Source organism: Micromys minutus (genome assembly GCF_963924665.1).
Source record: "Micromys minutus genome assembly, chromosome: 17".
In the NCBI taxonomy this organism is placed as follows: domain Eukaryota; kingdom Metazoa; phylum Chordata; class Mammalia; order Rodentia; family Muridae; genus Micromys; species Micromys minutus.
This window is the reverse complement of record NC_137952.1, coordinates 28,022,123-28,598,838: the sequence shown is the minus strand read 5'-3', so window position 1 is coordinate 28,598,838 and position 576,716 is coordinate 28,022,123. Positions and strand designations below refer to the sequence as shown.

Below are 576,716 nucleotides of genomic sequence, written 5' to 3'. Positions count from 1 at the left end.
CTTGGGGCTTCTGAGGAACCACTGGGCTCTGTGCTCTTTCTCAGACCAATATCCTCAGGATTCCTCTGGGAACCAATGGATATCTATCCCTCCATTACCCCAAGGTACTCTCACACTGCTCATGTATTTAATGGAAAGCTGCTTCTGGTTGGAGGGGTCTGGATTCATTCCTCCTCAGTTCCTGGAGTGACTGTTATCAATTTGACCACAGGGTTGAGCTCTGAGTATCAGATTGACACAGTGTCTGTGCCATGGCCATTAATGTTGCACAACCACAGCAGTGTCCTCCTTCCTGAAGAGCAGCAGCTCCTGCTTATTGGAGGTGGAGGGAACTGCTTTTCCTTTGGTACTTATTTCAACCCCCACACAGTGGCGATAGAGCTTTCTTCCTTAAGTTTACAACAGTAAGGATGAATTTGGTTGTATTGCGACACTCCCAACACACACCTTTCTTCCTTACACTATTGAGCATAGACCATGAGAATGATAACTAAAATACATACCAACAGTGAGTATAAAAATAGAGCAGTCTAAAGAGTGGCATATGTCTTAGCAGCCTCATATTCTACCAATTTTCAAGTCTTAGCTATTTATTGAGTCACACCAACCTTTAGCCTAAGTTTTAAAAAAAAAAAAAAAAAAAAATCCCAATCCTGGGTCTTGTGACCTAGATTATATTTTGGAAAAAGTTTCACACAAATCCTTAGTAAAAATACACAGTTGAGTATAGTTAGGAATGTACTATTGAACAATATGAACAATTGTGTGAACTATGGGTGAACAATCTGAAATGAACACTGCTGTTTACAGACTCGTGGTTTTAGTTTGAACACAGAACTTTAACAATGAGAAAAAGTACAACTTGAAAATTGTGCTTTTGATCATTTTTCCCCCGCTGTTTTTATATTTATCTAGCTTTATAAGTGCTAATAAACCAGACATTTAATGCCTTCATTTTGTACTTGGTATAATGAATGATGTTTGTTCTAGACCTTGCTCTATCTCTCATTGTCAGCCTGGCACTGTTCAGAGCCCCCAAGCAGCTTAGACAGGCAGCATCAGCCCACAAGTTAGATAAGTAGTATTATACTATACAGTATTATACTCTACACAAGTACTGTAACAAAGGGATATGTGTTGTGGGAGGGGAACAGGGTGAGCCACATTAATTGTATCTCTGTCAGGTTGACATTGTGCATTCTGCCAAGGCCATAGGTGCTGGCATGTAACCTTTGTGGTAAGGCAGAACACTAATACTGTGTTGCTGTATTGCTTTAAGTTTTAGGAGTTGTTCATTTTCCTTAATCTCCTCAGACCTAGTTGTACTGGCTCCTTGTTAGAGTTGAGCTGCATTATCCAATACATTGTATTAATTACTTTACTTGCTTTACTGTGAGAAAACGGCATGACCAAGGCAACTTAAGAAAGGGTTTATTTGGGTTTTTGGTTCCAGACATAGACCATCCTGGTGTGGTGGCTAGAAGCAAGAATGCTGAAAACTCAGCGTCCTTTACCATAAGCACAGAACAGCAACCTACAAATAGAGAGAGGCTTAAACTCTCAAAGGACCACACCCTCTACACAAACACACTGCCTCACTCCTACCCAGTGACATGCTTCTTTTAGCAAAGACACCTAAGCCATCTGGGGACCAAGTCTTCAAATTTATGAGCCTGTATGGGGAATTCTCAATCAAACCACCATAGGTAGCAATTAGCAACTTGTGAAAATTAAAAACGTAGAGGATGCAGGGATTGTCATATATCTTATAATCTACAGCCAGGAGATCCCCCCTCAGTTATCCCTTAAATGAGTATATTATCTGTTCTTATTAAGTTTTGATGATAGTAATAGCATTCTTAAGTTTTGAGACCTAATCTGTCATGTAAGTTGTGTATATTATGAGCGTCATAACTAAGAGGCAGTGACTTGATAGAACTATTACACTGTTATGACCCTGGATACGGTAGCATCTTGAGTTTCTGTAAGTATACAACTAATTATTACCATTAGTCCCTTTTCTCTAAATGTTATTTTCTGACTTTGCACATGAAATGGATGTGAAGGGTAGTTAATATACAAACTGAGTAGGGTTGTAGATGAACATCAACTTACCTGGTACTTTATAAGGAATGGCCCTTTCTAGAAAATTCATTGGCTATGGCATGACTCTTGGAACATGGGCAGCATCTGGCAAGGCTCTCCGTGGGCCTAGTGCTAGAGAATCCACTGTAGCATATGGATATGTTTCTTGTTTGTAAGTTTACCACAGCCTACCTCCAGCTTTCAGGAGCAAGTCCAAGTAGACTGTTTGAAATCTGTGTTCTCAACCATGTAGCAGATGGTACCAGAAGTCTAATCAGACCTGACTATAAACTCATTTCATTCACAATCATAGTTTTATTACTGTGGGTATAAAAAGTATAGAGAGGCATCAAGAGAATGTTGGTGTGTGCCCAACCCAGATCAGTGCAGCAGGGCCTAGGTCAGGCAGCCCATTATGAGTAATTGGGCCCAGACTTGTTTCTTCAAGAGAACTAACCTGTGTTTTCCGGAAATAATTATAATATTTAGCATGCCTTCTAACTTTATCCCTATTTTTGCAACATTCTTAGTTAAATTACTTCTTAAAACTCTTAACTAGAACATTTAGACATTTCTCTCATGTATTGGTCATGCATGGGTGCTGGGTTAGTTGTATTAATGGTACTCTGCAGTAGTTCTTGACATTGGGAGAGAATTTCTAATTCTTTATTGCAATTTTGAATATTTTTTATCTAAAATTTATTTATTTAATATATATGAGTACACTGTAGCTATCTTTAGATGCACCAGAAGAGGGCACCAGGTCCCATTAAAGATGGTTGTGAGCCACCATGCGGTTGCTGGGAATTGAACTCAGGACCTCTGGAAGAGCAGTCAGTGCTTTTAACCACTCTCTCCAGCCCTTGAACGTTACTTTTAGTGATTGCCTTCCCTCTTTTCATAATCTTTTCTTTCTAGGCCAGAAAAACTATTAAGGAAAGAGAAGACTCTTTTCTCTGGGTCCCATAAGCAGTGCATACTATTAGAATAAGAACAAGGTGTGGGGCTGCAGAGAAGGCTCAGCAGTTAAAGAACACTGGCTTCCAGAGGACCCAAGTTTGATTCCTGGCACCCCATTGATAATTCCAGGTCCCAGGAATCCAATGCCCTCTTCTGGCCTCCAAAGGCATCAGGCATATGTATGGTGCACAGAGGTACAATTGGGCAAAACACATTTACATTTAGCAGCACACGTGCTAACATTAGAATATTGGAATGATACAGTGAAGATAAACCTGGGTCTTATGCAAGGATGACATGAAAACATAACATGAGAAGCAACAAAGAACACACAACCCCACAACAGTTCTTGGACATCAACTGTCCTTCAGAGGCTAAGCTAACATTTCTTTGTCTGCCCTATTTTTCAACTAAATGTGCACTGTTGAAAGCCAGGCCAATCCATTGCTTTTCTCAGAGGCCTTAATGAAAGGACAACAGGATCCTAGCTCTGTGTCATTGCCCAAGACAAGACTTTGCAAAACCAGTCTGGGGCCTCAAAGGAATTAAGGTTTTAGTTCCTGGGAATTTGGCTTTTCCCTCTGTAAAGACTGGATTTAGCTAGCTATCTGTTGGTCCTTAGGCTGATGTGTGTGCGCTACGTCTTTAAGGCTCTCCAAATACCCTGTGTTCCCTTTGTTTGACCCTGCTAGATTCGCTTCCTGTTGACTCTGTCCTGTTGTATGATATTCACTGCCGACTCTGCCCCATTTCTCATCTGGGTGTAGATGCCGTACTTCCGAATAAAGCTTGCAAGTCATCAGCTTGTCCAATACTTCCTCATGCCATCTGTCTTCATCTTCCCCTGTCTTATCTTCTGATGTTCTGCCCTCCCACTTAGGACCCTGTCACTGAAGAATGAGCTACTGGTCCAGATCAGTCCACCTTTCCTGTGCATCTATCCCAGTGTCCTAGTGTTTCCTGGGCGATCTTTTTCAGACCTTGAAGTCCTAGTTTATTGTTTATGCAATAAATATTTTATGATTCCCAGACCCAACCCCTAGTAACCCATGCTTCCTCTCAGGCTCATTCCACAAGGACTCTCAGATGTAACCAGCCTTTATTGAGATAAGAGAAGTGTATTTCCTGTGGAAGTTTGATGGATATGAGAGCAAGTTACTAAGGTGAGTTCCCAACCATAGGCCCTATCCAGTAAAGTCTAATTTGACATCAAGGCTTGTTGGGGGTGTTGGTACATACCAATAATCCCAGCAGCTTGGAAGTTGAGACATGTGGATTGTGACAAGTTCCAGATGAGGCAGTCATACATCAAAACCCCAGTATCAAAACAAACAAACAACCAAACCATGACTACTGTAAAAACTGCTTCGCTGGGGAAGATGTAAACATCAAATTACAAGCCCATTAGAGTTCACCCTGGGGAACCAATGAGTTTCTGGGGCTCACAGTGCAGAATCATCACCTCACTTTCCAGTTTGAGATAGGACCTCTTTGTTGTTGGCTGTGGCGTATGTCAGGCTAGCTGGTCCCTGAGCCTCTTGGGATTCTTCTGTCTCCACCTTCCATCTCACTGCAAAAACACTGGGATTAGAGATGTGTACTGGCAGCCAGGCTTTCTGTGGGTTCTTCATGCACTTTACCTACTGTGCCACCTCCCCAGGCCCCAGTACTTTCAAGTTCTACTTTCTTAGCCTGAATAAGGAGGCTAGACTTCCTGGTGTCACCCCTAGCTTTGCCTTATTTATTTGTGTGTGTGTGTGTGTGTGTGTGTGTGTGTGTGTGTGTGTGTGTACATCCACATGTGAATGCCTTGATGCACATGTGGAGGCTAGAGGTTAACTTGAAGCAATCAGTTCTCTCCGACTCTAAGAGTTCTAATGACTGAATAGGTCATCAGGCTTGGCAGCAAATTCCTTTACCATATAAGCCACATCACCAGCCCACCCATAGCTCGATGGAATAGATCCAAACCTCTTGGATTGCAATTTTCTTCTGATGTTTGACCTTCTTTGCTTAACAATGATCCATGGTTACCCCATATCCTTTGGAGATGGGATGAATTAACGTGGCCATAAAACTAATCTGAAAGACCAAGAACATACAATTACAGATGCCTGTGAGCGCATGCAGGAGCTTCCCAGAATGCTGTGGTGCTTCACTGGGCATGGCCTGGTATGTAATCTCAATGTAAGTTAAATAAAGGAAAGCCTTGTCCTCATTTTTATGTGCAAAGTCATTGGCTACCTGACTGGAAGATTAAGGCTGCTAAGTAAACTGTAATGAGAATGGATTGGAGATATTGTGCAACCTTCTGCCTCTCTCATTCCTTAGCTTATTCACATTTTTAGGCTTTCCATTAGAGTTCCAACCTTAGATTTATATCTGTTACATCAGAGAAAGCTAAGCCAAGCTGATCATGTTGTTTATGAATAAACCAGAGACTTATATACTCAACTCCTCCCACAAATAATTAAAAAGAAAAGTAGAGTCTATACCTCTTTCTATCAGATTTACATTTAGGTAACTGAGTCCAAACATAATAGTCTTATTACTAGAGCACAACACAGTAATCGTGCTAACATTTAAATCCTATGAATGGATATGTGGTTTAGTTGAGCTAAAATTAGTAATGAATTAATAGCAAATTATAATGTTTAAAGCAGAGACTATGACTGGTCATGACTGTGCATATGACAACCCTTGGTTGAGGCAGAAGGGTTATAAATTTGAGATCAGTTTGGGAAACTGAGAGATTCTGTTTTAAATAAAACAACAATAAAAGACCCTTGGTCTGGGCGTGTAGGTGAGTTGGTAGATTGCTTGCCTAACATGTCCAACATCCTAGATTCTATCTTTAGCACCACAGAAGATTCAGGAGTGATGGTACACATCTGTAATCCCAGAAACATAGACAGTGAAGGTAGAGGCAGGAAGAGCAGAAGTTCAAAGCCAACATCTGCTATGGAATAAATTTCAGACAGCATGATCACTGTAGTTTTTTTTTTTTAATTCTCAGTTGATAATTTCTCATTTTCCCACATTTTATTTTAAGAGCATGTGTGTGTCTGTGTGTGTGTGTGTGTGTGTGTGTGTGTGCATGTGAGCATGTGAGCATGTGTGCATGTGTGCATGTGTGCATGTCCCAGCGCATATGTGTGCATGTGCATATGTGTGTGTTCTAGTCCGTGTGTGTATGTATGTCCCTGTGCATATGTGTGTGTGTATATGTATGTGTGAATAAGTTTGTGTGTGTGTGCACATGTGTAGAAGTCGGAGAAGAATTTATGGGAGTCAGTTCTTTGCTTTAATTGTGTAGGTCCTGGGGATTAAATTTGGGTCCTCAGGTTTGGTGGCAAGCACCTTTATTCAGAGTCTTCTTGAAGACCTTGATCATTTAGATTGTGGTTTGCCTCTTTCTTGAAGAAATGTTTCTCTCCTTTTGTTTTTGTTTGTTTGTTTGTTTGTTTGTTTTTGAGATAGTTTCCCTGTATAGTATAGCTCTTGCTGAAACTCAGAACTCTGCCTCTGCTTCTGCTGGGATTAAAGGCATCCCTGGAATTAAGCATAGATCTAGGCACACCAGCATGTATTTCTAACCCCATCCCTAATAAGAGCCTAAATAAGGAGGATAGAGGGTTCAAAGCCCCTTGGACTATGTTGTGTGATCCTCAGTACCCACATGGTAGAGGGAGAGAACCAACTCCCACAGATGGCTCTCTGGCCTCTACATGTGATCTGTGGCATTTGTACATATTCATGTGTGTGCATGCCCATGTATACCCATAAAGGCAACATTAAAAAAGACTGGCTAATTTGAATAATGGAACATGTGACATTCTGTACATCATTTTTTATGAGATGAAGAATAGGGTCTGCAACCTGGGCGTCGAGGAAGCAGTACTGGGTGAGGAATGAAAGTACAGCTACTTCGGGGAGAAGAGAAGTAACTATACAAACTTGAAAGCAAGGGTGAGGTGTGGTCACCAACAGCCTCAACTAATGTTTGTGCAGCATGAAGATCTGAGGCAATGGTACCTGCGAAAGGAGTGGTTTAAAATCATGGGGCTTGGGGTCAGATATACTGAGGCTGGAGTCCTAGCTGCTTCTTGGAAAAATCACTTAATCTAATTTATAGTTCCTAGACTTGCCAAGGTACACAATAGTAGTACTAATGATAAACCATTGGGAAAATTGGATAAGATCATGTGAATACAATATTTAGCACAATGTAAGAGATAGACTACAGTCTCTCTGAAGTGCTTTGTCCCCAAAGTTTAATCAGTAAACACAGTATTCAGTGACTGTTTAATACTGATGTTAAGTCTGTGGGAGGAAGCTTGGTCTCTACACACAAGAACACACAAGGCTCACAGTCTAACAGACAACAATGCCCTGAAGGAATAGGAACAGTGGTAAGGACGTATGACCATAGAATAAGAAGAAACAAGAGGTTTAAAAAATTATTATTATTGTGTGTATGTATGTATGTGTTTGGTGTATATGTGTGTGTGCATGAGCTTGATGTGTATATGTTTGTGTGTGCCACAAGTATGTGGAAGCCAGAAGACAACTCTGGTTCTCTCCCTCTGGTGTGGATCCAACTCAGGTTATCTGGCTTGCACAGCAAGCCCTTTTACCACTGAATCATCTTGCCTGCTCCAGATAGGCTCTAATTGAGAGACATTTCTAAGGACGTAAAGATATGAACTAGCATCATAGTTCTCCACAGCCGGTGTATGGCATGAAACAGAAGTTCTTTAGCAAAGGAGAAGAATTATGAAAGCATTGAGCTATCAGTTGTGTGGACCAGCAAGGGCCTGGAGGCAGGCCAAGGGAAGCTGCAGAGGAGGAATCATATGCTTTGATGGAAGAAAGAGGGATCCAGCACAGTGTTCATATACCAAAAACAGACGCTTAAGCCTCAGCAGAAAGGAACACAGGACATGGCAGGATAGAGCCAGGCACATAATATCTAAGTGCAGAGTGGAACCAGAGAACTGTGCTTCTGTGTACGAGAGGTTGTGTAACGAGTGGAAAACATCTCCTAAGTACAGAAGTAGCCTGGACACACGGTGACAGACACATGGGTTACATAGTTAGCAAACAGAGTTGCAGAACCTGTGACCTTCATCACCACGCTACCGCAGACACTGGGCTGGGAAAATTCTCAAAAGCTTGGGAAATGCCCCGAAAAGTGCAGGTTGCAGGCTATAGATCTAGGGAGGGAACCACCGTGGCTGATCTGGAGACTTCCGAGGTGTTTTAGGAAGTAGCCCGTCAGAGTCTTGTGGGATGGAATGAGGAGGGTCAAAAGCAGAACAAAACATTAAGCAGGAGTGTGGGTAACCCAGGCTAAAAGTAACAGCTGGAAGCAGAGTTGTTGCGATAAAAAACAAAGAAAGGAACATATTCCAGACATATGTAATCATAAAATAGTAACAGACTGCACCCAGAAGTATGTACCAACCTCATGCTAAAAACTGTCTTGTTTGATTATCCTGGCCATCCTAACTCTATTTCACATATGAGGAGGTTAAACAAAAAACTAAGGGCCACTTGGCTGCAAGGTGGGGAAGGAACACATCACACTCAGGAAGCCTGATAATGGAGTCCAGGTTTTAGCCAGTCTGCTTGGCCATGATGCATTAACAGGAATTCCTCACCACAGGGGAAAGAGACCATAGCAAGCACATGAGATTAGAAAATAGGAATGCTGGGGCTGTGAAGATAGCTTAGTTGGTAAAGAGCTTGCAGATCTGAGTCTGAGATCTAGAAGGTTCATCTAGAAAGTGTTGCTCTTGTTAGCCTGCTGCTAGCTGTGGAGGTGTGGTCTGGTAATCCCAGTGCTGAGGAGGCAGGGTGGGTCTTTGGGGTTCACTGACCAGATAGTCTGCCCTATGTGACAAGTTCCAGGCTAGTGAGAGACCTTGCCTCAAAGAAAAACGTGGTTGGCACATAAAGAATGACACCCAGCTTGTTCTGTCATTGTCTGCCTCACACACAAACACAGAGTCACACACGAGATAGAGAGGGGGGAGGGGAGGGGAAAAGGGAGAGGGGGGACAGCATAAGAGGAAATGATCAATACAGCACACTTTAGTTAATTTCACAAGAGCTAGGATAGAACTTAATGGAACATAGGAACATTTAGGTTAATGCGTGAGAGATAGTAAAATCAGTCTTCAATTTTTAAAAAGACATACGTTATTTTTGTTAGCTCAAGTCCTCTCCGTTGTATAAGTAGGAAAAACGTAGCATGCTTTCTCTCCGTGATGTCAGAGACCTACCAGACGACAAGTGAATTTAGGGATTGAAAGCAGAGCAGAAGGTTCCGGCTTCCGCGGGAAGCTGAGAGCTTCATGAGGTTCCTCCAGTTCTAGAAGCTGGAACCGAGGCTCGTGGCTACTCAGCAGGCACCTTTGCTCTTACTCCTCATATGAAAGACCGGGTAAGCAATCCAAAGCTCTGCCTTTTCACTACCACAAACTAAGCCTGAGCTGCTCGCTGCAAGGGTCACTGTCAGTAACTGCCTCAGACAGAAGGGGACTTCCCACCAATGGAATGGAACAATGGTAGAGAGGCGCAGGCCCAAGGGGCAGCCTCTGGAGGCCTAGCCAGAGGCTCCTTCTGCAAAAATGAGGGAGAGCAAATCACAGAGGTGCAACTTTTTAAAGGATTTATTTATTTATTTATTCATTCACTTATGTGAAATCATATGTGGATCTCTATGTGCAATGTGCACATACATGTACTGCTCTCCACAGACTAGAAGAAAGTGTCAGAGCCTCTGAAGCTGATGTTACAGGCAGCTGTGAGCCATCTGATATGGGCGCAGTGAACTGAATGAACTCTGCAAGAGCAGCAAGCACCCCTAACGGCTGAGGGGCTGTTTCTCCTGATCACTTGTATTTACTGACTCTGGATCTAGAAGAGATTCCAGTCCTTTCATGTGCCATCTCTTTTAAACCTCACCGCTCTGAAAAGAGATACTATGATCATATCCCCTTTTAAAAAGAGAAAACTGTCAGGCGGTGGTGGCGTACACCTTCAATCCCAGCACTCAGCAGGCAGATCTCTGAGTTTGAGGCCAGCTTGGTCTACAGAGCAAGTTCCAGGATAGTCAGGGCTACACAGAGAAACCCTGTCTTGGGTTAAAAAAAAAAAAGACAGGAAAGTAAGGTTTATTTGTTTGTGAACATGGGTTAATTGCAAAGACAGAATTCAAACTCAGAGTCATCTAATGTCAAGGTGGTTCTGGGTTGTGGATTCAACCCAAACATGCTTTACTTGATCTTTTTGTAAGGGTAGCCACTGCTAAGCTCACAGGCTGAAAGAGCTGCACCAGCACTCTTGGAACGCGCTGCTGGTCAGACTGGCCATACAGGCATCAACCCTGCCTTTGCAAAGACCAAACTCCTTTCTCTGCACCGCCAATCAGCAACCTGAAACCCACTTCTGTTGACTTTGAGAACTGAATCTCACACAGCCTTTTATTGCTTCTATTTGTTTTATGCAGCCATACTATATTGAAATCAAATAATTTAGGCACTGGTTTCTGTCAAAGCAGTTTCTGTCTGACCATCTGAGAAAACCATTGTTCTTTTGTTCAGAAGAACCACCCAAGTATGGAAGTATGATAGAAATTTGTAGTATTTCTTGGAGTTGGTGTGACTCTGGGTTTCCTGCCTGTGTCTTAACTTAAGAAGTAATGGGGTGAGTTGGGATGGATAGATTAGATATATGTGCTTGCTGTATGAGGACTCGATCTCTGGACCTAAGTAAGCATTAGGTGAACATGATGAACAATTCCATTGCTAAGAAGGCAGACATTCAACTGAGAGACCCTGCCTCAAGGAATAAGACAGAGAGACATCAAGGAAGATTCCCAACCCCAGTCTCTCACCATGTGTACCTACACACATGCACATCTTTATACACACACACACACACACACACACACACACACACACAGAGAGAGAGAGAGAGAGAGAGAGAGAGAGAGACAGGCAGACAGACGAAACAAGTAACTGGATGACAGTGTTTGAAGATATACTAAGAAATGAGTTAGCCTGAGAGTGTTCTCCCATCTGGACTTGCAAATATCGATTACCAAGTGACTTAGGAACCAGACTGTCTTCTGTTGATAACTTCATTCGCTGTGGGTCAGAAGTGAAGATCAGACACGGACTTTCAGATTCTGAGGTAACCATCTACATGGAAGAAGCGACACCTGTCTCAACAGTGAGACTCTGAGACAACCACAGCAGTTTTGGAAGAGCTGAGGTGAATCTCTGGCCTGGAATGGAGCAGAAACAGCTTCTGTTTTGAAGCTAGGGAGCTTGCTTTGTGGCTCTTGGAGAACACATCATCTGGTCACCGTTCATCCTTGAAGCATCGCTGAAACCATCACAAGGCATTCCTAGTGCCTTGTCTTAAGCTAAAATACACTGTTTCCTTTCAGGATGCTATGTTTACAAAGAAAGGAGGCTCCTCATCGCCCCTGCTTCTGACAAATGTCAGGACTCATGGGCTGGAGGGAGATGGCTTAGTGTTTAAGCACTTGCTGCTCTTCCAGAGGACCCGAGTCTTGATTCCTAAGGCCCTCGTCATGTGGCTTGCGCCTGTCTGTAGTGTTATGCCAGGGGAGTTATCTGCTTTACCCGCAACCACATGCCCCCACACATCTATATGTAATTAAAAATAATAAAGATAAATCTTTTTAAATACCATTACTTTCTTTGTCTATGGAGGAAGTCCATTGAGCTTATTCATTTGCAATTATTTATGGGGTTGTGAGCAGTCACAGGGAAAGATGGAGGCAAAACCAGACCAAACTGTTTGTAGATGTTACGAAGCTCTTTTCCTGAGCCCAAAACAAGTGTCCAAGAATAAAGACACGGCTTGCCTGGAGCTTCCAGTAAGGGCTGAACTAGTGACACAGCCATCCAACCAAATGCTGCCCTGGCCTCTTGCCTAAGACAGGGGTTTGGTCACAAACAGCCACACCTTACCATAATGATTTTTGCACTGTCTGTTCCAACCAACAAAAATCCCAGCCAGAATAATCATTAACGGCGTTGAAAACTGACTCATAATGATCTCAAGCTGACTTCTTGTCAGGTTCTAAATAAACTTTACAACACCTAGTCTGAGTGCTTTTCTTCTGGCTTAAAAGATGTTCTGGGAGTTGCTTGGGTTCATTCATCAGGTGAGCTGAACTGTCTTCAAACAATAGGCTGGGAATTGTCAGACGCTGGCAGAGGCTCCGTGCCTGTGACAAGGACTTAGGAACTCTGGAGCCTTGGGATGGGGATTAGGGATGAAAACTCCATGCATCGAGAGAGATCAGAGGGGTCTTTAGTCACAGACAAAAGCTGTTCACTGAAGTACCATATGTACTGTTGAAATTTTTCAGTCTGAGGATATATGTGGAAAGCAACAAGCTAACCAGAGAAACACAGTTCTTTTCTCATGCATTTTGTTTTTATTAAGTTTCCTTGTTTGTGGTTTGAGGGATTCATGAGTGCATCACGTATGTATTGTGTCCACACCTCCCCCCCCCCATTCAGGCTGTCCTCTGTCCCACCCCTAATCTGACTTTATAATCTTCTGTAGTCATTTTTGTCACGCATGTAACTCACGGAGTCCAGTCATCGTCATTCTTATCTACATGTGTTTAGAGACGGCCACCTAGGATTGAGACCTCAGCACAGAAAACAACAAACAAAGCACTGGTTCTCCTCCCTCAGCAGCCACTGACCGCCTGTAGCTCTTCATCTGGGGGTGGGGCCTTGTGGAATTTTCCTTCACCTGTGTCGGCAGGATGGCTGGCATGTTCTTTGTGGGTCCTATGCAGGCAGCCATATTGCCGCAAGTTCTTGGGAGCAGCACCTTTTTCCAGAGGACACTATCAGGCAAAAGTCCTCATTTCCATGATGACCCCTGAGCCTTAGATGTGTTATAGATGTCCCATGTGGGACTGGGCACCCCTCTGTCACCTGTCCTCTGTGTTTTCAACGAGTTGTGGATCTTTCTTCTAGTCTCTGCTGCAAAAAACAAAAGCAAACCCTTCTCTTATGAGGGGCGAGAGCTGCATTTATCTACAGGCATAAGCATGCGTATTTAGAAAGTGATTCAAACCATTACTTGAATGATGTCACACAGGGAGGCCAGAGAGCCATATCATGTGAAGACTGGGTAAGGTCCTTCAGGGCAGTCAAATGGCAGATAAAAGATGACAATTTAGGAACCTGGACTCACCTGTGTGACAGAGAGAAGTCACATACTCTCTTTCTGGACAGTTGTTTATTTTTTTAAATCTGAAAAAAAAAATGGGTCTAACAGTTTAGTTTTTTTTTTTTTGTTTTTTGTTTTTTTTTTTTTTTTTTTTTTTTTGGCTTTGCTTTGTTTTATTTCCTTTGGTCAAGTTGACACAAGCTAGGTTCATGTGGGAAGAGGGGAGCTTCATTTGAGAAAATGTCTCTATCAGGTTTGCCTGAAGGCAAATGTGTGTGGTATCTTCTTGATTAATGATTGATATGGGAGAGCCTAATCCAATGTAAGCAGTACCAGTTCTGGGCAAGTGGTCCTGGGCTGTATAATAAAGGATGCTGAGCAAGCCATGGGTAAGCAAGCTATTCCTTCACAGCTTCTGCTTCGGGTTCTACGGTCAGATCACTGCACTGAAGACCTGATCTGACTTCATCCATGATGGACTAACGCTGTAAAGCATGTCATATCTGACTCCGTTTGTCCGTGGTATGGAAACAGTAAGTTCATAGACCTAGACAGCAGATGAATGGTTTCTTCTGACTGGCGGGGTGGGAGAACATAAAGAGGGAGTTTGAAAGGCATGTAGTTCCTGTAGGGCATGGTGAAGCTGCCCTGGACATAGATATGGCAGCTACTGCGTAATAAATGTACTAGATTCTATCTATACATACACTGTAAAATTATTAAGATAAAGCTTATGTTCTTGTGCTAACACAACGTGCTCTCAAGCTGGTCGCTACTATGGTCGTATGAAGTTCAGTCCTCTGGGGACCCTGGAGGTGCCAGATAAAATGTATTTCAGAATGGCGTCCCTAAAGGAGATCAGAAAGAGTATTTACAAAGAGATGTTGGATGCCAGTGGTGAAGGTTTGATCATAGGGGTGTGTGTTAATTTCCTTTAATCTTTTTGTGGATGGTTTTGGAGGGGTTAGGGAGAGATAGGATCTCCTGTATCACCCAGCGTGGCCTTAACTTCTTACAGCAGTACGTTTGTATGCTCCACCAATACCCTCTCCTTTGTAAGTTTGAACAGGTGTGAATGCCTAGCAGGTTAGAGTCCTGCAGTAGAACACGAGATATCTCTGGTGAAAGTGTGCCGTCAGGTCACAGCTATAGTTAAGGTAGGTCAAAGGTCAAACACAAAACATCCTCTTCTCCAAATCCTACAGGCACAGACTCGTAGACTAGGAAGTATGTGGGAAGGAGGAAACAGGAAGGAAGCTCAGCGGTTACCACTCCCTGAGGTTCACTTGAGATCAAGGCCCCATTGCTTTGTGTTTTTAAAGCAGCTTTGCCTGCAGCCTGTTCTCTCATTCTTTACTACAATGTCAAGTTGCTCAAATTTCCTTACTTGCAATACACATTTGGTAATAGTGTTAAATTGTCATGTGTTTGAGCTCACTGGGAAGCTGGCTCTGGACCAGGTTTGGTTCTACAGGTATAGGCCCAAACATACATATCTCAGAAACCCTTTTGACAAGAAGAAATAGAGTAAAACAGCCCAAGATTGGAAACATTGTTTCCTTGGAAACATCTTCTTGTAAAGTATTTTCCAGGGAGCTTACTATTCTTTATTTCATAACATAAAAATGTCTACAGTGGGGAAAAGAAGCCAGAATTTCAGCCATGAGAAGTTCATCCGTGGAGAGGAAGTTCAGCTGGGACCCCTAGATGCGTTCCTTAACCTCTCTGTTTGGAGCCCTTGCTCAGCCCCGGTTCATGCTGAGAAACTCTATTTGTTCTTTCCCAACCCCTCCCACAAAGAGAAGATGCTGGGCTAACATGTCATCTCTCCTGGTAGCCACATTTCCAGAAACCTACTCACAAATGCCCACACAGGAACTCAACTTTTTTTTTAAACCTTATACAGGCACAATCCCAGCTCCTAGCTCACAGGTCATCACCAGAGCCCAAGACCCATAAAATCCCCTTGCCTTAGTCCATGCTTATGATTCCATTGACCTCCATCTGTGCGATGCCCCAGAGCCACCTCTCAATACACCTGCATTTAGACTATTGATTAGACTTGAATGAGCTCATTCCATCAGTGGAGAAACCTACTGTTCTCCACTTGGCATCTGCTGGATGCATGGCATCAGGTCTCCTTTCTTGGTCCCCTCAGTCAGGACACACCAGTAACCTCAGCTGGGTGTTGAAAGCTGATTTGTTTGTTTGTTCTGGCCATCTGCTGCTTCTATCTTCTTTTGCTTGTTATATACTCAACAAACTCATTCAAACCAAAAACGTGGTTCCCGCAGATTAAGTTTCCTCTGTAGGAAAATGTCTTGGTTGCATCATCAGAATGTCTGGGGAATCAAGGGCCCTGCTTTGTCTCTACCTAGCAGCTTAATTCTGTTCCCATTTTTCTTCCACATCCAGTTTAGTATCAGTTTACTTTTAAATTGTCATTTATTTACTTTGTTTCTGTGAATATTTCATTTGCATGCCTCGTAAGTGTACCACTTATGCCTGTTGGATCCCCCAGAAATTGGGGTTACAGATGATTGTAAGCCATTATGTGGGTTCTGAGAATCGAACCAAGGTTCTTTATAAGAGCAACGAGTGCTCTTAACTACTGAGCCATCTTTTCAGTCCCTTGTTTACTTTGAAATCTGATTCCTTTTCATCATTCTCTGAAGATAGTTTCAAGACTCTTCCTTACCCTTTAGTACCTTAGTCTCTGATCAAGTTAACTTCCAAATTTCTCCATGGTCACACACAGAGGCTCATCTCACACTGTGGGAGAAATGACCAGCACTAACTCCATATTGTTTTCTTCAACACAAGGGCCTTTATAATTCGCTGTATACATTGTTTCAAGAGAATGAATATTAAAGAGAAAGGAAAGGATGAAGGAATGTTTCTTTTTGGACTCTCTTTGTTGATAAGAGTTCCCAGTGTTTTCTCCAGATCTAGTTTCTTCCCAATGATGTAATGGATCTGATGCTCTGTGAGCTTTCTTTCCTTCCGGTTTTATTCTTTTATCTTGACCTGCTATATACTTACTAAGGTCACTCGTTCACAACCCAAATTATGGCTATCAGAGACAATCCTCTGAACTGTTCAGAATACCCTTCCAACTGCTCTCTGTGTCCTGAAAATTCGCCTTTGTTTATTATTGTTAATTATTTTATAAAAGAATGAAAACAAAGTCTAGACAAGGGAATCAAGGCTCAATTTTGTTTTGGTTTGTTGTCTCTGTTTCCTGTATAGCCTCCATGGGCAGGCAAGCGCATGGTATACATATACAAGCAGGGAAAACACTCACACACATTAGACAATATAAACAGGTCTTTAAAAATTATTTTTAACCCTTTAGGAGGTTTCCTGTTGCCATTAGGAAAAAAAACCTAAAATGAAATCTGGGGTGTGCCTTAAGTCATGTCGGCTGTCTCTCTCTCTCTCTCTTAAAAGTGCTAACTTGGCTTTTCCCTTCAATCCTGGTTTGTGAAGCTGTTTGCTTGGCCACAAAAGCTCCTTAGCATTTAGCATCTCAGAATCTTTGATGTTCTAATAATCTCTCTCTCTCTCTCTCTCTCTCTCTCTCTCTCTCTCTCTCTCTCTCTCTCTCTCTGAGATATTCTCTAGGGGAATTCCCAAAGACAGAATTCTAAACTTACCATGTAAATCACAATTCCCATTACACTGCTTCAAATACACCTCTCTAACTAGATGTCTCCTATGCTTACTTGTACCTGAAGAGCCTGGAACAGCACCTGGCTCATGACAGGTATGCACTAAGTGTTTGTGGAATCAATGAAATGCGTGGGAAGTATGAGAATACTTGTTAAGGCAAGCTCATGAAGTTGTTGCTAGCAAAATTAGGAATTGAGCACTATCCTAGGATATCTATGCAGAAACTGAGGGAAAACTCCATCATTTTCAAATGATAAAACAACACTCGTAGCATGGTGAACATCTACAATCCTGGCATTCAAATGAATAACCCAGGAAGATTTATGAGTTGGAGGTCAACCTGGGCTACTTAGAGAGACCATGTCTTTAAAAAATCCCAGTAGAAAAATTGACAGGGAAGAGGATAATGGGAATGAACCACAGCTACTGTCCTTGGATATTGATTATTAAAATAAGCTTGATGACCTGGGGTGTCCAAATTGACATCATGGGGTAAAGACAGGATCACTGCAGGCCCTCATAAGGAAGTAGAATCCAAGAAATAGAACCCAAGAGTCAACTGCAGGGGCACAGAAACTTGTCTGGAGTAAAGGGTGTGGCTGGTTTCATCACAACTCTGGTCTATAGAACTGTAAACCTCCCAGGTCCATAGACTTGGCTAAAGACCAGCATTCTGGAACCAGAGAAGTCATCCCTGAAGAGTAGGGTTTAAGGGTTTGCTCTCCAATCAGCTGCAGTGCAAGCAAGATTGATTAGCAAACAGAAGTAAGCGACTAGGGGGCTCTCTGGGACTTTCAGAAAAGGGGAATCCTGGGAGTGATCGACTTCCAGATAGTAGTGTTACAATTCACATGCCCTAGAAAGCTAGCTTTATTGTGTAGACTGTTCACACCATTGGATGGGCTTGACTGAGTGAACATACAGAAACCCAGGAGACAGGAAGACAAAGTATACAAATGGAGGCTATTCAGAGCCTGGCAGGAAGGACAGTAGTGCTTCAAGAGAGACAATGCCCTGGACTATCGTGGACTATCCAGAGAAAGTGTCTGTGAGGAGGAGGTATCTCAGACCAGCTGGAAGAAGGTGAGAGCAATCAGATTGAGGCTTTAACCTTGGGAGAGTCTTTAGTTTTGGAGTTTAATGACCGTGAGAGATAAGATCAAGGGCAACGTGACTATGGTCAGATGTAGACAAAGTAACGGAAGGTTGAGAACCTCCAGGTTGTGTTAAATACAGGGCCAGAGCAGTGCAAGCCGCTGTCTAGTTGTAAATTCCTGAGAACAATCAATAACAAAGGAGAAGGAGGCTGGGCTCTGGACCAAGTCAAATTCTCCCTGGCTTGGAATGTCTGTGAGCAGCTAGCATCTTGACATGGTCTCTAACACAATATGAATCTCTGAATGTAGAGGATTATAAATCTTTATGATTTATTCTTATTTCTTAATTATATGTATGAATGGGGTAGAGTGATGAGTGCAGGTGCCTGTGGAAGCCAGAGGCATTAGATCTGGAACTGGAGTTACAGGCAGATGTGAGCCAACAGTTATGGATGCTGGGAACCAAACTTGGGGCCTCTGCCAATCTCATTACGTGCTCTTAACCACCGAGCCATTTATCCAGTCCTGAGTCCTGCTTATGAAAGTGCTGAGTGATCAGAAAACACTTCAGGGTTCCTACAACATCATTTGATGTTGCAAGCAACCCCATGAACAGGGCATTGGTGTTAGTTTAAATTTACAGGGTAAAGTGCGGCTTGGTGAGACTAACGTGCTTAAGCTCAATTAAATACTTTAGCTCAGAGAGGCAGGAGGATGATCCTGAACCAGGCTCTCTCTCTAAACCACAATTCTGCGCTGTCCCTTTGACTACATCACCATCAAACGGTAGGTTCCACTCGACTAATGGACTTTTATGATATTTACAGGGGTACAGGATAAATGCATTTGGGCTTGGTGAGTAGAGTCATTGAGTTTGATTTTGAACTTTCTGGATTGGAAGTGACTGTGAGATCTTTGAATGGAAGAGATATAGCACAGGTATAAGGGTGTGGAGCTAGGGAAGGGTTGCAGTGTGTCTATACAAGACAGAGCTTGCTGTCCTTCCTGCTTTATTGAAACCCCAGTAGATTACTTAACCCAGCAGACTTGAGCACTACCAACATGGCAATGATTCTGCCTTTTTATTCTGAAAGCGAATTTAAAAGCTTTATCGAATGGGGCATTTCAAAAGGAGTTGCTTTAGTATGTACGTATTTTGCTGGCATGTGTGTTTGTGAGCTGTGCAAATCCAAGGCCCAAAGAGGCCTGAAGAAGGTGTTAGATTCAACTGCAACTGGAGTTACAGAGGACTGTGAGCTACCACGTGGGTGCTGGGAACAGCCTTGGCAAGATGTGAAGAACTCTTAACCACTGAGCCATCTCTCCAGCTGCCTGGAATGTGTCGTCTTAGGGAAAAAAATGTGCAGCGCACCTGAATATGTCAAGGTCAGTTAAACAAAATTTGAGAGGCCGTGGATGTGGCTTGGGGTTAGAATGATCGCCTAGCACGCATAAGGGTTCAATCTTTAGCCCTGAAAATAGAAAACAGGCTTTGTATTGTTACGGGTATAATAAGCGTGATTTAGCTGATCCCAAGTTAATTAAAAAGTCGTTCTCCTATGTAACTGCCTAGCAAGGGGGCCAGGAAGAGAAGTGGCATGTAAGACATCAGTGTAGGCTGGTGAGGCTTGAGAAAACTTGACTTCTTTAGATCACCCACAGCTACAGAACTCTGAAGTCTAAACAGCAGGAAAATTAGCTCCGACTTCGAAAGTCTGCGGCTCCGCCTTCCTCTCCTCATTGAAACACTGGCTTTAGGAAGTGGGTGTTGATTTCGGGGGCATCTCCCATGCCAGGTTCGAAAGCAGCCCCAGCTGTTGCCACTCTGATGACCTTGCTCACACTGCACCTCTGGCCTGGAAAACCTTTCTCACGCTATATCTCTTTAAAAAATTGTCCTCGTCCCTCCTCCAGAGACATGCATACCACAGACGACAGCACCTTCCAGAGCCCCCCAGCACTCTGGCACTTTGTCCATCTGCATTTGGCTGAGTCCGGGCTTGTGGAATCTGTGTGTGCACTGCAGCAGCAGGAATTGAGACACTCAGCCTTATTATGGGGCCTTGGGGTTGACCAAATGGAAATTCCCCAACTAAGCCAGATACTGCTGCTGTGCTTTCTTTAATTTAGACATAGAGAAACCTCTTTTCTGCTTTGTCACTTTGTCTTGGTCCACTTTTGTCGTTGTTGTTGTTGCTGCTGTAACTGAATTTGACAAGCTGAGAAATTTACAAAGCAAAAAGGTTGTTTTTTTTTTTTTAATCTATTTATTTGATTTTCTAGTCAGTTCTCTTTATGTAGCCTTGGTTGTCCTGGAACTCACACAGATCCATCTGCCCCTGCTTCCCAAGTGCTGGGACTAAAGGCATGCACCACCATTGCATAGTTCAGGAAGATTTATTCGACTTTAACTTCCAGGGTTGAGGTCTGTGCCTGCTAAGGAGGATCTCCCTGCTGGCGGCCATGAAGCAGAGTCTTTCTTTCTCTAGAGCTTCAAATGTTGAAAGAGATCATCCACAAGGCAGAACCACCTCAGTGATAACCCATGAATGCATCCAATCATTTATTAGTGGATTAATCTATTCATGGCAGAACCCAAAGCTGACCTCTGGTCCTCCACACGAATGCACATACATGCACATTCAAGAATATCTTTACTATAAATTCAGAATGTTCTTAAGAAATTATGTATAAAAATTCTGTCTTCCTCAAAATACATATATTTCTACTATAAAATATCCTTAAAGTTGGGAGCAGCGGCACATCCCTGTAATCCCAGACCTCGGGAGGTTGAGACACAGGGAGTGTGAGTTTGAGGTTAGCCTAGGCTATTAAGTGACTCTCAGAAACTACTCATACCCCTCCTCCAAGAAAAAAAAAAGAAAAGATGAAGATATTCTTCACAACAGTAACTAGTTATTCTTTTGAGCTAACATGGAGTAATTTTGATTAAATAAAGCCCATGGATATTCAGAAAATACTTGGTAGTGAGTGATTTTATTTTTATTTTTAAATTTTTATTTTAACTTTTGGCTTTTTGAAACAGGTTTTGCTGTGTAACTGAGCCCTGGCTGTCCTGGAGTTGCTCTGTAGACCAGGCTGCCCTCAAACTCATTGGGATCTGCCTGCCTCTGCCTCACAAGTGCTGGGATTAAAGGCATGTGCCCCCATGCCTGGCTGGTAGTGAGTGATTTTGACAAGTCTCTTTATGCACTACTTCCTCGATACACTTTACCCATTAAAACAGGCAGGTAACATGACAGAAAGCTGTGATTCAGATAGGTGTGTGAATTTTCAGTGAGTCACACAGATTAACCCAGGGAATTACATACCTCTTACACACCTTTGACAAGAATCAGTAAACTCGTGAAGTCTTTGTTTTCTCACAATGCTATTGTCTAATTTCAGTTCTTCTCCAGGAATGTGTAATGGAGAATCTGCTTCTTTTTAAATTGTCAGTCTGGTACACAAATATACATACACACACCACAAACATAGACACACATTACATACTCTCACACACATATACTACAAACATATACACACATCATACAAACATATACACACATACACAGACCACCCACACATATACACATACACACCACCTACACATATACATACATATACAACATAAACACACACACATACACATCACACTCACACCTGCCATGACTTTCTTACCTATTTCCTTACTTTCTCTTTTTTAAAAATAACTTCATCGATGCTTTTAATATGTCATGTATAATATTTTAATGTATTGCTATTTAAAAACTGAGTTACCTAACATTTATATAAATATCTGTTGTTTCAAAATAATATTTGGTTGCTGATGCTGATTTAGCTAATTGAATACTCCACTAATTTAGACCACATTAAGATTAATGATACAGCTATTTTATATATCACATTGGTTAACTAGTATTGAAAACAGATATTTCTTCTGAATAGCCTGTTGAGAAAAGTGCACAGACTCTGGTTGACAGCCATGTCACTCTCCTAGCTTGTGATGGCTGAACCCCCTCAGAAGGGATTAGGAAGCCCTCAAACCACAAGTTTAGTCACACTGACTTCTGTCTCCCACTTCAGCATGTCTCCTTCTAATCATCGTTCCTCTCAGTCTCTCAAAAATAGAAACTGTCAGAGTTTTCTAAAAGGCTCGGCAGCTTGTTGGAGTCTCTGAATGATTACAGAATTCTGCAGATCTGCTTCTTCCAATGTGAGTGTCTCATCCAGAAATCTGAGGAAAGGAAGAGCTGTTGCCAGGGCAAATGGAGGGTTTCTCTGAGATCAGATCCTTGGTATTTTTCAATGAAGTCTTTGATGTGGCTCACCCTATGAGAAACGTTGAATCTTTGGACAGTCCTCTCCCCATTGGCTAGCCAGATCTGGATCCTGGTAATGGGCTCCAAGTTGTTCAGTGAAACAGCAGACAACGTGCTTTTATTGTCAACTTCAATACTCTTTGCTTTGGAAACGATTCTTGGTGTAGCACTTCTTAGTCTGTGGCCCTGTTCTGAGAAGGGCTGGAACACAGGCTTTGTAGACTTGCATACTTCATTTTTTTAATCTTCAACTTTAACATCCACCTCATCTTTATCAAAAACTCCCCGTAATCCTGAAGGTAATTCCCCCTTTTTGATGGAGTTCAGAAACTGCTGACTTGCACCATCAGAGTAACTTCTAAAATCATCATTACAGTGAATCCATTTTCCCACAATTTTATATTTACATCTGTTTCTTCTGTTCAGTGGGGGACAAGCATTTGGCACCAGCTTTTTCTGCTTCCTCAAAAAGGCTGTCAACAAAATATTCACAGTCCTTTTGTTGATTATCTTTGAGGGGTTGATTGTCTGGAGGTCCTGTTTCACAAACCCGTTCCTCTTTTATACTGTCAAGATTATCTATTTCTTTCATTCTCTTTCTGCTACTCAGGGCTCGGCTCCGTGGCCTAGTCCTCAGTCCCGGGGGTGGGGGGGAGCCTGCAAGTGCGCTGCTGCCTGGCTGAAGCCCCTCAGCCCAGGAGGACCAGCGGCCTCGCCTCCTCAGCCAGATCCGACCGGCCTCCCTCAGGCTGCTTGGCACACGCTGGGGACAGCTCTGTGCTCCTTACTTTCTCTTAAACATTGTTTCTTTCTTCTTTTCCTCCTTATTCATTCATTTGCTGTGTAAGCATGTGAGTGTTTCTCTTTTAATTAAAGCATCTTATGCACTGACTGTAGAGTTTACTTTTTACTCAGTGAAATATAAAAAAGGCCATAATTATTCTTAGCTATTCTGTTCCTTAGAATATCTTTTTAAAACAGGCATATATGTGCAAATAGCTAGATGGCATTATTTTTGTCTTGAATTCCTACTTATTAACAACCTATCAGAAACATTTTTCCCTGTCACTGGACACATCAATCACCTGGATACCTTTTCCCTGTGCCTCATTTTACTTCAGTGTGCAAAGTTCTCTGTGTTTTAATGGGCTGCACAGCCCCCTTTTCTAACTATCTGTTACTTTCCTTGGGCCACTATGTTTTCCAGTCATTTTTGTCCCAGTACTGACACTGTTGGGTGACACCAGGCTAGAGGGTTGAAAATGAATGTGACCCTGAGTCCAGATGTGACAGAAGAGCTCACAGACAGACTGAGGCTGACTTTGCCTTCCAAGTATGTCACTTGGGTACATTACAGCTTAAGGAAGCCACAGAAACAAACCCCTCAGCAAGCGTTTTAAAGGCTTAAGGCGGGGCGTCTTTCCTTAAGCTAGAAGGCACCTGGAACAACGGGAAATTTCAGGGAAGGGATGGGAGGAGGAGGAGGAAGTGACAGCCCCACCCAGTTCCATGATGGAAGGATGGCTCTAATTCTCAGAGAAGCATCAGGACTAGAACCCTAATGCTGGCCTCTTGAAGAGCCTTGACTGACCTAAGGGGGATGGATCCCGGTGAGTACTGGCAATCTCTTTAACTTTTAGGAGGTATTAAGTTCAGAGAGGGAGCGAGGCTAGAAAGGAAGGAGTGCAGAGAAGACCAGAGAGCCTGAACTGGTCATGCACCGTTCACTGTGGAGTGTGTCTCCTTCTCCTTTCCCCACCTTGGTTTGGATCTTGGAGCCCATCCGGACAGTCATCCGTTTCTTGAAGCTGTAAAAGCATCTTGCATTTAAAATTCAGAGCTGGAATGGCTTTGGGAGATGCAAGGAGGACATATAGGCTCAGCTTATTTAATAAACATGTTAATTGATTACTGTCTCTTACTGATGGACATTTATTGTGTAGTATTCATGCTCACAAACCATGCTGCAATGTACACCCTGTTGGTGAAATTTTGCAAGGGGGTGCAGGAGTATTTGATATGCAAAGCTTCTAAAAGAATAAGTGTTAGAGCAAGGGCAATGTCCACTTTAACTTTTGATGGGCATCAGCTGACTTTAAATCTGAGGAGTTTAGAGTCTCTATGAGGCAGCCCATTTCCATCTGCTCCGAACAACAGGGGACTGCAATTTCAAGCACTGCCAACAGGCCAAGGGGAATCTCACTATGGTTTTAGTTTGCATTTTATGAGTATGGCAAGATGACTCTTTCTTTCATAGCTATGGTAACTTTTATACATGAGCCAAAAGACTTAATGATTTAACCTGCGCAGTCAACCCAGTAACTGCTTTCTGACCCATAGCAGCTATTGAAACCACTGGGGTCGGGGTTTAAACAATTACACAGTGACACAGTCACCATTAAGCAAAGAAACATTTCAAGGAAGCAGTAAGTGGTTAACTGAAAATTAGGTGGTTCCGAGCCTAAGCACTGCAGAATATGGAAAGAGGTCAGGTGGGTCCCGGGACCAGTTCCGTTCCAAACTACTAATCTACTGTGTTCTTTCTCTGTTTATTTGTTTTTGTCTTATTGGTAACCTGAGACAGGGTCTCAGGTAGCCCAGGCTGGCCTCAAACTTACTATGTATCTGAGGGTAACCTGGAACTTCTGATTTTATTACTTAACCTCTCAAGTGCTAGGATTACAAGTGGATGTCACTACATCCCAGTGGTTCTGGGAATTGACCCTAGGGCTTTGTGTATGCCAGGCTGGTGCTCTATCAACTGAGCCTTATCCAGTGCCCCAGCTTCTGGATTCCGTGGTACCTGTGAAAAATGGAGTGAAATGGAACTGTGGATTTTCATCACTGGTTGGCCCCCTTGGGTCCTACAGAGAGGCCTGGGTTGGGGGATGGCTCCCCAGTTCTAGTAGAGCAGCTTACGAAAGATCTGTTCATTTCTTTCTTTGAAAAAAAAAATCACACAAAAAATGTAGATGCCTGTCTGGAAGGGGTGAATCATCTGATTTAGGACTATCTTCCAGTCAAAGAACTAGGTGATTTAGTCAAACTAAGTTCAAACGGTACTAAGTAGGTGACACTGGGCAAGTTATTTAACTTTACTAGTCATCTTTCTGTTTACCTGTCACATGGCATTGATAAAAGCTCTTGGATAGTTGTAGGGGCAGAAGGAGATGATGTACAGAAAGCCCAAAGGCCTCCTAACACTCACTAAATATCAGCTACAGACCCAACTATTGTAGCAGGTACCATGTTCTTAAAAGCTTTGGAATTTTGCTTGGAAAACTTGTGTTGAGGAGACAGAGAGAGCTTTAGGGAGGGCCAGGGCTGTCCAGACATGGCATGGTCCATTTGGTAGCCGAAGTGTGAGAAAGTCAGAGTTACTCTGTGAGGGAGAGAAGATGGGAATCTGTTCGAGTCATACTCTGGAGGATTCTGGGTCTTTGACGAAGAAGTTTGAATAACTTTTGGGTTATAAGAAATTGTAATTTTCTCACACTTAAATACCCACAGAACATTCTGGTAATCTCACTACATAGGAATCACTTCACGAACTTTTTCAGTTTGTAATCTTTGTAATTTTTAAGTTGCAATGCTTATCATTTTTAAAAAAAAAAACGTGAGGAAATGAAAAGGAGTGCAGAATGCATCAAAGTAGTCAAATAATAATAATAAAATAATAATAGTAATTGGGGAAAGAGAGCAGTGCAGACACAGAGTGAGGCAGAGGGAAGGCTTGAATCCACCTGGAGTTCGGTGGCAGAGGCCAGATCTTCTGCTGGCTATCCCATGTGGAATTTACCTTTTGTGTCTTCACCTGGAGCATCCCAGGCCTTGGCAATGGATCCCTTTGCGGTCTCTGGTCTTCACCTACACTTGCAGGGGTCTTAGGAAGCCCTGCAAAACAAATGATTTCAACACCTATTTATTAACTGCCACACGCCGTGGCGGCAGGTCCTCGGTACACATGGGTGCTCCCCTTCCTGCTCTTTCCATCGCCTGTGTGTAAGTCCCCATTAGCCTGTGACTTAGATCATTGCGACAGAAGTCTTGCTGCCATCTCCACCCTTGACGTTTCCCCCTCTCTGGTCTAGGCTAAACACCACAGCTAAACTAATCCCAAAGTACAGCGTTGATGAGTCGCTTCTGTTCAAAAACCCATCCTTAATCAAAGTAACACTTCCCGGGTATAGAAATGTCTGTTCAGAACAAAAGCTTAATAAACTGAAAACACTTGAAGGAATGAAACCTTTCCTATAATTATCAGTGCCTTTTACTTTACTTTTGGCATCTAGGGGATAATTTCCCTTTATTCTTTGATTGTGTGTGTGTGTGTGTGTGTGTAAATGCATGTATAAGCATACATTTGCACTCATGTCTGCACATGTACAGGCATAGTTTAGAGTGTGACTTTGGGTGTTTTTTGATGATCAATCTCTACCTCTTATATTAAGGCAGGGTCTCTCACTGAACCTAGAACTTGCTGACCCATCTAGTCTGGCTAGCCAGCTTGTTCCAAGGATCTCCTGTCTCTAAATGTCTGTATGAATTTTATATTCCCATTGTCATATATTTCCATGTGTCTTCAACAAATAGGGTACTCTTATTATTTTCAATGTTTTAATAGATCAAATATAGATCTCATTACTGTTTTAGTTTGTATTTAGTTGTAGTCTGAGTAAGGTTCTATCCTTAATGTTTACAGCCACTTTAATATGTTTTGAACTACCTCGACCCCCTTGACTGTCCTTCTGATGCCTCCACACATGCACCAGTCCATTCCGTAAACATCAGTTAGCACCTGGTTACCAGGGAAGGCAGGAGATGGTGAAGACTAAGGAAGTGGGCTTCAATTCCAGTTCTGACCAGAACACTCCTTCATGTCAGGAACAATATTAACCCTCCATCACAGAGGGATTGTGAGATATAAGTGACTTTAGACATGAATAATGGATTGGCTTGTAGTAAAAGTTCCCTTAACACAAGCATGGTTTTCTAAAATGCCTGGTTCCAGACATGGGGGAACCCAGGTTCAAGATGACCAAGATCTCTGCTTTTGTGGGGCTAACTCTAGATGCTATTCCGTCCTCTTCAGAAAATAAAGGTGTTATGAAAGCAAGCAGTCATAGGGCGGGGTATCTTCAGTGGCCAAAAGAAGACCCAAGCATGATTGTGATTTTCTCAGAACCAAGACCCAAGCGGAGGGAGGCAGCCCCGCCCGAGAGTAGGGCTGACTTGGGTTTTGGTTTCTGGAGAATTCCTCCTAGGCAGGCAACTGTTTTAATGTCTCCTCCCACCCCTTTTTAAGGCTGATAATATATCCGGATATAATTTTGTCCTTTGTACCCTTGTCATTGTGGTAATGAAGTAAGCGCCAGGAGTCTTGTGTCTGAGGCTCGCCTCTCCTCTTATTCACACCATTAACTCCAATGGGACCACATCCAAGTCAGGCCTTGTGGTTGCTGACGTGTTTGTCTAATTGATTCTACTGGATTTCCTGCATTGTTGAGCCTCTTCCTGATTCCCTCAGCTTCCCTTTCTGGCTTCATTGGAATCCCTTTCTTTCACTCTAAGTCATGTCTCCTTGACACGAAAAGCCCTTGGGTGAGCCAACACATCATTACATTAAGCGTACTAAAAAGAAAGCTTAAGGGTTTGGTGGTGAATGTATTTCTTCATGCAGCAGCCTTGGGCCTGAGAGAAGGAAGGCACCTTTCCTCTCTCCTTTGCTTCCCAAACTGGAAGAGGCCTGGGGAAAGGGAGCCGCTGCACTTAGGAACTGTGCTCTAGCAATGGACAGACAGCAGCCAGAAAAGCCTGTCTGGGTCCTGTTCTTTCCTGTGAAACACAGGTAAGGGCTTCTGGAGCCCTTCATTCCTCTTCAAGATACATTACCTTTCAAGGTAGGTGGGCTCTGAAAGGCATAGAATGGAGCACCTTCTTAGGAAGCTCAGGGGTTTTGGCATGAATATATCAGGTCCCTCAAAAATATGAGATATAATCACCTTCTAACAGGATCTAGGTCAGCTGCTTTCAAACTTTTCACCATTACCTAGAATTTACATCGTGGCTCTTTTACAAATAGAATCATTCTTGCTTTTCCAGTGGTCCAGGTTTTGTGATATTATCTATCCTGTTTTTCCTTTCCTTTTTTTTTTTTTTTAAAAGCTTCTTTATTTTATTTATATGAGTACACTGTAGCTATCTTCAGACACACCAGAAGAGGGCTTCAGATTCCATTACAGATGGTTGTGAGCCATCATGTGGTTGCTGGAAGAGCAGTCAGTCCTAACCATTGAGCCATCTCTTCAGCCCCTATTCTGTTTTTATTATTGGTCACTTTCTACTTCGTGTGTGCATGTGTGTGTGTGTGTGTGTGTGTGTGTGTGTGTGTGTGTGTTCACTTGAATATTAAGCACATTGGTGAGGGTTAGAGGACAACTTTTAGGGAGTCAGTTCTCTCCCTCCAGCATGTAGGTCCCTAGGATCTTACCTAGGTTACTATCAGTTTCATCAACCCATTTTCCTTGCTTACACTTGATCCCATAACCTGTGTCTCACTAAAACTCCTTCACATAAGCAGCAGCTACCTCTTCTCCTAAAACTAAAGTCCCAGTGACAAACAGAGACAGGATTCTGACAAAGTTCACTCTGGGAAACTCATGAGTTTATTAGGCATCCTTACAGTGCACAGGTGAGGGGTTACTTTCAGGGCTGTGTGTGCTCCTCCTTGAACAGGCTGTACCTTAGCAGCAACATGGATGGAGCCCTGCTCCTTCCTTCACTAGATACCATAACCCTTCCAGAAGGCCACGTGCAATTGAGGTAGAGTTACATCCAGCAGGTGATGAGGAGACCCAGGTAAGGGTCTCATGACCTTCCTCACTTTTCCAGAGTGGGGTGTAAATGGTCACCAAAGCCCACCTGGAGTAAATAACCCTTTAATGAACAGGCACAGCTGAACTTCCGAGGATAGAAGGACTAATAAGTTGCACTTGTGAAAGGGAAAACCTGATGAATCTCTGTTGACAACAAACGCAATATGAACAGCAGCAGCAGCAGGGACAGCAAACAAACTCAAAGCCAGCTACTGCTCAGGGTAACTAAGAATTACCAGGTACTTCTGTGAGCCCAAACAAGTACTTCACAGGTTGAAATAAGACCAAAACAGAGGCATATCTTGCAGGGTTCTTATAGTTAAAACAGAGTTCTTATAGTTAAAACAGTTTGCTTGGTGCTAAAATTTAACCAAGAGGTAAGTCCTCTCTATGTTAGACTTCTTCAAACCCCCGCTAATTAAGGCCTCTCTCTATTTGCAGTCAAGAGTAAGCTCTTGGTCTGATGCAGACTGCCTGGAGCCCCCATTCACTGACCCCCTTTAAGTTGATGTATGTCCTTGCCTTTTTATCTTATCTTTTTATCAATGAATAAGCTGCCAATTCTCTCACCCCCTTATCTCTCCGATAAAAAGAACTTAAGAAGCCATCAGAGGCTGCTATCTGAAAACCCTGACTTAGGGGAGACAGCAGCGGGCCAGCCTGGAGTGAACTCAAATACAGCTTGCTTTGATTTGGACAGTCCTAGACTCGGTCTTTTCTTCCCAGGATTAACACATTCTCTTCATGTATGGCTCGGTGCGGAGGTTCTCACGCATGCATCCTTACTGAAGACCGATATAAACCCTGTGAAATAGAAACATGATCATCTCCCCATTTTTCAGATGAGCACACTAATGTCTAGGATGATTAGGTGACCTAGCAACTTGTCAAGGGGATGGCCTAGGGCTGAGTCACTCACTGTAGAGGCTATACACTTGTCTACTGTACTAGGAGAATCTTACAGCCATATACTAGATATATACCCACAATGCCTTCTGCATAGACCTGAAATAAAACCGAGAATCAGAAAGTAAGCCCGAAGTAATCCTGCCCCCATACCTGAAAGTAGGGACTTGCCTTATAGCAGATATCCCGCCTCCTGACAGCTTACTGATTTCATTCATACACAATCCCAATATGCAGCAGGATGGCAGGAAGAGTGGCTTTCTATTACCTGGGATTTGCTTTGTCTTCTGGGACACCAATCCTCCAGCTCTGGTGTCTCCAGGATGGATGTTCCTCCTTATCCCTGGCTGGGACCTGCAAATTGCCCTTTGAAGTTATCCTGAAATGAAGAAATCCTGAAATGAGGCAGAGAGGCAAAAAGGCTCATGCAGGCAGGTTCCGTATAAAGTGGCTCCAAGTGTCTCAGCTGGGCAGTGACCTGTCCTCCCTCCTCAAGGGGCCGCCTTGGAGCTCAGGTCTGTGGAACTGCAGATCCCCAGGAACAACAAGGACCACCACACGGAGGATTTGGGCTCTTCGAAGCTCATCCTGCGCCGTGGCCAGATCTTCCTCCTGACGATAGTCTTCAGTCGGCCCTTCCAGCCCCGTAAGGACCACCTCACCTTTGTGGCTGAGACAGGTGAGCTTGCTCTGCCCTCAGGTTCCTCAGGTTCCCTCAAAACAGCAAGTTCACCTGGGGGATGGGCTCTTGCCACCAGTCTCTGAGGTGCCCTCCCCTCTCTTCCGGGACCACCAAGACCCTATACCAGTACTGTTGCTCCTACTGAGGAAATATTTGTCTGGCTCACAAAGCTGTGATGTTTTAGCCACAAAGGACAACTTCTAAGTACACAGCATGGCATAAAACTCTCTGGACCTCATTTTAATTCTCACAGAAAACTAAGTTGGCACTACCAGGCTCTCATTTTACAGATTGGAAATGGAAAAACAAACCAATAAACAAACAATAACAAAAATCAAAAGCACAAAGATTTCTTTTTTTTTTTTTTTTTAAATTTTGTTTTGCTTGATTTTTGAGAATGGATTTCTCTCTGTAGTCCTGGCTGTCCTGGAACTCACTATGTAGAACAGGCTGGCCTTGAACGCGGAGATTTGCCTGCCTTCTGACTGCTGGGGTTGGGATTAAAGTTGTGAGCCACTATCTGAGGCCCCAAAATCTTAAGTGTCAGTGAAAGCCTTAAACCAAAGGGCTTTAGCAAATGTTGGGAGAAGATACAGATTCTGTCAGGACAAAGGGAATCACAGGCCACATTTATTTTACCTTTGTTTTTTTTTTTTTTTAATTATTACTTTTTATTGAATATTTTCTTTACTTACATTTTAAATGTTATTCCCTTTCCCAGTTTCCCCTCTGGGATCTTCCTATCCCTCCCCCTCCCCCTACCTCTATGAGAATGTTCCCCCATCCACTCACTCCCTCCCATCTCCCTGCCCTGGCATTCTCTACACTGGGGTATTGAGCCTTCACAGGACCAAGGACCTCTCCTCTCGTGGATGCCTGATAAAGCCATCCTCTGCTACATATGCTGCTGGAACCATGAGTCACTCCCATGTGTCCATTGGGGACCCCATTCTCAGTCCAATGGTTGGTTGAGAACATCTGACTCTGTATTGTGTGTGTGTGCTGACACACTGGGAGGTTAGAAGTGGGCATCAGATGATCTCCTGGAGCTGAAGTTACATGAATTCTGGGAACAAACTCAGTTCTCTGAAAGAGCAGTGTATATGTTTAACTGCTGGACCACCATCCCTCCAGCTCCATCACACAGACTTTTGAAACTTCTTCTAAGATCTTCTTTCTCTCCTACTCAGGACCAGAACCCACAGAGCTTCTGGGGACCCGGGCCACTTTCTTCCTCGTCCAGACCCGACCTGAGAATATCTGGAGTGCTTCTGACTTCATGATTGACAGCAACTCTCTCCAAGTCTCGATTTTCTCACCGGCTAGTGCAGTCATTGGTCACTACACACTGAAGATAGAGATCTCTCAGGGCCAGGGTCCTGGTGTGACTTACCCACTGGGGAATTTTATTTTGCTTTTTAACCCATGGAGTACAGGTAGGGCTTGTTCCCATCTTGTAGAGCCAACTTGATGCACCGGAAAAGTTTTTTCTGGTTCTTCTGGCAAAGCCTGGCAGATAATCATCACATATCTGTGCAATGTATTACTATGTGCTGAAACAGAAAATTAACTTTGTATATGTGTGTACCTACATGTGTGCAGGTCACCTTATGTATGTGTGCATCTGATGTGTGCAGGTAGGCTTGTGTATGTGTGCACTTACATGTGGGCAGGTCAGCTTGTGTGAGTTAGTTTTCTCCTAGCAGGTGGGTCTCAATTTTTTTTTTCTTTTGTGATATGGGGGTCTTGCTGAATTGTCTAGGCTGGTCTTAAATTCACAGTTTCCTGTCTTGGCTTCCTGGGTGCTGGATTTAAAGGTATGCTGCAAAATCACTCATAAAGTGTTTCTGTTTGTTTTGTTTGGTCGTGTTGTTTTGAGATGGGCTTTTATTACAGACCCCTACTGGCCTAGAACTAACTCATTCTGCAGACTCACAGGTTATTTTCAAATTCACAGAAATCCACCTGCATCTGTCTCTCTAATGTTGGGATTAGTGTGTAACATCACATCTGGTCCCACAAAGAATTTTTTTTAGAAAATGGTTCATTTATTTTTATTTTATGTGCATTAGTGTTTTTGCCTGAATGCCTGTGTGAGGCTATCAGATCCTCTGGTATTGGAGTTACAGATGTGAGCTGCCATGTGGGCGTTGGGAATTGAATCCAAGTCTTCCGGAAGAGCAGCCAGCACTTTTAAACACCGAGCCATCTCTACAGCCTCCCACAAAGAATTTTTAATAACATGATGAAAATATCTATACTGTAACATTAAGTGGATAATTTATCAAGTGGAATTCAATTTGATCCTAAGTAATTACTCATATGCAAATGGCAAGCAAATAGAATATATTGTAATGTAATGCTGGGTATTTCTAAGTAGTAGGAATGAATGATTTTTTTTTCCTGTGGTTTCCAAAAGTCTGAAATAATCTTATCATTTCGTAATTTATATTTTTATAGCATAGGTTTTGTTGCCAGCCTCTGGAGAAGCACATGGCTGGATTTTAAGAGGGTCTAGTCTTAATCTCTGCCCCCCCCCAAGCCACTGACTTTCTGTTTCAGAAAAATGTTACTACTTTTATGCTGCTTTTGTTTCATTGTCCTTTCCCCTGTGAGTTTCTTTTTTCTCTCTTCTCCTTCCCACCCAGAGGATGATGTCTACCTGCCCAGTGAAACGCTGCTGCGGGAGTATATCATGAGTGACTATGGTTTTGTTTACAAGGGTCAAGCAAATTCCATTACCTCCAGGCCTTGGAACTATGGGCAGGTAACGCCATTTCCTGGAGGGAGGGTGGGCTTGTTGGGGGCTGTTAGCTAACAAATGACACAGTGTAAGGTGCTGGCCAATTTCCCATCCAATAAGACTGGCAAGCAAAGAAAAGATGGCTTTTCTTTCAAGGTTTTTATGCTGTATTAAGAAAGAAAGTCAACCCACGACTGTAATGAATGTTTATGTACCAGTTGCCAGCCTTACTAGGGAACGGTTTATGACAAGCCTTTCATTCTTCTATGATTTGAAAGCAACAGCCCATGAACCAACATCTCCTACTTCATTTGAAAACAATTTGTGTGTGTATGTGTGTGTGTATGTGTTGTTTTGCCCGTATGTATGTCTGTGTACCATATGAATGCCTAGTGCCCAAGGGAGCAGGAAAAAGACGATTTCCTGAGATTAGAGTTACAGAAGATTGTGTGTTAGTGACTTAAAAAAAAAAAAAAAAAAAAAAAAAAAAAAGAGTGTCTGTTTCTTAACCTGTCTAGCTTCCAAATATTTAAGACCGGACTATTATATTTATTTAACAAGCTTTAATGGCACAACTGAGCAGTATCACTCTATTCTAATCTCCAAACTAATCTGATGACCTCCCAGCCAAAATCTCAGTGACACCTGCTCAGTGATCTGGCTCTCTGGACTTTAGGTGTTTTCTCATGGTCCCTCCTGGACTCTCTCCCTGTAGCTAATCCCCACTTCATCTCTCTTGCTACCTGTTCCCTTGGCTGGGCAGAAGCCTAACACTACTCTGTCCCCTGCTCATTCAGTGGCTGGTCGGCTAGCTTTATCGACCAATCAGGGAATAATTGGAGAGCAATGTTTACACAGCAGTGAGGCAAGAGGCAGAATGAAGACTGCAGCCAGATATGGGGCACAGAGATCAGCATTTGAATACTACAAGTACAATCTTTGCACATTGCCCAATAACATTATGCTTCTAATTGTGAAGGTAGGTGCTGGGAATCAAACTCAGGTCCTCTGGAAGAGCAGATAGCGCTCTTAATGGTGAGGCAATCTCTCCAGACTCTCCTGCTGCTTTAATTTTTAAAATTTAAATTAATTTTTACCTATTTACGTGTGTATATGTGAGTTGGTGCAAACTTGTGCGGCACATAAGAAAGTCAGAGAACAATTTGGACTCGTTTCCCTCCGACCACCTTGTGGGCCTTGGGGGTTGAGCCACTGTCATTAGGTCTGGTGGGAAATAGACTGGACTATTTCCCCACTGGACTATCATGACTCTATCCACCCCATCCTTGGGGTGGTTTTTTTGTTTGTTTGTTTTGATTTTATCAGGGGGTTTGTTGTTATTTGTTGAGAAATCGAGGGTTTTTCTCTCTCTCTGTAGACCAGACTGGCCTTGAACTCACAGATCTGCCTGTCTGCACGTGGGTACCACCGCCTGGCTTTGTTTATATTTTTTGTTTGTTTGTATTTTCAAGATGGGGTTTCACTGTGTAGCCCCTGCTGTCTTGGAACTCTCTTCAGTCCAGGCCATTCTCGAATTCTCAGAGATCCTCCCGCTTCTGCCTTCCAAGTGCTGGGAGTACAAGTGTGATCTTCCTCAGCAAAAGTCGACCAGCACCTCCTGGTTTCACTATGTTTTTTTAAGGCAGGTTCTCCCTGACTTGGTTTCTCAGGTTAGCCTTTAACTTCCTATAGAGCACAGACTGGCCTTAAATGTGAAATCCCCCTGACTCTGCGCTGCAGCACTGCTATTTTTGTTTAACTCACCATGAAAGATAATCTTCATGCTTTAAGAACTGTTGGGAAGGATTTTAGCAAAACACTTTTTTGAGACTTTAGACAGGATGTGAAGTCTCATCTTGGTATCCATATCATGTTGCTGCCCTGTGTCAAGTGCTCCAGGGTTTCACAGGTGGGGCAGATGTTGGGGTGGGGCAGCTCAGAGCCTGGGATCTGGGCCAGGGGAGAAGCTGAGTTGGTCCTCCCTCCAGCTGACCACCAGGTGCTTGTGCCACTGCTGTGCTTCCCAGCTGTGGTGCAGGGCCTGCTCTCCGAGTGCTACAGCAGGCAAAGATGCCCTATCACTTCGAATCCGGGGCTTCAAAAACCCTTCTCTCCCATTTTCTCAAGTCTTTTGCGTTTCTGTCAAGAGTCACACAGCTTAGTTTTTTTGCACTTCAGAGCACCGGCTGCTCTTTCAGAGGACCTGGATTCAGTTCCTAGCACCCACATGGCAGATCACAACTGTCTGTAACTGGAGTTCCAGGGGATCTGACACCCTCACACAGGCATACATACAGGCAAAACACTAATGCACCTAAAATATAATCAAACAAATAAATAAGACATCTGATTCTAATACATTTCCAGTCTGATTTACATCTGATATGTGATTGGGTCTCATGGTAAGGCCCCAACATCCCCTTCTCACAAACACATCACCCCTTAAAAGCTTGTCAAAGCCCAAGTCCTGGACTCTACACATCTTTGCTTTTCTCTGATTTTTGCCCTTGAAATGCTTTGCAAGTTTGAAGAGGACATCATTGATATCTGCTTTGAGATCCTGAACAAGAGCCTCTATTTTCTAAAGAACCCATCGAAAGACCATTCTCAGAGAAACGATGTGGTGTATGTCTGCAGGGTGGTAAGCGCAATGGTAAGAACTGAGGCTCCCTGCCCCCGCCTGAGGATGGCCCGAGCAGCTCCTGAATGTTGTGCAAACCTCCTGTCCGCCCTTTGCAGATCAACAGCAATGATGACAGCGGTGTGCTTCAGGGGAACTGGGGAGAGGATTACTCCCAGGGCACCAGCCCTTTGGAATGGAACGGCAGCGTGGCCATCTTGCGGCAGTGGTCGGCCAGGGGCGGCCAACCTGTGAAATATGGGCAGTGTTGGGTTTTTGCCTCTGTTATGTGCACCGGTGAGTGAAGTCTCATCCGCTGATTCTTCCCTTCAGACCAGGCCATGATAATACCCACTCCAAGAGTCCACAGTGGCTCATGAAGTGTCTAGAACTCACCAATGGCCCATGGCTAAGGAGCAGTGTGCACTTGAGTTCTCTACCTGCACACTAGCCAGTCTACAGGGATGGTCTTTGCAATCATTCCATCGTCTCTTTGATGAAGACTGTTAACTTTGATGGATACTTGAGCATGGTGGGGCATGCTTCTAATCCTAGCATTTGAGAAGTGGAAGCAGTTGGATTAAGAGTTTTCTTGGCTACATAGGGAGTTAGGTTAACCTACACTAGATGAGATCTTGTTTCAAGAGACAGACAGATAGACAGGCAGACAAAATGGTGGTCATTTGAATAGAACAACTTGCAGTCCCCACCAAAGGCAGAACACTTCTTCCCATGACCTGCTCAGCTCAAGGTGAGTCTGCAGCGGGCCAACAGGTGGAAGATGGGCATGCAGGTAGACAGCCTGACCACACTCATACACCTCCCCAAGAGACTTGACTTACAATGAGGGCTTTGCTGTCCTGCTAACTACCATCTGAGGATCAGGGACACTTTACTCAAATGAATGCATTCTCAGTTGTTTAGAATTCAGTGCCAAGTTCTTGGCCAAATTATCTGGAAAGATGAAGAGCCCAGAGTACCTGCCTCTCTCATGTAAAGCAGAGCTTCTGTGGGGCTGTCACACCCTATGCTAGGTGTTAGCTGAGATAATAGGCCAATTCCCTTAGAGAAGCGGGTGAGGCATAGGATGAGAACAGGCTGCTGTTTATGACTCTCAGAGAGGAAGAATAGTCTTACAGCCATGTTCTGGGGGACTCAGATGCAGAGATTTAAATCTAAGGAGACACCAGGAAACCTTATCAGCTTACTTGTGGGTGGGGCTGTGGCAACTCTGGCCTCCTATAACCCCTGTTCTTTCTTGGTCTTGAAAGTCCCCAGTGGAAGCCAAGTGGGTAATAGTGACTTGAACCTTCTGGTCCTAGGATGAGCAGGAAAAGGACTAGATCCATGGCTTGGCTCTCTCTCTAAGCCCTTCTGTCCTCATGGGTTACAGAGTGCCCGGATGTTGAATAGAGAGAGCTATGATATAGGCTGCCTTTGGCTACCTGCAGGCCAGGTCTGAGTCTGTGCACCCTGAAGGTATGTGGAAAGTCCAGGCGCAGTGCTGGAGAAGGTGGTTCTGCTGGGGGATTTTCTGTGCATAGAGACAGAAGGACTCTTATTCTTTTTACTTAAAAACAAACAAAACAACGTTGTGACCTCCTCAGGATCCCCGTTAGACAGTCTGCCCTCCTAACAAGAGTGGGCAGAAGGGACATCTTCTGAACTTACCATACTGACAGGGGTGAGGACCTAGTCCCAAGGCACACTCCGCTCTTGACTATACCTGGTTGTAGGCAGTTAGGTGTGTAAACATGGGATAATAATGTCTGCTTTGAGCAAATGCAACTGTGAAATCGTAGCTTTACGTACCATCCTGAGGAGCCACAAGAGGGAGCTGTTGGCTTATCAAAGACGGTAAGTAGTTCTACTCTCTGATGCCATCCCCTGAATTTCTACAATGGAGTGAATGTTCTTTCTTGTTTGCTTAGCTGTTTCTACAGGATGCAGTGCTGAGGAACAAGCTCAGGACATTGAATATGCAGGGCAAGCAAGCACTCTGTCACTGAGCTCCATCCCCAGCCCTCTACTTTCTGTCGCCTTCTTTTCAACTCTTTTGAGTAGAATGACAGGTTCAGAATTTCAGAATTGAAAGCCAGGCAGTTCAACTCTTCAGTTTCTTACACAGTTTCTCTTTTAAAACTGGTCAGACTTTTTTTTTCCTTTTAAAATTCTCATACATTTTAGTCCCTCTTAACTTGAAGAGCTGCTGAGAAAAAAAAGAGCTAGGAATGAGAAATTAATTATTGTTTTAACATACTCACAAATGACGTCTTTCACTTTTTGGATGGAGACCACTGGTGGGGCAGGTGGGCAGGAGCTTCTCTTTGTCCCACCCTTTGGGAATAAAAATGTTGTTGCAAGTTTGAAGGTAAACTGTGTGTGAAATGGTAATAATTTTGCCTGGCATGAGCCTAGCCATCTCTCCTTCCTTTCTGCAGTAATGAGATGCTTAGGTGTGCCAACCAGAGTCGTTTCCAATTTCCATTCCGCACACAGCACAGATGGGAACTTGACCATCGACACCTACTATGACCGAACAGCAGAAATGCTACCGCCTCAGAGGCCAGACAAAATCTGGTAAGAGTTTGTTTTTCTTTTTGCGACATCTCAGCACCGTCCTAGGTAGGGGATGAAACTGATTTGGCTTGCCCCAGATGTGTGACTGTCCTGTAATACCTTGTTGGTGATGCTGACAGAAGAATCCCCCAGCCTAGGAGGCTGATCTGGCTAGACAGATCATCAAAGGAAGCTTGTTCAGACATCACAGGCGCTGGGATATCATCCTACACTCCTGCGACATGCGTTCAGCTGTGTGTCCTGTTCACTGGCCTCACTTAGGCTTTTGGTTGTTACCATCAGTCTCCCACACCCTCCACCCTTATCCCCCATCACCCAGGAGGCAAAGCCAGTTCCTCTCTGGGGCTTGGGCAGAGGGAGCTTTATCTGTGTACCTTGACCTGTTCTCTTCCTCCCTGCCTCACCCCAGGTTTGCTTTCCCCGCTCTCTCTTTTCTATTGGTTTCAGGCGTGAGAAACAGAGACACTTTCCTCTGTGAAGTGCAGATAGTGCCTTCTTCACAGGGTTGTTAGGGCAGAAGGACAGAGTGCAGGTGAGAAGGTTTTTCAAACCAGGATCCTCAGACTGGGGCCTGAGTTGTAAGTGGTTCAAGATCAGTGGACTACCTGAGAGGGCTGTATCCTCTCCTTAGAATGCTGTCTACATAACTGAGTGAATGATTGAATCTGATCCAGAGAACACCAGACAAGCTGCCGACAGTGTTCCCTCAGGGGTGGGGGGGAGAGTGTTTTCAAACTGAAAGTGCTACGGCTTGGTAACTGTCCAAGGTTATATACTATTCTTGGGGGAATATGTATGTATGTGTATATATATGTATGTATATGTATGTGTATGTGTATATGTATATGTATTATATACATCCATAGCCATACAAAAGAAGACAAATGTTATTAACAGATGAAACTTTTTGTGTTTTTCTTGCAACTTCAAGTTGGCAATTCTTTCTTTGTAAATATTTAATTTTTATAGGATACATACTTTTCAAGTTTAAAATTTTTTATTTTATTTATTTTACATCCCAACTGCAGTTTTTCCTCCCTCTGTGCCCTTCCCCCATCCAGTCCTCCGTTTCTCTTCAGAAAAAGGGTGGCCTTGATACACATCAAGTTGTAGGAACACTAGACACCTCCTCTACTATTAAGGCTTCACAGGGCAATTTAATAGGAGGGAAGGGTCCGAAAGGCAGGCAACAGCGTCAGAGACAACCCCTGCTCCTACTGTTAGTCCAACAAGAAGACCAGGCTACACAACTCACATGCAGAGGGTTGTGAGGCCCATGCAGGCCCCTTGGTTAGTTCAGTCTCTGTGAGCCCCTGTGGGCCCAGGTTAGTTTATTCTGTCAGTTTTCTTGTGATGTCCTTAACCAGTCTGACCTCTATAATCCTTCCCACCCCCTCTTCCAAGGGATTCCCCCAAGCTCTGCCTGATGTTTAGCTGTGGGTCTCTGCATCTGTTTTCATCAGCTGCTGGGTGAAGTGTCTTAATTACTTTTTAAAAATTCCTTTTTCTCTTTTGCTGCCTCCAGGTTTTTTATTCATTTGCATACAATTTTATAAATTTTATGCTACATATCACAGTTAAAAACCCATTTATGGAGCATTTTTATTGTCTGTACTTGTTGCTTGGTGCTATGTTATATAAGGACATTTTAAAAATATTTATTTTATTTCCTTATATAAGTGTAGTCCTCACACCTTGTTAAGGAAACTATTCATTGCAACAGGTAGAGACCATTACAGAAAACCACACCAGCCAAAATGTGGAGTTGTGGCGCCCAGTCCCAACAGATACATACGAGTGTTTTTTTACAAGCTATATTATATTATGTGTTGAGCACATTACTCCCAGAACTTTTCCTCCTCCTGCTCTTCTTCTTGTCCCCTTTGTTCCCTTAGATGGTTTCACCTGTATTTTCATATAATACATAGTATGACATATATGTATGTATGTATGTATGTATGAAATAATATATACATATATACTTTTATGTATCTATAAAAATCTCATGGCTGGCAAGATTGCTCAGTGGGTAAGATGCTTTTTGCCAAGCCTGAGTTGAGTTCCAGGCAGAACCTACGAGGAGAAAGGGAAGCACTGACTCCCACAAGTTGTCCTCTGACCTCCACACCTGTGGGTTTGCACATTCTCTCCCAAGATAAGTAACTGTTAAAAGATTAAACTCTAAGAATGACAACTGAGTGAAGCCAAGACATTTGTTTTTCTGACACTGGTTTAACTTAGCTTAGTTATTTTCAGTTGCTTCTATTTTTCTACATGACATTGTTTTTCCCTTGCTGATGGTGACTGTGTCATTTCTGCCGGTTGCTTTTAGCAGTATAGTCAATTTTACGATATTAACTCTTCCAATTTGTAAGCACAGTAGGTCTTTTTTTTAAAAAAAAATCTTCTAGTGTCTTCAAATTTTTTCTTCAATGTTCAAGTCATCATTGTAGAACTCTCATTTCCTTGATTTAATTTATTCCAATATATGTATGTGGTTTTTTTGAGGCAATTGTGAAAATGATTTTTCCCTTTATCTATTTATTTTCTTATTTATCATCTATTTTATTTATTTATTTATTTATTTATTTTTGTTTTTTTGGGGTGGGTTTTGGAGGGGTCTTTCAACCGGAGTCAGAAAACCTGCTAGACAAATTCTAAAAGAGCTGTAACACTTTATTTATTTTAAATTAATTAACTAATTTATTTGTAAGACAAGGCTTCTCTTTGTAGCCCAGGCTAGTCTCCAACTCACAGAGACGCACCTGCTTCTGCCTCTTAAGTATTGGGATCAAAGTTATGTACCACCACTGCCGACTTCTAGATTGCTTTCTCTATTATAATTACTTTCTAATACAAAGTAGAAGGAAATAGAATTATAAGGCAAAGTCATAAAGTACTCTGCATAATGTCTGGTGCCTGAAAACCCCTCAGGAAATGTAAGCTGTCGGCTCCTTTCCCCTTCTGCAGGAACTTCCATGTCTGGAACGAGTGCTGGATGATCAGGAAAGACCTGCCACCGGGCTACAACGGCTGGCAGGTTCTGGACCCCACGCCCCAGCAAGCCAGCAGTGGTGCGTAGAGATCGTGTGCAGGGGCCGGCTCACAGGGAGGTCAGTGAGAACGAACACCCACATAGCCAGAGGGGTACGGCAGTTTCCCACGTCCCTCACATCCCAGGGTGGAAGCCTAGCCGGTGTTAGGTCCCAGGTATAATTTCGCCACCCACACTGGGGTCTCTGAGATGAGCAGCGAGCATCTCCGTTCTTTCCCCGCCTGTAAGGTCAGGAAGATGGTATGAGAGCCCCAGATTAGTACACGTAAGTGCATTTGGTAAACTGGAGAAGGCCCTGGTGTGAGAGGCATCATTACTATTGCCTTCAATTCTCATCACATCCCATGACCACAACCCTCCGTCTCGGGCCCAGGTATCTATCGGCATCCAAGGTCCACATTTGTTTCCTCGACAGGGTTGTTCTGCTGTGGCCCTGCCTCTGTGAAAGCCATCAAGGAAGGGGACATCCAGCTGCCCTATGATACCCCTTTTGTGTACGCAGAGGTGAATGCTGATGAGGTCGTTTGGCTTTTTGAGGGTGGCCAGGTCCAGGAAATCCTGGCCCATAACACCAGTTACATCGGGAAAGCAATCAGCACCAAGATGGTAGGATCAGATGAGTGTCTGGACATCACCAGTTCCTACAAGTACCCGGAAGGTGCCTGGGCCTCGGATTTGGGAGGGACTGGTATAATCACGGGGGGGGGGGGGAACCCCAGATTAAAACACCACCACCTCCTCCTTAGACAAACTCCCAGGGGACTGGAAGTTTTTTTTTTTTTTTTAGATCCTGAGCACTTGATCCTGGAATAGATTTGCCTAGATTTAGCAAATAAAAATATAGAATGCTCAATTAAATTTGAATTCCAGATAAATTAAGACAAATACATTATTATTGTAGGTATGTCCCAAAGCGTAATTTTAATTATACTTATTTCTTGTGTACATGGATAGATGCGCATGCATGTATGTCTCGGCAGGAACATGTACCACAGGGTGTCTGTGTGTGTGTGTGTGTGTGTGTGTGTGTGTAGGTCAGAGGACAACTTATGGATGTTGGTTTTCTCCCTCCATTACATGGAGATTGAACTCATATGAATCGGGTGTCTTTTCCCACTAAACCAGCATGCCAACCCTGTGTGAGCTTTCCTCCCGCTAAAAAGAATTCACTGTTTATCTGAAATTCAGATGAACTGGATCTAGTTTATAGTTCATATTGCATGCAATGTATAATAAAGATGATTTCTCATCTTAAATGCACATTTGATTGGAGGTCCTGCATCTTATCTGGTAACTCTATCAGGGTCTGTGTTTATCACAGTAGAGGCAGCAGCAAGGGGAGAGATGGATTCTCAGGAGGGACAGGGGTCTGGGCCTGTGGAAGGAAACAGACATCCCCATGGAGAGCTTTGGTGGACTCTGGCCACCAGAGAGCTAAGCAAGGCTCAGCTGTGCTATAGGTGGGTTAGCCTGGATCATCCTCCATGCCTCCACTTCCTCATCGGTGCAATGAGATAGCTCCCCTCAAAGGGATAAACGTGTCAGTGTGCAGAACACACTGGAAACATGGTAAGTCCTCTAGCAGAGTCCATGGTCTGGAGCAAGTTTGAGTTTTGAGCCCAGATATTGAATTATCCCCAAGGGAAAGAGATGACGTTCTATCTGAAGGACTTGAGTATGTGTTTTAGGAGAGAGAATGCAGGCAGGGAAAGGAAGCCTCTGGCTTTGATGATGATGGTGGTGGTGGTGATGCTGGTGATAATGATGGTGACATTTATGAGAACAATAGCACTGATGTCGAAGAACCACATCGAATCTTACATTCAGCAATTACATGATCTAACTTTTTAGCAACTCTGGGAAACCCAGTATCATCCCTGGGTTCCGTACAATCAAACCAAACACTGAGGGATGAGGAGACTGTGATAGAGCGAGGGGTTGAAGCCAGCACTGAGCAGCACCAGCCTCATCTCAGACATGATATTGTATGCTTCTCTGCACGACCACTCACTGTGTATTACATGGCCAGGGCTTCTGAACCCGAAAGTTCAGCCATTTTTTTTCCCCAAGAAGGCCATTGGCCTCCTCTGCCCTGCCTGACTGATGTCTTTGTTCTGTGTGGATCTGTCCTGCCAGGATCCTCCGAGGAGCGGTCTGTATTCATTAAGGCTTCCTGGAAACTGCTGGGACCGAGAAGGAACTCTTCATCTCTTCTGGATCTCTTAGGGTCAGAGAACTTGAAGGCTAAGCCTGTGCAGCTGCAACTCCACCTGGCTCGGGCACCCATGTGGGGCCAGGACCTGCTGCTCATGCTACATGTTCGGAGGGTGCCAGACAGAGGCCACCTTCAGGACCCCATCGGACTGACCGTGCGCTTTTGTGCACAGGCCCTCCTGCATGGGGGTGGCACTCGGAAACCATTCTGGAGACACGTGGTACACTTGAGTGTGGATTTCGAGAAGGGTGAGTTTGTAGCAGGCATGAGAGGTCACCTGTAGGGAGGGAGCTTTGGGTCTGTGAATCAGGCTGGCTTGGTCTAGCCAAATCTCAGAGAAGCCCTCTCTCAGTACCCATATCCCAGGCAGGGAAGCTGCTACTGCTGAACAGTTGGCTGTCAGTCAGTGTAGTACCTGTGGCCTCATCCTAATGCATCTGAATGTAGTGTTTCTTTCTAGCCCATTTCTTGGACTCAAGATGATGTTTTTGCCTATGTTTAGAGCTACAATGGCCGCTCCTGCTGCCCTACAGCAATTACAGGGACAAACTGACAGACGAAAAGCTGATCCATGTGTCCGGCATCGCTGAGGTTGAAGAGACAGGGCAGTTCATTCTGGTCCTAAAAGATTTCTCTCTGGAGCCTCCCCACCTGTCTATTGAGGTGAGGTCCCTTGACAGAGATGGGGACACACAGGCTCTAAGATGGGCTTTCGAGGGTACCATACCCTGTCACGGATGGTGGCAGTGTTGTCACTGAGCATAGGCTGCAGGCTGAGAGGTGGTAGGCTCTGGTGCTCTGCATATAACAAAGTGTGGGGCATGAAGGCACATTAGGGTGGTCATGTTTTGCAAAGGATGGTGAGGAAGATGCTGTGTTACCTTGAAGGTGTGTGTGTTCAGTAAGGAGATCCCTTCCCAAAGGCAGAAATAAAAAGACGGCGATTTGGGACTCGAGTGAATGTGAGGAGAGGAGACGGATTTAAGACAGACTGAATGGTTAAATTCAAAAGACCGAGTCCCTGCCTCCTATTACAGGCTAAGGCTGTGCTGCCCCCATGACACAGAAGCACTCTCCACAGCTGGGGGAGGGGCAATGAGCATGTCCTGCTGATATCTGGGAAGATACAACAGGCTGGGAGGAAGATCCTGGGCTAGGGTCTAAGAGCCCTAGGCTAGATCCTATCTCATCATCCATATATCTTGGGATCTCAGCTTCATCATTTCTCTGCTGGTGGAATGATATGGCTGATGGCACCTAGGTGGCACACGTAACACTCCTTCCTGGCCCTGTGCATGGGCTAGATACTACCAATCAATCATACCTGGATGAACTTGTGCTTGGTTTCCTACTTAACACACACTAGACACCACTAACCCTTTGGGACCAGTACTTCAGTGGAAATCCAGCAGGGATCTTCAAATAGATAGTGGGAGGGAAACTCTACCCAATTCAGATATGGCACTTCCTAGAGCATCCTGAACTTCTAAGATGGGTAAATGGATGTATTAGTTTGAGCTATTCTCTCCCACTAGCAGTGCCTGTGCTCCAAGCAGTCCCTGGTGGTCACAGGGGCAGTTGACTGAGTTGGGGGTGGGTGGCAGTGAGGCTAGGAGCCTAGGGCACTTCTGTCTTCTCCCCACACAGGTATTTGAAAGGGCTGAGGTGGGCAAGGCCCTGAACATCCACATCACCCTCACCAACACCCTAATGGTGCCTCTGAATAACTGTGCCATGGTTCTGGAGGGAAGTGGCCTCATCAATGGGCAGATGGCAAAGGAGTGAGTAACACTGTCATTGTCCTTCCCTTGTCACACAGTTTTTCTGCTGTGCTGACCTCCGAGAGGCTGTGCCTCATGGGCCTGCTGGATCCTACTCAGTCTCCAGATGACATCTTCTGGTCCTCATTTGCCCTCAGGAAGCTAGGGGTTTGGTGGTGCAGGGGAAGGGGGGACAGGGTGTGCTACTCACTAAGCAGGTCTCCCTGTCCCATTGCCCAATCCAAATGACCAATTCTCCAGGCTCCAACAGGGTGCATTTTGCTTTTAGCCTTGGAACTCTGATGGCTGGACACACCATCCGAATTCAACTGGAGCTCTACCCCATCAAAGCTGGGCCCCACCAGCTACAAGTCCTCGTCAGCAGCAGTGAGGTCAAGGAGATCAAAGGCTACAAGTACATCTTTGTTGCTGCAGCTCCAGCCTCCCGAGGCCTGCCTTCCTAATGCCCTCCCCAGTCCTTGCCCCAGCCTCCCGAGGCCTGCCTTCCTAATGCCCTCCCCAGTCCTTGCCCCAGCCTCCCGAGGCCTGCCTTCCTAATGCCCTCCCCAGTCCTTGCCCCAGCCTCCCGAGGCCTGCCTTCCTAATGCCCTCCCCAGTCCTTGCCCTAGCCTCCCTTCCCACCCTCAGCATAACCTCACAGCTTTCTACTTCTCAAGGTGGTTGGTATCCTTGCTCATCCTCTGTAGTGTGGGTGGTTGCAACTCTGTAGAACCGCTGTGCATCATGGGAAGAAACAATAAAGATGTGTTAGTTCTCTCCTATGCTAAGAAGCCACTGAATGGTTGGGGGGTGGGGGGGGACTCTCTGTTTTTCTGATCTCATCTTCTCTCTCTCCTATTAAGGGCTTCATCCACAAACTAAGCCCACGAGATCTTCTCTAATGTTGCTTCTCCACAATGAGTCTCCCAGGTCTCTCCACTTAACCTATAGGCAGAGGTGAGAGGGACATCTGAGGAGGTAGTAAATGCAGGGCCAGTTACCAGAAGCTGTCAGGCAGAATCCCTGTTGCCACTCTGAGAGCACCCAGCACGGTATGGAGACCCCTCGGAGCCAGCGTGTACTCAGCAAACATCTTCTACCATTTTGCATTTCCCCTACCCCTGTAGTTACTAAACCCACCTGTGCGTATCCTCGATAAAGTGGAAAGAACAGAAAGATAGAAATGAAACTAAAGGAATAGCTTCCCCACTTCAGGGGGAAATCTCAGCTAACATTTTTACAATATTCCTTTCTGGCTTTCTACTCCTCTCACTCCTCCTCCCTCTTCTCCCTTTCTCCGTCTCCCCTTTACATGCTATTATCTTCCCAAAAGGCATTTTAAAATCCAGGAATCTGGGTCCTGCCCTCATTAGGCTGCCAACCTCCTCCCTGCCCAGCTCTTTTGCTTATTTGCTTGGCTTAGTCATTGTCGTGTTTCCTGTCTCAGGCTGGTCTCCAGCCTGCTCCTCCCCAGCCCTTCCCATGCCCAGCTGCTTGGTGCAAGGGCAGGAGCCTGCACATCCTGCTCCACCCAGGGTGCCAGCTATGCCCGTCCCCATGAGCATCCCTGGGCATTTGTGTCACTACTTCTGGGAGGCTCCTATCCTCTGGTTTGTTCAGAAATGTAATACCTTGCTTCCCCGCCAAATGTCCTTCTCTGTTTAGTCAGTCTCCTGGCTGAGGCAGTGGTATGGACAGGTTTCCTTTAGGCTGTGCCTCCGAGGGTGTGTGTGTATCCTAGACATTTCTGTTTCGTGTCTGTCAGGTGACTTCCTTCTTACCTAGAAAGTGGCTTAGAGTCCAAAGAGTCTATCTCCTTGCCTCCAGCAACCCGGTGGAGCCAACCAATGCATCTAGGTAGGGATGCCTGTGGACAAAGGTGGCAAAAGAAATGCCCAGACACCGGAGCAAGGAGTTGGCACAAGTCAGGCCAGCAGCACGGCTTCAGACTCTGGTCTTCCTGTCTATACAGGGTGGATAGAGTCTGTGGTGCACAAGACATTTGGGCTGAGAGTTTTGGGGTCCATGAAACATTTGGGCTGAGAGTTTTGGGGTCCGTGATACCTGGTAGCAAACTGTCAAACAAACCAACGTTCCCTGGATTCTGTGGAGAGACCTTAGGTACCCCGGATATGGAGGGACAGCAACAGTTACAAGTCGCTGTGAAGGTCAGATGAGAAAGTGGATTCAATAGTAAAGTGTGAACTACCCTAATCCCTTTACTTTCTTGGTGCCTCCATTTCTGAGGGTTGGCAGGGGAGGGGACATAAAGTTGGCTTGAATCTTCTGATTTTGGCTGACTTTTGTAGTTCTTTGTAAGACCCTCAGCAACATCCCCCTAGACCTACACCAGGAGCTACAAACCAGGAGACCAGAACATTCTCAGGGACATGCCAGAAATTCCCAGCAAGATTGGGATCAGCTCCCAGGTCTCTCTGGGTCTTAGAAAGGTCTGGAGCTTGCTCCTCATCCCCTGACTGAGCTGGCCTGTTCTTTGGGGACAACAGGTAAGTAATCTACTCAAATGTCCCAGTCCTGAGGACACAGCTCAACAAGGTCAGGTGCTCACTGATTTAGCCCAGCTACTCTGAACAAGAGACATACTGCTGAGTAGAGCTACTTCCTTGTCTCCCCATATTTCCCCCACACCCCGTGACTAATGATCTACAGGAACCTAATGGAAGGCTAAACCTGTAAGTTACCTCCTTGGGCACAGGGCCCAGGTCTTATTCAAATACAAGGTTCAGGCAAAAGAGTCACTGTTGCTCTCCTGGTCCCATATGGGCTTCGTGCCTCTGTGGTTCTAGTTTTGTTTTGTTTCGTTTGTTTGGTGGAAGGGGCAGGGGTTCGTTCTTTCTTTTCTTCTGTTTTATTTTTATTTTTGAAGACTGTGAGTGGGGATGTCGCCTGCTGTATATCTGTGCATGATGTGCATGACTGGTGCCTGTAGAGGCCAGAGGAGGACATGAGAGCTCCTGGAACCGGAGTTATCGATGAGTTTCCATGGGGGTGCTGGGAACCAAACTTGGGTCCTCTGCAAGAGTAGCCAATGCCCTAACTGCTGAGCCATCTCTGCAGCCTCCCCCACACTCCCTTTAATCTTTTGTTGATTTCTTATTCTTTTTTAGAAAGGCACACAAACAAAATGCATTGAGAAGCCAAAGAACAGCTCTCTGCGCGGGGAGCAGTTTTGAAAAAGAGTTGCTCTGCCGTGGTAGTTTCCCGTCCCCGCTCAGCTCTGGTGGATACCTTACACCTGTGTCAGAGCGTCTTCTTACCCCAACCAGTCCTCTGGGGAGGATGGAGGAAAGGCCCCAACCTCTTCTCCAGGTATTATAACTGTCCTTGGCAGGAATGGAGATATTCTAAAAGACACGAGTGTACCTCTCCCTTTGACTATCAGATTTTGAAACAATGAATTCCAAGGAATTGGAATTTCTCCAGGAATCTTATGCTGGGAGAAAGAGAAGCTGGAGTCCTGGCGCCAGCCAGTGAGCAAAGAGATTTCACACACTTCAGACCGACCTGCTGCAGAGACTTGGAGAGGAGACAATGTACCACACCTTGACTGGGACTGCTTAGCTATGCATACTTATTTTAAAACATCAGCTGAACGGAGGTGACAGGAATAGGCAGACAAAATGGAGGGGAGGGGGCATGGCAGAACGAGGGGCCAGTGGTCAGGCCCACAGGTCTCAGTCCTACACAAACAACTACAGGCAACTGAAGAATACTGGGAGTGAGAGAAATAGTCTTCCCCAGGGAAGAGCACAGCAACCGATTATCCAGTACCAAATGGTCAGCCCCAAAAACATGCATGCAAGGACCAATAGACAGACTGAGCAGGCTGTACTTAGGATTGTATCTCTATCCATATAGGCACATAACAAGTTAATGGGGGAAAAGGAGGCCATGAATTTGAAAGAGCAAAGAGGAATGTCTGGGGAGTTTGGGGGTGGCGAAAGAAGGAGGAAATGGTGTAAGTGTATGATAATCTCAAAAATAAAGGAAAAAAGATCGAACGTTGGCTGTAGGAGAAAAGACAGAGACGCTTGCTGGGCTTTGGTGCTCAGGGTGATGACAGCAGTGTGGTTTCTTAGTTACACTCCTTAAATATTTCCATGTAGTTTTAAAACATAAAACCTACAAATATTCTGACATTCACTATATCGTCTTTACCTAAAGAAGAAATGGGATGAAATAAGAGGAGGCCGACATGGCCTCTCCTAAAGAGGGGAAGATTCTTATTGTAGAGATGAGGGAGAGAGCGGGCACGGGGAAGAATCCAGGCTGGACGTGGCCGACAGGCTAAAGTGCACCATGAAAGCAGAAAGAGGGAGAGCGCAAGAGTGGAGCAGTCGACCAAGAGAAGTGCCACTGGATGAGAAGCCAGAATGGGACCACTTAGCTCTGTGTTTGTGATTAGGGTGGGGAAGAGAAACCTTTAACAGGAGGGAGAGGTTTAGGGTAGGAGTCGGGGTGAGGAGTGCTGGGAGAAGGTACTGAGTGAGACTCATCCTGGGTTTCTTTGACACCTAACAATAATGATTTATCCAGAATTTAAATTGCTTTATAAACCCTGCATTAAAAAAAATCAACTATGAAAAACATTTTACTTTCATTTTAGTTTGTTATTTGTATATGTGTGTCTGAGTGTGGGTTTGTACACTTGAGTGCAGTGCCCATGTAGGTGAGAAGAGGGCACTGGATCCCTTGGAACTGGAGTTACTGGAGTTGTGAGCTCCCATGTGGATGCTGAGAACCAAGCTCTAGTCTTTTGCAAGAGCAGCAGGTACTCTTAACCACTGAGCCATTCCTGCCCTATACAAACTTCTTGAACCTCATCTCAGGCTTTCAAATACAGACTTGAAGGGTTTGAGTCCCTGAATATTTTTGTTTCTTTCCCCAGTGTGGCTACATTGAATTAACACTTTCCCTGACCCCTTTCACTATTATCTGTTTAATTGTCCTGTTGAGGACAGGAAACTAAGCCTGGCATGTTAGAGATGCCAGGGCCTAGTTTCTGGCCTTACCCACTCTGGTAACTGTATGGGGAGGGACGGAGGCAGGGGTTCATTGTGCTCAGCCACCACAAGTCTCAAGACTGGCTCATCTTCCTGCCTCTGCCCGTTCTTATCTCTGCACGTGGCAGTGGGTTCAGACATTAACCCTTTGTCCATGCCTGGGTCATCTTTGAGCTTATCCACTTCAACAGGCATTTAATATGAACCGGACAACTGGCTATATTTTAGATACAAAATTAACCAGTTAAAAAGCTCTGGAGTTCGGTGGCATCCAAAAGCCAGCCTAGTAGCTCTTTGTGAGGGGTTTTGGGAAAGCAAATGTCTTTAAGCCTAGATTTCCTCATCTGTTATAGGAGCCCAACAAAAACTCCTAACTCACAGGGAACTGAGAAATGGCTCTGCAGTTAAGAGCGCTTGCTGCTACGGCAGAGAACCCAGGTTCAGTTCTCAGCACCCACGCAGTGGTTCATAGCCAGCTATAACTCCAAATCCAGGATATTCGAAACTTTTAGTCTGCATAGATACTTCATATATGTGGTACACAGACACACATGCAGACAAAACAGTTGTGCACATAAAAATAGACAAATCTTTGGGTTGGATGTAGCGGCACATACATACCTTTAATTCCAGCTTGGGAGACAGAGGCAGGAGGATCACTGTGAGTTTGAGGTCAACCTGGTCTACAAAGCAAGGGGTCAGCAAGGGATGCATAATGGGAAATAGTCTCAAGAACCCCTTCTAATTCATAAAGATGTTGTAAGACTAGAAGGGCTAATTCATTCAAGAATTTAAAATAATTTCTAACACCAAAAACCCAAGTGCTGAGTATATTAGTGGCAACAATACTATTATCTGCTGCCATAATTAATCACCAGCAATAGTGTTAATAATCATGGTACAGAGAGATGTTTTGACTAATAGATCTGCTGACTCCAGTTTGGTAGAGAATGTTTGGAAGGCTTTCTAGGATGATGCTCTAGTCTGGAGGATAAAGTAGGCAAGACAGGACATTTGAGAGAGAGACAGGCACAGACAGACAGACGGACTGACTCACTGACTGTTTGACTGACTGACTAAGAGGGGGTAGCCTACCTGGGATCCAGGAGGGGAGAGAAAGATGATCCTCAAAGGTTTTTAGGGTGATGCTGAGAAGCTTAGACCTCATTCATGGATGGATCTTGAGCAGTGGATTATTTGTTTGAATTGGCCCTTCAGAAAAACCAGTGGTGGGCTGGAGAGCTGGCTCAGCGGTTAAGAGGTCTTGCAGAGGTCCTGAGTTCAAATCCCAGCAACTACATGGTGGCTCACAACCATCTGTAATGAAATCTGATGCTCTCTTCTGGTGTGTCTCAGGACAGCTATACAGTGTACTTATATATAATAAATTGATAAATAAATCTTTAGAAAGAAAGAAAGAAAAAAAGAAAGAAAGAAAGAAAGAAAGAAAAGCCAATGGTAAGAAATGAAGGCCATAATTTGAGGTGAGCAAGCTGGGACAGAGAAGTGTGTGTGTGGAGGGTTGGAAGGAGGAAATAATATAATTTCAAAACATATTGAAAACTCAGTAGTAATGAATCTGGAGAAAGGAGGGTGGGAAGTCAGCTAGGTGTTGTTATTTAGGCAAGCTGGTGTCTCAGTGAGGTAGAGCTGAGGGAGGTGCTAATCAAGGGTTGAACTGGACCAAGGGAGGTAAGAAGAGGAGAAATGGTCCTGATGGCCTGCAAGTAGCATCCTAACCACCAAGACCAGAAAAGGCAGGTGTGCTGAAAGAGGGGAAGGAATCACTTGGGCACAAGTCAAGGTCAAGTGCCATAAGTTGGCAAAGAAGAGGAAACTGTAGACCTCAGTTCTGGGGATCACCTAAGTCATGGCGGGGGTGAATGAAGGGAGAACAAGAGAGTTCCTGCTACATCCCTGGGGAGCACCAATGTGGGCATGAGAAGAAAATGACAGGTGAGGTGATGTCAGGGAAAGAGAGAGAGAGAGAGAGAGAGAGAGAGAGAGAGAGAGAGAGAGAGAGAGAGAGAAGAGAGAAGAGAGAAGAGAGAAGAGAAAAGTGGGGGGAGAGGATGGGGGAGAGAGGAGGGATGGGAGAGAGAGGAGGGAAGAAAGAGGGATGGGAGGGAATGAACGAGAGAAGGGTCTACATGCTCAGAGTTGTAGAAGGTTCCTCAAGAACAGGAAAGGGTTCCTGACCTTCTGAAGGAGTAGATGAGACCTGTCTGGAGCCTGAGGACAGAAAGAAGATGGGATGGAGGTGAAGGGGGATGGGAAACAAAGCAGTACGCACAAGTACTGAGTGCTCAGAATTCGGAGGAAAAGTGGGAGTTACAGGGGCCAGTGGGCTGAGGGAAGTTTGGTATTGAAGGTGCGTGCAAATGTATTAGAAAGTAAGTTGGGGTCACAGGTGTGCCTTCCTGGTAGGTTGTCCACTCAGTGTGCTCGTGGCCCTGGGTTCAATCCCCAGCACAACAGCAAACCAATGAGCTCGGAGAACTGTATCTGTGTGTCTGCACATTATAAAAGCTGATTAGTCACAGAGAATTGAAAGCACAAGAAAGAAAATGACCCTTATGGGTACGTTCCCCAGAGGACTTAGAAATCAGGAGACACAGGAAGAAGTAAGTCACAGCAGGAAAGGCAGAGTGGGTGGGTATCCTGCCCACTCCTCACACAGGATCCTGCTTTATCTTCTCCCTATCTGACTTGCTTCTTAATACACAAGAACTTCTCTCTCTCTCTGAGTGCTTTGGGTATTGATGGACACTTACTTTACCAGGAAGCTACATTCTTGTCTTGTCTGTTTCATTCATCTAAAAACTGTTTTTAATTTTACATGTGTATATGTCTGTGTGCCACGTGCATGCCTGGTGCGTGCACATGTAAGAGGTGAGGGGGTGCATCAGATAACCTGGAACTGGCATTTAAGACAGTGTGAGCCTCCCCCGCTACCATGTAGTTGCTGGGACTCACGCTCAGCTCCTCAGGAAGACTAGCCTCTGGACCATCTCTCCAGCCCCACCTCTGCTAATTTTATTCAAGATCCGCTGTGGCCCTGGAAGGTCTCACTTGAAATAGTGCCATTGCCTGAAAAAAAAAGAAAAGGTTATCAAGATGGTTGAGAGTGGATTTTGTTAGTGCTTAAACTCAAGTACAAGGGCTGCCCAAGGCTCTCTTTGTTGTGAGTAGTAGTCTCACGAGTACAACCCCAGCGCTCTTTCCTGCAGAAGCACAGTTCCCTCCATTCCTGTGGAGGCCCCAATCCACTCACCAGTTTCTCCTGGCTCCCTTACCATACATAGCATCGCTGCCCGAGAGCTATTGAAAGCCCAATAGCACAAAGGCCCTGATAGACCCACAGCCTCCACACCTCCTCTCAGCTGTGCAACACTGCCAAGAAAAACCAGAGGGCGAGTGAGAAAACCAGTTGTGCTCTGCCCTGTCAGAGGTGGCGGTGCAGCAGCTGGCCCCACCTCCAGTGTCTCTCGGAACCTTGGCATGGAAGGGGAAGCAGCTACTCCAGGATCAGTTTCCTGAAGCCCCAATCCATTCAGCTGTCTGTGGGGGAGCAGTCCAGGAGCCAGAAGCAGCCACTATGGCCCAAGGTAGGGAAGCACCATGGGGTGGGTAGAAAATGGGGACAGTGGAAATCCAGAGACATCAAGGGCAGGAGGGTGGATAAACAGTAAGAATGGAGCTGATCTAGGAAGGAAGCCAAGAGCCCTCGGGATTCATTGATCCCCTGAGAACCAGGAGGCAGGGTGAAGGCAAACACAGCTGAGTGTTACCATGCCTCCTCCACAATAGGGTGGGATGAGCAAGGAAAGGGATTAGGGCATTAGGATTCCTGTCCCGTGACACCAGCTAACTTCTTCACACTGGCTAAGTCACTTCTCTGGTTCCTGCCTCCCATGTCAGGGTTTGGACCACATTAAAGTTCTCTGAATCTTTGTGTCTTCTCTTTTCCCATCATCCTCATCTGCTTACATCATCCTCCCTTGTCTAGATAAAGAACACTCTGAAGATAAAATGATTACACGAAGATATCTATAAGGGATGTAGTTTTAACTTACTCTACAAATGTGACATGGTCACCTTTATTTACTGTAAGCAATATAATAAATATTTTACTATTTCCTTAATTTTATGTAAAATGTAACATTTTAATTACAAAAGAAATATATGAGGGCCGGATTGAAGTAAAATAAAGTAATAATTGCAGCTAAAGTTCGAAGCACCTCTAAGTACCTCAACCTCATCTCTAGTCTTAGGTAGAGACATCAGCATGCATATAAGTGCTGAATGTAGTCAACTGGATCAACATGTATTGTTATAAATGCAGATATTATCACACTATAAATGTAAACAATATTTTTTTTACTAAAAGTATGTCTTGTAACATTGGACCTACCTCCCAGTATTTCCCACTTTGTATGGTATTCCATAGTGAATGATTTATTCATCTTGTCTTTTTTTAATGGATGCTTAGATCATCCCCCCTTTTTGTTATAGATAGACAAGCAGTCTTACAGTCAGCATCCTTGCGCATGCTTCTAGGTACCCATGAAGAAATGTCTCTCTAGACAGAAACTATGATCACCCATTTTGTAAGTTCTCCCTACCATCCTGTTACTTCCTTGTCATTTTCCTCAGTCTCTCAAGAAGAAATACTCTAATCAAAAGTGAACATTCCATTTGAACATAAACAAAACGTGGTATTTCAAAATAATGGAGTATTGTTTGGTCATGAAAATGAAAGCTTTGCACAATGTTTGGGTGCAGAGCATCCGTGTGTCATAGTTGGAGGTTGACTTGCCCTGTAGTGTCTCTGGAGAATACGATGTTTGGAGTGCTTCCTGTTAGGCAGGTGTCGCCCCACCTGTTGGGTAGCCTTGGTCATGCACAGACCTGAGCCAGTTAGTGTTCTTTGCCCAGTCAACTGGTCTCATGAAGAAAGGATGAGCTCCTCTTCCTCCTCCTTCTCCTCTTCATTATCAGGAAAAGACAAATTCTTTCCCAAGTGGCAGACAGGGTTATAATGTTCTTACTGAATGTAGGTAGAAGCCAGCAATGGACAGCAGCTGATGGACAATGAAAGGGATCCCGCCTTGAGACGCAAATCTGGGTTTAACATGAGACAAAACCCTCCATCTTTCAGAAACCCCGTTTGTCAGCACCCCCTCCCCCAAGTGTATTGGTATTTTATCTGTACAAGGTGTGGTAAAGGTTAAATAGTAGCAGGACCCAGATAAATTGCTGAGAGAATCTAAAACTTAAAATAAATGCAACTGGTTTTTTACATAAGATAGAGGATTCTTCAACTAGCAAACATGTCCATGAACCTATATGTGCATGTGTCAATTGCTATTCTTACGGTTCTTTAATGATGGTGATGATGATGATGATGATGATACAACTAGCTAATGAAAAAAGATGTGTGTTAACAGTAAATGAAATAACCTAGATATGTTTAGAAGATAAGGATTAGGCTGGATGTGGTAGCATACTCTTGTATCCTAGCAACTTGGGAAGTGGAGACAGGATGGTGCTTGTGAGTTCCAGGATAGCCTGGTGGGTTTCAGGTGAGTGATTGTGATCCTGTGTGACCATGGTCTTGACTCTTTAAAACAAAAGATAAAGACTAATATTTGTTGTGATACTTTTATACAGTTGATTGTGTCACATTTGTTTCTAACAGCTTTATTGAAACATAGTGAAGTTCATCTCTACACGGTTAAGTGTATTCGTGCAGTTCTGAATGTGTCATTACTATCTAGTCTCAAAACATTCTTATCATCTCAGAAAGAATCAGTCCGGAGCCAGGTGTGGTGGCACACACCTTTAATCCCAGCACTGGGGAGGCAGAGACAGAAGGAAATCCGAGAGTTTGAAGCCAGCCTGGTCTACAGAGTGAGTTCCAAGACAGCCGAGGCTGTGTAGCTCTATAGAGAGGGCCTGTTTGTTTTAGAAGGAGGAGGAGAAAAAAGGAGGAGAAGGAAGAGGAAGAGGTGGCATTAGGTCCTTAATCTACTTGCAATCTCCATAGACTTGCTTACTGCAGACATTTCACAGAATTGTCACCATACAAACTGTTCCCTCTTAGGTCTGATTCCTTTCATCACCACAATATTTTTAAGGTCTATTCATGTTGCTCAGCTTACACAAGTTCATATTCTCTATTCGTCAGCTAGAAGATATTTGTGCTGTTTGAACTTTTCAGGTACTCCTGTATAATGTTGCTATCAGCATCTGCATGTGGGCTTGGTGTGAGTGAGTGTGTTCACTGTATGTTGGTGTACTATAAGGAGTTAGATCACATGGTAACTGTGATCATTCAACATTCTGAAGAGCTGATAGTGACCTCCAAAGTGCTGCATCATTTTATAAAACCACCAGTAAAATATGAGTGTCCCCAAGCACTGCCCACTGCCAACACCTGCTAGTGTCTGTTTTCTTGTCATAGCATCTTCATGGGTGTGAAGTAGTAATTCATGTGTATTTACCTAACAAGTGATTATTGACTTTTCCTATCTTGTTTACAGAAAGATCTGTTCAGATCAGTTGCCCATATTGAGTGGAGAGGCATGCCATGATGAGCTTGTAGCAGTCATGGACAATCTTCTGGAGTTGGTTCTTGCCTTTTATCACATGGGTCTTAGGGATTAAATTAGGTTCTGAGGCTTATGCAATAAGTGCTTCATCTACTGAGCCATCTCACTGGATCCAAGTATCCAGTTTTCCATTTGGACTCCTTGTTTTGTTTTGTAGGCTCCATCCATCCATCCATCCATCCATCCATGCATCCATCCATCCATCATCCATCCATCCATCCATCCATCTGGTTACAAATCCCTTATTAGCTATATGATTTACAAATACATTCTCACATTCTGTGGATTATATTTTCACATATCACGGAAGCAGAAATGTTACTGATTTCTATGAAGTCAAATTTACCCAAGTTTCCCCACTGATTCTGCTTCTCCTGACATGACTCAGAGACCATTGCCTAGTTCAAGATGAGGAGGATGTGCCTGTTTTCCTCTATAGCTCTCACATTCAGATCTTTGATCCACTGAGTTAATTTTTGTATACCATATGAAGTAGGCAACAAACTTTATTCTTTTTTATTAACTTTTTAGTATTTATTTCTTTACTTTATATGTACTAGTGTTTCCCTGGATACTTGTATATGCACCATGTGCATGCTTTGTGCCCACAGAAGTCAGAAGAAGGCACTAGATCCCCTGGACCTGGAGTTACAGGCAGTTATGGGCTGCCATGTGGATGCTGAGAACTAAATCTGGGTCCTCTGCAAGAGCAGCCTGTGATCTTACCTACTGAGCCCTTGCTCCAGCCATGACAGTTCATTTTATAATGAATGGATATTCATTTATCTCAGCACCTTTTTAAAAAGAGATTTTTTTTTCTACATTTAAGGGTGTTGGACTACGCCAATTAATCTGGTTCATTTCTTCTTTTAATCAAAGCCAGGACAGGGCAGGTAGGTCTCTGTTCCTCACTTCCATCGAGTGTTGTTACATCACTCTCACATTCATAGCCTCTTCTTATGCTATTACTGTTTAGCACATGCATATAAAACCACCTGACTGAATTTGGTGTTGTTCCATATACACTGATCTGTGTCTGTGCTAATGCTGCCCCCAGATTCCTTGATTACTAACTTTATAGTAAAACTTAAAGTATAGATGTGCAAGCCGCTTGCTTTAAGATTGCCTTAATGCTGGACATAGTGAATGACTGAAATCCCATCACACTAGAGACTGAGGCTGGAGGACTGCCATGAGTTCCAGGCTACAAAGCAAGATACTGTGTTTGCCTTGCCCTCACAAAGGAAATAAAAAGGCTGTGTTGACTATTATGGACCATTTATTCTTCTCAAATGGCAGTTAAGCTTAAAGTTTTTAATTAACCACTTTTGAGAATTTTACCCCCTGCAGCTCCTCCCATGCCCCCCCAGCCCTCTGAAACTCACAATCTCTTCTTCTTTGGTTGTCATTGTCTCAAAACACACACACACACACACACACACAAACATATGTATAAAACCTCTGAATTCATTTAGTGTTGCTTGTATATACATGTGTTTAGGGTTGAAAACTTGGATAAGCAATTGTTGAGTTAATCCCTGAAGAAAAGTAATATTTTCTCCTCCCCCCCCCGTCTCTCTCTCTCTCTCTCTCTCTCTCTCTCTCTCTCTCTCTCTCTCTCTCACACACACACACACACACTCTCTCTCTCTCTCTCTCTCTCTCTCTCTCTCTCACACACACACACACACTCTTGCTCTCTCTTTCTCTCTCTCTCCCACTGATTGTTTGAAGTGCACAGAGCATCCACACTGTCATGGCAACTGCTCTTCATTATGTAGGTCTAGGCAACTGAACCATGTTGAGATTCCATGGGTGCAGCTTCTCTGTCATGTCTCCAAGGCACCATTTAGCTGCAGACATCCTGGTTCTCTGGCTCTTGTAATCTCTCCTCCCTTTTATGATTCTCTCTGAGACTTAGGTATAGGGTTGCGTTATAGATGTTATCAGTGGGGGTGGGCAGTTGGGTTTTTGAGGTTTTGATAGGTATTGTGTTGACTCCAGAGTCAACGATCAGTAGAATAATACTGTTATTTCAATGATACCATCTTCTAACCCATGAACATGGAATATTTTTCTATTATTTAGATGAATCCCTTTAAGTAATATTTTGTGGTAAAAGTTTTGCACTCTGTTGTGAACTTGTTACTACTTTGCTACTATAAATTACTTTTACATTTTTTTCTCAGATTATTCATTGTAAGTGTATAAAAGGCAGTTGGACTTACATATTGTTATTGCATACATCCTGAAGTCTTTTGTCATTGTGAATTCTAATTTTGGCCTATTATTATTCTTACATCATGTGTGAATGGAGATGACTTTATTTATTTCTAATCTAAATGTCTTTGATCTCTTTTCCTTGCCTAATGACCCTGGCTAAGAGCTCCAGCACACTTTGTCTTTAACAAGACAAGAGCAGGCAAGAACACACACATCCTTAATTTTTTTTAATCTTAACTGGAAAGTATTTAGTGTTTCACTATTAAATATGACTAACTGTGGCTTTTTATAGACACCATTTATCATAATAAGGGACTCCCTCCCTCCTTAGTTTGCTGAATATTTTTTTTAACATGAAAGGATGTTAGACTTTGCCAAGTGATTTAGTTCATTAGTTTTTTTTTTTTTTTTTTTTTTTTAGTCAATGCACAGCCAAGAGAAAGCAGGTACAGTTCTGTCCTCAGCTTACATTTAGTGTTGGAAAGCAGACGAAAAGTAGATAAGAGCTGGGCGTGGTGGCACATGCCTGCCATCCCAGAACTCCCAGGCTTGAGCAAAGAGGATCAAGAGTCTGCAGCCGGCCTTGGCTGCAGAAGGAAACCCAAGGAGAAATTACAAAGAAGAGGCTGAAGAGATAGTTTGGCAATTGAGAGCACTGGCTTCTCTTCTAGAGGACCTGGGTTCAATTCCCAGCACTCACGTGGCAGCTCACGACTGTCTGTAACCCTAGTTCTAGAGGACCTGGTGCCCTCACATAGACATACTTAAAGGCAAGATACCAATGCACATAGATGACAAATAAATTAATCTTAACCAAAAGGAAGAACAAAGAATATCCGAGTTCCTCATGTGGAGGCTGAGAAGAACAGGCCCCCGGGATAAGGTGGTGATGTCCAAAGCATGTGAGTGCAACACAGGCATTAACTTGTCAGCGTAAGCAGTTAAGACAGAGAGTAGTTCAGTTCAGTGCTGTAGAGCATACAAAACGGGAAGAAGGGAAGATGGAGTGGGACAGGTTTCATGAGGGCGGGAGGTCTTGTGGGACAGGTAGGATATGGCGAAGTTGTGGAGGGATGTTCTCGCTTGCTTTCTGTTGCTGAGATAAAACACTGACCAAAAGCAACTTAACGGAGGAAACAGTTTATTTGACTTAACAGATTATACTCCATCACTGAGAAATGCCAAGGCAGGAACCTGGAGGCTGGAACTGAAGCTGGAGCCATGCAGGAGTCTGTTTACTGTCTTGTTTCCCCTGGTTTGCTCAGCTGCCTGTCTTATACCAACCTAGGACCGTCTGCCCAGAAATGGTACCAGCCCTGATGGACTGGGCCCTTCCATCTCAATCAGCAATCAAGAAAATGCCCCCACAGACATGTCTACAGGCCAATCTAATGGAGGCAATTCCTCCATCAGTTGAGATTCCCTTTTCCCAGATGTGTCAAGTTGACATATTAACTATGACAGAGGATGTTCTGAAATGAGGCTGTAGCAGGAACAGAATAGGCAGACAGGCTGCCTGGAAAAAAAATGACCGATTCTGGGGTGGTGAGAATTGAGAGTAAAATCAGAAGTTAAAGCTGGAAACAGAGGGCCACGTGTCAGGTGGATGCATGTTCTCGGTACAACAAGCTGAAGAGAGCCTTTGAACTTTTAAAGCAAATGATATGATGTGATCAGACTGAGGGAAGGTGATGTGTTCAGGGAGGGGGTGGGGAGAGATGCTTGAGGCAGGAAAATTCTCAGAGCTTATTCAAGTCCCTAAGGGTGAGAGGGAAGATGGGCACTTGGAAAGGGACAAGTGACCTAGGCAAACCAAGAGATGGCAGGAAGCACTTGGCCACATAGGAACTGAAAGGCTGAAGAGATGGATGAGCCTGGTGGAACTTAGCTGTTGTAAACTATCCTCAGCTGACTGGGGACTGTGGCAAGACCACAGTCAAACAAGAAGCCTTCAGATTCAGCCCTCTGGGAGAGGCACACATGAGAACAATGTGTTTACTCAGTTTTGGCAAAAGATCTCAAAGGCTTTCTGATTTTTGAGTATGCAGACATTCAGGACACTGGACACATGGCCTTGGTGGTGGTAGATAACCAGCAAGTTGCTAAAAGTGGGGCAGCTGTTCTAGGGGCCCCAGAAGCCTGCTCCCAGGTTTGGAGACAAGGACAAGTGAGACGGGTCACTTGAATCCCAGGAAGTAGGGATCAGGCTGTATCTGAAGGCATACTGGGCTGAAGAGAGCATCAAACCTGGGCAGATCTACAAAATAAGTTAGTTAGAAACCATATGTGCCTGCAAGTGTGTTCTGGGGAGGAGTTGATAGAGGGTAAAGGAAGTAAAGGAAGAAGAAAGAAAGGAAGAGGGGAGAAAGGGATGTGTGTGCATGGCATCTCATACAATCCTCAAACTGGCCCTACTAAGGTAGTGTTATAGACTCTCTTCTACCAAGATAGAAACTCAAGTGTAATTGCCAAATTACTTCCTGGAGTTTGCATAACTGATAAGTGTGAACAAAACTGGGCTAGTCTTTACAACCTTGGTTTTGTTTGTCCCATATTGCCCCATCACAGGGATAGAGGTGGCCCTCACAGACCTTCAGAGCTCCCGGAACAATGTTCGGCACCACACGGAAGAGATCAGTGCTGACCGTCTTGTTGTCCGCCGGGGCCAGGCCTTCTCCATCACCCTGTACTTTAAGAATCGGGGTTTCCAGCCGGGCATGGACAGTATCATGTTTGTGGCCGAGACTGGTGAGGAGCTAGCTGGTCCACAGGATATGTGTGCACATGTAGTATGTGTGTGCTGTTTGTGTGTGTGTGTGCGTGTGTGATGTATGTGTAGTATGTATATGTGTGTTTGGGGTGTATGTGTATGGTGTCTATGTGAATATTTATGTGGTGTGTGTGTGTACAGTGTGGCATATGTATGTGTGTGTATGTGAAATGAACCATGTGGTGTGTGTATGTGTGTGTGTGTATGTGTTGTATGTATGTATGTATGAATGAATATAGTGGAGCAGAATGCATGTTCATTAAGTAGAATCTTAGAGGAATAAAAGATCACCATAAAGAGTCTTAGTTATTCTTCCCTCCTAGGACCCTTGCCAGACCTGGCCAAAGGGACTCGGGCAGTGTTTAGCCTCACAGGCAGTGGTGGCCCAAGCCCCTGGATTGCTTCCCTTGAAGCCAACAGGCCCAACTCCCTGGAAGTGAGTCTCTGCGCCCCTCCCATGGCAGCTGTGGGTAGATACCTCCTGAAAATCCGGATCGACTCCTACCAGGGTTCTGTCACTGCCTATCAGCTGGCAGAATTCATCCTGCTCTTCAATCCCTGGTGCCCAGGTAAGGTAGGGACCCACCTGGGCTCCTTCACTTCTGTCTCTCTGTCATCGCCACCAGGTTTTTAGCCCTTTTTCCTTTGCTACCATAAGCTTCTTAATCTCTTGGATTCAGTACACGACCTTCAACAACCAAGCTGGGGAGATCTTGATGTTTATTTACTTATTTAGAATTTTAAAATTAGGTTTGGACTAAATAGAAAACTACTATTAGGGGGGCTGGACAGATGGCTCAGTCATTAAGAGCACTGTCTGCTCTTCCAGAGGTCCTGAGTTCAATTTCCAGCAACCACACGGTGGCTCACAGCCATCTGTAATGAGATCTGATGCTCTTTTCTGGCATGTAGGCACACATGCAGATAAAACACTAAGACACAAAATAAATAAAATCTTTAAGAAATCCTATTTTTAAGTTTAACTACCATTAACATCTACCTTCATTATCTACTTTTACGTTACTTTGGGCTTTTTCATTTTAGAGGTAATAAATGCACACTGTTTTGAATATTTGAGAAAGAAGCAAAAATGATAAAAGTGAGAGGAAGTGAGAAAAAGAAAAGAGAAAAAAGAAAAAAAAGGAAGGGGAGGGGGAAGAAATAAAGATAGAATGGTTATGAGAGAGAGGAGAAAGGGGTGGAGGGGGAGGAAGAAAATGTTACATGATCTAAGACCCTCCAGTCTTCTAGCTCCAGTTTCCCCGTGGAAGCCTTGTTTCTGTTCTCTGTGTAGACTTTTAGAACTGTCTTATGCTTAAATATGGGCGTGTTCATACACATTGGTATGTTGTTGATTCTATAACATATATATTATATATTAATTACATATTGATATTATTACGCATATATTAATATAACAAGTATAATTACACATATTAGTCTCCAATTTGTGTTTCTCTTTGAAGCATTCACTTGTGCTAGTAGTTGGGAGGCTGGAGCAAGAGGATCACTGTGAGCTTGAGGCCAGGACCACATAGTCTGTTTCATGCCAGACTCGGCTACAGAATGAGAGCCTGTCAAACAATAACAGCAATAAAACCACACACACACAGGCATGTGCACACACCCCTCCAAAACTGGGCTTCAGACTTGAACATGGGAACATAGGGTCTGTCTGAGTGGTGGGAGGACTTCATGCATGGCTTCTCTCCTGAGCTTGTAACCATGTCTTAGAGAGAACAAACACTGGAACAGAGGCAGGGAGTAGTAGGTCCAATCTTGGTCAGCAGCTGCCACAACACTGGGCCAGGGCCGTTTGGCTGAGAAGATCCACCCTACCATTCAGGAATGCTTCTGAATTCAATCATGAACCTACAACTGTTCACCACACTGGTCCAAATCTTGGATAGAACCCACCTCAGCACGGGATCCTTCCTGTACCAGCTCCTCTCAGAACAGCCCCAGGCGCCCTCTCCTCTCACAGAGAGCAGAGTCTATGGGACTGTTTGAATAGGAAGGCACAAGGTGGCTTCTGCTGTGTCTTCTCCTCACTTTGATTCCCAGCAGATGCAGTGTACATGGAGAGTGAGCCCCAGAGGCAGGAGTATGTTGTGAACGATTATGGCTTCATCTACCAAGGGAGCAAGAGTTGGATCCGCCCATGCCCCTGGAACTATGGGCAGGTGAGTCCCAGACCACATAAGCCCCAAACTCACAGGGAAAGGGATCCAGAACAAGACAAACTGCTTATGCTAACGAAAGGGCATGTGTTAGAAACACCTCGGGTTGCTAGTGAAGCAGCCATAGGAAGGAGGAGGGAGGGTTCTTTGCTGGCTCCATCTACACACTGACTAGGATTTAAGGGAGGGGCAGCTACAGGGCAGCATAGGGTAGTGGGGCACAATCATAATGGAAATGATCACACCTGACATTTGTACTTTACACTGAGTTCGTTGTCACATACACTTTCTCCTGACAACACTGCTGCTGAACCTGGTATTAAACCTGTCACACTTACACATACACAGTATGTGTGTGCCCTGGACATCTGTACCAGAAACAGAGCTTGGGAACAATCATCTGTGACCCCATGCCAGTGCCTGTTTTTGTTTGTTTGTTTGCTCATGTTTGTTTTGACAATAGGTTTTTTTTTCATTATAAGGAACACATAATTGTTAGAGAGAGAGAGAGAGAGAGAGAGAGAGAGAGAGAGAGAGAGAGAGAAGGAAAGGAAGGAAGGAAGGAAGAAAGAAAGAAAGGAAAGAGAGAGAGAAAAGAGAGAGGAAGAAAGGAAGGAGGGAAGGAGGAAGAGAGAGAGGAGAGAGAGGAAAGAGACAGAGACACAGAGAGACATAAAGACAGAGAGCAAACTTTGCAAACCTGGGTATGATGGTGAATGCCCGTAATATCAATGACTGAGAAGCTGAGGCAAGAGAATTTCTAGTTCGAGGACAGCCTGTGATACATAGAAAAGTTCTTTCTGAAAAGCAGAGGGCTGAGGATGTGTCTCGGTTGGTAGAGGACTTACTTGACATGCACAATGCCCTGGGTTTGATCCCCAGCACCACATAAACAGGGTGTGGTGGTGTACCCCTATAATCCTAGAGCTCAGGATGTAGAGGCCTGGGGATCTTAAGTTCAAGGTCATCCTTGGGTACATTGCTTAGGCCACAGGAGTTCCTGTGTGGGAAACAAAACCAAACAAACGAAAAACAAAACCTTTGCAAAGAAACATTATAAAATGAACACCTAGAAAATGAAGGTCATCGTAAGCATCATCATAAGCGTTGCTACCAGCTTCATTGCTTCATTTTGTTTTCTACACATAGTCTCATGACCTTGTATGCAAAATAGCTAAACTCATCACAATGCTTGACAACTCTTTTCTGTCTAAACACCTACCTCCTGTTTGAAGTTTGGCCCCAGTAGGTGCTCCGGGAAGACCAAGGTCAGGGAGGGAAGAAGCTGCTCTACACTGAGCTGAGCCCCAGTTCTGAGAGTATTGAGGGAGCAGAGGGAGCCTTTGACCACTCATTAGAGGTGACGACTGGGACAATATGGGGGTCTTCATGGAGCCCTGGATCACTTGGATAAAGGCTCCTCACCAGGTCTTGTCCAAAATAGAACTCTCAATATATAACTGTCAGGTTCATGGCCAAGGTAGCTGCAGCCCAGGGAAGATGTAGCCGTCTCAACTGGTCCCAAATCCTCACTAGGTGTGGGCATTTAAGCAGAAGTGAGGAGTTGCAGGTTTTGAAGTTCTGGGTCACTCCCTTTCTCTTTTTCTTCTTCAGCAAGCAAATGCTGACTAAGCAGTTCAGTGGACCGTGGGTGTTAGAGAGTGGAAACAGAGGCAGCATGGTCCTGGAGGGACTTGTAAACAGTTACTTATCACACAGTGGGGCAGAGTGTTCTGGGGACCAGGAAGGAGGCTCTTGGTTTGGCAAGAGTTTCCAAGAGAGCTTATTGGGAGAGAAGATGCTGTGCCTGAGCTCAGTCAAGGAGGGACCGACCAGAAGGGTTTCGTCTTGGCAAAGATCACAAGGAATTTGGTAGAGCCTTGTACACGGCACAAGGGGAAGAGGTAAAAATACTTTCCAATAAGGCAAATTCATTGGGGGAAAAAAACCTCAGTAGTAACAGTTACTTCAAATGAGCAAAAAACGGCAGGGGTGGGGGCTGTCGAGGTCAGAGGCTGGAGAAGTAAAAAGGAGTCTGTTGTACAATAGGACTGCTGGGGAGATAGGAGCAAAGGTCTACTCACTTCAGATAGAGAACCCATGACAGACCAAAGTATAGATACCACCAAAGTCTCACTTAGTAAACCAAACAGTTTTAGAGGGGTCATTTATGAGTGATGAGTTACTTGTAGGAGAAGAAATGACTCAAGTACAGTTGTATTACCAAAATCCCACCCCAGCGTGGGCGGAAGCTCACCAGAGCTGGGAACCTGGAGCACACTGCATGGTCTGCAGGCATCTGGACAGGTTGGAGGGTGTCTTTCCAGGTAGCTTCGTTGGTTTGAGCCTCTTCTAGGCAATTTGGCAGAAACGATTGGTCTCCTTCTAAGCAACTCAGCTGGTCTGAGCGTGTGTATTGGTAGTCCTTATGGTTTCTACAGGCATGAGGAGGGAGGGACCTAGTGAATCTCTTCAGTTTCAGGGACTTCCTGAAGCCTTTGAGTTATTGGCTTCCTGGGCTTCTCTGCAGGGTGGAAAGTCTCACCCCTTTAATAGTCTGTGTCACAACAGGCTTTGCTCCGCAGTGGAAGGTTTAATGCTTTGATCTCAGAGGAAGCTGCTTCACAACAGAGCCAGATCTAAGGGACTTGAAGGACACCTTAAGGGGACTTTGACCACCATTCTTTACATTATAGGGCAGTTTAAACATTGTAAACTAGAGAAGTGGTTTCCCTAAAGAAGGTGGGCAATAGAAGCCTATTTCTACTTACTGACCATGGTTCCGTGAGAGAAAGTGCATTTGTTGATAGTCATTTGACAAAGATATGTGGAGTACTATGTACCAAGCTCACATCAGGTCTGGAACTGAGTATTGTAAAGAGATCTTGGACTGACAGAGCACTCAGGCAGGAAAGATAGGCCTCAACTACATTGTATAACTGAGTTTGACAACCAAAAGGGACATGCTCTGGGGTAGGTGGGGGACAGTGTCCCAGAACTCACCTGTGATTGATCAGTCCAGAGTTGTGAGAGCCAAGGTAGCTTTGTTCTCTCCCTTCAATAGGCTGCCAATGACAAACTGGGCTGTTATGTATGTATAGAAAAAAAGCGAGCATGGCTTTAGGAAGGGTCTCAGAAGTATGAAAATGGAGGGGGAAGAGGCAGATCTAGACTTTCCAATGAGGCAAATTCATTGGGTGAAATAAACCTAGGTAGCAACAGTGACTTCAAACGAGTCATGAGACATCTGGCTTGCAGGACATATATATATACCAAGTGGGTTGTGCTGCCATAGCTTTGAAACCAGGTACCTTCCTGGGAGGCTGTTCAGGGCCATTTTGTTTGACAACTACCTTGCAATTGGGTTTTATTCTCTGCTGCCCTGGGCTCTAAATGTTATAGATGTCTTTTTTTTTTTTTAATTTGTCCGCACACAGCAATCATGTGATGCCTCCCTTTCTTCTCATCCCCTGCAGTTTGAAGAGAATATCATAGATATCTGCTTGGAGCTGCTAGAGAAGAGCCTAAACTTCCAGGTTGACCCATCCACAGATTGTGCCCTGCGGGGAAGCCCTGTCTACATCAGCAGAGTTGTGTGTGCCATGGTAAGGCTCCTGGTATGTCCTGCCCAGGGGGGAAGGGAGCTGTATAAAGGAACCTTTGCCTTCTCACGGCTGTTACCTGCAATAGGAGAATGAGGAGCCAAAAGACAGGGTCCCTCTGAGAATGAGACCGGCAGCTGACTGTGGGAAATGAGTTAGCGCAACTAAACCCTGAAATAACCCTAGAATTATCTAGAAAGCTTCTAGATCTCCTTGGTTCAAATGTGTTTTTAGACTGCTCGAAGCCAACACCCTGCTTTATAGGAAATTGAAACAGAATAATGAATTAATACACGTTTAAGTCAGAATAGCTTACCTCCCACCTTCAAGTCTCCCCAGCAGGACTGGAAAGTTCCAGGTAAAGTGCAGCCAAAGGTTTCTTCTGTGTCTCAGGCTGGGGGTCCTTCCCATCAGCAGCCCCCCTCGCATCACATCCTGTGGTGGGAATAGGTGTTTCTAATACTTCTCTGCATGACTTCTCTTTAGATAAACAGCAACGATGACAACGGAGTGCTCAATGGCAACTGGAGTGAGAATTATGTGGACGGTGTCAACCCTGCAGAATGGACTGGCAGTGTAGCCATCCTAAAGCAGTGGCATGCCACAGGCTGCCAACCCGTGCGCTATGGGCAGTGCTGGGTCTTTGCTGCTATCATGTGCACAGGTAGGAGGTGAGATGGGCCCCAGGGGAAGCTAGAGCCCTCGGAACCATTTTGTCTTGGTCTCATGTTTCCCACCAGGAGACATTTGTAAGGTAGCTGTTTTCTGCAAAAAAATTTATCTCACCACTGGGCTCATCAGTTTGGATTTATTTTAGACAGTGGTTCTGATGTAGAAATCACACACATGGAGACTTATCAGCCTGCCCTCTGAGCTCATTCCACCCAACAAACTGTTCCCATAAGAATGGGAATGGCCCAGGTCCAAGAGAGACTTGAGATGAAATGCTAAGTAATTCCATAGACCAAAGGCCAAATTATGCTGTTTCTGCCTTAATGAAGACATGGACACAGAAGGGAGACCTGTAGGGCTGTAAGGAGGCCGCCCGTGTAGAATAACCATGACTTTGGAGTTGCCACAGCCTCAGAGGGAAGGAATTAGGAGTCTGACTCAGGAGAGGGAGTTAGAGGATGGGGGAAAATGGAAGATCGATTTTTAGATAGGAACTAGAGATCACATTGGCAGAAGAGAAGCTAAAACGACAAATGTGCAGAAGGAAGATAGAAAGGCATTGGTTCGTATGTGGCAAAGTAGAAATAGATGGGGAGGGAATTTTAAAAGAAGTGACATCTGGAAATGAGTCCCATGCTGGAACTCCCGCCTTACATGGGCCACTTTCCTGCTTGTGGCCCTCACCCTCACTCCGCCTGCTCTCATCCTCTTGTTATGCATGCCCATGTCCCTGAGTTGGTCTGCTAGTCAGCATTCTTGCTAGCTAGGGAGAGGGACCGAGTCAGGCTTTCACTCACAAGACATCATAGGACACAGGGAGGCAGAGCTGCAGTAACTTGGTGTTTATAGAAGGTTTATGCCTTTTACATAGAAATTGCCTGTGACAGCCATTTATAGTAGACCAGACTCTAGATAGAATGTGAAGGCCAGAGATGCTGCTGCGTATGCAGGATCAGGCCTCGGTCCAAGGGCATGAGGAGATCTCTGTGGGCACTGACAGAGTGTGACAGCCTCTTTAGAGTAGCCACTCCTGCAGCTCTTAGCTAGTGCCTTGCCTGTTCTGCCACTGCAGATCCTGATCTTGAGCTGGATTCTTGGATGGTCCAGGGATAAGATAAAAGCAATTCAACAGCTTTGATGCCAAAAGATGAGGAGTTTAGGGTGATGTGGGGGATCTGAATCATCCAGAAGGCAGATGCAAGACTGCCTGGGCAGAACACTGGGCAGGGTGACACAAACCTTCAGTCCCAGAACTCAGGTTGATGCAGGAGGATCACTGCACATTCAAGTTCAGCCTGGGCTATATGAGGAGTTCTAGGCCAGCCTGGGCTACAGATAAAGTGAGACAGACAGACACACATGTGCGTGCTCGTAGGCACATGCATGCGTGCTCTCATACACACACACAAAAGGCAGAATGGATCTTGAATAAGATAAAGGGGGGGGGGGGGAAATTCCAGTGTGGAAACACTGAGTCTGTGTGCAGAGGAGAGAGCTGGGTTTGGGAGTGGCTGTCTGGAATAGGTGATGAAAGAGATGGAGACAGTGGATGGAAGTTACACAATGACAGCAGCGCAATTAAAGTGTCTATGGGGATCATGGCCTTCCAGTGACCTTGCAAACAAAGAGTTGGGCAATGACCAAATGTGCCCACTCTAGCAATAGCCCAGTCAAGCTTTCCCACTAAGGGCCACCATGTCATATGTCAGCAAACATGTTAGTCCAAAAAGCTTATCTAGTCACCAACAGCACACAGTGGAGTCCTTCTGTGTGAGATGTTCCAGCTGTTCTTGAGTACAAAGATCTAGACACTTCGGTTCTTTACCAAAGTGAAAGATAAGGGTTTAGCCAAAGTCATTAGGCCAATACCGCTGCCAACTCGTGTCTTAGGTGATTATTATTGTTCCATAGCTGCTATAGGGATAATGAGCATTTTAACAGAGTGCCAAGCATTGTGTTCAAACCTTAGCAAAGAAGAGTAATAGTAAATTATGTGTATTCCAGAAGCAGTCTCCTTGGGGCTTCTGCAGTCCCTTTATCCATAGAAAGCACATTCCAAGACACCCCCCCCAAGAAGCCTATAACCCTGCTAGTACCAAAGCCTATTAATATATCTTCTGTGTTTTCTAATACATATACACCTAGGATAAAGTTTAGTTTATTAATTAGGTACAGCAAGAAGTTGGTAACAGTAACTAAAATAACTGAGGATCACTATGACATTACCCTATAATCAAAATGCCAGCATTATTGCTCTTGAACTTTTGGCAATTATTAAATAAATCGAGGGCTAGTTGAACCTGGAACTGCACTGACACAGCAGTGACAGGTGACAGGGTGACCCAGACGGTGACCAAAAGGCAGGTGGTGTATATAACATGGGCTCTCTGGACACAGAGGGGATTCATGTTGTTGGTAGGACAGCTGAGAGTTTATCATGCTGCTCAAAACAGTGCAGGGTTTAAAAGCCAAGAAATGTTTATTTCTGCAATTTCCATTTAATACTATCGTTCTGTGACTGACTGGGAGGTTGTACCTGAAACCACAGAAATTGATAGATATGAACCATGAGTATAAATATTGCTACCTAAGTAACTTTAGGTAAGTCACTTGTGTCCCGGCCTCCTGAGATATTTGGAGAGGAAATGAATGGTACCTGAGGCCTTAGGCTTAGTCTCCATAGAAGGTGTTTTATGCCATTTTAGAAATTAGTTTAAAAATGTTCTTTAAGAAATGATGCAATTCATCCTGTGAGAGGCCCAGAATTTTTATTTGTACATATTTGATGCACAATATATGGCATGTACTTAACCATATTCGCTCTCCTCACCTCTCCTGGCTTTCCTGCCATCCCTTCCTCTTCCCCAATGGTCACACTTCTGTTTTCCTGTTGTGTGCTTGTGTGTGTGTGTGTGTGTGTGTGTGTGTGTGTGTGTATGCATGTAGGCATCTGTGTTAAGATCCATGTGTAAGAGAAAGCTAAGAGAAACCATACAACATTTGTTTTCTGGGGCTACTTTATTTCCAACTCTTGTCTATTTGCCCAAAAGTGACAATTTCTCTATCTGCCAAGAGGAAGGACTGTGTGAGCTCACACACTGACTTTACCTTGCTAGAGTGAGTGTTTGGAATTAGCTAAGGGTGTCTTGGTCCATCCACCAAATGACGTTATGGTTCTTTCATCTTCTCCATCTATCCGATCAAAGGGAGTGGAAAAGCTAGTCTCCCCTTCCAGTCTGCTTCCACTGTAGGCCATGGTGTAACTCATAGGATGTACTGTCCAGCAGCTGCCATTTGCCTAGTGCCTGCTTTGCTTCCCACTCACGCTGGACCCTTCCATTGTTTCCGAGCCTCTCCACCACCTGTGAAACGGATATCAGTACAGCTATCTCACAGATGAAGCTTACTGAGACCATGCGACTTTTAAATTGTCAGAAATACACTCTTTTGTTTTGCTTGAGACAAGGTGTCTCTCTGTGTAGCTCAGGCTGTCCTGGAACTCAAGGAGATATGTTTGTCTCTGCCTCTCAAGTGCTGAGATTAAAATAAAGGTGTGTAAAACCATGGTAGGTCCAAGAAATACATTCTTAAGCTGGGGGTGTAGTTCCTTGACAGAATCTTAGTTTAGCATGCTTGAAGGCCTAATTTAATGGACAGTACAACCAAAAAGAGTGTACTCTCCCCTCTACAGCCTTCTAGCCTACTGTTGCCTTTTTGACTATCAAGGATAATGACTTTAATTGCTTATAGGAAAAATCACAAAAGGAGGCTTTGTGTTCAACAAAGGTATTTATAGGTTTTTTTTTTTTTTTTTCCTGCAAGGAGTTTTCTTTGGCATCCATTTGGAGGTGGTTACTTGGTAATTAGACAGAAATTCCTGGCCCTCTTTTCTGTGCTCAGGGCCAGCCTCCAGAGAGTTCTAGAGCACTGGGCTCTTCCTTTTTATAGATTCTATTGTAGAGAAGACTGCAGTCCTTGAATGGGGTCTAAATAGTAGCCTGGATGCCTTGCACTATAGTAGGGGACCAGAGGGACCAGAGACAATGGAGTTCTGCTGTTTGAAAACCAGATGGTTATGTGGCTCCACACAGGACATGCCTAGAACAGGCGGGTGCAGACAAGGAACATTCTTCATTCATGGGCACAGACTGAGGACCACAGAGCAACCAGGAATGTCTGCTAGTGGGTAGACATGCTTTGGTTAATCCTGTAATTGTTGCTTTTAAGACTCATTCTGTAGCTCAAGGATTCTTCACACTCCTCCTCCTCAGTCTCCCAAGTATTGGGCTTACATTCATGCCACCACGTCTAGCTTCAGCAGGCTTCCTTTTTGAAGTAATGCTGAAAATGCCCTAGAATTAAATAGTTCAAATTGTTGCACAATTTGTCCAAATAGCACAAACTAATGAGCTGTACATTTGACAAAGGTGAATTGTAAGATATGAGTTAAGAAAGCTACTTGTGGAGAATTCAGGCATCCTGGAAATAGGCCTGCCCTGCTTTTCCCTGTACTGATATGAGCTGGGGTGGGTGGGGCAGCAGTGGCCCGGGCTAAAGACACTAAGAAGTAACTGGTCTTCGGGGCTTATCCTTTCCTATATAAAATGAAGCTCTCAGCCTTGGGTGCCACGGTGAGAGTACCAGGGGGAACCTATGTGAGAGATGTAAGCTGGGGACTCAGACCTCCCCTCTTCAACCATAGCAACTACATTTGTATGTTTTTCACTGACTCTATTCTACTTTGAAAATATTCAGCAGCAGTGTCTTCTGTTTTAAGCTTTTGAACCCTTCCAGGCTCTCTGCTTTTAAAGATACATTCTAACTTAACTGTAGCTATCTCTACAAAGTACTTCATGATCATTTCATGCTGAGGGCTTGCCTGGGCCTTTGGGGATACAACTTCAGTGAAGGCTAAAGACTGATGATCCCTGACCTTATAATCTTATTACTTATGCTTTAATAAGCGTTGGTGTCTTGTTCTGTAATTCTCTTACTATTTGTGCTTTAATAAGTGAGAGGTCTCTCTTGGTCAAGGACCTCTCACTGGCCAGGCAAGAGACTTGAACTCATTAACTCTACATGAACCAGAGAGAAAAGAAAGGAAAAGGATTAAAATTTTTACACAGGCAATATGCACAGATACACACACACACACTCATACTCACACACTCACACTCACACACACACACTAGTTGGCCCAGCCACCTATATCATCAATACAACAAGTATTCATGCATACTTACATACATACACATATACCTACACACACATGTATAGACAGACACACATACATTTGGTGGGTGGATGGGGCAGAGCCCCAGATACCACACTTTTTATTTCTTCTCACTAGTCTTCTTAGACTAAAAGTTCTCAGAAAATTATCTCATAGATAAAATGTTACACAAAGGGGAATCACAGAAAAGACATTTATATTGAGTTCAAAGCAGTGTTTCATTCTGAAAACTCATTATAAGTTCAAAGTCACAGTTTCACAAGGCCTTGCCTTATCATAGTGCACACCTGTGGCTTCATCCTTGGATCTGACCTAGAGTGATTGATTTTCCTTGATCACAAATCTGTCCCAAGCCTATTTCTCCTTTTAGTGTAATTGTGAGAGCTCACTGTATTCCTTATCATACAGCCACACTGTTCTGAGGAGTGGACACATTCCATTATTGCTTCTAACTTTATTATCTCTTTCTGTCACAACAACTAAAACCATCTCTTAAAATTTTCTTCCTAAAATTATTTGAATCAAATCAGGAATTCTATAAAATCATTAATTCACCTAAACGACATTCATTCGTGAAAATTCATGTCAGGAAACAAGTTCCAAACAACCCCTGTTCTCACTCTTTTTACTGAGTTCCCAGTCTCCAAGAGGAAACCGTATTCATGGGCTTGATGCTTTATTTTTCCCCGATCTTCTTTGATCGCAGCCTAGACTTTCACAATCTCCTGGCTGGAACACTTACCTACCGTTATTTTCCATTGATTTATGAGTATGGAAACTGTATGGAATGTTCCCTCATAGTTGCTGGTTAACACACGATGCTGATTTGGAAAGCTGTCTAGCTTTACACACACATCAGCTGTTGTAATTGGGACATCTTTGCATCTTTGGCTCCAGTGATTTGGCTAGGTCTTGTGTAAAGATATCTCTATTCATCTCCCAAACTTCAATTCCAGATCTTCCCTGCTATTCTTCTGCCACCTTATTTTCTTCCTCTATTTCTTTAAGTATTTAGGGTTGCAATTGGTCACATTCCTTGCTCTGCAGTAGTGTCATAGTTGGTCTGCCTCCAGCCTTTCTTTTAAGAACAGTCAGTTACCCTTTTTTTCATTTTATTCAATAACTCACTCTTGTTAAGTTCCTACCCACAAAACATTTTAATAAATTGCCCACTCCCAGTTTATGACCTTTAAGTTACCAGACGGTGGTCTCATTCCTAACCTAGAAGGAATTTTTTTCTTGATCATAAAAATTTTTTTTTCTTGTTCTAAGCCTGCTTTCTTTTCCTAGTAAAATTAGCTTGTGACATATAAAGGTTTTACAGAGCTCCATTTGCAACTTTTATTCTATTTGGAGCTTGGGATTACTTGTATCGATTTAGGAGTTCTATAAAATCATTATCAGGATTTCCAAAATCATCAATTCATCTATACAGCATTACTACACTAAAGTACATCTTCGTATTGATTCTGCAGATCTGCCTAATAGAGTGGGCAATGCCCAGGAATCATTAGGCTATGTATTAGTGACAGGAAAGGTGTATCTGCAGCAAGGTGACAGAGGTCATCCCAAGGTGACAGAGGTTATCCCATGTGAGTGTAATCACTTCGATGCTGAGTAGAAACTGACCTTACTCCTCCAGCCTGAGATTATAGATGTGAGCCACCATGCTGGCAAGATGAGTTGCTGATATAGAACAGGAAACACAAGACAACATCTTGTAGTTCTCAGTAGTGCATGGACTGTGCTGGACTATATTTCAGGAATTCTGAAGCCCCTTCCTAACTGAAACCCTATCCACTTTTGCCCAATTACCATTGCTGAGTATGCAAGCATGTGTGTGTATGCACACATGAATAAATACCCATGTGGGTCTCTCTTTTATAAGAGATTCAGGTCCCACAATTTTGTCACTGAAAGAGTCTCCTGAATGCTATGTCAGATCGTACTGATAGTCTCTTGAGAACCTTGTTCCCAAGCTGAGGACGATTAATTTAACAGAAAGCAAATGAGCATGGGTTTTGTTCAAGGCGTTGTGCTAGGAATGAAGAAATACAGCAAAGTATCTGATGGATGCCTCGCTTTAAGGTTATTTGTAATCTTGGCCAACAAGATAAGACAGAGATGGTAAATTACAGAGAACTTAATCCAGTGCTAAAACGTGTAGGCGATTGGAATTGTGTTGACAGTGCACGTAGGAGGCTAACATGACCCAGGGCAGTCAGAGAAACTTCAAAGAGGAAGGTGTATCGAGATCACTGGTGGCTGGGTGCCCCGTGACATGGAAAGGGTAGAACTTGTAGTTAGAGCAAGGAAGGGATTAGGAAAACAGGAGCCCAAGTCCTAGCCTGATGCTCCTCTCCTAGTGATTCACCTTTCCATGCTTCAGGTGTGTCACCTTGGGCTTCATGTTCTATATCAGCAACTCTCTTGACAGAATGGTGGCTCACATCCGTAATCCCAGCAATCAGGAGGCTGAGACAGGAGGATACCTGGAGGAGTAACGTCAGTCTGGGCTATACAGTGAGATTCTGGCTCAGAACCAACTTCTCTACTCCAACAGAATAAAAATAAAATAAAATAAGGAGGCAGGGCTGTAGCAACATGGTAGAACACTTGCCCAGCATAGGTGAAACCCTGGATTTGATCCTTAGCTCCACAGGAAGAAGGAAAGTCCTTGCCCAGGATTCCTGATTTGGAGACCTCACTATTATTGAACATATCATAGTTGAACTGTCTTTGAGTCTTTCCAATGAGCCTGTCTAACCGGGGACATCATCATTACTGTAGGTGTTGGCCACAAGAGCAAGCACAGTATAAGCATTTTCTTACTTAATCTTCTCTAGGATCCTGTTTTCCTCAGGTTTAAAGATGACATACATTAAGTTTAGGGAGTTGAGGTCACATGACAAGGAGAGGGAAGACAGGCTAGGACTTAGACCCATAAAAAAGGCTGCAGGTCAGTGACAGAGCACATGTCTAATGTGTACAAAGCCCTCAGCTCAACCCCCAGCACTACAACAAGAAGAGAAAGAGGAAAAGAAGGAAGAAAATGAGGAGAACAGCCCTGGGTTTGTCTCCAGCAACACAAAGAGTAAAGATTGGGTTTGGTGACACATACCTGTAAATTCAAGGCAACCATAAAGAGTCTAAACTAAATTCTATAAGCAATAAAATGTCTAATCTGAAAGTGTGAAACATGCATGGTTAGCATCTACAAACATTTGGTATTTTACTTGGAGGAAAAGGAAGAAAAACTATTATTGTCCTTCTGTGGCTTCATATTATAATAACCTGCACCCCTTCTCAGTCCTTTCATAGTCCATAAGTTCAAGCAAGAATGTATTCGTGTAAATCCTTCAGGAATTGCCATTATGGCAGTGTTTTTTCACATCAGAAATTCTTAGAGTAGGCATCATCCATTCACCCACTCATCCACCCATCCATCCATTCATACATCCACCCCACACACACATACATATATACATACATCAACCACCCATCCATCCACCAACCCATCCATTCATTCATCCACCTACACACCAACCCATCTATTTACCCACCTATCCATCTCTCCATCTATCCATCCATCCATCCATCCATCCATCCATCCATCCATCCATTCATACATCCATACATCCATTCATACATCCACCCCCCCATACATACATACATACATACATACATACATACATCCACCAACCCATCCATCCATTCATCCACCTACCCACCAACCCATCTATCCACTCACCTATCCATCTCTCCATCTATCCATCTATCCATCCATCCATCCATCCATCCATCCATCCATCCATCCATCCATCCATCTATCCGATCACCCATCCATCCACACAGCAAGTACTTGCACAATAGGCCTTTCCCTGTATTGTTGCTGGCTGTGCAATGGTAAAGATGAGTAACATAATCTTTGTCCTTAGGAAGGCAGAGTCCTAAACAAATCATTACCAACCACGTGTTAGAGTGGGAAAGGGTCCATCAGGCCACAGTTACCAAAAGTTGATGTCAGCACTGACGCTTTGAGTAGCCATGACTGGATTCATCAGTCAGAACAGAGAAGGGAAGAGGCTGCTTTCTGCTCTCTGCCGGCTGCCCTGCCTTGGCATGCTGTCTTACTGCCATGAGTGGTATCTGCCTTCCTGACCACACTTTTAACATATGTGTGCCCACACAGTGCTTGCAACACTTCAATCTCGAGTTTCTCCAGGGGCAGCTTTTCTTCCAGCACCTCTTCTCTGATGGTGTCCTGTGTAACCTCCGCCTTCTACCCACCTATCAGGGCTGCCCACTGCTTGCCCTACTTTGTTTGTTTTGTTTTGTTTGGCTGTGTTCAGATCTGTCACTCAAGGGAGAACCCAAGATTTCCTTTTGGACTTCTCCCCAAACCAAGTCATATCCAGGTGTGACTCTCTTTCCTGACCTATAGAGGCCTATGCCAAACTACTAAGAAGGAGCCTAGCCAAGACTGCTGTCTCAGACATGTCATCTCAGCTACTTCAGAGGCTGACGCAGGATGATCACAGTTTCAAGGCTTGCCAGGGCTACAGAGTGAGTTCAAGGTCAACTTGAGTAACTTAACACGACACTATCTCAGTATTGAAAACAGAAGAAGCAGCCTGAACTCAGTGATAAAGTAGTTACCTAGCAACATATGCAAGACCCTGACTTCAGTTGCTAGCACCACAAAAAAATAATGAGGAAGGTTGTGTTGGGCTTAGTGGAACATAGCTGTAAACTCAAGGCCAGCCCAGGTTATATAATAAGATGCTGTCTAAAGGGGTAAAAAAGACCTAAACTAAAATCTATTAAAAAACAGAATATTCATACTTTACAAATATCTGTTTTTTACTTAGTCATTTTGCCTCTTGGAATCTGTCTCAAGAAATAAGAAGAGATTGATCTGCAAAGATATTCTTCACCATTTATTTACTATAGGAAAAATACTGGAAGCCCGCAAAGTTTCAAATAAATAAGCCACACTAGAAATAGAATTAAAAATACAACAAATATAAAATGACATGAGAAGATGTGTGGAATGTGTAGGACCCTTGATTGCTTGAACCATGAGCATGTTACTGATGGGTGGCCTTAGAGATGAAGCCACAGCTTGAATAAGAGCCCTATGTCTTGCTAGTTGTATGACTCTGCTTAAGGTAGCTCATTGATCTTAGCTTCTGTCACCAGGATGGAAATAATGGTAGCAGATACTATCCAGAGTTCTCTTGAAGATAGTGAAGGTGAATCAGCCAGCATGTAGCCTCGCTGCTGGATACTAGCAAGTATTATTAGTCCTGTGCTAATATACACTGCCAGGCACCAGGGGACAGCCCACAGCCCTCCTTATAGTAATTAGTGTTGAGTGGAGACAAGGGTTCATTGAAAGAGCACAGATTGGGGTTGCAGTAGAAAACAGTAAAAGAAGTTTGGTAGCCAAGGAAAGAAACAGGCAGCCCTTGGGAATAAGGACAACATTCTTCCTTTCTAGGAATGTTTTGTATCAGATACACACTCATTTTTCTAAGCCAATTACACAGACATCCTCTTTTTCCTGCTTGATCTGGGATGTTCTTCTGGAGAGGTTTCTGACATAATATTGTCAGAACAGAAGGGAACTCCTAGCCACAGGAACCCTTGCCTGACAATCTGATGGTCTCAGCAATAATTTTAATGACAAGAAGAAGCAGAATCCCAGCTTGTTTGTCTGAAAATGGGAGACTTGAGGCCAGGAGAGAAGAGAGGCTGAGTCAGGTCTCTGAGTCTTGCCAACAGAGAGATGTGCCTACCCCACCCTGCCGGCATAAACAACAGATATGACAACTTGACAGAGACTCTCTCTTGTCTCCAGCAAAGCTTGTCACATCAGCCAGTCATCTCACCTTTACCATAGTCATCCCTTGAGTTCAGGAAATGGGAAGAGATATGGAATTACCATCAGCCCAAACATTACCTGTATGGTCCTGCAGATGCCAAATGGATGCCTTCACTATGTCCAGGAAGCCCTCTGTATGGTTTCAGGATTGACAGAATACGGGTGGTCTTTCTGTCTTTCTTCAGTGATGAGATGCCTGGGGATTCCCACCCGCGTGATCACCAACTTTGACTCCGGCCATGACACCGATGGGAATCTGATCATTGATGAGTATTACGACAGCACAGGCAGGATTCTGGAGAATATGAAGAAGGACACTGTCTGGTGAGAGACAGCCTCTTAGTCTATTTATTGGACCACAGATCTGAGCCAAAACCACCACAAGCAGGAAGTAGGACAGGACTGCACTCAAAGCCTATGTCTCTTGCCCCAACCTCCTGCCTCCTCTCTGGGGCTGAGAACAAAATGAAAAGCAGCTATGGTTTTAGAATCTTCACATCATCAAAGCTGTTGGACTGGGGTTGAGGTCCCACTTTGTCACCTCCTTCCTCTAATAGATTAAGGGTCTGACCACAGAGGCCTGATGTCTCACTTGTAGACATGGCAAAGACTGAGACTACCTCTATGGAACACACACACACATACACACACACGCACACGCATTCCCAGGCACACAAATGCAGAGACAGACAGTGAGGAAAGGGGGCCATGAGGCCTCCTTTGAAAGAACCTAAAGGGGTATTTAGTCAGCTGGAACCTTCACTTAGTTCACGGGGTCAGGAGGGATGCTTGTTTCTGCAGGCAAATAGAGTCTCACAGGAGGAAGGTCTGTCACTCCTCCCAATAGATGCTTAAGCCCCATGTTTTTCTTTCTGTAGCCAGTTCACTTACTTATCCTTGTTCTAGAAAGGAAACAAGCAGGGTAGCCTGTGGCCTCTCTGTGTTAACACCGACTTCCCCTGGCTTCTTCCTCAGGAATTTCCACGTGTGGAATGAGTGCTGGATGGCACGCAAGGACCTCCCTCCTGGATACGGAGGCTGGCAAGTGCTCGATGCTACACCCCAGGAAACCAGCAATGGTGAGAGGCTCCCAAAGACCTGCCCTAGACACTGCGTGGCACACCACATACTCCCCACCAAAGCTGTCCTCCCCGTTCCTCTTCAGGTCTCTACTGCTGTGGCCCTGCTTCTGTCAAAGCCATCAAAGAGGGAGAAGTTGACCTAAACTATGACACGCGCTTTGCGTTTTCTATGGTGAACGCCGACTGCATGTCCTGGCTCGTCTATGGAGGGAAGGAGCAGAAACTTCACCAGGACACAGCTACTGTTGGGAACTTTATCAGCACCAAGAGCATCCAGAGTGATGAGCGTGATGACATCACTGAGAGCTACAAGTATGAAGAAGGTACAGCCAAGCAGCCTCCCTGACAACCCAAGTTCTAGGATACCATCCTCATCATAGTCTGGGGAGTCAGAGGGCGCAGACAGGGAAAGACCTGGGTCCACAATCTCACTTCTCCAGTCCACCATTAGCTATCGTCCTAAAGGCCAGAGACTTCCCTCCAATATGTTCTACTGGAGAGTTAGTTACAGACATCCTGCCAACAGAGCAAACATGAGTTCTCCCAGTTTCCCTCAAAATTCAGCCTCCAACTAAAGATGGAAGACTTAGTAAACTTCCTTCTATTGGTTGATTTCTGTTATTTAACCTATCGTCTAACTCATTGTATTTGCTTGAGCGCTCAGGAGACAGGCCAGATCACCAGCACTCACACTGACATGGGTCAATCGGTGTTCACACTCATGGGGCCAGCAGGGCCATAGAGTGATGCTGAGGTGACAATCCTGTCAGGGAGTTCTTATCCAAGCCAGCAAGGCCAAAGGAGAGACCACGTTGGTCAGGTGTAAATGCACCCCTGGGACAGCTACCTGCTAGACTAACATCTAGGAAGTCAAGCAAAGATATCCAACCATGAGGATCAGAATCAGGGTCTTCACTGCTGAGCTGTTGACACGGCCCCTATATGTATTTTAAAGCCAGGTAGTGTAATACCTACTACTTGGTATTTTTATTCAAGATGACTTTACCCACTCCTGGTACTTTATGGTTTATGTCAATTTTCCCCTCTAGTTCAGTGAAAATTTTCTATTTTATTTTGATAGGTAGTATATTGACTATCTATATAGATCTCTTTGGGTTTTGTGGACATATTTGGCCACCTACTTCAATTTTACTATTTCACAGTTGTAGCAAACAAAGTATAAACAGGGCTCATTTTACATGAATATATTACCTGGGTTTTTATCAGATAAATAGGGGATTCTATCTATATAACCATCTCCTCTTTTTGGACTTAGTACAGGAACAAACAACAGTGAATCTTAATGTGTCATCTAGGAGCCATGAAGCATAAGAGATGGGCCAAGTGGCAGGTTACAGATCACACACATACCATGAGGCCCTCATTCCCAGACCATAGGGCCTGAGGGGACAGACGTGCATTCTATTGCTCCCCGGGAGAAGCTCCTTGTAAAAGGAAGAGGAGAGAAAAAGAGAAACTAATTTCCAGAAATTAGCAGGGCTCCCAACCACCATGGCTCTGCTTCTGACACTACCAACCCCTGGAATCTCAGGGGATAACTCCCAAAGTAGGAGGCTAAGGAAGCATGAAAGAACCAGGGTAGCTGGGAAGTGTGACTGAAGCCAGCGCCTGACTGAGACAGTGGCCTTCCAGGGCCACACACAGCAGCAGAAGGAATGAGAGTATGGCCTGGCCTTGAGAGAGACACATGACTAGTCTTGATTAATCCATGACATAGAGAACAAATCCACCATACTCAGAGACTGGGGTCGAGGAGCAGTGGCCTCTGTGGGATGAACTCAGCATTATGGGCTGAGCTAGCCTGGGAAGCTGGGAGGTGCCTCTCAGAGTCCAGGAGCCCAGAGACCACCCTTAAGGACCCTCCCTAACCTCCCCAAGTCTTAGGTGCAGTTTTATGGGAGGCCCACAAAAGGATCATGAGACTAAGAAGCAGGGAAGTGGACAAGGTCTACTGGGTCTTCTTGTCTTCTGTGGGTGTAAAGATGGTACTGGAGGCTGCTCATGCACATGTAGACATTATATAGGTTGCCTGGGTTGTAATAGGCACTAGCAGCTATTTTAGTGGCCTTGGCACCAGCTGCAGGAGTGGAAAAGATGTTGGGGTTGTTGAACAGAGGTTTCATTGACCCTGGATAAGCAGGGGTTTTACATATCTTACGACCCAATCTGTCATGGGGGAGGGAGGCTAGATACAAGTCAGGTTGAGCGAAGTTATGGGTATCCAGGGGCATATCCATTGGCTACCTGCAGAGGAAAAGCATAGGCTCTCCTGGGCATGTCAGAGTACCCATAAGCTACATTTAGGGTCTTCACTTCTGGAGACTTGAGATGCTACGAGGGGCATCTGCCCTTCAAACTCAATGGCACCCCACACTGTGGAGGTCAACTTACAAAAGGGGAACCTTCCCAGCCCTGTCCTGGGTCATCACTATTCTCTTAATGAAGTTCCCATGGAACACTGGCTGTCTGATCTCATGGTCCTTCATCAGATAAAGTGCATCATGAAGGATTACATTCTTCCCATCAGACAGAAAGACGGCCCATTAAGGGAAAAGGTAGATACGAGGTAGATGTTGCCTCTCTTGGTCCCTTTGAAAGCTGTTTGCACAAGCTTCATGTCATTACATGTAAAAGCCACATGAGCATAGGACATTAGAATGCTCTTAATGCTGCTTATGGTCACTACCACAGCCTCTGAAGTGATTCTTGCTGAACACCATCGTCTCTGACTGGGGTCTTAGTGTGGGTATTAGCAATACTGATTCTTCCAACCCGTGAGCATGGAATACCTTCCCACCTTTTGTATTCTCTTCCGTTTCTTTCATCAGTATTTTATGATTTTCACTCATAGAGGACTTTTGCTTCTTTGATTACATTCATTCTTAAGAACTGTCCCCCTCCCCCTTAGGGGACTACATAAAAATCAGAATGCTTTCTTAATTTCTGTTCTGATGATTCACCATTAGCATATAGCAATGCAAGTGACCTTTTAAAGATTTAACTTTTATTTATGTGTGCGCATGTTTGTGCAAAAAGAAAGTGCTCAGTTCCTTAGGGCTGGAGTTAACAGGTGGTTGAGTTCACCCTAATGTGGTGCTGGGTACTGAACTCTGTCCGGTCCTCTGTTTAGAGCAGCGAGTGTATTGAACTTCTACTCCACCTTTCCAACACCTCTGAAAATGGTTTTTGCAAGTTGATTTGCCTCCTGTAATTTTGCTGATGGGGTGCTAAGGATAGTATGTTCAGCTAAGGCTTATCTCCTGGGTTAGCCCGGCCCATGCTAATACTTTATCCTATCCTTCCAGGTTCCCTTCAAGAGAGACAGGTGTTTCTAAAGGCTCTGCAGAAGCTACAGGCTGGAAGGTCTCAAGGGCCTCACCACGCGAACTCAAATCCCTTCAGCTCCATACCTCCAAGGCAGGACAGTGGCAGGAGCTCTGACACACCTTCCCTTCGACCCAGTGATGTCCTCCAGGTCTCTCTGAAGTTTGAGCTGCTAGATTCACCCAAAATGGGCCAAGACATAAACTTTGTCCTGTTGGCTGTCAACATGTCACCTCAGTTCAAGGATCTCAAACTCAACTTGAGTGCCCAGTCTCTGTTGCACGACGGCAGCCCCCTGGCTCCCTTCTGGCAGGACACGGCATTCATCACACTGTTCCCAAAAGAAGGTATGTGCATAATTCTCCTGTAGCCCCTCCCTCTCCTTTCCTACTTCTTTCTCTTTCCTTCCTTCCTCCCGCTGACCTGCTTTAATACCCCAGAGAAAAGTAGCCCTCTTATTGGTGAAAACCTGAGCCTTGGAGTCAACTAGACTTTGGCTGGGACCTCAGAATGACTAGGCAACCTATGTTGCCTTTCTTAACTGCCATCTTCTCCTGTAAAAGGTTAGTTTCTACTCCAGCAAAACTTGGTGTTCATTGACTCCTGCTTCTCCATAGAAGAACTGTTGGATCGAACCCTTTCTCACGTCTCCCTCTTTGTCTTCACTCCCTAGAAAAGACCTACCCCTGCAAAATCCTCTACTCACAGTACAGCCAGTATCTGTCAACAGACAAGCTAATCCGCATCAGTGCCCTGGGTGAAGAGAAGAGCAGTCCTGAGAAAATCCTGGTGAACAAGATCATCACCTTGACTTTCCCGGGCATCGTGATTAATGTAGGCAAAGAGTGGTCTCTTACAAAAGTGGTCCTGGGGCCCCGAGCTCTGGATAGGAAGCAGCCAGGTCTGCTCGAGAGGACAGCCCTTCTTTGCTTCTTCTGGTTTCCCCAGGAGGGGGATACCTTACTGAGGGGTCTTCACCTCCTGGTACTGAGGCCTTTTGTGTGGGTCCTTGAGCTCAAGCCATGGCTTTCTTCCTGAGTTGGCCTTCCAGGGGAAAAAGGAGGAAAGAATCCAGGTGATGTTAACTCATTGGAGGGAAGAGTTCACCTCCAAGTCAGGTCAGATTTGATTTGCCATTTTTTTGACCATGTGTCCTTGGGCAAAGCCCCTGGGTCTCTGCTTCTTGAAGTGACAAAAGAGATGACAGGGCCTCTGTGGCCTGAGTGGGAAGGGATTGGGCTCTTTCTCTGCAGGGCTGTGTCCACGTTCTAACCCATCTCCTGGATTCCCACCAAGTGAGGCCATGATCCCCCTTGACAGCAAGCACCTCAAAGTCTCAAGTAGCCTTAAACAGCATCTTAGCAAAGGGGCAAATGCATGTAGAGAGAGGTCAGAAGAGATTGGAAAGGCCTTGTGTTTCTAGGGGCAGCAAAGTATGAGAAGGCAAATATATGAGAAACCCAAGGTCAGTAAAGTGGAAAACTGTCTGGTAGATTCCCCAGTGTCCTCTCCAGACTCATAAGGGACTCTTCTAAGTGTGTCTCTTTGTTTCTGTAACAAAACACTGACCAAAGCCAACCTGGGGAGAAAAGGGTATATCGATCATTGAGGGGATTCAGGGAAGGAACTCACATGGAATCAGAACCAAAAAGGAGCGCTGCTTACTGCTTTGCTCCCTATGGGCTTGCTCATTTTCCTTTTTTCTACAACCAGAAACACCTGCCTAGGGGTGGTACCTCTCACAGTGAACTAAGCCTTCCCACGTCAATCAAGAAAACGCCACCAGAGACGTGCCCAAGGCCAATATGATGAAGGCAATTGATATTCTCCCTCTTTCTAGATAGTGCTAGCTTTTATCAATTTGACAAATAACAACCAGTCCAGGGGACAATGTCTCAGTGATGAACTTTGACCTTCTTGGTAGAAGGAAGGGGTAAAGGAGGCACCTTTATCAATGTATGCCACTAGATACATAGATGGAAGCCCAAGAGCATTTCTTGTGTCTATTTCTTCTTATTGCTTCAACTCGGAAACAATCCTTAGGTCAAAGTGGCCTATTTGGGATGTTTTTATTCTGACACTCACAAAAAAGGGCTGTGCACTAGTGTTCAGTGAACTGGGGATGGTGACTAATCTCTGCGTCTCTGCTTAGGTTCTAGGAGCTGCCTTTGTGAATCAGCCACTTACTGTCCAGGTGGTCTTTTCAAACCCGCTCTCAGAGCCAGTTGAAGACTGTGTGCTGACCTTGGAAGGAAGTGGCCTCTTTAGGAAGCAGCAGAGAGTTCTGTAAGTGCTGGGAGTACTCTGCCCTCCCTCTCAGTGTGTTCTGCCTTGAGCATTATCAGGCCACCAGGCCACAGGATGCTGGAAAACAGAGTCTGACATTCTCTGCTCTCTTTGCAGCATTGGAGTCCTCAAAGCTCATCACAAAGCCAGCATCACCCTGAAGACCGTCCCTTTCAAGAGTGGCCAAAGGCAGATCCAAGCTAACCTGAGGAGCAATAGGTTTAAAGACATCAAGGGCTACAAGAACGTGAACGTAGACATTGGCTTATAAACTCTGAGACTCAGACACTGGAGAGTTGGCTCAGGGGTTGCTTTTGCAAAGGACTTGGGTTCAATTTCTCATCCACATGGTGGCTCATAATCATCTGTAACCCCAGTTTCAGGGGATCCAACCAACATACCTGATACACAGGAAAAAAAAAAACTTTCATACACATAAAGTGAAAATAAATAAATCTAAAAAATTTTTTAACTCGTTTGATTTTTTAAATTGAAATTTATTTAAAATAAACTCTGAGTTATACCGGCACTATGGGCTTTAAAATAAAGGCCTCACCAGACTCTGGCATCAGCATAGGGAGATCCCAGAGATAGCTAGTTACCCGGAACTCTTCTGCACCCAGGGATTCTACCTTACAGAAGTGTGATTTGGCACCAAGATCAAGGGAAGACAGGCTTAGCAGTTCTCTATCGCTTTGTTTCCGTGATGATGTGACAGTGTGGACAAACTCCATTCCCTTCTTTGCCCTAGTCCTCCACTTTTCCTTCAGAGCTCCCAAGGGCCCTTCAGTTGCTAATGAGTTTCCTGCTGTTTCAGGGTCTGAGCCCATTCACTTATGCATGAAGTATTTATTGAGTGTCCAGAGTATAACAATACCACTCTGAGTAAAAGAGACTAGCAAAAGCCCTGGCACGATGAGCCACCTTCTAGAGGAAACGGGGAAGATAGATACTGAACACTTTGACAGGTGCCCATCACAACTCGGGCAAAAGACGAAGACCCCCCAGGGTTTATTCATACACATGTTCTGTCTCAGTTTCTTGGCAAAAAGAGAGAAATAAAATCCTGGGAGATCGCTCGCCCTGGTGACATCAACCTTCAGATCTCTCAGTCCCCGGGTCTCCATCCAATGCACTGTGTCCTTAGGTCTGCCATTGCTAGCAGTGGAGTTAAAAGCCAGTTGAATAATGCAGTGAGGTAGATATGTAGTGGGACTGAAAGAGCCTGGTCGCAGCGGTGTGCTGAGGTCACTCAAACCCTGCCCTCTCAGCGAGCTCTTACACACAGGACAACTTTGCAAAGGACACTGCCAAAGAAAGGCATGATGCTGCTGCCCCTGCAGGCACCGGCTACTATGACTAAGACAGATGTCCCAGTAAATGTTCAGACATTAAATAAAGAAGTTAACGACTTCCATTGCACACAAACAAAAGGGTCAGTGTCATTCATCTGAGGGAGAGAAGGGGTGTGGTGGGAATTATCCAGTAAGCTGATTGTCCTGTAGGAGAACAATCTGAGAACGAGGTGCTGGTGGCACGGCTGGAAGTAACCTGCAATTACTCTATCCTATAATTATCACACGATAATTATCACATGACAGCAATAAGAAAGCATTTAAGGAGAACACATCTGACAGAGTCTGACCTCTGAAGTACTTGTGACTTTTCAGCTGCCACATTCTCAGATTTGCCCATGAGTCCTACTGTTAACACCACATCTATCAGCTCACTCAACCAGCAGTGGCTGAGTTTCTTCTTCTAGACACAAGGCCCTAAGGCAGGCTAGCACCGGGTATACACCAAGGATCAGAACTGGCCCTGGAGGAGCTCAAGCACAGGCATTTGAAGAATGTAAATATGTGAGAGATCTTTAAAGACCTTTAATTTGTGTATTCTAATGTCTTTACACTTATGAATGTGTGTGCATGCATGTGAACATGCATGTGTGGGCACATCAATGTCATAGCATGCATATGGCAGTCAGGACAACTTGAGGGGGGCTAGTTTTCTACTTCTAACACATGACTCAGGCTTGCCAGCAAGGACCCTTACCCACTAAGACCTCTCTCCTACCAAGGAGATTTTTAACAGAGTGCCGAGAACCATTATGGAGGTAACCAGAGTGTTGTAGGAGCACAAAGAAGGTGAACCAGCTCAGTTCAAACTGTAGATTAAGGAACGTTTCCAGGAGGAAGTGACATATATTAGGAACTTAAATACTGGGAGATGGTCAAAATCACACTACAAGATGGGAAAGCAATGAGTCTAGGGGAAGCAGCCAGGAACTGCAAACCATTTGTACACTTAGAGATCAGGGGAAGAGGGAGCTAATAGCAGGAAACACATGGGCTGAGTGTTAGGTGATGGAAGTCTTCAGGTAGCCATCTAAGAAACTGAGGCCAATGTTGTGGAAGGCTTGTTTCTACTTCATTCTGGAGCCCAGTCCCTGCCTGCCATGTCAGGGCTCAGAGCAGATTCTACTTCGCAGCATTGAGCAGGCTTCATGTGAATTAACAAGTGCCAAGGACAGGTGCCCTGGTCAGCTGGAGTAGCGTGCAGTCCTCACCTTCCCTAACCACAAAGGTTGTTTTCTCATTGGTTCATTTAACATTTATAATCACAACCAGAGTGGGCACATGACTTATGCTGGACAGATCAGACTCTTCTCAGGCCCATGCTTCTCAACAAGAAGAGAGAGTGTGCACCTCACTACTCACTGCCGGCAGGACCCCTCAGCCTCCCTGGCTTCTACCTTCTCCTGGTTCTGAGCACAATGTTCCTCTTACCTCAGTCAAGGATATCCTTTGTTTTATGTCATTTGGGGTTAAGTTGACAGAAAAAAATGGTTTCCGTTTCTTGCAGTCGAAAGGTTCTATGGTTCAGAGACTAGGTGACTTCTTCAATACACCCAGCAAAGTCTGACTCCGCTGCCCACTGGGCCATCCTACCCAGTGCTCCTAGAGGTCTGCCCTTTGGTCCTAAGAATGTCTGCTAGTGTTATAAGCCAACCTAAAGTCCAAGGAAATAGTAGAGGTCCTTGTTTTCTCTCACCTCATGAATAGCAAGAGTCTGAGACTGGCTGTGTGGGGAGGGTAATGGCGACAGCTAGACCTTGTTGCCTAGGCTCTGCTACTCTCTGCTCTTTGGCCTAATAAACCTATTTCCTGGACTTTCTTAGGAGTTGAGCATTCATGTGCAATATGTAACAACTCTGTACCTACCTCTGAGGCTTCACTTTCTAGTACCCAGCTTGGGACTGTCTGCTTTTCCCTAAGTACAAACAAACATAACCTGGTTTCAAACTGTTGTTATCAGAGAGCCAGAGTTCCCCTCTAGGATGAGGCTTTGCTTTAACTGTATGAGAGCAAGGAGCTTCCTGGAGGGAGGCAGGCCAGGAGCCTGGACTAGCCAGGGTGTCTAGGAAATGTTAAGACTGAGAGCATGAGTGAATCTGTGGGCATGTGTGGTGTGTGTGTGTGTGTGTGTGTGTGTGTGTGTGTGTGTGTGTGTGTGTGTGTGTGAGAGAGAGAGAGAGAGAGAGAGAGAGAGAGAGAGAGAGAGAGAGAGAGAGAGAGAGAGAGAGAGAGCTCTGTAGTCAATATCAGGCTCTGGATGATGCTAATTTAGAGAATATTCTCTCTGTCAGTTTGAATGGGGCTGGTTTAAAACTGGTTTCTGGGTCTGAGATGCCTCAGTAGTTAAGAGCATTGACTCTTTTTGCAGAGGACCTGAATTCAGTTCCCAGCACCCACATGGCAGCTCACAACTGCCCGTAACTCCAGTTCCAGGGGATCCAATCCCCTCCTCTGACCTCCATCTGAACTTTGTGCTCAGATTGTACATGTAGGTGAAATACCCACACATAAAACTAATTAATTAATTAAAATAAAATATTTAAAATTAAAAAACAAAATCTTTTTCCTATTTACTATGTTTTCTCTTAGAGTCTCTTTTTGGCCCCACTTATAATTCTGAAGTATTTACTGGGACCCTTCATCCTTGGAAAGCCTAGAACTCCATTTTTATGAGGCTGCCAGATGATCTCAGATTCCCACGTGTTCACCTGCCAATCACAAATCAGCAAATGTCTATGGAAAAGTAGGAGTTGGAGTCAAGATCATGTCTATGCATCCTCCTCCAAAGATCTTGACCCTGCCAATCCCTGTTCCCATGATGACTTCAACCTTTTATTTAGCTTTGCTGGTTCTCAACAGAACAGATTATTGCAAACTAGTCTGCTTATTCCAGAAGCAGAAATCAGTAAAAAAAAAAAAAAATTCAAAAAAGATGGAATAGAGAGCCTTTTCCATGGTAGACTGGATGCAAGTTAGCGTGTTCCACAATGAGAGAGATTTGACCTCAGTTTGAATCTAGGTTTTACCATAAGCTATGATAGGCTGGGGAAGCCTCAACACCCAGACTATGGACAACATGTGAGTGGCATGTGGATGGTATGCAGATAACATGTAGGTGGCATGTGGATGGCATGTGAGTGGCATGTGAACAGCATGTAGGTGGCATGTGGATGGCATGTGAGTGACATGTAGACAGCATATGCATGGCATGTGGGTGGTATGTGGATGGCATGTGGACAGCATGTAGGAGGCATGTGGATGGCATGTGGGAAACATGTAGACAGCATATGCATGGCATGTGGGTGGTATGTGGATGGCATGTAAGTGGCATGTGGACAGCATGTGGGTGGCATATGGATGGCATGCAGAGAGCATGTGGACAGCATGTGGACAGCAGGTTATGCTGTACCTTGTTTAACTTCACCTGTGGCTCTGTCTTGGGGGCTTCCACTCCTTCACTGTTGGCATTTCTCTGCATGTTCTTCTGTCACGTCATGCTTTATTATTAACCATTTTAAATTCTGGAATGAGGTAGCATATTAATTGACAGCTTCATGAGTCCATTCATTCATAAATATGTATCCCTTATACCAACAAAATGGAGATACTGGTCCCTTACTTGGCTTTCAAACTGAGGTTGAGATGATGAGGAGATGCTGTACGACAGAATGCTTTGTAAAGCAAGTACCGGCCCAGCTTCCATGAGCCTGAGAGTCACGCAGAGAGAATTCTTTGCCCTTTCTATTCCCAACAATACAACTTGTCAATTACCTTTCTTTTCAAATCTGTTCACATTTTCCTTCAACATTGCCTAAAGAAGACCTTGTTATCTTTCACCTGAACCATTACTAGATGTCTCTTATTGGTCAACGTCCTCTTAGCCCTCTAGACTATTTCCTTTATTGTAGCCAGTGTCTAGCATCCTAAAATGTAACTATGACTTGGTGATGCTTGCTTTAAGTATGGTTTGATGGTCTCCCACTGCTCTGAGGATAAATACCAAACCCTCAAGTGCATCCTTAACTTTCTCCTGCTTTCTGCATGTACTGTTTCACCTCCTGCCACAACTCCTAGATTCCCAGGACCAATTTTTCCTCCCAGCTTTTCAGTTCAATGCTACTCATGAGGAAGTCTATCCTGACCTCCACTCCACACCTCTCAAAGGCAGACAGGACTGACAAGCCCTTTCAGGCACCCAGAAGTGTCTGTCTCCCCCTGCTGGAACACGCGCTTCCGGCATAGAAACACATTGTTCTAATTTATGAGAATCTATTTAGTTTCTGATGCATAAGAGTAGTCAAAATGCTGCTCCCCCCCCCCCCATAGTGGAGTAAACAAGTCCGTCTTTGGGACACACCTGCTGGGGGACTGGTTTTCTGCTGAGGCTAGAGGATGGGAAGGTGTGGGTGTCACAGGAAGGAGGATGGACATTTTCGGTCACACCGCTGTCCTCTTCACTTTCCCTGGCTACACCAAGCCACAGTGGTGTCTGACTTATCCAAGGCTCTTCTGAAAGTGCCTCCATGGAAACTTAAAGAGACTAGATATTGTGGAGGTCTCATGGGAATTCAACTACAAAAGATTTTCTTTGCTAAATGGTTTGAAACATAGAAGAAACCCCATAAAGTAGAGCAAGCCCACAAATCTGCCCATTGTCCACTCAGGTAGGAGATCTCTATGGTGAATGTGGCTGATTAGTAAGACCTTTCTTTTCCTTGCAAGTTTTGGTTATTTTAATATTAATATATACATTCTTGCTCATGGTGCAAGGGTACAGAAAGATGAAGAAAGCCTACTGCTTGACACTGAATGTCTTTGTCCAAATGCAGGAACTTTCCAGAAATGTTCTGGGTAAATACAAGCAAACTCACACATACCCTCCCCATATATATATCCTTATATAGAATATACACATATCCCACCCACACATATCCTTATACAGAACACATAAATACCCTCCCCACATATATTTTTATATAGAATACACACATATCCGCCCCACATATATCTTTCTACAGAACACACACATACATTCCTCATACATAACCTAATACAGCACATACACACATAACCTCTCCACACATACCCTTATATAGAACACACACATACTCATCCCCACGTATATCCTATAAGATCTCTCACATATCCTCCCTATATATATCTTTATATACAACACACACATACCCTCCCCACATATATTCTTATACAGAACACATAAATACCCTCCCCACATATATTTTTATATAGAATATACACATATCCGCCCCACACATATCCTTATATAAGACGCACACATATCCTCCCCACATATATCCATCTTTTATACAGAAGCAGCTTACACTGTTCTTTGTCCCATGTCTCACTTTTTCAAATTAAAAATATTGATTGAAAATTGTTCCATATTCATTTACAATATGAACAGGGGTTCCCTCTGTTTACCTGACTATATCTTATTTGTGGATGTTTATGGTATTATCTATTGTTGCTTTTTTAAGTATCAATGTATTGCATATACTTGTATAAACTTCATTTTGCCTAGTTGGAGCAGCTGAATCAAAAGAATTAATTCTAATTGGGCCATAGATGGCTTGGAGATTAAGTACACTTGCTGCTCTTACAGAAGACCTAGGTTCAGTTCCCAGTGTTCATGAGGTGGCTTGTAACTTATAACCTAATTCCAGGGCATCCAAAGTCACCTTCTGACCTTCTCGAGCTCTTGCATGTATGTGTTATACATACATACCACACACACACAAATAATCATTTTAAAGGAATAAGTTTTTAATTGTTATTTTATTGTGTGTGTGTGTGTGTGTGTGTGTGTTATGTATGCCTGGTGCTGCAGAGGCGAGTAGAGGGCATAAAATCTCCTGTGGCTGGAATTATAGCCAGTTGTAAACCACTTGAGTGTTGGGAATTGAACCTGAGCTCTCCAGAAAATTGAGTACCCTAAATGACAGAGTAATCTTCCAGTCCCGACCCTTATAGTTTGGATCCATCAGGAATGCATGTAGTCTAATAGGAGGTCAACTTCATGGCAAGCTAATGTCTCCAAACCACATACTAATGAATCTTTTCTTCCTTCACTGACTCAAAGCACAACATTTAGTACATTTAATTCGGACATTTCTAAAGTGTCGGGATCATCATGTTTTCTTATCTAGAAACCCTGATCACAAGTTGTTTCTGCTTTTGATGTTATGTTTTGAAACTTAAAATCAGTTTACCTTGTTTCAGAGGACAATTGTTTTGATGGGTTTGCTGGGGCTGCATGAACCTTAAGATCAGCCTGGGAGGTTTGGTGTGTTCATGGTGGAATCCAATCCAAGCTTGTAAGCTACCCTTTCATCGGTTCGAGGCTTCCTTCTGCCTGTCAGTCATTTTCCTCACAGCCCTTCCACATTCCTCAGGTTTATTTCTGAACATTCCACCTTTCATTGTTAAGCACTGTAAGTTAGGACTTTAATTACATTTTCAACTGTAGTTGTATGTTTCCAACAGTCAGTAATTACAGGTATGAAAGTTACTATACTGGACACACACTGGGAAGCTCAGGCAAAGAGCCAGAAAATCCAGGAGGGCCAGACAGGAGACCCTCTCCTGTGCCTTCATCCTTTAATAACCAAGGAGGAAGGACTAGAGCTGAGTCCCAAACAATTCCAAACCATCTCTCGGTGCTTGTCCCAGAGCAGGTCATCCTGGAAGGGTTCAGGCTTCTGCATTTTCTTTTTCAACAGACTCTATTTCCTTATCTCATTCAAACAGATGGGCTACAGACATATCCATGGTAAGCAGCTGCTCATAATTTACTTGAGGCAGGAGGTTCAGAGTTGGGTATGGACCCACTGCTTACAGCAACATCTGGAGTTGTCCAGAAAACATCTCTGAGGGGTTCTTGAGGTCATTGAAGAATCAGGCTTTGAGCGATTTTTTTTCCAGCTAGCAGGTCTTCCCAGGAGTTCTCTATCCTAACAGACAGAGGCCTGCCTAGGCCTCCTGCCTAAGCTACATCATGAAGGAGAAAAGGGTCACTCCCAGCAGCTGGTCTAGGAGATAGCAGCAGGGAGGGAGTAGGAGTCCAGAAACCTGTCAGAAGGCTCACAAGAGGAGTGAAGGAAATCTGCTTCTTAGAGGCTTTAAACCAACAGAAGTCCACCATCGTCACCAGTGTGGAGATAGATTTGGAGAGAGAACCCAGAGACAACCGTGCGAGGCCGACATTCTTTGTGCTGTGCATTGGAGTAGCCTGCAGCCATGGGGCAAGGTAAGCTAGCCCGGGTCTTGGCTGCTAGGGTTGTCATTGAGACATGTTGTTTATTAAGGGAAATAGGATAGTAATGGAGGTGACAGTAGGGTGCGTAAGATGTGAGGGTGGTGGTGTGAGTGTGGAGGGGTGAGTGGTGGCTGGTCATTTTAATTGCACTTATGAATAATTATCATAATTATCATGTATCTGTAGTCATAGCTCAGGACCAGCATCAAGTAAATGGCTGCTATTCTCTAGGCTATGATCCAAATGAAATATGCCTAGTGTGCTGACTAATCTTTATATCAACTCAACACAGGCCAAAATCATTTTAGAAGAGAAAACCTCAATTGAGAAAAATATCCCCTCTGGATTGGCCAGTGGACAAACTTGTGGTTCATTTTCTCCGTTGTTGATCGATGTGGGAGGGCCCAGCCCACTGTGGGTTGTGCTGTCTTAGGCAGGGGTCCAGGATAGTATAAAAAAGGCAGGCTGAGTGGGTCAGTAAGCGTGCTCCTCTGCTCCTGTGTGGCTTTTGTTTCAGTTCCTGCCTCTAGGTCCCTGCCCCTAGGTTCCTGCCCCAACTCCTCTGGATAATGTACTATAGAAGATGAAATTAACCCCTTTTCCCCAGGTTGCTTTTGGACATGGTGTTTTATCACAGCGATAGAAAGAAACTAAAGACACCTGGGAAATCTTGAAGGAAGGAAGGGATGGTAGGAGTCGTTTACATAAACACAATGAGCAGAGACAGACATAAAACAGCAAGACAAACAGATTGAGAAGGTGTACAAACTCTGGGCTCCTCTGCTGTGAGGGCCAGCACAGTGCAGCCTGAGCCCCAAGCATGTCTGAGAAACTCTTGTTAGGCATGATTCCATGTTCATGTCCTGTCATTGAGGGAGCAAACCCTGACTGGGAAATTGATCGTGTTCAGCATACTGCTGGACAGAGAACATAGAAATGAAATAAACACAGCCACTCAACAAGCTCTCAGGAGGGGTTGAGGGGCAGGAGCAGTAGGTGATGTCTATAAAACGAGACCAAGCTTCACCTGGAGAAGTCAACAAGGGCTTTAGAGGCAATGGCACTCATTAATGGAAGGTGAGCAAGCATCTTTCTGGTAATAAGCTGGGAAGCCTTCCAGACAGAACAAGACAGTCCAAAGGATTCTGAAGAATAGCTCATGCCATGATGCTGTGGTTATTGTATGGGTCCAGTGTACCTGGTTCAAATCATGTGGCAGCTCACCCTCCCATCACCGAGTCCAACTCAACCATCAAAGAAGGTGGGCTCACAATACTCTCAGCCACCTCCTTTTAAGTGTCATGAGATGGTGAGTCTTTAGATCAAAACTCAAACATGATCTCGGGTGAGTTGGTTCTATTCTCAGCCTTACCCATCTCATCTGTAAGACAAGAGAATTTGACTCAGTGACCTCAAACCAGTCCTAATATTATCAGACCGTGTTCTCAAAAACATGAATGGTGACACTACACATGTAGCTCAGGGGGTGGATTATGGATTTGGAACCAGAAATAAATGTTAACATTTAATGGTCTTTAGTACATGTTTGACATTATGCTAAGATAAAGTAGATGCTAGCACAGATACATAAGTATATATGTGTCTAACTTTGTTCATTTCGTGTATCTCGTCAAAGGTGAATAGTTAGTCTAAAGAGAAGAAAACTGAAGTTCAAATGAGCTGCTTGCTTGAGGGTGCACAGCTGACAAGGAAATTGAGCTGGGGACTCGAACCCCACTCTTGGAAGAGAACTTTTATTCATGCTATTGCACTTACCTCATATCTATGACTTTGCTTTCTCCCACAACAGCTCTGAGTATCAAGAGCTGTGACTTCCACTCAGCAGAAAACAATGAGAAGCAACACACCAACGCCATCAGCTCCCAGCACCTTGTTTTGAGGAGGGGACAGTCCTTCACTATCACCCTGAACTTCCGTGCCAAAGCCGACAAGTTTCTGCCTGCCCTGAAGAAAGTGGCTCTCATTGCACAAACTGGTGTGTGTGATAGGCCACTGTGGGGACTTGGGTATCTGGAGTGGGAGTATCTTCTCAGCATCTTCTCAGAAGACCAAAGGACAAATGGTCCACACAGTAGCTGGGCCTTGGGCTGTCCGCTCTGACTGATAAGAAGATAGTGTGAGAATTAACAAGACAAAGTGTATAGGAAATGCTATTTATTATGATTCTGAAGTGCGAGGCAGCATCACCACCAAGACCTTCCTTTTGACTGCAACTTTGTAGGAAAGACTGAGTGGGGTTTAATTCTAGCTACATATAGCATCTAGTCTTCACTAGCTGTTGAAATCTGTATTATGTGCCAGCTACTGAATGAAGTACTTCATATTCAATATCTAATTTAGTCCCTTCACAGGCTCTCCAGGCCCATGGGTTCTGCTTCCTCAGAATCAGCCAACCATGATGGAACATACCTGGGCAAAAACTGTCCCTGTAGTGAACAAGTACAGTCTTTCCCTCCTCATTATCAAATCTTAAAACCTACAGCACAGTGACTGCTTATACAGCATTCACAGTGTATGAGGATTAATACATAATCAAAAGATTAGTATGCAAGAAAATGCAATGCCATGGTATTTTCTATAAAGAGATATAAACATCCTTGGATTTGGTTACTGCAGGAGGTCCTACAATCAATATCCCATGAATCAGAGGGATGATTTTACCATTATTGCACCCATTTTGTAGACTGTGACCCTTTCATAGATAAGAATCTATAAGCACCCAGAGCCTGTGTTCACCCATCATTCTCTGCTGTTTCTCTTTATAGGAGGACCTCTTTTCTTCTCCTCCAAAACTAACACCTCCTCCATTTTTGTAAGACCTTGATAGATTACTCTGACCTGTGACCTGGAAGACCAAATGACCAATTTATTTCTGTGCATTTCAGGAGAGCAGCCTTCTAAGATCAATAAGACCCAAGCTATCTTCCCGATTTCCTCTCTGGGGGACAAAAAAGGGTGGAGTGCAGCAGTGGAGGAAAGAGATGCCCAACACTGGAACATCTCTGTGACCACACCTGTGGATGCTGTCATTGGCCAATACTCACTCCTGCTTCAGGTTTCCGGCAAGAAGCAATACCTCTTGGGCCAATTCACACTGCTCTTTAATCCGTGGAATAGAGGTGAGTTTGGACCTAGGTGAATTTGAGATGCACAGGGATGAAGGGAAAAAGAGCTGGGATGCAACTCTGACAAGCATCCTGTGAACAACACCACCCTTAAATTCCAGCAAGTATCTCCTCAGGCTCAGGGTTCCATCTTGGTGTCCCTGGGACTTCATGTTACAAGTATAAACTTACCTTGCCGACAAACTTGGATGCTGCTTCAGACTATTTTGAACGATTTGAAATGAACTAAAACGTCTGTCCTTTACTGTAATAATTATTAATGAGGAGCTGGAAAGATAGATAGTCCTGCAGTTGAGTGCTTGCTGCACTGTCATGGGGACAAAGGCTTGGGTCCCAGCTTGTAACTAACAAGTCAAGTGTCCAACAGATGCCTCGAAAACCAGGTCCAGGAGATCCAATGTGCTCTTCTGGCCTTTGACCGAACAGGTTTACACCTGAGCACCCATGTATACATAAACTGAGACAGACACACAGACGTGCACACACACACATACACACAGACACACAGACACCACACACACAGAGAGACACACAGACATACACACACCACACACACACAGAGACACACATACACACACACACCACACACACATACACACACACACACCACACACACCACACACACCGCACACACACACAGTGGGGCTAAGAACTAGGAAGAGATGGTGGTCCAGGGGATGGGGCTTCTTTGCCTCTTTCCTGTCTCTTCCAGTCGCTCTCTGGGAGATAGTTGGGTTTTGAGGGGTCAAAAGATTGTCTAATGAAAGAAAACATTTTAAAGGAAAAAAAAAAAAAAAAACCCATGAAAGTTTGAATTGCCCAATCCCTCTAGAATGTGAAAGTAGTCGTGCTACAAGGGTCCTTATGTTCATCAGATTCGTGGTAAAGGAGCACTATTTTGTGATTTTTGTATTTCTCCCCCTATTTATTCTGTTATTAAAGTAGGTTGTAGGGTCTCTCCACGATGACCTGTCTAAAGTCCTGTAGTTGAGCTGATCTATAAGTGTCTTGACTGGGGTCAGATGACCTCCTTTAATGTACAGCTCTGGTTGAAGCTGGGCTTGATTCATCTACAAGACCTATTGTCCAAATGAGACTACAATGGGACATTGTCCCTTCCTTCTCATTTGAGATTTCTTTCCCCTTTAAATCTGTCACACCCATCTTAATGCTGCAGACAGAGACTTAAGGGTTGGTTGGGAGAATGGAAAACAGTTTCTCCTAGCTTTCCTAGCTTCAGGACACTAGACATGAGCTTCCTTTTTCTTTCAACAATCTCAGTTGGCCTGACGAGCCCCCTTTGTAAGACAGGGCTGGGAGACCAGAGAAAATATGGGAAAAGAAAATAATTCCCCCGGGTTCCTACAGACTTAAGCCTAGAACCAAGTCCCAGGATCTTTCCTCTATGACATCTGAAGCCAATGGACTTTATTTCTCTTGTCCAGGTGGGACCTCCTGTACCCACCCCTTACTTTAGATCAGTAGTTCTCAACCTGTGCGTGGCTCACAACCCTGTCACAGGGTTCACTGGAGACCACTGGAAACCACAAACATTTATATTACAATCCCTAACAGTAGCAACATTACTTCATAACTGGCAATAACCACGACATGACGAACTGTATTTAAGGGTTGAAAACCTCCTACAGTTGGTCCTGCTTACTCTCTCAGCTCAGGGTCTTCCTTTGTGCCCCATGAGGAAAGGCAAGTGAAATGACAGATGGGAACAAGTCTATTCTGGTGTCTTTTACCCCGTGTTATTCACTTGTAGATCCAGGATTCTTCCACTGAGAGAGGTCCCACATTTCACTACATACTGACAAGAAGATCTTGGGGGCATTCTTCCAAAGCTGAGGCATTAGTGCACCCTAGATGACTGCCCCAGAGTCTATATTCAAAGCTAGCCCCTGGCAGCCAAAATATAGTCCCAACAAGACTGTTCAAGGACAGCATTGGGCTCTGAAGGAATCCACCCATAAATCCACTACTAGGATTCCTGCCTTCTTGCTCCATTTATAGGACCCCCCCAACTAGGGAAGCCCTTCTCTGGAGGGATTGGGCAGTGGGAGCCATTGCCTCTGCTCCTCTGAGAGATGGCCGAGAGAGGATCCAATGGGCAGAGTGTGGTAGCACATGCCTTTAATCCCAGCACACAGGATGCACAGACAATACTGGGTGTCTGGGCAACTCTCAAGTGCTAGAAGCTCTTTTGGTGGTCTGGAAGTTCCTTTAATGTTCCTAGAAACCAGTCGAACCACCCCATAGTACATGAACATGCCTTTTATTCATTACCTAATGGACACACACACACACACACACACACACACACACACACCTTTACACACACTGCCTGGCCACCAAGGCTGAGAGAGAAAATCTGACAAGAAAAGCTGAATCCTGTGCTGCTTTGAGCTCCCTAAGTGAACAGGAGTTTCATTAAAGGATATCAAGGAGTGGAGGGAAGGCTCTGTGGGTGCAAGACTTGGGTTCGGATCCCTAGAATTCAAGGGAAAATTGGAGGCAGCATGCTTATAGGAAGATGGGAAGCAGAGACACAAGACTCTGGCCTACCTTACACAGTGCTGAAGAGACTTTGTCTCAAACAAGGCAGATGACTCAGACTGACAAGTCAAAGTTGTTCTCTGACCTGCAGTGTCTTCGTGATACTCACCTTGGAAAGGGAAATTGGGTCACGCAGTAAGAAAGGACTGTGGTCACAGAGAACCTCCCAGGGCAGAAGCCCAATGCTCAGAATTCCACTTTTGAACCCCTGCTCCATCCTGCTTCCCCTCTCCGTCTACTCTACTTAATCTGGGTTTAAATGTTGTGTTCATTTGGCTTTTCCCCTGAGACACTTTTTTGTTATTACAAATTGGTCTTCCAGGTGAGACTTAACAGGCCACTGGGAAACTCCCTGGGATTTCTGGTTGAGCCAATAGGGTTCTCATTTCCAAACCTCTTCTGGAAAGCACAAGGCTTTTTAAAGGTGGCCTGTTCCTAGCCACACTGACAGCAAGTATGGGCCAGGTCCTGAGGGAGCAGTGAGAAGGACCCTCCTGAAGTTTTAATTAGACCCAGGGATGCAAGAGAGAGCTGAAACCAAACCCAACCTGGGCTAACAGGGCAGAAGCCCGGGCAGGAAGGACAGACCTGGCACCCTCAGGCTCTCAACCTTTCCTGCTTCTTCACAGATGATGCTGTATTTCTGCAGAACGAGGCTCAACGCACCGAATATGTATTGAACCAGAATGGCTTTATCTACCTGGGCACAGCTGACTGCATTCAGGAAGAGCCCTGGGACTTTGGTCAGGTAATGGGGACCTCTAGGGAAGAAGAGGCATACATAACCTTCAATACTCAGCCAAAGGTAGCAGGTTCAAAATGCCCTTGCCAACCTGTGGTGCCTCTGTTCCTTCTGGACCACACTTACAAAGTATTCTCTGTAGCTGCTTCTTGGACTAGCTTCCTTCTCTTTCCCTTTGGGAAACTACTTCCCCAGTCTTACTACCTTCTGGAAAATTCTCCTAATTCCATGGGGAGTTTTTTCCAGTGTGTCATCTAGGATATATGCCTATCGTCTGAGCTAGGTTGCTATGCTGTGCTACCTGAGGAGCCACACACACATCCCAACCAGGGGACTCCTCCAGAGTGGGAGCTACCTAGAGTCTTCCATACCTGGCTTGGTGCCTGTAGGAACATTAGATATTCACTAAGTAGGAATGGACGAAGTTCTAAGTAGGAATGAATGAAGTTAAATGGATTGAATAGACATGGTACTGATAGTGACACATGCCTTAAATCCCAACACAGAAGGCATAGGCAGGCAGACCTCTGGGAGTTCAAAGCCAACCTGGTCTACACAGTAAGACCGTGATTCAATGAATAAATAAGAAATAAATGACCCAATACCAATGCTCATGAGATCACAACCTATCAGGAAAACCAGCCCACAGAACAAAGCACTGGGCACTGGGTACACAGTACGGTAAAAGTGACAGAGCACCCATGGTGAATGTTGAGGCAGGCGAGGAAGATATGAGACCCAAGCTTGAGAGAAGGAAAAGATAACAAATCTGTCCTCAGAGATGGCGCCTGGCCCAGAAATCCTTCTTCATCTTATCCTGCATTGTCCTTACAGTTTGAGAAAGACGTCTTGGACCTCAGCCTGAACTTACTGAGTGTGGACGAGCAGGTGAAAGACTGGAACCAGCCTACACATGTGGCCCGCGTGGTGGGCGCCTTGGTGAGCATGGAGCTGGGGATCCAGAGGGAGAGGAGATGGGACGTGAGCACTTGGCTCAAGAACTCCATCTTTAATGTTCTGGAAGCCTTCAGAGCGCAGATAGGTCCCCGTTCCCAGGGTGTGGGGGAGACAGTCCTCAGAAAAGATCCTGATAGGAGAGAAGGACAGGGCAAAAAAAGGGGAGAGAGGTTTATCTAACACTGACCTGGTTTTCCTCAGAGCTCTCATTCTCCCAGCCCTGATCTGGATCCCTAGGAAGGAAGACACACCCTCTTCTTCTCAGCGCTTGCTATGGTTTTATTTCCAAATGTTCCTAAGAATATACAAACCATGAAGGTGGCTTGGTGTTTCCCATGAAAAATTATTTTGACTAAAAGCAAGTTGGGGAAGAAATGGTTTATTTAACTTACATATCCAGAGTCACAGTCCACTGAAGGCAACCAAGTCAGAAACTCAAGAGGGAAGGAACCTGGAGGCAGAAACCTGGAGGCAGGAGTTGATGCAGAGGCCATGGAGGGATGCTGCTTACTGGCTTGCTCCTCATGGCTTGCTCAGTCTGCTTTCTTAAAGAACCCAGGACCAACAACCCAGAGATGGCACCACTCTCTTTGTGCTGGCCCTCCCCTATCAATCAATTAGTGATTAAGAACATCCCTACAGTTTGCCTACAGATAGATCTTACAGGGGCATTTTCACAATTGGGGTTCCCTTCTCTCAGATGACTCTAGTTGTCATAAAATTAGCCAGCACACCATGTCTACAAAACCCTCTCAGAGAAGTTACACAGTCCCTATTTCCTTTCATAATACCCTGTCCCTCTCTGAAAGGCAGGGTGTGGGATCCAGGCTATTGTGAAAGGAGGAAGAGGCTTGAGATAAGTGGACTCTAGGACCCAGGGCAAACACTTTAGGAGTCAGGGTAGGGGTGGGGGAAGCTGAGAACCAGTAGAACTCTCATACTTCTCCCTGTGGCTGGGGCTGGAAGATGATTTAGATGGGGAGCCCTGAGTCTGCCTTTGAGGTTATAAAGCAGAATATAATCCAGAGCCTGGAGCATACTGGTTCAACAAACTCCAGGGATTGGGTCACGTGCTTGACAAGCTGCAACAAGCATTCCTGGCTAGCCGCTGCAAGCTGTCCACCCACAGGACTCTCACTGACAACCAACATATCTGCCCTGACAGTTGCACGTCCTCAAGAAGAAGAGTGTCCTGCCGATTTCACAGACCCAAGCTGCCCAGGAAAGTGCCTTGTTGTACAAACGACGAGGCAGCGTGCCCATCCTGAGGCAGTGGCTCACTGGCCAAGGACGACCCGTGTATGAGAGCCAGGCATGGGTGTTTGCTGCTGTTGCTTGCACAGGTAAAGGGCAGGCAACACACAGGTCAGTCTCTGGGCTGCTGTAGTGTCTAACCTGCATCTTAACTTGTCCCATGGCCTCCCATGTGGGAGGGACATCTCTTAAAGCAGGCACGGCCTACTCTCCACATCCTTCCCTCAACCAGTTTCCCCACCAGCTTCTGCTTCTCTTTCCCCTCTGCAAGTCTGAGCTCATTTTCAAACTCTGCTCTCAAACTTGAGCAAGCCCCAGTGCTTCTAAACCTCCCTCTTGCTCCACATTCCTGTGCTGTGTGATCTGTGCACCTTCTGTTCAGTTCAGAATCCTCCTCTTTCTACAATGTCACCTGTCATTTAAGACATATCCTGTTCAGCCTGGGGCTTTCCTGCCCCTCTGATACCTACATCTCTTTCTTGCAGTGCTACGGTGCCTGGGCATCCCAGCTCGAGTCGTTACCACATTTGATTCAGCCCAAGGTACCGATGGGAGCCTGCTGGTAGATGAGTACTACAACGAGGAGGGACTCCAAAATGGAGAAGGACAGAGGGGCCGTATCTGGTGAGAAGCCTAAAGGAGTTAGGGTTCTAGACCAGAGTGGGCCAAGTTCCATGTGAACCCCCATACTTAGCCCTGGGCTAAGAGCAGGCCCTCAGGACTCTTATAGGAGGTGGTGGTGATCAGTGGTGGGTGTTTACTCCTCTCCAAGAGTGTCACTCTTCTTTTTATACAGTGTCCGTAGTTCCCATGGCAACAGCTCCCTAAAGTTACATTCCTATACTCTCTTCCATATTCATTTTTTTTTCCCCAACTTGAAGTTTTGCCTTTGCTATGTTTAGGATCTTCCAAACTTCTGTAGAATGCTGGATGAACAGACCTGATTTGCCCCATGGCTATGATGGATGGCAGATTCTGCACCCAAGAGCTCCTAATGGAGTTGGAGGTAAAGCCTAAGGGTGGACCAACCAGGGCTGCAAGAGATGAAGGGGGTCCCTTGCAAAAGATCTAGGAGGAGCATGTAGTCAAAAGAGGGTCTAAAACAGGAGAAGTGGAAGTAACGGTGGCTATATGGTGGTGCTAGCAGGCTCAGGGTAGGTGGAGATGTCAGCTATCAGGTGAGACTACATGAACACTGGGCCCCCTTAAAGCCATGAGCAAGGGAATGCCATCTCAATGAAGGCCAAAGGATCTTAACCTGGATGTGTGTGTTCTGGGGTAGTGCCTGGTAGGGTGGATTTATCTGTGTGTGGATGAAAGGAACCTTATAGTAAGCTCAGGCCTACAAAGGGAAGTTTCAAGTAGCTGAAGAATGGTGGCTCCTTGTCCTGGAACAGAACTGTTAGGGGCCCGGCATGCCAGAAGCAATTAAGGTGGCCTGTCCCTAGCATATTAGCATTAAGACTGGGTACTAATCACGTTCTTCTGAGGTCCTTCCTGTCCAGTTTCTGGTATAGGCCAGGACCTAGAAGTATTTTCACTGCATAATTGTGAGTTTCGTCTCTGAGACTTTCTCAGAAAGCCTACTTCCTACCTCTGACCTTGATCCTGGAGAAGGAAAAATAATGCACAGGACAAGGACATTATAAGCCCTTACCGAGCAGAGGTCTAAGGGTGGCTCCTTTGCTCATCTGCCCTTTCTCCCCCTCAGTCCTGGGATCCTGCCATCTGGTCCCAGTCAAAGCAGTCAAAGAGGGGGACCTGCAGCTGGACCCAGCAGTACCAGAGCTCTTTGCTGCAGTAAATGCCTCGTGTGTGGTCTGGAAGTGCTGTGAGGATGGAAAGTTGGAGTTAACCAACTCCAACAGAAAGAACGTCGGCAACAACATCAGCACCAAGGTCGTGGGCAGTGACCGCTGCGAAGACATCACTCAGAACTACAAGTATCCTGCAGGTACTGACCAGAAATGCCTGGTCAAACTGAGGCAGCAAACAAGAGGGAGGGAATGGGAGGGCAGAAGGCGGCCAGAAAGAGCCCCTGTCTTTCCCCATCCGATAAAAGTAGGTTTCTCAAGCCTGGCTGGCTTGACCGCTGATCCGCATCAGATTGTTATGTTCTGTAGGAGGCTGAGCTGCAGGATGCACTAGGTGCTCTCTTGGCTTCTGCTCCTGAGATGTCAGTCCCCAACTCCAGCCAGTCCTCATCACCAAAAAAAAAAAAAAAAACGCCTTCCTGTATTTTCAAATGTCCTCTAGGGGGTCGAAATTGCCTCCAGTTGAGAACTGTCATTATGAAACAAAGCACTAAATATTGAGCCTTGTTCAAGAAGACTTTCAGGACTGAGGAAGAGGATGTTACCCCTCTCTCCCTCTCTCCCAAGATCACCAACTATTTCTCTCTATTAGCATTCAAACCCGGGATGCTTGTAACTTGAGCCTTCCCCCTCACAGCGAACTGTCCCTGCCTGCCTTTGTCTTCTGTGTTCTTTCTCACAACCTAGATAATCTAGCTCCTTTACCTCTTGCCCATAGGATGGCTCCTCCCAGGCTCTGGTGTCCCCATTACAGTGCCCTTTCCCATTTCACTTTCCAGAATGACCTTCCTAAGACATGTATGTCATTATTATCTTCCCGCTCAAGAATGCTCCATGGCTCCTTTGCTCTTGGAGTAACTCCAAGTTCCTTCACACACGTAGAGCCAATTTCTTGCAAAAACATCTCCAGCTGCAGCACTATTTTCCTTGTGCAAAGGCAAATTCAAAGCCTGAGGCATTTGCAAAGCTTTTTAGGATTTTGATTTCTGAACAGAAGCGGTAAATGCATTTTAACCCTACCCTTTTATCAGAAGGATCTGCACCTACTGTGTGCTCTCTTTTCTCTTCTGCAGGGTCTCTTCAAGAAAAGGAGGTACTGGAGAGAGTCCAAAAAGGAAGAATGAAACTTGGGAAAGACAGTGGCATCCATCCTCCAAGTTGTGAGCCGGGGGATCCTCTACACCTGTTCTTGGAAGCACCTAGCTCCCTCCCTCTGAGAGGAAATGGTCGGCTCTCAATGACCTTGATTAACCCCACAGACAAGGAGAAGGAGGTGCAACTGGTGTTTGGGCTCCAGGCTTTGTACTACAATGGAGTCCTTGCTACTGGTCTCTGGAGGCAGAAGCAGTTCTTCATGCTGGGACCTAACCAGGGTAACTCTCTGGCCCCAGCAGTCACCCTGTGTACACATGGTTCTTTCCTGGGCCCCACCTAAGGGTCTCCAGAGACAGCTTTTAGCCTCTTGGTGCTTACTCTCATATATTACTCAACACATATACATTCAACACACACACACACACACACACACACACACACACACACACACACACACACATATATATATATATATATATATATATATATATATATATATATATATATATCTTCATTCAACATTGGTCCTGACATGGTGAGAGGAACACAATCTCAACTACAATCAGATAAGTACACCAACCCACCCTGGCAGTGAGAAAGCATTTGAGGAAACCGACAGAGTGCAGGTCAGGAAGCCCCTCTTCCAGGCTGGGGCAGTCTCACCCAGATGATCCACAAAAGGCTGTTTTGAAGAATGAAGAAGATCCAGATAGACAGAAAAATGTACCAAGCATTCCAGAGAGAAGATGTACAAGGGTTCCTTCTCTCTTTTAGATACTTGTTTAATTAGTCCGAGATGAGGTCACACATAGGTAGTCTTTAGAAACTATGTATTTTAGGGTTAAGATTCCCTGAAGTCTACCAATCATGCCTAAACTTGGTCACACACTGTAGTCACCTGGGGAAACTCTATTATTGCTATAGCCCAGGCAATAAGATCAAAAACTCAGCAGAAGACACAAACATCAGAGTTTGCAGAACTCCAGAGGAAATGTCGCTGCACAGGCAAGCTTCAGGAACAAGGATAGAGCTCGCCTACAGGACTGCAGTGGTCTAGGTCTCTGTTCCTCCTATCACTGTGTTTTGCCCACACACAGTGTGAATTAGCATCAGAGCTAGACAGTCTTATATGTCATTCTCAGGAGCCTGAGTTTTGTTGTCTGGGTTAGTAACATTGGTAGTGCCCATGTTATTAGACATCCATGTTTAAAAGACAAAATGAAATGGAGGTGGTCACGTCAGAGCAGTTGTTCTTAACCTTGGCTGTAGCTGAAGCCCCCGGGAGACTTTACAGTCTTAATGCTGAGCCTCACTGCCAGCATCTGATCTAACTGAGGTGTGGCATGGTGTTGGGTCTGTGTTATAAAGGATTCTTACATACAGCCGTAGAGAACCAGTAACAGTCGAAATCCAGAAACAAAAGCCAGGTTAGCCTGGTAGCACTCAGAAATAAGACCCAGAGGTGAGAGAAATTAGATTTGTTAATGTGGATTGGTTTGTAGGAGTCACTAAAAGAGGGGGATGCAAGTTTGGGGAAGGAAGAAGAATCTAGTTATAGCATGTTTTGCTAAAAGCCCATGAGACATCCAAGTATTCTGACAGCAAGAAGGTAGCTGAGAACTTAAACACAGAGTTCAGGATCCAGTTCATATGGAAGAGTGGCTGGTACAGAAATCCCAGCACAGAGAGGGTGACTAAGAGTCAGGGCACAGGGGGCACTTACAGTGCTAGAGGACCAGATGTAAGGAGATGAGCCAGCAAGGAGAGAGCCTTAGCCACACCAGCCATGGCAGAGTTAGGGAAAGAACAAAGATGAGGGAGTCTAAGGGGACAGAGACACACAACAGGGTTGGCAGAGAGATTGTGAGATGTCCTGGCTGAAGAGCTGAGACGGGGAAGTGGTCCTGAAGTTTAAACGAACTCAACTCAGGAAGTGGATTTCTTCTTAGAGCATCATGGGAAAGAGAAGAGGTTAAGTGGATAGTCAGCCAGGGGGGCAGCTTCAGAAACAGGGTCGTATGATTCTTTGGTTTATTTTGAAGGCGACTCTGCTTATACGCTGAAGTAAATAATCAACATAAAAACTGAAGCTTTGGGAGAGGTGGGTTATACCGATTGGAATACTTACAACTCACACTTACCGAGTACCAACTATCTGCTGGAAATGGCGGTGAGTGCAGTAAATGCTTTATCTCACCTTTCTCACAACTTGATGAGGTGAATACCATTCTTGGACACTTGCCATCAGAGGAAACCGAGACACAGGGAAGTGAGACACATTGCCTGAGGTCACACGGCTTCTCAGCATCAATGAGAATAGGACACACGGTTTAAGAGGCACAGTACTCTATGTGGTCAGGGGGACAGCACATCCCCTGGGGAAAGGTCACAGCAGGGGTAATGTCTGCAGAGAATGGGAACCAGAGCTTGAGAGAGCCCTAGTTGATAGTTAACATTTTCTGTGGAAAAGGCCGGAAAACAGAGGGGCAGGACTGTGTAAGCTTGTGTTTAGCAACTGCTACGTGGCGATATTTGAGATAAGCACTGCTCTGAAGAGAGTCATGAAACACCAGTCATCCTACCGTTTTCACACAAAGACACCATGGCCCAATCTAGCTCACAGGAGCTTTTCTACATCCCGGTGAGACAGTCTGCTAAGAGTGTTGGCAAGGGCAGTAATGGGGCAGGGGTCCTGGAAAAGCACAGAGTGGGCATAGGGAAGACAGCATCTTTCTGTCTTCCATGACACCCCAAGTCCCTTGTTCTAGGTGGAGCTACAGTTTGATTCCTGCATGCATGCACCCTGTGCTGTATACTGACTTGCCTATTGTAATGTTGCAGTTCTGAGAATATCCACCAGCCTGTCCTTCTTCTATTTTGAGCAAAACCCACCCGAGAACAGCTTTCTCAGAGTCACAGCAATGGCAAGGCACTCGCACGCCAGTCTCAGCTGCTTTGCTCAGGAAGACATGGTCATTGGTAGACCGAATCTCGTCATTGAGGTGGGTACTTGCTTTTCACTCAGTTACTCTTAGCTGCTATGGTTCAGGGCTGTTGTGGAAGAGTTTGGGGGAGGATTAGGAGGTGTGGCTTTGTTAGAGAAGGTGTGTCTCTGGGGGTGGATCAACACCTGAAATCGATGACTGTCCCTTCCCCAGAGGCTATCAGTAATTCTCTCTGTGTTGCTTCTTCCTACAGATGCCAAAGAGAGCAGCACAGTTTCAGCCCCTCACTGTCTCTGTTAGAATGCACAACTCCTTAGATGCCCCCATGCAAAACTGCATCATCTCCATCTTTGGGAGGGGACTCATTCACAGAGAGAAGAGATATGGGTAAGAGACTGTAAGAAGTTTCTTCCTCTCCTGCCGTTTTTGAATTTTGAGACAAGATTTCTCTGTGTGGCCTTAGCTGTCCTGGAACTCACTCTACAGATCAGGCTGGTCTTAAACTCACAAAGATCCACCTGCCTCTGCCTCCTGAGTGCTGGGATGAAAGGTGAGCAGCACCACCACCAGGCTAAGACTGTAAACTTCTTATCCCACTGAAAGATCTCAACTGGTTTGGACTCACTAACTTAAAAACAGTAATCTATCTTTTTGTCATATTACTGAAGATAGAGCAGATATCTTCAGAAGTTTAATTAAAGCTACCAAATGGCCCATCTCATTCTGGAACCACCAAGTCAACAGGAGGAGAGAATAAGGGAGACTATAAGGACCCTGCATAACCCCTACCTCACCTGTCCTGATCATCCAGAAAGAGCCTAGGTATTGTGGATAGGATATCCTGGCTCTGGGGAGAACAAAGAGATGCTCCTATTCACAACCACAAGATACAACTTTCATCAAGTTCCTTTCATTTCTAATTCCTTCACCTCCCTCCATGTCTATGTGTGGCTCTTTAGAAATGTATGATGTATACTGTAACTTACATCGATGCTTTATTTGTTTTTCCTTTTCATTGTTCTTGTCATGTATATGTGAAGCCCATCTCTTAGGCCCCACAATACTCCACTGTGCTTCCTACCTCTCCACAATGATGGGCAACAGATAACCTCTCACTCTGATGCCACGAAGCTTCGCAGCCAACAGCTTCATGCTCCCTTCTCAGCTTGTTTGAAACTTTGGTGATGCCAGGAATTATATCTATACAGGGATGGAATTTATGGGTCACGGGATATGATCTGGCTTGGCCAGATTTTATCAGATTTAGCAGGATCCTTCCTGCACTGAAAGACAACTTCTCTCCCCATATCTCTGGCAACTATCCAACGATTCTCTTCTTTCCAGTTGGAAAAAAAAAGAATGTCTGACAGAAAGCCATGTCTTAATGTTCCGATGTGCCATTCTTCTGGCTGGTTTTCCTTTTCCATCCTCTCTTCTGTGGTTGTTTCTGTCTTGGCTGCTTTTCTCCTGTCCTTGCCATCATTCTTGTTGACTTTTAGGAGTTCCTGTGTATTTTGGCTCCTCAATGGTATTAGACATTGCAAACATCCTTTGGTTGGGTACAGTTTAAAGCGACACTGAGCTTCCCAGAAGGTGGTCCAATTACTGAGTCACTGGTACAACATCATGAAAATTTGTCATTCTTGCCAATAAAATGAGAGTTTTAAAAGGGACCCATGAACATTTACCTAGACTTCCTGATTTTTCCAGACCAATTGTGGAGCAAAGTTCCTCAAAGAAAATCCCAAACATTTCCTTAGTTACTGAAAGGTCTACAATAGTCCATGAAGGTCAGCCATTAGCTGCTGACACATTGGCACTCCCTCATTATGCCTATGGGACCTACTGTGCTCACCAGGGAGAAATGTAAAACTATAGCCTTTGCCAAACATACCGTTATAAAGAACAGAGCCAGACAAAATCACTGATGCTGCCTTGAGTCAGACAGTTGCTCTGTATAGCAAAGCTCCTGTCTTCATCCTTATGACCACTTCTGGCTTCCCAACAATGTCCTTAGATTTCTTTATCCTCATGCCCCATATCTTCAATCCAGGAAGGACACCCAGTGAAGGAGAATTAACACCTGTCTCTGCCTCTATTTCAGAGTGGGTTCTGTGTGGCCAGGAAGCAGCCTGCATACTCAGTTCCAGTTCACCCCAACACATCTGGGGCTCCAAAGGCTCACTGTGGAAGTAGATTGCGACATGTTCCAGAACCTGACTGGCCACAGAAGTGTCCTTGTGGTCCCTGATGTTTCTGTTTAATCCCCAAACAACCTTCAAACTTCTAAAGCTAGACATGCTCCAGAGGGAAGCAGAGGGAACCAGACAAATGAGTCTACACTGAAGTTGAACAGACCAGTGACCAAAAACCAAGCAAGATTCACAGAAACCAAAATTCATGTTTTTCTTGGTTTTGGTTATTTGGTTGGTTGGTTGGTTGGTTCATTGGCATTTTGAGACAGGGTTTCTCTATGTAGTCCTGGTGGTCCTGGAACTCACTCTGTAGTTGCCGACTAAAAGACACTATTTGGTAAAAAGGATTTGTCTTTATGTTTTTGTTTGTTTTCTTTTTTAAGATTTATTTAATGAGTACACTGTAGCTGTCTTCAGATGCACCAGCAGAAGGTGTCTGATCCCATCACAGATGGTTGTGAGTCACCATATGGTTGCTGGGAATTGAACTCAGGACCTCTCTGGAAGAGCAGTCAGTGCTCTTAACTGCTGAGCCACCTCTCCAGACCCTGTTTTTATGTTTTTAAAAGGTATAATTCGGCTTTAGATGCCTTCCAGAGTTATACAGATCAGATTTGATAGAGAGAGACCACCTTAAAAACTAGATTCAAAAAGATCAAACAAAAAGATATCTTGATAAAATGTTTCGAGATTTATATATTACAAAATATACAGCTCTGGTAAAGCTCATCATAAAAATACTTAACTGGCCTGCTGAGATTCCTGACCTCAGGCTTTCAGCCAGATCCAGGCAGGACAGACATCAGAGACTGCAGCAATCATTGGTGCAGCCTTCCTTCTTGAGGCCTGGCGGTCTTCCTCATCCCCTCCCCACTTCTAGATAGCTCAACACCCATACAGAACTTAAAGAAGCCAATGAAGAGTCATCGCCCTGATTCTCTGAACTTGGTGGGGAGGGGCTAAAGGTTGTTTTATGAGAATTTTAGAAATGGTCATAATTTAACAGGGAGGAATTAACCAGATTGATTTGTACAGCCATAATCCCGCTTGGTAACTAAGCTAAAGTCATATCTTTACATTGATATACAACCTATCTGTTACAAGAAATTTTAAAGTACAAAGTTTAGACTCAGTGTTTCTATTGATTCCTTTACAAACTTCTGAGTTGATTAAACATAGGAATTAGGGGCCAAATAACAAATTCATGGCTCCTAGTTCATAGTTAGGAGTGTTTTAAAATATATTCCCATCAGAAATCATGGCAACTCTTATAAAGGAAAGCATTTAATTGGGGCTGGCTTAAAGTTTCAGAGTTAGTCCAATGTTGTCATAGAGGGAAGGCATAACAGTATTTAGGTAGACATGGCGCTGGAGAAGGAGCTGAGAGTTGGACCTCAGTTGGATCCACAGCAGCAGGAAGAAAGAGAGATACTAGGCTTGAGCATCCGAAACATCAAAACCCACCCCAAGTGACACACTTCCTCTAAAAAGACCCACCTCCTATTAGTGCCACTGCCTATGTGCCTATGGGGACCATTTTCATTCAAACCACCACAATGATATTTATTAATCTGAGATCTTGGAGATGAACCAAAAATAGGAAAGGTTATAGCTTAACAGTGAGGTGTTTGTGTGTCAAGTTGACAAGAGGTCAACCCTGCTGGTTAGCTTTATGTCAACTTGACAGAGCTATAGTATTTGAAAGAAGAAATTTCAACTGAGAAAGTGTCTTCATAAGATCCAGCTGTAAGGCATTTTTGTAATTAGTAATTGATGGGGGAGGGCTCAGCTCATGGTAGGTGGTGCCATCCCTGGGCCAGTAGTCCTGGTTCAATAGGAAAGCAAGCTGAGCAAGCCATAATGAGCAAGCCAGGAAGCAGCACTCCTCTGTGGCCTCAGCATCAGCTCCTGCCTCCAGGTTCCTGCCCTGCTTGAGTTCCTGTCCTGGTTTCCTTCAGTGATGAACTGCAATGTGGACGTGTAAGTCAAATAAACCCTTCCTTTCCCAACTTGCTTTTGGTTGTGGTGTTTGTCACAGCTCTGAAGCTGTGAGCAAGCCCTCTTCTATAATTTGCCTTGGTCTTGTTGTCTCTTCACAGCAGTGGAACAGTAACGCATAGAGTGACCAGGATAACATTCAGAAGGATTGCTGGTGTAAATAACAGGATATGTGTGAGCACCAAGAGGGTCTTTATGGTCATCCCTATGTATGTAAAAACCAGTACTTTCCCTTTAAATGTATTTCTGTGCAGAATCAGACCTCAAGGCCTTTATACCCAAATGAAAACAACATTCGAGTCTCAACAGACCGTACTTCTGGTAGAACAAAACTTGGGAATGAGTCTCTTATGATCTGGGTGACTGAGAGTGTAGGTAAAAGAAACCCAAGACAGTAGAATCAGAAGAGAGACCAGAGAACAGACTACAGAACGCAGAAATGAAAAATATTTTTTAAAAAAGATTCTTTTTCTGCAAAGAAGCCTGTTGGGTGCACAGCTGCTCCCCTCACCCCTCCCATCCCCACCCCCACCGGCAGGAAAACGCTGAGAGTCTCTGACCCTGGGGTCTCACTGCTGGAAACCCAATCAGAAGCTGAGTTCATGAAGGGGATATTTAACCACAGCATGCCACAGACACGTTCTACAACTAAAGGAATGTGAAACCGAATTTTCCCACAATCCCTTCACTGCCACTGCCCAGAGGAGCAAGCACGTGGATGCAGGATGAGGAAAGGCTGAGCACTGCCTGAACTGACCAGCAGAGGGCAGCACCACAAGCCATAGCCACAGCTCTAAAGGGGAAAGAACCCTAAACTTGTGAAAGCAAGAACACTCATCCTCCTTGGCCTCCTCCCAGTGCCACATAAAAAGCCAGGGGCGTACTGAGACTCTAGGAAATGTATGTAGCAGAACTCAGCACATGCAGTGTTGGGATTTGAGCAACGCACCCCAAGCTGTGTGGACTGTGCAGAGAGCAGCAGTATGGACAGCAGAGGGCAGGGCGGGCATTGCAACCAGAAAGCTGAAGGCGGGCACAGAACTGAACCAGCGTCTGAGTCCATCCATAAAGCACAGACTGGGCCAGCATCTGTAATCCAGTTATTCAAAGTCACACCAGGAGAGAACCAGAGTATAATGGAGGAACTGCCAGGGGTAAGGCAGGCTTCCTGTAGCTGGGGAACAAGATGAGGCTGAATCTGGTTATCTCCACCCATATCTCTCTCCTCCCTGTCAGGTTAGCATGCCACCTTGCTTCTTTTCTGTTATTGTCCTGGGTCACGTTTCTCTCCTCCTCTTTCTTTTATTTCCCTCTCCCAAAGAACAGACTGAACTAATTTGCAGATCTGTTTCCTGGGGGAGGAAACTGTTCTATCTTGTACAATTATCTATCTTGAGCTCTGTCTTTTCAGTTTACCTCAGCCTTATGTTCCCCTCCTCTACCAACCCAATATCACATAACTACCATACTAGCATACACAGTACTAACCACTGAGCCATTGCTCCAGCGGCTGTCATGGAACATACCAGGTAGACCAGGCTGGCATTGAACTCAGAAATCTACCTGTCTCTGCCACACTAGTGTTAGGATTAAAGGTGTACGCCACCATTCCTGGATCACAATAGAAGATTTTTAAATGACACTTTGGAGACACATTAAATGATACATTTAATCACATAGCTTAGCATTTTATTGAGATGATCAGAGCACAAGTTAATACGAACTTGTGTCTAGCACAGAAGCATATCACATTATAGGCTTACAGATAACCGCAAGCTCTCCTGGCCTAGAATCTTGATAACAATCTCTTCTCAAAAACAAAAGCTTCCTTTCCATCCAGCAATCACCCTGTCATAGCTCCAATTCCAAAAGCAGACACTGAAAAAAAACTTAAAAGTAAATAAGTAAAAGCGGACACTGGAGCTTGGGTGTGAGAGCAAGGGGAGAAGGAAGAGTCAGGATTGGAAGTTCATAACTCTGCTGCACGCTGAGTGAGCTCCTTAATTCTGTCCATACAGTGCTCCACGGCATTAATGAGTAAAAGGATCCAGCTATCTCCAGGCTGGGGGCTCACATGACTCGCTCTGGGAATAAAACAGAAAAAAAAAAAAAAAAAAAGAGCTAATGCAGTGTGAAGGGAAAAGCCATTCCCATGAGGTGCAGAATTAACTACAGTAAGAAGGGATTCCTTTCACAGACTGGATGCCCCATGCCCTACCCATACCCACAGCTCCTTGTGCAACTCTGGAAATGGGACTAGCTCTTGAGAGAAGCTGAGCAGAAGATTTTATTCACAAGCCATGTAGGGAGAGGTCTTCATACTTACTTTGTAATTTCAAGAGCCTTTATTAAAACAGACACCAATTTCGCAGACTAGAAAAGAAACAGAGATGTCATTCACTCTGAGCCCTGGCACCAAAAAAATAGAAGAATTTGAAGATCCAACTAATGATGATAACAGAATCATTTAAAAAGAGCCTTAACGGGGGTAGAAGTGGCCTGGTGTTATGAAAACACGAAGACCTAAAAACCTACCTGAGTTTGAACTTCCAGCATTCATGGGGAAATAAAAAAAACCCTTGGTTGACAAGGGCTGATGGGATTGCTCAGTGGGTAAGCACGCTAGATGTCATGCTTGACCACCTGAATATGATTCTAGGGACCCACATGATGGCAGGACTCCCACAAACTCTAGTCTCCACACGTACAACTATGGCTTGCAAATGCACACACAATAAATAATTAAATAAATGCAAAATAAAATGCTAACTAGGTTATGGTAGTACAGCTATGGATTCTTTTCTGTTTAACAAGATCTTAGGACACTGCTGGCATAACACTTTTATGTTTTCAACATTTTAAGTTTTTTTTTTTTTTTTTTTTTTTTTGAGAGAAGGTTTCTCTATGTAGCCCTGGCCTGTCTTGGAACTTACTTTGTAGACCAGGCTAGACTCAAACTAAGAGATCCACCCACCTGTGCCTCTGGAGTGCAGGATTAAAGGCATGTGCCACCACACCCAGCTCATTTTTAATGTTTTTCATTTGGAACACGGATAATCTCAACCTCGCAGGACAATAGTGAGTTTGAAGGCAGCCTGGACTACACACAGGAAGAAGTTTTTTTTAAGGATACCTAACAGTTGTGATAGCTCAGCTCAGGTTTTGAGGCAGAAATGGCAGATGTTCTGTTTAGAACTTTCAGAAGCCCAAGACGGTAAAACTGGACACCTCAAGACCTGGGGTAGCTCAGCAGCAGAGCCTGTGCCATATCCTCTGAGTCCCAAGTACCACATCCACAACAAAAGGATGGGATGGACTATGGCGACAATATAAAACACACACACATGCACATATATATTTATAAATTACTTCATATGATACTGTGTCTGGGACCATTGATAGAACATCTTGCTAAAACTTTATTTCTCAGGAATTAAGTTCTTCAAAAGTTAATGCCATAAAAGTGAATGTTCCAAAGAATCTGTCCTAGTGAAGAGCTCTGCAGATTAATTAATCTTCTGCCATCTATTTTATCAAATATTAAAACCAATACATCTTGTAAAATATAAGCTCTCGGCAGATTCACTTCTCTGCCAGTAACATTAGTGATATGAACTGTAGTTCATAAAAATAAGAGAACTATAAAAGTTACAGCATTTCAAGAATACAATCAAATCATAAACACATAATATACATACAATATATATCTATATATCTATATCTATATATATATTGTGGTACTGATTCAGTATAATCAGATCTCTATAAAGGGCGTGACTTAGGATGGGATGATGGCTAAGAGTGCTTGCAAGCATAAGGACATAAGTTCAAACCCCAGCACACATAAATTATGTATGGCCATGTGTGTACCTGTCACCCCAGAGCTATAGGGACAGAGACAAGGCGTAGTGGCTACCAGACTAGTTCCAGGTTCAGTGAGTGAACTGTCTTAAGGTACTCAACACCTGCACACAAATATGTGCACACATGCCCCTCCCCTGATAAATAAAAAATTAAGTTAAAAAATTACTCTTTAAAGCACTGTTTTCTAAGATCTTTGGGTTTTTTTTTTTTTTTCAAATAATTATTCAAGTGGTTCTAGAAGAATTAAAATATCAGGGGCTGGAAGGATGGCTCAGTGGTTAAGAGCACTGACTATTCTTCCAGAGGTCCTGAGTTCAAATCCCAGCAACCATATGGCGGCTCACAACCATCTGTAATGAGATCTGATGTCTTCTTCCAGTGTGCCTGAAAACAGGGACAGTGTATTCTTATACATGAAATAAATCTTTAAAAACTAGGATTCAAGTATCAAAGCACATGGTAATTGTAACTTAAGTTCATCTCATTCTTATCAAGCATAAATATTTGTAAGAACTGTGAAGATATTTTACCTGCACACAAGTTTTGCACAGATATAAAGACTCATGAAACTCTCCTGGTTCAAAGCTGGTACTTACACTAATCCGCACGGTGAGGTGACACACAGGTGGATATATGCTCAGAACCAAATCATCCACACTAAGGGCAGAAAATAAAAATCAACCATTAGCCACAGAAGGTGGGTGGAGCTCAGTGTGGTTGCTTCCAGTACACAACCAACTCAGTTCCTGAACTTAAGCAGGCATACACAACAAAAGCAACTCAGCCGATATTTACTGAGATAAACAAGTCCTATTTAGGAAGCTGGGAGGGGGGATGTTCGTGGTTCACAGGATGGGGAATGATTACTTTTGTCAAAGACATGAGTATTCAAAACCATCAGTTCAGTGATGCTGGCAGAGTTCATCACTGGAAACTAACCATTAGGCAAAAAGTCCCCTTTGAAAGAGGCATTATTCTTAACCATGTGACTAAATTTATTACTGCTAAGAAGAAAAGTTAATTCCAGGTGCCTCACAACAGAATATAAAGGAAAGTATAAAACACTATTTTTTGACCCAAAATATTTAACTTTATTACTGTTATGAGAAAATAATCTTATAAATCCAAATTGTTGAATATTTACAATATGTAACTCTGAAATGCCAATGTCAAGTCAGACCAGAAGGGACAGAGACTATACAGGATTGTAAGAAATTAAACAAATGCCAAGAAAATGTACTAAGAGACCTTAATGGAACCTGAAATGTATTTAAGACATGTACATACAGAGAAATCTAAGCATTGGACATTATTATTACATCGAATGTTAAATCTCTTGAATGTGTCTGTTCTTAAGAGGCTGCTGATAAAATATTTACAGGTAAAAAGGCACTTATGCCTTAAATGATTTAGGAAAAGCATATCACACCTATTTATCAAGAAGTAAATACACAGGGGAAAGAGGTGAACAGAATCCAAATAAAGGAATTACAGCTATTTACTCCAGCACTTTTTCAATTTTCAAAATAAAAATCCTGGAGGAAGCCCTGGAGCAACAGCATAAGCTCTGATCACAAGGCTCATTTTCCCCAGTGCGACACACGCTTACCTGGGGCTGATCTCATCAGAAATATCCACAATGTCATCCAGCTGGGCGACCTGATCCTTCCTCCCATTCTCAGCCACCAAGACCCGGATTTTCTTGAGGGACGCTCGGGATGCTCTCACCAACGCAAGGCACGGGGTTATGAGCTCTCCATCTTCCTCTGACCAGTATGAGTCCTGATTGCTGGGAAGCCCTAATACACCATCCTCATCATTGTGGCTGTCAGAGTTGTCCTCAGAATCATCCAGGAGGCCACAGTAAGGGTCACATTCTTCTACAGCCTAAGGCATATCATCATATTTGTGCATGCAAACACACCACCACCGTCAGCCACCTGCTTTGCTGCAAAACCAACATTCTCATTCTGCTTGTCCAGCAAGGAACAGAGGCGGTACTAAGACAGGACAAGCACAGTGGGAGATGGGGGGCAGGACAGGAGTGAGCGTGGGATTGTTCAGCCAAGCTGCAGGGAACTCCTGCCTTCATGATCAGTTCTCATGAAGTTACTTTCCAGTGATGAGGAAAGATGGCCAAGTGCCCTCACCTGCTCCATTTCTTCATGTGCATCTTTCACTAAATCCACACTCTTTGTCAGCATCAAAAGGGCTGCGGCTTTGTTATCTATGAGTGAAGAATCAGAAACACTGGAATTAGAGAAATGTAACCCTTCTCTTAAGATTACAAAGGACAACCAGCACTGCCTTAAAGTAAAAGTCTCTTATTATACCCTCTTCCTAGAAAGAGGGTTAAAAAGGCTTTTTAATTTCACCCAAAACCGTCCCGTTTGTAATCACAGTCCTCTTGATAACCACTCTTAGTCTACCTGGCTCTGCTTTAAAGCTCCTTCAGTGTGCTCTCCGATGCTGTTCCTGGGTCAGTAATAGGAGAGCAAACTATCTGTTTAACAAGGGACAGAGCCATAGCAAAAGGAAGGGTCTGAATTTAAGAGTTGTGCTCAGTGACACAGGGCTTGGCTGGCAAGCCCTGGGCTCAATCCCTAGCACTGCCAAAACCAAACCAAAAACCAGTATGAGGAATGGCAAAAGGTATAAATCAGTTAATCTTAATGAAAATAAACTATATATTAGTTCACTACCGTTTTCATAGAAATTGAAATGCATCTGTAAGGCAATGCTGCCAGCAGGTAATAGTTTACTTCTACGCACCTTTTGGCATCTCAGGCACCTGTTGGCATGCAACTGAGACACTATTGTAGGAAGTCAGGTCACCAAGCTCAGTACTGGAGGAAGGAGTTAACAAAGACATATCAATAACCTATTGTATCCCAATGTCAAGGAACCCGCTAATCATTATCCCACACTGCAGCACCCGCTACCTCCGAGATGGAGCAGTAAGCTCTTCCAGGAGCTGAGCCATGCCATCCACAATGTCCAGGGTAGCATTCCGTACCAGCTTCCTCAGGGTGATTCCTATGGCCAAACCCAAGCAGTAAGGTGGTCATTTCAAATGTCAGCACCTGCTTTCTGGAGTCCTGGTGCTCCAGAACCATGAGGGGACTGATACCCCCATCACACATAAGTGCTAGGCTCAAGCTTTACTTAAATTCTCAGGGCATTTTACTGTCCCCCTTGCCACTCCTTAGGAGCTGTTCTCCAACAGTTTTGGAAACAAGTCTTTCCAACTGTATTCATTCATGAAGGACACTGGCCCTTTGATAATTGTGAGAGAACAGCCTTGGAAATTTAAAGCCTGTGTAAGTTTAAACCCTGATGAACTACGGTTTTGTTTCATTCATTTTTCTCCATAGAGCTTCAATGAAGGTATAAATCTACAGGCCAGTGCACTTTAATATGTCAAGGGGTTTGCAAATAGGATATGATGTAATGCTTGGTGGAGGAGGGCTGGGGTGGTCTGGGCATTGGGATGGAACTGAGATCCAGCAAGCATATATGGACTGAAAAGAAAGAAACTGGGAGCTGAGAAAACAAGGTATCCGGGAAAGTGCCAGTTACATAACCATGATGTCTTGAGTTCAATTCCCAGAACCTACATGAGAAAGGCAGACACACTGGAGTGTTCCCATAATGCCAGTGCTGGAGAAGCAGAGGCTCCCTAGGGAATCGGTGAATTCCAATGCAGACTCTCTCAAAAACATGTGGAGATACTGGCCTCCACATGTACTAGTACACACATGCATAAGCACCTGGGTAAACACATGCACCTACGTGTGTACATACAGACACAGACACAAACAATAAATGATTCTTATATAGGGTCAGTTGAGGGGCTGAAGACATGGCTCAGCACTTAAGAGCACTCAGTGCTCTTACAGAGGACCCAGGTCTGTATCCCACAACCTACAGGGCAGATCACATTGTCTGTAACTTCAGTTCCAAGGGAACCAACACCTCTTCTGACCTCAGCAGGAACCAGACATACATGTGGTACACAGACACACATGCAGACACACACCCGTACCCATAAAATAAAATTAAAAATGTAATGGACAGTTGAGGTGGCTCAGCAGGTAAGAGCATTCGCTGTGCAAGCCTGATTATCTGAGTTGAATCCCACAATGCAAGGAGTGAGTCCCATGTGTACACGTGCACACACACGTGTGCACACACACACACACACACACACATCACAGTTACATAGCATCTGTACCTTCACATGATGGAGTCACTTAACATAAGGAGTGACACAGCTCACTCATATAAAATTATCTTTGACTTTATTTCATGAGAAAGTCACATAAAAATGAAGAAAAACAGGCATGTCTAGTATGTTTACATATAAATATATTCCATTGAAGATAAACATTTAATGTTTACATGTTTCATGTTTCCATATCAGGATACAGTCTACCTTAGCAAAGATCTAGCCTGTAAATACAACACTACCGTGTATACAGTGACTTACCCTGATCCTTAGGAAGTGAATAATACACTGCAGTTATTTCCTCAATGGCAATATGGACTTGTTCACAGATCCTCTGAGTTTCCTATGAGGTGATGGATCAAATTCAGAACGGACGTTCAACATCAATGCTGGCAACCCATTTACTAAGGAAGACATCACATGTCTACAGGACATTATTAAACATTTAATGAAAACCTGTCATGAGTCAGGCTTTATCCCACACTAGGAAGAAATGAGGTAGACCCCTAACAATTCTAAAAAGCATTACAAAAGGAAGGACAGCTTTGGCTGTCCTGGAACTGGCTCTGTAGACCAGGCTGGTCTCAAACTCAAGAGCGCTGTCAGCCGATGCCTCCCAAGTGTTGGGATTAAAGGTGTACACCAGCAGTAACAGCTGCAGCAGCAGCGACAATTTAATAAAGGGTTTTGTATCTCAGGTGCAGCTTAGATACTGGGAAGACATTTAACTCCTCCTCCACTATTTATATTGACCAGAACCTCTAAACCTGCTTACTCATGTCAGATATGGAATGTGTATGTGAAACAGCTAGAAATCAACAAGGGCTTTGAAAATTACGTGAAACTAACCTGGCGGAGTTTCAGACTAAATTTAGAAGACCTTTGTACCCTATGCTCTTGGCTATTTTGTCTTCACAACAATCCCATGCGGAAAGAAGTGGAATCTCTCTTGATAAATGGGGAAAGTAAGTGTGGCTAGAGTGTGAAAGAAAACGAGATGATCCTTAAGGAGGCGCACAAAAAAAAAAAAATCTCCGGAAGGCTCACCTGTGGAGATGGCAATGGAAGTTTTGAGAAAAGCGTGGTCAGAACAGTGGCTTCCCCGGACACGTTCACTGCTGCCTCATCTGGGGGTGTCAAAGGCGGCGGGTGTCAAAGTTAGTGTTAAAGGGTTGAAGTTGCTACTTGGAATTTTTAGATAACGCGTCCCTTCTCCACCCTTATCAACATCTCCAAAACAACTCCAGAAATCGTTTTATAGTTCAGCCTCAAGTGCGGAGATGGGGACAGAAGGGATGAGGACTCGGAGGAATTGTCATCTCCTCAGGGGATAGCAGAAGGGAAAGAGGTTAGGATGCAGGGAGATGAGGAAAGAGTCCGCAACGGCAGAGACACTCACTGAGTCTTCTCCAAAACAACTCTCGATTAAATTCCTCGGCTGTCTCCTGGGCTTCGCCGACTAGAGGAAGGCCGGACCGCGCCAAAAGCAAAAGACAGGTGAGAGGAGCCCTGACCTAACAACCGACCTCTCTACCCCCCGCCCCCGAGCCTGGGGTGTAGATTCCCACAACTGACCCCGTACGCGAGGCAGAAGCGACCGCAGCTCCTCCGCTAGGTGCCGGAGCTGCTCCAGAGGTGGAGCAAGGCAGGGGACTGAGGCTGAGGAGCTCGCCATCGCAGCCTCTCTCCGAGAACGAACAAGACACTTAAGCCATTTGGCCCTCCCGCAGTACTTCCGGTGGTGAAAAACTCATCTCGTTTCCGGCAACACACGTCGCGTCCCGCCCCTTCCTCCCCAGTGTTGTGACCCCGCCTTCCCAGACAACCTGGCCATCAGTTTACGCCTCCGCCCGCCTAGAGACCCGCCTGCCCGAATCCAACCCACTCAGAAACCAGACCTCGCCTCCCCGCGTCCAAGAATCATGCCCAAGCCCCGCTGGCCGGGCCTAGAGACCCAGCCAAGCCTCCTTCATAGCAAATCTAGAGACTTGTTCGGCTGCTTGTCCCTGGCTACCTTCCACTACCCCCGCCTCCGTGACACTAGGCCACGCCTTACCCACGAAAGACTCAGCTTGGCATCTTCTTGACCTACTAGAGACCTGGCCAGTCTTTTATGTGACTAAGATTTTTCCCTGCGAATGTGTTTGTGACAGTGCCTTCAAACGCCAAAGAGGATATCAGACCCCCGAGGCTAGGAGTTACACTGTGTGGGTGAAGGGAATAGAACCTGTGACCTTTGGAAGAGCAACCAGCACTCTTAACTGCTGACTCCAACTCCGTGGTGACTCCTTCTCTAAGCCCCAAAACACCAGGCCCACTTTCTGGTTCCCATATGTTTATCAACATTGTAGATCCGTTTGTGATATTTCTTTGTTAATACTTATCTTTTATTATTTTTTAATTACGTGTGATTCTGTCCACATATAAATATAGGTGCCCACAGTGGCTCTGGCCTGGAGCTAGAGTTACAGGCAGTTGTGAGCATCTGACATGGTTGCTAGAAATTGAACTCAGGTCTTCTGGAGGTAAAGTACATGCTCTTAACCACTGTTGTGGTTATCATTTTTTTCATGTATTTGATTAGTTAAAAACAGCCTTGACTAAGGAGGCAGGAAGCCCATAATCCTTGGGAAAACAGGCTGGGAAGTCAAGTCAAGAGTGGTAAAAGTCCAGGCAAATTTCCACAGGTTCCCTGGGCATAAATGGCATGCATCCCGAATTCCAAGTTTGGGCTGGATGCTTTCCACAGGATGACCCTAATAAACACAGTAGTGCTGAGGGGCTCAGTGACCCCTGGCAATCCCCTTGACTAGGGCTCTTTGCCTCCTGAGGAAGAATCAGTCGTTAGACTTTTCTGCAGTCCACACACCAGAAATCAGTAGTAAATACTTCCAACATTCAGACTTCCGAGGAGTTGACAGCTTCCTGAAGCTCTCCCACAGAGACTGGCTTTCCCATCTGCCACTGGGGCAGAGATCTGGGCCACAAATATGGAGGCTGGACTTCTTCCAGGCTGATTTCTGTAAATCATGGAGTTCAGGAACTCAGATGACTTTTTAACTGCACCATGAATATTCCGAGTTCAGTGGAGTTCAGTGTCCACACACGATAAGTGAGTACAGGTGTGAGCAATGTCAACCAGGTCCTCAGTGGGGAGAGTAGAAAGGCTAGGGGGCCATATGTCACATGAAGGAAGTAGCAAGAATAAACCTGCCATATGTACAGCAGAAGCATAGGTAGGTAAACAAGTATAATCTTCAAGTATTTTCCCTGGTGGAGATGAGACCTGAAGTTGTGACCAAAGCAGCGCTGTAGCAAACTCCAGCATATGTAAGCCATCAAGGGGATGTTAAAGAATAGCAGCTAGAGAAAAGGAGACAGAACCATTAACTTACACCAAGCCCTGGGAGGGGTCGGCTCTCATTACTAGATAGTAACTTCTACTAATATGTCTTTAGTTTAGATGTCTGATTGTTTTTTCTTGTGGTGAGGGATGGGACTAGAACCCAGGGATTTGCATACAGTTGGCAAGCACTCTACTCCTGAGCTGTATTCCAGCTCTTATATGTCTGATTTTTTTTTTCTTCCTGTCTGGCTGTCTGAGAACTAGCTCTGTAGTCCAGGCCGGTTTTGAACTCAGAGATCCACCTGTCTCTGCCTCCTGAGTGCTGGGAATTAAGGTGTGTACCATCAAACCCAGCACATGTCTGATTTTTATTTAGTACATTGATCATACCTGTTTGTAAGAGAACAGTTGACCTATAGTTAACTGTGTGTTTGCCTGTCCTTTCCTTTATCTTAAAGGTAGGCATCACTTATGTTGAGGTCTCTGTCGTAACACAGATATATACTTCAGACACCAAGAGTAGACACACAACAGTGTTTACATTGGAAATGAACTGAGTAACTGCATAGGCACACAACAGAGACAGATTCTGTGATGATGAGTGAAAGGAGGACTTAGGTATCACTACTGAGGCAGCATTCTGAGTACTGATATATAAATTAGGTATAGGTTATAGTCCAGATGTAGTTATGTATGGTTCACTTAACAAGTATTCATAAAGCACCCATTATACAACAGGCACTGTGCTAGCTAAGCTCTAGGTTAGAGGCACACTGATGAACAAGTAACAAAAACAAAAGAGGGATGGGGTGGATGGGGGTGGGGTGGGCGGCAGCTAGGGAGGGGTGATTAAGAGCAATCGCTGCTTTTACGAAGGACCCCAGTTTGAGTCCCAGCACCCACATGAACATTCATAACTGTCCATAAACTTCAAAACAGGGGTCTGAAGCCCTTTTCTGATCTCCCAGGGAACTGTAGTTCACATGACACACAGACATACATACAGTAAAACACTCGTGCACACAAAATAAAAATTAAAAGGGATCCCTTAAAGACAGATATACATATGTATCTGTTACAGACAAACATGAATATTTACAAGAGACATAATTAAAGGTTGTGATAAGTCCGATGAAGGGAGTCATTGGCTCATGAAAGGGCAATTAGGAGACAGACTCTTTGACACATGAAGGACAGCAATGAGTCAGCTGAGGGAAGAACATTTTGAGAATAAGAAACAGAAGTCCAGGATTGAGAGACATCTAAGGCTCTTTAAGGCAATACTTGCTGACCACTAAACCAGGTGGAAATTGGAGATAGGGCCACAGGATAAGAATGCAAACAAGTTGTGTGTGTTTCTTTTAAAGGAATTAAATAAAAACACTGGAAAGGGGATGTCCCATAGTGTGTTACAGAGACATAGCGCCGCCCTTTTAGCATGCTCTCTGCTAAGACAGCAGTGGGAAAACCCAGCTCTGCTTTGTGAACATTGGCATTTTCCTTGGATAACCCACTCTCTTTAATGTGTTTATTTTTTCTTCTCATCCCTCTGAAACATTTTCCTCACTGTACTCAGTTTTTTTTAACTTGGCAATGTAAAATTTATTCTACTATAAAACTCTTATTTCATTTTCATCCATAAAAGAGTGTGATAAAAACTGGGCATAGTAGCGCACGGAGGCAGGTGGATCTCTGTGAGTCTGAGACCTATCTGGTCTACAGAGAGACCTTGCCTCACCCCACCCCAATTCCAAGAAGCACAATGGAACAAGAAAAACCCGAAAGGACACAATGTATTTTAGATGTCTACAGTTATTTCTCTGCCTTTTGGCTAAAATTGGATGTAGGATGTTACAAAAGAGAAGAGGGAGAAAACAGGATGTGGGCAAAACATTAGCTATCAGACACTGCCATGCAAGTAAAGTAGGAAAATGCTGCGCAGTAGGAACTGGAGATCCCTGTCACAATTAGTCCAACAGGGTCCGAATGTTCTTTTGGGAACCTCTTACCTGTATAATTCCACTTATAAATGTTAGACCACCTTGCAGGAAATGTCCGTCAACAAATATCCCAAACGAAAAGCAGCAACCCAATTTGCCATCAATTATCTCACCAACAAACCACGGTCCTGAGGGAGCGGTGGACAGAGAAACAGAAGCGTTACAGCTATGAGTCTTGGCCAGCAAGGGCACCTACCGGGTTAGGACACCTGTCACCAAGCCTGGCCACCTGAATTCAGTTCCTGTGACCCACATAGTGGAAGGAGAGAACTGACTCTGGCAAATTGTCCTGACTGCCAAATAATCACTGTGGCACATATGTCCACATATATAAACACCCAGAGAAAATAAATAAAAGTGAAATTTAAAGTATGAGTCTGATTGCATATTTTACAAAACAACTTTACAGGAATAAACAATCGATACAAAACTCAGCATCATTAATCGTTATGCTTTGTGGCATCTCTTCTTCGATAATCATGGCTTCCTACCTGACATTCTAACCACTGTTTTCTCCACACTTTTCTGGATGACAAAATCACTTTAGTCTATGATGTACTTGAAATAGATATATAATTTGTAAATTCTGAATACACAATCATGCTCAAGATTACTAACATTCTGTTGTAGTAACTTAAGATAATGCATTATTATTTTCTCCTTTTGAAATTTCTGTTGAGATTTTATTTGCTTTTATGTGTATTATACGTGTTTTGCCTGTATGCATGCTGTGGCTTTAGAGGCCAGAAGATGGCAGCAGATGTCCTGGGATTGAGTTACAGCTAGTTGTGGGCCACCATGGGAGTGCTAGGGATTGAACCCTAGTCCTCTGAGTGAATACCCAGAGCTCTTAACTACTGTACCAGCTTCCCAGCCCCATACTAACAAAGAGCTATTATTACTCTTGAGTAACTAAGATCTACTGTTTAAAGCAGTAAAGCTTTAAGTGTGCTGTAATGATTGTTACTATTTTAAAGACTAGGTTTATGTCCATATGCTAAGTGTGGTACACGCCCAAGTGCCCAATGGAGCTAGATGCACAAGGTTTCTTCGGAGCTGGATTTATGAGTAGTTGTGCTGCAGCCTAAACTCAGGTCCTCAGCAAGGGCATACATGCTCTTAATAGCTGAGCCTTTTCTTCAGTATGTCTTCAGTATTTATAATTGAAAATTTAAAGGATTTTAAACACACCCTTTCTTATCACTAGCAATGAACTTTTCTTATTGAGGCAGCCACTGTGCTGTCCGTCAACTGTACATCTTCAGAATTAGCACTCCCTGTAACAAGTGTCTTTAGTTTCCACCTAGAATGTCTGCTACCCTCTCGTCCCTGCATTATTCCCTGCTCCTTATGTGTGGGTTTCTGTCACAAGTGCTAAGGAACAGGCAGATTTCCCTTCTATCATGTTCTGCCTTTCAGAGTCATAGGCAAATTTCTCATCACATCCTAAGCACTCTGTTAGTTTCAAATCTTCAAACAGCACCTTGCAGCTTGGTCGTTAATTGATTGGTGGCAGCCTGAGAACCAAGGCATTTGTTTTACTCCCTGTGTAAGACAAGTGTTGATTGGAAACAGCCCAAGCATATCTTCTAACACGAATTCACTTCCAACGAGAACACACGGTGTAGCTTGTTACAGAAATAAATAGTGTCATATTTTAATTTTTTTGGTTTTGGTGGAAGTTCCTACTAAGCAAAGTCCAAGAAGTAGAACAGAAGTGTGAAGACAAGGCAAAGATAGGGAACTATCAAGCTAATCTGTTCAAAGTGCCTTTAGCCTCTGAAAAACCTGAACAAAAAGCCTAAGAAAAGATTTGTGGAGCTTTCTGTTTCTACATTTTTAAAAAATTAACTAATTTATTTTACGTATGTGAGTACATTGACACACCAGAAGAGGGCATTGGATCTCATTACAGATGGTTGTGAGCCACCATGTGGTTGCTGGGAATTGAACTCAGGACCTCAGGAAGAGCAGCAGTCAGTGCTCTTAACTGCTAAGCCATCTGAGCTATGTCTCCAGCCCTACATGGAACATCTACTACTTACTATATCTCTATAATAAATCCTGGTTTTTCTTTTTTTACTGTTTTTAACACCATTACTTTAACTTGATATTGACTGCACATCCTTTAACCATACTCAGAAATAACTTTATTTACTAAAACAAACTCAACATATTCTTTAGCAGAATTCTCCAGAACCTCAGGGTTTATACTTTACTTACCCAGCACTGTATACAAGGTCAGCAACAAGACAGAATAGTAGGAGATGTTTGTTTTGCTCAAGATATGAAGGGAAAATGTAGTCGTGTTTGCAAATCCCAAAGGTTCTAAACAGAAGAAAAAATTTGAAACCTGGTAAATACATGCAAAGTTAATTTCTCCTTGGCACCCCTTCCATCCTCAGTGAATCTTTCACTAACATGGAAGCTTTTGCTACAAACATAGACATTACTCAAAAACTCAGAATCTTGGGGAGCCAAAATGCACAAAATCACAGATGGTAGAAAGCTCAAAGGAGGGTTTTGTTGTAAGATATTTTATAGACAGAAACACTGAAGGGAATACATAATTACATACAATATAGTATAATATATTAAATTCTTGTGTAGATTATAAATTTAAGTGACAGACATGCATACCAGAGGTGTATAGTATACCATTTTATCTCCAGGTAGATTTGAAAGATTGTGCCATGTTCAAAGGATAATCAATACAGTCCTTACTCTTTTCATAAGATTCAGTATCCAAGTGCACAAACTTCTAAAAGCTATATCAAATACATAAATATTTTCCATTTTTATCTTACATATGAGTATCTATCCAAAACGTCCTTCCCCGTACATGATACGGTTCTTACTTCACAGCAGCCCTCACTATAAACCTCCACCTGCCAGTGGACAGACACACAGACCTAGGGATGCTGCATGGAAGGACAGAGGGAAGGACAGAGGGAAGGCAGGGAGAGAAGCCCAGAGAGTGGAAAGCCTCCACCCTGGACTTTTAGTGACAAAATTTCAAGAAAGTTATTTTGTAGTTATTTAGGACAAAATAGCTTTAATTTAGCTTTACTTTAAAATGTGGTCATAATTTTGTCCAAATACTTTGAAACTAGATTCTTTGTATTGTAACAGGAATTTATTTCTTTTAGACCAAATATCTGAGAACGTGAAGCTATGTGTTGTAGCTATTAAGGTAATCTGCTAGGAAGAAGTGCTGACGTGTAGTTTTAATGGTATTTTAAAATCAGTAATGCAGCATAAGCCCTCAAAGGATTTAGAAGTCAGCAGAAAAGTCCTATCAACACTAACACAAAGATTATGAGTTCTTGTTTCTCTTTTTTGACTTGGACTATAAAATTGTGCTTTCTAAACCTGGCTGCTTTTCAAAATCACCTAAACAAGGATAGATTTCTATACTGCTGCTCATAAATTTGAGGTTAAGTTGGCCTAGGAATCTATATACTTTTTAATGTTCTTAGGTTATTCTTTTTTTTTGAGAACTACCACAACAAAGTCCAAGAAATGAATTTTTTCCTTTTCTTTTGATCTTAATTTAGAGACTTGAAATTATTGTCATACAGATCTTTCACTTGTTTGGTTGTGAAAGATATTTTATATTACTTGCGACTATTGTGAAGGGTGTTGTTTCCCTATTTTCTTTCTTATCACTTGTATAAGGGAAGGCCACTGATTGTTTGAAATTTTATATCCAGCCACTTTGATAAACTTGTTTATGAATCCAGGCTACCTGAATGCTCATGGCAATCCTCCTGCCTTAGCCTCTTGAATGGGGTAGGATGACAGTCATGAACCACATCACACAAGTTGGACAGAAAGAACTGCTTTTCTCTACCCACCTACTAGCCTCAGCCTCAGCAGACACAGGTTACAGAACCAAGTGAGACTACACGGTAAATGATGGACATGGTTGAAAACTGGGAGGGGAGGTTGGCTAGCTACAGCTACATGTTTCAGCTCTGTAAGCCAATAGTCAATATGGACATGTCTATGAATGGGTGTTTCACCAGGAAGAGCTTGGGTGAGAACACAAATTACCCTTTCATTTAGACACACTCGTGGGAAGCTCTCTCCAGTGCTGCTGCCCAGCTGTGCGGACAGGATATTACCTCAGAAGAAATAAGCATCATCTTTAGCAGGCATCAAGGCGGCACACAAAATCTTTCTCCTGCTCTTGAGATGGGTTTCACTGCATAGCTCAGACTAGCCTCTAGGTCTGGATCCTCTTGTCCCCACCTCTCTTGTGCTGGGGCTGCATGCACATGCCACACGGCCTGACGACATTTCAAGTCTCCATGGCTTCCTTAGTAAGGGTGGGATGCAGCAGACTTTATCATTTATCATGGAGCACCCGTTGTGTTCAATGCAGCAAGGCAGGTGTTTACACACGTGTTGGTTAGGGTGAGCGGGGAACAAGGACAGACAGACACAGGTAGTTCTCCTTAGGACCTCTGAGATGAGACACTTCAGTCACTTCCTTCCGTCACAGGCTCTCAGTAGTGAGGAAATGATTATGGGGAGGAGAGAAACTGTCCAGTTAGGGCATAGGACTCTCTCTCCCCACTCGGCCCTCACTTGAAAACCCACCTTCTTCTAACAAGGGCTGTTTTTGAATAATGATCAGTTAATTCTTATTACCCATTACTATAAGGCAAAGACACCTCAGTAGCTTGGCAAATATAATCCTTTCCTTTACAAGGAAAGACTCCTCTTGGGAGAAGTGGCAGGCACTGTAGGCAAAGTCACCTTTGTACCTGTTTTACAGCCTGTTCTAGTGAGTGTAATTCAATACCACACACGCACCACTAAATGTTTAAGTTTTTGATAAAGAATGTTACTGTTTAGCCCTAGCTGGCTTTACATTATAGAGATCCACATGCCTCTGTTTCCTCAGTTCTGGGATTAAATGCATACACACTATGCCCAGCCAAATTTTTCCAAGTTTAAATTAAAAACTTATTTTTAATTATTTGAATTATGTTTCTACTCAAATGTATTTCAACATAAATTATATTAAATATCTATTTATTAAAAAACAGCTACTTCTATTATAAATTTGCCATTTTAAATAATATAAGTTTCCCCCACTTTTATTAAACCTCATTTTATTGCCTGCCATACAGTAGAAAGGTGAAAAGTATTATTTTTCAAGATAATGATATCACAAAGAAAGAGAATGCCCATTTGAAGGCTGTACCTCACAGAGTCCTGTGGACTTGCTAATGGTGAGGGTGTTTGGGATACTTGGTCAGCTTCTAGAATAAAAGGAATCATGACTACTAACCTTTAAGCTCTGGGTATGCTAGATATCTGAACGTAATCAGTACGGTGAGCTGGGTCAGCACAATCAACACAAACAGGACCCGGGCCTGCAGGGAGACGAGACGTTAACGTGACAGATACACTGGCCGGACTCCAGACGAGGCCTTAAACTGGCTTCATTAACAAAACTGCAAGTGGCGCAATGCGAAACACTTCATCCTCCGTTTGCCCAGTAACTACTGAGACCTTTGTAATTTTATAAACAGTAATAGAAAATAGCTGAGTACTTCCTGTTAAAACGCTTGGCTGTAGACCACAGTTCCTGATCTGTCAAGGCTGTCACCTGTGATTAGTAACAAGCTTTAGAAAGCTGCTAAGAAGGGGGCTGGGAGGCAGAGGGCCAGCTACTCGCCAGGATTGGCGCATCCCCATGCCACCCGCTGTGCTCTCCAGGGAAGAGGTGCAGAACTCATCACCAATGGCCAGGAATTTAATCAGCCATGCCTACAGAGTGAGACTGGCATAGACATCTTGCTGCAGGGTCCAGAGGCTGCTCTGGTGAGGGGCAGGAGAGGGAGGATAGTGGACATGCCTCTGAGGACACAGACGTGAACATCCAACATTCTCCCTGCCCTCTCTTCCATCTGCCTGACACTGAGCTGCATCCTTAAATAATAAACCAGGAATCCGGTAAGAAAACGGTCTTTCTGAGTTTTGTGAGTCAGTCTAGCAATTACTTAACCCCAGAAAAGATGACTTAGGAACCTCCCATTAATAGCCCATCCATCTGAAGCATAGGCAGCTTCTCTCTCTCTCTCTCTCTCTCTCTCTCTCTCTCTCTCTCTCTCTCTCTCTCTCTCTCTCTCTCTCTCTCAGCCATCAGTATAAAAACTCAGGTAAAGTTTAAAATACCCAATCAGTGTCCGCTGAGGCCTGAAGGATTATTTATTCTAGAAAACCCCACACATTTGGTATGAGAAGTGTGTGTAGAAAAAGAATCAAGAGGTTTTCTTTTTAACATCATCACCACTAACAACAACAAAAATATTCTGTAATTAAAAAAAAAAAAAACTGTAGTCAAGAGAAACAAATATCTGATTTACTGACAGTATAATCAGCCACTCAGTACTGCTTTTTCTGAATTTACTTAGACCAATATTAGAGTTTCATTATACTTGTAGGGTAATCTGTTTTATTTGAAATTGGATATAGGGCAGGGGTAGATTGTGATAGTCATTATAAGGAAGATCTTGTGAAATTAGAGTATAAATTGCTACAGTCTCTCTCCAGACCATTGAATAGTACATTAAAACAAAACAAAACAAATCCAACCACACAAAAACAACAAAAAATCCTCAATCACTGACCCACTCAAGAAATATTTGTTACAGTCCTGCTATGTGGTAGGTATACCAAAAACCCCTTACTCTCATGGAGCTTATATTTTAACGAGGAAGATGAGGGGAAAACAAATACAATAAATAAATTGTGTGATTATGTTTAAAATAGTGTGACTTCTCATTTACCAAGTCAGCTATAGAAATTTATCCTAAGAAACTTACATTAGCAATAATGAAAAAACTAGTTGAAATTATTAGAAAAATTAGAAATATTTTAAAATAAAGAATTGGTTAAATAAATATATATTCATTTAATGCCTTCCTAAATAAACCTTAACATGTTGAGTTATATACTTAATAAAAGAATATATTCATATATGTTAATATAACACAGCTAAAATCATATTATGAAATAATATAGTCAGGCACAGTGGTATACACTTGCATAATCCATGGTATATAGGAGGCTGAGGCAGGAGGATTGCTTGACCTCAAATGTCAAAGGCTACCCTGAAAAACACAGTAAGACTTTACCTCAAAAAAAAAATCAATAAAAGCTAAACACACACACACACACACACACACACACACACACACACTGAAGTAAAAAAAATAGTCAAAAGAAATTCTTGGGATTTAGAGATGGCTCAGTGTTAGGAGCACTGGCTGCTCTTCTAGACGACCCAGGTTTGAGTCCCAGCATCCACATAATGGTTTCCAACCATCCAAATGCTAGTTCCAGGGGATCTGATCTTCTGACCTTAAAAGGAACCAGGCATGCACATGGTACACTAACATATATGTAGGTAAAAATATTCATATACATAAAAATTAATTAATCTTTTTTAAAAAAGGAAATTCCTAGGTCTGTGAGATGGCTCAGCAGTCCATAAGATGTCACTTGGCAACAAGCTTGATGACCAGAGTTGAGTTCTTGGGGTGGATCTATATGGTGGAAGGAGAGAACCAACTCTAGTGAGTTGTCCTTTGACCTACAGACATGTGCCATGGCATGTGCATCCCCCACTACATACACACAAGCACTTTATTCTTCTAGATAAATAAATAGCCTTGATTTTTATGTAGTTTAGATTTATTTTGACACATAACTATATTTATAATTTTGCATTTACCAAATCCAGTGAAAACAGAACAAACAAACACACAGACGCAAGTAACATCTAATTTAATTTACTCACCACAATGTAGTGGTCAGTAAGGAGGATAAAGGATGCCAAAGGATCAAATGTGAGATGCGCATTCTCTTGAGCAGAAAATATGTGGCGAGCACTCCTACTTCTTCCAGCAGAATCCTAGTTAGAAACACAGCCAGGAAGCAACTTGCAGCCATGGTTAAATATGTGTCTAGTGCTGGTTATATACTCACGTACAGCTCCTCAGCAACAAAGACGTTCAGGCCTGAAGGCTGAATCTGAAGGAGGTGGGGCTAAGGAGCTGCACAGCCTAGAAGCAGTGCGGGGCTCAGATGGGAAGGAGAAGAGAAAACGGAGAAGAGCAAGAGGGAGCCAGGTGTGATGGTGCACACCTCTAATCCCAGCTCTCCAGATGCAGAGGCAAGGAGAGCCTGTGAAGGAGGAGGAGGGAGGAGAGGAGGAAGAAGAGGAAGGGGAGGAGAATGGGAGGAAGAGGAGGAGGGGGAAGAGGAGGAGAAGGAAACAGCCAGAGAGATAGTTCAGTTGGTAAAATTCTTGCTGCTGAAGCCCAAAGACCCAAGTTTAATCCTCAGAATCCATGCAAAAAGCCAGGAATGGGCTGTAGAGAAGATACAATCATGAAGTCTGGGGTTTGGATCCTATACCACTCATATAACAAGCTCGGTTGCCTCCAAATGCCTGTTCACTCCAGCTGAGGGATCTGACACACCTTCTTCCAGCCTCTGTGCATGTACAGGTGCAAATGCTAGCACGCTCTTACACAGATGTAAACACATATACACATAAATAAGCAGTTGACCAACCAAACAGACAAATGCATCTGTAACCTAGTCCTAAGGGGAGGAAGAAGACAGGTTGAGTTTCAGAATTCACTAGCTGGCCAATTTATTCCTATCAGTTCAGTGAGAGATCCTGCCTCAGAAATATAAAGCAAGGGTTGGGAAAGTGGTTCAGCGATTGAAATCCCTGCACAGGCATGAGGACTGGAGTTCTGAATGCCAAAATCTCATACAAGATCTTGGTGGGAAGGGTGGCCAGCCAGGCTGTAATTCCAACCTCAGATAGTGGAACTGGGATTCTCTCGTTGGCTAAGGAGACCAGACATGCCTGAAAACTCCGGCTTCGATTGAAAGACCTGCCTCAATAAGTAAGATGGCAGAACAAATAAGGGTGATTCCCAACATCACCCTCCACATGCATGCACACACATACGGAACTATATAAACAAGCATGAATGCTCACACATATAGACTGCATACACACACACACAGACCACATACACATATGAAAGTGGAAAGTTTTATTTTATTTTATTTTACAAAATAAGGTAAGGAAGAGAACAATAAATCAGGACAAAAAAAAGGAAGACTAGCTAATCAGAAGACTATTTAGCTAATTGCAATTCTGTGAGCCTTGTTTGGATTCTAATTTGAATCAAATAAATGCACATTTGCACGCACGCATGCACGCCCCCCCCCACACACACAATCAGGCCTATCTATTGCAGGATATTTGATCACATTGTGAACCCCATGACTGTGTTATTTTCTGGGGGAAAAAGTGTTTTTAGTTGTGGTGTGGCTCTGCCCTTAACATACACCTTAATCCCTCTGGCTGGAATGTAGATGTGCCTTTAGTACTTACTAATCCAAAACAATGAAGGTAAAGTTAGTTTGTAGAAGGAAGTAACCATGCTTGAAAGTGATGTCTAATTGAATAGCAGACAAACTGCCCAATCAGAGAAAGATTTGACAGAATAGGATATGCCCAATTCTCATGAGAAGAGAGAGGAAAGGGAAGCTACTTAAGAGAGGAATAAAGAGAGGAAAGGAGAGAGAAAGGATGCACTTTTACCGGAGAGTTTTTCAGAGGCGGGTTGCAGAGAGAGAGAGAGAGAAAAAGTTAGACACAGGTGAAGACAGAAGAACCCAGAGAATGAGAGGGGACCAGAAGATCAGAACAGATCACCAGAGTTAGTTTAAGGCCAAGCAGATCAATTCAGAAGAAACTGAGAGAAGCCAGATTGAACCAGTCACCCTGGAGAAGAGTTTGAGGCAGAACAGCGAGATGAACCAACCAGGTAGAGTTCAGAAAGAACTAGAAAGGGTGAGCTTATTCAGCAGTCAGTCTCAGAGGCTGCAAACATTCAAGCCTGGATCAGATTGTACATGGCCTAGAAGTTTCCTGGACTAGGCCTAGGTTAGCAGGCTGAGGCAGAAAGCCTTGGAGATGACAGTTATTACAGGAGAACAACAGTTACATTTACAAGTTCTAGTGTGCTGTATTTAAAAGGACAGAACCTTAGCTTTAATGAGTGAAAGAACCACACGTTATCTATCTAATATTCAGTAGATTGAATTATTTTGAGATAGCCTGGGTTAACCTCATGGTTCTCTTTCCTCATGTCTCCTGAGTAACTAGGAGACTGGCACCTCACCAGGATTTAGCAAGTTAATTTTTAAATAATTAGACATGTAAGATTGAAAACTGATTAGTGATTGCCTAGGGATAAAGATGGAGGGAAAGAAGATCACAAGGAACAAGAAACCTGTTGAGCCAGTGAGATGGTTCAGTGGGTAAGGTGCTTGCCACTAAGAAACCCGAGTAGAACCTCATGACCCACATGGTATGTTTAAATGAGAACCAAGGCCAAGTTGTCCTCTGGCCTCCACACAGCCTTCTCTGCCCCGACACGTAAAATAGGTAAGTAAAATAACTTCCAAAGGAACATGCTAAATGTACTGTACTCAAACTTTGTTTACTGTTTATCAGATTTGCTGCTTACCAACCGATTACCAATAAACCCAAAGCAGAGTTCATTGTGGCAAGAGCCCAACCATTGACACAACAAACTAACAATGACTAACTTACCTGGACGAATACTTCTATGGTATGTGTCCCATTACTGTAGTTTCTAGGGTTCCACTTCAGTATGAAAATAGGACCAGACAAATGAGAAGCCTGGCCTATATTACCTCCATCAATCTTAACAGTGACAGAAGTGATGGGGGATAAGGAAAAGGCCAATACTCTAAAATAAGAGCATATATAAAATGCATGATTTTAGAGATAGAACATTGCGTTTATAGAGGAGCAATGCTACTGTAGCTGAGGACATGAACACAGGCAGAAACAGACTGTGCAACCACAGAGACTTTGGACAATTCGGCAATGAACCACTAAGAAATTAGAAACATATATATATATCTATATATACCTATAGATATATATATATGTTATGGTATTAAGGACATGCTAGTCAAGTGTTCTACCACAGAATTACATCCCAAGCCCCTAAAACTTTTTTTTAAGAAAGCAAAATCAGTTTCTTTTGATAAATCTACCTAGATTAGACCAAAAATTCTTACAGAAGAAATTTCTGAATTTCCTGGTTTTAATTTTAGGAATAGAATATCAAATAGATACCACACCCTGTTAATCTAATGTCAAGTCTATAATTCATTCATTCGATTCCTGATGTATTGGCCAGATAAAGCAAGGCCACACCCAGGCCTTTCAGAGAACACCTAGCACTGACATCCAGGTGTCATTAAAAATGTGATTGATAGGCCAGGTGTGGTAGTCAAGACACCCCATTCATTCTAGCACTCCAGAGGCAGAGGCCAGCCTGCTCTACATAGTGAGTCCCGGGCCAGCCTGGGCTACATAAAGAGACCATGGCTGGTGGGGGGGGAATAGTTTTATTTCTAAAAAATAAAAAAGTAATCAGGCAAACTTCATCAACATTCATATGAGAGGGGTGCTGAGATAGCTCAGTGGGTAAAGGGGCTTTTCACTATGCCTAGTGGCATAAGTTCAAACCTCAGAATCTCCACGGTAGAAGAGAACCAGCTCCTAAAGGTTGTCCACTGATACCCACAGGCATGCTATGGCATTTGCATGCCCCTCCCCCAATAAAAACAATAAAAATTTAAATTCCTAAGAATGTTTACCCACTTCTACAACACTGTCATAAAGGAGTCATTCAAGTTAGTTGAGGTGGGCCACATCTTTAATCCCAGCACTCAGGAGGCAGAGGCAGGTGGATTTCTGAGTCCAAAGCTAGCCTGGTCTATAGATTTGGAATGAGTTCTAGGACCACACAGAGCTACACAGGGCTACACAGAGAAACCACCTCTCAAAAATATACAAAAAGAGAGAAAGAAAAATAATAAATTATTCAATCATTCAATCAAGAGTAGAACCTACATTTACCAGAGGTTCATCTTCAAATAAGAACAGTCCTGACATTTTATAAATAAAACAAAGGAGTTAAGTTATGATTCATTTTTAGAAAGAAATCTACTTAGACTGCTCTCTGATGACAATGGTATAATGATGTATCTTATGGAAACCACTTGTGAAGGAGCATCCAGAAGTGCTAATGACAGTCTTCAGAAACAGGCAGACACATCTAATTCCATCACTGTGCTCTCCAAGAGTTAGTATAGAAGCAGTCATATCTCTGTGCGCATAAGGCCAGCCTGGTCTACAGAATGAGTTCCAGGACAACCATGGCTACACAGAGAAACCCTGTCTTGAAAAGCTTATACATGTACATGTATACTTAATTTTTAAATATTTTTAAAATATAAATATATTTTTAAAGTGATCTTATGTTTAAAAGACATTCTTCCAAAAATAATGTATCATACAAATTCTAATAATATAGGAGCTAATAATATAGGAAGATGGATCAGTGGTTAAAAGCACTGACTGTTCTTGCAGAGGTCCTGAGTTCAATTCCCAGCAACCACATGGTGGCTCACAATCATCTGTAATGGGTTTAGATGCTCACTTCTGGTGTGTCTGAGGACAGCTATGGTGTACTCATATAAATAAAAATAACAAAATAATTCTATTAACAAGCATTACTAATTCATACATAAACTTTATTTTGGATTTCATCAGGATTATACAATTTTTGTTTTTTGTTTTTTTGTTTTGGTAAGTTATTCAGCAAAAAAAACAAAAACAAAAACAAAAACAAAACAAATAAGAATCCTGATCATGCAAATTTCTAAAAGTAGAGCATGCAGGACTGAGGTATAGCCTTGCAGGAGAGCAAGCGCCTCACAGGAATAATGGAAGCTGGGAAGAATCAGTTGCCCTGTTTTTAGCTAGCTCCCTCTTGTGCGGCACACTCTGCTCCGAGCCCCACAGAGCATACCTTGTTGAGCAGAACAATCCACACAGGCCCACCATTGTTTTAATGAACTGGACCAAAAGCTTTGAAACATTTGACTCCTGCTTACCTCTTTCAGGGCATAACTGCAGTTTGCGCTTTACAAACCCCACTGTGCTCAAGTTCTTTGTAGCAGGAGCCTGTTCTTTCATCTCAGGCTGAAAGAAAGGGCTCTCGTTTGAGCTAATATCTGTGGTTGTCTGTAACTTTTTTTTTTTTTTTTTTGAGGACTATAACATATAAGACCCATATTTTATTCCTAACTGTGTAAATAATAAATATAAATTAAAAAGTACAGATTATAAGGTAATATGTCATGGTTATAACAGAGTAAACATTTGTGAATAGGAAGGCTGAGATAAAATATACAAAAATAATGATTGTCTTGAGTTTCTGGATGATTTTATAGGTTTTATCAGCTTAAAAAAATCTATGTGTGTGGGGGGGGGTCTAGAAAGAGTGGCAGAACACATGTCTGACATGCATGAGGCTCTGGTTCAAGTCCCAACTCCCAAGCTTTATGTGTGTGTGTGTGTGTGTGTGTGTGTGTGTAATATATGTACATCTATACATATATATTGAATGGAAATGAAACAGGACAGTTTATATGTTTGGGCTATTGAAACAAAACCAGTGGGACATCCCCTGGCTTTCACACCACAACAATCACAACTTATTCTTCATCCATATCAAATTGAACATCAATTCTGAAACATGAAGACATACCTTATGTGTGTGGAATGGAAGAGCCTTTCTAGTGGTTCATGCTTAGCACAACTATAGAGGAGTGACTTAGGATTGGTGATAAGAACCACAGGCCACTTGTCAAAGGTTACGTCTGCAAAGCTAAAGAGGTCGTGATCAAAGGCAAAGATCCGGTACCTAGAGGCCACAGAAGAATAAGGGACTTTAGTTACTTATTACTCTAAGCTTAAAGGAGGGCTCACGATATAGCTAAGTTGGTAGAGTGCTTGCCTAGTATCCAGGAAGCTCTGCCTTCCAAACTGCATAAGTCAAGTGTGAGGCACATGCACTCCCAACACTCAGGAGGTAGAGGATCAGGTTCATGGTCATCCTTAGCTAGATAGTGAGCTAAAGGCTAGCCTGAGCTACATGACACCCTTTCCCAAAGAAGGGGAGGGGATGTTTGAAAGTAAAACACAGATAGAAAATCAACTCGTAAAACTGGGACTTTTTCTACAACCAATTGGTACAAGGTAAGGTTGCTCCTGCTTCTCCTCTCTTTCTACTGCCTTATCCCTCACCCTGTCTGACCAGCTGGAATCTGACTGAGGCAATGGAGCTAACAGGGCTCTAGCACAATGCCTGCACTCTTGGGTTTTAAAGATAAATGTTTTAAAATTAGTTTACTTTAGAGCACTTTTACAACTATTTTGAAACTAATGTGTACATCCTAAGTCTAAGATCTGGCACCCTTCATTCCACTAACAATGCTGCATCAAATATGAGCTTTTATTTATCGGAGGAATTTAAATTACTATTGTAGCTATAGCTAAAATGTCTGGCATAAAATTCAAGGGAAAAATTTCCAGTCCCAGTGAATCTAAAAGTTTGGTTCACAGACTAGCCCACAACAATACAATGTTTTTGATGATAAGATTTAGACATTGTTAAAATTGTTCACAATTCTTGTTAACACTTGACTTTAAAACTATATAGTAACCCAGTTGTGGTGGCTCATATCTGCAAATACATCCCTTGAAAGGATGAATCAGCAGTGGTTAAGAACACTGACTGGTCTTCCAGAGGTCCTGAGTTCAATTCCCAGCAACCACATGGTGGCTCACAATCATCTGAAACAGAATCTAATGTCCTCTTCTGGTGTGCAGAAAGACAAATACAGTGTCTTCATAAAATAAATAAACAATTCTTAAAACAAAAAAAAAAAGAAAGAAAGAAAGAAAGAAAGAATGAGTCAAGAGGAAGGTGAGTTTGTGGCTAGCCTAGACTTAAAGGGTAAGTTCTAGGCTAGCCTGGGCTGCAGAGTGAAATGCTCTCTTAAAAACAAAACAAAACAAAACAAACAAACAAAACCAACCAAAGAAACAAAAGGAATAAGAAAAAGCAAACATGGTGATGTAAGCCTGTGGTCCCAGAACTCAGGAGGCACAGGCAGGTAAGACTACTGCAATGTCTAGATAAGCCTAGTCTACAAAGCTACTATCAGGCCCATCAGGGGCTATATATATATATATATATATATATATATATATATATATATATATATATATATGAGTGTTCCTCAAAAGAAAAGAAACAAACAAACTTTCATTCTAATGCATGTGTCTTAAAATTTACATGGCATAGTAATGGTAAACATCCATGCTATAGTGGCTGAAGAGATGTCTCAGTAGTTAAGTGTTACAGAATATTTGAACTTGTTTCTAGTTAGGGTGTGGCTCAGCCTTTAGTACACACCTGCAATCCCTCTGTGTGTATTCCAGACACACCCTTAGCACACACCTCTAATTCCAAACAATGAAGGTAAAGTTAGTTTGTAGAAGGAAGCACCCATGCTTGAAAGTGATGTCTAATTGAGTGGCAGAAAAAGTGATGAATCAGAGAAAGATTTGACAGAACAGGAAAGGGAAGCTACTTAAGGGATAAACAGACCGTGCAGGAAGAACGTGAAGTACAGGAGGAACACAGAACTCTGCTCGTGCAGAGCAGTGCAGTAGAGGTGAGAGAACAGTAAGTAGAGCAGCAGAGAGGGAGAAGGAGGCAGTTTTACCCAGAGAGTTTTACAGTGGTGGGTTGAAGAGAGAAAGAGCCAGAGAATGAGGAGCCAGAAGGTTAGAACAGATTTCCAGAGTTAGTTTGAGGCCAAGCAGAGCAATTCAGAGGCCAAGAGAGAAGCCAGACTGAATCAGAGCAGCTGAGTTGAACCAGCTAGAGTTAAGAAAGAGCTGAAATGGTTGAGCTTATTCAACAGCAAGCCTTAGAAGTTGGAAATATTCTAGGCCTAGATTGTATTTTATAGTGGTTAGAAGCTTCCAGGCATAGGCCTAGGTTAACAGATGAAGGCAGTAAGCATCCCAGACAATTACAACAGGAGAATAAAAGTTACATTTAGAGTTAAATGTACTTGCTCTTTGCAGAGAACCTTGGTTAGGTTCCCAGTATCCACATGGTGGTTCACAACCATCCCTAACTCTAGTTCCAGAGATGATCTGTTCCCCCTTTTGACCTATGCAGGCATTAAGCGTGTGTGTGTGTGTGTGTGTGTGTGTGTGTGTGTGTGTGTGTATGCAAAGCATTCACATAAAATGAATATATCTAATTAAAAAATAAAAATAAGCTGGATGTAATGGCACATTACATTAAACCTAGCACTCAGGAGGCAGAGGCAAGCAGGTTACACAGAAAAACTCTGTCTCAAAAAACAAACAACAACAACAAAAAAACCCCAACAAATAAATAAGTGAATAAAAAGTAATTAACCAAAAATGACTGTTATAACAGGTAATGTATTTCCATATATACGGTATGTATCTCCATACATAATGGAATATGTATGCATGGGAATACTGTATTTCCATACATAATGAAAACGATTATCAAATACATACTAACCAACATCTTGTCAGAGCCTAGAGTCACCTGAGATGGGTTTGTAGGCCTGCCTGTGGGGGAATCTTTTGATCTTGTTAAGCGGGGTAGGAAGAGATCCCTGGCCCCCATTGTGGGAGGCATGCCCTGGCTGGAATCAAGGATCGCAGAAGGGAAGAGCGCTGAGCATTCTGTACTCTGCACCATCTGCCTTGGTCTCCACGTCATGATGGACTGTCCCCTTGACCTGTGAGCCAGAGTGAACTCTTTCTCCTTTAAGTAACTTTGTCAAAGTACTTAACCACAGCAGGGTTGCTATATACCTGTAATCTCAGCATGTGGGAATCTGAGGCAGAAGGATTAAAGATTAGCCTGGGCTACATAGTGAGAACTATCCTCTAAACTAACAGAATTACCTGATTTTTTCTGGGTCCACCCATCATATTAGTAAGAAAGTGTCACTATTTTAGCAAAATTTGTGTAAGTCTCACTTGTAAGGAAGTGTCCTCACCTTCTGTTGTCTTTCCAGTCTCCCACCTCAAGTTCCAGCGTGCCTGTAGAGTGACGCGTGTGTAGCACAGGCATCAGCCCACCGAGCGTATGGAGGTGCCCGCACAGATAAGCTGTAGCCGAACTACAGTGAAAAACAAACAGGATAAACAAATACCATAGAAAGTCTTCAGGAAAGCACGTGTGCTCAGCAGTGGGAAATAACCAGAAATATCCAGTTCTGGCTCTACAGATCTGTCTCACCCCATTACTGTCCGGATCCCTGGGGATGGAGACAGGATAGTTGACGTTGTAAAGTGGCCAAACCAAATTGTCTGGTTGCTCTGACTACTTTTCTTGGAAAATGATAAGAGTTCCTCCATCTGTTTCTGAAATGGGACAAAAAAAGTAGAAGGATCTCTAAATTGGGGCTCATGTTAAAATCCAATGCCAACAAGTTAAGCATTTCCTCTAAAGTTTATAACAATAATCACCTTGTCTCTGTGACCCCAAGTCTACTAGGTAATGACCTAAATGGATCTCTGTAAGTTTCAAACTGTTTTCATTTACTTTAGAATTCATTTGATCCTAATGATTGTAGTATGTAGGGCAAGTACTACCTGTGTTTGATGTATAAAAACTGAAGACTAAGTTAGTCTTTTCAGGACTAGGGATGTAGCTCAGGGGCAAAGCTTTAGCCTCATAGTGTGAGGTTCAATCCCCAGTGTCAGGAATGGGGAGAATAATTATCCCCTTAATGAGACAACTAATCTTTTTAGTTTTGTGTACTACTACATCACAATTCTTAAAGGGGACACTAAGCCAAATGCTAAAACATGCACTTATGTTATTCATCCACAGACAAACCTAAATGTTCTTAACAGCTCTATTCATATTAACCAAATATCAGAAACTCCAACAAAAGTATATAATATACCCTCACAATGAAATACTACTCAGCAGTAAAAAGGGAAGAACTACCAATGGATACAGCCACGTACATTCATCTCAGAAGCATCACACTAAGAATAAGAAGTCAAACCCAAGAGTCTATTTTGTATGAACACATTTATCTAAAATTTTAGAGTAAATAAAACTATTCTAATAGAAAGCAATCACTTGTACCATGGGAGTAAAGACAGACCCTACAAGAAAACTTTGTATGGTGGTAACATGTCTTAAGTCTTGATTGTGTGAAAGTTATAACCGCATGCAAATGTGTAAATTCTTCAGACATTTAAAATGAATGTATTTTACTATATATATAACATATCATGATATTGATTTCAAAACATAATTTGCACATATATAATATTCACATAATATACACTGATATTATCTGTAACATCCTTACAGTAACAAATTTCTGAGCCTTACCCTCGGGATTTCTAATTTGATAAAACTGGGGTTAGACTAGGAAGAGGCTGGAGAGATGGCTCAGTGGTTAAGACCACTGGCTGTTCTTGCAGGGGGCCTGAGTTCCCAGCGCCCACATGATGGTTCACAACCATTTCTAACTCCGGTTTCAGAAGATCCGTCACCCTTTTCTGGTTCCCATGGGCATTGCATGCACATGGACCACATAAATACATGCAGGGAAGACACTCATAAGACAAAATAAATAAACCTAAAATAATAAAATAGTAACAAAAGACCAGGGATTCTGCACTAGGTAACATTACAATTGGTTTTTATGTACTTGGTCTGTGCACTGTATTTTTCCAATTCTATTCTAAGATCAAATTTTTAATATAAATTCACCAGCTCACTAAAGGCACTTGGTAATTGAGAAGCACAACATAACTTTACCCTATGTTCTTTATTTCTAGAACTTTCACATACTCTGAATTTCTTTCAGTGCTTGGCAAGTCCTGCTGTTCACTATAGTTTTTTCCATGCTGGTCATATGCTGCAGTGGTAGATGAAACACTCCGGGACTTTCTTGATCTTATCACTTTATACTCTTATAAACGGGCACATGTCTCATGTAAGAGTGTGCTCGTCAAATAAGGACTTGGCATCTGTTATGGTAAGGCATGACAAGAGCTGCTCATATGTGTCTTCATAAATGATGGTTTCTCAGTTACCCTTGCAGAAATACTTGAGTTGTTCTCTTATAAGAAAAAATATAGACGACTGACTAATATTGGCAATTGTGGGGATTTAACAATGTATCATATAGTACACCAAGCTATGTGCTCTGTAGCTTGCTGAATACATACTATATTTCATCCATATTTAATAAATATTTGCTAAATAAATATAAAAAGCGAGGTGCTTCCTTCCCAACTTTAATAGAAACAGTAGTAACAATTCTGAAGTAGCTAGTTGCTTCTAGACATATTTGCAACCACAGTAAACATTTTCTTGAGCATTCCTAGATAAGAACACGGTCATTTAAGACAATGAAATGGTCTAAAGATATTCAGGAAAAAAAAAAAAAAAATAAAACCAGGTAAGCTACAAACATAAGTGAAAATTTCAAGTCATACCTCATCTAAAATCCCAAAGAAATTATAGGGTCTCTTGGGCCCTGGCCTTTGGGTAGCATCCACAGAGACAAAAGAATAGTTGCCGAAGGGAGTGCTGTGGATGTAATGGAAAGAGCCGTCCTTACGTACAGCAGAGTACTTCCTAAAACACAGACAGGAAGGCTTTAGTGCAACTATAAAAAGAGCGGATTTCATGTTAGACCAGTAATAAGAGTCATTAAGGAAAAAAGAACTCCTTCTAGTCAAGAGAATAGACCTCTGGCCTGGACAGAAACCAATTATTCTAATTGGGCTGGGTCAGTCATCTGGCCAAGAGACCACCCCTAGGAAGGCAGAATTATTTTAAGCCATGCCAAAGAGAGATGCAAGGTTTTTTTTTTTTTTTTTTTTTTTTTTTTTCATTAATTTATTTATTTATTGTTTTTGGGCAAATGTTTGATTTGGTTTGGTTTGGTTTGGTTTAAGACAGGGTTATGCTACTTAGCCCTGGCTGGCCTGGAACTCACTCTGTAGATACTCAATGACCCAGAGATCTGTTTGCCTGTGTTTCCTGAGTGCTTAGGTTAAAGGCAAGTGCCACCATGTCTGGGCTTTGGGATAGTTTCCTCTTTAATGAGATAACTGTGCTTTTCCTTCCCAGGATTCTCAATGCTTAGTGTAGTTACTAGGACCCAATGTGAGTAGCTGCCTGACAGGCCAAAGTTAGAAACATACAACTTTTCATAACCTGTGCATGCTTTTTCTGACACCTGGGCTTCCCAGCTTTCTGATGCTCACTTGCTCATCATGTGACTGCTTGCCTACCAGGTATGTGTCTGACCACCAGGGAGGATTAATTGGCCTTTTTCCTTCTCTCCTCCATATTCTTCAAGGCAACTGCTGAGATTTACAGCCTGCCTACCCTATCCACATATATAATATATATGTTATATATAATATCCATATATAATATATATCCACATCCATATGGAAAACAAAAGTATTTCTGTTCCAACTATCCCACCAGATTTTTTCCATATAAAAAAGAGGTTTCCTGACCCAAAAGAGAAATTGACTAAACTACATTTTCACTTGATAAAAGGATTGCATGTCAACATTTTCTCTTGTTATCTCCAAGGACTCATCTAAATTAATTAATGCAGGACGACACATAAAGTCACCAAGCAAAGCACAGGTGGTGACTATCTTAAACAGTCCCCTAAACATTCACAAAGAAACAGAGTCTGGGGAGCTGTTATTTAATGATCTCGGTGATTAAGAGAGCACTCAGTTCTTGTGGAGGACCTTTAGTGCCTATCACCTGTGCCACGAACCTCACTGGAGCCTGGTAACAGCAGCTGCAGAGGATCCAACACACAAGCAGCTGTACTCCAAAGCTCATACCCACAAAAATTCATGATTTAAAATTTAAAAACAAATCTTTAAAAAAAAAAAAAAAACAACTAAATCTATCTTCAGTGAGGGGACTAGCAAGAGGGCTCAGCAGATAAGAGCACCTGCGGCTCTTTCGAAGACCTAAATTCAGCTATTAGCTCCTATATGGTGGCTCATAACTTCCTGGAATTCCAACCCCCTGTAGTTCTTACTCCTTCTGACCTCTGTGGGGCATCAGGTACGCACAGGGTACATATACATATATGCAGACAAAACATTCATACACGTGAGATAAAATCATTTAACAAACTTTCAGTGGGGATTAGCAGTGTAGTGCAATGGCAGGTAGGTAGCCTTGGATCAGATACCCAGCACTGCAAAAAAGAAAAAGGATTAGTGAGAGCTCGTTGTGCATATATTAGAAGTCAGAAAGCCTTGGTATAGGAAGGTACAGAAGGTATTTACTGCTTGAAAAGGGCCTAAAGAAGTTTAATATGTAAGGAAGCTTGCAAGGAGGAAACTGATAGTCTAGAATCACGTACATATTTTTTTTGGTTTCTGAAATAAACATTAGTGATATATAGAGGATCTACATCTAATAATGAATGCCCTTAGTATCTTAGGTATCCATGAAGTAAGAGGGTGAAGAATGGAAAGAATGTGTTAATATAGAGTAGGTACCCATTCATTATTTATTGAATAAATAAAAAAAAGAAAGCATGGGTTCTATTGGAGGTTTGTTGGTTATGCAGAGTTTCTTGTACTCACAGAGAAGCACTAAGAGAACCAGGAACGTGAACACACAGGGATGTCTCTCAGTGGAGGAGAGAGAATCAAGTCCCTGCATTCCATCCAGAAAGCTGAGCACAGAGGTTGCTAATGACCTGGTCACCTTTTTGCTACCTAAAGGGACAGACCTCATCCCAATTCTTCAGAATAATTATTCCAGTTCTTCCCTCCCTAGACCATTACCCATCCTTAGGGTAGATGTCACGTGTTCTTTATGGCCTGATGAACTCTATGCTACCTGTCAGAGACCACGGTGGAGTCTAGGCCTTTTAGCTGTAGAACCCACCCTCATGGTCACATGTGCTTTGTAAAAGAGCTGCTGTGTAATCACATCTTACGCTTTCTGGTGCGTCTGGAATTGAACTGATTGGACTGATTGTTGCCTGGAAACCTTTACCCAAATTGTATGAGTTTTAAATATGCTGACAATAGACTGCTTGGCATTTAACTCTCCAAAGTCTGACCCAAGTTGACAAAGTCAATCTGCACTGGTTTTCCTCTTTCTCTTCATACAGTTGACTTCCCTGTATGACACCTGCAGGAACCGCCCCCCACCACACACTCCCAGAGGTGCATATAAAATATCCAAATTTCAGAGCTTTATTAAAAAATAGTATCTTGTTTCTAAGTGTCTTATACAATAGCTTACTTAATATATAAGACTTAGAAACAAACTTTCAAACTTTAACATACACATTTAAAGCTACATTTAACTCCTTATATAGAGTCTAACTATTTGATGTTAACATTGTTTCCTTCTTTTCAGACAGTGTCTCACTATGTAGCTCTGGCTGTCTTAGAACTCACCATGTAGACCAGGCTGGTCTCAAAATCATGGAGAGACTGCCTGCCCCTGCCTCTGGGACTAAAGTCATGTGCTACTGTGGCAAGTTTGTGCCACTGTGGCAGGCTGTACAAGGCCCTGGTTTCAACATCTAGCACAAAAACAAAAATCTGAAGTAAAGCACTTTATTAAAAGTGTATTTCTGGCAACTATTCTGCACATTCAAGTTTGAAAACCAATGGAATGGACTTGCAACAACAATCCACATCTTCAAACATCTCTACTCATCTGGGATGAGTCTTTAATCCCAGCACTGGGGAGGCAGAGACAGGTGAATCCCTGTGAGTTTGGGGCCAGCCTGGTCTACAGATCAAGTTCCAGGTCACCCAGGGATACACAGTGAGACCTATCTTGAAAAACAAAAACAAAAGCCCCAAGCTTCCAACCAACCAAAACAGACAAAAACCAAAAACCAACAAACAAACAAAACCTGGCTTCACTCTTCACAGGCTTTCTCTGTATCTGCCCTTGTGATGACCTCTACCTTTTCTGATTTCTTGTAATGATTCTCATCTGAAACAAATAATGCAGCATTTCATCAGCCTTGCCTTTATGTTCTTTTCTAATGGTTCCCCTTAGCAATCTTCTCCTAATGAAACATAAATTCCTTGAAGGCAGGGGCCATTTGTTAGCACTAGCTCTTTTATCTAGAAGAGCACACAGCTAGTGAAGAGCTCTGAGTGAACACTTAGTGCTTGGTTAAATGACAAAGCAGACTAGAACTCCTCAGCACCCTGCAGCTGAAAGTGAAATTGCAACCAAAAGAAGCATCCCAACTTACTGAAGCTAAAGCTTGCTTCTAACAGAGGTGCCTGGGTGGATCCCATTCATGGCATATAAAGAAAATATAATGTTTATATTAATCAAATGACAGAATCAAACAGCCTTTGGTGACCACTGATCTCTGTGGTCACTCCAGAGACTGACAGAATCAATCTCTCCCTATTCTGAAAACCCACTGACCTCAGTAGATCTAAATACTTCTATGTACCATCTGCAACCAAAAGAAATAAAGGAAGCTGGGTGTGGTAACTCACACCCCTAATCCTAGCATTCCTGAGACAGAGGCAGGGAGATCTCTGTGAGTTCCAGGCCATTTCAGCATGATCTATATAATGAGACTCTATTAAAAAAATAATTAAATTAAATTAAAAAGGAAAGTAGAAGAGAGCCAGTCATGGTGGCTCTTAGCGAATGTGAGGCTGAAGCTAAAAGGAGAAATAGAAGTTTCAGACCAACCTGAAAGCAAAATCCAAAGAGTATCAAAGTAGAGAAAAACACTTTTTAAAAAGGACTGATTGTAACACACACACAAAACACACACACACACACACACACACACTCATTTTCTAAATTATCCAAAGTTCTCTCTACAGAATTTTTGTCTGTTGAAAGTGAGTTTACCCATTCACTGAATGGACTGTACACTCCTTTTGATAGAATCTACTTAGTAGTCTGTTTTGTAGACATGTAGATACCTGTAATAATTGGTGATGCTCTCCAGACTTGGAGTGTTATATACATCTAAAAGAAGAAAAGCAAACATGCGTCACTTTTTATAACACATTAAATGGAAAGATGTCACTCAAATGCACATTTTAAGAGCAGTAACTTCACTGACTGAGCATTCTGAAGAATAGTAGGTACATTGTAATTTTGTTCAGGGGGGAATATCAGTTTGAAAGTTCTAAGGCTAGATTGTTGTTTCTGCTTGCCTGGAACTTGCTAGGTAGCTCATGTTGGCCTCAGACTTGTTCATCTTGCCTTGACCTACCTTGAGCTTGGGGGATAGGCATGTGCTGCCATACCTGTCTTGCTGCTGCTGTTTTAATCATGGGATTATAGACTCAGAAAGAAATGAATCCAAGCCTAACCTATACAACCATAACAAGTGCTTCTACACAGAGTCTCTCGTCAGGCTGGCCTGAAACTCTCTGTGCCAGAGAGAATGACCTTGACTCTATGGTACTTTTCTCTGTACCTCAGGAATGCTGCCACATCCAGTATGCAGTTTTAGGGACCAAGCCAAGTGACTCATGCACACTAGGCAAGCACTCTACCAACTGAGCTATAGTCTCAGTCCTATGGCTTTTGACAGATACACATATATTAAGGTCACAATAAAAATAGAGAGCAATTTAATCACATCCCAAATCTAAATGCCTTTAAAATCAGTTTCTCACCCATTCCAAAACCCAGAATTGCTCCTAAAGGAAATTCACAGACAAAGAGTGGAGCAGAGACTGAAGGAAAGGCCATCCAGACAGAGACTGCTCCACCTAGAGATCTGTTCCATCTGCAGACACCAAACCCAGACACTATTGCTGATGCCAAGAAGTGTTTGCTGGCAGGAACATGGTATAGCTGTCCTCTGAGAGGCTCTGCCAGAGCCTGACCAATAAAGATGTGGATCCTTGCAACCAAACATCGGACTGAGCATAGGGACCCCAAAGGAGGAGTTAGGGAAAGGATGGAAGGAGCTGAAAGGGTTTGTAACACCATGGGAAGAACAACACTATCAACCAACCAGACCTCCCCCAGAGCTCCCAGGGACTAAACCACCAACCAAAGAGTACACATGGAGGGACCATGTGACTCCAGCTGCATATGTAGCAGAGGACTGCCTTATCTGGCATCAGTGGGAGGGTAGGTCCTTGGTCCTGTGGAGTCTCAATGCCCCATTGTAGGGGAATGCTAGGGTGGTGAGGTGGGAGTGGGTGGGCAGGTGGGGGAGCACCTCTTAGAAGTCCAGGGGATGAGGGATGGAATAGGGGATTTGCAGAAGGAAATACAGAAGGGGATAATAGTTGAAATGTAAATAAATAAAACAACCAACAAAAAAATATAGTTTCTCCTCCTATCCCTACCTCTGGCAACCACAACCTATCTTCTGCCTGTAATTTTTATCTTTTCTTGAATGCCTTATAAATGAAATTATACAATAGGAAATTTTGGACTTAGCTTTTTTCACTTAACACAATGTAGGGGTGTTTTTATTTTTATTTTATTTTAGTTATTTATTTTATTCATTTTAGACATTTACCCATGAGAATTTCTGAAGAACTCTTTCTCCCATGTACAGAAGAAAACACCGTACCAACTTTTACCTGAAAGGTCAACAATTACATCTCAACGTTTGAGGGGTTTTGTTTGCTTGATTTGAGACAGAGGCTTGCTATGCAGACTAGCTGACCTAGAACCTGCTGTATAAACTAATCTGACCTCAAACTTACAGAGATCTACCTGCCTCTGAAGTTTTAATATCATATGTTATAACTGCACATAAGAGATGTGGCCTTTACTATATCTAAACGTATGTTATAATTTTCAATTTTATAACCCTATAATCTAAACTAGAAAATCTATATTTTTGAAGGAACATATGCTTTATTCTATTCTGTTCTTGGCAGATTTACCATGATTTCCTTTGATATCCAGCCACTTGGTTTTTTCCATGACTCTTGTCTTCTTCAGAATTCTCTGGTACGTCTGCCATTCTACTTCATGTTGTCTGGACCCCAAGTGTTCCTTTGTTTTGGCATCTGTCAGGTCTCCTGTGGGTTTACACAGAATTTACTTGAAATGTAATATAAACTCCAGGGACTCAAACAAACAAGCAAACAAACAAACAAGGATGCTGAGGACACAAATTTGTAAACTATTTAGCACACATACATAGAATCAATTGAGTCTACATATGTCCAAAGGAAACCATTTAAGCCCTTTTAACTAACAAGATTATCTCAGCAAGGATGCTATTATTATAGGTTAACAAGTGTTTATGTAGTCTATAGTGATATTAGGAGTGATTTGTTGGGGGAGGGGAATGACTTAAAGAGCTCACTACAATGGGCTAGAGAGATAGATGGCTGCTCTTCCTGAGGTTCTGAATTCAATTTCCTGTAACTACATTGTGGCTCACAACCATTTATAATGAGATCTAGTGCCCTCTTCTGGCATGCAGGCAGAACATGGTCTATATGAGGGGGTGGGGGAGAGGGCACAGTACAAAATTCATCAATATACTAAATGAAACTCCTTTATGAGATGTTGCAACATTCTAGAAAGTTGCATTACCTATTGCAACAGTTGTTTTTTAACTCCTAATCAGGATTTATACTGTGACCAAGCATTATTTCAGTATTCCTTTCTAGGAAGTAAACAGAACACCTGAAGCAGGGGCATATTCATTATCTGAGGACTAATACTTCATCCTAACAAGAGACGTGTTTTAGAAGGGTGTGTGACAGCTGAGCCACCCAGTGAACAGAACACAGTACATATAACTCCTTGGAGCTTTTTCTGCCCCACCATCGGGGACACATGTGCACAGACTTGAAGAGTCTAGGAAATGCAGTCGGATGAAGTCATCCGAGTTCTCAAACAACTGAAAACATAACCTCTTTGTACAGAAAAAATTGAGTAAAGGAGAGAGCTTTGGATTCCCAGTTAAAGGACATTTCCTAATTCTTAAATTCATCAGGACATCACCATCAACACACAAACACACAAGTAAGCAAGCACGCACACACACACACACACACACACACACACACACGACACAAATATGGCAGATAACATTTGGTCACAAGCATCATAAACCTTGTTCCTACAACTTTGAGAAAACCTTGAGATGGCAAAACATTTAGCCTGGATCCTGACTCCATTATTCACTACCTCAAAGGGTCACTGACAGGCTGTGCCAGAGTTCCCAACACCCTAAAGGGAATAGATGCTCCCCATTCTACACCATCAGGGCCACAGAACACCACCACCACACACAGCACAGGAATCCTTCCTACCAGTGGCCAAGACAAGAGCCGGTTGAATGATGTCAATAGTTTCCGAACAGAACTTCTCTAAGGCCAACGCTCTGCCTGGATCTTGATACCTGCTCAGGTGAATGTCGGATATCTGTCAAAAGCAGGCATTGGACAGAGACTCATTATCTGAGTCAGGAAGAGCCGCACCGACAGGGGTGGCCTATCAGCTCTGGGGGAGCGGAAGGGAAAGAAAAAGATGCCCCATGAGTCCCCGGGAAGGAGAGCGGAGCCTCCTGGCGGACTGCGCCCGAGTCCCCCTGTTGGGCTGAGCCAGCCTGCCGCTGCGCCCTCCCCAAGCCTCCCGCTGCTTCACCTGCAGACCCCAGAAGATGTTATTGGCTTCTGAGCCCGGGGCGGGCTGCGGCCTCTGGGAGCCTCTGGGCTTCGGCAGCGGCGAGGACGGCCCAGCCAGGCCGTAGTGCTCCAAAAGCAGGGCGGCCAGCGCGGCCGCCGCCAGCCCCGCCGCCACCCGGACGGCCAGCATTCTCGCCATCGCGGCGCAGCCCCGGAGCGCTCCGGCCCGCACTTCCGGCCTCTGTGGCCTCCCGCCGTCTCCACGCAGCCCGGCCTCCGCGCCTCCGCAGCCCGGCTCCCCGGCGTTTGTCCACGTACTGAGGACCAGGAAGAGCAAAGCGAGTGGGTGGCAGGGAGGCAGCACGCCACCTGGCTCCTCCAGGGTCTGGCATCCCTGACCGTGGTGCGACCTCAGCACCTGTAAAACGAAGTTAATGATACCTTCCTTGCGTGCGCGCCGGGTGCTTGTGAGAATCAAAGTGAGTATGAGGACGCCTCTTAAAGGACAAATGCGACGGGCAGCTCACTCTGGCTCCTTCTGGAATAACATAACCCCACAGGATTCCTTATCTTGTGGAAATCATCTTTTTCTTTAATCTGATTTTAGATGTACTCATTTATATGGAATTGTGGCACTGTGGTATGCTTGCAAATTACTCTTTCTTATTGCCGAATTAGATTCTGGTCCTAGCCTTAATTTATCAAATCTACTCCTTCATTGTTGGCTTTCAACTCTTTATTATGTATTGCTATTAAGAATAAACATTCTTAAACAAATCGAGCTTTAACCAATCTTTATTTCCTTGGGATATATTGTCAGCGTTGTAATTTATGCCAAATTCAACTAGTTCAACGTCTCTGGAATATAAACCACTGATGTAAACCGAAAGCATTTAAAGTTTGGTTCCCAGCACCTACATTAGGAGACTTCTAACCACAAGCTCCAGGGAATACCGCGTCCTCTTCTGTTCTCTGTAGAGAATGCACTGGGTTGCACAAACCCACTTCCAGACACACAAAACTAAGCTATTTTTAGGTGGTGTGGTAGCACACACTTTTAATGGCAGCATTTGGGAAACAGAGGCAGGCAGATCTCTGAGTTTGAGGCCAACTTGGTCTACATAACGAGTTTCAGGACAGCCAGGGCTATGTAGAGAGACTTTGCATATGAGTAGTTTGCTTACATGTCTGTCTGTGTACCCTGTGTGTGAAGTGCCCATGGAGGCCAGAAGAGGGTGTTGAATCCTTTCACTCTGGATTTACAAACTGTTGTAAAGGAATATGTAAGTGCTGGAATCTCACTCCTCTGCAAGAGCTACAAATACTCTTAACCACTGAGCTATCTCCTCAGCCCTTAAAAATAAAATGTTTTTAAAAATTAACTGTAAAAGGAAAAGAAAAATATTAGAAACAATTTACAGTAAATGTTCCACAATACAAACCTTTCAACTAAGCCAACCATAGTGGCTCATGTGTTTAATTCCAGCACTTGGAGACAGGCAGGATGATTTCTGTGAGTTAGAGGCCAGTCAAGGCTACATAGTGAGATTATGTCTCAAATAAACATAACAAAATTTAAAAAATCTTTAGAATGACACACACAACAGATTATCATGCAATAACTAAAGTAATTTTGAAGAAAAATATATAGTGTGAAAGTATATTAATAATAGGCTACTAAAATTTATAGTAGGACACAATAACACACACTTAAGGCGAAGGATGTGCCAATGCAAGAGCATAGAATTATGAGACTATGTAGTTTGTGGGATGTAAAAAGTGAATAGACTTTAAGGTCAGGGATCACAAGGGAGGTTAGACTAGTAAAAGCATTTCAGGGTAGAAGGAATTCGTGTGACATGCAAATTAAATTTTATACAATATATATAAGTAAGAGAAATATATATGTATGTATATATATGAAATTTTCTGGTGGTAAAAAGGCACCACACAGCTATAATCACAACCTGCAAATCTGAGACAGGATTTGAATTGCAGTTTAGAGACATGAAGGTCAGGAATTCAAGTCCAGCCTGGGCTACATAACACAACAATGTTCTATGAAGTTTTGTTCCATGGAAAAAATTATTCATGCCATTCTAACAAAGTGCATAAGATATATAACATAAATTAATTTTGTTTATGAATAGAAATTGAAAGGCCAAACACAAGTTTTTGAAAAATATTATGAAAGAAAATTACACCATAGCATCTTTATATCTCCTGTTAGATAAATTATTCATACATCATAGGGATGAATAATTTATCTAACAGGAGATATAAAGAAAGCACAAATACTTAGCTGGATATGGTGGCACACACCTTCAGTCACAGCACTGTAGAAGAGAGCTAGCAAGTTCAGGCCATGTAGGCTACAAAAACAACAGAGCATCCCACTATTAAAAAATATTATAATAGAAATCTCAGTTCAGTTCAGCAGTTATTTAAAAAAGCTGGGTGTGGTGTGCACCTTTATTCCAAGTGTTCAAACAGAGGTAATGAGCACAATAATCTATAGCGAACAAAGAACTCTTGGCAAGTCTTGGTGGACATTGTTATCTAGGATACCAAACAGTAACAAACTCTAGGTTCTTGGTTGGGGATGCTAATAAGGCATTCACAGTGGAAAGACTGTATGCTGATCCCCGATTCCCTTCCCCTCTACATAGTGCTTTTGTATATAAGAAGACCTATGGGGTGAGAAGGGAGTTAGCTATTACCAAACACTGTACTATAGAAAACCAGGCATTCTGGGCTTTAGGTGGTATCTCATTAATCTTCACAAACTTTGTACAGGCATCTGTTTTGTAGATGAGGATGCCCCAGTAAGGCTAATGCTCCTAAATTTAAAACCAAGTAATAAAAAATAAAATGTACTGAATCCCAATGAATAAATTTGCTTCAAGAGGTGTACTGCCTCTGTTATTTAATTATTATTAAAGTAGTCCTCCAACAGGAGGGAAGGGCTCAACCGCATCTGGTTAGAAAAGCAGGAAGATATTAAAAATGCTTTGCTTAAAAGATGGGCAGATGGGGGATGGGAGTGGGGCTGGGTAAAGGGATAACATTTCAAATGTAAATAAAGAGTATCTAATAAAAAAAAAGATGGGCAGAGTTTTTTAAAATATATGTTTCTGGCCTTTTTTTGGGGTACTGTACACAGTTGGCACAGAGACATACATAGAGGCAAAATACCCACACATACAAAATTAAAAACACAGTCTACACTAGGACATCCTGTAGAAAAACTAGAAAGTACAAAGTAGAAAATGATAATCAGTTTTGAAACCCAGGGCATCATTTTGAGTTTAGGTTTGGGTCTATGTAGACATTTCAGTATGGATATGAAAACATCCCAATATAAAAAAAAAATCCAAACACTTCTAATTCCAAGGATTTTAGGTAAGAGATACTTGTCATAAAAAAATAATCACCTCTGCCTCTGAAATAAAAAGGTTTGTTGTTGTTGTTTTGCTTTATCCGGTTTGGTTTTTCAAGACAGGTTTCTCTGTGTAGACCTGGTTGTCCTGGTAGAACCCAAGAGATTCACCTGCCTCTGCTTCCTGAGTGCTGGGATTAAATGTGTGTGCCACCACCGCCCGGGATAATGCATATTATATAGGGATGCCAAGGATTCATTTCTGAATGAGTCTGGAGACACAATTAAAAATAGTGATTGTGTTGGCTAGTTTTATGTCAACTTGACAGGACCTATAGTCATTAGAGAAGAAGGAACCTCAATTGAGAAAATGCCTCTACAAGATAGGGCTGTAAGCACATAGGGCATTTTCTTATTCTTTTTTCCATTCATTCATTCATTCATTCATTCATTCATTCATTCATTCATTCATTCATTCATTCACTTCACATCCTGATCGCTGCCCCTCCTTCTATCTGGTCCCTTCAATAGGGTATTCCCATCAATAGTGATTGATGGGGCAGGGACCAGCCCACTGTGGGCGGGGCCACCTCTGGGCTGGTGGTTCTGGTTCTATAGGAAGTCGGGCTGAGCAAGTCATTACTCACAGTAAGCAAGCAGCACCCCTCCATGGCCTGTGCATCAGCTCCTACCTTCAGATTCCTGATCTGTTTGAGTTCCTGCTCTGATTTCCTTGGCTAATGAACAGTGATGTGGAAATGTAAACCAAACCCTTTCCTCCCCAAGCTGCTTTGGACATGGTGTTTCATCACAGTGACAGTAAACCTAAGACCATGACTAGCATTTGTCATTAAAATTTTTCATTAACATAAGATTTTGGTGATTAGCATTCTTCATTAAACATGTTTAATATAAAAATTGCTGCTTTTTTAAGCACTGAGGATCAAGTCCAGGATAATGTGCATGCTAGACAAACTATAACCCTAGTGTATAGGTGCATTTATTATTATTAGTTTGTGTGTACACGTCTGTGTGGTGTGTGTCTATAATCCGTGTGTGTGTGTGTGTGTGTGTGTGTGTGTGTGTGATAAGCCCTATACAATGAGTCACAAGCTCAGCCTTATGCCTTATAGTCTCTTTCCACAAAAAAAGCCACTTGATTTTTCACCCAACAATGTGCATTCTCAAGATAGAAAGAATAACCCAACAACAGTGTTTCTCAAGGACTACTTTCTTAAAATTATTGGGCCCCTTCCCAAGAATCTTTTTTTCAAATTTTTATTTATTTATTTTATGTATATGAGTACACTGTAGCTATCTTCAGACACACCAGAAGAGGGGGCATCAGGTCCCATTATATTGTGAACCACGATATGGTTGTTGGGAACTGAACTCAGGACCTCTGGAAGAGCAGCTAGTGCTCTTAACCTCTGAGATATCTCTCCAGCCCAAGAACCTTTTGCATATATGGTTTCTATCAATATTTACTAATTACAATTTAAGATGGAGAAAATATTTAATTTGCTTAAAAGTTTCTATGCAGGGCTTCATGTAACCCAACATACTCTGCTTTTTGTTGTTTTGGACAGGGCCTTACTCACAACTGGGCTGATCTGGAACCATATAGTTTTGCTGCCTCCAACTTGGAACAACCCTCATATCTCAGCTTCTCAAATGCTAGCTGATGTTACAGTTGTAAGCCACCCATATCTGCTTTACAAGCATTTAAACAACATAACAAACATTTTTAACATTCTTTCTCCTTCTTCTACCTCCTTCTTTTTCTTTTTTTGAGATAGTGTCTCACCATGTAGCTCCCAAGTTAGAAGCTCCCATATAGCGCGCGCGCACACACACACACAAAAGTCGCTGAAGTTATAAAAAATACAGTTTTTCTTTTTTAATTTAAAAAGGGGCCAAGTGGCTGACATCTGTTACTTGGGATGCGTAGGTGGGAGGAACGTGTGGAATTGGAGGTCAGTATTTGTTTCGTAAAAAAACAAACCAAACAAAACAACAAGAACATATGACACTAAATTAGCTCTTCATCACCTTTGTCCTCCAACCCCGGTCTTGGCCTTGGGTGCTTTCTCCTGGTTCAGAGCCATTCCTTCGCACAATGCATAGATGCACACATGCATAAATTTGTAGTGTGCTGCAAGGTTTTCCCCTCGATGTTTCCGTACAGCTACCTTGTTCTTTTCATGTGGTATTCCTTAACGGAGTTGTATTCAATTTGACTTCCCTTACCCACAAATGGTTTTGCCATCTCACCACGCCTGCCCCCGGGTTAAGGGATAAAGACAGAGCTCTGAGGACTACCCTCGGAAAGCAGCCCCGGGGGAGCAGGACTAACCCTCAGGGGCGGAAACCTTCGGCTTGGCAGGTGGGGAACCTGCTTCCGGGAAGCCGACCGGAAGCCGCTCCGGGTGCTGCGACAAACCTGACTTCAGGGGCCGTCGTAAAAGTGTCGTCCCTGGCGCGTCGGGCCGGCCACAGGTTTCCGCTAGCTGGCGGCCGGGGGTCGGGAACTGCGGGCGTTCGTTTCCCTTAAGATGGCGGACGAAGAGATGGACGGCGCCGAGAGGATGGACGTCAGCCCGGAGCCTCCCCTGACCCCTCAGCGGCCGGCATCGGTGAGTCTTTATCGGCTAGTGCCTTTTGTCCTCTCCACCAACAGCTTCCCACCGCGCCGGGAGGGTTTGGGGCTCCGCTTTCTATGGCGGCGCTGGGAAAGGGGGGGAGGGTCCTAGGATTGAAGGATCGACCCTCCCTCCCCCCATAAAGTTAGTCGTCTCCTACACACATTCCTGCCAGCCAAATCTACGGAGTTTAATGACTGTCATCTATTAAGTCTCAACGTGCTCCGACACGCATGTCTCTATTTTGAAGTAGAAAGAACTCGTGCAAATTTAGGTGGTTTGCTCCAGGAGCTGAGTTGAGGTTGGATTAGGCCATTTTTACAGTAGACGCATTGCTGAGCCCTCTCGTTGATAAGGAATCGGGACCAGCACCTGGTGTGATGTAGCATTTGTCGGGCGGACTTGATGGTGGCAGTGAGTGTTGCCGCTGTCAGGTCATGTCCAGATGTTCATTATTGTAGCGTCTTGAGAACCCTAGATCTGGCTCCCAGTAAGGGAAATTTGTCTTTTGTCGTCTTTTTTACATGTAGGAAGGGATGTTTTAAGCGAGAGAGTACTGGAATCTCTACTTGGCTCTTAGATTTTGAAAGAATGAAAAAGGGTAATGTTCACAAATGTTCCGATGGGGTCCTTTCAGATAATTAGTGTGTGGGGGGGATACTTATGATGTACTTGCTATTAATCACGACATGTTTTATCAGTTGGCCTATAGCTGCATATGGAAAAGTGTGGGAAATACACCTGCACCCACACAAACCCATTGTATATACAGATACCTGTTAGTGAAGTTGTTTGTAGTTTAAAAAAAAAAAAAAAACCTCAGTTCTTGGCTTACTTTACCCTAGCAGACTCTAGAACATTATTTTATGAGACAAGAGAATGACTCAGAAATAAGTCAACCACAGGGACAAGAGAGAATGTAAGATAAAAGCACAGTAGGGACAGAGTTGGAATAAGAATGTACTAGATCAGCTCTTGGCAGTCTTCCTCCTCCGTCCCCAAAAGTAGTTGAAACGCAGATGAAAACAGCTAGAACATGTTTCCAAGTGGCTAAACCGGTTTTTGTTTGTTTGTTTGTTATTTGTTTTGTTTTTTAATTCTGGGAAGAAAACTCAAGGCATTATGCATGCTAGTAGGCCAGGGCTCCTCTTCTGAGTTATAGGTTAAGGCAGAAGGATCATTTACTTTCTTTTCGGGAGTCAGGCAAACCCTGGGCTAGACAGTGAAACTCTATCTAAAAACAAAAATAGAAAAAAAAAAGATTCATAGGTAGAATCATGTGTTTTGTGTGTGTGTAACCTAGTATGTTATAGTCGTTTAGAGTTGTAGTTTCCTATTGCCAAAGATGAGTAATGTTTATTTAAATCTTTGCTATGTTAATTTTTTCCCACTAGCACTGTAAAACCCCACTTATAAAACCATAAAACATCCATTAATTTGAAATTGGAAATAGTGGTATAGAAATCAAACAGGAATCTGTAACACTCCTTCAAAGAAAAATGTATTTCTTTGGGCAAAGCTTTTTAAACTTTACAAAGCAAGGAGTGCTGTCATGCAGCCTCAGGGAGTTCAGTCTTGTGATGTAGATTATATAGACTAAGAAGAATTTAGATTTAAGATAAGGTGGTGTAAGTGGACAGACCTATGACTGTGAAGCCTTTGTTTTTTTGGTTTGAGTCTTTCTGCTTGACCCCAGAGTTCATCCTACTTCCTGTCCTTTTTCAAGCTGCCCTTTTCCATCTCATTCTCCCTATTTAAAACCCTTGTTGTTAAGCCAAAATTGCTCAGCTTGTTCTTCAGCACCCAACCGCTGTTTGCTTAATTTCTATCTCAAAACACTGCTGGGTCTTGTGGAAACAAAATAACGAATATAAGATTTCCGTTCTCATTAGAGTGCTTTTCTAGTTACAGCTACCGATTTCTTTACTAAGTTTCTTTTTTTTAGATACAGGGTCGTTTTAGTAACCTTTCAGCAAGGTCTAACATCACCTAACAAGTAGAATGAAATGATAGGGCTGGCAAGATGGCTCAGAGCTGCTTCCTACACAAGCTTGGTACCTTAAGCTGATCATTAGAACCAATGGAAATGTGGAAGGAGAGAACCAACTCTACAAATATGCCCTCTCACTTCCACATTCATGCTGTGCCACATATACACATCTACCCACATGCAATAATAGTAATAATTTAAAAATATTGGAATGAAACAATAATCAAGAGTTTAGGAGGGACAGCAGGAAGGCAAATCAAGGGTTTTGTTATTCTTGTCTCAGTACAGGGCACCTCCACATTAGCTCTTGAATACAAATGTCTCTCTGTCTTTACACTCATCAGTGTAATCTAAGCCTCCATTTGTTGCCTAGACAACTGTAGCTTCTTAACTGGTCTCTCTCCTTCTACTTTTATCATCCTTCAGTGTGGGGATGGGAAAAGCCTTGAGTGAATGTGTGCTGTTGACATGGACAAAAGCTTGTCAAGGAACATGGCCTCAGACTCATGGGAAAATGGCAAAGCCTCCCTCTTCACCAGCCCCCAGGATGAGGCTCAGCGGGATGGCAAAGCCTTCTTCTGGTCCAGTTGCATATATTGGTAGTGTATGTAGAAAACAGTGTCCACCATAACTGTCATCCCTCTTTTCCCAAAATGTTTATGGTCTGAAGAGTGCTTCCTACAGAGATTAGCTAATCTCATCCCCTCGATCCAGGCTGTATGCCATAAATCCTGTCTCCTTTGTATGTCATAACCCTCCTCCTTCTTGTTCAGCTGTATGCAATAGCCCTGTCTGTCTGCTGTATATATAAACACAAATGAACTTTTGGAGTGCCGAGGTTTCTCCACCCGTGAGTCCGGGCTGTCTGATCCCTGCTTTTCATCTCTGTGTCTGTCATTTCTTCATTGCTTTGCCACCCCTAGTCAGGGCAAGTCCTTCGATCGATGCTGGACAAAGCATTCCAGTCATTTCTCTACAGAGCAACCAGTGTAATCTTTAAGACTAAATCAGTTCTGTGTCAGTCTTCAGTACTTCATGGAGAATCTGTCTGGAAAGGCAGATGTATGTATCAGTGATGTATGATGAGCTATGGAAAGGTGCCTTTGCCTGTTCTTTATGTGCTTCCTTTGAAGGCTATTTCGAATTTCCCTTGCCATTACATTACACAGTCTCTCTAAAGGCATTAATCCTGTGCTGTGCTTAATGAAATAATTTCATATAAATTTTAATCCATTGTCTCAGGTAGCTCAAGACAAAGTATTAAGACCTCACTCCTCCCTGGTAACTTACATGAACTCCTGTGTGAGTTAACATGACACTTGTGAGAGAAGCAATAGCTGTTTTTATTTTGATGAATTTGTTTGTTTGTTTTTTCTCTTTACTTTCTTGAGACAGAATTTTGTTATGTAGCTCAGACTGGCCTGTAACTCTCAATCCATCATGCCCAGCATGATGCATCCTTTAAAAAAGTGTTCTGTTCCTATAACAACTGGAGTGCGGATGGAAATAGGCTATATGCTTTATAGACACCACAGAAAGAACAGAAGAGTTAATTTGCTTCCTTAAGTACCCACTTGTTCCCCAGAAGCAGTTCAGGTCCTGATGAGAGTTATTCCCTTAAGCATTCCTTTTAATAGTTTACTTAATGCTGTTGTTCTTCTAAACAAGGGCTACTTGACTTAGTAAAGTGAGACTCGAACCACTTAATATATTTTTATGGGAAAACTTTTAAAAAGCCTTTCAGCCTTTGTTTTTATGAGTAAGCTTAGAAATGGCATTAGCCACAAGGAAGGTATGTCTTTTAATTCATTTCTTTTTTAATGCACACATGCTTTACTTTGAAATATAAGAAAGCATCTTAGCTGTTGTGCAAGTGCAAAGTCTGCACACTGAAAAGAGCTGTAGGAAAGCATAGCATTTATCCGAAGACTCAGAAAGAAGTGTGGTCAGAGATGAAAATGGAAGACAGCTGTTCAAGAGAGACAGGATGCCTATAAAAATCATATTTGACAGCATACTTATGCTTTAACTAAAGAGTAAAGAGGAGAGACAGAAGAGACTGCTTGTCATGACCTCTCTATGTTGCTCTGACTTATATTGTTAATGCCATAAATACATAAGAAACATGTTTACAGACAGCACAAGACTAGCAGGAATAATGAAGTGTAGTGTGGAAGAGAGACTCAGTCACATTAAGGCTGACAATATGGAGCCAACAGAGGAAACAAAGCCTTACAACCAGGTTTACTTGTCCATAGGACAAGGGGTCTCCATGGGACTAATCTAAGAGCCATACGTTTTCTACATTCTCCAAGTTGAGAATGTGTTCTTTGAGAGCAGGAATTGTGTTGTTTTTAAAAATAGGAGTTTGTTATTTTGGCTTTTTTTTTTTTTTTTTCAGAGCTGAGGACCAAACCCAGGACCTTGAGCTTGCTAAGCAAGCGCTCTACCACTGAGCTAAATCCCCAACCCCCAAAATAGGAATTTGTTATCATGCTTTTAATCCCAACACTTAGGAGGCAGAGTCAGGTGGATCTCTGAGTTCGAGGCCAGCCTGGTTTATAGTCAGGGCTACACAGAGAAATCCTGTGTCAAAAAACAAAAACAAAACAAAAAGTACTTGTAACAATACAAGAAAACTTGTATGCCCAAGGATTTCTTGATGCCTAGAAGTGTTGTCTGATTGCTAATTCGGTACAATCTACAAAAAATTCCAGAGCCTTTAGACTTTGTTACCTCTCTTAAAAAAAAAAAAAAAAAAAAAAAAAAAAGCAAGCAAAAAAGAAAGAAACAAAGAAAGAAGCAAAGTCTTTAATCCCACAATTTGGTAGATAGGGCAGGCAGATTCAAGATAAGCCTACTCTACAAACCAAGTTCCAGGACACCATGGTAAGACTCATCTGAAAAAACAAATAAATACATAAAATTAAAAATATTTTTAAATCAGAAAAAGGAATTTAAGAAGTGGCAGGCCTCTGAAAACTGTAGATGTCTAACAGTTGACTTATGGAAGGGTTAGTTGTGGTTTGAACAAGAATCTACCAAAGTTTCTTTTTCAGAATGATGTTCCCACAGGGAATCTTTAGCTGCAGATTTTAGAGTTGCAAACTTATGTTTTAATCTCCATGGGGACCGGAAAATGTTCGGATGTCTGGGATTAAATGTCGTGAGAACCTGTTTTATGGACAGTCAGTTAGAAAAGCTTTCCCTTAATTCCAAATGTTGTGGAGAAAATGTTTTTGTTTGTTTGTTTTTCTGGTCTTTCAAGTTAAACATTTAATTACTGTTCCAAGTGGAAGAAAGCATTAAAAACAACCTAAAGGGGGGAAAAAAAAAAAAGAAGAAGCATTCACCAATAATAATTCCTGAATTATTTGTTTACTCAGTAAGATACATATTCTATAATTTTTTGACCTTTTTTTGTGTGTAGATATGTGTATGTACATATATGCATATGTATGTATGTGTATATATACATGTGTGTGTATGTATATATGTGTATATATATATATATGAATGTATGTAAGTACAGGTACTCTTGTGTCTTACTGTATATGTAGAGGTCAGAAGACAACTTTCAGAAGTCAGTTTTCTCCTACTACCTTTCAGTAGTTAGGATTAAGCTTCAGTCATCATGGCTAAGACATCTTATTGGCCATATGGAGTGTGTGTGTGTGTGTGTGTGTGTGTGTGTGTGTGTGTGTGTGTTTGTGTGCGTGCATGTTTTAATCTGGAAAGAGATTGCAAATATTTTAATTGAAAAACAGTTTCTGAGCTGGGTATAAGAAGTATTACAAGCTCATATTTGTAATTCTCAAACTTGGGAGGATGAAGCAGGAGAATTAACCATGAGTTCAAGTCCAGTCTGATCTAAATAGATTCAGGTCAGCCTGGGCTACTAAGTGAGACATTATCTCAAATAATAGTAATAATGATGATGATAATAATAATCTCAAACAATAATAATAATAACAATAATAAAAAATAAAAATAAGTGCTCAGGCATCCTATGGAAAAGGGGCTGGCTCAAGTTGGGTTTGTAGGGAAGGCAGAAGAGGTGGATATGGGAAGAGTTGGTGGGGGGCACTGAATGTGATCAAAACATGTTGTATAAACCTCTTAAAGAATTAAGAAAATAAAATAAAAAGGCAAATTCTATAGTTGTGACAATAGAGGAAACTTTTGTAAAAGAGTATAATTATACTGTATCTACTGAAACACTTCTATAGACAAAGTTACCAAGGCTTAATGCCAAAATTTTGATATTTTTAGCAGCAAGTACTTAATTTTGTGATAACTGGGAACTTCTGTTGAATACTTGTGCTGTGCCTGTGGAGCTTCCAGTCTACTTGAAAGGACTAGTTGTAAACAGTTAAATTAATCAATTTAATGACCATGTGTGGTGACTTGTGCCTTTAATCTCAGCACCCCAAAGGTGGAGGCAGGCAGATAGCTCTCAGAGTTTGAGAACAGCCAGAGCTAAAAAAATGAGTTTCAGGACAGCCAGGGCTACAAAGTGAGACTTTATCTCACACAGAAACAAAACAAATATAGGTAACCAGCTTAGCGTGCACCAGGCCCAGGGGGCAGCTCTCAGCACTGCTAAGGGAAGGAGTGTTTGTAGCTGATGGTATTAGCTACAAACCAGGGAACAGAATGAATGTCTACTGTAGTAAGTGCTAGGTTCGAATTAACAGGAGAGAGATTTTCTGGCTTTTTAAGTGTTTTGCTTTTATGAATAATTTGTACTGAGATATATGATATTAAATAAGGTTTTAGAATGATTTTTGTAGATGGTGCACACACATATGAATAAAAGTTTACAGGGTGTTTTTCTCTTTGCGAGGACAAAACATCTAAAAGAGGCAGCTTAGGGGAAGACTGATTTATTTTAGCTCCTAGTTTCGTGGCCAGGAAAGCATACTTATCTGATGTTGCTAGCCTGAGGCTGTTTGCTTATAATTCTGATGGAAACAGAAGAGATTGGGACAAAGGGTGCTTAGCAGCTGGCTTTAACCTTCAGAGCCAGTTTCCTGGCTACCTGCTGCCTCCAGTGAGGTTCTACTTCTCTGGGTTCCACAGCCTCCCAAAGTTGCACCTCCAGCTGAAACCAACTGTTTAAACACGTGGTTAGGCCTGTATGGACATTGCATATTCAAACCACAATAAAGGAACACAGTGAAAATCAAATCCCAGGGCTTTTTCCATTTTTAATTTGTTTTGAAATTTTCAGAGTTGTTGTTATTGTTTTTTAAAAGACACAGGTCTCATCTAACCCAGGCCTTGAATCTGATGTGTAGCTGAGAATGCTCTTGAACTTCTGATCCTTTTGCTTATACCTCCAGAGTGCTGTGTTAGTTGTGTGCCAGCATGCTGGGGTTTTATGTAGTGCTGCGGGTGAAACCCAGGACATCCTGTATTCTAGACAAGTACTCTACTACCTTAGCAGTACCCACCCTTTTCCCAGAGATCTATTTACATATAAGCATATACAGTGTATACTCTTGCTTCCTTTGTACAAGCAGTAGCATATGAACTCAGTGTTCTGTGTCTTTCTCTTTCTATCCATCCATCCATCTATCTGTCCGTCCATCCTTCCATCCATCCATCCATCCATCCATCCATCCATCCATCTACCTATCTATCTATCTTTCTATCTATCTATCTATGAGTTTGTGTGTATGTGTGTTGGCTCACACATGACACAATGCATGCACATATATTGGTCAGAGCACAGCTTGCAGTTCTCTTGGACCATGTTGATCCTGGGAATCGCCAGACTTTCAAGCTTGATGGTGAGAACTTTTACTTGGTGAACCATTTGGATTCACCTCTTATTTTGTATTGACAAAGGATAAAAATATTGCAAGTTGCTTTGAAAGTACAGAATTCTGCCATTATTGGTACTCCTTAATCATTTAGAAGTAAGTTGGCTTTAATTGTGTGACTTCTGACAGGCCAGCCATACTTCAATAGTTGGCCCCACGCTGTAAGTGTATGGGCAGCACAAATTGGACTTAATGGGTTAGATGTAATGCGTAAAGGAAATGGACATGAAGTTAGGAGAGATGGGGAAGTGCAGAGGTGGGGGGGTGGTTAATATGATCAAATGTGTCTGTCGTGTGCGTATATGAAATTCTCAAAGAATAAAATACAAAAAGAAGGCTTATGAAAAGTTTGACTGTCATCTTTTTTTCCTTTCAGTGGTGGGATCAGCAAGTTGATTTTTATACTGCTTTCTTACATCATTTGGCACAATTAGTGCCAGAAATTTATTTTGCTGAGATGGACCCAGATTTGGAAAAGCAAGAAGAGAATGTACAAATGTCCATATTCACTCCTTTGGAATGGTACTTATTTGGAGAGGATCCAGATATTTGCTTAGAGAAATTAAAGCACAGCGGAGCATTTCAGTTGTGTGGGAAGGTTTTCAAAAGTGGAGAAACAACATACTCTTGTAGGTAAGTGTAAGAAATGTATAGGATCAGTTATAATTTACAGCTTACCATTTGCAGTGTACCTGTCTCACAGGGTCCTTTTCCTAGCTCATCACTCGCTGTTGAGAGTTTGCTTGCTCTTAAGTTTCTTTATTTTATACTTTAAATCTAGTTTTCCTCATGTAGCTTGATTTTTAATATATGGCTCCTTGTTAAACAGTTCTCTCCTTTTTTCCATTCCTCAGAAGAATCTAAGAAATAGATCTTTGTTTTGTGTTCACATAATATAGTCAGTACTCTTTCTAAAACTTTTGAGATCAGGGGTATTTCAGAATTCTGAATACTTCCTTAACATCAGCTTAATAGAACCTTGTAATCAAACATATTTGATTTCTGTAAGAGATCTATGAATATTCACAGAGATATAAATATCAAAAGTAATATAAAGTCGGCAGTCACATGTCATACCATGCATACAAACATTAAATATATAATTAAAGTTTATATATATATTAATATTTTAAAGATTTATTTATTTTATGAGTTCACTGTAGCTGCTTTCAGACAGACCAGAAGAGGACATCAGATCCCATTACAGATGGTTGTGAGCCACCATGTGGTTGCTGGGAATTGAACTCAGGACCTCTGGAAGAGCAGTCAGTGCTCTTAACCATCTCTCCAGCCCCAGTTTTTATCTTTTATATTCTGTTACCTGTGCTGAACTAGAACTCACTGTGGGATTACAGGCATGAGCCCACTATCCAGGTTTCATACATAAATTAAATATTTATATTATATCTATAATATATATGTATTATTTATATATATATATATACATACATATATATATATATCACACCATTTTTGCTTAGAGAAATTAAACAGTTTGTGTGTGTGTGTGTGTGCGTGTGTGTGTATAGTTTGTTTGCCTTGTTTTGCTTTTCATCACTAACTGAAATTTGGTGTAGGCCCACAAAGTCATAAAACCTTCCAGAATTTTTGGTATTCAGAACTGTAGGTCAAGGGTTGTATGGGAACAACTGGAATATAGTTGAGTGTAAAAGGTCAGTTGTATGAAAACTGGAGGCAGGTGTAGGCATTTTTGTTTTTGGTAAGGGAATTATCTTAAATGTCATTATAAATCTGAGAAGTCTTTTACTCTGCATTCCTGCCTGAAGTTTTTGTTTTGTTGTTTTTTTATCTTAAGTTTTTATTCATTGATTGATACAGAGTCTTACTATGTAACTTTATTTGGCCCAAAAACTCACTATGTAGACCTGGGTGCCTTCAAACTCATAGAGATCCACTTGGGACTTAAATGTGTACATCTCCATGTGTATACCTGCAGAGGAATTTTTTTGACTTTTAGTACTAACACCATTTTTTGCTTTTCTTCTTCTCTTGAGGTCATTTAGGTTATGACTTGACTTTTTAGCCTTTACCAGTAGAGTTTCATTGTCTATTCTTGACTGTCGATTTAGGCTTCACTGAGTGTGTATAGTTAAGAGTTTTGTGGGTCCCCCCCCATATCTTACAATGTTTTTATTTTGTGTATTTTGCTTTCATATGTACCTCTTTATCATGAGTGCACCTGGTACCCAGAGAATCTAGAAAAGAGGTCCCCTAGAACTGGAGTTAGAAGCAGTTGTGAACCGTTGGATGGTTGCTGAGAATCATACCCTGGTCCTTTGGAAGAGCAGCCAATGTTCTTAACCACTTAACCATGACTACAGTCCTAGTTTACAGTTTTGGAAATGGTTTCCTGTTAACTCTCTCATGAAAAAGAAAGCTAGCTATTATATTTGTATTTTATTTTGTTAAGGTGTATAGGAATTTATTTTTTCTCTTATAAAATTTAAACCAAAACTCAGTTTCAACTAAAGCACATAATATTTGTAGCCCTCGTCTTTCTAAAATTTCTTGGAAGCATTGTGGCAGGGATTGTTAGTTGTAGAAACCATGTTTGCTGTTATCTTATAAAATTTAGGATAGTTCCCTCAACTCCAACAAAAAAAAAAAAAAAGGCTAGTTAATTCAAAAGTTATTATAGAGGTCTATAACTTGTCAAAATGGTTAAGTGATTCTGGGGTATTCAGCTCAAATGATGCAGCTATAGTGCAGCCTTCAGACCCACGGAACAGTCCAGAAAAGGAGGCAGCAGGACGGGGAGTTTAAGTGGCAGAAGACCAGGACACCTGCTACTAGATAATGTCCTCTAAACATCACAAGGAAGTTACACCCCTGAAGTCTCAGTAGTGCAGTTTCCTGAACAAGACCTGCATAATGACAGCACAGTTGACATGCCAGCAAGGACAGGAAGACGCATGAGGTCTGGCCCCTAGAGGAAGAGCGGTGGCAGTCAGTGACTCCCTGGAAGGTTATCCAATCCCAGTGGTCATATGGGCAGGGTGTGTCAGGAATAAAGAAGAGGTCATGAGTTTAGGAGGAGTGGAGGAGGACACAGAATAAGTTGAAGGGGAAAGAGAGAGACATACAGATTTTTTAAAATACAAATTTTACAATTTCTCATATGGAATTTTAAAAAATAATTCTTAAAAATAAAATTTAAATTGGAAACTACTTTAAACAGAGTAGATCTTTTTTTTTTACCAAGAATTTTACAGAATTTTAGGCAAGCTTTAGGTCCTTTCCGCTGTTTAAGTCTCAATTATCTTTTCCCTGCTCCTTTTTCTCTTCCTTTAGCCCTGAGATAGGGTCTTCATATATAGCCCAGGCTAGCCTTAAACTCACTAGTAGCTTAGTCTTTCCACTCTCAACAATTCTGCCTTAGCCTCAAGAGTGCAGAAAGTACAGATGTGTGCCAGCACACCCAACTCTAAAATTCATTTTTAAACTTTTTAATTTCATCTCTTCAAATATTTAAAACTTTAATTCTGTGCCTTGTAGTGGCTTAGGTTGTTGTGTTCCTCTGAAATGTGAAATGGAGTCACGTGTTGGAAAAACGAGTAAGGGAGAGCAAGGAGGGATGTGTGTTTCTCAGTGACAGTGTGCTTGTGCTGTGTGCCAGGTACTGCTCGAGGGATTTGGGAATCTACCAGCGTGCAGCCAAGGCCTTTTGTATTACTGAAACCTCAGTTATATGTAGTGCACTGTGTTTGTGAAATGTGTATGTAAATAGGAGGGTGACAATGGCAGATAATGAGCTAAAACAACGTTCCTTTAGTTTTCCACATAACAACAGTTTAAAAGCCAAGTAAAGCTCAACGTCATAAACTGACCATCCCGTGAACTCAAATGTGTTAGAAGTGAGGCTAAATTACGGCAGCAGCATTGTCTGTTTCCCAAGTGTTCTTAGAACTCAGCTTTTGAGGCATTTGGTGTTGTTTTATCCACCACACAGGAAGTTCACTCATTTTATAGTCATACCTTAAGTGTCAGTGCTGGTTGTTTTTTTAATCTAATTCTTTATCTTCTTTAGGGATTGTGCAATTGATCCAACGTGTGTGCTCTGTATGGACTGCTTCCAGAGTAGTGTTCATAAAAACCATCGTTACAAGGTATGAACAACCTATAGGTAAAGTCACTCAGTGGGAATCTGATAACCATGTAGACCAAGGTTTTGAGCTGTTTTATTCCCTGCTAAATAGCTCTGATATGTATCTTTAATCATACTTGGATAATGTATGAAGTGATTATACGAATTTGAGATTTTTAAACTGTATATGTGAGTTCCAGTTTCCTACATTCTTGGACAGTTTGACCCTCTGTAAGTTGTTTTAAAATTAGCAATTTTCAGGAAACTCCTGAGCACAGTAGGCAATTCATCAGTCTCAAAACTTAGTTCTTCTTGTGATTTCTTAATTAATAATGGGGTATTAATAATAATTGCCTTTTATGTTGAATTATTAGGCAGTTTTGTTATTAGAGCTAAAATGTGTTTCTCACATAATAGTGCTGGTTCTGTATTCTGGGCTCAGACAGACATGTGATTCCTGGTTCTCTTCGTGTATATATAATATGCCTCAAGTACTGTATAAAATGTAAATAACATTTTGAAGTTGCATAGTCTATATCTTTTATTCTTTTATAAACTTGAAAGTTTTAGGCCAGCACATGCTACATATATAGAGAGGCTTTTGAATAACAAAAAATTATGTCTGTGAGCCTAAAGTGCACAGAAAATGGAACATTTTTATTGTTGGTTATAGGGAGCTTTAATAGTATCAAAATTACCTCTGTCTGGACTCTAGGTTAGTATCTTTCATTTCCTTGTTAAACTTTGTAAATGACTTTTACCTCGTATAGATTCTCTGACAAGGAATACTTTATTAGAGAAAGAAGCCCAGCTCTTAACCATGGGAAGGAATAAGAAGGACTATGTAATGTGAGAAAGGGATAGAAGAGAAAGGGGCAAGAGCAGATGCAATCTCCCAATTAGTGGCAAAAGGCAACTGAAAATCTTATTTATATTCTATATTATTCAGTTTTCCCAGGTCCATTTCAGTATACTATGCAGGTAAATTCCTAATTTCATTCGTGCTGGGCCTGGACTTCGAGCCTTACATGAGGCTGTCAAGCACTCCATCATGGAGCTTGATTCCCAGTTCTTTTATGTTATCTTGTAGTGCTGGAGATTGGATCCAGTGTGCTTTGTATACACTGGCAGGCAAGAACTCTATTGTGGCGCTATAACCCACTCCAGTAAATACAGTTTTTGAGGCAATGAGAACTGAACTTATCCTTAGCAAGTGCTGTACCACTGAGTTTTCCCCAGTGTTTAATATTTGTGTGTTTTGTGTGTTTCTGATATAGGCTGTCATTCTGTAAAATGAGCTCAATTTTTGTTTCTTTATGGTTCTCAAACACTGTCTTGAACTCTTCTGCCACTGAAGGTTTTCCTTGGTCCTCCATTTATGTATTTTTTATGTTCAGTACGATGTTGCTTTAGACCAGTGGTTCTCAGCCTACCTGTGGGTCTCAGAAAACACAGATGTTTACATTACGATTCATAACAGTAGCAAATACAGTTATGAAGTAGCAATGACAATAATTCTATGGTTAGGGGTCACCACAAGATGAAGAATGGTACTAAAGGGTCAGAATATTAGAAGGTTGAGTAGCACTGGTTTAGACAAATATAATATGTGACGCTGAGAACAGAACTCAGTGTCTGTGCTGTATACTCAGCCTGGTGTTGAACTCATGGCAGTCCTCCTGCTTCTCAGGTGCTAGAATTACAGGTGTGAAGCATCTCGATCAGTTTCATACTCTTTTTATTTTCTTAAACATTTTTACATTTAGTTTACTTATTTACATGTGTGTTTTTATTCATGTGCATATTAAAAAATGTCTGGGACTTGATCTGTTGCGATAGATTGTTTGAGGTTGAAGGCTTTGTACTTTTAATTTTGAAAGACACCCTCCTGCTCAATTTCTGTTTTTGTAAAAGACATAAAATGTACTATCTGAACCATTTTTAAGTGTGTGTGCAAGTGGGTGATGTTAAGTTTCAAAAGCTCACACTGTGTACCCATTTCCACCATCTGGCTGCCTACCGCACTTCACTTTGTAAAAACAAGCACAGTGAACGATGGCTCTCCTTTCCTTGCTTTTTTCCTGGTAGCCATTATTCTACTACCGGTACGTACCGGTCTCTGTGAGTGTGACTTCTGTAAGTGCCTCTTGTGGTGTTGAAACCAGGCAGTGTTTGTCTTTTGTAACTGACTTGACTTGCTTAAAGCTCTCCAGTTCACATGCAGCATAGATCATACTTTTCTCTCTTTTTAAAATGTGAATAAGATTCTACTATTTAGCATCACATTTTGATTATCTGTTTTCATTGATGGACTCAGGTTGTTCCACAAAATTTTGATAGATTTAGGTCAGATCTTTGACCTGTGTTACTGGGCCAATTTAATCATCCATTAAAAGGATGTGGGTTAAGGCTGGAGAGATGGCTCAGTGGTTAAGAGCACAGGTTATTCTTTCAGAGCATCCAGGTTCAATTCCCAGTACCTACATGACAGCTTACAGCCACCTGTAACCCCAGTCCTAACGGATCTGATACCCTCTTCTGACCTTTATGGGTATACAAAGATACATGCAGGGAAAATACCTCCACATGTGAAATAATAAATCTAAAAAGAAATTAAAACAAAAGGATATGCGAGCTGGCATGGTGGATACCTGTGATTCTTAATTCTAGCACCAGGGAAGCTGAGGCAGGATTCAAAACTGAAGGCCTCACTGGGCTATATAGAAAAATCACTGCTCTTCCAAAGGTCCTGAGTTCAATTCCCAGCAACTACATTGTGGCTCACAACCATCTGTAATGGAATCTGATGCCCTCTTCTGGTGTGTCTGAGGACAGTGACAGTGTACTCATACATACATACATACATACATACATACATATACATATACATATACATATATGTATATATATAATAAATCTTTAAAGAAAATCCTGTCTCAGACCCACAAGAGATGTGGGATATTGTCTTTGCATTAGCATCCTTTCATAGTTTAGTTGTATAGGACTTGTTCTTGTTGTTGTTGCCATTGCTTTGCTTGTTGTTTTTTTTTTTGTTGTTGTCGGGATTGACAATCAATACATTACAGCCAGAATAAAATCTAACTTGTGGGTTTTGTGTGAATTGCAGGCTAAGAAAGGTTTCTGTAATTTTTAGGGGCTGAAAGTGTGGCTCACAGTGGTCTCGTGCTTCCTTACTGCATGTTTGGAGGGAAGTTCTGAGAAAAAGTCCAGGTCACCTCGTTCTCATTATCTTCTCCCTGAGTCGTATGGTTTTGTTTTTTCCTAGGAACACTGGTAGTTCTTAGAAAGGAAGAAAGTCGTAGTTGCTGTAGGACATTAATGCAAATGAAGATACTATATTAAGTAGCTCTTAATTACTATGCATCATTATATTGATTTTAAAGGTTTTTATAGTAAGAAATGAAAATTTATACTCAAGCATTCTAGATTATAAAGGATCTTTTTACTTTCCAATCTGTTTTCCATTAGTCCACATTTAATAAAAAAACTATTATTTTTAAAATGTGAGGTTACATTTTAAAAACTTGTACATTTTTTATAATAATTAAAGGCCCATTTAAAAAATTATCTTTAATCTTTTTTACAGTCCAGTGTTATCCCCCTCCCAGTCTGCCCTCCAACAGCTCCTCATCCCATTCTTCTTCCCCTGTCTCCAAGAGGATGCTCCCCCCACCCCCACCACACCTCCCCACTCCCTGGAGTCTCAAGTCTCTTGAGGGTTAGGCGTGTCTTTTCTCACTGAGGCCAGATGCACAGTCCTCTGTTGTATATGTGTCAGGGGCCTCATATCAGCTGGTGTGTGCTGCCTGGCTGGTGGCTCAGTATCTGAGAGATCTTGGGGGTTCAGATCAGTTGAGACTGCTGGTCTTCCTTTGGGGTCACCCTCCTCCTCAGCTTCTTCCAGCCTTTCCCTAATTCAACCACAGGGCTCCCTGCCTTCTGTCCATTGGTTGTAAGTATCTACATCTGACTCATTCATCTGCTTGTTGGGCCTCTCAGAGGACATCCATGCTAGGCTCCTGTCTCTTAAGTACACCACAGCATCCCTAATAGTATCAGGCCTTGGAGCCTCTCCCATGAAATGAATCCCAAGATGTGCAGTCATTGGACTGCCTTTCCCTCCGTCTCTCATTCCCTGTAGTTCTTTTAGACAGGAACAATTATGGGTCAGAGTTTTTAATTGTAGGATGGAAACCCCATCCCTCCACATGATGCCCTGTCTTTCTACTGGAGGTGGGCTCTACAAGTTCCCTCTCCCCACTGTAGGGCATTTCATCTAGGGTCCCTCCCTTTGAGTCCTGAGTGTCTCTCACCTCCCAGGTCTCTGGTATATTCTAGAAGGTTCCCCCACCTCCTACCTCTCAAGGTTGCCTGTTTCTATTTTTTCTGCTGGCCCTCAGGGCTAGAAGACCCATTTTTGTTACAGTGAAATATTCAGGTGGTTGACATTTCTTAGGTAACTAACTAAAACTATTTTTGTTTTATCCCGATTCTGTTATACTAAATACAACTAAAACGTGTTAGTGGATATTGTTTGGATCAACCTTCTTACTTTTCATTGCCTTATAATAAAGTGTGGCCCCTTGAAAAGCACATTTGTCATTTACTAGATGCACACTTCTACTGGAGGAGGCTTCTGTGACTGTGGCGACACAGAAGCGTGGAAAACTGGCCCCTTTTGTATGGACCACGAACCTGGAAGAGCAGGTACTACAAAAGAGGTAAGAAGCTTAGTTGGTGTTTTAAATTTTCTGAAATTTAATGAGAACAAGTGTTATAAATATATATGCATTGTCTTAGTGTTTTTCTGCTGTGAACACCATGACCTAGGCAACTCTTACAAGGATAGCATTTAATTGGGGCTGGCTTACAGGTTCAGAGGGTCAGCCTATTATCATCAAAGTGAGAACATGGTGGCATCCAGGCAGGGATAGTTCAGGAGGAGCTAGCTGAAAGTTCTAAGTCTTCATCTGAAGGCTGCTAGTAGAATACGGACTTCTAGGCAGTTAGGATGAGGGTTTTAAAGCCCACACCCACAGTGACACCTTACTCCAACAGGGTCACACCTTCTAATAGTGCCAGTCCCTGGGCCAAGCATATACAACCCATCACATGGCTTAAGAATCCATTTAGAATCCAATATTTTTGTTAAAAAGGTTAATTGTAAGAATGTTTTGCTTTTCTACTCTAAATTAATTTTTTTTCTAGAGGAAATGAATTCACACATATCCAAAATGAATTCAAAATACTTTTTGTTAAATAGTAAATTAGAAAAAACTTGGACAGTGCTAGTCCTTTTAATCCCAGCACTCAGGGGGCAGAGGCAGGCAGATCGCTGAGTCTGACATCAGCCTGTTCTATAGAGTGAGTTCCAGGACAGGCAGGACTATACAGAGGAACCTTGTTCTAAAGGGAGAGACAGAGAGAGTAAGAGTGTGCACGAGCCAGGGTGGGAAGGTGGGGTGGGGAGATAGAATGTATAGCCCCAAAAGAACAAAAAGAAGTTGTTAATAGATAAGAACAGAATGTAACGAATTTGAAAACAGAATGAACACATAATTCAGTAATTGCTTTTCTTAAGGGAAAAAGACAAAGAGTCAGTAGATATGTCTTAGTCAAGAAAGAAACTTGAGCAAGTTCTGACATAGACACTTAGATACCAGGTGGGAAGAAACTATAGGACTACAGATACAGATGACCTGTGGAAACCCCAAAATTGCTGAAGGATTCCCAGCTAATATACATCAAAATGGATTGTTGGTTTTGTTTCTTTGAGACAGGGTCTGTCTACACAGTCCTAGCTGTCTTGGAACTTGCTATATATAGGGCTTTGAATTCACAGAGATCCTCCTGCCTCTGCCTTTTAAGTATAGGGAAGACTACACCCAGCTATAAAAATGAACTGTTTTATCAGTGTGCAAAGTACCATTCAAAATCCACCATTCAAAAGCCAAGGGAATACTTGGTAGGTAACCATTGAAAAACTGACAAAATAGAGTGTAGTATTTCCTTCCAACTACCTTGTTCAGTTGGTTTCATAGATAAGTCTTTGAAAGTTTCAAAGAATATATACTTTTTATGCCCTTTGAACTATTCTAGATCTTCATGTAAGCACTGAACACATCTTTGGGCCAGATGATGATGTTCTTTGATGACTTTGCTTGAAGATCTCTCTAGGTATTAGAGTTGACTAGTGAAGTCTCCCAGTGTTGTTGTGAATGGGCCTATGTGGCCTGGTAAGCTTTTGAACAATTGTTTTATGCTATCAGTAGCTCCAAGATGTGGTACATAGATATTTACAATAGCTATCTCCTCTTAATTGTCCCCTTTGCTTATAGATGAGGATTCTCTTTCAGATACAGGAATTGCTATACCAGCTCGTTTATAGTTTCCCTTTGTGTAGTGGGCTTATTTCCACTCTTTGACTCCCACCTTCTGGATGTCTTTGCTAGTTCTATGAATTTCAGTTTCGACTTTAAATGGAAAGGTCAAGGCAGTTTGCGTCTAAGGTTATCATTTGAGGGTTACTGTTGCTGAGGGCTTGTCAGTTTCTAGTCATTGGGAGGTCATTTCTTGCTCTCCTGAAAGTTACCAGAGGTTTGCTGACTACTTGCCTTGTTGGAATGACTGATCCTCTCCAGTTCTGTTTCTCTCGTGCTGTGTATTGCTTTCCTGTGTTCTCATGGTTAAGGCTGACTTTCTTCTTCCCCTGTAAAGTGTCCTCTAAGAACTTCCTGTTCTTATCTTGAATACTCTTATTTCTCTGTCAACTCTAATAGATAACTCTTCAGGAGGAGGATAGCAGTTTTGATTGACAGTTTCAGAGCTTGCAATATATTACTCCATACTTGCCTTGGCTTTTCGGGTTGCTAAGGAAAGATTAATGTTGTTCTGATCTTTCTGCCTCTGTATATGAGTTAGTGGGTTCTTTTACAAATAGTAGTATTTTGTGTTTTTGTTTGTTTGTTGGTTTTTTTTTTTAATTTAGATGTTCCATGGAGAAGTTCTTCTCTAGGAAATTCTTGATTATAATTTTAAAAAGTAGTTTGTCTAAACCTCTTTACATAATTTACTATAATTCCTTAAGCTAGGCCATGGATACTTAGGTTAGGTCTCTAGATTGTATCCCAGCCTTCTTGAAAGTTTTGGTTATCTTTTTTTCCTTCTGTCAGCCTGTATGTGTTATTGTCCCAACCTGTGCTCCATCTCTGAGACATGTCCTTAACCCTTCGTCTTGGTCTACTATGGTTTTGTTTTATTCTTTCATTTCCAGAATGGTTTGGCTCTTCTTTAGCATCTGTTTCCTTGCTGAATTCTCTTTTCATGTTTCTTAATTTTCCCTCAAAATTACTGATATTTTCATTTGTTTTATAACTTTCTTGTATTGATCCTAACTTCTTAACCTGTTTATAGAAGTCCTGTATATGACTGTTGATCCTGTTTAAAAACAGACTCTGAAGTATCTAAGCTTTCAGTTAGGTCATTGTCTTTGTGGGTATTGTGAGTTTGTGGGAGTGTGTTGTGGTGCTCTCTTGGGTAGTCTGCTGGGCTTGCACATCCATTGGAAGGGGAATGGCCCCTAGTTCTTTTTACCCCTTTCTCACTGTCATGATCGTTTGTTTCCTTTTATGTGAGTCTCCCTGCTACACTGTCTTTCTGAAGTAATGGTTTGACAAAGGTCACACAGTGACCTTTGCAGGAAATGCTTCTGTGCTTTACCTTTTCCCTAGTGCAGCTTGGGGACAGTGGCGGTAAGGTGCTGCCTAAAGAAACACTTCACAGTTGTTTTTTGGCTGAGGACTAAGTATCTGGAAGTCAGGAAGTGAAGAAGGAATAGGGGAAAGGGCGAGAGGAGAGGAATTAAGAATAAGCAGGATGAAAAGCAATAGTGTTTGGGTTTAGAGAAAATATCCTGTTGCTGACTATGGTTGTACACCTCAGTGGGTGTACTGAAAGCCAGTTCTTTGTTTGCTGTTTTCTTTATGCGTGTTTGTTTGATCCGAGTCCAAGCTGGCCTGAAACATGCTAAGTAAAGGTGGCCCCTAACTGCACTGATCATTCTGCCTTAGCCTACCAAGGGGTTACAGGAATGCACTATAATCTGATTGTTGTCTGTTTACCTCCTGAAACAAGGACAAAGGGTTCTGTTTACTGAGAATGTTGTAACTGAGAGAACTTGCCAGACAGCAGGAAAAGTATTTATTGGATTATGAGCTACTTTTTATTAGGTGTACTTCTTATGAAAATAATACCCCACCCACAGCAGCCATTAACTGACAGCTGTCATTCAGGACTGGGTGGGACCTCTGGTGCCCTTTCCCCTTGATAAAATGTTGAGCAGCCTGGTCATGTGCAAGCCTTGTGCTTGGAACTGCAGCTGCTGTGAGTTTACAGCAGTGGCCATGTCATGTCCTGGGGACATTCTTTTACCACACAGCACTATTCTCCTGCTCTTACAGGTCTGCTCCCCCTGACCCATGGAGGGTGTGATCCCAGTGTCTCATTTGGCCTGAGCACACCACCACTAATCACCCCTGGTGGTAGTCTGGGCATGATGAGCTTCTGCATTAACTGCCTCCCACAGCTATAAAACACTTCTCTGAGGAGGGCAGAGAGCAACACTAGTCTGCATAGAACCATGGGCATTAGTAGGCATCTTAATGGGGTTTTTTTGTGCTTTGTGAGACAGGGCCTCACTCTAGTCGTTGTTGACATCAAACTTATGTCAACCCTCCTGGTTCAGCCTCTCAGATGCTGAGATTACAAGCATGTGATACCATATTCTGGTCAAATTGTACACTTAAGTGAATACACTGTAATGGTACATTTTATGTCACAATAAAGTTGTTATTAACAGCTCACTTTCAAAACAGTCCTAGTTAAAAATCTTTAATCTGGACATCATAAATCATTCAAATTAACTTCTAGTTTATAACAACAAACAGTGCTATGAGAGAAAACAGGGGATATAGGTTTTTGGTTTTGTTTCTATGTTTTGTCTATTAATAAAAGAACTGGTCTGGTCTTTGTTGTGAAGAACAAAAGATGGCAGCTGGGGTGGGAGATGAAGTTAGATACAGATAGTCCTGGCTTGAGAGTCATAACAGCGAAATGCAGTGTATAGATCTTGATATCAACAGGCATTCATAGAAGGTAAGAGGAACAGAGCTGGTGAGGTGACGTGAGTACACACAGGAACTAAATAGGAGGATAGAGAGATGACTTGGCGTTTGCTGCTCTTGCAGAGGACTCAGCACTCACTGGGCACCCTCTCAGTTTTAGGATATTGGACACTCTCTTCCAGGGAATCCCACACCCTCTTCTGGCCTCTAAGGGCACACGTGTGGTACAAACATGTAGGTAAAGCACTCTATTGCACATAAAAATAAATCTTAAAAAAAGAAAATAAAAAATGAATTCCTTTTAAAAAATAGGAGGAATGATTAGAAAAATTGAATGTGTGGAAGCCTCAGTCCTTAGGAAGAAAAAAAACGGTAAGTGTATAGCACCCTCTCAGAGTGGGGTACACCTAGACCTTAAATCATTAATAACTCAAGAGCTAAGAAGATAGGCTTATGGCAATTTTTGGTATTTAAAAATCATTATGTTTAATCTTTACACACCAAGAGAACTTTGACTATTCCATGTTACATTCTATTTTACATCTACTTTATGCTCATTGTAACTAGTAAGATTTCAATGCATACTATCAAACCTTTAAACAAATCAAGTACTGACAAAAATATATTCATATAGTTTTATGCCAAAATGCTTTAAAAAATCTGTACATGTATCTCTGTTTTTTAAAAATAAAGTTGTAAGAAAAAAAAAGACAAATCAAATGTTATGTTGGATAATATTTAGTCATTAGTGTTTATAGATAGAATAATGGTGTTTTAATATCTTTTCTTGTTAAAAATACATATCAAAGTACTAAAGGGTGAATGTTGTGATCACTGTGTTTTACCTTAAAATATTTGAACAAGATAAAAAAGCATATATGGGAAAATGTTGCAAAATTAAATTTAAGTAGAAGTGTATTGAAAGGGAAAGTATGTTTTTCTGTTTAAAGTTTTATTAATAAAAATTCCACTGAATTGATTAACACTGAAGAAGTAAAAGCTTATAAATTGCTCCAGAATGTGGGAGAAAGGAAGGGAGCCTTACAAACTTGTTCTAGGACGTTAGAATACACTACTGTTAGATCTACTGAGATGTGCATTCTAGATCAGTCTTAACAGTTTCATGCTGAAACCCCAAGTGTATGCATCTTTAGCAGGTGAATTCACACATGTAAGAATACAATATGGCCATTCTTACTTTGCTGAAGAAACGCCTTCTTGGAACTCACCTGGGAAGGTGCTTGTGCCAGCACATTTGGGGGGACTTCCGTCTTGGAAAGCATTCTCTCACTCTTTTCTTTCTTTCTTTCTTTCTTTCTTTCTTTCTTTCTTTCTTTCTTTCTTCCTTTTTTCAGGGATATTTGCTTCAAATAAAATTTACATTTCATGTTGAAGCATAAACTAATTTTACCTGGTATAATTGTCATCTGGGACGCTTACTGCTGAATAAGTTCACCCTTTTTAGTTTTTTTTTTTTTTTTTTTTTTTTTTCCTGAACTCTGGCTGTCACCCAGTTCAACTCAGCTGTCTGGTTCATATTCTTCTCCAAGCTGACTGATTCAATCTGGCTTCTCTCAGTTTCTCACAAAATTGTTCTGCTTGGCCCCAAACTAACTCTGTCCATTTGTTCTAATCTTTTGATTTCTTTTTATTCCCTGGCTTCAGCTGCCTTTGCTGACCTGCACTGAACTGCATGAGCTCATAAACGAACTCAACTCCACTGCACCCACTGCACTGACTCCCAACTGACTCAGCTCTCAACTCTTTTTCTCTCTTTCTGTGCTGCTCTTTCCTCTTGAGAGGTGGGAGTGTCCTGTTTCTGACTCGTTCTGTCAGATCTTTCTCTGATTCATCACTTTGCTCCTCAGTTAGCCACTTTTCAAACATGGCCGCTTCCTTCTGCAAACATACAGGTGTGTGCTAAGGGCTTGTCTGTATTCCAGTCAGAGGGAAGAAAGGCGTGCTGTGCCTGCGTTCCAGCTGGATTACACAGACCTAGGTCTGTGGATGTGATTCCTTGCCAGAGCAGCTATGTCATAGGATTAAAATTCATCTACATTGAGGCTCAATGTTTCAGAATCCTTCAGTTGATCCTGTTCTGGAGAACTGCCAACCAGATAAACTAGACTAAGCTAAGATATGTAAATATTGCAAAGGACAAGATGAAGTAGTCATGATTGTAAGCCAAGAAAAACAAAACAAAAACCAAAACAAACAAAACATTGACCAAAAAGAAATGAGAAATTTCAGTATAGTTTACAAAGATTCCCATGCTTTTGTTTGTTTGCATGCTTGTTGGTCTTTAAGACAGCTGTCCTGAAAACCCAGGTGACTAAGGCATAGCAATAGCTGGGTTTGTGTCTGTTTCCTATGTGCACCAACATAAACAAGCAACAGCAAAATGCCTGCTTTCCTGTTTAATATATTTAACAAGCATTTTGATTGGCCATATGAGCAAAACCTTTTAGGAGATGTAATGGGAGATGTTTAATTAATTATGATAGAAAACAGTAAAGTGCTTAGGTAGGGGGGAGAAGAATTATGCTAGAATCATTCATTCATTCATTCATTTTTGAAACAGGACTTCTCTATGTTCCATGCCTAGCCTGGAACTCACTGTGACTCAAAAGTGCTAGTGTTAAAGACTTGTCTCACGTATCCAGAAAGCTAGCTTTATTTTTAGAAATCTAAATTCAGCCTGAAATCTAATCTTGAACATTTTTAGATTTAAAATTAGATTGGGAAAGTAATCAATACTCTAAAACTGTTTCTCTGGAGGAGAGAGAAGCCTGCTCTAGGTAGCACATCAACTCCTGCAACACTGTGATCTCAGCATTTATTCTCTCGGCCTTGGTGAGTGTGGTAGCCATACTCTTCCAGGTATCGTAAGCAGAGCTAACTATTCACACTGGTGGTGAGCTGTGGAGCACTGAAGAGAGAGAGGCTCCTTTCCTATGCGAGTAAAAACAGTTTCTCTCGGATTTCTGGTTGTTTATTCTTGTTTTTTTTTTTCATTGTTTTTATTAATTTCTGGTTCTCTTGTTGTAGTTGGGTTTATTTCTAAGATGCAAATGCTTTTCTTGGAAAATTCTTTTGTAAGCACTAGATGGAAGCAGAAGAATTTCTTTCAACTTTTCACCTGAGAATATGTTTATGAATGGTCAAAAGAAACCGAGGAAGGAAAAAGATGAGCAGCGATGTTGTGTTCTACTGTTGATATTAATACCTTTGACACTTTATCTCTTTCACAAAGCCCTCTGGACACACTATTCAGAAACGATGACTTGTTGAAGAGGGAATAAAAGCAAAATTATAGGCCATTGGTGAGAAGACAGAAAAGGTGTTAATGAGAAGAGAGTGGCTTGGTTAGTTTGCCACATTAACCATATGTAAGAATAGAGTTGAGCTGTATTGAGTATGTTCACATTGTTATGCAATTGAATTCAAGTGTTTTTGTTTTGTTTTTGCCTTGCACTACTGAATCTCTGTACAGTCAACAACACTAAGTCTCTCTCTTCCCTGTCCTCAGCCATTGATTCTCAACTTTCTGCTTAAGCAACTGTGCCACTGCACATACTTTGTGTGCTCAGAATCAGGAAAAAATGTGTTCTTTTGTGACTAGCCACTCCCCTTTCCTGTCTTCCTCTCCTTTTGTTTTCTTTTATTTTTCCTTTTTTTTTTTTTTTTTCTTTTGCCAAGGATCAAACTATGCTCATCCCAGGCAAGCACTCAACACTGAACGTTCACCTCCAGCCTGTTTTTCATTGTTATCAATACTCGCTTGCAAGTATTTTCAGGTGCTATAAGAGTTGGTTGAAATGAGTTCTGAGTTTTTATAAGCTGTAATGGATAGCCAGTTGCTGCATAGTATTATGATAATGAAACTACTTAGAAAGATAATGAAGAGAATTTACAGGGAAAAATATGAGTGAAAGGTATTCTATAAGTCATTTGTAACATCAGTTTTATACCAGGAGTTTATGAAGTCAACTTGATTGGATTCCTAGTGGATATTGTAATGAACTCACTGTTGTGATTGTTTTAAATACTTAACATCTTCTTTACCTATTTATGTGGACATAAACCTCATATATGTTCATCGTTGTTTTCTCACAGACCTTGCATTGCCCACTGAATGAAGAGGTAATTGCTCAAGCCAGGAGAATATTCCCTTCAGTAATAAAATACATTGTAGAAATGACTATATGGGAAGAAGAAAAGGAGCTGCCTCCTGAGCTGCAGATAAGGTGGGAGCTGTCACAAGCCACAGGCTTAGTGAAGGTTATTTAAGTTGCCAAACACTGTTAGCCATCTATGTTTGTGGTCTTTCCTTTCTGTTTATTTTCCTTCCTTCCCTCCCTCTGTTCCTTCCTTCCTTCCTTTCTTCCTTCTGCCCAAGCTCAGTTAGAATTTATTACTATTTTGGAATAGATATAAACACAGACATTTTGTAAAATAGTTTTATATGCCCATGGCAAGGGTGGCTATGGGCTCCTCAACAGGGAATCACTTAAATATCCTTCCCCTTCTACTTTGGAAGTAGTGTGCTAGGATTATTGCAGGCATCAGGATTTAATTTGTTCTTACATAAAATTCAGCAGTTCTAACAGCTATAAGTCTTACATTGACATTAATAGTTTTTAACTTTTCAAAAAAATTTTAACTTAATTGAAAAAGAAGTTAGAGGCAGGAGAATATCTGTAAATTCATGACTAGTCTACTCTACATAGCAAGGTCCAGGTCAGGCAAGGTGTGTGGTGAGGCCCTGTCACAAAGGAATAAAAAGGGAATTCTGAATATAAAAGTATAGTTCAGGCCTTGTGGGACCATTTCTACTTGCATAGAGTTTTACAGAACTATAGCACAAATCCATATACAGATTGATTGATTGATTGATTGGTAGTGGTGTTATTTTTCTGGGAATTTTATTATATAAGAAGAGATAATTAAGAATTTTAATGACATCAGATTACCTTTTTACTCATGTTGGTCATAAACTTTGTGAGGAAATAAAAGTATTGAGAAATTTTATCTGTAAGTACTTGAATCTCAAATGGATGATAATGACAGTTCGTTGTCATAGACATAGATTTGCCTTCTTGTCCCTCTTGCTGCTTAGTTGTGTTGTGACCATGAATACCTCTTTCATCTGTCTTAACTCATGTTTCTTCTTTGGGGGGCAGGGAGGACAACTCAAGACAATTTCTCTATGTAACAACCTTGGCAGTCCAGGAACTCAGTTTATAGACCAGGCTGTCCTTGAATTTACAGAGATCCACCTGCCTCTGCTCCTGAGTGCTGGAATTAGAGTCATGCTACCATGCTTGGATTAACAGGACTTTTGAAAGGCATATTGTAGAAGATTTAAAACTAATGATACATATCTATAACCACTGTTTACACATATTATATGAGATCCTCACATAACTCTGGAATGTAGATATTCTCTTCCTAGAGGTAGAAAAAGCACTATCCTCTCAGCACATCTAAGAAGGTCAGTGATTTATCTGAAATCCTGTACACAAAGTGGGAGTGTTGTTTGAAAACAACAAAAACAAAAACCCCTCTACCTTCTCCTCATAAAACTGTAATGCCAGTATCACTTAAAGATTTACTTTTACTTAAGCATATGCCTATGTGAGTTTATGTGCACCATGTGCATACCAGAGTTTTACAGCTTTAAGTTGTTCATGTAGGTGCTGGGAACTTAATTTGGATCCCCTACTACAGTAGTATTTGTTTTTAGCCAATTAGCCATCTCTCCAGCCTAGCTTGTCAGGTCCAGTATCACTTAAATAGAAGACAAATACAAAAACAAAATCTGATTCTTATCCTTGCCTGCCTGAAGGTTCTAAGCCTGAACACACGTCTTTCCCATTGTCAGTCTGTGAGGCACACAAAAGTTGAGCGGTGTGAGGCAGCCTGCCAGGAAGAGGAGAGAGTGGAGAAAATTGGAGAAAAGAACATCTGAGGAAATAATACTTAATGATTTTGCTTTGTTGTTTTGGAAATGGGATCACAGAGTGTTATACAGTCATGGCTCAAGCTTGTGTGTGCAAGTAATCCTTGTCTCAGCCGCCCAAGTATCTGTGTGCTAGCATTCCTTCAGGGGGTTCTTTTTAATTTCACAGCACTATGCTATTTAAAATCATGTCATGTGTCAACATTCCCGTATTATTTCCCTACAGATAGGAAACTACATAGTGCTGCTTTAGAATATGACTCTTTTGCTTGCTTTATTATTTGAGTATCTATATTTTTTTAAATAGGGAGAAAAATGAAAGATATTATTGTGTCCTTTTCAACGATGAACACCATTCATATGATCATGTGATATACAGTCTGCAAAGAGCTCTTGACTGTGAGCTTGCGGAGGCACAGCTGCACACTACTGCCATAGATAAGGAGGTTTGTGATCACCATGTGACTGATGTTGCTGTCTTACATTCCCTTCTGGCATTCAGGTGTTAACTGCTTCTTAAAAACATGGTTCATCAGAGACTTAACATGTGTAGTTAACTTCTCTGGACATGAGGTAACTGTTGTACTCCTGAACTCCCAGCAATTTTGCCCATTCTGGATAAATATTCTTCCATTGAACTACATTCTTAGTTCTTGGAGGTGTTTGTTTTGAGACAGGGTATTTGTAGCCAAGCTGGCCTTAAACTTAATATGTAGCTGAGGGAGTTGAACTCTTGACCCTTCTCCCTCCATTTCCTGAGTTCTGGGCTTATGAGGAGTGTGCCAGCCTTACTGGCATAGCTCCTCCCATGTCATCTCCAACTCTGTGTTTGTTGGTGTTGTTTTGAGACAGCTCTGACTGTCTTGGAGTTCACTGTGTAGATCAGGCTAGCCTTAAAATCCTAAGTATCTGCTTGCCTCTGCCTCCTACATGCTGAATTAAAGAAGTGCAGCACCAGGTGCAGTTGGTTTATCCCTTCTGAGACACAGTCTTGTGTAGCCTGGGCCGCCTTTTAGTTTGGGATCCTGCTTCCTGGTTGCTGGAGTCACATTCTTATGGTATCACACCTGGATTTGATTCTAGTGTCATCGTGGGTTGTGTGTTACTCATTGATTGTGATTACCATCCCACTACCTCATTCTTGTTTCCCTTACAATTAGGGCCGTCGGGCTGTCAAAGCAGGTGTGTATGCCGCTTGCCAGGAAGCAAAGGAGGATATAAAGGTAACTTTCTTGATAGTCACAAACAGAAGTTCCAGAGGAAACACAGATTTATTTCTAGGAGCCTAAGTAGAAAAGCCACGTGATCTTATTGTTGCCATGGTTGGTGTCATGAGTAAAAACATGTCTGGCATCTTGGCACTTGAGGCTATATGGCTTCCTTTATGAAGTGTAGGTCACTAAAGCACAGTTTAGAGCCTGTCCTCACTCCTGCTGTCATTTGTAGAGTCACTCAGAAAACGTCTCTCAGCACCCCCTCCATGTGGAAGTGCTGCACTCCGTGGTTATGGCTCACCAGAAATTTGCTCTGCGCCTTGGCTCCTGGATGAACAAAATTATGAGCTATTCAAGTAAGCATACCCCCTGTTTATCTGACTTCTAAGTCACTATTGTGTTTTATTAAAATGTTTATCATTGACATTTCTTATTTCCTGGTCAAGTGTCTATTTTGATTGATTCGGGATTCCGTCTGAAGTGTATAATACCTTAAATTTGTTTTTAAATGCATATCAAATAACATGTTTTTATTGGCTCTTGAGTTTTTGATGGCATAATTATTCTTGGCATCAAACATAGCAAGGTTAATTTTAATCTTTTTACATGTTATTATAGAAACACTTTTAGGAGAAATATCATATGAAGAAAAATCATTTGACTTCGTTTGACTTCCTTTATTTGTAGGCGACTTTAGGCAGATATTTTGCCAGGCCTGCCTCATAGAAGAACCTGGCTCTGAAAATCCCTGTCTTATCAGCAGACTGATGCTTTGGGATGCAAAACTTTATAAAGGTAAGTAGACCTCTACTCATGCTGCCTGCAGGGTCAAGGGAAGATTATAGCTTCATCATAGGACCGATGTCTGTCTTGTGTTAAATCAGTTAGTTATTAAACATGATCTTGATTTGTGTTATTTGTGAAGGCAAGGTTAACTAATTTAATTTTTCTAGTTAAGAATCCAGGAATACTGTCTTTTAACAATAGTGCCTTTCATTTAGAAAGAGCCCATTGAAAACTGTTTAGTCAGATTCACACAACAATGCTTTTATTCAAGCAATGTTTTCACTGCTACAGCAATTTAAATAAGAAAGTAAAAGATGAGAGAGTCTGAAAGGTATGGAAAAGGAAAGGACAGCGTTAGTGTAGCTCTGAGTTAAATGGTAGAAAAAGATAAAATGGGGGCTGGAGAAGTGGCTTAGCGGTTAGGAAGGAGCAGTGCTCTTGCAGAGATCCCAAGTTCAGTTCTCAGTATTAAAGTCAGGTGGCTCACAGTCGTCTGTAGCTCCAGCTTCAGGAAATCTGACCTTTTCTAGCCTCTGTGAACATCTGCACTCATGCGATCATATCTGCTGCCACACACACATCTGCACATAATTAAAATAGAATTTAAAAGACATGCTGAAAACACGGGTTTGGAGGAATCGGCAGGAAGGTGAGTGATGGGAGAGGTACAGGAAATGGAGGCGGTGGCAGTGTCTGTGTTAGGTCATGATGCTGACGGGACTGCATCTTTGAAGCTGTTAGCATGGTAATTAAAAAACAAAACAAAACACCTCTGCTCTGCTGTTTCTAATGCCTGGAATAATTTGTCTCTGTCTTGGTGATGCCCTCACCCTCTGCTTCCTAATGATCTACAGGTGCCCGTAAGATCCTTCATGAATTGATCTTTAGTAGTTTTTTTATGGAGATGGAATACAAAAAACTCTTTGCTATGGAATTTGTGAAGGTAATTGCTGTTTTAACTGTAACATAATTTTTACAAATGAAGTTATAGAAGCAGAGGGATATGTTTGAAGCTCACTTTAAATTATGTTATTAATTTCTTCATTAAAATGTATTGTTTTATACAGCAATAAGTGTTTTCACAAATGGTAATTACTGGATTGGAATTCTGGAGAGAAGATAGTTGGACATCGATGTTTCCCAAGCCTAGAAAAGGCATTACCTCCAGGCCCTCCAGACTCTGCTTCTTTGTTTTTTTTCCTCATCCTTTTGATCATGTATTTGCCTGCTAGTAAAATGACTGCAAGAGTAGATGTATCTGCATGAAGGGATGGCAGGAAAGAGGAACAGGTGCACAGGTGGCAGGGGCAGGACTTAGGGGACCCGTACATTTAATTGAGATTAAAAATACAGAGAAAAACAAAGCTCTTTTATGTTGTTTTGTTGATCTGTTTCATATGCTGTATGTACATTTCATGTCTGTTTACTTTTGCCCAAGTACAATTGTGAGTTTACACAGAACAGGGACTTTGAGATTGTTATTTTGCCTTATTCAAAGATATATAATTTATTGACTCTTTTTGAATTTTTTGAAGATTTATTTACTTTTATTTTGTGTATATGAGTTATTTATCCACCTATATGTTTGTGCCTGAAGCCAGAAGAGGGTGTTGAATCTCTTGGACCTGGGGTTAGAGATGGTTTTGAGCCACCTGTGGGTTCTGGGAATGGAACCCGAGTCCTCTGAAAAAGCAGCCAGGCTCTTAACACTGAGTCATGTCTCCAGCCCTCCTTACCCTTCTGAGACAAGGTCTCACTCTGTCATCCCAGCAAGCTTTGAACACAGTGACCACCGATCGGCTCGCCTCTGCCTTCCAGTGCTGAGATTAAAGGTGTGCACTACGGTGCTGCTAACTTCATAAGACAGGGTAGAGACAGAACCAAATCTGGAACTGGAAGCAGAGAGGAAGTAGCAATTGTGTGGGTAAATGCAGCGTGGGGATAAGGCGCCCTCTTTGGGCTTTCTAAGCAGGTTGTTAGAAACTAACGTTTAGGGACCAGAGAGATGGCTTAAGAATGCTTGTTCTTCCTGAGGACCTGGGTTTAATTCCTAGCACCAAAATGTTGGCTCACTCCAGTTCTAGGGGATCTAAGGTATTCTTCTGACCTCTTTCAGCACTCTGCACCCACAGGGTGCACAGACACACACATAGAATAACGACAGAAATTAAGACAATATATGTATGCTCTGTCCCTTGGAGGTGATGGTAGCACAAAATGTCAGTACTTTCTAAAACATTTTAGACATAAGATTTTACTGGGCCTAGATAGAAGAATATGTGATCTGAAATGGATTTTTATCTATTACACAAAAGCTGACTTACTTAGATGAGACATAGTTTTTTTATACCGCGGTCATCTCTTAAGGTCTAGGATTCAGTAGTGACAGATTAAATAGGGAAATTGTTTATAATTGTTTAAAAGATGCTTATTACTTGGTAGATATGTTGACTTTGATCTAATACAGGAGGGCTGGTGTGCACCACTGAACAAAAAGCTATTAAGTTCTCTCTGCTTCATGATTGATTGACTGATTGGTCTCCTGGTTCATATAAATTGCTAAATACTTTAAATATGTTCAGCTCTGTCCTGTTAGAGTGGAGGCTGTAAAGCATTGCCTGAGGGGTGTTTGGTTTCTTTGAGAAAGGGCAAGGTACACTACTGTACTCTGCCATGATTTTCAGCTGTGTCTTTTAAAATTAATAGTCTGTCTATCTCTACTAGAGCAAGTAGTTGAATTCACAAGTTAGTCTTCTGTTTCTTGCTCTTCATGGTGTTTTTGACAACTGTGATAACAACCCCAGAAATCTATTAACTTGTCATCTTATGAGCTGGGCCATACTTGAGGCCGTTACTAAAGTTTAGACTGTGAAGGCTTTAGTAGTGATTTGCAATGGGCTCTCCACTTGCATCTTTCAGTATTATAAACAACTGCAGAAGGAGTACATCAGTGATGACCATGAGAGGAGCATCTCCATAACCGCGCTGTCTGTTCAGATGTTCACTGTCCCCACCTTGGTACGTATGAGATGTTCTCAGTAAAACTTGCTGTGCTTTAAGACTTTCACTTGATGGGGATCAAATTAAAACTTGATAATCACAAAATCGGACTACTTTCATTTGGAAATTTTAATAATACTTCATTGGTATCTACCTGGGTAATAACTCTAGTGGTACCCAGGGAGAACAGAACTGGAAACTCCCCTTGTCCATATGGTCCCATCTTTGATTTCTTACTTTCTAGAGTGTTGTTGTCTTTTCAATACCAAAACCTTGTATTTTTAATTTTTTGCCTTTCTTTTGTTCTTTAGTTATTGTTTTTCATAGATAAATACATTGAGGTAAAAACTGAGAAAGGGAGAGCGTGCCCAACAGACCCTTCTTCTGTAAGATGGTGTTGCATTGGCCTGGGAGGAAAAAGGACTCTGCTTCCTTTTTTTAAAAGATCTATTTATTTATTCTATTGTATGTGAGTACACTGTAGCTGTCTTCAGACATGCCAGAAGAGGGCATCAGATCTCATTACAGATGGTTGTGAGCCACCATGTGGTTTCTGGGAATTGAACTCAGGACCTCTGGAAGAGCTAACCACTGAGCCACCTCACCAGCCCTCTGCTTCCTTTTTATGCTGTTTATTTTTCTGTGTCTTCTTCAAAGTCTGATTAACTGTTCCTATCTCCTCAAAAGAAAAGGTTAGGAAAGAGAATTGAATTGGGGTGAAGGAGAAATACCAGATAGATAGCAATATGAAAGAAGTTGTGAAAGTTATCTTTGTTCTTCGTCGCTCGTGGTATGCTCACAGATGGTAAATATTTGCTCAGATAATCTGGGGAATAGGGTTGGCATAATTCACATAGGCATTTCCTGCTTACGAAGGAAAGAATTTTACTTCTGGGAACTAATTTTTACATTAGGAGTGTATCTCAGCAGTATAACACTTGCCTCACATCTACAAGGCTTGGAATTTGATCTTCAGCACTGAAAATAAAGATAAGACCCCAACACGAGAAATTAATTTCTGAAGTAGTTGCTATTCTTTAAAAGATTAGGGACTTATTTTACTGTTCAATAAACATTTATTCAGCTGAGCATGGTGGAACACACCTTTAATTCCAGCATTCAGCATGAGGAGGCAGGCAGATTACTACGGGTTCAAGGTCAGCCTGGTCTACATTGTGAGCTGTAGGACCGCCAAGGCTGCATAATCAGACCCAGCCTCTAGATAATAAATATGCATTTGTTAAAAATTGTTTCTGACCAGGCATGGTGACATTCCTTTAATCGTAGCACTTGAGAGGAAAGCAGAAGCAGGAGAATCTTTGTGAATTTGACGTCAGCATGTCCTTCAGGATTTTCAGGTCTAAAATAGAAAGACCCTGCCCCCCAAACAAACAAACAAATTTATTTATGGGTGTGCTATTTTTTTTTTAACTAAGACAGGAAATATTCTAAGTTTGAAGCCAGTCTAGGTGTATAGTGAGATGCTATTTCAAAAACAAAAGTTAAATGCTTCTCTTAGTTAGGGTTTCTATTCCTGCACAAACATCATGACCAAGAAGCAAGTTGGGGAGGAAAGGGTTTATTCAGCTTACACTTCCACATTGCTGTTCATCACCAGTGGAAGTCAGGGCTGGAACTCAAGCAGGTCAGGAAGCAGGAGCTGATGCAGAAGCCATGGAGGGATGTTACTTACTGGCTTGCTCCCCTGGCTTGCTCAGCCTGCTTTCTTATAGAACCCAGGCCTACCAGCCCAGGGATGGCACCACCCACAATGGTCTGGGCCCTCCCTCCTTGATCACTAGTTGAGAAAATGCCTTACAGCTGGATCTCATGGAGGCATTTCCTCAACTGAGGCTCCTTTCTCTGTGATAACTCCAGCTTGTGTCAAGTTGACACAAAACTAGCTAGTACAATGCTGGTCAACCAAATAAGTGGATAAATTAAGTCCATACTATGGTAACATAATGCTAAAACAATGTTCTTGAAATATTCTACAGGCCCGGCATCTTATTGAGGAGCAGAATGTTATTTCTGTCATTACTGAAACTCTGCTAGAAGTTTTACCTGAATACTTGGACAGGAACAATAAATTCAATTTCCAGGGTTACAGCCAGGACAAACTGGGAAGAGTGTATGCTGTAATATGTGACCTAAAGTAAGTGAGCCATGTATTGAACAGTGCGTTTACCTGCTCTGCTGTGTAAGTAAAATTGGATCCTCTTGCTTGACTAGGATTCTATTTACCCTGATGGCAAGCACAAGGAGTTGTAATTGCCACATGCTGATACAGTTGGCTCCACATCTGGGGATCCAACGAACAACTTGGAAATAATAGAAAGATCACTGGTGTTGTACTGACAACTCTATAGAATGTTTACTTTGTATAGGCATTGACTTGCCTGTAATGTATATAAGTTATTTGCAAATACTTTATTGTTTTAAGTTTCTAGGCTTGGGATCCTGGAATCAGTCTCCCATGAGTAGCACAAGATTTCTGTAAATATCTTGAGCAAAGTCTTACTGAGTGTAACCCAGTAGAATGAAGGAGGCAGTCAGGATACGTGGGCCTCCAGCAACTGCGCTGTCACTTCCACACCCTGCACTTGTCCTTCACGTGCACATCTCATGGCTTTGTCCCCTCATATTCTCAGTTTCCAATAATGCTTATTTTTTCTTTTTCTTTTCCTTTCTTTCTATATGCCAGACGTTTGATACTTATCAGAGTTCCCTTAATTAATTAAGATTTTCTCCTAGAAAAGGACTGAGAATTTCATTTTAAAGTAAAATGTGGCTGCTGTGATGGTTTGGTCAAGAGCACCGACTGACTGCTCTTCCAGAGGTCCTGAGTTGAATTCCCAGGATTCACATGGTGACTCACGACCATCTATAAATGGCTGTGATGCTCTCTTGTGCCATGCAGGTGTATATGCAGACAAAGCAGTCATTAAACTAAAATTTGCAGGCTGTGTTTAAGGGCACATACTCTGGCAGAGGATCTGGATTCAGTTTCTACTACCGAGATCAGGTGACTCAAACCATCTTTAACTCCATCTCCAGGGGATCTCACTGTCTCTGCTCTGCAGGCACACACGTGCACACCCACCCAATACACATCATTGAAAAATAAGTTTTTAAAAATCTTAAACTAAAATTAGAATCATATGATAGAACTGTTCTGATCATTAAAATAAATTTCTGTTTACTTTAGAAACGGTAAATGTTATAAAAATTCTAATCAACTATTTAACAAATCATGGACTTCAAAAAACTTCTTTTAGCATACTTTGGAATAAAATATATACTTCGTTTGCTGTTTTTTAAAAATAATGGGGCTGGAGAGATGGCTCAGCATTTCAGGGCATTTGTTTCTCTTGCAAGGAACCCAAGTTTGGTTCCCAACAGCCACACATCATACAACCTGTAACCCCAGCTCTATGGCCTCCACAGGCATCTGCACTTGTGTTCACGTGCGCACATACACACACACACACACACACACACACACACACAATTTTTTTTAAAGCTCCAAGTCATATATGATCAGAAACAAGTTTTTACCTACTTCTAATGACTGTGCATAATAAGGCAGGTAAATTATTATTATTATTATTATTATTATTATTATTTATTTATTAAATAAATACTCAAACGCCCAATTTTACCAATGAAAACTCAGGAGCCAAAATCTGGGGTAAAAGCTCAGAGAGGGAAAGTAGAAAAGTTTTATTTAAACTTTGACTCTTTAAGGAAACTTCCTTTTATTGTTTTAACTGGTTTCTGTGTTCCGTTTGTGGGAACTGTAGCAGACCCTCAAAACAAGTCACCCCATCTATTCCTCTCTCTGTCTTACTGTAGACCTCTGTCTTTCTTTTCCGTTTACTTCTCTTGCTCCTTGCATTTTCACTTGTTAGGTCAGAACTCAGGAATGAGCCATGACAAACTAGGAATGCCAGTGTGACCCGTGTCAGTCAGTACATTTCAAATTATCCAAAGAGTTGTTAAAATGAAGATGCTTACTCAGTTTACCTGACTAGAATGCAAGAGCTGTTTCTACGAAGCTAGTGTTTTGTGGACTCCATTTTCAGTCTTAGGTCTCAGAGAACAACCAAGCCTTTTGTCACTTTTTTTTTAACCTTTAGTCTTTTTTGTCTTTAAGAGTAATAACTAGCATATTTCACTATTTGATAAGGTCCCGCTGATTATATTTTTAAATGTTTTTTCTTTTGGTGTGTGAGTGAGTGTGTGTGCAAGAGAGAGAGAGAGAGAAAGAGAGAGAATGTGGGGGAGAGAGAGAGAATGAGAGAGTAAATGCAAGTACAGCATGTGTGGCATGTGAAGGTAGGGGACAACTTGTAGTCGTCATTTTTAGTTCTTACACCATGTTGGTCTTCAGCATTGAACTCAGGTCATCAGGCTTAGTGGCAAGCACCTTTACCTGCTGAGCCATCTTATAGAAGCATCAGCAGCAGCAACAGCAGCAGCATTATTGAGACAAGGTTCCTCTAGGTAGTCTGGATGTTCTAGACCTTGCTATATAGATCAGGCTGGCTTTGAACTTAAAGAGATCCTCCTGCCTCTGCCTCCTATGTGCTGGGACTGAAGGGGTACACCAACAGGCCTGGCTCATAGTTATATTTTTTATTTTTTTAATGTATAGTTACTACATTGATGGCTGTCTAAAAAATAGGAGAAATTAAACCATAATCTGTACCATTTTTACAACCCAGATGTTGTTTCTATATTTACTTATGGTCTTCTGTGTACTTGCTCTTGTACCTCTTTTTGCTTGCTTGTTTGTGTGTGGCTAACCCTGAATCATAGTGTTCTCTGTGTTTTCCCAGTATTTGAATTTCAGAGATGGAGTCCCACTCCCTCTTATACACACACATGACAGGAATGCATTTCATTCAGTAAGTGTAAAGCAGGTTTTAATAGTTGTTGGTCATACCTGAAAACTTAGTTCATGATTAACTTCGTTCCCATTGAAAACAGTTATTGTCTTTTCAGCCAAAATCAATATTGATTTGTTAAATTGTAGGTTAGCATGAGCTTATTCATCTCTCCAAATGTATACATCCCAATGTGCAACAGTTCTGAAGTCCTGGAGGTAGGAAGCAGCTTGAAACCCCCTGTGCCTGAAAGGGTTTGCCTTGGCCTTTGGGCAATGGTTAGGACAAGTCTGAGGAAGTCTGGTACTACATTCATCTAACGTGTTGTCCTATGACAGGCCTGCACTGTGACACTCTGGGTCTCCATTAATCTGAAGCAGAACTTAGAAAGCCAGGCTTGGCCTTGATGGTAGTCTTGTGGTGACTCCCTTATCTTGCCAGTTTTATATAAATAAATCCAAACAAACACTCTAGTTCTGCCCAGAGGTTATGATTATGCAAGAAATTAGAACTCACAGTTTTGATAGCTCACCATTGTCTGTAACCCTAAGAACCTTAGGATCATCTCAGAATAAAGTGATCTATTTCTTTTTCTATTGAAATGATAGGTACATCCTGATTAGCAAGCCCATCATATGGACAGAAAGATTGAGAGCACAGTTCCTGGAAGGTTTCCGGTCTTTTCTGAAGATCCTTACCTGTATGCAGGTATGATAACTCTTTGGTTGTTGTGGGTACTGGGAGTCAAACTTGGGTCTTTTAGAAGAGCAGTCTGTTCTCTTCACCACTGAGCTGTTTCTCCAGCCCTTTTCCTCAGTTTTTAAAAAGAAGTAAATTGTGGTTTTCATAGAAGAAAACTTCTGTAATGTAGTAGAAATAAGACATAAACACTAACTTGTCTGTGTGTGTGTGTGTGTGTGTGTGTGTGTGTGTGTGTTTGTGTGTGTGTGTGTGTGTGTATGTGTGTGTGTGGTCAGTGGTGCTACTTTGGTGCCTGTTGAATCCTTACCACATAGTAAGACTATATAAATATTTTTAGCTTATAGATTTATCTTGCTATTATGATTCTTGTTTTCCACATGAGGGATGACTGCTGATATTGGTAGTCAGATACCCATGAACTGTGTACTTTGGAAAACTAGTATTCTAACTCATGCATTCTATGTTGTAATACATGTAATTTTACAATGTATTGCATGTCACACATATAACTCATACATTCACCATGTTAACATAGTATGCATGTATCGATATCAGTGCTGGTATTTTTATATTTTGCCCTAGAGGAACAACAACAGAAAAGGCCATGGATTGACTTGTCTTTCCTTGCAGGGAATGGAAGAAATCAGAAGACAAGTTGGACAGCACATTGAAGTCGACCCTGACTGGGAGGCTGCCATTGCTATACAGATGCAACTGAAGAATATTTTACTCATGTTTCAAGAGTGGTGTGCTTGTGATGTAAGTTAAGATCTGTAGTAGGGTTGGTGCCTTTGTAAGTGCTGTAATCATTGTTGGTGGCATGTTTGTGCTATAGTTTCTTCATATAAAAGTTTATAATGTGACTGTCTTAGTTACTTAAAATTATATCATTAAGTATAAAAAGTATAAAAAGTAAATATTTGATGCCTTTTCAGAGGCCTTGGGTTCAATTCCCAGCATTCATAGTGGCTCACAGCCATCTGTAACTCCATTTGCAAGGTTCTGACACCCTCTTCTGGCCTCTGTGTACAGACAGTGTACAAACATGATACACAGATGTACATGCAGGCAAAACAGCCATACACATAAGATAAAAAAGTAGTTTTTAAAAAAATGTATCTTGGGACTACTGGAAAGATGGTTCAGTGTCTAAGAGTGCATAGTGGGTTTGTTTGTTTTTGTTTGTTTAGTTTTTGTTTTTGCCACGCAAGCATAAGGACCTTTGTTCTGTTGAGCTCCAGCATCCACACAAAAAGATAGCCATTGTGGGTGATTGTCATTTCAGTGCTGGGAGCGTTGTAGAGACTTGAGGTTCCCAGGGGCTCACTTGCCAACAACCACCCTAGCTAATGGATGAGCTCAGGTTCTAGTAAAGACACAAAGTGGATGCTTCTGGGGGATAACAACCCAAGTTTACATTTGTCTCCATAGGCATACAGATACATATGCATCACACACACACACACACACACACACACACACACACACAGAGCCATACTCCATATTTCTGTCCCCTACCCCAAGAGACTATGAATTTAATTACTTGTATGTGTGTGCCCATTTGTACAGATGTAGAGGTTAGAGGTTGGCATTGGGTGCCTTCCCTCTTTACACCTTATTGAGACAGTGTCTCTCACTCAACCTAGGTCTGACCATTTTAGCTGGACTGGCTGGGCAGCAGGCCCTATGGAATCTTGTCTCTGCCCCCAGCACTGTGGATATAGGTAGCCACCTGATCTAGCTTTTATGTTAGTACTTGAGATCCAAACTTAGGTTCTTAGCAGTAAGCACTTTATCCACTGTGTCATCCTTGTAGATTCTCTTATTTTACAGAGAAAGTTGCCATTTTCTGAGTCAGTGTCATTATTCCCTCTAGGTTTTCTGTATAGTCTACATAATGTGACCAGGTTTCTCTATGTCTTCAAGACTCGGTCTCCACCTTTTAGTTTCTTTTATCTAAACCAATACTTTTACCAAGGCTCTTGGTTCCAGCTTATACTTCTTTTCCTGGGGTTTGTGTTCTTGGTTGTCCTCATCTTTTTCTTCCCACTTACTCACCTGCCTATGGGCACATAGGACCCCTGCCCTCTAGAACAGTAGATGCCCCTTTCTAAGACAGAAGACTTAGGACCCCAACACCAAGTTCTCAGTACAAAGGAGATTTATTTGCCCCTAATGGACAAAGGGCAGGAAACAAGAGACAGAAACAGGAAATAGAGGATGAGGAAGAAAGAGGGAAGGGATTTGTGTTGGGGTGAGGTTGGGGATGGTGGGTGGGTAGTGGATATGACAACAGAAGACTGCCTCTGGATAGAGAGGAGGCACAGTGGCCCACAGGCAAGTGATGGCTTATAGAGATAAAGGGGGAAACCTTTTAGGATGAGGTCAAATAAGGGAATAGAGCTTGGTGGCTAGCTTTAGGAGTACAATATGATAGGTTTTAGCTAGGCAGAGGGAGTGAGGAGATGGACAAGGCATCTCTCTTCCCTTTGGGTCTTCACAAGCTTGCACATCAGTTATCAGGATCAGCTGGTGACTGCCTTGTCCCCAGGTCCTTCCTACCAAAAGAATGCCCAGTCTTCTTTCTATAAAGGTCTTTCATTAATTTAGGGCATCAGCTGCCCAAGCTGGACCTGCACTTAGTTTGTATGCAGACAGTTGTGCTTACATTACCATATTTTTTATTCAGACTCAGAATATCTTAAGTTGATTTGTTACTGCTTCCTTCAATTTCAAACTTGTAATTCTATCATCTTGGCTTTCCTTGTTCTATTATCAGCATTGCTACTAAAATGTACTTCCATACAAGAAACCTCAGAGCCTCCATATTCTGTGTGTTTGATAATCAATATGCTGGAACCTAAGAAGAATGTTCCCAAAACTTATTTAGCTATGGAGTCCCTTTCTTGGGATAAAGGAGTGTGAAAAGCAGTGAACTAAGGAGCTGAGTGACCAGTGCTTCTCTTTTCCTACCATGTCACTCAGATTTCATTTTCCTGTGTCCCAAATGTGTGCCGCCTCCCAGTTAGTGTCCGAGTCTCCTCAGTTTATCATTTTCTTCACTTTTGGTGACTCACATTAATTCTTGAAAAATTGACTCCATTACACTGTAGACACTGTCAATATATTTACATACTGCAGTGTTTCCAGGTTAATGTCCAGGTACATTCATAAAACCTTTGATTCATGTCAGTTTAGTCCTTTTCCTCTGTTTGAATATGTGTTGCATTCCCCTTCCCCCTTTTAAAATTAGATCTTCTGAGAATGCCTTCTTCTCAACTTCCTCTTGCTTAAATTCTTTCTGTGTGTATTGTGAGGGATCAAGCCTGGGGATATATTTATTAAAAACATCTGCTGAATGTGTTAGTGCACACCTTTAATCCCAGGAGGCAGAGGCAGGTGGATCTCTGAGTTTGAGGCCAGCCTGGTTTATAAAGCTAGCTCCAAGAGAGCCAGGACTGTTACACATGGAACCCTGTCTAGAAAAACCAAAAAAGGGAAAGAAGGAAGGAGGGAGAGAGGAAAGAAAGAGAGAAAGAAAGAAAGAAGGAAGGAAAGAAAGAAAGGAAGGAAGGATGCTTTGTCAGTTACTTTTCTATAAGTTTTAGAAAATACCACCCTACCCCCATGTGCTTGCACATGTACATATATTTTTCTTAAAGGTCAAACCTAAAATCAACTTCTCCCTCCTTCTCTCCCTCTCTCCTTCCTTCTCTCCCTCCCTCCCTCCTCCTCCTCTTCCTCCTCTTCCTCCTCCCCCACCCACCACCTCTCTCTCTCTCTCTCTCTCTCTCTCTCTCTCTCTCTCTCTCTCTCTCTCTCTCCCTCTCTCTCTCTCTCTGTGTGTGTGTGTGTGTGTGTGTGTGTGTGCGTGTGTGTTTTGAGGACCCCTCTCTTTTTTGGCCTTTTGAAGACAATTCTATCATTTACTTAGTGTCTACAATTTTACTCTGATTATAAATGTTTATATTTTAATTTCCCCTGGATTTACATTCTATGGAGGTAGCCCTGGGAATACATAGAACAATTTTGTGCTTATATTTAATAAGTATTTATCAAGTAGTAGGTAACAAAGTACCTGACTTATCAGTGTATTTGTATTTTCTTTTACCTTAGGAAGATCTCTTACTAGTGGCTTATAAAGAATGTCACAAAGCTGTAATGAGGTGCAGCACAAATTTTATGTCTAGTACCAAGACATTAGTACAACTGTGTGGTCATAGTTTGGAAACCAAATCCTACAAAGTGTCTGAGGACCTTGTCAGCATACATCTACCACTCTCTAGAACTCTTGCTGGTAAGCGTTTTTGTTCTTTATGTATTTCTGGCACTTTGCCTAGATACTTTGAGTAGAACAGTAATTTCTCTTTTTCTTTGTCCCATATACTCCCATTAGATGCTGGAGTTAAAGATTGTCATTGTTTCTGTCCTTTGAGACCTGTTACCACAGTATTTATCCAAGGAAGCTTACTCATTCTTTATTCTTACCTAAGGATGAACTCTTCTATCATCTGTCCAGTTTCTAAATATTTATAAATGTTGATTTTTTTATATGAATGTATTCCAAAATTAGAATAAGTTTCAATTCTTTTGATATTTCTTTTTTATCTTTTAAATTACATTTGCGTATTTATTTCTACTTTGGATGGGGGTGATATGCTATGGATATGGATATGGTGGGTATACGGAGATCAGAAGTAGGTAACTTGTGGGGGTTCATTTTCTCCTGCCACCATGTGAGTTCTGGGGATTGAACTCAGGTCACTAGGCTTGACAGTAGCACCTTTACCCACTAAGCCTTCTTCCTGGCCCTCTTGGTTTTTCTTTAAGAGTAAACATTTGGAGAGGCAGACTTTTAGTTTTATATGATTTATATACAATGTAAGATGTGTACAATGTAAGATTTTGTTTGAGTAATAATGTATTTCAAAATTAGTAGTCACATGTTTTCATTTTGGAGTATCATTTATAAACTTAGAGAGAGAGTGTGTGTGGCGTGTGTGTGTGTGTGTGTGTGTGTGTGTGTGTGTGTGTGTATGTGTGTTAGAGAAGCAGACTGGAGATACCTACCTGCTAGGCAAGCACTCTTACTGAGATACATCCTCAAGTCTAATGAAAATACATTTAAATAAGCCAACTTTTCCAAAGTTTATGAGTTAAATAAAGATACACTAATAGGGTTTAATTGCTTTCCTCTTTTCTTTCTTTCTTTCTTTTTTTTTCTTTTAAATGATTTAGGTCTTCATGTACGTTTAAGCAGACTAGGTGCTGTTTCAAGATTGCATGAATTTGTGCCTTTTGTAAGTGAATCTTAAGTATTTTCTGGTCATCTCCATTGGTGGGTGAGAAAGAAAATCATATTTTTAACCTCTTTGAATGCTCACATTTAGTCACTTAACAGCTGAATGTGTCATGTTGAAATCTAAGTACCAAATGCAACCTCCCCCATTTTATATACTTTTTGCTTAAGTCAAGGTATGTGTAGTGTGAGGAATAATGGCACGGCCTCACTGTGTTTCAGGACAGCTTTCATGTAGAGGTCCTGGTGGAGTACCCTTTGCGATGTCTGGTGCTGGTTGCTCAGGTTGTTGCCGAGATGTGGCGAAGAAATGGGCTCTCTCTCATTAGCCAGGTACGGCACAGTCTGTTATGCACCTGTAAATGAGTCCCTTTACAAGCTTTATTCTAGTTTATTCCATGTTCATAGAGCCAAACATTTTCTCTTATTCTCTTATGTAAACTTTTAGACATAAACATTCTGGGGATCCTATAAGTGTTTCTCCTTTTTCCTATTTAATACTTATCCCATCTGGATGAATATGGAGCTAGATGGGTAGGTGAGAGCCAGTAGTAGCATAGGGGTCTCTCATTAACTTATCCTTTGAGACACTGAGTCTTCCCACCAACTGTCCTGTTTTTATTTTATATCTGTGTGTGTGCACACATGAGCACACATGTATGTGTGAGTGTTTTGTCTGCTCATATGTCTGTTTGAGCACCGTGTATGTCATGCAGCATCAGTGGGACTACAGTTATAGATGACTGTGAGCTGCCACGTGGGTGCTGGCAATCAAACCCAAGTCCTTGGGAAGAGCATCAGGTCCTATTAACCCCTAAGCCATCTCTCCAGCCTCTATTTGTCCTTTTGCTGTTGTTTTGTTTTGTTTCTATGGTGGTGATTGAATCTGCCCTAATCAAAGACTACCCTATTGATTGAGGATGTAACTCAGTGCTAAAATCCTTGAGTGCAGATCTGTGTTCAGCCCCAAGTACTATTTAAAAACAACAACGACTACCTTAATTAATTTTCCTTATGCTTTAGGGAAAATGGGAGTACTTTTCTTAAAAGACCAGAGAACAACTTAAAGATACCACTTAGAAGAAAATGGTGTTTTTTCTTTTTATATTCTTTTTTTTTTTCCTTTTTTAAAATGAGAGATATTGAATCTACTTCCCTATACATAATGGGCAGCCATTATTGTTACTCTTGTTTTGAAACAGGATCTTTGTATACCAGATTGGGCTCAAACCTATGAGTCCTCTTAGCTCAGTTTCAATTACATATTTGAACTGCCATACCTAGATTTGGTGTAGAATTGATTTACTTTCAAAAACTAATAATTTCCAGAGATTTCTAGCTAATGAAAAGTCCTTTAAGGAATTGGTTTTTTCTTTCCACCATATGGGTCAGGGTGTTGGCTTGGTGACATCTTTTCCTGTTGAGCCATCTAGTTGAGACCTATTGTTAAGAATGTTTTCTGAGGGCTGGAAGATGTCTCTGTGGATAAAGCTCTTGTTGCACACACAGGAGGACCAGAGTTTTGGGTTCTAGCATCCACGTAAGTTAGGTTGCTATGGCAGCCGCTGTAATCATAGTTGTAGGAAGCTGAGTCAAAAAGTCCTCATAGCAACCTGGCTAGCTAGACTAGCCAGATCAAGGAGGTCCAGACTGAAGTGAGAGACCCTGACTCAGTATATAAAGTGGAGAGCAAGTGAGGAAAACAGCTGATGTTAACATCTGGTCTCCAAACACAGGAGTGCACATATGCCCATCCACATGTAAATGTACACATACATGGTGAAAAAAGATGTTTATTGCAAATCAGTTCCTTTAGCATCTGTCTACCATTTCTTTTACAGGTTTTCTATTATCAAGATGTTAAATGCAGGGAAGAAATGTATGATAAAGATATCATTATGCTTCAGGTACCTATTTCAGTTACTCTCCATTAGATTTGTTTGTTTCTTTCTTAAAATAAGAGGAGATACAGTTTCTAACTTGAGATTCTCTCACCATCAACTGAACATGATGGCATAGAAATGGAATGGGCAATCTATTATTTTCTGCAAAATTATTGTGTAATTTTCTAAAGGGACTATTAGAGACAAGTGTTCCTATAATATACAAGAAATGTGACACTTGATTTCTTTCACAGATTGGAGCATCTATAATGGATCCCAACAAGTTCTTGTTACTGGTACTTCAAAGGTATGAACTTGCTGATGCTTTTAACAAGACCATATCCACAAAAGACCAGGTAAGCTGTGGAAACTGGTGTGTGAATTAATTCCAAAGTCATATTTTTGTAACTATCTTTACATATCCATTCTTTGTATATACAATTAGCCTTCCATACAGATACATCATAATAAGGATCAGATAGACATTTTAAAAATTGTGTCTGTATTAATGTGTAAAGAGTACTATATAGTCACTATTTAGATAGTATTTACATTTGTATTAGGTATTATAGGTAATAAAGATGTGTTTTTAAAGTATACAGTAAGATGTGTATAGATTATGCATATATACTACGTCAGTTTATTTGGGACTTGAGCATCCTTGGATTTTGATGTTCTGATTGAAATGCCCTAGATGTCTAGGAGCCATGGTTTATGCCATACTATGGAATATCTATACCTCCAAACATCACACATGCACATAGAATACACAAATATGCAAACACACTTTTTTTCTTTTCACTCTAGAAAACTTATGCTCTATATAGATCAACAAAGAAAAGAGATGTCAATTAACAACTGTCTTCAGAAAAATAAAATATCAGTACTTTGTTTTGAAAGCAAAAGCTTTATTCTACATGTGCCATTTTAAAGTCTTTTTTGCAGTTCTGTTGTATGTAGAAAGCATTTGTTTTACAATAAATTTTATGTGTGAATTTGATGAATAAAACAGCACGTTTTTACTTAAGGCTCTTGATAAGTATCAGCAGATTGGTGTGTATATATTTCTGATAGCATGGGGCTTTTAATATCACATCAATAGTGAAAGGTGGCACATATTTTCATTATTTTGGTTCATTATCATTGGTTTTTGGCCAGTTAATGAATTGTTGGTGCTTTTCTTTTGTATTTTTTAAAATCTTTTTTCCCTTTCTATTCTTGTAAATGTTTATTTTAGTATTTTTTATATACTGGTTATATTTTTCACAATTTCTGTTTGTCTTATAGTGCCCTGACACATCTGTATTGTTTACTAGTTTATAAAGTAATCTTGACTGGTTTGTTGTGGTGGTTTTGGTTTTTTGTTTTAGTTTTTCAAGACAGGGTTTCTCTGTGTAGCCCTGGCTGTGCTGGAACTTGTTCTATAAACCAGGCTGGCCTCAAACTCAGAAATCTACCTGCCTATGCCTCTTGAATGCTAGGATTAAAGGTGTGAGCAGTCACCAACAAGGGGCAACCTTGACTGTTTTAACTGTATTAAATCCCATTCTTATAACTTCAAAGTCACTTCCAGAGGCCCAAATAATAGGCTATAGAAAGGAAACAATATTTTTGTCACTTTACCCTCAGTGAAAATAATTGGTTTATTGGAAGAACCTAAGTAAACATATTTAGGGAACAATATTCTTACCTTACCTAGGACATGTACTCTAAGCCATGTTCTCACTCTTCCAAGTGAGAAGGAAGCTAAGAGCAGAGAGGGGGAAAGATTGGAGTTTGTTGACTTAGGACAAGTAACAATGTGGGGGTGATGGTAATGGAAAAGTGTACTTCTGACAACCGTACTTCATGTGTCTGGTGGGAGTTTTGTTTCCTGCCTCTGGCTGTACTCAGAAAAAAACTCTAGACTGGGTGGACCTTGCATCTAATCAAGAAATACAGACTTGGAGTTTGCGGTTCTTACGTAACTTTTTTTTTAATTCTGTAGGATTTGATTAAACAGTATAATACATTAATAGAAGAAATGCTTCAGGTCCTCATCTATATTGTGGGTAAGCTTAAAACAAAATTTGAATTAGAATATGATTTAGTTTTTAGAGAACGTTAATAAAATATAATTGGTATTTGTCTTCTATTATAAATGCTACATGAAATCTCCAAAATTAATGTGATTTGTGTGATGGATAGATTTAGAAAGTTCTTTAAAAGTGGACCTTGCATATTTTTCCCTCGGTATTGGAGATCAAACCCAGGACCTTTCACATGTTTGACAAGTGCTCTGCCACTAAACTTCATTCTCAGTAACCTCTTAATTTTTATATTTGATTTTTTTTATGGTTGGAATTCAGAGGTCAAGGTATAAATACCCTGGGTATAAACATAGGGTTTTAAAAAATCTACTTATTTAGTGCTAACATTGACATATGTGCATAAAATTTAAATATGCCCTCAGTCTAATTTAAATGTTTTATCATGTCAATTTTGCAAATTAGTTTGCATACATGTTAGAGTGAGAAAGATGGTTGTGAGCTACATGTACGGGTACTGGGAACAAAACTGGGCTGGATCCTCTGCAACAACAGTAAATGCTCTGAACCAGTGAACCATCTTCCAAGCCCCTTATCTGGTTTATAATGGGAAAAATATAAATAAGTAGAAAATATGTGGATTAGGAGTTAGATTATAAAGTCTTGGCCTTGCTTTCAGTTATTAAGAACATGCTATATAATGTTTGAGTTTCAGATTCCTAATCCATACAGTGTGAAAGGAACCTACTCTAAGGTTGCTTCTGGACTGTGAACCTGGGGGATACCCCTTTGGTAAATATATATACATACATATATATATGAACATTATACAATAAAATTTAAAACTATAAAATTTATAAGTGTGAAAATGAGTTCTTGGAAATAAATCATTTAACAAATTCTTTGTGAAATGTGTATGATTTAGAGATTATCTAAAATGATCTCTTCTAGATGTCACAGGCCTTTTATAGATAATATAGTGTTGGAAACTACTGGTAAGTATATAGGTCATGAAGGCAGAGTGTCGGTGGGTTAAAGAGGAGGCCAGTGATGGGAAAGGATAGTATGGGAGCTGAATGTGGACAAAATACATGACACACCTGAAAGAATTATTCTTATGGAACCTGTTACTGTGTTTAATGAATGTTTGTCAATAAAAATTTCAGCTGGACAATGGTAGTGGCTCACATTGGTAATGTTTCTCATGTGAAGGCACAAGGACCTGAGTTCAATCTCCAATACAAATATAAGTGGGGGAGGCAGGCAGGCAGCACACACCAGTAATTCCAGAACTGAGATCAGACAGGAGGATCCCTAGAGAGCAGGTTTGCCAGCAGGGTTAGCTACATGTGTGAGCTCCAGATTCAGTGAGCAATCCTAGTGTAGAAATAAGGTAAAGAGCAAGACCCTTCACACAAACACACATACACACACACACACACACCACATCTGCATACACACATGTTCACATTACACAAAGTAATTTGCACATATAAACACTTAAGAAATCCTAGGGTGCCATATGCTCAAATGTCTTCTTGAAGCAATGGAACTTAGATATTGACACAAGAGACATTCCTATACTTGATTTAACAATTTCTAATTTCCATTTGACAGGGTTTTTTTTTATCTATTTGTAACCTGGACCTGGGTGTGTAGCTCAGTGATAGCATATGTGCCTAGCATGTGTGAGTCCTAGGCTTGATAAATAATCCTGTTTTATGATTTAAACCATTAATGTAACATCTCAGTTTTCATTTTGTTCCTTTTTAAATGTACTCCTTTATTTCTGTCTTTTTGTCTCTTTCTGTGTCTTCTGCCTCTGTGTTTGTGCTTTTCTGTATATCTGTGTGAGTCTATAGGGGTGTGTGTGTGTGTGTGTGTGTGTGTGTGTGTGTGTGTGTTCTTCTGCATGTATGTGGGAGACAGAAGAGGGCATCAGACCTCTTATAGCTGGAGCGTTTTTGAGACATCTGGCTTGTTACACAGGTACTGGGATCCAAACTCTAGTCTTTGTGATTGTGTAACATGAGTTCTTAACCTCTAGGAAAGCCCTGTTTGTTTTTTGTTTTAGTTTTTGCAGTTTATTTTTATTTTCTTTTAGTTTAGTTTTATTTTGTTTTCTTTTTGAGACAGGGTTTTAATGTATAGTTCTAGCTGACCTGGAGCTCACTATGTAAGCAATCTGTCCTCTAGCTCACAGAGATTTGCCTCTCTCTACCTTTTAAGTGCTAGTGTTAAAGGCATGTGCCAACCTGACATTAACAATTTATTATTTTTAGTGTGGGTGTAGGTGTGTGCATGTGAGTGCAGGTACCCTTTGAATTCAAAGACATTGGATCCCCTGCAGCTGGAATAGCAGGCAGATGTGGGTGTCCTGACAGAGGTTCCAGGGATAGAACTTGAGGCCTCTCTAAGGAAAATAAGTGTTTTTACCCACTGAGCTATCTCTTCAGTCTATCAGTTTGACTTTTGAAACCAGGTCTTATTATGTGAACCAGGCTAGCCTTTTTGTTTGTGATTGTCCTATCTCAGCCTCCTAAGTGCTGGGATTACTGCAAATTAAAACAAGGGCTGGATTCTTCAGGTCACTGGACAGTTTTTCTCTCTCAACAAATAGTTCATGGTTTGATTTTGGAAAAATATTGAAATAATCTTGACTTGTCTTTGTAGAACTAATTTAATGCAATGTTTTGGGTATAAATAATGTCTGTTAAACAAAACTTGAATAGAAATGAATGAAATTTTCTGGTTTTGTTCTTTGTTGTATTAGGAGAACGTTATGTACCCGGAGTGGGAAATGTTACTAAAGAGGAGGTTATAATGAGAGAGGTCACTCACTTACTTTGCATTGAGCCCATGCCACACAGTGCCATTGCCAGAAACCTACCTGAGAATGTAAGTCTACTTTTCTTTAAAAAAAAAAAATTAAAAAAATTATGTGTTTGGGTGTTTTCCTTACATGTTTGTAAGTGTATTTTATGCATGCCTGGTGTTCTTATAGGGTGTTGTATCCTGTGGTACTGAAGCCATAGTTAGTTGTGAGCCAACATATGGGCACTGGGAACTAACCCAGCCAGTGCTTTTCACCACTGAGCCGCCCTCCTAGCCTCTGTTTACATTTCAGCCCCCCTTCTTCTTTCTGTTTTTGTTTGTTTGTTTAAGTACACAACATAATTTTATTGGATATATTTTATTTACATTTCAAATGTTATCCCATTTCCCTGTTTCCCCTTCATACCTCCATCATATCCCCATTACCCCTGCTTCTATGAGGGTGTTCACCCACACACCTACCCCATCCCACCTCCCCACCCTGATATTCCCCTACAATGGGGCATCGAGCCTTGGTAGGACCAAGGGCTTTTCCTCCCATTGATGCCCAACAAGGTCATCCTCTGCTACATGTGCAGCTGGAGCAATGGGTTTATCCATGTGTTCTCTTTGGATAGTGGTTAAGTCCCTGGGAGCTCTGGTTGGTTGGTATTTTCAACTCCTTCAACTTCTTCAATCCTTTTCCTAATTCCTCCATTAAAAACCCTATTCTCAGTCCAATGGTTGACTGCCAGCAATATTGTCTGGGTTTGGTGGCTGTATATGGGGTGGATCTCCAGGTGGGGCGGTCTCTGGATGGCCTTTGCTTCAGTCTCTGCTTCAAACTTTGTCTCTGTATTTCCTCCTGTGAATACTTTTGTTCCCCTTCTAAGAAGGACTGAAGCATCTGCACTTTGTTCATCCTTCTTGAGCTTCATGTGTCTGTGAATTGTATCTTGGGTAATCCAGGCTTTTGGGTTAGTGTATTTTTGGGATTCAGTTACCTCACTTAAGGATGATATTTTCTAGATCCATGCATTTGCCTAAGAATTTCATGTAATCATTGTTTCTAATAGCTGAGCAGTACTCCATTATATAAATGTACTACATTTTCTCTATCCATTTCTCTGTCGAAGGACATCTGGGTTCTTTCCAGCTTCTGACTATTATAAATCAGGCTGCTATGAACATGGTGGAGCATGTGTCCTTGTTGTATGTTAGAGCATCTTTTGGGTATATGTCCAGGAGTGGTATAGCTGGGTCCTCAGGTTAAGTACTATGTTCAGTTTTTTTAAAGAATTGCCAGACTGATTTCCAGAGTGGTTGTACCAGCTTGCAATCCCACTAACAGTGGTGTAGTGTTCCTCTTTCTCCACATCCTTGCCAGCATCTGCTCTCACCTGAGTTTTTGATCTTAGCCATTCTGACTGGTGTGAGGTGGAATCTCAGGGTCATTTTGATTTGCATTTCCCTGATGACTAAGGATTTTTAACATTTCTTTAGGTGCTTCTCATCCATTCAATATTCCCCAGTTGAGAATTCTTTGTTTCGCTCTGTCTTCCATTTTTAAATAGGGTTATTTGATTCTCTGGAGTCTAGCTTCTTGAGTTCTTTTTATATATTAGATATTAGTCCTCTATCAGATGTAGGGTTGGCAAAGATCTTTTCCCAATCCTTTGGTTGCCGTTTTGTCCTAATGATAGTGTCCTTGGCCTTACAGAAGCTTTGCAGTTTCATGAGGTCCCATTTGTCAATTCTTGATCTTAGAGCATAAGCCATTGGAGTTCTTGTTCAGGAAATTTTCCCAGTGCCTATGTGTTTGAGGCCCTTCCCCACTTTCTCCTCTATTAGTTTAACTGTACCTGGTGTTATGTGGAGGTCTTTGATCTACTTGGACTTGAGCTTTGTACAAGGAGATAAGAATGGATTGATTTGCATTCTTCATTCTGACCTCTTGTTAAACCAGCACCATTTGTTGAAAATGCTGTCTTTTTTCCACTGGATGTTTTAGCTCCTTTCTCAAAGATCAAGTGACCATAGGTGTGTGGATTCATTTCTGGGTCTTCAGTTCTATTCCACTGATCTACCTGCCTTTCTCTGTACCAGTACCATATAGTTTTTATCACGATTGATCTGTAATACAGCTTGAGATTGGGGATCGTGATCCCCCAGCAGTTATTTTATTGTTGAGAATAGTTTTTGCTATCCTGGATTTTTTTGTCAAATTCCAAATGAATTTGCAAATTGCTCTTCCCAACTCTATAAAGAATTGAGTTGGAATTTTAATAGGAATTGCATTGAATCTATAGATTACTTTTGGTAAGATGGCCATTTTTACTATATTAATCCTGCCAACCCATGAGCATGGGAGATCGTTCCATCTTCTGAGATTTTCTTTGATTTCTTTTTTTCAGAGACTTGACGTTCTTGTTATAAAGATCCTTCACTTGCTTGGTTAGAGTCACACCAATGTATTTTATATTGTTTGTGACTCTTTTGAAGGGTGTCATTTTCCTAATTTCTTTCTCAGCCTGTTTATCCTTTGAGTAGAGGAAAGCTACTCATTTGTTTGAGTTAATTTCATATCTAAATTTATATCTTTGCTGAAATTATTTATCAGGTTTAGAAGTTCCCTGGTGGAATTTTTGGGGTCAGTTAAGTATATTATCATATCATCTGCAAATAGTGATTTTTTTGACTTCTTCCATGCCAATTTGTATCCCTTTGACCTCTTTTTGTTGTCTAATTGCTCTGGCTAGGACTTGAGTACTATATTGAATAGGTAGGGAACTAGTGGGCAGCCAGCCTTGTCTAGTTCCTGATTTTAGTGGGATTGCTTCAAATTTCTCTCCATTTAGTTTGATGTTGGCTACTGCTTTGCTGTTTATTGCTTTTACTATGTTAAGGTATGGGCCTTGAATTCCTGATCTTTCCCATACTTTTAACATGAAGGGGTTTTAAATTTTTTCAAATGCTTTCTCAGCATATAATGAGATGATCATATAGTTTTTTTTCCTTTGAGTTTGTTTATATAGTGGATTATGTTGATGGATTTCCATATATTGAACCATCCCTCCATCCCTGGGATGAAATATAGCTTCTTTTTAACCACTGAGTTTATTGCTGAGTGATAGAATGCTCCTACAGGCCCTGAGTTAAATTCTAATACCATCCAAAAAAACAAAAAGAAGAAAATAAAGGAGGATGGGTTTAAAAATTGTATATGTGTGGACACACATGAAGGCAAACTCAGAGAGCTGACTTATCTTTTGCTATTCATACATAAGATTGTGTATCTTAAAAGTTATTCCCCTACAACATATTGACTTTATATGTACTTTTTTTCCTTTTTTCTTTTACCCACCCCTCCTCCCCAGACCGGGTTTCTCTGTGTAGTCCTGGCCATCCTGGAACTCACTCTGGAGACCAGGCTGGTCTCCAACTCACAGAGCTCTGCCTGCCTCTGTGTCCTGAGTACTGGGACTAAAGGCATGTGCCACCACCACCCAACTTTCATATGCACTTTAATACAACACTGCAGTGTATTAATTTATTGTATAAAAAGTACTTCAAAGATGAAGTTTAAGATGTATTTCAGTTCACAGTAAGAGAAGCAAAAATTATTACCGGAAGGTAAAAATGACAAAAAAAAATGTTGTTTCTACAGGAAAATAATGAAACTGGTTTAGAGAATGTCATAAACAAAGTGGCCACATTTAAGTAAGTGTTTAATTTTTTTTTTCCTTTTCTGAGAGAAAGGCTGATCTTTACTTTTATTCTCTGGATATTTTTTAGAACATCTGATTTTTAGAGTACCCGGTAATGAGAATATACTATGGAGCAGAGGGAGAGACTGGGGATGCTGGGCACTGACTGACTGCTTAGTGATGAAGCAATTCAATGTGTTTGTTGACAAAATGAGGTTCTTTGTGTAGCAGGCTAGTGAGAGATTTAGTGATATTAGGTGATTTAGACAGTAAGCTAATAATACTGTCTGATAACTCTTTCCCCATACTTTGAAGCTGTGACTTCATTGTTTTACAAACTTTTGTTTTATATGCTAATCTTAGATTTTTCTCCAGTAGAATTAAAGGGTATTTTATAATCCTTTCACTCTTTGTGGTAAGGTAAAAATGTTAATTGGATTAATTTTTGAGTTTTAGAAAATTGATACTGGGGGGGTATAGGAGTTGGGGAAGGGAATAACATTTGAAATGTAAATACAGAGAATATCCAATAAAACAAATAGAAAATTGATACTGCTAATGTATTTTGACTTGAGATATTATTGTGTTTAGAGTGGTTCTATTGGGTTTTTAGAAAGACTTATTCATTTTTATATTCATTCATGTTTTGCCTGCATATATGTCAGTGTAAGGATGCCAGGTCCTCTGGAATGGGAGTTAACAGACAGTTGTGAGCTGCCAAGTGGGTACTGGGTCCTCTGGAAGAGCAGCCAGTGCTTTTAAATGCTGAGTCATCTCTCTAGCTCACTACCAATTGTGAATAACTTATACAATAGCATGTGGTGCTTTCCCTATTAGCAGTGTTTAATGATATCTTTTAAGTTAAGAATTGGACAAAAACTTAAAGATGCTGAATGTTCATAGCAAATATGGTATGCTCCTTTTAGCTGTGGTGCTTTTAGAGGATTTCATACTATTGTTATAACAGTTTGCTAATGATTTGTTCTCTACCGTTTGAAGCTTGACCCTAAGTCAAGTAGTATTCCGTAATTTAACCTGCACCTCTAAACCCAGACTCTATAAACGAAGTCTGGGAATCTAAGTACGCAAACTGTCAGTTCCACCTAGCTCAGAGCAAACTTTCCCAATTTGTTTGAATTTCATAATTATTCAATAATAATGTCACTGTTGTGAGGATTTTGTATTCAGTGTATTTTTTACTACCACAGAATTAAAATGATCATTTCTAAGATAAAATTTTAATAGGAATTTTAAATTTTAGAGTCTTTGTCTGGCATCAGAACTGTGAAAACAAAACCATAAATACTCTTTTTCCTTTGTGTTGTCTGTTGCTTTAGGAAACCGGGTGTATCAGGCCATGGAGTTTATGAATTGAAAGACGAATCACTGAAAGACTTCAATATGTACTTTTACCATTACTCTAAAACACAGCATAGCAAGGTAGGGAGAATATCCTTTTCATAAATAAATCTGAAGTCCTGCATGTTTTCTCAATCTACAGAAAAGTAGTTTCATGGTGGCTCTCAGTAGAGGGTGTTAATTCATCCAAGACAAGTAAAAACTTAGTAACCTCGTATATAGACAATATTTAGGTCTACTTGACTGTAGCAGAGATGTCCGTTATAGTTGCTACAGGAGAAGAGAATTCAGGGATGTGTCCTTCACTTCAGTCACATGCTTCAGCTGGCTGTCAGGCTTCTTTAGGACAGTCCTCTTCCTCCTTCCCTTCCTCTCCCTCTCTCTCATTCTTTCTGGTCTTTTACAACACTGACAGGCACATAGTGTCTGTTGGTCCTTGAATGATGATGAGTGGTCACTTGGTTTGGTGATAGCTGGTGTTGACCTTTGACTAAGCTGAATAATTTACAGAGGAGTGGGAAGGAGACTGGCTACTGCCAGCATGGGCTTGCTTGCTGCCACTGTGGGAAATGCTCTGCTCTACCGTGGCTTCCTCTTCATGATGATCTGAAGTCAGACATGGATGGGGCTGAGCAAGCTGCTGCTGCTGCCTTTGCATCAGGCTGTCTGCTGCTGTCTCACAGGAACTTTCATTTAATAAGTACATTAAATATAATACAGATACAGACTAAAGTTGCACACTGTCATGGAAGACCATGTACCAGATAGCGGCTTGGAGGTCTTTCTGACCAAACGAACAGGGTGAGGTTCCGAATGAGAATCAGACCTCACTCATCTTGTGGTGCCTTCTCTAAGACAACTACTTGGTTTCTAGTTCAAGTAATATTTTGAATATATTTTAAATTAGTATATAAAGCAGTTTAGTAAGTGGGTCAATCTTTTTAGTTTTTCTTTTTATACAGTATTTACTTGTTTTGTGCTTGCTATCAGCAGTGTATGTAATGATAGTTTTTACTTTTTCTTTTTCTTTAATAGGCTGAACATATGCAGAAGAAAAGAAGAAAACAAGAAAATAAAGATGAAGGTAAAATTGAGATTCAGAACTGACTTCATTTTGACTTGTGTGTGTGTGTGTGCGCGCGTGCGCGCACGCGTGTGTGTGAGTGTTTTGCTGATTTGAAGGGGGAAACTAAAGGAAATATAAAAGAGCCTCTTTCCATTTCTTTATTAAGATGTGACCAACAGGAATGAGCCTTTGAGTTGCCGGCAGATGGAACTTACTTTGGGAGGCTGGTCCAGCAGCCTACATCCCTTGACACTATTGTCTTCACTACTTAGAAGCAGAGAAAAACCATGTTATTTTGCCTTTACCTTGAGTTTTCATATTTTCAATTTAGTGTGTTAGGGCAGTTCAAATAAAAATGTTTGTATCTTTCCCCCATGTATTCTGTTCCCCCAACAGCATTGCCGCCACCACCTCCTCCTGAGTTCTGTCCTGCTTTCAGCAAAGTAATTAACCTTCTCCACTGTGATGTGATGATGTACATTCTCAGGACCATCTTTGAGCGGGCAGTGGACACAGAGTCTAATCTGTGGACAGAAGGAATGCTCCAAATGGTATGTTTATCTGCAATGCTTTCTTTGAGTTCTTGTGGAATCTGAAAAACAATTCTTGGATTAATGTCAGTCCATATCAGAAACATATGATATTTAGGTATCATTAAAATAGTTTAATTGTAGCTCAAGTTTCTCTGTTGATACATTCTCGAGTTTTTAACATGTCTATTCTTGGGAACTATTCATGTTTTAAAATATTCAAAAAAGTGCATAGGATAGGGATAACTAGGAAGTGAGAGCAAAGCCTGGGAAGGATTAATCAAGTAAGTGGTCTTGGAAAAACTTGAATGTCAACATCTGAATATGTAGAATCCCTCTACTGGTTATCCAGGGCCAAATCTGAACGTGCCCCAGAGGTTGCAATCTTGCTTGTCTACCACCTGTCTGTCGTTTTTCCCCTGGCCCCTTGTTTCTCCCTGATATGTTCCTCAGCTCTCTCTCCAAGGCGGCTTCCTTATCCTGGGCCACATCTAGGTACCAGGCATGCCAACCCTTAGGCCCCTCTCCTTTCCTGCTTTGTGAAATTTCTGGTTTTGGTCATGGTAGGCCCAGGAATAGTGATGAAGAGGAAAGTAATGAAAGATTATGGAAAGATGCATGAGCATGGAAGGCATTCTGCTTTTTCTTCTCCTTTTTCAACATTGATTTTGACAGAAAGCAGGGGCTGGATCCCTCTCTCCCCAAGTCTTCCCAGTTCTGCTCTCCCTGCCCCACTCTGCCCTCCCCTGCTGTTTAACCCTGACTGGCTGGGAGAATGGCATGGTAATCATGGGCTAGCCAAGGCTGCCCTCTCCCTTCTTGAGAGATGCTACAGATGAAGATAGCCAAGAAGTTGGATTTTAAAGATGGTGTGATCTCTGATAAACCAAGGACTGAAAACAAGTTCAAGATCTATAAAATGTCTTCTGCCCTTATTTCCTTTTGTAATACTTGTGGTTAGGATCTTTGTAGAAATTTAATTATGATGTACCCTGTACTTTTGTAATCTCGACACATTATGGTGATTAAAGGTATTCCTGTATTCCTGGGAAGCCTCTTATTGGTTGCATTAACTGCAAAGATACTGGGAAGTAGAATCCATGCGATTGATAAGCTCTTTTGGAACATAATCTATTCCTGTGCTATTCCATGAACTACTCTGAAACCCTGTTTTTTTTTAACTCCAGTTAAAAATTTCCCAACATCTCCCAGCTCCTTCTCCTGAGTAACAACAACAAAAACAAGTCTCCTCGTGTTAGTGAGTCCATAACACACTGCATCATGCTGTTTCTGTTTTATTTTTTTCTTTGAAACAGGGTTTCAATGTATAGCCTGGCTGTCCTGGAACTTGCTCTGTAGACCAGGCTGGCCTTGAACTCACAGAGATCCACCTGCCTCTGCCTCCTGAGTATTAGAATTAAAGGCATATGCTACCACCTCCCAGTGCATTATGTTTTTATAGGCATATATTTATTTTGTTTGGTTTAGTTTTGGTGGTGCTGGTGAATGGTCCGAGGAGATATTCTATACTAGATAAGAACTCTAACACTAAGCCAAAATTACAGCTCTATTTGTTTTTTCTGTCTGTCTGTCTGTCTGTCTATCTACCTATCTATATATGAAGCAGGATTGCATACTATCGTACAAGGTGGACTGCAACTCCCTTATTCCGAGGCTAGCCTTAAATTTGTAGCAATCCTTCTGCCTCAGCACCCTGAGGGCTAAGAGTATACATATGAGCAACTATACCTTGTTTCTTGGTACCCCTAATTAATAAATTACTTAATTCTGCCATCTTATGGCAGCTATAATTAAACATTTATTTAATGCCCATTTAACTGAATAATCTCTACCCCTCTCTCCTGCTGTTACTGGTCTGTAGGTCCATGCTCTTCTTGTATCTCAGTGACAAGTATTTGCAGTGCTACAGTCAATATTGTAGAGCTTTATTTGAACTCCAGTTAAAAATTTCTCCATGGCTCCCAGTGTCCTTATCTCTTAAACACTGTTAATGCTTGGTAAATCCTGGAAACTATTCCAAACGATTCCAAAGGTCTTTGTCACTCTTGGTTGCTTGTTTATCTCATTTTGTATGAATATTATTATGCATTTAACTCTTGTTAGTAGACTTTGGGTATGATTTTAGGGTTTCATTATAACAAAACACTAAGACGAACACTGATCATGGTTAGTGTGCTTTCTTGCTTATGACAAGTTCTCTCTATGTTGCTCTGGGTGATCTTGGCTTTGTGGGCTTAGGTCATTCTCCCCCCAGCTTTCCAAGTAAATAAGATTACAGTGAGAATCCTTGTACACATCTTTGCTTACATAAATGAGTGTATTTGCCACACCAGTTCCTAGTACACAATCTGCTCCTTTACATTTTTGTCTGATGTTGTCACAATGGTTTTTTAAAATGTAAAACTAGTTTATGTCCCTTTATCACCAGTGTAATAACTGGTTCCTAAACCCTTTGGGCAGCTTTGTAGTTTGTAGTAAATACCAAATCTATCATTTTTTAAGTGACATTCTTTCCGTCACTTTAAACTATACCTCCTTAATTTGAAACAGGTACTCATGAATTCTCTTTCTGTTAACTTCGTTTATAAATTTTGTCCAATTTGGGTTATTGTTTTCTTTCATTTGGGTTATTTATGTTAGCACCTCCAATTAAAGAAGAGGCACTCAAAAACCCTTGTTCTCCCTTTTTCAGGCGTTCCATATATTGGCACTGGGCTTGTTGGAGGAGAAGCAGCAGCTTCAGAAAGCTCCTGAAGAAGAAGTGACTTTTGACTTCTACCATAAGGCTTCAAGTACGTGAAGCATCATTCACATGCATGAGTCTGCGGAGGCCACACCTATTCAAACCACTACAACCCTTAAATGACTTATTTTGCCGAGCATGTTTAGTTTTTAATTAATATTTTCCAGTCATATTCTTTTTTTTTTCAGTTCCCTGGCGCATTATTTTTTACTTCATGATCTTCTCTTCCTGGGCATGATTGTAGTATAAATGGAGAGAAGTGTGTCTTCTGAAAGTGTTTCTTTTTGTACATATTTTTTTTCTAATTTTGAAGAATAGGATAGATTTAGATTAAAATGCTCTTGTGCTAAGACAGTCTTGTTCAAAGCAAATTCCTGAAACATTAATTGTAAAACCAGTAGTTGTAAGCAAAGTCTCGGATTTTCTCTTTATACTAATTTGGACGATTCCTGGAGCCTTCTCTGTGTGTGACTCTAACCCCTCCCACTCCAGCATCTCTGCAGTAGCTCCTCTCATTGTGCACTTTGTGTAGACAGTGAGCAAAGACAGGGACGGCAAGAGTGGCTTATCAGGAGCAGCACTTGCTTAGCAGTGCAAGTGGGTGATGCAGAGAGAGACTTAAAACAATGGGAGTTTTTCTCACCCTAACTTTCCATTTAGTACTTAATAATTCATAATCGTAACTCAGTATTTCATGTCATCACATATTCTTTTCTTTCATAAATCAGGGTAATGAGGGTACTGACTGGCAAGCTTCAATCGTCAGATGAATGATAGGCACTAAAGATAAACTAGTACAGAATTATGAAGATAATCTTCTTTTAATATAATTTTGTATTTTAAAAAAGGATTGGGAAGTTCAGCCATGAATGCTCAGAATATACAAATGCTTTTGGAAAAACTCAAAGGAATCCCTCAGTTGGAAGGCCAGAAGGACATGATAACATGGATACTCCAGGTATATCACAACAGAAGACTGGTCTAATGAGTTGTGTTTTGATAAATGCATCACAGAGTGATTCATTCTTACTTAAATATCACTGAATATACTTATGCAAACCTAAATAGTTTGTTACTTGATGGTGTGTGAGATTGCTACTGCTATAACTTTGCATACTGTTTTACGTTTATGAGTAAAAAGAGCATGCTCTCAAATTGTAATGAAAAGCATGGTGTAGGGGCTGAAAGTGGAAATCAGTGGTAGAATGTGTGTTTAGCATGTGCGAGTCCTTGAGTCAATCACCAGAACCATAAATTAATTCTTAAAAATCTGAAGTATGATATAGTGAGCACATAAAAAAGTTCACATGCAAGTAATGTTATGGAGACAGAGCAGGTTAGATTTAGGAATGCGTATGTATATACATACATATATGCATATTATAAAAGGAGGCCTTGATCTTTGAAAAATATCAAGGGATGAGTACATAAAAAAGTTTGGAGGTAGGAAAGGAAAAATAATGTAATTATAATTTAAAAAATAAAAAAAAAATCCAAGAATTGACCATCATTTATTATCATTACTAAATTGTTTACACATATGTAATTCCATTCTGTATATAAATGTCTACTTGCTGCTAGAATTCAGCCACTGTTTATCTTCATGTGTATAGTCACTTACTATCAATTACTACAACTGTATTTTTTTTTCTATTTCTGTGGCATTTATTATTATAATAAGATTCATTTCTGCCATTATCAGTTACATTTACTGAGTATCCCAAGTACCACAAAACACTTGCTTTCCTGGAGCATGTGTCATAGGTGAAGTACATATATTTTAAAATATTCATCAGGGCTGTGTGGGAAGGTGGAGTGAGAGCAAGCCCTGGGTCTCTCTAGAGCTGGTGCTCACACTCTCGATCAGTGTTCCAGGGAGAGAGGGCACTCTCAGTGCAGCAGCAAGGGCAGCATCACCGAAACAGAAGGAAGTCAGGGGTGTCAGGGATCCCTTCATAGGTCAGGATAAAAAGCGTATTGTCGTTCTGAAGATAAAAATGTACTTTAAACTGGCTTTAGTGGTATACTTTGTAATCCCAATTATTTAGAAGGCAAAGTCAGAAAATCATTTGGAAGTTAGAGTTCCCATTAACATTTAAAATTTAACATTTATAAATAATCTGTGCCACACCCCCAGCCCCAGACAAATAGTTTCAGAGCAACAGACTTAATGAAACTCAGTGGGTGGCTGCTTGGCCAACAGCATTGTTTGTCACAGACAGGGTCACTTTTTAAATTTTGTTTTTCTAATACATCAAGTAGCTTACCTCAAAGGCATTTTGAGACAAGATGGCTGAATCAGATTAGTGATTAAAAAAAAAAAAATCTGACTTCCTGGTCAGTCTAACCAAACTTGATATTTTATCTGTTTTCACAGATGTTTGACACAGTGAAGCGATTAAGAGAAAAATCTTGTTTAGTTGTGGCAACCACTTCAGGATTGGAGTTCATTAAAAGTGAGGAGGTAACAGCACCATAGCAAAGTTATTTCATCTCTTAGAATATGAGTCACTTTTCTTCTTTAGGAGAAACTTTGTGGCAAAATAGGGGATTTTTGTTCATCTTTCCTATGCTTCTGTACTGCACTTAACATAAACCCAATATAATGTATGCATTTTACAAGATCAGAGGGACTTAATGCCCAGTGAACTCTGTTAGAAATACCTTATTAATTTTAAAATGCTTTTATCTCTAAAATTAGAACATGTTTCAGTCAATGGCATTTCATAATTTAGTCAATAGTATTCATCTGTTAGGAAGTATGAATTAATGGTACATCTTATATTCAGTAAAATTAGATAATTAGATGTCATGATTTTCCATAACATTTCAAATCATGTTTTGCTAATATTGAATTAATTAGCCAATATTTATTTATTAGAATATTTTTTTTGTTTGTTTGTTCTTTAAGACAGGGTCTCTCTATGTAACTCTTACTGTTCTGGAACTAGCTATGTAGACCAGGCTGACCTTAAACTAACAGAGATCCATTTGTCTCTGCCTCCCAGTGCTGGAATTAAAGGTGCGCACCATCACATCTATCTTAATTATTAAAATGTTCTTATTTGAAGTTATTAGCTGCTTTTTCTAAAAGAAAATGCATTGTACTTAAGTTAGTGTGTGATAGAACATTTGCCTCACATGTGAAAGGCCTGGGCTAAGTCTTTAGTACTTGTAATAAATCTCTTTTATGGTATTTTTATCTTCTGGTTTTAATTTTGGTAGGTCATATGCACATAGAAATTTAGCCACTTCTAGTTTTTCCAGCTTCTCAGCATATAAAATTTCAAATTATTCTCTAATAATACTCTGGATTTCATTGAAGTTTGTGACATATCACCCTTTATTCTAATTTCATCTTTACATTTTTTTCTTTGTCACATTGGCTAAGGATTTGTCAGTATTTTTGAAAGAACCGAGTCTTTGTTTAGTCAATTTTATGCATTGTTTATTTAGCCCCTATTTTATTAATTTCTTTCCTAATCTTTATAATGCCTTCCCATCTTCTGGGTTTGGGATTGGTTTAGTGCTGCTTTTCTAAGAGCCATGAGCTGCAGCATTAGGTTGTTTATTTAAGATCTCTTAGGGTTTTTTTCCTATAGTTTTTTTTTTTTCTGTAGCTTTTTTTCTGTAGGTTTTCTTATTGCCTTCTACTTTCCATTGTGATCTGATATAAAGAATTAATTCTTCTGGGTGGTAGTAGCAGATGCCTTTTATCCCAGTAGTCTAGGCAGAGACAGGAGGATCTCTGTGAATGTGAGGCCAGCCTGGTCTACACAGTGAGTTCCAGGACTGCCAGGCCTACACAATGAATCTCTGTCTTGAAAAGCAAAACAAAGTAACAAAAACTAACCAAGCAAAGAGTTAATTTTTAAAATATTTGTTAAGTATTGCTTTGTAGCCTATGGTGTGATCAATTTTGGAGACAGTTCCATATGTCACTGAGAAAAATACATAATCCTTATCTGTCAGGTAGAATATCCTGTATCTACTTGGCTAATGGTGGACTGCACCATTATTTCATGAGTTATTTTTCAGGACCTATATCTTTTATGCCTTCTGTGTTTGTTTTATGAAATTTGGGGTTCTAATATTTAGTGTGTGTTAATAAATGTTATATTTTTGGGGTGGGGGATGTCAAGACTGGGTTTCTCTCTGTAGCTTTGGCAGTGCTGGAACTCACGGTATAGACCAAGCTGGCCTGGAACTCACAGAGATCTGCCTGCCTCTGCTTCCCAGTGCTGGGATTAAAGGTGTGTGCACTCCAGCTTGTTACATCCACTTGAAGGGTTGCTCTTTATTAATATGTAGTAGCCTTCTTATCTCTCTAATTACTTTCTGTTTGAAGTCTACCTTGTCAGATCTGATAACTGCTGCATCAAAAGGAGGATATTTATCTAGACATGAATTTTTAACAGGAGATCCTATCTAATTTTGGTGTCACTAAATATTCAGATTACTCAGGATAAAGAAAAAGCGGAGCGCAAGAGAAAAGCTGAAGCTGCCAGGCGACATCGGCAGAAGATCATGGCCCAGATGTCCGCCTTACAGAAAAACTTCATCGAAACCCACAAGCTCATGTATGACAACACATCAGAAGGAACAGGGAAGGAGGACTCCGTTATGGAAGAAGAGAGGTAAAACAGAAAATTAATAGTTCAGATGAAAAACCCAAGCATTCTTCTGAAATCATTATTAAGATGGGAACAGCAAAAATAGAAACTAACCCACATTTTCTATGCATTGGTATTTTGTTCCTAGGAAAAATGAACTACCATTATTATAAACTGAAAATAAATCTATCACCTAATAGAGGTGATTTATACTGGTTTTTCTTTTGTTTGCTTGCTTGAGACAGGGTCATCCAAACTAGTGAATGATGGCCTTGAACTTGAAACAATTCTGCCTCAGTCTCCCAAGTGCTGAAATGACAGGGATAACTCACCACACCAATGGTTTCCTTTTCTTTTATATTTAGTTCTTTAAATTTTTTTCTTTTAGACTTTTAAAATATTTTTATATGCGTGGACATTTTATGTACATATTTGTTTATGTAGCATGTGTGCACCTGATGCTTACAGAAGCAAGAGAGGGTACCAGATTGCCTGGAACTGGAGTTGCAAATGGTTGTGAGTTGCCGTGTTGGGGCTGGGAATTGAACCCTGGTCCTCTAGAAGAGCCATCTCCCCAGTTTCATACGTTTAGTTTCACTCTGTAGCCTTTGTTGTCCTGGAACTCACTATGTAGACCAGACAGACTCATAGAGATCAGCTTGCCTCTGCCTCCCAAGTGCTGGGATCAAGAGTGTAACCCACCACTCCTGGCTAAGTTAAAACTTGAGCAGGTGGTCCACATTGCGATTCTGGGTGACTCTGTCATTACCTACTCCTAGTAGTGTATGAACATGCTTCAGTCTCATGAGTTCAAAATGTATGGGCTAGGAGTGAAGGTCCGTGGTAGAGTGCTTGCTCGCACACATGAAGCTCAATTCTTAGCACCAAAAACTAAAATGTAAACATTTTCTGGTTGCTAATTAGTTCGAGAACTAACTCATATAAAGTTGTTTGCTGATTTTTTACATTTTGCCTCTTGACAAATATCTGTTATCATTTTTTACAAATATACAATATATTTCAGTGTATGTATAATACATAGTAATATATTAATAAAGGGTGATTTCTCAGTATCTTATGTTTTAATTTTTTATCTTAATGCTTTTTCTATTCACTATTTTAATTACGTTATATTGCTATATTTTTCATTTTGAAAATCAAATGGTAGAGATAAAGCTAAAGTTCCTTGAGATACTTGACCAAGTTCTATATCCTTTTCTGCCTTCTGTGGTTATAAGTTCTATGTGTATAGCTCTGCATTTAAAAGGTTAAAAAAAGGTTGAAAGTTCAAGGCTAGTCTGAGCTACAATGAGTTGGAGACTAGCCTAAGCTACACATAAGTGAAACTATCTAAAAGCCAAAAAGATTTTATGTATATATGTCAGAATTTTTATTATACTATTACATGCAAACATGTAATCACAAAAATGTGGTATTGTTATTCAACCTTTTGTTTTGTTTACATAAGTGATATATATTTATTATATCTATGATTTTACAGTTGAGCAGTACCCTTTGAAATTGTATAATGTTCTATATCATGTTAACTCACACTGATGAGCATTTGAGTTATTTATATTTCATTGAATGATGCACCATATTTCAGGGAGCTATATGTATAGTTTTGCAGAATGGTCAGTATATGACCTCTGAGGCCAAGTCCCTTGGCTTAGTTAAATCTTTTTTTTTGGTACTACTATGTACGAATGATGAATTCCTAGATTTATCTCTTAGTATTTCTAGATTTCAGTTTCTCCCTCTGGAAAAACAGAGGTAATTATATTATATCTACCTCATGTTTGTTGTAAGGATTAAGTGAGAAAAAACAAAAACAAAATCTATGAAGCAGTGCCTAGCATCACAATCAAACCATTAAAAATACTTGCTTTTATTTGTATTTTATTGTCTGGTATGTTGTAGATTATAAGTAGTATTGCTATAGCATTAAAGTTTAAGTTTTTGTAGTTTTAATATCTACTAAACTAGAAACTGAGGACTAAACGCCTAAAGAAAGGTACTGGATAAAAGTATGGTGCAGTAGCAGAGGTAGCACTAGGCAGCTATTTCAAATAACTCATGACAGAATAATCGAGGTGTGAATGAGTAAGGCAGCATCTAAGTGAACAAGTCTCTGTTTATAGCATGATGTTCTTTATGCAAAACATGTATTATAAGTACAAAGCAAACTAGGAGAAAATAAGCAAGATTATTAGTGGTTACATTGCAGAATATAATGCTCTTTATTTTCTTCTTAATACTTTTTTTATTTAAAAAATTTCTTTGATATGTGAACTACACTTTTATCATTCAGAAAAAGAGAAATGACCCTACTTTTGTTGATACAGTAAATAAATTAAATAGAATCACAACATATTCTGTGATGTATTCCTTTGTGCACTTAGAACAAACTGAATTTTCTAGTTATAAAATTAACTGCTTAAAGCCAGAAGTTCAGGGTAGATTTCAAAGTCAATATTGCTAAATATAATTTTTATTTATACTACTTAAAAACTACCAAAATGTAAAGAGAATGACCAGAACCTATGTTCTCATCTCCGTTGTTTGTTTTGCTAGCGCCTCAGCAGTCAGTGGGTGCTCTAGAATTGCTCTGGGTCCTAAACGGGGGCCGGCGGCTACCGAAAAGGAGGTGCTGACATGCATCCTCTGCCAAGAAGAACAGGAGGTGAGACTAGAAAACAGCGCCATGGTCTTGTCAGCCTGTGTGCAGAGATCCACCGCCCTGACCCAGCACAGGGGGAAGCCTGTGGACCTCTTAGGGGGTACGTGTCGCTTAAGTAATCTACTTTCAGCCATTTCTTCTGCCTGTGTAATTAGAATAAAAATAAGCTCTGAAAGACGTTTAGCAGTTAGGTTGTATGTAAGTCCTGATTGGTGTAATATATTTATATGTGAAATAGATTAGGTTCTTACACAACACATCGGCTACTTGACGGTTTTTGTCATTGTTTTGATTTTTGTTAGTCCTCAGTCAGTTGCTCAACCCATCTAATTTTGGCTTTATTTTATCTTGCTGAACCATTTTAAAGTAGATTTCAGATCTCATAACACTTCATCCCTGGGCATTTCCCAAAACTGAGGACAGTGTATTATATACTTAACATACCATTATCATATTTAAGGAAGTTAATAATTCAAGAATATCACACACACACACACGAAGGAAGGCATATTTTTAAAATAAAGATCTAAACATATTTCACATTGCTTTGATGAAGTTTCTTTTCACTGGGCCTATAAATCGCAGCACATGGGGAACTAAGTTAGGAAGATCACCATGGTTTGCGAGGTTGACATAGTGAGTTCAGGACCAGCCTAAGCTACACAGCGAGACATCTCACAAATAAAGCAAAATCAAAGTTTATTATAGTAATGGAATTTCTTGCCCCCTTTTTTCAAGATAATAACCAGTTTGATAAGTTCAGGCTAGTAATTTTATTCCATGTCTCACATTGTGAACTTATCTGTTTGCCTTATGTTTAGGTTTATATTAAACATGTACTTTATCAAGTATTAATCACACAACACAACCTACTTATCCCAAGTTAGCTACTTTATATTTTAAATTTCCTGAAAGTAATGATGATATTAAATTAACATTTGTTAATATTCAACGTGTTGTAGTCACTGATTCATCGCTGTGCACATGCCTTCATTCATATGATATTCACCATGTGCATGAGGGATCTGAGCTTGCAGGTGCTACGTGACCTCGGGTCGTGAGTGTGCAATAACACCATAATTTAAAGTTGCTGCTTTTTTTTTTTTTTTTTTTACGGTGGCTCAAGGGATTGCTCCTCAGTTAAGAGCACTTGGTGCTCTTGCAGAGGACCTAGCTTCTGCATGGCGGCTCACAGCTGTCTGCAGCTCTATTTCCAGAGGATCCACTGCCCTCTTCTGGCCTCCTTGGGCACCAGCACACACAGACAGGCAGGCAAACACTCTTCTAAAAATAAATCTTCTTTATAAGTTGTCATGTACTCAAATCATTCTTTAAATTTACAAAGGCAAATTTGTTCTTGAAAAATAGAAAAGCATTTCAACAGCCAGTATAATGCAGCTTGAACCTACTGTTCAGAATTACAGGGTAAATGCATATAGAGTTGTTAATCCATAAGGATTTCAGGATCTAACCTGATGGTCTTACTCCTTTCTTCCTTATTACTAGGAATATATACCCTGCTGCCATATTGTGATACTTGGACATTCCTAAGAATAAAATTCCTGAAAACTTTCTCCAGTCCCACCCGCTAACTTTAGAAAACATAAGTCTATACCTCTTATTTGTGTCTTTCTGAACCAGAAACGCCAGACCCTCTTTTTATGGATCCAGACTTGGCACACGGAACTTATACAGGAAGCTGTGGTCATGTAATGCATGCGGTGTGCTGGCAGAAGTGAGTTGTCCCTCTGACATGATTTTGAAAGAGACTAGGAACATTGATGTTTACTACACACCACAACATTTTCTCATGTCTTCTTTCTGTTCTTCTTGTGGAATAATTAAGGCCATTTTAATTACCAATCCTCTTTTCATGTTACTAATTATATTTGGCTTTATTATAAGCTTTTGAAATTGATGTATCAAGTTCCCAGCTTAATGGTTGTAGGGTTAGAGTGTAGTGTGATGATACAGCATGTACTTAACATGCACAGTGCACTGCCGTGGCTCAGTCCCACGCCCGGAAAATGCACTTGCCGAAAACTAAGTAGTATTAACACTGCTTGTCCTAGGCATGTGAGAGGATTCGTAATCTTTTTTTAAAAGACAAAAACAAAAATCTTAAAATATGTAGTAAGAAGCATCTTTGTTGCCAGTCATGGTGGTGCTTGCCTTTAATCCTACACATGGACCTGTGAGTTCCAAGGCCTGATCTGCAGATCAGGACAACTAGGGAGCACAGAGAAGTCCTGTATTGAAACAAAAAAAAAAAAAAAGAAAGAAAGAAAACCAAAAATATTAAATATCTTGCAATAATGATATATTCTGTTTTTATCTTGAGAAAAGATAAAAAATTTTAAAATGTAATTTCTGATAAATTTTTTTTGTATACTTACTCATTTGCCATCAGATTAAAATCATAGTTGTCCATCGAAAGCTCTCAGTGGTGTAGATGATCATCTGGCATCTCTAAGTATGTCCACTTGCTGTTGAGGCAGAGGACAAGTTAGAGAATTCAACATCATTCAGATTTGTATCTGCCGTAAAGTATTTCCCAATTTAGACCCTAGGTGGGCAGCCTGTTTCTTTTATAATTATAACACATATTTTTGAGATAAGTTCTAAAGACACTAAGTCCAAAATTCTAGCACTTTTTTACTGAGAACAGGTAAAGCCATGTGAGCTGTTTTAAGTGGACGCATCTTTGAATTTTGCAGGTATTTTGAAGCTGTACAGCTGAGCTCTCAGCAGCGCATCCATGTTGACCTGTTTGACTTGGAGAGTGGCGAGTACCTGTGCCCGCTCTGCAAGTCTCTCTGCAACACTGTCATCCCCATCATCCCTTTGCAGCCACAGAAGATCAACAGGTGCGCTCGAGCCGTGGTTCAGACTCTCCTACAGCTTTCGCTTGCCTTTCCCTCCTTTCAGAGCTGAGATAAGGACCATTCTCATACCGGAGCTTTCATCAAATGAGATGAAAACCCAGTTTTTGGTGTTGAAAAGAAATAGGATTTCATTTACTTAAAGCAGTGTGTTATGCTTTTTCCACTCACCATTAAAGCAGTAGAACCCTAAAGATGCAAATACTATTGGAAATCTGTACAAAAGGTTAATGATAAAAGTAAGTAAATTACTACAGTTATCATACCTTTGAATAATCTGTGAGCATATAAATTTTAAAATATTTTACATTCGGACAGTCTGCTATTGTAGTTTAACATTCACTAGTTTTAATAAGTACAACATTTTATTATATATTTTCACATTCTTTTTTTGGAAATAAAAGTGACACGTTTTTATTGCCCCTCTTATACTCCATTTTTCTACCTATGGACATTAATTTAAATTGAGTTTAAAGAGATAGAAAAGCACACAAGGGCAAGCAAAAATGGCTAGAAATTCCAGGTCTTTCAACCACAAGCAATTTTACAGAAGGAAGTGAAAATCTATCTTTTTTTTTCTTACAACTTTATTTAAAAAAAAAAAAAAAAAAAAAAAAAAAAAAACAGAGCTACACGTACAGATTTTTAAAAGCATTTTGGCCTAAAACTATAAGAATATATTTTTGTCAGTACTTGATTTTTTTAAAGGTTTGATAGTATGCATTGAAATCTTACTAGTTACAATGAACATAAAGTACATGTAAAACAAAACGTAACATGAAAATAGTCAAAGTTTTCTTAGTGTGTAAAGACTAAACATAATGATTTTTAAATACCAAGAATTGCCACAAGGCTATCTTCTTAGCTCTTGAATTATTAATGATTTAAGGTCTAGGTGTACCCCATGCAGAGAGGGTGCTATACACTTACTGTTTTGTTTTGTTTTTTTTTTTCTAAGAAGGACTGAAGCTTCCACTTTTTGGCCTTTGTTTTTTTGAGCTTCATATGGTCTATGAGTTGTTTCTTGGGTATTCAGAACTTTCTGGAGCTAGTATTCAATTATCAGTGACTGCATCTTATGTCTGTTCTTTTGTGACTGGGTTACCTCACTCAGTATTCTCTAGATACATCCATTTTTTTCTAAGAATTTCATAAAGTCATTGTTTCTAATAGCTGAGTAGTAGTACTCCATTGTATAAATATACCACAATTTCTGTATCCATTCATCTACTGAAGGACATCTGGATTCTTTCCAGCTTCTGGCTATTATAAATAAGGCTGCTATGAGCATGGTGGAGCATGTGTCCTTATTGTATGTTGGAGCATCTTTGGGGTAAATGCTCAAAGTAACTGGGTCTTCAGGTAGTACTATGTCCAATTTTCTGAGGAACCGCCAGACAGATTTCCAGAGTGGACAGCTTACAATCCCACCAGCAGTGGAGGAGTGTTCCTCTTTCTCTGCATCCTCGCCAACATCTGCTATCATCTGAGTTTTTGATCTTAGCCATTCTGACTGGTGTGAGGTGGAATCTCAGGATTGTTTTAATTTGCATTTCCTTGATGACTAGGGATTTCAAGCATTTTCTTAGGTGATTCTCAGCCATTCAATATTCCTCAATTGAAAATTCTTTGTTTAGCTCTGTGCCCATTTTTTAATAGGATTGTTTGATTCTCTGGCATCTAACTTCTTGATTTGTTTGTATATACTTAATATTAGACCTCTATTAGATGTGGGATTGGTAAAGATCTTTTCCCAATCTGTTAGCTGCCGTTTTGTTTTCTTGACAGTGTCCTTAGCCTTACAGAAACTTTGCAATCTCATCAAGTCCCATTTGTCAATTCTTGATCTTAGAGCACAAGCCATTGGTGTTCTGTTCAGGAAAATTTCCCCTGTGCCTGTGTGTTCTAAGGTTCTCCCTACTTTCTCATCTAATAGTTTCAGTGTACCTGGTTTTATGTGGAGATCGTTGATCCACATGCACTTGAGCTTTGTACAAGGAGATAAGAATGGGTCTATTTTCATTCTTCTGCATGCTGAGTGCCAGTTGAGCCAACACCATTTGTTAAAGAAACTGTCTTTTTTCCATTGAATGTTTTCAGCTCCTTTGTCAAAAATCAAGGGACCATATGTGTAAGAGTTCATTTCTGGATCTTCTATTCTGTTCCATTGATCTACATGCCTATCTCTGTACCAGTACCATGCAGTTTTTAACACAATTGCTTTGTAATATAGCTTGAGGTCAGAGATGGTGATTCTTGCAGAAGTTTTCTTGTTGTTGAGAATAGATTTCGATATTCTAGGTTTTTTGTTATTCCAGATGAATTTGCAATATTTTCACATTTTTACTGTTCTACTTAATGATAACAAAGTTGTTATCTTAGCCAAGTGTTGTGGTACACAATCAGTTCTTAAAAGACTCAGACAGGAATATCTCTGAGTTTGAGCCCAGCCTAGTCTATATAGCAAGTTACAGGCTAACAAAGGCTCCATAGTGTGACCCTGTATCAAAATGAACAAAAGTAATTCTTTAATTATCTAGTCATTTGAAGATGTTATCACTCAGTGGTAGGGTGCTTCCCTGCATGTATGAGGCACAGCTCCACAGAGCAACAGTGTGCATTCACCGTGCCACTCCTGACAAAAGTATGTGAAAGTGGGGTGTTTGGTAAGCAGAGTCAAGAAGCAGTCACTTTATCTCACTAGGCCATGCCATTGGAACTTCTATTCATCATATTTGGACATGGAATGCCACCATATACAAACAAGGACGTGTCAAGATCGGCCCTTCATTTACTGAATCATCGATAAGCTTTAGACAGGACATTAACTCCTCACAGCTTTCTGCTGAAGTGTGCTATTATTTCCATTTAAACATAAAGAGATGGCTAACCACCGTGAGAGATTCAGTGAAACCAGACCTCACTTCTGATTTCTGAGGGTGCGGAGACGTGTTTGTTTGGTTGGCTTTGGTTGTTAGAGACAAGGCATTGCTGTGCAGTCCAGGCAACCTTTAGCTTGTGATTCTCTTCCTGGTGGCTGAAATTTCAGGCACATGCTACCATGTCCACCTTCTTCCAATTCCTTGTTAGTGCACATAAGCTTTTTTTTTTACAAAGTGATTCCCCAAAATAGAGATCCTTAAAAATCGAATTGCTTTCTAAAGAAGCAACGTATTTCCTCAACTTTCTCTACCAAGCTTTATATGTATATGATTTAATTTTCTATTTTGGATTATGTTTGTGTTAGGGGAGTGTGCATATGTGGGTGATGCTGCCTTTAACACCCAGAAGAGGGTGTTGTATTCCCTGGAGCTGGTTTTCTAGCGAGTTGTGAACTGTAGGTACCAAGAACTACACTCAGGTCCTTCTCAAGAGCATTATGTGCTCTTAACGACTGAGTCAATGCTGTAGTCCTCAAACTCACATTTTGATATAAAATACTGCACAATAAATTTATCAAAACTGGGGGATGAGATGTGGCTCAATGGTTAAGAGTAACAACTGCCCTTCCAGAGGATCCAGGTTCAAGGCCCAGCATCCACATGGCAGCTCACAACCATTTGTATCTCCAGTTCCAGGGGATCTGACACCCTCACAGAAACATACATACAGTCAAAACACCAATGTACACAAAAAAAAAGAAAGAAATCTTTTAAAAAATTACCAACACTGGTCCAGAGAGAGCTTCAGCTGCTAACATGCTTCCTGTGCAAGCAGAGGCACGTGATGTGGCACTCTAGAGCTCACGGAAAGTGTGTGTCTGCCACACACGTCTGCCACCCCGTCCTCCTGCATGGAAATGGGAGGCTGAGGTAGGAGGAACTCTGGAAGTCTGGGGCCCAGTGAGCCCAGTGTGCATCCCAGCAAACAACAAAGAAATCTCAAACAAGTCAATAGGAAAGAACCAATATTGAAGGTTTGTCTTCTGATGTCTGCACATGTACTATGGCATGCACACACCTGCAGCTACACATACATGTACTTCATATACACACAAGTCTTTTTCTAAAACATTTTTCTAAGTCATAATATACTTTCACTTTTGAGAATCAAAAAATATTTAAGTCAAATTTATGCTAGATATTCAAATCCGGCACAGTTCATTTTATATTTTACTTCAAGTCTGCCCTTTCAGGGATTAGAGAGATAGTTCAGTGATTAAGAGCAGTGGCTGGGTCCTGAGTTCAGTTCCTAGCATTCATGTGTCAGCTCACAACCAGCTGTACATACAGTTCTGGTGTACAGATGTACAGGAAGACAACACACCTATATACACAAATAAATAAATCTTTTTGTTTTTCAAGACAGGCTTTTTTTCTGTGTAGTCCTGGCTGTCCTGCAGCTCAGTCTGTAGACCAGGCTAGCCTTGAACTCATAGAGATCCTCTTGCTTCTGCCTCCCAAGTGCTGGGATTAAAGGTATGTGCCATCCACTGCCTGGCTGTAATAAATCTTAAAAAAAAAAAAGTAAGACTGCCCTTTAAATAAATTCTTATTTTATGGAGTGTACATGCTATGAAGAGACTTACAGAAACCAAGTATTTTCTACTGAGCTATGAGAAATATCAAGGAAATACTAGAGGCCAGCCAGTGGCTTGCACCACAGGCAGACTTGAGACAGCTTGCTTCTGAAATAATGACATTTGAGCAGAGACCTGAGTGAGGGCTAAACAGTTGCTTTTCTCCAAAAGAAGATAGACTTGGAACAGGTAACACCAAGAGCACAGGCCCCAAGGTACACACATGGTCATCACGGTGTAGGCATAGCAAGAAGGTGATATGCCTGAGCGGGGACAGTAAAGGGTCCGATCATAAGAGGCTAAAATAAAAGGGTAAAGTTGCTTAATTTTATGTACAGTAGAAAACCATTGGTTTGTTTTAAACAGAGGGGCAATGAAATCTGATTTATAGTTTTAGAAGATCCTTCTGGTTGTTATATGGTAAATTCATACTTAAAATTCAAATAGAACAGAAGCAGAAGGAACCCAGACACCTTTAATCGCAACATTTATGAGGCAGAGGTCAAGTCCAGCCTGGTCTGCAGAGTGAATGAGACCCTGAACAGCCAGGACTACAGAGAGAGACTCTGTCTCAAACCCTAAGCAATTAAAAGGGAAAAGGGGAAAGAGCTATTAAAGGCCATTGTGGTTCACATGAGATATGGCAGAACTTCCAGTAGGATAGTGGACAGAGGTAGGAAGAAGTGATCTGCTTGGAATATGTTAGAACCTGAAACTTAAAGATGCAGTGTGTAGGCAACGGGGTGTCAGTGATGTCCCCTAGCAGTTGATGAGCAACCATGGTGGTGTTTCCATTTACTGGTATTTGATTACTTCTTAGTCATAGATGGACAGTTATGTTTTAGTCATTGTACCAACTATATTTTTAGCCACATTTTCATAACATAAAATGTTAATAAAATGAAGAAACTTGATATTTATTTATTTATTTATTCATTCATTCATTGTAACAAGATCTTACTCTATATCTCTGGCTGACCTAGAACTCACTGTGTAGACCAGGTTGGCCTCAAAACCATAGGAGTCTGCCTGTCTCTGTCTTCTAAGGGCCACCATGCACAGCAATATATGATGACTTTCTTTTTCAAGACAGGGTTTTTCTGTATAGACCAGTCTGGACTTGAAGTCTGCCACTTGAGTGCTGGGCTTTAAAAAACACCTCACAGCTGATGTTTTTAATATATCCATTTACTCTAGGAAAAACTTAACAGGTTTACTCCTGTAGAATGTCTTTGTACCAATTGGATTGACTATTTCTAAATGTCACTTTTTTGTAGTGAGAATGCAGAGGCTCTTGCTCAACTTTTGACGTTGGCACGGTGGATACAGACGGTCCTTGCCAGAATATCAGGTTATAACATGAAGCACGCTAAAGGTTTGTGGGAATCCATTTGTACTAGACATTTGAAAATTATTTCTAAATGTTTAGACTTTTAAAAATTTAATTGTATGTTTCTGAGCATTTTGCTTACATGATTGTCTGTGGAACACTTTATGATTTGGTGCCCTCAGAGGCTTGAAGAGGAAATTAGATCTCTGGAACTGAAATTTAAAAAGTTATGAGCTAGGTCCTCTGGGAGAGCAGCCAGTACCCTAACCCACTAAGCCATCTCTACAGTCCCCTAAATCTTTCATTTTTTTTACAAGTAATTAATATATTTGAAAGGAAATAGAGATTTTGAGTTCAAGACTTTTTGACTATCAGTTTACTTGGTTCCATCATTTTTCACAATAGAAAACAGAACAGTATATAATGTTCTGTCTTAATATTAATAAAGGTGTATTAAAGCTGTATCCTTGTGTGTATGTTTTTACAGCTGAGTGACAAATGTTGCCATGAAGATAGGCTTAGAAAAATGAAATTGAAGATCACTTAAATGTTTGGTGGAGAGGGGCTAGGGACAGGGTACGGTGAGTGAGGCCCCTGCTGTGCATACATGAGGGTCTGAATTTGGGGCCCAGCACGTACAGAGATGCTGGGTGCTGGGAAACGGGATGAATAGATCCTAAAAGTTTGGTGACCAAAACTGTGAGAGGTTCTGTCTGTAAAAATAAGGTTGAAAGCAGAGTGATTTATGTTCTTCTCTGGCCTCCTCATGCACATACATTAGCCTGTATACACACATGTCCACACACACATATATTATTTGTTGAAAAAGTGTCTTTAAGTTATAAATCAATAAATGAAGGCAAAGTCCAGTTTGTATAGTTTGGTTTTGTCTGTAAGAAGGGTTCTTGCAATCTTGTCCACGTTGTGCTCCAGCTCCCGGGCTTAAGCAGTCCTGCCTCATCTTCTCCATGGCTGGGACTATACACATTCTGCTTTCAAAATTAGTTTGAGGACCTCTCTTGATGGCAGGAGAGATCCAAGTCCTGTAAGTTGTCTTCTGAACTGCACATAAACCACTCCACACACCTGGTGTACTTGCACACAAACAGACACACACTAACATACATTTACAAATGCAGGTTTTAAAATTAAAGAAAATGAAGTAAATGAAGAAAAATATTCATTACCTATTAGAGAATAAAACTGAATATAGAGAGCAGCACTGAATGATGTCTTTAAGGAAAAACCCATATGTGTGACATTGATATGCAAAAAGAACGTCTTCTCAGTGTTATCTAAGCAGAGAAACTAGGGCAGGTTACTAAGTACTTACTAACATACATAAAGGGATTATGTATGGTTTAAGCAGCCAGAGAGTTGATTGTTAGACTAAACTTAGTCATGATTTTTATATCTATTTTTTTCCCTTTACTTTGTAAGGAGAAGCTCCAGCAGTTCCTCTTTTATTTAACCAAGGAATGGGGGATTCGACTTTTGAGTTTCATTCCATCCTGAGTTTTGGAGTTCAGTCTTCGTAAGTATCTAACAAGTTAAGAGAGTTTGTGAAGTGGAGTGTCATGGCACACACTTGGGAGGCAGAGGGGGGTGTATCCCTGAGTTTGAGGTCAGCCTGGTCTGTATAGTGAGTTCCAGGCCAGGCACGGCTACATAGTGAGACCCTGCCTCAAAAAAAGTTTGTTAAAAATAACCTTTTTTCCCCTTCATTTATAAAACTGTCTTTTTCTATTTTTTTCTCCCTAAATGTTTACTTAGTAACATTAAATGGCTTGAGATTCTTTTAGTAAAATGTGTGTGTGTGTGTGTGTGTGTGTGTGTGTGTGTGTGTGTGTGTAATTAACTATATATGTGTGTTTTGGTGGGCAGGGATCACGCTCCGTGGCACTCTGATAGAAGGAGGACAAGACTCTGGGTAACAAACCCACACTGTTAGGTCTCGCCACAGATGTTTCTCCTCAGAAGAGGCTGCTCCCTCACCCTACCTCTCCATAATCAGTGTTGACAAAACAAACAACAACTAAAGCTACAGGACAATCAGAATATGAAGGTTCCACCTAAATGTCGAATTTTGTTTGCCTGTCTGAAAAACCTTTGTGTCACTTTATCCTCAGTTTGTATTTCATGTACAATTGAAAGGCCCTCATCTGCCTCAAAGTTATAAAAGATGCTTTGAGAAATATATAATGTCCCAGATGAGGTATTGTTATTTTGTACATATGACTATCTCATATCTTTTTTACTCAATCCTTTTTCTTATTACCTGTCTTATTGCTACTCAAATATGTGTTAAAAGTGAAATTTGGGGGAACCAGAAACTGTCCTTCCAAGTACTTGTTGGGGTTACCTGTCATTCCTATACACAGCATGAATACACACACACACACACACACACACACAAAATGCAGAAATACTTTTATACCTTTTCAGAGTACCAAAACATAAGATCTTCTTCCTCCAAACTATTTTTCTTTCAGTCTGTCCTTCGTTGGGGCCTGGACCCTGCCATCTGTGCTCATTAACTGCATCTTTAGCTGTGTAGTTTTATGGTCCAGTGTCATTTTGTAAGAGGGTTTTCTACCCTTAGGAGGTTCAGTTTGGCTTTCCCTATTTTTTTGAATGAGTAAATTAATAGAGGTTCTAATCCCTAGTTTGATAAGTTTGACGCTTTACTTATTTTGATGTCTAATTTGATAGTTGACTAGATTGGATTAAGACTATTACCTTAATGAGACACACTTGGATTTGTTTGTCTATTTGTGTGTGTGTTTTTTTTTAAGTTATTTTATATGTATGAGTGTTTTGTCTTCATTTCTGACTATGTATCACTGTGTGCCTAGTGCCTGTGGAGGCCAGAAGAGAGGGCACTAGATCCCCCGGAACTGGAGTTACAGAGGGTTGTAAAGCTCTGTGTGAGTGCTGGGATTCAGATTGATCCTTGGTAGAGTGTCCGGTACTCTTAACCTCTGAGCCATGTTTCCCACCCCAGTGAGGATTTTCTTGAGAGAATTAATGGAGGGATGGAGTCCACATGGAAAGTGGATATTAGCATGCCATGGGAATAACAAGGAAGGAAAGAGTCCACCCAACATGTGAGCAGGCGGCTTCAGACTCCTGCTGTCAGTCATAACTTGCTTCCTCTAGCAAGCCTCTCTTCCATGATGAACTGTATTTCCTGACATCATGCACCTAAATCCTTCCTTCCTTAAGTTGTTTTTTTGTCATATATTTAGTCACAGCAGTGACAAAAGTAACTAATGTACTTAATGTCAAAAGAAATTGTTTCTATTGCTTTCTGACCTAATGAGGCTTCTCAGAAAGCAACAATTACTTCTAAAATACTGTACAAATTTCTTCTTACTTTATTTTTAGGGTGAAATATTCAAATAGTATCAAGGAGATGGTCATTCTCTTTGCCACAACGATTTACAGAATCGGCCTGAAAGTGCCTCCTGATGAACTAGACCCACGGGTGCCCATGATGACCTGGAGCACGTGTGCTTTCACCATCCAGGCAATCGGTAACACTTACAAAATCAAACCAGATGCTTCAGAGGGTTCACTGAGAGAACTCAGTGATTGAACAGAACATGCGTGCTTCCCTGCTGATGACTTGGAGGAGTTTCTGGGTCTGAGGACTGCTACTATTTCAGCGTATTGGTGTGGCCTGAGAACTTTTAATATTTATATCTTTTTCACCTCCTGTAGTAGCCCTGTGCAACTGGCTAGTATTTTGAAGACTAGCATTAAGCCCTGTAGTCAAAAGTGGCAGTCTTACAACACCAGATCAAGAACAAATGCAAAAGAAGAGGAATAAGCTCAGGACTTTACAGGGCGTTATTTTAAACTTTGAGAGAAAGAAGAAAATAGAGCCAAAGTCACAAACAAACAAAATTTACTGGGAGAGGAGTATGTGGTGGCCAAGAGAGAAAGGTCGGCAGTACTAGGTCTGAGCAATAACCTGTCAGATGCTTTGCCATATTGGAAGTTTCCCAGGGAAAGGCAAAGTAGGCAAGAAGCACATAGACAATAGTCTGTCTCTTTCACATCTTATTCAAGTGAGCTTAGATTTCCCTCCAATACTTTTTTTTTTTTTTTTGGTCACAGTTTTTATGAAACATTTTCATCACTAAATCCCTATCTGGAACAGTATACTCTGTCATAATTTGAACTGAGTAACATGTGTACACTTTCTTCTCCCACGTTCTTCTCTTGCCTCAGTCTCAGGATAGATTTTAGGAGCCACTCACAAACCTGTTAGACTCATAGCATTCGTACAGGCAGTGCATACCTGGTGTGTATCTACGTAGGCTGAGGCCAGCGTGGGCTCCACAGTGAAGAGCAAATCAAACCAAACTACAGCTAAAATAGTAAATTGTATAATATTTTTGAATTCATTATGTTTCTCTTTTTTAAGAAAACCTGTTGGGAGATGAAGGAAAACCTCTATTTGGAGCACTTCAAAATAGACAGGTATGCATATTCCAATAGACTTCAGCAGGTTCTGGGTACTGTTTCAGAAAGGGGATTCCTGAGCTTGTTTATCGGTGAAACATCTGCTCCCTCTCCTGTAAGGAGGAGCAGAGCTTGGTGTGGGGCACATGCTGCAGTCTCAGGAAGCATGACGGTTAGTGCTGCATGCTTTACCGAATTTTCCCAACCTCACTAGTTAAGTGGAATGCACACAAATTTCACATGACTTGACTGTTTTCCGGCCCTCCCCTGTATTGCTGAGCCTAAAACCAGATACATCCTGTATTTTCCCCTCACTGATGCTTCACCATCATATAACACTGAATATTAATGGATTCTGCTCTAGACAGGTAATCATGCTGAGCTAAAGATTAGACACTCGGGGCAGGGTAGATGGCTCAGTGGGTAAAGACACATGCCACGAAGCCTGGTGAACCGAGTCTCATCCCCAAAGTATACATGGTAGAGGAACAAATTGACCCAGGAGGTCACTGACCTCTGCATGTGCGCCAACATACATGTACTGTGTTTGTTAGGTTTATATTGCTATAAAACACCATGACCAAAAGCAGTTTGGAGAGAAAAGGGTTCATGTCAGCCCAGAGTTGTACTCCATCAGGAAGGGAAGTCAGGGCAGGAGCTCAGTATAGAAACCTAGAAGCCTAGAACCACACTCCCCATGGCTTGCTCATTTTGGTTTCTTACAGACCTCAGGACCACCTGCCCAGGGCTGGAACCACCTACAGGCCAATCTAATGGGACATTTTCTTAATTTAGGTTTCCTTTTCCCAAATAACCCCAGCTTGTGTCAAATTGACCAAAAAACAAAAACAAAACCCAGCACATGTGTATACACGTGCACACACATATACATACATTAACGAAAGGCAACCCTGAGTCTGTGAAATGCTCAGTGGGTAAATGGCTTGCCACTAAGATTGATGATCTGAGTTCAATCTCTAGGACACATATGGAAGGAGAGAGCCTATTTGTGCAAGTTATCGATGACATATTCATGTGTGCACATACACAGAAAATAAAAACTTTTTTTCACAAAAAGAATATACAACCCTGGTAACTAGTAAGTAGTCAAGAAGTACATTTAGCACTTGTCTAGCATGTATGTAGCCCCCGATTAAATTCTCAGCACTAATAATAATAATAACAACAATAATATTGTAATAGTAATAGTAATAATTATCATTGCCTGTCTCTTTAGTCCTTTTTACTCCTATCCCCAAAGGATCATGAACTGTACCTAGTTAGCTCTGTTCTTTTTTTTTTTTTTTTTTTTTTTTTTTTTTTTTTTTTTTTATGTGTGCTCAGTAGCACTGTAAAAACTAATGGCACCTGCAGAAGCTCCCTCGCCCACTGCCTTGCTAGGCCCTTCCCTCGTTTCCTGACAGGCGCCACAGGAGGCTCCCCCAGTCCTCATTGTGTGTCCCTGTAGTTTCCATACTGCTCTTGGGAAGAAGGTATATTTTAGTTGTCCCACGGCTTCTTTCTATCAGTTTAGAATTTCTAGAAATACAGTTTGCACAGGATTCAACAGCCCGTGTTTTAAAGGTCAAGCCTGGAGGCTCAGTGGTTAAGAGCATGATTGCTCTTCTAGAAGTCCTGAGTTCAATTCCCAACAACCATCTGTAATGGGAACCCAGCACCCCGAAGAGAGCAACAGTGTACTTACATACACGAAATAAACAAATGTTTTTTAAGAAGATTGAATCTGGAAAACAGAACAAAGTTGAGAACTGAAATGATTATAACATTTCTTTTTAATGGAAAACTCAAAAGTACAGTGAAATTTTATATACTAAAAATATTGTAGCTGGATGTAGTGGTGCTGGCTTTTAATGCCAGCACTTGGGAGAAGGACACAGAAAAGATTCCTCAGTTCAAGGGCAGCCAGGAATACATAGAAAGACCCTGTCTCAAAAAATAAAATATTGTGAGTCTTTGATAAGTATATAATGCATTAGTGTATAGCAGGCTAGGATTGGTTATTTATCACACTGACCTGACTCGCCATCTTTTATCATTTTGTCTTACCTCGCCCTCGATCCAGCATAATGGTTTGAAAGCATTACTTCAATTTGCAGTTGCACAGAGAACTACCTGTCCTCAGGTCCTGATACAGAAACATCTGGTTCGCCTCCTGTCAGGTAGGGATTTAATTATTATGTAAGTATTTACCTGTGTTTTCTTCTGCATTTATGGCAGTATATTTCAGCTAGGAGGTGACATTCTGTACTGATTGCAAACACTCACTGATGAAGTCTAACTTCCTGCAGCCGACTTGCCCAAATAAGTTGATGCACAACTACTCCTTAATGGTTGCAATGTTATTTTAAATGTATACTTTTGGCTGGGTCTGTGATAGCTCAACCCTTTAATCCAGCACCTGGGAGGGAGAGGCAGGGTGATTATGGTGAGTTCAAGGCTAGCCTGGTCTACAAAGTGAGTACCAGATAGCCAATGATATACAGAGAGACCCTGACTCCAAAAGCAAAAAATACTTTTTTAAAAAAATATGTTTGGAGCTGGACAGCACTCAGAAGGCAGAGGCAGGCAGATCTCTGTGAGTTTGAGGCCAACCTGGTCTACAAAGCATGTTCTAGGTCAGCCAGGGCTGTTAAACAGAGATACCCTGTCTTGATGCACTCCCCCTTGGATTAATTTAACCAAAATTGAGCTCAAGTTTGAATTCTCCACTTCTCTCCATGTGTTTTCCATTAGCTGTAGCTTCTGTTTTCTGACTTGTCTGTCTATGCCTACCTAATGTCTGTCTCTTTTACTATGTCTTGTTCCTAATAAAGAGCACAGAGAACACGGTATGGAGAATGAATAAGAGATACGTTAATCTTGTAATACTGGGTTTTAAAAGAGACGTTTACATCCAAATGATTCCAGATGACCCCAGAGCACCCAGTACTGCAAGCATACTATTATCAAGCAATATCAATATGCTGCTTCCAACTTTTACGGTGCATATTTGTTCCATAAGATCACTTTCAACTTGTTTGCTATTTTCAAATGATTACCATAACACACATATTTACACAATTATATTGCTGTCTGGGTCAGGGGCATGGAAGTTACATAATGCATTAGCTTTGGTTGTAAAAGCTGAATACAGGGGAAATCCAAGGCCAGTAAGGTTGGTTGTTAATATTGTTCTCTTAAGGCAGACTAAATAAATAGGCAGGATATTAAGCCAAGCCAAAGTATATTAAGTTGGTTGTGAGGTCCAGTTAAAGTTACAGTCTCTGAGAGTAAGAGATACTGTCATTAAAAATGTATCACATTCAGTCTGTCTATATTTTCTCCCAATATAATCCATATGATCTAATTCTGTATGGAAGGTTTTTTTTTCCTTAAATGGATTTTGTTTTCTTTAAGTAATTTATTTATTTGTCTTAATGTACATTGGTAGTTTGTCTAGGTATATGTCTGTATGAGGGTGCCAGATCCCCTGGAACTGAAATTACAGACATTTGTAAGCTGACATGTGGGTGCTGGGCATTGAACCCAGGTTCTCTGGAAAACCAGCCATTGCTCTTAACCACTGAGCAGTACACAGGAAGGTTTTCTGTGTTCTCCTTTCCATTGTGAGTTCCCTGCTCACCATCCTAAATCTGCTCACATACTATGTATTATAGTGCATTTAGAAATGTTGGTGGAAGGGATAGAAGAAATGTCTTTATAAAAGCCATCCTTCTGGGGCAGGAGCAAGAGCGGGCAAGGCTCTGGCATCACGTATTCAGCAGTGGCTTCAATCAGCTATACACAAAGTGGGTCAGTCATTCTGCATTTCAGAAGGGGAGGTGGAGGCTGCTAGGGAGTGGACCTGGGCCTCACAAGTGATAAACTTGTCCCCTTGTTTCTAGCAAATATTTCTTGAGCAATCTATTTCAGGTTTTTCTCCTAAATCTTATGGTCCAACTCTTAAGTTATATATAAGACGTTCTAGTGGCCTTTTATTCTTTAAAGTGTGGTGTGCTAGTCTCTGTTCTCTAGCCCCACTGTATCTCTATGTAATGCTTCCAGCTTGCATTTCATTCAAGCACATTACTGCTTCACTGACTGAACTATATCAACTTTTCTTTCAGTTGTTCTTCCTAACCTACAATCAGAAAACACACCATGCCTTCTATCCGTAGATCTCTTTCATGTTCTGGTAAGTGTTCAGTAAAATGATGTTGAAGTCACCAAGTTTATAATCCATGTTTTTTTCTTATTTAAATTCATGTTTTCTGTTCAAAATAATACATTTTTGATGTTCAGGGTGTTAAATTTGATGTTTTATCCATTCTTTTACAAATACAGATTTTACTGAGACATCAAAGTAATTTTTAAAACAAAAGCACATTTTAAAATTTGTGATTGGTCTTATAATTGGTTATATTTGATAATATATGTACAAATAAACTTTTTCTAATTCTGTTATTGCTCCTCCCCAATCCCTTTTAACTTATTTATATCATATGCAATAAATTACCAGTGCATAAGCTATAAATTAAATATATTCATTAATTATCTAGTGATAGAGAACAGGCCCTAAGTACATGGCAGCTTCCTTACAACACCTGTGGACTCTTGGGAATTTTATGCAGGAAATTTTATCCTTGCAATAATCTTATTCCTTTAAACCTATCTCAATGAAGAAAGCAGTGGTAAGGTTGAAAAGCATGGGTTTTGTGGATATCGGGTTAGCCAGCCCTCCCGTTATCCCATTTGTACCTTATAATCTAAGTCTGTACTCAGTAGCTGTCTACCCTGACTCTCTTTAGGGATCCCCTGGGGAGCCTTAAAAAGAATCCTAACAACTAGACCTTGCCTCAGAGTCTGACTTTCTTGGATTGGAATGAGGCCTGTGTGTCAGTGTTTTTTAAGAACATCCAAGTGTCTATAATACAGAGTCTTCAGTCCCACACCGCCGAGAACTACTACTAGGCCTACAATAAGTAGACTCAGCAAAGGGATGATATTTGGTGATGGCCTTTGCTTACCACTTATGGTACATTATAATTATAATCTGAGATATTCTGTTGACTATCACTAGGAAAAGTATGGTGGTTAATTTCAAAGCAGCAACTACAACAAAACTGCACCATTTGGTCCCCTTTACCTTTAGTTAGGAAGTCAGTTTGTCTTGGCCTTTCTCAGTTATCCTGCTGCTGTCCATTGTCCTTTTATAGGTAGGTGCTGTCTTAGCGTTTCCATCCTTGTATTGGGATGACACCGTGGATCTGCAGCCTTCCTCACTTAGTTCTTCCTATAACCACCTTTATCTCTTCCATCTGATCACCATGGCACATATGCTTCAGATACTCCTTACAACAGATGCAGGTAAAGCTCCCATCTCAACTGACTGTAAGTTCTATTTGCCTGTGAATTATATTTGTGATTAATCGTGTTATATATTTCTAAGTTTCATGTTATGTTATATGTTATTTATTCATGTATTTCTTACCAAATGATATTTGAATAGGTAAAGGCAGAATAAGCTGTAAAAGGGTAATTAGCTTAAGATATCTGACCGTGTAATTTCCAGCTACTGTCCAGATATGTAGAGGATCTGTTAGGACCTGTTTTTCTCCTTGTCTTCCAAATCGCTGCAGGTTTATTTCTACCCACATACACTCTGCCTTTTGCCAAGCCTTTCAGGAACACTTTTTTCCCCCCAGTTCCAGGGATAGTGTGTTTCTTACCTTGTTGCATTGCCATAGTTTACTTTAGTTATTTGTAGTCATTCCACTCCTTGTCTAGCTTCTCCTTTCTCACACTTGTTCTCTGATTACAGAGAACAATCATATTTTAAAATTATTCCCCTTAGCATCAAGTGTCTGACAATCTTTGTTCTCTACAGTAAGTATTCATTAATTTTTGAAAATTATGACGAGTTCCATGAATATAACATTACCAAATTGTAAGTATCCTTTTAGAGTTGTTTAATAGCAAATGAAATACTAGGCAACGGCTCAGAGGTAAAGTATTTGCTGTACAAGCCTGAGGACAGAACCACACAGAAGCTAGACAGGGCTGAAGCTAGACGGGGCTGGTGGTGCCACACAGGAGGCTGACACAAGGGATCCATGGAACAAGCTGACTTGCTAAACTAACTGGAATTGGCAAGCACCAGCTTCAGTGAGATACTCTGCCTCAAGAAATAAAGAAATAGATGAAAAGTGATCAAAGAAAAAAGATCATTTCAGTATCAGCTTTGGACTACCTTATGAATGCATGCACACACACATAAACACATTCATATACATACATGCATATATACCATATGTGTACATGTAAAACAAATGAACAATAAATAAAGTCTGGTTCTGGATAACAGTGATCAATAAAAACTACCAAAAATTCAGGAAATTTAAAGAAAAATCTGAAAAAAAAAAAAAAAACATGTTAAAGGGGACTGGAAAGATAGCTCAGTGGAAAGATAGCTGGAAAGAAAAACAGCGCTGGCCTCTCTTCCAGAGGACCCAGGTTCAATTCTCAGCACCTACATGGCAGTTCACAACCATCTGTAACTCCAGTTCTAGAGGATTCACCTTCCTCTTCTGACCACCCAGAGTACTACATGCATGTGCTTCATTGTTACAGAGAGAATCAGCGAAAAGTGTACTTTTGCCATAAGGTAATACAGAAAACTTGGAAACAATCAGGATAGTCATTAGTTGGTTGATAAATGCTTTGTGGTACATCTAGCCCCTGGAACATTATTAGTTCTAGGAAGGAATGAACTATCCAGTCCTGAAAGTGCATAGAGGATAAGTGAGAGAAGCCAGTGTGAAAGATACTGATGGGTATAACTCCAGGACATTCTGGGGAAGGCAAAACTGGAGATATGTGAGCACAACAGTGGTGTGCATGGGTGAGGGAGAAAAAGCAGAGACAGTGAGACTAGTCTGTATAATATATGTTATACTGGTCTATATAATGTATGTATATATGCCAGTCTGTAGAATATATGTATATATGCCAGTCTGTAGAATATATGTATATATGCCAGTCTGTAGAATATATGCATATATGCCAGTCTGTAAAATATATGCATATATGCCAGTCTGTAGAATATATGCACATATGCTAGTCTGTAGAATATATGCACATATGCTAGCCTGTAGAATATATGCACATATGCTAGCCTGTAGAATATATGCACATATGCTAGTCTGTAGAATATATGCACATATGCTAGTCTGTAGAATATATGCACATATGCTAATCTGTAGAATATATGCACATATGCTATCCAAACCAATAGGATGCAGAACACCATGAGTGATCCTTAGTAAACCTTGGTCTTGAGTCAGGTGAGGTTAGCTTACAGCCCTGTTTTACTCTTCTAATACTCAACTGGCTCTTTCAGGTCTCTCACCTCTCTGCATAAACTGTTTTCAAATAGTCAGTTTTATTATTTCTAATTTTATGAGTTTGCATTCTAAATGCAGGTGCCTGCATAGGCCAGAGGCATCAGATACTTTGGAGTTGTAGTTACAGAAAGTTATTAGTTGCCTAAAATGAGTGCTGGAAACTAAATTTAGGTCCTCTGAAGATTGGTGAGCTCACCTAGCCACTGCCCCACAGGCTTGCCACTTTCAAAAACTGTTTCACTCTGGGTCAGGCGGTTCTGGAACTCACTATGTAGTCCCAGGCTGTCCTTGAACTCTTGGCAGTCCTCCTATTTTATGCTCTAAGTGATAGGTTACAGGCATGAGGTTACTTTAGAATCAGCTTGTCAGCATGAACTTTTGGTCAAAATAATTGTCAATAACACACATGTAATGAACAATGTTGGATATTAGTAATAAGAGAAAGTTCTCAGTGTTTAGGATCTGAAATATATATAATTCTGGTTTTTTTGTTTGTTTGGTCGGTTGTTTTTTTTTTTTTTTTTTTTTTTTTTCCTGCTGTTTTGCTATAAATCTGATGCTTCTCCAGCTCAGTTAAGTTTATGGATTTATGTGTGTATATATACATGTATTATCCTCACATTTGTGTGTGTACCTGCCTGTGAAGGCCAGAGGTCAATATTAGGTGTCTTTAATCACTCACTATCTTAGTTTTAGAGACAGGTTTCTCAATGAACTGAGAGCTCATTGGTTAAGCTGGGCTGGGAACCAATAAGTTCTGGGGATCTGCCTGTTTCTGTTCATGTGAGTAGCTATGCCCAGATTTTAGATGTGTGCTGAAGATCAGAACCCAGGTTTTTATCTATTTATTTTTAAAGATTTATTTATTTATTCTATATAATTACACTGTAGCTGTCTTCAGACACACCAGAAGAAGGTATCAGATCTCACTAAGGATGGTTGTAAGCTACCATGTGGAAGAGCAGCTAGTGCTCTTAACCGCTGAGCCATCTCTCCAGCCCCCAACCCAGGTTTTTATGCTTGAGTGACAGGTACTTTATCTCCTTCCCAGCTCAGTTCATTGATAAACAAACAAACCAATAATGTCATTACATATATACATTTGTCAGACTCTTCAGATGGTTTGCTGGAACACATTTCACTATATGTAAAATTTACTTTGCCTCCCCTGCTCTCACCCTCTGTGCATATTCATGTATACAAATTCATATGCAGACATAATTTTAAAATTATTGTGCTTTTTCTTTGTATGTATGCTGCTGAGGATTGAACCCAGGTTCTAGTACATGGAGCAACACTTCACTTTTATCTTATAACTTGAATGGGGAAAGATCGATACAAACTCAATGTGTTTCCAAGTTGGGTAGTTTATTGTATTTGTTCATTTATTTGTGAAGAAAGGGATGCCTGTGCCATCATGCGCATGTGAAGGTCAAGCCAACTTACAGGAATCAGTTTTCTTCTTCTACTGTGTGGGTTTTGGGTATTGAATTTAGGTTGTCAGACTTGGCAGCATGTGCCTTTACCTACTGAGCTATCCTACCAACCCTGTTGGCAACTTTTAAAGACAAAGTATGCCTTTAGATTTTATTTTATTTTTTTAAAGATTTATTTATTATATATAAGTACACTGTAGCTGTCTTTAGACACACCAGAAGAGGGCATCAGATCTCATTACAGATGGTTGTGAGCCACCATGTGGTTGCTGGGATTTGAACTCAGGACCTCTGGAAAAGCTGTCAGCACTCCTAACCATTGAGCCATCTTGCCAGCCCTGCCTTTAGATTTTATTTGGAAAATGAAAAGCAATATGATGTCAAATCATTCAGAGAAACTTTATGATCTTTCAAATGCATTAATACATAGGCAATTTGGAAATACTAACTGTTCAAATGTCCCATTACAGTCTGTCATAGGAAACTGCAAGGTAGCCACTTTGTCTCCATTTCTGTATAGTAAACCTGAAGCTGAGTGGTTTAATGTAAAGGACAAAGCAGTTATAGGAATGTTCTAGAACCATGAATTTGAGGTTTAACACACTGGTTAAGGAGCTGGGTCTATTTTTTTTTCCATTAATCAATTTACTTACTTTACAAACATATTACAGATCACTGCTTCCCCTCCCTCCTTTCCTCCCAGTACCCCCCCCCACACACACACACTTTTCTCCTGAGGGAAAGGGAAGAAGCCTCCCATGGATTTCAACCCACCTTGGCATATCAAGTTGCAGTAGAACTAGTTCTTCTGCCAGACAAGGCAGACCAGTCAGGGGAAAGGAAGCCAAAGGCAGGAACAAAGTCAGAGCAGCCCCTGCTCCTGCTGTTAGGGTTTCCACATGGAGACAAGCTGTACATGCTACATGTGTGTGTACTGAGGTCTGTCCCATGCATGCTCTCTAGTTGGTGGTTCAGGCTCAGTGAGCCCCTATGGGCCCAGGTTACTTTATTCTGTAGGTTTTCTTGTGCTGTCCTTGACCTCTCTAGCAGGGAACAAATGTTTAAATGTGCCCTGCAGATCTGTCTCCAGGAGTCCCGCTTGTTGAGGGTGAAGAGGACAGTGAGGAGGCTCGCTGTGCATCTGCTCTCTTTGTGGAAGTCTCACAGCACACAGACGGGTGAGTAGCAGGCCACTGACCTGGGCGTCCCCTCAGTAAGTCCAAGTCTTTGTTCAAAAGCCAGGCAGTGTTCCTTTCAGCCATTTGAATTCTTGTTTTAAAGTCAGCTAAGGCCCTTTAGTTTGTGATTTTGTTTGTAGGATAGGCTTATAGTAAAGTAGATTAGAACTGTTTGTTTTAAATAAAAGTAGAAAACAAGTTGCCTTGTTACAGTGATTGTACCTCATACCTCAATGTAAAATGTGGGAACTAATTTTGCATTTATATTTTAATGTTCATATACTATCTAATCACTATATATAATGTATATAGCCAATATAATTTTATAAGAAAAATTGAGCAGAGAATTGAATTATGTTCACTTTATTTCCCTATACATATTTTTGTATTTTGGTGGTTCGTTTGAAAGAACTGATAATGTTGGCATGCTTTTGTTAGTTGAAAGCCATAGTTTGAGTCATATAAGTTGTACCATTGCGGAAGCCTCATACCCTACAGGTTACTGTCAGGGTTGATATAGGCACTAGGAATATACTCATTTTTTAGGTAATCCAGTCACTTTATTACTAAGTTTTTCTTCCTATTTCATTGCAAAAGATGGAGAGTTTTTTGTTTTTTATCTCAGTAATGGTGGGAAGAAAATGAAAGGTTTACAAGCCTTGCTGTACATTGCAGAACTTGGTTAGAGTCAAGATATTTGAAAATGCTTTGTTTTTTTTTCAATTGGATTTGCTTACTTTCACTTTGTGTTTATCTTTACCTAAGGGAAGAGAGTGCTGATCCTCTTCTCAGAGTCTCCCTGGTAGAGGCTGAGGCTTAGCAGAGTCTTTGCCTCATGCTTATAGGGCTTTAGAGTCGAGATCAGATGGGAAAAGAGGGCTAAAAACCCTACCTGATTAAAAAAGATAAAAGTTTAGGTTTCCTTTAGAAAATAGATACATAAAAACTATTGGCTAACTGTATACTTTTAAAAAATGCTTAGAAACTAAGTCATAAACCAAACATGATATTAAGAGGGGTCATGTTTTAAATCTAGTTTCAATCTGATCAATGTTCTGTTCTGGAATTATTGCCCCCAGCCTCGTTGGGTGTGGCGCTCCTGGCTGGTCCCTGTGGTTCTCCCTGAGGAAAGGCATCACCCCTTACCTCCGCTGTGCGGCACTGCTTTTCCACTATTTACTTGGAGTGACTCCGCCTGAAGAACTGTTTGCCAGTAAGTAGAAGGCAAAAACCAAAGAGCGAATGAAGACGTGTCTTCACTGACAAAGAGAACAGTGGAACCATCTCTGCCCTACCCATCATCGGTGCCCACCCTGAACCCAGGCACCCCTACCCAGGTGTAGTTAAAATTAAAAGTGAGGCCAAAATCCAGGATGGTTTCATAAGTGGTGAATCCTACAGGTGGTTCCTGAGTGTTTACAATTAAATCCTTGAGTTATTAGGATACCTGTGTGCCAGGGGAAAGAGAGGCGTGCGGCAGAGACCATGTTAGGCGGGCAGGCATGATGACCCAAGTTCAATCCCTACACCCCATGGAATAGGCTGAGTGTAGGACGGCATGAGAGCTCCCTGCCTAATGTACTTGTCGCCAAGCCTGACAGCGTCCATTCACTCCCTGGAACCCATACAGAAGAAGGGGAGATGAACTCTTCCCAGTTTTTCTCAAACCCACAACACACACACTGTAGTATACTCATTCCCCTCCCCTCCCCCAGTAAATAAGTAAATGTAAAAAGTAAATAATAATTTAAAAGCCAGATGTGGTGGCAAGCAATTCTAATCCTAGCATTTAAAGAAATGGGAGCAGAGACGGAGGAAATCACCCTGAACGCTGTGGCCCAGCTAGCTTGGAGACCCCGGTATAGAAGCAGAAACAAGACAGACCTGGATTAACAAAGTAGAAAGAAAGAACTTGACTCCTAAAAATTGTCCTCTGGCCTCCACATGAAAGCAAGGCTTGAGAGCATAAGAAGTACATGCACATGCATGTACATGTATGCATACAATTTATATATATATATATATATATATATATATATATATATACATACATACATATATATATATGTATATATGTGTATATATATGTGTATATATATAATATATATATGTGTGTGTGCAAGCTGAATGCAGTGGCACACAATTTAATCCCAGTTCTCAGGCAGAAGGGCAGGCACACATCTTGTTAGTGTGAAGGCGCCTGCTTTTACATAGGCAGTTCCAAGATTCCTAAGGCTATGTTATGAGAACTTGCCTCAGAAGTAAATGGTAGTTTCATAACTACCTATATGAAAAATATAACAGATAGGATATACAGGAAATTAGAGACGTTTGTCACCTATAAAAGAACTATTTAGACAAGAAGGTGACTTTATTATATACTTCACTTTGAACTTTGAACACATAACTATACTGATGGATTGAAATAATGATCAAAAAGGCCTTCTGAATGTCAAAAGTCTGTATTTACTAACAGTGTCATTTCTTTTACTTTTTCTAAATCTAGACAAGAGTAGAGAAGGCTTCTTTATTTACTATGTCCCCTTTGTGATACAATATTTGTTTGATTTTAAAAGTGACCAGAATTATCCAGAGAATCATTTTGTTCTTTGAGAGTACATACATAAATGAGGTCACCTTCACCAACTGTTATCCTTCTCTTGAACTCAGGTGGAAGTGATGAAGCATTGTCAGGGTTCCCTATAAAGTAGGATGTTCCTCTCCAAGTAATTCCTGTGTGCTGCTACACACAGAAAGTTCATGTACTTATCCAAAGCAGTCATTAAAAAAATATTTTCTTTTGTTAGGATTCAGGCGAATATAAAAAATACGATATAATTTCCAATGGTGATGAGTCCTGCAAAGTAAAGCTGATCATGGCCAGGGTCAGGACTCTTGGACATAGGTTGTCAAGGAAGACTTTTCTCAAGGAGACATTAAGCCAAGAACAGCATATCTGGAGCTGAGCTGGACAGAGAGTTGAAGAGCATGTCCTGTAAATGTATTGCTTGGTGTGGTAAGAGAACAGTGAGGACATGATTCCAGCTGGACACCTACTGTGCCGAGAAGTCCAGGAGGTAGCTAGATGTGTGCATTTCATCTGGGCATTTATGCCACAATAAAGGCTTTGTGAGCTCGAGTGTAGCTCAGTAGAGCATGTCACCAGTCCAGTCCCTGGGCTCTATCATCAGTAAAGTACCACCTGCCTCCACATACTACCCCTAAAAGAGACTGAATTGTATACTAAGTGTAGTGGTTAGTCATAGGAGCCATCTGATCCGGTGACTCAGATTTGTATTATTAAAGAATCACTGTGGCTTACTTACCACCCACTGTTTTATGGAGCAGATAGAAATGTGTAAACAAAGAAGGAGCTTCTTTCACACGGAGAAGATCAGAATAATGTGCTCATTAAATATCTCTGGATGTTTCTTGCAGATTCTGCTGAAGGAGAATACAGTGCACTCTGTAGCTATCTGTCTTTACCCACAAATTTGTTCCTGCTTTTCCAGGAATACTGGGATACCATAAGGCCCTTATTACAGAGGTACTATGGGGGTAAATGTGATTGATGCGTTTTATCTAGTTTGAATTTAGTATGTTTATTTCATTTCTTTTACAGGTTTTGATACAGGGTTTTGCTGTGTTGACTCCAAACTCAGTTCATACTCAGACTCCTTATGTTTTTAAGACAGGGTCTAATGTAACCCCGATTGGCCTAAGACTTGCTGTGTAGCTGAGGAAAGAAACAGGGAGAGGGAGGAAGAGGGAGAGAGGGAGGGAGGAAGGAAGGAAGATCTAACAAGCTCATACTAGGGCTTATAATATTGCTCGATTTGTAGAGTTCTGGCCTAACATGTACAAAGTCCTCTCTGTTCAGCCCCAGTGCCTATAATCACAGAACTCTGGAGGTAGAGGCTAGAGGTTGGAAGGTCAAGATCATCTCTTGATTATGTAGCACATTTGAACTTAGTTCTCAGTACATGAGACCTATGTAAAGGATAGAGAGTGAAATCTGGAACGGTGTATGAAACTGAAGAATGTGGTAGAACACGTGTCGGGGAGTGGCTGAGAGACAGGCATCCAGTAGAGCAGACTAGCCCTGGAATGACCTAGAGAGGCATGCGCCTCCCTTTCAGAAAGACTTTCTGCTATGCTGGACCCTGACCTCTTGTTTACTGTCTCCAGCCTCCACTCTCCCTACTGTCTCTCTGTCCTGCCGTTCTTATAATCAGTTTCACCATGTTACTCTGAACTCTGGCTTTCCCACAATTTTGTTTATCCTTCTTACTTCCTTTTTCTTTCTCACGCCCAGGTTAGCCTGTCTCCTACTACTAGTCTCATGCCCTAGGCTCTCTCTGTCAGGTCTTTCTTTGCTTTGCTTCCTAAGTTCTCATGGGTATTGTGAATCAATGTTACTGTTTTTTAGTACAATCATACAAGCTTCATTTATAGTGTAGCTGAGTATGGAGTAGCTGAGTCTTAGAAGTGCTATTTTAGTTTAAGCATTTAGGAAGTCCCTGCCACTTGTGCTCTTCCTGGTCCTGCTTGCCTCAGGTCTGCTCCGCAGGAGACATCTCAGTGTTGTCACTTAGATTCAGTGTAGGTGTAGCCAGTGGGAAGCACAAGCAAGGTGCTGGAAGCAAGGGAGGATAAGGACACCAGAGTTCCTAGCCACCTCTCTCTGCCTCCTAGGACATCTTTTCAGTAGTGACTGTGTCTCTTCTGTGTCTCTAGTTGACACCAGAAAAGCCTGCTGTGATCCTATTACCCACTGGTGACTCAACCCAGGGCAACAATGATGCTGTCTTTCCTTCCACTGCTCTGACCTGCACTAGGGCAAACAGTTAAGGCTTACTTGTCTTTTGTCTCAAAGGCTTTCTAAGCCCTCCTCCTACTTCTCCTCTATCTGAGGGTTGAATTTTGAGCCTTGGAGCAGGCAAGTACAGCACACCACGCTATGTGCAGAGTCCCTATTACTTGTATTGCTACTTCCTGGTATTGATTTTTCTCATTTAAATTGGTAGATGGTTTGTGTTCTAAAGACTAATTGACCAAACCCTTGAAAAAGAACTTAGAAGGAGTTGGGAAGGTAGGGAAAGAGAGAAAAGGAGAAAGAGGTCAACTTAAATACACAGAGGAAATTGGAGAGTACTGGGTGCACATGCAGTGAGCCAGTGACTAGCCTCCTTTTCTCTTGGCTCCATTTACAGGTGGTGTGGAGATCCTGCCTTACTCAACTCTTTGAAGCAGAAAAGTGCTCTGGTCAGGTTGGTTTTACTATTTAAGTCTTTTTTATACATCCAGAACTGTGTTTCTAAAATGCTTGGTTAGTTTTCCTTAATTCTGGTCCCCTTTATTCTCAGTTCACTGTTTCCTGTATATCTGTTGGTCTTTCCCAGACAGCAGGTTCTTCCTGTACTGATTTTTTTTTTCTCAGAATGTTTATCCCTTTCTTCTTAAATTGTCAGAAGCCACCAATTTACTGGAGGAATCATCCTCACATTGGTACCTGCCTGTCAAAAGGCAAAGAAGCTTGTGTCTGGAAGCTGCTAGTTTACTAAAGCCAGGAGGGAAGATGGTGCTTTTCACTGTTCATATAAACTAGTTCCTCCGCCTTTTGAGAGTAATGATCTAAGTAGATCCAACTAGTTGTCTTCCTTTCTTGTGTATATGGGTAGAAACTAGACCCCATGTATATCTCAAAAAAAAAAAAAAAAAAAAAAAAAAGACAAACTTTTTTTAGGCTGGACATGGTAGCACATACCTGTGATCCAAGCACGTAAGAGATCGAGGCATGAGGTTTATGAGTTGCAGGCCAGACTGGGCTTTGTAAGGAACCGAGACTGTTTCCAAATTAACAAGAAGCTTCTTGGGCTCTCTTTTCTCTTGAGTTATGGTTCTGTCAGAATCTACATTTTTCCCTCAAGTAACATGTACAAATGCCACCTTTTTTTGAAGCCTTTCTTCTCTGGCATGTGAGTATGTCTACATTATATCTGCCAGACTCCTAAGTCCCTAAACAGCGTGCAAGAGAATGAATGGCATGTTCACGTGACACCTGGTTTGTATTATATTATGTGCACCATCTAATTTTTATGTGAATTGAATTGCTTCACTAAACTGATACAAGAGCTGATTCCTAGTACCATTTTTCTTTAGATGAAATAAAAGGTTGTGAGATAACATACATTTGCCTTCTTCTCTTGTCTCTTCAGCCCTTGAACTCCTTTTAGCTACAGTGTGAATCCCTACAACCCAGTATTAGAGGTTGATAAAAGTAACTCCTGCAGCAGCATGTCAGTACTGAGAAAAGAAAGACAACACAATATAGAGAAATAGAAAAGTCTATGATGTCAGTATATATTTTTCAACTAGTAATATCATGCAGTTTTTTCTTTATTTCATATCATGGTGTGCCTTGTAAATACCTTTCCACAGCATGGTACTGAAGTAATCTGAGAAACATAGAGGTGATAACATATATATACTGTCATCGGTTATGAGCAACTGGCAATCTTAGTTATGTACATAAAACTTTATATACATATGTATACTTTATATTTTATAATTTATGTATATACTTTATGTATATATAAACATTATAGCACAAAATATAATAATATATAGAATATACCATTAATGCCTTAAAAAAAAGGATGAAAGTATGTATGATGGCTTATGCCTATAGTCCCAATACTTGGGAGGCTGAGATAGGAGGATTAATGTTTATTTGAGGCTAGCCTGGGCTACACATTGAATTTGAAACCAACCCAAGTTACATAATGGGATCTATCTTTAGAAAATTAAAGAAAAAGGAAACTTAAGGAGGAAAAGATTCTTCTTTTGTTTGTTTGGTGTTTTCGAGATTATGTTTTACTGTGTAATTCCAGTTAGCCTAGAACTGTCACATAACATGTAGCCCAAGTTGACCTCAAACTAAAAACCCTCTTTCCTCAGTTTCCTATCTGCTAGAGTTATAAGCATGAGCCACCATTCCTGATGAGACAATTCCTAATGATGCAGGTTTAGTTTTAGAGAAGATTATTTTTAGCTGAATCAAGAATTATAAAGTGAAAGGCTAGAGGGATGGCTTAGAAGTTAATACTACTCTTTCAGACCACCTGGTTCAATTTCTAGTACCCATGTGGCAACTCACAACCATCTGTAACTCTAATTTTGGGGGATCTAATGCTGTCTTCTGATCAAGCTGAGCACAGACAGACATGTAGGCAAGGCCATATACATAATATAAATAATAAGATGTAAATATGTTTTCATCTAGGGAGAGTCTCATGTTATTCAGAGGACCTTTCTTAGGCTACATAGGCCTTTTACCATCTCTCATGAAGGGAATGGATGCTAACATTTGCCACCAAGTATCAACTGATGAACATATTCTTTTTCATTTCAGTTTCTCATTTAGTCTTAAAGAGTTTTGGGAGTTTCCTTGATACATGTACACATAAGCACACACACAGTCACTACGTAAACCATGCTGGTCTTGAACTCAGAGATCTGCATGCCTCTACCTCTTGATGCTAGGATTAAAGGTGTATACAATTATGCCCAGCTCCTTCATATTCATATTTAACATCTCAAATAGTTGAGTCTTAACAGAGTTCATATAACATTTCTTTATTTTTCCTGAAAACATTAACTTAATGATATGCCCATGGTTGGAATATATTCAACCTTAGTTTATAGATAAGTAAATATACCATGCCCTGAAGCCTTCTTCAGTTTTAATCCACTTACTCATATAAACTGACTTTTAAACTATGCTTCTAGGTACCCTAGAAAAAGAAATAGTTTGATAGAGCTTCCTGATGACTACAGCTGTCTTCTAAATCAAGCTTCTCACTTTAGGTAAGAAGAAAAGGTGTGTGTGTGTGTGTGTGTATGTGTGTGTGTGTGTGTATGTGTGTATACACACACATGTACATATGAAAGAGAGAGAGAGAGCACAATAACTTTCCTGAGCTTGCATTTGGCCTACCCTACAACCAATGAACTTATTGTGAAAAAGTGGCCAATGAGGGTCTAGTGAGAGGTCAGCTGGTAAGAGAGCTGCCACCAAGCCTGCTGACTCCAAGTTGTCTTCCAAGCCCCACACATGTACACACAGATTTCTGGATATGACTTGCTTGTTTAAGAAGTGACTGCTGGGGGCTGGAATGGCTCAGTGGTTACGTGCATTAGCTGTTCTTCCATAGATCCTGAGTTCAATTTCCAGCAACCACATGGTGGCTCACAACCATCTGTAATGGGATCTGATGCCCTCTTCTGGTGTGTGTGAGGACAGCGACTGCTGTGTATCCACTGAACTAGGTTTTCCCAGACCATACTACAGCACACGTCTGTCATTCCTCATTGACGGTGTTGCTGAATGACTGCAGGTTGTACTACTTACTACCTTTCTCCTGACCAAACTCTCGCCACTACAAAGGATTTGTACCATGGATTCCTTTACATGCCCCTGGCCTTTTATCTCCTCATCACTGATGATCTGCTTTCTGTCTCTAGGATTTAGCTCTGTGGATGTATCATCACAGGAAAAGAGTCTGTGTCATCTTCCATTCAGTGTGTTTTTATGGTTTACCCAAGGTGTAGCTGTATTCTTTGTTACTGTTTTGGTTAATATTTTATTATATGTATATACCAGAGTTATTGTTTTTGTCCATAGATGGACATTCCTATTTATAATGAGGTTGTTTCTTTCTTTTAACATTATAAATAATGTTACTATAAACATTCATGCACAAGGTGACAAATGAAGGTACAGTTATCATTTCATTTGGATGTATACCTAGGTCATCTGCTAGGCCATACGTGTGACTTAGTGTCAAACCCTTTATACACACGGTGTCATTTAGCAGTCTCACCAGCAATGTATGGAACATTATATCTTCCCATCTTCACCAGCCCCTTAGTGATCTTCCAGGTTTGTAAGGATAGGATCCTTGTCTATCTGGGTTTAAATAAGCCACACTGGAAATATGAGCTCCATGTCCATAGCTTCCTGTGCTCAGTTAATAGCACAGCTATTAACCTCACAGGGGTGAGGTAATAGCCAGCTACACAGAATGCCAACAGGCAGACGGCTGTGCTGTGCACACCTTCAATTCCAGCATTCAGGCGGGGCAAGTTTAAGTCCAGCCAGGTCTATAGATTATTTTTTCAGCCTTGAAAAACTGTCATAGCAATTTTGGGTAAACCCTCACTGCATAATGCAGTTTTTAAAAAATTGCACACCTCTAAAATCATCGTACTCCAACACTGTAAAAACATTCAACTAAACCATCATAGCGGCGGCAGCGACAGCAACAGCAGCTGTTAGTTGATCACATCAGGTGAAGGCTGGATTCTATAAATGAGTCTCAGTATAAATATGAGACTTGTAGCAAATTTTCACTAGACTATATATATAATAATGAATTTTACTATGGTTTAATTGGAGATATGTTTTGTGTGTGTGTGTGTGTGTGTGTGTGGTGCTGGAGCTTAATAAGTCTTTGTCCAAGTTCAATCAACATTTTTTACATATTAATCACTACATTCTACTACATATTCTTTGAAAATGTCATGCATGTACATAGTGTGTTTTGATCATATCCACTCTTCCAATTCTGCCATGTCTCTCCAAACACATCTCCCTCAAAACTTGACATTTTTTCTTGGTTTTTTGGGGTTTTTTTGTTTTGTTTTGTTTTGGTTTTTGTTTTTGTTTTTTTAAAGCTTATAGTGCTATTAGTGCTGCCCATATGGGCGTGGATGTAGGGGATGGGCATCCTGCTAGTGGCTCCACCCCACCCACCACCACCAAGAAAAGTGACTCCTCATTCCTAGTAGACATCAGCTTCCAATAGCTCCTCAGCTGGGGACTGAGTAGTCCCTCCTTACTCTGTGCTGGATTTTATTTTTTATGCATATGAGGGTTTTGCCTGCATGTGTGTGTGTGTGTGTGTGTGTGTGTGCACCATGTACATACCTAATGCCCATGGATACCTGAAGAATACACTAGATCCCTGGAATTGGAACTACAAATGGTTGTGAGCCACATGTGGGTGCTAGAAATTGAACCTGTGTCTTCTCTGCAAGAGTAATAAGTGTGTTTAACCACTCAAGCCCACTCTGGAATTGTTAACTGTGCAGGTAATGACAGCTTCTGTGCATTTATGTACACAGCAGCCATGCCAGGACCAGGAGGAAGCATTTCACAGCACCTGTAGGGAAGGTTGATGTACATGCTCTATGGCTGGGCCATCTCATGCTAATCCCATCCATGTTGAGTAGTTCTGTGTATTAACAACTACCCACTGCAGTAAGAAACTTCTTTCACCAAGGTAAAGAGCAGTACAGAAGGTTCCCAGGCCTAGGGAGGCTCAAACAGGGACACTGGGGTCCATCACTTGGTATAGGATGTTGAGCTACAGCAAAATTCCTGAGCCGTGGGCAGCATAGGTGAGGCTGCCTCAGGAGGCTATGCTGACCAGTCACCTGGAACAAGATCCTTAAGTGGAGCGAAGTTAAAATGTATTCTTTGAAGAGTTACTTATATTAATGTACGTATATGCCTCCTGTGTGCAAATTTCCATGGAGGCCAGAAGAGAGCATCAGATCTTTGGAGTGTGGTTACAGGCAGTTGTGAAGTGCTAGAATGAACTCAAGATTTTTCTGGAAGAGCAGAAAGCTCTTTTAACCACTGAGCCAACTCCGTAGCCCCCTAATCAATTTCTTTAATCCTTCTTCAAGTAAAATAAATGAGCAATCATCTAATAAACATCCTTTGTCTTTTAGTAGCTTTCTTTGCTGAGTAGGGTGAGTGATAGAAACATGCTTTATTGCTAAATACATAATCTGGTTCTTGTTTTCCAACACACTGAATGTGTCTTCCCCTGTTGAGGTGTCCACGGTCTGCAGATGATGAGCGAAAGCATCCTGTCCTCTGTCTTTTCTGCGGGGCCATCCTGTGTTCTCAGAACATCTGTTGCCAAGAAACAGTGAATGGGGAAGAGGTTGGCGCGTGTGTTTTTCATGCACTTCATTGTGGTGCTGGAGTCTGCATTTTCCTAAAGTGAGTAGAGTCATCTGGAAGCTTACCACAGTCTTAGTTGGAAACATGTATCCAGTGAATGCCAGTAGAATAAGTAGTTCTTTTTTTTTTTTTTTTTAAGATTTATTTATTCATTTAATGTATATGACTACACTGTAGCTGTCTTCAGACACAACAGAAGAGGGCATCAGATCTCATTACAGATGGTTGTGAGCCATCATGTGGTTGCTGGGATTTGAAACCAGGACCTTTGGAAGAACAGTCAGTGCTCTTAACCACTGAGCCATCTCTCTAACCCCCCCTTTTTTAAATATTTATTCATTTAATGTATATGTATACACTGTAAGTAGTTCTTTAAAAATAAAGATTCCATTTGCATTCCCTTCATTAGAGAAATCTTAGACGGTAGAGACTTTATACCAGTGACTCCAGTGCTGTGTACTATTTAGATATAAAGGAGAAGCTCGCAATCTTAAAGCTGAAGCTTATAAAGTGTGCGTAAGTTACTAACTTCAGACTGCCTTATTGATGTGTGTATTTACTTGTTTATTTAGGTTTTTTTGGGGACAGGATTTCTCTGTGTAGTTCTGGTTGTCTTGGAACTTGTTTTGTAGCCCAGGCTGGCCTGGAACTTACAGATATCTGCTTCTACCTCCATAGTGCTGGGATTAAATGCATGAGCCACCATACCAAGCTATTTATTTATTTTTGAAACGGGTTATCTCTATATAGACCAGGCTGGCCTTGAACTCCCAGAGATCCTGCCTCCCAAGTGCCTTCAGCCTAAGCTTGTCTATTAGATGTTTTTATTTCCTTCTTTAAACAAAAGATTAACTACTTAGAACAACAAATGTTTATGAAAGAAAATAGCTTACATGAGAGAAATAAAATTTAAAGTTGATTTCTATGGGTTTTTTTTCTGTCCATTTTTCATGTGAAATTCAATTTTTTTCCTATACAAACAGCAAAGACTTATTGTGAGATATATTGTCATTGCTTAAAGGCAGCCTTTGAAACAGAGGTATAGAAGTTAAACACAAATACTTTCTTGCTTCTTGAGAAGCCACATGAATAAGTCCACCTATCCCAACTGTGTATTTATAATTTGTCTTATGATTTCTCACTGTGGTCCTTAACCATTTCTCTGCAGTAAGTGTCTCAAGTGCCGTCAAGTACTGTTGGAGGCTGGCTTAAACTAGGAAAGCCTTTAACACTTCCTTGGCTGACAGTTCTAGACTGGAGGATGCTCTGTCCTTTTTTGAAGCCCCCTTCTGACTAAGTAGCAAGTTAGAAAATGGTAGAAATAGTCCCCGCCACATTTCTCCAGGGTCTGATGGCTCAGTCTCCCTTTCAGTGTATCCAGCCAGAATTGTTGATTTCCCATTTCTCTAGATCCATGGATCCTTTTCTATAGCATCAAGAAAGCAGCAGTGTTTGTTCCTTCTGCCAGACAGAACCATTTACTACTGGGTAGTGGTAGCACATGCCTTTTAATCCCAGCACTGGGGAGGCAGAAGCTGGTTGATGAGTTCAAGGACAGGCAGGACTACACAGAGAGACCTTGTCTTTAAAAAACAAACAAAACACCCACTGTGTAGTATAGTGTATTCATCCACAGCTGTGTTGCCTTTTTAATGCTTACTGGCCGTGTCTTGTCTTTAACTTTGATGTCTATCATCTGCATATACGTGTCTAACAGTGTTTCCTGACATTTGTTTTAATTCTCAGAATCAGAGAATGCAGAGTGGTCCTAGTGGAAGGAAAAGCCAGAGGCTGCGCCTACCCAGCCCCTTACTTGGATGAATATGGAGAAACAGACCCAGGGCTAAAGTAAGATTTTCTTTAATAGAATGTTTAATCAGTTGTCTTATATTTTATTTGCTTTATTGTATGTGTATATTAACAGTTCTTTTAAACATAAAAATCTAGAAATGGTTGGTTGTGAGCTGCTATTTGGATGCTGGGAACTGAACCTCGGTCTTCTGCAACAGTAGTGAGTGTCTTAACCACTGAGCCCACTACCCAGCCCTGGTGAGACAGTAAGACAGGCTCACTGATTCTAGGAGGCTGTCTGGCTGGTCAGTACCACACGTTATCACACTCAAGGTTATTATGTAGGTTAGGGGCCTTGAACTCAGGTCCTCATGATTGCATGGCAGATACTTTACTGACAGAGTTCTCTCCCAAACTTTTGTTATTCTTTTAAAATATCATCACTAGATAGGACTTGGGATCTATTGGATTATATAAGAATTTGTTGTTATTGAGACAACATTTGACTTGCTCTTAAGTTTAAGGGGAAGGTACTGAGTGGTAAAAGTAGTTAATGATGGTCAGGGTAGAGGTCACCTTTAATTCCAGTATACAAGAGACAAGTGCAGGTAGGTCTCTGTGAATTTAAGGTTCATCAGATCTGAATAGTGGCCAGCCAGGGCCACATGGTGAGAGTCTATCTCAAAAACAAAACCAATAGCAACAACAACAAAATAGTTAATAGCTAAGGATGCTCTTGAGTTGGTCTAGAAAAGTACAAAAATGTAGAATTTTAAAGCTAATGATAAATAGTGTGAAAGCTGATGAGCTGAGAAACTTGATGTTCCAGGGCTGAGATGACAATGATCTCGGTTAGATGGCACTCAACAGACTTGAGGCTTTGGGGTTAGCTGGCACTCAACAGACTTGAGGCTTTGGGGTTAGCTGGTACTCAACAGACTTGAGGCTTTGGGGTTAGCTGGCACAGTGTTGCAAACTAGGTAACCCTGGAATAGAAGTGTAGTTACTTAAACATTTGCTAAGCCAGGGATAATGATGCACATCTATATGTAGTCCTGCTACCTGGGAGGATGAAGCAGGAAGGTAATTGGAGTATCACTGACCGAACGAACCTAGCCTGGACACTGTAACAAGACTGAGGAAAAAAACATAAACAAAGAAGAAAGTGTTCACTAAGCATGAGCAAGATGAATCATAGGGATGGTTATAAAACAAAATATAAAACAAAAAATGGTTATAAAACAAAAGAATGATTTAAGGGCATAATGTTATGCCTCAAACCTAACCTCCTATACAAAATCATAAACTGAAGCTGGGTAAATTGTAAGGACAGAAAGCCATTAGAACCCTGTTCATCTAGCCACCAGAAAAGACCAGAGCTGCTTCAAGTTAGAATCTGTTTAAATGAGGTCTCATTAGGTTCGTCATGTATGAGACCTGATTTCCCAAATATTCAAGGAGTCCTTAACTTAGTGGTGCTTCCTTAACTGAGTGGTGTGCCAAGCTCTTAGTAATCAGTGAAGAGTTGCCCTCTTTCTCAGCCTTAACCTGACGCTTGTGCTCACAACTGCAGGAATGTCTTGTAATGTGTACTGACTTAAGGCTAGAGATGTCATTGGTATTGATTAAAACTTAGATGTCTTTTTTTTTTCCCTGAAGGAGGGGAAACCCACTTCATTTATCTCGGGAACGGTATCGGAAGCTGCATTTGGTCTGGCAACAGCACTGCATTATAGAAGAGATTGCTCGGAGCCAGGAGACTAATCAGATGCTATTTGGATTCAACTGGCAGTTACTCTGAGCTCCAGCTCTGCCTCAAGGCAATCATGAGTGACATCAATAATAAAGACTGATATAAAATTCTAGAGAACTTTCTGAGGACGGGGAAGTATTGGAGGGTCTTTTGATCCATGTCTAGATTCACATACATTAATAAAATATTCCTTAATGGAATATTGCTTTCAATTATCAAACATAAGCTTCAAAGGAAAAACAAGACATAATGTTTTATGTTGTAGAACACTAAAGAAATGCTTGTTCACCCAAGTGTCTATTTCTGCTAATATTTCCAGAAAACTCATTTCCCTTCATAACTGTCCTATTTCATTGCATACCATCCACCTGGTTGGTGAGGTCACATCAAGCATTTGTGGACATTTCTCTGCCTGGTTAACATCTCTGCACTTGTGTATTTGGTGTATCCTGAGTGCGATTTAGCTTGCATTAGATTTCTGACACAATCCTGATCACCTGTGATGTCTAAAGAGGAATTGCACAGCTATACAGTATCTTTCAACTGAAAAGATTTCAAAACATGTAAACAACTTTCTTCTTTAAGGAAATATGCTTATTGTACCACCTATGGCTTCAGCCAGAAACTGATCTAAATTTCTATATGGACAGAGTATTAGTTGTGCTAGTCTGGAAAGCATCCTTCCAATGTAGACCTCAAGAAGAATTAGGAGAATGTACTCATTATGCATTCCTTATACAAGAAGCCTGATTTCAGGTAGCTCAGTGGAGTCACAAGTTATCCATCTGTTCCATTTTTTAAGGCAGGTTTCTGCAGTGAGATCTTTTGTCTTTTGTGGCCCCGTCCTATTGACTCTCATAAAACTCTTACTGAAGCAAACTCTTTGTAGACTGAGGATCAGAAAATTGCCCCAGTGACTGATCATACAAGATGTAATTAGAACACATATTTCAGCCAGTTCTATATCCTTCTATGGCTTGTAAGAAAGAGATCCTTGATTTGGTGTCTATGTGAAACCTTTCATAAACTACAGTTTATGATTAATATAAACAGCCAAAAAAGACAATGTAATCAGGTTTGTCTCCTGTTATAACCTGCTATGGTTGAGCCATCTTGCTTATAAATAATATAGCTCTCTTGATTCTGTGCATAGACTTCTTGATTCTTGGTTTAACGTTTTATATCGAGAACTTGTGAATAGATCAGTTGATACTTATTTTAGCTTCTGTGGTATTGGGTAATATTGCAGTTGAAAGATGTGTTTGGAGATTGTATCTTCTTCTGCCATTGGCTACTGCTGCCATGTGTATGTCTAAATGTTTTCCTACCTTCTGTTTAGTGAAGGCAAGGAAGTAAAAATACATTTGCTAAGTGATCAGTGATGCACATTTGGGGCTAAATTTGTTGCCATTTGTATGGAATGAAAAGTGGATTTTGCAGTAAGGGATGGTGTGAGCAGGCACCAGACTCACAATCATGATTTTTTTACTTGGATAAATACTGTTCAGGAGAAAGCAGGAACTAGATGCAACCATGATGAACAGTTCACAGCAATTATAAGGGATAAAGATCATTAAATTCAGTATTTGGCTTGTGCCATTTGCCAATATGATTAAGTGATTTGAACATTACCCTTTGTTTTTTCTATAATTTTTTGAGAGGTTGTTTAGCTCTGAAATCTGGGTTAGAATAGGCAGCATAAGATGCTCATTTCTACCTTAGTCATCTGGCCCTCATTTGCCAAGGATAAAGACTTTATTTTTAGCCTTCTTAGATTCAATTGTAGGTCCTGGAGCTAAGCTTTCAGGCTGCCAGGAGGACTAGCTAGCACTCGCCAAAGAACCCAGTTCATTTCTGAGCTTTGCTTCTTGAGATGGAAATTTCTGCACTGGAGGGTGGACTAGGCCACAGTGCTGCCCCAGCCCAAGGGATTTTTAATAGTATTCATCATGACAAATGATTTAAGTCTGATAAGAAGTTTACTTAAGCAACCAAGTCACTTTATTTAGTGTAGTATGTGAAAGAATTGGTTTAGTAGGATGGCTCCGACTCTGTGTTTCTAATATTGGTGAGGGGCTGGCAAGGATTTTAATGATACAGTAAAGATAAACATATATCTGTATAATTAATTTATTATGTTAGTGTATGGGCTGTGAGTTCACCTTTTAGTGGTCATTTGTCATTTCATAACAACTATGCATTTTGGTTCACTGTGATGATGATCTATATTTAGTGACTGCAACATGTTTATACCACTGATTCAAATTCCATTCATGATGAAGTTATACAAATGATGCATATATTGATATCTTTTATTGCAAAAATGTAAATTAAAAACTTGTATAATGTTCTTGTGCTTTTTGAAATAAAATATCTTATATGTGTATATTTAAAAAGAAAAAAAGGGACTTCTCATGTTTGGGGATTTGGGTTTGAAGTATAAAAATCTTACCTAGAAAGGAGTTCTACTTAAAAGTATGTCAAGCCCAGCCATGTTTGTTTGTTTGTTTGTTTTAGGCAGAGTGTCTTGGGGCTCATACTGGGTTCAAACTCATAACATAGCTGAGGCTGACCTTGAACCCCTGACCCTTCTGCCTCCATCTCTGAAGTAGTGGAATCATAGGCTTTTGTTACCACACCCAGGTTAAAGGGTTTCAAGACACAGACTTTTAGGGTTAATGGTCTCCAAACGACTGTCCATCCATCACCGTGTATAGATTTATACATTATATTTTCATGTAGTGTTCCATACCTACATTAAACACATTTTATGACATAGCACAAAACCAGAAGGTTTTAATTCAATCAAGTTCACCCCATTATCATAATTAAGCTCTCAAAGGTATAAAATATAAGGATTCTCAAAACTGTACGAGAAAAGAAACAAGCATGAAGAGTGTCTCTGTTTACCTGATGGCAAATGTCTCAGAAATCTTAGGCAAAGAGAAAGTACTTAAGATGTACATAGTGCTGACAGGGAAAAAGATCAGCCAAGATAAAGCTAGCCTTCAGGATTGAAGGAGAGAGAGAGAGAAAAGATATTTCCAAATATAAAGCTAAGAGAATGTATCTCTATCAGAGCTGTCCTACAAGAACTGCTAAAGAGGACTGAAAGTCTTTGGAGATAAGAGTTTAGGTCAGGTAGACTGCTTGCCTAGTATGTATAAGACCCTGGGTTTGATTCCCAGCACCACAAGAAAGAAAAAGAAACTAACTCACAGGCAAGAGTGACTGTACAGATAAATTAGAGTGTTCTAGTATTGTAAAACAGTAGGTCAAGCACTATTAACCAGTATGAAGATTTTTTAAAAATCTACAAACCAACGACAGTGGGTGGTTTATGCCTGGCAGTCCCAATTACCCAGGAGTCTGAGGCAGAAAGATTGCTTGAACCTATACGTTTGGGGACCAGCCTCCATAACATGGCTGTGTTTCTAAAAAGAAAACAATGACATATGAGAGTGTCTTACTTTTCTATTGCTGTGATAAAAATACACTAATAAAAAGCAACTTTAGAAAGGGGGTTGTTTTGTTTTGTTTTGTTTTGAAAGAATAGCTTAAGTGGCGTGTTACATTGTATCTGCAGAGAGTATGTAGCAACAAATTCTTGGGCTCAGCTCACTTTGTCCTTTTTTGCACAGCCTAGTATCTCAGCTCAGGTAATGGTTTGTCCCCCTCACCATGGTGGGTAGGTCTTTCTAATTCAACTAAGCTAATCAAGACAATCGCCCAGAAATTCATCTCCCAGGTAATTCTAGTTCTCATCAAACTGACACAACTGAAATTAACCATTGCAGACAAGTCAAATAGGAAGATAGGAAATACAGCATTTGAAGTTTATGAGGAAGAGCGACCTCGAGTGTAGAGTTTGTTGTTTAATGTAGTTTCCCCTTTGTCCTGTTACACTGTGGTTATATAGATCAGCTTGTTATAACCAAAACAAAAGGTATAGTCACTACAAAACAAAAGCCTAAAGTAGACTAACAGGAAATAGGAAGTGATGAAAACATGACTGGAGTAAATCATTTAGCCAAAAGGAAAAGTCTAAGAGAGGGAGAGAGAGAAAAGAATGCAAAACTAGAAGGTATGTTGTATAATTGCTTACCATCAAATAGCTAACCAGTGAAATGAAATGAATTCTACAATTACAAGGCAGAGTGATTAGTTTGATTGAAAAAACTATACCCAAGTTACATTGCTTACAAGGACATGATTTGATTTTACCTTTAATAGGGGGCCAGGGTGAGCCAGTAAAGGCACTGGCCACCACCAAGTCTGACTATCTGAACTCTATCACCAGACCACACATGATAGAGAAGTAAAATAAGCTAGAAAAGACCATTTATTAAATGCTGATTTAGTGATTTACTTAAAGCACTGCTTGTACTGCCTGTTTGCCAAGCATGATGTCACTTGCTACCTGAAGCATAATGACATGGAGAAATGGCTGGAACAATGGGCTTTTGCCCTTAGCCTGCTGACTGCAACATACACTCTGTAAAATACTCCTTGCTTGCCTGGCCCACCTTGTGGTTTTCGAATATAAAATGAGAATGCAAACTGGATGCAGGATCGAAGCCTTTCAGGAGCTGTCTTGGCACTGGTCCACTGGTGACATCTCTTTTCCACTCTCATTGGTGTTTGAAGCTTATTCCAGAAAGATTCCCACAAGTAGTAGAGAACTGACTACACAAGGTGCTCTCTGACCTTCACATGCATATCATAGCACACATGACCATACACAAACACACATACACACACACAACACACACACACACACACACACACACACACACACACACACACACACACACATATGAACCAGTAAATACATACCAAAACAGATAAGATTTTCAGGTACTAAGTGTGAAGAAATTTGATAAGATGCTCCATGCAAATGGAGCCCCCTCCCAAAACCACAAGAGTGATCATGTGAAGTAAGGTACAGCTAAATCAAAGTTGTGTGTGTGTGTGTGTGTGTGTGTGTGTGTGTGTAGAGACGGAGAAAGGGAGGGAGGATAGGGAGAGTTAATACGAAGCATGAGAGCGTGTGTAGTTTTGTACTTAGTACTATTTAGCTTTTTTTCATTAATCACTTTGCAGTGCTGGGGTGGGAATCAAACTCAGGACTTTGAGCATGCCAAGTAAGTGCTCTAATATGGAACTATATTCCCATTCTAAGAATTAATTTCTGCAAAAATAGCTTGTGAGTTTTATTGTTGTTTGGATTGGGTTATTTGTTTGGTTTAACAGTTGAGTGTACTTAAAGATTAAAAAAGGATAGGAAGTATGAAGGATTACACAGTCTATAATAATAAATACATGTAAAAAATTCAAAACTTAATAGAACATATAGGATCTACATCTTGTATTCATTTAATTTGCCATATAATGTTATATAGCAACCTTGATTTATATATATATATATTACATTTTTAGAAATTTAGCTGCCATTTACAAATATTTTTATAGTGTAGAATATACTATGCCCAAATAACAGTACTAGAAAATATATTAGAATAATATTTATCAGGATGACTATTATCCTACCTCAAGAAAGTTATTATAAAACTAAAATTGTTCTCTCACTAGGAGGCCAAGTGCCCTGCAGTGACAGACTGATCCCTATGATGAACTATTAGCACTGACAGCCCACCAAACTTCAGGGTCTCAAGATCCCAGGAATTACAGTGTGGGTGGTTCCGTGTTTGCAGTAGTGAGCTAATCCCAAACTATAGAAATCACAGAGCTTTTTCTTGACAGCCAAGAGGGATCACAGCACTATATCATTTCTCATTTTAAAACGGAATATAAAAAATAAAAATAAATTAAAAAAAAAAAAACAGAATATAACGCTTGGAAGAGTGGGCACAATCCCATAATCCCAACACTTGAAAAACGGAAGCATAGTGGGGCATTTGAAGCTAGCCTGTGCTAATAGTGGGACTTTGTCTCAATAAAACTAAGCAAACCAACAAGCTAACTAAACCTATAGGGATATAATGATATATTTACTGGATGACTTTCCTGTTGCACAAAAGGGGATCAAAACAAAATCCCCAAAACAAAATATCCCAGTACCCCAATAAAAAACACCACCTAACAGGGCTGGAAAGATGGCTCAGTGGTTAAGAGCTTTAGCTGCTTTTCCAGAGGACCCAAGTTCAATTCCCTGTACTCAAAGGGCAGTTCACAACCGTAACTCCAGTTCCAGTGGCTCCAACTCCCTCAGACAGACGTACATGCAGGCCAAACACACAAAGAAAAATGCACATCAAAAAGAAATACATAAAAAAAACCTGAGCAAAACCAGAATTTAATATTCTAAAAAAAACTGAACTGCTGAGGTGCTATGGCTCAGTGATGAGGTGCTTGCCTTGAACGGTTGATGGTCTAGATTCAATCCTTAGTACTTTTCTGCCCTCAAATTAAAAAAACAAAAAAAAAACCTTTTAACTGTTACCTTTAATGATATCATTAATCTGAGTCTCATCAAAGTTAGAGGAAAATGGCAAGGAGATTAAGACATAACTACAGCTGGGCAGCAGGGGTGCTTGCATTTAACCCCAGCACTCCCAAGGCAGAGGCAGGCAGATCTCTGTGAGTTTGATAGGTGGGTCTTCAGGACAGCTCGAGGTTACACAGCAAAACGCCATCCAAAAACCAAACAACAACAACAAACCCAATTATAATTAGAATAGAATCAGGGCTGGAGAAATGGCTCAGCAGTTAAGAGAACTGGCTGCTCTTCCAGAGGTCCTGATTTCAATTTCCAGCAGCCACATGGTGGCTCACAACCATCTGTAATGAGATCTGATGCCCTCTTCTGGTGTGTCTGAAGACAGCTACCGTGTACTCATATAAGTAAAATAATTCTTCCAAAAAAAATCATAGAAACATTTCTTCCCTTTGTTTTGTAGTGCTAGGGATCAAACCCAGGGTCTTTAGACAAGTTAGTCAAATGGTCTATCACTGATCTCCCTAGAATTACTTTATAAATGCAAACTTTTTTTACTTTACTTTTTTTTTTATCAGTCTCAATATTTCCTTATAGTTTGTTTTAATTGCCATCAAACCAAAACTGATATTTAATAATTCCTACTCCTCAAATTATGGTTACCTCGTCTAGCTGTCTGACATTTTTTTCTAACTCTAGTTTTCCTATTTGGATTTTTAAATTTTTGAAATAAAGCTTATCTCACAAAATGCTGAAGTTTCAAAACTATTAAAAAATAAAATCAGAACACAAACAGGGTAGTTCATACAATTGGTTCTGTTAAAAACTGAACTGCAGCAGGCTCAGAGAATCCCAGGCCCCTGGCTGCTCACAGTCTGTTTAGTGACTCCTGTTACAGAGTGTCTAACTAAGCTACAAACTTCCAAAGCAGCGGTTGCCACAGTGCATTCTATAAGATCTGCGAATTTGCTAAGTACATAGCAGAACTCTAAAGTTTATTTGTATTTGTTTTTCTAGTGCCTAGCAAAGTAGTCCACCCTATGAAAAGTTGTTTATAGAGATTTTGTGGATTGAGTAATATTTAACTAGAAACTAGTTTGATGGAAAACTTAAAGGCAAGCAAGACTGCCTGGCGGCTTGCAAAAGCGTTTATAAACCCCACTATTGAGTTTCTTGTTTTGAAGGACTGTGAAAACACCCTGACAGCTGTAATAAAATTCATTAATGCACAGTTATTAAGTAATGCACAGTCATTAGTGTACAATTCTGGGGTCTGAGAGGTTTTAGTTTTGCTCTTTTTTAACCCAAGGAATTAGACTCAAAACGTTGTTCATGATGAACCCGTGCTCTACCAGTGAGCTACACTCTTAGCCACCTGACATGTTTGCTTTCCTGGTGCAGCTTTAGTTAATTCTCTTGTGGTGACAAAACATCTGGGGGTGGGGGTGGGGAACAAGTTTATTGTGGTCCAGTAGGGAGGGGGAAGCTATGGCTCCAGCGATGTATGGTTACCTCGCAGAGGGAGAGGAGTACTGGTGTATGCCTTGCTCTCTTACTTCTCTGCACACTGCCAGCATTTGCACTCAGAGCTTGTCTCTGGATTCTAGCTAAAACCCAGTCAAACTGACGAGGGATATTAGCCATTACGAGTGCAGTGGGCTGGATTCAACACTTCCTTCAAGTCCCAGGAGAATTTTTTAAAGACAAGGGAGGAAAGAAAGTCAGCCATCTCCTTCCTTTGATCTTCATGCTGATTCATACTGTGGTGTTGGGGCTGGGGCTGTGGTCCTGGACTATTGTGCTTGCCCTGCTAGGGTACAACAAACAAACAAAATATTCTGTGATGCTGTCCTGGTAACCACCCGCTACAAAAGACCCCATGTAGGTAATCTCCTGTTGAGATCAGGGAAGCATTACAAAGTGGCACGGAAATGTGGGTAGATTAGCATACACATGGAAGAACAGGAAGAGGAGAGGGTTAGTCAATGTGGTGATATTTCTTTCATGCTAGAGCAAAGTCGGGGGTGGGGGTGGGGGAGTATCATGTCTTACATGAACACTACCTGGTATAAAACTCAATCTTACTATCCTAGAAAATTTTGTAAAATTCTTCACAAGTCTGAGTTTTGTTCCTTCAGGTATCCAGAGCATCCATACACCTGAGTCAGTCATTTATTCTGCCTTTATTTTCCCAAATCTTTTCTTGTTTTTTTTAAAGACAGAGTTTTTTCTGGGTAGCCCTGGCTGCTCTGGAACTCTCTCTGTAGACCAGGCTGGCCTCAAACTTACAGAGAAACTCCTGCCTCTGCCTCCTGAGTGCTGGGACTGAAGGTGTGCACCACCACTGCCCGTTTCCCCAAATCTTACTGTATTAGTAGTTGAAGGTACTAGTATACATTTATTTTTGATGCTGTAGATTAAACCTTAAACATGTATTGTATCGTTTTGTGGGGCTGAATTTGGGGAGTGGCTTAGCTAGCTGATTCTGGCTTGGCTTATTTTACAAAGTGATTGTCAAGATGCCAGCTGGAAGCTGTTCCCCAGCAGTGCCAATTGCAGCATGCCCAAGGCTGAGGCAGGAAGATCAAAAAAACTGAGGCTATTCAGGGCTTCATGGGGGCTATATCCTATCTTTAAAAGAAAACAATGAAGATCCCACAATGAAACTTATTTGTATGTTCACCTAATTCTTTTTTTTAAAAAAAATTCTACCTGGTATGGTCGCACATTTCTGTATTAAACAATGGAGAAAAAGCATTTTCCAGCTTTCATCAATAAAAACAAAACAATCTGGCAACTTCTTTATGTTTAAATAGAACAAGATGACTTCATCATCAGTTGCCTTTTGTTCTGGTTTTTATCCAAGAGCCTGGATATGACAGGCAGCAAAGATGTCTCCTGCTCGTGAAAGAACATAGAGGCTGGTACTTCCTCAACAGTAAGAACATTTCTGTCACCTAAGAAAATATTTAAAAGTAAAAGTGAAGCTTTACAATTCATCCTTTCTGTCCAGGATGAATTTGTAGCAGTCATTGTAACTGTTAAGGAAAAAGAAGGTTGGGCATACAATATTTAAACAGGTCCGCGATTTGGTTTTCACATCGGTTTTAGGGTCTTGGTAAAGTTAATTGTTAATTTTTAATGTCTATATAATGGACAGTAAAGAAAGGAGGGGGACTTCCTCTTAGCTTTTTGTTTGTTTTTTACCAAAAAGCTTGGCACATTCAACATGAAGTATGTCTCCTACGCAGCCTCAATGTTCCACCCTTCATAGTTAGTCTTTGTGTCTTGAGCCACTCCTGAAAACTCCCAGCTTAGAGTCCCAGACTGGTCGACACGAAACTTGTTTATTGTCTTTATATAAAAAAATAAAATAAAATAAAATCTTTCTCGTAGGTTGTGAAGGGGCACTCACTTGACAGGCTGACATCTTTGTAACTCCTTTCTTTTCTCCCCACACCTTCAGTTTCCCGGCCCTAGCCAGCAGCTTAGGTTAAGGTTCTGGGGACAGCGCCCAGATTCCAGATCCTGGCAGCTCTAGGTCTGAGCAGGCCAGTAGACCTTAAGTCGTAACCCGGACCTACGATTCTCGACGAGACTGCCTCAGTGACAAAGCATTACCAATTTTTCCAAAGGGCTCAACTTTGTGGCCATAAGCACGCTGAGCTGAAGTCGGCTCTCGGAAGCACTGCGCCCTACGACTCTCCTCAGGACAGGCCGGCCGTTGCAGCGGAGACTGGAACTACAAGTCCCAGAATCCTCTTGCGCACGCGCACTGTCATTGTGATGCTCCTTTCCCGGTAACTCGCCCTCTCAGGCAAACCTGAAGATAGCGGCAATTCTCCGGTGGGGGGCGGAGACGATCTCAGCTCAATTCTCCGCCCCCTTCCTGACAGGCAATGGGACTAGCCAACCGACGCCAAGGGTTGGGAACGTGCTCTCCAATCAGCACCCGCGGCGGAGAGGTGGGCGGTGCGCGCTGCCAGGGCAGGTGGGCTAGGCTGTGCGGCTTGCGGGGGGGAGAGTAACGTCGGGCCGGGTCAGCGGGCGCTGCAGTAGTCGCCGCAGCGGCGATGGGAGCGGTAGGGACGAGGTGGCGGCGGCGGCAGGAGGAGGAGGAGGAGCAGGGGCTGGTACGAGAGCAGCGGCCCGGGGCAATCCACAGCAATACCCGCATCCGCCGCCGCCGCCTTTAGACGCGGACGGCATCCGAGGGGACCACCGGCCGTCTAAGCCGCGCTCGGGTCCCGCCGCAGTGGGCGGCGGGGGATGGGCAGGCGGTGGCGGGCCCGCCTGCTGAGCGGTGACTCCGGCCGGTGCGGACCCTGAGCTGGACCCTAGTCCTCTGCCAGAGATCCTGCGTCCGCCGCGGCCCAGGTAGGACACACCCCCGAGCCCCAGGGCGTCTCCAAGAAGCCTCCCTGCGCCCGCCTCATCCCTCAGCTCAGCTCTACTGAGGCGTGGAGGGGAGACTGCCTGAGACCCCTGGGTTTCTTTCTGCCCACGCCCTGAGCCAACGCCAGACCCAGATTGATCCTCATCCTGGAGATCTTTCTAGTTCTGCCCCATTTCCCCGGAGGCTTTGGGTGCCTTCCCTGAACTTGGAGGGTCATGAAGCTGCTTCGTCTGTTTCTGTGGGTGACCCATATATCACTTGTACTCATGACTCTTCTGACTACTAGCACCGAGCAGAGAGGAGTCTTTCATTCTGTCTTGCTTTTCCCACTGTAATGGAAGAGTGACGGGACTACCGAATATCATCTCTTGTGTGGTAACAGGGAAGGCCAGGACTTTATAATATTGAAGTAATGACCAGAGGGATTTGCTTTGACAAAGATGATGCTGTTGATACGCTGGGACAAAAGAGCCCATATATGCTCACTGTCGAGTCAGAGAAGTAAATAATCCTGGGGATGCTAGGATACTTGATCCCTCAATGAAGTTAATTTTGTTTCAGTTGTGGCGCTGCCTTAGAGGCAAAAATGACATTGAGTTGTACTTTGCTTTGGATTAAAGTTGATAGGCTTCTCTTCCCTAGCTTTGGAAACTGTCCTTTAACATTTAAAGAAGACAGTTTTATTTTAACCTTTGTATGATGAGAAGATGTTATTTAGTAGAATTGAATGTGAGAGAGTGTATTATGAATGGACTCAGCTCTCAAATACAAGGAGGATTCAGGCTGTGTTTTGTTACAGTGTTTGGTTTTGAGCCATTGATAGTTGCAGTGACATTAAACATGGACTTGCCAGGATAGACTGCAAACATGTATCTGTTTTCTTTTAGCAAAGTGGACTAGAATAACATTCATTTAAGGGATTAAAAAAATGAGAAATGTTAAAGTATTGGGTGGCTTGAATACTTTTTACTTTTTGTCTTGTGACTTCAAAGAAGCTGCAGCGGTGACAGATATAACAGTATACCATCTTGGAGAATCTATCCTAATGAGGATTATGGTCTATTCAGAACAAAACCACAATGAGAGAAATCTTTAATGCAGAAGCTTATACCTCCTGTATGATGAATTTTTATAAAGACCCCAGAAGGAATGCTTGAGGAATGATTACTAAGGAAGGTTTTTCTAATAGTTTAACTTGAGAATAGAGTGTTAGAAACTGATTTTCCTCTTTCAGTTTTGGACACATAAAAGACATTAAGGCTCATAATTTCATTTTATTTATAATTTCAAACTGAAACAATTTAATTATGAGTAGGGAGCTGACTTAGAGATTGTATCCTGTTCATTGTTTTGTATGTGGTTCATATATCATTGAATTTCATGCTGTAAATGACTTTAGGATTTTTTGTTAGGTACTGTTTATTTTAATACCCCAGGAAAGCTGAACAAATTGAACTCAATTATGTAGGACTTCATATACCCTTAAATGCCATGTAAGAAATGAAGTTTGTATAATTTAGAAAATTCTACGGAGCAATTTACACATAAAGATTCATTAAAAATGTGACCATCATGGATTGTTTAAAAGTTTTTAGATTTATTTATTTTATTTTGTGTGTACCAGTGTTTTACCTGAATGTGTGCAGTGATAAGCTATTGGTTTCTCAAAACATGTGTTACACAGCTTAGTTCTGATTGTGAACTTAAGTCTCATTTTATTGACAAGCAGGAGGTATTTTGTATATTATACAACTTTTACAAGTAATGCCTATGGATGGTATTGCTTTACTGTTTGGAGGCAGGTTTTGAAGCCCCAGTAATTCTGACTTGGCCTTCCAATGGCTAGAATTACAGGTGTTAACTACCATTTTAATGCTATGCTAGGTTCAAACCCAGGGTTTCATGCATTCTAGGCAAGCACTCTGCCAGAGAAGCTGTACCCTCAGCTTCTCATTTTATTTTGAAAAAGGATCTTCCTAGATTGCCTAGGCTGGCCTGGGTCTTGTGATCTGCCTGTGTTTGTCACCGGAGTAACTAGGATTGCAAGCATGCACCACCACACCCAACTCATTAATCTTTTTTTTTTAAATGTGTATATTTGTTTTGCCTGCATCTATGTAATTGCATTGTGTGAATGCTGCCTAGTGCCCAAGGAGTCCAGAAAAGGTGCTAGATCCCCTGGAACTTGAGTTAGCAATGATTATAAGCTGCTATGTGATTGTTGGGAACCGAGTCTGGGCCCTTTAGAAGAGTAGACAATGCTCTTAGCACTTATACATCTCTAGCCCTCATTTATCTTTTACACTTTCTTCCTTCCTTTTCTTTCTTTTTACTTTGTTCCACCTCAAAATAATTGTCTTAAAACATAAGATTGCGTTGTTTTTCTGATTTAAGTTATGTAATCTTCTCAATATTGTATTTTTGTTAATACTTGTCTGTAGCTTTCTGCATTGTATGTGTCTGCATGCATGTGCATTATGGAGTATATTTGTACAGTTTGTTAAAATTTTTTTTGTGTTTGGTCCACTTAAGTATCTCAGCTTACATAGTATTTAAAAATGGTTTTTATTAACATTTTCCAATACCTAGTAAGCCAGAGATACGGGAAGAAAAGTAGGAAAAAGGAATACCAAAGGGGAAGGTGTGAACTATACTGATAATGGCATTTGATCACCTAGATGACAAGTTACATGGTAAGCTGGATTAGGACTCTCTGTTGGACTTTCATGGTGTTTAATAAATTCAACATATTCAGGACTGGTTAGCTGGAGAGATGGCTCAATGTTTAAGACTACTTGCCCTTCTTGCAGATCTGAGAGTTCAGTTTTTAGCAGCCACATGGTGGTTTACAACCATCAGTAGCTTCAGTGCTGCCTTCTGACTTTCAGGGTACCCGACTTACATGTGCACAGATACACATTTGAACAAAAGTGTAATATGAATAAATTATTCAAAGCAATCTCTTTGAACCTTTGAACAATGAGTTATTATTACAAATGCTTACATCCATTTTTTAAAATACTTGCTAAGCATTTCCCATGTTATACTGCTGTGGGTTAAAGACTGAGCACTAGACAAAGAGAAATATCTCTTTACTTTTGAACTTACAATATAGTTCTGAGCAAACCTGTAGAAACAGATAATTATACAAAGATCATGTGTTTTGTAGAGAAAGTGTAGCCATGAGCTTGTAATAAGTTTTTGGAGGTAAAGCCCAAGAGAAGTTTCTGTTTAATTAACCCTAACTCATTCTGTGTTTGCATTAGCTTCAGAGGTTGGTGGAAATAGTTTCACTCTAATTAAATAATAAAAAATAAAGGTACTTAAATTAATTAAAAGGTAGTAAAAATAATGTGCATATAACTCTTGTGTATTATTCAGATATTGTACATCTGTGACAAACAGGAGAAAAACAAAGAAGGAAACAGTGTTGAGGGTTTTTACCCACTGTGGCAAGGCGGGTATTGTGGAGAAGATCAGCTCACTTTATGTCATTGAGGAGGCACAGAAAATGCCTACATTAATGTCTCATGCCTTCACAGATATACCCAGAGGTATACTTAATCTCCTGAGCACTTCCCAGTTCAATCAAGTTAGCAATCAGGATTAACCCTCACAAGTCCACCTCTTGTTAACTTGCACTCACACATAGCTCTTTAAACCATAACATTTGGCCTGGGAAGACGGCTCAGTGGATAAAAGTTCTTGTCACACAAGTGTGAGAACCTGAATTCAAATCCCTAGATATGGAAGCACACATCTGTACATGTGCTGAGATGGTGGGTAGAGATGAAAATCCTTGGAAGCTCTCATCTGGTATGTTTGGGGGAGAACAGCAAAAGTCAGACCCTGTTTCAAACCTTCACATACATGCTGTGGCATGGGAACCTTCACACATACACTCAGCTCACCAGAGAGAGAGGGGAAAGAGAGACAGAGACCCAGAGAAAGACAGAGAGAGGGACATTAACATCAAACATCTTACCATTCTATCCCTGGCCTTCCAAAGACTCATGTCATGTCCATTACCATACAACTGTAAAGTTACCTCCACAGTCTCCACAGTCTTTATAGTTCTAACATTGTTCAAAAGTCCAAGTTCAGAGTATCTGAGATTGAAGCAAACTCAGCTGCGAATCCTTGTAAAATCAAAAGGAAAATTACATACTTAAATGTAATGGCACAGGATGAACACTTTCATTCTCAAAGGAAGAAATAGATAATAGCAAGGTGGGGTAGGACCGAAGCAAGACAAACCCAACAGGGGAAACAAATTCCATATATCCATGGTGGATATAGTAATGTAATGTGTTCTCTAAATCAGCAGCCACTTCCCCTGAGGCTTTGCTGTTTGTAGCTCACATAGCCCTTTTCTATGGTTGACTTTACTTGGTATCAGCCTATGTCTTTTTGACTTACATGTTCCAAATTAACCCATCCAGCTTTCCAGGAGCTCTTAATTTTATATTTGATTTCATTCTCATGGTTGTACACATTGCTCTAGTGTCTTTACAAAGGACTGTCTGCAAGGATGCTAACCTTGCTTTATGTTGGAACAGAAGCCTCTACCACTCTGCAGCCCCTTTATTCTGTGTGCTTACAAAATCTGCATCATATGGACAATACCAAGGTCTGTTACCAGTTCAAGTGATAGTTATATTCGCATGGACCATGGCTGCAATGGTTTCTTAAGTGGCCTGTGCTAGACATTTCATTAATTGACAGAAACAACTTAAGGGAGTAGTGACTTATTTTACCCCATGGTTATCCTGGCAGAGAAGGTTTGACAGAGCTGAGCTCACATCCTAGTGGCCAGGAAACAGAAGTTGTTGTTAAAAGATGACATCCTGGGTTTCAGCACCAATGTTAGGAAAAGGATGAAGAGAGTGGGGTGGGGTAGGGGGTGAGGCCTGGGGGAAAGGGAGGTACTTCTGGGGGACCCATATTGGGAATCCCTTCCCCCTGAGGGACCAGCCACATGATGGTATAGTAGAGAATAGAGTTTATTCAGGTCTTGGGGAATTAAGAGGGTAATAGAGGCGGAGAGAGAAGAGTGGAATAGAGAAGTAGAGGAGTAGAGGCCAGCCAAGAGCACGTGGAGAGAGAGGAGGGAAGGGAAGGGGAAGAGGAGGGGCAAGGGGGGAGAGTAAGAGAGGAGGGGGCAAGCAGCCCCTTTTATAGTGTCAGGTAACTGGGGCTGAGCATACCTGACTATAGCCAAGTAACCTGGGGGCTGGGGCTTATAGAATCTCAACAGAGGTAATGCTGCACTTTAAAGGACTTTCTTCTGCTTCCAAACTGTTAATTTCACCCAGACTATCTATGGGCTTGTGTCTCCCACATTCATGGCAGTTATTCACCCCTCCTGAAACGCTGTTACAGTCATACTCAGAGTTGTGCTCTGCTAACTTCTTAGGTGCTTCTTAATCTAATCAAATTGGCAATATTAACTGGCACACCTTGAAACAGTTTTAGAAAAAACTCCAGTCACTCCAGAACACCTACTCCCTCTCCCTCAGTATTTCTTCTCCACTGTCATAGGTCCATTTGCACATGTGTGTTCTATGACCTCTATGATCCTCTTCCTTAATCTCGATTTCTCTTCTCTAATGGGCTCCATTTTACTGAGCAATTAGAAATTTAAAGAGTGAGTATGAAGGTCAGAAAACAATTTTGTGCATCTGATTCTTTTATTTGTGCATCTTCTACCTTTATGTGGGCTCTGGAGATTGACCTTAGGTTGCCAGGCTCATTCAGCAAAAAAATAAAGTAGATTACACCTAATAAGACACACAAGATTGTCCCCTGGCTTCTATATGCATGAATACACATGTGTACCTGAACACACACAAACATACATGAAAGTCTTCAACTTTTATAGCATGATTAACTACGAAGCACCAGATTTTGTACTTTAGTAATAAGTGATATGTGGAATAGTTAGTTTTCTATCAAATTTGGAAAAATTTCAGACATTTCTTCTGCTTCTTTGTACAATGTAATTTCTTTGGGCCCAATAAAAATAAAATAGATGATTTTAAAATGGGAAGAAACTTTTCAAGATGGCATAGTTTACAATAAGTGAAAACAGAATAAAATAGAATTACAGAAATTAAAGGGGGCTGGAGAGATGGCTCAGTGGTTAAGAGCACTGACTGCTCTTCCAGAGGTCCAAAGTTCAATTCCCAGCAGCCACATGGTGGCTCATGACCATTTGTAATGAGATCCAATCCCGTCTTCTGGTGTGTCTGAAGACAGCAGTGGTGTACTCGTATACATTAAATAAATAGATCTTTAATAAAGAAATTAAAGGATAAGTGAGATTCATTTTCTCTCTAGACTGTGGTTCTATGGATGTTAGCCCTTCAGTCTGATCCCACAGCACCCTGATGATTTGTGCATTTGATTTCTTTTACTCTTTGTGGTTTTCATTTGCCACCTCCCTTTCTCCCTTACACATAATCATTTCCTATTGTATAATTTCCTTTTCTGTATCTTCAAGCTCACCAGCTTCAGGTGGAATTCCTGTACAGGTGTTTCTACTCCTGGCAAGTTGACATTACAGCCAACTATAGTAAACCAACTCTTAGATTTGTTGATTCTTGAAATTATTATTTTTTTGTTTCTACCTCTTAATTGTGGCTTTAATTTTATTATCTCTTGCCATCTTGACATTAAATTGCTTATTTGTACTCTTGATTTTTTTTTTTTTTTTTTTTTTTTGCCTTTTTGTATGTCTGTGTGTCAGATCCCTGGAACATGAGTCACAAGACAGTTGTGAACTACCATGTGGGTGCTGGGACTTGAATTCAGGTCCTGTGGAAGAACAGCTTGCTTCCTTGTCCCATTTACTTGGAATATGTTTTTCCATCCTCTCTTTTTAAGATGGTATGCATCTTTCAAGGTAGTTTCTTGTGGACTAGAGAAAGATGGGTTTTGATTCTTAAAACATTTTATCTAAATCATATATTTTGGAGGTGGGCAGGGGGAGTTTGAGGCCACTAAAAATTTAATTAGGAAATTCATGTGCTGATGGTTGTGGCTTGTTGTTTTTCTGGTCTTGTGTTTTTGTGATCCTCCTGCTGTTTTTCTGTTTCAGTAACTGTAGCTGCATTTGTGTCTTTCTGCAGTGTGCTTGCTTCTCTCTTCAGCCTGAAGCGTTGCTTCTAGTGTTTTTTGTACAACTGGCTTGGTGGACATGAATTCTCGTAGCTTGTTGATACCATGAAAATTTTTCTTACCTCCAACAGAAGAAAATAGTTTGCTTTGTTCAGTAGTTTAGGTTGGCATCCATTGTTTTATACAACTTCAAGTATATTGCTCCAGATTCTTCTGGCTTTTAAAGCTTCCATTGAGAAATCTGCTGTTACTCTGATGGGTTTTCCTTTATGTATGACTTGTGGCTTTCTCTTGCAGATTTCAGTACTTTCTCTTTGTTCTGCACATTTAGTGTTTTATTATAACGTACTGTGGGGAGTTCATTTTCTGGTTCTGTGTGGTGTTCTGTATGCTTCTTGTATCTGCATGGGGATATCTTTCCTTAATTTGGAGAAGTTTTCTTCTGTGATCCTGTTGATGATCTGGTCTATGCCATTTACCAAAAATTTTTCTCTTTTTATGCCTATAATTGGAAGATTTGCTCTTTCCATGTTGTCCCAAAGTTCCTTATGCTCCCTTTTTTTTTCATATTCTATGCACAAGTGGTTCAGTCTTTCTACTTAACTAAGTCTATGATTTTTTTGTCTTATAATTTGTCTTCTAGGATTTGTCTAGGTGATTCTTACTGGAGAACATTTCTGTAGGATTAGTAGGTTTGGAGGGAGACATACTGTCTTGGCCTTTCTGAGATGCTTATTATGCCAGATAATGTTTTTTATCCCTAGACATTTAATGTTTTTACTTTACCTGTTTCTATTTTGTAAAACAGTGAATGTATCTATAATAGTTGTTTTAAAATCCTTACCCACCAATTCTATGTATACTTGTTTATTTTCGTTGGTATTTTTCTTTGTTTACATCCCCAGGAGTTTTCAAGTAGGTACCAGACATTGTGATTTTATGTTGTTAAGTTCTGTTTTATTTCTTTTTCAAAAATTTCTTTAGTTTTGCATTTTTGGGGGAGGGGGATACAGTTATCTGAAAGTAGTTTCATGTATCCAAGGCCCTTAGTCATATTCCTGTGTGAATGTGAGGATATTCTCCTACTCCTTTCCAATGGGTTTTAGCCTTATAACTTATAATATGCACTGGTAAGTATTTAGCAAAAGACTCATGGAGGTTGGACCCTCACAAGACTGTGGGAGTCTTGTGCTTCCTACCCCTGAGCTTCCCTGTGGAGCTGTCTCTGGGCATGGCCTGGGCAGTGGTGAAGCTCCCTTCACTTCCCTGCCTTTTCTTAGGGATCTCTGTAACATGCTGCCTGGTTCTGATTTCTGAAACCCATTGTTTTATATATTTTGTCTGCTTTTCTAGTTGTTAGTACAGTAAGTTTGGTTCCTTTTACTTTATTGTGGCTTTGCTGTGGCCAGGATTTGTAGTGGTAAGGTGTGTGTATTTAAATCTCAAACAAAGAAGAGTCATGATCAACCATTTACATTCTCACTAGAAATATATATGTCATGTCTATGCCCAAATATAGCTTCAAGTATATCCCCTCATCTTTAACTGCATTGTAGACTTTTTCTAATGAATCATTTTAACATTGTATTCATTGACATTAAAATCATAGGTAAAAATAATTTTCTTATATTTTTCTGTTAAAGAGCAAAGTTTTATATAAATTATATATGACACTTACAAAACCATACTATATATTTAGTGACTTATCTAGTTTACAGCCAATATGTAAGTTTATCACTTCAGCCTGTCTAAAAAGTCTCCTAACTGACTTTTTCCTCTGGAGTCATTCCCAGATGGATGCCCCTAAACCTTCTCAAAACAGTGAAGTCCATGTAATTAGCCCATTATCTTTTGATGGGGGAAGGGAAATATATATATATATATCTCATATATATTTAATTTTGGCTGATCTGTCCCACAGATATACTTGCCTACTTGCCATCACCCTGCCTCTCCTGTTTCCATTCTATCCTCCCACCCCAGGGGTTCTTCCTTCTACCATCCTATCACATGTTCCCAGCCACTGCCTTAAAGCCTCCATTTTCTATCTTTCATGGGCTCTCTTCTGTTTTCCTGGCCTCTACACATGCTCAATCCTACATAAACATTCATATAAACATTTAAGGCCAGCATCTACATATGAGAGAGAACATGTGGTGTTTGTCTTTCTGACAGATTACCTTGATGTTTTCCAGATCCATCTATTTCCCTACAAATTTAATAATTTATTTTTCTTTGTGAAGGAATAAAATTCCATTGTGTATGTATCACACACACATACAATATATCATGTTTTTATTATTTATTCATCTGGTGATGTTTATCTAGGCTGACATCATTTCCATTCTGTTGTAAATAGAGCAGCAATACGCATGGATATGCAAGTAGAATATATACCCTGAAGTGGTTTAGCTTTGTCATATGGTAGTTCTAATTTTAGATTTTTGCAAAACCTCCACACTGATTTCCACAGTGGCTGGATCAGTTTACATTGACACCCTATCAGCAGTGAGTAAGGGGTGCTCTTTCCTCACAAACTCTCTAGCATTTATTGTCATTTGTTTCTGACTGAGGTGTGATGGTGGCTTAAGAGGAGCTTAATTTGCCTTTTCTGATGGCTAAACATGTTGAACACTTTAAAATATACACATTAGCCATTTGTGTATATTCTTGTGAAGATTATCTAATTCATTGTCAGGTGATTTTTTTTGTTTGTTTGTTTTGCTTTTATTTTTTATGAGTTTGAGTCAGGCTATCCTAGAGCTCCCTATGTAGACGAGGCTGGCCTTGAACTCATAAAGATCTGCTTGTTTTTACTCCAGAGTGTTGGGATTAAAGGCGTATGCCAATACATCTGGCTGTTGTCAGTTTTAGAAAAGCTTTTGTGTGTGTTGTGTATGAATACCTGTGTGTTGTGTGTGAGTACCTGCTGAAGAAGGTGTTGACTCTGTGCAGCTGGAATTACAGGTACCTATGAGCTGCTGGGATTCACACTGATTTTTCTGGAAGAGCAGCAAGCACTTTTAATTGCTGAGCAGTTTGGTTTGTTTGCTTAGGATTTTTAAAATTGTTTTTGATTTCGGTTTATTGGATTTTGGGATTTAAAAAAAATTTTTTTTGCAGATTTTTACATAGTGTAGTTAGATAACAATCCCTTGTCTGAAGTAGAGCTGGAAAAGATTTCCTTCTGTTCCATAGACTGTTTGTTCATTCTTTTGGTTTTGTGGTGTGAATTTCATGCAATCTTTTTTGTCAATTCTTGTGGCTATTTGTTGTGCCATTGGACTTCTGTTGAGAAAATTCCTGCTTATACCTATATGGTGAATTCCCCAAGGAGTGTCAGCATTTTAGGTTTTAAATTAAGGTCTGATGTACTTTGAATTAATTTTTGTGCAGAGTGTGCATGTGTGTGAGAGGGGGGTGGGGAGGGAGGCCAGTCTCATTCTTCTGCAGGTGGTTGGTGGTTATCCAGTTTTTCCGGTACCATTTATCGAACAAGCGTTTTTTTCCCAGTCTTTACTTTTTATAAAGGTAAAGACAGGTGTGCATGGCTGTGTTCGTGTATCTCTGGGATCACTGTTTCATTGTCCTCATGTCTTTTTAGTGCGCAGTGTCTTTGGATTATGGCTCTGCAGTGTAGTTTGAAGTCAAGAGTGTATATTCTTTTATTTTAGGATTGCTTTGGCTAGGATTAAGGTATGAACCAACTGCAAAAGAAATTTTAACACCTTTTGTAGTACCAGACATGGAACCTAGGCTAGGCAAGCACTGACCTACATCCCAACCTGATAGCCTAGTTTTTACTGAATTTAGTTTAACTTTCAGGCCTGTGTATTCTTTCCTCTAATAAGAACTTTTTATTTGGCAAGATGTAATTCTTTTCCCATGTACTTTTTATGTTATTCTTGTTTGCTCTTCTGTGATTTACTTACCTACTGTCTTAGGAGGTATCTGTTGCTGTGATCAAGACCCGGAGCAACTTGAGAAGAATAGATTTATTTGATAGATTTATTTGGCTTACATTTCCACATCATAGACCATCATTGAAGGCCATCAGCACAGGCACTCTAGGCAGGAACTGAAGCACAAACCACGCACTGGTTACTGGCTTGGTCTCCATGGCTTGCTCAGCCTGCTTGCTTCCTTCTTTTCTTTATTTTTCCTTTTTTGTTTCTTTTTCTTTTTTGTTGTTGTTGTTTTTCAAGACAGAGTTTCTCTGTGTAGCTCTGGCTGTTCTCTGTAGACTAACCTGACCTCCAATTCAGAGATTTGCCTGCCTCCTCCTCCAGAGTGCTGGCTGGGATTAAGGCATGCACCACCACACTCGGCTGCTACATGCATTTTGTTTTTCAGTGTCAGCTGCTAAATTAGGTTGACTGTGTACAAGATATGTCAATCTGTCATTCAGTAGCATGCTTTTATTTTTAACTTTTTAATTCTTTGTGAGTTTCACATCATGTACCCTAGTCCTGCTCATTTCCCCATCCCCTCATATCTGACCTTTGCCCTTACAACCTCCCCTCAAAATAAAATACACATACACAAACAAACAAAAAAACCAAAACACAGAAAACATCTCATTGTGTCTCAGTGTGTATGTCCCTCTGGATATCCCTCTATGTGTCTTCACTTGGAAATGTTCATTGCAATGAGTCACTGGTCTGGTTTGAGATCTCTGGCTTCTGTATTCAGTATTGAGTCCTTACTGGGCCTCCTCCCAGTTATTCTGTTGTTATCCTGTGTCATGAAGATTCCTTAGCTTTGGTTCAGCTGGACTGGCTCTTTCACGTCTTCCAACTGTTTGCAGATGATATGGATTTTGGGGTAGGCCAGTTCAGAGCTGTGGATCTTGGCCTGGGTAGTAGCTGGTCAGCCCACTGGCTCTCTTATCTGAGCTGCCAGGATGAGCTCTCCAGCACTGTATCGTCAGTAGGAGGCAGGGTCTGCTCTCCAGCTCTCATACCCTCAGGGCCAGCTCACCTGTGTACCCACACCTCCAGAGCCAGATCCACTGGGCTGCCCAGTCAAGGTTCAGGGCCCCACTCTCCAAGTGCTGCAGTCTGGTAAGGCCTGGGCCAGCAGCTTTCCCACTCCCACATCCTTAGGGCCGGCTTGCCTGCACATTTGCCATCAGGGCCAGCTCTACTGTTGCCCAGGGGAGATTCAGGGCTAGCTCATCCAACTACTACCACTGGTGGCAAGTGGGGAGGGGAAGGGCATCACCCCTATACAGAAGCCACCTTACAGCAGATAAATGGCAGGGCCAGCTCTCATGTGCTCTTGCTCTCAGGGCTGGCTTACCTGCATGCCCTCCACCAGGATCAGCTTTCCAGAGAGTATGGCAGCCAGTAAGGGCAGGGCCAGTTCTGTATAGCTCCTGGACATCCACCTGGTCCCTGGTTGCTGGCCCTACCATGGATGTCTCCATGTTCACTAGTGGTAATATGAGACACTGGACACCGACCCCTGCCACTGCATAACCACAGACCTAGACATGGCCCTCAGCAGCAGCTCAAGCTGGGACCTTATCATAGTCCCAGGTGGCAGGGCTAGCCATTCACAACAGGCTACTTCTCTCCACCCCCTGGGTCTCTAGTTCCATCTACCTCTCTTCATAATGCTCCAGCTGTCCATTCTTTTTTTTCTCTCCCATCTGTCTACTATATACTTGCATATTGTGGTTGCTCATGGTACAGGCTGGCCCAGTGGCCGTCCATCCCCAGGGTGACATCCTCCGTCTGCATTGTATGGTATGGCAGCAAATAGGTAGTAGCTACAGCCTGCCTATGTAGAGAACAGGTCTGTGGTTGCAGTTCTCTGTCTTTCTCCTTCCAGGCTGCTCTGGGTAGAGGTAGGTGAGGCTCAGTTTGTCTATGGTCCACCCTTGCTGTGGGTTGGAAGGCAGGACTGTGGGTGTACCCCCTCCTTACCCCCCCCCCAGCAGGTCTCTGTGTGTCTTCCTCTTCCCTCACTGTATTGCCTGGATTTTATTTTTATTTTTAAAATTTTTTATGTATCCTAGGCATAAACCATCTTTGGCCACCAAGCCAGACATCAAGCTAAGATGAACAAAGAACTGCCATCTGCTCTGTCCCTGACCTATATAAGAACACTACCAAGTTGTCTCTTTGTCATTGCCAGAGGGGGCTACATGCATTTTTTAAATCCTAACAGCTTGGTTTTTAGACTGTATGTACAGAGAATCATCATTAATTTTTGTTTGTTTAGGATTCTTGTAGGTTTTTTTGTTTTGTTTTTTGTATTTGTTCTGCATATAAGAACACTTTGTAAATTAAAATTTAACTTCTTAATTGTTAATGAGGGCAATGCTATGTGTTATATTTTGTTGCACTCTGTATTCATTGCAGATTATTGAAAGAGTATTGGTTGTCATAAAACTACTTAGGTTATTTTTTGTTTGTTTCTGTTTTCAAGACAAGGTTTCTCTGTGTAGTCTTGAAACTCATTCTGAAGTCCAGGCTAGCTCAGACTCAGAGATCTGTTTGCCTTTCTCTCCCAAGTGCTAGGATTAAAGAGGTGTGCCACTGAGCTTGGCCTGGTTAGAACGACTTAGCTCTAGTCAACTATATAGGAAGTGAAAGACATTTCACTTCTTAAACATTCACTGCAAGACTGCTTCTATGTTGGTATTCTCTATAATGGGATTGAAAAAAATGAGAGCATGGGGAGCTCAGTAATAGAGCACATGCCTAGTATGTACAGTATTCTTGATTTGGTCCTCACCCCAGACCTTCAAAGAAGAGCTAATACCAACACTCCTCAAACTATTCCATTCAATAGAAACAGAAGAAACACTTCCCAATTCATTCTTTGAAGCCACAATTGCTCTGATACTTAAACTACACAAAAACCCAACAAAGAAAGAGAACTTCAGACCATTTTTGCTTATGAATAGCAATGCAAAACTACTCAATAAAATGCTAGAAAACCCAATCCACAAACACATCAAAACCATCATTTACATGATCAAGTAGGTTTCATCCCAGGGATGCAAGGATGGTTCAATATACGAAAATCCATTAACATAATTCTCTCTATAAACAAACTCAAAGAAAAAAGATCACATGATCATCTCAATAGATGCTAAAAAGTATTTGACAAAATATAACACCCCTTTATACTAAAAGTATTAGAGAGATCAGGAATTCAAGGCCCGTACCTAAACATAATAAAAGCATAATACAGCAAACCAAGAGCCAATATCAAATTAAATGGAAAGATATTTGAAGCAATCCCACTAAAATCAGGAACAAGACAGGCTGCTCACTCTGTATCTATTCAATATAGTACTTGAAGTTCTAGCTAGAGCAATAAGACAACAAAAAGAGATCGAGGGATACAGATTGGAAAAGAAGAAGTCACAGTATCATTATATGTGGATGATATGATAGTATACATAAGCGACCCCAAAAATCTTACCAGAGAACTTCTATGCTGATAAACAACTTCAGCAAAGTGACTGGATGTAAAATTAACTCAAATCATTAGTCTTCCTTTATATAAATGATAAATGGACTGAGAAAGAAAATAGGGAAACAACACCCTTCACAGTAGTCACAGATAATATAAAATATGGTATAACTCTAACCAAACAAGTGAAAGATCTATGATAAGAACTTCAAGTTTCTCAAGAAAGAAATTGAAGAAGACCTCAGAAGATGGAAAGATCTCCCATGCTCATGGACTGGTAGTATTAACATAGTAAAAACAGCCATCCTACCAAAAGCAATCTACAGATTCATCAGAATCCCCATCAAAATTTCAACATGATTCTTTACAGACATGGAAAGAGCAATTCTTAATTTCATATGGAAAAGCAAAAAACCCAGGATTGCAAAGACAATTATTAACAATAACAGAATCACCATTCCTAACCTCAAGCAGTACTATAGAGCAGTAGTGATTAAAAACCTCATGATATTGGTACAAAGACAGACAGGTACATCAATGGAAAAAAATTGAAGACCCAGAAATAAACTCACACACTTATGGACACTTGATTTTTGACCAAGAAGCCCAAAACATACAATGAAAAAAAGAAAGAATCTTCAATAAATGGTGTTGGTCTAACTAGCAGTCTGTGTACTGGCTGGTTTTGTGTCAACTTGATACCAGCTGGAGTTATCACAGAGAAAGGGGCCTCCCTTGAGGAAATGCCTCCATGAGATTCAGCTGTAAGGCATTTTCTTAACTAGTGATCAGGGGGAAAGGGCCCAGCCCATTGTGGGTCGTGCCATCCCTGGGCTGGTAGACCTAGGTTCTATAAGAAAGCAGGCTGAGCAAGCCAGGAGAAGCAAGCCAGTAAGTGACATCCCTCCATGGCCTCTGCATCAGCTCCTGCTTCCTGACCTGCTTGAGTTCCAGTCCTGACTTCCTCTGGTGATGAACAGCGATATGGACGTGTAAGCTGAATAAACCAAACCCTTTACTCCCTAACTTGCTTCTTGGTCATGATATTTTGTGCAGTAATAGAAACCCTGACTAAGACAGTCTGTATGTAGAAAAATAAGAATAGACCCATATCTGTCACCTTGCACAAAGCTCAAGTCCAAGTAGATCAAGGACCTCAACATAAAACCAGATACACTGAATTAAATAGAAGAAAAAGGGGAAAGAGCCTCAAACTCACTAGCACAGGGGGAAATTTTCTGAACAGAACTTCAGTGGCTCAGGCTCTAAGATCAACAATTGATAAATGGGACCTCATGAAGCTGAAAAGCTTCTGTAAGGCAAAAGACACAATCGTAGGACAAATCAGCAACCTACAGATTGGGGGAAAAAAATCCTCACTAACCCCACATCTGATAATGACTAATATCCAAAATATATAAAGAACTTAAGAGGCTAACCTTTCAAAAACCAAACAACTCAATTTTAAAAGTAGGTACAGAGCTAAACAGAGAATTTACAACAGAGGAAGCCAAGAAGCACTTAAAGAAATGTTCAGAGTCCTTAGTTATCAGGAAAATGCAAAACAAAACAACCCCGAGATTCCACCTTAAACCAATCAGAATGGCTAAGGTCAAAAACTCAAGCACATGTTGGTGATGATATAGAGAAAGAGGAACACTCCTCCATTGTGGTGGAATTGCAAACTGGAACAACCACTCTGGAAATCAATAATGTGGTTCCTCAGAAAATTGGAAATAATATCTACCTGAAGTCTCAACTATATAATACTCTTAGGTTTATATCCAAAAGATGCACATGTTCCACTATGTTTATAGTGGCCTTATTTGTGATAGAAAGAAAATGTGGTTCATTTACACAATGGAATACTATTCAGCTATTAAGAATGAGGACATCATGACTTTTGCAGGCAAATGGATGGAACTAGAAAATATCATCCTGAGTGAGGTAACCTAAATCCAAAAGGACATGCATGGTATGTACTCAGTAATAAGTGGAAATTAGCCAAAAAATACAGAATACCCAGGATATACTCCACAGAACTCAAGAAGATTAACAAGCAGATCTCAAGTGAGGATGCTTCAATCACGTTTAGAAGGGGGAAGAAAATAATCACGAGAGGTAGAAAGAGGGAGGGACCTGGGTGGGAATGGGGAGAGGAAGGAAAAGAGGGGACCATGATCATGTATTGGGATGGAATGATGGGAGGTGGGGAAACCCTCTAGAAAGTACCAGAGACCTTGGAGGTGAGAGACTCTCAGGACTCAATTCAAGTAACCTTAGATGAAATGCTCAACATTGGGAAGAGGGAACTTGAATGGTCCACCTCTGATAGACAGACAGGGCCTTAAGCGGGGGGAGGGGGGGACAGGGTTATTAATTCTGACCCAGAATTGTTCCTGTCTAAAAGAACTGCAGGGACAAAAATGGAGAAGAGACTGAGGGTAAGGAGGTCCAGTGACCAGCCAACTTGGAATCCATCTTATGGAACAGCTCCAAGGCCTGACTGGTGCTACGATGATGTGCTTACAGATGGGAGCCTATCATGGCTGTCTTCTGAGAGGCCCAACTAGCAGCCGACTGAGACAGATGTAGATACTTACACACAGCCATTGAAATGAAGAAGTTAGGGACCCCTATGGTTGAATTAGGGGAAAGATGGAAGAAGATGAAGAGGGTGACCCCATAGGAAAACCAGCAGTTCTAACCCAGACCCCTAGGAGCTCCCAGAGATTGAGCTACCAACCAGGCAGCATAATTGAACTGGTCTGAGGCACCTGATATATATAGCAGAGGACGGCCTGGTCTGGTCTCAGTGGGAGAAGATGCACCTAATCCTTGAGAGACTTGAGGCCTCAGGGAGCAGGGAGGCCTGATGGTGGGGGGGGAAATCATCTGGGAGACAGAGTAGAGGAGGAATGGGATGAAGAGCTATGGGAGGGAGGTAATGACTGGATTGTAAGTTAATAATAATAATAAAAATGAAAACTTATTCAGATAATATAACTGAGTTTTTGAAGAAAACACTACATACTACCATACCATCTGCAAATAAAAATACCTTGATTAAAAAAAAAAATAATTCAAACATGAATAGAACTGAATGAATTAAAAAGTTTTGCCCTCAAGAAATTTAATATATTAGACAATGTTTTCTCTTTGGGGGTTGCAGCAGTGGCTCAGTAGTTAGGAACAGTGGTTGTTCTCTAGAGGACCTGAGTTCAATTCCAAGTACCCACATTATAGCTCACAATCATTTGTAAATCTAGTTCCAGGGGATCTGATGTTATCTCTGGCCTCCAGGGGCACTGCATACATATGGAATGCAGACATAATAAATGCATGCTAAATACATATACACAAAATAAAATAAACAAGTATTAAAACATATAAATGATATTGTAAATTGTGTCAGAGATTCTGAGACTGTCTAATCTAAACCTAGATTTCTGTATGTATTCAACTCTCAGGTTTTCTGACTTTCTCTTTTGCATAGGTGATGCCCTAACCCATCGTTCTATGTCTGTCTTTCCTTGCCTCTGATCTATATAACTATTATTTATTAATGTTCTTTTTATGGGATACTAATTATAGAACATCAAAAGCACATATATAAATATATGTAGTTTAAAGATAGTTGCAAGTCTTAGTGTTTAAAACATGTAAGCATCTCAGAAGCCTGTTCCTGGTCTCGTCCATCTTTACTCCAGAGGGTCCAGTTTTTGTGATAATTATGTCTATGCTTTTCTTTTTAAAACTCCTACCTCTATCTGCATCTTCTTTAACATATGTTAGGTTTGTTTCTTCTTGAACTTTATATTGAAAGACTCATTTGGATTTTCTTGCCTTGTTTTCAAGCATTAGAGACTTACTCAACATGATCTGTTTACTAGTGGGGTATTTTTCATTTATATTTTAGCTTAGTCTTTGTGACAAATAAAATAATTCACCCAAGGTATTCTCATTTTAATCCATGAATCCTATAAATAAGATACCTTAGGTGACAGAAGGGATTTTTGCAGATGTGATTAAATTTAAACCTTTAAAGCCCTTGACAAGGAGGATTGGTTTGACTGTCAAGGTGAGTCCAGTATAATTACAGGGTCCTCATAAAGAAAAGCAAGTACACAATTTTTAAAGAGAACAAGAGAAAGAGAAAAGAAGAGAAAAGCGGGGGTGGGGGGGGCAGAGAATGAGAATATGAGAGGTTGAGTTACCAAGGTGCTACAATACCCATTTGAAAATGGAATGAAATTGTGAGCCAAGGAGTTCAGGTACCTTCTAGAAGCTGGAAAGGAGAATGTTCCCATATTGCCTCAAGAGGGAACACAGCCTTGCTTTCTGGACTTGTGACATCCAAAATGACTTGGGTCATTTTTGAAGTTTCATTGGGGCACCAGTAGGAAACTAGACTGTTTACCATATGAATATGCTAGAACTTACCTGTTAGATTGTCGTGGATAGCATGATTATAAATTCTTCCATATCCATCCTAGTGACCAAGAGTTTTTCTGGGATACATACCTAAGAAAGGAGTTAAGATGTCCCAGAGAAGCACATCCTCAGTCATCTACAACAGAGCTATCTCAGGTGTACCCCTAACAGTGTACAAGAGCCCACATGTTTTCCTGTTGCTTCTTTGAAGTTGGGCATGGTGGTGCACACCTATAATCCTAACACTTACGAGGCTCAGGAGAAAGGATCACTATGAGTTCAAGGCCAGCCTAAGCTATAATAAGGTACTTCACTGAGAGGAGACTTTGGAGGGAGGTGACTATGAGAAAAAGAAATTAAATATGTATGAAAATATTATAATGAAACTCATTATTAGCATTTTAAATCCTTAGATACCATTGTTAGTCTTTTTAAAGGCAAATTTGTAGTATATACTGTGAGGGTACATGATCTTAGCATTAATGGAAAAAAAACCTATTCCTGTTTTTAATAGATAAGAAAATTTGTCACAGAGAAGTAATACCAACAATCTAAGTAGTGTGACCTCAACCTCTGTGTCCTGGAGCATCTCTAGAGTTAAGAGGATAGTAGATTCACTGCAGTGTTATGCTAATTTCTCAAATAAAACTTTTTGTCTTCGCCCATTTTCTTGTTTTGTGACTGGTGCTGTCAGGGTTTACTTACTGTGGTGGACTAGGTTTGGCTCCAAGATATTCATGTGTTTGAGTGAGTACTTGGCACATAAGGAATGATTACACCATTAGTAGGTGTGGCCTTGTTGAAGGAAGTGTGTCACTGTTGAAGAGGGCTTTGAGGTCCAAGTCTGGCCAGTATGACACACACTCCTCCTCCCTGTGGATCAAGATGTAGAACTCTCATATACTCTACCATCCATCACTCCTGGATGTCTAGAAACCCTAACTAAGGCACTTACTAATTTGCTATTTTTCCCCTCAGTCATTTGCTATTTGGCAAATGTTTCAAATGATTTTTTAAACCACTTGTTCTTTCACATTTACAAGTTGATCTTCATTTAGCATGTTCTGTCCATATTTGATTCTCTTTGGGTCTGTTTTGTTAACACATCCAGATTTAGTATCACTGTCAGCATTTATTACCATAAGATATTTTAGATCATTAAGACTATTGCCAGAGCTGGAGGTGGTGGCACACACTTTTAATCCCAGCACTCAGGAAGCAGATGGATCTCTGTGAGTTCCAGGACAGCCAGGGCTATGTAAAGAGAAACTGTCTCAAAAAATAAAACAAAACAAAAAGATATTGCCAGGAAGGAAATTATTCATTAATTCTCTTGAAGAAAACAATATTATTGCTCTGACTTGTTTTTATGGTATTAATCTTAATAAAATGAGTACAGCATATGTCTCAGTTAGAGTTTTATTGCTGTGAACAGACAACCATGGCCAATGCAAGTTTTATAAAGGACAACATTTAATTGGGCTGACTTACAGGTTCAGAGGTTCAGTCCATTATCGTCAAGGCAGGAGCATGGCAGCATCCAGGCAGGCATGGTGCAGGAGGAGCTGAGAGTTCTACATCTTCATCCGAAGAAAGCCAGAAACAGACTGAGCATCCTTAGGCAGCTAGGAGTAGGGTCTCCAAGCCCACTCCCACAGTGACACACTTCCTTCATTAAGGCCACACCTTCTAATAGTTCCACTCCCTTGGTTGGAGCATATGCAAACCATCACAGCATATGCTGTTTTAATTTGATTGTTTTTACATCTTGTTACATCGTTTTTCTGTTATCTGTAATGTAGAATTGAAAAGGAACCTCTAATTGTGCACTTTGGAAGCTTTTGCCTCAGACACTTGAAGTCTGACAAATTGTTACCTATTGCTGGAGATGAGTCTGACTTTGTACTCTATGTTGCCTTTAAGATCCTCCCATTGGCTTTAGTGTGTCTTTCACTGTGCCCATTTTGGGACCTGGGATTTTAAAACATTTATCTCCCAGTGTCTGTTCATCAGCATTTTAGGTATAACCCAAGTGGTGGGAACTTCATCAGGGCTGGGTAGTAAGGGTAGGCTACAGCCATCACAGGGTAAAAGAAGGGGAAGGATTTAAGTTTGCTTTGATGGTGATGTGAGTTGTTCAACTCATGGGACAGTTCCTTGCTAGATATTGATACCTGTTATTCTCAGAATTGTGTAATAGTCTAGAAGCTGCTTTTTTTTTTTTTTTTTTTTTTTTTCCTGCCAGGTGGTCCTTTCCATGGAGTAATAGGGTGGATGCTTCATGGAAGCAAGCAAACAGAGACAGAGAGGAAATATCTTTTGCTGTGTTCTTTTAATTAGAGGCAAGAAACTAGATCCAGCTCAACATTAAGGGAGAGAAATATCAATAGCAGGAGATTGGAATAATTGGGAGATATTTTAAAAGTAACTTTATTGCTGGGTGGCAGTGGTGGTGATGGTGATAACCTTTGATCACAGCAGAAGCAGGCAGATCTCCAAGTGAAGGTCAGTCTGCCATCTGCTGTACAGAGTGAGTTCCAGGACAGCCAAGGCTACACAGAAAAAACCCTGCTTCAACAACAACAACAAAAAGTCGTGTGTGTGTGTGTGTGTGTGTGTGTGTGTGTGTGTGTGTGTGTGTGTGTGTTTTGGCCTCAAACTTACTTTGTAGGCATGGATGACCTTGATCTGATCCATTATCTCTGCCTTCCAAGTTCAGGGATTAAGAGTATCACCACTTCCTACTAAACTTTATTTTTTGTTGTGGTAAAATATACATAGTATTTGCCTTCTTAAGCATTTTGGGAAAAAAAAAAAACCAAACAGTTCAATGTTAAGTGTGTTTGTTAATTAACTTTACCTCAAACTATATTTTTTCCCCCTCAGAATTGTAAAACCGGTAAAATCAAGTGCCTATTGAAAGAGACTCACTCTTGGCTAAGAAGAGAAGTAGGAAATAGGTTGGTATCGTTTACATTAAGAATAAGAGGGATTGCTAGAAACTGATGTTAAATTTTTAAAAGTTCCATCTATTTGGGGGGCGGGTAATATGCATTCCTGCATACAAGTGTGTTGTCTGCATGCCGCTGCCCTTGTGTAGAGGTCAGAGGACAAATTGCAGGAGTCAATTTTCTCCTCCCATCCTGTGGGTCTCCAGGAATCAAACTCAAGTGATCAGGCTTGGCTGCTACAGAGCTGTCTTGCTGGCTCAAAGGTCAAGTTGGTTCATTGTCATAGACTTGATGTATTTTGGAGAATCTATATGGTCTTTATTACCCATAGCCTCAAGTTCCTTTTACATTCCTTTATTTGAGGCCGAAAGAGAGCATCAGATCCCCTGGAGCTGGAATTATGATCATTGTTAACTGCCATTTACCTGCTTGGAAATGAAACACCCCCCCCCCCCACACACACACACATACACACACGTAGCCTAGGCTCTCCTTGAATTTGAGATGTGGCCCTTTTCTGGCTTGGTAGATTTGAGTAGCAGACTATAGGGGCAGTGAAGGCTAAAATATCTGCTTTCTGGCCCTTTACTAAAAATTTTCCTTAATGTTATGATGAATCATTTTATTGCTTTTTTGGCTTAGCTTTCTTTTTTTCCTTTTTTCTTCTCTCTTTTAAATAAAAGCAATTACTGGGGAGGAAGAGTCAAGGATGTCTGGGCTTGCTGGCCACCCAGTCTGGCCTAACAAGTGAGCTCTAGGCCACTGGACTCTGAGTGTCTTAGGGTTGCTATTGCTGTGGTAAAACACCATGACCAACATGGGGAGGGAAGGGTTCACTCAGCTTACTGTTTGCTCATCACAGTTCATCATCAAAGAAAGTCAGGACAGGAACCTAGAGGCAGGAGCTGATGCAGAGGACAGGGAGGAGTATACTGCTTACCAACTTGCTTCCCATGCCTAGTTCAGCCAGCTTTCTTATAGAACCCAGGACTGTTCTCTCAGGGATGGCTCTACCCACAGTGGGCTGGGTCCTCCCCAGTCAATAAATTAAGAAAATCCCTAACAGGCTTGCCTACAGCCATATCTTACAGAAGCATTTTCTTAGTTGAGGCTTTCTCCTCTTTGATGACTCTAACTCTATATCAGGTTGACATAAAACTAGGCAGTACATCAAGGATGACATGCAGGGTGGTTTTTCTGGCCCCACATATGCAACATGTTAAAAAGTCACTTGGATGTTTTTCTTGATTTGTGGGGTAAGTTAGAGTTTCCATGTCTATTAGGCTGTATTTTATTTTATTTTTGATCTTTGTTTTCCATAGATATACTGTTCTTTTGCTGTTTTTTTTTTAATGATTGTTTTAGTGGTTTGTTACAACCTTTTTCTGCCTACATAATTAATTCCTATGCACTTGAAGTGCATTTTGTAAGCTATAGGAGAGATTTTTCCTGACAACTTGTTTAGTTACTAGAACCTCTATGATAAAAGAACAGAACTGACTCTTGTAAGCTGTCATCTGACTTCTATATTTGCATGTACCAGTATATGCATGTGCGCATGCACACATGAAAAATGAATAACTGTATTTAACAAAACATTAATGTTATTAGCTCCAATGATATTAAATTATATGCTAAACCTATTAAACTGTGAGCTGTTTCCAGGTCTGGTAACAGAAACTGTGATACAGACAGTCAATTGGGAGGCTGAGCAGAACAACTACAAATTCAAAGTCATCTTAGGTTACAGAGTGAGTTCAGTAGGAGCCTTAACAATTTGAGCCTGTCTTTAAAAAATAAAAAGGCTAAGGATATAGCTTAGTGGTGAGCCCTTGCCTAACATACTAAAGGCCCTAGGTTCAAAACTGTAAAGTGTTATAAATTGGCTACCATGCCTTTTTCTCTGGTAATATGTGTACTCAGGATAATGGTCCTTCTGGGTCAACTGCCATTTGACCCTCATGCTTACTCTGCTGTTCCATTATTGTAAATATATGCACTATGCCATTGTGATGGCTGAGCATCTGTACTGGAAAGACCATGCGAATTACACAGTTTTTATAATGTAGTTGTTCCCCTATCCTTCTGAGGAAGCAACATACTAATGTATAGAAACAGTAGGCTCCTTAAGGCTAGAATATTATCTGTGTTAATTAGCTCTGTTGCTTCTGTTTCTTTTGTTTTAGGTTAAATGGAAACCACCCTTGGGAGCCAGATGCTTGTGTAGCTGTTTTACCTCATCAGTGTTTTGCAATGAGTGGAGGAGGAGAGCAGCCAGATATTCTCAGTGTTGGAATCCTGGTCAAAGAACGATGGAAAGTGGTAAGTATAGACTGAAGAAAGGAAAAAGAGTGGTGGGGGAAGGGTGGAAGGTTAATAAGCATGTGGGGTAATGTTTTGGTAGTATAGTAAAAAGTAACATTTTAAAGGAGTAAAACCTACGTTGCTTATATGCCTAAAGCAGGTATTTTGACTTTTATTCCTGTGATTGCTGTGTTCATGCTCTAATTCTTAGACTTGTTTCATAAGTTCCAAATTTTCCTGACTTAACTGTAGCTAATATTATAAATAAAAGTATATTTAAGGAAGAAAACAAATTAGGGTTTAAAAGTACAGTGAACTGCCTTTTCTTTTTTCTTTTTAAAGGTTTATTTATTTATTTTATGGATATGAGTACACTGAAGCTGTTTGAGACACACCAGAAGTGGGCATCAGATCCCATTACAGATGGTTGTGAGCCACCATGTGGTTGCTGGGAGTTGAACTCAGGACCTCTGGAAGAGCAGTTGGTGCTCTTAACCACTGAGCCATCTTTCTAGCACCCTCACCCCAACCCCCACCCCTTTTTGTTTTTTCTCAACATGTACATAGTTAGACTCAGGCAACACAGTTTCTGGTTAGGATGTTTAATCTTGTTTCTCCTCCTAGAATACTTTGAATTGTTCTTACATCAATATGTATCTTTAAAAGAAAAGGACTGGGCTGGAGAGATGGCTCAGTGATTGAGAACATTTAACTGTTTTTACAGAGGTCCTGACTTCAATTCTCAGTAACCGCATGGTGGCTCACAACCATCTGTGATGGGATCTGATGCCCTCTTCTGGTGTATCTGAAGACAACGACAGTGTACTTACATTTGTACTCACATACATAAAATTAATTAATATTTTTTAAAGGGTCTGAGCTTTTTAAAAAAGAAAAGGACTTATTTTACATCTGCAGAGTAATTGCTTTTGTTTTATAATACAAGCAATTAGAACCAAGACTTTGCATAATTTAGACAACTCTACCAATGAGACACACTCCTAGAAATGTTTTTTAATGAATGTTTTGTAAACTTTTACTAATAGATCTAGGATATGTTATTATGTATTTTTGTGGTGTATCTATTGATGATAATTATCTAGGTTTATTACTTCATTGGAGTTAGCAAATCATTGGTATTCTAAAATTCTTTTGTTTATTAACAAGTATATAAAGACTTACTATCATTCACTATTTGATTACTTGGAGATGCAGTTTATTTAAGAAAGCAAAATAATGATTAATTTTTCCTTAGTTGTTTAATATCCAAATGACCACTAGGATTTGTTTTTGTTTAGTATGTTCACTGAATTGAGAAGGCTGAAATGCATTTTGGTTGGTTGAATGCTTACCTAGCAATGAGGCTTTGGATTAGATCCCAGCACCACATAATTGTGTGGTATAGTTGGATGTCATTGCCTGGTCAAATTCAAGGTGATCAATTCTGCTGTTTAGAGCATTAGAGGCTACCCTTGGCTAGGCACCCTTGGAGTGGAGAAAAGGTAGAGGGAGGGAAGGGAAGGGAAGAGAGAAGAGACATAGAGAGAGTAGAAAAAGAAGAAAAAAATGTGAACGTATCCAAGAATACTTGCCTATAATTTTATGCCCCTAGTCCCAGTACTGAGGAGGCCGAAGCAAGAAGATCATTCATGAGTGTGAGGCTAGCCTGGACTATTGGTATGTCCTAGGTCAGCCTGGACTATAGAGTAAACTAGGTTACAAGGGAATGGGTGCTGGAGAGATGGCTTAGTGGATAACAGCACTTACTGCTCTTACAGAGGACCCAGGTTCAGTTTCCAGCACTGACATGGTGGCTTACAACTATCTGTAACTCCAGATCCAGTGAATCTGATACTATCTGCTATCTTCTGACCTTTGAGGGCATCAGATGCTCAACTGATACACATACACTCATGCAGACAAAACACTCATACACATAAAATATAAAAGTAAATAGAATGAAATGAATCAACTAATAAAGGTACTTTCCTCTAAACCTGAGTACTTGAGTTTGATTTTAGGATCACACTTGGTGGAAGGAGAAAATGACTCCCATTAGTTGACTTCTGACTACCACTTCTATGCCTTGGCATGCATGTGTAACACACACACACACACACACACACACACACACACACACACACACATACACCATTTACCCATGTGCATGCATGTGTGAACACACACAAACACGGCATTGATGTGTTTTGTTCTTTGTAGTTGTTGTCCTTACAGACTTTGAGGTTATTTTCATCAGAGTAAGGGGAAACCCGCCCACTAAGAAGCCTCTGTATTAATTACTTTTCTGCTCCTATGATAATAAAACACTGTGACTATGACAACTTAGAAGAGAAAGCATTTAACTGGACTTACAGTTTCAGAGGATTAGAGAGTATGATGGTAGACCAAAGGCATGGTAGTTGGAACAGCTTAGAGCACACATCTTGATGTAATTGCAAGCAGGAGGCAGAGAGAAGCACACTGGGAAGGGAATGAGTCTTTTGAAACCTGAAAGCCCACTCCCAATGACATACCTCCTTCAATAAGGCTATAACTCCTAATTCTTTTCAAGTACTTCTACCAACTAGGTACCAGATATTCAAATAGGTGAGCCTATAGGGGACATTCTCATTCAGACCATTGCATTCCACTCCCTGGCCCCTCATAGGTATGTGGCTATATCATTATGTAAAAATATATTTAGTCCAACTTCAAAAGTCCCCATGATGTCTCATAGTCTACACATCATTTTTAAGGTTAAAGTCTTGAGTCTCTTCTGAGACTCAAGGCACTCTCTTAACTATAACATCCTGTAAATTATATATTTAGAATATACAGTGGCACAGGATATACATTACCATTCCAAGAGCTGGGGGCTCATGTCTTAAAATTGAGAAAAATGGCATACTTTTGAAGCCTCAAAACCTGCCCCTATGGCACACCTTCAGCAAGACCATACCTCCTAATCTTTCCCAAACAGTTCCACCAACTGCAGATCAGGTATTCAAACATATGAGCCTACGGGGGCCTTCTCATTCCAACCATCACAGAATCTAATAGGCCTTTAATTTTGTTTTGTTTTATGTCAATGTTCACTTTTTTTAAAATAAAATCTCACCGTGTAGCCCAACTGGCTTTCAGCTAAGTTCTGGTGTCTCAGCTTCAGCCTTCCAAATTCTGCAGTTACAATATGCACTGACTTCCTAACAGTCCTCTAGTGCTAGGGATGGAACCCAAGGCCTTGCACTGGCTAGGCAACAGATACTCCTGCCTCTCCCTGACAGCCTTTTACTGGCTTTCTTGTCCTAGACCTGGAATATATCCTCTCACTGACTACTTAGTTAAAGGACCTATTTTTTGTTTTGAATAATTACATCTTTATTTTTATTCAGTTTTTTTGTCAACTAAAGTTTCATTTTATATGTTTTAAGTCTATTAATAGAATAGAGACTTATTAAGGAAAAGAAAATATGTCAGTGGCTTTAAAATATTGTTGTAGTAAATATTAAAATAAGAAGGGTTAACACTTTATTTCAAGCTTTGCTGGCTCCCATGGGGCCATCTGGCACTTCTGGGATCTGTCCTGAGTGGATATTACTGCCTCAGCTTGTTGCTTGTTGTTGCCAAGCCTTAGACACACACATCTCAACTCTGTGGCGGGCATTATGTGTTCTGCCACTACACACTTTGAGCTCAATTAAGTAGTCACATCAAAGAATACACCAAACTACTCTGATCCAATAGGTATAATTTGCTAACTTTTATAATTCAAATGATCTTGTACAATTCTTGTAAAACATTCATTACAACCTTATTTATGAAGAGATGCACCAAGAGAAACAGAAACATCTGCCTCCATCTTTGTTCCTCCTCGAATCCCCTCTGTCTCCTCTTCTGTTTTCCTAGCCTTTTTCCACCTATCTCTCCACTGTCCAGTTATGTTATCACCTTAACATCAACCCACAGCTTTAACATCTTGTTATTACATTTTACTTATTTGTGTGTATGTGTAGGGGGTTAGGTGCAACAGTGCACCTGTGGAGGTTCAGGTTCAGAGCATATCTTGTGGGACTCAGTTCTCTCTCTTTTTATGTGGAATCCAAGCATCAAACAGATCCTCAGACTTAGTGACAGGTGCTTTACCCAGTAATCCTGCTGGCCCCTTAGCAGGATTTCTATTTTTGTAGTACTGGGGTTTGAACCCAGGGCCTCAAAGTATTGGAAAGTACATATTCTGACAGTGAGTTACATTCATTGCCACACTTTTTTTCTAATAAAAAAATGTTACTAATTAGCTAGATCTTGGAATAATAAACTTGGAAATTTTTCTTGACCTGATATAAAAAAAATATTTCATTATCATGCAGGAAGATTCTAACAGTTGGTAATTGTTTATAAAAGTCAGGTGTATCATTTTGATGAGAACAGTATATTAAGTACTGTGATAAAAACTGAATTATTCTTCAGTAAAGTGACAGCTTGGTGAGGTGACACTGGCTAGTAATATCAGTACTCAGGAGCCTGGGGAAGGAGTATTGGAGTCCAAGACCAGTCTGAACCAGCCATACTTTTAATCCTAGCATTGGGGAAGCAGAGCAGGTTGATCTCAGTGAGTTAGAGGTCACCCTGATCTACATTGGGAGCTCCAGGACAGCCAGGGCTATATATAGAGACCCTATCTCAAAAAACAAACAAACAAAAAGACTAGCCTGAGTTACATAGTGAGACCCTTTCTTAAAACAAACAAACAAATCACAAACCCCCAAGATTAGAAATGTTCTGATGTCTCGGATTTGCTAGTGCTTTCATTTTTCCAATCTGGCAGTTCATTTTGTAGGGACTCTGTTGTGTGTATGACTTCCAAAGATATAAACACATATTCTGTGTTTGATTTGCTTTTTTAGAGATAGGAAATAGAAGCTAACAAGCTAGTTTAGGTCTCTTTTCAGAACAGGCATAGTGTCTGTTTTTAATTCACATTTAAGGAAGTGGGAAAGCAGATCTTATGCCTTCAATTTTATTTTTAATTTTTGCCAGTGCTGAAGACTGAGCCCAGTGCTTTGTATATATGTCCTAGACAAGAAGTACTCTACCATTGAATTATATCCCCAGACTCTTACTTCTTAACAAGGGAGTGTCTGTGTCACATTTCCTTGTTCAATAAGAAAAGTCTTCTGTACCTCATATTAAATAAAGAAGAGAGGGATTAGAGATGATGTAATCAATACCTATAATGTATGTGCCCTCAGCATACTGAATTACCTGTGAGTTAGTTTGTTTACATCTCAGAACAAATGAAGCTAACTTAGAGCTTTGTTAAGAAACAAAGTTACTATTCTGCTTTCGTTCAAATGGCATTAATAGGAATAGACTAAAGACCCAATATAGATTCCATCAATCAAAATTATAAAAACATACCCTTAGTGCTTATTATGATATTTTGTTTGTTTGCTTTGAAGCAGTATTATGTTGTTTTGTTTGTTTTTGAATACCTGGGCTTAGGTGATCCTTCTAGCCTCATCTCTTATGCAGCTTAGCTCTGAAGTTTATGTTAGGTTTTGTTTTGTGAACAACATACAAAAAAAAAAAACCACAAGTAGCAGCTAGAGCCCCACAAGAACTACACAGTTGACTGTATGGTTCTGGAGCCTGGTTCTCTCTCACACTGCAGTTCCTTATCTTATTGACCTCTCATCACCAAACAAATTGAAATTAACTGTGACTTGAGCATGCAGAGCAAACACTGTAATTAAGCTCTAGTTATGTAGTTAGGACTTTGCTAAGCACTATGTAAAGATGTAAGTTAAGTGGACTCTCTTTGAAGAAACCTTCTGTGTAGTGAGTCAGGACATTGGCAATGGAGAGTTAAGCAAACATGAAGCTGCATCTGTTGCACATTCCTGTAATCCTCACCCTGAGGAGGTGCAGGCAGGAGTATCAGGAATTCAAGGTCACTGTTTGAGGCCAACCAACTAATGCTTTTGTTTTAAAGATTTGTTTATTTACTATATATGACTACACTGTAGCTGTCTTCAGACAGAACAGAAGAGGGCATCAGATCTCATTACAGATGGTTGAGCCACCATGTGGTTGCTGGGATTTGAACTCAGGACCTCTGAAAGAGCAGTCAGTGCTTTTAACTGCTGAGCTGTCTCTCCAGCCCCAGCCAACCAATTCTTAACCCTAGTTTAGGAAAACAAAAACCTCCCAGCATGATGCTGGATGCCTTTTTAGCCAGCCTGATCTACACAGTTTGAAAACAACAAAGGCTGCATAATAGAGATCTTGTCTACAAAACAAAACTGAAAAGTTACTCTACATGACGTAAGAGACAGTGAAAATCCAAGGTATGGCTTGATAAATTTGCTAATTGAAAAGGTAAACAAATAATTTTCAAAGAAGATCAGATGGTAAATTGGCCTAAATGGTTGGGTATGTACTTCAGTTGTGTAGTGCAGAGGATCTTATGGGTGCTATCCCTTGCACCAGGGAAGGAAGGGAAGAAGGGATAGAGCAGAGATACAGGACTCAGTGAAAAAGCTAGTGGAGATGGAAGGTGGGCATGACAGGAGCATGAGCCTCATGCCTTTGGTAATAATTTTGTACATTACACCAGATTCTTAAGGTTTGCCTATATCATAGTAAGACATGGCTTTAGGAAGTGGAAGACTGATTTCTTGGCACATCTTGCTCAAAGCATCAATCATATCACTCACCTCAGAATTTCAGAGCCCTTTACAGGTCTAATTGTGCTTAGATTTCAAAACCTATTTATGATCTCCAGTATTGTGATGTTCTCCAGTTAACATGTAAGGTGTTGAAAGCATTATGTTGATTACAGCTTATTTTGAAGTGCAGATGTATAGCAGTGTTCTCTGAGAGATTGTAGAACCCCTCTTTGCTTGTGTGGATCCTGTAAACCCTACTACAGAGATTCTAGTGAAAGATTGAGTGCTGGCTGCTCATCCCATTCTTCAACCTCCTTCTTTACCTTTAGACTAGATGGATTCTGTATAAGATTTCAAATGGCAAGAAGATTTCATTGCTTAAGAAGGCTGTAAATAACTACTTCAGATTAAACCAATCTGGCTATTGAGAATGGTAGTGGTAGGAACTGATTCTTTCAGATACTGTGTTTTCGTGACAGTTTTGATGCTAGCTATAGACCTTTAGCAATTATTTATAACTAAAGTAATTTCATTGCTTTCTGTAGACAAATCTGTAGGCAAGTGTTAGTACTTTATCTCCTGCCAAGTGTGTTCTCCTTGCTGTATAGATGACTTAACAATATTAAAACCATTTATCATAAAGTAGGAATGGTAAAATTACATGTTTTCTGTGTGTGAAAGATGAATTCCAGTTAGAATCTCTGCATAATTTTGAGTGTGTTTTTGTTTTGTTTTCTGTGCAGTTAAGAAAGATTGGGGGTGGGGGCTTTGGAGAAATTTACGATGCCTTGGACATGCTCACCAGGGAGAATGTGGCACTGAAGGTGGAGTCAGCTCAGCAGCCAAAGCAGGTTCTGAAAATGGAGGTTGCTGTGCTGAAGAAACTACAAGGTAAGTTGGCTTTGAATGATGTGCAGTGAAATTTTGGATGATAGTTTATAAGTGTTTTAATCTTTCCTGGTTCAGTTCTCTATACTAATAAACTACTCTGAATATGTTTGTACTGAAGGTTTTATTATATAACAGAAATGTGTAATTGCTAGAGTAGTTGGACTTTGAAAATTCCTTTTTACAATAAGGATAATTAGGATTATCACAATTAGGATTACCCTACTGCTCTAGAAAGTGTTGTTGTAAATCTGCTGTGGTAACATTTGCGTCTTCCTTTGAACCAATCATAAAATACCTCTGAGATATTTCTGCCCTTGCCTTTGTGTGTTAAACAGTTTGACTCACATTATGGAGCTGTCTTCAAATCATACTGCAGAGTGGATTAAAAATGATAAGTAAGGGTGTTTTTGTCTCATTGATTTTGGTTTCAGAGCATAGCTCATCATTTCTGAAGCCCATCTTACTACTCAGGTACCTAGACTTGTAGCATTAAGGGCAAATCTGTTTTTTCTGATGTCAATCTGATAGTCACGCAAAACCCTGAATTTGTTGCTAGTGTCTTGTCATCTCTGTGGTCTGTGTTTAGTGGTGTACTGTTGAATTACTAATATCAAGAGTTACATAAGGCTGATGACCATTCCTCTTTGTCCTAAAATTTCCAGTTGTCAGAGTTTCTCTACCACTTGTTTAATTATAAATCTTTCAAACTCGTTCTTGGCTCAAATTTAGCTTTCCCAAGGCACAGTACATCAGGAAAATCACAGATCACTCAGCCCCCATTGTCACTACTATAAACCAAGACTCAGAAGGAAAAACAGAGAAAAGGATGACTCTTTCATGTTCTCAGTCCTACCTCTCCCTTTTCCTTCCCAGTTGTTCTCAACTCAGTGTAGAAGCCACAGGTAAGTGCTCCTGGACTGCCTCTTCCAGAGCTGCACAGAACCTAAATGACCGCCTGGCTGAGCCACAGGGGCATAAATATCAACAGTTGCTTGGCCGAGTCAGTGCACCTCACCAGTCTCTCCTCTTGGCCTGACATGGTCCTTTGAGACAGGAGACACTGCCACAGCTCCTTCAGGACTTCTGGCTACTTTGGCCTTGACTTAGTGATATTCCATTGTGGTAAAGCTTAAAGGTTGGTTTAGTAGGTTTTATGGGTAAAACTGTCACTGGAGCTTGTTTTATGAGAAACTGTTGGGCATTTGTGTTCTTCACTTTATCATTTAAAGTTACTGTCTGATTTTTTTGTGAGCTTATACCTATATGAAGCCTATTCCTCAGACCCCGTGTTTCCACAAATGGATAGGTTTTTAATCTTCTGGTCTCTCTGTCAGTGACAAGGGCCAAGGAACCTAATGGGAGCCTTCTGCCGTGAGTGTGCTTCACAACTTCTTTCTGAGGACGTTTTTGTAGACATTTGCTTTGCTGGTGGTATGGTGTGTCATGAAATGGCTCTAGCATGTAAGACTAGAGGCTAGCTTCTTGTGACATTAGACTCTTATATCCCAGGCTGGCCTTGATCTATGTAACCAAGAATGGTTTTGAACCTCTCACCCCTGTTTCCCACCTCCTAAGTGCTGGGATTGTGGATGAGAATACTATACCTGACTGACCAGAGCAAAAAGGCAGCTTCTCTGGTAGAGCTGACAGCAGCACTAATGGGTAGATACAAACAGTTGTTTAGAGGGTGACACTGACTGGAACATCATGTCCTTTTAGCTTCCCTGCTAAGGCTTAGTAGGACCTCCATAACCACAGGCTTTTGACCTAGCTCAGAGTACCAGATGTGAGCTCCTGCCTGTGATTGGATTCAGATTCAATCCAATCTGAAGTGGTTTGTTACTCATACAACACTATTCTATATTATTTTTATTTTATTTTATTTTGGTTTTTTGAGACAAGGTTTCAGTGTGTAACAGCCCCTGCTCTCCTGGACTTGCTTTATAGACCAGGCTGGCCTTGAATTTGAGATCTACCTACCTCTGTCTCTCTAGAGCTGAGATTAAAAGCACACTCCACCACACATGCCTAACATAGTAGAGTTTGTTTGTTTTGGTTTGGTTTTTGGTGTTAGAGTCCCTGGAACAGGACTTATAGACAGTTGTTTGCTGCCGTGTGGGCACAAGGAATTAAACCCAGGTCCTCTAGAAAAGCGGCCAGTGCTCTTAACCTCTGAGCCATATCTCTAGCCCCACAATTCTTAATAAAGTGATTCTAAAAAGGAACTCTCATAAAACTTGCTACTGTTGTATCAGTGAACTCAGTTTGCCTGGCCAGTTGGAATTACTGCACATAGGGTCCACAGCTCAGTAACTGTTGATGACAGTTCTCTCCTAGCAGCCTGCATAGCTGCTTCTGGCACTGTGAAGGCTAGCTAGCAGGGAGGAAGCTTTCTAGCCTGGTTCCAGCTTGATTTCTGTAGTCTCGTCCAAAACTAAAGACATCTTTGGCTATAGGGACTTGCCATCTAGTTCTGGTGGGCAGCTACCAATAGTGGTAATGACTTGTACTATTTGGGGTTTCAGGAGCCTCTGTGCCAGCAACTTATCAAGAGGTAGCCTATCTCTGACACTGAGACTTTTATTTAAAATGATCCGTGGTTTCTGGGGACATCTTTATTATCTCAACATAGGTGAGGCATCTCCATTGAAATTCCTTTAAAAATTTAAAAAGATTTGTGTGTGTGTGTGTGTGTGTGTGTGTGTGTGTGTGTGTGTTATCAGCTCATTAAGGATCAGATTTCCTCTAGGTTTTTTCATGTATTTCAGTTGACTGTCATCCCCTGCTTCCTCATCTCCCTTCATCCCTCTCCACTTACCCCTTTCCACCCCAGGATTCCTCTTCTATTTTTACTTGTATCAAATACACTTTACTTATTCCCCTATAGAGGGAATCTCTGGAATCTTTTGAGAGACCCCTTTCTAATTTTTCTGGGTTCTGTAAGTACTTGCCCCCACGTAAGTGTGCATAGGTTAGGGAAGCTAGGATCTGTATATGAGAGAAACATGAATTGTTTTTCTTTCTGAACCTCAGATACTCCACTCAGTGTACTATTTTCTAGTTCCACTCACTTGCCTCCTAATTTCATAATTGTATATTTAGTTGAATATATGCCATTGTGTATACATACTTCATTTTCATTATCCATTCCTCACTTGATGGACATGTCAGCTGGTTCCATTTCCTTGTGTTGTAAGTGGAACAGTAGAAAACAAGACTGAACAAGTGTAGTGGAATATAGTATCATTTGCGTATACTAGGAGTACTATAGCTCACTCATAAAATGGTGTTCTTATTTTAGTTTGTTGAGAAACTTCCATAGCAATTTTCATGGTGGCTGAACAAGTTGGCGTGGTGACCTACAGTGAATAAAACTTGCCTCCTCACTCTTCTCACAGCCTCACCGGCATTTTTACCATTTGTTTTCATGAACGAAAACACTTCTCTGTCAAAAGCCAGTTGGTCCTCGCTGTATGGGTTTATATCTAAGACCTCTGTTCCCTTGATGTGTGTGCATTATGTGTATTTGTTTTGGCTAATATAATGTTATTACTGTCTTGTAGTATAATTTGAAATCAAGTATAATAATATTTCCAGTATTTATTCTTTATACTTAGAAGAATTGCTTTGCATATCTGGGTTTATGTGTGTGTACATAAATATTTTTTAAAAAATTTTTTATATATTATGTATTTTTAGGGCAAAGTCTGTGTAACTCTTGACACATGTATCTTTGAACACAAAGATATAACTCTCTGCCTTCCAAATGCCTGAAAATAGTAATTTTTTTGAGGTTATATATTTCTTCCCTCCAAACTCTTCCATGTACTCCTCATTGCTTTCTTTCAAATTCATGGCCTCTTAATTTCTACATGCAAATATTTATTACATATATTCCCAGCTATATTGCTTAGTCTACATAATATTACTCATATGTATGTTTTCAGGGCTGACTATTTGTTATTGGACAACCAATTGGTGTGCTCTTCTCTGGGGAAGACTTATTTCTCAAACTCTCGGCATTCCTTAGTTGCCTGTAGTTCTTTGTGTAGGATTGAGGCCTTGTGTCCTTCCCTTCTGCCCCACTCTCAGCATCTGTAATATGCCTTTGTCTTCTGTGTTCAGCTCATGTAAAGCAGTCACATAAGTGGGACTTTATGGTTGTAGCTTCTGGCATTACTGGAAGACCACAGCAAGATCCTGTGTGTCTCTTAAAATCTTTCTGCCTCTTCTTCCACTATGTTCCCCAAGCTTTAAATTCAAGAGTGATTTGTAGATATAGTCACTGGGTATGGGCCTTACAACTCTGAATTTGATTGGTTGTAATTTTATGTCAGGGTCTCTGTATCAGAGTTTGACAATACATTTTAAGAATTTTTTTTTTAGTTTCTGTGAAGAAAGTTACTGGAATTTTGATGGGGATTACTATAATCTGTAGATTACTTTTGGTAAGACAGTAATTTTCCACGGGGAGTCTTTAAATCTATGAGAATGGTAGGTCCTTGTTCTAGCTTCTGTTTTCCTAAACTTTTTTCTTCAGTGTTTTATAATGTTTTCATTGAAGACACCTTCTATAGCCTTGCTTAGGTTTATTCCAAAATTGATTTTGTTTGGCTTTGTTAGCTTGTTTTTAGACTATTATTATGACTCTACTAAAAGCAACTTGTGGAAGAAAGAGTTTATTTCATTTGCAGCTCTTACTGTCCATCATGAAGGGAAGTCAGATCAGGAACTCAAACCATGGACGAATGCTGCTTGCACAGCCTGGTTTCTTTTCTCTTTCCTTCCTTCCTTCCTTCCTTCCTTCCTTCCTTCCTTCCTTCCTTCCTATTTTTTTTAAAGATTTATTTATTTTATGTGCGTACACTGTAGCTATTTCAGACACACCAGAAGATGGCATCAGATCCCATTACAGATGGTTGTGAGCCACCATGTGGTTTCTAGGAATTGAACTCGGGACCTCTGGAAGAACAGTCAGTGCTCTTAACCTCTGAGCCATCTCTCCAGCCCATACAGCCTGGTTTCTTATACCATCTAGGACCACTTGCAGAGGGATGGCACAGTCCAAACTTGTTTGGACCTTTGCACATCAATTATTAATCAAGAAAATGCTTCACAGGTTTATCCACAGCCAATCAATTGGGAGCATTTTCTTAGTTGAGATTTCTTCTTTCTGATAACCCTAGCTTGTGTTATTTTGACAACAAAACAGATCACTCCCCCAAAACAACAACAACAAATCTAACTAGCGCAGGCTGGTTGTGAATTTGGTTGTTTCTCTGATTTGTTTTTCAGTTTGTCATTATTATATAGGAAAGCTAATAGCAATGTGTGTTAATTTTATGTCCTGCTGCTTTGCTGAAAAGATTTATTAGCTCTCAGTGTGTTTTCTAGTGGGTCTTCATATGCTCATATATAGAATCATGTCATCTGCAGATAAAGATACTCTGACGTTTTCCTTTCCTATATGTATCCCTATCATTTGCTTTTCTTGTTTCCTTGCTTTACGATTTCTGGTACTACATTGAAAAAGAGTAGAAAATGTGGAACTCTTATCTTGTTCCTTATTTTAATGGAAATACTTTTTCCTCATATATAGTGACTGTGGGCTTGACATATATAGTGTGTAGTATGTTGAGGTATATGTTTCTTCTTTTTCATGTTTCTTTGGGAGTTTTAATATGTATCTTTGCAAAAGTCTTTTTAGCATCTACCAAAATGATTATGTGATTTCTATTTATATAATTTCATAATATTTATGAATATTGAATCATCCTTGCATCTCTGGAATAAACCCAACTTGATTATGTGAGTAATCTTTTGATATCTTCTTGAATTGGTTTACAAGCATTTTGATAGGAATTTTTACATCTAAGTGCATTGGGAAGGTTGTCCTATGATTTTCTTTTTTATCTGCTCTGGTAACAATGTCATTTCCTTTCCTGTTTATGTAATGGCTTGAGAAGCATTGGTGTTCTTTGAAGTTCTGATAAAATTTACCAGTAAAATCATCTAGAGCCTTGCCTTTTTTTAGTTGGGAGATTTAAAATGATCATTTCAATCTCACTGTTATAGATCTGTTTAAATCATCTTGATTTAGCCTGGCATGTCATGTGCATCTAGAAATTTATTTCTTTAAGGTTTGCCAGTTTATTGTATTATGCTTTCAAGGGAAGACCTAATGATTTGCTGAATTTCATTGTTATCTTTCCTAAAGACAAATTGATAAGAGTATAGTACAAATTTTAGGCTCATTCACTAAGTGCCATAGACTTTTGAAACCTCAAAGCCCACCCCTAGTGATTATACCTTCTCCAACAATTATACCTTCTCCAACCTTCCAGCCCTTCCCAAACTGTTCAGCCAATGAGGGACCAAGCATTCAAATATCTGAGCCTTTGGAAACCGTTCTCATTCAACTCACTACACATACAAATGATGTGTTTATATCTAATCAACCCCTATCCTTACTTTTCCCTCCCAACTTCATGGACTCACTCTTTTTAAAAATTTATTTTATCTGTATGAGTATTTTGCCATCATATATGTCTGTGCACCATATGTGTCCAGTGTCTGAGAGGCTGGGAAAGGTTATAGTCCCTAGAGGTGGAATTACAGATGGTTGTGTGCTGCCACGTGGGTACTGGGAATTGAATCCAGGTTCTCTGGTAGGACAACCAGTCTTCTTTAACTGCTAGGCCATCTCTCCAGTCTATATTCCCTCTTTTAAAAAATTTAAATTAAGGGTAAGGAAGTGGGGAGGATCTGGTAGGAATTGGAGGAAGCAAAAGTGTAATCAGAATAAATTGTATGAAAAAAATCCACTTGCAATACAAAGCAAAAAAAAAAACCCAAAATGTAATAAATACCCAGAGTCCATTAGTGTTGCACATATATGTGTATATATATGTATATACATACATACATATACATACTGTATGGTTGGGGACCATCTACTCTGGAGCGTAGTTTGCCTCTGTGAGCCCATATTTCTGAAGTAAAATGACTCTGTTTTTCTTAGTAGCCATTAATTGCCAAGTAGCTTTTCAGAAGTAGGACTTCTTTTTGTTTGTTTGTTTGTTTGAATTTTTTATAGGAGTAGGAATTCTTGGGCTCCTCCCCACCCATGCTGAGATTTGGGCTGGCTTGATGTTATACAAGTCTTGTACATGCAGTCCTTCATTGTGTACACCTGTGCTGTCATGTGTAGCAAATATTAGTCCACTACAGATCCACTCCCTCTAGCTCTTCCCAAGATAATCTCTGAGTTGTGTATGTGTGTGTGTGTGTGTGTGAGTGTGTGCATGTGTGTGCGCGAGTGCTTGCGTGCGTTTGTGTAGGTGGGAGGATCCCATTTAGAGCTGAGCAGTCTGTAGTCTCTTATTCTTTGCACGCTGACCACTTGTTGGTCTCTGTATTACTTACTATTCATCTACTCTAAGAAGAAACTTCTCTGATGAGGATTGAGAATTGATCTGGGTATAATGACAAGTCATTAGGAGTCAGTTTAATATAAGTGGAATATAATAGTAGTAGGGTCTCATCTAGGGCCTGTGAACTAGCCAGTGACAGGTTTTTAGCCAGTTTCATAGTATTAGGCATCAAGTCTGTCTTATGGAACAAATTATTTAAGTGGTTATCTATTCCTACAATGTTCCTGCCACTATTGCAGCAGTGGGCACATACTTTCCAGGCCAGTCATTATTTTAGCTCACAGGGTTCACAGCTGGGTAAGACTGATGATGACTTTTCTCCCCCGGTAGTGTGCGTAGAATCTTCCAGCACTATGAAAGCTAGCCAGTAGCAGTGAAGCTTCCAGGTTGGTACCAGCTTGATTTCTCCATGCTCATATTCAGGTATGTGGTGTCTTCAGCAGTAGGGTAGTCAAGAGCAGTGGTAGTAACTTGTAATGTTTGTGATGGGGGAGGGTTCACAGTTTTTGAAGTTTGGATTTATTTATTCATCAATACATTTATCCTTGTGCTGTCTTAAAGTTAATTATGTTGTTTAGTAAAATCTGAAGTGAAGAATTTTGAATACTTTAACTTTTTCTTTTTCAATATTATTCTGACCATTTTTGTCTCTTGTGATTTTATATGACTTTTAAGAGTTAGCTAGTTAATTTCTGCAAAGAAGCCAGGTAGGCTTTTAATAGGGATTGTATCACACAGTTTTTTCACTATTTTTGTTAGTCTATAATTATCATTGTTAGTTTTGTTTTTAAATCATATACATAAATGTTATACATATATACATACATTTATATATATGTATATACAATTTTTGTCTTGGGTTTCTATTGCTTGTGGTAAATACCATGAACAAAAGTAATTTGTGGAAGAGAGTATTTGTTTCATCTTCTAACTCTTAAATCACACCCCATCACTGAGGGAAGCCAGGGCAGGCAAGAGCTCATACAGAAGCTATAGAGGAGTGCCGCCTACTGACTAGGTCCCCATCATTTGTTCAGCCTGCTTTTTTATAGCACCTACCTGTGAGCTAGGTCCTCCCACGTTAATCATCAAACCAAACAGTACATTACATATTTGCCGACCGGCCATCTTCTGGGGGCTTTTTCTCAATTGTAGTTTCTTTTTTTCTAGCTCTGTCAAGTCAACAGTCAAATATTTTTGACTAGCCAACAATATTTCATTCATGTGTGTGTGATAGTCACTTTGTGGAGTTGGCTTTATTGTCTCACTTTCATACGCATCCCCATGATCAAACTAATGTAGGTCTCCAGGCTTAAAGCAGCAAATGCCTTTCCTACTGAGCCATCTTATTGGCCCTTTGCTTAAATTAAATGTTAATATGAAAACTATAAGGTATAAAAGCCTCTCACTTTCACATTTATGTCTTAGACTTTCTTAAGAATTTCTTTCAGTACTGTTGGTATTTTAACATTGTCCTAGTTCCTTTAAAAAAAAAAAACCACACAGGGTTTTTCTGTGCAACAGCTCTGGCTATGCTGGAACTTGCTTTGTAGACAGACTGCTCTAGACCTCTCAGAGATCTGCCTGCCTCTGCCTTGGCGTGCTTGGACTAAAGGCATGCACCATCATGACCAGCTGGCCTAGTTCTTTTAAACCAACTCTTCCCTGGACAGCTAAAAGTTCACTCCCTACCTTAGTCCCCTCCCTGTCTAGTCTACTTGTTTGTGAATCTAGCCTAGGATCTAACTCTGAGCTGTAACTACAGTCTGTTTCTGAACTCTTAAGTTGAAAACTTTAAAAGGAAACTCTTATTTCCAGGGATTCACTTAGACCTTCCTTATCCTTAGGCTAAGTGACTCCCATGGCTGCCATCATAGCATCCATGACTTCTCTAAAACACAGTCTGGATTATGTAGCTTTGTGCTTGAAAATCCTGGATGACTCTTTACCTTGCCCATGATCTAAGAATGAGTCAAATCTGAATTGAATGATGAGGCTGTAAGCGGAAGGATGGAGTGCACTTTGCTTGTGCTCTTATCTTCAGTTAGAGACACTGCCCCTGATTGTGTGTGCTGTGTTTTGTTTTGTTAGGTAGCATCAGTTCTCATAACTGAGAACTCTAATGGCCAAGGCTCTCATGACCCCTTCTTTAGGTTCAACTAATTTGCTAGGATGGCTAATAGGTCTGGGAGAAGCAGTGTTTCCTGGTTTATTCCGTGGACATTGTAAAAGATATAGCAGTAAGCTGAAGAGATGACTAGGCTAGGGATGGAGGGTTGTGGTGTGCCGTGTGCATGCCTTCTTCAGGTTTACCCTTGGCCAACACGTGGACTTGCTCAGCAACCTACAAGTCCTCAAAGTCTTATCAAGAGTTTTACAGAGCCTCCCTCAACACACTTTCCTGGCACTTAGTGAATGAGCCTAAATTATCAATTTGTCTTTATGGGAACTGAGGCCATCCTGAAATTTAGGGGACTATACTAAGCAGAGGGCACTTTCAGTCACTTTAGGAGATCCTAAAGATTTTAGGAATTAAGCGACTGAGATAAGGACAGAAATATTATCTTCAGTCTTTTATATCCATTAGTTCCACATGTATGAATTCAACCAGTTGGAGATTAAATATTCTTGGAAGCTGCATGGCATGGTGGTGCACACCTTTATCCCAACACTCAGGAGGCAGAGGTAGGCAGATCTCTGTGAGTTTGAGGTCTGCCTGTTCTGTGTAATGAATTCTAGGACAGCCAGGATTACAAAGAGAGACAATGTCTCAAAAACAAATGAGCAAAAAAAATATTCTTGGTCATTGTGGGTGTAATTGAGTTAAGTTAGTAGAATGCTTACCAAGGGTCAGAGCTGGTTTTGATTTCCAACACCACATAAACCAGCATTTTAGCTCAGGGCTAGCCTGGACTACCTTTTCTCAGAAAGAAAAGAGAACCATGTGGGGTGGCATATCTTTAATCCCATACTAGGGTAGAGACAGGTAGCCCTTTTTCAGAATTATTTGGTGAGACCTTGTATTTAAAAAGAAAGAAAAAAAAATTACATCAGAACCTAGCATATGTGTACTTTTTCTTTGTTATCTTCCCCAAACAACATCCCATTCATATATCTAACCTTTACATTGGATTAGTTAATATAAGAATCAAGGAGGATGAACATAGTAGTTATATTCAGGTACGATTCTATTTTATATAAAATTTCCAAGCCCTCAAACTTTGGTGTCTTTGGGAGATTCTGGAGCTACTGCCCATGGAAGTAGAGAATCTCCCCCAGTTTATATTGTAGCACATTGGCATGTACTTTTTCTTTAGCTGTGACCTTATCCCTAAGAAACAACATAAGGGAGTAAGAATTTACTTGAGCTCATGGTCTTAGAGGGGTCTGTTGTGGGCATGGAGGGTGTGGTGGAGCAGAGAGAAGAGAAGAGCAGAGAAGAGAGGAATGCCATTGCTATCTGCCTTCTCCTTTCTTTTTCACCTGCCTCTTCCCACAACATGGGATAGTGCCACTCACATAAAACCTAAGTCCTTCCACATTAGTTTGTTACTCTTATAGAAATGCCCTCACAGAGGATTATTATAAATCTAGCACCATTAACAATGAAGAAAACTGTCATAGTATCCAAGTTTTAGGCCACTTTTCATGCCTTCTGCCTTAATCTACCTTAACTCACTACCCTGTCAGTTCTTATCATGTGTTCTTTTAAAGCATTGTTATTGAATGATGACATTTTCACTCAACTATAAAAGGTGCTTTGACCTCATCTCCTCTGTTACTGACTGCCACCCTCCCTTCTCTCTTCCAGTTAGTCCTCTTCATCTTCTGAAATAGTCACATTCTACTTTAATCTATGTATGTTTTGGTGTTGGGGGGATACATTTGGAAGCATGGTTAGATGTGTGTGTGTAGTTAGTACTACTGTCAACTTGACAGGTCTAGAACTGAGTATGAAGCACATATCTGGGCATGACTTTCTCTCTGCTACTTGGCAAAGGATGCAGTGTGGCCCACTGTCCCTTGCCCCTGCTCTTATGGCTTCTCCACACCATGTTCTGTCTCCTCCAACTGAGCCAAAACAGACCTGTTCCTCCTTAAGCTGCTCGTGTCTGATGTTGTGTCACAGCATGAAGGAAAGTTACATGTGTATGTTCCATATTAGGAAAAACACATTGTCTTTCTGAGTCTTGCTTATTTCACTTAATAGGACAATCTCTAGCTCCATTTCCTGGCAACTGACATAAATTATTTTGTTTTTATGACTGATTAAAACTATTTACATGTATAATCTTAATTCTTAATACTATTATCTTAAATTATTCTCATAAACTTAAAATGTAGTAATTGACTTACTTGTTTTCTAGAGTAAAACTTTTTGATCTTCTGTGTATTCACTGTATCTTATGATGCCTTTGTACTCTGTTAACTCTTTATGCCCATATGTAGCCTGTTAACTTGAGTGGACAACTTAATTTACCTTGTATTTTTAATACTTAATTTTAGTGTTGGGTATATAATAAGTTTAGTAAATATAGTAGATTGTATATGTATATAGTATATGCATAGTATATATGTATGTATATATGTACATGCATATGTATATAGTCTGTGTTCTGTTTTAGTTTTAATACTACTTTGCATGTGGGAGGTGTAAGGATTGAGCCTATAGCCTTATGCATGCTACGCAGATGCTTTGCCACTGAGCTGTGTCCACACTGTCCTCTCTGTACTTTGTGTTTTGAGGCAGGATCTTTCTTACTCAGTCTGAAACCCAAACAGGTTTTGAGTTTGTCATTCCTCTTAGCCTCTCAGATAGCTGTGCCACCAGTTATTAAATTCAGGTATTTCTTACATAATGATTAAGAATAAAGGTTTTTCTAGGGCCCGCAAGGTGGCTCAGCTTGTAAAGGTACTTGCCACCAAGCCTTACAATCTTAGTTCTATCTCTGGGACCTAGAAGCTTGATAGAGAACTGATTGTCACAAGTTGTCTTCTGACTTACACATGAGTGCCTACCACACACACACACACACACACACACACACACACACTTTCAATTAATAAGTAAATGGATAAATATAACATTTTTTTAAAGAATAAAAGCTTTGGAATCAAATTGAACCATCATTTTCTAGCTGTATGATTTTTGACTAAGTAATTAACCTCAATAATCCTCTACTACTTTTTTCTTTTTTAAAAAATTTATTTATTTTATCTGTATATGAGTACACTGTAGCTGACTTCAGACACACCAGAAGAGGCATCAGATCCCATTAGAAATGGCTGTGAACCACCATGTGGTTGCTGGGAATTGAACTCAGGACCTCTTGAAGATCAGTCAGTACTTAACCTCTGAGCCATCTCTCCAGTCCCCAATTCTCTACTTCTATATCTGAAAAACAAAGAAAATGCTAATACTTATGTTATTGTGTGAATTGAATGTGTGAAAATGTATAAAATGAAATAAATGCTTGCATATCATACATATTTTATTAGCTATTGTTTCTCTTAAAAATCTTGTCTCACTATTCATTAGGTTCTGCATTAGGTACTGGAACAGTAAGTACTCCCTATTCTTCTCTGCTAGCCTCAGTGTTCACTGGGTGCCACAGAAGTCATCTGAAGAGTTACTGTTGTCATTAAATCATAGCTGTTGTAAACATATACATTTTTATTGAGCCAACTTTATTAAATAGTTTCATTAATTGCATAAATAAATATAAAAGAAAAATAATACACTATATTATAAAGTATGAGAAATAAACTCATCACCTAAAGTGATAGAAATGTATTGACAAGTACTAAAACATTTGCCACTGGCTATGTTTTGATTATTCAGTAAGGAATCAATAGTTTATTTAAATGTATATTTGTTTTTTATTTTTAAAGCAGAGCAATTCAAGCTAAGTGTGTAATGTCAGCCTATAATCTTGGCACTTTGAAGTTAGATAGGAGGGTCAGAAGTGAGACTGACTCAATTTGAAAAGTGAAATAAAAGTCTGGGCACAAAATACGTGCCTAGAATGTACAGGAAGTTGGTTCAATCCCCAGTACTGCTAAACAGCATACAGACAAACATCAGAGTAGGCCAGGCAGTGGTGGTGCATGCCTCTAGTCCCATCACTAATGAGGCGAATCCAAACAGATCTCTTGAGTTTGAGGCCATTCTGGCCTACACAGAGAAACCTTGTCTCAAAAAACAACAGCACCAAAAAAATTAGTACTTAATCTAGTACATTAAATCTAGTACTGTCTTTGATGTACATGTTGCAAGAAGCTGGGCACAATTTGGAGACTGAGGCAGGATTGACACCCGTCTTTATATGAAAGAAAAAGAAAAAAGGGGGAAAGGGTGTGGTAGGAGATGAATCTTTTTCTTATCTCATTTTGTTCTTTTACAGTGTTAAGGTTTGATGCATACTTGCAAGTGCTTTATCCCTGTCAGTATATTTCCAGCTTTGAACATGGATTCTCAAAGTATTGACAACAAATTGACTAATTAAAACCTTTTTTGTGACAAACTCAGGAGAAGGTTGCTAGTTTACCATCAGTGTAGTAACTGATAACCTGGATTGAAAACAGAACAACAAACAAATTAATAGACTTGAAATTCCAGCATTTAGGAATCTGTGTCCAAAAACCAAATCATTGGCCAAAGTGAGTCTTGGATATATTTTATTTTAAGTGGACAGATTACTTTTGAAACATATTTTAATCTTTTTTTATTTTTTAGCCTCTAGTGTTTTTTGTTTCATTTTCACAGGCTAGCTTCAAAGATTTTCCACCCTCAGTGTCTCATATTTTGCTTACATTTTATAAATTGGCTTCTCTACCCCTTCATCTCTAGTGACTGCCTAATTATTTATATGAGTAACGATTCTCTCTCTCTCTCTCTCTCTCTCTCTCTCTCTCTCTCTCTCTCTCTCTGTGTGTGTGTGTGTGTGTGTGTGTGTGTGTGTGTGTGTCTGGTTGTGTGTTCACCATGCACGCTGTGAGTTAATAGCTCAGCAGAAGATATTGGGCATCACCCTTACTGCTCTTTGCCTCACTCCTTTTACAGAAAACTGTCCATGAAAGTCAGGGTTCTGCCCAGCAAGCCCTATCAATCCCATCTCTGCCTCTCCACCACTGGAGTCACATACAGATGTGCATAGCCACATCTGGATTTTTATGTGGGTGCTCAGAATCCAAATTCAGGTCCTCTTGAATGCACAGCAAGCACACCTAGCCACTGATTCATCTCCTGAGCTTTCTATAGATTTTGTCATTTCTGTTATAACCTGGTCTCAGAATTTTTTCTTCCTGTCAGGGTATTCTTGAAGGTTGTTTTTTTTTTTTTTTTTTTTTTTTTTTTCCTTAATTTTTGTTCATTCTGATTTATATTCTAAACTGCAGATTTATATTTTAAAATTTCTTCATTATTTTTACACAACTTTTATTTTTGTCTTCAGAGATAGTTTCGTCATTTAGCCCAGGTTGACCTTGAACTCACGTAATGGAGGCTGGTCTTAGACTTTCTGCCTCTACCCTGTCTTCAGCTCATTTACAGAATTTTGAAAAGTTGTATCTTTCTCATATAGATTGTAAGTCTGTGTAGTGTCAGGAATCTTTGTTTCCCAGGCGGTTTTGATGAGTAGCTGCAGTAGGAAACCCTGACCTACACACACAGTTGAGATTCTTGTCCATGGAACACAAGACTCCATGCAGTGCCTGAGCGCCGTTTGCATCTGCTTCCCCACTCAGTGTTGATCAGTGTCTTCTCTGCCTGGTAACTTCCTGGCTTAGTTACCTTTTGGGATGGAAGTACACTTTTTAAAATCAAGAGACTACTCGGATGTTTTTTTCTTGCAGCTCTCAGTCCCTCTGTATATTCAGTATCTCCTTGGATTGCACATGTTAAACTTGGTTTGAAAAGCAATAGGCTGATCCAACTGAGAACAAGAAAGGTCACATAATTGCTGCAGTAATGTAAATAGTGTGTGTCAGAAGTGTGTAAAATAAGTATATTAAACACAGCCCTTAATGTATCCGCTCTGGGTAAATTTAAGTGACTTTTAAATTATTTTCCTTTCTGGATAATTCACCTTTATTTATTTCTTCATTAATTTATTTCTTTACTTACTCATTTACCATTTATTTGAGTATGCAAGGAGCAGAGGAGAACCTGGCAATGGGTAGATAAAAATAAGTATAATTTTCCTGTTTTTTACAATCTCGACACATTTTATATAGTTTATGTTAAGTCATAAATACAACACAGAAATCCAGTTTATTAACTTTTAAAAAGAGAAACCATAGTACATCTTTTTTCACTGTTTTCTTTTTCTTTTCATCCAGGGAAAGACCATGTTTGTAGATTTATTGGCTGTGGAAGAAATGACCGTTTCAACTACGTGGTCATGCAATTGCAGGTGTGTTACCTTGAAAATCTGTCTTAAAATTTCTTAGTTTTGATCAAAATACCCAGTTAAAGTAAATAATAAAGAAGTGACAGAATTCTTATGTATGCTGTACAAATAAAATTTATGTTTTTTAAAATACCACTTTATTAGTTGTCATTTTTGCATATGTTTAATCTCTCAAATAGATTATGGGTTACAGTGTAAGCCTTGCCCTTCCATGTTCCTTCCCTTTTCATCTTCTCTCCTTTCCACTCATGCTCTCAAGTCCCAGCTGCTGTGTTAAGATTATAAGCATAGTTGGGGGAGAGGAGGAGTGCTTTCTCTTTCTGTCAGCAAGCATTGCTCCTTCTCCGGAAGACAGGAAAGATGGGCTGAAGAGTAGGAGCTCAGAAAGAGAAGGTGAGAGTCTGAGCTCCAGTAGGGAGAATGAGAAAGACGGTCCGTTGTCCTTGACACTGCCTGTCTCCTGGACACACAGCATGATCACTTCCAAGTGCCAAGCCGTGCTCACCTCACTACCTGAACTGTCAGCTCTCAGTTTCCTTCATACTCAGCAGACTTTCTGTAGACACTTGGACTCTTTATTTCCCTTCACAGTACATACATGCCAGTGCGTTCATAAACCCAGGCCTAAATGTCCCTCTTCTCTTCAGGAGGCTTTTTCTGTTTCTCCAGTGCTCTTCGATATTTGACTTAGACCTAAAGATATGATACCCTTTCTTTAAGCTATATTTGTTGTTGTTATTTACCTTTTAAAGATTGTCTCACTGAGTAGCACAAGATGATTTTGATATGGGCAGGATTTGCTTTAAATAAACTCTGTGTCCTCCTACTTTAGCTTCCTGATTTCTAAGATAGAGCTGTGTGCTACCGTGGCTGGCTTGGTCTTGTTTAAAATTAATTAATTGTGAGTTGGAAGAATGTATCATGGTATGTGTGGATTTCAGAAGACAACTTGTGGGAGTTGGGTCTCTCCTTCTAGGTCCATGTAGGTCCTAGGGACTAACCTTAGGTGTCAGACTAGGCAGCAAGTGCTTCTGCCTACAGAGCCATCTCACTGGCCCTTAAAGCCTTTCTGCAATTACATAATTTACCGTATCAGTTTAGCATACTTTGATGTGTTGAAGTGGCTCCCATTTTACATTTTTCAGTTCATTAATGTGTTCCCTGTTTTCTCTCAAATTGGCTGCTAATATGAACCATATGTATATAGTTCATATCAAGGACAAGGGAGGGTCACAGGGCGATAGGAGGTTTAAGAGAATATGAGACAGTCTAAGCATATAAAATATACTTTATTCACCAACATATAGTCTTGCAGGCAGGCAGATGTTATAGGCATCCAGGATTATGATAGCATGCCTGCCTGGCATCTAGTGGATCTACTACCAGGCTGCATAGGCAAAGGTTAAGTTAGGGACACTTGCCTCCAGTCTCAAGGCTGGCTGTATTGATAGAAAACAATCACACAAAAATATAAGTCTGCCAGAAATAATTATGTAAGAGATTACGTCCATCTTAGCTTACTCTGATTTCCTCAGGTATTCTGTACCTGCTACCTCCCTAGATGTCCAGCTCGTGTTTTAGCTGACTTGTACCAGGTATTCTGTCATTACCTGGGTTTGTTGGTTTGTTTGTTTGTTTTTTAACTTTTGTTAGCCTTTATAGCCTTTGGTTTCCTATAGTATTTGCCAATAATAGCACTATTTATCATTTGTTGAATACCACGCAATATTCCAGAAACTTCATATGTATTTTATCTAATCCTCATAAAATTATATGAAGTGGGCATAATTACTGTTTTATTTTTAAAAAACTGATGTAGGAAAATTAAAGCAACTGGTAGAGAATGTGTGTTGGGAAGTGACAAGGAATATTGCTTTGGATATTGGTACTGGTTAGTTTTAACTTGATGCAACCTAGAGTCACCTGGGAAGTGTCTTAATGAAGAAGTATCTAGATCTGGTTAGCCTGTAAGCATACCTGTGGTGGAATGTCTTGATTTTTCTTTGATACAGAGAAATCTAGCTCTTTGTGGGCAGCACTGTTTCCTAGGCAGGAGTTCCTGAACATTGAGAAAGAGAAGAAAGCTAGCTAAGGAGACAAGCAAAGATGTATTTATTTTCTTTTTCTTGACTGTGACTGTGATGTGACTGAGTTGCTTGACTTCCCCCCCCAAGAAATGAAAAAAGGTAGACTGAAGCTTGTAAGCTACAGGATCCTTTTTCCTCCCTTGTGTTGTGTTTGTTACGGTGTTTATTGTGCCAAAACAAATAACATACAAACATATCTACATTTCATATTTTTTATAATAGTTAAATCTAAGGGGCTGATGATGTAGCTAGCTTAGTGGGTAGAGCATTCGACTAGCATGCTTTTGGGTTTAATCCCCAGCATTTGCATAAACTTGGCATGATGGTACACACATGTAATTCCAGAATTGGGATATAGAGACAAAAAGATCAAGTTCAGTGTTATCTGTGGTTACATAGGACGTTCAAGGTTAGCCTGGGTTATACAAATCCATGTTAGAAAAAAAGAAAGAGGGGCGGGAAGGAAAAGAAACAGGAAGAAGGAAGGAAGGAAAAGAGTAAAGTGGAGGAAGTAAGGAAGGAGAAAAGAGGAAGAGTCAAGTCTGTGTTTTGTTAGTAGCAAGGATAAAGTAAAACACGATGACGTAGAAGCATGGTTACTAACAGCATGGTTATCCATAGGGCTGGAGAGAGATGAGCTTTTGCTACTCTTCCAGAGGCCTAGAGTTCAGTTTCCAGCACCCATGTTGAGCAGCAGACAACCATCTTTAACTCAAGCTCCAGGGGATCAGATGTCATCTTCTGGACACACACACACGTTTTTACAGAAAATACTTTTTTTTTTCATTTTTATTTATCTGTTTGACATCCATTGCAATGATCAGCAAATGTGGATACCAATTACAAACAGAAATGGTCAAAATATTTTTGCCCCTAGATTACTTTGATCACATCACACTTGACTAATTTTTTGATTAATTTTCTATTATTATTATTACTTTTATTGTTTTACAGTTCAGTCATTGACCACCCCCCTCCTGGTCTGTCCTCCGACAGTTACTCAGCTCATTCCTCCTACCCCTATCTTCAAGAGGATGTCCATCCCCTCCTATCCCCCTAACCCCTAGAGCCTCAAATCTCTTGAGGGTTAGGCACATATTCTTTCACTAAGGTTAGACCAGGCAATGCTGTGCTGTATATGTGTTGGGGGCCTTGGACTAGCTCATGTATGCTGCTTGGCTTGTGGCTCTGTGTCTGAGACCTCAGTGGTACAGGTTAGTTGAGATTTCTGGTTTTCCTATGGGGTTGCTCTCCTCCTCAGCTTCTTCCAGCCTTTTCCTAATTCAACTATAGGGGTCCCCAACTTCAGTCCAATGGGTATAAGTATCTGTATCTGTCTCAGTCAGCTGCTTGTTGGGCCTCTCAGAGGACAGCCAGGCTCGGCTCCTGTCTAAAAACACATCATAGCATTAGTAATAATGTCAAGCCTTGGAACCTCCCCCTTGAGATGGATCCCTAGTTGAGCTGGTCACTGGACCTCCTTTTCCTTAGTCTCTTCTCCATTTTTGACCCTATAGTTCTTTCAGACAGGAACAATTCTAGGTCAGGGTTCCTGATTATGGAATGGCAATCCCATTTCTCCTGTCTTTCTACTGGAGGTGGATTCTATGAGTTCCCTCTCCCCACTACTGGGCATTTCATCTAAGGTCCCTCCCTTTGAGTCCTGCAAGTCTCTCATCTCCCAGGTCTCTGGTACTTTCTAGAGGGTCCTCCAACTTCCCCTCCGCTGCCTCCGAGGATGCATATTTCCATTCATTCTGCTGGCCCTGAGAGAGTCTCTCCTGTCGCCTCTCTACCATACCTGATCGTGTTCCTTTTTTTCTCTTCTCTCCCTTCCCTCTCTCTCCCCAGTTCCTTTCTCCCTCTGCCTCCCGCGATTGTGGGATTGAAGCATCCTCACTTGTGCTCTTCTGAGAAAATGTTCATTCTCGTTTTGGTTATTAGACCATATTCTTTGAATTAGATCACCGCTTAGGCCAGAGCTTACTGTTTCAGTTAGAGCATTTTATAATGTGGTAATACAGTGAACGGACAATGTTCCAGTCTTATAAGACTAGGACTATATTTTAAAGTGACTATATGATTCCACAGGGTCGGAACCTGGCAGATCTTCGGCGTAGCCAATCCCGGGGCACATTCACTATCAGCACTACTCTCCGTCTTGGGAAACAGATTCTGGAGTCTATTGAGAGCATACACTCTGTGGGATTTCTTCACAGAGACATCAAACCGGTAGGGTCCTTTCTGTCCCAAGCACAGAAGGCTACTGTTTGGTACTTCTAATACTAGTAGAAGACAGAATGTATGATAAATGTAGTTTTCTGTATATGTTATGGTTAAATACAAATAATGTTTTTTTTCTCTAATGCCCTAAAAGTAAAAATAATTTATCTCACAAGTTTTGTTTTTTTTTTTTGGGGGGGGGGGTTGTTTTGTTTTTGTATTGGTAATGAGAAACTACAGGGTTTTTTCTTTCTTTTTTTTTTTGTAGGAATTATTTATTTATTTTATGTATGTGAGTACACTGTAGCCTTCAAACACCAGAAGAGGGCATTGGATTCCATTACAGATGGTTGTGAGTCACCATGTGGTTGCTGGGAATTGAACTCAGGACCTGTGGAAGAGCAGTCAGTGCTCTTAACCACTGAGCCATCTCTCCAGCCTAGCAACTTATTTTCAGTAGCTTTTCTCATACCATAAAATGTTGCTTGTTTGCTAAATGAAAAATATTTTATGCTTGGGGGCTAGGAGATGGCTCAGTTGTTAAAGTACTGAGGACTTGAGTTTAATCCCTGGAACACATGTTTGGTTTTGCGTTTTGTTTTTTATGGTGATGTATCTCAGTAATCAAAGTGCTTAACCGACGAGATAGGATCTTTGGGGCTTGCTTGGACCATCAACTGTGGCCTCCTTGAGGAATAGTACCTGAGGTTGTCCTCTGGTTTTCCCACACATTCACACACAAATTGTGTGCTTGCCAGGTATTATTAGGTGTGTTAGCATTGCTAATTATTCAACCGTACATGTAAATCATAAGTTTGAGTTGTGTTTCCTACTACTGGTTGTTCATGTTGTCAAGTCAGCAATTGTAGTCACTGAATAATCAAGTAATGAAAGGCCTTAATCTTCTCTTAAGGGCTACTGTGGAAATAGGATTTGTTTTCTACTCTTTTGTTTTGTTTTGATTTTCTTAGAAATCATTATATGGCATCAATGAGAGAGGGAGCCCTTGGTCCTGTGAAGGCTCAATGCCCCAGTGTAGGGGAATGCTACAGAGGGGAGGTGGGAGTGAGTGGGTGGGGTAGGGGAGCACCCTCAGGGAAGCAGGGGGAGAGGAGCCAAGAAAGGGGATAATGTTTGAAATGTAAATAAATAAAATAACCAATTTTTTAAAAAAGAAAAAAGAAGGGGGCTGGAGAGATGGCTCAGTGGTTCAGAGCACTAGCTACTCTTCCAGAGGTCCCGAGTTCAAGTCCCAGCAACCACATGGTGGCTCACAACCATCTGTAATGAGATCTGATGCCCTTTTCTGGTGTGTCTGAAGACAGCTACAGTGTACTTATATATAATAAATAAAAAATTAAAAAAAATAAATTATTGTCTCTGTTACTAAAATGTGCTTTTCTTCCTTTTTATTTGGTATTGTCTTCCTTTTTATTTGGTATTCTTCATAATGAAAGATGACCCTATTCTGATATCCCGTTTTTATATATTTAATTGATGTTGGTACATTTGAAAAATATAACCACCTGTTATTATATCATTTCTAAAATTAGTTTACATGAAAATGGAAACTAAATTTTTTCAAAGTATGTTCTTCTAGAATTAGAACCACTCTGAAACTAGAAACTGGTTATTTAATATGACATTTAGATAAAACAGCATGATTAAGTGATTTATTTTGGGTCAGTTATTATATGGGGATATGGAAGTAGAAAAGATTCATAGTTTGGCAATGTAAAGTCATCTTTATAATTACAGAGAATTTTACTGTCATTCAGTGCCTTTCTCTGTCATTATTTGGGAAACTTTCCATTTCATCAGAAAGCTCCAAAGTAAAATAATATGTTTTTTAAAAAGCAAACAATGATGTAACAACTTTCATTTTACAAATCCTCTTATTTGAATATTTATCTTCCCAAATTTTCAGTCATCTGACATATCACATAAGCTTTAGGTTTGGGGGCTGTTTTGTTTTGAGACAGGAAGTAATGTACCTAAGGCTTGTTTCTGTTTCCTGAACGCTGGAATTAAAGGTATATGCCGAAATCTGGCTACACTAAATTTTAAAAAAGTAAGATTTGTTTCCCTTGGTCTATTTTAGAATGCTTCCCTGAATTTTATTTTTAATTTTAGTGTGATTCAGCTTTATGATTCATATAGGAAATTTTTAAAAATTTATTTGCTTATTTACTAAGATAGGGTTACACTGAAACTTGCTTTATAAACCAGTCCTATACCTTGAGCTCCCAGAGATCAGTCTGGGCTCTGACTTCAGTGCTGGAATTAAAGGTGTGCCCCATCACGACCAGCACCTACACTTTACTAAATGAGAAGTAATAAAAATTTTAGGTTTTTGTGTATTTTTCCCCTAATCCTATCTTTTCTTGTTTATAAGGTTGGGTTGTCATTTAAGCAGTAATTTTAGACTAGAATTTCAAGGGATTCTAGTTTTGATTTTAATTAGGTCATTATATGTAACTATAAAAATGTTTAAATTTATTTTTGCTCAGTTTCGCTGATGGTAGACATTAACTACCCTTTCTCAAGTCACTAATTATATTTACATGAACACTCAACTATGAGAAGCTTTAATTTTTCCTTGAGAGGTAGAACCAGCAACCAAATTATACTATATATTAATGCCTAGTTAAAAATTATAGCCTTAGAATAATGTATTTGAAACATGCTATAAAGTAGAATTCATGCAGGGTAAAATTTAGGCAGACTGACTAGTATTATAATATGTATTTTCCATCTTTATTTTTTTCTAGTCAAACTTCGCCATGGGGCGCTTTCCCAGTACATGTAGGAAATGTTTCATGCTTGATTTTGGCTTGGCCCGACAATTTACCAATTCCTGTGGTGACGTCAGACCAGTAAGCTTTTTCATTACTATCTAATATTTGATAATTAAACTGTTATTTTTAGTATCACTTTAAAGAAATTATATATCAGAATGAATTATGGGGTGGTGAAGCTCAGAGAATTAAAAAAAAAGTGAATGTTTGTGTTGAAGCCAGATTAGTAAATTATAAGGTTAAGAAACTGGTATCTAGAATTAGTTGCATATAATCAGTAGGGGGCTTGAGTTTTAACTTTGATATGTATTAGCAAAATGTTTTGTGATACATAGGAAAAGGTTCTTCTCTGTTGAACTTGTGTATGATCCATTTATGCTGAAGGATATACCACAGCAATGAGACAGGGAGATGGGGATAAGGATTTTGGTCAAAAGTCCAAGTAGAGGGTTTTTACTAAACTTGCCTCTTAAGATTTTGGGGTCTGGAGAGATGGCTCACTGGTTAAGAGCACTGACTGTTCTTCCAGAGGTCTTGAGTTCAATTCCCAGCAATCACATGGTGGCTCACAATCATCTGTAATGAGATCTGATGCCCTCTTCTGGTGTGTCTGAAGACAGCATACATACATAAAATAAACAAACCTTTAAAAAAAGAAGATTTTTGCCAAAACTATACCAGCAAAGACAAATATAGATGCCCCTTAATCAAGACCAACTTGAGAAGACAGTTGAGAGGGTTTAGCTTGTATCTTGTTAGAAGAAAGTCTACCAGATGTAGTGCACCAAGCATACCTGTTGGTCTCCTCACCAGAAGGCTGCTAACGCAGGCTGGAACATGCACCAGTCCTGTACCTTCTCAAAAGGGAACTCCTTGGTGGCCCTGATTTAGTTTGTTTAACCTTGATTTTTTCATTGTGATTTTCATTTCTCTCAGGTTAACTAGTTGTATAAAAGTTAAAACATTTTTATTTTGATTGAGCCAACTGTACATTGGTTATACATACATATATGTGAAATTATAATTAAAGTCTAGGCATGTGAGAATCTTTTCCTTTTAGAATATTTTTGAGACAGTGTCTCACTATGTAGCTCTGGCTTTCCCAGAACTTACTTTATAGATCATGCTGTCCTTGAACTCACAGAGATTTGCCTGCCTCTGCCTTTCAAGTGCTGGGATCAAAGGTGTGCACTGAATATGAGAATCTTATGTGCCTGGTAATTTAGAGAACCTTTTACAGTCATGGTGGTGATGGTGTGTATTAATATTAGCAAACAGGTGCTCAATTTAGAGTCTATTAGACTTAGATATTCATTGAGTTCCATTTCTAGATATTAGGTGTTTGGTTTCGAGAACATTATCAAGGTATTGTTGATTTACTCATAAAATACATTTAATGAGTATACATTATATAGGAATCATAAATCCACATACTGGGGCAACAATAGTAAATAAGTAGAAAATTTCAAGAGCCTTGCTAAGGTTATTTTAGTAGAAAAGAATGATGACACACAAATAAGAAATTTTACTACAACAATATCAACCGACCAGACCCTCCCCCCAGAACTCCCAGGGACTAAACCACCAACCAAAGAGTACACATGGAGGGATCCCCATGGCTCCAGCCACATATGTAGCAGAGGATAGCATTGTTGGGCATCAATAGGAGGAGAAGCCCTTGGTCCTGTGAAGACTCAATTCCCCAATGTAGGGGAATGCCAGGGTGTTGAGGTGGGAGTTGGTGGGTGGGAGAGGGAGGATCCTCATAGAAGCAGGGGGAGGGAAGATAGGAGAGGGGGGAACTGGAAAGGGGATAACATTTGAAGTGGAAATACATAAACTATCCAATTTTTTAAAAAAAGAAATTTTACTTATTTATTGTTGAGACTGGTTTTCAGTATGTAGCCTTGGCTGATTCCAAACTTTATATTTTTCTTCTACCTCCCAGGCCTCTAAAGTGCTGAAATGGAATACATTCATGACATACTTGGTCTAATATATAATTTTGTGCAGTGATAAAACAGACTATTCTGTGTGCTGACATAGAGCTGGGCAGAGGCCAGAAACCATTTTGGAAATTTAGATTAGAAAGACCTCTAAGGAGATAATGTATCAGCAATTAAATACGAGAACAAAGCTATCAGGCTATCTAGAAACAAATTAAGTAAAAAAGAAAAGTAGATTAAACTTCTTTAGTTGGACCTAGTGGTAGTGGCCTGTAATTCCATGGGAAGCAAAGGAAGAGAGAGAGAGAGAGAGAGAGAGAGAGAGAGAGAGAGAGAGAAAGAGAAAGAGAGACGGAGGGAGGGAGGGAGGGAGGGAGGCAGGCAGGCAGGCAGGCAGACAGACAGACAGACAGACAGACAGACAGACAGATAGTCACTTAGCTCTTGGGGCTGTGTCTTATATTTATATCCTGAAGTGTTTACCCTGTGTTTGCTTTTAGCACTTTTCACTGTTTTGGATGTTATTATGTTGTTTCTGCCTCTGTATGTCAGTTGGCATTTTTCATTACAGCTTTTAGTAGTTTTTCTTTGTGTTTTTGTTTTTATGATCTTTTTTAAAAAATGTTTTTAATTGAAAGAGGATTATTTCACTTCTCCCCTTTCTTTTCATCCGTCATTCCCTGCCAGCTACTCTCCCTCAAAACCTTACCATGCGCCCAACTCAAGAGTAGCCTTGAGATAGCCTCCTTTTCTTTAATTATATTTGTCACATACATATTCATATGTGTATATACATATGTATATATGCACAATCTGTTTAATCTGGTTTTGTTGCTTGTGTGAATATGGCTTCAAGTCTGACAACTTTGCATTGGACAACCAATAAGGGGGCTCATCCCTGGAAGAGGCTAATTTTCCTCTCAGTAGTCAGTAGTCACCTTTAGTTCTTTGTCTGAGGTGGAAACCCCATGAAATATCCCCATTCCACTTTAATATGTTCATTGATGTTGCTGTTGTTCCAGTCTTATTTATGTGGCCATTTTTATAAAGGACTGTTTGACAGCCTACTTGCTGGTATTCTCTGACTCTTCCATGATGTTCCATGAGCCATAGTTACAGAAGCTGTGATATAGATGCATCTGGTGAGGTTGGCATCACCATGATCTATTAATTCCTGGTCTAACTTCCATAGCTCCAGAAATTACAAGCTGCCAAGGGAGGGAAACAGTTAAACAGTCCTACCCAGCTGCAACACTGTGAACCATGACAATTACCATCATGGTAAGCTATGCATAAAGGTGTGAGAACTGGCCTTCACATGTCAGTGGCAACCAACAACTGCCTAATTGGACTTAAGGCCCACTCGACAGGAAGGAGGTCATTCCTGGTACTGGAAACCTAGTCGGTTTCCTGAGCTAGTGATGTTATGGACCTTAAAAAAAGAATTGAGTACTGCCACATTGTTAGGCCAGCATCACTTTAATTGTATTCTAAATCTTATCCTTAGACCCACAGATAAGTGTAGCTACCACCTCTCATCAATGAAGCATCTCTTTATAGCAAATGGAGATCATCACAGAAAAACACAACTGAACACAACACTTTGTATATTTGACATCTTGACTGTGAAATGCCAGAAGAGGTTCTTCCTGCCATGTCTAGATGAAGTTCATAATACTTCTTATGTTTAAGTGTCTTTTCCTTTAGGTGAAAGAGTGCAGGCAAGGGGCAGTGCTCTATATTAGGACGGTTAGTACTTCTGAGTAGGCACCTGCTCTAAGCAGAGGTTTTAGTTCTAAGAGTGAGCCACAGGAAGTATGACTTAGGTGACAGTCTGAAGAATACCAAGCATAAAGTTTTGAGCTAGAAGATAAAATGGTGATAGAAGAAACTCTAGTAGATTTAAGAAAGCAAGATATAGAAAGTCATGTGAGCCAAGTAGTGTTTGGACTTTATTTGGTGTTATATTGTCCAAGGCTATCATCATGATTAGCTTTGTCTGTATTATCTAGTATAAGTATCCAAAAACTTTAATTTTAACATAAATTGCTTATGCAGGTAAAGTACAGTTGTAATATCTTTCAAATTAAGGTTACATAGTGATTCTTAGTATTTTATATGTATTTGTACTCAAGCATTAATGAGTATGCTATGATGTTTTGGTACTTGGCATGATTCTGGATCAGGGAAAATATTTGACTTTTTTAATGTACAGAGCTGTGTATATTTCATAAACATATCTATCTGATGGTGTGTGTGTGTGTGTGTGTGTGTGTGTGTGTGTGTATGAGTGTGTGTGTGAGAGAGTGTGTGTTCTGTCACTGAGCTACATCTCCCAAGTTCATGCCCATCATGTCTTCATACTTTAAAATGTAGATAAATGAGCCTGTGAGGTGACTCAGCAGCTAAAGGTACTTTGTCATCAAGCCTGGCAGTTGAGTTCAATCCTCAGGACCCATATGGTGGAAGGAAAGAAGCAGTTCCTGATGTTTATAAGTAAATAGGTTAATTAATTAACAAATAAATAGAAATTAAAGATATAGATAAAAGAGGACCAAAGTAACTGAAACATCCGTGTTTTAAGTTGTGATTTAGAGATGTTTGTTCTATAGCTTTACTATAAAGTTGCTATAATTAACATTTTATTATGACAGTAATGTTCTACCATTGCTTTATATGTTTAAGTCTTATTACTATGTGGTCTATTGTAGCCTCGTGCTGTGGCAGGCTTTCGAGGGACAGTTCGTTATGCATCAATCAATGCTCATCGGAACAGGGTATGTATTTGATTCAGGGTCATTATAACTGCATGTTTGTGGCTTGTATTAGACCAACATTTTCATAGTTCAGTTCAAAGGCATAAAAAGTGCTCAGGAGCTGAGAGTCCCTGTCATAGTTACACATTGACCTGAGTGGTAGTTGTAATTCACTGTTTTATGCTGCTGATGTTAAAGCAATCCATAGCACTAATTCATGGTAAGATGTAGTGTATGACAGATATGGGTAGCTGCACAGAAAAATGAAGTCACATTTGCCAGAAAATGCAACAGCTAAGTGTGTCTGTTGGGAATGTGTCTGTTTAATTATGTATTAGCATTAAAAATAAAATATAGATGTTTGATGAAATAAAAGACCTGGTTTCTGTTCTAAGAAATTATTTGTGGGTTAGTACCATCAAGATGGCTTGGCAGATAAAGGTACTTTACCACCTAGCTGGACAGTCTGAGTTTGATGTTTGGAATCCACATAGTGAATGAAGAGAACTAAGTCCAGCAAGTTACTTGGTCACTACATGCTTGCCATGGCACATAAGGACCTACACAAGCACACACACACACAATGCAGTGAAAACAATTAATGGTGGATATAACACTGTCAGTATCTAGTGGATGCAGAGGCTGTTTTCTTTATGATACATCATAATTTCTGTGCAACAAAGGGCATGGATGTGTAACTCAGTGGTGAAGCTCTTAACTCACGGTGTTAACACTGCAACAAAAGCAATAAATAGCTAAGCCGGAATAGCATTATTTCTCTTATTTCTGAGGGAAAGAAAAAAGAATTCTCATAGGACTACTCTTTTATTTTTAAAAATTGTCTTTGAGTCTGGTTATTTTTGGTGTGAATTCTTTTATTCCTAACATTTCTTATTTTAAAAGTTAACAAAATTTTAAAAAATAAGTGAATGAATAAAAATTTTGCAACCCTGGTAGTAAAGTCTAGGACCTTTATCCTAGTAGGTAGATAATCTACCATTGAGCTACACTCCCATTATCCTTTCTTCTTCTTCTTTTTATTTTAAGGTTTATTTATATATATGAGTACACTGTAACTGTCTTCAGACACACCAGAAGAGGGCATCGAATTTTATTACAGATGGTTGTGAGCCACCATGTGGTTGCTGGGAATTGAACTCAGACTCAGGAAGAGCAGTCAGTGCTCTTAACCTCTGAGATATCTCTCCAGCCCTATCGCTTACTTATTAGAAGCACTCTTAATTACTAAATTATTACTTCTATTTTCAGAATTTCTTGGTTTTAGAGGGTTTTTTTTATTGGTTGATTTTTGAGATAGGATCTCTTATGTTTTAGGCTAGCTTTGAACTTACTAAATAGCAAGGATGGCTTTGAACTTCTGGTCCCTCTTCTCCCTCCATGTCCTGGGATTACAGCATGCACTGACTCATGCTATAATGATACCCAGTGGTACTGGGTATCAGACCCCAGGGCCTTAAGCATGTTAGGCAGATACTCTTCCAACTGTACTGCATCTCAGTCTGTTGATTTTGCTTCTTTATGGTGGCTGGTTTTTGTGGTGTTGAGACTATAACCTAGGGTTTTACACACACACTCAGCGAGCACTCTACCACTGAACTACATCTCCAGGTAGGATATATCAAAACATTTTTCAGTATATATATTGTACATTTGGATTAATATGTACCTATGCAGACACATAGATGTTTACCAGATGATTTATGGGAAATATATTTAATGGCTTTAAACAATGTGATGCACTCAAAAGAACTGGTAATTTAATATAAATGAATTCTCTTTTATTTCTCAAGGAAATGGGAAGACATGATGACCTTTGGTCTCTATTCTACATGTTGGTAGAGTTTGTGGTTGGTCAACTGCCTTGGAGGAAAATAAAAGACAAGGTAATTTTGAATCGTAAGGTCAATTTTGATAGGGGAAAGAATAAAAATTTATCCTCAGTCTGGGCAGTTGGTGGCACATGCCCCTAATCCCAGCATTCAGGAGGCAGAGGCAGGTGGATCTCTCTGCCTTGAGGCCAGCCTGGTCTACATAGTAACTTTCAAACAGCACAGTTAAACAGAAAAACTCTTGTCTTGAAAAATAGAAAAACAAAAAAAATTCTCAATTGAAAATATACTTAGTTAATGTTATATAATAGCTTCTTCAGGGGGCTGGAGAGATGTCTCAGAGGTTAAGAACTTATATATAATAAATAAATCTTTAAAAATATAGCTTCTTGTATTTGGGTATTTCACAGAACAGACATCTGGACTGATATGTACCTATCAATTCAAATTCACTGATATGTGATTCGGCAGCACAGTGTCCCTAGCATGTGTAAGTCCCTGGACTCAATTCCTAGCACTACAAAAGAAAAAAATCACATATATCCCTTGCATAGGTATATAATTTTTGTATTTGAAATCCTATTTTTTTAAAGATTTATTTATTTCATGTATGAATACACTGTAGCTATGTTCAGACACACCAGAAGAGGGCATCAGATGTCATTAAAGATGGTTATGAGTCATCATGTGATGTTGCTGGGAATTGGACTCGGGTCCTCTAGAAGAGCAGCCAGTGCTCTTAACCTCTGAGCCATCTCTCCAGCCCTTGAAACCCTATTTTAAGTTTTTAAGAAAATTCACTTATATATGAAATTTAAACTCTACGAGGAACTTCATTGCATTACAATATATATTTCTTTCTGTGAACTATTAGTGAGATAATTATGATTTTTTTACATGTATTGAGAATATAAGAACAGTATTTCTTCTGGTGTGAATTGTAGCTTTTAGTTTTTAATTACCAGTTTATTTTGTTTGGAAAACTGGAAATACTATGTTGATGAAGGATAGTAGACCCAGTTTACAGAACTCTTGAGACTATCAGTTCACTGGCACAGACTCGTCTTAATGTTAGGTCTGTGCTATATTATCTTCCCTTCTCACTTTGAAGCACTGTATATAAAGCCATCCATGAGCACTGATTCTAGCTTTGTTCTCCATAGCACACTGATTCCATAGCCTGCTTCATTCTCTTGACGTTAATTGTCAGTGTGTAATGCATGGCTTCCGAGAGAAGCTGACTCTGGTTCCTGTTCTCTTTCCCTTCCAGGAGCAAGTAGGCTCCATTAAGGAGAGATATGACCACAGGCTTATGTTGAAACACCTCCCTCCAGAATTCAGCACCTTTCTTGACCATATTTCCTCTTTGGATTATTTTACAAAACCAGACTATCAGGTAAACCATCTTTGTGAGTTATTTACATTGATTTTTCTTTCTATTAGTCTTTGTTACTACTCATTATAGATTTAAGAATGCCAGATTTAAGTCTGAAAGGTGCTTAGAATAACATTATTTTAATATAGCCTAAGAAATGTGAAATTAGCATGATGATGGTGATGTGAAATTCATGCAAATGCCTGAGATAGAGAATGAGAGTCAGAGTCCTTTGGATGACTTGACCTCATTTGTCAGACTTACTAGTTAGCAAATGTTCCTGTTCTTGATATGATTTACCCTTACGACCCCTTTGGGGCTGGGGAGCGTCAAATGACCCCTTCACAGGGGTTGTCTAAGACTATTGGAAAACAGATATTTACATTATGATTTATAACAGCAAAATTACAGTTATGAAATAGCAACAAAATAATTTTATGGTTGGGGGCCACCACGACATGAGGAACTGTATTAAAGGGTCGCAGTGTTACAAAGGTTGAGAAGCACTGATATGATAATAAATTTTATAGCAATTTCTTGTTACTGGCTTTGTTTATCTATGGCCACCGAATTAATTCTGTAAGGAGCAGTTAATAGGCCTTTCTAAAATTCAGCTAAATTTGCCTTAAATTGTCTTTGTTACAGAGAGAATCTGGCCAAAGCTTAATGGAGAAACTTTACTCCTGAAATATAAATGCAGCCCCACAGAAAATAATAACATATTAGAATATAATTGTATTTCTACTGGACTTTGCTGCTTGCTGTTGAAATTTTTAATTTTAGTGTTGCCAGTGTCCATACCTATCCCAAAGTTAATTTATTTTCATATAGTAATTATTTTTTGTTAAATTAGAGCTATTATTTAAATAATATAAAGCAGTCAACAAACCTTGAGTCTGGGAGACCTAAGTGAGCGAACTTTTCTTCCCATATCGCTATTGATAAAATAAATTACACAGATTGTCTAACAAATAGAAATAATACAGTATTTGAGGTTTTTAGTGTTGGTTTTTGTGTTTGTTTTTAAGACAGTCTCAACTATGTAGCTCAGGTTGGCTTCATGTTTGCATTTCTCTTGCCTCAGTCTTCCAGAGTGCTGGGATCATACTGTTCCCACTCTGTCCAGTGTCTTAGTGAGGGTTCTACTGCTGTGAGCAGGCATACTGCAGCTCTCATAAAGGACAACATTTAATTGGGGTTGGCTTACAGGTTCTGAGGTTCAGTCATTATCATCATGGTAGGAAGCATGGCAGCATCCAAGCAGGCATGGTACTGGAGGAGCTGAGAGTTCTACATCTTGTTCTGAAGGCAAATAGAAGACTGTCTTGCAAGCAGCTAGAAGGAGGGCCTCAAAGCCCATGCACTCCTACAGTGACACACTTCCTTCAACAAAACCAGCATCCTAGTAGTGCAACCCCCTTGGCCAAGCATATTTAAACTACCACACCCAGCAAAAGTATCCCTTTTTCCTCATTAAAATATTTATTTATTTTATATGTAATGGATATTTTGCCAACATGTATGTCTATGCCTGGTGTCTGCTGAAGTTGTTGGTTTGGGCTTTGATTTGGGCTTTAGTTTGAGTTACTATTGCCAGGGTGAAACACTATGGCCAAAGCAACTTGGGGAGAAAAAGGTTATTTGGCTCACACTTTGGTTCATCATCAAAGGAAGTCAGGACAGGAACTCAAACAGGGCAGGCACTTGAAGGCAGGAGCTGATGCAGAGGCCATGGAGGAGTGCTACTGACTTGCTTACTCTTCCTAGCTTGCTAAGCTTACTTTCTTATAGACCAAGAACTACCAGCTGAGGGATGGCACCACCCACAATGGACTGGGCCTTTCCACATCAAGCCCTAATTATGAAAATGATCTACAAGGTTTTCTGCAGCACCATCTTAAGGAAGCATTTTCTCATTTGGAGCTGCTTTCCCTCTGGTGACTCTGGCTTGTAGCAAATTGAATAAATTAGCCAGCACACCTTAGAACTGAAGTCACAGATGGTTGTGAGCCACCCTGTGGGTGTTGGGAATCAAACTGCTTGTCTGGAAGAACAGTAAGTGTTCTTAACTGCTGAGTCATCTCCTCAGCCCTTGAAATGTTCCTCTTATATTTGCATTTTATATACTTTTTTTCTGAAATGAAGATGATTCACATTATAAGTTTTTTATTTTGATATTCTCTAAGGGTCATCTCTATCACTTAGTAATAGAACAAAGTATGGTTTTTTTGGTTTTTTTTTTTGTTTTTACTTGGGGAGGGATAGAGTAGACATAGCTGTCTTACACAGTGTATATAATCTGATTCTTTTCTGCTCTCTGAAGTTTCATAAGCAATGAGTGGGAGAACAGGTGATGGGAGAGTGTAAGTGAGGAATGTTGATGTGATTGGTTGGGTGTTTTGGTGACCAGTGTCAGAGTGACATCCGTTTTCAAAAAGATCTGAGCTTGTCAGCCTTACTGTCTTGCAGCTTTTACACAGCACTGTTATCATCTTCATTTGAGAAGAACCTATATTGAATCTGAACATTCTTGTGAACTTGCTTTCCATATAGTTGATCTCAATCTGTAGGTTATTCCTGAGCTAAACATAGTAGTGTACACCTTTAACACCAGCATTAAGTAGGCAAAACAGGTGGATTTTGTGAGTTCAAGGCCACTCTGATTTATATGGTGAGTTTAGGCCAGCCAAGGTCCCACGGTGAGACTGTCTTAGGAAAGTTGTAATTTCTAAATGTGATTTTGATTACTCTTTCCTGGGATTCTTCACAGTATGGCCACATAGTTAACAAGAACAGTCTTCCTCCAGCGTCCCAGCATGAGCAGCATGGCTGACTCCCTAGCTGGATCGCAGTATTTCCAGTTTCATAGTCAGAGCCAAGACTAAAGTTCGAAAACATATAATCAGAAAATGTCAGTCAACTTCCACTTAGAATGTATATGTTTTGTGAATAAAGCTTAAGGAAACTGTATGGGTCATTATTATCTTTTCTGGTCACACAGGGATAATACCTTATCCGATAGCCTATACTGCATATTCTAACAGTAGATGTAGACCTACAGAAGTTAGCTATTTTATCATCTATCAAAAACCTTTTATATATGTTTCACTTAAAATAAACATAAAGCTTTCCTTTTAAAAAGTTTCTAACCAGATGCAGTGGTTCATAGCTCTAATCCCAGCACATTGGAAGCTGAGGTAGGAAGAACACTGTTTGAAGTCAGCTTGTGGTGTAGTAACACTGTTTCAACAACCAGAAAATGAGAGTGTTGTGTTGTTTTGGAAAATTATATCCACCAATACTTAGTATCTATATTCTGAGTCTGTATTCCTATCAGGTTCTTTTTTTTAACTTTATTGATTCCTTGTGAGTTTCACAATGTGCACCCCAGTCCTGCTCATCTCCCCATCCCCTCATGTCTGCCATTTGCCCTTGCATCCTCCTCCCAAGATAAATGTCTTACCTTTGGCTTTGGGGAATTGACAGCAGTTGTGGGATTCTGTGATTTGATATTGTCTGTTTCCTATGATTTTTTTTTTTTTGTTTGTTTGTTTGTTTGAGGGGTTTGGGATTTTTTTTTTTTTTTTTTTTTTTTTTTTTTTTTTTTTTTTTTTTTTTTGGTGCTGGGGCCAGCACAGAGCCTTGTCTTTGCTGAATAAGCACTCTGCTACTAATCTATACCCCAATTCCTGATCATGTGTGACCGTGAGGTATTAAGGGGCTGCTTAAAGCAAAGGATGCTTAGTTAGAGAGTAACAAGAGGCAATCTAGGTGTTTTGGTAGTACCCTCCATCCCAAATGCCAGACTGTGTTGGTCCTTTGGAGAAGAAAACTAAGAGAAAGAATGTTGCAAGCAGATGTAAGCCTATGTGTAAATCTTGAAGGAAGAAGGGGATTGAAATAAGAGCTCAATATAGTAAATGAAAGGGATAAATGGTTTGAGGTTGGAGAAAGAAGCCAGATGATATAGAGCTTTATAAACCGTTTCAAGAAGTTTGAATTTTATCCGAAGTGAACAGGAAGCCTTGCAAGTGTTAAAAAATGATGACGACAACAACAAAAATCCCCAAAAGTTTGTTGATCTTCTTTGTTTCCTTTTATTTATTTATTTTTTAAAGATTTAGTTGTTTTATGTGAGTATGCTGTAACTGTCTTCAGACACACCAGAAGAGGGAATTGGATCCCATTACAGATGGTTGTGAGCCACCATGTGGTTGCTGGGAATTGAACTCAGGACCTCTGGAAGAGCAGTCAGTGCTCTTAACCACTGAGCCATCTCTTCAGCTCTTTTGTTTCTTTTTAAATTTACATTTACATATTTATATGTAAGGAGGTGCACACACCAGGATGCTTGTGTAGATCAAAGGACAAAGTGTAGGAGCCAGCTTCCTCCTTTTACGTGTGGAGTCCAACAATCAAATTCTACTGTCAGGCTTGGAACAAATATCATAAGGAGATACTCTTTCAGCTGTATGCATTCCAATAAAGCAAAAGAGACTTGAGTTGGGAGATGTTGAGGCAGTGCAGTGGGAAGAGAAGAGGCAATGCATGTCTAAGCACTATGTGGACTTCTTGATTATGTAATACACAAATCAGTTTGTTGTGGCTTTGCTAGGCAACTCTCAAGTGGTTTCTTGTGCATACAGGCTTTTGTAGTCAGGGGAAGAGCAGGTATGGATGTTTGTCTATAATATCGGCTTACTAGCCAAAACTCAGTCACCCTGGTCAAGTTCTACTTGCAGTGGAGTAGCCAGGAAGATAGAGACAATGATGGCCTTGATTTAGATATGTGTGGTGGAGTAGGTCATTTCTAGTCCCTACTGTTGTGACCTTCTCTCCTTTTATTGTGTGATGGGGCTTGAAGTTGTCAGGTAGGGCTCCCATCCCTCATCCCTAGCATTTCTTTCCTGGAATGCCTGTTTGTCCTAACATTACTTATCATTAGTTATTTGATAACCCAGGCCAGATGTTTTCTCCAGTTCCTTCATTTTCTACTATATTGGACTAATTTCCTAAAGTATTTTTATTTACATATTTTATGTATATGAATACTGTATTTGCATGTATGCCTGCATGATAGAAGAGGACACCAGATCTCATTACAGATGGTTGTGAGCCACCATGTGGTTTCTGGGATATGAACTCGGGACCTCTGGAAGAGCTGTCAGTTCTCTTAACCACTGAGACATTTCTCTAGCCCTCAGAAGTAATTTCTTGAGCTGAACTTTTTGTTATTTGTTTGTTTGAGACAAGGTCTCTCAATGTAGCCCTGACTATCCATGAAATCTATGAAGACCAGGTTGGCCTGGAATTTACAGAGATACCCCTGCCTCCCTGCTTCCCCACCCCTTCAGGAAGGAAGAAGGGGCCATTATGTTATAGTTCCATTTTTCATTCAGCTAACATTTTCTTCTATTTACTGATTTTCTTTATACCATTGTCTTAGTCAGGGTTTCTATTTCTGCACAAAGCATCATGACCAAAAAGCAAGTTAGGGAGGAAAGGGTTTATTCAGCTTACACGTCCACACTGCTGTTCATCACCAAAGGAAGTCAGGACTGGAACCCAAGCAGGTCAGGAAGCAGGAGCTGATACAGAGGCCATGGAGGGATGTTGTTTACTGGCTTGCTTCCCCTGGCTTGCTCAGCCTGCTTTCTTATAGAACCCAGGTCTACCAGCCCAGGGATGGCACCACCCACAATGGGCTGGGCCAGGGATGGCTCCACCCACAATGGGCTGGGCCAGGGATGGCTCCACCCACAATGGGCTGGGCCCTCCCCCCTTGATCACTAGTTGAGAAAATGCCTTACAGCTGGATCTCATGGAGAGATTTCCTCAAGGGAAGCTCCTTTCTCTATGATAACTCCATCTTGTGTCAAGTTGACAGAAAACCAGCCAGTACAACCATGAAACATTAAAACTAACAAATTTATGATCTATTGTGAGAATTTTCTCATGGGAGACTAACCAATGTCATTGACAAAGCAGAGTTCAGTTTCAGCAGAGTTCACCATGAGGGCCAGCCAGTAAACTTAGGTTATTGGGCTTGCTTGTAGCACCTGACTGAGAGTTCATGACAGGAGAGTGGTGGCCGGAGAGCAGCTGTACTAGAAAGGACATCTTCACTCTGGATGAATGATGTCTTCCTCAGTCTCTATAGTGTAGCTCTTCCCCTCAAGGACACATGCCCCCAGCACAGATTTGCATACAACTGTGGGAGGAGTGGCTGCATTGTCTTCAGAAGTACATTGGACACTCTTCTATGAAGGAGCATCAGCAGTCAGTAAGCCTAGCTAAGAGCTTTTCTGAGCAGACATTGCAGGTCTGGTTAAGATGCTGCTATTTGGCTTAGAAGATAGTGCTCTGGAATGTCACCTAATACCCACACTCAAGCTTTGTGCTGTGCCTGCCCTGTGATGAAAGTCGCATCCAAGCCACATGCTGTGCCCCTACTGTTTAGGCTGTGCTTCAGCACCTTTGTGAGTCACAGTTGTCTGCAACTCCTGTTCCAGTGGATCTCGTGCCCTTTTCTGGTCTCCTTAGGTACCAGGCACACACGGTACATATACAATAAATGCAGGCAATTGTTCATACACATAACATTTAAATTAAAGAAGCTTTAAAAATACTAAAAACAGAAGCCTTGAAACACAGCTAATGTTGTGTATCTTCCTGATTGTTTTTCTTTGCGGTCTTCTGCTTTGCTGGGTCTGTTCCCCAGAGGATGAGTGTAGTACACCTTTTGGTTTTTGCTCTCATATGGTTGAAATACTCCAAAGAGTAGGGAAGCAAAGAATATGTGCATTTTTTTTTTTTACCTGTTTGGTCTACTTATATATCACTAAAGTGAGTCACTTTCTTTGCATTAGCCAAGCCAATGTTGGCGTTACACTCTGGGTAAGTGCATACTCATCCATTAGTTTCCAACGATTCAGTTAAAATAGTGAAGTCAAGCTCCTCAGTGATATACAGATAACTCCTGTTTCCATGTTCTTCAAATGGCAAGTTGAAATTTTATATGGAGATAAGTGACAGTGTTATTGATTGTAGTCTGTGGTAAGGTCGAGAGGAGCAGTCATCCACTGGGTCTGTGTCTCATGACTGCTGAAAGCCAGTGTCAAAAACCTTTGGGGGCTGCATTAGAAAACACATTTAGTTAAATTCAAAAAATAATACACAAACATTTTGAAACTACAAAGAAGAAATAGAATATTCAAATTACTCAGAATCTCATTTTGTTTTCCCTTTCTTTGTCTTGAATAATGTGCTTTAAAAATTCATTTTATTGTATATCAATAAAATAGATGTTTATGTATATCAATAAAATATTGTTTAACAAAAAATAGGCTGCTTTAAACTGAATTTGGTAGGTTGTACCACATGCACATCATCACATACACAGGAGGAATAATTAATGGTGATTGAAAGTTTGGAAAGAATTCATGAGAACCTTGACTTAGAAAATCCTGGGTGTACCCAGTCTCCTTCCTTCCTTTCCTCTCTGTTTCCCTTCCCTCCTCCCCTTCTGCAACATGGTCCACAGGTTCATAGATTCAGAGCCCTCGAGGGAAGTACTATACAACTGAGCTACATGCCCAGCCCTCTTTGTTTTCTGTAACCCTATACTTTGAGTGTTCTGTGGTACCCTCAGCTGTAAAACAGGTAATCTATATTAAAAAAATTTGCACCAAAATAATTTCCAAGATTTTATAATCATACCTTTTCTAATTCCTTTCCTCTCCATTTTTTTTTCTATATCATTTTTCCTTTGTGTAAGTGAAAGTTAAAGTTATCCAAATCTTTTAGTAAATATTTTTGCTGATACTAATTCTTGAAATATTTTTAAAATAACTATTGGGCTGGAGAGATGGCTCAGTGGTTAAGAACACTGACTGCTCTTCCTAAAGGTCCTGAGTTCAAACTCCAGCAACCACATCCTGGCTCATAACCATCTGTAGTGGGATCTGGTGCCCTCTTCTGGTGTGTCTGTAGTATATACATAAAATAACCATTATTTGTAAGGTAACTTCCTGAAGATAAGAGTGATGAATAAGATCAGACATATGCTGATTTCCTGTGTTTTATAGTAGGTTAAAAAATTAAATACTAGGAATGATAGACTTATGTGATAGTATTTGATGTTCCTTATTGACACATGCTTCCTTGAGTTAGCTTTAGAACTCTACATTGTAGGGTTTGGGCTTCACCTCCTTGATAAGGTCAATTGTCTTTTCACTGGTCCTACAACTGTAAATGGTGGTGTTTATATGTTAATTACTCACCAGCCTACTCTGCAGAATATCCCAGTCACCAAACACCCCAGTTTGCATTGCAAGGCTGTCTGTGCAGCGGCTTGGGACAGAACCGACTTAGCCTTCATTAGCTTTGTCAGCAAGATCTTTGGGCTCTTTTCCAAATCACCTTCAAATCACTTATCATGTTCATGTAATCATGCTGGTTTAACTGTAATCATGCTCCTCACTGGTCCTACCATCACTGGCTATTTCTGGCATCTGTTGTCCACTTAATAGCCAGAGTCATCTTTTTAAAGCTCAAGGATGTTGGCAGAATGCTCCAACAAAAGTATTGGTTTAGGTCTGGAGCAGGAACTATGAACATGAATTTCAGAGAACAGGATACTAGCAGAGTAAGAGAAACAATTAAAGAACAAAACTATACTAACAAAATTGAAAATAGGACATATGGACAGATATAGGTAAGAATGAAATTATGTTTGAAACAAGCCAAACTAAAAGCATAAATTTGACTATTTGTGTATATAAACACATACATACACATAAAAGTTTTTGTGTGTGTGATTGGGGTTTTTGGATTTTTTTTTTGTTTTGTTTTGTTTGTTTGTTTGTTTGTTGAGACAGGGTTTCTCTGTGTAGCTGTCCTGGAATTTCATCTGTAAACCATGCTGGCCTTGAACTCACAGAAATCCACCTAATTCTGCTTCCCCAGTGCTTGGGTTAAAGGTATGCACCACCATTGTCTGGCTTAAAAAAGATGTTTTTAAAAAGACAACACAAAGAGAGATCAAGGAGTTGCTATATGCTCTTACCTTGGGCATCCCACCTATAACTACTGGCTACTTACATAGGTTGGGCCATAGAAAAATGTCCACTTCACAAATGCATAAATAGCCAAATAAGTGGTTTATCTTCTGTAAATAAAATATTTCCTACAACTACATACTAGTACCACAGTCAGCATTAGTTAATTAATTAACATTAATTTCTTATCATCATACACATGGTCCCAGTTTGTTTTCCTCTTTAAACCATTGATTTTAAAGTTAATCTCATTATAAATCCTTTTAAAAGGATCTGCTTTAGATGAGCATGCCTGGATTGCTGTTGACTCACTCTAGTTTTTTTTTTTTTCCTTTGTGGTTTAGCTTCTAACATCCGTGTTTGACAATAGCATCAAGACCTTTGGTGTGATTGAGAGTGACCCTTTTGACTGGGAGAAGAGTGGAACCGACGGCTCCCTAACAACCACCACCACTTCTGCCACCCCTCAGCTACACACCCGCCTGACTCCTGCTGCGATTGGGTATGTCCTACACAGCTCAGAGAATGCTGCCTTTCTAAATGCAAGAATTTCCTTTAGTCTACCCTGAGTCCCTCAACTTGAACATTTCCTTGAAATAATCTTTTCCTCATTTTTGCTTTGAATTACTTAATTCAGAAAATACCTTCTATGAAATGGGAGTTTAGAGCTAATGTGACTTGTTGCTAGCACAGGTACAGTAGGTTTTGTTTAAAATAGAGAAAACAATTTTTTTTTGTTAAAAAATATAGTGGGAATCTGGAAGAAATGAGTTATAATTATTTTTTTTCTTTTTTATGTTTTATTATGTTGCTTATTTATTTTTGTTAATCATTACTAACTTTATATGATCTTTCTTGTCTGTATATCTTTCTGTCTATTTTTGGTTTTTTAATTTTTTTTGTTTTTTTGTTTAATTTTATGTGAGTATAGTGTAGCTGTCTTCAGACACACCAGAAGAGGGCATTAGGTCCCATTACAGATGGTTGTGAGCCACCATGTAGTTGCTGAAATTTGAACTCAGGACCTATGGAAGATCAGTCAGTGCTCTTAACCACTGAGCCATCTCTCCAGCTCAGGAATATTTTAGTATTTATTGAGCAAAAGAAAGGAAAAGGGAATGTATAGACAAGTACCTATTCATATTTTGTATTTTTCTCATGTAGAACTGTATGAATTCTGTAATTTCAGAATTTCTAGTTTCCCCACAGGGAAAACTAGAGGGTTTTCTCCTTTGTTGCCTCAGGCCTTACACAAGTGAGTACACAGGTCTTTCGGAGTGAGTTCTGTTTCTGGAACTTTCTTTTGTCTTAGTGATTGTTTGCCTGTTGATTTTCATTCCTGTGTTTATGTAGAGTTTTTTGTTTGTTTTGTTTTTTAACTGTGTGGGAACCACATCCTTAAAAAAAAAAGATTTATTATATATACGGTGTTCTGTTTGCATTTATGCCTGCAAGCTACAAGAGAGTACCAGATACATGGGCATGAACCACCATGTGGGTTCTGGGAATTGAACTCAGGATCTCTGGAAGAACAGCCAGTGCTTTTAACCTCTGGGCCATCTCTCCAGCCCATTTTTGTTTTTTTAAGATACAGAAAAAGAACGGGGGGCTAGAGAGATGGCTCAGAGGTTAAGAGCACTGGCTGCTCTTCCTGAGGTCCTGGATTCAGTTCCCAGCAACCACATGGTGGCTCACAACCATCTAATGCCCTCTTCTGGTATGTCTGAAGACAGCAACAGTGTACTTATATATAATAAATAAATAACTCTTAAAAAATAAAAATTATAGGTTGTATGACAATGTGGGAGTTTCTTTTAAGAAAGAAAGAGAGAACATGAAACACAGTGGGTACGATGATGGGGATGAGTTCCAGAGGTAAAAATGACCAAAACATGTTGAGCAAAATAAACAGTAGTACACATTTCATACCAACAAGTCACCTCACCCTTATTTATTTACTTATAGCACTTAGTACTTCCCTATAATTGTTTTCATTATTGGCAAAAATGGCAAATCATTTTATTTTATTTTATTGATGAGAACGTCATGGGAAGTAGAGCAGGTGTCTCAGGCTCTTAAAATGCCTGTTGGCCAGTGGTGGTGCACGCCTTTAGTCTCAAAACTCAGGAGGCAGAGGCAGGCAGACCTCTGTGGGTTCAGGGCCAGCCTGATCTACAAAGCAAGTTCCAGGACAGCCAGGGCTACACAGAGAAACGCTATCTTGGGGGGAAAAAGGGGGATTGTCAAATCAGTGAGTTGTATTAAGATTTACATTAAAAGTCACATTGGAAATTTTAACTTTTTCTAATTTAGAAAAATGTTCATTTTTCAGTATTAACATAAAATTAGTGTTAAAAGAGTTTTAGGTTTTATTTAGCTCTTAATTATGTATAGACTTATCACTTAGAGACAAAAATGTAATACAGTCTTCTGGTAACTCTTTATTCTGGTCTTTTGAAGTTTTCTGATTTCCTCTCCTAACTTTTCAGAATTGCAAATGCCACCCCCATCCCCGGGGACTTGCTTCGAGAAAACACAGATGAAGTGTTTCCAGATGAACAGCTTAGTGATGGGGAGAATGGAATCCCTGTTGGTGTATCACCAGATAAACTGCCTGGCTCTCTGGGGCACCCTCGCCCTCAAGAAAAGGATGTCTGGGAAGAGATGGATATCAACAAGAACAAGACAAAGCTCGGCACTTGTAAAGTGTGTATTTCTTACGTACGAAGTAAATCTTTCTATGTACTTACTACTCTTCTCTTACTGGTGTACAGTTGAGAGAAAGAGCGGTGTGTGTGTAAGTATTGTTCTTTCCATCATGTTAGTCCAGGAGCTCAAACCCTGGTCATCCTAGTCACACCAGGGAGGAGCCCTCAGATTGATTACCCAACAGCAAGTGTTCAGCCCTGAAATTATACATATATACACACACAATATCATAGGGACCAAACAGGTTGGTTTATGTATTTAGGAAGATATATACATGTTTATGTAATGATGTTTAAAGAAATAGACACCATGAATTGAGAGTTAAGGAGGCAATAGTTCATGAGGAAGGTTGGAGGGAGGAAAGGGAAGGGAGTAAATGATATAACTTTATTTTCATTAGAAAAAGGAAATGCCATCCACTAAATCATCCCACCAGCTTATGATTCTCAATTTTGAGTGTAAAGTACAACAAAGTACCACTACTTATTTTATTTTAAAACTTCTGAAGATTTTTTATGTATATTGCTTCTTTACCTACATGTATGTATGTTTTCATATGTGTCTGTGGAGGTCAGAAGAAGGCGTTGGGTCTGCTGGTACTGGAGTTATGGATGGTTGTGAGCCATCATGTAAATGCCAGGAACTAAACCCTGGTGCTCTACAAGTAGCAAGTGATCTTCTCTGCTATCTCCATTAAGCCATCTCTCCAACCTCCCTTGATATTTACTTTAGAACTGTGGTCTTTTAGCTAATGTGGTCCAAAGTGCTCAGGTTTAGAGACCAAGCATTAATATTCAGGATATGTTATAGAAAAAATAGATAATTAAAAATAAGTCAGGAGCATGAGTGGGAGTCAGTGGTAAAGCACTTGCCTAACATATGTAAGGTTCTGGGTTCTGTTTCTACAACCACCATAAAAGGGTGGAGGAAAGGAGGCAGGAGGGAAGTCATATGACAAACAGAAAAGAAATATCTGTAGAACAGAAGTGGATCATCTTTCCAGATGACATGACAGAGCTCTGTACCCTTTCTTGACTCTGATCAGTGCAGCTCTGTTCACAGCCTTGGTGAACTGTCTCCAACGAGGTGAACAGGAGAGGATCACAGATCACACTTGACCATAAACTGGTAAAGTGGATGATACATAAAAGGTAGAATTGTATGCAGATCCACTTGTGAGTGTGGAAGAGAAATTGGTGAGTTTCCTTTTGTGAAATACGAAGATAATGTTGAAAAGTTACGTTACAGTAGTTGTAGTTGTTAATCATGGCAGTTGAGAGGTAGAGATGCAGATGGATCTCTGAGTTTGAGGTGAGGCCATGCTGGGTTATAGTGAGCTCTAGGTCAGCCACAGCTACACAGACGACAGTTGAAAAGGGAGTAGTTGGGAAGGAAGTTGAAGCTTAGGGTTCAGCCTTAAAAATATGGTTGGTAGAAAGTTGACCAGTCATCCTTTTATGAATGGGACTGTATCCTCCCAAGATAATTTGTGATCAGTTCTGAGAAGTTTGTCCTAACTTTGTACATTTGTTAATTAATAACTAAATTTGAGAGGGGATAAAAATGAGAACAAAGTATAACAGCATATCTGTGTGACTATATCACAAACTCAGTTCTTTATCTTAAGGAGGGACCGGAGAGGTGCACTGCTGTTGAAAAGGCCCTGAACTTGGCTCACAGCCTTTAACCCCAAGTCCAGATCTGATGCTTTTGGATTCTTGAGAGCATCTACACTCAGTGTTCATATACTAACGTATGCATATACTCCCTCACCCCGACACACAGACACAAGTGCACAGGCATAGGCCCCAGCATGCAATTAGAAATAAGTTTTTTTTTTTTTTTTAGTTTTCTTTTCAGTAATTTTTTTATTCACTTCATCTTGATCACAGCCCTTTTCCTCCTTTCCTCCTCCCCATTGTCCCCTCCCCTTCTCCTCAAAGAAGGGGAACCTTTCTTGGGTACCACCCTACCCTGGGACATCTATTCCCAGCAGGACTAAGCACATTCTTTCCCACTGAGACCCAACCAAGCAGTCCCAGGTAGGGGAAAGGGATCCAATTGGGGGAGGTGGAGCAGAGACTGGGACAGCCCCCACTCAGCTTGTTAGGGGACCCACATGAAGACCAAAGTGCACATTTGATACAAATGTGTAGGGGGGTCTAGGTCCAGCCCCTGCACACTCCCTGGTTGGTAGTCCACTCTCTGTGAGTCCCCATGATCCCAGGTTAGTTGGCTCTATGGGTCTTCTTTTGGTGTCCTTGACACCTCCAACTTACCCAATTCTATCCCCCAATTTCCCACTAGACTTCCTGAGTTCCCTGATGTTTGCTGTGGGTCTCTGTATCAGCCTCTATCTTAGTTAGGGCTTCTATTCCTGCACAAAACATCATGACCAAGAAGCAAGTTGGGGAGGAAAGGGTTTATTCAGTTTATACTTCCATATCACTGTTCATCACCAAAGGAAGTCAGGACTGGAACCCAAGCAGGTCAGGAAGCAGGAACTGATGCAGAGGCCATGGAGGGATGTTACTTACTCCTTGCTTCCCCTGGCTTGCTCAGCCTGCTTTCTTATAGAACCCATGTCTACCAGACCAGGGACAGAACCCTTCCCCTTGGTCACTAACTGAGAAAATGCCTTACAGCTGGACCTCATGGAGGCATTTCCTCAAGGAGGTTCCTTTCTCTGTGGCATCTCCAGCTTGTGTCGAGTTGACACACAAAACCAACCAGTACAACCTCCATCCACTGATACGGTTATGCTAGGCTCCTGTCTACAAGCATAGCAGAGCATCATTAATAGTGTAAGGGGGTGGCTCTCTCATATGGGATGAATCTCAAGTTGGTGCAGTCATTGGTTGGCTGTTCCCTCAGTCTCTGCTCCATCTTTATCCTAAGTAATCTTTTTTTAAAGTGAAATGTTAACCTTTTTTAAAAAAGAAAAATACCCTTAAGGATATATTTTTAGTATGTTTGGGCTGCTATAATAAAAATATCATGAAATAGGTACCTTGCAAACAACAGAACTTTATTACTTATAGTGATCAAGACAGATTTGGGGGTCTCTTTAGGACCCTGCATAAGAATACCAATTTTATAAAGACTGCCTTCATGACGTCATTTCCCACATGCTCCATTATCTTTGTTTGGAATTAGGGGGTTCAGTCCATGAAATACAGCATGAGAATATAGGTGTTTGGACTATAGCTTAGACATACATAGTTAATGTTATTTGTAAAAGCATTGGCAGCAATGTGGGATCCAGTGATGTCTGTGTTGCTGGAGAGTGAGCTCAGTGCTTCGGTTATACTCAGCTACGACTTTTGCTGTCTGATTTCTGTAATATCAACCAGTGTGGTCTTTATGGTACCGGAACAAACTGGATTTTAATAGTTTGAGGGTTTTTCCCTTTTAAATTTTAGTTTTTATTTTTGTATGTAGGTGTTTTGCTTGCATGTGTGTCTGTGTGCCCGTTGCACACAGACGCCAGAAGTGGGTGTCGGGGCCACCGGAACCTAGAAATACAAATAGATGTGACCCATCATGAGTGCTAGTAACTGCTGAGCCATCTTTCCAGCCTGAGAAATCTGATTGTTTGGATTTGTTGGTTGGTTTGAGACAGACTCTGTGTGGCCTGCAGAAACTCCGCCTTTTGTATTACTCTGTGCCCAGTCTTCTGCTCTGCCCTGGCACTTTCCAGCAACCTCTTGGTCTAGCCCAAAGTGTTGGTTTTTGTTGTTTGTTTGTTCTCAAGGAAGGGAATGAGAAAGTGTATGACAGTTTTGGCAGTCTCTCCTAACTTGTGAGGTCTCTAAGATAACCTCCTTTCTGAGGGTTAGGGTTAATAGAGTAGGGTAGGGCTCTTTAAACATCTGAACAGATGTAATGTAACAAGGAAGGCCTTTAAGCATTTTCAGACTATTCTTGTACCAAAAATAAATAAGTAAGTTAATACTAACACTGAGTATAAACCTAGGAAAAACTGAGTATGAAGAATTGACAAGCAGAAATTTAATAAAGTGAAACTACTACTGTCTATATTTTTATTTTTAACTATGTGCATGTGTGTGCAGGTACTCATGGAGGCCAGAGTCTTCAGATCCCCTGAGTTGGAGTTACCAGTGGTTGAGTCACCTGATGTGGGTGCTGGTACTCAAACTCTAGCAGAAGATGTTCTTAACTGCTGAGTCATTTTTCCAAACCCAAAGTCAAAGTATCTTAGTTTTCTTGGCTAGTGAGATGAGTCAGGAGGTAAAAGTGCTTGCCACCTTGCCTGGCAACTTGCATTTAGGAGAGTCATCTCCCACAAGTTGTCCTCTGACCTCCATATTCACATGTAGAAATGGCATATACACACATGCATACAGTAAGTAAATAAACAAATATATAAATAATAATTTTTAAAGTTAAATTTTTAAAAATTTGATTTTCTGAAACATGTAATCTTGTTGACATTTCAAAGGCTTCAGTAATTTCTCACATGTATAAATTTGGAATAATTTTCACGATTCTATTTTATGGTTTTTTTTTTTCCTAGGCAGCTACTGAAGAAGAAAATAGCCATGGTCAAGTAAATGGTATTCTCAATGCTCCCAGCCTTGGGTCACCAATCCGTGTCCGATCAGAGATTACTCAGCCAGACAGAGATGTTCCATTAGTAAGGAAGTTACGTTCCATTCACAGCTTTGAGCTGGAAAAACGTCTGACACTTGAGCCAAAGCCAGATACTGACAAGTTTCTTGAGACCTGGTATGTAATATATCTTTTTCCCCCTTTCTCTCTCTCTCTTTTTAAAACTTCCATGTTACCATTATTTATTATTATTGTTGTTGTTTTATCTACATTACCATAAATTCTTTCAAATAAGAAATTCTTGTGTTTTTATAACAGTGACTCCATTTGTTCATATCTTTACCCTTATTCTTAATGTGACTTGTCTAATATTATTACAAACCCTACAGCAAAGTCTTTGTGAATTGCTAACTTCCTAATGCTAGATACAGTAGTAAAATGAACATATTTGCAGTGAATTTGTTAGAAGGTGAGCTCTTTCAGGCAACAGTGTAGAGGTACAAAGGCACAATAAAGGCAACGTTAGGCAGGGATGGGGGCATGTAGAGATAAGGCACAGTGGGAATTGTATAAAAATTGTCATTTTCCCCTATGGCACTCATGTCTCCCAAGATAGAAGGAAAGTTAAACATTTACAGGTAATGTGTATAAATAGTGTAATGACTGGTGCTTTTGATCGGTTAGTCACATTCTGCCTGTAGCAAATTTTGGTTACAGATGGAAATGTAAATGTAAAAAGAGCTGAGGTCTGTTTGCCAATCCGTAGGCGTCAGGATAATTCGGAGAGATAGCTGTGTGTCGTAGGGACACTGTCGTCCCAGCTCTGGGACTGTTGGCAGTGAAATGTTGGGTTAAGAAAGGCTGTGGATTTGGGCTGGAGGTATAATTCAGTTAGTAGTGTGTGTGCCTAGCATATGTGAGATCCTGGGTTCAATCCCAAAACCACATACAAGTAGATGTGGTAGTCCATGTCAGTTATAGGAAGGTAGAGTCAGCGGGATCAGAAATTCTAGGTCATCCATTACTACATAGCCACATATGATCAAAAAGATGGACTTTAACCATTTGAAATACACTTAAGATGAGGTATCGATATCAGAGAACAGTAGGGATAAAAACTTATTTAGCAAGGAGCCAGACTAATAAAAGAGACTTTAAAGGTGGACAGTGTTGGGGAAGAGCAGGAATGGCAAGTAGAGAGCATTGTGACCCTGTGAGACTCCATATGCATTTGTTACTTTTCTAAGAATGGTTGTTCCACATAGATACAATAGATGTTTCTCTAAGGACAACTGAGTAACTTCTTTCCATTTTCTTAAGTATGGAGAAAATGCAGAAAGATTCCAGTGCAGGAAAGGAACCTGTTCTCCCTGCGCTGCCTCATAAGCCTTGTGTCCCTGCTGTGTCCCGCACTGACCACATCTGGCACTATGATGAAGAGTATCTTCCTGATGTCTCCAAGCCTGCCTCTGCCAACACCCCAGAACAGGCAGATGGTGGTGGCAGCCATGGATTTATAGCTGTTAACTTAAGCTCTTGCAAACAGGAGGTTGATTCCAAAGAGTGGGTGATTGTGGACAAGGAGCAAGACCTTCAGGACTTTAGGACAAATGAGGTGTTAGGCCATAAAACAACTGGAAGCCCTTCAGATGAGGAGCCAGAAGTGCTTCAGGTCCTTGAGGGGTCACCTCAAGATGAAAAGATTCAAGTAGATCCTTGGACTGACAACCATCATTTAAAGAAGGAAAGCTCAGGTGTGGTTTTGGCACTCTCCGCTGAATGCCCTGCTACTGCTGCTTCAGAACTGTACACAGACAGGCTAGACCTCCAGGCTGGAGCTGCAAGTCAGTTCATCACAGTGACACCCACGAGTCCAATGGAGGCACAAGCAGAAGGACCCCTGACTGCGGTAAGAAATGGCTTTTGTCATTGTTTTGTGTTACCTTTTCTAGGTGCTATGAAGAAAAGCCTGGCCCAGACAGGGTGGCACACGATTTTAATCCTAGCACTCAGGAGGCAGAGGCAAGTGGATCTCTGTGAGTTTGAGGCCAGCATGGTCTTCTGAATGAGTTCTAGGACAGAGAAACTCTTGTCTAGAGAGACAGAGAGAGGAGGGGGAGGGGGGAAAGGGAGGGAGGAGAGGAGGGGAGGGGAGAGGAGAGAAGCCTGAGCTGGGTGTGGTTACACACATCTTTAGAAGGTGAATCTCTGAGGCCAGCTTCTTTTACATAGTGAGTTTCAGGACAGCCAGGGACTACATAGACTTTGTCTCAAAACTACAAGACAAAAAAAGAAGAGAATGGGGCTGGGAGATGACTCCGTCAGTGAATTACTACTGTCCAAGCATAAGGACCTGAGTTCAGACACCCAGTACCCCACACAGAACCCAGGCACAGCAGGATACATGTGTGACTCCAGCACTGAGTTGGAGTATGCATAGAGCTGGAAGTGAGGACAAAGACAAATGGGTCCCTGGAGCTTGCTAGTCAAATCACTGAGTTTCAGATTTAGTGAGAGATCCTGTCTTTAAAAAGTATGTCTCCATACACAAACACATTCTTACACACCCACATGCGCATACACACACTGAAAGAAATGAAGGCTATCTGTGTAAGGGGTTCACAACTATAGTTCCAGAATTTATGAAGCTAAATAAAGAAGGCCACTGTAAATTCAAGCCTACTCTGGCCAATCCTAGCTGTAGGAGAGACCCTATGTCTAAATAAATGAATAAGTGAAAGGGAAGAAAGACAGGAAAAGAAGGTAGGTTAGGTGTTAAGATTGTGCAGTTAGAAGCTTAAACTACGTTCTATAGAGAAAACAATTAAAGCCAGACATACCTTTGTTCCCAGCACTCTGTAGACCAGACTGGCTTTGAACTCAATGAAATCCACCTGTTTCTGCTTCCTGAGTGCTATGGTTAGAGCATCACCACCGCTTGGTTTAGCCTTACTTTCTAACATACTAATCTCAGCATTGTTTCCCAAATTGAAATGGTTTTTGTTAAAACACAATTGCACTTGCCCTGTATAAAAGACTTGGAAAAAAGACACAGTCACAGTTAGGGTTTCATTGTTGTGAAGACTGATTTCCTACTTCTTCACCAACCTGGTTACTTTGTTGATCTTCCCTCCCAGCCCCTCCGGAACTCCTTTGTACAATTGTTTGTGGTTTAGGGAACACTAGCCCAAGGGAATAAACTGGTCTAGTCCAACCTGAGTTTTGTTTTAGGATTTTTAGCCCATCTCTGTAATCCCAGTACCCAAGAAACCAAGGAAGGAACATTGCTGCAGTTTCCAGGACAACCTACAGAGAAACTCACCATGTGGACCAGGCTGGCCTTGAACTCCCAGATGTCTTCCTCAAGTGCTGAATTAAAGGCGTGTGCCCCACACCTGACCTATACTGTTTTTGTTGTTTTGTTTTCTTTAAATTTATTTTATTGGATTCACCTAAGGCATCTTCAGCACTCTAGCTCCATTTATTTGTTTGTTTGTTTATTTGCTTATTTATTTAGTGGGTGCAGTGGAACTTTATTGAAATTTATGGTATTCAAGAGAGTAGGGAGGGCTCCTTAGACCCCTCCTATCATTATGGGGGTCTGGGATGGAAATTGTGAAGGAGATGCTCAGTGTTGGGGGCTGAGTTGGGGTGGGATTTCTCTTGCTTTCAGTGTGCTTGCTGGGGGTGGTGGTCCAGGGTTTCCTACTCCTTAGAGGCCATGTAGGCCATGAGGTCCACCACCCTGTTGTTGTAGCTGTATTCACTGTCATACCAGGGAATGAGCTTCACAAAGTTGTGACTGAGAGCAATGCCAGCTCCAGCATCAAAGGTAGAAGAGTGGGAGTTGCTGTTGAAGTCACAGTAGACAGCCTGGTCCTCAATGTAGTGGGCCTTCGGCTGCCTGCTTCACCATCTTCTTGATGTCATCATACTTGGCAGGCTTCTCCAGGCGGCATGTCAGTTCCACAACAGATGCATTGCGGGTAGGAACACGGAAGAACATGCCAGTGAGCTTCCCATTCAGCTTTGGGATGACTTTGCCCACAGCCTTGGTAGCACCAGTGGATGCAGGGATGATGTTCTGGGCAGCCCCACGGCCATCACGCCACAGTTTTCCAGAGGGGCCATCCACAATCTTCTAAGTGGCAGTAATGACATGAACTGTGTTCATGAGCCCTTTCACGATGCCTAAGTTGTTATGGATGACCTTGGCCAGGGGGGCTAAGCAGTTGGTGGTGCAGGATGCATTGCTGACAATCTTGAGGTAGTTGTCATATTTCTCATGGTTCACAGCCATCACAAACATGGGGGCATCAGCTGAAGGGGCGGAGATGATGACCCTTTTGGCCCCACCCTTCAAGTGGGACCCGGCCTTCTCCATGGTGGTGAAGACACCAGTAGAGTCCACAAGATACTCAGCACCAGCATCAGCCCATTTGATGTTAGTGGGATCTCGCTCCTGGAAGATGGTGATGGACTTCCCATTGATGATGAGCTTCTCATTCTCAGCCTTGACTGTGCCATTGAATTTGCCATGGGTAGAGTCACACTGGAACATGTAGACCATGTAGTTGAGGTCAATGAAGGGGTCACTGACGGCAACAATCTCCACTTTGACAGATCCAGAGCAGAAGGCAGCCCTAGTAACCAGGCGCCCAATATGGCCAAATCTATTTACACTGACCTTCACCACCTCATCTAAGGACGAGGCTGGCTCTGCAGAGAAGATGCAGCTGTCTCTGGAACAGGGAGGAGCAGAGAGCCTATGTTTTTTTAACAGAATCTTATAGCATAGCTTAGGCTGGCTGGAATTCAAATTCAAATGAGCCTCAGCCACCCAAGTTCTGAGATTACAGTTATATAGCACCATGCCTGTTTTATTTGGGAGTTACTTCATAACTCAGTCAGGTGATTTTGTCTCGGACTGGTTTTAGGGCAGGATTTACATGTCTGTAAGCCTAATTATGTTTATGACACAAAGTGAAATAGATTTCAAACAACTTGGCTGACTCCATATCTATACTAGAATTGTCATATACTTGGATGGAGAGTGAATGTAAGCCAAATCTCCCATGAACACTCCAGTTTGGATTTGAATTTAGAATTTTTTTTATTTGTTTTCTTAGGACTCAATGGTCTTGATTAAGTGATCTAAGTTTATCTGATTTCTCTAAAAAAAAGCCATTTTAAAAAATATTCTAAATTATATTCACATAAAACTTTATTGTAAGGATAGTAGAATTTAATTTATCATAGGACAGTCTTCTGATGCATAGAGCATGTTAGGAAAACAAGCAGAAAGAACCTCCAAGGGAACTGTTTGTTCTCTGCAGGTCCTTTGAGGGGATCATGGATTCCTTCATTTTTATTCATAAGTGCTCATTTAGTATGAGTTGGAAAAACTGGTAAACATTTTTTCTGTTTTTTCAGTACAAGGTTTCCCTCTATAGCCCTGGCTGTCCTGGAGCTCACTCTGTAGAGCAGGCTGGCCTCAGACTCAGATATCTGTCTGCCTCTGCCTCCCAAGTGCTGGAATTAAAGGGATGTGCCTGGCTCATTTTTGCTGCTCTTATAAATTAAAATCTGAAATATTACATCTCAAATCATGTATCTGATTTGATAACCCACATAATTGAATTTTTTATATTTTTCTCCCGGCTTCTCCAGATTACAATTCCTCGACCTTCTGCAGCATCAACACAGTCAACTTCAGGAAGCTTTCACTATGGTCCACAACCAGAGAAGAAAGATCTTCAGCCCTTGGAACCCACCGTAGAACTTTTCTCTCCAAGGGAGAACTTCTCAGGCTTGGTTGTGACCGAGGGTGAACTAGCTAGCGGAGAAAGCAGAGTGGATTTGGGACTTCAGATAGATCACACTGGTCATGAAATGTTACCCAACATGAGAGACGGTGACACATCTCAAGACTTGGGACCAAAGGACCTTCCTGACCATAATAGATTAGTTGTGAAAGAATTTGAAAATCTCCCTGGAGAAACAGAAGAGAAAAGCATTCTTATGGGGTCAGATAATGAAGATGAGAAGCTAAGTAAAGGGCAACACTGTATTGAAATCTCTCTCCCAGGAGATTTAGTGACCGCAGAAAGGGACCAGTCAGCTACCACAGAACCTCTGGATGTGTCAAAGACACAGAATGTTAGTGTGGTGCCAAATCAGGACAAAAGCCATGAGATAATGAAGCTTTTGGCAGTCGGAACTTCAGAAATGTCTCCACAAGCCATTGACCCACATGCTGAAGGGCAAATAGCCCAGGTAGCAGCAATGCAAAACAGCAAGCTCTTTACAAAAGATGACACTGAGAGTGAAAACTTGCCAGGGCAGCAAGGAGACCTCTCGACTTTTTTGCACCAAGAGGGTAAGAGAGAGAAAGTTGCCCCTAGAAATGGAGAACTCTATCATTGTGTCTCAGAGAATGAGCATGGCCCTCCTACACGGAAGGACATGATTCGGTCATCCTTTGTGACCAGGCACAGCCGGATCCCTGTTTTAGCACAAGAAATAGACTCAACTTTTGAATCATCTTCTGCAGTCTCTGCAAAAGAAAAGCTTTTACAGAAGAAAGCCTATCAGCCAGAAATAGTCAAGCTTCTGGTAGAAAAAAGGCAGTTCAAGTCTTTCCTGGGGGACCTCTCAAGTGCCTCTGATAAGCTGATAGAGGAGAAACTAGCTGCTGCTCCAGTTCCCTTTTCTGAGGAGGAAGTCTTCGCTCCCCTTTCCAGACTGGCAGTAGATTCCCACCTGAGTAGATCAGTTGAAGATAGCTTTCTGTCACCCATCATCTCCCAGTCTAGAAAGAGCAAGATTCCAAGGCCAGTGTCCTGGGTCAGCACAGATCAGATTAATAGCTCAGCTTCACCTCAGTTCTTGCCTCGGCCACCACCGGGAAAGCCACCAGTCAGGCCTGGAGTAGAAGCCAGGTAATGTTTCATGCTTTCCATGTGTGTAGTGTGTAACTGTTTTCAAGTGTGTTTTACTGCATGACAGCAGTTGTCAAAGTTCCTTCTTTTGAACTTGTTTTCTTCTGTTCCCTCCACAGCACACCCTTAGGGCACGATACAGATTTACTGAGGACAATGCATTTTTGTTTCCACTGAGGCAAAATAAAACAACATAAATTACCATCTTACTCATTTCAAGTGTCCTTCTCAGTGCTATTAACCATGCTAGTTTTGCTATGTATATTTAGCACTGTGTACTTTAGGGCCCCCTTCATCATATAAAATTGGAACTAAACCCATTAAACAACAAACTTCCACTTCTGTCCCCCAGAAACACTCAATTTTCCTTATGGCTTTGGTCATTATCAAGTATAAAATCATGGAATAGAATCATGGTGTTGGTGCTGTTGTTGCTGGCCTACTTTACTTAGCAGGAAATCTGTAGGGTCATTCATGTTGCTGTCTGCCAGAATTCCCTTTCCTCTAAAGGCAGTTGGGAAGAAGGGGACTTATGTCATTTTGGTGTTTGCTGTATTTAGAAGCCTTACATCATCTGTTTATTTACATTTATGTGCATGCCTTTGTAGGTGCAGAAGTCAGAGGGCAGCTTGTGGGAATAGTTTTCATCTTATGGGCCTCAGGGATCCAACTCAGGCCCTCAGACTGACCACACCTTGCCTGCTAAACTATCTTGTTGGCCCCAACTTAAGTCATTTTGTTTGTCCTTTTTTTAATCTATCTGATTTGTGTGTGTGTGTGTGTGTGTGTGTGTGTGTGTGCGCGCGCGCGCGCGCGCGCGCGCGCGCGCACTGAAACCTTAGATTCCTTTATTTTTCATTTTGTGTAGTTGTGCTTGTTTTCATTGTGGTCACCCTGGAATAGACAGACAGTCCCAAAGTTCTAGCATTCTATTTGGGTTTTTAGAGGGTAATAACAGGGACATACCACTGTGTCCCTTCAAGTCACTTCCCCATTCCTTGTACTTGTTCAAATAACAAGATTACATCTTCATTTTATGTGCCCAAACAGAAGCTTATAATTTAATTTTACTTTTAAGACAAGACTTACGTAGCTCAAACTGATCTTCCCACTGGGGTTATAAATGTGCAACAATCACACTCAACTTTAGCAGTTGAATGTTTTATAAAAATTACAAGTAACTGTGAGAATAATAATCACTTTTATAACTATGTATTGGTCTATTTATTTATTCAGATCTTTCTTTCCTTTATGGCTTCAAGTTACTGTTTGGTGTCTCTCGGTTCAGTCTGCAGCAACTGCAGCTCACATTGTAGATAGCAGGTCTAGAGATGATAGAAGTAGCTGTGTGCTTCAGAGATTGAACCCAGGGCATCTGGCATGCCATAAGTACCTATTTTACTTCTCACTGTACTGCCAAGCCCCAGGCTCAGCTTTTACCTCAGTAGTATCATGACATCTTTATTTCTCTCTCATCTTTGAAGGGGACTTTTTCTCAACATGGGATTCTTAAAGATCTCAGTCCTTAACCCACTGCCCTTTGGCCTTCAGAACTTCTAGGATTCCCTGTATATTTATGACAACTTGCTTCCTTCTGGCTGTTCTTAGGACTCTGCACAATTTGATTCTGTGTCTTGGTTTGATGGTGTGTGATTGGATCACTTTGGAGTCATTTTGCTTCTAGATCATTGAGCTTACTGGATGTGATATCTTTATTTAATGAAGGAGTTTGGGGGAGTTTCCAGCTGTTCTTAGGTAATCTTTACATAATTTCTTTTCCTTCTGCAACTCCTGTAGTACCTATATCTGCCCACTTGTTAGTTCTTTACCCTTTTCTTTAATCTTTTATCTTTCTGTGATTCAGACTCAGTATCAGTTTTACTATCTTAACATTTTCTGCTTCTTCTCACTACTCACATGTACCCTTTAAGAACTGTGTATGTGCACACCACTACACTTGTGTAGCAGCCAGAGGTCAACTTGAGGGAGTTGGTTCTTTTCATCAACTATGTAGGTTCTGGGGATTGAATTTAGATCATCAAACTTGTAGGCAAAGCACCTTTACCCACTGAGTCACCTCTCCAGTCTAACGTACTAGTCTTTAATATTTAGCTCCAGAAAGGAAAAAGAAAAAAATTGGCAGAATGAGGAAATACTAAGTCTTGGTATCCCCCTGAAAGTCATTTCAGTCACAGAAGAGGGAGTGGGAGTGTGCGGTAATGGGCAGAGATGTGAGAATGGCCACCCACTCCATCTGTTGTGCGAAGCCTCAATGAAGAGCTCTAGAGCATAGTAAACAATGTCATCTTTTTTTAGACGTAAGCCAGCCAAGTAAAAGGAATTATTTCAGCCAATGGGACAATTATCTATGAAGTTATTATTATATGGTTGACCTCCTAAAGCATTATCTCTATCTCTCCCTCCTTCCCTCTTCCTCTTCTCTGCACACACACTGTTTCTCTTCTCCCCCACTCCTCCCCATGGCGACTCCCCTGAACTCAGTCCTTGGGACCAGTGAACTCCTCTGAGACCAGCTTCCCGATGAACCTGCCTTTAATTAAAGAAACAAAAAATTAAGTAAAATAAAAATATACTAGTTTCTGAAATGCCCCATCCTATCACTTTCTATTTGTTTCATTAGGCAGTACCTTAATAGTTGATCTGGTTTATAACTGGAGCAGAATGTAAATTTTTAGCTTTTGTTATTGGGTCATTTCTCTGTTCAGCTTTGAATGAATGTTGAATACTCCCAAGGTATCAACATTGATAAAATTATCTTCCCCAGTTTGAAGTGATACATGTCCTAACTCATTGTTTTTACTGAGAATTTATTATTCAGAAAATGCAAGCTCCTGGGCATCAGCCTGTTGACCTTGCATCTGCTGTGGTCCTCAGCAGATATGTTGTCCTTATTCGTAGCTGTCCTCAGATGAATGAGGCCTTTAGGGAGGGGCAACAAACAAAGCAATGAGAGTACAATCTCCAAGCAGATTTTTTTCCCCAAAGACATTTTTATTTTCAGTTGGGGGAGTGAGTGTGGTATGTGTGCGTGTGCTCCCAGAGGCCAGAAGAGAGTGTTGGATCTCCTGTAGCTGGAGGGCCAGGTGGTCATGAGTTGCCCAATGTGGGTGCTGAGAACTAAGCTCTGGTCCTCAGGAAGCGCTGTACTCTGAGCTTCCTAGCCTATTTACAGCCTAAGGACTGGGTGGGTGGGTTGGTGGGTTAATTGGCTTGTCTACCCTGATTCCTGTAAGTTGTGTGCAAAGTGCTTTAGAAGCTAGTACAGAGTTGCCTGCCATAGGGCTGAAGGTAGAGATGGGTAACAACTACCTTGCTAAAATCTGAAACTGACCAAAATTAACTGCAGTTTATGCCCAAGTTTTCCTGTGTGTGTTGCAAGCCTTTGATGTAATTCAGGTTTCTAAATAATTGCATTTGACTCTTCCAGTGTAGTTTTCTGGGTGGGTTCCTGGTATTTTTTTAAAAGTCCATAACACACATATTCTTTACTTTAAAATCTTACATATTTGTCAGCGTACTGTTCTTATAATCATTTACTAGAGACAGACTAATTTATAAGGAGAATGGGAATTCCAAGTCACATGGCACAAGGCTGTGGCAGACCCTGGGCTTAGTCACTACACATGGGGGCTCGAGCACCTTGTGCATCTCTGCATATGCCAGTCTCCTTCCCTGTACAAAGCCACCAGGATCTAACCAGAGGCTCCACCCTAATGATCTTATCTAATCTGATCACTTTCCAAAGACCCCACCTTTAAACACCATAGTCAGGTCAAAGTTCCATGTGCTTGACTGAACTAATGAAGAGGTCCAGAGACAACCCATACTACTATATAAATTGAGTATAAAGCCAGAGATGATGGCATACGCGGATGCCAACACTTGGGAGACTGAGACAGAACAACCACAAGTTCAGGACAATAATGACCTACACAGTAAGTTCCAGATGAGCTAAACTACATAGAGCAAGCCTGTCTCAGAAAACCATTTAAAAGAAACAACAAAACCTTTATTACTGTTAGACATGGTAGCTCTGAAGCAAGAGAATGGCCAGTCAGCCTGAGTATAGCAGAACTATATATTTATAAAAATCTTCAAGTTTTATCATGGGGGGTGTTGCATGATGGGGATGTGCATAGTGTGCATGTGGAGGTGAGAGGACAACCTTGTGGACTCGCTTCTCTCTACATTTCTTTACATGGGTTCCAGGGATCAAACGCAAGTCACCAGGCTATCATGGCAAGAACCTTACCCAGTGAGCCATCCTCATGGCTCCTCTTGGAATTTTAAAAAATATACAAACAAGGTATCTTAGGCCAGGAATGATAGAAAGCTAGGAGATGATGCATACCTATAATCCCAATACCTAGGAAGCTGAGGCAGGCCTGGCTTGGGTTACATATTGAGTTCTTGATCAGTGTGGGATGCACAGGAAGACCTTGTCAAAGGAAACATTAACCAAAAGGCCAAAGAGACATAGCAGATGTCAAACACAGCATGTATGTGAAAGAGTAACTCAGTATACTTTTAGTGTATTTTTTGGTATTAGCATACTTAATACACATCATAATTTTGGATACTGTAATAAAAAATTAATTCTTCTCTATTCTTTTAAGGCTACGCAGATACAAAGTTCTAGGGAGTAGTAACTCTGACTCAGACCTTTTCTCTCGCCTGGCCCAAATTCTTCAAAATGGATCTCAGAAATCCCGGAGTACTACCCAATGCAAGAGTCCAGGATCTCCTCACAATCCAAAAACACCACCCAAGAGTCCAGTTGTACCTCGAAGAAGTCCCAGTGCTTCTCCTCGAAGCTCATCCTTGCCTCGAACATCTAGTTCCTCACCGTCTAGGGCTGGACGGCCCCACCATGACCAGAGGAGTTCTTCCCCACATCTGGGGAGAAGCAAGTCACCTCCCAGCCACTCAGGATCATCGTCCTCCAGGAGGTCCTGCCAACAGGAGCATTGCAGACCCAGCAAAAATGGCCCCAAAGGATCTGGTAGCCTCCACCACCACTCAGCCAGCTCTAAAACTCCCCCAGGGAAGAGTAAGCCAGCTAGTAAACTCAGCAGATAGGAAGAGAGCAGGCTGTATCTCTGGGAAAGGTGTGCAGTCATCCTCCTAGACCTGATGCATGTGTGTCCCTGTACTGTCTGTTTCAAACAATCAGTGTTGATCTTCTCTTACAAAAGAAAGTAACATGATCAGTCATTTACAATAAGACCTAAGTATAATCAGGGCAGGTAGGAAGCACATCACAAGTCGATGCCTTTGCATAGGAGGCTTTAGTCCAGCACTGTCCAAGGGGAAGAAACTGACTAACTGAGCTCTTGTTTATAGCTGCCTTGGAAACAGAAAATTGAGGATATGAAATAGAATTGGATTTTAAGTGATTTTGCCTAGTTTGTTAATTCTTTACTCAAAAAGTATATAGCAAAAGTGGCTGATATTTTTATTTAAAACTTCCTAACCTTGGAGAGTCATTGCGCAGACATTCAAATATAAGAAGCCTGTTGCCAGGAAACCATGACCTGGGCACATTTGGTTTGTGTGTTTATTTAGTGAATCTACACATTTCTTTCCACTCAGTATCTTTCCTGGATTTTACATTTTTTTAGAGTTAATGTTTTTAACCTCTTATTTTAACAATACACCCTAATGTGTTTCATTAGCACATAATAACATTCTAACATCCAGTTACCTTTATTTGGTCAAACCTGGCTATTTTCCTTTGAGCAACAGTTTTTAATTCTTAACTCCTATATTTTTATCTCAAAAAGGAAAGAAATGTCTAGCTAGAGCTATTTTAGGCAGGTGTCCTTGGAGAGGGACAGAGAGTGGGACAGTGGCTTTCAAAGGTAGAAGAGTCCCTCCCCCCTGACTACCTGTCCTCCTCACTGAAGGAGACTGACCAGAGGAGACAACTTTCCTGGATTCTTTCTAATGTCAGCCTTCAGGATGATATTAGGAAAGAACAACACTTCAGGATGTGGCTTATACTTTTAGAGGTTTGAAAGAAAATACGTTACTGAGGCTTACAACCAGATTTTGTATTTTATACATTTAGCCAATAAGGAATGAATATCTGGAAAATAAATTTAGATGAAATCATTTTCTTTCAATGTTTTTATTACCTGGTTCTTGTGTTGTTTAATGCCTGGGCTTCTTAGCCTGATTCCCACATTTATAACAAGACCTAAGTATAATCAGGGCAGGTAGGAAGCACATCATGATTCGATGCCTTTGCATAGGAGGCTTCAGTCCAGCACTGTCCAAGGGGAAGAAACTGACTAACTGAGCTCTTGTTTATAGCTGCCTTGGACATCTAAATTTCAATTTATAAAGTTGTAAGGATCATATTTGTTCTAATCTCACTCTCCTACTAGCAGAAATGAGGAAAATTAAAGACACCAGACTTTTAAAGTGGGCTATTTGGTGCCCTGTGGGTGTATAAAAACCTTATTGAGGTCAGGGAAATTGATCTGCCTGCTGTTGAAATCTACCTTCTAACAAACACCTACTTTTTGACTTTGAATTGCTGCCAAACCCAAAACAGTTGAATTTCAGGAGAAGTGGGGGTGGAAAAGAAACTGTGTTTCTTCACTAAGTGAGCATGTTCCAGTGGTACATCCCAGCCACCCTGGAGCTGCACTAACTCAGCTTGTTCTGTGTTAAGTGTTTTCAAACTTGGGACACTACACCGAGTCTTAAGGTCTCCTGTGAGAAATGTGGCATAGTGTGGAATCTTAATTTCTTTCCAGGTTCAAGCACTTGAGAACAGTGCAGTGGTAAGGCACATTTGTTTATCTATTACAACTGTAATACTAGAGACTGATCCTTATGTATTATATTGTATAACAGTTGCTGCAGTACTGCTTGCATGTCTTTCATGGTAAATTATATAAATATTTATAAATATAGAGACATATGCTTATATAAATCCATTTTTTTCTCCACTTCTGCATTTGTAATTTCAAGACTATAGATGATAAAATTCCTTTTCTATTGTGTGCCTCGTGTACACTTGGGCATTGCCTGTCTTCATTTTCTGAAAATATGTTCTTGGCATGTGATACCTCAGAGTTGTCTGCCTTCGGGTGCGTAGTGCAGCAGCTGGCAGTCTTTACCAAGCCGAGCTATAAGGTACTTAATTTTCACTTAAAAAGTATTTTAATAGGGGAAAACTGTAACAGGATATGCTTGTAAAACAGGCTCAAAGATGACTCACGTTAGCCACAGTTCTGTCATTATGGTTAGAGTGAACAGATGGGCATTACAAATGTTTTTTTAAAACATTTCCTGAAAGTTGCCTCTTCCAGGTCACTCTTTTGAAGGGGAGTGGAGATGGGATGTAGGATAACTGAAATTCTATCTTTTCTATTACATTAACTAAATGATGCTAAAAGTAGACAGCTTTCTTAACTGTCCTCTCTAGTCAGAAATGTGCTAATAGTAACTGGAAAAGCTAAGAGAACCCAGCCTTTTTCTTTGTCAATTTCTCTGTTATAGTCATGCGGACACAGGATGCTCTCTGTCTGGGTTTACTTTCTCCAGCCTTTCAATGTGTTTCCTCCTTTTCTACATGTTGTTAACAAATCCATCAAAGGGCTGGAGAGATGGCTCAGTGGTTAAGAGCACTGACTGCTCTTCCAGAGGGCCTGAGTTCAATTCCCAGCAACCACATGTTTTCACAACCATCTGTAATGGGATCCTGTGCCCTCTTCTGTTGTGTCTGAAGACAGCTACAGTGGACTCATATACATAAAATAAATAATTCTTTACAAAAACCAAATTCATCAAAATCCAGAGACAAAGGCCTCTCATTATATGAGAATGCTTTATTTTGTATGTAGGGAAAAGAGCCAACCAAAGATGTTTCTGCTCTGAAGAAAAGGAAACGGGCTAATTAATTATATCTTATGTATCAGTAGTTACATTTATAAAGTGTTGCCCTGATACAGAGATTAAAAAGTGTAGCCAGGCGTGGTGGCGCAAGCACACTTTTATCCTAGCACTCTGGAGAAAGGATTTCTGAGTTTGAGACCAACCTGGTCTACATAGTTAGTTCCAGCACAGCCAGGGCTACACAGAGAAACCCTGTCTTGAAGAAACAAACAGACAAAGGATTTAAAAACATAGTTACATGTTACATTTCTTTCAGGTTAAAAATAGAAGTTGGCAACCATTAGACAACTCTTGGCTCAGGAGTATGATCTAGAGAGAATCAAGCTTTTGGTTTGGTTTGGATTTTCAGTTCTTTATTTTGAAGTTTATTTTGAGTTTTTATTGATGGTGTATTCCAGATTTCAGTCACAAGTCATCAAAATACAGTGAAGGACATGACTGTAGCCTTAATAGAAGTGATGGCAGAATTATCTTTGGGGAAACAAGGACCTGGTTTCTGTCTGCACGGGTTACTAACTCAAGCCTGTTCTTACCTTATTTAATCCCTCTGATTATTTCACTGGAATGGACACTTAGTTCCTAATTTTAGGTAATGTTACCCCCAAATTATACTACTGACCTACTGTAGGCTTTGTGAATTGCTTGAAATATTAAAATTATACCTTGTAATCTTGCACAGCCTAAAGATATCTGACTTTAATGGATAGTGAAAACAGGAGGGAATCGGATCCTATCTGATTCAACGCTAAGACAGAGATCTTAAGTCATCTTTCAGTGAAGCTTCCAGGTACTTCTCTCCAGCTGTGGCACACAAGCTGGCCTTGAAAACAGGAGCACAGCCACCTTTACTTCTTTAGTTGCATGCTTTGCAATGAATGTTTTTAGCAAAAGTTGCAACAAGTTAATCAAAGCCTAAAACAAAATGGTAACAAAATGGTCAAAGACTCCTTGTCATCATTATCTACTCTTTGCTTCCGCATACTAAACCACATGTCTACACGTGCAGGACCTCTGTTTTACTCCTGGCCACTGTGGGAACTTAAGGGGCTACAGCAGGTACTGGAGAGTTTCTTGCAGTCAGATTACTAGGCTGCTGTTTCTGTGACTGCATTCATTGCACGAAGGAAAAGGTATACATTGGAAAAGGTACACACTGCTGCATGTTTTATAAACCTAGCATAGCTAAGTAATAATGAGATTTTTCTACACCCAGTAACTTTGACAAACAGGTGCCTTTTCCTCAAGGGCAGAAAAATTTACATTTCTAACATTAGGAATTGGTAATAGGAGAAACAAGACCCACAATTTAGTGGCTTAAGGAAAAACTGCATCTTGAAAATGCTATCTTAAAATGTAGTTATAGATAATCTAGATTCAGCCTTGGAGAACAAAGTTTCTCTTATTTTAAAAACTTGTTAGCTAGGTGTGATGGCTCACACTTCTAACCAATACTTGTGGGACTGAGGTGGGAAAATGGAAGAGAGTCTGAAGCCAACCTCCACTTCATAGTGATTTCAAGTCCACCTGAGCTGTATGTAGTCTGAGACCCTCTCCCCCAAAAAACAAAACAAAACAAAAACATTATTTTTTTAATTATTTTTTTACGTTTTCATACATATATGTATATATTATATGTTGAGTGTACCTCTCATTTGTTTGTATCTGTCATGGCATGTCTTTAAAAATTACTTCTGTCATGTTCATGGCTTGCTTTCACTTCTTTACAGTGTGCCTGTTTATGGCTTGGGATATTGTTTCTGAGGAGAGGTCACTGAGGTAATAAGGCCTTTGTAACCAATGTACTGCTTAAATTACTTGAATTTGGTTCTATAGACAACATACTTGCAGAAGTTATTTATGTTTCAACCCAAATGCATTATAGGATTGCAGCATGTAACAACTCTGGTGGTCCTCACATGTCAATAGTCCTTAGAGTCCCAACTCAGAAGCCACTGTGGTGCATATTAGACCTTAAATTGTAGAGGAAACTAGAGGGAGTGCCACAACTAAGACAGTGGGAGGTGTGCTGCCTGGTAAGCATGCCCTACTTCCTGTCCTCACCAAAACTTTACAAAACTCTAGTGTACACTCTGAGAATGTATAATAGGTAAAATGTTAACTCCTCATATTATTGGGTATTTTGCCTTATTTTGGCCATTTCTCCAGAAATTTAACACAATCTTGGAGCCTTAAGAATTAGTTATGCAACATTACTTTCCAGGACTTAAGAAAGTGAAAAAATTCCTAGGTAACTCCCAAGTATGGCACAAGAACCCCTGTTCACTTGGAGGAAACTATAGGTAAAATATGTAGGGTTTCAGGTAAGTTCTTCCTCTTGTGAGGGGATTTGCATCAGAACATTTGTGACAAGAGATCATCTCTTGGTTTCACAAAATCTCAAGATAATATCAAAGATTTACTCAGTAATTTACTCAGTATTTGTTTCCACACAAGTACTAGTAACCATGACAGTTAAGGCAAGTTCAAGGTGATGGGATAATTTTTCTATACTGTGCTCAATCCTTGGTTTTAAGGAGCCCTGTAACAAAAGTGGTGTTCCTTTCATTGCCTTTACAATGTAACAGGTTTCTGCCTTCTCTAATTGGAGGTGATGGTGTTTATGCTACAGGCTTATGGTGATGCTGTCCACGTCTCCTGGTACCTTCAACCAGAATTTCTAGACCAACAACAGTATGAATGAAGCAGATCTCTGAGACTAATAGGATTACAGAATTTGCTAATAACTTTACATTAACAGTGGGAAAGATTTATCTCTCAGTAATTTAAAATTATTTTGTATTATAAACATGATTGTTCAGTTAAAGACATTAGTAAACCAAATTTTTAATGTAGACTATCCTTGCCATAAGATACTTAAAACTCTTATAAAACATAATTTAAAACTACAAAAATTCACTTGTATCAAAGTTGAGATGTACCAGCTGTTTTTTTTGCTCACAGCAGTAAACAAGGCTTCAGAGTTTGGCTGTGATTTGTTTTAGGGAGCTTGCTGAGAAGAAAGCTTTGAGACTTTATTCAAAAGTTTGGTTTTGGTTTTTTGAGATGGGGGTTTTTCTGTGTAGCCCTGGCCTGAAGCTTGCTCTGTAGACCAGTCTGGCCTTAAACTCTAGATTTGCCTGCCTCTGCCTCCCGAGTGCTAAGACTAAAAGTGTGAGTCACCATGCCTGGCTAAAACAGTTTTATTAAACTATTCTTCAGTTAGTAAAATTAGTTCTCTAAGATAATAAAGAAATTAAAATAATGGAAATATATCTTTTAAGACAAAGGAAATGTAGCACTGGGCCACTCAGGGCATTGAATTGGGTTGATTTCCTAGACTTGGTGGTATATGCCTATATTTAGGAGGTGAGTACAGGGGCAGGAGGTGAAGGTCATACACAATGAGCTGCATAATGAGTTTGAAGCTGAAATGGGCTCCATGAGACCCTGTCTCCAAAAGGGGTGAGGGAGGAAAAAACTTAGATGAGAGAGACTGGATTGTTGGGTTGGATGAGTTGAGAAGACAACATATCTGATGATCCAGGCTTGAGCCATCTTGCTGTTCCCTGATGCACAGTTCTCCTTTGACACCTTTTCTAAATAGCCTCTATTTCATCAGACTATTTACTTACAGATTTCAAGTTTTTCAGAAAAAGAGGCACATCTCGTTTTGTATTAGATATAATAAGTTCATAAGTTATTATTGGCAAACATTATCAGATTTAGTCACAACCCGAATTCATTTACTGAAAAAGAGAAATAAGTCAGTTTTACTGTTCTCTTAATGAGATGAAAAAGTAATTGCTCTTTGAAGTTCTTTTCAATGTATTACATTGTATTCTTTCTCCTTCAAGCATCTTCCTTTTATGTGTTTTTGCTCAGGCAACCAGAGGCATAGAGTACTGAAAATCATGCAATGCTTTTGTATAGGCCATCTGTACATAAAAGTGTAATTATTTATTTAATTTTCCCATTTGTACCATATTAAAGCTTTGTACAGTGTTTTAAGTTCTGTTTTAAAATTATTTTGTATTTTATTTTTATAATCTAGTAATAAAACATTCAGTCCGCATGCAAACTTTAGTGCTATTTGTGTGATGGTTTGAATTTCAAAAAGTGAAAAATATTTCTTAAACTACTACAGTGTTACAGATTCAGCACAACAGAAGTGACTAATAAACAGTCAAGAGGACATTTGGGCTAACTGAATAGAAGCTAGGTGAAAACCAGGATTCAGAGGTCTGAGGGTGTGTGTTCAAGCTGGCTTTGAAACTTGTTCTTCTGTCTCTGCCAAGTACTGGGACTACAAGCATCCACTAACCTCGGCACAGAATTAAGTTTTTAAAACTCCCTTTTCTGCTCCATCTACTGTCTTCCTTTGAATGAGGAATACAGAGACAATACACTGCTGCTTTTCTTTGGAGGAAACTGTTCGTTGAGATACCATGTGTTGAAAAATTTTTTAACCAAGGAGTAATATCTGAAAGCCACTCATATTCTTCAAAATAAGGAACAGACAGGTGTAGCCAGAGGGTTAACCAACCAGTCTGGGGGGTGGGGGTGTCCAGAAATGCCTTGCTTTTCCAGAAGCTAATCATGAATATTGACCTCTCAGATATAAGAAGTTGAAATATAACTCTTTAATGCATAAAGAATTAAATACAAGTCTGATGGACAATTCCTCAAGACCTTCAATGGCTTGTGGTCTGATGGTTTTATAAGATGCCTCAGCAAGAACTCTGTCCTCAATTGTCAGTTGATAAAAAGATTGGCCAATGGTAAAAAAGTTAGCCTTTGAGTAAAAGAAAAAAGAAAAGCTAAGTAGGCTGGAAGCACCCCTTTAAAATCCCTGCACTCCGGAAGCAAAGGCAAGCTAATCTATGAGTTCCTAGCCTGGTCTACAGAGTGACCATGCTATCCAGAGAAATCATGTCTCGGAAAACAAAAGTAAAAACAGAAGGTTACTCACTTTATTTTGGTTGAGGAGAGAGTGACTCAAAAAGCTCTACAGTAGGTGGTCTGAGGCTGTGCTTAAGGCAGATGTCTGGTCTGATAGGCTGGTGTCTCTTTCGGACCCGGGTCTCCACAGAGCTCGCAGCAGTTCCATCTTATCACATTGCTCCAGAAGCCAGTGCTCCCTGCAGGCCTGGCTGGCTGCGCAGACCTTCCCGGGCCGCCAAAGCCCCACCCCGCAAGGACCCGCCCCGTCGTCCAACCGTCGCTCCGGCCGCCGGCTCCGCCCCTCCCGGCCGCCTGTGGCGCATGTGCGCCTGCGCAGTAGGCTCAGAGCGCCTGGACAGGGATGGCGGCCGTTTTAGAGTCGCTGCTGCGCGAAGAGGTGCCGGTCGCAGCCGCCGTGCGGTGGATCGCGCGCAGCACCCCGAGTTCGGAGGTAACAGTGCGGACACACCCTCAAGCCTGCCTAGAATGTGCTTCCCGCGGGGAATGATGCTTCAGTCCCTTCTCCCTGCCTGCCCTGGCTGTCGGCCCGCGCCAAGGGCGCTCCTCTGCGCGCTGCTGCCGGGCCGCCCACCCTGCGGCCTCAGCCGCAGGCGGCCCGCGCTGTCAGCTGACCCTCTCGCCCCGCGACCTCTGCTTCTTCCTCAGGATAGTTCCGAGGTGGCTGCTCTGAGTGCACTTCGGCCTCTGCGAAAGGAATTCGTGCCGTTCCTGCTGAACTTCCTGAGGGAGCAGAGCAGCCGGGTCCTCCCGCAGGGCCCCTCAACCCCCGCCAAGACCCCAGGCGCCTCAGCAGCCTTGCCTGCAAGGCAGGGGGCCCCGCCACGGGGTGGCCGTGGGGCGCGCAGCCAGCTTTTCCCTGCAACCGAGCCCCTCAGCAACGCCGCCGAGGCACCTCTGGCCCGCCGCGCGGGCCGCAGGCGGGGTGCAGGACCAGGGCCGTCCCGTGAACGAGGTGGTCGGGGCTCCGGGGGCCCGGAGGAGGGGGCCAGCGGCGAGAGCCCGCCTTGGACCGGAGGCCGGAAGCCTAAGGGCTCTGGCAGCCCTGGCAGCCCCAGACTGTCGCTCTCTGATCCGCCAAACCTCAGCAACTTGGAGGAGTTCCCTCCCGTAGGCACCGTTCCTCCCGGCTCTGCAGGGTGAGGATCGGTCCTTATTGAAAAATATTCGCTAAAGCAGAGCTGGGTGCCCCACAGTAGAGTGCGCGATGGTTAGAAGGTTGAGGGTGAAGAAACAACAAAGTGGGGAGGGCTTAAAGGGGGCCCAGCTCTTATGAATGGAATGATACTTGAAGATAGAAATTTGAAAAAACAGAACAAAACAAAAAACTGACTACTCTTAGCAGGACGAAGCCTTCTCGAAGGATCAACCCAACTCCGGTGAGCGAAGAGCGGTCACTGTCCAAGCCCAAGACCTGCTTCACCTCACCCCCAATCAGCTGTGTCCCCAGTTCCCAACCCTCAGCCCTGGACACTAGCCCTTGGGGCCTTGGCCTTCCCCCAGGGTGCAGAAGTCTGCAAGAGGAGCGGGAGATGCTCAGGAAGGCGCGGTATGGCTTTGCCGCCACCTGGGATGTCAGCTTCCTCCTTGTGCGGGACTTGCAGGGAATTTTTCTGAACTTGATTTCTCCCTTTGGGATTCTGGGTTTGCTTCCTGGGCTGTTGATGTCTTCTCTGGCAGAACCTGAAAGTAAATGTCCCGGAAAGCCAGGCGGAGTTAATCATGACATCTCTCTTGTTCACACAGCTCCAAGCAGCTCCAGCAGTCACCTACCCCAGCCTGCCCAGTCCCAGAATCGGGGTCTCCCGTTCCCAGCAGGACAGGAAACCTCACAGCAGAGCCTGCGGACCCAGCCAGAGTGTCTTCTCGACAGCGCCTCGAGCTGGTAGCCCTCATCTACTCCTCATGTATTGCTGGTGAGTTGAGCGCAAAGGGGGGGTGGGTAAGCTTGCAAACTACCTAGTAAGAGCGGACGAGTTCCCAGAGCCTTGGCCTGGTTGTCAGTGCTGCACAATGGTATGGCATTTCTCTTTCTATCCAGAGAACCTAGTACCAAACCTTTTCTTGGAGCTTTTCTTCGTCCTTCAGCTCCTTACTGCACGGAGAATGGTGGCCACCAAGGACAGTGACCTTGAATCAAGTCAGGGTGCCCTAGGTCAGTAAGCAAGTCTGATTTTGAGAAATGATGTTCGCAGCTGGGATAGTTCTTAACTAACCGTTTGTTATTGACCTAGATTCCCTGGAAAGCCCCCTGTTTCGGAGCATCCATGATTGTGTCTTCTTTGCAGTGCAGGTTTTGGAGCATCAGTTTCAGTGAGTTTTTCTAGCTGAGGCATTTGGGTCTTATTATCTGTCTGTTTCTAGCCATGTCCGATACATGACTTTGCTTAATAGATACAGTTGCCCTAGACCTTTCCACCTGGAACCTTCTGTTGAGGGGAAGGAGATGTGTTTGGTTTTTATGGTGGTGGTGATGGTTTTTGGGTGTGTGTGTGTGTGTGTGTGTGTGTGTGTGTGTATACTATGTAACCTTGCTGGCCTTCAACTCCCTACATAGAACAAGCCTCAAATCTGCATAGATTTGCCAGCCTGTGCCTCTCAAGTTCTGGAAGTAAAGGAGGCATATACTACCCTCCTGGCCCATCTGTAACATTTAATTTTATATCAAGGCTATGAGTTTATCCTCTAAGAAATTAGAAATGGCTGGGTTTGGTACTAAGCAAGGATTGCAAGTTTAAAGACTTGCCCAGGCTGTAGAAAATTCAAACCCAGCATTTGAAACTGTGTGAGCTGTAGTCCCAAATAATAAATACAAAAGGGCCTAAGTATACAGATCACTGAAGTGCTTGCTGGTCATATAGAAAGCCCTGTATACACAAGAAATAACAAGAACGCATGGCAGCTGACCTTTATGTTCATGGCTAATGTCCCTAGCCATGTCTTGCTCTCAGCTCCATGAAGTCTCATGTCTTCACCCTTTACCTTCATCTTGATTCTTAGCCCATGGCCTTGCCATACTTATCTAGGCGTAAACGCTGCCTATGCTTCAGGCGGACTTCGTGTTTGCAGCCTTGGTGCCTGTCTCAGTCATGTCCACACCTGTCTTTGCAGGGTTCTTTCCTACCTGGATAAAGGGACCTTAAAGCTGCTGGCTGAGAACGAGCGGCTGCTGTGCTTCTCACCAGCTCTGCAAGGCCGTCTTCGAGCTGCTTATGAAGGCAGTGCTGCCAAGGTAGCTACCCTCACTTACGTACCTAGTAGCCTAGAAGGTCTGCAAATTCAGACAATTTTCCTAGTGCTATCAGGTGGGCTAACTTTGGACGAGAATAAGGAGTAAAGTCTTGTAAATATGATCCAACAGGTCTTGTTTCCTAATGTTGTTGCCATGTTTTAGGTCTCCCTCATGATACCACCCTCTGCTCAAGCTGTCTCCTTTCAGCCAGAAACTGACAATCGTGCCAACTTCTCCAGTGATCGAGCCTTTCATACTTTTAAAAAACAGAGGTGAAAACAAGGGGGACCTGATGAGGAGGGAATAAACAGTTACTTACTTTCCTAGAATCAGGAGTTAGGCACTGAACGTGGTGGGTTACTGCTGCTCAGGCCCTTTGTTGGCAGTCATCATAAAGCCTGTTGGCTTCATTCTGTTTCATGTCCACAGACCTGAATCCCTGATCTTAACCGACCATCTTAGGGTCAGCTTTCCCTGTCCACAGATGCCTGTGATGTGCTGCTGCTGGGTCTGTAACATTACCAACATGTAGAGAGCTATGGGGGTTAAAGACTGGCACTGTGGGCAGGCTTATCTTAAGCCTTCCAAGCAAGGGAAAGTACTTTGGGAAGTGGTTGTAGGTAACTGGGACACAACTGATCAAGCCTCCATATCTTTCAGGGATGTATTCTATGAGGTACTTCGAGAGTGGGAAGATCACCATGAGGAACCCAGCTGGGATTTTGAGAAGGGCTTGGGTAGCAGGATCAGGTGGGTGTTCTGCCCTCCTCAGTTCTGTCTTTGCTCTGACAATGAGGTTTCCTTCCTTCCACCCATCTCTTCCTCGGTCTCCAGTTACTGGTAACTCTACCTAGATCAAAAGAGATGTATTTATCTTTCCAGCTTCTCAATCAATCCCAGGAATACCCTGCACTTGTTCTGTAATGGCAAAAGCTTAGGAAAGGATAAAACTCATAGATCAAACTGCATAGGTGCATAACCAGGCTGTCACACAAGTGTCCTGTCCTTATCTCCCTCTTACATTGATCATGATGTTCACTAACACTGAGCATGACCTGAAGATCTGAGACGACATTTCTTAGTGGGTTAAGTCTGTCTAGCCTTGAGAAATCTTGGTTGTGAAGAAAACGTTTCTTACCTTCTCCTGTGTGGGCTTCCTGGCAAAGGGGTTGTTCATGTCTTTGGTTAACAGCCGGAACATATTACTTGTCTCCTTCTCACACCGTGTCTGACTCTTTCTCCTCAGAGCCATGATGAGTCAACTTTCAGCAGCCTGTAGCCATAGCCACTTTGTCCGGCTTTTCCAAAAACAGCTTCTCCAGGTAATAACAGCAGTGGTGGCCAAAAGATGTGGGCAGCTTAATAAGGTTGGCACTCTGAGCCAGATAGACAACCTAGTAGATTCTGGCTACAAATTTTTAAAGGATGCCTTCTCTTTGGGAGGTAGCTCAAACTTGGTGGGCAAGTGTTCTCTGACTTCTCGGAGCTGCCCTGGACTCCATGCCCTTATATAGCCTCTCACCACCATCCCTTCCTTGACTTGTCATTGGTACAAAGAGAGCTTAGTAGTCAGGGCATCTTCAAACCTTTCTTCTAGTGACCTGAGGCAGTTTGCATCTCTTCACCTTTTGACTTAGAAGGAAACCCTCTGTAGTGCTCATTATTTTCTTTCAGACCCAGGGTCTTGCTCATGCTGGGCAAGTGTGCTCCACTGAGCTACATCCCAAGCCCGCTTTGTCAGTTTTCTGTTAGTCTTTCTTTCTTACCGGTTTTTCATCTCTCTCCTCCCTCTGGGATCTCAGATGTGTCAGAGCCCTGGCAGTGCTGGGGGATATGTTTTGGGTGAAGCTCCAGATGTATTGAATATGCTAGGAGCTGACAAGCTAGGACGGTTGCGGCAGCTCCAAGAACGGCTTATAGCCCCTCAGAGCAGTGGAGGACCCTGCCCACCCCCGACCTTCCCAGGCTGCCAGGGCTTCTTCAGGGATTTCATCATGAGTGCCAGCAGGTAAGGGTCTCCTGTATCTCACAGGAAGAGAAACAGGCCAAGAAAGGTTTGCTTTCTCCAAAAGGCAAAACATTTCCTTTGCCTCAGGTTGGACATATCTGGAAGTGAGTTTTGGCTCCTCCCATTTATATTTCCTCTTTAGTCATTCTTTTGCCCACATAGGTAATTTCATTGTCCTTTAGCTTTATCTTTCTCAGGGGTCTTTTTGTTTGAGGCATCTCCTCTAAACACTGCCTTGTTTGTTTTGTCTTTTGCTTTCTCCACTCAAGCTTCCATTTTAATCAACATCTCATGGATAGTTTAAGTTTAAAGATTCGGGAGCTCAATGGCCTTCGCCTGCCTCAGCATGAGCCTGGTGATGAAGATGGGGAGTCAGACGTGGACTGGCAGGTTAGAAAGCAGAATGAGGGAGATAATGGGGTCTGATCTAGGAGGGAAAAGAATGTGTGTTCAGGGAAAACGTTACAGATTTTTAATTGTTCCAGAAGATTTCTGCGAAACATTGTTTCACTTGAAACATTGTTTCACTTGATTCCTTATTCAGGGTGAACGGAGGCAATTTGCTGTAGTGCTTCTTAGTCTTAGACTTTTGGCTAAATTTCTGGGCTTTGTGGCTTTCCTGCCATATCGGGGACATGAACCACCTCCAACCCGTGAGCTTCAGGACTCTATTCTGACCCTCAGAAGCCAGGTGAGCATGTGGAAGATCTGGGTAAGAAAGAGCTGGGGAGAGAAGGAAAATGTGGATGCTGACTGGTCTCCTTGGCTATTCTAGTACCCTGGCAAGTTAGAGGGGGTGGGCCAACCCTTTTAAGGGCCTGCTCATTGACAGAATCCTGGCTTTCCCAGGTCCCTCCTGTTCTGGATATACGGGCTCTGCTGCAGCAGGGGTTGTGGGCCCGTCGGGCAGTGCTCACTGTACCCTGGCTGGTAGAATTCCTCTCTTTTGCTGACCACATTGTCCCCTTGCTGGACTATTACCGGAGTGTCTTTACTCTCCTGCTGCACTTACACCGGTGAGTAGAATGTAACTTATTTGTGTAGTCTCGCTGTTTATAAAGTGGGCCTAGAAGTTTCTGCTTCTGTGTGGTTCCACAGCTATGACAGCCTCAGGAGAGGCAGAATTGTGACCATTGTCTTCCATAATGGCCTCTCCTCTATCATATGGCCTAGCCAAGAAGGATATAAGGTGGAAGTCTCACTGAGATCCTGTTGGTCTTCCCAACAGTAGTGTGATTTAGATCTGCTTTTGAGAACTCCCTTCCTAGTGGTAGCTGTTGTTCACTGCCTTCTGTCCTTGGCACAAGTCTGCCCACATCCTCTGTTTACCTTTTAGGAGTTTGGTCTTATCAAAGGAGAATGAAGGAGAGATGTGCTTCCTGAACAAGCTGCTGCTGCTTGCTGTCCTGGGCTGGCTTTTCCAGGTAGGCAGATGGATGGTCTAGATAGGGTAGTGGATGGCTGCCATGGCAGACTACAGAACGTTAGAGTCTGAGGCAGATTTGGGACAGAAGAGGAAGGTTCTGAGAGGGATGAGTATTGCTATGGTTTCAGAAAACAACTTGCTTGACCCAGGGCCCCAATAGATTTAGAAACCATGGCAAATCTTAGAGTACCAATAGTGTTCTGACGACCTTCCTCTCTTACCAGATACCTACAGTTCCTGAGGACTTATTCTTTCTAGAAGATGGTCAGGGAGATGCCCTTGAGGTGGATACAACTGCTTCGGAGCATGGCTTGGTGAGCATCAAACCAGATAAATGAGCTGAATAGATAAAGACAAGCCAGGAAAGACTTCAGATGATTCATCTTCTTGACTTCTATTTCTGCACATTTGGAGGGAAGGGAGACTGACTGCCTGCCTTCCCCTTCCAACCTTGGCCTATTCTCCCCAGGACAGTGTACCTGTTGTGGACCAGCAGCTGTTATATACATGTTGCCCCTACATTGGTAAGCATCTCTGTCTCTCCTTTATGGTCATGACCTGACCTGTCCTGTCATGGATACCCAAAAGCATACCTCAGCATATTGTTCTGTCTTTGGGTTCTCTGAGTACTTCATCTTCTTTGCTCCACAAAAGTCATGCATGATGTTTGGGGGAGGAAGGGGAGATAATTTTGGAAGTAAAAACTTCAACTCCTTTACAGGAGAGCTCCGAAAACTGCTTGCTTCTTGGGTTTCTGGAAGCAGTGGGCGGAGTGGAGGCTTTGTGAGGAAAATCACTCCTACTACCACCACCAGCCTGGGAACCCTGCCTCTCAAGACGAGCCAGGGGTTGCAGGTAAGGGCAAAGGATAGGGAGACAGGGAGGCAGTTGGTGAGGGAGGCAAAGGAAGCCCTCACGGTAGTTCTACCCCTGCCTCCAACTCCTGCCAGGCTCAACTTGCTGAGGCCTTTTTCCACAACCAGCCGCCCTCCCTGCGCAGGACTGTAGAGTTTGTGGCAGAAAGAATCGGATCGAACTGTGTCAAACACATCAAGTAAGGATGGAGTGAGAATCCTGCTCTCAGCCACCTTCAGTTTTTCCCTTTAAACTTTAACCCGTTGTCAAACTGAGCAGTCACCTGGTGGGACAGGGAGGTTGAAATTTCTTTCATCCTTTGAAGGACATTCTGACCAAATGTCCTTTCATTTGCAGCCCTTTCTTCTTTACTCTCCTAACTGCCCCCAAACTTTGCTCTCCCTGCTACAGGGCAACACTGGTAGCAGACTTGGTGCATCAAGCAGAGTCACTTCTTCAGGAGCAGCTGGTGACACAAGGACAGGAAGGGGGAGATCCAGCGCAGCTGTTGGAATTCTTGTGTTCTCAACTGTGCCCCCATGGGGCCCAAGCACTGACCCAGGGGCGAGAGTAAGAACTGTCAATCTATCTGAGACTTTTCATTTCCAGAAGTCTCCTCTTGGTTTTGTTCATTTTTTGTTAAGACTGGGTCCCACTCTATAGTCTGACCTCAAACTTCCAAGTGCTGAGATCACAGGCCTGAGCCAGCACACACAGCTTCATTTTGATTTTTTCCCCTATCCTTTTTGCCTCGTTCACATCCCATTTGCTCCATTTCTATTTCCTCCTCCCTTTTGCTCTGTTCCCCTTTCTTGAAGGATTTGTTTTTGGGCATGGAATCCAGATATTGAATTGGGAGTCTGTAATGTAGGGCTAATGGGTGGGTTTTTCCTTCCAGAATTGGTGGTGGGGCAGGAGAATTGACAGCACTTCCTTCTGAGTTAGAGGTTCCGGGTCATAGGCCTTCTGCATTTGAGAATTTACTTTTGTGAGTCAATCTACGAAATCCAGACATTGACCCCCTTTCTGTCCTTTTGCAGGTTCTGCCAAAGGAAGAGCCCCACCGCTGTGCGAGCACTGTTACCAGAGGAGACCCCAGCTGCTGTACGTAGGAAGGAAGCCTGCAGCTAGCAGGCCACGAGGCAGGCATGCATGTACATATACGTGTACACATGCGCCTGTATGAGGCTGTTGTAGGGTGGGTCCTGGACTGTAGAATCCAGTGTTGTACTACCTGCCTCCCCGAGTCCCTGACTCAGCAGTCCTTCTGTGCCACAGGTTCTAAGCAGTGCAGAGAACATTGCTGTGGGGCTTGCAACAGAGAAAGCCTGCTCTTGGTTGTCAGCCAACATTACAGGTGAGGTCTAGGAAAGGAGTGACTGAACCAGGTTTTTAAAGATTGGCAGGCAGGGTATTGAACAGTTTGTGGGAGATTAATTAGGTGAGCCATTTAAAACCAGTGAAGGTGTGGGTTGTCATGGCAAGCCCATGTAGGGAAACATTCCAGTGACTCCATTCTTGTTTTCCCTCTGCCTGGCAGCGCTGATTAGAAGGGAGGTGAAAGCAGCCGTGAGTCGCATGCTACGAGCCCAGGGTCCTGAGCCAACTGCCCGGGTGGAGCGGAGGGGCTGCTCCCGAGCCTGTGAGCACCATGCTCCCCTCCCCTCCCACCTCATCTCCGAGATAAAAGTACACAGCTACCCTACTCCCTTGGCTTTCCTACTCCCTCTCCCTGCTGCTTGCTTCTTTTCACATTGGCTTCAGGATTTGTATAGAAGCTTTGTGTGTTGTCTGGCTGGTTTCTTTCTTTCCGTACTGAATGGGATCACATAGAACAGAGCTAAATTGAATGCTTTTCCTAAGGCCTTCGTTCTAGAATCATCTAAAAAAAAATTATATCTAAACGGTTGGGGTTTTTTTGTTTGTTTGTTTCTTTGGTTGGTTGGTTGGTTGGTTGGTTGGTTTTTTTGAGACAGGGTCCCATTATGTAGGTCTGGCTGGCCTAGAACTCACGGTGTAGACCAGGCTGACCTCAGACTCACAGAGATCCACCTGCCTTTGCCTCCCAAGAACTAGGATTAAAGGTATATATTACCACAACAGGCCAGAGCTAAAGGTTTTGACCAAATGCATCTTACACACATGGTGATGAATGGCTGCATAAGTGGGGAAGTTTTCGAGGGGCAGTGTCTGGACATGGTTTCTGTATTATGTGTCCATGTGGGAGATAATGCTGGTCACTAAGCATGGACCGAAAGTTCTCGTGTGGTTAAGAAACAAAAGCTGGGTCTCGACTGGGTTCAGGCCTGGATTCCCAGTTATTCTGGAGGCTGATGCAGGAGGATCACAGGCTAGTCTGAGCAACTTAAATGAGAATTTCTTAAAATAACTTATAAAAAAGTAGATAGTGTGAATTCTACATAGTAGCACTTGGTGTCTAGAGAGAGAAAAAGACCAATTTTATAGAGCAAGAGTCAGCAAGCAGCCATAATCTAAAATGAGGCTGCTGTTTGGTTTTGTACATACGTTTTATTGATCCATTTATTAAATCGTTTGTGGCTGGTTTTGTGCTACCAAAGCAGAGATGAATAGTTGGAACAATATTTAGGCCTTGTGACTCCCAAGAGATAAAATACTATCTGGCTCTGCTCCAAAGTAATGGTCTTATAATAAAGAAATAGAAACTAGAAAGCAATGCCCATAGATGGAGAGAAAAACTTTAGGAAGGAGAAAAAAAGGCATCAAGCTAGATATGCAAAGGATTTCTATTTTGAGATCTCAGAGGAGCATGAGAGAGAAGTATTCTGACTCTAGGTAGGACATGTTTCCTAAGTATCTTAAAACATCCTCTGAGAATTGGCTATGTGGTTTTGTATCAAAGTGAGTGACATCTTTTGAGCTCTGGCAGCACAGTCTCTGGGCTTTACCACTCCATCTACTTCCCTCTGGATTGTCCATACAATTGCTTATTGTAGCTGTGCTGTTACTGCCTGAGCCTCAGCTATAAGAACACCTTGGCCCACTTGCTTCACTCCCTTGGGCTCTGTTTTTCTTCTGCCTCTCTCCATTGGCTGGTTCCCATCCCAAACCAAGTTTCTGGCATTCTGGCATGAAGTTTCATCACTGTTCTCTACAGGATGTGCTTTCCCTGGCTGCTGGGCCTCGAGACCCTGATGAAGGAGTTTCCCCAGAGCATCTGGAACAACTCCTAAACCAGCTGGGCCAGTCACTTCGATGCCGCCAGGTGAGATGTGGCATCAGCTACATTGGCTCAGGACCAGTCCTCAGAGCAGTAAGAATGATGCTCATGTGTCCTTTCCCTCCACAGTTCCTGTGCCCGACTGCTGAGCAGCATCTGGCCAAGTGCTCGGTAGAGCTGGCTTCTCTTCTAGGTATGGTTCCTTTTCCACCAAGTCCCTCACGCTACATTCCCCAAACCCCAAGGTTGGCTACAAGCAAAGTTAGGAGCATAGGACATGCTTGCTGCCTCCATTTAAAGCTTACCTTCTATTCTTCCTGTAGTTGCAGACCAGATCCCCATTTTAGGGCCCCCAACACAGCACAAGCTGGAGCGAGGACATGCTCGAAGGCTTCTGCATATGCTGCTTTCCTTGTGGAAGAATGACTTCCAGGGGCCAGTTCCATTACAGCTTCTCCTCAGCCCTAGAAATGTAGGGCTTCTGGCAGATACTCGGCCAAGAGAGGTAACTCAGAGGCACAGGGCCTCTGTAATTTTTGTTGGGGAGTAGTTAGAGTTGTGTATATAAATGTTTTGTACACATGTATCTGCTCCATGAATATCTGTTGGATCCCCTAGAACTAGGGTGGCTATGAGCTAACATGTCAATACTGAGAATTGAATTGCTCTCAATCTCTGAGCCATCACTCTAGGCCCATACATGTGGATTTTGAAATAGAATCTCACTCTGTCGTCCATGCGGACCTTAAATACACAGCATTCTTCCTGCCTCTGCCTCCCAAGTGCAGATTACAGATATGAGCCACCATGCCCAGCTCCTGTAGTATATTGGGGGGTAGTATGTGTGCTTGTTAGGGAGCATTGTTCTTACTGAACCTGAAGCTCACTAATTGGCTATAAACTATATGGCTTCCAGAATTTTCCTATATAGCCCCACCAGCACTAGGGTTACAGGTAGACAGTCATACAACATGGATCCTAGGAAGAGCTGGCCCTGGGGGTGAGTGAGTAAGAAAGCCGACCCTGCCCCTAACCACCTGCAGTACTCCAGAGCCTTACACATTGCAGGAGTTGTGGGTGAGCCAACCCTGTAAGTATGAACATGGGAGAGCTCGCCCTTTCTACTGGTCTCCATGACACAGGCCATCATGTTTGCATATCAGGAACTTTGCTGAGCAATCAATCCCTTCATCAAGTCATATTCTTAACATTATCCAGCCCACCCCAAATTTTATAACTGATGATTCTTTTATTATTCTCTTCCTTATCCATGCTAAAACAGATTCCTTTTGTCTCAATTTCCTCCTCAGGGCAGCTTTCACTTTTTTTCAAAGTTTATTTGTAAATAGTTTGTAACCATTTATTTTACTTATTTTTTAAATTTTTATTTATTTGAGGGGAATCAAGACATTGTTTCTCTGTGTAACCAGAACTCACTATATACCTGAAACTTACTCTGTAGACCAGGCTAACCTTAAACTCAGAAATCTGCCTGCCTCTGCCTCCTGGGTGTTGGAATTGCTCTTAACAGTATGTTGAGCCATATCTCCAACTCCAGCTCTGTCCTTTGAGATATCTACTCTTGGGACTACTATATAGACCTCACTCTCTACTGTTAGGACTGTATGATCTGACAACTTTTGACTTTCTCTGTGGTGTTTTTCAGTGGGACCTGCTACTGTTCTTACTCCGGGAACTGGTAGAAAAGGATCTCATGGGACATCTGGAGATAGAAGCCTGTTTAGGCAGCCTTAATGAGGCCCAGTGGCCAGGGGTAAGGAGTCTTAATGGTATCCCTTTGTCTTACATGAAGATATGTGTCATTTGTCCTAAAAATTACCTATGTAGCCCAGAGTAACCACAAAAGTGCATTCATCCTACTTCCTGAGCAACGATATTCTAGTTGTGGCCACCATAGCTGTTGCTCCGTGCATTTTTGTCAAGTGTTTTCAGAACTACCATGAGACCAAGGAATGGGTTTGAACTGAGTGACTAAGAACAGAGGGAGGAAGAGCAACTGGGAAGCAGCATGGCACAGTGAATACTGAGGATTTGTCTCGTGATTCAGAGCAAAACAGTACCCATAAAATATGAATACTTTGTGCTTGACAATTTTAAAGCCTCTGCTTCCTGTTAGAGTCCACTCTCCCTGCTGGAACTTAAAACCTTAGTTTACCAGTCATGGAGGTACATTTTTGCATAGAAGACATTAGATAAAATAGCTGGGTTGTCAGGGTTTTACTGGCTGTGAGTGTGTTTTTGGGTGGGACTGACCTTAGGAAGGACAGAACATCCATAATTACTTTTCTCTTAACCTTTCTACTTCAGGATTTCTCGGAAGAATTATCAACACTATTTCGCTTGTTCCTAGCTGAGCCCCATCTGCTAGAACCCCAGCTGAGAGCTTGTGAACTTATGCAACCAAGCCGAGGGACAGTACTGGCCCAAAGCTAGAGCTGGGAAGCAGCCCTCTTGGGCATGTCACCAGAACCTGCCTCCTATGCCTCAGGAGGAGGCTCAAGAACCCACTGCACGCCTTGCTAGGGCAAGAGTGTCCAGGTGTGTAATCGGGCTTGCTGTTCCTAAGTGAAGGAAGTGTGTGGCTTCAAGCATCCAGTCACAGGCCTCAACACCTGCGATCTAGAGGAAGGAGAACCTGATTCAGAGTCACAGTGGAAAAGCCCAGAGACTCCAATCTTGGAGCAGAAGGGCTGGCGTTTTTAGCCAGATGCTAAAAGAAATGTGTGTGCTGATCAATGTATTTTGAGCCTCAAGTTGCTGCTATCCCAGCATCTCTTAAAACTATGTGGTTCTGAGAAATCTTAATAGGCAAAGAACTTCTGCTTGTGAGAAAGTTGACAAAACATGAATTTGGAAGTCTACATTTTCTTGCGTCCAGAAGTTGGACTCTCACCCTACCCCCACATGTTGGCGGACAATAAGGTAGGACTTGCCTAAGTGAAACTTATGGGCTTATGTGAGCCTTCACCTCTTTGCAGGGAATTAGACCAAGTCTGCTGTAGAAAATTTAAGGGGCTTGGGGTGTTTTTTTTTTTTTTTTTTTTTGGTTTTTGTTTTTTAATAAAACTTTTAACAAGGTCTTGATGGCTATTGTCCCCTGCTTTTATCTCCTTTCTGAAAGTGGGCTTTGTGCACTGCAGTGAGCGAGCTTCTTTGCTTCTCCATGATGTTTGTATACTATCATGCTGAGAGCTGGTCGGAGACAGTCTGCTATGAACTATTGCCATCTACTCTCCATGTGCTCCCTGCTGTCTATACCCACCCACATGGCAGTAGCTTTGGTGACATTTGTATTGTAGGCACTGGATTGTCTGATTTACCTCAGAACTTCCCTCTAACCAAAGCAGTCTTCTGGGTTATAGAGAGCAATCCCTCATTTCTATAAATGAGGTGATTTTTAAAAATGTTACTATACTCAGTGTGTCTGCGCTTGAGTGCTATGGGACACTTGTGGAAGTTGAAGGACAACTTGCTTCAGTCAGTTCTCCTTTCAACATGTGAGTCCTAGGGCTCATAGTCAACGTCACTGGGCTTAGCCCTAAGCTATTTTGACAGCCCCTGTAACCAGTTGATTTTAAGGGGGTTTTGTTTTGATTTTCAAGACAGGGTTTCTTTTTGTAGCCCTAGCTGTCCTAGAACTCACTCTGTAGACCAGGATTGCCTTAAATTCATAGAGCTCTGCCTGCCTCTACTTCCCAAGTTCTGGGATTAAAGGTTTGTGCCACCATACACCCAAAGAAGACAGTATGTGCTTTAATCCCTGTAGGCTGTTTTTTGTCTGTTTGGTAGTAAGCCTCAGGCTCTAGGGGAAGTATCAGAAGATGCTCAGTGACAACTCTGGAAGTCAACTGCAAAATGTTTTATGAAAACTGCAGCTGGCAAAAAGGTTTTGACCTGAGGAAAGTTAAGCTTCCTTAGCCCTACACCCCAGTGCTACTTACTTCTAGTGTTTGCCTCTTCTCCCTTCCCTCAGCTCCTTTTCCAAGTCTAGGATTGGGCCAGGGGCCTTGCCTCACACGTTAATGACAAACTGCTCAAGTTCTGTCAGTACTGGTTATCAAACCTAGGGTCTCACTCTACCACTGAGCCACAAGCCCAGTGGTAATCATGTTTTTTCTTTCTTTGCCTAGAAGTCAGTATTACAGTGGTATAGTTGAACCACAGTCCTGCCTCAGAAAGTGAGTCCTGGTCAAGGTGAGCAGCAGGCAGGCCAATTCTCATCTTGCTTAGGAAACTTGAAGCCCAGAAAACTGTTCTGACTGAAGGACTCAGCCATGGAGCAAGCCTGTGTTAAGGTACACTTAGAACAGCTTGTTCATACAACTCATTGTAAAGACAGGCAGATAATCAAGTAGAGATCTATTTTCTTTTTGTACCAAGTACTCTATTTTTGATGAAATTTGTATTATAGGCACTGGAATGAATGATTTACCTCAGAACTTCTTACCAAAAGCAGACTTTTATGTTATAGTTATTTGTATTCTGTGGACCAGTGGCCTCGAGGCACCTGGGACTTTGTACAGGTGAAATACTGACAGGAACATGCCTGGACAGGAACAGACCCAGCCTCAGGTGATTCCTGTGCTCTTCAGAGCCTGATTTATCATCTGTCTTTTGCAATAGGATCAGTGCAGGCCCACAAATATGGAAATACATGGTGGTCAACCATCTTAATATATAATGGCCTAATGTTTTAACTACATCTGTCCTTTTATACACATTCTTGGGTTTTCCTCTTTCCACTCCTGTATCCTTTAATATATGTTATCCACAGATGACTTAATTCATGTAACTATATTTAAATGATTATGACTAGAAACTTTGCTTGAATATCTTTTGATCTATGGTTAAATGTACAGATGTGGGAGATAAAGTTATAGAGAGTTGATTGTATGCTTCAGATTGCTGACTCAGGTCTTATGAGGGGCTTTTCACCCGAATGCTGTTCACCTATTTAGAGTTCTGCAACAGCTGAGCTCATAATACTAGCACATGCATGTAAACAGAAAGTCCCAACTGAACTGTGAGTAAATACCGCTGTTATGACCCACAGTGGTACATTCTATTTATTTGTTTGTTTTTTGAGATAGGTTTCTCTGTGTTGCCCTGAGTATCTAGGATCTCTGTAGACCAGGTTGGCCTCAAACTCAGAGATCTGCCTGCCTCTGCCTCCTGGGTGCTGGGATTAAAGGTATGCACAACCACTACCTAGCTTTTTTTTTTTTTTAAGATTTATTTACTTTATGTGAGTACACTGTAGCTGTCTTCAGACACACCAAAAGAGGGCAGCAGATCCCATTACAGATGGTTGTGAGCCACCATGTGGTTGCTGGAAATTGAACTCAGGACCTCTGGAAGAGCAGTCAGTGCTCTTAACTGCTGAGCCATCTCTCCAGCCCACCGTTTTTGAAGAGCAATATTTTGACTTTTTTTGGAGGGGGGGGCTAATTGTCTGAGCAAGGCACTTACATGAGAAGAGGTAGAAACTGGGCCCAGTGGTGGCTCCTGTTCTCAATGGAGGACTTGGGAAGCCGAAGCTACATACAGACTGGGAGCCTGACTCAAACACACGAAAGCAAGGGAGCAGGGAGAATATTGGTAGGAATATGTATAACACTGCATTATCAAGTATTGCCAAAAATGCCATAAAGATAAATTCAAAGCAAACTTTAAAACATTCAATTCATAATATATAAATACTCTAAAGAAACAGAAAAATCTTGCAAAGAAATTTACCCTTTAACCAGTCTTATCTCTTTAAGAGAACCCTTTTTCATCAAAGATTTGGAGTGACAGAAATAAAGGAAATTTCTTATCCCAACCACGTCTGAATCAACATAGAAAATCTTCAGAGTGTTCAGCCAGGCCAAGATCTAAAGAAAACCAACCCTTTTTCCTCTTCTATCATATTAAAACAGTTAAGCAACAAAAATAACTATTGACCATCTTTATAAGTACTGAGCTTAAGACAGGGTCTAATGTATCACAGCCTGGCCATCTAAGGATGATTTTCTGGTCTTCCTACTACTACCAGATTGCTGTTGCTAGGTGCCACCACACCCTACTATATCAGAGAAGTGAGTGCTGGGTGTGGTAGGTTCAGAATCCCAGCACTTAGGAACTTGAGGTATGTTAGCACAAGGTCAAGACCTATGCTGACTTAATCCTCTCTAAGAATCTGCTTGAAATCCCTCCTTACCTAGTTTGCAAGCAGCATGCAGTTGTCCTATTATTGGTCTTCAGGCCCCCACACCCTGTCTTTTTCTACAGTGGTCTCCCACTGTACTGAGCTTAAAAGTGACTGATTGTACCCAGTGACACACAGTGGGGAGAGTAATGTAAATAGTAAAATGTAAACACTCAGTGACAGAAAATTCTGAATCAGGATTTGGTTTATGCAGATGATTCTTTAAACTGTATGGTTTGGTCCTTTCTGCCACTCCATCACAAAACGGAGCTGAATTTTGGAAGCAGATTCAGAGCACCCTTGGCCAGTGCCTGCCTGCCAAGATGGCACTTTGCCAAAGCACTGCAGTCTCCAGCTCTGCAGGCTGTGTTCTTTCCAGTCTTTGAACACTTGTGCCATTGAGTCCCAGAGACAGGAAATAAAGGTGAGAAATCCTGAAGGTGAGTTGATTTCATTCTTTAAACAGCTAAGGCCAGGACCTTCAAGTTGCTCACTCTTCAGAGGTAACCAAGTACTAAGTACTGGTTTTGCTGGCAGCCCTGAGCTGGTGCCATCTATATAGTTGGCTACCACAGGCAGCCTGGGCTCTTCTTGCCTCAGGGTCTAGAAGCAGCTGTAGTCTGTGTCCTGGGCCTGCATCTCAGCCGTGCTGTCTCCATGGCCCAATACTAACTCCGAAGGAAAGATGCCAGCCTGGCCACAGCCAACGGCTGCTGTCTGATAAAGGAGTTCAGAAGATGGGGAGGGAAGCCTGGTGCACCCAGCTCCACCTGAAAGCAGAGGAAGACTGGAGGTACAAACAGACCCGGAACAGCCACTCTGGTGACTGGAGAAGCACTTGGACCCCTTAGCGTTATATCTAAGTGCTAGCTTTCCCCTCCCAGTGATGAAGCTGGAGTTGGCCTGAAAGTGGAGTGCCATACAAGATGGTAAGTGAGGGCTCTGGTCTGCTGCTCTCAGCTCCTACGGCCCATCTGTTTCCTAAGGACCACGGCTAGCCACAGGGTGTAAGTCAGTCAATCTCTAGTGCTGGGAGCTTCACAAAACTATCAACTTGCTTATTCCTCCCTCTTTGATTCCCCTTACTATTAGTCTACTCTGGCCAAATAGCATGGCAACTGGGGAGTCTATGCAACTGGAGAGGAATATCCTCAGGTATGCCATGAGACAGGGTGCAGTGCTGTGTCACCTGGACAAGGAAGATGACTCTGGTTATTTCTTTCCCCTCGATGATGACAGGTTGCAGGACCCAAGCACTGGGCAGGATCTCTCCTCTGACCATTTTTCTGCTAGGTCTTGGCATGGATGCATCATACACAGACTGAGCTGCCATAATTGATAGGTGCCCCTAGGATGGGAGGTACATGTGAGTCCTGTCTGTGCAGTTGGGTGATCGGAGAGAGGTGACCCCGTCAGCGCTCAAGCACCTCATGGCACTTCAGCCTTTTTCCCCTAACATTTACCACCCCAACATGGCACCTCTTTGGCTTCCACGCAGACACAGCAGAAATCTCGAAGCTGCTTCAGCGCGCACAGTGTGGTATCACACACCAGATACACTAGAAAGACAGACAGATTGAATACTAGTCCTTCCGTGCATAACTGGATCCCAGCAGTCTTGCTGAGAAGGCTATGCCAACAGTGCTGCTTCGACCCTCTACCTCTGACTCCCTGCCAGGCCTTTGGAAACTCAAGCCCTTAGACTCACCCAGGCTGATACTGTTGCTCACTCGCTGATGAAGCCTCGCTGTCTGGATGGGCTTGTGATACAGAGGCCACAAGGTGGGATCACTCACAGCTGCCCATACTTGAGAGACTGGCTGGGACACCACACCTGCACCCAAGAATCCATGTCGCGTAGAAGAGAATTCCTTGTAGTAAAGCTGTACCTCTTGCTCCTCACCCTGATAGCTTAGGGACACCAGAGGCAAGAAACAGTCAGTTTACTAGCATGGGGTGTGGCAGGAAGCAGGGCAGAGGAGAAGAATGCAGAAGGACCAAGCACTGCAAAAATCACTTACTTCCAGCCAGCTGTTGCCTGGCAGATGAAGAGGTTGTGGAGATTATCTGAACAAGCAGCCATTACCTGGGGGCAGAGGGTAGAAGGCAGGCCTCTATGTTCATCTGTCTGGCTAACATTTACTAAATGCCCACTTACCAAGTTGGAGTTCCTGAAACCTCAATGCCTTGGTGGCCCTAATCTGCCTGGCCCCTTTCTTTTCCCTCCCCATCCCACATAAGTCATGCTATAGCAACAGGAGGAGGGGGGAATGAATAGATCCAGAGACTCACATCAGCCATTGATGTGTTGACAATGTGTTTGGCCAAGTCCTGGTAGTGGGAGGAGAAGCAGGTTCCTAAGCTGGATAGGCTGGAGAGAGAGCAGCAGCCACTTCCCACCGAGGCTCTGTGGCCTACAACAAAGAGATGGAGGCTCTGCAATGACCTGAACACCAGGATGGTGGGACAGTGGTACAGGGTCAAGAATCTTGGGCCAGTGAATCCTGCAGACATCATCCCTAAGTTTTATACTCACTGTGGGCTAAGCTCTTCCAGGAAGACCCAGTCAGATACAGGTTCCTCACTGTGGACTGGCCCCGCCAGTCCCCTATCCAAGTGTCTTGGGAATCTGGCACTTGAGAGTCCTCCTGCAGAACAGAATGAGATCCAGAATGCCTTCCACTGGCAACTGCAATTCGACTTTGGGATGTTGGATACTGTGGTGGTTTGAATAAGTATGACCTCAAGGCTCATATCCTTGAAGGCTTTGGAAGTCTCATCCAGGGTGATTCTGTTGATCACCACAGTGACACTATTTGAAAGGATTAGAAGGTGTGGCCATGCTGCAGGAAGTACGTGCCTGGGGATGGGCTTGAAGGTTTTAAAAGCCCATGCCAGGCCCAGTGTTACTCTTTTCAGATAAAAATACAGTTCTCAGTTACTTCTTCAGCATCATGTTGGCCTGCTACCATGCTCCCTGCCATGGTGATAATGTTAGCTCCTGAAACTAAGCAAAACCCCCACAATTAAATGCTTGCTTCTCTAAGGGTTGCCTCATGGTGTCTCTTTTCATAGCAATAGAACAGTAACAAAGACTCAAGAGGTTACAGCAATAGACACAAGCTAGAAACCTTTACTATCTAGGCAATACGCTTAAAGAACTGCTTGCACATCAGCTGTCACAGCATCAGGATAATGAGTACCTGGGCATGGGGCCTGCTGGGGGTTTCAGACCTTGGACAGGGGCTGGGGTGCATATTTTATATTCTAAAGCAGACCTGGCCTCCAGGTTCCCCCAGCATCCCTCACTTCTACCTGGCATACCCTACCATCTACTCTGAACTTTTAAGCCCAGGGGCTGGGCTACCCTTCTTCCAGAAGCTCTTTCCTATCTAGTCCAGACAGTTTGGTCTCTCCCACCTACCATCTCTTTCCTTTCTTGGTGGGTGTGTGCCAAAGAGTAGTTTCCCAATAAACATGTCTTTATATATACACTAATCTGCTTTAATTTGACTCATTTCACCAACAGAGAAATAATTTATACAAATAATTTATAAATTTGGTTCTCTACCAAATGGCCAAACTCCAGAGCCAGTATGTGAAAAGCCACCTGTACCGCGGTGGTAGCAGGAAGGAGACCATCACTGGAGGGGTTTGGTGTGGATAATAAAGTCAACGTGAAGGGGAGATGGGGAAGAAGCAATGAGCTCTGAATAGCAAACGTTGGCCATGGCCAGATGCCACACACTAAGCCAGAAGTCCTACTCTAGGACCAGAACCTCTGCATCTCTGCTGCTTCGGTTAGCACAGTATGTCAGCTACCACCTCAGTGGAACAAAAACACTGGCCAGTGAGATGATTCACCAGGTAAAGGTGCCTGTCACCAAGCCTGAGAACCAGAGTCCCTAGTACAGAACCAATACTGAAAAGTGTCTTCTGACCTCCAAACGTGTGACATGGTGTGTGCACACATATGTACACATAATCATCTCTCTCCACTTGCCCCCACCTCTCCCTTGTCACTAGATATCATTAGCATTAAAACACAGAGATATCTGTCATCTACCACCTCTCACCCGCACAACACCTGCCACACCTAGAGCCATTTGCTGTTACCACTCCTCCAAAGAACCACAATGGTCTACAATACTGAAGGGCACCAAGGCTCTGCTCCCTGCTTCCTCGCTGTGCTCCCTCAACCACAAACTGACATCTTAGGGTTCTTTTGCATCTGGGTCAATGCCCTAGGTGACCTCAGCTGTTGAAAGTGTTGCACTGATGATTTCCAGCTATAATCATGAATTAATATTGAATCCACAACCATTGGGTAGGCATTGGGGACAGGGATTACATCAGAGACCTATTTTATAGATCAGACCAAATCAATCCTTTATGCTTTGTTGTTCAAGGACAATATTGGAGGCAAAAAAGAAAATGTAGCATTACTAAAGAAAATGTTTAAAAGATCAAAGCAGGGACTGGAGAGATGGCTCAGTGGTTAAGAGCACTGACAGTTCTTCCAGAGGTCCTGAGTTCAATTCCCAGCAACCACATGGTGGCTCACAACCATCTGTAATGGGATCCGATGCCCTCTTCTGGTGTGTCTGAAGACAGCGGCAGTGTACTCACATACATGAGATAAATTAATTAAAAAAATACATCATGTGCAAGTAGCCAGTATGTATTTAGAGAATTCCAAGAATGCAAGAATAGTTTCATATTAGCCAACAGGAATAAATAAATAGATGAGCAAGATGTCATTCTCCAAAGACTGAAAAGTAATGCTCTAGAAAATTGTATGCTCCCTTACTGAAAAATATATCTCAGTTTAAAATCTAGTGTGAAACTTAGGTGGTAAAATACTAGATGTATCTCTCTCGTGTCAAGAAACTTTAAGATCTAGCTAACGCTGCTACAGGGCAGGAGCACATAAGAGCAACACAGTGAGGGCATGTGAGATTTGACAATGACATGCCTATAGTCCTAAAGACACCTAGAGAGCTATCTAATATGATAGCCTCATTATTTGCTGACTGTGTGCAATGTGGCACATGTGACCTGAGAACAAACATTTTGGACCTGGTGTTGGACACCTGTTCCTCCACAAATACAAAGTAGCAGATTGTAACTTCACATTTCCAGGAGCAACTACCCAAGAACACTGGCTTTCCACACAGTTGCAAAAAGCAACCTATAGCTTTCAAAAACCTGAGGCAGGACCACAGCAGGAGATACAAAATATCCCAGCACTTGCCCTAGTTCTATTGCCCAGGAAGATGTTTCCCTTCTGCAGGGGTGAAAAGTAAACAGAGTCCAGGAAACCCACCAGTGGAAATGGGACAAGCCGGGCTGCTGGGAGGACCCACAACACTCACAGGTTTATAACATGAATAGATAAGGAACCTGCAATCTGCACAGCCTGTCTTTGGAAAGGGATTCATTTAAAATCCTAGTCATCCTCCAGAGTGACACAGACAGAGCCATTTTGATAACGGACCTACTGCTCTGGGAATCAGAGTCCTGAGCCCATTGCTGGGACCTCAGTGAGGGGAGCCAAAAAGTGTGATGCCAAAGGGGAAGGGAGGATACTGTTCAGAGAACTGTCCCAAATACTAAATGAAAAGGAGAGCTTTTCCCCTGCCGCCGCCAACTTGCGCGGAGGCGGAAGCTCGGGTGCGTTCAAGATTCGGCATCACCCGTGATCCATCACTGTGGCTGAGGAAGGCATGGCTGCTGGAGGTGCTGAAGACCGCCCTAGCACGTGGCATTTTCGAAGCTGCCAAAGCCTTAGACAAGCGCCAAGCCCATCCAGCTGTGACGAGCCTGTGTATGTGTGCTGAGCACTGTGTGCTGAGCACCAGATCAACCTGATAAAGGTTGACGACAACAAGAAACTCGGAGAATGGGTCGGCCTCTGTAAAATCGATCGAGAGGGGAAACCATGGAAAGTGGTTGGTTGCAGTTGTGTAGTTGTTAAGGACTATGGCAAAGAATCTCAGGCCAAGGATGTCATCTAGGAATACTTCAAATGCAAGAAATGAATAAATAAAATTTTGGCTGAAAGAAAGAAAGAAGAAAGAAAGAAAGAAAGAAAGAAAGAAAAAAAGGAAGAAAGAAAGAAAGGAAGAAAGAAAAGGAGAGAGGAGTAGGCCAGGCACCAGTGAAATCCAGAGGATGATAAAGGAATAAATTCCTAAAATCTGGACAATCTACATCTGGATAAATTCCTAGACACACATGATGAACCAAAATGAAATCAAGCAGGCATTAAGAAACATCTATAACAGGAATGAAATAGCAATAAGAATCTCTCAACAAAGAAAAGTCCAAGACTGGATGACTTTCATTACCTAATTCCATCAAACTTTTGAAGTTAATGCCAATGCTTTTCAAACTGCTCCATAAAAGCGAAAGGAAAGGTGCACAGTCTCACTCATTCTAGGAAGCCAGTACTGTCCTGCTTCCAAAGCCAGGGAAGACAACAACACTACAGGCCAACCTCTCTGATGAATATAGATGCCAAAGTTCTCAATAAAATACTTGGAAACAGAACACAAGAATACACCGAGGAGCTGGAAAGATGGCTCAGCAGCTAAGCGATTGCTCTTTGGCCAGGCATAGTCACACATGCCCGTAATTCTAGCATTCAGGAGGAAGAACAGGCAGATGTCTGAATTCAAGGCCAGCCTGGTCTAGATAGCCAGAGCTATACAGTAAGACGGTCTCAACAAAATAAAACAAAAAGTATGTGCTGCTCTTCCAGAGGACCCCCCCAACTCAGTTCTTACTACTCATGTGACAGTTGACAACTTCCTACCTCCATTTCTACTACACCATTAAAAATAAAAACAAAGCCACCTGCAATACGTGTCTCATTTATTTATTTTTGTGGCTAAGAATAAACTTAACTAAGAAAGTCAAATACCTACACAAAGAAAATTGCAAAACACTGAAGAAAGAAATTAAAGACCAGCATTGAGAGACGGCTCGGAGGTCAAGAGCACTTTGGAGAAAGGACCCCAATTCAGTTTCCCCACCCACATCTGACATGTAAGTGAAAAAAAAATAAGTCTTTAAGTTCAAATATAGAAATATCTCCCCCAAAAATTTACTAATTAAAAGAATTATAGTTACAAGTCCATGATGCTCAAAACAATCTACAGATTTAGCAGATTTTGCATCAAAATGTCAATGCCATTTTTTACAGAAACAGAAAAACATGGGGAAATGTGAAGTACTCCAAATAGATCTTGAATGGAAGAGCAAAGCTGGAAGCTTCACAATACTTGATTTCAAGACATCCTACAGAATCACAATAACAAAAGCTGTGCAGTTGACTTGAAAATCCGGAAATAAATGTTATATCCACAGCCAACCGGTGCTTCAGGAAGGTCCCCAAACAAACACTGGAGAGTGAGCAGCTGAACAGATACCACTTCGAAGAGCGGAAACCCACACACAGAGGCTGAACCTGAACCCTGACTCATCAGTACGAAGTCAACTCAAAATGGAAACAAATATTTTGTTGTGTGAGTCTTGTTGACACCACAGGTAATCTAGAACTCACGGTTCTCCTTCCTCAACATTCCAACAGCTGGGATTATAGGTATGTATCACCCAGCCAGGCTCTGGACCAAAGACCTTAGTGAAAGACATGAGACTGAAATTACTACAGGAAAACAAATAAAATACTTCAAAACTGACACAATGATTTTCTGGACATGTGTACAAATTTTTTAAATTGACAGTCCAGCTAGGCAAGTAGCGCACACCTTTAATCCCAACACTCCCAGTGTCCCAGAGACAGCCAAACCTTTAAGTTCTAGGCCACCAAGTCTACAGAGTGAGCCAGGGTTATATGGAGAAACCCTGTCTCAAAATAATCAATTGATTAATTTAAATTGACAGTAAAGACTAAGCACATGTAAAAGCTTCTGTACAGCAAAGAAAATTACCAGCAGAAAGACAACAGAGGGCTGGAGAGACGGCTCAGCGGTTAGGAGCACTGACTGCTCTTCCAGAGGTTCCAAGTATGCACATAATACAATGAGGTCAATCCATACACAAAGCCCACAGTTACTGAAGCTTTACTTACAAGAGTTATGTGACACATTAATGACAAAGAGAATGTCATTTCTGTACACAATGCAATACTTCCTGGCCATATAGAAAAATAAAACCTTATTATGTATGTCAAAAATCAATAGGACTGAAGACATCATATTAAGTAAGCGAGGCATAGTAGTAACACAAGTACCACATACTCTCTCATGGTGTGGAAACCCAAACTGTCACCCTGGGGAGCAGTGACTGCACCACAGGCTCATAACTCTGGTCAAACTGTGAATGAGTGACTGTTGTGTGCTCAGCCATATCAGGGACCCACAACCAAACCAAAACAATAAGTCTTTATTTTTTTTTAAAGATTTATTTATTTATTTCATGTATGTGAGTACACTGTAGCTATCTTCAAACACAGCAGAAAAGGGCATCAGATCCCATTACAGATGGCTGTGAGCCACCATGTGATTGCTGGGATTTGAACTCAGGACCTCTGGAAGAGCAGTCAGTGCTCTTAACCACTGAGCCATCTCTCCAGCCCCTTAATTTATTTATTTATAAAAAGGACAAAAAACAAACAAGCAAAAAGCAAAAATAAAACTGAACATGTACTGTTTGCTGATTATTTATTTATTTATTTATTTATTTATTTATTTATTTATTTATTTATTTGGTTTTGAGACAGGGTCTCAATATGCAGCTCTGGCTGTCCTGGATGTAGATCCATCCACCTGCCTCCACCTCCTGAATGCTAAGATTGAAAACCTGTACCACCATGCCCAGGTGTGCACCCACATTAGATAGCTCACAACCACCCAGAACTCCAGCTCCAGGGGTCTTTGGCCTCTGTAGGCACCAACACTCACACACATGTACCTACACACAGAAACAAACACATACACACACTCACACACAATTAAAAACAAAACAAAACTTAGAGAAAAGCAAACAGCTGAACTGCAAGAATAAAGGGGAGGACGGCAGACCTAAAGCCAGCCACACAGGAGGGGACCACAGCAGCAGAGCCCTTGAGAGAGCTGGCCATACACACCGTCATCTCAGAAGCTTCCTGATGTCTGCTCACTTACCGAAACCTCGAGGGACTGGAGGTGGCCTGAGAAGGCTGGGCTGCTGTTGTAACCAGATGTGACACCAGAGGATATGCTTCCATTGGAGCTGGTGTACAGGGAGCTGGAGTTGGCTAGAGTCTGGAGTTTCTCCTCTTCCTGGGAAGGAGGCAGATGAAGTAGCTTTTGATGACTCCTCACTACCGCATCCTCTCCCTTCCCTGTCACCTCCACAGATGTCACCACTTACCTCCCAGAGCCTCCTGCTGTAGCCTCCCACCTACTTTCCAGAAGCCAACTCTCCGAGCCCCCTTCCCCACGTCCCTGACTCCTCCTACATGCTGGCCTGGGACAGCAGTGCACTGGAAGGGTGGGAAGTCCAGCTTTGGGCTGGAGGCAGAGCCCTACACTTTCCAAGCGTATCAGACTCACAGCAGGCCGAGTAAAGGCTGCCAGAGTCTGAGGGCTGGCCCAGGCTCCAGGCTTGCCCTAAGGCAGAGAACTGCTCACTCCCCACCTTCAGCAGCTGGGAGATGATCTGCTGGCGGATTCTCGTTTTCTCTAGTTCAGTTCGCTCCTTGAGCCGATCTCGAGCCTGGGCAATCTCCACCTTGGCTTCTTCACGGGCCCGACGATACTCTTGAAGCATGAGCTCAATATCAGAGGGAGGGCGGGCTAATCTTGGTGCTGGGTCTGGGATTCTAGGGAAGTCCACAAGGTTAAAAGACTCCTAACACGGCAAGCACATAAAAGTATGGTCCTGCCCACCCTGCTAGCTCAGCACAACCTCTTGTTGCCTCCAGGGTCATCATTTTACATTCTTAGGAGAGGAAAAAGGCATTCTAAAACCCTGGCACACAGACTTGCATAACATACAAAAGTCTCTCTGTCCAACTTTCCCACTTCTCTCTGCTCATCTCCTTCTGTATCCCTGTACCCCATTCTCTCCTATACATCCTATTTCCATCTGCCCCAGACTCACTCATCTACTTCTTTATATCCAGAGGCATGAAAGAGCCTCTGGATGGTCAAATCCCAGTTCCGGCTCCCACAGAGCCTGCTTCCCGCAGGCTCCGGATTCCTGCTTACCTAGTGGTCTCCACGACATACTTCCTCAGCTGCTGCAGGTATTCTTGGCGTCTGCTGGGCAAGTCAAGTTCCCAGGTGGGGAGATCCTTGTGGGACAAGAAGCCGAATTGTTTCTGGGGACTGAGGCTGTGTGACCGACGGAAGTTATGAAGTCGCTCAGCCCTCTCTCTCCTGAGGATCTCAACAGTCTTTTTCTGCCTGAGACAAAATGCGATGGATTCCTACACAGCCTTCACCCTGAAGTTCACCTTGCCCACTGCCCTTTAGGCCCAGGGCCCTTACCTAGTGTAGAACTCCTCACAGGAGGCCACAGCGGGTGCTTCAGGAACAAGCACCTCCCCTGTCCCACTCTGCAGCACCTTCAGCAGAGCATCTGTCTCCCCAAAGCCATGGTGTAGCTTTGCTTCTGTGAGTTCCACATTGAGTGAGGGCTTCTCCCCAGCTTGTAAGGGGATGTGCTCCAATCGAAGGCACTGGGGGTCCTGGCTGTATTTATAAGAGGATTGCAGGGGCCTTTGTGTCCCTACAGAACTGGAGTCACATCTGACCCCTAAAGTCTCACTTACATGCAGACCTCTGCAAGGTCCATCCTGAACTCCGTACCAGTTATTACATTTGTTATGAACTGGGAAATCCCTGAGGTTGTGATGCTGGGGACCATGGGCCACATGCATCTGCGAAGCAGGGCAGGGCAGCCCCACAGGCTGGCTGGCCTGAGGTGGATCTACAGCAGGATTTTGAAGCCCAGTAACATCAGAGATCTGACAAGGGCTAAGGGGCTGAAGACCTCTCCATGAAGAAGGCTGATCCAGACTGAGCTGTGGCTCTACCATAAACACTGAGTTCCCGTCCTCATTTGCTAACCTACCCTGACTGGGCCTCCCACTGCCTGGTGGACCATGCTCTATCGAAGCCACCTTCTCGAACACAACACTGTCATCTGGCTCTGGGCTCCTGTGCCTTGGTGGTGGTGATGACGGCTTGCTTTGGTCTCCAGTGGTATTCTTGGGCTGAAGCTGCTGAGGGTCCTTTCCTAATAAACTAATTTGGAGACCAGAGCTCTGCTGTGGGCTGCATGGGGAGCTAGAATCAAGAAATAATCTCTCAGAACCTTTTCCTAAGGGGCTCTTGCCTTGTCTATCCACAGGCTCTGCTCTCTGAGAGACACCAGACTCATCAATGGTTTGAGAATTACCCATTGGAGGTCTTAGGTCACCAACAGCAAGGTCTGGATTGATGTCAAGCTTCTGGAAGTCTTCAAGAGGACGAGCTGAGGGAACTGATAAAGTCAAACAGGCTAAGGGGTTGCTCAGCTCCTGGATGCTGGCACTAAAAGTAAGGATTGGAGAGGAAGCCCTATCCACCAGCACAGCACTCGAGCTGCCCACCCTTTTCTGGGCACCAAGCTCCTGGGTGAACTCAGATGCACTAAGGGAGAGCCCTGAGAGGTGGGAGATTCTGGGCATGTGGACCGCCATGCAAGATTCCTCTGGCTGCAGACTGGGAAGTGGGGAGCCATCAGGAGAAGCTGGGGGGCTCGTGAAAGTAAAGTTCTGCACAAGATCAGTTTTCTGAAACCTCAAGGGCGGTGAGGACACAGAAGGGCTCTGCAGCTGATTATGGGCGCTTTTTTCATAGAGACCTGGGGGTTCCGCTGCTTCCTCTGCCTCTCTCTTCTGAAACACCACTGGGACATGTCCCTTTTCTTGAGCCACAGTAGTGATACCTGAGTCTATCACTTCAAGGATCACACTGACTTCCTCAGGCTTGACCTGTGGGACCTCGAAGGCCAGAGGAGGTAAGGCCAGGTCCGTCTGGATACCCTCATCCACAGTGGTCTGAGTAGAACTGTCCATCATGGGGGCCTGTTGGGCCTCCTCTAGGGATTCACTCTTGACATTCTGTTCCTTTACGACCACACTTGGCTGTGAGAGATTCCCAAGCAGCTCTGAAGTACTATGCAGAAGCTGTGAAAGGTGGAGAGACAGGTTATTCATGCTGGTCCAAGAGGCTAGCTCAGAATCTGACATCATCCTGGCATCAGGCTGAACAGAGACATTAGTGCAATTCCAGTGGAGCCTGCTGCCCAGAGTCTGTATTCCCTGCTCAACGGTATTCATACTGGCCCCATCCCCAGCGTAGCCTGTCTCTGGTGGGCAGAGTGCTACAATCTCATCTACCTGAGCTGTGGCACTCCCTCCAGCCAGAGGCAGCCCATCTGAACTTTGGTTATTCTCAATGCCACTGTGTATGTTTGGCAAATCCTGGGTCTGGGCAACAGTCTTGGGATGGGAATGAAATGGAGATTTCTTGTCTTCTAGGATGTTGTCCATGTTACAACACTGAACCATATTTGATTGTAGTTGGCACTGGTGTTTCTGGCTACAAGAGACATCAACTGCACTTCCAAACACGTATTGCTTCCAACCAATATGCACAGGTCCCTGTGGATACCAGGGCAAGACATAGGGACTTAAGGCACTAGAACCAAAGGGCAGCATTTCTTTGTCCACCTGAGAATGCCAATTCTCTGGCATACCCTGGACACTCACTTTATCTGTCTTTCCATGATGGGCCTGTTCCAAAGCCCCAGGCATCCAAGTGGTCATGAACTCAGGGGTTGGCATACGTGACACAGTGGAAGATGTTGGGTAAGGAGGAATGACAGGGTTCAAGGGCCTGTGATCAATGGAGCTATTGTTCAAGTTACATGAAGCTTTCTGACTGCAATCCTGAGTCTTCAGAGATTTTGATACTGGCTTTCCGGAGGAATGACACCTGAGATGTGGGCTCCACAAGCTGTTTGGCCCCTGTGCATCTTCATCTGTTGGGGAAGGAGGTCCCACACTCAAATTTAGTTCTTGAAGAGACCGAGATGAGCTGACCACAGCAAACTGAGGTCTAGGGGAGTACCTGGCATGCTTGGGGCCAGAGAAGACTGCAATCACAGGAAGCAAGTGCCTGTTGCTGGGGGGCAGCTGTTCCCTATCAGAGCAGAGTGGGCTAGGGGTCTGGGCAGCAGACTGCGATGGTTCAGTTTGGGCTTCAAAGCAAGTCTGGGACACAGAAGACTTGGTTACAAATATCTCCTCTTTTCCACCATCTCTTGTCTGACAGCCATCAAAGCCACCAGTGTTAGAAGGTACTAGGTTTCTGACCTGGGCGTGGAGTTTGCCGTCTCCTGAGACCTGGTCTCCCTGTTGTTCTTCCTCTTCCCATGAAGTCTCGATCTGAGGGTGGCAGGTATGTTTTGACATGTCTACAAATTTGGCTTGGGGACCCAAGCAACTGTGACCCCTGACCTTGGTGGAAGGTTGCATCTTTTCTGAACAGCCTCTGATGGTATTTTCTAAATGTCCAAGCTGAGCTGTTACCACCAGCTTGCTGTCAACAGATTCATTATTTGAATTTAGGGTGTGTGGTCCCTGAGTCACCGCAGGAGGTTCTGGCAACATTTGTGGTGCCTGTGCATTCTCACCTACAGAGTTATTCTTCAAAGTCCTCAGTGGCTCGGAGCTCATGCCTGCAGAACTGGATGGATAAGCATCCTCAGGGGCAGTGCTGGCCTTCTTCCCTGTTGTCTCTTCCCCGGAACCCTCCACTGACCTTCCCCTAGCAACTGTGTGGGTGAGGCAATTTGCCCTCGTTTCTGAAGTGGAAAGGCAGCTTTGAGATGGAGAGGAGACAGGAGCTGTAGTGGATAGGTTGGGAATGCTGTTGTCTACTGGCCTACATTTGTGCTTGAGGCCATGTGCCAAAGACACTTGAGAATCTTTGGGAAAGCTCTCTCCTGCTCCATCCACTTCATAGACCCTAGATGCTACTACAAAAGGCGAGTGGTCGGGATGTGGAGCAGCCCAGGAGGTTCCCTTCCTGAGGACACCATCTCTACAACATGGCAGAGTAGAGGAATGGGAACAGCAGCCATCAACAGCACCAGTAGGTTGAGAACCACTTAGGCAAGGGCAAGGAATAGTTCTGTTCTCTTCCTCCTCATGAGATGAGCCAAGTGGCCTGCTGCCTCCAGTGTTCCCCTTGAAGACAAAGCACTCTTTTGGGCACAGACCTGGAGCCTCTTCTCTAACTCCACTAGGATGCAGGCTTGGTCTTTGATCTAGAAATGGAGTTGACCTTGGATTTTTGCTATCACTCCCACATGCTTCTGCCAGACCAGAGTCAACATTTTTCCACTTGACAGGATGCCATATGTTGGCTTCTGTTTCAACTTTTCTTGGAGTTCCAGGCTGAACAGCACATGACTTTGGATTTGCCTTCACTTCTTCTAAGCCAGTAGAAGCATCTGAGCACTGAATATGGTCTTGCTTAGGCTGAGAAAGGTCTACAGCATTATCAACAGAACAAATCACAGACTGACACTCAGAATGGACTGCTTTTCCTTTCTGTGTGGTCACGGAGATCTTACCTGAGCCTCCTCTACATGTGCTCTCTAGACTTCTAGGTTCCTGATGACCCAGGATACTGCCCTTCCCACCCTCTGCAGTCTCCCATGTAGCCAACTGACTTTGCCCATGCAGAATCCTGCCAGGATCATCACAAGAAGTTTGAGAAGGTAGGACAGACACTTTTGCTGGTCCCACCCTCCCATTCTGTTCTACAGCTGGTATAGAAAGAAGCCTGTCTGGGTCCAAAGGATCAACAGAGGACACTGTTCTAGATGTTTCTTTCTTTTTCTCTATGACTTCAGAAGAATCAGACCATCCTCTTGCTCCACAAAATTGCCTTGGGTTTCCAGTGCAGTATCTTTTTTCTAACTCTGAAACAATGTGAGAGGAAGCCAACAAATGATGCTGTGGTCCTCTGTCAGTTGCAGGATTGGGCAGATGATGAAAGCTCCCTGCACTGGCCTGGGATTTCCTCTTATCACCCAAGAGGTCTGCAGACACAGCAGATGGAGATGCCACATGCCGTCCTTGTGTCTTAGCATCATTACTGGTGCTGTCCCACCCTAACTCAACCGTTTGTATCTGGGACCTACCAGCAGCCTCCGAAAAACACTCAGCTTCTTGTGAAGTCTCATAAGAAAGGACTGTCCCCTCAGCCACAAAGTCATTAAGCTGCTTCCTCTGTGCTTTTGCCTGTCTGATCTCTGCCAAGATGGCCAGGCATATGGATGCATGGATAGAGGAGTCGGGTAGCAGCGGAGGCTCTGGCTCAGATCCCTTCAGTACAGACACTGGTCTTAAGTAAGCAGAGTTAGCAGGTTGTTGGTCTTCTGACTTCTCCTCCGCCTTCTGCCTTTCCTGGTCATTATCTTCTTGTAAGAGAAAACTGACCTTCTTTTCAATCTGCCTTGAGATCCTGTCCAAGGAACTGGTTTTTCTTTCTTTCTGTACAGTTGCTTCAGCTTCAGAATCCAAGCCTTCCTGGGTAGTCGAGCCTATGGAAGTAACTCTGAAGTCCCCTTGCTGGTCTTCTTGGGAGCTAGTGCTTACAGTTATCCAGTCCTCTGTCTCTAGGAGAATACTGTCTGATGTACCAGACTGACCATTGCCTCTCATGACCATGGACATTACAGATCCATCCCAAGGAGTGTGTGTGGTGGAAACGTCCCCTGAAATACTTCCCTGTGGGCTGCTGCTTCTGGTCTCTCCACTGTGATCCTGATCCCCTACTCCAGTTGCCAAAGAATTTCCACTAGTTTTCAACATCGCAGGTTCTAATATGTACTCAAATGAAGAGACACCTTTGGTATCAGAGGCATGCAAACAGCTTCTTGGGAAGCTTAGAGAATGTGCGGGTTGGGTACCACTCCGCTCTCCGTAAGGAAGAGCTGCAGAGAAGCCTGTCTGGTTATGGCATGGGGAGACAGTCTCCTGGCTGAAAAATGTGTCCTTCCAGTGCTGGCTGGGAGTTGACATTTTCTGAGTAGATGAGACCATATTCTCTTTTTCCTGTAGGTTCCCTCCCCTGTCCATGGTCATTTCTTCAATTCTCTCTTGAGTTTTTGCATCCTCCAATTCTGAATCACTTGGGACTTCAATTTGGCTTTCCTGAAAACTTTCCACACTCTCCAGTTCGAGACTTTCCACGGCCCAAGTCTGCTCATGGGATTTCACTGATGCTGTGAGAAGCTTATTACCCTTCTCAGGTGTCTCCCCGCTGGGCTGCAATGGCAGAGCTTTAGCTGACACTTTCATTCTCCTAGAGTGAAGGGAAAGGCTTCTAGGCTTTCTGGGAGCTATGCCTTTTCTCAGATACTCACGTGTGTCCCTAGCAAGTCTATCTGCTCCAGGCAGTGGGTGCGAGTGCTCACTCTCAGGGTCCCCCATTTGTACATATTCCCTTGATCTGAAGTGGCTTCCTATGGTTTTCTGAACCTGAGCATTATTACTAATTACATTGTTACCCTCTATTTCTCTAGCTTTGCTGTCTTCAAAGATACTATCCTCTATCTGTATTGGAAAAGATGGATGATCCTCAAAGCATAAATGTTTTCCAGAACTCTCTGGCTTGGGGACATGGTCAGCCTTCTCCTGGTGCTGTGAGTCTCGGACCATAAGCTCTGTACTTGGCGTGTGGGAAGCATGAAGGTGCTTATTCTGTTTGGCTTCGATTTCTAGGATGCCAGTTTCCAGCTGCATTACACTCCTGATCAGCCTAGCCATTTCATCAGTGTTATTAACCCTTTTATTCTGTTTCTTTCCCGAAGGCTCTTCTTTGGACTGTATTTCTTGTGACTGCCCACGGGCCTTGCATTCAGTGGGCTTATGTTCCTGAGAGCACATAACTAGATGACATCTTTCACAGGTATACTGGGTTCCTGGAAGACCAAACTCTTCTGGGATGTCTTTGGAAATCACTTCCCTGAGAAGCACAGTTTCATTCCTCCCCTCCCACCTGTGGCTTGGACTTCTGCCTCCTGCCGTGACCATGGGGCTGTGTAGACAGTGGAGTGATCTTGATTTCATGGAAACAGCACTTTCCTTTGGTATGACCTTCTCCAGGTCTAAATTGGTGGTTTTACCGATGAAATCAGACTTGGCTCCAAAAGAAGACTGACTGTGCATGCCACAGAACTGATTCTGTGGCAGAAGTGGACTCTCGTCTTCCCCACTGGCCTTGGAATCACTAATGACGAGCGAAGTCTTTGACTCAGAGCCACTGAAGGCAACAGTGCAGTGACGCCATGCGGAGGCCCCGTCTCCATCCTCGGGGACCGAGAGGCTGCACTTCTTATTTAAAATTCCAAGTTCACTTCCACATTCACAAGCTTTGAGTTGGGTAGAAGGGAGATGCTGTCTGTTCTGAGCAACAGAACAGGAAGCAGAATCATGGTGTTCTTCCTCTCTCCTGTTTCTGGAGCATTTCCCCAGTTCTTCGGTAACTTCCCCTATGTGGGTACCTGTTGGCTTTTTTGTCTGCTGAGGTAAATCAACCTTAGAATTCTGACTCTGGGACAAATTGGGCAAATTATTTCTCCAGCGAGCTTTCTGGGGGACTTGATGGTTATGATCAAAGCCCCAGGCTTCCCTAGGGGGTGGGGATGGCACCCAGGCTTCCCTGCAGGCTGGAATCTCTAAGGCAGTTTCAGTCAGGGCATCCCTGCTTTTGGTTACATAGAATGTTTCCAGGGGAGGCGGCTGCAGGGAGGAAGGGAAAGAGGTCCAGGGGGCAGAGTACAGGAACAGCTCTGGACCTGAAGGAAACGTGCAGCAAGCATCTATGTGTGTTCCAGCTTCCTCCGCACACTGCTGGGAAGCTGCCGTCTCTTCCAGCAGGGGGTGCTGCTGGCTGTTGCGACTTAATAGATCTGGTTGAACTGTAGTATTTTTCCCAAGAGCCCCATCTTGAGGTAAACAGTCTACTCCAGTGGCTATGGTGTCATGACTGTGATAAGCCCTCTTCTGGAAAAAATACCGCCCAGAGGAAGTTATCAGCGCAGAATGTCTGCCACCCTGAAGGCAGCCTTCCAAGCTGGCCTGATTGACTTCCCACGCTTCTGTCTTGGAACTTGGAATTTCATTTCCTGCTCTACAGGCCTGTGCATTTATAGATCCAGAAGTCAGGGACTCTACGTCTGCTGGGTACGCCCCACTATAGCTCATCCTCTCAGTGGTACTGAAGAGATCTGAAGTACTTTCTACGTTGGTACCCAGACTGTCGTGGTCTTTTTCTGCTTTTAAGTGACTGGTTTTGGATAGGTGGAATGGAGAGGAGCTGAAATCTAAATTTCTAGACAACCCAGGGCCAGTTGGCAACTGAGTTTCTACTTTATCAGAAGCCTCGGCCAGGGAACTAGAGTCTTCCTCCAGAAAGGGGAAAGTTGGCCTGGGCTCTCCTACAGCATCAAAAACAGATTCGGAGAGCTCATGGAGATATTCTTGATGAAGGGCAGCCCAGTCCTTATTAATACTATGCTCATGAGTGAACGAGGCGGTAGAGAGAACCAGCACACTCGAAATGTCAGAATTGTGGGACTCTTCGGAGATGCCCTGGTTGGTCATGTCAGGCATTTCTCTGCCCTGAAAGTATCCATCAGCTCCTGGCTGAAGTTGGCTTCCACAAACTGAGGGCTTGGATATATCAGAAGCAGAGGTTGCATACAAATCTGAACTGCAGGGTGGCTCAGTACTGTTTTGGGGAAGTTTACAGGTACTTGGTGGCTTTACTTCTTCAATTCTAAGCCAGTGTTTGGGCTTCTCACCATGGGACTGAATTTCATGCATGTCAGGACTTGGACATAAAGAAGGTATGACCCCTGAGGGGCTGCTGGGATTGACTTTAGAGTCACAAGAAAACCATGAATCCACAGATAACAGGGGGCTCTCTCTTGCAAGCTGAATGCCTCGGAGAGGGTTGGTTTGTTCAGAATAGTTTGCCTCCATTTCTGACTCAGGGTGCTCACAATGGGGCCGATACTGAGGATCAAGATAAAATGAATTGCTTCTTGGCAGGAGAACATTCACCCCGACTCCCATTCTGTGGTTGATAGGGTTAGGCCTGTCTGTTGCCTCCTGGTCTATTGCAGATAAGGTGGCCTTCTGCAGATGCCAAAAAGTCTCTGTAGGCATCTCATCAGCAGAACCAAGGAGAGGCTCCCCTTGCCTATTTTCAGGATCGATCAGGTTGTCCAAGGAAAAGCTCCTGTGTGTTTGAGTACATAAGCCACTGTCTGGGGGCATGGGGAGACCCCGCACAGAGGCTGAAACTCTGGCCCTTGAATGCCCATGGTCCTTCATGGAATATTCACCTACAAAGTTTTCTGGGGGGCTCTGGTGCCCCTTCCCAGCAAGTGAATCCTCAGATATTTGACTGTTGTCACTTTCAGAGTTCTCTGGATCCAGAAGACCCCATTTTCCCTGAAGGTCCTCTGGTTTTAGCAGCTCCTTTGGAACTTTGGCATAGATGTAAGAAAGAGAATCCACTGAGTAACTGCTTTCAGTGTCAGATGAATCTTTGTCTTCTTCCCTTACATGGTCCATTATAGGTCTAGAATCTGTGAAGGAGGCTGGTGTGTCTGGGTCTCCTGCACTAGATTGTTTTTTGAAAGGATTGCCACGAGGCAGACGAGAGAACTTTTTGGCACTGTCTCTGGCCCGAGCTGCTAGCACCCTCTGATGCTTTTTTGATGCCCTGCTTGGAGGAGGTGGTTTGGATTCTGCCTGAAAAGTCTTAACAACCTTTCTATGCCCAGCTGCTTGCTCTGATCCACTGAGATATGTAGAATGGGAAGTAGTGTCCTTAGGAGCCTTGTAGGTTCCACAGCTCCCTTCTTTTTGCAATCCAATTTGTGAGTTGACAGGGGCTACTCGTCCCTTAGCCCTTCTGGTCTGGGCAGCAGGGGTGAAGGTCCTTGAGCTATCCCTTGGTTTTTGTTTCTTAGTTGATTGGCTCTGACAGGGCTGCTTACCCAATGACTCAGTTTCTTGGCTACTGACAGATTTGGGGCTCACAGTCAGACAGGTGCCTTGGGTAGAGGCTCCCCTGGCTGGAGAGCACTTCCTCCACCGTGATGGATGGAGGCTGTTCCTGCCCAGGCCTCCAGTCCTTGGAGGACAAGCCAGAGCCTGGGGAATGGTGTCTGCTGACAGGGTTTTCTCTGGCATCTGGTGAGTCAGGTCAGGCACAGGTGGTGACATGGCAGAAGGACCCCAGTTCATGAAAGCACTGTGAAGATAAGGAAAGCCATCTCAGAATAGTAATGTCCCTATGTCAATATAAGGAACATGGCATTCTACTTAGTAACTCTGAAAGAGGTTAGGAAGCAGGCCTCCCACTCACTGTGTTCTACACTCCTCAGATCAACACACACACAAACTCTTTTGACAATAGAGCCCTGCCTTTCAGAGGTCTCAGATACATGTTGCTCAATCCCCGCCCCCAACTGCTTTATCTTTGGGAAAAGTTTAACTGAATTACATTTCAAGCTATGTGAGAAAAACGGGAACAAATTTAATGCTATAAAGAATCTAGCAGATCAATCTGTGGTGTGATGTCATCCACAGTACTGACCCATTTTGCATACTGATAAGAAGAAATAGGAAAAAATGACTTTGGGAACTTCAGACTTAACAGTGACAGGTACTTTACATATTCACTTAGATCTTGATATGGGAACCGAGGCACACTTCAGTCATCTTGAGAAAGCTGAGTGTGACCCAGGTGTAAGTTTTTATCAAGCTAGAACCTAATCTTGGCTGGTATGATTTGGTGGGTATGAAAGAACAGTTTTTATTTTTAGAGGTACAAACTTAAAGATATGGGGGTTGGAATAACATGACTGTTTTCCATAGTAAAAAGTTGGCTTGCCTGCCCAGTTATTTGAAGGACGGAGGGGTAAGAAAACATGACAGCAGCAGACATTGTATGACTCTTCTGAGCAAGGCCAAGGACACACAGAGCAGGACACAGGCCTCCATTCCAAGGAACCTGGGAGATAATACACTCCCCAACCCTGTGACAGCAGACAGGGAGTGAAGGAGCCAACAGTAGATCCAAACATGTACGAGAGAGTCATGTGTCAGGTCAAGGTGGAGGCAGGACACATAAACTGCACCTGAACAGTCCAGGTCTAAAATGCACATGCAAATGAGACGAATTCCTTGAAAAGAAGGAAGGAGCTGGGAGAAGGGCATCTCTGAAAGCCAAGAAGCAGCCCGAGTCTTAAGATACACAAACAGATGGGCTGGAGAGATGGCTCAGCGGTGAAGAGCACTGACTGCTCTTCCAGAGGTCCTGAGTTCAATTCCCAGCAACCACATGGTGGCTCACAACCATCTGTAATGAGATCTGATGCCCTCTTCTGGTGTGTCTGAAGACAGTGACAGTATACTTATATAATAAATAAATAAATCTTAAAAAAAAATGCAAACAGAGTCCAGAAGGACCAGAGGAATAAACACCTAGCCACCTCACAGAATGAAGCAGCCCTGGGAGTAAAGAGCACTGCCTGGAAAGCTGGGTTAATCCAGCCACAGCTCCTGGTGACATCACTGGTACCTGTGTGGCTGGGGCAGGCGTTGGCTGCAGAGCCTTTGGAGGCTCAGAGAGCTGCAAGTTGTCCATCTGCTTCTATGCTGAGAACCTGGACCCGAGGTGTTAGAGCTAAAGGCCCAACTTGGGGCCTTGGAGGCACCATCATCCTGGATCCAGAGGAGTGCTCTGAGCTGCTCCAGTCTCCTCTGGGCCTCCAGTAGCCGCCGCTTCTTAATAGTTCTCTCCAGCTGGAACAACACCTTTTTCTGCCTGAAGTTCCACACTGTAGCCCGAGAAGTATGTCTCCGCAAGCACTGGGGCTGCACCACCCTCTTCTGGCTTTGGACCAGTGGGGATGGTGGAGTCTGAGGAACTGTTGGAAGCCAAGCATCAGGTGCCACAAAGGCCTCAAGCTCTTTCTCTTCTCCACAGTCGTCTTCTTGCTGTGTCTCTTGTAAGCTGGCTAGCCAGGTCTCTTCTCTGAGTAGCCACTGCTGGTCTGGGAACCAAAAACACCAGGTCAGCGCTTCCTACCTATGGCTGTCTGGACTCAGACATCTCCAGCCATGGCTAGAGCTGTAAGGAGTAAAGAGGACTGGAGAGAGCGGTGTGGCAAGGGAGAACTACAGGGCCTCCTTACTGAAGGGGAAGGAAAGGAAGATGTGTAGGCCTCAGTGGAACAGTGGACATGTGGGGCAGGTGGAAATGCACAGACAAGTGTGCCACTGGAGGGAGTCAGCAGAAGGTGCACCATTCTGAGGGGCCATGGAGAAGTCCACCTGCTTAGTTCCAGCCCCCTTGTGTGAGCTTCTGGTCTCTAAAAGAAGGAAGAGAATGCCCAAGACAAGAGATTCCGTCATATCACAAAGAACACAAAGGTCAGAATGCAGAAGAGTAGTGGCATGAAACCAGAAAAGGCAGACGAGGCAGACCCCGTAGATGAGGGCACCTACTGTCTTTTATCTGCCGGCCGATACGTGTCTGGTCCAGTTCTAGCTCCTTCTGGACTCTACTCTGTCCGTCTTTGGCTTGCTGCTTCAGAGCCTCCGCACGGCACTGCTGTTGCTCGGTCTGAGCTCTGTAGGGTATCTTGCCATTTCTCGATGGCTGCTGGTCCTTGTCACTCTGCTCTTCCAGCACTCTCCTGTGACAAAAAGCTCAGGATCACCCACACCAACCAAACTCAGGACAAATGGGTGGGAGACTTATATCCCTCTGAATTCAAAGAGGTAGAAGGGGCTTCAGACATCTGGCAGCTTGGAGCAAATAGGTGTGTTGTCATATGCCGCTCGTGACGTCATAGTACAGGAGCAGAAAATAGACATTAGACTACCATATTCTTAGAATTGTGGGTTTAGCAGAAACCTAAATTATTTTGTTTTTGAGACAGGGTTTCTCTATATAGCCCTGGCTATCTAGAAACTATGTAGACCAGGCTGGCCTTGAACTCACAGAGTTCCGCCAGTCTCTGTCTTCCTAGTGCTGAGATTAAAGGCATGTGACACCATACCTGGCTCATAAGGAAATCATAAGAGTAAAACAAGTATTTTATTAAAAGTACAAAAAGCTGTGTGTGGTGTCACATGCCTTAAGCCCTAATACTCTGGAGGTAGAGGCAGGAGGACTATGAGTTTGAGGCCAGTTTTCGTGTCTTAAAAATAAAAAGCAAAATAAAAGATAAAAAATAATGCTCTAGCTAAATCAAGCATCTTTGTCCAGACTTGGGATGGCTCAGTGGATAAAGCATTTGCCACATGAATGTGAGGGCAAAGGTTTATATCCCCAGAATACACATAAAAGCCAAGCAAGCATGGTAGCTACTCGTAATCCCAGCCCTTGAACAGCAGGGGCAAGCTGGCTAGTCTATAATTGACAAGGTCTGGAGTCAGTGAGAAACCCTGCCTTAATAATGTGGAGATACTGATATCAACTGTAGACACACACACACAGTCTCTCTCTCTCTCTCTCTCTCTCTCTCTCTCTCTCTCATATGCACATGCACACACATACACACCAAATCGTGTAAACATGCAAGTATACGCATACAGAGGAGCTACTCCTTTAAAAATGAAAGAATTAAAAAGGTTTCTACTAAATTTCTCCCAAGAAATACAAAATAAACTTCAGAAATACTGCAAAACAAATTCAGGAAAACTTTTAACATAAAACATTTTGTATACACATTTTCACATGTTGTGCTTGTGTTACTACTTTAAAGCTGGGCCACAGTAATGGCTGAATTATAAACATAAACCCATCAGTGCAGCCTAAAGAAGCCCGGCTGAAAACCCACAGAACCCCAGATCCAGGAGGCAGACGGGATCCATACACTCTGAATCCCCGGGTGTCGCCCCAGCTCTCACATTCACATCTCGAATCTTCTTAGGAGAGCTCTTACAGCTTCTGGGAAAGTCCTTATGTCACAGCTGTTTAGGGATGGGACTGTGAAGGGGACTGTCCAGGATGCCAAGGTGTATTTACCCAAGCTGCCTTTCAGCCTCAGCCAGGACACCTCTGCTAAGCAGTTTTCAAATTCCAGGTGAGAAAGAAAATGGCTATGCTGCATGTCTGGATGGAGCACCAAAACCAAGTTCTCATTACAGAGCAGCCAAGGGACCTGTAAGTAAAGATGGCTACTTTTCATCTTAGCTAACTCCAGCATCCCCTACATACTGCCTGGTCACCAACTCCTTGTCAGGACTCTGCTATCCTCTCCACTCCTCTCTGGCAGCTGTCCTGCTACCTTGGGACCTCACAGTCTGCAGTAGAATTCAGTGGCGGCTACTACCACCGCAGCATCACTGAGAGCCTCTTCTGGGTCCTAAACATTTAAACATAAGCCCCTCCCCACCAACTCCAAACAAGGAAGGCAAAGAACACAGTCAACAGACTCTCAGGACAAAATTTCTTCCTAGTCCAGATCACTACTACAAGAAAAAAAAATGGCTTAGAAAAAGCTCTGGCCCTCTCAAAATGTTCCTCCAGAGATAAATGAAGGAGAGCAGCCTAGGATGAGGGCAGCCCTGAAGCCGAGCCCAGGTTAAGAGCAGGAGAGACTGCCCACAAATCCAGACTGGACCATGTAGTTTCTTCTCTTTGTTCTACTCCCTGGCCCCTTTGCCCAGTCATTTGCTTGAGGGCCACATCACCTGACCAAGGGCTGGCACCAGATGATGGCACTAGATGCTGGCTACAGTAGCTGGATAGGTACAGCCCAGCCTATGGGCCCCTCAAGCTTGTGGTGAATGGTGGGGGCAGTCCATGAGAGAGGCCTTGACTCTGAAGCCCTTCACAGTCAGATAAATAAAAGAGCACATTCTTAGTGTTGATGAAAGGCCAGAGTCCCGAAGATATTTAAAAGGTAGGATGAGCCTACAGAGCTCTCTGGGGAGGAGGATTAGACAAGAGGACGAGAAAGGAAAGCAGTTTCCCTAGGCAGCTCATCCCTACAGCCATCGGGCCGAGGGCATGAGGGCATTATGCCCGTTCAGCTCCACTGGTCCTCACGGGATCCCTGGGAAGGGAAGCATTCTTACTTTAGAGGTGAGGAAACAGGCTCAAAGACTAAGTGAGCTGAGATCACATGGCTTTTATGTGGTAGGGCCAAATGTGAATGTTTACCCAACTCCAGTGCACCTTTATATATCCATAGCTCTTCAAATTTCAGTGTAATGTTCCCTGTAACCTGCACTCTGAGAAAAAACAGATCTTCAATTTGTCCTCCCAGGGAAACCTTACCCAAAACAAAGCTCCTTTCATGGCTTCCCTACAGAACCAGGGGTTCTTTCTGAGAAAACAACTTCAGCCTCAGTCCCAAATTCTTTTTGGCCTTGATCCTCTCCACCTGGGTCAGCTTGTCTAGCCCCTAAGACCTTGACCCTAAGACCACCCATCTCTAAACCTCTGACGCTCTGCTGCTCACTCAGCTTCTCCATCAACATCGTCTCCTCCCATCAGTGTTAGACTATCTTAGTCTGCCAAATACTCCAGGCCAAAAGAAAGAGAGCCAGATCCCTCCAAAAGGGCCAAGGGTCACAAGAACCTGTGTGAATCCTGTGCTGGAAGTGCTTGATATTCTTACTAGTGATCTCACTGGTACTGAGTCCCCATGACTTTCCTACAGTTAGACCTGACCTACAGGTCAGTCTGGCTAAAGGAACAAAGGAGCTTGGGGATGGGGGTGGGGCTAACCCACCAGGTATCCAAGCAAGGGAAGGATTCTGTATAGACAATAATGAAGTAGAAAACCAGCTGTTGCATATAAATTAGCTCAAGACTTGAAAGTTTATCACAAAGCAAGAGAAGCAGGAGGGAGGGCAGACTCTCAGCATGTTCTCTCATTGTTCCCATAGGTCCAGATCCCTCACGTGCATAGCTCTACATCATTGGTTGAGAGAATAAAAGAGACACATTTTAAAGATCCAAAGGAAGCCATATATTCTGGAGGCTAACCAATATACATACTATGAGCTCACACACAGGTGCACCGAGACTTAAAGAACTGTGAGGAAGTAAAGGTTTAGAAGCAGTACCAAAGATGTCTGCTAACACTTCCCAGATGAATCTTGTTGGCAGGGGAGATGCGTGTCTTTCGGTGAGAAGAGATACCAAGCAGGGCACAAATGAGGGCTGTGGCTACGGCCCTGTCAGCTACAAACTCAGCAGCCAGCTCCGCATTTTCAGATTATTCATAGTTTTTCATTGCTATAGCAAGCACCTGAGAGAAACGACTTGAGAAAAGGATTCATCTTAGTCTACCAGTTCAGAAGTCCCAGTCTACGGGAGATGACCCTGCAGCTTGGGCATGAGCAAGGTTAGGGGCACATGAGGTGGCACCAAGTGGCTCACCTCATGGTATCAGGAAGTGGAAAGGGGGGCAGAGGGAGGTGGAATAAGATGCACCCTCAAGAACTCGCTTTCAGTGAGCTGCTTCTTTGGACTCTATCATACCTCCCAAAGTGTCTAACACCTCATAGGCTATGCCACAAGGCGGAGATTGGTCTCCAATGCCTGAACCTGTGGAGAACATTTTATTTTCAACACTTGCTCAAGTCAATCTGGAACAAATTTGTTCGAAGTCAATCTGGAACAAATTTGTTCGGACCTTCGTTGCTCCACAACACTCTCCCAGTGTCTGTTCTGTTCCGGACTAAGAAACAGACTCCATTGCAGCAGGCAGCAGATTCTCACCTCTCCTTCCTGAGCACAGAACAGAGACCCAGTCCTGAGGCACTGGAATCTCCATCCAAGTCCAGCCATTCCAAAGAGCCACTGCTGCCAAGAGCCTCTCCAACCTGTGACACGGAAGAGAGCAGTGGGCCCAACAGGGTAGTGCAGAAGCCTCCCCAACAGCCACCCGGAAATCACAGCCATGCCTACCTTGAGCCTTTGGTGCCGCAGCAAAGCAGCCTCGGCTGGGTGGTTAAACCGGAACTTCTGCGCTTTCCCCAGTGTTATGACAGCTCCTGTGACAAACCAGAATTCAGTCCGTAATCATGCCCTGATATAAACTGTGACACTGTGAGATAAATTCGTGCCTGCGACAAGCTAAGTTGATATCTATTAATTATACATCTCACACTTATAATCAAATAAACGGCAGGACAAATTCTAGGTAGTGTAGTCAGAGAAATTTCATGAAGAGGCAGGCTCCGAGTTCAGCTAATTTAAATAGATTAGTACTAGAGGCACACTGACACAAAGTCTTTATAGCAAACTACCAGGAACTGCAAAAGGACAGGCTTCTTTCAGTCCTACCCTATGCTCCCACTATCACAGATGAAGAAACTGAGGTCCAGATAAAAAGGCACAAATCTCCATGAGTCATCTCTACTCCTGGGTCCTAGAATGAGGAGGATCGTGTTAGAAAATCTTCATGTCTCTAGGTAAAGAGGCTGAGTAACACACGAGTGACTCTTGTTTCACGCTGAAACTATTAGATTGAAGCTGTCCATCACTCGTCCACATACACCCTGGGAGCAGACAGCCTTACCTTGTGTCAGACGGCAGGAAGCAGTGACCTCACGACCATTGACTGTACAGCGAGCCCCTTGGATAGGCTGGAGAATGACCACCCCACACGAGCTAGTGATCGTGCAGTGGTCTCTCTCAATCCACTGGCCCTGAAGGACTAAAGAGGCGGAGGTTGGAAATCACTCAGGAAAATGCCTCTTCCAGTTTTTACAAGTTCCAACCCAACACCTAGAACATTTCCCAGCTCAGCAAAAAAGGAACTCCCGCCACCTGAAACCACCAAGAGCTCAAAGTCTCCCCCATATAAGCCTCCTCCTTCCAAGTTCCAACTCAAAAGCTAGCGGCAGAGAGAAAAGCAGACGCATAACCCTTCCGAGACTCCTTTCCACTTCAGATCATCAGCTTCCTTTAGTAAACCTTTCAGGCACAAATAGCTGCTGTGTATCAGCTGCAAATGTGTGATCACCTACCTATATCCTGCTCCTGGTCTGAGTCAATCCTTCCTATTTTTGTTGTCCCCTCCTATGGGGAGGAAGGAAAGAAGCCATTTTAATAAGAATAGAGAGAGACATGGCCCTGCCCTCCAAGCATAGTCCACATCTGTATGTAATATGCCTTTCCACGCCCAACTCAGCATTCTCAGAACCATTTGCCAACCTCACTGGGCTGTTCTGACCTTCCATCCGCTCGCTCTGCAGTCCAGGGGACACTGGCAGTAATACGCAGCACTGCCTATTTGCAGAGCCCAACAAGTGCTGATAGACTCCTTTCTGCCCTGTGGCCTGAGGTCAGGGGATAGCTAGAGCTGCTGGTTAGAAGTTCTTCAGTAAACGGAACGGGGCACACATGTACCACATACACTTCAATCTCAAAGCAACTGAGGTTAGCGTGGGCCATGTTTGATTCAGGAGACTCAGACTTTTTGTAAAGGTTTATGGATTGTTACCTTCTTGCTCCACAGAGGAAGCATAACAGATGCCAAATTCTATGAAGGGTTAGCACAAACAGGGGAAGGTGTCTCTAGAAGCGAGAGGAACTGGAAGAGAGTAGAAGAGAGCACAGCAACTGGTGTTAACACAGGCAAAGCACTGAATTAGTACAACACTAGGCTTTGGGCCCCTGGTTAGGACAAACCCACTGCAGACCACACAGCTATTAGAAGGTAACAAAGATGGTAACAAAGTAACATGGTAACAAAGATGCTAACTTGAGGGTGCATCATTGTTTCTTAACCATTTGCTATGTCCCAAGTATTATGCTGGACGTTTTGTAGACATCATCTAACTTCTTTTTGTTTGTTTGCTTTTTGAGCCAGAAACCCACTTTGTAGCCTGGTTTGGCCTTGAACTCTCAGCTTCTTGCGTCAGTGCTGGGATCACTGGAATTTATAACTATGCTTGGCTTTGTTTAATCCATTAACCTCAAATGTTGGTGTTACTGTATCCTTCTTATAGGCCAGAAATCTGAAGCTCATAGAGAACAAATTGCCTAAAAAACCCATTTGCTGCTCTTTCCGCCATCTTGGCGCCTGTGGAACAGGACTTCTAAAGATCGCAAGTATGTCCGGAAGGTTGAGGTGCAGGGCCACTGTTGCTGGATACAAGTGAGGTCTCCGGAACCAAAGAGAGCACACGGCTCTTCTTAAAATTGAAGGCGTTTATGCCCGAGATGAAACAGAGTTCTACTTAGGCAAGAGATGTGCTTATGTGTACAAAGCAAAACACAACACAGTGACTCCTGGAGGCAAACCAAACAAAACCAGAGTGATCTGGGGAGAAGTAACTTGGGCCCATGGAAACAGTGGTATGGGTTTGTGCCAAATTCCGAAGCAACCTTCCTGCAAAGGCCATTGGACACAAAATCCGTGTGATGCTGTACCCATCCTGGATTTAAACTAATGGAGAGTAAATAAATAAAAGTAGATTTGTGCTCTTAAAAAAAAAAAAAAAAAACCCATTTGCTAAGTAGAAAAGCTGAGGCCTCAATTCAAGTCTCTGAATCCTCCACTGTACTTTTTCAGCCGTACCCCAACACCTCTTCAATGAGACTAAAATCCTCACCAGGCCACACACTATTAGCAGAGAGAACAGGGAGACCTTGTAGCTTGACCAAGACAGCGTATGAGAAGAATTCTGGAAGCAATGATGTTTTAACTTTGCCCTGTGCCCCTCTACCTCTCCTTCCGCCATACAAGTCAATGGTTGCCAACTTTTGTCAACACTGCCAAGGGAGACACGTGATGGCTGATCTTGGTTGTCAACTTGACTACATCTAGAATAGACCAAAAAACCCCAGCAGCTGGGTACAGGGTTTTAGGATCCAGTCAAGAAGGGCTTTTTTTTTTTTTTTTTTTTACTTTTCCCATTCGAGGTGAAAGAACCCATTCTGTGGTGGTTTGATTCAGAATGGTCTCTATAGGCTCATGTTAGAATGCTGGGTTAGGGAAGAATTAGGAAGTATGTCACTAGGTTTTAGGGTTTCAAAAGTCCACACTGGGCCCAGTCTTGCTCTCTCTTAGCCTGCAACTTCTAGATCAGATGTGAGCTCTTAGTTATTGCCCCAACGACATGCCTGCCTGACTGCTGTCCTGCTCCCTGCCTTGATAGGCTTGGAGTAACCCTCTGAGACTATAAGGAAGATCTCAACTAAATGCTTTCTTTTTGTGAGTTGCCTTGCTCCTGGTCTCTCTTCAGGGGTAGTGTGGAGGGGAGGCATCTGTTTTGATTTGCAGGCTCAATGAAGGTGTGAGAAGAAAACTTTCTAGACTCTTGAATTTGCCCATGTTTGAGCAGCCTGGATTGTAGTTTAGAAGCTCTGACAGTTACCTCCTTCTTCTTAAGCAATCTGGCCTCAGACTTTCCCACATCACCTTCCTGAGCAGCAGGGACTGAAGGGTGCACAGGGCACCCTTCTCGGCTTATACCGATTGTGTTTTTGAGGTTAGGATTTTGCTCTCTGTAACTGTGCTTCAGAATACAGAAAAGCAATAGAAAAGGTGTCACTCTTACCTTAATGTGAAATTAAGGCACAGAAATAATGAGTCAGTTACAGGAAAGCATCAGGAGCTGAAAACCAATAATCATGCTGATTCCCAGCTTCCTCCAGCCATTTACACAAAACTCAAACAAATCCCACTCTGCGGCTGGATCAGATCCCCGAGGTAGCTCTGAGGCCTTGGTCTGGATCCCTAAGAATACGGCTGTGAGCTCCTTTCCTTCCTTCACTTCTGAGGCCAGGGGCTGGGGAGAGAGGAGGTGAGCGGCCTCCTCACCTTGAGGTGATAAAGCACGACACCTGTGCTGAGCACATCATCCTCCAGAGCCATCAGGTGTGGCAGGCTGGAGTCGATGACCACCCTGGCCCTCTTCCTGTTGATGTCCACGCCATAATGCTCCATGAGTGCCTGCCGGTCACTCCACTTCTCAGTCCAGTGGTGAGTCAGCGCGTCTATCTGCAGAGGTACAAGAGATGACAGACTCCCTGTGTGGGGAAGACTGAAGTCTACTCTCACCTGCTGCCTCCATGTTTCACTTCCTCATGAACCCTGATCCCTGCTGTCACTATTTGGAATGTCACAGAGGTCCTTGGACCTTTTCATCTGTGAGTGTTTCGTGTGTTTTAAGTGCTTTTTAATAAGGAAGTGTTATTTTTCATAAACGGCAGCACCTTTAATAAATGCTTAGAGCATACATTGTTCTTTTAACTGGAAAAAAAATGTGTCATGGTTTGAATATGAAATGCCCCAGAGGCTCCAGTGTCAAAGACTTGATGCGCAGCTGGTGGCATTGTTTTGGAAGGTGATGGAAACTTTAGAAGGTAGGGCCTAATCAGAGGAAGTGTGCTTTAGAAAGAAGTACCATGTCCCCGGTTCCTTCCTGCCTCCCTTGCCATGCCCCTGATGTGGTGAAATGACTATCTTTGTTCCATTATGTTCCCTGCACCAGGTAATCTGCACATGCTTCTACACTGTTGCTGTCTCAGGTCGCTCTGTGGCTTGGCTTATGTCATCTCTCCCTCATACAAAGTGCCCTTCTCCCTCTCTAATGACTGCCAATTCCTCAAGGTCTGGTTCCAAACCAGTTCTCTGCCTTCCAGCATATGACAGTTGTTCCAAAAATTATAGGGCATGATGATTTCTTCCTCATCAGACATGTCATGGAACGCCAGCCTCTGTGTATCCAAGTGGTCTGCGCCACCTGAGGCAGGGGCTCCTCTATCCCTTGAAGCTCCAATCTGAGTGCTCAGTCGGTGACTACATGCTGATTACCTAATTTACTGACTAGAAAATCACTTTTCTAGGCTACTCAAACTATCCCCAAACAAACACCTTCTCTACTCAAGGCTCAATGGAAATGAAAGTGGTTTCTGAACTAGACAGCTGGCCTCTGCCCCACTGAGGGAGCAGGAATGACAGATGAGATCAAACTTATTTGCAGGTTACTGGAAAACTCTACTAGGTCCACTCCACACTCACCTTCAAATCACTCTGGACTAGCTCCTGCAGGCTCTCATCCAGATCGTCATTTACTGAGCTGAAGTTCCTCTGCAGAGAGAGAGAGAGAGAGAGAGAGAGAGAGAGAGAGATGTTTTCTGGGTATGACCTACATGTAGGTCCCATCATCACGCCTAAGAAGGATAAAGTATGGACAAGGCAAAGACTTTACCACCAAAGTTAAGACATAAGTCAGAGGCATTTGGTATTTGACTCCTCACAAAGGAAGAGAAATGAAATGTTTCTCTAGCACCCAATTCCACAGAGAGCAAGGGCCAGTAAGGCAAATGTCCTTTAGATAAAAGGACACAAGGAAAGGCCATCCAGTTCATCTGAAGCCATGGAGAAATCAGGGGGATCCTTCTGCCTTTGCTCCATCACTGTCGACTGAAAAGATAGAGTTCAGGGCCAGCCAGCCAGCCAGACTAGGCAGGCAGAAGCTCCATCTGTGCATGCCTGACAACCTGAGTTCTATCCCCAGAGCCCAGGGTGGAAGGAGAGAACCACTCCCAAAAAGCTGTCTTCTAGCTTCTACATGCACGTATACACCCATGTTCACACAGACACACAATAAAAATATAAAACTTGAAAACACAGAGTATGGCAGGCTCCAAGTGTCCGAGATACAAGACCATCACTGGAGTACGAAAAAGTACTGACTGCCGTCATACCAGTTCAAAGTTCAGCAGCATGGCTTTCAGCCTCTCAATCTCTTCCCTGAGTTCTCGGATGAGCTTCACATTCGCATCCTGAAACACAGAGAACTCAATCACCATTGGCTCATAGCAGGTCCAAACTGCTATGAAGTGCTCCTTTGGAGAAGGGTGTTATTCTTTGGGAGTGACTTCTCAAAGTATAATCCCAGGACCTACAGTATCAGCATCATCCAAAAGCTTGTGACAAATGCAAATTCCAGCTCCATCCCAGAAAACAGTTCTTGGGAGTTGGGGCTCAATTATGTTTAACAAATTCTTCAGGTGATTCTTTTGCATATGAACTTTCAAAGATCAACAAAATCATCTTAGAGCAGGTCAGGGAAGTTAACAAATGCTAATCCTTCTATATGATGACTAAATCTGATACATGCCTAATCACACAGCCTTTGAAAACAGCCCCTAGGTATGTCTGTCCAGCAGCTGTGACCCCAGCTCTTAAACTTCACTGAATCTCCAAGAGATAAGGAACATTTACAATGTTCTCACATCATTACTTACCTTTCAAAACCACAAGTTCCTTATACTGCCATTTTAATCCAAAAGGGAAGTCAACTGCAAATTATATAATAAAACCCAGACACAATAAGTATCAATTAAAAATAAAAGCATCAGGGGCTGGAGAGATGGCTCAGCAGTTAAAAGCACTGACTGCTCTTCCAGAAGTTCTGAGTTCAATTCCCAGCAACCTCATGGTGGCTCACAACCGTCTGGGATCCGATGTCCTCTTCTGGTGTGTCTGACAACTACAGTGTACTCATATAAATAAAAGAAATAAATTTTAAAAAGCATCAAACAAGTTCTAAATAACCTTTCTTAGAATGTCAATCACGCACTAGAGATCTTAAGAGGAATGGCTTTAAAGGAACAAATGCTTAAAGAAAACTGTTCATAAAATTATTTGCTGAGAGGTCAGAGAAAGACAGGGCACTACATTGGGAGAAAATGTACGTCATTTGCAGAAGCCAAGTTGGGATGAAAATTGTGCTTGTTAGATTTTTGTCAACTTGACAGAAGCTAATGTCATTTGAAAAACTGAAACCTCAACCGAGAAGGTGTCTCTCAGACTGAACTGTAGGCAAGCCTATGGGGCATTTTCTTGGTTAATGGTTGACAGGGATGGTGCCACTTCTGGGTTAGGTGGTCTAGACTGTATAAAAATCAAGCTGAGTGAGCCATGGAGGGCAATCCAGCAAACAGAGTTACTTCAGGTTCCTGCCTCAGCTTCCCTCAGTGGTGGACTGTAATCTGTATAAGTGAGAACCCCTTTGTGGTGTTTTAAATGAGACCCCCCCCCCATAAATCTTAGACATCTGAATACTTGGTCCCAGCTGGTGGCTGTTTGGGGGAGGATTAGGAGGTATAGCCTTGCTAGAGGAAACATGTCACTGTGGGAGGGTTTTGAAGTTTCAAAGCCATTTCTAGCTAGTTCTCTAGGCCTCCTCCTTGCAACTGAGTTGTAAGCTCTCAGTTGCTGCTCTGGACACCTTCCTTCCACCTGCTCCCATTACTCCACCATCATGGACTCTAACCCTCTAGGACCATAAGCCCCAAATAAACTCTTTCTCCTATAAGTTGCCTTGGTTATGGTATTTATCACAGCAACAGACAAGTGACAGCTTTTCTTCCCAAGTTGCTCCTCATCAATGTTTTATCACTGCAACAGAGACGCTATGACAGAAATGAGAGAGAAACAGAGAAAACAAGGAGAATTTCAAACACTGTCAGACCAGGTCTTCCAGTGAAGGTCATACCTCGTTCACCCGTGGCTTGTTGATGATGTTTTTGGCATTGGATGCGTATCTCATTGTACTCACGGTCTCACTGTAGCTGGTGTGTGCAGGGGACACAGCTGAGGTAGAAGGATAAAGATGAGAAATACTGTGGCCCCTCCCTCTTACTCCTAGTCTTACTGCAAATGCACGCTTGAGGGACTGAGGAGTGTTAGTGGCCAGTGCATTTTCTAGACACAGTACCAGCTCCAAAGAGCAGATCCAACATCCCACTTACTGGCAACCATGATGGTTTTGGAGTTGCCTCCGAGGCTTTCCTTCAGCAGCCAGGTCAGCACAGAGTCCCGGTATGGGATGTAAGACTGCCTCCTTGCAGATCCCCCTCCGCTGCTGGTCCCCGACAGGGTGCTAGGAATCCCACTGTCACCCCCACTGCTGGCTGCACTACTGAGGCTCTGGCAGCTGCTGAACACTTGCGAGTTCTGGGCTTAATAGATAAAAAACAAAAGTAGAATACTGAAGGTGTTCTGAAGCAAATGCACAAAAAACAATGATTACAGAACACAGAGTGAGTATCATACTCCTTTCCCTCGTGTGATACATCAGAGGCTTTAAGTTTGAGTTCAGTTTGAACTACGATGAGGAATATTTTAACATAATTCTAGAATGACAGTCACTCACGTGCTAAAAACAACAGGTTTCATGCTCTAACCAAAATGTAACCTTATCAAAAAATAATTTTGTAAGCATCTACCACATTTTGACAAAATGAAAAGAGTATGAGTTATTTTCCAAAGTGTCCCCTCCCAACGCCATTCACCCCGAGTCCAGTACCAAAATACCTAAAGTGGAGATTACAATTCCCAGAGTCACGAGGGACTTGTTGATATTGGCGCCTTCGGTAATCCGGTCCTTACAGTAACTGGGATCAGCTCTCTCACTAAAACAGACCAAGAAAAGTAAAAATAAAGCAAAGACGACTCTACAGTGCTGCTGGACCGTCATTATAACACAGCCATAGGATCAGTTTCTCGTGCTTCACTCTCTCCTGTGTCATCCTCAACACTTTTCTTCTTTCTGGATACAAACAGAAGCGGATCCAGCATCCCACTTACTGACAACCATGATGGTTTGCCTTCGAGGTCCTTCAACAGCCAGGTCTGCACCTGTCCCAGCCAGTGTGGGATGTAAGACTGTACAATGGCCTCCACACAGCTCCCCGTGTAAATCCTGCTAGTGTTTATTTTTTTGGTGGTGGGGGGAGCTGCCAGAGCATTTTAGGCCAAACAATGCTTATCTACTGTATTGATGGTAGCAGTCACTCACAGGGAAGACTTGCTTTAAATTCATATTTTGATTGTATCTGTGTCGTTAACGCTCACATGTCTCAAAAGTCTACCGTCCTTTTGTGTTTTTTAAGACAGGGTCTCATTTTGTAACCCAAACTGGCCTGGAACTAACAGAGATCATCAGCCTGTCTCCTGGGTGCTGGGATTAAAGGCAGGTAACTGTTATGCCCACCTCAAAAGCCCTTTTCAGAGTAATGGCAAGTAGTTAAAATTCACGACTTTGGTTACCTGAAATGCTTTCAGACAGACTTAGCTTCGCCCACCCTCACCCCATTGCTGTCTGGGACTAAACCCAGAGCTTAGTGCATAACTGGTAAGCACTCTATCACTGAAAGTCACCAGCTCCTCACTAGACTGGAATTTTGAAATTTCAAATTCCCTTATGTTATCATATACCTTCTTATAAGATCCCCAAATTTTTCTTTTCTGGATACATGTTTGGCTACAATATGAATACAGTATGAATACATCTAATAACTCAAAACCTGGTACCTTTAAAAATGTTTAAAGTGGGTATAACAGCTACATAAAACTGATATTCACTTTTCCCTCTTCCACGTAATCACCTCATTATTTGATCTGAGGTATAGGCTTTAGGTGATTTTGGTTTTTGTTTTGGGGGTTTTGAGTTTCTCTGTGCAGTACTGGCTGTTCTGGAACTCACTCTGTAGACCAGGCTGGCCTCAAACTCAGAGATCCCCGGCCTCTAAGGTGTGCTCTGGGAGTTTTAAAGGTTCAGACAGGCAGTTTAGACTGAGAACCCAGGATCTGGAAGCGTTTCCCAGCTCCTGACTCCCTGTAACCTTCAAGCTGGCATTCAAGAATTCCTTCTTTTGCAATCTCAGGATGATTAAAACATTCAACCGAAGAACACGGCGCCATGCCTAGCCCGTGGGAAGTGGAAAGCTGCAGGTCACTGACAAGAGAGCAATAATTCTTAGCTTTGAAATCCCAGTTACCTGCCTGCTAGGTCCACAAGATTGATCTTGCTGGCAGTCTCTGAGGGGAGGTTGTTCTGTAGGATTGCCTAAGGACAAAGAACATTTAAAGCTATCATTTAGAATGATTTGCATTCCCCCATAGATACTGTTCTAACCAAGGTGACATGTTCTGAATTATATGAACACTATCTGATCAGCAGGACTTTTAATATCACCAGCACAACTTACAGTGAGTAGGGCAAATCTCCTGAGAAGCCACTGGACAGTTTTTTGGGGGACACTTATCAAGCAAGCCAATTGGGGGGGGTTCTTACTATCACCAGCAAAGAACCACAGAAGATGTGATAACCCTTGACCAGTTCTGTTAGTCTGTCAGTCACAGCATGTTAAATTCTTTCTGTGGCAAGAATTTAACATGTTCCATTGGGAACAGTTATCCGCCTCTAACAAAACTGGTTCTGTTTCCCTCATCCCCTAACTCAATGTGGGTTTGTATTATGTTGTTGTTGTTGTTGTTTCCAGACAGGGTTTCTCTGTGCGGCCCTGGCTGGCCTGGAAGTCACTCTGTACATCAGTCTGGTCTTGAACTCAAGAGACCTGCCCCCTGAATGCTGGGATTAAAGGTGTTTACCATTATGCCTGGCTTGTTTTATAATCTTTTGAAAGACTTATTTTAGTTTTGAATTGGATGTTTGTGTATTTGTGTCTCTATATGGATGCGTGCATGTGAGTCTAGGTATCAAAGGGGTCTGGACAATGTCAGATTCCCCTGCACCTTGAGACCCAGGAAATTCTGAGCTTGGTGCTGTGATCAGAATTCAGATCCTTTGCAAGAGACATGCACACTCTTCACTGCTGAGCCATCCTTCCAGCCCCTTTTACAAAACTTCAGCGCTGTGCCTTCATCATCAAGATTAACTTTTAGAACATTTCCAATGATCCCCAATTTCTTCCGACTGTATTTGCAATTAATCTCTGCTCCCATCTCCAGCTCAAGTTATCACTAGTCAGTGCTTTACACTAATCTGCCTTTTGTGATATTTCATAAAACTAGAATCATACAACATCTGGGCTTCTTTTGGCTGGGCATAATTTTGAGATTCAAATATGCTGAAGCACTGTCTTAGGGTTTTATCGCTGTGAAGTGACACCATGACCAAGGACAACATTTAATTGGGGGTAGATTCAGAGGTTCAGTCTATTATCATCATGGCAGGGGCAGAGTCCAGGCAGACATGGCACTGGAGGAGCTGAGAGTTCTACATCTTCATCCACAGACAGCAGAAGGGGACTGTGTGCAACACTGGGCTCAGCTTGAGCACGGGAGATCTCAAAGCACGCCCCTACAATGACACACTTCTTCCAATAAGGCCGCATCTTCTAATAGTGCAGCTCCCTATATAGGGCCAACTGTTCAAACACATGAGATTATGTGGGCCATACCTATTCAAACTATAAGATGTGTTGTCAGTTTGTGTTTACTCAGTATTCTATTGTATAGACATATCATATATGTCATGGTTATCTATTTACTTCTCAAAAGACATTGGGAATTTGCAGTTTTGAACAATTACAAATAAAGCTGCTATAAATATTTGTAGATAGATCTTTTATGGATATGATTTCTGGTCTGTTGGTTAGATACTGTAATGGCTATTCCTGGTTGTCAACTTGGCTATAGCTGGAATGAACTACAATCCAGAATTGCAGGGTTTACCATATCTTGAGGCAGAAGACACAAGTTTCTGACCTGGATCTTGGCATGGAGATCTTTAGGCACAGTGGCCATAAAAAGCTTAGGCCCAAGCAAGGTAGTACTGACCTTTAATCCCAGGAGACTAATGTAAGAAGATCTCTGAATTCAAGGTCAATCTATAGGGCAAATTCCAGGAACCTAGGATGAGGGTTTTAAGGCCCACACCCACAGTGACACACCTACTCCAACAAGGCCACACCTACTCTAACAGGGTCACACCCTCTAATAGTGTCACTCCCTGACTGACCATATACAAACCATAACAGATACCTAGGAGGAAATGTTGCCTAGGTCATATGATTAGATATTATCTAACTTTTTAAGAAACTACTGGTCTTTTCTAAAGTTGTGCCATTTTATACATGCAGTACACAATTAGAGAACTTGTCAATATGTAGGGTAAAAAACACTTTAAACTCTTATCCATGCTCATGTAGTTGTGGCACATGCCTTTGATCCCAGCATTCAATAGACAAAAGCGGAGGCAGGCAGATCTCTAAATTCAAGGCCAGTCTGGTCTACAGAGTGAGTTCCAGGACAGCCAAGGCTACACAGAGAAACTGTCTCAAAAAACCCAAACAAAAAACAATGAAAAAGTATTCATGATCAAAGGTAGTATTTTATTAGGTTTTCTTTTGTATTTCTTTAATTACTAGTGATATTGAACATTTTCTCAAGTACTTAATTGCTCGCTCTCTCTACCCTGGAATAGCATCAAATTTGCAATTCTCCTGCCTCAGCTTCCCAAGTGCTAGGATCAAAGTCAAGCACCACAATGTGATCTGTTTTCTTGAAACAGGATTTCTTGTAGCCCAGGCTGGCCTTGAATTTCTGAACTTCTTCCCTGTGCCTCCCAAATTCTAAGATTACAAACAGAGACTACATATCTCATTGTTTTGTTTTTCTGTTTCAATTGTTTAGATACAGAGCCTTATGTAGCCCCGTTTGGTCATGAACCTGGTTTTTGTTGCTGTTTGTTTGTTTTGGGGAATAGGGCTTCTGTGTAACCCTGGCTATCCCTGGACTTGCTTTGTAAACCAGGCTGGCCTCAAATTTACAGAGATCTGCCTGCCTCTTCCTCCCAAGTGCTGGATTAAATAAAGGTGTATGCCAACATGGGCAGTGGCCTTGAACTTGTTATAGCCCAGACTGATTTTGAATTCCTGGTCCTCCTGATGCACCTCCCAAGTACTTCCATGTTTTGATTCAGTACGATTTCTAGTTTCGGTTGAGGGACCTTCAGGTCAGCGGGGAAATGCATTTGAAGTTCAGGATATCTCAGTACTCCCTATCCACAGAGCCCACGTGTGCTTCTTTATACATATGTGCAGGTTCAGTCAAGTCAGGACTGTGTGGGTGGCTTTTATCTAATTAGTCTTTTTTTTAAAGATTTATTTCATTTTAAATTTGTGTGGAGGGGGTATGTTCACATGAGTGCTAGTGCCCAAGGAGGAAGCTGGGTCCCCTCAAGTTACATGTGGTTATGAGCTGCCTGACAGGATTGATGTGGGCTGCCCTCTGCTCTCTGTGACAGCAGTACACACTTTTAACCACTAAGCCATCTCCCCAGCTCCACAGGTCCAATGAGCTTCTGCTGTATATGTCCATGGTTTCTAATACCCACGATATCCAAAGATATTACTAAACCTACTCAGCTGGAGATGACAGTGGGCATGGGAGAAGCCAAGTCAAGAATGCCACATATCTGCTGTTTTTCCTTGCGATCCTGTACATACTGGGGTACACACTTTGCAATATGCCTTTAGCCTCTCAGAACTCAGAAATAGTTTTCTCCTGCTTTACATTCGCCTTTGAAAACTGCACCTGCCAGTCTTCTCAGTCCATCGTATGGAAGTGAACTTTATGCTTTCATTTCATTTTAGATGGGCACAGACTGATCTAATAAGGGTGGAAGTATTCTGAACTGTTCTGAGCAAAAGATAAGAAGATACCAGAGAAGCTAGTTGTATTAGAGAATGTACAAGTATAAAGGTAGGAGGAAAAGGAAGAGAAAGGAATACAAGAAGGTAAACACAAGACACAATAAGAGAAAGAAGTCCTCCAGGGAGGAGGACCAGCCAACCTGCGTGCAATGGATAGTGAAGATGGCGTGGGATCTGCTGCTGGCCTCGTGAACATGGGTGGCTGCTGTGACCCTGTAAACATAAAGCAAGACAGTTACTGCAAGGACCATGTAAGTATGGGGGACCTGAGGGACCCACAAAACAAACAACATTAGAACTGTGGTCAGTGAGATGGTTTAGTGAGTAAAGGCCCCTTCTGCCAGGCCCAAACTGAGTTCAGTCCTTAGCACCCGCATGGTATCTCACAACCATCTACAACTCCAGCTCCAGGGATCTGACGTCTGCTTCTGTGGGCATAGCACACATGTGGTACAGATACATCCAGGCAAGACAACCATACATATAAAAATAATTAATTAAAAAAGAATTAGTCCAAAGATGACAGAAGCAGCCCTCTGGGAGCTGTTACCCAACAATAACAGAGAGAGTGGGTCCACACTAGCTAACACTAAAACAAATTTGAAATTATAAAAGAAAAATCAGGAGTAAAATGAGAATACTTGGGTGTTATCAACCTGGAACAATATCCCAAAGATAGGCCTATTTAGATAAAGACAGTTACTTGTTTTGGTGGCGGTTACTCACAGCACCTGAAAGAGGAAAGCAGCAGGACTATGAGTCTGAGGCCAGCCAGGACAGACCCTGTATCACTCAGAAACAAGGCTCAGTGGGTAAAGTGAGCTTGGATCCTAAACGTCGTTGTAAAAACCCAGGCATGGTGATACATGTCTGTAACCCTAATGTCGAGAGGTAGAGGCAGGAAGATCTCAGAGGGCTTGCTAAGCAGCTGGTCTAGCCAATCAATGAGCTCCAAATACAGTAAGAGACCTTACCTCAAAAGTAAGGTGGAAGGCAATAGAAAGACACTTGACATTGAGTCTGCATATATACATACACAAATAAGTAATTAAGTGTGAGTAGTAAGTACACTGGAGAAACCTCACAGAGAGCTAAGCAGAGAATTCCTCTAACAGTCTCAGAAAGCCCTTTGAGCTCAGATCTTAAATTACATTGAAGCGATGTTTACATGTGGATCTTAGAACTCCATCCCAGTGTTAATCCATAAAGCCACTGAGTCTCTTCTTCATCTAAATCTAGGTCAAGGATTCTTCTGGTTAAAACTATCTCAGACCATTTCACTGACTTCTCTAAGGAACTACAGGACAGAAAAGGCTAAAAATCTGAGTGTTCTCATAACTCAAGGATACAGAGGGTTAGATCAATCTAACTCATATTTAGTTAGTTAGTTTGATTGTTTGTTTGTTGGTCATCTCTCCAACCCTCACAATTTTTAATAATTCAAAAGCTCAGCTTATCCTAAAGACCAGGCAAAAGTTCTTCTGAGAAAGTCCCATGAAATTCTGGGATGAAAATGTTAAGTTTAAGTTTTTTCCTTCATTTTTCAGTTAAAAGGCCTAGTATTAACAGGATAAATATAAGACTATAAACATTTACAGGGCTGGAGAGATGGCTCAGCAGTTAACAGCACTGACTGCTCTACCTAAGGTCCTGAGTTCAATTCCCAACAACCACATGGTGGCTCACAACCATCTGTAATGAGATCTGATGTCCTCTTCTGGTGTGTCTGAAGACAGCTACAGTGTACTTACATACAATAAATAAATAAATCTTAAAAAAAAAAAATCCTTCCATGGAAAACAGCTTCCCCTAGGCATTTATTAGTAATATTTTAAATCCTCACAGTAATTGAAAACATGAAATGTTAACACACTGCACAGTACCTTTAATGGCACGTAAATTATTCTCTTAGTTTCATTTGCCTATAACCTCACAAGAATGGAAAACTACAAGAAAAAAATGGTTTTATCCTATATTCATCTTTGCCAGTCTGAGAAGACAGTACTACCCAGAATTATTATGTCCACAACAAATTCTATTTCCTTTGTAGTGCAAAGGGCAGTTATGTTCTTAGTCGAGTTCCTGTTCTGAGGAGACCTGGCTGTACACTGCAGAGGCATGCAGAGGGATCACTGCAAAGGCGGGGCCCAAACTCTCCCAAGGACAGGGGAGCACAGGATGCAAAGCAGGCTGTGGAAACACTCCCACCCAGCAAAGGTCTTACCTGTTGGCGATCCCCTCCTCCAGGAGCTGGATAACTTGTTGGTAACTGGTGACAGCATGCTGAGACAGGCCTTGTGAAGGGAGGAAAGAAGTCACATGCGATTTCTGGAAAACTAACTTTTCCTGCAGGCTTCTGCCATTCTTTCTACTACTTTATTTATGTATTCTTATCTGAGTTGAAAAACAGGCCCACCATACTGCACGAAAGCAGCCAGAGGACAATTTACCGGAGTCGCTTCTCTCCCTCCACCAGGTAGGATCCAGGAATTGAACTCAGGTCACCAGGTTTGATGGCAAAAGCCTCTAGACCTAAAGAGCCATCTTGATGGCTCTAATTATTTTTTTTCAGTTTTTTTCATTGCTTATCATTGCTATATTACTTGATAAGCCAGAATAAGGAAACCTGACTTATAAGACCACTCAGATAAAAAAACTAATTAAATATGTATTGAAATCTCTCATCAGGTGGCCAGTGTGTTGCCACAAAGATTATGGTTTTGAATTCATGTAGTGAGCAAGCTTAGAACAAAAAACAAATCCCTTACAGCTTTACTACAGAAATTATAAGAAAAGTCCTCCTCCTCATATATTATTGCTGGGCCTCATAAAATTCCTGATAGGAAGGTGATATCTTTCCCACAAGGTGGCAGACTCAGTTTAGCACACACAGTAAATATGTTTCTCTTCTTTCACCATTTACAACATAAAATTGCGCTATACGATACATTATAGACAAATGCTACAGAAACAGGAGACAAACAAACATGCCGAGCAAATCAGAGCAGTGGTCAGGGTGGGCTCTGTGGGCAGTGCACGGCTAGGAGAGGCCATTACAGAATTCCAGGGCTTCACACAGGTGGAAGTGAGCCTAAGGACAGAAAAAAGCTTTATGGCTGATGTGGCAAAGCCACCTATAGCATTTACCGGTGCTAGAGAACCTCTGCTGAGTATCAGACATGCGGAGACAAGACAGTACCATAGGGTCTACTGCTAAATAAATGTATAGCAAAAACTGACAATGTAATTTAAATAGTGTCTAGACTGTTGAGTGGCTGCAGTCTATTTTCTGAGCAATTTTCCAGGAATCAATGGACAAGGGTTACAGTCCACAGCATACCCAAATTGTCCACCCCCTCAATTTTTGTTTGTTTTATTTTTTGAAACAGGGTCTCAACTCTAGTCCAGGATGCCCTTGGACTCAAGAAAATCTTCTTGCCCGGGGCCTCCTGAGTACAGAGATCATAGATACAAGGCCTGCTTGGACATTCAGTTCTTACAGAAAGAAACCCAAGGGACTACAGGACAAGAAAGTTGGAATAAGCCTTTCCTAAGTCTGCAGCTAAGCTTCTCACACCTCTACTGGATCCTAACTTACTTTTTCATCCCTAGTGCTCAAAGGAACTTAGAACAAGACCAATTCCTTTTTTAAAAAAAGATTTATTTATTTATTATGTATAAGTACACTGTAGCTGTCTTCAGACATACCAGAAGAGGGCATCAGATCCCATTACAGATAGTTGTGAGCCACCATGTGGTTGCTGGGAATTGAACTCATGATCTCTGGAAGAACAGTCAATGCTCCTAACCGCTGAGCCATCTCTCCAGCCCAAGAGACAAATTCCTAAGAACAGAACAGCTTTACAATACTGTCTGCCACAGAACTTACTAGCAAACCAAACATACATGTAAACCTGGGAATATAAATAAAAGAAACCCAAGAAAGATGAAGAAACTAAAATTACCAGGCAGATTTTAAAGCAACTCTGGCTGGTATTTCCAAGGACCTAACAGACAAGACAGCAAAATGCCAGTGGAAGTTGGAGAGTCAAGTGGAGGTGTGCTGAGGTCTCCTGGCTGTGTGTGAAGAGGAGGGAGGGCAGAGAAAAACAGGAACAAGAGAGAGCAGCAGGGAACAGTTTAAAATGTAGAGTATGAGCACTGGTGTATCTGCCTGACTATTGTTTCACATGAAAAGGGAAATTAAAGGGGGCATTTTTATTACAGTTTCCGTTGCCAGGGGAAGAAATGCTTAGTAGCAGAATCCATAAATGGCACTGACCATCTATTGGCCGTGCCTGTCCAGAAGAGTATCACGTGTCTCTCCTCATCAGGATTTACGTTAGTATACAGCTATGAGTTACAGGCCCCCAGACCTTCGCATAACTGACACCATGTTAGAGGCACAGAGGCACTGGTCTGACCCAAGAGCCTAGCATGTAGACCTTAACACCTGCCAAAATGAGAACAAAGGCCAAATCCATCCAGGAGCAGAGTTCCAAGAAAGTCAATAAACGTACTACCCTCCTGATTTGGCTTCTGTAGTTCCTCTTTTTGCTGAGGTGTACTTAACCAAGATGTGGGTTGGTTTTTTGTTTTTGTTTTGGTGTGTGTGTGTGTGTGTGTGTGTGTGTGCTAAAAAGCCCACCCTGATAGCTGGAGAGATGGTTCAGAGATTAAGAGCAGGCCCTGAGTTCAATTCCCAGCAACAACATGGCAGCTCACATATATGTTGACAGAGCACCGCATACATAAATAAGAATTAGATCTTTTATTGAGAAAGGTTCAGGACTGTATTTGGGTCCTGAACACCTAGTGCAGTTGCCTGCTGGTTAATAAACCTGTGCCCAAGTGGGTTTTTTCTGGTGGCTACATCCCACACAAAAGGATACAACATTACTCCTCAAAAGAGCACAGTTGTCCCTCCTAAACTGCTGAACCCAGGCTGATAAAATGAGAGAGAGATGGTGCCCGGCCCCAAGGTCAGTGCTTGACTCGACTCATCTTCCAGGGACCGATCCTATGAGCCTTTCAGGCTTAGCACCAATTGTTTTCTGTCAGATCTGTCGGAAAAGCTTCTCTTGATCACACAGAGGTTCAGTTGCCTACATCTTCCAGGAGGTTTTTTTTTTTTTTTTTTTTTTTTTTTTAAGTTTATTCTTTTTGGTTTTTCAACACACAATTTCTCTGTGTAACGCTGGTTGTCCTGGAAGTTGCTCTGTGGACTGGCTGACCTCTAACTCACAGAAATCCACCTGCTAAAATTATAGGTGGATTTTTCTTCCCCTTCCCCTCCTCCTCTTCCTTCTCCTCTTCTTCTTCTTCTTGCTCTTCCTTCTCCTCCTTCTTCTTTTGGTGATTTGGGACAGGGTTTCTCTGTGAAACTCTTGGCTGTCTCAGCCATCCTGGAACTTGTTCTGCAGAGCAGACTGGCTTCAAACTCAGAGATGCACCACCTGCCTCTGCCTCCCAAGTGCTGGGACTAAAGGTGTGCACCACCACCCAGCTTCAGTGGTCTTTTCAACCGCTGTATCTAGCTACTTTATAGACTTTTATCACAATGTGTCATTGCTTGCCTTGTGACACTTTCACCAGAATTGAAGCTTGTCTGTGAAGGCAGAACCTGTCACAGCAGCACATCAGCAGACATCTTTGCCAGCACACAGAACACCATCATTACGCGTGCTGAGAAAGCTATCAAACATTAGGAAAACATCCCAATTCCCAAGATCACAGAAGCTCACCTTGGACGTAGGGTCCCTTCTCTGGGTGCTCCCTGACCCGTAAGGTATAGGACTTATTTTGATTGGATTGCTTCAAAAGATCTCTCACCCGTTCGTTGTAGATTTCTAGGAAGCTAAAGACACAGAAAACGTCAAGACAATTAGATTCTGAAGAAAAAGGAAAAACACTAAATTGAGAAACAAAAGGTTCTGGCTTCCTGTTCTGGCTCTGATAACTTTAGGATTTCAACCAAGTCAGGGTTCCCCTTTAAGTGTCTTTCTCCATGTGCACAGCAAGGTTTTGACCCCCGGCTACCATTATATCCCAGTTTATAACAACAGCGCCACTTCAGATTAGCTTTCAATGAATGACTTTCAAATGTGATCCTTCTTTTGTTCTGGTTTCTGTTTGTTCTTTAATATTTATATGGGTTTGGGGTGCACATTTGAGACGTGTCAGATCCCCTGGACTAGATTTACAGGCAGTTATGAGCCATCAGACATGAATGCTAGAAATAAAATGAGTCTTCTGCAAAAGCAGTATATGCACTTGTGGTAATTTGAATGAGAAATTCCCCCCATAGCCTCAGGCATTTAAATGCTTGGTCCCTAATTCACCAACTAGGTACTCTTTGGGGGAGATATGAGTGGTTGTGTTTTGAATGAGAATGGTTCCCATACACCATAGGCTCATAAATTTGAATGCCTCATCTCAAGGACCACTACTAAGCGAACAGGAAATTAAATGTGAAGGTCCCATCCCTGGACCTGCTGTAAGCTGGACAACCCTGATCTGTTTTACACATCAAGACTCTGAACAAAATGTTATACTTTCTAGAGATCTATTTCATTCCAACTAAACCAATAATAATTACATATAACAGGAAGGGAAGAAAGGAGGGGAGAAAAGAAAGAGAATACAACGTTTAAAGAAAAACTAGTAAAGTCAGGCAGTGGTGGTGTACACCTTGAATCCCAGCACTCAGGAGGCAGAGTTGTGCTGATCTCTGTGAGTTTGAGGCTAGCCAAGGTCTACAGAGCAAGCTTTGCAGAGAAACCCTGCCTCAGAAAAGAAAGGAAGAAAGAAAGCAAGAAAACAAGCAAGGAAGGAAGGAAGGAAGAAAGATGGAAAGAAGGAGGAAGGAAGGGAAAAAAGGAAAAAGAGGGAGATGGCTCAGCAGTTAAGAGCACTGACTGCTTTTTCAGAGGTCCTGAGTTCAATTCCCAGTAACCACATGGTGGCTCATAACCATCTGTAATGGGATCTGATGCCCTCTTCTGGTATGTCTGAAGGCAGCTTCAGTGTATTTATACAAATAAAAAAAAATTTTTTTAAGTGGGGGAGGAAGAGAAAACCACATATCAATCATATATCAATATTCTTCTCACTGCATTGGTTAAAACTTTATTTTGTCAGGCCATGGAGGACCATGTCTACAACCACAACACTTGGGAGGATAAAACAGCAGGATAAAGAATCTGAGGCCAGCCTAGGTCACATAGCATGATGCTGTCCAACAAAACAAAACAAATCTTGGATCTAGCACTAGTCTGGGAAGTCTGTCTGAAATCTACAGAATGAGCCAACAAGGGTTAGGACAGGAAATCCCGAAAAGCAAGCATGAGACTACAGGAAGTGAGGGAGCACAGAGGCATCGGAGGAGAACCTGATAGCTAGTCCAGGGGAGGGAACTACAGTTTCTGCAACCCAAAGGCTTAAAAGTACATTTCCCATTTCCTACACTGCATGATGTATATATATATATATATAGTCTGTGGATTTTCCCCGTCCCTCTGATGACTCTGGAAGTAAGCTGGAAACGTGAAATCTGGAATGGAAATGGGACATCTCAGGGTCTGAAGCTTGAGCGCTTACCTTATTTTTATGCTACGGGAATACGGTAGCGTGGCACAGTCATCCTCCCTGATGAAGAGACCCTGCACAAACCAGAGGGGTAGGTTTTACTGAAGGGAGCTGACATAGGAAACACACTGTGGGAGTACACAACAGAAAGAATTCATACCTCACATATCCTTGGAGTCAGCCCAACAGAAGCCTGGATGACAAAAAAGGAAAACACCGCTTACTCGGGGCACTACCCACAAGCCCTCCTCTTACCACAAAGCACCAGGAAACCTGGAGTCCCTAAGCACACAGGATGGGTGTGTGCGCCTCTATAGAAGTACACAGAAGACTATAGGCTGGCATTTTCAGGAGACACTGACAAAAGGAACATACAGACGAGAGGCCACTAATCACCATAGAATAAGAGAAGCAGGCAAACTAGACATGTGCTTTCCTGCAGTGAACTTTATCATGCTTGGATAAGTTCACACTACTAATCCCTACTGCTATTCCTAGACACAGGGAACATGAGTGAACACCCTCTGCAAAACTGTGCAAAAATCCAAAGAAGCTGCTATGTCCTCTACCTCATATCCAGAGGTTTAAGGTTTTATTCCCCTTGGCTCAATATCTGAAATAACACCAGTCATGGACAAAAGGGAACAATGAGCTGGGCGCAGAGAAGTGGATATTCTTTCGGGCTGTCCCTATGCAAGGTTATCTGTCAACGCTGCCCAGGTCACCTCATTAGCATACTTATAAATTTACAACAAAGGATAGTCTTTTGGGAGCCTGGCTATCCTAGACTTGTTTTGAGAGAAAGCTGGCCTCAAAACTCACAGAGATCCTCCTGCCTCTGCTGGTATTAAAGATGTGCACCACCATGCCTAGCATCAGAAAAAGTATTATTAGAGAATGCTATCCTTTTCATTTATTTTTCTTGCTGCTATTTGTTTTGAGACGGGATCACACTGTGTATTCCTCACTGGGTGGGAACTCAGCTGCTGGGATTAAAGGCATGCACTATCACAGAACTATCCCCTCAATTTCCTGTGACTAAAAACAACTTGAATCACTCTATATACTTTCAAAAGCTCCCAGCCCAGCGACTTCTCTTGCTTTCTATTAACACATACAGCTATTAAACTTGGACACAGCAGTCTCATCTTTGTATAGCGTGAGGAATTAGCCCAGATTAATCCCCAATGAAGGTATTAAGCTTCAAGAGATGAGCCTGGAAACAATATGCATCTCCAGTGGGACCAACACAGACTCTTTGTCAAAGGGAACCATGAGATTCTAGCTTTTCAAGGTTTCACAAAAAGAAACTAATTATACAAGTTTACCATCCAGTTAAAGTGGTGAAGTCCCATTGTTAATAGAAAAGAGGGTAATTAATCTCATTAACGTTGACTACGGAGGTCATACTCTAAATCACAGTGGGAAGGACAATGTCAGACTCAGATTCTTTTGTGAATTAAGAGATAGTTTACTTCAGTGCTAATACTCACTGGAGTCCCCAGCATGGTATATGTCTTCCCAGAGCCCGTCTGCCCATAGGCAAAGAGACATATGTTGTAGCCTTTGGCAGCTCCAGACAGTACTTCAGTCCCCAAGTCCCGGAACACCTGTAACAACAAAAGCAGAGAGCTTGTCACTGGCCGTCTTCCCATAGCACATTTAGAAATATTTTTAATCTAAGAAATATAAAACATTGAATCTAAACTCAACCATTTCATAAGAATCAATTTAACCTCAGGAAAAAGATTGTAAGGGAAAATTCAGTAAGTCAATGGCTCAAATATTTTTAAGTACCTATATCAGCCTAGTTTTTTTTTAAGTGCATATTTCCTAGTCCTTTTACAAAAGATTTATTTTACCTTTAATTATTCCTGTGTATGTGCGTGTAGAGCGGTGCACACAAATGTGAGTACCTCCTGATACCACCAGGAGGCGTCAGATCCCATGGAATTGAAGTTGCAGACAGTTGTGAGCTATCTGGGTACTAGGAACTGAATTGTGTCCTTCTTAAGGGTCTGAGCTGTGTCTCAGCCCCAGTGTTCCACAGTCTAACAAAAACAATCTAAGGCAGGACAAAGATAAAAAAGCAAAAGCATACTCTTCCTCATACACTGGGAAATGCAAAGTATGGCTAATGGAACAGTGACAGTGAAACACTTCCCAGAAAGGTAAATTCAGGGTCTGGAGAGCCCACAGGACCAGTATAGCTCCAAATTTAGGGAAAGTTGTCCCTGAGGGTCTGTCTTCTGACTGCCCCAAGAGCTGGCAGGTTCTGCTAGACAATCACTTCAGCTGAGGTCAGATTTTATGACAAATTCAGAAACCTCCTGAAGTCCTCATCTGGAAACTGGACTTTAAGTTCCTAGGTTTTCCAAAACCTCAGCCGAACTCTGCTAGGCAGCACCGGAACACTTCTGGCCACTAGTGTTGGTCTTGGGGAAAAGCAGAACCCAGTTCTCTACCTCAGCACCCTCTTCACTTGTTGGCTGCTGGAATGATGACACCTGAGAGGAGGCTACCAATGGGGAGACTTTCCAAAGAAAGACAAAGGCAGGCAGCAGTTGACAAATTCCCCCAGAGGACCAAGCACGACTCAGAAGTGTGGCAGATGGTGCTCTGCTGCCTGTTCTGTGCTGTGACCATCCCTGATACCTACGGGTACCACAGAGCTCCCTTTCAATCCCGACTCATCTGCTATGGTTCCAAGTTATAGTGTTGGTCATATTCTTCAGAGCAGGGTGATCCTGGGAAAGTTTTATAAGCTTCTGTTTCTCTAGCTGTAAGCTGGATATTTGTATAGTATCACACAGACTGTTGTAGAGACTGAGGTCACACATGAAACGAGGGACGGCCAGAAATAGGCAGGAGCTAAGTCAGGACTGCATGGCTCTGTATTTTAGCAGCTGGGCTTATGCTTCTTGGCAGAGACTGATTGTTTTTGTTTGCTTTTTAATGCTTACATTATCTAGGCAGAAGGCCAAAGGAATCCAGTGTGCAGTGAAAGAGCTGAGCTCCCATGATCTCTCTTGCAGTTCTTTCTAGTCCCACTAACTCCATGTTAGCAAACTTAAAGATTGGGGGAGGTCTTGTTTGCCTCCTAAAGTCAGAGCGGGTGAAATTCTTGAGTCTGAAGAAGGAGTATATTTTCTTGCATTAGAATAGATGTGTTAACTACCATCCATTCATTATTTGGAAAATCTTCCACAGAACCCCAACTTCCTAGGGTAGGAACTGGGAAGAGAGGTTGAAACAGCAAAGAACCATGTCTAAATATAAACTTTTTTTCTGGTCACAGTTTATGATCAGCTGGGCAGAGTAAAGAGAGAGTGAAAAGCAAACAAAAAAACAAATGTCATTCTGTCATTCTGTCCATATTTTCCCATTAATTAATTGATTAATTCACTTCACAACCCAACTGAAGCCCCCACTAACCTCCTGTTCCCCTTTCACGCATTCCCTAGCCCCGACCCCATCCCCTTCTCCTCTGAGGAAAGGTAGCCAGCCCCTCACCTTGGGTATCACCTCACCCTGGCACACCAAGTCACTGCAGGACTAGGTGCATCCTCTCCTGCTGAAGCCAGACAAGGTGGCCTAGTTAGAGGAATTGGATCTCTAGGCAGGCAACAGAGTCTGGGACAGCCCCTGCTCCAGCTGTTGGGGGACCCACATGAAGAGCAAACTGCAAATCTGCTACATATGTGTGGTGGGCCTAGGTCCTCTTTGTCTCTATGTTCTTATCCAAATGCAAATAACTGCCTAAATGTTTTTCTGAAAGTATCTTTGAAGAACACACTTTGCCTAATGATAAAAGTTGTCAGCAGGCTTCTGGGCTTCAGCCAAGAATGATGTACTTAGCCCATCTGATCATGGAAAAACCCACAACCTTAGAAAGAGAAAAACAGGCAAATACGTGTTCTTCACCCAGGTTAACACAACAAAGCAGATGTAAACACTGTGACAACCTAAAGGTTAAAATAAGACTCTAAATTGCAGTGTACTGCAGGCTCCTATTCAGGAGAGATAGTCAACGTCATCTATCCATCTATTTATCTAGCTTTGTAGACCAGGCTGGCTTCAAACCTGCCTCATGCCTCTTGACTGTTGAGATAAAACAGGTATACCACCATACTTGGCTGAGACATGCCTATATGCCTTTCTCAAATCCAGCTAGAATCAACAACACTATTAACAATTTCATGACAACCATTCAAGAACCAAACATAAGGGATGGCCTATATATTACTAAAGGAACTTGTCACTGATAGGTTTCTTGGTTTGGATAGATTTTTGTTGTTAGTATTATATTCTCTATCCCAAGGAGACTCATAACAAAAGTAAATTTTAAAAAACTCATGCTGTTCCTGTCTGGCTAGTTTTAGGACACATTAAAACAAGCTGGAGTCCTTTGGAAAAAGTCTCAACTGAAAACAATGCTTCCATCAGAGTTGCCTGCAGGCTATTTTCAATCCAGTAGCACCTTTCATCTTAAACACTCTGGAGGCAGGGGCAGGCAGATCTCTGTGAGTCGAGGCTACCCTGGTCCACAAAGCAAGTTCCAAGACACCCAGGGCTGTTATACAAAGAACTTTGTCTTGAAAACAAACAAAGAGTTGCCTGTAGGCAAGTCTACAGTGCATTTTCCCAATTACTAATTGATGTGGGAGGGCCCAGGCCACTGTGGGTAGCATCCTGAGCTTGTAGTCTTGGGTGCTGTAAGAAATCAGACTGTATAAGTCATGAGGAGCAAGCCAATACCAAGACTTCTGCCTCCAGGTTCCTGCACTGTCTGACTTGCCTCAGTGATGAACTTGGAAGTATAAGATGAAATAAACCCTTTCTCCCTCAGGTTGACTTTTGTCAATAGCCTTTCTCAAAGCAATAGAAACTCTGAGACAATTCCAATATAGAATGAGAAAGTATTCAAACTAAGTATCAAATATTAACTTCAAATGTTGCCATCAGAAGCATTCTAGTGAGGAACCAAGAAGGATGTTTCAAGTCTGAAAAGACTTGGGTTTTGATGGGTATCTTTTTCTTTAAAAATTAACTAATGGTACTAAGAACCTTTCATTCAGAAAGTGATCTAAACAATTGCTGGCACTTAACCATATGATTTCAATTACACCATTAATCACTTAAAGAAACACTAGGGGTCCCAGAACTGTACTTACCCCACCCATCACAGAGATGGTAAGGTGAGGATGACTGGACATATGTACACACTGACCCACCATTAAACCTCACTGTGCTATAAAAAATTGTGAGAGAGAATATTCATGTAGGGGCTTTAGTTGGCAAAACAACCCAACTCTTCCTCTAAAGAGATGCACTGAGATTTGATAGGCAAAATGCTCCCAGCTCAGGGGCTGGAGACAGCTCAGTGGTACAGTGCCTTGTCTATCAAACTCCAGAACCACCAAAAATAATAATCATGCCTAACTGAGGGTTAACAGACATCATTGCAGCCCTGGCCCAAATACAAATCAAACATTGTCTCTGTTCCTCTAGAGCAGATTTCCCCACAGGAAAGAAGCATCAGCCTCTATCTGACTTTGGCAGATGAATAAAGATTTCCTGTTTGTCTGGTGTTGAGATCAGGCGATGCCCTATGCTAAGTTACTCCATACTGTATAAAACAGTGGATTATCACTGCCCTAAAAGACTCTACTAATAGCTTTTGACTCTGTTTTGAGAATGAAGGATAACAGCCACTGGATGGACCCAGAAACCATACCACTGTCAGCACCACTAACTGGTCCAGCATGAACTGACTAGGAATGCATGGGGAGCCATTCAGTACATTTACTGGGGAACACTGAAACTGTGAGAGCACACGGGTCATAAGGTGGCTGGGCATAGTGGGCATGATGGGCATGCCCTTAATCCAGCCACCGAGAAGCAGAGGCAGGTGATCTCTGAATTCAAGACCAGCCTGGTCTACAGAGAGAATTCTGGGACAGCCAGGAATACACAGAGAAACCCTGTCTTAAAAGGGGTGTGTGTGCTGAATCCAGGAACTCACTAAACATACAAGACGAAGGAAAGAGTAAGTAGTGTTCTCTCGTACCTCGTGAAGTGACATTATGATGGCATGACTCCATACCAACCTATCTTCTTACACCTGGTATGTGTGTCATGGACTGAGAGTCCCCAACTCTGCCTGGTGCCACACTGATGCAGCCTACGCAAAGTCCTGCTCATCCCTCCATTTCCCTGTGTTTGCCTATCTGGATGTGTACCTGGACCTGCCACCCTCTTTCTGCTCTGGGCTTGTTTCCTTTTGTCCCTCGGCTGTAATATTACTGGGACAACCAATGAACCCTAAATGTGGTTCGATGATCACGGGGCACTAAAATAGTCACTTCTCAATTTTGAAAGCTGCATTGTAGTTACATCACAGAGAGTGTCCTTACAGGAAATGAACACTCAAGAATTGGGGGAAACTTCCAAGTGGCTCAAGGGAAAAATTCTTTAAATGTACTATCTTCTCTATAGGTTTGAATTCTATTTTAATAAAAGGGCTGAGAGGATAGCTTGGTGGTAAGGGTGCTTACCTAGCATGTACAAGACACTGGATGTCCTAAAAACGTATGAAGAAAGTAACCAGAAAGCACACTGCATTTGGGTTAAGTCTGGGTCACATGGCTACCAGTGTTACCACTTTCTTTGTGACCTATTGTCAGTCACATGCTGTTTCCTTTTTCACTGTTGGTAAAATAGGGATGATGGGAATAAAAACCCAAAGTTTGGAGGCTGGAGAGATGGCTCAGTGGTTAAGAGCACTGACTTCTCTTCCAGAGTTCTTGAGTTCAAATCCCAGCGACCACATGGTGGCTCACAACCATCCATAATGAGATCTGATGCCCTCTTCTGGTGTGTCTGAAGATAGCTACAGTATATTATAAATAAATAAGTAAATAAATAAATAAAGCAAGCAAGCAAGCAAGCTTTAAAAACTCTCTAAGTTTACTTTCAGAATCAGATGAAGTCCAGTAGGAGGGAATAACGCATAAAGTGCTATCCAAGCATAAGACAGTTCACAATCTTATTGAGACAGATGGATAATGGCCAAAAAACAAACGGGCTAGTGACCTAAGAAATATGCTGTGCACTGCATCTACTGGGAGTCAGCTCTATCTTTTCTATCTCCCTGTCCTATCCATCCATCTATCCATCCTTCCTTCCTTCCTGTAAGTGTGCATGCACTTATGTCACAGTGTTCCTTGGAGGTCAGAATGACAAATTACAGAAGTTGTTTCTCTCCTTCTACCACGAGGGTCCCAGGGACTGAATTCAGGTCATGGGGCTCAGTGGTAAGCACCTTTACCTGCTGTAGCATTCCACCCAACCTCAGCTCTGCAATTCAAAGAGGTAGTCTTAAATAAAAGAAAGATTGCAACTACCAGCCCTTCTATAATATACAGCTCAATGGTATAGCTTCTGCTTGCATGCTCAGATAGATCCCTTTGTTTGATCCCCAGTAGAAAGTGGGGGTGCTGGGGGGAGTTTGTCATGATTATTTTGAGATAACCAACTACAGATATGGCAGCATATGTAAAGGTACTTTTTTTCTTTTTTGAGACAGGGTCTTCTATGTAGTCCTAAAGCTTTCTGTGCAGACCAGGCTGGCCTTGGACTCACAGAGACCTGCCTGCCTCTGCCTCCAGAGTGCTGGGATTAAAGGTGTGCACCACTACCCCTAGCTGAAAGTACTTTTTAAACTAGACTATGAAGAAGCTGACACATTTAGAATAGCTGTTTTTCAGCTTAGCACATTTCCTCCAACATTCCCATTTGCCAATGAATTGAAAATTTATAAAACACTAGTTCTTGGCTGACTGTAGTGGTGCATGCCTTTAATCCCAACTCTCAGAAGGCATAAATAGGCAGATCTCTGTGAATTCGAGACCAGCCTGGTCTACAAAGAAAGTTCCAGAACAGCCAGGGCTGTTACATAAAGAAACCCTGTCTCAAAAGCAAAATAAAAAAAATAAAAATTAAAAAAAAAGCAACAAAACCCCATTGGTTCTCAGACTTTAGCATGCATCTCAAGTACTCAGACAATATTAAAAGAGTATTGGTAACACAGAAGGAGAGGGAGGAAGGAGAGATACATAAGTAACACTAAGGATGGCTGGAAAAGTCAGAGAAACACATTATTTTATAAGTGTGATTGTCTGTGTGAGTGTGCATGTACACATAAACATACAGTTTAGATGGGGTTACACCACAGCAGATGGCAATGCTCCCTTTGACCACATAGTTCATCCGACGTCACTTGAGCCAGATAAGATTTGTGAGCAAAGGCCAGGGCTATGCAGAGAGTCTGCGTCATAGTCTTAGTGCTTCCAAACCCTTCCTCAACACAGCATTTATTTAAACACAATACCACATCTGTGGAGAAAGGAAAAACAAACCCAAAGCAAATGAGTACTTCCTTCCTAGCCTTTAGACTCATTGTCCCTTCCTTCCCTTTTTCTCAAATATAACTTTCCCTGCACATACTGCTCTCATGAGGATAGCATGTAAAAGAACAGCAGTCCCGGGAGCTGGATCCCCGTGTCTAGGGCTACTTTGGGTTCACTATCACAAGAAAACGCTGTGATACTGAAGTACTGGAGAGAAGAGAACTCATTTAATGCCGAAGCTCAGACATGGCACCCACATGTAACACAATGAATTCATAACCATGGAAAGAATGAGTAATGAATGCATAACTATGGACTGACTCCAGAACGCTCACAAAAACTATGTAGAAGAAACTGACATTATGGCTGTTCTGTAGTTTTCCTCTAAATCCTGCCTGAATTACTTTCCACATGTTTTATCCTCATTAAGAGCACATCACCAGCATAGCGTTGCACACAGCACTGTTTGCAGTGGGCTCATAAGAGCTCCTTTGCATTGCTTATAACAGGTTTGGTCCAGCAGCACTAAGAGGTGGTCAAGTAGGACCGACCTGCTTTGAATTGTTTCAGTGGGCAGGAAGCTCACCAGACAAGGTAAATGACAAAAGAGCTAGGTGGGTGTGGTAGCTCACACAGGAGTGGAAGACAGGGAATCCCCAGCTAGATCAGGCAAAAAATTGAATCCAGTGACAGAGGCTGCCTCAGCACTTAACTCAGAGAGTGGCTGAGGAAGACACTGGGCGTCAACCTTGGGCCTACACATGCTTGCATGCAGCAGGTGTGCATGTACACACACACACACACACACACACACACACACACACACATGCACACACACACACACACACATGCGCACACACACACACACACACATGCACACACACACACATACACACAAATATGGGGGAAGGAAAACAAGCCTAAACGATTGTGCCTATGTGGAAAGACTTTTCCGACAATTATGCTGCTAGAAGCCTATTTCCTGTTTTTAATCTTGTTGAGTCAAAAGGGTCTCTCCAGGTCAATGTTGGTACTTAAAGATGAAAGTGAACTGGTTTCATACTTTAGCAAGGCCAGCTAAGCCCATCTCACTTTAAGGTTTGGTTTAACAGATTTTGTGATGATCTGTACAGCATCTGCCTCAACAGGAAGCTCATACTCTCTTAACGTGGTCTCCATGGGAATTTGAGTTGATTTCCTGACATGACAGATTTTTAGAGGCCTAAGAATAGGATCATACCGTGTTTTAGTTTATTCACTTGTTTTATATTGTTTTAAATTTTAAAACGGGTGTGATGTTGAGTTTTGTAGTTATACTATTTCTCTGGGAGAGAATACAGGATATAAACTTTTCTGGTTGCCAATTAAAGGACATGCTATTTTGGGAGAAAGGTTTTGTCTTTGTGGTTTTTTTAAAAAAAGATTTATTTATTATATTTATATGAGTACACTGTAGCTGTTTTCAGAAACACCAGAAGAGGACATCAGATCCCTTAGAGATGGTTATGAGCCACCATGTGGTTGTTGAGACTTGAACTCAGGACCTCTGGAAGAGCAGTCAGTGCTCTTAACCACTGAACCATCTCTCCAGCCCGTCTTTGTGTTTTTAAAAAGGGTTTATTCTCTGAATACCTTCCAGAGTTATATGGGTCAGATTTGATAGAGGATGACTGCCTGAAAAATTAAATTCAAGAGAATCAAACCAAAAAAAAAAAACAATCTTGATACTAAAATATACCTTTTGAGATTTATATATTGCAGAATGTGTAGCTTTGCTGAACTGGCCTAATTAGATTCCTGATCTCAGGGACTTTCAGACAGATCCAGGCAGGACAGACATCAGAGACTGCAGCAATCGTTGGTGTGACCTTCCTTCTTGAGGCCTGGCCAGCTTCCTCGTCTCCTCCCACCTTCTAGATATCTCAGCGCCTGTGTGCAGCTTGAGGAAGCCTATGAAGAGTCATTGCCGGATTCCCTGGACTTTGGGGGTTGAAGGTGGTTATTCTAATGTTGTTTTTATGAAAAATTTAGAAATGGTCATAATTTAACAGGGGGGAATTAGCCAGATTGATTTGTACAGCTATAATCTTGTTTGATAACTAAGCTAAATTTATATCTTTACATTGGTATAGAACCTATTTGTTACAAAAATTTTTAAAGTATAATGTTTAGATCCAGTGCTTCTCTTGATGTTTTTGCAAACTTCTGGGTTGATTAAACATAGGAATTAGGAGACAAATAACAAATTCATGTCTCCTTGTTCACCATTAGGGTGTTTAAATTTTTTTTTTCATCAGAAATAGTTGAGAATAATAAACAGACAATAATCCAGAATACCTTATATAGATAGATGGTTTTCAAAAACGTCAGAAATCCATAAATTATGACACTTAATGTTATTTATCTTTTGTTGGGACATATCTGTTCCTAACAGTTCCCCTTTGGTGGAGTCAACAAAGAAACTGAACATCTCTACCTCCAGGTGAGGTATATGCTGTGGCTAGGCATCGACTAGGCAGAAACTGCCTATTTCATCTACAGATTAACACTGTCCAGAAAGGGACACATTATGCAGAATAGTTGACTAATAATTTTTGGTGATCCAGAATTATCAGCTCTCCAAGATTTCTGCATTTCAAGAGTCTGTCAGTGATCCTGGGCCAGAAGGCTGAAGACTTGCTCTCACGTGTTGCTAACAGGAGACTGTGCTAATGGAGATTTGTCTCTACAACCTGTTTCAGTTCTGGAAGTTGTGTTAGGCTATGTTTATAGATATTTGGTTATTCTCAGATTTCTGAAGGAGTTGAAGACTAATTTAGTTTTATAGCTTACCCAAGCTAATTATGATTTTCAAATGGTAATGGTTGTACACAGCTTACATTTGAAAGAAAAGTTTTTTTTTTTTTAAGTAAACAGAAAGGGTGATGTGTAGGTTGATGTCAAGGTGATACATGATTGGACAGTAGAGAGTGGGGCAGGAACAAAGTTTTGGTAAGACAGAAGAGAAGGAAAAGCATGTGATTCAAGATGGAGGAGGCAAGATGGAGGAAGAAGAGGATGGCTCTCTGTATGTCTCTGTATAGCTATAGGTTGTTAAGAATATTTTATAAGGGATGGATTTGTATAGGATGATTTGTCTTGTCTAGGTGGGCAAGTTATATCATACCAATTGGACCAGAGTTTATTGTATGGTGTTTTCCTTCACAGGGCAACTCAATTGTGTTCAAGATTAGTTACAGTGGTGGGACACGCCAAACCCACCATGAATTTGGGATGTATGGGCCTAGAGTGGCAGCAACCCACCAAGGTAAGAGGGTAGCCACCCCACCGCTGGGACCAGGGGGTGGCTGCAGGGAATGTGAGTGGAGTTCCCAGCTAGCAGAGAGAGAGACCAAACAGAGGGCTACTGCAGATGAGATAAATATATGTTAAGTCTACGTAGCCTGCCAGTACCGGAACTAACGTGGGTGAGACTGCCCAGGTCAGAGAGTGCATGGGGGCAGGGTGGACTGGTGACTGTGAACCAGTCGCCATCTTTTTAATATTTACCACAACAACATCATCAAACAACATCATTTTAAGAAGCTAGGTCTGGGGATGGAGAGATGGCTCAGAGGTTAAGAGCACTGACTATTCTTCCAGAGGTCCTGAGTTCAATTCCCAGCAACCACATGGTGACTCAAAACTATCTGTAATGGGATCCGATGTCCTCTTCTGGTCTGAAAACAGTGACAATGTACTCACATACATAAAATAAATCTTAAAGAAAAAAAAAAGCATCCAGGCGTGGTGGCTTATAATCCTAGCACTTGGAAAGTAGGATTATCAACTAATCTGAGGTCAATGTGAACTACATAAGACCCTGTTTCAAACAAACAGAACAAAAAAAAGTGTTATTTTCTCCCCATGGTTACAAAAACATTTCCAAACTTAACTCTGACTTTCCCAAACCCTAAAACTGAATCACTAAACTCCATAGAATGTTTCCAGGTGCTTGAAGAGAAAGAAGAAGTTAAGTTTCTTAAAATCTCTGATGTGGGACAGAAGGAAAAACCATATCAGCCCTAGACCATAACATGTCTGTATTTAACATCACCACAAGTAAGATGGGATCTGTTTAACAGGAGAGGAAAAACAGAGTAATTAAGAGTTTCTATTCTTGTCAAATCCCTTCTCAATAGAACCGCTGCCTCTCCCAACTCCACAGAAGCCATATTAATCTTCTACTACATCAACTTGGTGAGTAGCCCTAGAAAGCTCCTGTCTTGTGCCTGATGCCAGAAATAGGAGTCAAACAATAAAGTGAGGGATAAAGGAATAACCGACTGCTTCTAGGAAATCCCCAAGACAAAAGCCTCTGAGCCATAGTTACTTAAGAGACTGCATAAAGTCAACTTCACATCTGTCCAAATCAACTCCAAAGGTTCTGCCTTTTACAGCTTCAAAATCCATGCTGGGTGTGGTGGCCCATGCCGGTGGACCTCTAAGTTCAGAGCCAGGCTAGTCTACATGTCCAGTTCCAGGCCAGCAGGGGCAACATAATGAGATCCTGTCATTGCCCACCCTGTCCCCTCTCCAAACTCCACCCCCAAAATCCAGACTGACTGATGCCTGGATACACAGTCATTATTGGAGTTCAGGCTTTTATTGTGTTCAGACTTGAGAGAAGAGGGAATATAAAGAGTCCATATTCCCCTGCTTCATAGTTAAAAATTATGTCTACTATGCCTTTCCTGCAGAAAAAGGAGAAATTTCTATTGATATTTAAACAACTGAACCAGGGCCCTCCATACATAAAATACTGAGGCCAGTCTCAGACAGATGGCCCATACACCTATTGTGTTGGTGTAGAACTACACGAAATACAATAAATATTTCTTGACATCATTGATGTGGTGCTGTCATCTACAAAGCACACATTTAAAAACATACACAACTGAGTTACAAAAACTAGTCACATGCAAAAAAACCAAAACTACTTCACAATATTTTAACTAAGATGACAAGTTTGTGTTGAGCTGCATTCATAACTATCATAGGCCTTATGTGGCGTACAGGCTCCTGGTTTAAAATGAAGGAACAAAACTAAAGAGTAAACTCCAAGTGAAATTAGTGAGTCACATGATGCTCTGAGAAGTCACTGATCCTTTTGGAAATCCAAAGAGCTGAGGTTAAATATATGTGCATGCACATGTGTGTGTGTGTGTGTGTGTGTGTGTGTGTGTGTGTGTGTATTTACTCTCAAGTCTTAGGCAAGAATGTCTCACTCACTTTTGGAAGAGAATCAACAGAGTTAGGATCTATCTCATTACAAAGAGAGCAATCATATCGTGAATCAGATTTTTAAACTGTTTCATTAGCATATATTAACTATATATAATGGTTCCATTATGAACCTCTCATATGGGTACATACTATATTTCAATTATATCCACCCTGTTAATCTTTCCTTTCTTCTTCCCTCATACTAAGTCCCTCCCACTTCCTCTTCCCAATTCCTCCCTTTCTACTTTCAAGTCTCTTCCTCTGCTCTTTTGTTTTTCAAGAAACTACAGAAATGTACACTGTATCAGTGGTTACCCCACTGAAGACAATGTCTCTCCCTCCCCTACCACTGTTAGCTGCTTAAAAATCCTCAAGTAAGGGTGGAGCCCCAGGGCCCTTCCCACAATGCAGTTCTGGCAGGCTCAGTGTGATCCAGCTTGTGAGCGAGTAATCACAGCTGCTTTGAGTTAGAGAGTATAAGAGCCAAGTCATGCCTGGAAGACACATCTCACACCCCCTCATCTTTCTCCAGCTCGTACTCTTGTACTCTTTCCTCCCATCTTCTTTAATATGAACGAACTAGATTGTTTTTTTTTTTTGTTTTGTTTTGTTTTGTTTTTGAGATTTGTTTTAGTTAGGGTTTCCATTGTTGTAAAGAGACACCATGACCAAAGCAACTCTTATAAAGAACATTTAATCGGGGCTGGCTCACAGTTTCAGAGATTCAGTTTATTATCATCAATGCAGGAAGTACAGCAGCATCTAGACAGGAATGGCGCTGGAGGAGCTGAGTTCTACATCTTGTTCCGAAAACAGAAGACTGACTCCCACATAGCTAAGAGGAGGATCTCAAAGCCCATCCCTACAGTGACACACTTCCTCCAACAAGGCCACAGCTCCTAATATGCCACTCCCTGGGCCAAGCATATTCAAACCACCACAACATTCTTTCTTCCCTCTCTGAGAATAAAAAATTAGCTGGCTGCTCCCAACCCCTTAGGTTTTTTTGAGACAGGCTCTGGATGTCCTGGAAATAACTATGTCTACAAAGACCAGGCTGTTCTCACAGAGATCCGCTCACCTTTGCCTCTCAAATGCTGGGATTAAAAGCAAGTGCTACCACACCTGGGATATGCCTCCCTTGAAATTTCATCAAATACTTGCTTAAAATGTGTTATTTTCACATTATGGGACTCAGGAGGATATCTCAATGGACAGAGCACTCATAGCCCCAGACCCCTGTCTTTAAAAAAAAGGGGGCTTTTTTTTGTTTTGTTTTGTTTTTTGTTTTTTTGTTTTTTGTTTTTTATTAAAAAGCTGGGTAGGCATAGTAACCACCTGTAATCCCAGCATTTGGGAAGCAGAAATGAGAGTCCCTATGGCAAGCTAGGTAGAACAGCTGGATTAGGTGAAGTTGGGATCAGAAGAGGCTCTACCTCAGAAGAAAAAAAGTGGACAACAGTTGAGGAAAGCCTACAAGCACAGCCAGACTGAGCAGAATCATTTCTATTCTCCTCCTTCTTCTTCAAAAATAATTGTTTTTTTTTTATTAATAATACTCTTTACTTATTGTTTGACAATGATTCTTGATACATCCACCACACACAAAACCCTATAATGCTCAAGACCCTTGAACATGTGCCTTTTTCACTTTTGTGGGGTTTTTTTATGCCATTTTATTTTTGCTGATCACAGGAGAGAGAAAAATCAGCCCCATGTCTTTCTCCACACTTTCTCTGAACAGTGCACTCAGGAGCATTGTGTGCTAAGTGCGCTGGCATGTCCCCATAATCCCAGCATCAAGGCAGGAAGAAGGAAAGTTAAAGTTCACCCTATGCTACATAATGACACTGTCTCCCAACTCCACTGCCCAAAAGAAGGGGCCTTTTGTTGATCAGCTGTGCGGGTTCTCTAAACCGAAGACTATTGAAACAGTGCTGACTTGGACTAGACTTGCTCCATAGTGTAAAGGGAGAAGATTTAGCACCTGGGAAGGCTGAGCAAGAAAGAGGCTTCCTTGGGGGAAGCCAGCTGCTGTTAGCCAGGCTGGACACAACTGTGTCAGATATATAGATACTTTGTTTAACAGGCTACCTTTGGAGCCAGCAAGATGAAGAAGCTCTAGCCATACCAGCCTAGTTGCCGGAGTTCAATGCACAGAACCCACATAGGGTAGAAGGAAAAAATTGACTCTACGAAGCTGTCCTCTAATCTCCACACCAACTCAATGGCATGCATATATAAATAAAAGAGAGTTTGGGTCTTTTTTAAAAAGATTTATTTAATGTATATGAGCACACTGTGGCTGTCTTCAGACACACCAGAGGAGGGCATCAGATCCCATTACAGATGATTGTGAGCCACCATGTGGTTGCTGGGAATTGAACTCAAGACCTCTGGAAGAGCAACCAGTGCTCTTAACCACTGAGCCATCTCTCCAGCCCTGAATTTGGGTCTTTTAAAGGGCTACTTTCTACTCTTGTTTGGATGATTTTCCAAATCACTTTTCCTCAGACACTTCAAAGCAGTCATCACATGGGTGGGTGCTTCTTTAGTCAGATGACAATCCTGTGAGACCTCAGAACAAACCCAGGGGTGAAGAACAGGATGAGAGCCTAAGACCAGCTGTCAGCATTGCAGATGCAAGTGAGACCACCTGGGTAACATCAAGGACAACTGTCTCAGACACTGTCTACCAAGTGTCCTTCCCTCACAGAAACTGGGTAACATCAAGGACAACCATCTCACAAACTGTGAATCAAGTATTCCTCCCTCACAGACAATCTCTTCTCAGCCTAGCCCCCCAGGGCTCCAGATATCCCAGGACTTCCTATTACCCTTGCCTCACACAGGGGAAAACAAAACAAACCAACAACAACAACAACAACAAAACCCACTTCAAACTACTTTTTGCATTGTAAAGGAATTCTCCAGTTTTCCTGCCTACTTTTGTATAGGAATTTGGCTCAGGGCAGCAACCTCTAGTGTTAGGGAACTCTGTTCTTCAGATGTTGCTAAGAGTCGCAGTTAAGTTTAGGGAAAGGGGGAAAAACAAGTTAGACAATGCCGAAAGAATGGCCTGATTCCTTCCAAATCCAGCACAAGGTCAGGCTTACAGACCTGAGCAGCTGTGCTGCTGGCAGAGGAAGCAAACTGCAGTGGAAGGCTCATGTCTCTCCCCCTCCCCCTCCAAGGCCTGCAAAGCCAGTGCTGCACAAAGGGGCTTTTTCTTATGAACTTCTCTCCCTTTTCTTTCTGACTCCATCTTGAACGGGAAGAAACAACCCTGGGGATGGAATGTACATAGCTCTGCAAATATTCATGAGAAAATGCTCTGACGCCCACACGTGGCGGGGCTCCTCCAGCACATGCATGAGCCAGGAAAAGGCCATGCAAACGAACTCTGACCTCTGTGTTATAACCAAAGCAACTGGGACTGAGCCCTATAATGGACACCAAGGTCCAAGAAAGTGAGCCTGGGAATGTAGCTATGTGCAGAATTGTGTGCCTGGCACATAAAAAAAAAAAAAAAAGTACTAGGATTAATCCTGAATGCTACAAAAAAAACGTCAGAGTGTGCTTTTGTTTTTATATTTTATTTTATTTTTTTATGTGTATGAGTGTTTTGCCTGCATGCATGTCTGTGCACAGTAGAAAGAAGAGGTCTTTGGAGCTCCTGGAACTAGAGTTACAGATGATTATGAGCTACCATGTGGGTACTAGGAATCGAACCTAGGTCCTCCGGCTAGAGCAACGAATGGTCTTAGCGGCTGACCCATTCCTCCAGCCCTAGTGTTTGCTGTTCTTGCAAGTGACACAAGTTCCATCACACTGTGCTGCTCAAAATGACATGAAACCCTACTCCAGGGGATCCAACACCCTCTTCATATATGCCCACACACAAACACATAATTAAAAATAATAACAGAACCGTCTCTGAAAAAAAGAAGGCAGTTTTATCTTACCTGTCACCCATCGAATTGTTAAGTGAACAATTAATTTACTAGTCACTAAGCAGTCATTTAAGATGTGTGGCACTGTGCTCACTATGCTGACAGGTCCCTGATATGGCTGTCTCCTAAGAGACTCTGCCAGAGCCTGAGAAATACAGAGACAGATGCTCTCAACCAACCACTGGACTGAGGACAGGGTCCCCACTGGAGGAGTTAGAAAAAGGACTGAAGGAACTGAAGGGGTTTGCAACCCCACAGGAAGAACATTATCAACCAAACAGACCACCCCCCAGAGTTCCCAGAGGCTAAACCATCAACCAAAGAGTACACGTGGAAGGAACCATGACTCCAGCAGCACATGTAGCAGAGGATGGCCTTATCAGGCATCAAGGAGAGGAGAGGCCCTTAGTTCAATACCCCAGTGTAGGGGAATGCCAGGGTGGGGAGGTAGGAGGGACACTGTCATAGAGGCAGGGAGAGGGGGTGATGGGATAAGGGGATTCCAGAGGGGAAACCAGGAAAGGGGTTAACATTTGAAATGTAAGTAAAGAAAATATTCAATTAAAAAAAAAAGCTGTGTGGCACTAGAAATACAGGAACAAGCTGTGAAGGAAGCTGTGTGCACAAGCCCGGATTTCCTAGTTGGTGCTATCGCTCAGCTGTGAGACCTTAAGAAGCTACTCGCTCTCTAAGCCCACAGCTACCCTTCAATGGAGATATAACCACTCTGCAAAGTAATAAACTTCTAGCAGTGCCTGCTGCTCAGTGAACTCTCCATTCCACTCCATTTTTGTTCCTTATAGTCCCTGCCCCAGTTGTATCTCCAAAATCCCTTCTCAGTTGCTGCCACTTTTCCACATCTTTATTCTTTCCCCAATGCTTCCATTCCCTCACCAAGTTCAGTAGATTCCAAAGATGCAAAAGAGAAGGCCAGATTCCTCTCTATTCTCTCTTCACTTTCTTGAAGCAGCAGATAACAGACCTTGTCTTCACTTTGTAATAGAATGCTTCTGAGACAAAGCAGCTAATCAAACCCCAGTCCCAGGAGAGAGCCAGTAACTCCAAATCCCTTCATATTACTAGATGGCAACGTTGCCCGGCTCTCATCTCGATTCAGAACAAAGCTGGGGTTAGGGCTGGTCTGACGGCATACTACCAGCTGGGCTGCGACCTTTATGTTGCAGTTCGTGGTGTCTACCCACCAACACCATATGCAGCAGACAATTTAAGGACAATTCGGTATTTGCAAAAAAAAAAAAAAAAAAAAAAAAAAAAAGCATGTGTGCATGCATATGTGTGAAAGAGTCTGACTTAATGATTTAATTTGTGTCTAGCTTTCATCTTTGAAATAAGTTTCTAGGAATACATATACATTAATTGGTAGAGTAGCTTGCCTAGCCTGCATAAAGCTCTGGGTTTGATCCCCATCCCTACATAAAAGCAGGCGTGGTGGTGCTTGCCTGTAATCCTAGCAAAAGCAGGAAGACCAGAAATTCAAGGTCATTTCAGTTACAAAGCAGGTTCAGGACCTCTGGGGAGTGGGCAAAGTCCTGAGTGAATGTGTATTTTGACATGAGCTGAGCCATGTCAAGGATCCCAATGTCAGACTCATGGTAATGGCAAAGCCTTTATCTGGTCCAAGTATAGATGTTAAAAATGACCATGTTCAGCTAAACCAGTGTATACAGAAACTCCATCACAGCTTCCTCCTCCTGGATGACTGCAGCCTAAAACTGCTTTCCCATAGATGTCTCTTATTAAATTTGGCTAAAGCTGCCTCCTCGTGCAGGTGAGTACAATAAGCCATTTCCTTGGTTCAGATGGATAAAAGAAACTTGATAAGACTTCAGGTTGCAGCTGATGCAATTCCATCAGAACACGTGACCCTGCAATCCTAGCTTTTTCTGCACCCCGTGTCTGTCCTTTCTTCATTTCCTAGCCACCCAGTTATGTGACATGCAGACTGAAGCCAAGGGCCACCTGGGATCCTTGAAATCCTATCTCAACATTTCTTAAAAAAAAAAAAAAAAAAAAAAAAAAAAGTCTTGGGCTGGGGAGAAGGCTCAGTCTGTAAAGTGTCTGCCAGGCAAACAGATGAACCTGAGTTCATATCTCCAGAACCCATGTAAAAAGCCCAGCAGACAAGCCTGTAACCACCCCTCCCAAACCCCCTTTCCTAGTCCCTGCAGAGACCAGCTAAAGCTTACTGACTAGCCAGCCTAGCCAAACCAATGAGCTTCAGGTTCTGGGAAAGAGTTTCTCAAAGGACAAAGGTGGAGGGCCAATGAAATGGCTCAGCGAGGAAAAGTGCTTGCCAGGACCAGACTGATGACCTGGAACCCGTGTTAAGGTGGAAGGAGGGACCAGACACCACAAAGTTGTCCTCCGACCTCTATATGTGTACCCACCTACACTCAATAATAAATAAAATAAAACAGTTTGAAAACTGCACTTCCAGAGGTCCTGAGTTCAATTCCCAGCAACCACATGGTGGCTTACAACCATCTGTAATGGGATCTGATACCCTCTTCTGGTGTGTCTGAAGACAGCTATAGTGTGCTCAGATATAATAAATAAATCTTTAAAAAAATAATGGAAGAAAGATCTGAAGTCAACCTTGGGCACATGCACTGGAACACACACTCAGAAAATACCTCAAATGATGTCTAGTACTTTTTCTAGTATTAATGCACTGGCCTTGTATTTACTTACCTTTGTTTGAGACAGGTCTCTATGTTGCTCACATTGGTCTGAGACTCTCAGGCTCCTGGCATTATTGGTATACATAAGTGAGCACCCAACTCAATACTCTGGAAATCCAGTTAGCTACCACACATCAGGATTCAAAAACGCTCCATAAATTATTCTTATATTGTAACAACATAGAATTCTCTGCAAATTAGTTGAAATCTGTCCTATTCTAATGGACATGAAGACCAGCTTGTTCCTATGCTCGATAAACTGCAAACTTATCGTGTTCTGTACTTGGCATTATCGCCCATCTTTGCATGTTTGGGTCAATAGTCTGTCATTAAACAACCAAATACAAATGCAATGCACATGAGGTTCCTGCACTACAGTTCTTTAATCATTGTTAGGTCTTACACGGTGCATAACCTGGGTTATAGAAGCATTAGTGATGGTTACATAAAAGCCGGCATTCCTCAGGATCTTGTGCAACAGTTCCATCGACCAAAGGAGTTATTTCCCCTTGCCTCTGGCAGAAAAGACTTATGGCTCGCCACTGACTTATACCTACAGTGGGTTGCCTATCAAACCCCATGCTGGCTTCCAGACTTCTGGTCCTTCTCACCTATGTTAGTACATTCTCTCTGCTCTGGACCCTTCCAGATTGTTCTCTTTCTTATCCACAATAAAAACACACTCCCTGATGATGGAGCAGCCATTCTGCTGGTTTCTTTGCTGTATCCTTCGAATACAGCCATGTACTAGGGGAGTATGGTTCCTCTCCCAGGCCTCAGGGTTTCTGACACTCTCAGAGTACGATCCCAAAGTGGTAGGAATCTATTATCTCTTTGTTTCTCTCCCTCCCTATCTCCTTCCCTTCCCACCTCCTCTCCCTTCCCTCTGTTTTCTTTCCATGCTCTCTCTGCTCTTGAAAGGCTCCCAGTGCTGCTGTGTGGTGTCTGGTATTCAGTGTACGAAGACTAAAGAACTATAAAAGCAGCAGCCGCCACATCATCTCACTACCGTAATCTTAGTTTTAGATTCAGTAGTTGTAGAGAGAAAAATCTCCTCACCCACACGATTTTTAGTTTTAAAAAGTTACAAAGATTTGGATAATGTGTTTTAGCTAAACTATTTTAAGATGAAGATTCCCAGGAGAATAGAAGCGATTGCTTTGCAAAGGGCAGGACATGCTTTTTGTTGACTCAGTCTGGTTTGTTGTGAACAGCCACTGCTGTTCTTGGTGGGTAGAGCTGAGCTAAAACTCCTTGTGGCAAGTTTTACAAATATACAATAGGGCAAACACACTGTGTGAGCAGAGAACTCCCACCCCAACAGTTGGTCATCGCCAGGAGGGAGTTAGTGGAGGTTCCTAAGTGGAGCATGCTGGTCCCTGGAGGAATAACCCGCTACAAAGAAGGGGTAGAAAAATTGTGCACTTGCTTCTCGCGTGCTATAAGAGAGCAGTCATTCAGGATTTGAGACACAGCACATAGAAATTCACAGACCTACCTACAAGGTGGGCACTTGGCATAATTAACAAGTCCTTCATCATATGATAACTGTGAGATGTATGTTACCACAAATGGTAATAATACACACACACACACACACACACACACACACACACACGCATGCATGCACACACTAATAAAAACAGGACATGGAAAGCTTGTCCAAAGTAAGGCAGTAAATTAGTGTTTAACTCAAACCTGGGTCTAATTTTAGAGTAGAAATAAATTAGCATTAGTATGTATTTACACAAAAAAAATCAATTTTGAAGAAAAGTTCTGACTGAAAGTCGAAATACTTTTAAAAGGGTATAATTACAATTTTGATCAATAAAGATCTACCTTAAGAATCTGCCTTAGGGCTGTGGAGTTGGCTCAGTATGTAAAGTCTTTTGCCACCAAACCTGATGACCTGAGTTTGATCCCTGAGACCCACATGGTAGAAAGAGAGTAAAAGCTCCTAAAAGTTTTTCTTTGACTTCTGCACATGTACTGTGGCATGCACACACACCTTCTCTACAAATAGCTGTAATTTTAAAAATATTACAAGCAAGCAACACCAGGGATCCGTAATAAAGACAATTATGTGTTCCCTTTACATTCCCCAGTCACCAGAACTTCATTCTCTGCTCCCTGCTGCCCTCCCCCTTCTTCCCCTCCCCCTCCCTCCCCTCCCCTTCCCCTCTCTTTTCTTCTTTTCTTTGAGACAGGGTCTCATATAGCCCTGGCTGTCCTGGAACTCACCACATAGACCATGCTGGCCTTGAAGTCATAGATCTTTGCCTCTGCCTCCTGAATGCTTGGATTAAAGATGTGCAACACCATTTTGACCACCAAAGATCTGCCTTAAGAATCTGCCCGAGGGCTGTGGGGTTGGCTTAGTAGGTAAAGTCTTTTGCTCCCATTCTTATTACCATCTTGGTTTCTTTTCCTGTTGCTATAGTTAAATACCTCAATAAAGTAACATAATGGGGAAGTTTGCTCTGGCTCACAGTTCAGGCTACCGTCCATTCTGGCAGGGAAGGTAAGAGCAGATGCTGAAGGGGCGGGTCACACTGCATCCGCACTCAGGTGGCAGCACATGACGGACACTAACGCGCACCCTACTTTCTCCTTTTTATATAGTCTAAGATCCCAGCCCACAGAATGGTTCTCTTCTCAGTGAGTGGGTCTTCCCACCTTAATCTTAATCAAGATAATCCCTCCAGACATGCTCAGAGCCCAGTCTTCCAGGTGACTCTAGAGCTCATCGACCTAACAACTGAAATTAATCATCATCACACAACATCCATCTGGGGATTACTAACATTAACATCTGTTTTGTTTTGTTTTTTTGAAACAGGGATTCAATTGTGTAGTCCTCAGCTGGCCTGGAACTCACTAGATAGACCATACTGGCCCCAGTTGACAGAGATCTGCCTGCCTCTGCCTCCCAAGTGCTGAGATTAAAGGTGTCTGCCATCACACCTGACCCTAGATGACAAGCTTGTTAACACCTACCAATAAATGGTGAAATCTTACTAACATTTATCTATGAGCGATGACACCTTGTTAACAGATAACCTCTGAATGTTATCATCTTGTTAGCAGTTCTGTATAAATGCTGACATCTTTCAATCTATGGATGGTGACATCTTCTTAACAGCTATGAATAGTGACACGTTGTTAGTATCTAATTTTTAAATATATGATCATATATGCACACACACACACACACACACACACACACACTACACACACTACAGACACATATACCAACCTCTTGGTCTAAAACAGCTCTTTGAATGCTCATACCTTCTGTTAATGAAAAGACCAATGTCTTCTATGCAGCAGTTCCTTTCCTGAATCTTTGCAGATCTCAGTGGAAGTGTCACCAATGTTATACATTGCATGTTAAAAAACAAAGACCCATGGGGTTGGGAAATGCTCAGAGGTTATGAACCAATACTGCTCTTGCAGAGGACTTGAGTTTGATTTCCAGCATCCATATCCAGCTGCTCACAAGTGCCTGTAACCCCAGGTCCAGGGCACTGCACTTGTGTGCACAACCCCTCACCCCATATGGAAATAATTAAAAATAAAAATAAGGTCTGATGTAGCATTCCATAACTATGAAAAAGGTACTTTATATTCATAGATTCACCATACAACTTTGCATAGGCATGTGCCACCATGCCTACTATATATATATTTTTCCCCCTCAATTTTAGGGTCACAAAGTACCCTAATGACTGCCAATATGAGGATGATTTTCTGTGGTCTAGCAAGGCTTGCCATCATTGTGAGAAGTGAAATCAAAAACCTTCTATGGTGCTCAGTCAACGCAATACAATATATTGCTACTGCTTTCCAGAAACAAAGATGCCCTAGAGATGCACTGGCCAAAGTTCTAGATGCCTTGGCAACTTGACAAAGAGACAGACATAAACTACAAAGCATCGAGAAGATGACCAACAACACCCTCAGTCGGCAAAGCCTTAGTCCTCTCAGTCCTCAGCCAGCAGAGCTTTGGAACGATCTCTATGCACTCTTGAGCCTGGCAGACTGTCTCTATCCATGTCAGGTTCTGTTTAGGAGCACACCTACACGTTTAAGATCCCAAGGAGATATTAGCATCTAGATTCCTCTGTCCTGCTGCACACAATTCCAGGTCATGTTTACGGTGAGCTCTACTGATCTATAGCAGAAGACTAACTGCACTGAACCCCACATGAATCACACTGAGGCCCAAATGGGAAATGGATGTTATCAAAGCTCCTACTCCTCCACTGTTGCAGTAAGTATTAAAAAGGATGGCTTATCTCTTTATCGGACCCCCGAGGTCGCACTCTGTGGACACCACTCTAGTATAGAACAGAACACACGGACTCTGTCACTCTCCCAGAGATTCCTTTCCCAGGTGGTTCACTCCACCAAGCCCTGCTGATTCTGTCCTGGGTAGATATTACCGCTCTGGTGTTTTCTTTCCTCCACCACTCAGCACAAACATTACTCCAAGGCTCAATAGCTTTACATGCAGGTTTATATATTAAATTAATTTCTCAATCCACAAACCCTCTATATAATAAGATTACATCCAATGGGCAAAAATGCAAACTGCCCTTCTATAAGAGATAAAAGACCTTTAAATTTTCCCTTACAAATTTCATATCTACCTATCTCCAATTATGGCCACCAGGATCTAAGTCTGTTTTCTCCAGCTCCATCTTGATCTATCTTGGAATCTCCTCCTCTTCTGTTTTCCTAGCCTTTTCCTCACCTACCTCTCCACTGTCCAATCATGTATCAACTTAACATAAACCTACCTTCCACCAAACAGTCCTTTCCCACCACTTTGAATCATTTTTCAAAAAACCGATGCTACATCCTACCACCTCTAATCAGTGGGTTGTAAAAGGCAGCCATCCCTCCAATTCTGTGCTAACTTACCTAAGTATCCAGTAATAAAAACCAAGGAGATGATACTATCATGGAAATAACTCTGAGCAGTTCACAGTGTATTAGTTTTCCTCTTGAAAGCCAGTTTGCATTGAGACTTCCCAAATTTTGAAGTACTAACTAGAGCACTTCCAGCTTGCAACTACCATAACAGACTTGAAAAGTAAATCTACAGCCAACATTTGCAAAAAGGGGAATGGAGGGGAAATGACATTACCACTTCCTGAGATGCATAGTGAGGGTCCTCTGGGTTGACTGACCAATAGCAGTAATCAAAGCCAAATGCCACAACCTTCTCCCGGGTGTCTCCAAAGCTCTCTGGTCGACTGTCCACCTAAAAATTAAACACAGAACTCAGTGTTTTCCCTGTCATATCCTGGAATCTAGCTGAGAGCTCTTTTTTTTTTAAGATTTATTTATTATTTTATGTATTTGAGTACACTGTCAGCTGTCTTCAGATATAGCAGAAAGGTAATCAGATTCCCGGATGGTTGTGAGCCACCATGTGGTTGCTGGGAATTGAACTCAGGACCTCTGGAAGAGCAGTCAGTGCTCTTAACCACTGAGCCATCTCTCCAGCTCTCGTTGGGAGCTCTTGATTATGTTCTGTAATTAAAGAGACCTGGACTAACTGCGAGAATGTTTACGACAGCTACAGAAGAAGAAGAAGCTACACTTGTCCCCATCTCACCAGAAACAAACAGAGACCCAGAGAACTAAATATGCCTACGATACTGACGCATCTCCTGCTTACAAACACAGGAGCTACGTACAGGACAGCTCAGGAAAGAACACCCATAAGCGATATCTTTCTCACTCACTCTTCCCTAAGGATGTCTTCAGGATACTGACAACATATGAGTAGTACAGTCTCTGGATCTAACAGATTTCGCCTATCTGAAGCTTTCACTGACAGCTCCTGCAGGAAGCTACCCTCAGTGTCTCTGAAATCATATTAGACTGAACGACCAGAAATAACCAGTGGCCAAAGGCAGAGGAGGGTAGAGCCAAAACTTGGAACTGCACGGGGTACGGGGAAGAATGGCATTCTTTACAGAAATGCCTAGTCTTAATATTTAAGTTAAATTAATATTTATATTAGTCCTGGCTTTCAGATGACAATGGTCTACCTATGAGAACATGCCTCTTGTAAAGACTTCCTTTATCCTCTCCAGAGACTGGGAAAAAACTCAAGAATAAACACCCCTAATCCCTACTTCACGGATGTAAAATGGACAGATGCTACAAAATCACCATAGCCTATAGGTGTACTTTATGTGCTGGCTGCTCCTTTGTCCTCTGCCAGCCTCCAGGAGGAAAAGCAAGACTTACAGTGGGGTGCTCCTTGAGAAGAACTCTGCACTAAGAGTGCCTAGGTAAAGATTAAAGAGACACATACTCCATCCACATTTTCTACGAAAGTAAAGTTTGAAAAGGGAAAGGCAACTCTGACATTAGCCATTCAGAAACTACAGAAGATCCTGGCTGTCATGAATAAGCGCTTATTCATAGATAACTGACTTTGGGAGAATCCACAGCCAAGGTGTGTAGAAGAAAAACTAAAGTTTGTTCTTCAGAGCTAGAGAGATGGCTCAGAGTCTGGCTGCTCTTCCAGAGGACCCAGGTTTGATTCCTGCACCCATGTGCATAACCATCTGTAACTCCAGACCCAGAGGGGAGATCTGATGCTCTCTTCTGGCATGAGGTACACATGTGGTGCACAGCCATGCATGTAGGCACAACACTCATACAAATAAAATAATAAATAAATATTTTTTAAAGTTTGCTCTTGGCCAAGCTTATTCTCTAGACCCAAAAGTATGAGATCTTACAATAAAACAGCTGAAATGATTAGCAAAAGAGATAAGTAAGAGGAGGCAAAGAATGAAAGGTCCTTTGTCCTTCTGGAGCTCCTATTTAAACTTTGGCAGGGCCCATCCTCTTTTAACAAGAGCTAATGTCAAGAGGAAACAAATCACATCACAGAAGTTACACAAGAGAGGGCACAGCTCTGAGGCTGGGGTCCAGGTAACCCCCACTCTGCCTCAGCTTCCTTGGTTCTTGGCAATGCTGGCTTATACCACAAGCTAACTGTGGCAGCTGTCATGTGGTCACCTTCCTGGCTTCTTTCCACTGTTCAACTTCCACAAAAGGAAAATGCATTCATCTTCCACATCAGGAAGGGTGGAGGAAGCTGACTCTGGGGGGGGGGGGGGGGTGGGGGAGAAGTTCCCTGTGTCTGTCCAATTGTGCTCCAAAGCAGGGTTGTGAGAGAAAACCTGCAACAAGACTCAAGCAAGTGGCCTTCTGGGATCTGAAGGCTGAAGTCTGACAGCTGGTCCACATTATAGCCAAAACAAACCTTACATTATTCGGTAAATGCTAAAATTCCTAAGGATGCCATGGATAAAGTATTATCAGTTGAGGGGCTCAGGATTAAGTTTAACTGGTGGCCAGGTGAATTACAAAGACACACAAATTGCCCCTGGGACGAGTTAAGCTGATCATGGCCCTTATTACATCCCTGGGTTTAGTTTCAAAGCAGCTACTAATCAGTTTCCAAAACAGCTGCACTATTCCAGTTACCAGACCATGGACCAAAGCACTACATCTTCTGGAGTCGAAGCACAATTCTCTTTATGATTGGTCCAAGCTTCCTCTATAATCCTCTTACATCTCCTGCTCTCTCACATATTAAACATATTCATCCCAAGAGACCACCTAATTATAATAGGAATAAATAAGAATAATAATTCTTAATTAGGAAAAACCCAAAAATTCAGGCTCACCTTTACATTTCTGACTTTTGCCACTTTGTCATCCACTTCCACAATAATTCTTCCCCCTTCTTTGGTCTCCCTAAGAAATAAGAACAGAATTTAAGTAAGGAAAAAAAAACACTTTTTGTTTTGTTTTCTGAGACAGATTCTCACATATTCTAAGAACCCTAAAAGAGTGGGGGAAATTAAGGCATTATGTGAAAAGTCCAGGACAGTGGGGGCAGAGAACAAAATGGGCTGATGTGTTCTTCAGTGGTGAAGGAGTCTGGACAGACAAGGACAGCATCTCACAATGACAAACAACTGAGGTCAAGGCTAGGGTTTCGAAACCACTTCTGGGCTGTTATTTTATTCAAGGTCTTCCCTAGCCTATAGAACAAAGGAGTAATTTTGAGCATCTCAGAAAGGAACAGCATGGTCAAATCCCGCTTTTAGAACTTAAATAAGACAATGTTCTCATTTGGAAAAAGGAATGTAAGCTTTGGCTAGGTGACTTTAATGGTTCCTTCACAATTATCAGTGCTGATGACTTATTTGAATGTTAGTACAGACTATATAATCAGCAGATGCTACACATACAAAACAGCTTCACTGAGCAGGGGGTACTACCACTATCTCTGCAGAATTCTGTGGGAGGTGAAGAATGGTCTGCTCTGAGATCACACTGAGTGTTTACATAACTACCTCTGAATCTGTGGATGTGAACTGGCAGCCTGCTAAAAATCTGCTCACTCCTGGAGACCAGGAGGCTTGAAAGTCCACCACTTACTCTCCAGGCGCCACACTGGCGCTAAAAGTAAGTTTCCTGGTTGGTTTTTTTTTTTTTTTGTCATTTTTGTTGGATGAGATCTGTTATTCTTAACAGCAACTGCGAGTAACAAAGACGTTTCGACATCATTTTCTTAATCTAATCCATGCTATTTGAAATGTCTGGTTTCCAAGGAACGAACAAGCTAAGTATAAGTGTTCGATGTTGCTAACCCTAAAAGACAGTTTGGAAAGACTGAGATCTATTAGCAGCTACCCTCTCCCAGACAGCAGCTACTCCCAGGAAGCCCCCAGCCCTAAGTCACCACAGGCAGTGATGTAAAGCCAGATGTTTAAAAACCATTACCCAATCAAAACACAGCAATTTGGGGTATACTCTTCTATGTTCCTCCTCACTGCCCTCATTCTGTCAAAACTTTTCAAAGTAGATGGCCTCTACAAGAACAAACCTAACCCCACACAGTGCCATTTCTGTCATAGTAGACAATGCCTTTTTAAACCTCTGTTCCTATTTACCATGTTATGTTGTGTACTGGACAGTTAAAAAAAATCTACTAACTCCAATACACATCGTCTGGTCTAGAACCACACTCTGCCAGTTTTATCACATATCACTTTTCTGCTTCACCCCAAGCAGGTGTCCAAGGCTTCCATGGACACCCTAAGAGCCTAAATTGGCTTTCTCTTCCTGTTCTTAAAGAACGCTGAACTTCCCCTTCCTTGTCAGAAAACTAGAAGACTCAGAACAGCTCGGACACTAGCTCTTGTGCAACGCTTTCTCTGACATCCCAAGTGAGAGGAAAAGAGGATGAAGTATGCAGCTACACACTGGACGCCTCAAGGGTTGAGAGCTGCAGAACCAGACTCCTGCACAGGGGCACTAGCACTGAGGACGCCAGAAATAGACGTTTGGAGAAACTTGCCCTATGTCGCAGTTCAGTCTTTACATCACATCAACTGCTGAGCACAGGTTGAAACTGTAGTCTCTCTGGGCTTCGATTTCCCTTTCATATCCTGAGAACTCTTTTTCCTACGTCCTCATGGAGCAATCCCATGTGTGTATACGAACACACCACCTCCAGTCCTCACTTGGGTACTCCCAGAACACCAAAAGAAGTGACGATTGCCCATCCTTTTGTACCTCCTCACAACATGCTGAGAAAGGCCCTACTAGGTGCACCAAGACCCAAGCCAGGGTCCCAGGAAACTCTAGTTGGCAGGTAACCACGGGCATGCACACAGGGCTGCGATCCCTGGAGCCACACAGGAACCGCTATCTCCTAGGACGCAGAGCCCTGTCCATCCAGGTCTTCTGGACCCTGAGCCCCATGACAATTTCTGTCTGATTTTTATTTTTCCTCCGCGCTAGTCCACTCTGAGGAAGGCAGGGATCTTACGCCTGCTTTCTCAGTTCACTTGACCCCTCAGGCACTCCCTCCTGACAGACTCACCGCTTGCTGAGAGGCCGGACCCTCACGGCCACCTGCACATTCGCCATCCCTCCGCCACAACCCAAGACCCGCACAGCGGTCCGGCGGAAACATCCCTGGCTGGCGTCCAGCGAACAGACCCAGCCACAGGCACTGCGAGAGCCACAGACTGCCCCGCCCGTCCCACGCGCCTCCGGCCGACAGCCCCAGCCTCGCCCGAAGGGGCGGGGCCTGCTAAGCTTCAACCAATCCTGAGACAGGTGGGATGGGCCTCCTCACCTCGCTCCACCCTCTCACTTCTTCAGACCCTCCCGCCCGGGTGCGAGCAAACGCCCAACAGGGGCGGGACCCGCCGAACCTTGGCCAATCCTGAGACGGACGGATGGGGTGGGCTTCCTCGCCTGGCATCACTACCCTCAGGTTCCCGGACGCTCCGCCCAAACGTGAGATAACAGGGGCGGGGCCCATGGAGTTTTTGTCAATTCTGAGACAGGTGGACAGGACAACCCCGTCTCGTTCCACCCCTAGCACCTCAAACTCCCCTATGTATCTGTAGCACCTCTTTTGTTCTAAAATCTGGTGACTGAATTTCTGGTTAATACTTGAAAGTTCATGAAGGAAAATTTTGGGGTTTTTTGGGGTTTTTTTTGTTTTGTTTTGTTTTGTTTTGTTTTGTTTTTAATACCCTATTGGTCTGCTATGTCAAAACTGCGGCTAAATTTTAAGGTCAAAAATAAAGTGGAGCCTATTGTGGAGGCGGAGGCAGGAATAATTTGAATTCAAGGTCAGCCTACGCGGTGATTTGAGTTCAGCCTGGAGTGCAGCTTGAAATTCGGTCTCAAAACAACAGCAACGAAGTGGGCAAAACAAATGATTTTGTAATTCTAAGGTGTGTTTAATGAAGAGGCCTTTCCTTTTTCTTTCTTTCTTCTTCTAACTTACTGACAAATTCCTCTCTATTGCCCTGGAACTTCACTGCTGCCCTAGCAGTATTTATAGTACATACAGAGCAAATGCTGTCTGATAAGAACTGGTTTATTCAAATAAGAAATATTTATAACTATTTATACTATTTATAACTGTAAAGCCTCAAGCCCAGCTCCAAGGCTAATAAGGGACCAAAACCCCTTCACCACCAGGTTGTTGACAAACACTTAACAATTCCAAGAGTGGGGAGTTTCAATACCTCCACATAGGAAACTCCTGTATCACACAACAACAAAAACAGAAACAAGGATGGGTTTCTGATGGTGACAAATTTGTGTCCACTGAAGACTTCTGGAACTTCAGACAGCATGATTAGAGAGGGGTTGGGGTAGGGATAGCTATTGTATTATTAACATTACTTTAGAGCTTACACAAGCTAGGCAGTGGTCATGCAAGCCTTTATTTAGTCTTCGCAATTGAGGCAGAAGCAGGTGGATTTCTGTGAGGCCAGACTAGTCTACAGAGAGAGTTCCAGGACAGACAATGCTACACAGAGAGTCCCTGTCCCAAAAAGCAAAAAGGAAAAAGAGAGAGAGAGAAGAAAGAAAGAAAGGAAAGAAAGAAAGAAAGGAAGGAAGAAAGAAAGAAAAAAGATTCACACACAAAACCAAGACAAAAAGAAACACACACACACCAAATTCACTTTCTTTATGGAAACTATGATCTTATGGAAAAGGAAAAAAGGAAATAAATATGTAAATGTGTATAACATTGTACAAGACACGAAATACAAAGAAAATAAAAGGGAATAAGAGTAACAGTCTTTATGTAGCTAGAGAGAAAAAGTGCTCACTGACAACAGTGACACTCTTGTATATTTGAGGAAAGTAAGGCTGGAGAGTTATTCAGAGACTGTTGGTTCACAGTATTTCCTCAGTAAGCCTCTATTAAGGCAGGCGTTGTTCTAAACAATCAGAACATACTTGTGGTGAAACCTCTGACTCCATAGAACTGCGGAAGTAGACTAACGGGTAAAACAGTTTTTAAAAATGTTTAGCTGTGCAGCAAATTATAATTTAAAAGTATGATTTAAAAACCACGAACAAAACAAGCTGTAAAGAGAACAGGATCCTGAAGCCAGGGCGATGTGAGGGGTGTGTAATCAGAGTCGTGCTTTAGTTGAGGCAGGAGAATTTTGAATTCCATGCTAGCCTGGACTGCATAACAAGACCTGGTATCAAAAAAACCAACAAACCAACATCAAAACAAAAGGCACGCTATTGTTTGAAAAGACAGACCCAGGGAGCAGGTCAATGTAAGGCACCCAGGTATGTAAGACAGCCTTCATGGGGGAAGATGGAGATGCAGAGCCAGGATCATGAAATTAACATGAGGCCACAGTGGTCTCTGGGTTTTATTCAGTGAATTGGGAAACAGTAATGTTTTGGAGAAAAGAGTAAAATTACTTGACTTACATGTTCTAATTTTCAAATTGGTGTTTATGTGTGTGTGTACGAGCTCGAGTATGAGCACATATATGTGCATGTCATAAGATGTGGGTGGAGGTCACCTCTTCGGGAGTTCAAATCATTCCAGCTGGGCTTGATTGTTTACACACCCTTATGGAAGGCAGGGGAGTTGATAGGATCTGCGGCAGGGTATTCAGCCACTATAAACCACCTGTTGTATGTAATTCTGCCCTAATTGCACTTAACATGGGGAGGGAGTATAGATCAGGGGGAGGGAGAAAGAAAGGTGCCTTCTATCTATGCAGCTATGGGAAAGCCATTATCCCTGCTGGTAAAGACTACCTTTCGGGGAGAAGAGCACCCACAATCCTATAAGTAACCCCTTACCTGTGTTCTGTAAGGAAGCCCGAAAAACTTATTAGCACCCCCAGAGTGAATTTTGGTGAACCTATGCTTTGTCATTGGGACCTTAGGAAGTGAGATAGACATTGCTTATTGCTTATGTCAACTTCTGAGAAGGAATTTTATTTAACAAAGGACAACTTGGCCGTCATGTGGGTAGGGGATATCAAACTCAGATCTGCAGGTTTGCATAAGCCTTTACTGGCTGATCATAGCCCTGATTTCTACCATTAAAGGATTGCTCTGGCTGGTGTGGAGACTCGTCTGAGAAATGAAGAGTGTAGAGACCAGAGGCCAGTCAGGAAGCTGCTGTAGCACTCTGGTGGCAGAACCAGGACTGAGTCATGTAGGCTCCTTCCTCTTGTCCATTTGAAAGCACCAATAGAGCAATGTACTAGACAGCTGGTTTACAATTTAGACTCATTTGGAACCCCAGTCTCCTGCATAGATTCTGTATTCATGCTGATTTGCAATGAAACTGCTGCTGAAATATTTCTATCGTCAAGCCATAGAGCATGACATAATTGGAACATTATAACTTTTAAAATTATTTCACTCTAGGTTAGGGATGTAGCTCAATTGGTCAAATGTATTCACAAAGCCCCACGATGACAGAAATATGGTAGTGGCACACATTCGTGATCCCAGCATTAATAAGGGTCAGCAAATCCCAAGCCATCCTGGGCTATATGAGAAAGGAGCCTACATGATTCATAGTCCTGGTTCTGCCACCAGAGTGCTACAGCAGCTTCCTGTCTGACCTCCAGGTTCTACACTCTTGGGTGCTAATTACACTTGCGTGTTAGTTCTCACTTCTCTTAACAGGGTCTCTTGTTTGCAGCTCCATGTAGGAACTAGCTGGCCTTCCTTCTGACTCCCATTTGGCTGTAGAATGCCCAGTTCTGGGGACTTGAACTCAGGTCCTTATCCTTGTATGTGAACTTTTGCCCATTGATCTATCTCTTCCGCTCCTGTCTGTTTTCTTGCTAACTCATAGCTTTCTCTTCTTACTCTCCTCTTTTTCCATGAAACTGTAGAGATCTATAACTCACTTGTGTTGTAGTAAATATTAAAAAATAAAAAGGGTTTATCTCTCTACCGGCCCTGAGGTCTCACTCCTCAGGCCCGACCCTGATACAGAGCTGTGCGCACCTCTGGTGCCCAGTCTGAGCCACCACGGCCCAGCTTGTCTGCGCAACTCCCTTCCCTGGTGGTTTTCTACTGCCCGTTCTCTGCCTCTGTCCTGGGGTGTTTCTCTACCCCAAAATCCCACATAAATACAACTCTACAGCCTGATAGCTTTTCATTCAGGTTTATATATTCAACTCTCAATCCACAAACCCTCTACACAAGATTACATCAAATAGACAAAGATACAAACTGCCCTTCGATATGAGATGCTAAACCTATAAAACCTTTAATATCTATAGCTTTTTAATGCCAATCAATCTCACCTGGGTCTAACTGGTCCTTGGGAACCTCCTTGTTTCGACGACCTTCCCCCTCCCTCCTCTGACCTCCTCATACCTCTCAGTCTTCTCCACCTCCCTTGCCCTGACCAGTAACTAGCTTTCCTTTATTTTACTAATTAAAATGGGGAGGTTCCTTAGAGGTCATCACAAGAGTACTTAAGTAGGCAACCCTTCTTGGGGAAATGGGATTAACATTAAAATACAAACAGCTTCATACCTGTCCTAAGAACTGCCCTCAAACAAAACACTTGTTTAAGCCAGGCACAGTGACATATGCCTGTATTCCCAGTATCTGTCAAGCAGAGGCCAGAGGACTGTGGAATCCAATTCTCTCCCTATCCCAGGTAACTGTCTTCTATAAACCAACTCACTCTACCTAATGAGCACACTAATATAAAATTAACTTTTCTCTTTTAGGCTTAACTTGCCTTAAGCTTTTGGGAGTCAGATAGCTTCTATGTTGTATGTGTGAAGCTAATAGTATTTTTTTTTCCTGTTACTTGGGAATCATATTGGAGCTACATTTAGTTGAAATCAGTTTATTTTTACAGCTTGAGTCATTAATGGAAATAAAATTACAAAACCACAAAGAATATTGATAATGACAAAATAATGAATATGTTTTCACAGAAACGACACAAAAATTCATACAAGGAAAATGAATAGATGTTAAAAGATACTTGAGATAAAATACAAATAAAGATTTTACTGACTTGTCTAGGTGATGTTCAAAATTTCAAAAACCACTCTTGTATGGCACATTAGTAAAAGCTGTAGACCTTAAAAACAATAATCTGTTGTTTTCACAGCGCCCTTTTGGGGGTAAAGATCCTGCTTCCTTTGGAACATCTACTTTACTATCCACCAAATGAAGTCTTAAGAGTATAATGAGCAGGGCTGGAGAGATGGCTCAATGGTTAAGAGCACTGAATTGCTCTTCCAGAGGTCCCGAGTTCAAATCTCAAATCCCAGCAACCACATGGTGGCTCACAACCATCTGTAATGAGATCTAATGCCCTCAGATGAGATCTAATGCCCTCTTCTGGTGTGTCTGGAGACAGCTACAGTGTACTCATATATAAATAAATAAATAAAATCTTAAAAAAAAAATATGATGAGCAGGTTTGCTAAACTCCCACAGTGGAGAATGCAACAGTAAGGGACTCCTGATGCACACATTTTCAAGAAAAACAGATCCCAGTTTTAAACATAAGGCAGTACTTGGAGTACTGACATAAATGAGAAAATCTTGGGATACTTACCATCTCATCTTTAAATATACTAGTTTCTATCTTAAGATAACTGTAAGTAGGTGAAATACTATCAGTGCTTTCCATCACACACCCCATCCCAGATTTTCTCAGTAAATTTTTTACTCCATAAAACATTCACACCATAACCTCAGAGCCAAATGATGTAATTTGTCCATCTAGACAATACAAATAATCCTATATAAATCCCTTATATTCATTACAACCTGTAGCTATGCATGTGGAGATGGTTCATCTTCATCCTCCCCACCTTGCCTCTCTGCTCTCCCGCTTCCCTTCCCCTTTCTAAAACTGTTCCTACCTACCCTTTTTTCTCATCCAATGACAGGCCTTGTTTTATCTTGTGGCTGCCTTCACCTGCAAAAAAGACAACATGCCACATAACAATGTGCTCTTTCTATTACTTTTATTTCTCTATTTGTGCATGTATAGAAACATACATATGAAGACACATGTGTGGCCATCATAGGATTGAGTATCTGTAGGAATCAGTGATCCCATTCTGATACGTGGATCCCAGGGATTGGAATCAGGCTGTGAGGCTTGAAGCAGAAGCTTTTCTCCACTGAGACATCTTTCTGGTTCTTGCTGTTCCAATATTAAGAAGGCTCTTTCAGTGCTGATAGCAACAAAGCCTATTAATATCCCTGTCATAACAATCTAGAAATGAACTTCCTTGACTACATGTAATGAATCGAGAGTGAAGATGGCATCACTTGGCATTAGAGGTTTCAGTGTGAGCCTTAGAAAAAAAAGGTAAAGAAGGCACTATGTCAAGTTCATGAAGATGACTTTCTTCAGTCAGCATTTTGGGGATATTCAAGGAAATTTCCTTTTGCAGTTCTTGCCACTTGAGTATATTCTCTGCCAGTTCTTCTGTCTTGTTCACCAAAATATCCATCTTGGCTAAAGCTTTGCTCTGTAACATTTGAAATTAAGAAAAATAGAAAAAAAATCCTGTTATTGATTACCAGCAATAAATACTTCAAAAATTAGCATCTGATCTTTTTCTAATCTTTTAATGCAAAAATTCCTTACAACTGTGGATTGGAACATGGGCAGGGAGAAAGATGAAGGTGGGCTAGGGATGGAGATGCAGAATTCCATTTAGACATCAAAAAGACTGTAGATAGGAATAAGTACAAGAACCAAGAGAAACACCCCTTGTAAGAGTCTGGAATCACAGAAAAGTGTATGGAACGGAAATATCAATTTAGGACTGGTTAGTGTGTAAATGGGATTAAAAACCTTGCCACTAAAACAAACAAACAAACAACAAAAACTGAAAATGACTGTTTCCACTCCTCACCCAATCCAACCTTACACAGGTTCTGTCTGAGTTCACTTCTCCTCTACCATCAGTTTGAACTCTATGCAAATAAACCCAGGCCTTCTTACTACGTCTGGTTGATCTGGAACTTGTGGTATCCTCCTACCTCGTCATCCCTTACAGGCATGTGTGTGACACCAAATTTGTCTTAAACTGATTCTAAAGGTGTGAGGTGATTGAAGTCTGCAATTCTGAAATTTTTTTTTCTTCTGGTGCTGGAGATGGAGCAAAGGCTTTTCACGTACTAGGTAAGCACTATAGAGAGGGGACCCTTGATCCTGAAAGTCTGTTTCTAACATACTCCAGATGGTAAGGATCCTCTCTGTCCATACTCTGAGTGGTAGGGTTCAATCTAGTCTATCCAATATTTGCTCAGTGAGTGAAGAAAAGTTCTGACCAATACACTCCTCTGTGTTTTTTCTTAACAACTGAAAATGGACTGGAGCAACAGCCTAGCTGCAAGAGTACCCTTACTGCTCTTCCAGAGGACCTAGGTTTGATTCCCAGAACCACACAATAGCTCACAATAACCTGTAACTCCAGCCCCAGGGTATTTAATATCCTTTTCTGGCCTCTGAGAGCACCAGATACACACAATACATGCAGGCAAGATGCTCATCCATATACAAAAAAATTAAAACAAAGATGCAAAACTAGGGTCTGGAGACGTGAGTCAAAGGTTAAAAGTGCTTCCTATTCTTCAGAAGGACCCAGGTTGGGTGCCCAGCAATCCTGTCAGATGGTTCACAACTGACTGTAACTCCACCCCTAAGAAATCAGACACATCAGGCACCTGCACACACACTCTCTCTCTTTCTCTCTCTCCCCTCCTTCTCTTCAATGCAAGTACGTACACACACACACACACACACACACATTTTAAAATAAAATACAAAAGTAAAAACCACAACTTCCATTACCAAAAAAAAAAAAAAAGCAATGGCTCCCTAGTATTCAGAGAGTAAAGTCTAAAATTCTTAGTCTACTGGGAGCCTGAATCAGGAGAGGAACATTTTTGTGAGTTCAAGGCCTGCCTGAGCCATATAGTGAATGCAAGGTCATCCTATGCTAAAAAGAACCTGCCTAAATAAATCAATCAATCTATTTTTAAATTTTGGCTTTTAAAGACAGGGTTTCTCTGTGTAACAGCTCTGGCTGCTATACTTACTAACAATCAGAGGTGCTGAGCACATGCCTGGTTAAGAAAATGTTTGCTTTTTTCTTCTGTGTTTCATGATTTTAGTAATGACTAACACAGTGATATAGGCCAAGCAAAGAAAGACAAACATGGTAAGTCCTGTCTTGTCCATACATTCTATATTTGAATGGTCTGTGTGACTGTGTGCTGTCAAAGTAAAAGGGAGACTGTGAGTGGAGAGGAAGAGACATTAAGGACTAAGGGGGAGAGTGAAAGAGTAACAGTACATGTGCTGTGCAAACAAAAAGAGGCATTGTCTGGAGGAAGCGAGAGGGCCAGGAGAGCTGGATGGAGATGAGAGAGGACAGCCACAGAGGAGAATCCACTAGAACAAAGGTTAATCACACACCCATATGATACGAGAAAGTCATGATGAAACAGATTGCTTTGTTTGGCATCATAGGAGCCTGAGGCTAGCCTGAGCTACATGAGACTATCTAAAGAAATAAAAACAAGACCAAAAAGTAAAAGGTAATGCAGTTGAGATCCTAGTGTAAGAACAGAGAGCAGCTATATTAATGATACTCACCATTTCCTTTAGGCTTGCATCTAAATGAGGGATATTTCTAATTACTTCAAGATGGGTTTCCATTTTCTCAATGAAAGTCATAGCCAATTCCAACATATGTACCATATACCTGAAAGAGAAGTGTTATAATTTGAATGTAAATTTATCCCACAGGTCCCTGTGTTAGAACATTTGGTCCCTACTGGGTGATGCTATTTGGGGGGCACTGGCACTAGTTGGTAAAGTAGATCACTAGGGACAGACCTTGAAGGTTTTCTCCAACTCCTAATCCATCATGATATGAACAAGTCATGCTGCAAGTTCTTGCCACCACAGATGGAGCTGCCCCAGCCACAATGCCTTCCCTACCATGTTGGATGTATTACTTCTAAACTGTGAGTCAAATCAAACCTCTCTCTGAGTTGCTTCTGTTATGTATTCTGGGACAAAAACTAATACAGGCAGAAAAACAAAAACTTTTCTTCTTTAGTTGTTTTGTTTCTTATCCTTTAATTAGGACTGTTAATTTGAAATAAGCATATCTAATGAGTATCACTAACCTTTTAATGAAATTATCAGTGGTACAAAAGGTTCTTCTCTTTTACTTAGGGCAAAACTTAGGTTTGTCATCCAAAGAGAAAAAATAAGTTAGGCATCATGGCATTCCCCTGTAATCCCAGCGATCAGGAAGCAGAGGCAGGTGGATCTCTGTGAGTCCAAAGCCAGCTTAGTCTACAAACTATAGTCTACAGCCAGGGGTACACAGAGAGAAACATTGCCTCAAAAGACCCAAAAGGTATGAAAAACAAAACAAAACAAAACAAAAAAAATCACATTCATCATTCATGATAACTAAAATCTAACTTAATTATGGCATGTCTTTATTCCCAGCATTTGGGAGGCAGAGGCAGGAGGATCTCTGTGACTTTGAGATCAGCCTGGTTGACAGAGGGAGTTTTAGGCCAGCCAGCACTACATATTGAGCTCTATCTCAAAAAAGAAAGAAAAAGAAGGAAAAAAGGGAGGCAGAGAGGAAGAGGAGGGCAAGCTTCGAAGGTCTGTACTACTTGAAAGACCTCTGAAGGGAGACCCTCACTCAAATCTCAGGAGAGGCGCGCACCCAGCGAGGCACTGAGACCAGACTTGCTGCAATCGCACGAGGAAGTTTATTGAAAGTGAAACAGAGTGAGATCTCAGGCCAGCATGCTGGGGTCGAGACTCATACACCACGCAGGGGTAGAGGAGTTCGACCCCGGCCTGAACTTGTAACAGGCTTATAAAGGCAAAAATCACAAAGGAGGGGGAGGACAGGGGCAATGAGGAAATTCAAAGGGGAGGAATCATACATTTTTTATCAGTGCACGGGGCACACCTAGGGCGTAGAAACATTCCACAGAGGTCGTCCGGACCTTCTGTGGTTATCTTAGGAACTCAGATCTCAAGAAAGTGGGATTTCCTGGGAGCGATTTCCTGCAGAGGAAATCCCTAGGGCAAGGAATCAGTGTCCTTTGACAACCTTTTACTCTTCATACTCATCTCACATAAAGCGACTTTCTTAAACAAAATCTCATGTTGGTTTGGATAAATGAGAAGACACCAGGAATAGATACTACATTGAAAAATACCGCATAATTTTTCTGAATCTGCATTGGTAAAATCTTTAGTCATTACTCAGCACATCTTTTTGTTGTTGTTCTTTGTTCTGTTTTAAAATCACTTGTCTGAGACTGAGATATATTATCTGTAGAGGTAAGTACAAGTCCAATATCCAATTTTTTTTATCATCATCTACACAGCAAGTTTGAGGCTAGCCTCTATATAAGACCCTGTTTCCAAAATAGAAAAAAACAAAACACACACACAAAAAAACCCCAACAACAAAAAACCTGTTTCTAGGTTTTATAACCCTCTGATCTCCATCCTCTCTATCTTTTTTAAGAGAGGGTTTTGAAATGAAGCCCTGGCTGGCAGTACTGAAACTAGCAACTAGCTTTGTAGACCAGGCTGGCTTCAAACTCACAGAGATCCCACCCTCTGCTACCCCGGTGCTGGGAATAAAGGTGTGTATCACCACGGCTAGCTTCAGTTTTTGATTTTCTTACAGCTTTTGGTTTTTCGAGACAGAGTTTGCAGCCCTAGCTATCCTAGAACTCACAAGCTGGTCCTTTCTTTTTACCAGTTACATTTAAAAACAAAGGACACTTTCCAGTTTAATGCAGCAACATTAGTAATGTTAATAAATACAATCAGTAATACATTGTTTTGTGAATTATGCTACAACATAACTGCCAGTCTAAAGAAAATCTACCTTAAAAAGACATGCATAACTCTCCATTTCTGAAGAATTCTTGGTCTAACCTGTGATAAACAGCTTCCAATGGCAAGTTCTCCTGGCACATGGGACTCAGCAGTCTTTGCCTGATTGCATGCTTCTCTTTCAGCACTGCTTCCAGATGATTATTCATGCTTTGCAGAACATCACATTTTTCAACTACATAAACCAGAGATGGTAACCACAGTAAGCAACAGGAAAGGTATGTTTTAGAACTGCCTTGGGAACTGCAGAGATGACTTAGTGGTTAAGTCCATTCATTGCCTTTCCAGAGGACCACCCCTTTGCCCTCCCACCCACCCAGGGGTGCGGCCCTGTTGGAGTAGGTGTGGCCTTGTTCGAGTAGGTATGTCACCGTGGGTGGGGGCTTTAAGACCCTCATTCTAGCTGCCTGGAGGCCACAATTCTGCTAGTTCTGCTAGCAGCCTTCAGATAAAGACGTAGAACTCTCAGCTCCTCTTGCATCATGCCTGCCTCAATGCTACCATGCTCCCACCTTTATGATAATGGACTGAACCTCTGAACCTGTAAGCCAGCCCCAATTAAATGCCCTTTATAAGACTTGCCTTGGTTCTGGTGTCTGTTCACAGCAGTAAAACCCTAACTAAGACAGAGTCAGACCTACTCTAGGCAACAGAGATCCTTATCTCAAAAGATGACAAGCAAATTAGTCAAATAAATTAACTCCTCTGTAGACATCTTTCTTTTGCTTTCTTTAGTAACACAGGTTTTATCTTCATTTTCTACTATTTTCTCTTATGTTTCCTACCAGTTACCAAACTACAGTACTAAACTACTTCCTGTGTTTTTCAAATATACCTTTTATTTAGTTTTTAAATCCAGTGCCTATTATATGATGGCATAATAACCATATAACAATGATCAATTTTAACATTTAGTTTCCTCTCTCCCCATCCACACACCCCTTTTGTTTTTCAAAAGGACCTATTTAGAAAATAGACTGTAGAGAGTATGGCCTTAATTCCTCAGAAAAAAATATACAGCATGTGTGTATGTGTGTGCTTGCAGAGTGACCACATGTGAAGGTCAAAGTAGAGTTTTCAGGAGCTGATTCTCTACTTCCATGTGGATCTTAGGGAATAGCTGGGCTTAATGGCACATGCCTTTACCTGCTTAGCATCTAGCACACATCTTTGATTCTTAAAACTTTATTCTACGAGCATTCTCTTACACAACTACAGAACATTCCCAAATTCAGAATTTTTTCCCTCAGGAATTTTATTCTGTTTTAGCTTCAAGATCTCCAGTGCTGAAATGGTATCATGCACAGCTGAGCTAATGTGTCCCTCCAAACCTCCAAGTGAAGTAAATCTTTTTTTCCTTGAACATCATTAAGCCCCAGATACTTGATTGTGGCAACAGAAAGATTAGCAGAGGAGTCGGCCTGGCCGTGACTGTCTGTATGCTGTTTCCACTAGTCAAGTCAACTGGACTGGTTCATGGCTAGCTAAAGCTACATGGTAAGACCCTGCCTAAAAGATAAAACAAAATCCCTGAAGACACGTTAGGGTATGTCTATGGGGCAATACCTGGGAAAGGTTATGACATTAGAACTCTGCTGCCTGGTGTTAATATGCTGGTAAATTCAAGAGCAAGCTGAAATCCTAGTGATTATGCTCTTAAGCAAACTTACCCAAATAGGAAGGATGAGTAAGATCTGCTGTATCCTTTCCTAGCTTCAGAAGTTCAGTTTCCAGATTGTTCTATATGAAGAACAAAACGTTAGCACACTCAGAAAGCATCCCAAAGTTAGACGCTTACAACACTGATAAAAATGGACAAGCTACAGAAACATGGTACAAGACATAAATATATTCCTTAAATGGGATGGAAGGATGGTTTATAAGAAAATCACTGGAGCTTTCATTTTGGTATCTTGACTTCCTGTTCTTCAATTACCCAGTAGAACAAGCCCCTATCAGCCATGCACTAGGCATTGTTTTCATTGTAAAAGAATACTACTCAAACCAATTACAAAGTGTTTAGTTTAGTTTACTTTAAAGTTGGGCATCAAACCCAAGGCCTCTCATATGCTAAGCACCCACATTTTCTCTAAAATACACCCCAGCATACTACACACTTTAAAATGGAGTAGAAGTGAAAAGTTCATAATTTACCTGGTAGATTTCAGCTTGAGTATCTGAAATCTGCTGTAATCTGGAAAAGTTCTCAAAGCAAGGAGCCATTTTCTTAGATATATCTAGCATCTCCTATTGGTAAATGAACAGGGAAAGCATAGTGTGTTACAAAAAGTTAGCACATTAGAATAACATACACAAGAGATTAAAAATATTGTGTCCAAAACTGCACTTAACACAAAAGAACATATTAAAAATGTAGAATGCATATCTTCTGTTATTTGATTTTAATAAGGTTTCATGTAGTCCAAACTAGCCTTGAGCTTGCTATATTGCCAAGGATGACCTTCAACTTCTAATCTTCATATCTCTATTTCCTAAGTGTACAGCATAACACCAGGTGTGTGTGTGCGTGCACGAGTGCCCACAAGACAGACAGACACACATACAAATTGAGAGAGCGAGAGGGGATGGGGAGACTGTGTTTTGCATATATGTGTAGAGTGTTATTTCATTGCCCAGCTGGATTAAATTTTTGATAGTCAAAGTGTCACTCTCCATGATCCATCTATCCTCTATAATGGCCAGACAGGATAGTTAAAAGGAAATGTGTTCGGAACAATCACCTGGGCATCTTTCAGGTTCTTGATTTTGGCGTTAATTTCTGCAATTCCTCTTAGGATACAATACTGTCTTTGATTCACTATTTTTCCTGGTAGAGGCAATTCTAATGTCTTTCATCTGGCCTTTCAAAACATAATAGCCCTCACTCCACAGGTAAGGAAACCAATATGGGAATCTTGCCAACTTTTAAGTACATCTATCCCAAATATACATTCTGGAACTGGGGAAATAACTACAGGACCAGTTCAGTAACTCACTGGACCTAACAGTGAGTTGGACTTCAGCCAAAACTCCTTTAATCACCTGACCATTTAATTTTGGGATCATGCTTACATGGAGTTAAGAATCTACGAGTCTGTGACCATCACGACAGAGAGCATGGCTGCAGATAGAAATATCAATGATTAAGCCACATCCTGAGCCCCAATACCTGCTTTATATGGTACTTTGGATCAAACCAAGAGCTTTATGTGTACTAAGCAAGCACTCTATCAACTGAGCTGCATCCTCAGCCCATTTACTTTTTTCTTTTAAGAGTTTAGCAGGGCATGATTGTATATGTCTGTAATCCCAGCACTCAGAAGCCAGATCAGGTAGATCTCTGTCTGAGTTTAAGGCTTGGTCTACAGAGTGAGTTCCAGAAAAGCCAGAACTACACAGTGAAACCCTGCTTCAAAAAACAAAATGAAACAAACAAAACACCCTAAAAAACAAAAACCATAAAACTGGCTAATGTGTAACCTGGCAGTAGGAAGGTAACCATAAAACCACCACTGCACAGTGCCTGAGATCATCTATGGGTACCTCTCTGTGGTTTAGGAACTTGTATTCTCTATCAACACTTTCAAGAATGACACCGAGTCTCAAATGTGTTAACTATGAAATAATCCAAGAGTTTTCTGACAAGAGAATTCTCACAATGCAAGGTGAGAATATTGCACAATATGGTAGAAGCAGGAGTGAGGAAGGGTTAACCGAAGAGTAACTGTGCCAGCTCCTGGAAAACCAGTTATCCAGGGCCGCCTCACACACTCGAAGCAATGCTGAGTCTTCAAGAACAGTCCAAAATCTTTCACAGTGCAATGCTATCACAGTTGACTCTTATTATTTTAGCACTATTTATTTAGAGACAGAGTCTTGCTAGGTATCCCTAGATGGTCTGCATCTCACTAACTCTGAGATTACAGGTGTGTAATCTGGCTGTTGACAACTCATTTTAAAAGATGATACCACAAAAGAGAGAGGGTTATAGGATCTAATTCTGCCAGCTTGCTGAGTGATACTGGATGATTTCTTAAGTCTTTTTGGGTGTTTCTTTTTTGTTTAATAGAGACAAGGTCCCCTTGCTCTATCCTAGGCTAGCCTTGAACTCTGAGCAATCTTTCTGATTCCAGCTCCCAAGTCTTGTGTCACCATATCTGGATGTTTAGGTTTCTTAAACACTTTAGGATACATCGGAAGTCTCTATTACCTCTTTCAGACATCAAAACCAAAAAACAAACAATAAAACCAAGGGGCCAGAGAGATGGCTCAGCGGTTGAAAGCACTGACTGCTCTTCCAGAGGACCTGGGTTTAATTCCCAGCAACCACAAAGCAGCTCACAATTGTCTGTAACTCCCATTCCAGTGGACCCGACACCTTTACAAAGATAAACAAGTTGGTAAACACCAATGTACATAAAATAAAAACAAATACATTATTTTTAAAAATTCTTTCATGTTTGCACTGCTAATTTCTAAGATGAATTAACTAACTTTCCTCAACTTCCCTTCTATATCAGTTTCCTTCCTTCAAGCTTAAGGTGCTTGGTTTCTCACTCCCCCGTTCCCTTCAGTCATTTTCTGTTATCCCTTCACATATTCAATTTCTTCCGTCTACCTGCTTGTTGTATATACATGTCAAAACAAGTCACTACCTGGAATAATCTTTATTTTTGCCTCAAAATCTTCACAGTGCAACAGCATACAAAGACACACAGACACACACCTTTAATAGATGCTTCCCTAAAGAGTCTCCGCTAGAGTTCTGTACTCAGGGCCCCATATATGTCTTACTAATTTCCATTAACAGGCGTTGTCGGAAGATGCTTTTTTGGAATACCTGCCAGTATTTCTTTCTCACTGCCCCCTCCCCGCTCTACAGTTCGGAGCAGTGGTTTTCAACTGAGTGGCTCGCAAATTCTTTAACAGACATGGGTCGCCTAAAGACCATCGGGAAACACAGATGTTTAAATTAGGATTCCTAACAAGCAGTAGCAACCAACGAAAAATGATATTATGGTTGGGAGTCACCACAATATGAACTGTATAGTAAAGGGTCGCACAGCAGGTTGAGAAACACTGTTCTTGAGGAAGTAGTATTACTGGAAAGGGAAAAAAACAAACAAAACAAAACGGAGCGCTGTTCCATCTCCAACAAACCGGCAGGCACTCAAAACAGAGTGCTCAGACCACCACCCACTCAGTCCTTCACACTCGAAGAACCTACGAGAGTATGGTCACGGCCACAGTCTCCAAGGGACGCTACCATGTACCCAACACAGTCCTCAACTGGCTCATTCACGCCCGCAAAGCCAGGACCACCACCTCACAGCGGAATTCTGTCGCCACCTTGATGACGCCATCACCGCCCCCACGTACCTCAGTGACTATCCCCGAAGTCACCAAGTGGCTCAGCAGTAACCCAGCTGCACTAGGCGCGGACGCTGGGTCCCACGGGTTGGCGGCAGCCATGGCTCCCGCACACCTCTGGAACTGGTGCGAGGAGTAAGGAGACAAACATCGAACGGGCGCGCGGTTTGATGATGTCACAGGGCGTTCCTGCCCGGGCGGAAGCCCTGGGAGCGCGTCTCAGGCGAGCGCGGGTCCCGGTTGTTCCCTGGCGGAGTCTTCTCTGCACTGAGGGATAGGAGGCGAGTCTCGAGCTCCCTGTTCCGGCAGCAGTTATCGGAGGCTCCCTGGCCCTAAGCTCAGCTGCCAACGCAGCAGGATCTTGTGGTAGCACTGCCTGCTCGCCTGCTTTCTCCTTGCCACTCTTGGGCTGGCCCCTGGGAAGTAGGGATAGGCAGAAGGTGACAACTGGGACAGGAGACCCAAAAGAGAGGATGGCTGTATGTCTAGACTGAGTGGTGACAGCTATGCTTCTTTTCTGCAGGGAACTGAGCCGTGGCGCTAGGATGGGAAACAGTGCCCTCCGTGCTCATGTGGAAACAGCGCAGAAAACTGGTGTCTTTCAGCTTAAAGACCGTGGTCTGACCGAGGTGAGACCTGAGGGGACTGGACCAAGAAACTAAAAGGGAGAGGGATGGCGGGGTGGCGAAGTCTATTGGTGCAGGTTTTTTTCCACACTGTGAGCTCCTTTCTCCAGTTCCCTTCAGAGTTGCAGAAGCTGACAAGCAATCTTAGGACCATCGATTTGTCCAACAACAAGATCGACAGCCTACCACCTCTGATAATAGGAAAGTTCACTCTGCTGAAGAGCCTCTCCCTCAACAACAACAAACTGAGTATGGATTTTGTGCTTGGGCAGCTTTTGTTAGTAATCAGCAGTTATGAAGGATGTTTTTCCTTTTAGAAGATGATGTTTGTTATGAAATCAGCTTAGGGGCTGCAGAATGAGTATTGAAGCTTTTATCTCTTGTAATTAAATCTAGAAGCCTACTTGGGTAGTATGATCATTATTACTAGGTTAATTTGGACTTGGAAGACCTCTGGGAATCGATGTAAACAGTCAACTAATGGGGGGGAGCAGGGTGGGATGGGAGGATTTTTTAAACTTCCCCAGATTGTTTTTAGAATACACTTAAGCCCCTTTACATAAGGAACCCATTATACACATACACAATTTTCTGCATTTTGATGGCTTCTTAATCTCCCAAACACTGTAAAAGGTGAAACCTAGACATGACATGTGAGAATTCTATGTAGCAGCCAGTCAGTCAGGCCTGGTGACGTAGAACTGTAACCCAGGCTGAGGCAGAAAGATCATAATTTCAAAGCTACCCTAGACAACTTAATGAGACCCTGTCTCTAAATTAGAAACAAAAGCAAGATGAAGCAGGCTACCATAGTGTCTTTTTATAAATTTCATTAGTTCTAACAGATTTAGGTTTTTCTAAAAATTTTCTTCACCAGCTGTTCTACCTGATGAATTATGCAATCTGAAAAAACTAGAGACACTAAGTCTCAACAACAATCACCTGAGAGAGCTACCGTCTACCTTTGGGCAGCTGTCAGCCCTGAAGACCCTGAGCCTCTCTGGGAATCAGCTGGGAGCATTACCACCCCAACTTTGTAGCCTGAGACATCTGGATGTAGTAGATCTCTCTAAAAACCAGATTCGGAGTATACCTGACACAGTCGGGGAGCTGCAGGCCATCGAACTCAATCTCAACCAGAACCAGGTCTATACTTTGTGTTTGCATTTATGGACTTCTGATACTTTCCTGCTCCTTAAACGATAATCGGTGGAGTTGGGGATCAGAAGCTAAAACATACATAAGGTGAACTCTAACGCCCATGCCATAGAGTGGGCTGATAGTGGCTGTGTGATGGTGTTGAAGGTGTTCTGGGGAAGGTAGGAGAGGAACAGGGTGAGATAGTTACAAACAACAACAAAACATTGATACTTTTACAAATATTCAGTTTCTCTTCACACCTGTTATTTAGTGAGGATCCATGTCAGGGATGATGTAGTGTAGGAATGAGACCTGTACCCATAGGATCTGAGAGTTAGACATTGTTGAACAATCCCCTAAGTGATAGTTGTTCTGGAGCTAGGGTGTAATTGGACAACTTTGTATCTGAAATGTTTGTTTTGAAGCTCCTTGGTTAACATTAGTATGGAGAAGTGCTCTGCTTTAGATAGGAGGCAGTAATAAAGATTTGACATTAGATAGGCTTGAGTTTTTAGCATTTATGCTTCCACATATGTACATTATGTATATTAGCTATGGACATATTGTTACAGTGCTAGATTGTAGTTAGCATGTATTCCTCATTCCCTACTGCTAGACCATAGTTTCTCAGACCTTACTTGGATAACCTAGAGAGCTTATGGTCACCTTAGTGTTTGATTCAGTAAGTGAGAAGTCTAAGAATCTGCATTTTCAGTAAGTTCCTAGGTGATGGTTTGAGATGTCAGGTAGTGAACAGAATTTAGTGACCTGATGCTGGAGAAGAGTTGAGTGGTACAGAAATTGTGTAGCATGCACCAGACCCCGCTTCATCCTGCCACACGGGAGGGGAAAGACTTGGAGCCTTTAATGGGCAAAGAAGAGGATGGGTCAAAGACAGTGTTTGGCATCGACCTGGAGGACCTACACAATGCTACCGAATGGACATGCTGAGTTCATCGCATCTTAGGTCAATCATCCACATCTTAGTGAAAATCACAGATACACAGCTGTATTCGAGATTAGTACATAGGACTACTGATACGGATTTTGAGGTTACAAGTGAAATGGTTTTAAGAATGATTGCTTCTAGAAGGGTATGAATGTTTAATATTTATTTCTGCTTGGATATAATTCTAAAATAAAAAGGGGGACAGTGGTGCATGCCTTTTGTCCCAATACTCAGGAGGCAGAGGCAGGCAGACCTCTACAAGTTAAGAGGCAAAGTTGGTTTACAGAGCAAGTTCAAGGTCAGCCAGTGCTGCACAGAGAAACCGTCTCAAAAAATCAAAACAGACCAAAAAAAAAAAAAAAAAAAAAAAGTATGTTGCTACCCTTTCCCCCCAAAATTCAGGAGGAATTCAAAAGAGGGAAAATCAAATGTCATGCACAAGAGGGAGAAATGGATGGGTATGCCAGTCAGATGCAGCACCGTGGGAAGCGCGGTAGGTATCAGATGTTCATGTGGTGGTTAGTGAGTGACAGCTTACTGGTAAACTTTCTCCTTAAACTTACATGATTCTCATTATTTCCTACAATAAATGCACAGTGCGTTTATTATTAGTTTTTATTTCTGAAAAGCTACTGGTAACCTTCAGATAATTTGGAAGTGGAGGAGTAACAGAAGGTATGTAACAGGCTTCTGGGACGAGTAGGTAGTGAGAAAATGGAGGCGGTGAAAGAAGAACTAGGACAGTCAAGATCTGTCTTTGGTGTAATAACATGGCCATCATGCTTTTTGTCCTATGTTTTGTTGCCCAACAGATATCTCAAATCTCCGTGAAGATATCCTGCTGCCCGCGCCTCAAGGTCCTCCGGCTGGAAGAGAACTGCCTTGAGCTCAGCATGCTTCCACAGAGCATCCTCAGCGACTCCCAAATTTGCCTGCTTGCTGTGGAAGGCAATCTCTTTGAAATAAAGAAACTTCGAGAACTAGAGGGTTATGATAAGGTGTGTGTTAGCCTACTCCAGAGGGGGGAAAGTGAGATAAAGTCAAGTGGTGTCTACAGTTAGCACCTGACAAGTTTTAGAGGTGGCTCCAAAACTCAACCAGGCTGTGACTCCCCACATACTGCTTACTGCACTGCAGCTTTTGATGTTTCCTAGCCAAAAAAAAAAAAAAAAAAAAAGGTAAAAATTAATGCCTTTTAATAATTAAGTAGGTATGGCAGCAGGGCTTTAATCCTAGCACTTGGGCACAGAGGCAGGCAGATCTACATAGTGAGACTGTCTCAAAAAGAAGTAAATTTTATATGAAATTGAGTCAAATTAAAAAGGGGGAAAAAAAAAAACAAAAACCTAAGTTAAAAAGTATCCTTATGGGGCTGAGATAGCTCAGGAGTTAAGAGAACTGACTGTTCTTTCAGAGGACCAGGATTCAGTTCCTAGCAGCCAGACATACATGTAGTCAAAACACCAAAGTACATTAATAAAAACAATGAAAAAAGTATTCTTATATTTGTCTATACCAAAATGCCATATGTATATTTTTCTTTTATGTTTTCAGTACATGGAGAGGTTCACAGCCACCAAGAAGAAATTTGCATGATGTTCTCCAGGACCATGGGACACTGACTTGGAACCTCTGTTGGAATCTGACTGAGTTAAAGGCTCCTGATGTTGGATAGAGTGCAGATAACATTTTGCTCAATGACTTTTTCCTTTGTAGGACAATGTCAGATAAACTAAAGGAAAGGAATTTAGGAGTAGAAGACAGGAAGAACCCTTCATCTTGAGCCATGGCCAATGTTGATCTTCAAAACCATCATTAGTAGGTAGTTGCTGTTCATGCAGAAGGCTGCCTGTTAATAGAGGGGCCCGTGCTTGAGACTTGAATTGCAGACCGCCAGCTTTCATAAAGTCAGTACCCATCACCTCTGAGTTAACACTTCATAATTTTTATGAAAGTCTAATTTATGGGAGACGTGTGACTGAGGATGAATGCTTTTGTTCCAGCACATTAACTTAATGGGAGTGTTTATACTTGGAACTTGGGATGTACATAACATGGAGCTGTCTTAAAGAGAGCTTTGTCAAGAGGAGCACCAACACAACAGCCACCAAGAATGGTCCCCAAGGCTGCAGTAGCAAAACTTTTTTTCTTTTACTATTGCAGGTGCCTTATTGGTAGAGGGCTCTGAAAGAGCTAAAACTATATGCAAAAATTATTTAAAAAATTTGTTTTTAGACAAGTTTTTGCTATGTAGCCCAGGCTGGCCTCAGACTCAAAATCTCCCAACCTTAAACCTCCCCTCTCCTCCATATGCTGGGATTATAGGCATGCACCACACTTGGCCTACTTGTAAGATTTTAAATTAATTTTAGTAATCAAGATTTCCTTGAAGCTTTGCTAAAAATCATGTGCTATTTCTGGTAAATACTCCCCTTTTTGTATTTATAACTGTATTAATCAGATTACCTTCAAGAAAACCATTGCTACAATATTTTAAAATAACCTATGTTTATCATGGTTATTCTCTGAATGAGAGAATATTCTAAATAAAGTATTTTTAGTGAACTTTGTCTGGAAGCAATGTCAGTCATTTAAAGAACTTTCAACCTGTTAAGTAGTCCTGTTCTCTGAAAGTAAAAAAAAAAAAAAAAAAAAAGGCCTGTCTTGAAAAAGTCAAAGAAAGGAAAGAGAAAACTGGGAGGCTATGTTTCATGCTCCTGTTTGGTTTTATGGCAATGAAATCTGCTGCTGCCATGCAGACATTTCTAAGAAACTGGGAACTGTGCTTAGGAGTACGTGAAGTTATAGAGAGTATTTCAGATTGTTACTAAGAACATCATGAAGCTATCATCAGGATTGTTTTCTGCAGTCTTCCCTCTAAACAGTGCCTTTCACTAACAAATCTGAGCCTAAAAATAACTTACATGCATTCATCTATACTGCTCCAGAATGTCTTCATGTTATTCAGTCAAGAAAAACCCTCTCTCTTACTTGGTGCTGACCCATATCTAAGCTCCTTCCCTAAATCTAATCCGAATTAACTGCTCCCCCATCTGCTGACAGAATACTTTCCACATCCTTTATTTATCTCTCTTGCTAGACTGAAATGCTTGAGGTTAAAAACCATATAAAAAAGGCTAGAGTGAGGGCCCAGAAATAAAATGTACTCGTCCACGCAGAGGACCCAGATTCAGTTCCTACACCTACATGTTGGTTCCAATACCCTCTTCTGGCCTCTGGGCACTAGGCATACATGCACTATACATACATACATACATGCAATCACAACACTCATAAGCAGAATCTTAAAAAAAAACCTACCCAATACACCTTAAATTGTAGTTTGGTCTGGAGTCATCTAGTACACAGAGTAAGGTCACAGGCACTGTGCTTGGAGGAATCAACATACAGATCCACTCTGTTATATAGCAGCTTTCTGGGTATTTACTCTCATCTGTAAATATAAGGAACACCTTTCCCTTCTCAAGTATGTATGATAGGTACATAAAAGTGACACTACAGGAACTCAAATAAGCCACTTATCTATAAAGAGGCAAAAAAACAAAATAAACCCAAAAACAAGAAACAAACCAGTGACTTCCGAATAAGAAACCTGAATATCAATATGAGAAATCAGGAACCTAATGAGGATAACTTGGAATTTTAATGAGAGCATCCAGGAAAATGACATTCAAATAACGTTTGCCTTTTATTTTCATTACATTTTTATGTGTAAGTGTACACAAGCTTGCATACTTCCACTGCAGCACATGTGGCAGTCAGAGGAAAACTTTTAGGGGTTGGCTTTCTTCTACCATTTAGGTCCTGGAGTTCAAACTTGGGTTGTCAGGCTTGGCAGCAAGTACCCTTATCCGCTGAGCCATATCATTGCTGTCCCCGCCCCCCCCTTTGAGTAGTGTTTCACATATCCCAAATTGTGTACCTGAGGATAGCCTTGAGCTCCCGAGCCTCCTGCATCCTCTTACCTAGTGCTGAGTTTGGAGGGCCATGCCAGCACACCTAGCTTACATGGATTCTTATATACTAGGCAAGCACCTCACGAACATATTAGTTCTACATCCCCAGTCCTAAAAACTAGCACCCAGGTGACTCCAGCTTGTATTACTACTTGCCATCTTATCTCGAAAATAATGGAAACAGAGGGCATGATGGCTCAGCAGGCAAAGGCACTTGGTATCTGCTCCTGTGCTTTCTGCTTTGGGGAGGGGGGTGCTATGTTTTTTCAAATTTCACAGACAGATCTTTGACCAAAAAGAACCCCCTCCATTCTAGAGAACAGCCACCATTTATGACGTTTACATCTAATCAGCACACTTCTAAGAGCTTGTTGGTTGATTTTTTTCAGGGGAGGGGGCTGGGTTTTGACACAATTTAGTTTAGGCTGGCCCACAACTCACTGGGTAGATTGATTGATTGTGTGTCAAGTTCCCAAACATTGGGATTATCAGTGTGGCCTCCGAGCCTGGCATATTCTAAGAAATTTCTAGGCATTACTGGTCTGTGAATTAGTTTATAAAATAGAATTTATTAATTCCCATTTACAGGTATGGAAACCAAGACAAAGAAATAGGCATACAATCACACCAGCCAGAAGGGCAAAGGGTTGCTTTATGCATATTCTAACCAAATATACCTTGGATACTACCTTTTGGTACCATTCCATAAGACAAACTGGCATGTTGTTTTTAAATGATTTTTAAGGAAAGCACTTTCAGGTACAGCACAATCCAGTGTTTTATACTTAGTCACACTTCATACATTCAGTATCTTTACCTGACAAACTATATTCCTTGTGACACGGAGCATTTCTTTTTTGTTTTAAGTACTGCCCTCTTCACCCTTTGAATGCTGCTATGCTAGACATATCTTCTTCAATAATCGACTTGTAATTCTCACTCAGAAATACTCAGCAGTGTATTTAAGTTCAAATGACTAAGTCCAGAATGGACTCAGAAAACTACAGAAACTCCTGTAAACACTTCTGGTAAGAATTAGAAAAGAGCTAATGCAGCTTTCTATTGGAGTGCTAGATGTATGGACATTTGATTTATTTAATGTTAACAAAAGCTGATAAAATGATTGCCCCTACAAATAAGTCATAGAAACATTACCTATTTGAAAGAACAATACCATTAATTACAATTTAATTGTAAGAATCAAGCAATGGTTATTGGTCAAACCAATCTACTTCAGTAGCTCTAAAGGGTACAGATGCTAATTTTTAAACAAAGGTGACAAATACCAGTTCAGCTTTCCTAACACTTCAGGATGTACATAAATTTGATTCTGTGTGTAAGGCAGAGAGAATGGCAGTGCGGTCATCAATAATTAATCCAAAAGCATAATTTTCCAAACAACTTTTAGTAACAAATTATAACCTTTTAAATGTCTAAAACTACACAAAACTCAATCTACTTTTCTACCTGAGATCAAAACAACTTTTTTTTTTCATATCTAAACATAATTCTTAGTATTGAGGTAAATCTGAATTCACATGATACACTGTAAAAGTTTCCCCCCAAAATTTGAAGCCCTGCTTTAGTGAGGAAGTCTCCTATTTCACATGTATATGTACATCTTTTAAAGGCTACTGACAACTTACTGTATGAAGTTAACAGGCCTACATTAGGGCCACACTGTGACTCACTGTATGAGAATAAGAGGCACTTGCTTATATAGTGTTCCTGCATGTGAAACAGGATCCAAGAACCTACCTGTATATACCAATCACTCTGGGTTCAGAAGTGAAGCTCACTTCTGGAAAACTCACTGTATTCTTCTTTGGAGTATTAGGTGAAAAACAGTGATGTAGAACAACACACATGTGTGAAAGCTCCTATCCCAAGCACTAACTTCATTTCTTGTTCCTTCCTCTTGCTCTTTACCAGAAAAGTAAAACCAAACAAGCCAAAACCAAACCAACCAATGAATAATGACAAAAGCTACTAATACAGCTGCCTCCTTCATGGCTCTTTGGCAATGCTTCCAAATCTTGAACACAGAAAGAAGCTAAGTGAAGAGATAAAGAGACTGTGTGATGTGTGGAAAGCAGCCTACTAGAGTGAACTGGGAAAGACTGTAAGGAAGCCTGAGCAAGAACATACCCCAAAAGACAGTACGAAAGTAGGGAGGCATCCTCCGGTCTTTCTCTCACAGTCTTTCTAACTCTGAATAATAAATGACTCAGCAGGAGCTAGAGAACTGAGTTAACAGGTAAAGAAGTACAGCAGGGCTTTAGCTATCAATGAGTTTCTTTGCTCTTGTATTGGCAATGTCAATACGATTCTTGTTGGTGTCAGCCTGAAAAAAAAAAAAGGAGAAATATTAGCATCTGTTCACAAAATAACCCATTTTTTAAACACAAGTTAAACTGGGGGATGCAGGTGCAGCTCAGCATGTACTGGGCACTGGGTTCAATTTCACAGCACTGTATAAAGTGGTATCTTGGCATGTGCCTGTAATCCTAGCACTTGGAGAGTGGAGGCAAGAAGACCATTAATGCAGGGTCTTCTTCAACTACACAGTGAATCTGAGGCCAGCCTAGGCTACATGAAAATCTGTTTCAAAAATCAACAAGTTTAATTTTAGCTGAGGATATAGCTCAGGGGCAGAATATATGATTTACAATTCTATGGACATATATTCCCTTCCAAACATATACATACACATACACAAAGATAAAATTTTATATATTTGGGATCTAGATATGGGCATATGCCTGTAATCTCAGCACTCAAAAGAACATGGGAAGAATACTATGAGTTCAACACCAGCCAAAGTTACAGTCAAACTGTCTCCAAGTAACAGTAGCAAAAGAGGGTGAGGATATAGTTGAGTGGTAATAAGACACAAGGTCTTATTATGTTCAATCACCAGTGCAACCAAAAAAGTAGCAAAATTGTATTCTTTTGAGACCTGGTATCTCTGTGTAACCCTGACTGTCCTGGAACTCACTCCGTACAGACCAGGCTGGCCTTGAGCTCACAGAAATCCACCTTCTCGGAGTGCTGGAATTAAAGGCACATGCCACCAACAAAATCTGATTAATGTGTATGGGTGTTTTGCCTGCATGTATGTCTGTGTACCATGTGCCTATGGAAGCCACAGAAAAGGTATTGGATCCCTTGGAACCGGAGTAAGCCACCATGTGGGTGCTGAGAATAGTTTCCCAGTCCTCTTGAAGAACAAGTGCTGCTCTACCACCTGGACCCAGGGTTGTAGACACACACCACCATGTCTAGCTTGTATATATGAGTACTTAGGGTCAAATGCAGTCCTCATGCTTGCATGGCAAGTAATTTCCAACTGAGCCACCTCCCAAGGTGGTCTACTTAGTTATTTGTTGAGACTAGATCTTATGGCCTGTGCTGACCTTGAGTTCAAGTGTTCGTCCCACTCCTCTGGAGTGGCTAGAATTATAGGCACCAACACCATGTCCAGCCCATTTTTGATGCAATAGAGTATGAAAAGAATGCTCTCTGAGCAGGAGTCTCATTTGGAGCTACTGTTGCTCTGACCAAAGAGACTGAAATAACTTTGCCAAAGATCTCTGGAACAGATGTACTGCCACCCACAGAAGTATCTAAATTAAAATGATGTGTAATCTATACCCTAAACCCAGGGTTCAGCATTGCAAGTATCTTAGGAACCAAGTGGCTCCAGTCCAAGCACCAAAAGAGGTCAAAGGGTTTCATACTCCTTAATGCTGGAGTTATAGGCAGCTGTGAGTCACCAGACATGGTTGCTGGGAATAAACTAGATCCTTTGCAAGAGCAGTAAGTGCTCTTAATCACTGAACCATCTTTCCAGCCACACACGATCCTATACAAGAACAAGTCTACAGAATTGATTTTTGCTGCTGACTCCTGAAATGAAACTGCAGGATCTTACTACTAGGCTATCTGTGAATAAAACAAAAGTAAAAGCTAACAAGCATTCGGAAAGGAAACACACACAACCACACATAAAAGTTAGCAGGAATCTACTTGGTACATAATTTGTTTGCTGGTTGCTTGTTTTTGAAATAGGAAGGTTTTATGAAGCCCTGGAAGTCCTGGGATTCTCTATGTAGACCAGGCTGCCCTTGAACTCAGAGATCCATCTGCCTCTGCTTCCCCAATGCTGGGATTATTAGTGTGTGCCACTACACCCAGGTTACTCAGTACATTTTAAAATTTCTCTTAAAATTACATTTATTGGGGCTGGAAAGATGGTTCAGCGATTAAGAGCATTGACAGTTCTTCCAGAGATCCTGAGTTCAAATCCCAGCAACCACATAGTGACTCACAAATGTCTGTAATGGGATCTAATGACCTCTTCTCGTGTGTCTGAAGACAGCAACTGTGTACTCATATAAATAAAATAATTCTTAAAAAAAAAAAAAAAAGAATTGGTCCTAAATTCTTTTTAGGACATAAAAGAATTATGTCCTAAAATGTACATCCCAGGGATCAAAATCAGGTTGTCAGGCCTGGTGGCAAGCATCTTTACTCCCTGACGCATCTTAAAAGCTCTACAAAATAAGTTCTTAGCTTCATGTGGAAAGTTTTAAGTTAAGCTTCGTTCCAAGCTGTGCCTTTACAATGAACCACTGACATGAGCAAAAAATAAGATTACTTTTAAAATTCTGAACTCATCTCCTCACTAATACTGGTTCTGAGTAGACCGCATTTACCTCTCTCAAAAGATGTCATTACTAAATAGCACTGAATTGATATCCCATTTTCCTAAGGGCTTAATTACTTTTTTTTTTTTTTTTTTTTTACCTTTTCTGTGATCTTCTGTATTTGCTGGTTTTGAGCATCAATTTCATTGCCCATATCCAGAGCCATGTTCTTTAGGTTTCCTAGGATGTTGCCCACTTGAGTCAGGTTCTCTTCCATCTCGTCTTCTCTGGCATCATTAGTTATACTATTAGAAAAAAGAGCGTTAAATCAGAACTTTTTGTTAAGCTATAAATGGACTAAATCTGAATTATAAAAATAATTATCAAAATGATGCTCAACATGTAAATGAAATGCAGACTATTAGAAACAGTCTACGCTGAAAGAAAAGGAATAAAGGAAGAGAAGAGAGGAGAGGAGAGGAGAGCAAGTCAATTAAATAGGGAGTGGGCAGACTAGCAAGATGGTTCAGCAGATCAAAGTGCTTGCTGCATAAACCTGATAACATGAGTTCAACTCACGGAATCCATGTAAAGGTAGCATGAGAGAACCAACCCCACAATGTTGCCCTCTGACCTCCTCATACACATTATGGAATTCATGTGTGCCATTCTTCACACATACACACATATAATTTTAAAAAATTCTTAAAATCCAAGCATGGTGGCACTTACCTGTAATCCTAGCACTCAGAAGGCTCACACAGGAAAAGAAACATAAATTGGAAGCCAGACTGAGCTACACAGACCTGTCTCAAAACAACAGCAGCAAAGGCCAATCAAGGAGACTATGAGAGGGCTGGAGAGATGGCTCAGCGGTTAAGAGCACTGACTGCTCTTCCAAAGGTCCTGAGTTCAGTTCCCAGCAACCACATGGTGGCTCACAACCATCTGTAATGAGATCTGATGCTCTCTTCAGGTGTGTCTGAAGACAGCTACAGTGTACTTATATATGATAAATAAATAAATTTAAAAAAAAAAAAAAGAGAGACTTATGAGAGCCATAGAGAAGATGACAAAAACACAACCCTGAGACACAGTGTATTTTCCAACACCATTGAGGTACTTGTTTATGGCAATACATTAATTCTAATACTCCAAATCTTCCCAATCAGGGAAGTGTATAGTCCTGGATGGCTGAGAATTCATTCGTTTCTCAGACCCTTGAATTTGTCAATCCTCCCACATCATCCTTCTGAAGTGATAGGATTACCAGGAAAGCAGCTTGTTTTGTTGTTTTTTCTTCACCTCAGATAAAGCCTTATGATGCTCCCTTGGCTGACTTATAGCTCCTGGGTTAAAGCAATCCTCCATCCTCAGCCTACAAGCCTAGTTAAATCTTTATGTTTTGTTTTCTTCTAAGGTTTCTCTATGTAGCCCTGGCTGTCCTGGAACTCACTTTGTAGACCAGGCTGGCCTCAAACTCACAGAGATCTGCCTGCCTCTACCTTCTAAGCATTGGGATTAAAGGTTTGCACCACCTGGCTTGTTTTTAACTTTTAATTTACTTATAGTGTGTGTGTGTGTGTGTGTGTGTGTGTGTGTGTGTGTGTGTGTGTGTGTGTGTGTGTGAGTGCACGAGTGCTCATGCATGTGCACATGTCACAACACATGTGTTGGGGAGATCAGAGGATAATTTACGTGAGTCATTTCTTTCTTTTTACCATCATGAAAACTGAGACAGCAGGCTTGGCAGCAAGCTTCTTTACCGGTTGAGACATCTGAGCAGCCCCTAATCTGTGTTTAATAAACCTTCAAATCAATCTATGCACACTGTCTCAAGACTCCTACTTTGAAGTCAATCAGAGGGCATGACAGGAGGCAGTAGCAGGGGGTGGTGGGAGTCAGGGCCTGGCAGCAGCTCTACGGAGAGCATGCCCTGCTCAGTCTTTCCTTCGCTCACTTTTGCCGCAAGTGAAAAATAACCATCACCACATCCCTGCTGCCATGATTGCCTTCCCAAGAAACCATCAATCGAACCCTTTGGAGTGGGAAACCAAAACAAACCATCTCTTTGAAAGGAGAGAAGAAAAAAAGGGAGGGAGACTAACAGGTTACTTGTTGAGTTAGGGTTCATGGCTAGCTTCACCCAATTCCTAAAATGAGCCATGCGTTAGGAGGTACAGAAATACGAGGAGGAGCTGGCGTACCGTTTGATGTATCCACCACTGGCTGCTCCTGTAGCTTGCTGAGGCTGACCATTTGTTATCCGGCTTGGTTGCTTAGATACCACATTGTTAGGTGAGTTATCTCCACCATCTCCCCATGTTGCCTTATAGTTCTTTCCAGACTCAAAGTTCTTTGTCCTACATTAATGTCAGAAATATAGACAAACCAAAAAGCAGGAAAGGGGGGTTAAAATTATTAGTACTTATTACTGTGAATATGACTCTACAATTTTTTTCTAAAACTAGTTTGTCTGCACTATGGCCAATGTCAAAAGAGGAAAGGAATGAATCAGATAAACCGCTACCAACATTTAATCATTTTGTTTTGGAGACAAGATCTCACTATGTAGCTCTAGCTGTCCCAGAGCTTGCTTTTGTAGCCCAGGCCGTCCTGGAACTCACAGAGGCCTGCCTCTGCCTCTCGAGTGCTGGGATTACTACCATTTAAGCATTTTTAAAAGGTCCAAGTACTAGTCTTTGCTGAGCCACCAGCAAGTGGTAAACTAAAAATAGATATTTCAAGTCTTCCAACTTATAACTTTTACAAGAAGGAAAAAAGGTCAATGAATACTTGGGTGTGGTGGGGGATGGGAGATCCTTGGGAAAGGTGATTTGAGATATACAAAAAGGGTTCTTGGAAGAACCACAGAGCTTAGTGTATGGGTTGAAAAAAAGCCAAGAGGGAAACACTAGGCCTCATCTTTGTTCCCTGTTTGAACTAGAGTAGTTCTTGATAAGGCTTTGTTGTTTTGGTTTTGTTCTGCTTTTATTTTTTTGAGACAGGATTTTTCTGTGTAGCCTTGGCTGTCCTAAAACTAGTTCTATAGAACAAACTGACCTTAAATTTAAGAGATTAGCTTGCCTTGCCTCCAGATTGCTGGGATTAAAAGCATGCACCACCAAAACCGGCTTTGATTTGTGAGAATTTTGTGTATGTTTGAGACAGGGTTTCACAAACTTCAACCTGCCCTCAAATTCACAGCCAAAGATGGTCCTTTTTATTTTTTTAAAGATTATTTTATGTATGTGAGTACACTGTCCCTTCTTCAGAGACATAGAAGAGGGCATCAGATCTCATTACAGATGGTTGTGAGCTACCCATGTGGTTACTGGGAATTGAGCTCAGGACCTCTGGAAGAGCAGTCAGTGCTCTTAACCACTGAGCCATCTCTCCAGCCCCAAAGATGGTCTTGAACTCCTCTTGCCTCTGCCTCCCTAGTGCTGGGATTGTAGGCATGCACTCCTGGTTTATGTGGTTCTGGGGATCTAACCTAGAGCTTTTCAAATGCTAGGCAAGCATTATATCAACTGAACAAAAAGACCCCAGACTCCTGTTTTAATGGCAAAAGTTTGCAATACATTTATTTTTAAAATTTTTTAAAGAAATAAACAAAATATCATGAAGGAAAAAATGAATTATTTCTAAATTAGACAACCAACTAATATAATCCCAGCACTCAGAAGAGGCAGAAGCAGGTGGATTTCAGAGTTCGAGGCCAGCTGGTCTACAGAGTGAGTTCCAGAACAGCCGGAGCTACACAGAGAAACCCTGTCTCTCAAACACCCACCCCACCCCCCAAACCCCAAGCCTAGGTCTTTTAAAACTAAAGAGGAGCTTGCAGCTCAAGCCCCACAGCTCATTCCAACCTCTGGAACCCAGTGAAAGCCTGGCTGGTGCTGTGCATCTGCAAACCCAGTGCTTCTCTATCAAGATAGGTAGAGACAGGTGTGCTGGACTGCTAAACCTCTGTGAGTCCGATGCCAGCCTGGTCTACACATGGAGGTCTTACAACAAAATAAAACTCAAAGCAAAACCAGAACTCACCTAAAAGGTTAAGCTGTAGCTAACAGAGAATATACTTCTCAACTGATACAACAGGCAGGAAAAAGAACCCAGATCTGGGCATAGTCACATACACCTTTAATTCCAGCACTCAGGAGGCAGAGGCAGTCAGATCTCTGTGAGTTCCAGGATAGCCTGGTCTACAAAGCAAGTTCCAGGGCTATGAGAAACCTTGTCTTAAAAAACAAACAAACAAAAAAAAAAAAAAAACTATAAAAAAGAAAGAAAGAAAAAGAAGCCAAGAAAAGTGTTTTTCTCTTCTTCTTCTTCTTCTTTTTTTTACGAGACAGGACCTAACTATATAGCCTAGGCTGGCTAAGGTCTAACCTGGTTTGCTTCTAATTCCTAAGTGCTGGTATTACAGGTTTACACTCCTCATTCTGTCAGGCGACTTTAAAATGGTCATTTCAAAATGGTCTTCACAGATTACTTTTAGGATTTTACTTCATTTTAGTTTTATTTTTGTATTACCAAAAATTAAGCTTAGCGGTGCTATAATATAGGTCTCATTTATCCTAGCTTTGAGACATTCTCTAAACTGCAAAAACTGCAAAAGCAGAGAATAAATTCTATGAAAAAGTGGTATCTTCTTTCATAAGCATACAAAATGAAATTCTGATGAACCAGAACTGGACTTTTTTGTTACCTGTAAGAAAGGCACTCAACAGGACATGGTGGCACATGCCTACAATCCCAACACTCAGGCAGCTGGGGCAGCAAATCATTTGTTTGCCAACCTGACTTATGTCATGAGAACTTGCCTCAAAAACTAAAAAGGAGGTCTGTTAAGGCAGCTCAGTAAGTACAAGTGCTTGCTGCTCAGCTTAACAACCGGAGTTTAGTTCCCAGAGTCCACGTGGAGGAAGGATGAGAACAATTCCTGCAAGTTGTTTCCTGACTTTCCAAGTACGAAGGGGTGTGCATGTACTAATTTATTTACAAAGGGTAATCCAGACTGATTGATTGGATTGATTGGGGTACACATGCACCACAGCACACATGTAGAGGTCAGAGGACAAACAGCCTTCAAGATCACTGAAGCAGAATTCTGTTTCTGCTGCTACTGCTGGCTGACAAATTGCAGTGCAATTCTCCGCCCACCCCAATCTGTGCTAGGCTTGCAGACATGCACCAGTACACTGAACTTACACTTGTTTCCAGGGATGGAAATTGGGAGGTGGGGCTTGGGTGGCAAGCACTTTTACCTACTAAACGGTCTTGTAGGCCCTTAAAAGCTCTTGAAAGAGAGATTTATGAGCCCTTCTCTTGGTCCCATTTGAAGTTCTCATAATTATTTTTATGTGTATACTACTATTTCTGTCAATCAGTCAATTAATCAGCCATGTCAAATCTTTCCCGGAACAAGGTGAGATATAATTTTTAAATTACTATTTTCATATAATTACCTGTTAAATTAGTGAACCAACACATCATGTGTACTTTGTTAACATATAGATTCCAGGCAAAAATCTAAAGCAGAGTAATAATATGCAAAATAACCAATATTTCTCAATATTTTTTTTAAAAAGTGGGTGGCTTCTGGGCTTTTGTCTGTTTCTAGTGGTGGGGAATAACCCCAGGGCCTCACCAGTCGTAGCACCCAACCACTGGGCTACAACTCTCAGCACAGTATCCAGGAGTGTTAATTGAGGTACTATAAGTAGGGCTTCTTTTAGAATGCTAAGTTGTAGAGCAGGCTGGAGAGAGTGACAAATTCAAAAGCAATGAGTAAAATCCAGGCATAGTGGCATGCCTGCAAACCCAAGACTCTGGAGACTGAGTGAGGCCAGTGTGGGCTAACAAAGTATGATCCTATCTCAAAGACAAAAATAAAACCAAAAATGAGTAAGAAGATTTTACCTTTAAAAAAACGGTATATTAAATCTTTCTTTCTATTTATTTATTTATTTATTTATCTATCTATCTATCTATCTATCTATCTATCTATCTATCTATCTATCTATCTATCTATCTATCTCTTTTATATAGTTTTTAAATAAGATGTTCTGGAACTTGATATGTAGGCCAGGCTGACCTTGAACTTTGAAATCTGCCTGCCTCCGCTTCCCCAGTGCTGGGATTAAAGGTGTGGGACACCATGCCGGGCACATTTAAAACTCATATTCCACTTTATTCTAAATAGGATTAATGATGACTAGACTAACAATTCCTAACTTGATTTAGTGGCCTAAATCAAGGGAAATTCAAATGCAGAGAAGCAATGCTTGAATAGAAACATTCTCCAGGAACCAGAGGGGATGATGATATCTAACGGAAAGGAACAGAGAGACGCAATCAACCTTTAAAAGAACTCGACTGTAATTTTGACTGCTAAGATCAACAATTTAAAGCTTGTTGAATTTCAGGGGTGCTTTTATTTTGTTCACATTAACAGTAAATACACACTTAGCTTTTGGTGCATTAGTCTAGGGGAGTTATAACAAATGAAAATCTGAATCTATCACGAACAAATTCACTTCACAAAACACACAACACAGCTTTAAGACCGCTTCCACCACTCACAAAATCCATGCACATGCACAGAAAAGCCATTTGAAACATCACCTTGGGCAGCAGGTTAGCAGCTCAGCCTGTACCTCAAGACTGCATCTTAAAGATCCCTTTGATCAGCTACTGAGCCCGGCTTTTGTTGTTAGATCTTCATTTTTAGTAAAGCAAGAAAGGAAGAGATTAAGTGAGAGAATAAGACGCAGACAGTGCATGTCAGTCAAACAGAACAGAAACAGATGTAGAGCTTTAAGTACACGATGCATTCAAATGCCTGCCTGGTTTCAAAGAAACAGTCACCAACTGAGAATCTAGATAAAAAGAAAAACAAGAAAATGATTTAAATGATGCCATACTTCATTTTTCCTGAGCATGCCCAAAGGATAACACTCCTCACTAAAATGTTAAAGTTTATGCTGAGCAGGAAGTACTGGCTGGCAGCACTAATGTCCCCTCAGTCCACCTTAGTGGGAGAGTGTTGCTCGTCCCGTGCCCAGCCCTGAGTGTGAGCACAAAAATACACTAATGTAAAAGCTTCAGTGCAGGTATAACTTAAAGCACAGTGATCCCACTATTTTAGGAAACAAAGTAACTCTTGTCTTCCAGAATACTATAGATTTCTAAATGGTTTAATAAACACAATCATGGGGTCAGAGGGGAGTGGTGGGAAGGAGGGAGGAAAGGAGAATGGGGGAGGAAGGGAAGGAAGAATACATGAATCCAAGCAGTTAACTACTGATCTTGTAGTACTGCCAGATTTTGACACCCACAAAATGTAGAGGACTAGGATGCTATATGTGTGTGTGTGTGTGAGGAGCTCATGCTACAATTGGCTAAGTGCTGACCCTAACTGAAACACGTCAGGTTTCAGTCAGGTAAGGTCAGGAAGATCTAGACAGTGGACGAAAAGAAGACACTGGGGACAAGTGACTTAACAACAGCCCAGGTCTCAGTGGGGTAAAGACACCTGAAGAAGAAAGCTCCCATAGAATCTTTCAGGTGGGTTCTGCTCTCTTTTCAGGGAACAGCTGTTCTGTCATAAGAGTCCTGGACTGTATCTGTGAAGGAATGCTTTCTCTCCACCCACTGAGAAAGAGTTCTGCCAGTGCTGGAGGTGAAAGCCTATGGCAGGGCCATGTTCTGCCTTCTCTCCTCATGTTCAAGAAAAGCTTGCCCACACGTGGCAGGACACACAGAGAAAAACTTCAATACACCCACTGTTTTACCCTCGTGTTCTCTAATCTTTTACCCTTTTAGAATTCATGGCTATTCTGTTTATTAACCTACAACTTAGAAACAATCTTCTAGGCTGAAGAGGAGTTTTTGTTCAAGGAAATTCACCTACTTTCTTTCCTTATTCTTCCAAGATGGTACATGAAACAGGAACAGAAGTTTGTAAAATATTTGTTGCTATTGTTTTGGAGAGGGTTTCATTTGGCCCGGGCTGATGTTGAACTCAGTATGTAGCTGAGGAGGAAGAGGACCCTGAGAGCTGGGCCAGGACTTATTCATGCCAGGCAAGCACTGTACCAAGTGAGCCACATCCCCAGCTCCAGTCACAGCTACTGAACTGTCAACTTTTAGAAAGTCAACCAAAGTATAAACAGGTCAATGGGCTTGTATTAAAGATGAGACGAACAGTCAAATCTTTAACTCCTCATGACAAAACAAATCCAAAGTTGACCAACAAGCAACATAATTCTCTTATTTAGTGAAAATAGCACAGAAGGGACTGGAGAAATGGCCCAGGCATTAAAAGCACTGGCTGCTCTTCCAGAAGATCTGGGTAACTCCCAACACCAATATGGCAGCTCACTATCTTCTCTAACTCCAATTCAAGGGGATCTGATGCCTTTTTCTGGCCTCTGTGGATACAGCATGTGGTGCACAGACATCAAGCAGGCAAAACACCCATACACATAGCTTTTTAATTTAAATTATTATATAATATTATAAAAACACTTATCTGAGAACTGAGGAGATGGCTCAGAAGTTAAAGGGTATTTGTAGTACAAAATGAGGATCTCAGCACAAATCCCTGGAACTCAGATTAGAAACGAGGCAAAGCAAGTAACAAAAGTATACTCACCTGCAAAGTGTAAAAGCAAGTGTAAAAGACTTAACTCACTAGGATTTATGCCCCTGGGACAATGAGCTAGACGAACTGTTGATGAAGCTCTGTAACTTAATCGAGAGACACTCATCTTGACTAAGAGTAAAGTTCAAAGAGTTACTAGCTAAAGATTAATGGTTACCTGTCTCTGTCCAAACTTTACCTTATCTGAATATCTATTATTAATAAAAATCATTGAGTTTACTTCATCCAAGAGTAAGAAGAAAATAAAAAATTCCACAATGGAATAAACTGGGTATGGTGATATACTTTAATATGCATCTCTAATCCTAGCACTTGGGAGGCAGAAGCAGGGAGAGATCTCTGAGTTCAAGGCCAGTCTGTCTAGTCTATAGAGAGAGTTCCAGGCCAGCCAGGACTATATAGTGAGATCCTGTCTCAAGGAAACAAAAAACAAAAGAAAATGGATGAAGTCCTCTGTGTCCAATCTCACACAGAATACTATAATTTTTTTTCTGTCTGTTAGTGATGCCTTATGATGATCTAAATGTCAGCTTATCACAACTTAGAATCAGTGAAGAACATCAACTGAGGATCTATTTAGATCTGGTTTGCCTGTGACCAGCAGCAGGGGAGCTTAAACAGTGTAAGACAGTGGGAGAAAACAAGGTATATGATGGTTTGTATATGCTCAGTTCAAAGAGTGGCCCTTTTGGAGTAGGTGTGGCCTTGTTGGAGTAGGTGTGCCACTGTGGGTGTGGGCTTTAAGACCCTCATCCTAGCTTCCTGGAAGTCAATATTCTGCTAGCAGCCTTCAGATGAAGATGTAGAACTCTCAGCTCCTCCTGCACCATGGCTGCCTGAATGCTGTCATGTTCCCACCTTAATGATAATGGACTGAAGCTCTGAACCTGTAAGCCAGCCCCAATTAAATGTTGTCCTTTATAAGACTTGCCTTGCCAGATCATGGTGCCTGTTCTCAGAAGTAAAACGCTAACTAAGACAAGGTGAGAGCAAACACACAGCATGCAGCTCTCATTCCTCTCTGTTCTTGGATGAGATGTCACTAGCGGCTTCCAGTTCCTGCCTTGAGCTCCCTTCAGTGATACACTTCAACCTGGGATTGTAACTTTCTTTTCCTACGTTCTTTTGCTCAGGTTGTTCTATCACATAAACAAAACTAGGATTTGCCATCCATCATCAGTCTTCTTTGATTCCCTCCCCCCTTTCATGCTTCAAATGCAACCAACTGATTTAAGGTGAATCCTATTGATTTATAATTTTTCTTTAATCTTACTGATAAAGTCTAACCTCAAAGACTCGGAAAATGAATTACGTCTAACTAACATTCTGGTGCATAGTCACGAATGTCAATCCAGTCTATCTTCTCCTTAACTCTGGCATCCAAGTTCCTCCACCAGCTACTTACATCTTTGGCTACTTCTCATCTGAATCATGTAGTTCAGTTAAATTCCCTTTCTTTCCATGTTTTATTTTTGTTGATTGTTTTCTGGTGCTATGGGCTCCCACTTTGCCTCAACCCCAAGTTTTTTCTCCAACATTAGTCCAAATCCTTTTAGTAACAAGCACAACTCATGCCCTACCTCTTCTGATAAGGTAGACGTCACACCATCAAACACTAGTGCTAACACACTGTCTTTTGAAGAAGTCCATTCTTTACTCCTTGAATGTCTAGACACAAATGCCATTCTATTCTACAACATCCAGATGTTTTTCTGTCTTTCTGTATCCAGATTGAAACTGATGTTTGGTACAAGAGTTGGTCAAACTAAGTATGATTTTCTATGAACCTTCCTGCTTACATGAAAACCTTGATCTTCAGCTTGTTTTTTAAAATGTTGCTAATTTAGGTCCAGTTATCCAGTTACACTTCTGACTTATTTCCGGATAGGGGGTAAGCAAGGATATTCTCATGTACTGATTTATTTTTAAAAGGTCTTGATTTATCAACTTACCTATTACAAGGGCAGACGCAGAGGCCACAACACTTGTTGAGTTCTGTTAAAGTCTTCTCTGCCTCTCTCATGTCTTTATTTATTTGGTCCATGCCTTCTTCTATGCGATTTAGTTGTTCTAAGAATAAGTTGTGGTGTTACAGTCACAGATGTCCAGTGAAAATGCTAATGTTACAGTGCAGCAAGCTGTAACCTCTACGCTAGCTATCACCTACCAGTGAGTATTAGTACCAAGAAAACAATACTGATCCTAAGGTTCCTGGAGCCTCACTGTAGAAAGATTAATTCTCCAGCAGAACATGTGAAGGTTGCTTAAAAATTACTCCAGTCAGATTCCTAGTATTTCTAAATTTAGGCACTAAACCAAGGAAAGCTTTGATGGAACTAACTCAGGCCAACAAAACTGGATGTTCTAAAATCATCAGAATTTAGACCTGTTTTAGACCTTGCTATCAGGGAAATGACCTGAGAGTATCAAGGTTAAAGTTCATGTGACAAATGCACACAATAAGCTGCACCTGTCTAACAGACTTGTATCCAGGTGGACACTGTTGCCTCTCACACCAGTCTGCAATGACTATGGTACTATAATATGAATCAGAGAAGAGGAAACATATTACTCTTATCTTTCAAAGAAAAGGCTGAATTTTATAGGAATTTTTGGCTCTGTAAGTCAAATTTAGAATTTCCTTCAATGACTTCTACTCACCCCCTTGCTCGTCCAGCATAGTGATGGTCTTGATTCCTGCATCCTGAGACTAAAAGAGGGAAAAAGAGATAAAAGTACACGAAAGCAACCCAAAATACCTGCAAACCTTGCAAAGACTGACAAATGATAAGAAAGAATCACTTCAAAAATCAAGTTCTCAGGAATCAAGTGTTATAGACAGAATTAGGTGTCTCACACCAACACACATATTAATCAATAAAGTAAGTTACAAGCCTATAGTAAATTCATCTTCCCTGTGAATATCCCAATACTTTCAAAGAAGAAAAAAAACTGGCTTATTAGTGCATCACTGGGCAATCTTCAGCAACTGCGGGTTTCAAATCACATCAACTGCAGCTAGCTAATATCCCACCCATGCATTTCTATACTCAAATACTGAATACTTCTTACCTCAATGGCTAGACCCAGGATTCTCCTTGTGCTTTCCAGAGACTAGGAAGAAATAAAGAATTATAGCATCCCAAAAAAATACAGAGAAACAAATCAATCACAGACTATATTTATGATGCTTCTTTATTGTTACGACTCACAGTGTTCCACTTTCACTTTCTTCCGACCAGGCACTTCTTAATAGAGACCTCAGATGGTGGAGCCAAGTTCATGAAGGTAGGCAGAAATATGCCTTACACAGGTATTAAGGAATCATTACAGTTCAGAACTCCTTCTAGAATTGCAGGTAACTGTTAAATACGAGCCACTTTAAGGGACCAAGAAGAGCCAAAGTGATCTATTAAAAGAGACTCTCACTTTTCTACTGTGAAAATGGAAATTGTGGCCTGCAAATTGGATCCAGAGGTAAAGATACTTCCCACCAAGATGACCACCTGAGTTCAATCCCAGGAACCCGCAAGATGGAAGGAGAGAATTCTGACTCTGGTAAGTTGACTTCTGACTTCCACATAAATGTGATACTTCACGCTCAGAAATACACCCACATCCACACAAAAACTAATTAAAATTTAATAAAAAATTAAAATGAAAAAAAATCATTTACCTCATCAGTAACTTGATGAGCCCGAAGCTGAATTTCTTCTGGTGATAGATTATCCATGATGAATCAAAGGAAATATGGATACTCTAGAAAAATAAAGATACACAAAAGTTTGAGCAAAAAGCATATAGTTTGATAGGATTTAGTACTTACCAGGCAAGTAGGATAGAAGGGCTGATTCTATTACCTGCCCAATTATACTACCGAGACAGGAACTCAAGCTAGGAGGAAACATGGATACTTAATGTTATTAGTACAAGAAGTAAACTTAAAACACAGGAGAAATACTCTCTCTCAGATAAGTAGCCTTTTATCCTAAGTGGTCTTGAACTTGTTATGTGCTAAAGATAACCTGAGCTTCTGATCTTTAAGCCTGTACATGCTGTGCTGCAAATACAGACATGTCTGCTTTATGCGCTGCTGGAACCTGAATCCAGGCTTTCAAAAATGCTAGGGCAAGCAATCTACTAACTAGTCTACATACCCAGGCCCAGGTAAAGTACTCTTTCCATGGAGAAAGGTCCTTGGCCTTAAAAAGCAAGGCATTGGGGGCTGGAGAAATGGCTCAGAGGTTAAGAGCACTGACTGCTCTTGCAGAGGTCCTGAGTTCAATTCCCAGCAACCACATGGTGGCTCACAACCATCCGTAATGGGATCTGACACCCTCTTCTGGTGCGTCTGAAGACAGCTACAGTGTATTTATATAATATATATAATAAATAATCTTAAAAAAAAAAAAAGGCAAGGCATCAATGAGCCTGAGATGGTTCAAAGGGCTAAGGCACTGGCCATGCAAGTCTAACAACCTATGGACAATGAAATGGCTTAACAGGGAAAGGTATGTGCCAGGAGTTTGACACTGGAACCCTTGTAAGGTGAATAAAAAAGAGAACTGAGTCTATAATGATGTCTTCTGACCATCATGACCATCCCCCAACACCAATAAAAAATTTTACACTTGTCCTCTGCCCTCTGTATGCATGCTATGGCACGTGTGTTCCTAACACACATCCTAGATACACATATACAGTAATTAATTTCTTTTTTACTTTTTTTGGAGACAGCATCTCATTATGTAGCCCTAAAAAAAAAATCAATTTTCATTATGGATAGATTCTGCCCCTCTGTTTATATAGTCTGTTGTTTCAGTGAAGACTCTGAAACTGAGCAATGATTTTCTAATACACAGCAAAAGATCTTGTGAAGATATAAGGAAATAAAACAAGTGCTACGGTGTGATAGTCCTTGCAGGCCCGTGTGTTGGATGTATGGTACCCAGCTGGTAGCACTATTTTGGCAGGTTCTGGAGACTTTGAGGTGAAGCATAGTTGGAAGGAGTCGTCTCTGGGGTGAGGAGTGCCTCTGCAGGTGGGGCCTGGTCCCAGTGCTCTGCTGCACTGCTGTCCCAAGCTCCTCTGCATGCACACCCTCCCACTGCCATGATACTCCACCCGAGGACATGGGGACAAACAATCGTGGACTGAACCCTAGACGGTCAGGGACCAAAATAAATCTTCCCTTAATGCAGGTGCTATTCAGTGTCACCAATGTGAGAAATCAAGTGTATCAATAAGACACAGGTCTTCTTTACTGCATTTTCTAGCGTTTTATTACCTTTTGTATGTGTGTGCATGTTTGTAATGTGTACTGGAATATATGTGTATGAGACTGAACACATGTATGTCATGGCACAGATACCACACTACTGCCCGTATATCAAAATATAGTTTCAGGAATCAGTCTTCGACTTTCACAAAAGAGATAGGGTCTCTTTTTGTTCACTGGTGCATACACCAAGCTGCTTGGTCCTGGGATTCTCCTGTCTCCACCTCCCAGTCAGCCATGGCACTAGTATTATACTTAAGCTGGCTTTACAGTATCTGGGCATTTGAACTCATTGTTCTCATGACTGAGTGACTATCACCTGACCCACTAACTACCATACAGCCTTATATTATTACATTTCTGAAAAACAATTATCAAAGCTCTTTGTCTATATTACAGATAATGCTTGACTCAAATTTTAGATTTGCAACAGTTTCATTGTTTTCTGAAAAGGGTCTCACCTAACTCAAGCTAGTTTCAAACCTGCTATGTAACAGAGACACTTTGAACATCTTATCCTTCTGCCTCTACCTCCTAAGTACTAGGACTAGAGGTGTGGGCCACTATGTTCAGCCTTTGGAAATGTGTGATCACAGTAACATGGAGATAGGATGTCAGTGGGCAGAAGATCAGGGAAGCTAAAACTCCTAGCACTCATTCTGAAAGCTGATCAACAAAGAATGATCAGGCACAAATGCCGTATAAAGGTTAGGTTCTCTGCTATGAATTATACTGACAAGCAGAGAAACAAACTAACCGGGAATATAGTACTAGATTACACTCGTGAAGGTGACAGGTCTCCTCATCTATGTCAACACCTAACAGGCTCTGATAGTCCGTAGTTGAGCTGCACATGGTAGTAGCAAAAAGCAAGGAATCACCAGGCCACACCCCATTACTTACTGCTGCAAGTGTGTCATAAGGAATATGGTAGGCAGTTGGTCACAGGCAAATTTCTTCAGCCAGGGCTGAGGTGGAGCTCAGTGGTAGGACATTTACCTCACATGCACAAGGCCCTGGGTTCAATCCCCTGTAATGGAGTAATCAAATACTTTTCCATTTTTTGTGTGTGTTGGGGATTGAATCCAGGCCTCACACATGCTAGGCAAATGAGCCCTGAAGTTATGTGTGTGGTTGTGTAGAGTTAAATGGGCTAGATGTAATGAAGACTTTTGAGCCTTAAAAGTTCACCTAAGGGAGCTGGAAAGACGGCTCAGCGGTTAAGAGCACTGACTACTCTTCCAGAGGTCCCGAGTTTCAATTCCCAGCAACCACATGGAGGCTCACAACCATCTATAATGGGATCTGATGCCTTCTTAATTCTGGTGTGTCTGAAAATAGGAACAGTGTACTCATACACATAAAAGAATAAATCATTTAAATTTTTTTAAAAGTTCACTTAAATATTACATTTGAGGTTGATGAGATGGCTCAGTGGGTAAAGGACATGAATTCTACCTCTATACCTACATTGTAGGAGAAAGTGACTCCTCCAAGTTGCCCTCTGAGCTTCCATGTGTGCTATGTCAGATATATATGCATGTATGCATACAAAGATGTACACAAATAAAATAATTTTAACAAGCATTAGAAGTTCCAAATAGGGGTGGGATAAAAAAAATAAAGTTCCCAAGATCATTTTTCACATCTGTGGTTCAGACAAAATATTCATACACTAAGATATATAAACAAGATATACAAATGGCTTAGTGGTTAAGAGCACTGGCTGCTCTCGCAGAGGACCTGGGTTCAGGTCCCAGCATCATATGGTGGCTCACACCCATCTGCAACTCCAGTTCTAGGGGATGTTAGGCCTCTTCTGACCTCCACCACCAGGCACATACATGGTGGACAGATATACAAGCAGACAAAACACCTGAACCCCCCAAAAATGCCTTCATTGAATTAGAAGCTATTCAGTCACTAGATATCGACATCAAATCATTTGTGTTACTAATTTCCTAATTTTTAAGGAACCTTTAGCTTTATTATACATGTCCGATGCTATCATATGTGTTTTGTGGCATACACTCAGTCCCAGAACTCAGGAGGTTCAGACAGGAGGGTGAGAAGTTTGAAAATGGACTAGAAAGCACAGTCAGTCCTGAGACAACAGGGGAAGAGAGATGCAGATGTTATCACCTCCAAACACGAGTATTCCTTTGCTTGTCCTGCTCTTGTCTGCTCAGGTAGGTTCTGGCTTCTCTATGACTTCCTAGAGCCCCATCAATGACTACTCTTCCTAGACAGCACTCTCAAAGGTCACCTATGGCTCCAATGAGCAACTTCTTAGTGCCCAACAGAGGGACAAGTGACAAGAAAAATAACACACAGTGCTTCAATCAGGTTTTCAGACATTATACTACAGATACAGAAATATTATGGAATAAGAAAGCCAGATCTCTCAAACACGCAATTTTGTAACTTTATTCCTATCAGTGATCCTTGCCAACTACAAGTCAACATTTACTATCTTGTTAGTAAAAACAAAAATCTCAAATAGGTTCAAAAAAAGGATTAATCTATAGTTGAATTGTTTCAAAACTGAAGACTAAAAATCCTGCCTTCTAAAAACCAAGAGATATAGTTATAGTTGGAAAGTTGATGAGTCAGGTGACAATGAGGTCACTTGAAAACACACCCTTTCCGTGAACTCAAGTTCTGCTTAAAACTTCCCCCTTTTCTAAGCAGAAAAATAAGAATCAGGAAGGAACAAAGGCTTCATACACTTGGAGCACTGACGCAGGGAAGCAGGTGTCTACTTGGGATTCTTTTAAAGGTTTACTTTTGTTAATGTGTATATGTGCATTTATGTGCACCACTTGCATGCAGGAGGTCTCAGATGCCAGAAAAGGGTGTTGTTCTTTGACCTCTTCCATGGAGAGACACACACACACACACAAGCAGAGTAAGCAAATAAGATTCAGTTTCATCGTTGTAAAATAGGGACAATAACAAATTTGAATTTTGATGAAGACTTTAAAAAGAAATCAGGCAGGTGGGACAGCACAAGCCTACAGTCTCAGTACATACGAGCAGAAAGATCGGGAATTCAAGGTCAGCCTAGCTTACAAAGTAAGATTCTCAAGACAAACATACATGGGTGATCCTTAGCACAGCCAGGTGTGGTGACAGCACATGCTTTTAATTCCATCACTCAAGAGGGCTGTATAGAGGCTCAGTCTCAAAAACAAAAGCAAGAAAGAGTCCTTAGCACACTCAAGGGCAAGTGCCTGGTATTCAATGTGACTCATGCCCCACCTCACTTGTTTCTTTGTTCTTTCAGACAAGACCTTAAGCAGCCTAGGCTCCACCTGCCTTATTTCCTATCTCCCATGTGCTAGTATTCCAGTTCTATATCAATAAGCATCACTTAAAATTTTGTTAATTTTTTTTGTTATTTTTTAAATAACAAAATGGGTCCTAATATTGCAAAGGTTGAAGTACTTGACAAAACAATGTATTTCTTTACAAATCTAAAGATTCCCCTTAAATGGCTTTTCATTTTCTTTGGACCTCTGGCCTCTACAAGCACCCGCACTCATATGCACATACCCACACACATATACATATAATTTTAAAGTGGGGGGGGGCAAACTGAGTAGAGGCCAATCTGGTCCACAGTCAGAGCTACATAGCGGTGGTGGCAGCAGTAGAGAAAGAACACCTTTAATCCCAGCATTTGAGAGGCAGAAGCAGACTATGAGTTCAAGGCCTGTCTGGATTCCACAATTATTTCCAGGACTGCCAGGGCAACACAGAGAAACCCTGTCTTAAAAAATAAAACAATCAAAGAAACAAAGAAGAATGGATAAAACAGAATAAATTCTAGACCCAGGTACCAAAGTATAATCTAATTTCTGGTTCTCTAGAGAGAAATCTTCCAGTTGGCTCATATAGTAAATCTAAATTATTAGAAACATCCCCATCCACTGGGAGATGACTGTCTACTCTGAATCATAAGAGAACAGAAACAAGGTTTTAAGCACTGCCAACAGAATTTAGAGGGAAACCTTTACTGAGGCTTAGATGGAAAATATTTCACAGGAGGCAGCAAAACCAGGTTCAAACAGTGCCTGAACAAGTTCTTAATAATCTTTTGACACAAAATGAGTAAGTGGATTAAAGAATCCCATAAAGAAAACAGAGAATGTAACTGTAAATGAAAATTTGTAACAACCTCCTTACAGAAGAAAACATAAAATGGCAACAGTCTCCCTTTACCAGGGATACACTTCAATACCCTCAAATGGATGCCTCAAATTACAGAGTACAAATCCATAGATTCTCTTTTGAGTCTGTACATCCTATGACAAAAATTCATCTTTCCATTTGAAGATGAATACAGTTTCTGGGGGCATATATGAATTGCAATGCCACTATCTAGCCTACTATTAAATTATTATTATTATTAAGTAAGGGTTATCTGAATGAGCATAAACACTAAGATACCCAAGCCTGATAAGAGATATCTCTGAAGTGACTTATGGGTAAGTGAAGGTGACTCAGCCTGGATGGGTCAGAGGGGCATGAGATTAAATCACCACAAACAGAGCAGCACAAAATTTAAAGTTTACAAACTAGGCAGATATGACAGCATGTACCCATAATCCCAGTATTTAGGAGGCGGCAGCAGAAATGGTTTCAAGTGAGAGGTTAGTCTTGGCTACCTAGTATGATCCTGTCTCAAACAAAAACACATTACAAATTGCTTATTTCTGAAGCATTGTATTTAATACTTCCAGACAAAAAAAATGACCATAAGAGGAACTAAAGAAAGTGAAACCAAAGATAAGAAGGGAGTATTGCTGAAACTGTCTCTCTTATATGGCCCAGGCTGGACTCTTAACCAGTAAGTGGTCTTCCTGCTTCCCAATGCTGGCATTCATGATATGAGTTACCATGTCCGGCCTTAAAGATATCATTTACATGGTTGTTTCTAGGACTTGCTTTACAATTCAGAGATGAGGTACTGAAGAAACAAAGCTGGCAAAGACATTAATTACTGTGTGATACTACCCAAAGAAATAAACAGCCCCATTCAACTTTCTAAACTTATGGGGGGAAAAAAAATCAAGTGTATGAAAAAAAGTTTAAAAAAAAAAAAGCCAAAGTACTCTGTAAGCTAAAGCTGGAGGATCAGTCATTAGTTAGAGGCAGATAGTCCACATAGTGAGACACAAAAGCAAACCAAAACACACAAAGACAGCAGCTAAGAGCTGAAGATGTTGCTTGCCTAGCATGTTCAAGCCCCCCTAACATGATTCCTAGCATCACACAGAGAGACAAACACAGATACACAGATATATACACACTCCCCAGGTGACTTTTAATCAGTCTCTGACTACCACTTTGAAATTTAGAAGCCAAGAAGCTGACCATGTGGTCTATGCCTACAAATCCCACACTTAAGAGGCTGAAGCTGGAGATGGACAGCTCAGTGGTTAACAGCACTTGCAACTTTTGCAGAAACCAAAGAAAAGATAAGGGGGAGTTTGGCCCAAGTTTTGTTCTTAGCACCTACATATGGTTCACATGTTTCTAATTCTAGGGGATGTGGTACCCTCTTCTCCATGGGTGTTGAACACGTGATGTACTTATATTAATGTAGGTAAAACGTATACATTATTCACAACAGATAAGTAGGGGGAGGGAACAAATGTTCATATAAGGGGATATTATTCACCTCCAAAAAGGAAGTCTTTACAGTCTACAATGTGTTAGGACTGAAGGGCATTATACTAAATAAATAAAAACAAACAGAAAAGGCCAAGTATTATGTAATATCATTTATATGAAATGTTTTATTTTGAGACAGGATCTTCCTGTGCAGTCCTGTCTGGTCTAGAGCTCACTATGTAAACCAGGCTGGCCTTGAACTCACAGAAATCCACCTGCCTTTGCATGTGGCACGATGCCTTACAAATCTATATGAAATCTTAAAAATAGATAGATCCCAGCAAGATGTGGTGATATCCTCCTTTTATTCTAATACCTGGAAGGCAGAGGCAGCATGTGTTCATACCAACTTCTTCAGAATTTGACAACATGTTTTTCTCTAGGTATTCTGTTTTATGGCAGGGTCTCACTGTGCAGTGCAGGCTGTTCTGAAACTCACTGAACCTGGTGAACTCAGTCTCAGCCTATCAAGTGCAAGGATTACAGGTATGGCCCACTACATCAAGTGCCTTTCACTCGTTTCATAAGAGGGAACAAGATCTAGTCTGATGTTTACCAGGTTTACCTGCCACTGGTGAACCTGAGGCAGGAAGGTTTCAAGGCTGAGGACAATCTGGGGGTAAAAGGAACAAACCTTCAATTCCAGCCTAAGAGTGAAAACCTGTCTGAAGAACTAACATAAGTGAATGGGGAAAAAGTACAAGTTGCTTATCTCATAACAACAGAAAATTATTTTAACTGGCCATCCAAGCTAACCTGACTACGCTGCCAGCACAGGAACCTACCCCACCTATAGCAGCCACACAGTTGGCTTAGCCTCTTTATGTGACAGTTTTTTACATTTCTCAGAATTCTTTCTAAAATCAAATGCACATTAAGTGCTTAGCACATGACCAGCCATAAGTTCAAATTGTCAATGAAGTGAATATTATTTCTTTGATGATCATTTGAGACAGTCTTCCTATGTAGTCCAGACTCACTATACATAGGCTATACACATAACTCTGTCTCAAGAAATGTTTTTTTCCCCTTTATTTTCTTTCCAGTTTCCTTTTGTTCCTTCTAAGTGGGCAGGGGCAAGTTTAGCCATTCTTACGTGGAGCCCCTGCCCCCAGTGTATGCAAATGATGAGACAAGTTTACCACAGACTCTCATCTATTATAAACATCGATGTTTCAAAGTACAGGGAAACGCATGACTCAAGGAGAAAAAAATCATGCGGGTCAGAGGGAACCACTAGAAATCAGGAACCAAAAGACAAAACAAAACCCACAATTCTACTTCAGTTTTACAGAATTGAATATTTGAACTGTTTGGTGTCTAACACCCAGCCTTCAAGCTTCTGTCAGCTTTGGAATTTCCACAATTCTGCCCTATGAGACTTGGGTGTAATCCTGGGGAGACATGATCAGTGACATTAAGAGTGCACGTGTGGAAGGTGAAAAGGTCACACAGAGGACAGCAGCTCTTTTGCCATTTGTCTAGGAAAGACAACAACCTGGCAGACATGTATGTTAGGTACTAAGTTAGGTGAGGGTAAATGACAACACTTCACCTTAAGTCAAACACTCCCTCCAACCCTCTCATGTTAGTGGACTCAAAGATGTGTCACATTAGATGTGTTCAGGAGTTTCCAAGAGATCCTAAAAAGAGCAATGGGTATATACACATACAGAATTCCAAAGATCATTGAAGAATGATGTTTCTAGGGCCAGTGAGACTGCTCAGTTAGGTAAGGAGCTTGCTCACATAACCAGTCACCTGTGTTCCATCCCAGGAATTCACAAGGTAAAAGGAGAAGAGAAGACTCTTCCAAGCTGTCCCCAGACTGGCACATGTGTGTGCCCACTGTGGTGGTCTGAATGAAAATGGCCCCAAGAGACACATCTACTTGAATACTTAATCCCCAGTTGGTAGAATGGTTTGGGAAGGAGGGTTTGGCCTTGTAGGAGGAACTGTGTCACCGGGGACAGGCTCTTCCCAGTTCTCTCAGCTTGGTGGTGGTCTCTTAAGATATGAGCTCCCAGGTGCTGCCACGCTCCCTCTTTGCCTGCTGCCATGTTCCTTACCATGACGGTCATGGACTTTAACCCTCTGTGAGACTGTAAGCCAAAAGGAATGTGTTCTTCTGTAAGGTGCCTTGGCTCCAGCAATAGTAAAAGTAAATGAAGATAGAAACTGGTACTATTTAGACCAGTCTGGGCCCTCAAAATGGCTCAGCAGACAAAAGTGCCTGAAGCCAAGCCTAATAACCTGAATTTGAACCCTGGTAACCACACAATGGAATAAGAGAATGGACTCTTCAAGCTGCCCTGACAGCCATATGTGTGCACACATACACAAAAAGATAATTAAAATATGAAACAAACAACAACCACCAAAAAAAACCCAAACCAAACCAAAACAAAAACCAACAGTATTTCTGCCTCTACCTCCCAAATGCTGGGATAATAGGCAAGAGCTGATGTAATGTTTTCAAATTTGGACTACTGCTTATCCGACCATCATGGCCTAGGAGCATGGCAGCAGGCAGAGCGGGAGCATGAACAAGAGCTGAGAACGCATATCGTGAACCACCACCAGACTGAGAGAACTGGGAAATATATATTTAATACATGTCTATTGTTTGCTGTTTTGAGATGGGGTTTCATGAGGCCACTGGTGCTGGCCTATATTAACCGCCTCAGAAGTATTAAATATGTTATTATGTAACACTGTCCTCAGAGCATAAATAACCATTACCATCTTAATCAGACAGAACAAGTGGAATTACTCACAAAAGACTCTCAGGATTGGGTCTGTTGACGTTTTCTGATAGAGAGAAGATGGGGTGTCACTGGACTCTCACCTGGGACTCAAGCCACCCACTTCCAATTCTGGCCCAGTCTCACTTGGTTTTAAAGGGAGCCCACCCCAAAATCAAAATGAAAATCAAATTCCTACTAAGAATGATAATTATTTAAGGTAAAGGGCAAGTTTAATCATTTAACTTACTTGAATATGACCTGTCCCTGAAGCATTGAGGGGAGGGTGTGAGTGTTCATGCCTGTAATTTCAGCACTTGAGAGACTAAGGCAGGCAGATCTCTGAGTTCCAGGCCAGCCTGAGCTACAAAGTGAGATCATGTCTTCTAAAAAACATGCTTTAACAAGTAATACCTTACTGGAACAGGCTGACCTCAAACTCACAGATATCCACCTGCCTCTGCCTCCCAAGTGCTGACTAAAGGTGTGCGCCACTACTGCCCAGAGCATAGTATTTTTCAAGAAAATAAGAATGTGAGAAGAATCTGTTTTTACCTTGCTATTAGCATTTTACCTGAACCTCCCAAAACCCTCTTAAAAGGCAGCTGGGGAGATAAAGCTATTTCAATCCTTAAAATATCTTTAAGTAAGGAAATATACTATTTTCATAAGGCTGAGAACACTGTCAAGAAGTTTACAGTTTCTGAACTCTCCGGCGATTACCATCCCTGCCCCCAGTCCAAACCTACCCAGATGACAAACAGCAAAAGGGAAAGATCTTTCCTCAACTCGGATGTTTGTCGCTTCCTCTACTACCAATTTGCTTAATAGTGCAGTGACTAATGATTAAGGACGAAGGAAAGAAGTGTAACAGTACTTTAAGATACTTTCCTCACACACAAACAGAATTAGGGGGGAAATTGTCTTTTGCCTGATCATATTCTTGGTGCTTGCCCGCGGGGAAGTCTCAATTTAAGCAGGGAATTTCCTAGACAGTGAAGTCTGCAACGTCAGGAGCTTCGGGGTCATTCTTTTAACAACTATTTCAGAACTTTGTGTTCATTAGGGCCACCAGTCAGTCTGTTAATACTAACGAGAAACACCGTGAGACTGGAGGTGAGGGATGAAAAGCCTAACCACACAAGTCCAAGGCACCACCACAGCGCCTCCCTTCCTGCGCTGGGCTCGCGCTAGTCGCCAACGCCTGGCGATCTCGTTATCGGCCCAATCACTAAGAACTGGCCGGAGCTCCCCCTCAAGTCCGACCCCCAAAACGTTGAACCAACACCACACCCTCTTTCTCCTTGGGACATCATCCTACCTGTCCCGATGACCAGCTCTCTCAGTTACTTTCCAGAAGGCTCACCCGGCAGCTCCGGCCACTCCTCTCCAGCCCCCGCACCTCTCGGACTCTTAGACCGGAGAGGGTGCCCGCGAGCGCGCCTGCGCCCTGAGGACCTGTGCGCCTGCGCACTCCCAGGGCGCCGCGGGGCAGACACACCTCTACCGCTGGAGCCAATCACCGCGGAGGGGTGGGGTTAAATCTCCTGCCACGCAGGCGGAGATCCCGGGAACTCACCCATTAACCCTACTAATTCTCCGGGCCTCTGGAAGTGGGGAGGAGTTCGTGCCACCAACATCGACCAACATCGCCGAAGGCAGCTGTGCACGGGACGCTTCAGTGTTTGAATGCCGAGGAAAAACCACAATGACTACCAAAGCCTACAGGGTGTTTTGGTCCCTTTCAACCAGGGAAATAGATGCGTAAACACATTTCAGTTAACAGATTACGGCCACAGAAATTCCGAGGTGCCTTTGGCCAACAATGAACAAGACTGACGCAGGAAAGTATTTTTAAAGTCACGAAGGATAAGTAGGAGTTCCTCAGGAAGCTTACGAGATAACAGTTTCCCAGGCTGTGGGAAAAACAACAACGCGACGCCTTCTGGAAGTTTCTTGAAGTCCATTCTTGTTAAAAGTTTAAGAGTTCATTTTTCTGAGACAAAAGAAAACGAAGGCGTGGTAGTTCACACTGTGTAGTCCTCAGGCAATCAGAGGCTGAGGCTGGAAGAACACTTGATCTCGGCCACGTAAAGCCAGACCGACAACTTAGTGAAATCCTGTTTCGGAGTACAGGCTATCAGCGGGTCGGGGGAGAATGGAAGCCCTTAGCTCATTGTCATCAGGGCTAGGGATAAAGCTAGGGAGAAAGCTAGATCTTTAAAGGTCTTGTAAATTTTGAAATAACAAGCCTAGAATTTGTTTTATGGCCATTGGATTACTGAAGAGTTTTAAACCACTTGCCTCAAGACTTCTTCCAAGCACCTCTAAGCGTCAAGCAAAATGCTGGCAATCTAGGGACTAAAAACTATTTCAAAGAAATAGCCTCTTCTTAAGAGAGAAAAAGAAACCTGAGAAATATCTTTTGAATTTAATAACGGGATTTGTGATAGACATTGAAGTAGTTTGGAGGAGAGAGAGAAATGGGGACATTATAAAATGCTTTTGGAAGCTTTGGCTTTGTCAGAGAAATAGGAGGAATGATGTGTTTTATCCATTTTTATTTTATTAGGATGTAGACAGAAAAACACTAGTATGGGAGAAAAGACCCAATTGGGAAAAACAGCTGAATTTTAAAAATCAAGGGTGGGGGTAATGATCTAGATAAAGATCTTGATAGGGTTAGAGCTGCAGAGGTCAAACCACTGGTGAGAGTTGGTACATACTTTCAATCCCAGCACTCAGGAGATGGAAGCAAGGGGATCTTTGTGGGTTTGAAGCCAGCCTGTTCTACATAGTAATTCTTTGTCTCACAAGTAAATAAAATAAATAAAATTGTGGGCTGGAGAGATGTCTGTACTTCCACAGAACATAAATTCAGTTTTCAATATACACCTGGTAGCTCACAACTATCTGTAATTCCAGTTCTAAGGAATCCAAACCTTCCTCTGGCCTCTATAGACACATGTACAAGGATGGTACACAGACATTCATGCATGCTAAACACCCACACATAAACTATAATTTAAAAAAAAAATCTACTGATAGGAAGTCTAGGATAGTCGTTGAAGCCTAATCTCGGCATCAGGAGGTGGAGAGGCAGGTCAGAAATACAAAGTCATTACTGACTATATAGTGACGTTGAGCTTAACATGAGCAACCTGAGGCCCTGCCTCCAACAATAAAACCCATAGGACTGAGGCTGGCAAGAAGGCTCAGCAGGTAAAGCACTTGCCCTCAAGGCTAAGGACCTGATTTCAACTCCTGGGGTTTATAAAGTTGCAGGTCCTCTGACTTCTCTATATGAGCACCAGATGAGAAGCATGTTGCTACATACATACATACATACATACATAAATACATACATACATATACATATATTTATAACCCAAGATTCTGAGAAGAAAGGAACATCCATGAGTTGGGAGGATGAATATTCTCAATGACAAAATTTATTTGTAAGCCTGTATGTTTAGAAACAGGAAGTTAACTGAGAAGTCAGCAACAGATCTTTTGCTGATTAGAAAAGTGGCTGCAACTTTGGGGAAATTGAGAAGCTTTCGGATGTTGTAGTATGCGATAAACTGGCAGAGAAAAGGACTGATGAGCACTGTTAAGACCTGTAGCAATGAACTCTGTTTTGTTAGCCTTTCTTAAATCAGGTCTTGATGGCAGGGAGGAAGAAAAGATATGGCTGAATACAGTTAGGGGTGGGATAATTATGAATACTTTAGTTCTCAGCTAGGGACAGCTTTGCCCTCCTGGGGGACAGTGGACAGGGTCTGGAGAGTTGGGGGAGCATTATTAGAACGTACTAGAGAATAACTGATAACAGTTTTCTGCTTCAAACTGTCAATGTTGTGAAATAATCCTCGTCTATATTGGCTTTCCTTAAACTATGGCTCTAACATAGAGCAAAGCACTGCTGTAACCTGCCTCTAAAGGAAAGTTGAATGAGCAGCCTAGCAGCCCTTGAGTGCTTTAAGGTCTTGTGATGTCACAAATACACAATTGGAAGAATTCCCTTTAGAAGGAATCTGGATTTACACATAAATGAAGGTAGCTATTTATTTTGATCCGAGGCTTTAACAGTTTTCTTAAATGGAGTTGCAACTGTGGTTTCAATCCTGTAAAAAAACCTGTATTCATCAACTGCAATGTAACTACAGCAGGTTCATTTAAGGCACCAGAACGGATCCCAAGAACAGGAATGCTCCAAATTTAACAATAAATCAAGCATCCTAATTTTAACTTTAAAAACTAACATTCCAAAAAAAAAAAAAAAATCATTACCCAAAGTAAATTGTTGTGCTGGAGAGATGGCTCAGTGATTAAAAGCACTGACTGCTCTTCCAAAGGTCCTGAGTTCAAATCACAACAACCATATGGTGGCTCATAACCATCTATAATGAGATCTAACGCCCTCTTCTGGTGTGTCTGAAGGCAGCTACAGGGTACTCATATATAATAAAATTTAAACAAAAAATGTTTTCGGGTAGCACATACATCTTTAACCCCAGCACTCTGCAGAGCTCCGAGTTTGAGGCTCTCCTGGTTTTCAGAGAGAATTTCCAGGACATAGGGAAACCTTGTCTCGAAAAACAAAATAAAACAAAAATAAATAAGATTTAAATTTAGTTCTGTCCTTTGTTGAAACAGTTTCACTTTGTAGTCCAGGAACTATGTAACAGCTCTGCCTAGCCTTGAACTCGTGTTGTCCTCCGCTCTCAACCTCCAGAATCAGGGGTGAGCTACCATGCCTAACTGTTCAAAAGTTTCACAAGGAAGGAATAGATTAGAAATTCAGTTAAGACACTACCACAGCTTATGGTGGAGGGCTAGAAAGTAGAGAAAGTCCAGAAAGAGGCTGAATGAAAGATGCAGCCAACTGGTTTGTGCAAAGAACAAATCTCAGTTCTTCAGGCGTTTTGAATAGGGCCGCTTGTCTGGTGTCCGTTGTTCACTTCTTATGTTCAAATAAAGCTAGATGGTTGAAAAGGGCGGATGGGGGCGGGGGAAGAGGGAGCGCGCTGAGTTGCGTGCGCCTGCGCGCTTGCGCGATGGTGGTGGTGGTGGCGGCGGCGGCGGCGTCAGAGCCCGGCGGGGAGCGGGTCCAGGCCGCCGCCGGACCGGAGGCTAAGGGGGGTCTGGGAACTCCCTCGCCGGGCCCTCGGCGGCCGGATGGCGTAGGAAGGACGGGCTGTAAGTGTGAGTATGGAGGGCCCGGCCTGGTTGGGCGTATCGGAGGCTGAGTGTCCGGTGGTCTGCCCCTTGGGTAGATGGTGGGGCTGCGCCTGCCGCGTCCACACTACGATGCCTCTTCTGACCAGTGTGGGTTAGGGTTAATGGGCGAGCGGTGCGTCTGGTTTCTGGGTACAGATTCTGGCCAGGGCAATCGGATTCTGCTCGCAGCCCCTCAGGCTGGACGCGTGGCTCCAGGTCTTTGACCTTTGGGGCAGGCCCTGACCTCTGTCGGCCTGGGGTCTAGGAGGAATCTCGGCCTCAGTCTGCTGTTGAGTAGGTTTCAGGCCTGGGCCATCTCTCAGCCTTCCAAGACTAAAAGTGTCGCCTGTTTTTCCTGCTTTTGAGGACTCTACTTTTGGAATGCGTCTTAGCAATGTATTAGCAACTAGGGGAACGGTATGTGTCCACTTAATATTTAGTACGATTTTGGTGCTTAATGTGGAGAGGAGATTGTTGCACCGCTTCCCATTTAAGTCTGTTAGGTATAGTAATCTTTGAGAGTAAAATAAGCCATCTTTTTTTGGGAAGTTCCAGATTTCAGTGTTGTGTGGGGTTTGTTTGTTTTGTTTTTTTAAATAAAAAACTTGGAAGCAGATTAGAGCTCTAGCCACCATAACTGTTTGTATCAAGGTGATTTGAGCCACAGATTAAATGAGAGTCCCAGGGGGAAATCTTAAAGGATAAAGCCAAAAAACGAAAGAATGGATGATCAGATTCATCTAGGAGTGACTTAGCATCCACTTTGCACGCGCTCGGAAATTTAAAGAACTGTTGTAATAGAAGTTTCTTGGGTAGCACTATTCACTTGAGGTACTGAGATACTACTGGCAGTGAGTGATTTGTTGAAGTTTTTATGCTGTGGAGCTAGTGAACTTCATCTAAGGTGATAGCTACGCTCATCTTTTTCTGGTACCGCCAAAAACATGCTGAGCACTTCTTCGAAATCGGATTGAACTGTTAGGTACCGAGTTAGTAAAGTTTATTTTGATTCATAGTTTTGAGAGAGAATCTGGTTTATGCAGCCCAGACTGGCCTCAAACTTGAGATCCTGAGTTTAATCGCAGTGCTGGAGTAACAGATATATGCCCTTTTTAGTTTTTAAACTAGAGAAATGGTCAAGATTTTGAAGAGAGCTTCAAAGGCCGAAAAAAAGAAAAGGTGTGAAGGAATTTTATCAATTTAGTTCATAACCAATTGCTTTGATACAAAGAAAGGTACTTTAAAAAGAAAAGCCGTGTAGTTATTTGTACATCCAGATTAGAACAAATTCAAGTCTGAGAAAAGCGAGGGACATTGAGTGGCTTGGGACAGAACCTTTGGTTCTCACACCCAGGATGACTCAGTGAGAAAACAGTTTGTGTTTTTAAGTGGATTATGGAAAGGGAAGTTGAGTATTTGGATACTAATGAATCAGAGCCCTAAAGACAAGTAACTGCTCTAACTGTTCATCTAGGGTGCAGAGTTGCCCGTGAAAAGTTTACACTCTGTTACTGCTGTTGTAATCTGAAAGGGACTATATAAGAATGAGGACTGGTCAAGTTTGTGCTTTTGTTAGGATGAGCCACTTCTCTGTAGTAACATTGAATGATACAGTGTGAAAGTATTGTGGTCAACAAGGTGTGCACACTGCACAAGTGCCCCTTTTAAGTATGTGTTTGTATGTGCATATGCATGTGTACATGTCGTGCATATAAGAGTATAGAGTGGAGTTCGATACTGTTCTTTGTTGTTTGTTTTGCAGTGCTGGAATCTGAATGTGGGCCTCACCTTGCTGGGCAAGTGCATTACCAGGGAACTGTATTTCTAGCCCTGTATTTCTTTTACCTCAATCTATATTATTCAGTACTCATTTGCTTGTTTTCTGTGATAGGGTTTCATGAAGCTAAGGCTGACCTTTAACTCTGTGTAGTAAGGCAATCTTTCTTCTCCATTCTTTTCTTACTTCCCAAGTGCCGAAATTATAAGAAAGTACCACCATGCCTAGCATGTTCTTGGATTTTTTTGTTTTAAAAATACTGTGTATGTGAGTGTGTTTCACTGAGCTACTTTCTACACTTCTTCCCTCCCTCTGCCTTGTCCAGGCTGGTCTTGAATTTGTTTTCATTCTGTGCCTCCTGAGTAACTAGGAAGGCAGGAGCTTACCTTCAGGAAATAGTATTTGATTCAGTCTCCAAAGATTACATGCTGCATTTGGCTAATATGTATCTTTTTTTTAAGTCTTTGATTTCTTTCTTCCTTAACCAAGCTATCATTGAATAGGGCATTGTCAAGCTTCCATGAGTATGTGGGCTTTTTGTTTTGTCTTTATTGAAGACCAGTCTTAATCCATGGGGCTAGTATATATCTTGAGGTCCCTTTTAACATAGAGCAATTTCATTTCTTGCTTTTTCACCTTGATTTGTTGAAGAGACCTGGATAGTTGTGTAGATAAAGCTGATTCAGGTTTGTGATACATATCACTAAGCTTGTTACAACAAACTGGATGCTTAGAGCACAGTGTTTATTCAGGCTAAACACTTTAGTGATGATGTCTGCTATGCTGTCTGCTGTGGTTTTCCCACTATTGATGATATTGAGATTCACTAGTGGGTTTAGTGATAAATTTAGCCTCAATGGTGGTCACTATTTTTTGTTTGTTTGAAATTCCCCAGCTATGTAGCCGAAGCTAGCCTGAACTCAGTAGGTAGACCAATCTGTCTTTGAACTAGCTCAAACCTGTGACCCTCTTACCTCTCCCTCCCTGGTGCTGGAATTACTAGTGTGTGTACTATGCCTGTTTTAAACTGGTACGTGTTTTGTAGATCTGCCGGCTTCCGCCTCCCCAGTGCTGGGATTAAGTGTCCCATCACTACATTCATAATTTTATGATTTCTAATAAAGTCATGCCCAAGCACTTATATTGAAGTGCATATTTTATAGTAAATCACATTTATCTTCTTTGTTTTTTTTTCTTTGTTTGTTTAAAGATTTGTTTTATGTAAGTACACTGTCGCTGTCTTCAGACACACCAGAAGAGGGCATCTGATCTCATTACAGATGGTTGTGAGCCACCATGTGGCTGCTGGGAATTTAACCCCTGGAAGAGCAGTCAGTGCTCTTAACCGCTTAGCCATCTCTCCAGTCCCTTTGCTTTTTTGCTTTTGTTGTTGTTGTCATTGTTTTGTTTTTGGGGTTTTGTTTTTGTTTTTTTGTTTTTGGTGTGTGTGTGTGTTTACACCCCACCCCCATTTCTTTGTGTAATACCCCCTGGCTGTCCTGGACTCTCTTTGTAGACTAGGCTGGTCTCCAAGTCTCAGGGATCCACCTGCCTCTGTACCCCAAGTGCTGGAATTAAAGGTGTGTGCTAACACACCTGGCTCTGCTTTCTTTTTAATTGGCACAGTATGTTATTATGGTTATGTTTTACATTTTAATGTGCAAATTGGAAGTTGTGTTTGAATGTGCTCCTTAGGTTCATCTATTTGAATGCTTAGTCACGGGGAGAGAAACTTTTGATAGGATTAGGAGGTGTGGCCTTGTTAGTCTCATATATTAGGATATATGTCTCTGGGGGATGGGCTTTAAGGTTTCAAAAGACCTTGAGAGGCCCTCTCTCTTCCCTTTCCCCTCCCCCTCCCCATTCTCCTCTCTCTCCTTTGTTTACAGATCAAGATTTACCTCTTAGCCATTTTCTAGCACCACACCTGCTTGCTGTCAGGCTCCTTGCCTTGATAACGGACTAAGCCTCCAAAATTGTAAACTAGCCTCCAATTAAATACTCTGCCTTGGGGGCTGTAGAGATGGCTCTGCAGTCAGGAGCACTGTCCTGAGTTCAGTTCCTGGAAATTCCCAGATGGTGGCTCACAACTATCTGTAATGGAAGTCTGATGCCCTCTTCTGCTGTGTAAAGAGCACTCATACACATAACTAAATCTTTGTATCTTGCTATTTGTTAATATCTTCACAGATACAGAATACAAAGGCAGGAGTATAGTTTCCATTTCTTTCTAGGAAAGATGAAGGTACATGGGAGATATTTGTGAAACTGGGTAAAAGATCTTGTTCAGTGTTAGGGGAAGAGCCTTAGGCCTACTAACTAGGCAAACCCTTTACTATGGAGCTACTTCCTCAGCCCACATTTTATTTTTGTAGTGTTAGGGATCAAAACCAGAATTTGATTCATAGTAGGTAAGCAAGTACTTCACATAAGTTATACTCATAACCTCAAAATATTTTTTGGACCCAAATAACAGCATTCATAAAGTAAAGGAGAGGACAAAGATCTCTGTTCACCCATATTAGCTGAGTAACCAGAGGGTGTTGTGTAAAATATGCAAAAGTCTTGAAGGGGGAAAAGAGCAATTTCCCCAATTATATCAAGACACCTGTTTCAGCCCAAATGGCAGGCTGTGTTGCACATCTCCCAAAGCGGCTCCATCTCATGTAAAATGTAACTGTTGGAAGCTTTTTAAAAATAATTTAATTTTGGGGCTAGAGAGATGGCTCAGAGGTTAAGAGCACTGACTGTTCTTCCAGAGGTCCTGAGTTCAATTCCCAGCAACCACAAGGTGGCTCACACCATCTCTTATAGAAGGGCAGTTTGTATCTTTGTCCATTGGATGTAAGTTTATTGTGTAGAGGGTTTGTGGATTGAGAATTTAATATATAAACCTTCTTAATAAGCAACCGGGCTTTGGGGTCATGTTTGTGCCGGGCAGTGAAGGAACAAACAGAACATGCCAGGGCGGTTCTTTCTACCCGCAGCCGAAGCACCAGGGCAGGTGGAGTGAACAACCTGGGAAGGGGACCGTGGGACAGAGTCTGTGCACTCGGCTTCACACTAGAGCAGTGTCCTCGGAGTGAGACCGTGGGGGCTGATAAAAGATCAAGCCATCTTTTTAATATTTACTACAACAGGTACTATATCTATGGCCTTTCTATGCCCTCCCCAGCTTTGAATAATAACACGGAGTCTTATATTTATTTAAAATAGTTTTCAGGCCTTTGTTTAATCTGGTTCCCCACTAGCTCTTAACAACTTACATCTGTGTCTGCCACATTGCTTGTCTCAGTTTCTAGTAGTTTCTTTCTGTGTTGGGCTTGCTAATGTTTCTGCCTCTGGCTCTTTCCCAAAGGTCAGTCTCTTCAGAAAGTGAGAGTGGGAATGTTGTACAAAATACCCAGGCAGGAGATGATCCAGTAACAATAACAAAATCCAGTATGCACTCTACTCTGGGCACCGAAGTGAGCATTTGTATAATACAAAGACAGTATTAGATAATACACAAAGAGATTATTTCTGCAGAGTACTTAGCATAACTAGTACAGAAAAAAAAAGTTCAAAGTCAGGTAAGGCAGTGCATTCTTGTAGTCCAGCCTTCTGGAGGTTACAGGAAAATGAGACCATCTGCATAAATTTCTCAGCCAGCTTCAAGACTATGAGACACTCTTTCAAAAAATATGTTGATGAGCTTCCAACCCAAGGTTCTAACTGAATGCTGAGATCCACAGCACATCCCGTTTCCACTCTTATTTCAAGGCTGCTAGAGGCTCAAATTGGTCAGTTAGAAGTGATGCTATCACTTCATATCTTGAATGAGTAAATAGACATTGGCCAGCAGTTCAAAACGATTGTTGAGTAGGAGACCACTTACTGCTCTTGCAGAGGACCCAATTTTGGTTTCCAGCACCCATGTATGGCTGTATCTCCCAGCTCTAGAGAATCTGGCAGCCTCTTCTGGGGCTCCAGCAATATTTGCACTCACATGCACATACTGCCATTCAAACACACAAGTACATATACTTAAAAGTCTTTCAAAAGATCAACTATTGGGTACAATCATAAATGTATTTGTGCATGTTATCAGCTTCAAAGTTCTTCAAGCAGAAATTATAAGTAAATTTAAATTTAAAGTAAATTAAAAGAAAAATCCGTTAAAGAGTTTATGTTCTTTTTGCAGAAGTGCTTGGTCATGAGTAGTGGTGTGGGCATGCATTCGTGTGAAGATCAGAGGACATCTTTTCTGTGGTAGTCTTGTGTGTCCACCCTGTGTGAGATGGTTTCTTTGCTATATAAGTCAGACTACCTGGCCTACAGACTCCTGGAGACTGTTCTGTCTCTGCCTCTCATCTCCCTATAAGGCACCCTGTATATTAAAAACTCGTTTAGCCTGAGGCCATGAACATTTTAGCGAGACCTATTCCGTGCAATGCAAGGCCCTCCCAGAAGTGTCACTCAGTCTAGGTGACCTAGAAGTGTGTTAAGTAAGGGAGAAACAGATTGGTAGGCATGACACAGACCTAAGCAAAGAAATGACATAATCTAGATTTGATTTTTATTTATTTGAGACAGGTCCTATGTGGCTTGGCATGTCTGGAACTCACCAGCCTCTCCCTCCCAAATGCTGGGATTAAAGATTAAACACCACCATGCTACTAATCTTGAGCTAGATTCTTCAGCTATGATTTTGAGAGGGGAAAAAAAAAAAAAAAAACTACAGGAGAGTAAGAATGGAAGTGGGGGCTTCCAGCAGGAGGCTGTGCTGAGATGGATAAGAGTCTCGGCAGTGAGAACTGCTGGGAGCTGGGTGTATTTCAGTAGGAAGACAGGATTTGCTGTATAGGACGAGAGGGAAGTCCATCCAGGGTGACACTCAAGTTGGATTTTTTTTTTTGTTGTTGTTGTTGTTTTGTTTTTAAACTTTGGTAAAAGCTGGAATTTACATTATTGAGATTGAAAGATTGAGGGAAGGTGTAGAGTAAAAAATGAATTAAAGGAGATATCTGGAAAGGTTACTAAATGCTATTTTCTTGTTGCAGGTTGACATTGAGTGCTTCAGATCTGGTCACTATGGTACGAGAACGAAAATGCATATTGTGCCACATCGTGTATGGCTCAAAAAAGGTAACAAACAAAGAGACAGCACCTCAATCATCTAAGATGACTAAAACTTGATGTTTAGAAATTTAAACTATTAAAATTTTATTGTTTGTACATTGATCTCAGACTGTGAGGATCTGCCTGCCTGTGATTCCCAAACTCTAGAATTGCAGTTTTAGTTGTCACACTGCGTATACAGTGCTAGAGAACACATTCATGGGCTCTGCACGGTACTCAAGTATTCTACCAACTAAGCTATAATCCATTACCAGCCCTGGGGGAAAACATCTTATTTGTGCTTTTTTCTCCCCTAAACCAATCTCAATCTATGAGTGTTTTTTAATTAGTCTTAAAAGCCAGTAACTATATTATTAACCTCTACCCAGAAGTTAGGGGGGGATACATGATTTAGAGAACATCAGTTAGCAACCAGTTAAAGAGAAACTATCTTAAAATTCAGGTTAATTGAGTTTTATAAGTTTGTGAAATTTTACTTTGTGGTGTCTAACTCAGGGACCTCCATGTGTCAGGGAAACATTCTACCTCTTAGTTATATCTTTAGTTCCCAAATTATGTACACGTTCACTTGATTTTTGTGTGTCCAGACTCAAAAAATGCATACTTACAATTCTAGTACTTGGGAGTAGAGGCAGGAGGATCTTGAGTTTGAGGCATGGTCTTAATAGGGACACTACCAAATAGACAAGGTGTAGTGTAGTGTCTTAGTTAGGGTTTTGTTGGTGTGAACAGACACTGTGACCAAGGCAAGTCTTATAAATAAGAACATTTAATTGAGGCTGACTTACAGGTTCAGAGGTTCAGTCTAGTATCAAGGCAGAAGCATGGCAGCATCCAGGCAGGCATGGTGCAGGAGGAGCTGAGAGTTCTACATCTTCATCCAAAGGAAGCCAGGAGCAGACTAAGCATCCTCAGGCAGCTAGGAGGAGTGTCTCCAAGCCCATCCCCAGAATGACACACTTCCTCCAACAAGGCTACACCTTCTACTAGTGCCACTCCCTAGGCCAAGCATATGTAAACCATCACATGTAGCAAAGGTGGTGTTGACAATATCCTGAATGTCCACAGGTGGAGCATATAGCACAAAGGAAAAAAGAACCAAATGTGTTGGAGGAGGACTCTGTGCATTGTGTATGCAAGTGTAGGTGAGGTTTCATGTGTGCTGGCTGAGCTTTTGTCTGTAGGTGCCAGGGGTTCAGCTCAAATCCTCATACTTGAGCAATAAGTGCTCTTACCTAATTGAGCTATCTTCCAAGTTCCCCAAAAACAAGCTTGTAAAAAACAAAATTTTTAGATTTATATTTTTTATTTTATGTGTATGTGTTTTGTCTGTCTGTCTGTGCACCACGTGCATGCCTGGTACCCACAGAGATCAGAAGAGGATGTTCTAGAACTGTAGTCATAGGTAGTTGTAATCTGCCATGTAGTTGCTGAGAACTGAATCTGGGACTTCTGGAAGAGCATCCAGAGATCTTAAACTGCCGGGTTCTCTCTCCAGCCCCCAAAGCAAAGACTTTTAAACTAAAAGAATTTGCTTGTGTCTCAGGGAAATTGCTTACAATTTCTCACTTTTGGCCTTTATTCTTTCTTTGAAGATAGCAGTTTGTTTCAAATTTTTGTTTATTTGTTTGTTTTGGATTTTCAGCACCTCATTACATAACTGGCTGGCTTGGAACTTGCTGTGTAGATTAGGCTGGCCTCAGACTTGCAGGGATCCTCCTAGCTCTTTCCTGAGTATGGGGATTACAGGAGTCACTGTGACTGGCTGTTGATGGAGTCTTAAATTCTGTGTCTTTAACTTGACTCTGTTTTTACTATGTTATTGTAGTTGCAGACGCTCACTTAAGGCTAGAAAGGGTCATTTGTAAAACTGTCCAGATGAAGCTTTTGTAGAGATAGAAAGGAAACAGTCTTCAGTAAAATCACCATTTAAAGGAAGTGTTTTTGAAAAAGTTATCTTCTTTATCACAGTGTAGAAGATAGAGCAACAGTAGGCTGTTGAGTGGTTACACTGTTTCTGACAAGTGTCTACAGATGATGAAGAAATGTATTAGGTATTTATAGCATAACACAAAGTTTGGTGTTAGATCTTCCTGGATTTGAGATCCAGTGTGACCACTTGATTATCAGAGAGGCATCTTTTCACATTTGCTTCCTCTGTGCCTAGCTTTGTACATAGGGTATAAGTTCTTGAGGAATGCCTGGTGAATGACGGAGTTAATTCTTCTATATCCTTCAATCTTTATGAAGTTAATACTGTTATATTTTGTGGTTTAAATGGGAATGCTTGAGTCAGCGCAGGGTGTAGTATACAGAAATCATCAGTTGAGTTACTACTCTGTATGTAAGCAGCCGTTTATTTCTCTAATAATGTATTGGGGAAGTTGAAAAGTGGGCAGCAAAGTAGAGCAGTGATTGAATTGCTATGTTCAGTCTTGGTCTCATTTGTCCCAGCCCAGCCTTGGTATGTAACCAAAGCTCCGCTTTGAACCCTTGGCCTCCTGAGTGCTAGGACCAGAGGTGTGCTTCATTGTACCCAGCTACATCCCAGTAGTGGAGATGTGTTGTTGTTACTGCTTCTTAAAGACTTAACGTGTATAGGTGCATGGTCTGAATGTATGTGTTCATTGAATGCATTGTTGGTGCCCACAGAGGTCAGAACATAGAGCCAGATTTCCTGGAACTGAAGTTGAAGAGAATTGTGAGCTCCCTGTGGGTGCTGGGAACATACCTGCATCCTCTGCAAGAGCAGTGAGTGCTCTTAGCTGCTGAGCTTGTATCTGGCCCTTCAAGTGTATATTTTTTAAAATCTTCATAGAGATGTTTTGTTTACTTTCTAAATTTTCTTGAGATTTTTATATGTGTTCTGCCTTAACGGATGTTTGCACACCGTGTACATACAGTGCCTGAGGATGCCGGAAGATGACATCAGATCCTCTGGTCCTGAAGTTATGGAAATGAACCTAGGTCCTAGAAAAGTAGGCAGCTTTTTAAACCACTGAGCTATCTCTCCAGCTCCAAGAGAGAGAATTTTTTTCTTTTGTTTTGTTTTTTGAGATTAGGCTTTTCTGTGTAGCCCTGGCTATCCTGGAACTCAAACTCAATCTGTAAACCAGGCTGCCCTTGAATTCAGAGACCTGCCTGCCTCAAACTCTTTAGTGCTGAAATTAAAGGTCTGTGCCACTACCAAACTGTACACTGTAGCTGTTTTCAGACACCAGAAAAGGGCATCAGATCCCATTATAGATGATTGAGAACCACCATGTGGTTGCAGGGATTTGAACTTAGTACCTTTGGAAGAGCAGTCAGTAGGACATCGCTTCAGTCCCTAAGAGACTTTATTTTTAATACCTATCTATGATCAATGTAGCCAACCATATTTATTCAACAAGTGTTAATTAACAACTTATATGACAGACTTTGTCAAACCTTAAAATAAGAGTTGTAGTTTATTCTTAAGAAACTTTGAGTTGAGTTGGGGAAGACTGGATAAAAGTAGACAGTCAGGGACTGAGGAGATGCCCAGTCAGTAAAGTGCTTCCCATGCAAACAACAAGGACCTGACAGCGAACGTCTATAATCCCAGGAGAGAGACAGGCAGATCTCTGGTGTTCTCTAGCCAGCATAGCTGAATTGGTAAAGCTTTCAGTTTTTTGAGATACTGTCTCGATAAGATGGATGGGCTGGAGAGATGGCTTAGTGGGTAAGAACACATACTGTTCTTGCAAAGGTCTCAGGTTTGGCTTTAGGTTCCCATGTTGGGCAGCTCAAAACCACCTTAACTCTAGCTCCAGAGGATCCTCCACAGTCACCTGCATTCACATTCTTGCACACTCACATGCATTCACACTTATAAACACACACACACACATACACACATACACGCGTGCGCGTTTCAAACAGTTAAAAATGATGTAGAAAGCAGTTGAGAAAGATGTCCAGCTTTGGTCTCTGACCTCCACAATCACACACACTCTTGTATATGTATCTCCATGCATGTGTACACGCCAACATGAGCATGTACATATGCCACATACACATAAAGTAGCCAAATAGTTTTAAAAGCTAAGTGATTTGAAAGACTTTGAAAAGCATTGTATGTGTGTGTTTGACCACACACACTTGGATGCACATACTTATGCACCCATATACCAGAGTGCACATGTGAAGAAAGATTCTCTCCCTTCACCGTGTGGCCTCCCGAGGGTTGAATCCAGGTTGTCAGGCTCAGCAGCAAGTGCCCTTACCTTGTCTTGTTGGAGCTTTGGGTTTTCCTGTATGGTCCTGGGTGAACTAGAATTCCTTATGTAGATTGTGCTGTTGTGCTCATGCTATAATCCTAGCACGTGTAAGTGGGGAGCCAGCTATGTTGCAGCTGTGTTGATGGTCACCTATAATCCTTGCACCAGAGATGGAATTGAGAAGGCTAAGAATTCGAGGTCATTCATTCTCAACTATATAATGAATTCAAGGCCTGCCTGGTCTGAGACCCTACCCCACAAAATAAAAATTAGCATGAAATGTAGCCAGAGAATTATTTAATGTGGAACCAATGTTGGCTTTAAATTGAAAAGAGTAATTACAAAAAATTTTGACCTAGAAACTTCAAATTTTTTAAAATAATTTTTTAACTTTTTATCTTTATCCCCAGACATGTATATGTGTCTTATGAGTTTATGCAGTGTATATGTGGGAGTATTTGCCAGAAGAGGGCGTGAAATCCTCACCCCAGGCCTCCCACTGGATACAGGCAGAAGTGAGCCAAACCACCTGACATGGGTGCTGGCACTTGAACTCCAGTGCTCTGGAAAAGCATCAAGTGCTCTTAACCACTGAGCCATTTCTCCATCTTCATGACCCAAATTGTTAATGGAATATCTACAGAGAAACTCCACCCACCACTCTGCTAGACCCACCCTACACCTAGCAATCCCTTTGGCTTAATTTCGCTTGTTTTGTTTTGAAGGAGATGGATGAACACATGCGGAGCATGTTACATCACAGGGAACTTGAGAACCTGAAGGGCAGGTAAGGACAACAGCTCTCTTCCCTAAACTTATTGGCATGGGGGTTTAAGTGCTGATAATGCCTGTCAACTTGTTGTGTAGTAATCCATCATGATGACTGTTGTCTAATGACATTGAATCATTGTTCACAATTAATAGTAGTAGATCCGGGTGTTTAAGAAAGATAAACAGAGGTACCCTTGTGCTTCAGAAATCTACACATGGGTAGAATTCAACACAACTCAGGCAAGTTGAAACTGACTCAATCCTGTGGTGTGTTCTTGCAGCTAGTACTTTCCATAATTTTACTTTAGCAAACTTAATTTTATGTCATAAACCTCTAGTCTTGCTAAAGTGGCCTGGGAAATCTACAACCTGATAAGCTATGCTGAAGCTTATTTGTGCCTGCAAAGCCCAAGTAAGAGATCTTAGGTGTATTTGAAAACGTTCTGCTAATGATTTAAAGCTTAAGATGCTTAAATGAGGCTTAAAAACAATGTTGTGTGTATCTTCCATATCCTTTTTTCTGTGTGTCTTCTTGACTAATGTGGATTTGAAGTATAGAGATTAAAGGTAACATTGGCAAATTCAGAAATACAAACTATATTTTATTGCATGAATAATAGGTAAGTTTTTGTGAAGCTACTATCCTGTTTGATATTAATGTTAACTTTATTGTAAGTCATACAGGTTTATCTTGAGTCTGTAAATTAATGTGTTATTATTAGACGTTAGCATCTCAGCATATAAATGGATTTCTTTCTTGCTTGACTTCTGTAATGTCTAATGGTTATACTTTGTGGCAACAAAAAGAAGGCTTGCTTTGCTTTGAAATCCAATGTGCTTATGTATCTGTTTTTTGCCGTTAAGTCTTTGATAAGCAAGCTACAATCCGTATAACTACAGAGGTTAGGTATAGAGGAAGGGACTAGGTGTGAGGGATGAATTTCCCTAAGATGAGGAAATAGAAGAGATAGCTGTGGTGGACAGGAGAGGGACAGTAACAGGGAAGGGTGGGGAGGAAAGATGGGGATGAGGGAGGGAAGTTAGGGGGGAACAGCTAAAACTAAGATCCATTTGAGCGGTCACATAGAAAAGCCTAGTATAGTAGAAATTTCCTAAAATATATACATGTATGAATCGATCTATGGGAGGTGCTGAGAAAAACCTGTATTCTTTGTGTTTGGGTAGAATGCTCTCTTAGGTCATTTGGTTTATCATATCATTTACCTCCAGAATTTCTCTAATTTTTGTCCAGATGACCTGTTTATTGGCAAGAGTTGGGTGTCGATGTCACTCAGTATCACTGTGTGAGCTCAATGTAGTTTACACTGTAGTAGTGTTTCTTTTATGAATTTGGGTATTATGTTTGATGCATACTTGTTTAGAATTGAAATAATCCTCTTGGTGGCTATTTCCTTTAAGTTTGTAGCCTTTCTACCTTTTCTGATTAGTTTTGATTTGATGTCTGTTTTGTCAAATATTACGATGGTGACACCAGCTTGCTTCCTGCATCCATTTGCTTGTAATGTCATTTTCTACCCTTTTGCCTGAGGGGATGTCTATCCCCCATGTTAAAGTATGTTTCTTAGAAACAGCAGCAGGGTGGATCCTGTTTTTTAATCCAGTCTATTAGTCTGTGTCTTTTTTTTTTTTTAAGATTTATTTATTTATTGTTTATAAGTACACTGTAGTTGTCTTCAGACACACCAGAAGAGGGCATCAGATCCCATTACAGATGGTTGTGAGCCACCATGTGGTTGCTGGGATTTGAACTCAGGACCTCTGGAAGAGCAGTCAGTGCTCTTAACTGCTGAGCCATCTCTCCAGCCCTTTTTTTTTTTTTAACAGTTTATTATAATTTATTTTATTTAACAATCTAGGAAGTTCGTGGCCATCAGCAGTTCCAGTGCAATTTCAGGTGCAATTGGGAATTCTGGAATTTCAGTGGAGCTGTTAGTATAGCGGACCTTGTAGGTAAAATACATGTACACTTTTGATAGCACATGTGAAGGGATCTCTCTAAAATTGACCTCATTGGTTTCATTCTCCGCAAACTGACCTGGACCACTCAACATGGCCTTTATTGTTCCTGATGTTAATGCATGTCCTCTTTTTACAATAAATTCATGACCATCAGAAGATACTAATTTCACATACATGGCATCAGGGCCTTCACAGCCACCATAGGTTTTCTCTTCTCCATCCATTCTGTACTTACAAAATTCTATTTGATCCCAGAGGAACTTTAGTAGTTTCCCCCGTGGGTTCTGGGGCATAGGAAGGAATTACTTCAGTCGTGTCACAGCCGCTTTCTGCAACTTGCAGGAGATTGGTACCTCGTCTTTTTTTTTTTTTTTTAATGTATGAGTACACTATAGGTATCTTCAGATACACCAGAAGAGCGCATCAGATCTTATTACAGATGATTGTGAGCCACCATGTGGTTGCTGGGAATTGAACTCAGGGCCTTTAGAAGAGCAGTCAGTGCTCTAAACCACAACCATTTTTCTAGCCTTTATTCTGTGTCTTTTAATTGATGAATTGAGACTATTTTGTTGTGGTATGCCCTACCACCCTTTGATTTACAGTCTGCTATTTTTTCCCCTCTTTTCTTTGTTAACCTCTTCAGGTGAAAGTTTTTCTTCTAACTCCTGTAGAGCTAGATTTGTAGATTGCTACTGCTTAAATTTGCTTTATAGTTGAGTCCCTTTCTTTCTTCATCAATTGTGATTGAAAGTTTTGCTGGGTATAATAGTTTGGGCTGGCATCTGTGGTCTCTTAGAGTTTGTAGAACATCTGTCTGGGCTCTTCTAGCTTTTATTATCTCCATTAAGAAATCAGGTGTTATCTTAATGATTCTAATTCTGCCTTTATATGTTATTTGGTCTTTGTAGCTTTTAGTATTTCTTCATTCTGTACATTTAGTGTTTTAATTATAATATATTGTAGAGTGTTTCTATTTTATTTATATGAGTACATTGTAGTATCTTCAGACACACCAGAAGAGGGCATCAAATCCTATTACAAATGGTTGTGAGCTACTATGTGGTTGATGGGAATTGAACTTAGGACCTCTGGAAGAATAGTTGGTGTTCTTTACCACTGAGCCATCTCTCGAGTCCCTTTTTGATCCAGTTTATTTGTTGTTCTATATGTTTTTGTACTCTGATAAGATTTGCTTCCTTTAGGTTGCAGAAATTTGTTTGTTTGTTCTGTGAAAATATTTTCTATAGATAGTATGTACTCCTAAAACAACAGCGATAACGGTTGTATTAGCAACAATAGTAGGAAATGATGGAATCATTGTTAGGTTTTTCCTTGTCTTTACTTTCAACCAGGTCCAAGTTTAGGAGTGCAGAGAGCGGGGCTTGGAGGCTGCTGTAGGCGGTTCAGATTTACAGTTGCTTATGCTGGCTCCTCTTGAGAAAGAGAAAGCCACTTTGGTGACTTAGGGTCCAGGCTGTGCATAGATAGGATAGCCGCTGCCAGTTACTTGCAGGGTGGCGGCTGTCTTCGTTGAATCGGTGTTCCCAAGCACCACCACTGAAGCCTTTTCTTAGGATTAAATCAGAGCTTAGGGGCATTTGACAAAGAATAAACTTCCATGAGATGCCTAGCAAATCCCTACTGTGACATGTGGTTTTGTTATGAAGGTCTTCTTTATAAATGCTATTGGAAATGCCCAAATCATTCTTTATCCACTGTTAGGTCACACAGCATGGTAAGTCATTTTATGTTGTCTTCCTTTCTGTTGTTAATTTTCCACATAAAGAAGAAACTATATCATATGACATCTGTACTCCTAAAATTTATCTGTGTGGGCTGGGTTTTTGTTTAGTTATTTTTTTGTTTACTTGTTTTGTTTTTTGAGATTGTTGTGTTTGCTGAGTGAGTGTGTATTCTACAGGACTGTGACTTTAGCCATTCTGAATTTGGGTGGAGAGAAACATGTTCAACTGTGTGGCTCTCAGTAAGGTTTTTCATAACCAAAATGAAAAAGCTATGTAAATTAGAGAAGCTATACGGATACTCCTGGGACATTTAGAACAACGATCTTTCCTTCAAGTCATAGAATTTTATTTCTGCATATACTATATATTTTTGTTTCAAGATTGTTTTTAAAACAATAAAGATAACTTTCCTTTTAAACAGTAAAAAGAGAAGAAAATATTTCCTATGCTTTTGGTGTCTACTTCCATAATATTATTTGTAGGTTTGGTTTTTTCATACTATACCTGATGTTTTAGAGGCTTCGTGCCTGAATTTTTTTTAAGTAAATTTAACGTTTTCTTTGACCCAAGGAATTGCAGAACATTGATCACATGTGAGCCCCAAGATTGTGTTCTTTATTGAAAAGAACCATTTCTAGTTGAAGTATGGCTTAGCTTTTAGCATACATCTTTTAATCTCTTTGGTTGGAATATAGACCAGATACTTTTAATACCAAACAAGGTAAAGTTAGTTTGTATAAGGAAGCACCATGTTTAAAAGTGGTGTGTAATTGAGTGGCAAACAACGTGATGAATCAAAGAAAGATTGACTAAACAGGATATGCCCAACTCTTCAAAAAGAGAGGAAAGAGAAGCTCTCTAAGAGAGAGCAGCGTAGAGAAGAAATGAAGATGGTAAAACTACTGGGACAGTTATAGACAGGTTACAGAGAGAGAACAAACTAGACACAGGTAAAGACAGAACAATCCAGAAAATGAGGAGGAACCAGAAGATTAGAACATATTGTCAAAGTTTGCATGAAGCTAAGCAGAACAATTTGGGAGAGGCCAAAAGAGAAAAACCAGATTAAATCGGTCAGTGTGGAGAAGAGTTTGAACCAGAACAGTTGAATCAGTCAGTTAGAGCTCAGAAAGAGGTAGAAGGGGTGAGCTTAGAAGACAGCAAGTCTTAGAGGCTGCAAACATTCTCGTGTAGATAGATTATATGGAAGGTAGAAGCTTCTAGGACTAGGCCTAGGTTATCAGGTGGAGGCAGTAAGCTTCAGAGACAACAATTACATCAGGCCAATAAAAGTTAGTTTTACAAGTCATCCATTTCTTCTATCTTGTACTTATTGCCTGAGATTCTCTCTTCCATTCTGTTGTTGAGGCTTGCCTCTGAGGTTTTTTATTTGTTTTTCCCAAGTTGCTAAACTTTTCATTTTTATTTTTCCCAAGTTTGGGTTTTCTTTGTTGGTTCTATTTCCCCTCATGTCTTTAGCGGTTTTCTTCATTTCAGTCCACTGTTTGTATTTTCATGGATTTCTTCATATCCTCTGTAAGGACATTGAACATATTCATAGTAGCTATTTTGAAGTCTTTGTCTTTTGCTATTGCATTACTTGGGACCTGCTTTTGGTGGGTGTGCTGCCAGGATCTGTGTAGACTCCTGGGAATGGAAGCAAAGAAGCCACGGCTGGGGGATTAGAATTGGAGGAGGACCTAAGGGGTTCAGGGAGTGCTTCAGCCAGTGCTCTAAACCATTCAGCCTTCCCTCCAGCCCCACAAAATTTGTATTTTTAATGATATATTTTTATAATTTTCTGCATGTGGGCATGTGCATGTGGTGGCCAGAGATGTTCAGTCCCCTGAAGTTGGATTTACAGATGCTTGTGGGAAGCCTGAGATGGATATTGATCCTTTGAGAGAGCAGTAAGCACTCGTAATTGCTGAGCTAGCTCTCCAGCTTCCCCTAAAACTTTCTTTATAACAAATTTTATGTAAGACTCAGGTTATAATGAATATAGAAGGAGAAAGTAAGTCTGTTGGGAGGTATGGAGGCACACGCCTTTACTCCCAGCACTCTGGAAGTCGATGCAGGAGGATCTCTCAGTCTACATAGGGGGCTCCAGGACAGACCTGTCTCAAAGAGAAAAAAAAAAGTCTGTTCACCTTTTTCCTCTGTAATAAAATTTCTTTGCATCCTGTTGTCTAGCTACTCAAACTTTATATGCATTCACATCTTTAGATCTGTTCACATGCTTTGTTCCGTCCTGAATAACTGGACTTCATGCTGATTATATTTTGCTCTATAGATTCTTCTGTAAATAACATCTTGACCATCCCAACTCATTTTATTTAGAGATACACACATTAATACAGGTTTCTTTATATTATGTCCAGTCATAACAAGCTTTATATCAAGCTCATATAACAAATAAATTGCATTAAAAACCTGATCAGGCAATTTTTTAAGAACCCCATAAAGTCTCAAACATACTTCATTGATATGTAGCCTTAATTTAAGGATAGTTATAACTAGTTTGTGCCTTAGAGACAAATCAGTCCTTACCCCCTTTTTCCCTCTTAGCCTCAATAGACGATCATTTCTTTTGGATTTCATGTTGAATTACTGTGTTTATGGTTGAACTTTACTTTTGAGCTGTGATCTTGCAAATAATTATAAATTACTTTTTTGTGGGTGTTTTTTTATTTATTTTGCCTTTTGGTTTTTTGAGATGTGATTTCTCTGTGTAGCCCTGGCTGTCCTGGAACTCACTCTGTAGACCAGGCTGGCCTCAAACTCAAGAGATCTGCCTGACTCTGCCTCCTGGGATTAAAGGTGTGTGCCACCATGCCTGGCTACTTAAGTTTTTATATTCTGTTTTAAAGACAAACTTGATCATATTGGTAAGTTTTCTTTGGTTTCTAATATGGGCGTAGGGAAGATGTGTGATATGAGCAGTTACTCCAGATAGACACTATCAAAGACTCAAGCCTTTATTTATCAAGCAGCTGTTGCGGTTTTAGTTAGAGCAGGCTTAATAAAGAAAGGCTTATGCATAGAGTATCTTAAGACTGCCTTTTGTACATGAGGGAAATGTGTGGTGACAGGATGGAGCTAATTTGGGCCCTTCAAACACCCTGAGAAAAATTATTGCCTTTATTAGCTATGACACAAAGGCAGTACATAAGAAAATTTTCTTTTATAAGTAAAGTCATAATCAGCTATTTAAAAAAATTAGATATTGTACAAAATTCCCAATAGTATGAGGCACTGGTATGGCCACATCCAATTCTGTGTCTAATACATTAAGTAGAAATGTAGATGGAGACATTGAAAACAAAGTGATTTCTAACTAAAAGCTGGTTGGCTTGGGTCTCAGTTGCAGGGTGTTTGCAGTATTTGTTGTATAGTCTCGGGATTCTTCTGGGGCTGCCCGTCGTGAACAGATCCCTGCTTATATTTAAACTTTCTGTGTTGTTATGAGACACTTGCTTTCATACATGTTAGCAATCATCTAGAATGTGCTTGCACCAATATACTTGTTTCAGAGAACTTCAATCTTCATAGGCTGTTTGTTTTGACAGGGTCTTGCTTATGTAGCCCTGGCTGGACTGGAATTCACTGAATAGACCAGGCTGAACTAAAGCTCACAAAGATCCACCTGCTCAACCTCCACACACCTTTAATCTTTAGATATATAAATGCAGTTAGAAAATGATGCATTAAAATATTAATAGGATGACATGGAATTAGAACATTGAATTCAAGGTAAACTATTGATATTTTTAGAAAACCTGGTCAGAACTGTCATTTAAATTTTTTAATGAAAGCATTTGTGCTACAAAGTAAAGAAAAAAAAAAAGAAAAATGTAAGATTTCTACATTTTTTTTTCATCTTCAGAGATTATTCCTAAATAAACAATATTGGGTGTGAGTGTGTGCCTAAGATTGCTGCTGCTTCTGGTGCTCCCCCTTCCCCCATTCCCCCTTCTTTTTTGAAACAGGGTCTCCCTCTGTGGCCCTGGCTGGTCTACAACTTGGTATATAGACTAGACTGGTTTTGAACTCATAGAGATCTGCTTGTCCCTTAATGCCATTTCTGTTTCCTTTATTTGGGGGAGGTGTTGGCCTCGGTCTCTACCTTCGGAGTGCTGCAGGGTAAGCTTTAGTGGGTTAGTGGCTGCGGCAACGGCTGGTCTCCTCTCGCTTCTGCTTCTTAGTGCAGTGCTACAGATCAAACCTAGTGCCTAATGCCCTGCACTAGCAGGATGCTACCTGCGATTGTGTTACAGTTCCTGCCCAACTGCAGTGCATTTTGTTCCTTGCAATTTATTTTTTATTTGTGGGTAAATGTATATTTATAGTAAAAATTTATTATGTAGTAAATGCATGCCATGTGAGAACCAGAGCCTATAGAGGGCAGAAATGGGTGTCAGATCCCATGGAGCTCATAAATCCTTTGAGAAAACAAAAAATGTTCTTAACTACTGTTCTTTCTAGCACTGGGATTGTATTTTAAGATGTACCAGGCATTGTTTGAGTTTTTATAATTTGTAACTAAGTAACATAGTGATGTACTCAGCTTTTAGTACTTGCCTGGTAAAGTGTTTGTTTTGTTTTGCTTTGCTCTAAATGGACATTCAGGTAATTTATAACAGAAACTGTCTTCTAGTAAATGAAGTGCTCAGTTTTACAGACTTCTGTTAGTTCATATCAGTTCTTATTTTGGTTGGGTTTTGTTATGGGGGGGGCAGGGAATAGGTGACTGTGTGTGTTTCATGGCATGTGTCTGTGAAGAGTTGTATAGGCAGATAGATGTAGACACCCAGATTGGTGTAGAAATCACAGCAATATCACAACTATACTATAAACCCACAACACAATCTCCTGGACTAGGTTTGAATTAGTGGACAACCACAGTTGCATGCTTCTCACTAGTGCTGCACAGATAGATGGCCTGATCAGGATTGAACAAACTTAAAAACAGTTGAATTATTGATCTGCTACATATCTGAAGAGGATTTAAGATTTTGATTGTTAAGGCTGGCCAAACAGGAGATTTGCTGTTGTGTCAAGTTAAAAGGAAAAGTAGACAGAAGCAAGCCAGTCATTGCCAGTTTAGGTAAAAGCCAGTGGTGTGTATCTAGACTGCATCATTTTCTGAAACTTGAGAGAAAACATTTGCCTAACAGCTGTTAACTTCCTACAATTGACATGGTTTCAATTCCCTTTAAAACAAGCCTACTGAAGCAGAAAGTGTCACATGTATCATCCAGACTAAGAACATTTGCTAGGACTACTACTGTCATTTGCCAGGGTCCGGAATCTTCACATTCCAGGCTGAGCGCCAGCTGTTCAATTTAGTTACCGAGCTGAGATTGGCTGTTCCCCCTCCTCTTTGCTCCACCCCCAAGTTTCACTGGAAGAACATTTTAGAGCTGGAGATTAAAAGGATGTGCTGTCACCAGGCTTTCTGAGTGCAGCTGGCACCATGGGTGTGCCTCAGAGCAGCTCGTGTTTGCTCTGAGCCCCCTGCCCTGCCTCCCTTTTCACCATGTTTCCTCTGGCAAAATTTTAAGTACAGCAATTCAAGAAGATTTCTCTAAAGCCCATTAATCTGAAGTGTGTTGCCTCTTGATTGCTGGAAAATAATCTAAACTTTATTCCAAAGTAATTTATGAAAAAGCATATTAAACGTGATGAGAGGAGCACTGACTAGCTTGACTCTAACCTTTCACTGTGCACACAGTCTTTCGGAGGAGACTAGCAGTCTGGTGAGTGTGCCATGCCAGTGGGGAGCATTGAATGTCCTTCATCTCCCTCTTTCCCTAGGGACAGTAGTCATGAGTGCCGAGTGTGCCGGGTCACAGAAGTGGGTCTCTCTGCATATGCAAAGCACATTTCTGGCCAGTTGCACAAAGATAATGTTGATGCCCAGGAAAGAGAAGATGATGGAAAGGAAGAGGAAGAGGAAGATTATTTTGACAAGGAACTTGTTCAGTTAATACAAGAAAGAAAAGAAAGCCGGTAAGTTGGTTTGTTTTCACTTTTGCTTTTTGAGATAAGAGTCACATGTAGAAAAACTTACCTGTCCTGAGGATGAACCTCTAGAGCTTTGTGCAGCTAAGAGTACACTCCACTCCACTACATTCATAGCCTCGTGATTTGACATTTGAAAAATAAGTACGCCTAACTTTAAAAGCCTTAAAGTTTAATCTTACTTTAAATATAAAGTTTTGTTTGAGTTTGCTATCTGGGGACTAAGGACTATGAAGTAGTTTCTTTAATTGTTGTATTATCTGTTCTTAAACTCAGTCTTGTCTTTAGACCTGAAAACTATGGTCTTGGTCACTGTGTCTTCAACTGTTCTATTAGTAAATTTTTCTACCAGAAAGCCATAGAGTATGAGTATCATTGAATAGACATTTCAACTATTATTCATTTGTATTATTATATTTTTATTGCCCAAATAATATCTATTAGGGGAAAGGATGACTTCTTATAAATTAGCATGGTGCTTTTGCTAATTTTGAATTTTACCTTTAGAGTTCTAATGATTATACAGTGCTTGGTTCACTCTGGATGTTTCTATAAATACTAATATTTTAAATTTGACAATATCAAGATTATTTGAACAATATAAGTTCCCTAATTGTACTTCCTAATTTTATATACCTGTGCTTATGTATTTGTGTGTTAGGGATTTATGGTTTTACTTATCTGACTTTATGGCCTGAAGTTGTTTATTTTTAATTGAGCCAAGTAGTCATGTAGCTACAGTGAGTCTTCAGCTTGCTCATAGCCAAAGATGATTCTGAACTTCTGTTTTTCTCTCCCAAGGTGGTGGGATTATAGGTGTGCACTACCACACTTGGCTTAGACTTTAGGAACTTACTTAATGAGACAGAAGATAGAGAACAATTAAAGAAGTTCATGAGTTTTAAAGTCCTACTATGAGATGAGAAAGTTTCCAACTGTTCTTGATTATTATTTATACACACTCTGACCTGCTTTTTGTTAGAGGTTTAAATATAGATAGGAAATATGTAGTTTTACCCTAAGTCCTTGAAGAAGACTTTCTTAGCATACCAGAAGAAGGCATCGGATCTCATTACAAAAGGTTGTGAGCCACCATGTGGTTGCTGGGATTTGAACTCAGGACCTCTGGACAAGCAGTCAGTGCTCTTAACCACTGAGCCATCTCTCCAGCTTAGTCTTAAGATGCCCATAGCAACATGATCATTGACCCCTTGGGCTGTGTAGTCCTTCTGCTGCCATTCTCATGACTACAGTGCAACTGCAGTCTGAGCCTCTGTTTTAGGAAGTTAAATAGGTAGGATACTAATTTTTGTTTCTTTTTTATACAACAAAATTAGTTTAGCTGTGTAAATAATTAGCTATTATCAGAGGCTATGATTAGACACTGATATCATACTTACTGTTCTTTAAGTCTTATATGCTCCTGTGATGACATTATATGAAAGTACCCACTTATTAATTTATTGATTGATTGAAGTAGGGTCTTTTTATATAGTCAGCTCACATTCTTCTTAACTCTGTTCTAAGTGCTGAGAGTATAGGCAAGTGCTACCATGCCAGCCTAGATGAATTTTTAATTCTATCTTGTGAAAAAGGAACTAATTTATATCTAGAATACTACAGGCATTAAAGGCCAGGAAAGAGCCAACAAAGATGGTTCTGTGGGTAGAGGACTTCAGCCAAGCCTGACAACTACATTCAGTCCCCCAAACCCATATGGTAGAAGGAGACTACTGACTGTACTCTGTTCTCTGATGGCACACATGCACCACGGTATGCACATGTGTATGTACAATCAATTTTATTTTAAAGGCCAATTAAGGTCAGTTTTTAAGATGGTAGACAGTGTGTTTTGCTTATTGAAACAGGGTGTTCCTATGTAGCCTTGGCTGGCCTGGTGCTCACAGCATAGACCAAGCTAGCCTCAAACAATGAGATACTTCTGCCTATCAGTGCTGTAGGAGGTGTGTTATCACCACACCCAGCCTAAGACTTTATTACTGTATGTGTATAGGTGTTGTGTGTCTATGCACCGTGCTCATGCCTGCTGTCCATGGAGGCCGGAAGAGGGTGTCAGGTCCCTGGAAGAGCCAGTGCTCTTAACTGCTGAGCTATCTCTCCAGCCCAAAGTCAAGTTTGGAGAAAGAAATTTAATTGCAGAAACTGTCGCTGTGACATTTTTACAGTGTCAGGGCCTGAGTGGGTATTATAAAGTCTGCAGTCAGTGTTAGACATTTGTTCAACCCTTTTGTGTTTATATGATCCCATTCATGTTAATTAGCCTCTCTAAACTTGAGCCTCTTCATTTATAAAGTAATAATATATGCCTCTGGATTGTAAAAATGGAATGAGATAATCTAAAAAAATACATTAATGAATTAATCTACATGAAGTCTTTAGCAGAAATGAAGCAAATTATAGGTCACTTTGTTACCTGGTGTTTTGAGTACTTGTTGGGATATTAGATACACCATAAGTAATATGTAAAGAAAAATGGATATCATCCTGAGTGAGATAACCCAGTCACAAAAGAACAGACATAATATGCAGTCACTGATAATGGGATACTAACCCCAGAAAGCTCTGAACACCCCAGAAACAACTCACAGACTGTGTGAAGGTCAAGAAAAAGAAAAAAGAATATATTTTAATTAAAATAGAACTGTATCACATCCTTCTTTCCTTTCTACAGCCCCTCCCAGTTTCTCTCCTATCCCCTCAAATTAATAACCTCTTTTCCTATATTATTGTTACATATATACATATGTGTATGTATTATGTACCCACAAATACTTAATTACAACCTTACAAAAATGTATTCGTATACTTTTATGCAAAAATGCTTAAAAATTTGTACATTTATCTTTGTTTTTTAAAATAAAGTTTAAAAAAAAAGAAAAGAAAAATGGTTTCACGCATTGCTGTGATAAGTAAGTTTACTCCTTTTGTGGACACCTTATGTAGCATAAATACCTTAAGTAGCTGTAGCTTCTCCGTAAAGAGTGTGTAGCTCAAGAGCTCTCTGTAGCTTATGGGATCCCTATTTGGCTTGTGCTGTTTTACTGCATTTGGGACCTAACTTATAGCGTCAGCTCAGTTCTAAGCCTATTCTAAGCAGGAACTGTATGTAAAATTTTTTAATGCTACTAACAGTTACAGATGGCCACTTGATAAAGAGTGATCTTAGCACTTAAAGTGGGTTAGAAAATAGTTTTTTTTTTTTTTCAGTAAAAACCTGCATCTGGAGAAATTATGTATGACCACTGACTGAACATGGAGTTAAATTAACAATAATTCTAACCACAAAATATAGCTGCCCTTATTTTGAAAAGGGCTGGATAATATAAAAATGCTAAGATAATAGGAACAGAATTCTAGAACAGTAACCCGCACCCCCACTCCCACCCCCAAATTGGGAGGATAGTTTAAATATGTCCAATTTTTAATGCTTCTAGGATGAAGGGGAAGGTAATCTATTACAGTCTAGATGTAAAAACAAGTACCAGAAATAAAAATGGGCCCCATTCTGTAATCCAAGAAAGGGGAGAGGGTAGTTTTGGTGGGTTATGCCTTTAAAAGAAGCACAAGTAAGACTTTCATTAAATCCATAATGACAAACTGTTTTTCTTTCAGACAAGATGAACCTTCCAGTAACAGCCAAGAGGGAACCTCAGACGACAGGCAACCGCAGTGGAGACGAGAAGACCGGATCTCTTACCAAGACAGAGAGAGCTATAGTCAACCAGCAAGGCACCATCGTGGGCCTCCACAGAGGGACTGGAAATGGGAAAAGGATGGCTTTAACACTAGGAAAAATAGCTTTTCACATTCTCTGAGGAATAGTGGTGGACCCCGAGGAAGTTCCGGCTGGCATAAAGGTGCTGCAAGAGGCTCTTCCACGTGGTTCCACAATCATAGTAATTCTGGAGGAGGCTGGCATGCAAACAGTGGGATGGTAGATTGGAATTATAACGGTACAGGAAGGAATTCCAGTTGGCATTCTGAAGGAACAGGTGGCTTTCCCGGCTGGCACATGAATAACAGTAACGGAAACTGGAAATCCAGTGTACGTGGTACAAATAGCTGGAATTACAACGGCCCTGGAGACAAATTTCAACAAGGCAGAAACAGAAACTCTAACTATCAAATGGAGGACATGACCAAGATGTGGAACAAGAAATCTAATAAGCCAAACAAGTACAGTCAGGAGAGATGCAAGTGGCAGCGGCAAGACAGGGACAAAGCTGGCAAGTACAGGTGTCCTCCCGAGGGATACGCAAGTGATGCATTTCCTTCAGAAGGCTTCAATTTTGAGCAGCGAGAAAGTCAAACCACTAAGCAGACAGACACAGCAGCCTCAAAAATTAATGGAAAAAATAACACCATAGCAAGGGGAAAGTTCCGCCGCTGGACACCTTACCCTTCCCAGAAGACTCTAGATTTACAGTCAGCTCTGAAAGAAGTCATTGGCAACAAGTCAGACACGGTAGATAAGCCTCTCTTTAATTTTAGTTTAATAACTGCAGGACTGCAAGAACCACTTGATAAAACAAGTAATTCCACAAAGCTAAAAACACAAAAGGAAGTACATCCTGGATCTCCTAGTCACAAAGCCATTTCTGATGACACTGCTTGTCCCGTTACCGAGCAGTCTGAACCACATCAGAAGTCAAATAAGATTCCATTACTGAAGTCCCCACTCCTTCCACTTCCAAGCCCTAAATCGGGTCCTCATAAGCATAATTTAAAGAACCGCTCAAAAAATAATGAGACAAAATCCTTTCCTTCTGGAGATCACTCACATCTCCTGAACAAGTCTACTTTAGAAGGTAGCCATGGTTCTTCCTACACATCCAAATCACATGGCTTATGTCCTCATGTTTTAAAGGGGAATAAAACTGTATCAGGTTCTCAAAAAGAACCTGATGAGAAGTTAAATAGTACACCACAGAAAGCCCAAGAGGTGCTGCAAAGTCCCAAAACACTGCAAAATCCACTCCTTAGCACACCCAAAAGGACGGAGAAGCATGCCAAAGAAAGTAGTGAGGAAGAGTCTACAAAAGACTCTGTGAGCACTAAGTTTCAGGCACACTCGGCTGAAAACAGTGGCACATCTGATCCACAAAACCATGGCATAAAAAGTGAAGGAGCGGCTTCGCTGGCTACAGAGGTTGTGTCCTGTAGCACTCACACTGTGGATGAGGAACGGGAGAGCCAGATGGCAGGAACATCTGAGAACCTTTCTGCCTCCCCACACAATTCCACAGCTCACCAGAAAGAGGCTGAGTCACAAGTGACAGCAGCAAGCAGCCCACACTCTGGCCTGCTGCTAGACTTGAAGTCCTCTCTAGAAGATGCACAGGGTAACAGCCTTGTTAAATCTGACAGACCTTTGGAAACCGAAAGCTTTGAGGCCACTAGCTTGGATGCAGAGCTTCAAAAAACTGATATCAATAGTCAGGTCCCTGGCACACTCCTACCTGAACTAAGTAAACTTGGTTTTCCTGCCTCGCTCCAGAGAGATCTGAGCCGCCACATTAGTTTGAAGACCAAAACAGGAACGCATCTCCCAGAGCCAAACCTCAATAGTGCTCGACGAATTCGAAATATTAGTGGCCATAGAAAAAATGAAACAGAGAAGGAGTCTGGGCTTAAGCCAACCCTACGACAGATTCTTAATGCATCAAGGAGAAATGTCAACTGGGAACAGGTCATTCAACAAGTAACCAAGAAAAAGCAAGAGCTGGGCAAAGGCTTACCCAGGTGTGTGCCTCTCATACCTGTCCTTGGTTTCTTTTAAAGGTTACCACCCTTTGGCCTTGATTAAAATAAAATTTTTGTTCTACTTAATTAAACTTTTGCCAAAAATATCCATTGTAAATGTCTGCTTTAATTCAGTATTCAGCACTGGCTCTTCCTATATGACACGTGTAATAGTCTGTCTTAACAGAGGATGCCATTAAAATTGAGACACTAATTGGACCCAGGATTACGTCATCAGAAATCTGTCACTTTGGTTTAGATGGACTAGAATGTGCTATCTATCTCTGAATCTTAATGTTTGGAACCAGTGGTAAAAATTTTTAATTTGTTTACCTTTTGGTTTTCATGACAGGGTTTCTCTATCTAGCCCTGACTGTCCTGGAATTTGGTCTATAGAACAGACTGGCCTCGAACTCAGAAAAGGCATGCCTTCTGTCTGGGATTAAAGGCATGTTCCACCACCACTCTGCTAGTGGTCAAATTTTTCAGCTACCTCTTCTTACTGTTCACTGGGCTTGTGGAATTCTCTCATAGGCACTCTGGGTACTGCAGTGAGTATTGCAGACCACTTTCTCTTAAGCTCATTCATAACATTTTGAGGTGCTGTTCTAAGTGGCCAAGAAGTATTTAACAAAGGTTCAACTTGAAAAATTACTGTTTTGCAACAATATAAGTATAACCTTCCAGGCTCAGGGATTTTACTGTTCTTGTTGATTAGTCCTTTTGAAAAGTGTATGGTATGGTGAAGCAGAAAGTGGAGTCAGGCTTAGTGGTTGTGAGTACTTGGTAAACTGGTTTCTTTGCTTTAAAATGTTTATTGTAGACAACGATCTCTATTGGCAGAGGAACAGTTGTTTCTAATTAATTTGCATTCTTGTAGCTGCACACAGTTTGGATTCAGTGCTGGTGACACTGCAGTATTCCTTTGATTCACTCTGGAATTCAGGTCAGAGGCTGTGTTCCTTGACAGCAGGAACCTCTCTGTAACCTCCCTTTGTGCAGTGGAGCCTGGCACATTTAACACTCCCCAGCCACATCTGATTTGTTCCTTTCTTTCTCTCTCTCTTTTTTTCCTTTTTCTTTTTTTCTAAGGTTTGGCATAGAAATGGTACCTTTGGTTCAGAATGAACAGGAAGTCTTGGATTTAGATGAAGAACCTGATCTGTCGAGTCTGGAAGGATTCCAGTGGGAAGGTGTTTCCATTTCCTCATCCTCTGGCTTGGCAAGAAAGCGAAGTCTTTCTGAGAGCAGTGTGGCCGTGGACAGGGCTCCTGTGTATAGCTTCTTTACTGGGGAAGGTACTGGCAAAGAAAACGAAGCCCAGCAGAGTCCCTCACCTCGTGCTGCACTGAGTGCTGCCCAGAGTCAGAAGGCAGCCATGTATCTTGAACAGGAAGTGGCACCTCTGACTCCCTCTGTCAGAACAGGTGAAAGGGTTAGCAGCGTTCCTGCCCAGCGGCGCCATAGTGTACAGGAACCATCTGATCACATAATGCCTTTCGTGTATTCAGCCAGAGACCTGCACAGCCAGGAGAAGTCTACTCCACTATCAGAGCGCCACGCCCAGGAGAGCACTGGAGAAGGAAACTCACTCTCATCAAATGCATCTTCAGGTCATGCAATCTCCAGCCTAGCAGATGCAGCCACTGACAGCAGCTGTACCTCCGGAGCTGAGCAAAATGATGGTCACAGTGTTAGAAAGAAGCGAAGAGCCACTGGCGTGAGTATGATTCCTCATGCCTTTGCAAAGTATCTCATCTGAAATCTTGAATGTTGATAAGAAAGGCTTAACTTGTTTTTCTTGGGTATCTGGGGGATGGTTTACTTTGTTCCAGAGCAGAACTTGATGCCCTTTACTTTGCTCCTTCTGGTTTCTCTGAGTGGCTTTACTAAACCAGATGTAATGTGATACAAATGTACAGTACCAGGAAAATAATGAAGTCATCTCTAAAACTAGTCTCCCAGCAGTGATTCACCTAAGGATAGGTCACATCTTCAGATGTAACTTAATCTGTTTTCATAGAGGCACTCAGTACTGCTGTGTTTGTAGGGCATGTGTGAATGTTCTTGGGTAAGCTGGAAGGCTTACCTTACAGCTGGAGAGACATGATCGCATTAGAATGAATAAACATGAACGCTGCAACACTTTCCCAATCTCTGTAATTGTCCTCGTTAGTTAAGCCCCCCCAGTCCCTCGTTTAATCACCTATGCTGGCTCCCTGATAATAATGGTGGTGGTGGTGGTGATAATGAGGATGAGGATGAGGATGATGATGATGATATCATCGATATCCCTGTACCTAGGTCCCTTTCTGAAAAAAAAGTTCAGAAACTTTCCAGTGGTCAAACCATCTGTGATTTTAAAGAGAGGGGTGCCCTCTTTAAGCCTGATTCTGCTTCCTTCGGCCAGAGGAGATACTGTTAGGTGATTTTAAATATACTTGAAGCTTGGGATTTAATTTGAAAAGCTATTCCTTGAGGTTTGTTGTGTGGATGGTTTAGTGTCTTGTTGGAAAGGTTTCTTTAGAAAGTTAAGAGTGCAGCCTGTGCCGAGATGAACTCAGTAAGATGTAACTGGCTCTGCTGTCCACGTGCCACTATGGATTGCTTAGCACAGTGGGCTCTAGTCCACCTAAGGACCAGAAAGCACATGGCCTTAGGCTTTCTTTAGAGACATTAAGTCAACTAATGGTTGCGCACCAGGCCTCTGTTGTATTTGTTGAGGTAGTGGCAATAGCAGAAGGTCATATATGACTATCATTTTGTCCCTCTCTTGTACAATGACATTTATATATTCAGTATGTGATTTTCTTCTTAGGATGGATCTTCCCCTGAACTACCAAGTCTTGAGAGAAAAAATAAAAGAAGGAAAATTAAAGGAAAGAAAGGTATGGCTATATAATGCTACAGAAGAACATTATTGGTTTTCCTTTTACAGTGCTGAGTGTTGAACCTATGGCTTCATGCATGTTAGGCAGGTACTCTGCCTATGTCTCTGATCACAGGAAGTTGCCCTGATAGCACTTTAGCCTTTTTATAATCTGGTGTGGTTTCTAATCATCAAACACTGGTCATCTGCTTCACAGTGCTTATTGTTTGTTTTGAGACAGGGTATTGCTATATAGACTGCCTCAAACTTGCAGTAATCCTCATCTCTGCCTCCCTGGTGCTGGGCTTACAAGCTTTTGGCTTCTTATCACAAGGCTTGCAAGTGTTTTTGTTTTGTTTTCATTGAAAAAGCTGCTGGGTGGTAGCTAAGTGGAAAGGCATGAGGTCCCTGGTTCAGTCCTCACCGCTGAAGCAGGATCTTCTATAAAGCCAGGCTGGCCTGGGCTGCAATTCTGCTTTAGCTTCTGCAAAGCAAGATTGCAAACTTAGGACACCATACTTGGTTAAGACATAGTTTTTCTCACATTGTTGTCTTGTTTTAATATTTGTATTTATTTATGTATTTTGTGTATATGAATGTTTTATCGCCTGTATGCCTGCATGACAGAAGAGGGCATCAGATCCCATGTGGTTGCTGGGGATTTAACTTAAGCTCTCAGGAACAGTAGCCAGGGCTCTTAACAACTGAGCTAAGAAATACCACATAGACCTAAAGGCTCAGTTATGTTGTAGACAATATAGGCAGGAAATATCACTGGTATTTTCCAGTTGGAATGAGAGGGTTATTTATTTAAATATTGTCCCTCTCACTTTTTTAACCCGTGACCCATGCTAACCTTGGACTCCAGAGAGTAGTGCCTCTGCATCCCAGGTATTGGACTTCGGTTTGTGAGCCACTACACTGGCTTTGCTTTTTATTTTTGAGGCACCTTGTTTGCTTTTCTAATGTGAATTGAGTGTGTAGTAGAAAGAACAGGATATGATTTGGGTCTGATTAGATTTCTGTTCAGTATCAAAGCTAGACTTTCTTCAGGGAAGCTTTGCTAAAGAGAGCTGGGACACCAGTAGCAGGGCGGAGAGGTGCTTCAGCTGTTGGGATTACATCACACATCAAGAGAAGCATCAGGGAGAGTAGTAGAGTATGGTGGCACACTGGGGAGGTGGAGGCTGAGGGATCAGTGAATAGTTCAAGGTTATCAGATACCTCAAAAGTTCAAGGTAAAACTAGGCTATATAGTGAAGCTCTGTTTCAGTTAAACAACAAAACAAACCAGCCAGTCATGGTGACACATGCACTCAAGACAGGCAAGTTGATCTCTGAAAGTTCCAGGTCAACCAGGCGCATATAGATCCTGTCTCCCAAGCAAGAGTCTGACTATTAAGAACTATTTGAAACTTGAATAACAAACTAGAAAACCATGGTTTCGGAGGAAGAGTGTTAAGGGCTGACGCTCAAAGCCCTGTGTGAGGAGCATATAGACAGCCAAAGAAAGGAGCAGTAGGAAAGCAGTCTGCATGCTAGGAGTGTCGGGGAGACTGTAAGGTTCCTTCTGGTTCCTATTATGATTGTTTTTGAGCTTGGATCAAAAACAATCAGTAAGATCCGTGTTGAGAGAAAGACTGGTTTGTACTAAGCGTATGTAATTCTACCTTTAAAGAAACTTGTCATTAAACTGGGCCTTTTGTTTTGACAGAACGATCTCAGGTTGACCAGCTATTGAATATTTCCTTAAGAGAGGAAGAGCTGAGTAAGTCTCTGCAGTGCATGGACAACAAGCTCCTGCAGGCGCGGGCAGCACTGCAGACAGCTTATGTGGAAGTTCAAAGGCTGCTCATGCTCAAGCAGCAGGTAACAGCTCAGGCGTCCTAGGGACATTGCTGAGCTTGGGGTGGATTTAGAATGCTTAACCAAGTGTTTTACTTTCAGATAACTATGGAGATGAGTGCGCTGAGGACTCACAGGATACAGATCCTACAAGGATTGCAAGGTATGTAGAGCATGTCTGATGAACTGTTCATTCCTAAGTTTGATTCTGTAGAAACCCAGAGATTTGGATGTCTCAGAAACAGGTAACAGCTGGGCTGAGTGTCCCAGGCCTGTGATCTCGCTGCTCAGGAGGCTGACATGGGAGAGTTGTGAGATGAAGGTTTATCTGAGTTAAAGAGTGAGTTCAAGGCCCACCTATATGTCAGAATGGTGGAGTAAAAAGAATTGAAGATGTAGCCTGGTTGTTGGGTGCTAGTTCTGTCTAAGACCTTAGGTTTGGTTTACAGTGTGGGGTTCCAGTGACGGAAGGAGGAATAAAAATGGCAGAGATTGCTTTGGTGAGGCATCAGAAGGACTGAGATCAACCTTGGCTTCTGTTAGTAACCAAATGACTTGGATAAGCCATTTAAAATTTGATTTTTTTTTCTTATTTTTTGACAGGGCCTTATGCAGTAGCCCAGGCTGTCCAAGAACTTATATGGTCTAGGATAACCCAAAACTCAGTGCAATCTACCTTTTCCAAATTGTTTAACATTAGGATTGCAGGTGTGACCCACCATGTAATTTGAGAAGTGTTATTGTCACAGCCTGTTCTCTGTGCCCTTGATAGTTGTACCATTTCTGTTTGGGCAAGTTGAGAGGAAAGATGCTCACACATTATTAAGTTAATTTTTATATGTTTCAGGGAGGGTCTTTCCCTGTAGCCCTGGCTGTTCTTGAACCCACTCTGTATACCAGGCTGGCCTCAAACTCACGGAGATCCTGTGTTCTGGGAGGAAAGGCTCTGCCACCATGTCTAGCTAATCTTTTTTCATGAGACAAAGGCTCATGGAGTCCATGATGTCTCAGCTTAGTAGGTAGCCGAGGATGCTGCTAGGAATCCTTGTCCTCTAGTCCCCACCATGCCCAACTTAAAATTTTTTCCTAGTCTTTAAAAATACATATTGGAAGCCAGGTATGGTGACACATGCCTTTAATCCCAACACTAGGAAGTGAAGCAGATGGGCTGGCCTGGTCTAAACACTGAGATAAAACAAATAAAAATTGGCTAAGAAATAAATGACTTTCCAAATAACGTTCTTGGATTTGTTGTGTGTGTGTTTTCTGTTCTAGAAACGTATGAACCTGAGCACCCAGACCAGGCTTCCTGTAGCTTCATAGCACGAGAACCAAGGGACGACCGATCTCAGACGTCTGTTGAGACAGCGCTGCTGCCTCCACCTTTTTTCCCAGGGTTTCTGGATCCACCTCCTTCTCATGCGTCTCTGCCATCCTCTGGAACCCCTCTCCAGATAACCACTTGCTCTTTCCAAGCCCATGGTACTGCCCCTGATTCATCAGTTCAGATTAAACAAGAGCCCATGTCTCCTGAACAAGAGGGGAATATGAACGCTGTGCCACAAGGCTCTGCTTCCAATGTGTCCCAGGACTTACTACAAACTAATAGTAAGTAAGCTTTTCTGTGAGTTCAGAGCATCCCTGAGGAGCAGTTCCACCACTGTGTATAGCCTATTGAAACAAAGGCACACGTCAGCTCAGGCTCTTAACCCAACACTCGGGAGGCAGAGGCAGGTGGCTCTTTGAGTTAGAGATCAGGTCTCAGCTTGATCTACATTGCAGGTTCAGGCCAGCTGTGGCTCTATAATGAGACCTTGTCTCAAAATAAAATTACTGGTTATTATTTAGTTTTTCATTGACAATTCTTCATATAGGAGGGTTGTTCGAAAGTACTTCAGAGAATGTGGGGTTGGAGAGATGGCTCAGCAGGTAAAGGTTTGTCAGCAAGCCTGATGATCTGAGTTTAAATCTCTAGAATCCACAAGAAGGAACTGAACCTGGACTCCCATATGCACACCTGTGCTAAGACATACAGATAATATAAATGTAAAGTCTTTAAAAACTAATAAAAAAATATTTCAGAGAATTAATTTAAGTTTCATTGTTCCCTGATTTTCTTGGAGCTTAATGAGTTGACATCTATTTGACTCTTCTAAAGTGTTTCATTTGTCTTTGTGATATGTAGGCTGAGCTTGGTCAGCCTGTGTACTCAGTAAGGCGTGTATTCTGAATTTCTGAGCACTTACTGCATTTATTACCTCATCTGTAAGCCTGACCTGATTAGAAACTCTGAGAAGCAAGTGGCCATATTGGCCACAGGGTTCTGGTGTTTACTGGTATTAACAGGATCTTGTGTGGGTTGAGAAGTAGCCAGGGATCTTAACAATGGTTTGGTTTTTTGGTTTTTTTTAACAGTTGAGGATAACTTCTCATAATCACAAATAATGTCTTATTAAAAATTCAATCAAAAAAGCACACAATCCAGATTAAATGGCTCAGCAGAAAAAAGCTAGCTGAGTAATTCTGGCACCTCATGTTGCTGGGTGTGGTGGCACAAGTCTGCAATCCCAGCACTCCTTGGGGTGGGTGGCCAAGGCAGGAGAATTGCCTGGAAGCTTGCAGGTCAGCTAGCCTGAAGTACGAAGAACAGCGGCAGAATCCAACAAGAGAGTCTGCCTCAGTATGGCAGACGGCAAGAACTGACACCCAAAAGTTGTCCTTTGACCTCCACACTTGCACCATGGTATGTACACATACACATGTCTCACACACACACACACACATACACACACACACACATACACACACACACACACACACACACACACACACACACACACAAAATAAGTCATTGTGTGATTCCTTAAGCTAAAAAGTTGAGAAAACCCCTTCGGTTTTTCTTGCTCACGCCCCTTTTGCAGTATTTATTATGTAGACACTAGATCTAATGTCTATGATCTGTCATTGAAGTTTAAGTTACTTCTGTGGGGTCAGGACTTCGGTTTTTAAAACTGTACTGCCTTAGGGGCTGACAGTGGAGTGAATGCGTGCATCACCAAGCCTGAAAACCCAAGTTTGATCCTCAGGATCCATTCTGTAGAGAAAATTGACTTCTGCAAGTTATCCTCTGACCTTCACAAATGACCACATACACAAAATAAATAAAACATAGTTTAAATTTTTAATTTAGATAATTACTTATATTGGTTTTAGAAGAGATTATTTAATAGAACTTAAAAGTGTGGATATATTACTTTGTTCCATATTTCCTACCTTTTTTTAGGGGGGAGGCTGCTGGAGATTGCATGTTAGGCAAGCCCAGTACTACCACTGAACTACAAACATCCTGAGCTGTATTTCAATGTCTTAATCCATAAGTATATGTTTGTTTACATGTACACTATATAAAGGACATAGTTTACTATAACCTGATCTTTTTCTACTAAAATACATCGTTTTCCTGAATCACTAAAGTGATTCATCTGTGGGAGCTGGGGAGGAGGCTCAATGGATCACTTAACTTTCATAAGCAGTGAGGACCCAGCATCCCTAGAGTAAGCTGAGGTACAGTCACCCTAACCTCCACACAAGTTCCCTGGCACATGGATCCCCAAGCTTATTTCTTGTATGTGCACACACGGGCGCATGCGTGCACACATGTGCACACATACACACACACACACACACACACACACACAGCAAAAACCCATAGATCATTAAAGATGAGAACATGCAAAATAGAAGAAAAGTCAAAAGTCCCTGCTTGCAGAAGTTGATTTTTCTGTTTGATTTCCTGATTCAGGAGTGGTCGGTGAGGGCTGTCCGGTTTACCCAGTCATCCCTGCAGTGATAACATCAGAGTCAACAGAAAATTGCCAGGAGGCTAACCAAGATCTGAATTTTTCTGTGGAGCAAGGAAATTCCAGAAGCAGAGAAAACTCGCCCTCTTGCCAGTCTTCTGGTCTTCCTCACATAAACAAAGGTGAAGAGTCGGCCAAAGGCAGCAGTGGATCGGAAGCCTGTAGCAGTTCTTTGCTGAGATCGTCTTTCACTCCCGAAACTCCCGCAGAGAAGGAAACTCAGTCTCCAGCTGACCAGCCTGGACAGCAGGCAGAATCCACACTGACATCAGCTGAAACTAGAGGTAGCAAGAAGAAGAAGAAACTTCGGAAGAAGAAGACACTTCGGGCCACCCATGTTCCCGAGAACAGCGACACTGAACAGGATGTGTTCACTGCTAAGCCTTCGAGAAAGGTCAAAACTGGAAAGGCAGCTAAAGGGGGGAAAGTGACAACCTCCACCTGGGGAGACAGCCAGACGGGTCGGGAGCAAGAAACTGCCAGAGATGAGCCAGACAGTGAGTCCTCCTTAGAAGTCCTGGAAGTCCCAAATCCCCAGTTAGAAGTAGTTGCCATTGATTCTTCTGAATCAGGGGACGAGAAACCAGACAGCCCATCGAAAAAAGATAATTGGACTTCAGTAGAAACTTCTCGTTCTGGTTGTGATGAGGTTAGCTCCACCAGTGAGCTTGGCACCCGCTACAAGGATGGCGTTCCTGTAAGGTGAGGTTGGTTACCCTCTGGGCAGTGGCTTCACAACTCTTTATTTCATTTATTCTTTTAAGTAGAGTTTTAGAGTTTCTTTATATATTAAAATGTATGTGGAAAGTTATAAACCGGGAAAAAAAATCCAATCTTAGCTAGTGGAGTTGGCTTTTTTTGTTATTGTTTTGGTTTGTTTGCTTACTTGCTTGCTTTTTTTTTTTTTTTTTTTTATTTTATTTTTTTAATCATGTTGTAAATTTCAAACATATTTTAGGTAGAAAAATTGGTTTTTTTTTTTTTTTTTTTTTTTGAAGATTGTTAGTTTTGCTATCTGTCCTAGTCTCCCAGATGCTAAGAAAATTTTGGTGTTCTTTTTCAGTGTGGCAGAAACTCAGACAGTGATCTCCTCCATCAAGGCATCTAAGAACTCTTCAGGTGATTGTTGTATTCCAAGCAGCCACAGGAAAGGGGGTTTTAGATTTAAAAGTCAAGTCAGTTTAAATACACTAAAGCGAGACGTTGTACCACGAGTGCTACCTGGCTCAGCGCGTCTGCAGGTCTTGGACTTCGTACATTGCACATTCCCATCTGCCTCAGCTGCTCCCTTTTCTGACTTCATTAGTTCTAAAGTTTTTGTTTGTTTTGAAAAATGAGACTTTCTTCTTGGGAATCAGAATTGAAGAGGACTGTTGAGTGATTTAATTCAGGTCCTCTCTATGTTTGTGATAGTTTTGACTTGGCAACTTTTCAGACTGCAACAGACATCTCTGAAACCTTTTCTGTTTTCCAGAAATATCTTCAGAGCCAGGAGATGATGATGAGCCTACAGAAGGAAGCTTCGAGGGACATCAGGCTGCAGTGAATGCAATTCAGATATTTGGAAACTTGCTCTATACTTGTTCAGCAGACACAACTGTCCGAGTTTATAACCTGGTGGTAAGTGTAACACTTTGACTCCCTTGGGTAGCAGGTCTAATGGTCTAAGTTTTACAGACGTAAAGGGAACATCCTGATCTTCCTAGGGGTTCAGGCTGATCCTGGATACAGTGGGTCCTCCAGTCAGCAGGAGTAGTAGGCTCCTTTTTCTCAACTCTGCTTTCTCCATCCTGTGCTTGCCCCTCAGGATAAGCAATGCTTATCATGCATCAGAACGCACCTTCAGGATTTGAACTGATGTTAGAGCTAACTTTGTCTTCCATAATGGTAATCAGGACACTTTAGGAATACTTGCTTGTCTTCTGAACCACCACCATGAAGGTATGAAGACTAAAAGTTAGATGATGAACAAAGGGGTATTTCCTCTAGACAGCAGGTTTGTGATCTAGGGCCATGAGAAGTATTGGAAATAACCTCAGGAAGAAAGCAATGGTATATGGAAGTATGAGCAAATGCTCTCTATAAGAGCAGAGCTGGGTATGATGGAATATGCCTTTAATCCTCACTTGGGAGATGGAAGTAGAGGCAGGAGGCTCAGGAGCTCAAACCCAGCCTCTGGTACAAAGGCTTGAAAAGAGCTTAAGCTACCTGAGACAAGGTTTCAAAAAAATCTAGGAAATCAGATCTACTTTCCAAGTTATGAGATCTGAGTATGGATGTATATACGTACATTGTAAATAGATTTGGTATGTGTACAGATGTAGCATTTAGGATAATTCTTAGGAAACCATTCCTAAGCCACTAGGACCAGTGATAGTATCTGACATTTTAAATTATGATTATTCACCGGTAATCAAATGCAGTTTACATTTTCCTTGGTCTCTTGGTCCACATATTAGGAAAACTTGATCTAAGCATTAAATGATATTCTCTCTTGCCTCATAGTATTTTTGGGTGTGGCTAAGTAAACACATAGTTGTAGGTATCTCCATATTTGACTTTGCTTGGCATTAAGTGAACAACAAATATTTACTAAGCACACATTGTATACCAGGGAACATATTTCGATAAATACAGCAGTGGACTGGAAATTTTACCTTTTTTTTTTTTTAATTCATAAAGGGCATTGTCTAATTTCTCTGTTAGATACTTTCTATTGTGGTTACAAAACATCACAACAAGGGCATCTTCTAGAACAAACTGTTTATTTGGGCTTAAAGTTCCTGGGGGTTGTAGTCCATAATGTGGGAACTGTGTGGCTGGCAGCAGTCATGGTGGCAGCATTAGGAAGCTCCCATCTTGAACCTCAAGAGATGGAGCAGAGATTAAACTGGAAATGCTGTGAGTCCTAAACTCTTAACACCTGCCCCAGCTGGCATACTTTGTCCACCAAGGCTGCACCACCAGCTGGTGACAGAGTACACAAATTCCCACGCCCTTGGTGGACATTTCTAATGCAAACCGCTATCTTTTCAATCCTGTAAGTACCAATCTGACCTGTGCTTGACCTTAGAATCGCAAGTGTGTTGGTGTCTTTGAGGGACACATTTCCAAAGTGAACTGCCTTCTTGTCACTCACACCTCCGGGAAGAATTCTGTTCTCTACACGGGTTCCAGCGACCACACCATCCGCTGCTATGATGTTAAGGTGAGTGACTCTAGAGAAATCAAAGTGTATTGACCCTTCAGCTATATTTACTATCATCCCACTTGTTTGACTTCCTCATTTTTGTTTCAGGCCATATTTTGGCATGCTGATACCATCTTGGGTAGATAGGAGATTTAGCATAAATCACATTTTCTGTTTCTTCATCAGTATCTGTCGATTTTGTGCTGTAACAGTGTACCCCCTTTGTCTTAGTTTCATATCGTATGCCAGAATTAATCCTAGTTACAATGTTTTTAATTAATTTATTTACTTACTTTATGTATGTGTGTGTATCTATATGCATGTGTGTAGCGGTCAGAGGAGTTTTTTCTCTTTCTGCCTTATGGTCCAAAGGATCAAACTTGGACCACAGGCTTGACCATAGACACCTTTATCACCCTTTGTGTTTCTGGTGTAAATGACTTGGGCTCTGTGCTTTGAAACCAGCTTGCTAAGTCCTTTACTAAGTAGCTCCTAAAGGGCTGTCCTGGCCAAGGAACCTCGAATCTTCAGTCTCTCAGAGACCACGGCTGGAGTGAGAAGCTTATAGTTGGGAACTTCCTTACAAAGTTTGTCGTATGTAGCTTTGTCAAACAGGACAAGATTGTTCAGCTTGTCCCGAACTTTGCCTTTGGACCACTTTTTTTTGGCATTGCCGCCAGATTTATTTACTGGGGTCTTTGTGTTTTTTGACTGACTTTCTAGCATCTTCTTGTCATCTTTGGGCAGCATGGCAAAGCTCAGAGAGTAGTATGGACCACAGCAGCCACACTAAGATGTCGGAAGAAAAGGTTTTTTTGATAGTACCACATCCTGGTCTTGGACTTAGACTTTAAAGAGGAAATGTACCCAAGATAGTCTACTAAGTGCTTTTCAGCATCATTTTAAAGTGTTTTGAGGAACAAGTGTTTATGTATCTCATTGCCACTCCTCTGTTAGTAAGGGATTGTCTTTTGGTTTTGGTGTTGATTTTTCAGACCCGAGAATGTATGGAACAGTTACATCTGGAAGACCGGGTCCTCTGCCTTCATAACAGGTGGCGAACCCTCTATGCTGGACTAGCAAACGGTACCGTGGTCACATTCAACATAAAGGTTAGTGGTTGGGGTAGCAGGCTGACTTTCCCTGCCCTTTGTGAGTAGAATGAGTGTCTCTGGTAGGAAACAGCAAGTAGTCATTTTTCTCTGTGAGAGGAAACAACACAACCAGCCTTTATTCAAAAGCCACTATTTTTAGTGTAAATAAGATCAGTCCTCTATTCAGTCTGCTCAGACTCACATGTGCTAGGACTAAAGTGCAGCCCTACTAAATTAAACCAAGCCTTGCTATTTGGGCCAAATAATGAGTCATATGTTAAACCAGTGTGTCTGATTTAAGAGTGACACCATGGGAAATGAATGTGAATTCCCTGACGTATGGCCCTGGTGTGGCTGGAGACTGTTCTGTAAGGTGAAGTAATTTTGAGGTTTCCTTTAACAGCCGTGCAGGCTCATTCTTTTCCAACTCAGTTTGGTGAACAAACCTCACCATCTTCCTATATTTATGATGCTGTGATAAAATACCCAGTCAAAAGCAACTCAAAAAGAGTGATTTGGCTGACATTCAGGGTCACACCATTAGAAATTAAGGGAAGAATTTGAAACAGTCTTATCCACCGCCAAGAACAAGAAGTGAATTCATAGATGCAAGCTTTTTGTATTTGGCTCCCTCACTGCACCTACAGTCAGGGTCCAAACCCAGGGAATGGTGCGCCTGCATTGGGTGGTCCATGTCCTTCCCCCACCCCGGCCCCGCCCCACTCAGGGCATTCAGGACAGTCTCTCACTTTACCCACAAACCAAGGTAAATTAATCTAAAACAAAGTAAATTTAAAAAATTAAATTTAAAATTTCCACAGTTGTGTTACTTTGATCTTCTGCATACCCTTGCCCCCAGATGTCTGTCTTATGAGGTGTTTTAACAGGAGATATGATAGTAGTAAGCTTATACCACAAGAGACTTGTTCTTGTTTCTATTAGAAGGTATGTGTACACTGACAAGGTTTAAGACTTACTGGTAGAATCAGGGAGACCTTGTAGTGGCTTTGTGACAGCAGATGTGAAAGGACAGGCTGAAGATGAGAAAAGGGGAGTGGAAACAATATCCATGGAGGTAGCGTTCGGGAGTGTGGCTGGCGTAGCTCCACACCGTCATTGCCAGGGCTCCTCTGCTGCGGCACTCTGCGACTGTAAGGAATATGGTGCAAGGCAGGTTTGGCCTTTTAGAAACTTTTCAAATGAAACTTGAAGACTCTAGTATGACTGGTCCATTGATATTTGTGATTAGTATAGATTTTTGATTGAAGTGCTAGTCTTCTGATCAGATTAATTAGGCAACAGGAATAAAGACAAAAGGGCAAATCAAAAATCTAGTTATGGGCTGGAGAGATGGCTCAGTGGTTAAGAACAATGACTGCTCTTCCAGAGGTCCTGATTTCAATTCCCAGCAACCACATGGTGGCTCACAACCATCTGTAATGGAATCCAATGCCCTCTTCTAGTGTGGTGTGTCTGAAGACAGATACAGTATACTCATACATAAAATAAATCTTAAAAAAAGAACTTACAACTTTAAAAAAATTATATTTATCAGGACAAAAGCTTAATAGTTATAAAATATTTTTCTCTTGTGTAGGTTTTGTTGTCAGAGATTGACATTACAAAGGGAGAGTTTGATGTCAGGTGGAAAAGGTTTTAGATAGTTGAAAGTCAAGTAGAGGGCAGTTGTGAAAATGGTTGCTTGCATGAACTTTGCACGTCAGGGCTGGCTCTTTTGGGCCTATGTTTTGGGATGTGGAATATAGTACTCAAGATAGACTGTTTACCTTGCAAGTTCTGTTTATCAGTAGACTGAACTCCAGACAGTTCTTAGGTGTCAAGATGGCTTGAAGTCATTGCAAACTGCTGCTTTCTGCTTAGTTTCTGGGAGTTTCACTTCATATATGTACTCAAAGTACTTTTTTCAAAATGTTTAGGGAAATGTGACACTTTATGAAGAAGATTGGCAAGCAGGGGAGAAGAGACAGGAGACATGCATGAAGTGTGTGGTAGAACATGTGTTTTAGAATTTGTGACGTAAACATGTCATCCTGATTGGAAGACTCTTCTGTTAAAACACCTCATAAGACAGACATCTGGGGGCAAGGGTATGGCAGAAGATCAAAGTAACACAACTGTGGAAATTTTAAGTTTACTTATCTGTTGTAGATTAATTTATCTTGTTATATGTGTGAGAATGTTCTGCCTGGGCTGGAGAGATGGCTCAGTGCTTAAGAGTAATGACTGCTCTTCCAGAGGTCCTGAGTTCAAATCCCAGCAACCACATGGTGGCTCACAACCATCTGTAATAAGATCTGATGCCCTCTTCTGGTGTGTCTGATGACAGCTACAGTGTACTTATATATAATAAATAAATCTCTTTAAAAAAAAAAAAGAATGTTCTGCCTGCATATATCTGTGTACCACATGCCCACAGGTAAGTCAGGTCTTTCCCCGAGAGGTTGGAGAGAGGGCTGGGTGATTAAGAGGATCAGATTCCATTCCCAGCCCTCACATGATGCTCACGTACTAGTAACTTCAGATCCAGGGGAGCCAGTATTCTTATTTGGCCTCCACTGGGGCCTGAATACATTCGGTGTACCCTGAATGCGCATACACAAACATAAAATAAATCTAAAATTGTTTTAAAAAAACATGTTCCTCTCAGCAGAGATATTTTGAAATGTCATGAAATACATAGCAAATCTTTTGGGGGGGACAATACACCATGGAAACATAGGCATGGTAGTTCATGCCTGTAATTCCAGCAGTATAAAGGCTGCAGCAGGAGAATTTCTATATTTGAGAGTAGTCTGAGCTGGCTACATACATAGTTCAAGGCTCAACTGAGCTGCATAGCAAGACCCTGTTTCAGAAAAGAAAACAGTGGAAGAGTCCCGAAGTCTGGCAGAGACTGTTGGAGTCAGGTGGTTGTTAGGGTCAGTAAAGTTCAGGTCAAGGGTAGAAAAGAATTTACTGTGTGAGTTTGCCCTACTAGATTGGGGAAGGGAGCAAAGAAGATTAGAGCCGACAAGCAAGGGGTTGGAACATTTGGGATTTGAGGTGGGTGATAGATGGGCGGATTTGTGACTGTTTTAGCTGTTTTAGAAAGTTTTTGGTTAGTTGTTTTTATGGAATGGTGGGTTGTTTTTCAGAACAACAAGCGACAGGAGATCTTTGAATGCCATGGCCCCCGGGCAGTCAGCTGCCTGGCCACAGCTCAGGAAGGTGCCAGAAAGCTGCTGGTTGTAGGATCTTACGACTGCACCATTAGTGTCCGTGATGCAAGGAACGGACTGCTGCTCCGAACCCTAGAGGGCCACAGCAAGACTGTTCTTTGCATGAAGGTATGTGGGTAGGTTTTTGAATGGCATCTCTGCTGCTGTGCAGTGTTTTGTTTAGAACATGGCATCTTGGAAAGAGTGGTCAAGGGGATTATAGTCCTGTGTGCCTGTGTCACAAAGTGAACAATCATTTTTAATAATGCTAGCAAGAAACAAATGTATTTTATTGTAGTGTGGCCACACTCTATGCCCTTGTAGGATAGTTCATAGTTGTCCAACGTAGAACATGAACCTAGCAATGCCCTAGCAAGTTCATCAGTGCCTGGTGGGAAGGCATGCATTTTCAGTTAGAAAATTTGTCTGGGAAACATTCTTTTATGCAGTTTGTGTTCATCTCAAAATAGGAAGAAAATTTACATTCACCAGTATGCTTTATTACAAGGTACAGAGGAAACAGAACTTCACACAAAAGTTAATTTGTTGGCTATTTCTCTTGAAGGTGGTGAACGACCTTGTGTTCAGTGGCTCCAGTGACCAGTCGGTGCATGCTCACAACATTCATGTAAGCTGTGTTGCTGCATTGAAAGGGAGTTTTAGACGAGAATCTAAAGCTTGAAGGTTTCCTCAGCCCCCCTGGTGTTTTACATCCGACCCAGTATCTAGTAAAGCCTCATGCATAAATGTGCTCTTGGGTTGTTTCAAACCTGGAAATCCTAACCGTATCAAAACGAATTCATCAGAGAAAGACTCCGTTTACAGAAGGTTTTATTTGAATGCCTCTTTTGAACTTAGCCTTAGCGAGTGTTTAAAGTATATAACAGATATGAACGACTGAGCCTGCCCTCAGAGCTCAGAGGCAAGCAGCTAGCTGTTCCTGATCTGCAGAGGTCCTGGACCATCATGACTTGTTACTTGGGGCCAGTGAAGTGGTTAATAGAGTGCAGCTTGGCTATTATTTCTTATTTCAGATTGTTTGTATATGTATTTCCACATATAAAATAAGTAGCTTGATATAAATACAGGCGTTATTTCATAGGAACATTTTTGAAGATAATTTTGTTTTTTATGTGTCTTAAGTTTTGGCTGTGACCTGACACATGGGTGAGGTCTGTGTCACCTGACAGCTGTGATTGATGTCTGTGCTCTGAAGTTGTAGATTTTGGAGCATTTCTGATACTTGGATCAGGAATACTCATAAAATAGAGGAGCTGGTGACTGGCTCAGTAAGTAAAGGGGCTTACCACAATATCTGACGAGATATGTTAGGTTCCTTAACACATATGGTAGAAGAGAACTGACTCCAAAGTTGGCCTCTGACCTCCAGAATGTGTGATGTGGCATGTGTGCCTATACAGATACACAAAGTCAGGAAATGGGTTTTTTCTGTTTTGTTTTGTTTTGTTTTCTTGAGAAAGGGTTTTTCTGTGTAACCCTGGCTATTTTGGAAACTTCGTCTGTAGCCCAGGCTGTCTTTGAACTCAGATTCATCCACCTGCCTCTGCCTCTGCTGGGATCAAAGGCATGTACTGCCACCATCTAGCTTGTCAATAAATGTTAGTCTGAGGACATGTGTAATGTTCCTATAGCTAACAGTGCCTTGAGAGTAAAAACAGGAGCTGTTAGAATTAGAATACCTCAGAAGTTTCCCTTAAAACTTTACAATCAGAAAATATAACTGGAATCCTAAAAACCAGTCTGGTGACTATCTCTTTTCTGATGCAGACTGGTGAGCTAGTGCGGATCTATAAAGGCCACAACCATGCAGTGACTGTGGTGAATATTCTGGGGAAAGTGATGGTGACTGCTTGCCTGGACAAGTTTGTTCGTGTCTATGAGTTACAGGTAGGATTAGGTCCACATACAGTGTATGACTGCTTTGAAGAGATTGGGTTGTGGCCTGTGAGTCTACACATTCAGAAGCCTTCTAAAATAATTAGGAAGCGGCCAGGCCAAGCACTGCACTCAGAAATCACTCTGAGATACTTGATCAGGCTCCTGGTTGTCAAAACTAGTATTTTTATATTGCCTTTTTTTATGGGTGGTGGGGTGGATTGGTGAACAGGGATTAAGACAGGGTTGTATAGCTCTATGTAGCTAAGGATATCTCTGAACTCCTGATCTACTTCCTTCTCCTTCCAAGCGCTGAGCTTAAATTCTTTTTTTTTTTTTTTTTCCTGTTTAAGTCCCATGATCGACTGCAAGTTTATGGAGGGCACAAAGACATGATTATGTGTATGACGATCCATAAAAGTGTGGTGGGTATTACTTATTTTGTCAAATCTTTGCTTTTGTGTTTACTTAAAACTCCATATGCTAATAATAATGTGTCTACTAACTGACATTTTGACAACTTGATTGTGATGTGTCCTGTTACTGAGTATCTTGTCATAAGGAGTAACCCAATAATGTCATTGAGCATTCTGTTTCCATTAATAGCTAAAATAAGTGCAGTAAAATTTGTTACTACTGCTAAGTGGAAGATGCAATTAGATGCTTTAAAAACACAAAATCTAAAACCACTGTTTTTGCAGATTGCTGTGAACAGGACACTGGAAACAAAGTCAGAAAATTTGGCTAGTGTGGCATAGTTACAGGCAACTCACCTAACCCTACTTAACTTTCTTCTTTGTTTTTAGATAAGGTTTTACTGTGTAGTAGCTTTGTTAGGTCTAGAACTCCTGTGTAGAAAAGGCTAGCTTCAAACTCAAGAAAGATCAACCTGTCTGCCCCCTCAGTGCTAGGATTAAAGTGCCATTACACCTGGCTTCCTGCTTAATTTAGGGTTTTTAATTGTGAGGTTGAACCAGGATGAGTGTTTTCAAGATCTTGAGTGGTAAAGCCCTTCCTTGGCAGTGCATACAAGACTCCCAATTTGTTAGTAGTGCTGGCCCAATGCAGAATAAGTAGGAACCTTGAAGCCTGCCATCCTGGCCTGTGACCCACTGAGGGACTTTAACCAGGTCTTATATGAGGGTTTTGTGGCTGTTTTCTTTATGTATATTTAGTCTGATACCCTAAACCAACCTCTTTCTCCAGATTTACACTGGTTGTTATGATGGCAGCATCCAGGCCGTGAGGCTGAACCTGATGCAGAATTACCGCTGTTGGGTAAGAGTGGGACTGTTGTCACCGGCCTCGAGGGTTGCTCGGGCCTGGGCTGGGTTGTAGATCTTCTTGATCATCAATGTTGCATCTGTTTTTCATGGTTGGTCTTACGCCTTTTCTCTCACTTTATGACAGATAAGCTTCATGTTGGAAGAATCACAATGCTTTTTGACTTCTTTATTGAAAAATCTCTCAAGTTAGATATGAGATATGTAAATTGTGTCTTCTTACTTTGTCCCCTAGTTGCTTTGTTTTGAGGAATTGGGGGGGGGGGTTATTTTGTCTTGTTTGTAGTACTAAGGGTTAAACTTCACAGGTCATTGGCAAATCCTTTGCCACTGAGTTCTCTCCCATCCTTGGTGGTTTCTGTTTTGTTATTAAATCAGTGTAGGAAGTGAATGGTGGGGCTTATTTTTGTAGCCCCTCCCATCTGCTCAGCCCTCCTGGTATTACAAGTACTCAAGGTTTTACTTATATCCTTGCTGGTTTCTGATGAATAGGTAAAGAAAAACTTGCAATTTTAAATCTGTAGTCTTCTTGTAGTCCACTGGGCTAAATTGTGTGTGTTTTTTAAAGAACAGAAGCTGATAAATAGCCCATAAAACTTAAACACCGTCTGTGTAGACCTTGTTTGTAGCTGGTTCTAGTATCAAGTGACCAGTGAGATATTTAGCTCTGAAGTTCTTTTTTTTTTTTCAAATGTAATTATTTCATTTTTTCTTACAACTTTATTTTTTAAAAAAGAGGGATACATATACAGATTTTTAAAGGCATTTTGGCATAACATTATATGAATATTTTTGTCAATACTTAATTCTTTTAGAGGTTTGATAGCATGCATTGAAATCCCACTAGTTACCATTAGCATAAAGTACATGTAGGACAGAACGTAACATGGAAATAGATTTCTTGTTGAGTATAGATTAAGCATAATGATCTGTGAATACCAAAAATTGCCACAAGGCTTTTATCTTAGCTCTTGGATTATTAATGATTTAAGGTCCAGGTGTACCACACTCTTGAGAGGGTGCTATACATTTCTCTTTTTTCCTAAGAAGGACTGAGGCTTTCATTTTTTTTGGCCTTTGTTTTTCTTGAGCTTCATATAGCCTGCGAGTTGTTTCTGGGGTGTTCAGAGCTTACTGGGGTTAGTATCCAATTATCAGTGACTGCATATTATGTCTGTTCTTCTGTGACTGGGTTACCTCACTCAGGATGATATTCTCTAAATGCATCCATTTTCTTAGGATTTCATAAAGTTTCTGATAGCTTCTTTTGTGTAAATACACCACAATTTTTGTATCCATTCATCTACTGAAGGACATCTGGGTTCTTTCCAGCTTCTGGCTATTATAAATAGAGCTTCTATGAACATTGTGGTGCATGTGTCTTTATTGTATTTTGGAGCGTCTCTGGGGTATATGCCCAGAAGTGGAATAAAAATATGGAACGCTTTACAATTTTTCATGTCATCCTTGTGCAGGGGCCATGCTAATCTTCTCTGTATGGTTCCAATTTTAGCATGTGTGCTGCTGAAGTGAGCAGAGCTCTGGAGTTCTTATTTTATGTATATGAGTGCACCATTGCTGTCTTCGGACACACTGGAAGAGGGCATCAGATCCCATTACAGATGGTTATGAGCCATCACGTGGTTGCTGGGAATTGAACTCAGGACCTCTGGAAGAGCAGCCAGAGCTCTTAACCACTGAGCCATCTCTCCAGCCCCCAAATCCTGACCCCCTCCCTTACCAGAATTAATGGAATGTTGGATATTTTTTCAAATTTGACTTCTCTGTAGGCACATTACTTTTCAGTTTTGAGATACACACACACACACACACACACACACACACACACACACACATGTACATATCACACTGCCTTTGCTTGTAAACTTCTGAGGGAAAGTACCTACAATACAAAGGAAGTTGAAGTAATCTGACTGGAAAACTCAGATTTTCATTACTGTTTAGTGATGAACATTCCCCCAGGGAAGGACTCTCAAAGTCCCACTCTTTGGTCAGGCTCTCTCTGTAGGCAGTTGCTAGGAGGAGTGGAGGACGCCAGAGGGTGAGGAGCCATATGTCAGCCAAACACATTGTATACATTTGTTAAAAACAGCATAATAAAGCCCATTATGCATATTTAATACATGATAATTTAAAACATAAATGAACATCCTAGAATTAGAAATTATGACATTAATTACAAGACTGTAGGTTTAAAAGCAGGAACAGTCTTTGTGCTTTATGAATGTTATGGGAAATTAAGACACACAAAAAAAACTTTACAGAAAGTTACATTTTGTTTTAAGAAGGTAGGTAAAAGATTGTGATTCAAGAGATAGAAGTTGTGAGGTTAAAAGTCAGACTTTAGTAGATATTTGCCTTGGGACAGGTCTCAAATAGCCCACTGGCTGGCTTCCCATTCACTATGTAGCCAAAGCTGGTCTTGAACTGATGATCCTCCTGCTTCTCCCTCCCAAATGCTGGGATTTCAGATGTGCACTACTAATCACAGCTTCTATCATTTTGTAGTTTATTTTCATTGTTCTTAGAATTGTTAAATATATTCTTGTCACTGTTAAGGGAAAGCTGTTGGCCTTTTGTTTAAAAAAAAAAAGGATTACAAAATAAATGCAACAAGTTTTATGATGTAAGATAAAGAGTTTGCTTTAGTTGGCATGGGGGTGTGTACCTTTAACCCTTGAACAGAGGCAGCTGGATTCTGGGAACTCAAGGCCACCCTGGCCTACCAAGCAAGTTTAGGCCAGCCAGAGGTATATGGTGAGAGGGAAGAGAGTGTTTGTGTTTAAGTACAGGTGTGTGTGCTCTGCCCTTTTTCATGCACCCCTTGTTCTTTCTCACAGTGGCATGGCTGCACTCTAATATTTGGCGTTGTGGATCACTTGAAACAACACTTGCTGAATGACCACACCAATCCCAACTTCCAGACCCTGAAGTGTCGCTGGAAGAACTGTGACGCTTTTTTCACAGCCAGGAAAGGATCCAAGCAGGTATTTCTGTTGGATCAACCTTGGCTAGGCAGACCACTGAAAGCAGTGCTTCTCAGCCTTCCTAAATCGGTCAGAATTGCAATGAATAGGGAAAAGAAAGCCTAGGAACTTCTCATTTTATTACTCAGGAGCTTGGGTTAATTAAACAAGATTCCCCCCCCCCCCAACAAAAGAAAAAAAATATGCTGTTTTTAATAAAGCACATAAGCAGAGTCCTTAGGTTGTGCTCTTGTGCAAAGGAGACATCTTCCTTAAGTGCATAGTTTCCTGTTGATTAACAGGATGCCAGAGCCTCCCACCCTCAATGTATACGTGATGCAGTGTGGTGCTCCTCAACTTTAACTTCTGCCTTACAGCCTGTTTCTCATAACCCCTCTCTTTTTTCCCCCTAGGACGTTGCAGGACATATTGAACGCCATGCTGAAGATGACAGCAAAATAGATTCATGAAGTTTTTTGCCTCCCATGTTGGGAAGTCATTAGGGAACGATTCTCCCATGGGCCATTCACTGTCCTCCTCCAGGCCCCTGTCTGTCCTCCAGCAAAGCTGGGAGGGAGAAAGTTCACAGCCAGACCTTACTAGCCAAGTGTGAGCAGTCTGGGGATGGGGTACATACAACTCAGGTCCATGCTAGAGTGTGTAAGTGACGTTTAGGCAGTTTCTAAGGAACTCCTCTGGAACAAATGACATGCAGTGTTTTATGCTACTAGACTATATGTGTTTATTAAAGATGCAGATTTTAATTAGTTACCCAGTTTTACCCTAATCATATATATATTTTATTGATTCAGTTTGTGATTTCTGCTTTATGTTCTTATGATGGCTTATGATATATTTTTCAGAATCAGTTTTAATTCATCCCTTTGAAATAACTGGGTATTTAAATTTAAAGCAAATTGGTTTTGTTTTTTGGTTTTTTTTAATAATTATGTGCAGTGTAGCTGAACATAGCTAGCTGTGAGTACACCAGGAAACACTAGTATCCTGGAACACCTGGCTGCCCTGTTTGCTGTGTTTTAGAATTCAGACAGTTCCATGACCAGAAGTTCCTGAAAACAGCGATTCCCAGTGATCACTCCAGAGTGCTCAATGTGGTGCTCCCCGCGCTTCTGCACTCACTGGCTTCTTGAACTGAAGGCTCATTCCCTTTCTTGGCTCCGGCTCTTGGAGTCTCATGACACCTTTTGGGTTGCTCTGTCGCCAGCACCAATCTTTCCTACTGTCTTGCTGTGCCTAGAGAAATGACTCTCCAGGCTCTTAGGCGGCTTTTAGCCCACCCACAGCACCCCTAGATAGGGGAGATGGAGAAGCATCTAGAGTCAGTTGATCCAGCATCAGGCAGACTCTAGAGACAGAGCTACTGGAACCAGCGCCTGTCTTCATTCTCAGACCAGCTGTTGTGGGCTGGAGTATGGTAAAGGGAAAAGCTACCATTGGGAGTACCCATCTTAGTGGGATTGCTGTGGTCTTAAGACTTA

The 576,716-nt window shown here is 41.7% G+C and overlaps 15 protein-coding genes and 2 pseudogenes across 31 annotated transcripts in view; 10 read left to right on the top strand and 7 right to left on the bottom strand.

Annotated features, from left to right (window-relative positions):
• The window catches only part of LCMT2 (leucine carboxyl methyltransferase 2), a 2,478-nt gene extending 1,660 nt beyond the window's left edge, over nt 1–818 (top strand). Inside the window, exon 1 of the mRNA XM_080930976.1 lies at nt 1–818. This exon is cut by the window's left edge and continues 1,660 nt beyond it. Coding sequence (XP_080787102.1) covers nt 1–408 — 408 coding nt within the window. The 3' untranslated portion in view covers nt 409–818.
• A 21,369-nt stretch (nt 819–22,187) lies between these two features.
• Nucleotides 22,188–22,964, bottom strand: LOC308431623 (UBX domain-containing protein 2A-like; annotated as a pseudogene). The gene has a single exon. The product of its transcript is annotated as a UBX domain-containing protein 2A-like (transcript).
• Nucleotides 22,965–23,972: 1,008 nt separating this feature from the next.
• On the top strand, nt 23,973–46,272 carry TGM7 (transglutaminase 7; the record flags this gene model as incomplete). Its single annotated transcript, XM_080930937.1, has 13 exons — nt 23,973–23,982; nt 30,650–30,832; nt 32,026–32,271; nt 33,484–33,602; nt 36,103–36,231; nt 36,318–36,495; nt 38,640–38,778; nt 41,749–41,852; nt 42,249–42,491; nt 43,970–44,296; nt 44,551–44,711; nt 45,696–45,829; nt 46,098–46,272. 13 exons carry the CDS (start codon nt 23,973–23,975, stop codon nt 46,270–46,272), a joined length of 2,148 nt encoding a protein of 715 aa, XP_080787063.1.
• A 6,443-nt stretch (nt 46,273–52,715) lies between these two features.
• On the top strand, nt 52,716–86,997 carry TGM5 (transglutaminase 5; the record flags this gene model as incomplete). The annotated part of the gene is made up of 14 exons (XM_080930936.1): nt 52,716–52,788; nt 54,282–54,440; nt 62,193–62,417; nt 62,763–63,008; nt 64,504–64,622; nt 68,096–68,224; nt 68,708–68,885; nt 80,199–80,337; nt 80,989–81,092; nt 81,179–81,418; nt 84,422–84,787; nt 85,114–85,274; nt 86,593–86,726; nt 86,844–86,997. 14 exons carry the CDS (start codon nt 52,716–52,718, stop codon nt 86,995–86,997), a joined length of 2,427 nt encoding a protein of 808 aa, XP_080787062.1.
• An 8,338-nt stretch (nt 86,998–95,335) lies between these two features.
• On the top strand, nt 95,336–112,133 carry EPB42 (erythrocyte membrane protein band 4.2; the record flags this gene model as incomplete). The annotated part of the gene is made up of 13 exons (XM_080930935.1): nt 95,336–95,345; nt 97,165–97,350; nt 98,261–98,494; nt 101,692–101,810; nt 102,639–102,743; nt 103,927–104,104; nt 104,501–104,639; nt 104,918–105,021; nt 105,727–105,969; nt 106,903–107,202; nt 109,766–109,926; nt 110,123–110,256; nt 111,974–112,133. 13 exons carry the CDS (start codon nt 95,336–95,338, stop codon nt 112,131–112,133), a joined length of 2,073 nt encoding a protein of 690 aa, XP_080787061.1.
• A 3,596-nt stretch (nt 112,134–115,729) lies between these two features.
• On the bottom strand, nt 115,730–123,897 carry CCNDBP1 (cyclin D1 binding protein 1). The gene is made up of 11 exons (XM_080931153.1): nt 123,730–123,897; nt 123,554–123,613; nt 123,202–123,281; nt 122,416–122,497; nt 120,869–120,962; nt 120,699–120,772; nt 120,077–120,153; nt 119,536–119,813; nt 118,523–118,583; nt 116,389–116,435; nt 115,730–116,146 (listed from the first exon to the last, which is right to left on the bottom strand). Exons 1-11 carry the CDS (start codon nt 123,827–123,829, stop codon nt 116,032–116,034), a joined length of 1,068 nt encoding a protein of 355 aa, XP_080787279.1. The 5' UTR covers nt 123,830–123,897; the 3' UTR covers nt 115,730–116,031.
• Nucleotides 123,898–124,680: 783 nt separating this feature from the next.
• On the bottom strand, nt 124,681–155,371 carry TMEM62 (transmembrane protein 62). 2 transcript variants are annotated; one of them, XM_080931191.1, is made up of 14 exons: nt 155,175–155,371; nt 154,841–154,952; nt 153,455–153,592; nt 151,517–151,562; nt 147,032–147,173; nt 144,804–144,928; nt 144,562–144,684; nt 141,207–141,362; nt 138,167–138,326; nt 135,320–135,433; nt 132,803–132,887; nt 129,724–129,828; nt 127,510–127,628; nt 124,681–125,174 (listed from the first exon to the last, which is right to left on the bottom strand). In XM_080931191.1, exons 1-14 carry the CDS (start codon nt 155,352–155,354, stop codon nt 124,992–124,994), a joined length of 1,788 nt encoding a protein of 595 aa, XP_080787317.1. In that variant the 5' UTR covers nt 155,355–155,371; the 3' UTR covers nt 124,681–124,991. The 2 variants fall into 2 exon arrangements, with proteins under 2 accessions (XP_080787317.1, XP_080787316.1); XM_080931190.1 differs by having other exon boundaries at nt 125,033–125,517.
• Nucleotides 155,372–161,035: 5,664 nt separating this feature from the next.
• Nucleotides 161,036–267,725, top strand: UBR1 (ubiquitin protein ligase E3 component n-recognin 1). 2 transcript variants are annotated; one of them, XM_080930920.1, is made up of 47 exons: nt 161,036–161,170; nt 169,371–169,627; nt 173,043–173,121; nt 177,731–177,841; nt 186,359–186,489; nt 188,512–188,650; nt 189,365–189,427; nt 189,651–189,774; nt 190,106–190,213; nt 191,059–191,147; nt 193,124–193,222; nt 195,202–195,359; nt 198,702–198,801; nt 199,426–199,554; nt 202,912–203,092; nt 204,034–204,095; nt 204,317–204,427; nt 205,936–206,001; nt 206,232–206,333; nt 207,965–208,028; nt 210,778–210,902; nt 214,486–214,538; nt 215,863–215,965; nt 216,920–216,968; nt 217,347–217,501; nt 220,194–220,293; nt 221,093–221,202; nt 222,622–222,708; nt 224,700–224,881; nt 227,432–227,637; nt 229,179–229,272; nt 230,255–230,404; nt 236,216–236,313; nt 237,709–237,802; nt 239,656–239,804; nt 240,701–240,756; nt 242,822–242,918; nt 244,866–244,933; nt 245,955–246,105; nt 250,656–250,755; nt 251,835–251,968; nt 254,194–254,302; nt 255,969–256,025; nt 258,547–258,624; nt 261,662–261,832; nt 263,540–263,641; nt 265,244–267,725. In XM_080930920.1, the coding sequence occupies exons 1-47, from the start codon at nt 161,090–161,092 to the stop codon at nt 265,383–265,385; spliced, it is 5,274 nt and encodes a 1,757-aa protein (XP_080787046.1). In that variant the 5' UTR covers nt 161,036–161,089; the 3' UTR covers nt 265,386–267,725. The 2 variants fall into 2 exon arrangements, with proteins under 2 accessions (XP_080787046.1, XP_080787047.1); XM_080930921.1 differs by lacking the exons at nt 161,036–161,170; nt 169,371–169,627; nt 173,043–173,121; nt 177,731–177,841 and adding an exon at nt 185,010–185,095.
• An 8,161-nt stretch (nt 267,726–275,886) lies between these two features.
• Nucleotides 275,887–368,840, top strand: TTBK2 (tau tubulin kinase 2). Its single transcript, XM_080930814.1, has 16 exons — nt 275,887–276,171; nt 298,061–298,134; nt 300,312–300,447; nt 307,841–307,988; nt 323,762–323,835; nt 328,011–328,151; nt 330,914–331,018; nt 335,598–335,663; nt 337,454–337,546; nt 338,763–338,888; nt 348,271–348,428; nt 350,416–350,632; nt 355,173–355,384; nt 356,528–357,116; nt 360,878–362,148; nt 366,786–368,840. The coding sequence occupies exons 3-16, from the start codon at nt 300,379–300,381 to the stop codon at nt 367,246–367,248; spliced, it is 3,732 nt and encodes a 1,243-aa protein (XP_080786940.1). The 5' UTR covers nt 275,887–276,171; nt 298,061–298,134; nt 300,312–300,378; the 3' UTR covers nt 367,249–368,840.
• Nucleotides 368,841–375,379: 6,539 nt separating this feature from the next.
• CDAN1 (codanin 1) lies at nt 375,380–388,705 on the top strand (the record flags this gene model as incomplete). 2 transcript variants are annotated; one of them, XM_080931755.1, is made up of 28 exons in its annotated part: nt 375,380–375,469; nt 375,685–376,175; nt 376,382–376,585; nt 376,783–376,952; nt 377,078–377,191; nt 377,271–377,349; nt 378,148–378,268; nt 378,431–378,540; nt 378,929–379,018; nt 379,515–379,590; nt 380,071–380,276; nt 380,546–380,666; nt 380,821–380,967; nt 381,126–381,292; nt 381,613–381,700; nt 381,927–382,016; nt 382,172–382,226; nt 382,424–382,557; nt 382,653–382,756; nt 382,969–383,127; nt 383,598–383,661; nt 383,836–383,914; nt 384,098–384,246; nt 385,694–385,801; nt 385,886–385,949; nt 386,080–386,261; nt 387,423–387,530; nt 388,085–388,705. In XM_080931755.1, the coding sequence occupies 28 exons, from the start codon at nt 375,380–375,382 to the stop codon at nt 388,208–388,210; spliced, it is 3,696 nt and encodes a 1,231-aa protein (XP_080787881.1). In that variant the 3' UTR covers nt 388,211–388,705. The 2 variants fall into 2 exon arrangements, 1 of the variants encoding a protein (XP_080787881.1); XR_013975393.1 differs by lacking the exons at nt 386,080–386,261; nt 387,423–387,530; nt 388,085–388,705 and having other exon boundaries at nt 384,098–384,199; nt 385,886–385,896.
• Nucleotides 388,706–391,074: 2,369 nt separating this feature from the next.
• On the bottom strand, nt 391,075–470,500 carry STARD9 (StAR related lipid transfer domain containing 9). Its single transcript, XM_080931434.1, has 33 exons — nt 470,370–470,500; nt 468,160–468,229; nt 465,588–465,704; nt 441,598–441,714; nt 440,265–440,297; nt 440,117–440,178; nt 438,262–438,374; nt 434,742–434,811; nt 432,658–432,730; nt 428,837–428,904; nt 427,371–427,468; nt 426,806–427,015; nt 426,550–426,647; nt 424,754–424,831; nt 424,065–424,133; nt 422,862–423,041; nt 420,061–420,112; nt 419,610–419,747; nt 418,997–419,082; nt 418,808–418,911; nt 414,571–414,761; nt 413,642–414,116; nt 402,464–412,309; nt 402,182–402,379; nt 401,610–401,793; nt 401,114–401,251; nt 394,501–394,612; nt 394,257–394,378; nt 393,986–394,050; nt 393,673–393,875; nt 393,444–393,523; nt 393,154–393,312; nt 391,075–392,734 (listed from the first exon to the last, which is right to left on the bottom strand). Exons 1-33 carry the CDS (start codon nt 470,414–470,416, stop codon nt 392,633–392,635), a joined length of 13,758 nt encoding a protein of 4,585 aa, XP_080787560.1. The 5' UTR covers nt 470,417–470,500; the 3' UTR covers nt 391,075–392,632.
• LOC308431380 (large ribosomal subunit protein eL33-like) lies at nt 421,150–421,483 on the top strand (annotated as a pseudogene). Its single transcript has one exon. The product of its transcript is annotated as a large ribosomal subunit protein eL33-like (transcript).
• A 5,778-nt stretch (nt 470,501–476,278) lies between the features above and the next one.
• Nucleotides 476,279–486,827, bottom strand: HAUS2 (HAUS augmin like complex subunit 2). The gene is made up of 6 exons (XM_080931456.1): nt 486,621–486,827; nt 483,396–483,488; nt 482,912–482,981; nt 481,284–481,416; nt 478,947–479,055; nt 476,279–476,808 (listed from the first exon to the last, which is right to left on the bottom strand). Exons 1-6 carry the CDS (start codon nt 486,711–486,713, stop codon nt 476,602–476,604), a joined length of 705 nt encoding a protein of 234 aa, XP_080787582.1. The 5' UTR covers nt 486,714–486,827; the 3' UTR covers nt 476,279–476,601.
• LRRC57 (leucine rich repeat containing 57) lies at nt 486,669–491,833 on the top strand. Of its 4 annotated transcripts, none has more exons than XM_080931455.1 (6): nt 486,669–486,885; nt 487,135–487,240; nt 487,348–487,486; nt 488,115–488,383; nt 490,139–490,324; nt 490,881–491,833. In XM_080931455.1, exons 1-6 carry the CDS (start codon nt 486,782–486,784, stop codon nt 490,920–490,922), a joined length of 846 nt encoding a protein of 281 aa, XP_080787581.1. In that variant the 5' UTR covers nt 486,669–486,781; the 3' UTR covers nt 490,923–491,833. The 4 variants fall into 4 exon arrangements, with proteins under 4 accessions (XP_080787581.1, XP_080787578.1, XP_080787580.1 ...); XM_080931452.1 differs by having other exon boundaries at nt 486,824–486,892; XM_080931454.1 differs by having other exon boundaries at nt 486,842–486,977.
• A 1,138-nt stretch (nt 491,834–492,971) lies between these two features.
• Nucleotides 492,972–521,758, bottom strand: SNAP23 (synaptosome associated protein 23). Of its 3 annotated transcripts, XM_080931459.1 has the most exons (9): nt 521,649–521,758; nt 510,303–510,385; nt 509,699–509,740; nt 509,288–509,336; nt 508,579–508,696; nt 504,807–504,839; nt 500,160–500,315; nt 498,113–498,257; nt 492,972–495,647 (listed from the first exon to the last, which is right to left on the bottom strand). In XM_080931459.1, the coding sequence occupies exons 2-9, from the start codon at nt 510,357–510,359 to the stop codon at nt 495,582–495,584; spliced, it is 666 nt and encodes a 221-aa protein (XP_080787585.1). In that variant the 5' UTR covers nt 510,360–510,385; nt 521,649–521,758; the 3' UTR covers nt 492,972–495,581. The 3 variants fall into 3 exon arrangements, with proteins under 3 accessions (XP_080787585.1, XP_080787583.1, XP_080787584.1); XM_080931457.1 differs by lacking the exons at nt 509,699–509,740; nt 510,303–510,385; nt 521,649–521,758 and having other exon boundaries at nt 504,786–504,839; nt 509,288–509,335; XM_080931458.1 differs by lacking the exons at nt 504,807–504,839; nt 509,699–509,740; nt 510,303–510,385; nt 521,649–521,758 and having other exon boundaries at nt 509,288–509,335.
• Nucleotides 521,759–525,395: 3,637 nt separating this feature from the next.
• On the top strand, nt 525,396–575,988 carry ZNF106 (zinc finger protein 106). 7 transcript variants are annotated; one of them, XM_080931390.1, is made up of 23 exons: nt 525,396–525,535; nt 532,370–532,454; nt 537,415–537,476; nt 547,006–547,200; nt 550,846–552,975; nt 554,068–554,273; nt 554,487–554,695; nt 555,794–555,863; nt 557,559–557,713; nt 557,792–557,852; nt 558,965–559,297; nt 561,492–562,251; nt 562,613–562,668; nt 563,024–563,169; nt 564,623–564,757; nt 565,735–565,851; nt 568,989–569,180; nt 569,617–569,679; nt 570,840–570,959; nt 571,301–571,372; nt 572,154–572,225; nt 575,092–575,238; nt 575,631–575,988. In XM_080931390.1, exons 2-23 carry the CDS (start codon nt 532,401–532,403, stop codon nt 575,685–575,687), a joined length of 5,412 nt encoding a protein of 1,803 aa, XP_080787516.1. In that variant the 5' UTR covers nt 525,396–525,535; nt 532,370–532,400; the 3' UTR covers nt 575,688–575,988. The 7 variants fall into 7 exon arrangements, with proteins under 7 accessions (XP_080787516.1, XP_080787515.1, XP_080787513.1 ...); XM_080931389.1 differs by having other exon boundaries at nt 554,068–554,402; XM_080931387.1 differs by having other exon boundaries at nt 525,396–525,529; nt 554,068–554,695.
• On the bottom strand, nt 539,326–539,707 carry LOC308432045 (elongin-C-like; the record flags this gene model as incomplete). Its single annotated transcript, XM_080931721.1, has 1 exon — nt 539,326–539,707. The coding sequence occupies exon 1, from the start codon at nt 539,662–539,664 to the stop codon at nt 539,326–539,328; it is 339 nt and encodes a 112-aa protein (XP_080787847.1). The 5' UTR covers nt 539,665–539,707.
• Nucleotides 575,989–576,716: the final 728 nt, after the last annotated feature.

Bases quoted from the DNA above. Each gene is read 5' to 3' on its own strand.
- CCNDBP1 (XM_080931153.1), bottom strand. From the start codon at position 123,829: ATGGCGAGCTCCTCAGCCTCAGTCCCCTGCCTTGCTCCACCTCTGGAG. The intron at 123,282-123,553 runs GTGAGTGTCTCT...TGACACCCCCAG, and splicing joins GTTGTTTTGGAGAAGACTCA to ATGAGGCAGCAGTGAACGTG. The intron at 116,436-118,522 runs GTAAGTACCAGC...TTTCTTTTCTAG, and splicing joins ACCTCACCGTGCGGATTAGT to TCTGCGAAATTGGTGTCTGT.
- TMEM62 (XM_080931190.1), bottom strand. From the start codon at position 155,354: ATGGCGAGAATGCTGGCCGTCCGGGTGGCGGCGGGGCTGGCGGCGGCC. The intron at 154,953-155,174 runs GTGAAGCAGCGG...TGCTTTTGACAG, and splicing joins ACATCTTCTGGGGTCTGCAG to ATATCCGACATTCACCTGAG. The intron at 125,518-127,509 runs GTAAGAGGTTCC...CCTTTTCTCTAG, and splicing joins TTATAAGTGGAATTATACAG to CTGCTATTCTTTAACATCCC.
- UBR1 (XM_080930920.1), top strand. From the start codon at position 161,090: ATGGCGGACGAAGAGATGGACGGCGCCGAGAGGATGGACGTCAGCCCG. The intron at 203,093-204,033 runs GTAAGCGTTTTT...TAAATGATTTAG, and splicing joins ACTCTCTAGAACTCTTGCTG to GTCTTCATGTACGTTTAAGC. The intron at 214,539-215,862 runs GTAAGTGTTTAA...CTGTTGCTTTAG, and splicing joins AACAAAGTGGCCACATTTAA to GAAACCGGGTGTATCAGGCC.
- TTBK2 (XM_080930814.1), top strand. From the start codon at position 300,379: ATGAGTGGAGGAGGAGAGCAGCCAGATATTCTCAGTGTTGGAATCCTG. The intron at 331,019-335,597 runs GTAAGCTTTTTC...GGTCTATTGTAG, and splicing joins CCTGTGGTGACGTCAGACCA to CCTCGTGCTGTGGCAGGCTT. The intron at 355,385-356,527 runs GTATGTAATATA...CATTTTCTTAAG, and splicing joins GACAAGTTTCTTGAGACCTG to TATGGAGAAAATGCAGAAAG.
- STARD9 (XM_080931434.1), bottom strand. From the start codon at position 470,416: ATGGCGAATGTGCAGGTGGCCGTGAGGGTCCGGCCTCTCAGCAAGCG. The intron at 414,762-418,807 runs GTGAGAATCTGC...TTTTTGTCACAG, and splicing joins TCTGTGCTCAGGAAGGAGAG to GAGAGTGCTGGAAGAGCAGA. The intron at 394,379-394,500 runs GTGAGTATAAAA...TCTTTGTTGTAG, and splicing joins CTGGAAGAGCTTAGCCCACA to GCCACAGAGCCTCGGTGGGA.
- HAUS2 (XM_080931456.1), bottom strand. From the start codon at position 486,713: ATGGCTGCCGCCAACCCGTGGGACCCAGCGTCCGCGCCTAGTGCAGCT. The intron at 483,489-486,620 runs GTACGTGGGGGC...ATTTACCAATAG, and splicing joins CTTCGGGGATAGTCACTGAG to GAGATGCTAGATATATCTAA. The intron at 482,982-483,395 runs GTAAATTATGAA...TTCTTCATATAG, and splicing joins CTCAAGCTGAAATCTACCAG to AACAATCTGGAAACTGAACT.
- LRRC57 (XM_080931455.1), top strand. From the start codon at position 486,782: ATGATGTCACAGGGCGTTCCTGCCCGGGCGGAAGCCCTGGGAGCGCGT. The intron at 486,886-487,134 runs ATAGGAGGCGAG...TCTTTTCTGCAG, and splicing joins AGTCTTCTCTGCACTGAGGG to GGAACTGAGCCGTGGCGCTA. The intron at 487,487-488,114 runs GTATGGATTTTG...TTTCTTCACCAG, and splicing joins CCTCAACAACAACAAACTGA to CTGTTCTACCTGATGAATTA.
- SNAP23 (XM_080931459.1), bottom strand. From the start codon at position 510,359: ATGGATAATCTATCACCAGAAGAAATTCAGCTTCGGGCTCATCAAGTT. The intron at 509,741-510,302 runs GTAAATGATTTT...ATTTCTTCCTAG, and splicing joins CTCATCAAGTTACTGATGAG to TCTCTGGAAAGCACAAGGAG. The intron at 498,258-500,159 runs GTACGCCAGCTC...TTTTTCTAATAG, and splicing joins AGTGGTGGATACATCAAACG to TATAACTAATGATGCCAGAG.
- ZNF106 (XM_080931387.1), top strand. From the start codon at position 532,401: ATGGTACGAGAACGAAAATGCATATTGTGCCACATCGTGTATGGCTCA. The intron at 559,298-561,491 runs GTAAGTAAGCTT...TTCCTGATTCAG, and splicing joins GGACTTACTACAAACTAATA to GAGTGGTCGGTGAGGGCTGT. The intron at 575,239-575,630 runs GTATTTCTGTTG...TTTTCCCCCTAG, and splicing joins CCAGGAAAGGATCCAAGCAG to GACGTTGCAGGACATATTGA.